Genomic DNA, 520297 nt, shown 5'->3' on the forward strand with positions numbered 1-520297 from the left:
GGCAGCAATATAAATACTACGGTGGCACACATGCAGAGATAAAATATCTATTAGTGCCCATAGATTGCTCCGGTTTTAAGCTAGCTACAAATTCAATGTGTGCACACAATTCAGTGCCAAATGGGATTTTGGTCGAACGGCAGCGAGTGTAAGCCATGGCCAAAACGAAAGGAGCAACAGAATCGACTAAACTTTATGTGCATGTTAAGAAAAGTGCTGCAGGAGCTACACAGACTTGGACCAAAGGCACACGGAAGTGAAAACGTTTCACACTCCAATTGCTGGTACAGATCTCCCCATCTCCCTCCCGCTCTCTCTCTCTCTATCTCTCTCACTCCTTCTAACAGGACTTTCCCTGGTCTGCTCCTAGTTTTTTCTGCACTTTCCATCGTTTTGGCAAAGTTTGCGCTGGGACAGCAGGCACATAAAATAGTTTTAAATAAGAAAAGGCGAAAGCAAATAAACAATTCCATTTCTCTGCCACAGCTATGGGCTAGAGAGGGGCGGGGGACGGGAGGCGTGTCGGGAACACACACAATGAATGTAAAGCCTTGGCGCATGAAACTGAAAATATTTCGTAGCATACTTTGCAGCGCCTGCACTGGCATACTAACACACACACACACACACACACACACAGCGTGCACGGCCCACATGAGCGTGTGTGTGGGTGTGTGTGCGTTACGACTTCCGTTTTAGTGGCCGTGTGAACTATTTACATGCACACGCAGGAAGAGAGTGACTGCTAAAATATTTAAAGTTAACTATTAAATGCTTTTAAGCACCCGGGTAAATCATAATTTGGACTTAACTGTGAAATAGTTATATTATTTAAAAAAAAAGCCATTCATAACCATGAAATATTTATATTATTTAAAAAAAAAAGCCAGTGCTTAGACTTTATATCCTAGTGAATTTGATAGAAAAGTAACTAAAGTGAAAGGTCAATCCAAACAAAAAAATGTGCTGATCCCTCTCTCTGGTGGGTTGATTTCAATTTAAATACGCCCGTTTGTAATGAAATTGACTTTTACCAATGCATTCATTTTTCGCCGTTGTTGTGCCATTTTTGTTGCTCATTTAGCGGTGTGGGTGTGGCAGAGGCCAAAAATTATGCAACTGCAGCCGCGGCGGTGCAACAGCTGTTGACACATGCCGCCAGCGGCCATTGTTGTATGGCCAACACCACTGCTGACAATGGCTGACAACGCAATGGCTGGCCCAAACGATACCACACCCGCACTTATCCCAATCCCAATCCCAATCCCCGAGTTCCAGCATTTTTGGCCGTGTTAATGGCGGCGCCACAACAGCACATAAATGCCATTGAGATTTGGCTTCATGCAATTTTAACGCTTCGTAGCACACGCATACTCATACACATACACACACACACACAGATAGATTCGCAGAAAGAGAAAGGGGAGAAAGTGGGAAAGGAAAATGGAAACACAGCACACATTTTGCCCAATTTATGACTTTATTTTAATATAATGTCAAATGCTATTTGCCCAGTGTCCGTTTCAATTTCGATTTCAATTTATGTATCATTTTAAAACCCAGCGCGAAAAGTAAAAAATTTGGAACATTTTTTGCGAGTATTGGATCTGGTTATTTTTTTTTTCCTACATTCGGCCGCAAAATGGTTCATTATAACGCTCGTTCGCCGTTGCTGTTGCTGAATTCTGTGGTCGACTAAACCGGCCTCCAAGCCGGCAAAATGAAAACAAATAATGGCACAATTGCCTGTGAATCCAAACTACGAAATTACCATTTACAAATATATTTATTTATATTTTAAGCTTTTGAAACCTATCTAACATCAAGATTTCCTGCGGTTTCCCATAGAAGCTTCTTTAGGCTAAAATGTGCTCACCTTAATTCTATTTTTAGCGTATTTATATTACATTTTAAGTACTTACAAAATTTATACCAAAATTATGAGCTTATCAAAAGTGTATAATGCAGGTATTGGAAATATACAAAATGCCCCACTATAGCTGCGTATTTAGGGTATTAAAATCTGATACACGAACCAAATTGGAACGCTGGCGACAGGCTGCCATTTGCATTTTGTCCAGTTCATTTCAGGCTGGAGCATAGATGCTCGGCATCTAGGCATAAATTCTATTATAAATAACATTTAGAGTGAACCGACGGCCAAATGCTGGGGTTTTGCATTTGTCAGCGCTGGAAATTGGACCGAGAACATAGATACATACATACATATATAAAAGTGTATATATGGATATCCGACAGAGGAAAATACAAATTGCGGTTTCTAAATTGAACGGCGAGTGTTTTTCGATGGTGTGCGAGAGTGTGTGCGTGTGTATCTGAGTGTCTCTGCGCTCGACGCATAATCAGATTTGTTTATTCAATTTTTCATGAAATTTTCTTCAGCTTTTTTTCGTGCGGTTTCGGGGCCGTCCAACTGATTGAGTGGCAATGGCATCGGGCTATTGGACAGCTTTGGTGGTAAAAATATTGTTACATTAATACTGTTAAAGATTGAAGGGGATTTGTGGTGGCTTCCCCCAGCTGGCTTTATTTTATATACTTCAAATGCGATGTGTGCTCTTTAAAGGGACTTAAAGCAAGCACAATTTGCGTAGCTGCCACACAATTAGTGGTAACTGAGTGCCAAATGTCATAAACATTCGCTCAATCGGCATAATGAAACCAGCGTGCCGTGCTTCAATTAACATTCTCCCATGCCCGCCAATTATCAGTCCTAATTAACGTTTCATAAACTGTAACAGGGCGGATTATCGGCATTACGTATACGACGTGTGTGTCGGCCAAAAGGGAAATTAATCAAATTAGCATCGTTAAGCCAAAGCAGCGAGCGACTTGCGATGCCCATCAGCAATTGCTAAATGTAAACAATCATATGTGATATAAAACAGCAAATGAATATAAAAAAGTAGCTGGCATCAGCGACCGCAACAAAAACAATTAAGCAAAATTGTCATAATTACAGCAGCACAAATACAGGCAAACAATTGCCACAAATTGTGACAATTTGCCGCCTGATTAATGAGTGTCTGTGGTTCTCCGCCAGACAAAACCAGCGGAATGCCAGTTGGCCAGATGCGGGATTATTTGCGGTAATATTTTATGGCTATCATTTGAAAATGATATTCTCGGAAAATCGCATTAATTGCTAAAAATCAAGAAAATAGATACGAAAACACAATTGATCTTCACACTTCGCAGCCTGAGGAGAATTGGCTTATAGCTATATTCATTAAAAGTTAAATGTTAGTTTCAGCGAAACTTTTAAATCGATTGGATATGCCATGTATGACATGTTTTTTAGGAACATCGAAAAACTTCAATCAAATTAAGAATTCCTATAGTGCAACCTTATTTACCAATTTAATTAATATTAAGCTGGTTGATATACCCATATCCCAGCCATATCCCATCTTTCTATCGACTGTCAGCTGTCAGCTTGTAAATTGTGAATAAAGCACTCAAATAGAGACAAGTTTAGATGGACACTTTCCAACTTTTAAACTTGTCGACCATCCAGTATATTTTCTGCACTACTTAAAATCAGTTAGAAAATATGGACTGGCAGCTTAAGGTCGCAATAATTCAAATATTATTGATTTATTTTAGTCAAGGTACGCTGGAAAATGTGGAAAATCTGCAGATTAGGTTTCTCCGCAAGCTCGTTGGAAAAATACGCCAGGAAGACAAAGTTGAAACGATGCTAATATTGCAACATTCAGCAATGGATTGTAAGATACAAAATTGGAACTATCCAGAAGTTCCTACTCTGCGCTTTAATGAATTAGCGATTGTAGAAGTCAGAAAGTCCTTTAACAATGTTATAATGGCCCTTGTTTGCATCTGTGAGGATTTCGAAATAATTCTTCTTGAAAGTCTGGCCAAGGACTTAAATCGAATGCGTCAAGCACGAATTATCCTGTGGATTGGAGGGAAACTTACACGTAAAATGCTCAACGTGATTGCCACTCAAGTAGAGAAATATCAATTGTATCAAATGATTATCCTTGAAGCTAAGGAACATTCGATGTCAAATAGGCTAACGATCCGACTCCTTAATCCTTTTCCAAGTGTACATTTTGATAAAATCGATGATATTTTAGGCCTTAAAGGACCCATATTTCATACCCCCGAGACAAACTTCAAAGGCAAAGTCATTAATCTGCTGCCTGATTGGGACTCGGCCCTAAAAATCAACGTCACTGCGTCACCAGGTATGTCTATACCCATTGTTCGAAATCGTGACTACGGCGTCATCGAGTTTGCCTTGAAGTACAATTTGAGCCTTAGAGTTTTGAATGCCTCGTATAAGTTGACAGTTGCAACATCTGTGTTCCCCGACATCCAGTTGAAAAGTCAAGTTCACACTAACATGGATAATTTGAAGAATTGGAATCCCCACGACATATCGTCTCTAATGGTTGCGGTTCCCTGTGGCAAAGAGTTGAGAATCGAGGAAGTCTTTAAACAACTGGATGTACACTCTTGACTGGTATACATTTTCATTGTATATGGAATATTTGTGGTGGCAGAGGCCTCAATTCTCGCAATATCCCATAGAATGACCGGCAGAGCATACAGGTTGACCAGTCTCATTCCTTTCCTGAATCTCCGTGCATTTCGGGCATGTCGTTCCCAATCAGCCGAAGATCTACCTTATCACTTCGTCAGCTTTTTCTGGCCATAAACGTTTTGGGATTGATCTTCAGCAGTTTCTTTAGCTGCAAGTTGAGTGCCCTCCTCATGAAGCACTCCGATCAGCCACAAGTTAAGAACTTCGAGGATCTACGTGACAGTGGGCTGCCCGTGATCGTGGGACCCACCATGGATGCTTTTCCAAAAAGTGAAGCTGGATCCGATTTCGTTAAGAACAACTTGATAGCCCTCAAGTATGTTAGTCAGTGGGATCGCGTTGAAATGTTGCTGAAAGCAAACACCAGCAACGCATACCTTCTGTACTCAGAGGACTGGAATATCTTAGATAACTTTTGGAAGTTCTATGGCCACAAAATGTTATGCAAGTCCGAACATTTGACTATCATACAAGCCTTGCCCATCACCTACATATATCCTCAATAACTCTATGCTGGATAGAAGCCTATTCAGGTTTATGATGCGACTGCAGGAGTACGGCTTTGTGGGTCATTGGATAAAACAATAACCGTACCCGCTAAGAAAGGTAATCAATCCAACTTTTCAGCGAAATAATATTCAACGAGAAAAGCCCTTATAAGTTCGTCATTTTCAATGGCTATGGTGTGTTCTTGGATGTGGTTATGGATTTGCAACCATAGTTTTCATTATTGAGCTCATTTTGGGAGGTAAGAAGAAAACGCCAAATGGAAACATTTGTGTGGTGTAAGGATATTATCTAAAATTAATTTATTACGCACATATTGCTTGAAGAATTCTTTCTAAAATTTGATGCTATTACAAATGTAAGTCTTGCATATTCCACGCGGCAAGGCATCTAGACATGAAGCAAGATACACATACATTACAGATAGACGACCTCTTAAGTTAATGAAGTTCCTTAAACTTCAACTGGCTTCATGACATTCAAAATGGACAGCTGCTAACTGATATTAGAAAATGAAAATTGGACGAACAGAGTTAGTTCGATTAGTAGATTGTTGTTTAAAGCAGAAAATGGCGTTACCGAAGCAGCTGAAATTCATTAATATTTTGTTGGTACTCCTCATAATCTACGATTCATCTGATGGAACTAAAAATCAACATGAGATATTTCTAAATCGACAGCTTCAAGCTGTTCACAATGAGCGTTCAGTGGAAACTTTGTTTTTACTACATCATAGTAATTTGGCCAATTGTTCGCTACAGGATTGGAATCCACCAAGAATTCCAACTATACGCTCAAATGAACTGAATGTATTTAATTTGGAAAAGACCTTCAACCACAATGCATTGGCATTGGTTTGTTTGATAAACAACTCTTATATAGGACTTTTAAATACACTGGTCAAATCGTTTGATTGCATGCGGCAAGAGCGAATAATTTTATTGATTCACCGGAAACCTGATCCAAGTTTTATCGAGGACATCACCCATGTATTGAAGGATCTACAATTTCTTCATTTGATAGTACTTATTGTTCAGGAAAAATCCAATGGACAAATTTCCGCATCTACTCTTCGTTTGCAATCATTTCCGGAACCGCATTTTAAATGGATTCGCAATGTATTTGCCATTAAAAAGATTTTTTACCGTCCCATTAACTTTCGGGGAAAGGTACTAAATGCAATTCCAAGCGACATAAGAATATTATTTGTAGCTTTAACCGAAATATTAACAGAATACGTACGAAGATATAACTCAACCCTACGAATTCAAAATCGAACTATTAAGGAAAAGATTGAAATTACGCAGCTGCACAATAGTAAAAACTTTTCGCATCACATCAATTTCGCGATGGACATGAACTCAAATTCTCTGATAATTCTTGTACCTTGTGGAACGGAGTTAAGGGGCCTGGATATTTTCAAGGAGCTGGGAGTGCGAACTCTCACCAGGTTGGCCCTGATTTTCTACATCATCTTCGTTCTAGTTGAGATGCTCTTCGTGATTATTTCGAATCGTTTTAATAGCAGAAATTTCACAATGATATACACAAACCCATTGATGAATCTTCGAGCAATTAGATCCATTTTGTGCCAGATTTCTCCCATCTCCAATCGATACAGCCTATCAATTCAACACTTTTTCGTTTTTATGAGCCTTTTTGGGACTCTGTTTGGTGGGTTCTTCGATTGCAAGCTCAGATCCTTTCTGACCAAAAGACCCTATTACTCACAAATAGAGAACTTTTCTGAGTTGCGGGAAAGTGGAGTGACCGTCGTGGTGGATCCTCCAACTCGGCAGTTTATTGAGGATGAAATCAATGCCAATTTTTTAGAGATGAAGTTCCCAATGTACTTACTACCCCAGCTCAAGAATTAATTAATATAAAAAATGCGATATTTAGCCATCACCTTCGCAATTTCATTATAAATGCTGCTGATTCGGGTATGAGCACTTGCTGGTTTAAAATGGCTGGCAAAATAATAAGAAAACAGATTAAGACATCTTTGCGTGAATCTGAGCAGCCGTCTCATCTTCCCCTGTCATTTGATCATTTCAAATGGCTGTGGGCGGCACTTTGCATTGCCTACGTCATTTCATTCATGGTTTTCGTATTGGAAATACTTTGGTCAAAATACCAACGACGCACTAGAAGCCAAAGTATTGTCTAATGTTTGAAATATTCAATAAAAGTAGAAAACTTTTTGTAATCAGCAGGCACTTAAAATATGTTACTTATATTAAACAAAACTATTTTATTAATATCAAACATTGAAAAAATTACTAATTGCTTATCAACACAAAGTAAGGCTTTAATAAATATCAAAATAGTTATATATATAATAAAAAACACTCAAAACCTTTTTATTAATTACATTAAGATACATTTTTTTCAGAAATGTAAATCATATTATTTGTTTATTTGTTAACATATATACACACTAGGTTCCCGATTCTCGAGGTTTCTCTTCATTCTTTTAAGTGACATTTCAAAAAGAAAGGCTATCATCGAAATGCTATAGCCCAGGATAAGTATGCACCACAGCCAAGTCAACTGCTTAATAGAAAGCGGATGGACCCGTTCCCTATCATAGGGTATAGTGATTTCCTTTAAATTCCTATCAAGGCCTCTTGGAATGTTCTTTATCCAGTGATTTCTAATTCCAGACTCCTGCATTGTCATAATAAATCTCCTCAGCGGCCAGTCCAGTATTGAATTATTTCCCAAAATATAGATTCTCGGCACCCTTTCGGCGATGATCGAATTCTCTGAGGTGCAGTGGGCTCGCAATCCTTTGGATCGCCGGTAGCTTTCAATAATATCAACAATTTCAGAAAATAATGTAAAAGCGTAAATGTCTTCCAAGGAAAACAGTAACTTCGCTTTTTCTGTAAATGTCAAGGTAACTTTTCTCGGCATATATTGACTAATGAAATCCACACCAATCTCCTTTTCAATAAAATTCTCCGCATCTTCATCCATAACAACAGTCAATTCACTAGTCTTCAACTCTTCAAAATTGTTCACCTGAGGTCGGGGACCTGGTTTTGTGAGCATTGAACTAAGATTGCAGTTGATAAAGATGCTAAAAATCATTCCAAACAATGAAATTGCCAAAAAGAGCTGGCGGAGCGAAAGGTTCGATCTTCGGAAATGGTAGACCCAAAATGGCTCTAAACGCACATAGATTCACCAGCGAATTGGGGATCTCCTGGCGGTGCGATTGTCTGGAAATCAAAATGAATACCTTGAGGAAGGTAATCTCAAAAAATACAAAAATTACGTAGACTAATATAATGTAGAAAATCCATTTCTGAATGCAAAACACTATGATGACATCTTGTAAACTTAAGTAATTTCCGCAGGGAACCACAATCAATAGTGACGAGAAACTCATTGGCATTCCATAGTCTATAGGCTGAGTTGAATTATTTGTTAGCATAATGCGTTTTCTTAGCTCGATATCAAAGTGATCTACGTCATTGAAAAACTGCAAAGTAAGGTTATATTTCAGTGCAAATTCAAAGACTTCTTTGTCTTCTATTCGAAAAATGGGAAATTTCTTAATATTCCCCATTTGGATAGTCAAATTGTAATCGTGCTTGACAACTGCCGTCATTCCATGAAAATTAAACTTAGTATCCATGAAGACATAGTCATTAGGTGTCCAAATATTTTTTATTCGCTTGAAGTGTGGAGAAGAAAAAGGATTTAGGCGATAGGTTAGCAGTTTGTCTTTTGCCACAACGTTCAACATCAACATATCAAAAAGTTTTAAGTCTGTTGATTTCTTTGAAATCTCGTGGAAAAACTCCTCTTTAAGTTCCATTTGAGTCCACAGTATAATTTTCTGAAGTCGCACTTTTCCAAAAGTTTCAAATACGTTTCTCAATAGAGTAATATGTGAATTTTCGCCAATACATATAATAGCCAAAGTACGGCTGTTGAAAGTATCCTTCATTCTTATTTTTTCCTGATCGTTGGTCCTTATAATTCCCATTCCGTGGGCATTCCAGTTTTGAAGAGTGCAATTGTAATCCAGATGATGCTTAACAATCACAAGTGTTTCCATCTTATGCCGTTTAATCATCAAACGCACAAGTTTGTTTAAATATTTTAGCTGTGGGAACTCAGTTTCCTGGCTAACAGCCTGGCTCAAAAGAAGTATAAATATTAAATTAATTATAAGTGACATCTTTCGTAATTCACGTAGTGCTATCACCGCTGCAAATTAAGACTGAACTTCAAATATGAAACTACTGTGATAATGGTCGCGCACCCAGGTCGTGTTTAACTTATATTTCTCAATTGACAGCTGCCACTTTTAATCTGGATTAATTTAATGGCATTTTAAGTCAGCTTAAGTGATATTGAATGTTTAATCATAAAGTGTTCTTGGTATTTTTTAATTATAAGTTATTTAATCAAAATTGGAAAGAAAACATATTTTTGATCACAAAGTGTTTAGTAGAACCCTTTTTAATGTATAAGTTTTTCAGGGTATAAAAGCTTCTACATTTATATGTTTAAATTTAACAAGTTGAATAACATTAATATGCCTATTATGGTTAAGTGATTGTTATACATTTCTTTCTAAACGAAATCGTCATCTTCCCTTGATCTTCCTCTCATATTGCTTGTGTGTTGGTTCCTTTTCTGGAGAAGTATCTCCAGAATAAATACCACAATGGCGATACTTTCCCCAATGACCAGAAGATGCCATATCCAGCTCAAATGCTGAATGGACAGAGGAACTGCTTCCTCTTTAATCCTGCGAGGATAGGTAACATTGTATAATAGTTTAAGGGCCTTAGGAAGTTTTTTAGTCCATGCTTCGGGAATCCCCGTTTGTGGTATGTAGGTGATATACCTTGTCAGCATCCCTTTCAAGACAGAATTGTTACCCAGAACATACATACGTGGCAGATTCCAGGCGATGGTCAAACTCTCAGCTTCGCAGAAAACCCTTTCATCTAAAGACTTTTGGAGAGTCTTCAACGATCTCCATGTAGTTGTGTACATTATATAGCTGTAGCTATCGTTGAAATTCAAAAGCATTCTGAGAGTTTCTTTCTTTTGGAGAATTAAATAGTTCGGTAAAACATTATCAAAGAACTCTGAATCGATATGATTTTCGATGTAAGAGTGAGTATATTTATCCATAATAGTTACCATTCCGCTATCTCTCAACTCTTTGAAGTTTCTCACCTGAGGGTTTTGAGCTGGTTTCATCAACAGTGCACTTAGTGTACAGCTAACGAAATTGCTGTAGACAAGGCCAAAAACGCTTATGACCAGAAAGAGTTGGCGTAGTGAAATGCTCGATCTGCGAAACTCCGGAAATGGCAGTCCTAAAATGCCTCGAAAGGCTCGAGGATTCAACAGTGGATTTAAGCTGGTCAGACAAACTTCTCGACCGGATATCCTGTGGGTTAGCCAAAGTATCACGCATTCGATCAAAACGAAAACACCGTAGGCAATCAAAAAGCAACCTATCAATTTCAGTACACCCAATTTGTGAAGTACATCCATGAAGCGCCATTTCGGACTGCAAGGCACTATGACAATCAATGAGCAGGCGGTGTTGGGACTCACAAAGGGCATCTGGGTGGGAAAGTCTTTAGTTATGAAACGTGGACCTAACTGTATATCGAAATTGTCTGATTTTGTATCATTTTGATCATATAATTTCAAACTCAAGTTATACTTAACAGCGAACTGAACAATTTCATAATCTTTCAGTTCGGATAAGGGTATTGGGCCTGATGGCGACCTTACTTTAAAACGAATGTTGGAATCCACACTTTCCTTCAGGATGGCCGTTCTACCGTGGAAACTTAACCCACTGCCAATAAAACTGGGCCCCTTTATGTTGGATATATTTGTTAATTGGCAGCAGCGTGGAGTTGGATATGGATTCAACTGCTGAAGTGATGGTACTGCATCAGGATCTTCGTTCATTGCCACGATTATCATCTGGACAAAATTATACCTATCGGCTTGCTGGGAGATGTAGTCCAGCAACATCTTGGTGGGTTCCCTTTGGCTCCACAGTATGATCCTCTCCTGCCTCATGTTGTCCATAGCGTTTGCCAGACTTTTAAGGAGCCCATAGTCTGAATTTTCGCCCATGCAAGCTAATATAACTGTCTGGTCATTGAAGTAGCCACTAATCCTGATGGAGCCCATTTCATTGGCCCTCAGTATTGGGCTTCCACTTGGATTCCATTGGTCAAGATGGCAGTTTTCATCCCGACTATGCTTGATTACCATTATTGTTCGAATTTCTCGACCCTCCTCTATAACACTGATGAGCTCTCTAAGGAACTTCAGCTGCGGGTTCTTGCCTCCTTTGGTCAGCGATAGATATATGAGTGGCAAAACTAATAATTTGAACACTTTTGACATTTTTAGTTAGCCTAGGGTCAGTTTAAGCAGCTCTTGAAAGTTGAAACTGAACTGAATACCAAGGAAATAACTTACAAGTGCTCCTTCCTAAAAACCAATCAAAAGATGGCCTGCGACGACACCTGTCAAATGTTGTGCAAAGCAATTTTAGCAATTAATTTAAGTGCAATCCAATAGTTTGGAAACTCTATCCTCCTAGTATTTAAGGTGACTTGAGTGGATATCGAACTACTCGAATAGGTTAATCCCCGAAAGGCATCGAAATAGCTTTCTGTTGTCTAAAGATATAATCAAACTCGAATGAAGAATACAATGAAATCGGTTAGCTTTAATTTTCCGGCATCTACATGAAGATATTATTGCCTCAATCCAGCTGCTGATCCGGAAAATATTTGCCTTTGCCACTGGGTATGTTTTTCCACATTTATGGGTCAACTGATGCTGCCATTCCCGCTCCATTTGTTTGTGCAACAATTGAGATACGATTCGGTTAACCGATTCCATTTGGCCAACTGATCGACGTCGAGTGGACCGGGCCGGGCCGGCATCTAGAATCTATCGATAGCGTCGCCCGAGCGACAATTTTCCTCGGCGGCAGCAGCACTTTTCCTCGCCGAAAAAGATCAGATACTTTTGCAGTCGTGTACCGTTTGCTGAACCGTTTGGAACGCGAGCGCCGTGAGACGGCATTGTGAAAAGTGAAAAATGGATTTTCCGCCCTGGGCAGTCGATGCGCTTGGGACGCCCGAGCATGTGCCGTTGCCTGTCAGCGTTTAACAAGTGTTTTCCCCCAAGTTTTCCCCAACACAACATCAGCCGCCAACTGTGGGCGTGGGCCTAGCGGAAATGAGAAAATTTAATTTTAACAATTATTAATTGTCATTGTGTCAAATCAAATTGTGCCTGTGTGTGTTTCGTGCTAATTGCGTAAATAATCACTTTAAATAATTACTTTATATGACTCAAGTTAGCTGTACCTTACACAAGTACAGCGGAAATTGTTGAATTTTGTTGTCACGAAAAAGTACCTTCCAGTAAGTTTTTTCATACGAAATACACTTCAACTTGACGGTCATACCCGTTTCTGCAGAATATCTAACAACATAACCTAATGTTGTAAATATGTATAGTATATGTATGTATATATTCAAATAAATAGCTAGTGAAAGCAATGCTTTAAGATGAGTTTATGTGCCATCACTGCGGATACGCATTACATATTTGTTATTGTTTGGGCTTCTGCTAAGATACACTCGATTAACTCGCTCAACACCTCAAGGCGTGCCTGTCGCAATCAATTTCTGTCGCCTGTCGCCTGCATTAATAGTTTCACTAATTTTGAAATTTATTAGATCCCCCTCGCCGAGCCTTACATATCTGTTCTATGTGTAGTAAACCGTTTTTATCACCTCCACGGGCAGTGGAACGGAAAAGTCGGGCAGTTCAGAGAGCATACTGTTTGGAAAATCATCAGAGGCTAAGCAGACGGACAGGAGGAAAATCCAAAACGCTAGTGAAAATATTAACCCGTCCCTGGGCGACGGAAAATCTTTGGCCAGAATGTTTTGGATCCGCTGATGCCTGATCTGGCATCAGTCAATGTCAGTTGGCCCAGTGCCAGGTCGTGTGTGTGGGCGGCGACAAACAAACAATCGCCGGGCTAAAGAAATGTAAATAAATGTGGAGTATAGGGAAAGTGCTCGAAGGTGCTGCGTCTAGTGGCAAAGTATCTTAAGTCATGACCACATATGAAACGGGGAGTACTTCACATCCCATATTTTTCTTCCGACCAAGATCCGTTCATGCTCGTCTAGAAAAATCATTTTCAAGTGGACTTTTTTATCCAGTGTTTTGGTGTTCATGTTGCTGGCAATGTACAGTGCGTTTCATAAAGCAGTTAGCATACATGGATTATCTAAATAATAAAAAATATGGTTCAAAAATTGCATATTCTAAATAAATAGTAATTTTTCAAACGTTGTTTCTTAGATTTCATAATCATGCAGCATTTAAAAAATAAGTAACCATATAGACCCGAAACGCACTGTACATATCAAAACTTTTAATATGTATTGCCATATATTTCTCGATTGCTAACACATGTTCAAACGACGACAAAGCATGCCAAATATTTATGGCATATTTTTTGTTTGTTTCATTTTTTGTGTCATATTACTTTAATTTCTATTAATTTTTACCGCCTCCGTCGCGATAGAGACGCTCGCCAGAAACATAAATATTTTAACACATTTTTTTTATGAAGAATTCTTTAATGGATTTTATTGACTGAGTTTTTGGGCCTATGGGTTGGGGCATTGGCATTGGCCAAGTGCAAAATTTATTATACATTTATCATTTAGGTATCATTTTATCTGTCTTTTATTTTTGCGTTTCTGTTTTGCTTCACGTTGAAAATGTTTATAATTTTGTTTGCTTTGGATTTCTGAACTTGTGCAACAATTGGCAAGAAATATAAAATGTAAATTCAACAATGATATAAAGTCTATGCCATCTGGTTGAAGGCTGTAAACTTGAACGACTTATTAAGTGGGTCAGTGTTTTTTCTAACAAAAAAATAGAGGAAATAAGTATATTTATTGATTTGGAGTGATAGCCATATAGGAATTTCCATTTCGTACCCATTATACTCGACTGCATCATTTCCGTTTCTGAATTTCGTGCCAAAAGTAAGAGCGTCATGCACTTGACCAGATCTTTCCAAATCCCCCAGCCAACACCTTTTCTCAATCCTAAAAATGTTGATCATTTGGAGGCGTTTGGTTTTTATCTATATATATTTAAAAAAAAGATATTGGAAATATGTGCAAATTGCGCAGCTGTCTTTAAATGCAAATTGTTCTCCGGAGCATTAATTTTACTGTCGGCTTTCCTGGAATAAGTCTCATTCGTTTTTTTTTATTGAAAATCTACCTAGGCATGCTTTTAATTCTGATAATCTCAAACATTTTTGAACTTTTAATGAATTTCGACCCATATTTCAAGTAATAAAGAGATAAAAACATTTAATTACTCATTAAAGGTCATAGAGAAACAAAATTAATTTGTATACCTAAGCTGGATCATCTATAAATCTTATGAAACATCAATTACAGAGATCTGGCGCCTGATTTTCATTTCAATTCCAAAGTGACGTCAATGAGAGCCCTACGAGAGCAATTTTCCGAATAGATATTTTTAGTTTTATTCCGCCGATTTCGCTGCTTTGAAAAGTCGGCGCTTCTGTGTTTTATTTTATTGCTGCCTATAATTGGTTCGTTTATGTGCGGAATGGAAGAGAGGATCCTGAACTTGAAATAGGGGCATGGAAAACGAGAGGGGAGGGAGGGAAGGAGGAAGTTGCACCAGGATTATGATGTTGTGCTCGGTGCATCGAAATTAGTTTATTTTTGGCCTGCTCACTGCAATTTGAACTTTGCTTTCAGCGGAAAGACTAATGACTTTGGGAGCGTCGCTGACTCAAGTGTAGATCTCTAAAGGGCACTGGAAAAAAATATAAAAATAGTAAAGAAACATGTTTAGGGGTTGACGACTTCTTAAGTTTACTTGGCATACTTTTAGGAGTTTACTTAAATTTATTATAGTACAAATTTATTTTAGTTTAAATCAGCATATTTATTAAAACATACATAACTTATGCCAACAGATTATACTCAGTATTCATATAATTTTAAAACTTAATAAAACTATGACAGAAATCATTTTATTAACCCAATTAGATGAATAATTTTCACTTTCCATTGTGCTTATTTGAATGCTTCCCTGCTACATTTAGCCAATTGTTGTTGCTCATCGTATGACACATAATGACGCATTACTTGGGCCACAACAATGTCTATAGAGTAAATGGCCCCCACTTTCTATTCATCAATTAATATGCATAAGCACTTATCGAGTTTACCAAAGGGGGTATACTTAGTTTTATGTGCCCCTGCGAGCGTGTGTTCTTCTGTAAAATAATTAAAACAAATTATGCCATGTGCCTACAGGGCACTTAGAAAAATAAATTGTGATTAAGCCAAAAATAAGTAGATTTTAGTTCTGCTAAAAGTTATACCTCTTTAAAGCACTATGTTCTTATCACATTTTTTTCTGTACTACTTGTATATTTTGGCTTTGCTTCAAAAAGTTCTATTACTAATTTTCTTGTAGTGCACTAGTACTCACACACGCTCAATGTTGTTACTCATATTTGTCCAGCATTATTGTCATCATCATGATAATCCTAATAATCATGATGGCGATCATTATGGCTGTAGAAGTCGCATCGCTTGGATTGCCGACTGAGCGACAGTCGCAGTTTATCCGCCGACCAAGTCGAATCAGTGAATCCGCCAAATCATATACATATATATAAATATACATATATACGTGGTGCTGAGTGCGTGCGGGTAAACTAATTGACGAGAATTAAACCACCCATCCACTAGCCGCGAAAACTAATATAAAATTGTGAAAATATTTTCAACAGGTTGAAAGCATTTAAAATACAACAATATTCGAAATAATTGCAACAAAGCAACAACGATTTGTTTATTAAACGAAAAGCAGACAAACGAGCAAAATACCCAACGAAGGAGAATAAATGGATATAAAAATAAATGAATAGAAAATCGCAGAGGCAGAGGGGAAATCATTAAGAGAAAGAGAGAAAGATGTTCAATTTGCTGCGAAGATCGCGTCGTGGAAAAGCGCACAAGATCGTCGAGGAGGAAGATGGAGATAGGCCCTTGAGATACAGTCAAATTGGGCAGATATCTACCGCTCAAAGAGCGGCAGAGCCGCCGGAAAGAGCACGACGGGCGGTGATCGAAGAGCTGGAGGACTTTGCCAGCGACTTTGACAACGGCAACGACAGCAGCGGCGACGAAGAGCGTTTAAAATTAGCAAAAACAGCTGCTAATGGCCGCTCCGACAATTTGTATATAAATAAAATTGGCGGAGATGGGAGGACGTGGACGTTTTCCTCGGCCGCTGATCGAAATGCGGCTCCCAGCAGTCAAAACGAGGCAGCCAGCGCGATCGCGAGCAAAAGCATTGGTGGTCAGCTAATTGGCACTATTGAGCCCGATATCGATGGCCCCATAACCATAACACATCGCCATCGAGATCGCAACGAAGGTGAAACGCAGAAGCGGCAATCCCTGCTCTCCATTGGCAGTTTCAAGTTGAGCAATCCGAAAGATACTTCCGAAGCAGAGCCGAAAAAGCGAAAAACTCTGCAAAAGAGTCGCGATTTTCTTAGCGACATTTTCATGGCGCGTGGTCGAAACCATCAGCGCCAAAAGCAGCAGCAGCAGCAGCAACAGCAGCAGCAGAAGCAGCATATTGCCGCAACAGCAGCAGCCAAATCGAATAAAAGTAATGCCAAAGACGTAATCGCCACCGCAACACACCTTGAAACGAACTCCGACCCCGCGCTCGCATCCCCGACTACTTATAAAATGACTTTGTCTAATAATAGCCCAGAGAATAGCGGCCAACGAAGAGCGATCGAAGAGAAAAGTAAGCCAGCTGGAGTGCTGGTGCGGGAAGAGCAACGCTCACAGAGTTTTCATTTTCCCGCAGAGAACGAGAGTTTTCCTCGCCAGATCGAGCCGGAAAAAGAGCCGCGAGCAGCCAGCATGCGTTCGTCTTTCATTCAAGCGGCAAACGTTGAGCGGCCAACAGCAATTGCCGAACAGCAGGAGCAGCAGCAGCAACAGCACGGCAATGCAATTGCTGTTCCGCAGCAACATCTGGTCACCAAGCAGCAACATCAGCAGCAGCAACAACATCAGGAGCAGCAGCAACATCAGGAGCAGCAGCAACAATATCAGGAACAGCAACAAGATCAGCAATTAAGTGACATAACCATGGGCCAAACTAGTGCCAAACCGAACGAAATCAGTTCGGCGCACAGTTCGCGTGCCAGTACGCCGCGTGATTTCCGTGAGTCGGTCGTGATTCCGCCGCAGGCGCCGCCGCGTCACCAAAAGTCACCGGAAGTGCCCAGAATCACGGTGGAGGATTGCAGTTTTCCGGATGAGGAGCAGCCCGCCAAAACACCGGAAATCTTCTACGAACTAAATGAGGCAGCTGAAGACTCGCTGAATATCGAGGAACTCAACGAGGCGCATATCGAAACCCTAGAAGATGAGGTCTTTGCCTCGGATATACCAGCTACTATCTATCAAAACTCGAATGGTCGTCCCTGGACGCGTCTGACTCATGTGAAGCTGGAGAATGTGCAGGAGGAAGCCGAGGAGGAGGTGGAGGAACAGGAAATGGACGACATAGACGAGGCTGTGGATCTGGACTATGAGCCGCATATGTCCAGCAGTCAGACGATGAATGGCAACTCCAGGCAATCGGCGAGCAGCGAACGCAGTGCCCTGAAAAGTGACTCCAATTTAAGCAGCAGCTATGCCGATTCCGGGATCGGGGAGCAGGAACTGAATGCACCACAGACGCAGCAGCATCAGCAGCAACCACCGCAACCACCGCCACGCAGCTCCTCGCACATGGCAACCAACCAAAATGTGAACCACACCTTTATACGCGATGGCAACTCCACGGATTGCGAGGAGACCTTTCTGCAGTGCGACGAACTCGACGACATTGAGCGTTTCAGCGAGTTCAGCGAGCGATTGGTATGCATCGAGAGCATCAGTCTGCCGGATGTGGTTGTCGAGTCAACGACCGCCAATGCATCCACATCAGGAACATCAGCAGCAGCAGCAGCAACAGCAGCAGCACCATCATCATCATCGACAACCACAAATGGCGGCGATGCGCAGATCAACATCAATATTGCCAATGGAGCGGGGGGCAATAGCCTGGGCAATGTGCACTTCATACCCATCCACGTCGAGGGTCGCAGTCGCAGCAACAGTCCCAAGCAACGCAGCCGGGACGACAGTTGTCTTGGCCAGGACATGACGCCCAACATCGAGATCGTCGAGGATGGCAGTGTTCTCAACAAGCCAGTGCGACAGGAGAGCCCCTTCGATAACCAGGAACTCAGGTGAGCTAAATTAAAAAACAAATGGAGGTATCTAAAATAAAATTTAATAAAATAGAAATCCAATAATAATTTGGAGTTTCCTAAAAGCAAACAAGCTATATAAACCCTAAAAAATGCATTTATTATTCAATAATAAATGTTTTTATATTAAAAGCTTCTTCAGGCAACTATTCTTTTTGAATGTATCTAGTGACGTATACGTGATATTTGCTAGTTGTAGCAGTTGCGGCATCAAGTGCGGCGTATTTATTTAATCACAGGCGCATGCCAACAATTTGACCATTAACATGGCAAGATGCAGCCAATTTATCTTGATCTTTGTGTCATGGAACATGCCTTGTGATCTGGTTTCTCTTTCTGGGAAATCCATCAGCGGAAATTTTCGTCTCATTTGCTTTGTGGTTTTGGTTTTCCGCCAATTTGATTTGCGTCGAGTTTTCCAGTCAGGGACGACTATTTTTAAACGGATCAGAACATAAATTGTATACCTAATTTGATTAGTGAAATATTTTGTGATAATATGAAATGAAATGATATGAAATATTCATTCAAAGATTTGTATAGGGAATACTTTTTGAATTGTAAAACCCTATTATTTTAAAAAGTCTTATTATTTATAACAAAATACTTTGTATGAATATCATATCTATAGAAACGAATTCTTTAGAAAATCCCACTTGTTTTGGCTAGTGTTTCGCATTACGTATACGCAGTGTGATAGGTGGCATTGTTTGGCCTTCGCCAAAATGACAGATTATGACAGCCGAGCGGCAAGTGTCTCATAGCCAAATGGCGACAATTATTTCAACATTTTATATTTTTATGTAAATTCTCGTGTTTAAAATAATAAACATTCGATTTGTTGAACACCAGAACGGGGGCAAAAATAAATTCACTTCGTCATTTCTCGTTTGGCTTTCTTTCGCTTTATTTGCAATTTTTGTTGGCAACATTTCCCACGCTTGTTTTTTGCGCATTCAGGCAGGGGTGTATCACTTATTTTAAACTAGATGTTAGAATAGTTACATTTCTTTTATATGTGTAACTTTAACTTTAATTCTGAAGTTCCGTTTGTAGTTTTTTATTCAAGAGTTGGTTTTCAGATTTTATTATAATTTTTATATATCTATAAACAGGTTTTCCAGAGTATCCCCTGCTTCGGTTTATCCGCACTTCAGCATTTTCCCTCAATCATATTTTCTCATGTGCATAGAACACGATCTGCCTGCTCTACTGTTATTCGCCTTGCTTATTTTAGGCGCTGTGCAAAAAAAGACAAGTAAATTTTGAAGCGTTCATATTTAGAGCAAACTTGTTGAGGAAATAGATAAGACGGGGGCGAGCACTTGTGGAAATGAATTTGGGTTGTTCTTGATTTTGGTGGATAATTGATTGGGCATGCGGGAGGAGGCGCGCATCCTCCACTTGGCCAGCTAGCATTGAAAGATTGTTTATTCCGCCGGCACATGCGGCGTATGCGTAATTTGCCTCGAATAACTAATGGGCATCTATGCCGAAGCCTCGGCTGCTGTTTCCTTCTCTTCGCCACCAGTTGTTTATCTAATCCGATTTAATTATCAACTTGGGCATAAACAACAAAAGAATCCAAGCTGGCAACTATGCATTTGCCTCGGAAAGTTCACAGGCACCGGCAGAGAGGCTCTTGCCAAAAATAATTCAAATAACTTTAAATCTAAGTACACAAGTTGCATCTGTCCTTTGTATATTCAACGTACCATATGCTCACTCTGCACATCATTCTGTCTATCTTTATCTCCAACTATCTCTAGAGACAACACAGAAACGCGTGTCTCAAAATTTGATAAATTCACATTGTCTATACTAAACTTATGGGTGTATAATGCGGACAGTGTAGGAAATCATAATAAATATTTTGAAATCTAAAACTAATAAGTGACATTTTATAACAATCCTCTGATTTAAGTTAAATTTTGTTATAAAACTGTAGAGATTTTAAGCAGCTTTATTGGAACTTAGTTGGGTATCCGGAAGTTACAACAAATGAAATCATTCATGACATTCAATAATTGATAATCCTACAAGTATTAACCTTTTTGTCATCGATTTGTCACTAGTGAAACGAACTGTATTTTTAATAGAGAGCGACTGAGAGTTGGCAAAATGCGCGCACGAAAACGACGGAAAAACGTTGATTTATAAATAAACTTTGCGCATTTTCGCAGCAACCGAGAATCGACTAGGATAAATTCAATTAAAACGTATTTCATTATTGCGTTGAATAGCCAAAACAAAACAAAGCACAAGCCAATACATATTATATAAAAATGTATCTGTATCTTTGTCTACGTACGAGTATCCGTAGCGATATCTCGGTATCTTGTATTGTATCTCAACAAATTATGGTTGAGGAAGACGTTGCCACTGTTTTTACACCTCATTCACGTTTAACGAGCTTTTCCATTCAAATTACGTCAGGCCAATGTCTAGCTATAGGTAAAAGCGCTGGGACATTAAAAATAAAATAATAATAATTATTATATTTCTGCGGCTTTGCCTCTATTTATTTATACTGTTCGTGCTGCGTGCGCGGAAAACGTTTGTGATTCATTTTGTTTGTGTTGGGGATTATTCAGTGACAAGATTTGTTTGAAAAATTCGTCTGACAGTTGAGCTGAACTGTCTAGGGATTTATGTTTCTATTCCCGCCATTACTCATCCCAGTACTCGATTTCCCAGGAAGGAGCTGAAGCAGCAGAAGGCTCGATTTGCCAGCCAACTGGATGAGGCCCACAAAAATGCCAGCCAACTGGAGGCCAAGGTTGGCGATATGCAGTTCAAGATCCAGAAACTGGAGCAGGAACTGTCGGTCAAGCAATGGAATGTGGAGAGTAAGTATCATATTGAAAGCATTCTGGGACCCATTCAAACCATATATTTAACTTCTTAGGACTACAGAGCGAACTGAGTGCAGCTCACAAGGACGATGAATATGTGCGAAAAAAGCTGAAACTTCTGGAAGATGAAAAGGTCATCCTACGGCACAAATACAGCGAAAATCAAGATGAATTCCAAAACAAATATGGTGAGCATAGTGCTAATGTATGAATCAGTTAATAGCTGATGAGTTAGTGCGTTTAATTAGTGCCATAATAAAATAACATTTTCCATAATTCAAATATCCTGTTTTTAAGTGATTATATGATGCCATTTATTGAGTAATTAATTTCCATTCAAATAAATTTGTACCCGTTTTTTTCAGACGAACTCGAAGCTCAGTACAACGAACTAACCGAGAAGTACAAAGTGACACAGGACTTGGCCAAAAGTTTGCAAACCCAATTGGCCTGTGCCCAAGTCGAGGCTGAGGAATGGCGCCAGCAGGTGGAGAGGATCCGGGCGGATCTGGAGGAGCAGATACGCATTCTGAAGAACGCACTGGACAACTCGGAGGCGGAACGCAAAATCTGCGAGGACAAATGGCAGAAGGAGTTCGAAATGCTCAGGACACACAATCGAGGTGAGAAATCTATCTTCTATACAAGCTCTTAAATCGATTGGCTTTTAAATAATATACTATATAAATTATAGAGCGGGAGGAAACTTTGATGACGGACTGCGAGTGGCAACTGCGGCAGATGCAGCGGCAGTGCAAGGACAAGACGGACAAGTCCAACTACGAGCGGAAGCAGGCGGCCGCCAAGGCGGAGGAGCTGGAACTGGAGCTGCAGTCGCGCCGGAGGGAGTCCGAGAAGCTGCGCACCTGCCAGGCGCAGGTGAACTCGCTGAGGGGCGTGGTCAGCGAACAGGAGCAGTCCATCCAGACGCTAATGGATCGCATTGAGAACCTGAAGGGGGATCTGCAGTCGGCCAACGAAAACCTCGAGACCCAGATCGAGGCGGTGCACAAGATCAAGTATCAGTGTGATAAGTGGGTATAATTGCGGATTATCAAGGGAATTTGATTCTAATGATTATACCTTTTACAGTGCCATCTATGATAAGGAGCGCCAAATGATCTACAAAATCGATGAGGTGCGAAATGAGGCAGCCGCCTTCTGGGAAAACAAACTTTAGTAAGTCACAAGTCAACATATAGAGTGCTCAAAATTGAACTTTATGCCTACAGCACAGAGATGACAAGACTGACAAATGAACTGGAGTCCGTGTATGTGGACGAGCGCCGCGAGGCGTTGGACAAACTGCAGAACGAGCACATCGAGGAGCTGAGGGCCCTGACCAACAGATACACGGCCAATGAGGAGGAACTGCGAGCTGAGGTGGGTTCATAGTATTACAAGTAAACTGAGTTTGAATATATATTTGCATTTTAGATTGACGATCTGCACGAGAACCTGGAGCAGAAGAAACAGGACTTTCTTAGCCTGCGCGAACGTTCGGATAACGCCCTGCTCCAGACCCGGATGCATTTGGATAAGGCCGATCGCGAGTACCAGAATGCCATGTGCCGCGAGGAGGATCGCCGTGTGGAGCTGGAGGAACGACTCCAGAAGGAGTTCGAGGCGGAGAAGGCCGAGATGGAGGAGAAGTTCCGCGAACGGCTCGGCCAAGTGAAGGAGGAGTTCGCCAAGGAGCTGCAGCTCTCCACGCAGGAAATGGTCGAATCACATCGAAAGGAGCTGGGTAAAGATACATGTGTATAATGATTATTGTGAAAATAATATATATACTTCACTCTCAACCGGCAGACTCTCAAAAGGCCAAGTTGCAGGCGGAGAAGGAGGAGGCGTTGCAGGAACTTGTGGAACGACATCGCGCGAAAATGGCCGCTGCCGATGAACGAATCAAGTGAGTGGATGCAATGTGGCATGCCCCGCCCCATGGGCATAGTTACCTTGATAGTTCCCCCTGACCGCTGCTCCCCACTAAATTGCCCGAGGACCCATTGGCTTGCATTGAATGTCTGCATCCTACTCATTTGTCACTTTGGAGTCCTTGAACTCGATCCATTATCACATGAACTCGTATTCTGTTTCTCTCGTTTCACATTTCATTCATTGGATCAGCATGGATCAGCGTTTAGGTCGATCGACAGCCTCTCCAGCCCTGTGGGCGTTCGCAATGGGGGCGTGGCCGTATATGCCCACTCTATATGTGCTATATCTGACCATGTCGCCGCTGATCTCCATTGCATGCTTGGTGTTCAATATTGTCGCAGTGATCTATATCAAATACCGCCACCTCCTAGCTCGCCAATAAAATATTAATACCCTGTTTACGCTTAAAAATGATTCTTGATTTAAATTTAAAACAGGGTATCATCAAAAATTTCTTGAAGATTTAAAGCATTGGTATTGGCGTATTAATTTAAAAGAATCGAATGTTCACTAAATCCCAACGAAACATATGTTTTTCTGGCATGCAGCTTGTCAATCGTTGTCCTTCTGGTGCGATTCTCCTAATATTTTACTTTCTCTTTCTCGCTATGTGTGTGTATCCACCTCAACCTCTGCCCACTCTCTATAACCTGAATAACCCCAACCCGAATCCGATTCTGCATCCGTATCCGCGTCCGCATCCGCATCCGCATCCGCAGCGATGTAGAACTTCGGCACCAGCGCAATCTCAAGGACCTGAAGGCGGCCTACGATGCCGAGAAGGCGGCGCTGGACAAGCGCGACATCAGCAACGCCAACGAGATCGAGCAGCTGCATCGCAAGTGCCGCTGCCTGACCAACCTGTAAGTGACCCCATCCCCAAAAACCACCACCCACTTTTACCCAACTTCCCCAAGGTCAAGTTCCTAAATCCAAGAAAAGATTAAGATCTGTAAAAAAACTATTATGTTTGGTATTGCTTAGGTAAAACTTTCGAAAGAGTTTTGAATTTTGAAAATTGGTTTGAATTCATGATCCTTTTATTAGCACTTTGAAACAAAATCGTATCTTTTAATTAATCAATGATGATAAAATAAAGAATTTTTAAGACTCGAATAATACTAAGTGAATAATTTAAGGAAAGGGATTTAAGAGCTCGACCTTATAACTCTTTTTATCTATAACCCATACTTATCTTAATTTTGCTTGTCCGTGTTGTGGGATGTTGTACGCCAAGTCAGTATCCAGCATCCGCCTCGAATTCACCATTATCCTTTTTGGTAGTGAATATAGTAAATAGTTAAGAAGCTTTGCAATCCTTTTCACGCAGATTTGAGGAGATGCGCATGCGATACGAAAGACGAGATCCTCGAGCCGAGGATCTGCGTGAGATATCCGAATTGAGGACACGATGCGAAAGTCAGGAGCGGGATTTGTACGTGCTGACCGATCGCCTGCGGGAAATGCAGATTCAAATGTCCGAGATGCAACAAAATGGTGACCGCAAGGGCGGTGGGAAGGCGGTAAAGAAGCCGCCGCCCAAATCGATAGCCACCAGCTGTGACGTCATATACGAGGAGAACGAGGAGCGGGAATCGCCCGAGAAGGTAAATGGTGAGAACTCCTCCCAGGGAGACGAGGACGAGGACGTGGAGGAGGAAGTCGAGCAGGAGCCCAGCGACACGGAGTCCAATCACACGATCGAGGTCAATGGAAAGTCGGATCGGATCAACGAGGATGACGCCCATCTCATCACCGCCGTGTGAGATCGATCTAAACTTCTATATACGTAGATCTTCCAATTTTGTGGCTGTATTCTTCGAGATCCCCAGGAGTGGATGTTCCAGGACCAAGGATGTGTGATCCCGGGTGCTTTGGTGCTTCATGTGCTGCCCTCTGTATCGCTGAATACGGAAATCGACCCACTCAACCAAATCGCTCAAAGCTTGAACTCATAAAAATTGTAAATTAAATTTCTGAATTGGTTTCTGAAACCGCCAAAAAAAAGAAACGAAATAAATGTAAATATTTTTAATAATATTAATATTTTTACAGATTACTGTTTCTATATATATATTGCTCCGACTTAACAGTTGTTAGCTTAACAGTTGTCTTGGCACTGTAAAGTGCTGAGAGCAGCGTGGGAGAATTTATCTTTAAAGAGAGGCGCATGCGCTCAAGTGTACTAAATGAACTAAATTCGTCCAATTAGTACTTATTTCAAATATAAGAATGCATTTGTGGCGCGGCTAAATTTAAATTAACTATGGGTGCGACTTTATACCAAATAATTTTAAATTTTTAATCAATAATTATAAATATAATCTAACAATTTATTGAATTTGTGTGCATTTTTTTAAATATAGGAAACATAAGTTCGTAGTCCTTCGAACTCGAACTCAATCGGTTGCATCGAACCAAGAGAGTGACCGTTCGCGAGCTCGGCTGTGATGCTAAAAATGCCAGCTGGAGCAAGCAACATATACGAATATATACGAACGCATTTATCGCCGCGCGGTCAGTCGTCGAAATGTTCGAGATCCGGTCGTTTTGAAAAGCAGCTCGAGCGGTCTTCTCGCGTGAAATTGAAACTGAAAAAGCCGGTAAAACTGAAGCAAGTGTGTTGTGATTGAGAATTGAGCAAAACGAAAACGGTGGCCAAACGAGCCGTTTAATGAGCAAACAGGCTGGCCAATAACCAATTACCATCAGCCATGCCATCAAGGAATCGTGATAACGCAGACACAACCGGCAGCAATTTGTTAATTTGAAACGTCGTGTGTGTTCCTCTACGAAAAAAAAACAGAGTAATTTACCAAGCATTTAAATTGCATTTGTAGCATAGCACTTTAGTTGCGCGTAGGAGGAACAGCAAGGTCGTTGGGGTCGAATGCGAATGTTTGTGATGCAAGTGACAAAATCAAAATTGGAGTAAATAGGTAGCCAGCCATTCCTGTGAGCATCTTCGCGTCGCGTAACGGTAAATCTTTGCGCCCTGCGTGTCTTTGTGTGCGTGCGTGTTTGAGTGTACGTTTTTCGGTTTTGTTTTCATCTCCTCCTTGCCGTCCTCCTTCTTCCACCTTCAATTGCCATCTCCTAATTTCCTATGCGAACGGAGAAACACGAAAAAGAAAAGTAAGTGCCGCTACTTCTATTCCTCCTATATGTGTTATTGTAAAAGATTTGCAGCCATGTGTGCCTGTGTGTGAGTGTGTGTGTGTGAGGGAGATTTCGTGTGTGCGATAGTGTGTGTGTGCAGCCTCCACCAAGCGCCGCATTTAAAGGATATTCCTAATCCGTTTTATTGATTGCAAGGCAGAAAGGAGCGGCGAAAAAAACAGCAACAACAACAACCACACAGCTGGAGTGCTCAAATTGTTTGCGTGTAACTGTGTGTGTATGTGCCTGTGTTTAGTTCTTGTTCTCGGCAATCTGTGCCGCTTTTTTTATGTTTTTATTCCCTTCCCATTTCCACTCTATCCTCATCCTCCGGGGTTGTTGTTGTTGTTGTTGTTGTCGGTGATTTAGTAGTGCCTGCTGTTTTCGTTTCATCTCTGTCTCCCTCTTATTTCCCTCTAATTCTGACTCTTGGCCGGCTTTTTGTTGTTGCTGCCCACAGATTTCCTGACAAATGTTAATTATTTATGCAACACTTCCTCTCTGCATTTTGTTATACAATTGTCCATTTTCCCTCATTTGGTTTAAATTGTATAAACACTTCCTTTAAGTCTTGAAAACTTCCTTTTTGAGAGAGAGGAATAAAAAGTGCGTATCTTCTTTCGAATTGGAAGTTCTTGTGCAAAATCATACGTTCCGTATTCAACCCACATTTCTAAATTCTTTAATTGAAAATGATGCAGAAACACAGCATAATATGAAATATTCAAAGACATATTGAAAGTTCGACATAATGATTTATCGAACTCAATTAATTTCTGTCTCGTGCAATAATTAAACGTCAATTAAAAGAACATTGATTACTTATGTGCATTCAACATTTTGAGACTTGTTTAGATACACTCGACTGAAATGTTTTTTAAGCACCTGTCGTGGTCGTGTCCAAATAAACCTTAAACTGCCGAAGTGATTGCCTTTTAAAATCACACAACCACACCTTCTTTTACCTTGTCTCTTTTTTTTTTGCCTGCTTGTTTGGGCAGCTTATCTGTGCTTATAATACGTGTACATTTTCGCTGCGTTCCATATCTCCGGTGAATAACTTCATCAGAAAATTAAGCGAAATATGCCTGGCACCTGCCCCCGTGGGCATAACTCAATAATCACATCAAATGTCGCCACTGGACTTGCAGTGCCGTGCCCCCTCCAGTTGCCCACTTCCTGGAGCAGCGGTCGCAACACCTCCTTAAGAGGTGTGTCCACTGGTCTCCCTGGTCTCGCCGGCCTCCTCAACTCCCAGATCTTGGCTGCCCAGCCTTACCAGCTCTCCCCAGCTAATGCCGCACAGCTGCGCGCCATTTAAGTCGCTGACAAGTGTTTTGCCGGCATCTCCGGAATGCGACGGATACGGTGGCGAGGTGGAGAGCCGAGAAGGAACCGCCTGCTTCCATGGTTCCTGCTGCCACAGAAGCCGCAGCAAAAAGTGGCAGCCAACATTGCTACCAATTATGCGATAAGCGGAGAGTAGCACTCTTCACAGCTCTACAGACTCACAGCTGATGCTATTTCACCTTACGATTGTGAGAAAACTTTAGGCAAATACAGTGCGGGTTAGCAAATTAGTTGCGATTCAACTTTTGCGATATTTCCGACTGGAGTTTTGATGCTCTAAAAGCCACTTTAATTATGCTGCGAGTAATTGGTCAAAACAAAATTTACATAAAAGCATAGTTGTCTCGATTTGATTTTGCACTATTATTAAGAGCCATTATAAATTTGCTTGAAATGTATACAATTATGACTGCAAAAATGGTAGAAAATTCATGGCAGTTTCCATACTTTTGAAATACAAATACAAATCCCGGGCAAAGAAAGCATAAGTCGCATTGGTGTTAACACTTCCCGCACTTTTCAATTAAAGTCCATTTTTTTTCGCACTTTGCCAGCAAGTTCGTGCAACTTGCAGGCGAACAACGTGTTAACATGGCCAAAAGCGGTGGGAGACTCGGGCTAATGAAGTGATTAGACTGCGATTTCGCTGTTGTTGTTCCCTTTAAGTGTATACGAAAAAAGCATAATAATAATGGAAAGGAAAAAAAAAGAAAAAAATGAAATTGGATGGGGAAAACTAACAAAAGGCCGCGTGCGCAGCCATCAAACGAAACGAAAAGCGTGCAACTGCAACAAAAACACCGGCAAGAACAAGAGCAGAGGAATGACCTTATATTGCAACTGCAAGTCAAACAAAGGGCCGCTAATGGGTGGCATTGAGGGGGCTCCTCGCCTCGCAGGGCAGGAAGGTGTAGTCCCGGCCGAGGACCGAGGTCCGGTCGATGCCCATCGCCCAGTGCCCATTGGAGTCCGCTCTTCGAACGGAGCGGCCACTGCGGGGCAATTGGGCCAAAAACATAAAAATCAGTCAAGAGTCGCCTTCGCCAACTCCGTTCAGCATTAAAAGCGACAAACAAACAAACAGAACGGACACTGAGCCAAAAAAAAGATGCATCCCCATAAAGATAATCACAGATATAAAGTGGGACTTATGGTACTGATAGGCATATATGTGTATCTTAATAGTTGAGTTGTAAAACAAGGCTGGAAAACAAAATAAATCTTACACCGAAAAGTTGGTGAAGTTTATTACATTATTCTTAAAAATGCTACACTTTTTTTGTTGATAGTTTAAATGTGGAATAAAAATGAAATGCCATATACAAATCTTAAATTCTTAAAGTCATAGGGCGAACATTTTTAAAGGTATTACCCTTGGTATTTCTTGCTGTGGACAAACAGGAGTGTGCAACTCCCCTACTGGGAATGGAAATGGGAGTGGGACTGTCGACTGACGGACTGCAGGCTGGGGAATACGAATGGCACTGTGACTGGGCATCGTACTCGAAATAGCACTCGCAGTGGAGCTGGATCTGGATCTGGACCTGAAACCTGGACACTCGCATCCAAAAGGCCGCCCGTGCGAGCGCAGGCAGCGCTAAAATCGATTTTCTCGCAAACTTGGCCAGGACGGGCAGCCGCAGGCCAGCAACTACTCGCTGTCCTCGGCCCTCAGTGCTCTGCCCTGCTCCACATTGCCCCCCATTCCCATGCCCATTCCCAATCCCACTTCCAATCCCAGTCCGCCTGCTCCTGCTCCTGAGCCTCCTGTTATTCTGGCTGTAATGGATATGGTCGAGGCGCGCGCGGTTTCGTACCCGAGATCCTCGTGGATTATGCGGATGTACTGCGTTTGACCATCAAAATGTAATGGTCAAAAGGAATTTTTTTTTTATTTTTTATTCGCTTGTTTCCAGCTTTAAGGGAAATAAAGGAGTTTTTAGATTTCAACATTATTATTTGTAGAAAACAGTGGTGTTTATGAAAAGAAGAAAAATTGCTTAACAATTTTATTCCATTTTCTAACAATCGAATTAAGTTTTGTGTTTAAATCGCTTTTTAAGCAAAGGATATTGCATAGTCGTTAGTAAGCTCCACTTTGCCTCACTTACTGGTTAATGATGATGCCGCTAATGATGATTCCTTTGATGACGATGATGATGATGACGGTGCGGATGATGCGGCGACCACGGTTTCGCTGATTTCGCTGCTGGGGTCTGCTGGTGCAGCTAAAATTGCAAGTCAAACTGTCGTCGCTCGGCGTTGTTTAGTTGTTTTACCCGTGGCATGGCGCTGCTCCCTCCTTCTCCCTCTCTCTCTCTAGCCCACTCTTTGCTCTCCCTCTTTCTCCGCCTTGGTAATTGCAATTGCAATTTTCTCCAACTGCAGCAAGTCCGGCTCCTCGGACTCCATCTCCATCTGCGGCTCCTGCTCATTCTGCTCCTGGGGGTTAGTAAATCTGCAAATTGCATTCGACTAGCGAATTTAGTAGCGGAGTCAAGTCCATTGCTCTGAGTTATTTAATTTGGGTTATAAATAAATTTGTTTAAAGCAATAATTCGCCTTCCGCTGCGGGAAGGTAACAAAACAAAAAAAGAAAGGATGGGTTTCGATGTAATGTTTGTTCAGGATCTATAAAACGTTTGATTTTATTGGATTACTTTATGCCCAGAATGCTTGAAAACGGTTGAATAAGAGAAAAATAAGTTAAGACAAACATTTTACATAATTGCCGATCTAGTAATAAAGGCAAACATGATTCTCGCTGCACTACATCTTCGAAATCACAATTTTCTTGATGTTTCCAAACAAACAGCAGTTTATAAGTCTCTGCAATAATCAGTTCTGAGTGCCACACTCGCTGACTAACGAATGGTACTAATTGAAATCATATTGCATCCACAGGCTGGCGGCAGAGTGGGAGGGGGTGGGGTTTTCAGGGCGGACGGAGGTGGAGGTGGGCTGTCAGGAGGCCAAACCAATTCCCGTGAAGAACAACATAATTCGAGGCCAGCAGGGGTGAGGGGCAACTATGTGATATGCTGCAGCAGTGCAGCATCCAAGACGGGAATCTAGAATCGAGAATCTAGACACGCAAGCAGCAGCAGCAAAAGCAACAGCATTTGCATTTCGCCCGGACAGCAATTACCGAAGCTGGCTCATGATGTTGGCCTCATGATTCTCGGCTGGCCTGAAGCCTTTGCCACCTGCTTGTCTGGGAAATCTCTGGGTGTCTTCCCCTGCTCGCCGAGACCCATCATATTTGCAGACGCGGCCAAGATAATAGCACTAAAGTTGCAGTTAGGGCAACTTGAAGTCATGACTAGCATATGAAACTGTATTTGTGTAAGTTTAAGGCCTTGAAGGTACTTTTTCACAAATTTGAACACCACATTTTCCCTATATGTTATGCTATTATCTTGACCGCCACTGTGACTGCGTGTGTGTTCCCAGCAGCTCAACTGACGTGACTGTCAATAGAAGGAAGGGCAGTGCGAGGGGCATGGAACGGAGAAGCGCTTCGCGTTTTCATGTTTTTCAAGTTGTCTGCAAACGACACCCAGCGACGTCGCCTTTTGCACTGATTTTTGCCTTGGCGCTGCTCTGCAGGCTCATCAGAGAAAAACAACAACAAATCAACAGCGGCGGGGCATCAATGACAACCAAACAACAAGCAGCAAACAAAATCACGAATGGAAGATATGGCAGTTGTTTCCGACTTGGAGATACCCATGGTATTACTTGATAGATATCTCTTCAAATTGAATATCTAAAAGATGTAATTGTATCTTGTGGATGCGATATTACGGTTTAAAACAAATGAAGTATAATTTTAGCATTTAATTGTAAATTGAAAGATCTTTAGCTGAAATACCAAAAGAGAATCTATCTGTAATAGATCTTAAAACACCTGTTTGCCATGGCATCTAGAAAGCCAATATACCTTGTGTATCTATGAGATACAAGGACGATGATGACGACGAACGACATCGTTTTATGGAGGGTAGACCTTGGGCTGCATCTTGCAACCCTTTATGAATCCCTGTACCCATTCCATGCCATATATCCTGTGTATATAAGGATGGAACCCGCATCATCTCATTCAAAAAGAGAGCTTTGCTGCATTTTTGCTTCTTCCTCCGCTGCTCTTGTTGCTCTTCCTGTTGTTGTTGTTGCTGCTGTTGATGTTTTTGTTTATTTTGTGTTCCGAGTTGTTGTTGTTTTTGCCATTGCTTTAATTATTGTTCCATTTCGTCTGGCATTTGCCGCTGCACTTTTTCTTCATGTTTTTCTGTTGTTTTTTCATCAGTTTTTGTTTTGGTTCTTGTTTTTTTGTTTTGTTTTTATTTTGTTTCATTGCAGTTCTTCTGCATTTCACAGTGATGAGGAGCGGGCGAAGGGAGGGGGTGAAAATAATACAATAGGCGCACCGAATCACTTAAATCATTCACAGCTTGGGGCGGATGTGTAATGGATACGGCTGATTGAAGAGGGAAATAGTCATGTGGAGCACAAATGCATCAGTTTCTGCAGGGTTTTTTATTATTATCGGTGATTTTCGATGGCACTTCACCACTAGATTTGATTGGAACTTGCTTAGATAAATTAAGTCGTGTTTTTGAAGCATTCTTATGGCTTAACTTGGTCTTAAAAGTGCATTTCAAATTAATTATCATGCTTAGTCAATATACCTAGAAAGTCTAGTACCTGCTTGAACCCGGGTACCTGTTATCGAGTGCCCACCGTAAGAGGCTTAGTCCAAAAAACACTCTGCTCAATTGGTTGCGCTCCACTCACTTGATAAGATCGTTGATCCATTAATTCGTTTCGGCGCTCGGTTATTTTTTGTGATCTCTTGCCCAAATCCTCTTTTTTTCGACAGTGAATGATGCCAGTTGGTGATTCATTTTCGACTTTTGTGCGATTACTCCTCGCATTGTTTGTTCTGTGGGGGAGATTCTAGCATGTAATTATTTTAAAGCGTTTTCCACTTTTTTCCATTTTTTATTTATTTTTTTTGTTTTGCTATTAAATGTCTGTGGAAATGCAATTGCAACGATGCTGCCGACTCTCACCCGTGAACTTCTAAAATCCAAAGCGAAACCCAACCGCCCAAAAACATTTCACTTTTCTTTGTGCCAAAACGAGTAAAAACAAAACTCACAGAAAAAAAAAAGAAAACTCGAAATGAAATAAAAGAAAAACACAAATAAAATGCAAAAGTTCGAAGCCCCCGGAACGCTTTTGCCGCTTACTTTAACTGCCACGGCAAAAGGAGCAGCAGCAGCAGTAGCGGCAGGAATAATACAAAATAAGAGCCGAACGAAACGAAATAAACAAATCAAAATGGAAAAGGACGAACCTCGAATGCAGCCAGGACCTGCTGCTGCTGGAGTTTTCCAGGCTCCGCGGCGAACTGCAACGTTCCAGATATATTCCCATTGCAGCACGGCGAAAAATAATATTGTCAATGAAAATATCTGCAATAGTTGTAGAAACTTGCTCAGAAAGCAGAGTTTCAACAACGTGTAAAATTAAAACTAAATATATTTAGAAATATATATATATTCAATTGTGATTATCATTTTAAAGCATCGGTATTAAAAAGTGTTAACCAATTTTTTTTCTCCGTGCCTTTGTTAGCCATTTTTGTGTGACTTAAATTGCATTTTATTTCTGCAACGTTGCAAAACATTTATTTACTTTCATGGTTTGTTGAGTATTTGCCAAGCCACAAGGAACTACTGCAACGAAACGAAAAGGCATGAAATTCGCCAAGGATAAGCACGATGATGATGTAATGATGACGATGTGGCAGTGGCAGTAACAGAGGCAGACGACGACGACGACGTCGGAGTTTCAAACAGGAACTGTTGACTGCTTTTGAACTTGTGCGTCGTCGTCCTCGGCAATTGCATCCTTAGACAATGACGCGTCCATAGAAGGCGGCAGCAGAATGAGTTGAATTCACCGAGTTGCAGACATTTTGACAAGCGACAGTCCTCTTTTTTTTTATAATTTTTCTGTTTTTTTGGCGGTTTGGCAAGGGTTTGCCTTTAAGTAGCAAGCGGATTTGGCAAAGGGCTGCGAATTGTTATTATATTCATATTTATAAGTCCCCCTTTTCAATAAATATTAATTCTAATTACGAAAATTATGTTACTTTTAGGTTTCGAAGACCAAAATATTGATCAACTATATTTTTCTACCTGACAAATTGTAAGTAACATTCCTAATTCTTTGCACTAATTTTTAAGCATATAGAATAAGAAGTATTCAAAGCGTCGTTTAATAAGCATATTTTGCTTTGGGAAATTTGTTGTCGGGCGGATTACTCAGATGAAGATTTTTCATCACGCCGTTCGGATTGAAATTGATGAGGCCTGTGCCCCGAAAGTTGCCTCTGCTGCCGCAATTATGCGCTAATTAAATGCTACATAATTTTTTGAATGCCGAAGACAACTAAAAAATGCATAACATATGTTGTGCAGGCCGAAAACGCTGCGCTCGGTATCTCAAGTCGTCTGGGTATCTCAAACCCGACGAAGAAGCCGGAGAACCAGAACCACCGCTTTTATGCCCTGTGTCTGGGTGAATTGTGGCCTCATGCCTCGGGCTCGGGGCACAAGAAACAATTTTCAGTTGAGGCACACACAAAGAAAAACGAAGCAGCAGCGGCAGTGGCAGCCATAACCATAACATGTTTTCTTATTAATTATAGTTTACGCAATGCAGGGGACAGGCCGAAGACAACAACAGTCACAGTCACTCAGTGATCGAGACTGGCTGGCAGGAAGCTCGACTTGACCATGTGCTCCTCCTCCGGCTGCAGATCCTCCTCTAAAATAACAAAAAAGAAGAAAGAGTTCACTTAATTTGACGCACAAATGTCAGTCACAAGATGTTGTTGAACCGCGTCAGTTGGTCGCTTGGTCGGTTGGCTTGGAGTTTTTCGGTTCGTTCGCCTTCACAGCCCGGCTGCCTGTCGTTACTTTAGTTGTGAAAATAACTCAATAACTAATCCTTTTTGATGGTAGAAAAGGGTTGCTTGTTTGCCCAGGGCATTCGGGTAAGTCCAGGCGAAGCATGTGGCAAGAGCCATCACTACTCACCAGAGCGGCGGACTTGACAATAAAAATTATCATAATTATATTTAAATTAATATGCAACAAGGCCCGAAAAAAAGAAAAAAATAACACAAGCCGGCAATTTCCGCGCGCCGGACAAATTACAGGAAATGCCAAACACCAAAGGGTTGCTTCTAGCGGTGTGCGTTTTTAAACTGTTTATATTAATTAGGAACCCGGAGTAGCTTCACACTTCGAGAACAAGTCCATAGAAGTCGCACCCACGCGGGACCATAAACGTATAGAAATCCATTTATGACACGGCCTTCGCGGAAGGGGAACATATTTCATATGACTGTTTCAGTTGAATGATTTCGTTTTCACACCTTTCAATCAATGAAACAGAAACATACACTTTAAAAAATTAAGGTTTCTAAAGTACTATCCAATGTTTTGTACAAATATTGCTGTAATACAGTTTTCTCGATAATCCCGAGCGGGCTTAATGTCATTATCGCTGCTCAAACTTCATCTATTGGAAGTCAAGAAGTTGTTAAGCCCATCGACAGACTGAAAGAGACTCTAAGCCCCTTTCGACTCGGTTCCAGCCAATCGGAGTGAACACACGATGGTGGGGCAAATTAATCTGTGAGCAAGACAAATAACCAAAACTTATAACAAATGCGCACGACATTAATTATGCAAACCGAAACAGAAACAAAGAAGAGACAACAAAGCGGACTAAATTGTTCAGTTTGCTTTATCTATCTAAATCATGAGCGGCATTTTAAAAATCATTAATCATCGATGCTGATGAATCAGGCGACGTGAGCAGAGCACAGCAAGGCGAATTCGATTCGAAATAAAATAGGATTTAGCATAAGTTATGTCGGGTTTGAAATTAAATAATTAAAATCACATTGCTGGCCCAGCCGCCGTACGTTGAATTAACTTAATTATTTAATTTATTCCCATTGAGTTGTCATCAAAAATGCAATAAAAAGGCCGAAATCCGAAAAACTACAAACTACATTTGTCAAAGCCGCCGCTCATCGGGCTGAAATTAAGAATTTGCATAAATTTGCAATTGAATTGCATAGAGCGTGGGAGTCGACAATATTAGTTTTTAATTGCCATATAAATTATAAATAAATTCACGCTTCTCTCGCGCAGGCATTGCAAACGTGAATAGTTTGCATAAATTATAACCACTCTGAACTCAACCTGAGTGACTGACTGACTGACACCTGGCCAAAGAATTGGCCGAAAAATGCATGACAATGTAAATTAATTAAAATATTTATAAGCTTGTACCTGCGAGAGGATGTGGTGCAGCTAATTGATAATTAAACGAGAAGTGGGGGTGGAAAAAAATAACTAAAATATTTAAAGATTACTACATTTTTGGATGATAGGTCAATATTAACAAAAGCATATTAAGCAAAAAATAAAACATTAGTTCCCACACTAGGCAATACTTGCCATTTAGCTCTGGGCTTCATTAGTTTAACCTCTAAAATTGTTTATTATTTATGACTTTCATTAGGCTTAACTGCTATCCTCTTTTTTCAACAACATTTACAAGCATTTAAGCACTAAATAAAAAACAACTAACACAACAAACGGATAAAGCTTTGTTTACATTACGAAATTCATGTTAGATTTATTGGGTTTTTCGTTTTTATGTCATTATTGCTGCGGGGATGGTCTATAATTTATTTAATGATGCTTTTAATGTGGCTCGATTGGAGTTTTTGTTTTGTTTGGTCGACACTCATTTTCGCGTGGCCATAATAATATTGTTTAGTGGGGCTTTGGGCTATTTGCATTGCATTTTACCCACCATATGCATAATGAGTTTAATTGTCGGTCCGTTACTTAATTGAATACATTAATAACAAAAGCCCCGATCGCGTTCCGCAACGATGTGTGTGCTTATGTGGATTACAACTCTTGACATTTAAGCCCCGTTTTCGAGTCAAATTAAAAGCAAATAAAAATCCGGCGACAGCGACGACGGACCGAGCAGCAAACCACATTGTTGGCTTCACATACATGGCTAAGAGACAGCGATTTAGATAGCAATAAAATGCAGCTCACCTCACTGAACTGCACATGCTCCATTACCAATTCAGAAATCTTTAGGCCGTGCGGCTAGAGAGCAATGGGGAAGCATGTTGCAACAACCACGTCAACAACATTAGAGGAGTCACGAACTGCGGCAGGAACACGCTGCAGCAGCAACAGTGCAACAGTGCAACCGCAGCAGCGATAGCAGCAATATCAAAAGCAAAAGCAACATCGGCAGGAGCAGCAGCAGCAGCAGCTAAATTGTAAACATAAACAAAACATTTATGACTATTTACAGTTGAGCCCAAGACTTGAACTCCAACTGCCATCGGTTTCCATTTTTTTCTGTTTTTTTTTTTTTTTTTTTCAGGGCGGGGGTTTCTTGTACGTGAGCAATATCTCTAGTTGTTGCTGTTGCTGCCCCGTAGATGTTGCTGATGAAGTTCAATGAGTTTTCGGGTGTGAAAGGGTCAATTGTGTAAATAGAAACGGAAAACTGTGAACAGCAAACACACAGCTACATGCAACAAGAACAACAGCGGCAGCAGCGCAACCGAAATCGAACATGGAAAATGTAGAAGGGGTAAATGCAGGGATTGCAACGGGGTCGAAAGAACTCATAAAAATATCACACGCATATAGGAAAAGCATTTGCGATAAGCATATTGCACTATGCAAACAATCAGGGACAAATACAAACAGACAGCGAGCACACACAAACGGAGCACCTAGAATGCAGATACAGTGGGCACACGAATAAGTGGATTAGAAAAAAAAATACCTTATACGTTTTGTACTAAATGGTGAAAAAAATGAGATAATAAGGGAAACTTTTATTGAAGGAAAGTGAAAGATATTGTGATCGGTTCTTCTAATTTATCCAATCAAAATCTATTAGCCATTTCTCCCACTTAGCGAGGAATCACTGTTTACAATAAGGTTCAATTGCCATCGAAAATGGGAGTGGGGGTGCAATAGATATAGCGAGGGACATTGGGTTTTTATATTGGGCCAGACAGACCGCCGCTTTTTTATGATGCAATTAAACATTGTGTTTAATGCATTTGTAAATAATAAATAAAAAACATTTACTACAGCAATCACGATAATGCAGCCAGGGGCATTTCAGTTCGGCGGGGCAGCGATAACGCGATAATGAAGTTGAAGTTTCGAATGCCTCTCACGTGGCGAGCTGCTTTATTTGCCAACAGGAAATAAAATTGCCATAAAAACCACTCCGCCTCTGTCTCATAAATGCATATAAATTATGACAGTAAATACGATGGTGGGAGATGGTGGGGGGTAGCTCATCTTATCTAAGCCCGGCCTTTTAGTCCAGCTGGTTGAGCATTTGACGAGGCAATTTGGTTTTTTATTGCAGCCATCAATTGTCATTATAATCGGGCATTTAATGGCAACTCTTCAGTTCTGGCCCACATGTTTGCTCTACGCCTTTTTCCTCGATTTTTCCGAAAAAGCTTCTGCTAATTGATTTTGAAGTGTGGGCTTCCATTTGACATGCATAATCTGCATTTAAGTGTCTTGGGCGCCAGCGTTGACAATTGACATGGGATTAGTTTCGGGTTGAACAATAAAAATTAATCCTAAGTGGCTTTGAAAATATAACGAATTTATTGAGCTCCACTGCCAATTCGTGCGTGTTGTACAATTTTTGAGCTGGGAATTATCACTTTATTGCTTTGAAATGCTGTCAAGGGATTTATTTGGATTTTCTACGCTCTGTAATAGTTGGAGAAATTTTATAATAATTTGCTAGAAAATCGCAATGAAAGTTGGATTGGCTTAGTTTACTTGCCGTGAAATACCTTGAGAACAATAGAAAGATTAACTGAATATACATTTTGAAGTTGTTTAAGCCTTTGCCCATTTAGTTACTGAGTATTTAATCAAAGGTTTGCTTGTGGCTGTCGAGTTTCATCAAAGGTTTCCCGCACTTACGAGCCATTTGCATATTCGACTGCCTTCAAGGGGTCCTGCGTTAGTCCTTTATCCTGCGGTGCAATCAATGCAGTTCCCCCTTGCTTTTTTTATTGCCTGTTTTTTTTTAGTATGTGCGTGGCAGGATGCAAATGCAGCAGGATCAACAATAGAGCTGTCAAAGATGCAAATGTCGAGTGTGTGCGTTGTTTTTTCCAACCTCTTAGTGGGGTTCTCAATCGATTCGCATCCGCAGGCTACTTTGGGACTCATTGTTTTGACTAGCAAAACAAAAAGCAAACCCCAACCCTTCCCATGCGTGTGAGCCTGGGTTAATTGAAACCACTCGCAGGGAGAGGACTCAATGTCACATAATACTCAATCAAATTAGGGCTCAAGTTGACTCAAGTAATTAAATCTAAAAACAACAATTGCCGCACTTGAAACCCAAGAAGAGCCAGCCACGGCACGCACACACTTCGGGGTAAACTAGCCGTAAATAGCAACAATTTTCATATTAATTTTCATAATTTTCCAATGTTGACAGCAGAGTAAACACAAATACACGTTGGCAAACAAAGGGCAAGGAGCGCAAGGCATCGAAAGGAGCAGGAAAAAATGTGTAAGGGATACTCGGGCGACACAGGACAATGGGGGTAAAACACTGAACCTTGGTCACTTGTTGGTCAACGGCAACCTGCTGTGAGAATGTGAGTGTGTGTGGGTGTGGCGTATCTATGTATGCGGCGACAATTTGCCTAATAACAGTGGGCCAAAAGTAAGTGAGGAGATCGGGGCTGTTTGCCTTGCCTTTCAAACCTATTGGGCAACCCGTCCTCCTGCCTTGCGGTTAGTTTGAACTGTTGACTTTGCGGTGAGCACTTTAAATTGATTAAGTTGAATTTGTCTAGCGGCGCCACCGCCTTGCGGTCTTAACCCACCTGTGCCCCCAGCCACCAGAGTCACTGGCTTCACAACCCGTGCATCCCAGTCGTATACTTAATGCCACACAAACTGCAGCTGCTCTTTGATTAATTCATGTGTGGAGTGCGGCATAGAGGCAAGGCGACTGCTCTGCGACTCTGTAACAACTCGTGAGACATTAAAACACTTGAATGCCAAAAAACTTTGCAGCAATTTGTGTCGACTTGGCCAGAAGGAGTTTTCAAGCTAGAGTTCGCGTTCGCGCTCGACTTTTGCTGAAGCCTCAAACTCTGACTCTGCACGGGAAAAAACATTTCTTAGAAATGATTAATATTCCAAAAGAATGCTTAAATATTCATATTGAAGTTATAATTTGCATTAGCAGATCCATCCGTTTTATATATGCATCTAGAATGTGGGAGACCTTTTGGCTCCCTATGACGATTAATTTTTCCTAATCCAAACTATACACTTATTTCTCTCTGTGTCCCGTCACTTTGTCTGGCTGGCAAAAAACTTTCCAAGTCAAGCGTTGAAATTAAACTTTAGAGCGAAATTGTGAGTGCCCCAGACAACACAACTAAAGTTACAAGTCACACAACAAAGGCAGTCAAGTGAGCGGACAAGAGCATCCTGGATACAGGGACAAAAAACGGGGATGGGGGGCAGCTGACAATGAGTTGAGAGAATGTCATCCCAGCCGAAAATTAATTTTCCAACGCCCAGAATGAACACACACACCTCATCAACTTTGTCATTTTTGCGTATTTTGCTCGTTGCTCCACTTAAAGTTGTTGCCCCTTAAAGCGCTGCTCACCTTGTCGAGCGATTTTTGTGCAACGTCATTTCATGCTTGAACACGACGAGCTGACCAGAAGTTGTAAACTGTGTTGCAAAGAAGATGGCCCGAAATGAAACTTTTGCTGGCCAAACTAACTAACCACAAGATTCCTCTGGCCGACAGTCTGCCAACTTCTCCGCTTTCTCCGCAGCCTTACTTGAATCATTCTACTCCCTCCTTCCACGTAACTCCACTCTACTCCACTGGCAATCATATCAAAGTGTCAATGTACATGGTCAGCCTGCCTTGGACTTGCACTTTGCATTTGGTCAGCACGAAAACTAACTCAAACACGAGAGAAAAATGTGGTTCAAATGAAAGGGGACCTTAGGATACTCTTTGAATATTAATGTATTGCACTAAACTCTTTATTAATGCTAAGCTAAGAATTCTATGTAAATAAATAATCTAACTCTCTCTTTTCATTTCAGTTGAACTCAAAACAGACACTGGCGCACAAAAGAACCTGTCATCTAGAACATTAGAGGTATGTTTGTAAAATCTAAAAACTAAATTTAATTTGAATGCTTATTTTCTGAACTGCTTTAATGAGTTCCTCTGGGTTAAATAGGTTACCATCTGCTTGTTCGCTTTTTTTTTTTTAATTCAATTTACCCTTTTTTTTGTTGGTTCTTTTCTTAAGCGCTGTAATTAATGTCTTGTGGCCTCGACGTCAAGTGTTCACTGTACTTGGCGAGAGTACCTATTTCATCCGCTGTAGTTGCCTTCTGCTGAAGAGCCCACCATGTCTGGCATGAGCCTACAATCGACGACGCCTCCACACACTCCACACATCTGGCTCACCACTATCCTTGCCTGGAGCCCCCAATACCGCCCCCCACACCTCCCCATTTGGGGCGCCCCTCTCCCACGCCCCCTTTGTCGCCCAGTCTCTTTCTTGTCCTGATTCCCGCGCTCCGGCTACAATTGCAATTTGTGCACTTTACGCTGCCAGTTTGAAAATTGTGCACACATTCATGGGGCAAAGTGGGAGGGGGAGGGGAAAGCGTGGGCGGGGTGGCGAGAGTGGGGGCAAAATGTGGAGAGACAGTCTGAGTGAAATTTTTGTATCTTGGCGAGTTTGCGCGCAAAATGTTCCAGCTTGTCGTTGCACTTGAAAAATATTGTCATTTATTCGTTACTAATGAGTTAACATTTTAAAACTGTTAACTGTTAACACCACATATTAAATGGTTTATTTCGAGAGCTTATTCCAGTTAATAGTTAATTTGAGTTTCAGTCAAATTTCCTTTGAAATGCACTATTGATTTTCTCCTCCTGTACTCTCGACCAAATCTGCTAGTCATTGTCGACGTTGTCGCCCGAGATGGGAGCGTGCAACTCTAGCTGCTGCATGCCACATAGTTGCTTCTCACTTGAAAAAGTTGCTCATTCTTACACACTTTATTTTTGGTGCACTCCGGGTTTCAGTTCAGTTCAGTTCGTTGTTTGGAGTTTGGGTTTTTGGCTTCGATCGCTGTTCCCTTGTTGCACTTACAACTTGGAACATTGTTTCAGCACTTAAGCGACACACACACCACTGGCGAACTAAGCAACTGGCGACCAGGTGAAAGAGGTGGGGCCAGAGGTGGAGGTGGAACTGATTGAGGGGGATCGGTATCCAAAAAAATAAAGGGGAAGAGAAGGGAAGAGCGGGTAGTGGAGATGAGCAGGACAACAGCATATACCCTGCCCCCCACAGAGATGTGTGCGCTCAAATGTTTAAACATTGTGGCAGCCGCAGGAAAAAGTGGGTGGGGTTACCCCACAAAAGCAATCCCAAAAACTGAACCCAAAGTGAACCAATCCACACACAGATTCAGATTCGAGCAAACACACTCACACACACACACACAGAGTGAGAGCAACGAGATGCTGGAGCCTTTTGTTTGAAGTTTGTCTTCGAATGGAAAACTTTTGTGAAAATTAATTACGAATTCGTGAGGTCAATCGTTTTTCGGTGATAATCGAGTGGGTGCCAAGCTGCGGAGGGGGAGTTTTCCTGGGTACGAGTTTATGGGTAGGTGCAGGTTGTTTAAAATCGCTTTACAGCAGGGGGCGGCAGTCCCTCCTGTCCATTCCCCCCGCTCTCTTTTGGATGCCATGCTGAGTGTGTGCGAGTTCGAGTGCATTTTTTGGTATTCTCACTTCCTCCTTGGCATTTTCCAAAACACTCTGCCGCATCATCGGCAGCCAAATGGATTTTTGGGAGGATCCCATGTGGGCTTCTTTGAATAAGCTTCCAAAAGGATGATTGATTAACTTTTAAAAAATATAATTTAATTTATACAGCTTTGTTCTAATAACTATCAATATTCTATAGAAAGTGTAGATATCTTAAAGTCTAGCTTCCCTAAAGTTCTACCCTTCATTGTTTGGCAGTTTGTTTTTTGCTGTTGGTTTGTAATTTGGTAATTTGCAGTTTTGTCGTCGTCAACATTGTCGTGCCAAAGATTTTATAATTTTCTTCAGAATTTCGGAAGTGGCTCCCACTGCTGGTGCTGCTGCTGTGGCAAAGTTGCAAAGCTGCTGTGCTGCAATTTCTGTTGCTGCTGTTGCATTTTGCATAATTTTCCATTTGGCTGTGGCTTGGGCTTGTTGCGTGTCTGCCCCGGCAAGTCGTGAGGCGTAATTAAAGAGTTTATTTTATGATTTGCTGTTCGTTGCTGCCGCTGCTGTTGCTGCATCTTTTGCTCCTTGCTGGATGCCTGGGTGGCCCGAAAGTCGAAGTTGATTTTCCAGATGAGCGTCTTTTTCCCAAAGGTGCCTCGCAGCTAGTCGGGCATGGCATGCAGCAGCCCATGGCATTGGGGAACCGAGGAGTGGCGGAGTGGAGTCCCAGCCAGCCGGGCTGTGAGGCAGCCAGCCTTTGACGTTGTCATCGCACTTGTCAGCGGCACGACATTGTCCCCGCAAATCCCCGATCCGAAAACGTTTTCGTGTCCTTTGCCAGGGCCTCGAGCCATTCGATGATGCTGTGTCGTCGTCTTGTTTGCTTTGGCATATTGGGGAGACATCCTCGACAGGCACTAATTTTAACTAAATAACTTTGATGAGTTGGCTTTCGGGCCGTAAGGCTTAAGCCAACCGAGAACCTTTGCTCTCGAACCCCGAGCTTAACCTTTGTTTAACCTTTCTTAAGCTGCAATCGTTACTTTTTTTTTTGTTGTTGTTGTTTTGGTGCGCCCAACATATTTGTTTAGGTGTTCGATGGGATGTCCTTTAGGAAAGGATTGTATTTGTATATTTAATATATTCAACGCACATATGGCGTCGACTGGAAAACGAAAAACCAAACCCCTGCCTAAATGCTTTAATTAAATGAAATCTCATGGTTTTCGGATGGATCAAGGGGCGGAGTGGGGGGATACAGGACATTGGCCGGTCCTGTAACACGTTTCACAGTTGCACGCACAACTATGCGAGATGCTGGTCCTTCGACGGCGAAGGATGGAGTCGGGGTAATGGCGGAGCACCCATGAAACCCATGGAACCCATGGAGGGTTGTCAGAGGTCTGGCATTCAAAAATTGAAAAACCAAAATTTAAGCTGGGCCAGCTTTTTGAATTTATGACCAAATGGCACACACTCACATGGAATACGCATGGGAATGCATGTAAAAACTATAAAGGATCAGCACAGCCATATAGAGTAAGGGGTGCCTGGTTGGGTTGCGGGTAGTTTTCCATGCCCATTTTTGGGGTGGCGATTGCGTAACGCCACGTAATGGCATGAGCAACGAACATATATTATATGCGGCGGGACAGAAGGGAGCATCACCATGTAGGAATGGAAAATACATTTGATTAAAAGTTGATAAATTACCTCTAATACATTAGAGCACACAAAATCGGAATTTGCTTGCATGTGCAGCGAAAAACTATTCAAAGTGCCTCAGTTGTAAATAACTAGGTAGTATAAAAGAGTTTTTAATCGGATATTACTTAGAAACGTAACTATCCTTTACATCGCTCACTGCTTAAAATACCCTAATTTCAGGCACAACCTATTTCAAAAAGTCCAGACAATAGGAACCTGTTCATTTCCTGGCGATTCAGAAAGATAATTTTCCGTACCACTTTCTAATTACTTTGTGTCGCTTCCTCCCACTGCAAATCCTCTTCGATTGCTGCACTTTCGATGCCCAGTTACCTAAGCAGGTATTTCGCATTGGCTCAATGAAGATACATGCCTTGGCAATGGACGCACACTACCTCCTTAAATCCCAAAACCAAAATCGGAGACTGGAGGGACAGGATATGCCTCCTATCTCCATCTGCTGGCATAATGTGACACGTTTCGGGGTTGTTTCCTAATCCCAAAACGAAGCAGAGGCCAGAACGCAGAGAGTGGGCTCTTGGGCTAGGGGAATGTGCCACAACCTGACACTCTGGTGTCAGAGTTGTGAAATCAGGCAGCAAAAATTGCTCGGCTTACCTGAGCAGCAGCAGCAGCAGCAACTCTTCATATCCCATATGTATCCGTATCCAAGGGATACAGTCGGAGCAGCAGCTGTAAGATGGACACACAAAAAGACAATTATTCATGTATGCATTGGACTATAATGCTCTGCTCAGCTTGAAACTCACCCGAATGGCTTAAATAGCTTGAATGGCCATGCAGCATTTCACTTTGCATTATGTAAAACATTTTCACAGGCGACAAACATTTGCATGATTAACCATAATTGAAAATCCGAAAGAGACAACGGCGGTGGCAGTGGCAACGGCTGCCTTCCTGGATCGTAAGTCCAATCAGTAGCGCTCCATTCAACTCAATTTATTACGCATGCCAGGCAGCCAACCTTCGGATTTCGGATTTCTCAACACTTCAGCTGCCCAGCTACTCAACTCCCCAACTGTCTTGTCCAGTAGTGAGTCATTTCAGCTTGGTTTAGTTCAGCCAACTTGAGTGGAGTCACCTACGGCTGGGTGGAGATTTGCTTTTCCGACTTTCGGTGCATTTTTCCCATTTGGAGTCCACGCCCTTTTCGGCTGCCTTGAAATGCGATGAGGTTGGTCTCTCATTCTCCGGGGTCCACTAAGGTTGACTTTCAAAGGTTCGACTCGAAAATTGTTAGAAAGTTGAGAGCCTATCATCGTGTAATAATTATAGCCATAATTTATGGCCAGGGTAAACCAGAACTTAATAAAGCAATTTTGTAAATATTTCACGGTGCTTTGATTAATTTAATAAATAGTATTTGGTACCTGATTCGTTTAATTTAAAATTCATTGTTACGAAATGAATTAAATTTGGTGGGTAATTGAAATTCCGGGCACCTTTAAAATATATTTGCCTAGAAATTATTGATGTGAAACTTTTTGGAAAAATAACCCTTTTCAAATCGTCATTTCGTGCTTTTACTAGACCGACAGCTTTGACCCGTAACTGTAATTTGAAACTCATTCATAATTGAATCTCGGTATGTTGTGCCGAGGAAAATGCTTCCTGCTCATTAATGTTGCAGAAGGCAAAGGCAAGGAGTGGTATTGGAGGCAAAGGTAATCAGTCAAGTGCAACTTTTTCCAGGTCTTGCCTCATTTTTAGCCCGATGAATGCCAGTGGCTTTAGTTCTTTGGGGGCTAATGGAAGGCTTCCTGTTTAGACGGAGGTTTTGTTGCTTTAATTAGTTGATCGCACGTGATAGGGCCAGCAGCATGTCTCTACCTTTGCCTGTACATTTACCTGCTAACCAACTAAGCCACTATCTCTCCCGCTTTGGTTGTTATATTAGCACTTGTCCAGCTTTAAATTGCTTGTAAAGATTATCTATGGAAAACTCACACTCAATTTGCGCTCTCCAACTTCGGCGTGCATATATGAGGCAGTAATCTGTGCAAAATCTTAAGTAGCTTACAATGAGGGGCGTTGATTGTGGCCTGGCCCGAAGACAATGCAGATTGCAAATGGTGGGGCTGGTGGAGCTAAAGGGGGCGGGGTTTTGGCTACCAATACATATATCCTACACTTGACCGTCCAGCAGACATTCTCTATCCTTGTAAGCCAAAGGATACATAAATTGCAGATGTGCGGAGTCCAAGGAGCGGACAGAAATTGCTTGGCAAATGCACAGCTGTTGCCAACAAATCTACAAGCAATTCGAGTTTCAACTGAAATAACAATAATATCCCCCCACTCACACACACACACACAGACAGAAACTATCACTAACACATGTATTGGAGCAACAGCAGTTGTTGCTTCCGTTTCATGTCCTTGTCGCTCCTTATTGCTTCTGCTGCCGTTCTAGTTATCCTTGTTCTTGTAGTTGCTGTTGCCGGCTAGTTGTCCTTCCTTCGTTCGTTTGTTTGTAATTTGATGCGCGCTTTTAGTTAATTGTGGCATCAGGACATGAACATTTCGAGCTATGGGCAATAACTAAGCCTCTTTTGCTGGCGCCTTCTCAGTCGCACAGTTGTGACACTAGCGTGTACAGCGCGGTTCAATAACATAGGTTCTCAGAAAATTATATTTTTCAATAAAAAAATTAATGAATAAGAAATTTCCAGTTGTTTTCACATATTCCAAATCTTTCAAAATTCTTATTCTTTCAAAAATAAATAATTCTTTAGTAAATGGTAAATAGTTATATGGTATATTTTTGAAACGCACTGCACCTACTTGAGCATAGCATTTGTGAATTGCCGGCCAAGTGACATTTTGTCCCAGTTGCTGCCCAAGTGGGTTGGCCACTCTTATTTCTCGGCTTTTGATCGCTTTGTTGGCCCAAACCGATTCGGGGTTGGAGAATATTAGGTTTTAAATTTGCGATGCACTTGTCACCCGTGCCCACCCCGCTTGGCATATTTTAGTTAATTAATTTTGTGGTCAAGTGCATGCAAATCGTCTGATATGGATCCCACAAATATACGCCTGACTTTGATTGGCAAGTGATTTTGAGTTGTCTGGGCGGTTGTTGCAGACTACGATATGGGAGGGAATGCTATGGCATAGCCCCTTCTTGATTTAATTGCATTTGGCAAATGCTGAAAAGGTGAAATGAAGCCTATTAGGCAGGCTCTCTGTTTGCTGGAATGTTTTTGTGTGCATTTATGTGAATTTAAAACCGAGGCATTCTGCATTATTGCTCACAAATTCACACACAACCGAGTATAATTGGAAATTGCGGTTGTCCATTCATGTCAGCTGAGATGGCAAGTGGCTGCTGCTTTCTCAATTCATCTTCTGGTTATTAACAATTATCGAAAAGATGAGGTAAAATAATTGAAGTCAATTCGCATCTAGCTATGCAATAAATTTGCCAATATTCTAGGAGTGAATTATGGAAAATATAATTATTTATTGGTTTTTTTAACCTCGACTTTTTAACTGCATGGCATACAATATACCGGTTTATGAATTTCTAATTTTTTTAAACTTGCTATTAAGAATTTGAATCTGAATGTAGCCTGATTAATTAATGAATACTAACGTACTTCCGTTGAAAACTCAAATGGCCTTGCCCAAATCAAGCCAAAATGTTGAAGCCACTTCACCTTTTGAGTTTACCCCGATTTTCTCATACTTTCCCCACTGCCATTGCTCTTAACTCGTGCTCATTACTTATTGAAGTACTTTATGAAAGTTACAAATTTACAATAATTTTCGCCGTAATTATGCTTGGCATATGCGCGCATTTCAACAAGTTTTTGCCCATCCAACAACCCCTCGAATTGGGGTTAAAAAATGTATCGAAGCACGGGTTGGCATCACCCTCGACACTCTGCCACATGCAGAACGAATGGAGTGGAGGCCAAACCCACTTGACCAGTTGGACATCGTCCGGGAGTCACATTAGTCATCTTTGGCTAAACGCTATTTGGGTTTCGCATTTCAGACTCTTATGGTGGATGTTGAATGCTGCGATTGTTGCCATTCTTTTATTGGGTTTCTCGAGTAGGAGTCGATGGGTTGGGGTTCTTGGGTCCACTGATTAGCGTTTTGCATGCGAAATGCATAAATCACTTTGGAGGCGCGCAGAAAACGAGCGGAAAAATGGAAAAATGGACAAAAACGAGGGATATTCCGACGGCTGCAATTGCCATTTGGTCTGCGGCGACGTCGTTGACATTTTTATTGCCTGAGAAAATAGAATTTTTTCTTTATTTACTCGCAGCTCTAGTTGCATTTTTCCTCCATTTATTTGTATGCTAAAAACAAGATTTAGCTGCATAAATTTCGTTTTTATCGCAACTAAATGGCCGCAAATGCTCAGCGGTTGATATGCTCGGCTAAATAAAATATATTGTCAATAAATAATACAACGAAGTTGAGGGTGGGAGGAAAATGGCAGTGGAAGGAAGTCCTTGGCAGTGGGCGTTGATCTCAATGGCCAAGTCATAAAAGCTGAATATGCAGGGCATGAATCATGGCCTATAATAAAATTAACTGATTGTTAAGAGGGAATAAAAAATTTAACTCAGCCAGGACCACCAAACTGAAATGGATACATATATAGTTTTAAAAGCTTAAGAGCCGTGATTACAAACGTTTTCTGAAAGATGTAAAAAAGGTGTAGCTGCTATGCTGAATAGAATATTGCTCAAATCCCTTACTGCAGATAAAGTGTGCTGGCTATTAAAAAAATAATTAAGATAGTTATTTTCTAATTACTCGTTATTCCGCAATTACGTAGGCAATAATATAAATATTTAATGGCGGCCCGCCCTCAAGAGCATCCAGCGTTTTTTTCTCTCCTCCATATCTTCTGACCCTCCTTCCCGCTCCTAATATGCAGCATAAAGTCGTAACTTAATTTACTGCTAAGGAAGGAACTACTACTGCTGTGAACGGGAAAAGCGCTAGGCAAGGCTAAAAGTGTAATAAGGAAAAGTCTTTTACTAATTGAGGCCAAAGAAGCAGCGGCACAAATTATGAGCACGAAAAGAAAATAATAATTTTATTTTACAGCATTTTTTTTTTTCGTGCTTTGTTTTTGCCGTTGCTATTTGCTCCTTAATAGCCGTCAAGATTCTGGGAAAGAAATAAAGCAAACGGCGCAAGGCACACAGACGGGGCCAAAGATGAACCCTTTTCTCAGGCTCCCCAAATGTGCGCAAGCGTTGAGCTGTGAAAAGGCACAACAGCAACACCGCAGCAGCAACAGCAACACTGCAACAGCAACAAGAAGTGGCAGCAGCAACAGCGACGCGAGGCAGCCAAGTGAAGTGGCGTGTGGCGTCATCAGGTTGCAGATGCTGCTGCTGCTGGCTGCCTGAAAAAAATGCGTTCTACTTAATGTTGCATGCATTTATAGCAAATATTTCTCATGCCCCACGCCTTGGCCGGCCCACAATTGCTAATGATGCAGGAGCAGTTCAGCAGAAGGAGCAACTCAAGGAGCTGCACCAGAACAAAAAGTGCGTTAAAAAGCGAACCAAAGAGAATATCAGTCTTTTGTTACAAATCATTGTTATAAAAAAAGATGTATGCATCTTATTAAGAATCAAACTCCAAACAGTATATATTTTGGAATCTAGTTTTGTAATATAGATGAGTACTGAATGCATAACTCGCACCATTTTTTCTCTGGGTGTAACCTTCGCTGGGTGCCACATCGCATAGAGGTCCCATTCCCAGCTGCTGCAGCTCCTGCCAGTGCAACTTAGTTGGCGCTCTTGTCATTAAGCAGCGCAGCATTTACAGTTCTTGCCCGCTGGCTCCACTGAGCTTGGCTTACTGCTTTTCGATTTAACTGCTGATAGCTTTTGAAGTTAGAGTAAGTTACGTAGTGCACTTGGCGCACACTTATCTATCATTATCATCAGTAACACACACACACACACGCACATCGTGGCAACTTTTCTATTACGCTGCAAACAGCACTTATCGTCATCATCAGCAGCAGCAGCATCTGCAACAGCAGGCACAGCAGCAACATCTCTACTTCAAGTGCAGCAGCAGCAGCAAGTCGATGATGACGATGCGCATCCGAGGAAGGAAGCGAGGAAGCACTGGGCCGGGTAACGTCCACTCTAATCACTATATGCATCAGGCTTGATGGCATTAGTTGGACTGCTGGGAGCTGGAAACTGTGAGTTGGGCACTGGAAGCTGGAGCTGCCACCGCTGGATGGATGCCACTTCAGTTGTTGCCATCTCAGCTCTCAGCTGACGCCGACGATGACGATGAGTGCGGACTGTTTGGCAGCTGTTGATTCCCGCTCCCGCTGAGCTGATGGGCAGTGCGTTTCGGTGATGTAAGGCCAGATTTGTTGGTTTGCAGATGGTTGAATATGTAGCAAGTAACCGAACAATATTGGTTATCCGCAGATGAACTTTATTATTTATATCTCAGGCAAATAGATAAACCAGAGCAATTTGAACAAGGAATTTACGGCTAAGAAAATAATAATAATACATCATTAATTTATACTATCAGCACTTAAACTGTACTGTTAATAAAGAAGGTTTCTTTTTACAGTCTTGTTTACTTATAATTAGAGTGAGATATTTTTCCATCGGCCAGCTTCGTTGCCACAGTCTTTTAACGTTCGCGGAAAACTGTATCTAACCATCTCGTTTGCCCTATCTTTTTCTCGCTCCCCAGCCTGCGGCCTAATTTTGTATAATTTTTTTTCTGTTTTCTTTTTTGTATTATGAATTTGCTGGAAAATTGCAATTTTATGTGCAATTTCTTGTGGCCCTCCTCCTGCAACACGCCCTGCTCCTTTGCTTAGCCCCGCTGGCTTACATTTATTAGAATAATTTAATTGCTTATTAAATCATCTTTGCCTTCATGACTCCTTTTTTCACTTGATTTTTTTTATTCGTTCTAGGTGAGTTTGTTGATCTACTGCGAGGCCTTTGGACTAATTAGTTTTGCTGTTGTTGCGGCGTTACCTGCTGCTGTACTTTGCTGCAACTGCAGCAGATATTACTGGTGCAGTGGCCGGTGCAACTTTATTAACGGCTCCAGGTTTCAATCTGCGGCTGTCAAATTAAATGAAATTTACACTTTACCGTTAAATTGCCAGGTACGTTAGAAAATTGCCCAGCTAGGTCCATAAATTTTTACACGGAGCCTTTTGTGTACATTTTAAAGTTGATGCGGGGCAACTAAAAAAAGGCGACTGCACCACCTTACCCCCTCAGCATTTCGCCCACATTTTGCATTTCGCCCCACAGTAACAGCATCCGATTTTGACACAATTTTGCAGTTGAGCGGCATAAAAAATAAATATAGTTATAGAGCATGGAGGGTTTGGAGACCGGCGAATGGGATTCCCCCGGCTCTATGTATTATGCATTTGGCATTTCGTCATCCATCCTTTCTGCCACTGAAATTCCAGCTGCATGCCTCAATGCACTTTGCGCTGGAATATAGAAATTCCACTATTTGGTTTCTATTGCTCCGCTTGTTTGTTACCCCTTTCATGCAACTGGTTTTTGTGTGCATCGAAAAGGAGAGGTACAAAAAAAAAATAATGCTTACAGCAAATATAAACATGCAAAAAAGTTGAACAAACTCTGCTTGCATTTCGTTTTTTTTTTTTTCGAGTTTTAGCCTTCAGGGCGGAGGTTTGAGTCCGTTCGGAAAACAGAAATGAAGGAATACAACAAATAATGCAAGCGGGCCGATTTTTGTTGTTGTTGCACATAGAAAGCATAATGCAGCGTTGAGAGTCGCCTGGGATTAGTCGTTTTGGGGTATACACTTTCACTTCACGAGCAAGTTGATGAACTGAAAGTTTAATTTAGACTTTCGTGTTTGTTTTGGGTGAATCGTAAAATTTATGGGTAACTTTTAAAGGGCTTTGGGGAAATGAAGTATCGAATTCTGAACATTGCGCTTATTTTACTATTAGAAAGAATTAGCCTTGGCTTAAGAGATTCTTTTTATGCAGATAAGGAACTTGAAAATGCCATTAAAAGATATTTAAATTCATACTTAAGTTAAGCTATACTAAAGCTAAACTATTTACAAAAGTGTCATATGCCCTGGCCTTCGAGAACTTAATGCTAGAAATGCTGGACAGAAGGAAAGATGGAAAAAATAGGAGAACCATGAAATGGAAACTGCAGTCCAAATATGAATCAAGCCATGGCCCAGGCAGCCACGACCCAAAACCAAATGGGCCAGAAGACCAGAAACAGGCGAAGAACAGAGGAGCGCAGGCCTTATGGCCAGCATGCCCCGCACTTCCAGGCCTTTTGGCCGGCCAACTGGACCAGAGATGTCTGTCTGCTGTTCCTGCTGCTGCTGCTGCGGCTGTTGCATTGTCTTGTGGCTCTTGGCTGCAGTTGCACTTGGCGCTGCTATTTGGGTTTCTATTTTTTGTGCTTCGGCTTTTCCTTTTTACTTTTGCCGGCATTTGGCTTTGACCAATGGTCAGGGCGTGTTGCCTGTGTGTTCCCTATGTTCTAGGCATGTTTTGGTTTTGTTAAAAAACATTTCGACATTGTTGTTGTACACAATACTTGCAACATGCTTTTACACATGTCCAGCTGACCCAATTCCACGAATATTTAAATTTGCTTGAAGCCTGAACAAGCTTTATTACATTTTCCTCCGTTATGCTAAATTCATATTTGAATTCGGTTCGAGCTGGAAAATTGTATGCTCGCAATGGGATGCGAGTATGAACCAATTAAGAGCACAGCCTCCCTCAATCAGAATTTGTTATTTGGCCGCAATAGTCCTAAATCAACAAGGCCATAATCCAAATATGTACCCCTAAAAGGTCGCGAAGTGTTGACAACATCGAAATGTTGGTTCAAACTAAAGTATTTGTGTAAATATTGTTTGGCTGAAATTTGATTTCTCGGGCTAATGCTAATTTTCATTCTAGCAAAATCAGTAAATAAACAAAACTTAACAATGGCAATTGTTGTATTCCCCGCTTTTCCTCGCTTTTCCGGTGAAAAATGCAGCGCCACAGAATCAACCACCGAAATGGATGGAAACATGTTTTCATTAGTCGAAATTATTGGACGGCTAGCCGTTCACCCCCCGAATGTGATTTGATTTTCCATATTGTTCCAAGCACGCTCGCTATATTCCTCCATAGACTATGCCACTATATCCATCTGTCCAGTCATCAATACTTGTCGCACAAATCCTTTACACCATCGAAAGGAGCACCCCAATCGTTCTGCGAAGTTCATTTATTTTGTGTTTAACAGCATTTAGGGATTGAAATTTTCCACGCATTGTCTTATTTGCACACCCTGAAAATCCGGGGGTTGCTAAATAATTTATTTCCTTTCTGCCCGTTAATGCCCTTCAAGTGTTCCTTTTTAGGCCTCCTGATTTGTCCGTGGATTAATTTGACCCTGAGCCAACATTTTCGCTCTATTGCTTGCTCGGATATTTAATTTATTTGGGTCTGTTTTTGCCTAGGAACTGACCACGCAAAACTTTGGCCTTCAAAAAATGTTTTCAAAATTTATACGCAACCCCCGCTCGAAAAAACGGAAAAGAATGAAAGAAATCAGCGCGCAAAACCCCAAAAAGCAATTTCTATGCACAGGCAACAACATAAAGTCAATTTACAGCACGAGCCCTGAAAGAAAAACACACAGGGAAAAAATATATACATATATAAAGAAAGAATGGGCACCGAAATCCGGGGCCAAAGTCAAGCTGCCAATAAATCCGTAGCGAATCCTTTTGCCAACAGCAGCAGCAAGAACAGGAAAGGATCTACGCTTCAGTGCATTTTTGATGGACGTATCCGAGCGTAGCATATTGATGGCAAGTTTTGCGCATTTTACGGATATTGCACAATTTCTTTTTCATTCTTTATTTGGGCTTTGCACTCTCACTCGCCGAAAAAAAAAAAAAATGATTAATTATACAGGCAAAATGGGCGTGATTGAGGCAAACGTTTGTGCGAGGACTTTTAATTGGCTTTTGAGTCATCGACTAATAAAGATTAATTGTTTTTTAAGAGCAAAAATGTTGACAATGCCGCCGGTGAAAGGGAAGTGAAGCCAAAAAAGGCCCAATTCAAGAGGCGGTGGGCAAATGCGTGTGGAGATGTGAATTATTGGTGGAGTTTCAGGGGCAAAGGACACTCGGATGCGTCGGATGGCCAGGACATGCCAGTTTATCTATGTCAGCACAGTGGTATGCACTCAATTGGAAGATTAAATGCAAGCCAAACAGTCTGCTCGCGGTCTGGTTCGGGAGTGATCTCTTGAGTACAGTGCGTTATGTGGCTATAAGGATGCAGGCTACAAGTGTTACTAGATGTACTTGATGTTTTGTTAATTAGGTACATATACGTACATATAGTACATATACGTGTAATTCATGGAATCATTAGGATTCCAAATGCATTAACGAAGTGTCTACAAATAAGCTACAAATTTTGTGTTGCTGGTATTCACTGAGTAAATTGCATACTTAAAGATACTTTATAAAATGATATTACACGCTATTTTGGGCGTTGTATTTTTTGGCTACCATATACTTACGCTACGCACTGTAGCTCTTCAGTCTGCAAGCCTGCCACTTGCCAATGCTGCACTTTTTTTTTCCGTTTTACTCCAGACAATGTGTTATTGTGTTCCCCCGCTTCTCGGTTTCGGTTGCATATGCGGTGGTGGCTACTGTGGACCGTCCATTGGCAGGTCGAACAGTTCAAATGGGCCGCTCGATGTGGCTGCTGTTGCCCTGTGCTGCTGCCTCATCCATTTTTGCGTATGAATTGCAAAACGCCGCACATATTTCACGTTATTGTTTGGTGGTGCTCTCCGTCTGTCTGCTCGTCTGCCTGTGGCTTCGAGTTCTGGGTAAAGCAGGTAACCCTCCTCCGATCCGATCCGTTGGCATTCCAAGTCGTGCCACACATTTGATATATGTTTTGGTGTCGAGCATGAGTTAACTGTGTCACAGGCATCGTAAATTTTCGCCACATTTTCCAAGGGTTCGATGAAAGGAGTCGAGTTTGGAGCGGAGTGGAGTGGAGTGTGGATTGCGAGGAGTACTGCATTGAAATTGCTAGAAATAATCGTAAAATGATGAAGTCGTCCACAGCAATATGAACTTCAACTTGGGAACCGAAATAAATGATTTGTGTGTGTCCCCCGGGTTTGCATTTCTCTGGGGTGGCGGCACTAAATTATCATATTTCTTCAGCGTTCGCTGAGTTGGGTAATATGCATGTATGTATGTACATTTATATCTAAATTAGTTGAGTGGTTGTGTGGGGTACTAATTAGGCGGCTGCAATTGCACTTTCAAGTGGCTGACAGCAATGACAGGATATACGTCCACTGTTGTACACATACAGACGGAGTTCCTTCGTACATGTGTTCGGATATGTCATGAAAAATGATACACAAAACCCGCTTTGGCCAAGGGGCAGCTGCCCCTCGGATGGATGGATGCCTTCTGTCTTTTATTTTCTGCCTCTGAGCCCTTTTGTTTTATGCCGCCGCCAATGGCCTTTTGTTGTTGGCCTGGGTCTCTTTCGCTCCTTTTCGAGTATAATTTCGTTTAATATTGTTCATTTTAGTTGTGTAATTGTGCGACGTTGTCAAATGACAACTCCACCTCCTTCAGCGCTTCCTTCACTTTCGTTTTTCAATTTTTCATTTCAACCGAATTGTTGGTTATCCTCTTCCTTCGTCGTTTTTGCCGTATTGTTCTTGGCCGCAGATCAGTTTACAGGCTATGGGGAACACAACCTGGCCGAGGGTCGCGTGGGTATCGGATATATATAGAAATATATATATATTTAAAGTCCTCCTTGGTACCTACCTGCATACTCAGAGATCCGCTGCTCTGTCATATAAGGTTTAAGGTATAAAAGTGGCTTAAAGGGCAGCGCCACATTTTGACATGACATTCTCGGGTTTTTATCAGATCCAAAGCAGCAGTCAGTCGGTTGGAAAATTTCCTGCTCTTCCCTTTAAAAATGCGTATATATCGTATCGTAATTTTCATTAATGGTCTGTGGCGACTCAGTTTTATGAGGCATCTGTCTGGGGATGAGACGAGATTCTGCTAGGCCAATCAAAATGATGAAATTTCAATTCTTCTCCGTGGGCTCGACCATGTGAAATTCGAGCTAGTTGAGTGGTTTTTAGGGTAATGCGGCCTGACACTGATTTGGATATGTTTTGAGTGAAGAGATTTGACAGGATTGAGATGGGCATAAACTGTTAAAAGGTTAGGATCTGATACGGGAATCGTCCAAGGGTGTTTGGGTGAAGATGGCGGATGAAACGTTCGAAACGGAAATGAAATTTAGTAGCTAGTTGCAGTGTAGTAAAGTGTAACTTATTGCTTAGTAATAGCAAAAATCTTTGCCAAATGAAATAAATCTATTAATACTCATGCCGATTAATCATTTATAAAATCGAACTAAAGGCTTGTTTTGATTAATTGATAACTGAAAGAAGTTAGCTATTCATGTTTTTGCCCGCATTGTCTTTAAAACAAAAAGTGGCTAAAGATAAAAGCAAACAACTCAAGGGCTTTAGGCTTAATTTATAGAGGCAATCTGATGATGATGAAAGTTGCTTAAAGACAACAAATTGGTTCGATCATGAGGCGGATACAAAAACTTACAAGTTTCCTAAACTTAACAAATTGCTGCGATCATGATGATGATGGCCCATGATCAATATATCTTTAGTCAAGGCCTTTGTTATCATAGTCACGCCTATCGAACGCTTGTATTCTCAATTGTATCTGGCGGATCGAAGCTCCCCGTTTAACCCCCTGTTGCCGGAGCTTTGCCAATATCCCGTGGCGAGTGCGTGAGGCGATCGAAGGAACGCACTTGGAAGTCATTAATCAAGGCCCACTTAAACACATTTAACCGCTTACGAATTGTAACGAGCCCGACCACGATTTATTTTTTATTTCGATTGTTTTTGTGGTTTTTTTTTTCATTTTTTCTTTCTTTATTTTTATCATTATTATTATTATTATTGATACAATGCCGTTTGTGTGAACCGTTGCCATAAATTCACTTTATTCGAACATCGAGCAACCGATGACGACGACGCATGCGCCGCTGCCACAAAGACGGCGATGAAATCTCAATAAGAGCAGAGAAGCTGGGGACACAAGTTAAAAAAAAAAGAGATCGCTGGCAAATCGGAATGTAAATTTTGTCGCTTCTCGGGAATTGATTTATATCTGCTGCATGTCTGTTGGCGGCGGCCCCTCGTTTGGTTTGGATTGGATTGGATTGGCATACTTCACTCCACTTTATTATTCATTGGAAACACAAGTCGGACTGATGCTGATGAACCGAATGGAGTAAAAATTAAGCGGAAACTCTGCTCCGACAATAGCGATAAAAGCAAGCGATGGCAAAATCAAATCCATAGCCAGGCAGCGTAGTAAAATCCAAAGCTTTGAATTTCAATTAATTTGACTGACTGACTGCCTGGCTGTCTGATGGAGTGCCCGTAGGGAGGAGAACCTCGTAAATGTGGGCATTTTCATTTTTATGGGTTAATTGCCATTGTAGGTTTGGTTTGGCTTCGGTTTCGGTTCGGTTCAATCAAAGGCAAATGGCAAAAAAATAAATTAAGGCAAACCAGGAGGGAAAGAGCCCAAGTTTATTTATCTTCCGCCTGGGAAGAATTTGTTGTGATTTATGTGACTTCTTGGGGTTACAAAAATTGATAAAATATGTGACAGCAAAAAGGAAGACAATCTGGCACATTGACAAAATGCTAAATTGGAAATTAATCAATGAAAATTGAATGCAAAATTAATATTTATGGGACAGCTTTTGCCCAACCGCCAAAGACCAATTAATGCCATCAGATTTAAATATGAAATATTATTCGGATTTGTTTATTTCGTATAAAATGGAGCAGAGGAAAATTGAAAATTCATTAATGCATTGGTAAACAATTGCGACAAAGTTGGTGGTGGTAATAATAATATAAATATAATTTCAAGAAAATTTATTTTCATTTATCATTTCAACAATTCACTTTTTAAATGGCAAAAGGATAATAACAATTAGGCCTGCGGTTAAGTGCGAAATCAACTTTATATTTAAAAAGTTCCATATCAGCACAACATAATAGTCACTTAAAATAAATTTCGACCAACAATAAGCTTTTCCATACGATAAAATTGACTTAAATCGATGTTTACAAAAACTTAAAGTTCCCCCATTTGGCAACCGCACACATCAAAATAATAATCATTGTAATTATAGTCGAAGCCATAGTAATAATCATAAAATTGTGAAAAATATTCAGACCAGTGGACGAGTAAATTGCCTTGCCAACTTTTGACCATTTTTCCCCTCACACATTCCCGCCCCCCCCCCCGGCAATCCTTAACCCTTTTCCGCCTGTCTGCCGTACTCAAATTATGCCTGCATTTAAGTAATTGTTGCAAGCGATGACAACGCTGCTGTTGCACGTCCTCCACCGACTATCTCCACCACTTGCATTGACAACAAAAAATTCGCAAAAAATGGAAGAGTGCATATAGTGTGTAAATATGTACATACATACATATAACATATAGAGTTGGAAAGCAGGACCAAGCGGAATTCATAAACTGCAGCGACGACAAATTGATAGGGGGCGGGCAGGAAAGTGGGGTCCAACGAATATGCACATCGTATAAACTTTTATGAAACGCCATAAAAATATTTATAAAATTGTCACCAAGCTACATGTTTACGAGCATTTAAAAAATGATATTTCCAATAATGCGAAAATTATACAGATAAAAAAGGGAATACTTAAACTGATTGCACAAACGGAAATTACACAGATCGTTGAGATACGGAACGTATGGTATTAAGGGTATTTAATGAGATTTCTTTATAGTAATGACAAAGTAAAGATAAAATATTTGAAATGACATAAAATTTTATTAAAAATTCGCAATCTTTATATGAAACTTCTAATGTAACATCACTGGTGAAAACATTTAAGAGAAGTTCGCCTCATTGATTTCGCCCAGCTTTTGACAGTTGATGCTCATTTCCAGGGTGTGGGGATAGTTTGAACATTTATCTGCAGCTCCGAAATGGCGTGAGTGTTGCACGTGTCACTAGCACAGCAGGCGGTGGTACAGGGATGTGCAAAATCGAAAGAATATTTCACACTTGCTGACCCGAAGCGATTCCATGCACTCTTAGCCCCGTCGAATGAACGCACGCAATTCGAAATTGACTAATCCAAAGAGCATTCCTGACACTTGCCTCCTTACCCACACACAAACACACACACCCAACCCGCAGAGGTTGCCTTCGTCACTAATGACTTGGCACTTTTCGCAGGACAGCAGCAGCAGCGGCGGTGGCAAAATCAGGAACAGCAGGCAACCTGTGCCACGCCCTTGGCTGTCAGGCATTTGTCATATTTCTGTCAAATAAGCGCTTTTAATATTGATAGCTGCCGCCTGCCACTGTCAACAGGATGTTGGCTTCAGCGCGTTTTCAGCGTTTTCAGTTCGCAAAGTGTTGAGGACTCGAGCTTCGGAGCTTGAGAGATTCCTCCAATCCCACGGAATCAGCTCAGTGCAGCTCGGGACGCAATCAGGCGTTTTATGTGAGCAGCTTAATGTGAATTTATTGCATTTCAGCCAGTTGCCACCCGCTTCCTGCTCTTCGCCCTTACATAATGAGTCTCCATTTATTTCCTTTTCATCTTTTCATTTTTTTGTATATTTTTTTTTCTTCGTTTTTCACCTCTTGAGAAGAAATCAATAAGTATGCAAACGTCTCTCGCTGAGCTGCCAAATTTTGATTATGAGGGTTAACGATTTAACATTTCATGGGGTCAGCGTAATGATGAGGATTTATGGATGCCAGTTTGACTTAACTGTAGCGCCATTTGTTTGCCGCACTGAACTAACAAATAAAGACAAAAATGTTACATTATGGAACATTAAAAACATTAACTTGGGGGACTTTTAAAGTTGGTGGGGTTTTCCAAGGCTCAGTTCGTTGAAGCCACCTGCGCGTTTTGCTTACAGTATCTTTTTGTTGACCACCCGCTGTGCTGGAATACCGAAAAAAAATGATATAAATTTATTTATACTGCGCCAGAGAGCTTTGGCTCCGGGGCATTTGCCTTTCGCGAATGTGTGTTTCTTTTCGGTTCGCAAAATGCAAAATGCCAAAAGGTCATCAGCTTTTGGGCCCAGCATGAAGCATTTTCGCTGGGAGAGCAAAAATTATGATTGTTGCAACATTTGTGGCTTGGGCGATGGGCTTGGGAGATCATTATTAGACGGCCGCTGAGTGGTATGTTTTTTATTATATTCTCTTATGGCTCTTGGTAATGGGTTATAAAACTAGAGTAACAACATCAATCGGTGGCCGTGATACCACTTCAATTGAAGGCAATTAAGTGGTGGGCCTAGGAGGCCATAAAAGACACCAGATAGTGCATTTTTTACTTCGGAAATTAACTTCGGTTGGGGGCTTCTGATTAGACAACATGATGTGTTTAATTGGCTGAAAAGATTTAATGGTTGCTTGCAGTTAAATTGCTAAATTAGTCCAGCATTATTGGTAATTTGGTTTAATTCATTATCCAGTTTCATTTATTTGTGTGCAATTTTACTATTTCAATTTATGGGACGTTAAGTTACCTGTTAAATCTGTTTAAACAATTATAATAAATACGTTTGTTTCGTTTTTATTTAAACCATAAATATTTAAAACTCCTTTGTTTATATTAATTAATTGAATTTGCATTTAGACAGAAAATTAACTAATCGATCGATGGCATAATTAATAGACAAAAATCTGCTTTCAATTAGCCATAAAAATAAATCATTCTGTTTGCTATTACGGCTCAATTAATAGGTATTTAGGTTCCATATCCCAAGATACCTGATCTGCAATGCAAGATTCATTTGTTGCAGCTATGGCAACCTCTTTCGAGTCGATTGCTGCTTAATTGCCAGCCAAGACTTCTTGCATTACGACCTGTCCTGTCCCATTGGTTCGTGTCCGAGCAATCAATTGCTTAAAGTTTACACAACAATTGCGGTTTAATTAGAGTCATGCATAGTGCATTATAAATGCCAAAGCCAGACATGTGTGTGAATCTGAATCTAAATCGGGTTTTGGCCTCGAGACAGGGACAGTTTTCAATATTTATTGCTGGGTGTGGCATTCAGCCCCCCGGTTCACCTGATGGCATTGGTATTAAAAAGGGGCTAGTCTAGGGTTCGAAATTCGTAATTAATTTATTGAATGCGTTCGCCTGCTTTCGGTTTCATGTGAATGTTCGTTTGTTTTAGCCCGGAGGTTGTAAAATTTTAATGTCCACTTCATTATCTCGACTTGAAAATCTAATTACCAAAAGTGACTGCAGTCAGGTCGCCTCGGCCCAGTTCCGTTCCCTTTTTCGGGACATTCTTGAAGTGCTCAACATATACATGTATATATGTGTGACAGTGAATCGTTTTTGGCTGCTTTTTTCCTGCAGCTGACGCCACAAAAGTCAACAATTTTCTGGGCTCAATTAAGAGAGTCGAACTGAAACCGAAACTTGGCTGGCTGCCGACTTGGCCAGGCCTTTAGGTTATTATCTTGATGAGCGGCCAAACTATTTTACGAGCTCAACAACAAGTTAATTAGCCGTTGGTATTAATGCCCGCAGTGGCGGCAGTTGCTTGAAACAAAAATTTTATGTTGTCAAATGGATTTTGGTGGCCCGCCTCTTCATCGTTCCACTTCCACTTCCTATCATTAATGAAGACGCCCTGGTCTGTCGGCAATTTATTTGCTTTTTTTTCTTATATTTCTGTATAATTTTTATTGCTCAATTTGGGGGACTATGCAAAAATTGTATAAATACATATATATATAGTGACTGTGTTTGCTCAGCTAATGATTATAATTAGATTGCCCCAAAGTGCGTGGACTTGGCCATCTTAATTGCCATTAAGTCAAAGTCGTGCGACCGGCGAGCGTGTGAACATTTTGTTTATGCCGTTTCCGCTGCGCACCTGCAAAAAATATATATAAACAAAACAAAAAAAAAACCAACAAAAATAATGATAAATGAAATCAACGAAAAATTTGTTCGCCGGGCTGTGCAAATAATTTTTAATTAAATGGCAATTGCGCATACGCCGCGTGTCCGTCCCACCGAGATGTTAGATAGATAAATCGCCAGGCAGCCAAGTGCCAGCTGACATAGCTGTTGGCGACGTGTTGCAATTGCTGTCGCTCTCGCTGTTGCCGCTGCAACTGCAACTGCAACAACTGCACCATGCCATAAACTCAACAATCGCAATTGCAATTTGCTTGGCAATTTGGTTTATTGAGCCGCAATTTGATTTGCTCGCCAACACCTCTCACAATTGTCTTAAGCTAAGGCCAAGAGTCAAACACGATCCCAATGACAGCGTTTAAATGTAAAAGCAATAAAAGAGAACTAAATTCCGGCCGACAGACAAATTAAAATGGCCGAGGCGACCCTAAAAAACGAAAATCTGAGAAAAATCGTTTTTGTATAAAATGCGTTACGACAACACGCCCACACGACATCAATTTGTTGACTGAAGGCAACAACTGCAACAAGTCCGGCTGGCCACAATTTATTCGATGATGTTGCATTAAATTGTTGTTCGCATCAGTTCGGTATAGTTTCTTTTACTTTTTTTTTTTGCCCCTGCCCAACCCGCTGTGCCCTGCGTGGGCGGAAGATACAAAATTAAACAGAAACAAAAACAAGGAGAGGAAAACTCGAAACAAAAGCAAAACAAATCGAGCCCCCGACAAACTTTGACCCCAAAAAAATGCGAAGCCAATAGGTCGGAAGTGAAAGGGTTGGTTCGTGTGTCAAAGGGACCCAGAAGCTCTGGCATTTAAAATGATGTCGGTTTTATAATAAAAATGTAATATATTATGATTGCAGTTGGAGAGGGAGTGGCTAATAAAATGGTGGTAATGTTAAAAAATTCTATAGAAATGAAAATATAATTACCCATCAATTATATTCTTGGTTTTTTTTTTGCCAATAACTCTAAATGAATTTTCCAATCAATCTGCCATCGAAGTTGTACCCACTTTAGCCACACATTTTCCATTAAATCATTGAAATAAAAATACTCAAGCTCGTAATTGATTCCATAGACTCTTCAAAATCACTTTCCCAGCAATTTGCGATTGATTTCCGCTTAGCGCAGCAAGTAAAAGTTCAATTCATGACATTTGGTCGACAGTTTTATTGGTGAATAATTGGTCATCATTGAAGTATTTGTACGGCGAACCGAATACCGAATACCATCGTCGAACCCGTCCATGATTGATCTATTCAATGCCAATGAAAATGAAAATGGAAACAAAGCAGCTGCCACACCAGGCAACAAAAACAACGAAAACGACAACAATGCTGCCACGAAAGCAAAAGAAAAACTAGAGAAGAGCGACTGAAAAAACAAGAAATCAGCTTAGTCACTGGGAAAAGTGTGGGTGGGTGGTGCTCCATGGTTCTGGGGAGTGGAACATAAATTATATGATATGTTTGTCCTTTGACGAAAGGTGTGGGGTTGGTGAGATTGGGCGAGGCCTTCTGGATTATGGGACCGATTATACCTGGCAACTAGAAACGGAAAAGGGTATGCTAGGATCTTAGAATGGTTGGATTGAATAAGTTGAATAAGATTTGAATAAGTCTTAAAAATTTAATTTCTACATTTCCTTACTTCAATTTCAATAACATGTTGCAACTACTTTATTTGACTAGTTATCAGTATTATCTAGATTAAGATAGATATCTATTTGATGGGCATTATGGGATCTATAGTATATGTTGGCATTCTTATGCGCTTCTACTTTTGCGGCTGCTCGTTGACGAGTCAGGCAACCACTAAAATAATCCATTAAAGATAAACTGAAAGCAAACACTAAACTTTAGTGCTAAGCCTGGGGAAACCGCAGTGCGCCCACAACACTCCCACCCACTCACTCACTCACCCACTCCCACACTCACTCAATACCCATGAATGGATTGATAATCAATCATTTATCAATGAACGAGGGAGCCAAAAGCGCGGCACACGCCTTTCCATAAAAATATCGCCAGTGTGTGTGTATGAGCTTTTAGTTTGCGTTTAACGCCTCATGGATTCTTGAAAGCGGAAGCAAGTTTTGGAGGGGGTTTACACCCATATATATATATATATATATATATATACATGTCCATGATGGAGCGATATGTGTGCATGAGCAGGAATGCACGCATTATAAGCCCTTTACCTAGATAAGAAGTTCGTTCCCAGCCGAAAGATTGTGGGAATTTCCGATGGGGTGGCGAAATGAAGTGAGAGGGCGTGTGCAGTTGAACAAACCGCAGCTGCTACTGCATTTAATTAATTTTCTAGCATTCTGAGTTTGATTTGAATCTCGGCGGCGCAACGAACGTCATCAACATCAATTGTGGCAATAGCCGCGGGCTCTATTGATTTGTGCGAGATATATTATGGTGGGAATGCCAGATTTTCCGAGAGGTTCTCTTGGAGTGGTGGTAGGTTGCCTGGGCGGGAGGGGGCGAGGGGGAGTTATATTATCTATTTTGCATAGACATATGCGGGCTCACCATATGCGGCCAGCCATTTGAAATTTATGCAATTTTCCGGCCGCTCTCTAAATTATTGAAAATAAACGTTTTTCGCTGACTACTAAAATTTTCCCAACTCACACAAAATTTTTATCCATTTTTGCAGGAGCAATGCGGCGAAGCGGTGGCGCCAAACAAAATGTGAGGATAAACCAGCGTTGGAGCCATTTGGGATTATGCTAAAAATGCTCAAAGTGCGATATAAATTTTTATGAGTGTACGCGCTGAATTTTTACGACTGTCTGGGGGCGGGGAAAAATAAATTAGAGAAAATGCCCCAGGGAGGACGATTTAAAACAATACAATAGCTTAAAGTGGCAACGGAAATTGCATGCAACCAGGAGGCGTGGCACTGTACGCCCACCGAGCACGTGACGCGCACACCAAGCCAACAGCGAAACTAATAGAAGCCATTTTGTAGCGCTAATTCGCAGGACACACGTAAACGCAGCCCAGCTACGTCTTACGTAAAATCACCACCCATCTGCCACTCGGAAATCAAGCAGAAACCATACACCCCCATACCTCGTCATCATCATCAACATGGCAGTTAGCAATATTGTCTGCGAGTGGCTAAGAGCGCTGGGCCTGGCCCAATATGCCGAGAGCTTCCTGGACAATGGTTACGACGACCTGGAGATCTGTAAACAGGTTGGTGATCCCGATCTGGACGCCATCGGCGTCGAGAATCCTGCCCATCGACACAAGCTGCTCAAGAGCATCCGATCGCTGAGGGAAAAGGGCGCCGCATCCGTCTACTTTATGCTCAACGATCCCAACTCGCTCTCGGGCAGCATGGAGATCCTCTGCGAAACACCGCCCAACAACGAACTGGAGCTCGTCCTGCGGGAGCAACTGGAGACGGACGGAGTCCGGCTGACTGCGCATCCATACTCAACACCGGTAAGTTCAGCTTTTTATTTATAGTATATATGTGGGTTCACAATTCACAATTTAAGCCCCTTGAATTCTTTACCCCAAAATACTAAAGTTGAGCTACAGAAAATTCAACTTGGAAAAGTCGTGCCGAGCACCATTAACATGCCGAAATTCGACTCCCCGGGCTGATACGGAATATATTCGGGGCGGGCGAGGGTTTAAATATCTATTAAAAGTATCTGCCCCTGCTGCCTGCTGTCATAAAACTTTCAATCCAGCATGCTGAAATAACCCGCACACACCCGCTGCAGGCCAAACTTTGGCCAGAGCTTTCTATTACGAAATCCAATTGCAAACAAAACTGAAATTGCACTCGCCCGGTCCCCTAAACTATGAAATAACCCCCCCTGTATTTGGGTTGGATTCCGGTGTTGAACCCATCGGTTCCATTGCCGCCCACAACAGGATAAAATAAAAAAGAAAGGGAAGCGAACGAGCTGTGCTGCTCCCTGGCGAAAAACTATTCAATGTCAGTTTACATACTTAAATTAAAATTCTCGACATGCGAAGCAGAATCAAATAATGGAGAAGGGCAAAGGAATACCAGGAGGGGATCCCAGGGGCAGTTGCATCGTTGGCAAATGTCAACCCGGTCCGGTCCGCACTTGACAGTAAAATGGAGAACATTTAAACAGAGGCAAAGCAGCAACTCCACCTTCGGTCTTTGGACTCCTCTCATCCAGATCCAAGTGCTCAACACCAACTCTCCGCTGACCAGTGGCCTTTCTGTATGGGAATGGGTAGCTTTTAGCTTTGGCTTCGCCACTGCGACTATATAGTATAACCCCTTATCCACCGACTCGAGATTCGAGACTCGAGTGTCGTGTTGCTCCATGACGGTCTCCATTGTTCTTCACTCAGCGAGTGCTTCTCTCTGGCTGCCCCTTCTCGTCGTCATTGTACCCGAATCCCTGAATCCCAGAAACTGTAACTCCAACTCCTGGCCAGAGCATCTCCCAGGTAGGCGACATATCATGTGTTACCAAAAAGGCACCGATGGCCCCGAAACTGTTTCGGTTTCTGGCCAGCAAATCCACAAGGTGCACTGAGAGTAAAGTGTTGCAACAAAAAATGTAAAGAAAAAATAAAACAATAATAAGTTCAATAGGTCCTATACAATATATAAGAGTTAAATTTGTTCGATCCACTTGAGATTTTAATAGGATTATATTTTGATTCGATTTCTGGTATTGAATACACCTCAAAATTATTCGCAGTGCAAGGGAGCATTTAAAAAATACCTTTAGCCTTCTGGCTTCAGGTTCTGGGTTCTGGTTTTATTGCTGCGAGCGAGTGTAATTAAAATAATGCCAAAGAGCAGACAAGTTGCCGGATAAATGGCAACATTTGATGGACTTCTTCTTTGAAGCTATGGGAAAGGCTAAAGATGATGCGGCAGCCCCGGCGGAAGTTTGATTTATTATGCAAAAATATTTCGCAGCTTAAAGTTATAGCCCCTCCGATGACGAAATCATAGAAGAAGAAACCCTTTTTTAAGCAGAGACGAAGAATTTTGCACATCAGTTCAGTGAAATGTGATTTATTTATACGAGGCAGGATATCGCATAGGATGGGCACACGGCTGGATGGAATGGAATGGTCGGCAACGTTGGGGGCACAAATCACGTCATTGAGTTGTTTTCATCAAAAGGGCAGGCATGCAGAGTCTCAGATTCTCAGTCGGAGTTTCAGTCTCAGTTTCAGTCCCGCATTCATTTCATTCATTCATTCAGTCACTCACTCACTCACTCACCGGCCGCCTCCTTCACCGTTGGCCAGTATTTTTATCCCGAAAACTATCTTTGGGGCCTGACGACCAACAACCAACGGACAACCGACAACCGTCGACGTCTTGCAGTTTTGTATCTGCGTATATATCGCTGGCATACAATTTTTATTTATTACTCATTCAGCTGCAAAATTGTTCCTTAATTGCCCATATCAGCTGAGAAATGAAATTTATTACCTGGCGTGTGTATATCGCCAGTGTCCAGTCGTCTTCCTCCGCCAATCCAGTCTTCTCCTGTCTGCTTGTATCTTCGCCTGTCTGCCGCATCATTATCAGGCTCAACTGAACCCCAAGTCGGGCTCCTCGGAGTCGAGGTGGAAGTTGGAGCCGGGAGTAGGGAGTTCCTGGCATCGGCAGATATTTTCCCCCAGCTTCATCGACATCATTAGTTTTGTGCGCCGTGCCGACAACGTTTTGTATATTTACTTAATATTGCATTCGCTGCTCCGCTCTTGGCCGAAGAAGCCATGACCATTTATCTCGGACTCCGAGGAGCAGCCTTCTGTGATTTCTGATTTCTTATGCCAATTTACTTGGGACTGGTCGATGAGGTTGCTCCACATTGTTGGATGAGGCAGCCATTCGGCCATTCAGCCATCCGGGCATTCTCATCATCCAACATCATCATCATCGTCATCATCTGTAGCTGTAGAGCCACCATAGATCAAAAGACAGTTTGCTTTAGTTTTCCCTCCTCGTCGTTGTATAAATTTATTTTATGTGCCTTTAGCCTTGACCAGGTCAAGTTGGTTGCCTCTTGGGGTCGTCTCCTGTATATTTCCTCTGTATTTTATTCTTCCTGCCTGCTGACCGAACGAACGACCGACTTGGCTGACTTTAAGTTATTTCTGCACCGGGGCTTTATTGATTTGTCCTCTTTGATCTTCTGGCTGAGCTGTGGCATGATTTCATTTTTATGAACTCGAGTTTGGATTGTCTTTTGCCCCTTTCCTTGGCTCTCCTGGATTTTGCGTAGCGTGGCAAGTAATTGCCGCAATTCAATTTGTTCATTTTGCCTACGTGCTGTGTGGCTTTATTATTGTTGATTTTATACGCCCATTATGGCGGAACTTTTGTAGGAAATTGGTCAGTCGGTATGTTCTTGTCTGGACTTACTGCTCATTTACTTTCGATTATGTGCTGCCCCTGAATTGAAATTAATGGGCTAAAATAAATCATGTTTGCGGGAACTATGGTTTAGGTTTCATAACTCAAAGAAATGCCATAAATAACATTGATCTAAAATTACGCATAACTCTTCAAGTTTTAAACTTTTCTTGTACATTTTTAAGTTGCTTTGAAGTTTAACCCTCAGCTCAATATAACTATATTTCACTTGCTGTTTGTTTAACCAAGGGTTAAGGGTCTCACCCCCGAATCTTTGACAGATTTCCTCTAAATCTCTATTAACCATCTCCCCAAATCCTTTAGCCAATTAATTTTGGACAAGTCTTCAGCAGCTTGAGTGACTTTTCTTTCATTTACCCGCATTTCCTTCAGCATCTGCATACATCTTGAGCCTGCATTTTCCAGCAGCTAGAATTCAACTTTTGTCATTGCACTAATTAAGACAAAAAGCGGGAATTGTTATTGAGTTTTTCATCATCGCCGCAGTCGCAGCAGCAACATCAAAGCAGCCAATTTTCCAACTCCAACCCTTTGGAGGGAAAAAGGGGGAAAATTTGCATAGCTTTCACCATTCAACTTAATCAAGCATTTAACACCAAAAAGTAAAACTGCGAAACCATTCATTGCTCATAAAAAATTAAAGTCTAATTGTGCGCGGCGGCAAAGGAAAATGAGGAAATTGGTTGAAACGGTGGAAATGTGGGAGGGAGTGAGCGGGCCAAAAGAGAATCCATGTCCAGAGCAACATTGTATTTTTTGTTTTGTTTTCCTTTCACACCGCCTGCCATCCGTTTTGGACCCTAAACTCGACTGAATGGCAGCGGGAAAAACCCTCTTCAAAATATATGTATATCCGCCTCCTAACAGGAGCACGGTTAGGAGCAGGAGCACAGGAACAGGAATTGAAATTCGAGCAACAGGAGGTGGGCAGGACAACGGCAAACCGAACCGTTTGCTAACGTGCTGCGGCTGCGTGCTTTTTAATTAATTTAATTGCAATTTAATTACGCTTGCTATTTAATTAAACACATTGAACAAGCGAACGCGAACAAGTTGGCCGTTACGTTCCAACGTTTGCTCAAGCCCAATTGCATGCAAGTAAGGCTTGTGCTTTTACTTTTTTCCGGGCCGGATCCTGGGCCCTCTAAAAATTTGGCAATAGTCTCTCTTTTATTTTTGGGTGGCTTAATTAGAGCCGACTGCACAAGTTTAATTGATTTGTTAGCTGATAAAGAGTTTGCCCTTTCAGTTGGGAGTGCGGCAAATGGGTAGAAACATTTGATATATGAATAAACTTTCCAAGTGGAATTGGTTTTATTGGAACAAGTGAACAACTGAAGTTAAGTGCTACTACCTCTTACAAATACCGCAAAGCATAATTTAGTTTGCCAAGTGTGTAATGACTTTTTCCACACCATTTTTGAGGTACACTGTTGCATCCTGGTTTCAGCTGTTTGCTCCCCATAGACCTCGATAATTTGCAGCTCCGTTGATAATTGACGATTAATTTAATAGAATGCCCAAGTTGGGAGTTGTGGCCAGTGCTCTTTTTTTATTTTGTTCCTACTTTCCAGGCAGCCCGTTGTCGGCATGCTCAATTGTGCGAAGTTATTTCGCATTCGCCGCAAAGTGGCACCAAAATGCTGTCGTCGCCTGTCGCCTGCCTGTCGTGGCGGTTGCTGTTTCCTCGGTTTGGTTAGTTCTAAACAACTTGCCACATGCTTCGAAGCTGCAGCTATGGCGGAGCTATGGAGCTAAGGGGCTGGGTAGCCTGGCGAGCTGTGGATCCATGGACTTGGCCTTACTTGGAGTTTATCTCATATTTCACATGCCGCCGCAATTACTGCGGCTACTTACTGCTGCTGCCATTTGCTCCCAGGCCCCAAACAACTCCAGTGTCAACTTGCTGGAAAAAGAGTAGGAGCCGCCGTGTCCGCTGGCTTGAAATGTTTCATAAATACTTGAGGAACGCGGCAAACATTTTGCTTATAAATCAAAAAGTGACCACGGCGGTTTCTCTTTCTCCGTTTCTCTCTCTCCCTCTCTCGCTTTGCTAGCTCGTTGACAGGCGCTTATAAATCTTGTCGCGCACTTCGCGACCAGCTTCCCCAATGGACCACGGTGGCCGGGACCAAAAGCCCAGGCTGGCATCCACCGCCAGCGAGGACTGGCGGACGTCGAGGACGTGGACTTGGCCTGCCCAGTTGGCCAGTGCAGCCTACGCCAGGGCCACTTGTGCGTTTCATATAACCAATTACAGAAAACAGTGAGAGACAGCGCGTGGAAGGAGCAGCAGCGACGAGGATGAGCGGAGTGAAGCGGACTTGTCCTTTATTCAATTTGTTTCCAAAGTCTTTTAGCCTTTTCATACCCTTGCCTCTGAAGTACCCTACAATTTATGGGACCTGAGTCAAAATAATATAAATTGTTTCATGTATCTTAAACCCTTTCTTTTAAGTTTTCTTTAAATTCGGCTTTGGTCACACACCCAGTTTAAGTTTCCTATTTCAAGTTAGAACTCCGATCGCTCCAGCCCATGCTTCCCACTTGTTAACCTTAAATTTATGTTATTCGAAAGAAAATATACTCATTGGCAGCCACAAATCCGGCCAAGCTAAAAAAAAGCAGGGAGGGGGGAAATGCGATAGCTAAACAAATCGCATTCGAGTTGACATAACTCGCTGTCAATGTGTCGTCTGTATGTCTCATAGTTGCTGCCGCTGTTGCTGATGTTGCTATTGCTATGCTATTGCCGATGTTGCTGCTGTTGTAGCAGCAATTACACATTTCACAATTGTGCCACGCTAATGATGGGAGTCCCACGTCCAAAGCGCCGTTGGCAACTGCCTGTAGATTTTTGTGACATTAGCCAATTGTACAATTGCATGGAGTGAAAGGCGGCCTAGGAGCATAGAGTACCGACTTCATTGCTCCGTCCCCAGATCTCTGACTCAACTCGACTCTCCTTTGGCTTTGGGGTGATTGTGCTGTCCAGTCCATTGATATGCCCGTCGCTGCTAAATGTCAATTAATGTCATCAACTTAGTAGTTGGCTTCTCCTTCTCCGTCCTTTGCTTGTATTCCTCGTTTTTCTGTTTTTTTTTTTTCTGTTTATTTCATTTTTCTGGTTTTGTCCAGCCTTTGAACGATTTCGCTTTTAATTGGGCGTTCGGCCAGCGAGCAGCCTAGATTTTTAGTGGGCGGTTCCATAGGCAGATTCCACTGCTCTTGACTTCAACCGCTGAATGATTAACCAGCAAGTGAAAGTTGTTTGCCTGACACATTTACTGCCTGGCAAGGAAGCAAGGAACTGCATTCAAAGGGATCCTCGTCCTCGTTCCTCTCTCTCTCTATTCCTTTTCCATCTTTATCCCTTGCTCTAGATTTGGGCCTGGTTTTCAAGCTGGAGCTAATTAGAGCAGTTCCAGGCTGCATGCATAAATCAAACATTGCACAAGTGCAGCGGAGGTCCAGGGATGTGGTGGTTGCAGATGCATCCTTGGATTGCAGTTTCTGTTTGCAGTAATTAACAAGCAGCTGCAGCGATTAGAAACGAGTTACCAAAAAAATACTAGTTGGAAATTATTGTCACCTGCAACTATGACTACCAAATACCCAATATGAATTAAATTAATTCAAAATTAAAGCATTTTTAAGGTATTTGAATCATCTAAGATAAGAAATTATATAGAATTATGTCTCATAAACTAAATTAGTATCGATTTTTACTTAGCTCGGGGATATAGAAAAGATTTTGAAAAAGTTTTAATATTTTCAAACTACAATATGTTACCATAGCACCCCAAACTAGGGTATATATGCAAATTTCAGTGAATCGAAAAGTGTTGCAGCTCGATCGCAGATTCTCAGCCACTGCCTAGTCCTCTTCCCAAAAAAAAAACCTGGTTGCAAATGTTGTGCAAATAGTCACTGAATTTGGTGCAAACGCAGCTCGGGGCTATGACGAGATGGGAACTTCTGGGGTTATGGAAGTGGTGTGGAGTGGAGGCATCTCATATCTGTTTGGATCCTCAGCTCATGGATTTTTGGGTCGCTTTGGTTTGAGTTTTTGATTTTTGCCTTGGCCATGTTGTCATAACTCTCCCCACGCCGAGATGGATGTTTAGCTGTTGGGGCGGGTGGAGTAAAAGGTTTCTCTGGGGTTAAGGATGGGGATATGGTCGTTCACGTTGCGAGATGTTGTTTGGCTTACACTAAATGACATAAGCATAAATCTCACTTACCTACAACTTGATTTACTTACTTCTGTCTGCCTTTCTCCATCCGTCCCCGCCCTCGCTCACCCTTCTCACGCTCTTTCTATCTCTTTCGCATTCTGTATCGGTCTCTTTCTCTGTGCGACGTCATAACGAATGTGGCCCTGTCAACATTTCAACTTTGCGCCATTTATGTTGGTCAGCCGCCTGCAGTTTTCTGCTGAGCTTTGAGCTCAGTCGTGGACATTAGGTGTGTGTTTACCAGTGTGTGGGAGTGGGTGCTTCACGTTTATTTTTGCATGTGCAGACATTGCCCTCTGCTGTCTCTGCTCGTAGGCGTAGCGTTTTCCCTTCCTATCTCCTGTTTCCAGTCTCCAAAACAGCAAAAAATCATCTGAAAATTATTTTGCATTGGTCCGTTTCATAAAGGAAAACGTCCTTTTAGAATGGTGTGACCACTCGAAATGGGTGATTTCCAAATCAGCACATAATTTTGAAGCTATCAGTTCGGCAGGGATTTCAATCGCATTTTCATATAAGCATTTAGAATACAGAATATCGTGGACTTTTTCTCTCTGTGCAGGAGTATTTCATGGGTTACTTCATAAATATATTTCCTGTTTTATGGTGGTCCACTCTCACTCCGATACGTTACTTATGATTCATTTGGCAATTTGGGGTCGTCTGACATTTGATATAAATGTTGAACATTTTGTGCAGCCTCGTAAGGACTTGCATAATGATGATGATGGCGATGATCATTGGGGGGCTAGACTAAACAGGTTTGGGGTTGTCACGGTCCACCAGCATGGGTTAAGCCATCAGCTTCTTTCACATGACACGCCGGAGCCATAAATTTACAATTCCCCCGAATCGGTTGGCGTCTAATCCCTGGGCTCCAAAACACAACCAGCCACAGCCACACCTCACTAAATACATTTCCATTTGGTGGCCACCTGCACCATTTTATCACCTCGGAAAAGGCTTGTACGCAAAAACCAATTTGGAGCACCCACACAAAGGAGGAAATTTAGTTGTTAAACTCAAACAATTTCAACAATATTTCTGCACATAAATTGCAGCCATTGGAGGGACACTTGTCCCCTTGCGGCCCCTCCCTCGGTTGACATTGTTGCACCATTCAGTTGCATCGCATCCGTTGCAGTTGTTGCGGTGGCTGCTCCCCTTTTTCTCCTTCTTTCTTTGGCTTTTTTTGGTCAGTCAACGACTTCGCCTGGGGGTCATAAATTTCCACTTGGCGGAGGAAGGAGCACCGACGACATTTGGCATTTTCCCTGCATGTTGCTTCAAGTGAATTATGTTTGGCAGACGCAACTGCAACAGCAACTGCAGCAACAATGAGTTCTCATTTATTTATTTACATTTAACTTTGGCTTAATTACTTTTCCAGCCATTGGAAAGAGACCATTGATCAGAGGCATATTTTTAGGAGGAGCAGTGTGACCATGTTCTCTTGTTCATTTCAGTCAGTGGAAAAAAATTGATTCCAATTTTATTTTTTGTATTTAAAGATGACCTGCCATTTCGCAACCATATATTTCCTAAGCCCTAATTACTGACCAACCATAATCCCTGGGCTCCTCTTGCGGCTGCTTCTTAAATCCAATCCTTTGCCAGGCCCCTTGATTTGCTCGATAATATTACGTTTTCATTAGCCTGTCCGGCTGCCTGCTGGCTGCTTAATTAATTTTAGTTGATTGTGCGACGCGTGGCATCTGTGGAGTGTCCAATAACCAGCCGAATTTCGAGCGCCGACCGGGAATCTTATCTCCTGACGACTCGCATTCTGGCGATTCGATTCGTTTCGCTTCGCTTTGAAGCTCAGGATGAAGCTCGCTCATCAACGGGTTTTCGCAAGCATATCAGTTTTCATAATTGGCACTGCCCAGGGTTGCCGGCGGTTGTTGTTGCTGCTTTGGCTGCGCAAACATTTCATGTTCAAGCTTCCCACTCAAGTGGACATTTGAGCCTCCTTTTTGAGCTCATCGGAGGAGACCCGACTTCAGTTCTGGTCCATTGCCATGGCAATGTTTATGTTGTTGCGTTGTATCTCTGCTGATATGTGCAGCATCATCACCTCATTTAGATATGCGATATGCAAACGCTTTGGCTACGCTTTACGACTGCCGTAGCAAAAGATGCACGGGGCGAAAATTTGGAACTATATCTGATTTGTATATATAAATAAGCTTACAATGTGACCGTGCAATGTAAAGTGCGGGATTTTCATTTCGAATACCTTTATACATTTTATTACCTTTTGAAAAAACGTTTTTAAGTAAAAGCTGTAAAATGAGAAGAATATTTTTTAAAAATATTGCTTTACCATACTCAACCGTTTTTTTCGCTGCATCTGCATCTGGGAGTCTGCTTTTTTTCCATTTGCAACTCGGTTGTCGTTGAACTTGACCCTGAGGCTAAGCCAATGAAGAACATGCGCCTTAAATGCCAGAAACCGACTCGGACACGGACGCTTCCTTTCCAGTCTCCAGAATCCAGACTCCGGTTCCCAGTTCGTGTTCCTTGGTGCCAACGCATTGCACTCAATGAAATGAATTGGTTGACATTAGTAAGCAGACGAGTGTTGTTGCAGTTGCAGCTGAAATTCTAAACGGGCAGAGGGACTGACTCGAAGACCATGACCAAGAGGTGTGAGAAGTGGTTGTGGGTCTTAGCTGCCTTTAAATGGGGTATATATGTCGGATTGTTTAAGCGAAAATTGAGATGGAGTCGGATCGCTTAGGTTGCGAATGGTCAGGCCGATAAGATACGAAGATCGAATTGGTCTGCTGTATGTGGGAATGGGATTCATGGGAAGGTGCTACCACAAAATGCTGGGATTAATCAAAATAATGCTAAAATAAACAGAATACTGTAAATATCCTACGGATACAACTACTTTGAGCAGTGTGTAAGATAACAGATAGCACATTAAGTATGCAATCTATAAGATAATTAAAAATACTATTATGTAAAGTTTGCTTCGTGAAAAAATGTGTTTCTATATGTGTTCTATATACTTAAAATTCTTCTTTTTTGATGCACCCACTTGCAAAGCAATTTATTTCTATTTAAATGCTTTGAAAATTCCTAACATTATTAAACGTTTCTCATCTGCGATCGTTTAATATGCCATGACCGAGTTGGGTTCATCATGACAATTAAGCAACCATTTTCAGACGTATGTACATATAGTCATGTATGAATTCAGTTCCATCTGTCATGGTCTATCAAAAGTGTTGTCACTTCACAGCTGTCTGAGCTGCTCAGGCCCAATTCATATCAATTTTCATATAGCACCCAACTGCAGCTCCATTTCCCAGATACATTCTCACTGCCTCGCAAATTCCCAAACACTCCACTCAGCGCGAACTAATTTCGCATGCCCTGCCACCACGAGTCGAGCACTTCAATCCTCGTTTCCAGAGGCAAGACAAAATGCATAATAATTTCAGCTTCAGTCCCTTTTTTCCCTAGACTCCCTCTGATTCTCCACGATTCCATCCTGGCTCCATCCATAAAACACCCAACACAGACTGAGACGGGGCTCAACCCAATTCCATAAAGCGAAAATCTCAATGAGCGTGTGGGGGGAGGTGGCATCCATATCCATATGCTAAAACGAATTCGCCGTGGCGCACTTGTCTAAAATGACATAATTTACGGCGTAGCGCAGTGCCGCAGTTACGCCCACCCAACAGGCCGAGGAATTTTATAAATAATATTTCACTTGTACATATGAAAATTACCCGGGCTCTCGCACGGTTGTAAACATACAGTGAGCAAAAATTATGAAGTGATAAATGTCACTACAACTACTTATTTTGATATTTAATGAATTTTTTACAATTATATTATATTATTTTGCATATTCTTAAAGCTGTTTTGTTGCGCCCCAGTTGTTCCCAATTAATTGCTATTTGTAGAACTATTTTTTTCCGCAGTGAATGTGAATGCTTTGAATGTATTCATAGGGCCTCGTGCAATTTCTTGACTCTGCTCTGATCTGTATGTTGGTCTGTCGGCTTGCTCTTATTGCCAAATAAATTCGTGCAGCAGTGAAAATGAAATGTGTAAAATATGTGGCACGACTGTCTGAGCCGCAGGCAGCGGCGGCCAACAGCCAGCGGCAAAAAGGAGGAGGCCTTGCCCCAAACTTACGGCCCCAGCTTGGGGCAAGAGCCATTTTTATATGGTTTTCACTTTTTGTGTGTTGCTGGCTGTTCTGTTCGCTTGTTGATTGTAGTTGCAGATGTGTTGCCGCTGCCACACCACCGCAGCAGCAGCATCAAGAGCAGCAGCAACAGCAGCAGCAACACTGCCCTGCCCCAAACTCCAGACCCAGTTTCGGTTGCCGCTTCTCCACCGGCCTTAATTAACTGCTTATGAATCTGCATATGCAGAGGCAGTCGTCCTCCCTTTGTGTGTAGGTGCTGCTTGCTGCTTGTTGCAAACTCGAAAAAAACGCGGTGGAAAAACAGCAGAGAGCTGAGAGATGTGGAGGAGAAACCAGAAAAAAAAGAGAAAACAGGATGCTCATTTAAATATTTAATGAAGTGCCTGTGTTGCTGCAAGAGATCTAGGCTGCAGCTAATCGTGCCAAGCTCCCCACATGTAACAGTTTCGGTCTACACTTTAGTTTTCATTTTTCCTCCTCTTGATTTTTGGTTGGTCTTATTTTTTCGGGCGCTCAGCACCTCTTGACCCATTTTGAGGCTGTCTTTAATTAGAAATTAATTGCAACAAAATCGGGCGGAGTAGAAATGATATACAGAGGAAGTTAAGAGCGGCGCCTGCAGCGCCTTGAATTGATGGACATGAGCTCGTTGGAAGACTTGGCTTGACACATGCCAAAACAGGCAACAATCTATGAGGCGGCTTTAGTTTTTATTGGCATTGCTCTTGTGCACACAGAAAAAAAAGAAGTTCATCTTTACTGTAATGTAAAATTACATAAATTACTTAAGTTTTCACTTTCACTTTTCTGAAGTTTAGCTTTAAAAAATCAACGAAATTAAAGGAGCCTATGAATTTCCATTGTGTACCCGGCTGCGGTTTTTTACTTATTTATTTCGGTTTGCATTACATGGACATGCCTTCAATTCAGTTGGCAACACCTTTCAGTCAAGTCATGGTCTGTCTGGGGTCTGGTCCCTGGGTTTTGGTCCATTGTCTGTAGGGCTTCTCTGCCGGTTGGGTTGCTCTCCGCACCGCCTACACATGGAGCCGGGTGATTTTTGCTTAAATTTATATTTACTTTGGCCCGGCTGTTTGGATGGACCTCATGTTGTTATCATGTGACATATGTGCATCAACGCCCCATGTTCGTTCGAGGCCTGTCAACGCGGCCCAGAAAGACACCCGTGGTGGTGATTGTATTGGTGGTGCCGGTGGTAGTGGAGCCGCTGCTGCTCCTGGTCGTGGTGGAGTGGAGTGGGTCCAAGATTTATGCTGACAACTCGGTGTTTGATTGGCAAATGGATGGGGTCGTGGCTTCGGGGGAGCCAGCGCGTCGTATGCGTAATTTGACAAGTCTTAAAGTTACCAGTGATTTAATGCCGAAGAATACACACCCAATATACACACAGCAAAACTGCAGCGAGAGAAGTGGCAACTTCCGCATGCCGCTAATTGGCAGGAGCTGTGTGGCAAGCCGCCGGCTGACGGGCAGGAGCCAACGGGGGGCATCCTTGGCTGGCAATTAACCCGCATTGCCCCAGTCGCCGGGTAGTTGAACTCCAAGTCAGGCTTTTGTTCTCTCCCATGTGCTGGGCTCTGCCTGCACCGTCTTTCTTTTTTTCGGCAATAAACTAATGAGCGACAAAATGCAAAAGCCGCAGACTAGTGAGAATGGGGATTATAGGGTGGGGTATTCACACTTGGCATGCAAGCTACACTTTGAAAAAATTAAATGACGAAGTCATAAGAAACTGAAAAAGAAACGAGGTATTCATGTATTTATTCGCTTTACTTGGATTATTCAAAATTGAAGACTCAGCAAGAAATTTTAGCTCAGTTTGAACACACTCAGAAATCATGTTTCTTTTTTAGAATTTCTAAATATTAAAGTACGCAAATTAATGTCACTTTTTTAAGTGCAGCCTTGCCTGTTCTCTGGGCCTTAATTAGAAGGCAACTTCCAGCGACCAAGTTGGCTTAGACGCCGACGATGACACCCAAACAACTTGCAACTATGCACTATTAACCCTTTGTGCCTCATGTGACTGTAAGTCTGTCTGTCTGCCGGCAAACGTTTGTGTGTGTATATTTGCTATTGCATGCGGGTGTCCTCGGCAAATCTCATTTAGCAATTTAGCCGCACACCCACTCGCTCGCCTTGGTATCTGTTGCCAGGCCCGGTTTTGCCGGCCCTGTCCCTGCACCCATGGCTCCACGGATCCGTGGATCCTTGGCTCACGTCCATCAGTCGTTTGCTCGTTTGCCTGCTCGCTCATTTAATTAACAGTCGCGCGCCACGCCATACTCCTCGTGAAAAAAGTAAAGGCAAAGTAAAGGAGGCTGGGCGGGCTCCACTTCTTTTGGTTATTCTCTGAAACCGAACCGAACTGAACTGAACTGAAACTCAAGCTGATGCTGAACTGAAGCCACACATCTATAGCCAAAGTTGGAGCCTGGCTCAAGGCGTGCTGCTGCAATGATTCTTTCCTTCCCTTTGACGGCAGATGAGCAAGTTGCATGTTTTTTTAATTATGAATTATCGTTCCGCCCCAGAGGAGATGCCTGCCTGCTTGACTGACTGACTGACTGGCTGGTGGACTGGAGGACTGGCTCGCATGGAGCTTGTTGCATTTAAATGACATAATTATGGCGCATAAAGAAACTCCCACACATACGGCGGCGTTTCAAAGGTAACCACCCAGCAGCAGCAGCGGCAGCAGAGAAATGCAGACAAAAGGAAATATTCAGTCCCATACTGCTTGGTAAATTAAATATTTCCGAACTGGCGGCAGACAACTTGAAAAATTCCCGCACAACAAAATACGAGTGCCAAACAATGCGAAAAAATACAAAAAGAATCTTTATTTTCTATTTATATTGTATAACAATTTTTATTTGCACTGGCGGAGCCACTTAACTGCCACGCCCCCAGCAGACTGCACTTGAGTTCCTCTCTCCTTTTTTTTTTTTTTGCCGAACAGAGATTCGCAAAAATTTGGACAATTGAGAGCGTATTTGAGCGTTAAGGCGCATATTATGTGTGCAAATATATAGCAAGCAAAAAAAATTTTGATTTCAATTCTGTTTGATTTATATGTATTTTCTGTGGGTTTTTTTCTTTCCGTTTCTTGTTTCTTTTTTTTTTTTTTTTGTTGCTGTACTTCAGAGTGAAGGCCACTTGTGAAAACCATTTTCATTATGAGTGGTGGGCAGCCACCAAATATAAAAAAAGTGTAAGTGGAATAAAAATAAAATGTGTAATAAAACTGCAAATAGATGAAATAAAATTCCATATCGATTTGAGCACACACACGGATATCAAACCGTCAATGGTCTAAACAAATAAAATGATGAGCGCCAATGAAGCGGATGCTAAAATGTTTGACTCTCCAGGGGCAAAAGGAATCGATTTCCATTGGGAAGGGCCCTTTGTCCATATGAATATGTGTTTATTATCCAGTACAGTAGTTATCGCTTACAGTAATCAGTTAAATAAACACTAAAGGATGCAAATGGTAGAGATACAATTCTGTGGGCCCTCGTCGAATTTATATATTCATTTAATTTCGCTTTTCATATTTTCAAGTTTGCATTATATCACTTAGCGTTTATTCACTGTTAGCCAATTGCTATAGATTGGTTTCGATTTTCAAGTGCAATGAGCTTGATGAAGCACCAACCTTCTGCCGGTTTTTGTATTGCATTTTAGTTCAATTTTAGTTGAAGTATTTAACTTAATAGAAACTCGGTTTGACTTTTTGCCTGTAAAAGAAACAAAAAGCAATAGGCAGACCATATTAAAAAGTAAAAAAAAAACGCTTTAATGCCAATGCAAATAGATAATTGAAGCTGTTTAAGTTAAAAAGCGGATATCAAAGAAATATCGCTTTTGGACTAACAGCCAGCTTAATGCGAAACAATGTCAGCTGCAAGCAACTAACTAAGCTTAACTTGGTCTGCAAATAATTAATATAATAGTTATAATCATTCTAATGAATCCTGAATGGAAAACTAAATTTTCCATTGCAATTAAAATGCTGCGAAACCTCAAAAATAAAAACTACAATACAGGGGGAAAAACAATGGAATGCCTTCGCATAAAGGCTAATTAACTATCGATTGTTTTTTTCTAGAGCTTAAATTTTTTCCATAGATTTTTTGAGTGAAAATTATTACATGGCAATTATAAATGCCTGGCAATGGGTTTGCAATTAAGCATGCATGAAACCACAAATTTGCATTAAAAACGCACGCAGTATTAGCAACTGAATCGAAAATAGTTTTTATCTACAAATGCGTGCGTACTTTTTAAGCTGATTAATAAAAATGCGAAAATTGAACGCAGGCTTAATAATCCTTCGGCAGCTTGGTTAAATTACTAATTAAAAGGGAAAATTAATGTGGGAATGGCGGGGAAAAATCCCAGCCTGTCCTTGCCAAAAACGTGCCAATGCATAACAAATGATTTTAGTTTGCCACACTTCAGTTGCTCCACTTTATGGCAATATAATATGATAATTTCATCAGTAATCTAGGCTGAGGCTTAAGTAATAATTAATTTTATTAATCGACAGCAGCAATAATTGCCTTGCTTAAGATTCCAAGAACTAGTGATAAATGGCCTGGTGTTTGGGTTTGGGCAACCATTCATCAAGTTTGTTGGCTTGACAAAAAACTAAACAACTATATTGCGTATACGCAGTGTGTGCGCTAATGAGCCTTAATTACTACACCCGAAAACTAGGCAACACTTTGCTGAAAATTTAAATATCCAAACACACGCAGCTGGGAAAATGGGCCTGGTGGTGTGAGCCTGTTAACTTGTCTAGATCGTCAACACCTACGGCACTTGATTTATGACCCACTGAGCCGCTACCTCCACAATTTCCAGAAATTTGCCCCCCAGCGCTCCAAATCTGCAGCGAAATGAATTCGTGGAGCTGCGCTACTATGGCTGTTCTATGCGGCACTTAATGGTAATGCATAAAAACGCACTTAAATAATCCCACGCAATTAATCCAGCATTCCGGTGTCGTATTTTTCTTCCTTTTTTATTTTTGCTTTCTTTACTTAATTGGTAAACATATTGTTACACTTTTACGAGCGCCAAGGTGAAGGCACCAAATCAGCCATCACTCTGCGCCGCAGAGAAACAGAAGTCGCTGCTTGCTGCACAGTGGAGTTTGGTTAATGGGGCAACTTTTAACAGCGTTTACACACACCCATCCAGCCAAACCATCTAGACGCACCACACGCACCCAATTTAATATGGCCATTTTATTGCTGCCCGCTACTTGCTTTTGTTAATTAAAACACAAACACGTGCAGTACGCATAAAATATTCAGCAGGGAGTCCCCACCTTATAAGGCCACATGCCATATCTCTATCTCTACGCATAATATATAGAGTGATATCATGCCGTTTTCACTATACTTTTTATGGCCCACCAAGAGATTGCTATAACTGGGATAAAGCTGGAATTAGCCGATGAAAGAGAATCTCAAAACCATAACACATAGAACATTTAAACCTAGTTTAAAGTATAATCTGTGCCACCATTTTTGAAACCCACAAACGAAATAAAGCACCCAAAATAATTGCACGCCCACAATTTTCGCTTAAATGCAATGCAAATTTAATCCTTTTAGCAAGTCGTTTTCATTACATTAACGAGACAAATAACATTTTGGTTTTATCAAAATATTTTTTCAAATTTACTTTCAAAGGGCGAGAACAATAATAATAATAAAAAAAAAACCAAACAAAATGCCCAGTTCGTGCTCCTTTGGCTGTTTCATTTTTTTTATGCCTGTTTGTTTTAAGCGGCAAGAGTATTTCAGTTATGCTTTTTCACATGCCGCGGCAATCATATTCGTTTATCCGCATCCATATCCCTTTTCATGTTTGTTTGCTTGCTGTTATGTGCAAAACAATTTCATGTCCCGTTTGTGTCCTTTCTAGCTTTTTTTTTTTGTTGCTTCTGGTTTGCTGGTTTCGTTGCAACATTTTATGAATGCCAAAAATGTGCGTGTTTCTGTGTGAAGACGGCCATGGTTGGTGGCAAAATGGGTTGATGTGAAGACTTCAACTATGGAAATATTAAAAGGGTCTGTTTTTTGTTAAATAAAACATGGCAGAGCTTTAAATTGGTTAAATGAGCAATTGGTCGCCTTTATAAAAAGGTAGATCCGTTAAACAGGAAACCCATTTCTTCAGCTGCACATCTGTTTCATTCTTGGACCGCTTTCAATGCCAAAAATATGCAAAATTCTTCTGTGTTTCCTCACCAAAATAAAAGGGCGGGTAACAAAAACATGAAATGCTTTCGTCATTAATGATGCAAAAAGCGTCGACATGCCAAAGGATATTGTGTGATGATAAGGGGCTGGGTGGCCCCGCAAAAAAATAAAAAAGTTGAGATATGGTTATGCAAGAGAAGAGAAAAATCAAGTATACGCAGCGTCACACAAATGCAAAGTGGCAGGCAGCAAAAAGCGAAAGGAGAATATTTGAGTGCGAAGCCATCATGAGCTCATATGTATGTATGTCTGTAAAAATAAGCACGAAAATTCCACAAACATAAATATGAATATTCCGCAGCTTTAAGCCCGCACTCTTTAATGTGCTGAAAATGTGAATTAAATTGAAATGGGTGCGACGGATGGGTCTCGAGTCTGCTGCTGCATCTACATCTACAGTTCGCAATTCATGGTGGTCGAGGGCCTGTCACGTTGTCTGCGGTCGACACAACTGAAATTCACCTTGAACGGCCACAGAGATGATGTGTCCAGTGCAGTTGGGCAGTTGGGCCATTGGGGCAGCTGCCACAGTGGACCGCAAAAGAGTTGGCAAAAATCTTGATGCAATTATTCATATAAAACGCAACACGCACGAACTGTAACGAAACGGAACGGAACGAGCCGGAGATGCAAAAAACTCTCTCAACGAGTTGAAGGTGTGTGCCCAGCGGCAACAGCTGCGACCCGATGCACCGAGATCCTCCGATCTTTCGGATCTGTCTCAACGCCACTGATCCTCCACTGACAGTTTTTCCTGGGAACTTGGGCATGGGCATGCGCATGGGCAGGGAATTCAGAACACCGGCCCCAATGCGAAATTCATTTGTCATGCTTATAATTGTCCCACTCCGTTTCGTTCGCCAGCCAAATTGCAATTTTACGGAGCAAGCTCCGAGTTTTTTTTTTTGTTTTTTGTTTTTAGTTTTATTTTCCTGCTGCTCTTGTTGTGCGTGGCCTGCAGATTGGCCAAGGCAGCAATTTTAATGAAAACGGTTTGGCCCAGCCCAGCACTCGAAAAAAAAACGTGATACAATATAAATTCTAGTCATTAACGTTAGAGGATGAGTTTAGCTGGACGTAGTTAAATAAAACATAGGTCCTATCTATTATGCGATACTTTTGTTTGTTTCTTTACGGATTTTCTCATTCGAATTTGGTAACACAATTGGCTTGGCCATTTTCGCAGTGCATCCCTTAGTTTGCGTCTGAGATCCTGGCCTGCCTTCACGTAGCCCTTGGTTTTGGCCGCCGCCTGTGTGTGGGGCCGCCTCGATTGCTGTCAGTAATTATGCTTAATTTTTGGCTGTTTGTTTGTATTCCTACGTTGTTGTTTTTTGTTTTCTTTTATTTTCTTACTCCTCGCGAAAGCAAAGCGAGCATTTTCTTGAAGGCGCAGTGAAAGGGCATTCGAGGCAGTTGAAACATTTATTTCGGCTGGCCAAGAATTCGGCATCCATTCCAAGGGAAGCCAGCCATCTCATGGCTTTTGTCTGTATTAAGTTGTTTGGCAGCTGCTGCCGCTTTTGCTTCCGTTGGGATAAAAAACCCCAAGGATGAGACTGAGGATGAGAACGAGAACGCGAACGCGAATGCGGATGATGATGCCCGGTTGGTGCGTTGTTTAAAATTGAATAATGCCCGCTCATTTGGTTTTATGACATTTCGATAATGATGATTGTGTGTGTTGGCTGCGGCCTTTGTTCCTCGGCTTAACTTTATAAGGCAAACAAATTGTTGTAATTTGGCCGCAGCGCCAAGAGTTAAAGACCGCAAAAGTCAGAGTCAGTTGGGCCAAGTCAGTCGACATTGACGGGGTAATTCAATGCAGCGAAATCGTATAATTCCCAGACAGCGGCGATCAAAACGCGCACAGAGGAGCAAAAACAGAAAAAAACACAAGAAAAAAGAATACAATCCGAGGCTGAAAATGAAATCGATCATGATTGAAATCGAGCAGAGCAGCTTCGCTTCGTCTGCACGTCTGCAGCTTCGAGAGGGCGAGTGTTTTGTGAAACATCAACATTTTGACAGGCACACAAATCCTCTTGAAAATGAGATTTATAAAACACAGGCCGCGCTGCGGCCGCAATAAAAACCCGGCGAAAAAGGGCAAAGTCATTGTCAGCCGAGTTGCGCTTGGCTGCGAAATCTCAAAGGCAAACAGAACAAAAAAATAAAGAGGATATAACAGCACAGTACTGGTCAAATGAATAGAATTATATGTGACTGCCCAGAAATTAGTTCTAATCAATAACAATTATAAATGCAAACGACTAAACTTACAAACAGGCTGTTAAAAATATAAAAATCATTGTTATTTGTAAAATTGGTTAGACATTAAAAATGATATTCAGAAATTCGTCTTTCATGAATGATAATGATTATTCTAGATAATTACTATTTCTGCGACCTCAAGTGTGCGTGGATACACCTTTAATCGGGCAGCTCGGGGGGCACAATACCGATGTGGTTTAATGTGTAACATGTAGCCAGGTCGGACTGTCGACGGTGGTGGACCTGTGGAGCTGCGGACCGTGTTGTTGCCAATGTTGCTGCCTCATGTTGTCGCGGTCTTCACTCAGGTCCCGACTCGAGCGTATTTATTTTCATTTCGAAGACATTGTAGTGTCATTTCAGCGACCGCAGCATGAAAAGCAAATAAAAGGCAACAACGCAGCATAACACAACACAGCGCAACACACCGCCTCGCATCGCATCACATTGCAACGCATCCCGTCCGATCCGATCCGATCCAATTCGATTCGATGCGATTCAATTCCAGTCCGAATCCGAATCCGTGGAACAATCCGGGGCTTTGCTGCAGCTTTTAATTAAGCCAAAGAGCAACCAGTTGCTTGGACGTCTTCGTCTCGGCCAACTGAATGAAAAAGAAAAAATACAAAAATAAAAAGATGAAAAGAAAAGCAAAACACAAAAGAAGTAAAAAAGTCAAGAAAAATAATTTATCTGCCGCCGCTCGCGCGTGTATCTGTATCTGTTTATCCGTATCCGTATCTGTATCTGTAGCTGTATCTGCGCCCGCCAATATGTATCTCTCGCCTGACGATGTTGCATTTGCTTTGTTTGCTCAAGCCTCAGTTTTAGTATCGCTATCAGTCGCAGTCGCAGTCACAGTCTCAGTTGCTCTGCCCTCATCGCTGTCCCGCTGAGCCAGCAACACCCCAGATCTGTGGGCTCACCGTGCGCTGGGACACCCTGGACTAAGGGGTTTATAGGGTATGTGGCATTGTTGGCTGAAGAGAATCAGCAATTGTTGAACTACTGTTTCGCTTTGGCGTATCATTCATACTTAAGTAAAGGTTTGAAATGGTAAAGTTGTCTTTTCATGTTTTGCGAGGTATTGCCCATTCGATAGACCTACTATGGCGACTACTACTGGCTTTTTTTTTTTTAATTTTTCGCAAAACCCAATACAAAGTCAGAGCTCAGGCTCAGCCGCCCGGCAGCATCTCACGTTCATGCGTGGCCACATTTTTTGCAGCGCTGCCTGCGTTTTGTTCGTTTTTATGGCAATAATTGCAACTTGATGACTTAATTGCGGATGCAACTTGTTTTCCAGCTTCAACCTCAGCTCCGCTGCGCGTATGCCTGGAAATTGAATTTTTCCACCTGGTCTATCCTCGTCTGGCTCTTTCGTTATTTTTTTTTGTTGCCCCTGCCCGGCCCATTTTTTAAGCAGGATATGCTTTCATTACTATAGATAGATAGCTGGTAGATAGATTGTAGCTCGGGAGAGGGGTTGCGGAGTGGGTCGCTGCTGCAATTTTCCCCATTGCATAAGCAAATAAAAATTCATTAATTTATGACTGCCAACGGGCAGAGCAAACCGAAGTCGCAGTCAACCCCGGACTTCTCCTCCGCAGTTTGGAGTTTCGAGTTATTTTTATAATCGCAGCAACGTGACATTTATGCGAGTGTTCATGTAAATGATTATTACGTGCCGCAGACTGAACGAAACCAAACGACGGCACCCCGCTGTCTCCTCTTTAGAGCATTCTCCCCGCTCCTCGTGGTCGGCCCGCAATCCTCCAACCAACCAGATCCAAGTTCCAAGTTCCCACTTCATAGAGTGGTTTGCCCAAGTAGATTTCATTTGATTTATTCGCCCCAGCAGCACTATCTCCCGCTCCCCTTGCCATCTTCTGTGACAGCGCCAAAGTAATTTTATGTTTAATTAAAAAGAATTCTGCGTCATTTGCTTGGAGAGTCTGCACTGTTTGATGGACATTTTTGCTATTCACGCTGCTGCCGCGTTGACTTGCCGTCGATTGTTGTTTGTGTTTGTGTTGCTGTTGATATTTATGTTTAATTATAGTTAACATGTTTTGTGTCTGTAGGTCTTTGTAGGCAGTGGAGGGTTAAATGGAGGCAAATGGGAATGTCTATGTCTGTGCACGACTTTGATGTTCGTTTTGTAATTACATTGAGTGGGCCATATTCAAATCGAGTTGGGGTCTCTGATGTGTGGACCGATAGATACAGTGCGTATCGGAGTCTTAAGACGGCTGTCTGTCAATCACGGGGCTAAGTTGGACAGGTTAGTTATAGACTGTTGATAAATGGCGTTTTTCCGGTAGTAATAGCTCTTAGGTAGTTTCAATTGAAGTTATGCAATCCTTTGCCTTCTATCTTTGAAATGCTAAAGAGCATTGTAATAAAAATATTATGTGATGAATTTATGAGGGCAATTAAGTACTCCGTGAAATTACAACTTTTAAAAATAAACATAACATATGCGAAACATACCGCAACCCTTGAAAAATATCGCATACCGCGATTAAAACTTTCTCATCCAACCACTTAACTTTGATTGATCGCCGGGCAAAGCTCTTTTTATTTTAACTGCAATTACAGGAATTCAAGACAACAAAAAACACACAATTTAATTAACATTTCTCTTTCCCCTTTATTTCTCGTTTCAGGTAAGTTGTTTAAGCCAACTCGAAAAAGCCAAAACCTTCTTCTGGCCATATCGAAACGTTTTGTCAGACATTAAAATCGAAACGTGGGTTAAATGTAAAACGTAAGTGACTTCAACTTCCACCGAAAATACAAACCAACCGACGACTTCCAACTCGTACAAATGAAATGTTGTGCGGGGAAAAAGGAGAATCAAAAATTGATAAGACCCGCCCCGCTACGTAGGGAGTTTAAAAACTCATTTAGTGTCCAATCAAGCGGCCATAAAATAAAGTCAATAAATCAAGCATAAAAGTAACAAATGCACGGGCAGTTCACAGATAACACGCACACTCACACACACAGACACACTGCGATGCAGATACAGATAGGCACCCATACAGATGCATTCGGCTGCATTTCAATAAAAATTCGATACGTTTTGAGGTTGGGATTGGTGTTTTGGGTTGGGGTTCCTGCCGGACATTGAGATGGGGTAGCCTTGTAGTCCTCCAACTCCAACTCCTCCTCTTTATCAAGGTGTGATGATCACTTGCGTGCCATCGGCGCCTGACTTGCATTTCAGAGCATCGCCACCTCGGCACCTCCAACCACTTTATCCCCACCTATGCTCCCCCCGATTCCCCCAACTTATACAAACTCCCCTTTGAGAATCAATAAAAATAAATCGAAATGTCACAGCGCTGCATGTTTTCTCAAGTGTGAGGTCCCGCAGTTCTCAATCTTCCGCCATAAAACACACACACGAAATAGCTTTGGAAAACTGTAAATGACTCTGTGGACAGGCAAATTCATTGGAAATTCAATCTGCCAACTAACGCTATATATATTAATTTCACAAAATTGGAAATTAGTCGCCCTTAAAGCGATTGAATTACCCAACAGTGGGCGAGATGCAAATGTGCAGAGAGAAAAATGCTTCTACAAGAGATATTAATAAATATTATTAAAATTTAAACTATATGCCAATCTTCACGATATGATATTAGAGCATAAATTCGAATGTTTCACACTACACACACCCATTCTAAATATGTAAATGTTTGATATCGATATGATGCCAGATCGAACTGATTATATTAGGGGCAAGCAGGGAAGATGAAAAGCATTAATATGGTAATGGGTTCCCTTTTTCGCTGTGTGCGTTTCGATTCAGAAAAATCAACAATCGATTGTTTGGGGCCGCACATAAATCGCCGAAATGAGAAATGTGTGGCACACAGCATCGCAGCAGTGCCCCACCAGCGGGGTTCTTCCCCCTGCCTGCCCCACCCCGCCGTGCCCGCCCTTTTGCAAAGGGTCCAGGCCCAGGGCCAACGACTGACTATCCACAAATTGGTCGTGTTCAGCTTTAAATCGTTTTACGTAGTTTCCATCGAGACAAGTTTCGCGGCCCCGTAAATGTTTGCCAAATGTGGCGCTGTTTGTAAATCACGCACGCTGCAAGTTGCACGCAACCGTCGTCGATCGATTACCGCTCTCTTTCGCTGCCCATCTACCCGTCTCTTTCTCAGTCGCAGATTCGACCGGACGGCGGCCCCCCACCGCCATTTGGATCGCCGGAGTATGTTAATCTTGGTCAGCCGTGACTTGGCTGGAGCCCCTCCCCGCCTCCCGCTCCATTCCAGCTCCCTCCTCTTAACCCATAGCTACCTCCTCACATGGGTTAAAATTTATGCGCTGTTCAAACGGCGCGTAATAAATTTGTTTGCTCTTCAACTGTGTGCGCGCATGTTCATTGAAATTGTGGCAAGAGAGGAGGTGAATGGGGAGGAGGGGCAGGAGTTGGAAAGCGGTACCACCAAACCGAAACGAAAGCAGGCTCAAAACCCCAATACGAATTCCAATACCCAATCCAATCCAAACCCTGTTCCCAATTTCAATCTGTGTTCGAAGACTGGTACACTAAGAGTAAAGAAAATAGGATCAACACTGGAACCAACCAATCAACCAACTTTAATGTCCTGCAGACAATAAAACTTTAAACAAGTTCCTTATTGAAAGGTTTTAAACTGCTTTACAAACAGAGACAAAGTTGCGTTTTGTAGACTGGAAGGTATACATAAAAATCCTTCCATGAAAGTAATATTACATTAAGGATTCAAAATCGAAAACTCCTATTTCTAAATGCGATTCGCTCTGCTAATTAAATCGCAATTTGCTTTCTCAGTGTATTCATTGCATTGCCGCCAACGGCCACTTCATTTTGTAGCTTTTAACAGCGTTTCAGCATTCTTCTGTATTTGTTTATCTAAACGTTTTATTCATTTGTGGGTCTGCTTCTGCTGCCTCTGCTGCCAGCGTGTTGTGTTCTGGAGCTTGCCACTTGGAACTTGCAGCTTGGGATTCCCGTGGCACATTGCTTTATCTTTTGGTCAGTCTTTTGGCTCTTGCAGTTCGTGCTGCCGTTCCTGGCGGCCTAATTGATGCGCACTTGGCTGGATTGCTGGTGGGATTCCGAGCCCCTTAGTGCTCCCCCTTAGTCCCCCAAGAAGCCCCCTTAACCCCCTAATGCCGGAGTTTTGCTGCGCATGCGCAACATTCACACTTTGCCGGCTTCAGTCGCCGCTTGTCGCTGTTCGCCCGTCGCCATCTCCGAGTTGATTGCACATTTTATTTGCGCATTTATTTGCATTTTTCTCACACCCCAAGTCCAGTTTGGTTTCACTACGGTTCGGTTCGGTTCAGTTCAGTTCCGTTCCGATCCGTTTGGTGCCCCTTGTTTGTTTTGCTTGCCAAAGCCAATGCCAATGCAATTCAATTGTCTTCTGAGTGAGCGCTTTCCGTCTTGGCCCTCTTCATTTGTTTGTTTGTTTTTCCAATTCTGTTGCTGCCGCAGTTGCAACTGGGAGGTTTTCTCATGTTCGCCGCCGACTGATGCCGCCTCCTTTAATAGTTCATTTAGTTTGCATTTTTATGAAGTCTTTGTGTGGGTTGTGTAATAAATTTAACTCAAGTTTATTTATGTGCCATCGCCGAGACATTTATCACTCAATTTGAAGGCGTAATTGGGCGCAAAACGACAGGAGGCTGCCACAGGAGTCGTCGTCGTCGTCTTCGTCGTGGCTGTTGTCTCCTCATCCCGTCGCAACGCAACTCAACTCAACTCAACTTAAATCAACTCCGACTTTGCCTCTGACGACTGACAGCCGATATGGCATCTGTGTTGCATATTTTGCATATCGTTATGCAGTTTTCCCTCCTCTTTGCGGTTGCAGTTGCCGATGCAGTGGCTCCGCTTGATTGGCAATGCCGTCTCTGGAGTTGGCCAAAATTGGATGATCCCCGGTTAAGGGGACATGATCTTAACGGTTCTCCAATCGTGTCGTGTAGGGACAATTTCATTTAATTTACATATGCGCAGTTTTATTTTCTTCCTTCGAAAAGCTGTCAAAATGGAGTTGCTTTTGACACCTGGCTTGGAATTTATGGAAATCCATTTATATGCTGCAAATAATAAAGCTTAATCGGAAATGCATTGTTAGTAATATATTCAACTAAAATAAATTATCTAAAAGCTACCATTAGAGCATCCGATGAGAAATTGTCGCCGAAATATGCAAATAAATAACCATTTGGCGAAAATTTTAGTGCATACCTCACTTAGCAGCTCTTCTTATGCATTTTGCCAAATTCATACACATATGTCAAGTTGAATGGATCGAAAAATGTCCAAATTAATTTACTGCTTCATCAAGCATCAATTTTGGCATTTCCCTCGAATTGGTTCGTGCGCCACCAAAAGCCAAACGCCGGCAAACGGCGAATTTCCAATCCGAAATTTTATAGTTTGAATAGAACAATGCCACATTTCGCCACACTCACACACACATTCACCAGACATTCAAATCTGCTTAACAGGAGCGATACACGGATAGAGAGATACTCGAACACGTGTATTTTGGCACCTGTTTTTGGTCATCGCAGTGCAACAATGGCCAGCAGCGCTGAAAATGTCGTTTAGCAACCAGAAACCATTTTAAACAATAAATAAGCAATTTATGCCACAATGCCAGCGGGAAATGGGAATGGGATTGAAAATGGTGGGGCACTCAGTCTGACTGGCTGTTGTGTGGCATGCAAAAACTGATACAAAAGAATGCGACGAACATTCAACACATTTTGTAATTTCATTTCGTCCTGCTGCTGATGGATAGTTGAAGGATGGCAAAGGGAAGGAAGGATAAATTAATAAATGAATAAACTTCTGCAGTCACCAAGATGCTGAAAACAATCGCGACACTTGGAGCACTTAAATTTATTTTACGTATTTTAAGCACTTAAAATCAAAGTGGCAAATGAATGCATTTAAGAAACAGGGTATCTCCCATTTGTTTATGTCTACCTCGCCTGCAGCAACAGTGCTTTTGACCGAAAATCGTTTTGCCCCGAAATTGCAGTGCTGATTTCTTTTTTGTATAGTTTTTGGACTTGGACTACGATTCCGATGCGCGGCTTCCGTCTGACATTTGTTGCTGCTGCTGATTGCCCGCAAAAGACTAGTAGCCATAGTGGTGCTATATAGACGCGAGGTGGAAACAGCAGCAGTAGCCTCAGTTCCGCAAATGGAGGAGCAGAGTGGTGCATGGCATAGGGCATCATCAGTGGCACATTGCATCCTCACACATAGCGAGCGAACAAAAAATCGAATTTCCCGTGCGGACTGATTCGATTTGGCGTTGCAATTTCACGCTGTGTTATTGCAAAGTGGCTGCAACTGTCGGCGCCAGGCGATATCCACCAAACACCCACTCTACCGCCCACTCAGCCACCCACCAAAACCATCGAACCACTCTGCACCACCCGGCCGTGTCCATTTTAGACACTCGGGCGATGCCAAAGCCACAGAAACAGAAACGGTAGCCTCGTGTGCTGGCCCAGCCAGTGGGAACTCGCTCGTTCAGCTACCAAAATAGCAATTTCGATGGCGCACAACAATGGCCAAAAACGAGCGGACTGCAACAAAAAATACCGAACCGTAAACGAAAAAAATCTCATTTAGTGACGAATTAAGCGCCAAAACAGACAGGCGGTTCAGTTTGTCAGACAAGCGCTAGACACCGACATGGATACTCGTACAAGTACACTGAGCAAAATGTTTCGGTTTCATGAGCATGAATGTTAATCATTAAAATATACAAAGAACATAAAAAAGCTTTAAAGTTATCTACTTATATTTGTACAAATGTAATTTAACATTCTCAGAGGATATTGCTTTTGAGAATATTTAAAGTCTGCTTTTGTTTTTGCAGTGTACAGTTATGGTATCGAGTCCAGGTTGAGGTTTAGGTCCCCGTTTTGGGTTCGGGATTGGTATCGCTTGGTCAGCGAGCGGGATGCGGAGTGCTGTCAAGTGCAGAAGGACGAACGGTCGACAGTAGATGACTCGGCACTATCTATGGCCTGGCATCGATTGGTTTGCCATGGTCTAAACTCAACCCCCTGCTGCTGGCCCAAACCCTTTCCTTTAGCGCCGCCGACTCGTTTGCTGTTTATGGCCTTAAACGCCATTTTGTGCGCACTCATTCACGCCACGGTTTGACATTGCCATACTGTTGGAGCGTACTTCGTACTTGGAACATCCCGAGCACCCCCTTCCTGTTTCATTGTTCGTTTGCTATAGGATCCCATGGATCCATTGTCTGCACGGGCAGGACCCATCCTCGCGTAGCCATCCTCATCCGCATCCTCATCCTCATCCGCTTCCTGTGCGCGCTGCACTCCCATTCTGACAGATTGTTGCAAGGGCAAGTGCAATATTAGAACATGATTTATTTATGCAATTTTTACCATAAAGCGAGCAATTTTCGTTCACTTTGCTGTGCGCGAATTTTCGCCGTTTCCATTTGGCATTTGTCTATCATTTTCGGTGGCGCGAGCTTACAATTTGTATTTCCCTCCATTTCGCCGCGTGGGTTCGTTGGGGATTTGGCCATGTAGTGCAGTCATGTCCATTAGTCGATGTGTCGGCACGTCAATTTGTTTGGGTCCGTCCGGTCCTACTCCCTTCGACTTTTATGTCTACATATATGTCTGTCCATCGACAAACTACCGGCGCTGACTTGCAATGTTGGCATTGGAAATTATGATATGGAAGGCAATCCGAATTGGAATCCGCGCAGTTCGGGCCTAATAAGTTCTTACTGTGCACTCACATTTTGGCAATTAGCCGTGGCATATTGATTGTAATTAGCGGAAGGGTCGAAAAGATGAGAGGGTTAACTAATGGAATGGTTTTTGGGAAACGCTTCTGGAGTGATGATGATGGCATGTTGATGTATGTTTCGCTTTATCTTTAACTCCATCGATATGAGTGGAGTTGAATGCAATTCATCAGGAAATTTTTATGAACGCGAGGCAGAATAAAGAGAATTTTCTGTAATCAAATTGTGTTTGGAACACCTATCCTAGCATTTTATTTGTAGAGAACACCCGCGTGAAAAGATTTCCTTTAACACCTAGAAATAATCATTCACCCTCGGTTTTCAACACAAGCGCACCACCATGATAAACGTTTCCCCTATTCTCTTTAAGCCAACATAATCAACCGCAATCAACACCAAAGAGCCAAAAGCAAAAAAAGAAAAAAAAAGAAAGCATAATCAACATTTTTATCATTAGCGATAGAGAAATATGCAAAGCAGAGCGAAGAACGAGCCAAGTATTTCAAAATGGAGAATGCAGCGGAAAAACTAAAGTGGGGTGGGGATCTGGGGTCGGGGAAATGAAATGAAGCACATTATAAATGCCAGAGTACATGCTAACTACAACAATTATCCTTAATGTTGCCAGAAACTGCCATTAGGGAGAAATGCGGGTGGGAAATCGCATTGTCCATGGCTGATCACTTGCTGGAAAGAAATTCAAATTAAAATGCTTCCAATGGTATGCAAAATAGTTTCAATTTTCTGCCGGAGAGCCCTCCAGGAATGCTCATTATTCAACCGGAGACGGAGAAGTTGAACAGGACACGGGGCGGCGGCAAGATGGATGGGAATTAAATATGAAGGAATGCGCTGGACAGCTCGAATTAATTTCGCGATTCAAATTGCAGTTAATTACGGTTGCCAGTTGTGAGTTTTTCCCTTGGCTTATGCCTATTGATGCACGCTAATAAACCTCAACCTTTTAAACAGAGGACAAACGCCTGTTAACAAGGCGCCACAACACGCGATCGACACCATTACCAACACCCCGGCTAAAGGATACGGAATAGCGAGTGGGAATAGGGGTAGCACACACACTAGCATATACATAATATATATCCTTTAGCCTATGGGCCACCACCCCCTGTAATCAAAGCCAGCTGCCAACTGCCGTCTGCATTCCATTTACCTTGCTCAGAGCACTTTTCAATTATGTTATTAAAACAAGCAAACGGGCAGTTAAGGACCCTTTGCAGGACCTGCCCAACATTGCGTGTCTGCCCGCTTGCTGTTTGTTGTTAGTTCTGTACGCTCTTTTTTTCGTTATTTGCTTTTTTGTTCTGTGTTTTTGTGTGTTGCTCCAAACACTCTGCTCGCATACTCGCACATATCGTTAACTATATAATTCTGGCTTTTTAGAATTTCCCAACTCATAAATGCTGCAGCAATAGTAATGGCAGTGTGGCAAACATGAAAATTCAATTATGAATGCCCGGCTTAAGGTTGACGCCCCGTAATTTCCATCCCCATAGCCCCGTGCCGTCCAAGTCTGTGGCTCAAGGCAATTTGCATGGGTAAATATTGTAAATCTATGACGGGTTTGCAATCATTTGCAATCGGAGACCGCAGCCGGTATGAGCAAAAGCTATACCATTCGCCTCTGATGCGAATAGCACAGACGTCGTCTAATTATGTCGAGTGGCAAACAAGATACAGATACAGATACAGAGCTACAGATACTGACGCACACTCGCATGCAGTCGGATGCAAATAAAAATAAATATTTACATTCAATTTCGACAAACGCGCCAGCCACTGAGCGCCAACTTTGCCAAAGGAAAATTGTGCGTAAAAAGCAGCGGGAACAGTCGACGCATATTTGTTAACCTCAAGCAACAGACCCAAACCCGAACCTCAAACAAGAACCAGAACCGGAGCGCAAACCTGAACTACACTGAAAGAAAAGTGACTAGCAAATAGTCAGATTTTCATATCTGTTAAGTGATTCGTCAGGGAATAGGCTTTTTATAATTGAAACTACTATTTGTTTTCATACTTAACTACTTAAACATTTTTTCTTTTTTTATTTGAAAATTCTGGAACTTTTCTCACGGTGTCGAACGAGTTCGATTTCGATGCCGCCCAGACAAAATCGATTACCAACTGATTGACTGAAATGCTGCGTCCCAGCGCCCATCGCCCATCGAATGGCTTGCTGCAGGTTAAGTTTGGCATATAGATATATCGCTATGGCTATGAAGGATATATATCTATGGCTATACGGCTATGTGGCTATAACGGCAGCTTCGAGGACCGAACTGTCAGTTAAAATGGTAATTGACTTTTGCGCGTAACCACAATGTGTTTGTAAACTTGTTGCCATGTTGTTGTCTATGCACACACACAAGCTAACCTTGCGCTCCGCTGCAATTCCACGTTGCAATATCGCGGAGATGCAACGCCGTGGGGATTTCCTGCGAATCCGAGCCCCAGCCCGATTGCAATTTTACAAAATGCTGGCATACGCCAAGGCGCCAGCGCTCCGCCTCCTTGCCATAATGTCATATTAGGGTTTATCAACTGGCATGGCTATGAAAATTTAGAGCGCTCCCGCCGCCGTCCTCGCAGGACGACAAGGACGATGGGGAGGACGACAGCCTGCAATTTTCAATTTCGCGCACACTTTGCACAGATAATAGAAATTTCTTTCGCTCCTCGAGTTCCTTCTGCCACTGGAGTTTGCTGCCTGCTGCCCGCTTTTTGCTCTGCTGTGCGTTTATTGACACAAATCGCAAACGCATTTGGCATAAGTACCGGCCAACAAGCTGCCTGCTTTACCCCGCTCTACCCCCATGGCCATTACATTTGTACTTATTGTTTTCCTCCTCACCAGCACTTCCACCAGCACCACCACCACCCTCTTAAAGTATCTGGGTTATGAGTGGTTTAATGGCAACTCGCTCTGGTGCTTTGTGCAGCTTTGTTGGTCGTTGGCTTCATCCAGCTTGAATGCTTTCTCTGGCTGGTTAGTTGTGGCCAAGTTCTGGCGCAGGAACAAAACTATTTCCTAAGCTGCTTAGCAAAATGTCTAATGCCTTGCTTAGACAATTGCTAAAAGGAAGAAGAACTAGCGTAGAGAAATTATAGTAGACCATAAGAACTGAAACTAATTTCTTTGACAAACAGAAAGAGTTGAAAGATTCAAAAATATATTTGGTAATCAGCGTATTTCCCAAACATTGCCTGAAATTCCTCCACTAATTAACCGAAATTTTGAAGTAGCAAAGTAATAAAGCACTTTCCTTGATGGCCTCTCCACAATGCCAATCAAATGTGCGGCAAGAAGAAGTCATTTCCTACTTTTGCATAGGATGGGGAAAGAATATTCGCATAATTATGACTTCAGAGCGGTTACAGTCTGGCAAATTTTCCATGTGAATGAATTTCGCACAATTACACACGCGTAGGCAGAACCACCAAAAAAATTGAACTGGGGGAGTGAGCACATGTCGGCACATGACGAGAAGGCAGATCAACTTCATTCACAATTAATCTAAAAATACAAACCCCCCAGTTCGCTGAATATAATTTATTGTCAAGTGCAGAGTCACTACATTCAAGATGTGTAACAGTCGCAACAGTCCCAAATAATTGGGCAGCGGGGAGGCACAGCAGTGGTGTGGTCGTCTCGTCTGGTCTGGATCAGGTCTAGGTGTAACAAAGAAGAAACTCTGGGAAATACGCAAATACGTGGGGATGGATGGAGGTGGAGTCACGCTGTCGTTCACAGAAAAATACAAAAAAAAAAAGACAGGAAAAAATGGAAAAGGAAAGAAATAAGGCAGAGGGCTGGGCAAATCAACAACGCAATCTTAATGAAGGCAATAATTCAAACAAAATGCAAAATTCAGCCGGCAAACTGAAGGAAGTCACGGCGAGTCACTCACTTCACAGCGAAGACAGCGCTGAAAAATTACCGCCCAAGAGAAGAATTCCTTGTTGAAATTAAATTTTTACAAAATCAAATAAAATCCAGCGTGTGGCAGTCACTCACTCACTCAATTTAATTCCCTGTTGGTCGTTCTTCCCCCGATACCCCTTATTAATTAGTTTGTATATTTTTGGCATACGCGGGGAACGCAACACGAAATTGTTTAACATTTTATCCCGGCACATTAAGTGGCAACATTTGTCAATTTGTTTTTCGTTTGTAATTTTTGGGCCCAGAGCGGTTGGGTCACCTCCGAATCCATCGGACTCTTGGGTGTTTTGTGTGTAGTTAATGGCCAAACATTTGCCTAAATAATGAGGCACCGGTGTATTGCTTTGAATTCGATTTGGCTTGATTAAAAATATATTTCATTGTCGAGACCCGTTGGCTGTTTAAGTGGGTCGTAACTCGTCAGTTGCCGGTGGCCAGTGGGTGGATCAAATTGGAGGCGATTGCATTAGCTTCACGAGAAACAACAGCTGAGAAGCTAATCAGGCAAATGTGGCACAGTTTTCGGTAAGGTGAATTCATTAGTGCCTCCCATACTTGGGGGGCAGGACCAATGAGTGAAGTGGAGTCGTAAGCCAGGTGGCATTGAGTAATGCCTTTTGGAGGGAGGAAACATTCAGCAAGAAATTTTGATAATTTGAAAGTTAAATGAAAAAAGAAGTATCGTATGAAACAAAGCTGATATCTTTGTCCAAAATTAATCTCTTCATTAAACCCGCCTCAATTTTTCAATACTATGTGTTTTTTATTTTATCCCTTGCCTTAATATTGTATATTCAATTTAATCCGCTTCCTTGTTTACTGAAATCTAGCTCGCATAATTAAAAGTGAAAAACGAAGGAAAATGAAAACGCTCGCCTATTTCCTGTCGCCCAGCAATGCAATTTTCACTTTTTTCCGCCGTGTCGCTCCGTTTTCTCATTTTGTCAAATAGCCTCAAGGCGGAAAAGGCAGTTGGTAGCTGGTAGTTGGAAGTTGGCAGGAGGGCAGGGCAAACTTTCGAAATTTAACGCCGGTCACAATGGGGCCGCAACCCACCCGAAGGAATCGCCGACTGCCAGCCGCAGTGGCGGAGAACAATTACTACGGGTTTTTCGCTTTTTCGGTCTTATGCAAACAGGAAACGCATAATGAACAAAGTCCGAACGAGGAGCTCAGCTCAGGAGTCACTCACTCGCTTTCGCCTGGAGTATCGAGAATGGAGAATGGAGCACGCGACTCCATGCCCGGACAAGCAACTCCGGCTCCTGGCCGGCATTCATTCATTCATTTTTGAGCGGTTTCGTGGTTAACAACCGCTTCCTTATCCTTATTATTTTAATGCCTGCGGCAGCATTCCATCTTACTTACATTTTTCTCAACGCCGTGTTGTGTTGTGGCTTAAATATTTTAACTACTGCCAGAGCTACTAGTTGGCTGTCTGTCTGCTTGTCTGGTTGTCTGGGCCGGGTCTTGGTCTTTGTGCCCGTAATTGGGGTTAACTGCGTTCAGCAGGTGAGCAGGTGAGGAGCCGCCACCATTGTGTGTTAAAGTGTGCCAAAAGGAAAAGTACAATTTTCTGCCGCACTCATAAATTGTCCGTGCTGGAGTTTAAATTTTGTTTTCCATTTCATTTTCCTTTTCTAGCTTGCGGGCGAGCAATTAACTGCAATTGAAAGTGAAATTGAATTGGAATTTGTTGTGCCCCTAAAATGTACGGTGTGCTTTTGACAGAGTGTCAGAGTTGACACGCATGTTGAGAAAATTCAATTAAAAATTTCACTGCAATCGGTTCGCTGTCTGTCTTTCTGTTTTTCGCCAACTCATCGTCGATTCAGTTGATAATTATTTTTACGCGCCGAGTTGCAGGGTAAAGTGCATTAAAAATGCAAATGGCGACACTTTGCCACTTTGATGCCAGTGTTGTCACGTTTCCCGTTTTATTAATTTATTAAATTAAAAACAACGCAAAAGGAGGCAACTGCGCACCGCCGTCTCCACTCTGGCATGTGTAATTGTAAATTTATGAGCGTGCCACAAATAAAAAGGAGGCTCCAGTAATACACAGTACTAAAGCGCAGAAAAAAGGACCAACGAGTTCAACTGGGGCGCACTGTCAATCGTGTTGCATGAATTATTAATTATTTGCTTTTCGCACACACATCCCGATAAAGGGACGGCGATTCATGCCACAGATACAAAAATATGCCGCGGCACTGTTGCAATGCGGCAATCGGCTGTCAACTCTGCCACTTTGACAAGGGAAACACTAATAAAATTATTAACCAAAATGGCAAGAACACAAAAAAACAAAAGGAATTCGTTACGTCGTCACTGATTGGCAATAAAAAAGAGAAACCGAAATTAGTTTAATCTAATTACCTGCCACGCTTTATTGTCTTTAGCGCAACGAAATGGATTTTCGAATATAAAAAGTCAATGTCTAGGATTTTTCCAGGGCCGTAGAAAAAAATGGAAAGTACGCATTTTGGGTGGGTAGGAAATGTGAGCATCCAACCCCGGGGACTCTCAGCTCTCCACCCCTGGCCGCTGCCTTATTTATCCTGCGTTTTCCCCCGGGGACACGGGTCATGGCATTTTCCTTGGCTCTCTGTGAATTATTCAGACCTTCAATCGATGACTGGCTGCCCGAGCATCTTCATTGCATAGTACATATATAGTACATATATACATTCCCGCCCCCTTTTTTTATTTCCCTCAGTGCTGCTGACAGTTTATTTGCCAAATTGCTTGCATGTAATATGAAACTTTTTTTGTGCCCATTTCTGTTTCGAGGCTAATTTTTAGTTCGGCAAAGGGATCCCAAAAAAAAAGTGTCTTTGGGTGTGTGCTAAATCGAAAATCTGTAACACGCGTCACACAGCATTAAATGAGAAGGATGTTTTATGAGGCGGAGGGGGTTAGTCCCCTAATATGGCATGACTCAACCGAATTCCACGTAGAATTTTATGCCAGAGCGACCAATCTTTGTTGGTTTATCTCTTCACTTGACTATATACACTGCGAGAAAGCTTATACCTTGCTGTGCACAGAATAATTCTGAAACCTTTCCATTTATATAAGTTTTTAATACATTTTTACATTTTAATACATTATTTAATACATTAATACATAATACATAAAATACATTTTTGACAATATGGCCAAATTTTAAGCACCATATAAACTGTTTTCTAAGTGCATCTGGCGCACCCCATTGTTCTGCCACTGACCATAATTCACGGAAAGTTTTAAATTTGAAAATCTGGCCCTGAGAAAGGGGCATAATGCAGGCAGAGCACAGTTATTGTTGCGTTATAAATCTAATTAGAATATGTGAGCGTTTCGGGGCTCGTATCTGAATACGCACGTAGACTAAACCAATTCCTTTCAACCTCCATCTCCTCCCCCCTTCCAGGGGCTCATTTCATATGCTCACCGCATCTGGCCGCATCTGAAAATTGCCAATGGCGCCGTTGCGTCTGGGGTTATAAATTTGATTTGTTTGGAATTACAGAAGAACGCAATTTCTTCTCCTTCACCATCTTTCGGTTGCATTTTTTCGGCTGAGTCGGCAAATCGAATTGAATTTTTGAATCCTTGGAGCTGCGGTTGCTTTTTGTGGGTAATCTTCATAATTTACATAAGCAAATCAAATTGTAAACGTAATATGAAGACAATGGAAGCGTGCGGAAAAGGAGTCTGAGCACAGCTTTGAATGGAACTATGTTAAGTGGATGGCGCAGATTCTTTCTTTTTATTTTCTTCTTGTTTTTGAGAAATGTGTCAGCTTTTTGCGAAAGCCTTCTTTGTTTTAGTCAATGCGTCGTAGGGGAAATTTAGATCAAGTGGTAAGTGGAGAAAGTTAAAAGGATTGCCACCCAGAATGAAAGAGTGTGAATACTTTGAAGTAAAAGTGTTCAATAAGTGTGCCACCTGTTTTGCCCAACACTAGAAGACAATCGATTTTCAGTGTGGCATTAGACGCACTTACCAATACTATTAGACAGATTCCTATCGAATTAGGAATGACAAGCACTTTTTTTTTTACTTGTACGAACAGTGAACAATCCTAGTGAAAATTGTGTTAAATTTCTGTACCAACTGTGGTTGCCATCTGAAAACGTTTTCAGGATATTTTTTGTAACAACAGACCGACCACGAAATAGGCGAATTTTATCTACTCAAAAAATAAAATTGTGGAAGCAAAACAAATTATTGTAGATCCCAGGCATTAAACATAATGAAGCCCTTAAAACCGGACCATTAAGGTATGAGGAATGTGATAGCTCTTGTAATATATATTCCCTCATGTGGGTTTCTGGCTTTCCCAGAGCTCCCGTTTCCAATTGCCCACCTTAGAGCCCGAAATTTCGAGGATCCTTGTCTGGCCTTCAGTTTGCTGTCAACTCTTTGCTTACTAGGAGTGACAGATTGAGGTACCGGACACACAACATATTCTTTAGTAATCTGCGTTTGCGTACGCACATATATAGATATATGTCGTTTGGATCGTGATTAGGCCGTATCGGTAGCTATGTCCACTGCAATGGCAATGGCATCAGCGGCATCCTCGAGTGCCGCGGCAGCAACAACAACGGCCATTAGCAACTCCACAAACACTACAGCGTCACCGGCAACAACCAACACCACGAAGACCATAACGACATCAGAGGTGCCACTGGAACCAGCTTCAAATATGGCTCCCATAGCATTAGAAATCGAAGATTCTGGAAGGAATGATGCCGCAGACTTGGAGCATGGTGCTGCGAAATCACTGGAGCAACGTAAAACGACAGTGGTGCATACCTGCCCCCGTCCACCGGGTGGCTACAAGTACTCCATGGAGTTTCTCTACGGGATCGGTAGTGGCATGGCCGGCATACCACTGAATATACCAACGCCCTCATCGATAACACCTCGCACCGTACGATCCACGCCCCCCTTACTATCAACCCACATGCCTTTGCTGACCAACATGGGCGTGTCACCACCACGTCCGTCAGGCATTCGTTACGCAGGACCTGCTGGAGGCTCAAACGGTACCACGGCAGCAGCATCCACGCCGCCATCCACTACAGTTACAACATCAAGTGGCTCTCCGGGATCGGGAGCCGAGGCAATAACAAGTACAGTTTCATCTAGTGGCTTGCCAGCAGCGGGCTTGCCAGCTGCTCAGTTCATATGCCAGGGATATATGCCCACTGGACCGCAGCGTCGCTTGTGGCACGCGGAAAACGCGGTGTGGCAGTTTGATAGAAATTATCCTTACAATCAGGCATACTCGCCGCCATATGGAATACCGATGATGCCGGTGGGCTTTGAGCATCCGTATGGGCAGAGAATAATATACCCGGGCTATTACAACCAGACTCCTCCGGGAATTAATCCTGCTGCGGTGGCGGGACTGACAAGAACTAGTCGTCCGGTGACCCAACAGCCACATATACTGACTCAGCCAGCCGTGGGAACAACGGAAAGTAGCGAGGAAGCTCCTGCGACACTTGGAAACGCTCCGCAGGTCAGCAACACGTGGCGTTACGGAAGACCAGGAACACACCGCGGACGACATGCGGTGCCCGCTGCAGCAACACCAGCTGTGTTGCACAGAGATTCAAAGACTTTTTACAACAGCATCGGCAGTGGTGTGGCTAACGGTCCTCGATTTAAAGCACCCTTTGTGGCAAATGTCCGTAATTTTCAAGCAGGAGCTGTAGCAACTGTCGCAGCCGGAGGAGCCGCAACCACAGCAGTAGTGGCCACAAGTGCACCTGCAACTGGAGCAGCTAGCTCCAGCGATCAGAACGTGGCAAACAAACGCAACCATCAAGGAGCTGCGACCCAAAACCATCACAGAAATCGTCACAATGCCAAAAAAGGAGGCAAGAATTCGGTTGCAAAAGAGCTGACATCCAACTCCTCAGAATCGCTTTCCAATTCATCCTCAAAGTCCCAGCTAAACAAGCGTCCAAGCTCTAGCTCCTCTATTTCACCAATCAAGCATCCACATCGCAATTATAGAAACCGGATGCGTTATACTGCAACGGAGCCATCTGAGCAAAAGGCGGTCCCCACGACCGTTCCAGTAAGTAACTACCAGCCACCAACAGTGCGAAGAACTTCTAAGTTCCAAGGATCAAATGCCTATCAAGCACATACTGCTCCCGGTAGGCAACAGTCTCGTTACTACCAATCGCGACACATGGATGGCTATGTCTTTCAATCTGGACACTATATGGTATATGCAGCGGGAGCACCGCCTGTGGGGTTAGGAGCAGGAAAATCACCAGTGTCAGAAGCCACCGGGGCACCTCCTGGAGCAGCAGCAGCAGCAGCACCAGCAGAAGCAGCAGTAGGGGGAGGAGCAGCAGCAGCTCCAGTCACAGCCAGCAGCGCCACTTTGGAGGGCGAGCAGCCGCTGGACTCGGACTTTGATCAGCGCCAGGAATTTGCTGACTTGGGTCTGGATCCAGCTAATGGCGGCTTCTCCTCCGACCTGGAGCCGACCGGTATCAAGCAGGACACCTCGGAGCTGGACACTCGCTCGTGCCTGTTATCGCATCCAAATTCCGAGGTCGATGGCGATGATAATCAATCCGTCGCCAGTTTTGCTCCTGGTGTGGAGAGCGATGATTCCGATAGTGGACTAAGCGATGCCTCCGTGGAGTCGATGGCGCGCGATATATTGGTTAGTTGTCTAGCAATGGCCACCGGGGCTCAGAAGCCCGATCTTACAGGCCCCAATCTCGTGCCCTACGGCGATATGCATTATCTCAAGGAGCTGGACAGAAAGAACCCCCAAACCAATGGCTACAGATCGCACAGGCCATATCATCACTCGCATTATGCTTACCATTCGCAAATGAGTCCAAGAGGATTGAGCTGCTGCGGCGATATGTTGAATCAACACTCTGGAGATTTGGTGTTTAAGTTAGACCAGAATCAGCCGGATGGCATTGAAAGTGGGCAGAAGATTTTCTTGAGGGAGATAACCGAGCATCCTGACAACATCTCGATGGCCTCAAATCTCTCCTGCAGTCCATCTGCCAGTTCCAGCAAGAGTGTATTGGCTCCCATGGCATCCAAGTCCAACATTGCAATGGTAGGTGAACCTAAAAATCGTCGATAAATTGCTATACCTTAAGGGGCAAATTACCAACTTTATTTCTTCGAAAAATTATTTTTTTCCTTGCGTCTGATAGTTCACTTTATAAGATTTACGAAATAAAATCTTGGATTATTTTTTTTTAAAGAAATAAATGTGGAAATGTCCCTTAGAATATATTCGGTTGCCGAAAAAAGCTCTCGCACCTTTGGCAAATTTGTTCATTCCACACTCTTATCCTAATCCCCAAAGCCAGAAGAAAACAATGATCAGGATGAACTGCCCTTGGTGGTTCACAATCGTTATTGGCGCGAATTTTTTGGTTACACGCCAGCCGATCGCTTTTTACTCCGAGCCAAGTTTGTGGAAATGAGACGTCCACCGAAAGTCATGGGCTGTAAGATCAAGTGGGACCCCTTATCCCAGTCCGTTTGGAAGAAGTTCCTCGAGTCTCAGCAGACACGTCACGTTTATAAGATCAAGATGCGACTGTGGCGTGCCATTTACACAGTGGCCATGGTGAGTTCAGTTGGGAGTATTGCGTAAAATGCTATAGTTTTCAAATAATTTACGATTTACAGAAAAACTATCCAAGATACGGGCTTTATTTGGTGGGCTCATCCATTTCGTACTTTGGTTCCAAGTGCTCGGACATGGATATTTGCATGCTGGCATGCACAAATCCTAACGTTGATCCTCGCACGGAGGCCGTCTATCATTTGCATGTTATGAAGGAGCTGCTGGGCCGCACGAATATGTTTCAGGATTTTAATTTGATCGAAGCACGAGTGCCAATACTGCGATTCACCGACCGATGCCATAAAGTGGAGGTGGACATAAACTTTAATAACTCCGTTGGGATTAGGAACACCCATCTTCTGTACTGCTATTCCCAGCTGGATTGGCGAGTTCGACCGATGGCCTTGACCGTGAAGCAGTGGGCCCAGTATCACAACATCAACAATGCCAAGAACATGACCATATCGAGCTACTCGCTCATGCTAATGGTCATTCATTTTCTGCAGGTTGGAGCAAGTCCACCGGTGCTTCCATGTCTGCACAACTTATATCCGGATAAGTTTGGTCTCCTACAGCCCAACGATTTCGGTTATGTGGACATGAACGAGGTGATGGCTCCGTATCAGTCGGATAACAGCCAATCCCTGGGTGATTTGCTGTTGGGCTTCCTGCGCTACTACAGTGTATTTGAGTACGGAAAGTATGCCATCTCGATACGTGTGGGTGGTGTCCTGCCCATAGAGGTATGCCGGGCTGCCACTGCACCCAAAAACGATATACACCAGTGGATCGAGCTGTGCATCGAAGAGCCATTCGATCAGACGAATACAGCTCGGTCGGTTTATGATACGGATACCTTCGAGCGCATCAAAACCATCTTTGTGGCCAGCTACAGGAGACTGGAATCGACGAGGAATCTCAGAGCCATATTCGAGGAGTACGATGGACCCACAATACTGATGCAGCAGCCATCGGTGGACTCGGAGGTCGAACTCTATGAGGGTCAGCAACACCGTTTGCTACCGAATCGAAGCTCCTCGAGATCCAACAGCGCAATACCATCGCCACGTCCGTCAATACTAATGGTGGACAAAGCCACTACAGCCATTTGGGATGATATCAACTACAAACCAGATCCCCCATTAAGCCATAGCAACAACTATGATGCGACCAATGAATGTACTGGCAACGGCAGTCTGGTGGGACCCAAGGATAACTCTGTGGCCGACAAGCCACCAATTGCGTAAAAACTCTCAACTAAACCAAAAACACTCGGCACGTTCAAGACACACTGAAAAAGAAATGAAATATTTTTATATACGCGCTAATGAGGATGTGGTTTTTTCAGTAGTTGCCGGACGCTTTTAAAACAATTTAAATTTGACGTTGGATAATTATATAAGTATAGTAGGAAAATAGCCGATTTTCGAATCACAACGTGAAATGACCATAAAAATACGCCAAATGCCTATCTCAACACAAAGTCGGTCGCAAAAAAACACAAATATCTGCTAAAAAGCAACAAACTGTTTCAAATGTTTGCGTACCACAACGGCTAAAGTTGTTTTCACAAGCTTCATAGCAAGACAATTGCTGAAAAAAAAATAAGAAAGGAAAAAAAAATCAAAGCGTGCAAAAAAATAATAATAAAAATGTAAAAAAAATCACAAAATTCAAAAATCTAAAAAAAATATCAGTTTTGTACAGTGTAGGAAAGCTAACATTTTATTACTACACAATTCATAAGATTTGTACGGGAATAGGTTTCTAACAAAAACTATTAAAAAACACAATAAAACATGAAATTTGTAACAAAAAAAAACGACAAATATTTGTAACTAAATAATATAAAATGTAAAAAACGCGCCAATCAATACAAAAAGCTTACGAGTTAAACAGTTGGGTTACCAACTCAACCAAGAACAGGAATCTAATGATAGCGCCAAAAAAATTATATAAAATAAAATCTTTTACCAAAATGCCGTTCGTTACTAAAATTAGGTATTATACATGCTAATAATATCTTAGTTTCTTCCTTTATACATGTGCATAAATCAACCCAATGAAATCATCCATCATCCAGCTATTAAGTCCCGAATCCGAATCCGATCCCAATCTCCATGCCTTCATTTCAACACTTGGTCTCGACTCTCTGGGGTCTCGAACTATATGCGAATGAAATTATTTAGGATGCTCAATTTGATATTCCGCTCTGATTAATTCTTAGTGGTTGCCGTCATCATCGAATATCACCCTTGGGACACACACTCTACTCTCTTCTCCGGATGGCCGAAATTCTCGCACATGTTTCAGTTTGGCAATTATCTAAGGAAATCAAATCAAATCATTGATGCAGCTGTTACGCCATATATATAGTAGGTAGATAGATGAGCACGGTGGTAGCTGATGTACACTGAATAGGAGGGGGCGTGGCAATAGTCCTGGCATATTTGGCGTCCATCGACAACTCTGTTACCATCTGCATCTGTTTCGGCCTGTCCCGGTCCCAGTATCGATGGCAACCAAAAATGTCAGTGCAGCAAATTATTTCATCAATTGCAATGCTCGATTTCAGGAGGTCCAGTCCACACAATCGATGGCCGTGCTGTGCGTTTTCGGGGTTGAATCGGTGATATGTTGGGTAATTGATATAATGCCGATGGTTCCTGTCGTCGCCCACCTAATGGCGAAAATTGTCAACGGGATTTGGTTTGGGATTTCGGATTGCAATTGGGTGGCATGATGGCTGGCTGGGTGGTTTTCGTATTGGATTGGTTTGCTGCCTGTAATGCAATATCAAATGGCAGCGATGTCAGCGTCGGCAGCTTCATAATCATCATCATCATTAACGCAGCCGAACAATTGTCACACTAATTTGTGCATATGTGCAAAAATGTTTGGCAATTAAACGGCGAAGCGCTGCCAGCAGTCAGCAGCCAAAATGTCTCTCAACCATTTTTCATTCAGCCAAGTAATTAATGTCTTTTGTTAATGGTAATGCATTTGCATTCGCAATGGGAATTATACCCCAATCCAATCCAAGGGCTAAGACAATTTGCACAACAAAGGGCGCTTTGGCATGGTCGGTGGAATGCTAGAGATGAACTTCATTAAAATTTTGCACGGAACGGAAAAATTTGTGGCACGGCAAGAGGGGCGGAAAAAATAGAGAGCAGCAGCTGGTGCATTAAAATTCCTGTCCGGGATTTGGTCTTTGGTCTTGAATAATTATTCATTGTCATTGTAATTGGCGTGCCAGGCGCTAAATGGAATCATAAGGGGAAAAAGGCGAGGAAGCTTCGGTTGACAATTTTCATTTTTCCACCATAGCCGGCAAATTGAAGTTGCTCGATTACTTGGACACTTTTCTTCGGCTTTTTTCATCGTGTTCACTTTTTTTATATTTTTTTTTTGTTCCTCCCACATGAGAGGTTTTCCTTTTTGTCTCGTCGAGCGGAGAAAGAGCGATTACTCCCCATGGATCTCGGGATCGGGATTGGGATTGGGATTGGGTTTTCGGTCTTGGCTTTTATATTGTTTGGGACACGTACGGGAATTTTCATTCGATGTCATTTCAATTTTCCTCCGCTCCTTTTTTATGGACGCACAGAGACAAAAAAGGGTTCGGTTCGGTTTGGTTTGGTATGGATTGGAAAAGATGCAGCAGAGCTAGCACACAAGGACTCGACATGGGATTGCGTTTCTATGTCTCTGGGCCTTTGTTTCCTAGTTGGTCACTGAGCAACAAATTACCTGAGGCAGGTGGACAGGACAACTGAATAAGAGAGTTAACTGAACGAGTCGAGTGAATGAATAAATGAATGAATGCCCCAGTGGGCGGGGGAATGTGTGATGTGATGTGATGTGAGTGCATGGCTGAGTTGAGTGACTCCTGATTGAGTTGGGCCACTGCAAGTGCTGCCTTATTTAAATGAACCTCAAATGCCCTTAATGCAATTTAGTTTTTCAAAAACAGCTTACTACATTTTTGCCCATATTTGTTCTTTTAATTCCAGGTAAGCTCATTACGACAAACCTTTTTAACACACCACAAAAGCAGCGGCAGCAACAACAATAATAAATAATGTTAGCGTAAGTGCTTGTCTACAATTTTAATTAGTTTTAAATGCAATTTAATGCATTTGTTTTCGTAGGTTTTTTGTTTTTTTTTTTCGTTTTTGAGCCATGTTTTGGTTTGCCTAATGCTAAAGCACTTAGCATAATTCAGAAACAGAGAAGGGAATATAAATTTGAAAACAATAAATCATTTCAACTTTGTGATAAATGCCGTGCATAATACAATGTAGATTAGTGTGGGCGAATTGCTCACATGTGTGTACATTCCCGCACAATTAGAAACACATTAAATATTTAAAATCCAGCGACACATTGTGGAAATGTTTTCCGTGCTCAGAACAAACATTTGGTTTTGTTTGCACGCACTTGATTTTATTTACTCTACGGTAAATGTATAGGATCTTAGTTTTATACAATCAGCACTAATATAAATTAACATAAAAATATGCTTTACTGTTGTGCATGTAGTTTTGCTAGCACTTAGAATTTATCATTCGGGGAACTCTATTTTACGATCTACCATAAAAAAAGAACTTGCGACATATGACATTCGTTTCATTCGCTAGTTTTATGACTCATTTATAGTTTGTTTTTCAGTTTGCGCCCTCTGCATTTAAAACAACTCAATTTCAGTTGGGGCCACGCCCCCTAGATAGTTAAACGCCTTTGCTATAACAATTGTGTAAAGAAACAACGACAAAAATCAATCAATGTAAAGCGCGGGGAAAGTTGCGAGGCGATAAAGCTTTAAGGCGTGTTTGAACTGTCGCTGCCACGCCCACTGCCGCCGCCTTTTCCTCCGATTCGGCAATCAAGCTCATTTATTATGCATTTTTCATATGACGGCTTTTATTTTTTCGCCTTTTTTTCCTCCACTGGCGAATTCTGGGCAGACAATTTAAAATCAACCGCAAAAAAAGCTGCATGTCCTGCCTCCTCGGGCTGGAAAAATTGTGGAAAACCACGAGTTTGGGAAGATTTGAGGGCATTGAGAGAGAGAGATAGATAGAGAGCGGGTCGGAGGCACACGCATGCCAGAGTTGCCTTTGTGTGACCAGAGTGACAACCGATGGAAACAAAATCGATCGCATAAATCCACGCACACACAAATTACCCGCATTTTTTGTTTATGGGAAAATTGAAATTCATGCAGAGCACAGCCCTTCATCATCCTTGTCCATATCCATATCTGCCCGAATATATCTAGCTACAATCCATATCCCTGTCGTATCGCTGTCATCGATGGTCCTCTAACAAACCATCGATAAGGATTTCTTTTTGCACAGTTGCGCGTAAAAATATGTGCATGCATCTCAATCGAAACTTCAAGTCACCCTTTGGTGAACTTACTAAAAATATAAATTTATAAAATAAATAATATATTTATATAAATGTTCCATTACATGGGTACATTTCAGCAAATAGTTGTGCTAGTTATATGACCGCCACTGTAGTTCGTTACATAAATTGTTACTTTTTTGGGAATGTTGAAGAGTTACGAAAAGAGTTTTGGAGAGGGTCGCTTGTTTACCTGGCCCCCGAGGGTTGCCACATGCACATTTGCATATCGTTTCAAGTGCGAGCAAAGTAAAAAGGGGTCGTACTCTTTTTTTGGCGGTGGCGACGGGGGGCTGAGGTTGAGTAGGCGTGGCACTGCTTATCGCCGCAACACTTGCCGCGAACGGGGGCAAGTATTTCCGTTGCCTGGGCACGCTTGTTAGTCGAGGAGCCGCCGGAAGAGGTGGTGTGGAGATATAGGGAAATGGAAAATGAGGGGGAGGAGTTGCAAGTGTCAGCTCTGCGGCAGAGTGCAGAGTTCAAGTCGAAGTTGCTGCTGGTTGTCGCTTAACGATTTCGTGTCATTTTTTGCATTTCCTTCTTGTGCCTGGCTTTCAGTTTTATTCCTTTACTCCTCGCAGGATTTTCCTCCTGCGGTTTTCCGCTTTCAAGTGTGCGACGGCGACCAGTCTTATCGCGTGCTACCTGTGTGGCACCTTCAGACGGCCACAGACTGGGAGAGAGTGATAAAAATTAAAGCAATAAAAAGTAACAAAAAATATATATATGTATAATAAGAAAAACCAGCGGCGGCTCAGGAAAATTCATACTCTGGAAAATAAATCACCAAGAAGGCGGAGCAGCAGCAGCGCGAGCAACTCGTAAATTTCTGTGGCCTCTTCGTGTACGTGTTAAAAACTTCTCACGTGTCAGTCGTTAGGATCTCGCAAAAGTGAAGTTAAGTCACAGGACTCGGGCGGATGTTCGCCCTATCTGCAATGCAGAAGATAACTTTTGCCACTGTCTGGACTGGCATAACATTTGCATTTGCATTTGCGCCGCCGCCTCTTGGCTCGATTATGAATTTTTGCTATAGTTATTTCTCGAAGTGATGAATGTGCCAGGCAGCCAGAGCCGAAAGCGTCTGCAATTAGTAGCAGGAAAGGAGACGAGGCGAGCCAAGGAGTTGTCCTCCAAGGAGTTGTCCTTGTCGCGTCGCCCGAAACCGATCAATTAAAACGCAACTTACGGATGCCGGTGGTCATGGTGCTGCAGACTGTCAGCTCCTTGGCGCTCGCCGTGATTAATTTCAGTGCCCATTTGCATGCGCCATGGTGAATGATGCCATAATCCTTGCTGGCTGCTGTCCCATCAGCAGATCCTCCTGGCTCATTCCTCGCTGCTGGTTTAAGTAATTTGCGGCCTTAACTAGAGGGCATTGTGAATATGTTAAGCAGCAGGGAAATTACTTCCACAAAACATTTCCAGCACAAGTCCTTCTAATGAGAATCCAATTCGGTAGTTTAGTCATAAATTGTAAGAAGTATTTTGGGGAATTTCACTAAACGTTTTTCATTGGAGATGCAAAAATCCTTAGGACATCTAAGAGAGTATTAAGTTATTCGGCTCTCTGACACATTTAAACTTTTAGCTCTCCATTCCGTTGTTGAAAGAAAGAAATTAAAAGAACTCCGAGCTCTGCTGGCAGGGATAAGGCTTAAGTGTCTGTCCGGACTCAGACTGCTGTACCTGGAAAGTCCTGCGTACTTCTGCAGGACCTGGACAACGTTGCAGTCCGCGCAGCGAGGAATATTACAAAGAACGTGCCAAACGTTTATTTAAAAGGATTTATGTGCGTTACGTGCTAAATGTGAAATAATAATTTTTCTCACTCATTCTTTTTACCCTCGATGTCGGTTTTTTCTCCTTTCTTTTTCCTTTTTTGTTAATACCTCTTCGCTGCGAGTGCAGAATGCAGTTAGAGTGGGTGAGCGAATTTATCTTCGCGTCTCTTTCTGTCTCTCTATCTGTGCAGCATTAACTCAAGTCCTTTTCGCCATTTTTATTGAGCTGACCGAAGAACGCATGAAATTTTTGTGGGAAAACCCGAGGCTTTTGGACACGGACTTTCCAACTGAGATTTTTCCGACCACCAGACTTAATTGCATTTCGAGTTGCTGTTGTTGTTCTAGTTGTTGCGATTCCTTCATCAGCTCGTTGTGGGTCTTAAGTGCTGGCCGAAAGGAAAAGTCGTCGTTCTTCTTCAATTTTTTCTGTGGCTGCCATTGCCAATTTCTAGCTTTCTTCGGGCAATTTCTTTATTTGTATTGAAATCGAAAAAACGTGGCTGGGGAATAGAGAAGAGCCCAAACTGGGAGTTGGAGTGGCGGATGAAATGGACAGAGAAGAGTGGCCACAACAATGGCCAGAACACAAGTCCAAGCCCGAGCCCAAGTCCAAGTCCAAGTCCTGGTCCATGTTCATTTTCCCAGTTGGGTTTCTACTTATTATTATGTGCTCTACCATTCTCTCTCCTACGTTATAGTGCCACCTCTTTCACGCTGCCTATATTGCTGCCTCTGTCTAAGGCCGTCTGTGCGTTTGCTTTGCACCCCGCACGCATATAGCATAATAATTAGGTGTAGAGTCCTGCTGCCAGACTCGTCCTGTTAATCCGAGACTCCTTCTGTCTGACACCAGTGAGACAAAGAGGGCTATATGCTAGGCGAAAGAGACGGGCAGTTGGATATGGGTGGAGATTTGGGGTCACACTTTCCACAGTTCATTTTGCGGCGCACAAAGTTTCTTAATTTTTTCCTTTGCCTTTTGTCTCTGGCAAACACGAAAAGAAAAAAGTTTTAATATGATTTGCAGTCAGACATCTAAAAATAATTAAAGCCAAGTTAGAAAAACCAGTCCCTTAAAGTTCTGTTCCCCCATCTTCATCTGGCTTTGGTTCCTGAACTTTACTTAGTCATAACTTATGCATATGCATCTTGGCCTCCAGGAATTCGCAGGATAAGTGGGCGTATCTGAATAGTTTTTCTCGTAGGGTCGGCACTGTAATAAATGAATATTTTATTAAGAAAAAATGTGATTTAAATATTAAAAAAATGTTTCCATATATTTCGATATTTTCCGCAACAACAGAATTTTTATACAACAATTTATATACATTAAACAAAGTGCTTTTGTTTCTGCTTCACCCATTTCTCCCATTTATAATTATTTTGTCTGTCTTTATCACAGTTTTCTTTAAGACTGCAACGCGTATTCGAAGCTCTGTTTGTCAAAAGCAGGTTTCCTTTCTTAATTTTCTTCCGCTTTCTTTTCGAGTGTAGACAATGTGCTCCTTTTTTTAACTTTGCCTTAACTTTGCTTTTTTTTTGCTCAACTTATTACCTTAAACTTGGCGAAAAGGTTGTTGACTGGCTGCAATTTGTTGACACAGACAGACGACTTCTAAAGTGGGTGTAAGGATATGGGCCTGAACGCGTGTGTATTGGTGGTACATACATACATATACATGCTTAAGGTGTGTTTGTGTGAGAGTTGGGGCTGTTGTCCTTGGATGTGACTCTTGGGCATGTGCATGTACCCAAGAAGTTTGCAAATTGAAATTCATATGCGAAAAGTGTGTGTTTTTGCGCTCTTGATGTCCCCGTCCTTTCTCAGTCATTGTTATGCATTTGTCGAGTGCATTAAGGAAAGCCTGGATTTCCGTCGCAATTTTCATTAGCAAAACGCAGCACTCCACTCTGTTGACCACGCTGCCATTTGCTACTTGGTCTATCCCTTCTTTCTTTGTGGTTTGCGCCTCCCTTTCTTGCAGTGTCGAAAGCTTTAAAGGCGCTCAAGTGAAAGTAATCTTCTGCATTTTATGTTTGTCTAATTCAATTAGGGCAAGAGAGAAGAGATGGAGAATGAATAAAGTGAAATAAGGACTCGAAAGGAGACCAGTATTTACCAAAATATTCAGACCACTGGCCAAATCTTTAAGATTTTTAAAGCCTTCTTCGCTTCAGAATTAAGTTACGTTGCTATCTCTTCCGCAACGCTGACTAAGGCAATAAAACTTCAATTAAATTAAATAAATCTCTTTAAAAATGCGCAACTTTTCCATCAGTCTGGCCGTAGGAGAAGGAGCAATCAACAAACAGCCTGCGGTCATCATTAAATGTCTAATTTATTTCGAAAACAACAACAACGAGAGGAACGGGAGCAACAACTTGGCCGAACGAAAAGGGAAAACTCAGTTTTTACAACAGGATTTTCCATTTTCTTTGACCAGCGCGTCGTAAAAATTGATTTAATAAAACAGGCACGTTTCCATTTGAAGTGCTGTAAATTTTAATTTAGTTGTTGTTTCTCGCACAGCTGCGACACGCCCACACTTTTCCGATGGGCGGCGCTGGTTGGGCAGGAAAACATCATCAAAGCTGAGAGGAAAACTTTGATAGAGATCACACGACGGCCTTCATTAACAATGGGGAAAAAAGGGAGCAACAGCAGCGGAATCGCTTGAAACGAAACGGAAGTGACTTGTAAACCATCCTGGTTGTCATTTATTTTCTTTGTTGTCTTGTTTATTATTATCTCTTATCATTGCAGAAGTTCCACTTTAATGAGTTTTATCTAAGAGGTGGGCGTCGTCTCTGAAATTGACTGCCATTTTCAAAGGCCGCGAGCTGTGAGCACACCGAAAGAAAATAAGAATACTTGGGGCAATCGAATGGAAAATATGCTACTGTTACTTTGTTATTTGCTCGTCGGCACCTGGCCCCGCTGCAAATGGAATTTATGAATATTTATGAGTGTGACAAAAGTTTTGCGAGACCTGTTTAGTTTCGCTCCGTTGTTTATTTTATTTAAATGCGCCTTCAGCTATGCAATTGTATATTAATTCCCCCGACTGCCTGAAATATTCCCGCTAGACAGCGACAAATGCTAACTGACAAGACAATTTCGCTGGGGTTGGCTTTCCGAGCAAAAGTTTTGTCGGCTGGGATAGAATGGTTGGTTAGGTTAGAGTTTGGCCAGGATCCCTAGCAGCTGACAGCCTTGGCAACAACAGCAAATAAATACGGCAACAGCGGGCTACAGCAAAACTTGCCACTCTGACACACGTTGACATCAAATTATGCAAAAATGGCAAAAGGCGAATTAAAAATGCAAATTCGCATCGACCAAAGTTGAAGGACACCCCTGAAAATATATACACAAAACTTGGCCACGGGGTTGGAGACACGGAAAATGGGAAATGGAAAATGGTACCGAGGGGGAGGAGGGTCTATGTCTAAGAACTAATCAACTCCGCCTGACAGTCGTCGTGGGCTGGAACCGATCCCAGGCTAGACATTATTTGATGATGCTTGAATTGACTCGGGCAACTCAAGTGGAAATATCACATTTCGTCTGTATTTTTGAGTGAAAATATTAGCCAGGAAAATGCCCTTGCTGCTGGCTTGAACTTGATTTTGCGCTGGAACGTGAACTGAAATGATAATTGTGCGCTTATCTAGCGGAAAATCTTTTTGGAAATATTTATTTAAATTTAAAATATTAAATTTGGTTTTGTTTGCCACTAATTCAACTCAAAGATATATACTTATTTAACTTGTGCTGCCGTCTACATTTGAATGTGAAAACATTTCATTATTTCCATTCATTGACTTTAGTTGGCAGCTCACGCCTACATTTAGTATGCGCTTCAATTGAAATTGTTTTGCGGGTGGGTTTATTCATGTGATTGTCATTCGCTTACGCATGAAAATGCGCTCTGGCGTGCACATGAAAATAAATTGAAAAAATACCTTTGCTGCTTGGATTCTAGTCGGCATCTTTGCCTCAGTCATCGCTTTGTCAATCTGTCGGTTTTCATATTTTCAACATTTTCCCAACAAAATAGCTTAACTGCCTGTGTCAGCTGCATGCGGTTGTGGCGGTGCGGAATGGGGCAAGGTGGTTCGCGGTGGTTCTCGGTGGTGGTGCCCCCAAAACCCAATAAGTATGCAGTAGGGTTTGCCATTGTCAACTGCCTCTGACTGCTGGCTGAAATGCTGCTGAGCTTCTTACCTGACATTACGTATACGCCATGCTGTGTGTCGCGGGGAGTTTTTATTGCTTTCGATTTTCATTTTGACTGCTCGCACGTGCGGCGACACGACAAGGTTTTTCAAGGAAAATCCGAGACAGGGAAAAGAGGAAAACTTTCCAGTTCGATGGCGTAAATTTTCTTTAAGCATTATTTTATTACATATTTCCCAGGCAGCAGGAGCCGCCTTGTCCTTTTCATCCGCTGCTTGGCTGGGTTTGTTTTCGCTTTGCATGAAATTCAATTTCCCATTTGCCACACATTCAGTTCATGTAGCCAACTGAGGTTTTTCTTTTTCCCTTTTTTCCCCCAGCCATCACGACACTCTATTTCTCCGCCTCTCGATATAAAGATATTCATTCAGCCTGCCACACGACTTCATTTTTGCATATATCTGCGGAGCGAAGGAAGTGGCAAAAGTAAGCCACTACAGTGCGTTTCGACGTTGTAAGGTTGAGATTATTTTTTCGCTTACAGAGTTTATTATTTCTGCAGTTTATGGGTTAAAGGGTTTATGTACAAACATTAGTTACAATAGAAAATGATTGCCAAAGGTAAGATTTCCTACCAAATCTCTTTCAAAACTTTGTGAATTGACCGATTTATGGTTATGGTAAATAAGTTGAAATTGGAAAAAACCAGTTAATTTCTTTGTGCAGACGCACATAAATTTAATGAGTATCTTATACTTGGCTTTGTCCTATGTGGTTGAGTTACTGCAGTTTGAGTTTTTTTTAGCACAGTGGCACCCTGTAGCTTAATCGTTTTTCCCGTTCTAAGAATCCCTATTTTCCCGCCTTTCGACTTTATGCCATCCTTTCGTGTGTGTTTCAATGGCTTCCCGTCTTATCTGCAGACGCCATCGCTGCCGCCAATTTACTTTTCCGTTCGCCGTTCGGTTTTTCCAGCAACGTTGCAGGGGTTTTTCTTAACGGTTGGAAATTCATTGCAAATATTCTTGATTTTTATTGCGTTCGCTCGCAAGTGAAATTGCTTCAAATGTATTTGAGTTTTGCTTTCTTTTTTCAATTTTTCCCCTTTTTTTCATGCCTTTTTTTATTAGTTCTGCAATGCTAGACATTTCTGGCCTGTTATCCTTGTTCGTCCTTTTTGGCATGCCAAATGCCTGCAAAACAATTTGTTCGTCGCGTTGCTTTTTTTGTTGGTTTTATGGAATTCCTTTCGGGTTTATTACTTTGTTTTGTTGGGTTCTTGGCGAGATTTGGTCGAAATTCATTCTGTTTATTTGGCCCCAACATGCAAACGCTTCGGTTTTCGGTTTTTCTTTTCTTCGAAGCATTTCCCACATTTTTCATGTGCATTATCTCAACCGATTTTGACATAATTTATGTGGACAACTTTGGCCATCGTCTCCGGGATTTCTTTCCCCTTTTTTTCTCCAATTTGATCAAGTGTGCAAAAATGTGCATTTAATTGTGACTCACTTACATTTTTTCTTCCTGGCACTTGTGCTGCCCTTTATCCTTGAAAGGGTACCCTAAAAACGAAAAAAAAAGAATATATATACAGCCAAGTACGAAAAACGATAAAATAAAAAGCAAACAGAAATACAAAATAAAATATAAATCATACGCACCATTTAACAATGGCGAAAGCTTCGCCATTGCCAATCCGCAATACAATGGCACACATAAAAAGCATCGCAGCAACGCTTTCAGTATCACTTATAATGCCACGCCCCCGCCGCCAAGCGACCGCCCCCTCTTGAAGCTGCCATTTGCAACGGAAATCAAGTCACACATGCGAAAGTAAAAATTCAAACAATTGTGAGTGGAAAAGGAGCCGAGTTCGTCGAATACAAACATTTAAAGTGAAATTCTGCAACATTTAACCCGGGAAAAAGCCATTTGAAAGGCGAAACAAAAGGCAACAAGCTGCTGAGGTAGAACAAAAAGTATATACCTTCTTTCAAAAGCGAGAAGGTCAGCAGCTAAACAACGTACCTAAAAAAAAATAACATCTAATGAATGTTGAAAATCAATTACAAAAGCGAAACAAAGCGACTTTGCAATCGAAACGAGAACAAAAGCGAAAACAGTTTGAATAGAAAGCCAAAGAATGGAAAATTGAAAGTGAATATGCTAAATGTTGCCCACGATGATGATGATGATGATGGCGTTTGGATTCTTGCAGCTTGTTGCCGCTCAATTGGTTGCAGGTTCGATGATGATAGCACTGCCATTCCAGCTGCCCAAACGATTTCCGTCGAAAATTGCCAGCCATTAGAGTAATATTGAAAAAACGGCGCCCTTAGCTTTAACATTTTGTATCGAGTCACTTGGCCGAAAATTTTGCAACTTTCAAAAGAAAGTTTACTTTATTTTAAAATTTATATCAGCATAATTCTTAAACGATAAAAGTTACTTTTTATTGCATAAAAATATAGAAGATAAAACTTAGCAACTTTCGGTTTCCGATCGAACATCAGTTTGAAGCTCCTTTAATGTGGTTTGCCGCACAACTTTGTTGGCCAAGAGCAAGCTTTAGTATAGTACTTTAAGAAGCGGGACTCATGTGGCAGCCGCAGTGGGAAAATGGGAAAATGGCAAAGGGAAAAACTTGCATACTTGCAGGCTTTTCAATAAGCATAAAATAAGCAACTGCAGCGGAGTGGGCGAGCCTGGAGAGTTGAGTTTAATATAATGACACATTTTATGATTGCATTTGCTTGGCCCAGGCGGCAGTCACTGCAGCTGGTCAATCTCACGTCTCACGATGGGGCATAAAAAGTTGGCCAACCGATGGGTAAGATGTGCCACTGGCCCTGGACACTGGCAGCAAAGTCAGCAAATTGTGCAAAAATAGCAGGCGTTTCCTAACGAGCTCTAAGAACTGCTGCTCCGCTGTCCTGTTTCATCCAATCTAGGGTTTCACTCAAAGAAAATTTGCTATTCACTCGAAAAGTATAAAAGCAGGATATAAATGATATATATATGGTAATCTGCAGCTTCGTTACCGATTTTGAAAGCCAATTTTGTATTGATTAATATCCATACAAATGTTTATATATTTTCACAAAAGTAAGTTAAGTTCGCCTTTAATTTCTGAGTGTATCCTGTAGTCTGCTGTCTTTTCTGCTTATGCCCTCCGTTCGATGGCTGCTTTTGAGGTCTTTTCTCGGTGCTGGCCCTCGTTTTTCTTCTACCGTGCTCATATACACAATTACCAGCTAAGGCGATTTGCAAAGACACGGCAATGGCAAGAACAACAACGACATCAGGTGGTGGCGGCCCCACCGTGCACTCAAGTGTTGTGTTATGCCATTGTCCTTACCGCCGGCCACGCCCCTCTGTGGCCCCTCGCCGCCCCCGCTGATTGTTTGACAATGTTTACAGGTGCAAATTTCAAAGTGAATTGCTTTTCTATCGCTCGGAAAAGTGCTGCAACACGCAGGCAACCTAAGTAGTTGCTGCTTTTCCCACCCGACTCACTCGGCGCAGAGATATTTTCCTGGAAAATTAGTTCCAGCAACGGAGGCGGGGAAAACTTGAAGAAAAGCCGAGCTAAGCGGATTTGTTTATGGCTGCTGCCTGGTCGTGACAGTTTGTCATACAATCTCAGCTATTAGGCTGATGCCACCTAGGGGATTCCCCCATCTCAAGACAGACTCTACACTTCGGCAATTGACAGGTTATTGTCGTTCGTTTTTGGCTGTCTCAGTTTTAATTGAATTGTCTCCATTTTCAACGGACAAAGGGCATTTATTAACAATAATTGCATTTTCCTTTGGAAATGAAACTGGAGCACAAGAAAACTGTCAGCAAATGTCCAAAACTAATTTATCAATAAACGAGCGAACAAGGCATGGAAAATTGCTTTGGCTAACCATAAATGGTCAAGTGTTTGGTAAACAGTCACACACGCACGCACACCACATGCATGCTCGAAATTTAAGTAAAAAGTTTGCAAAAATAATGAAGCATTGCCCAGAGGCAGTGGAATGGGTTTCCAGATTCAGGGAAAATTCAAACAAAATCCACAAAACTAACCAAGTGGGGATCCAGAAAGCACACACGCTAGCACCCAGCGAAAACAGAAAACGGACACACCTAGCCGACCACAGGATCCTGACCAGCCAGGACATCTGTCTGCAGCAACCTCAAACCCAAAAGGGCCCATCCTTCGGCCAGCCTTTGAGTCCATCCATCTCCATTTTTGTAATCAAAAAATACAGCGCAAGAAAATTTGACTTCGATAATGTGTTCAATTTTCATTATAATAGATAGATAGACTTGTTTTATCATTGACTTTTTACTGATTAGTAGAAGGTTAAAATAATATATTTGATTGATTTCCTCAACTTTGTTGCCACATTATTTTCCGGTGTTTCCACACCCACTTGACCAGGACTGATTGCTCGCTTTGCTAGCCCTTTCCATTAGATTTGATCATCTGACTGGCTCACAATGAAATTTTTGTTAAATTTTTCAGTACGCTCCGTCCCTTTGAATGTGGGCACGGTCTCCAGGTCTGCGTCTGCGTCTGTGTCTGGATGTTGTCCCCAAAGGATTACCTGTGCTTTGGCCTGTTCCCGTGACTGTCTCTCCTGTCACACAGCTGGCTACCATTGCTGTCCGGGATTCCGTCGCGTGTCACGCACTTGTAGTGCCCTCCTTTGCCTGTCAATCTCTCCCCGTATTCACACATCCAATCAAGAAGGACCTGCTCGATCTCCAGCATCCAGAATCGAGTTGCATTTGGGGAAAGTGCATAAGCAAAGTCAAGCAACTCTTTCACATTTCAATTTGGATTTTATAACTGTCTCACCTGGTTCCCTCGCTCCCAAGTGGTGCACCCATCTACCCATCTATACTTGACTCTGTGTAAAAGTTTGCTCAATTTGTTTTCAATAGTTTCCATTGAATATACATGGCCAACTTGCATCGCTTCTCAGTATGCTCTGATTGCTCTTGGTCCGGTCATATTGATTTCCCTGGCCTGACAGTGCGTGTCATAATTATAGGTTAAAGCCAGTTTTGAGCCAGCAAATATATTTTCGACCAGCACAGAAATTTGTAATAAAATTTTTTATTGCAAAAGTCATAGTGTTTTTTTTTTTTTGAATGAATGAACTTTACAATGCCGAAGCGCACTGTTCAAGTTCTTGTTATGTAGGTGGAACTGGCATTTCATCGATGCCTTCAGCTGCTGGCCAGAAATTGTTATATGGGGAAGGCAAGTTTATCTGCTCGAAACTTATTCAATCTCTGGAGAAATTATCCATTTGCCATTTTTGTTTAGCTCAAACTTAATTTCGTTATTGTTATTGCTGCTGCTCCTGATTGCCAATGGATTTGAATTGCAAATTTAAATTTCTGAAGCCAAGATTGTGAAAGCAAAAATTCTAATCAAGTGCATTTCTCTTTCTTCTACTTGCAGGTAAGCTGATTGATCAACATGAATTGTTTTGGGTTCGGCATCAGGTTTTTATAATAAGTATTCCTCTCTGATAAATACACCCATCATCTGGCTAAGTCCGCGGTGTCAAGTGCAATGTTAAAGATCATAAATCAGGGTCACGGGGATAGCAGTTATTTTCGGCGGCTTGGAAATATAAATGTCCAATTTGCGCTGCCGTGAAGTTTTCCCCACCGAAATGATTAACTTGATTTATGCGTGCGGCGACAAAGTTTCAAAGGCAACGCCCCGAATGCCAGGTGCTGCTGGCCAAGAAAAGTTTGGATAAAAAATGGTATACAGAAAAAAAATGAATGGGCAAAGTGGAAAAAATGGGAGAAAATACATTTGTCGCGTCGCGTCAGAGCGTTAATTTCTTGGCACTAACTTGAGGCTGCCCGAAAAAGTATGCTACACCAGTTTTTGTGCGAAAGGACCTTCGCACTGCCGCTCTGCGGTGCTTTTGTTTCAGGAGCTGGAACTATAACAAGCTCCATTAGTTGGCCATGTCGTTTCGACAGCTGCTAGTCGACGTCTGGCTGCCAGTGGCCTCATTTGTTTTAATGTGTCAATTTGTTGACTTTTCCTGCTGTTTTGCCCCCTTTCAAAGTGAAATTGTGGAGGCGGGGACTCCTTTTTTTATTATGGTAGGTGGAAAATGAAACCACCTGTAATCTGTCAGCAGACGCTTTAATAAACGTTTAATACGTCGGCCAAACGGAATGGGGAAAACCAAGAAACTTTTGATTGGCCCAGGCTATTTTTCATGAGCTTTGCTCATCATTTTCTTGTGCTTGGGAAAAGCTATTAGTTGTACGTTTTACGCCTTTTGCTTTTAATGCTTTAAGTCATAAATCAATTGTTGATTAAACGCACAAAGAAAGTTCCTTTTGAATTTATATGCTTTGTTCGATTTAAAAAATTGTTTTCAGCCATTATATTTTCTTAGGAAAGTTAATGCAACATATTGCCTTCTTTTCTGTTTGGTTGTTTATGTTTCCGCAAGGAAAACTTTGTCATAAAAATGTGCTCCATACTTGTGTTTATTGATGCTCTTTGATTAAGTGTTAAGTTGGAGTTGGATACTTTGCGGGATCTTTCGGAACTTCAGCGGCCATTTCTTTTTTTGTTCGCATTGCTTAAAGCTCACTTAAGGCAACAATTTCGCCTGATTTACAGGTCATATATTCTCCCATGCGTTTCTGTGTGTGTCGGATGTGGGCTCCATTAAATTTTTATTAAGTGCAAAATGAAATTGCCTCACTTTTGGCCCCTCTTTCGCTGTCTCTGGCTTTTGTTTTTGTTGGGGGCTTAATGCGCTTTAAGCCCGCTGGAACTTTGGTGGCCATTTAAAATTTGTGCCGACATAAAGCATAAATTATGGCGTTTGTCGGGACTTACGTCCCGCCTTCTTTTCCTCTCCCGCCTCTTGAACGTTAAACAAGCTCATATATGCACACGTGTCTGTGTGTGTGAGTGTGTGTGTGTGTGTATTGGTATGTGCTGAGCATATGGCGAACATTTTCCTAGCAATTTTCCCCATCCTTTTTCCACATCGTTTTGTTTATGTGAAACTAGCGCATTGAAATTGCATTTTTAATGTGCTTATTAAAATGATAAAGTGGTCGACGATACCCCTGCTAATTCTTCATAGGATCCTGCACAACTAACTATAGTATACATGTGTTTTGTTAGCTCATTAAAGTTGTTGCTCTGCTCGCAGTGCATTACAATGAGCTTTGGTTCTGGGTATGTGTTTTTTTTTTTGAGCTCTTCCTTTTTGGCAGCCCGGCAAAAGTTAATTAAGTTGCAAATGCCGCGCGTAGGTACATTAAAAACTAATTGCTGCTATCGTTATCGTTACGGTTGTGCATTAGCGTTACGTAACGGCAACGTAGCACTCATTACGATTCGCTTGGCTACGTCCACACATTTAAAGACTGCAAATTGCCCCTTAAATGTGAGGATTGCAGTACACTACTGCTTTAAACTTTAAATTTAATTGGAGTAAAACTACACGTTTGCAGAAGAAGTTAACAGGATCCAAAGTCCTAGAAGTACTCACTGTCGATGTAGAACCTACGAATATGTTTGTTATGCAAGCTGATATTCAATTTATGTTCTCAATTTAAATAGTAAAACTCCACATCCATTTTACAAATGCAATTTTGCCCTTTCCGAGTTTCATTTTTAATTCAATCGGGATGATTTTGGCGTCATAATTTATTTATACCAATTACACTTTTGCCCCGAGTCCTGCCGCTGATTGTTCTGTATCCTTCTCAAACGCTCGTGTTGTGTGTTTTGTTTTCTGTTTTCATTGACGCGCCCACATTTTGCTGACATGGCCGCAGACACCCACTCACACACACACACCCACACACAACCACAGATAGCAGAGCACACACGTAAAAAATTTGTTTGTCCTCACACTTGAGTGCCAGCCACAGCCGGAATTTTTCGTCCTTTTCGCCTCACTTTCAGTTTGTTTAGTTTTTTTTTGGCTCGGTATTTATTCCTGGGATTGTGTGTGTGGTTGTTGTTTTTTTTTTAGTGTTACATCGTTTACATTGTCTAAACAGCCGGAGTGCCCAACAAGTGTACGGGTCTTTGGCATAAAGGTGTATATCGTTCTACAGACCTGACACCCCCACCGCCAACTCCCCACCACGTATATATTTGCTCCATCTATTCCCAACTGAATCCCCCTTTTCATCGCACTCTCGGCAGCTTCTCATCTTGCCGGAAAAGTTTGTTGGCTCTTGTTTTTTTCGCCGTTGCGCACTTTTTTATGATTTCCAGTTTCAGCTTACCACCACACACCATAACCTCCGGTGTGTGTTGGTGTGTATGCACTGGAAAAAAATAAGAATGCACAATCTAGTTCAGTTATAAATGAAAAAGAATGTTATAGTTTCAAAAATATCTCAGAAAATACAAATGAATAATTTCAATCATGCTATTGATGACTGCATGAAAAGCGGATTATCTTATTGATTGTGAGCATGACCAAAAAAAGACAACCACAAATAATGACGTATGGAATAAGTCCTGAATTTTCGTGTGTATTTACACATACATATACATATTAAGGAGGACTTATGCACCCCCTGCTGTTGCTGTACATTTAATGGCGTTGATATGGTTTTATGACCTTTGTGGCCTGTTACACATACGCCCCCGAAAATTGCATTGTTGGCTTTATTTTTGCCCTGCCCCCTTTCCATTGCTTTTTTTTATTACATTTATTTTATGTTTTTTATGATTTCGTGCTTTTGTTTTTCTCATTTGCTATTTGTGTGCGAGTGTGTGTGCCGAGTTTAATTTTTCCATTTCGCCCAGCATCACCAAGGAGTCATAATTTCTAAGTTGATTTTCTTGTTCTGCTCGAGGGAAAGTGGGCGGGTGGCAAAGTAGGCTTTTAAAACTCTGTTTCTTTTCCATTTTATTTGGTGGCAATGCAATGCACTGTGCTGAAGTGCCAAGTGCCTTTCTGCGAATAAAAATGCAATTGGATTTCGCTCTGGCGATATTTGCTTTTGTTTGTCCTCGTATTTCAAATGTGACAAATTGAGTGGTTGCCTCCAACGCAGCCCCATCCCGTGGTTTAAAATTGTTTGCATTTTTAAAAGATTCATTTGGACTGGGGGAAAATCGAGATGCTTTTACTTTATTGATGCCAGACGGCAAAAACCACAGAACTGAAAAGGGTGAAAAATATCCGTGAAAAGGGAAAAATTCAGTACAGACATGCTAAACTGGGAAACAGGTTTTGTTTTAAACACTCGGCGAGGTGGAGTTTAAAAGAAATATTTAACCTATATGCAAGAAGTTTAATTGGATTTTAAAGATGATCTAGATTCGTTTGCTTTATTCCTTACAATAGAAGTAATAGAAATGGAGTTATCAGGAAATAGAAATTACATGTACCAGGAACCATAAAACCAATTGAATGGCTTGGGCGACGGGCGGCAAAAGAATTTGACGGCCGTTCCTAACTCCCGATTAACCTCATCCACCTGGCCCATTCCAGCAGTCATAAATCCACAAAATTGACCCGAAATTGTGGAAATCGTTGATTTATGACTGCGAAGCAGACAATTCCATCAGGAAATTGCGTGACTGTTTAATTGAAAATGAGTCGCAGTTCGTGAGTGCCTTGGCCGTAATATGTAAAACGAGGAGTTCTACTTGGGAGAAAAAGGCCGAGCCAGCAGACCCGGCAGACATGCCAGACAGTTTATGGCCAGAAGAATGCCCCAAGTTGGCTTGACTGACTCTCCTTGAGCGTGCTCCAAAATTCATGAGCCACGAAAACGCATAAATATAAAGTTTTGCCCCTCTCTTCGACAAAATTTTTATTCAAGCTCCTTGTGTGAGACACGAAAGTGGGACAAAATAAAAGAAGCGAAAATAAAAGTATAGGCCAAAACAGAAATGCGAGGAATAGCAGGCAATTTTGATGAAAATTATGACAATAATTGTCATTAAATCAAAAATGCTCAGTAATTGTCTCATAAATTTACTATGCAAATTGTGAGGCAGGGCCATGAAAATCGAGTGGATCGTAGTGGGGGGGAAGGTAAAAGGGACCAGGTTTCGTGTTGGACTTTGCAAATTTTACGATATCAATAAAAACGTCGACAATATAAACTTTACTTCTGGCTCGTGGGCACTACCTCCTTTAGGCATTAAATTTGTATAGCATATTTCTAGGCGCACGTTGGTTTTAGTTCACGTTGTTGCCATGTTTGTTGTTTAGAGCCCAAAACGAGCGCGCACAGCCACAAAAGTTTTTACGACGCCTCATAAAAGCCAAGAGCCGAACTGGCCAAAAGGACTCGCTCCCCCTCCCCCGTCTCTCTACCAAACTGCTCAAAAGGTAGCAGGGCCAACTTGTGCTGCAAAGGATTAGATAAGAGGCATAAACCCGATGGCCCGTCCTTACCTTTTTATGCCCATGCACTTGTCGTCGTCGTTATGTGGACGTTCGGCCTTCCTGGTGGTCTTGTAAGCAAAGCGCCAGCAAACAAAAATGCAAATAAAAAACCAATATAGAGCCTTTAAAAAAAAGTAACGAACCACGCCCAGCGGCGATTTAAACTTCGACGCCCACAAATTTGCACGAGGTCGAGAGCGAGTGTCGAGAACATGCCAAAAGTGGGCGGTGACCACAGGAAGCCGCAAAGTGGCTTTTTAATGCACAGCAGGAGCAACAACAGGATCAACAGGAGCATTCGGTTCAGCTCAACAGCAACACAGTAATCTACGACCAAACACAGGAGCAACAGTCAAAGTAACCAGAAGAGTAGTGGCAACATTAACAATTAAAGATACACTGGCAGCTTGAACAAGGCGATTTACAAGAAAATGGGATGGCCGTTAAAGTCATAAACTCATTTGTAACTATGCCACTGTAGATGGTACTTAAAAAAGTGTTATTTAATAACAGTAATAAACTTATAGCCCGCGAATTGCAACAGAATAACTTAAACAAATAGTCGCTTTATCGAAAAATAGCTCAAACTCAAAGTAACAGCAATACAGCCACAAATATTGCAGAAATTGTAGCAAATAGCAAAGGGAATTTCCGGCGGAATAGCAGATATTTGTGTGTGCAACACATACAACCACATACACCCATATACACATGCAATTATTTATAAAAATCAGGCAGCAGCGAGATGGATGAAAATTGGAAAAAAAACAACACTTGCTGAAATTGCTTACTTTGCTGCCCACAAACACGCCCACATTGGTTTTCCGGGCGAAGGCTTGTGTGTGTGTGTGTGGTTAAGCATGTGTGCGTGTGCTATGCAGGAGTATGTGGTCTGTTGTGTTAATTTAATTAAGGCCTTGTTTGCCCTGCTACAACGCAACAAATTAAATACACATATTTAAAGCCGCTGGCGAAAAAGGGTTCCATGGAAATTCCTCAAGGTCGGCCAAACCTATTTATAATAATGGAAACCCAGCGCTTTAAAAATCCCAATTCAAAGAATCAGGTCTCAGGCATTTGGTTGTTTTGGCCAAACAAAACCATATGTTGGGCAACACAATTTGGACGCTTCATTAATAATTCAACAGGAGACGTGGCCAGCAAAAAGGGGCCATAATACAAACCTTTTTCCATCAATAGCCAAAATGTTGCATATCTTAGCAGTCTATATCATATATTATGGCTGACTAGGTCAATCCCAAGAAACTGAGCCCAGAAAAGGGTATATTTAAAGAAAAGGATTTGCACGAATATCAAATACCCTCGCTAGTTTATCGTATTAAATAAAATACTAAGCTAATGAGAAAAAGTATTCAATATTTAGTATTTGCAATTACATATGGGGATTCTAGGGAAAGGTTTTTAACTAAAATTAATGAGTTGTAAATGAAATTTACAAAAGAAAAGCAACTTATATTCCATTTAACAATATCGTCAAAAAAGGTAGCCAAACTCAGAAATAAAAGCGATATTTTCAGATTCTAGACAACAAATCCGTGTGATTTATGAATCTGAGCTGCCAGCAACCTGAAGGAAACTCAAGTGGCTGTATTACTTCTCCATTTTCCAACGAATGCACAGCATCGCCGTCCCTCCGATTATTTGAGACGGCTTCAGAAATTATTATGTTTTGCTTTTAGCGTGATTGAAATGAAATTAAACTGCTTGCAAACGCACGCGTTTTCAGCCGTCTGCCAGCTGCCAAGGACATGTGTGTTGACATAAACAAAATTAAACGAACGTGAAAAAAGTGTGCTAAGAAATGGAGATAAACTAGTAGACAAAGTTGATGGCGAAACATTTCATTTACAAAATGAAAATTTAGTAAGAGCCGCAGCTCCTAAACATATTTTCTCATCTATATGAAAGATACGCATATTTCTCTGAAGGATCGTAATCGCCTGTGCCTGGGATGCTGACAATTTGCGCGTCTTATTTATGGACAACTTTTTTATTGTCAGCTGCAGTGCAGCACATATCCTTGTACTAGTATCCTTATTGTGTGCGTTTGACAGCAAAAACCTTTTAAATCCTTGTTAACTCTCTAAATGCTCAGGTTGCTTTTCGAAAGTCCCGCTCGTACATATGTGTGCATACATATAAGGGACATTTATATTGCTCGTGGGCTTTTCTTTGTGTCATCAGCAGCGGTATTTGGTTGAAAGTGAAAAGTAAATTGAAAAGCATTTCAGCAGAGGTTTTTTTCGTTTTTATTATTTTTTTTTTTCTTTTTTCTTATAAATAAACTGAAATTATGCTGATTGTTGGTTGAGCTTGCGTCGTAGCCCGGCGACTTTGGCAAATCGAAACAAATGAGTATGGAAATCGGTTTTTAGCTGCTAAGTGAAAATTATGTGTGCAAAGTCTCTAGGGGATTTTCCGAAGGGAAAAGCAGCCCATGGGAGTCGAGGGAAACCGACAATTTAAAATGTAAGGAAAAACGCTTCTGAAAGAGAATAGGGAAAATGAAAGCTTAACCCTCACTAGGAACTCGTTGAGCTGCTTTGGTATTATCTTCTCTCCAGCCATTATTCATTCATTTATGCTCGGTTTTCATTTGGATTGCCCGCCAAATCTATGCAAATTAGCCAGGCTTAATACAAAAATGCTTAACAAAAAAAAGAAAACAAGAATCAACCATAATGCATTAAAAAATAGTTTTCGACTTAGATGACCATGAATTGCAACTCGGTTTTTTTTTTCAGCCTCTCCTCTAAAGAAGATTAAGTGTAAATGCGGCATATAAATGAACTCATTAAACTGGGCAGAGGAATTGGCCCCAAGATAATACGTTTGCTATTTGAGAAATGTATTTTTCATTAATTTGAGACATTTAAATATTTACACAGCAGTCAGGCAGGCAGCTAGCCGGTTGTATAATTAATTGTTTGGCCTTCAAGAGGCTGCCTGGAAATTTTTCACTTGGCTGGTAAATTATGCGAATGGTGCCGCATTTCACACTTTAAGCTGACAGCCGAAGGAGTTGAAGATTGGGAAGGTGAAAATTTATGCAACGAAATTAATTCCATGCAAAAACAATTAAGTTAATTTAGCAAAAGGCTGAGCGCGGCCAGCGGCAGCCCAGTCGTTCGAGAAAAGCGCAACAGCAGAAAAATCAGGCTCAACTGAAATATAATAAACTTTTTTGGGGGAAGTCAGGGGCGTAGTAGCCGAATTGGGCGGTGGCAGGGGGTTGAATTGTTGTAAAATGCTTTAAATTTTCCATTGCCATCGCCATTTGGCATTGCCATTGCCTTTGCTGTTGTTTCGCCAGTGTGTTGTAATACAAACGCAATTAAAACCCGCTGAAGAGGCGCAAACAACAGACAGCCGCTGGGGGGGATTGGAGCGGGGATTGTAACGTAAGAGGTGGGTTGGGGGTGGCAAAATTGTGGGTGGGCTCAGGGTGGAAAAACCTGGTGGCTAGGGCGGGGGCAAGGGAAAACGGGAAGCGGGAGCCAACAAATGAAATGAACGAACAGAAAGCGAGAGAAACGACACCGTAAAACATTTAAATGCCAAAAAATAGACAAAAAATGGACCGGAGGGGTGAGGATGAAAGCCGGAAAATGGCTGGGGAGAAAGCGGGGGTTGCGAGAAAGAGAAAGGAAAGGCGGACGGAGTTTCGCTTTCAAATTTGCGTTGGCGCGTGAAATATACTTGCAAATGTATGCGTATATATTTAAGTGTGTGTGTGAGTTTGTGTGAAAGGATTGCGAATTTCACAGTCAATGCATTTAACGGATCGCAAATGGAAAGCGCGGGGGAAATGTTAACAACCAGTGTAATTTTACAGCTGAGCTCGGGTAGCCCAAAACGGAACATTTTTTAATAAATACACAGGGAACAATATACAGTTCGGCTAATTTATGGAAGTCGTCACCAAATGTTTAAATTGTATTAATATCTGCCTACAAAACATGGCTATAAATATGGATAGTTACCTTGTTAATTTCTGAACCAAAACTTTTTCTTGCTGTGTAAAAGGACGGCCTGAACTAGATAAGAGAACTTATCTCATCTGCTGATTGTTGTTTCATTTATCACGCAAATGTCAAGATCCGCTGGCGCAGCTCAAAATGAATAGCGAAAAAAATACGATTTTAATTGCATTTCAGCATTTACCACCCTCTCTCTCTCTCGCTGAGGTGTTAAGTGGCAAAAGGAGTTAGAGATTGGGTCGGGAGCGGAGTAGCCACCCCCTTGGGCGGTTCAGCATTGACATTGACACAACCCCTAGCACACCACCCCCTTAGTTTCCACACAGTTTTTCCCTACTTATTCTCCTTCTGCAACTCTCCAATTTTCAGCTAGCCAACTCACAAGCGTGCAATAAATTTTTCAATGTCATGCGTATCTATATAAAGAACAAGAACAGGAGAATGTCCTCGAAGTGGCGGAGGGATAGGTGTGGGTGTGTGGGTGTGTGGGTGTATTGGTATCGCAGCTAAGCCCTTTGTCCTTCGTCTTTAGACCACTAAGCACCCAAACAGCAAAACAAACTTCCAATCAGACCCAAGTCAGTCACCCCCTCTCCATTTTGGCTGCGACTTTGTGATAAATGTGCTACAGCTTTTTGTCTTTACTTCATTTGAAGTTGGCTTGGCTGGGCTTGGCCAGCTGGAATCGGTTTTTCCATCTCCGACTACCGGAGTCCAAGTTGTGCTGAAAGTGTTGAAGCAGCACTTTGGCAGCGCATCAACGCCAACGAGCCACGCCCACTGCCACCAACACCGCCCACTTTTCCACACCACACCCCCCTCTTTTAGGGCCATTGGCATGTTTGCTTTTTTATCTGCGTTTTTGCATGTGACTCCGAGTCTCGGAATCTTGAGCGTAGTTTCAGTGATGCCCGGAAAAAAGTAGCTTTAATTGTTAAAGTCATTTATTATGATTTTATGTTTTTTTCATCATTTAAATTTTCTAATATTTTCGCTGAAGTAAATACACCTTCATGCCATTCCGAAGGATTTAATTAATGTGAGCATAAGCCATGTTCATTTGAGTCGTTGTACAAAACTAAAACTAACATTATTTTCATCAAAAGTAGTAGTAACATTTTCCAATGCTTAGGGAGCAATTATTCGAAAGAGTATTAAAAACTTAAACCTTTAAGCATCCCCTTTTGTGAAGTGTTTTTTTGTATCTGCGCACAAGTTACATTTTTAATCGCGCCTTTGAGACTTCATTAGTGCAACAGCAGCCAGGAGAACGGAGCGGCACGTAGCGAAGACTTCTGAGGGGCAGTGGCATACATATATAGAGAAAGGACGATATGCCAGGAGGATAAGGCGAGACTGAAACATGTGCGACGTTGTTTCAAGTGCAGCTGATGCTCCTGATGCTGTTGATGCTCCTGATGCTGCTGCTGCTGATGATGGTTCCTCGGCAATAGCCCTCCATTATTCCCATTCCCAATTCCAACCCGGTTTCATTCTTGTTGTCTGCCAAATGGCGCATGAAACGCAGGCAAAGAACACTATCCACCGCGCTCTTTCCCGCTAAGTACTGCCGTCTCGCTCAGCGAGTGTCTGGGCACTTGGCTTTGCTTGAAGTGTTGTCTCTGCTTTTTGCCGAAACCGTTTCTCTTTCTGGCTTTAAATGAAGAGTGTGTGTCTTGAGCTTCAAGTATGGCAGGTTGTGATTTTTATTTAAAACTTAGCAAACAACAATAATGCTTAAAGACCAATCTCCAACGTTTCATCAGTTATTTGAGATTGGGATCTCGAGCAGGTTATGGCTCATATTTGCTCACGCACTTGACATGACTTTGGCGGGCAAAAAAAAAAAAAACAAGCCATTAAAAGTAAAAAAGGGAAAAACGCACTTTTCCCTGAAAACTCCCTTTAAAACCTGGGCCACATGTCGTATGCGTGTTACGTGCCTTACTTGGCAAAACATAAAATATGCATAAATTCCAGCATATTTCACGATTCGTTTTGGTTCACTCTTGTCTTTGTTGGCGACGAGTCGTAAAAACTCAACATCAAGAAAAGAATTCAACACAAAAATGTTCTCTATATATAATATTTTCATTTCATTTGCAGCTTATTGACAATTGACATGAAATTGCCATTTTCTTTACCGTGGCGCTGTTGCTTCTTTTATGCTTTTATGCTTTTGTTATGCGACTGCAAATAAAGTAATAAAAGTTGATGTAGAATCACAGTCCCAGTAATGAAAGCATAGAACATGCAACACACAACGCGCAACATTTTCTATGTTTTCTTTCACTGACTCAGCAAAATGACACGAAACATTGACATTCTGCTGTTTAAACCAGCCGTGAGTCATTTTCCATGGAAAGTTCTCTATCAGGTATTCCTGGGAAAAATAAAAGGAAATAGTTGGAATTCTTCTTGGTCCTGCAAATATGGTAAACATTTGTGTGGGGTCCTTGGTTAGCTGCACTCCCCAACTAATTGGAACTTTACTATGCAGACATAAAACTTGGCTTTGAGACTTCCATTATCGGGCACCCTTTCAGCTCCTTTTTCCAGTAAAGCCCTTAAGTCTTTGGACTATCCATCTATCTTTCTCCTCTTTTCCTGATTTCCTTCCCCCTCGAGGTGGAGTGTCATGCGATATCTGCCAGCTAAAAAATTCTATTGCCACTCCGCTTTGATATATCTCAAATCCCAGCAATCTGTTTGCCAACCAACTGAAACCGAAGAAGATTTATGGTGTCTTAAAAAAAGGACAAGTAGAAGAAGGTAACAAATTTTGTTGCCTAGGTGTCAAGTAGCGTATATAGCAATTTGTAAATAATATTTTTTATTGAAATCCTAGACTTTTGACGGGCATTTTCAATCAGCAAACTGTTGCTACATATTCCAGCTCCTTGGAACGTATATAAATCACGGCGATGATGTCGTCGCTCGTACCGACTAACTGGCTAGCTGAAGACATAATTAATTAGCTTTTAATGCTGCTGCCGAGACAAGAGATAAATCCCTAGCCAAGGAATGCCGCTGGCAGTTCGTTTCGCGGAATGGGCGAGAGTGCATTTAGTCAGACGGAAAATGATGCCAGGAAATGCCAAGGCAGCCGGCGGTTGCTTGTGAGTCTGACAGAGAGACGGACGTACAGACACACGGACATACATGTATGCCGCATCCTTTGTAGACATTTCGTTAAAAGTTAGCACAGAGCACTGCCAACAATCAAATCAAAAGCAAACAATGGGCAAAAATGTAAGAAAACATAACCAGACATAAGCGGCTTCAGTTCAGGCAAAAAAGATGGCGACCGACGGAAACGCAGACGGGCCAAGTACAACACAAAAAAGGCAAAAAAAAGAACAGGTCCTGGCCAAAAGGAACATGCCACGCTGCCTGAAATGGGAGAGTGCAAATGTCGGCGTGTCCTTGTCCACGCCCAGGGTCCTGGGTCCCGGGTCCTGCTCGCTTGCTTCACCCGACTGCTGTTGTCTGCTGCAAATACCGCAACATGTACTCAAGCAGATAATGTTAAATACCACTCGAGAACGTATAGCAAAGGCAAAAGCAAGAGCAGCAGCGACAGCAAAGGAAGCAGCAAATCCATGGAACAACAAAAGACATAAGCGCTATAGCCGCTGCTTTTGGCCAGAACTCAACTGGCCCGCCGTCCCGAGTCGAGTCGAGGCTGCAATTGGTATTTGGGATACAGTACGGGTGTATGGGTCTTAAACTGGCAACTGGTGCTGGTACTGCGACTGGTACTGGAGCTGGAACTGGAAGAGCAGTTAAAAGGACACCAGCAAAGGACACATGCAGAATGCGAAAAACGAAACCGAAAGCAAAGACAGCACTGTGCCAAATTGTCTTAGGGATATGGATATCATTTCTATATTCTTGCGATATGGAAAATTCATATAGCTTGGTTTAAATGGAATATTTTAAATTTATATTAACTCAAGTAGGTTTAGCTTAATCTTTGTTATGAAATCCGCACATTGTTCCGCTTTATTGCCAGTGTAAGGCCGCCAGATCCTGCTGCAACCATCCAATCCTTCTGGCCTCCGCCTGTCCTGGCCAGTCAGACACATAAAGCGAAACAAAAGTTCAAAGACACACCGGAGACATTTCCGAGGCGACTCCTCCGGCTGCTGCAGCTTCACTCAGTTAGCTGATTTTGTTGCTACTTCGGCTGCGCTGCGCCTGAGCCGGAAAATTTAAGCGTAACATTAAATAATTTACAAACAAATGGCGCGACGACGCCGCCGTCGACGTTCGTAGTCGTGTTCGGCTTAATCGCCGGAAGTACGCAAAAAACCCAACTTGAATGGGGATCCCGTTGGCTCTAGTTGGAGAAGTGGGTGCTGGGTGGTGGATGGTGAATGGTAAATGGTGAATGGTGGGGCAGAGTCACCAGGGCCAGGGTCGTCGACGCATGTGCATGTGGCAGGCGAAGAAAATCAATAAAACGTGCGAGGATGCGGTGGTTTTGCTTTTTGCCACTTTTACTTTTGCGTCGAGGAGTCGACTGCTGGCAGGACAAGCAGCTTCCGATGTCGTCCTGCAGCCTCCGTTCATCCTGCTTTGTCATTTGTTTGGCCTGCAGCTAAATTTGCCTGTCTATGTGGTACTCCGCCTGTCCTTTATTTCATCCCGGCTCCCTGCCCTTTCTGCTCTTCACCAACACACATACACCCAGTTGCCAGGACTTAGGTGTGGCTGCTGGCAGCTGTTTCAGCTCTCGTCGTCGTTCTTCCTGTGCAGGCTACAAAGTGCAACAAACCGAATTGAAAATGGAAAATTGGCGACTCCACGCACGCTTTGAATACTCTGAATGGCAGTTTGCAAAAGCATTTTAATAGTTACTTATAAATAAAACAAGAACAGACTTTTTTTTACTTTTCTACTATATGAATAAGTTAAATTTTTAAAGTTTATTACCTTAAGTATACGTTACCCGAAGTTTTCTAAAAACCTTTTTATTCATGTTACATTTTTACACAGACCAAAGAAATGGGAATTTGGGAAGACGATAGACTTTGGAATGGGTCCTGACAAGCGTTAATCTCGAAATAAAATATTTGTTATGCACGGCATCGAAGTAGAAGGCATCGCAGGACTAAAACTGGTGCACATTCAACCACCAAAAATTCGTATAATACTCAGGAGCTCACCAAGTCGTGAACTGTTCCGTGGGCTTTTTCCTATATATTTGGTTCTTTTTTTCTGTGAGTGAGTTGCTGATTATCTTTGGCGGCAGGGTGAAAGCAAAAGCAGAAGCAAAAGCGACTTTCCATAGACTTTGCATAAATTTTCGACTGCACAAAAGTTTTCAAACACACTCAAATGTTTTGGGATATCTTTTACTTCTAAGCTCTGGCAAATTGACAAAGAACTTCACTTGAGTCCTGCATTTTCTGTGGCTTCTTTTTTAGGGCCAGGTGTGTGTTTATCCTGTCAATGTCTCGCAGTCGTCTCGCTATTTGCATATCAACTATGCGGAGCTGGGTGTGTGTGTGTGCCTCTGTGTAACACGCTAACATTCTGTTTGTATTTCATTAATATTTCAGAGGTGGCGTTGTTTGAAATCAAAACATAAATATTAACATACACGAATTGAAACGCTGTATCGCCGCCAGCGCATTTCCTGCCAACTTCACACACACATCGCAGCCACAGGAAAAAAAGAAAAATCGTAGAACCCGGACCAAAAATAAAAAAAGAAGAGAAAAAATATGATATAAATGCCGCCCGCAGAAACCGCAAACCAAACAACAAATAACCGAAACAACACACACCGAATAAAAATGTTCCAAAACTATGAAACAAAAACGTAGATCTCGAAATAAACGAGATTTAACCCGCTGCAATGCAAGGCAAATATTTTTGTCTAGCACGAATTGGATTTTGGTATTGGTATCGGGATTGGAATTGTACATTTTCCAGGCGGCGATTGTGATTTGCTTGTTTTTCATTTAACACGCAAATATTTTGTGGCATGCAAACGATTTTGTTTCATAATTTTAAGCAAATATGAGCTTCAGTGGCACGGGAAATTGACAAGAAACACAAGAAGAGTTAATTATAAAAGTGATATTTATTATTTATCGGCTACAGATAAAGCCAATTACGTCTGGCAGATTTATGCGGCATGTGATTGCAAAATACGAATTTATTGACAAGTTTTTAATTGGCGATATTGGGTTTAAAATTAGATCTTAAAAGGAGAAAGCTATGAATAGTGATTAAAGTAATGGAAAAGAAAATTGCTTAGATGAATAAGTCTTAGCCTTAAATATACTAATTTCCTCTCATTTTCTTTTCGTTTTAGGTAAGTTTCTGAAACCGCCAAAAACAATTTGTGTGCCTAATTAAAAATTTAAATTACATCAAATAGAAGGTGGAAAAGATGGTGGGTCTGAACAATTTGTGCGTGTGACAAATTTGCTGGCGAACGAGGGCCGCGCCAAAGTTGCAGCCATTATGACATGCATTATGGTTAGAATTGGGGGGTCTTATTCCGGAAGGACGAAGAAGGAGGGACGAGGCAATATGCCACATGCTGCTGCCACACTAATTTGTGCGTTGTGCCAACTTGGGTGCGAAAAACACAGAGAGCGACGCCGCCAAAAACTTTTGCCCAGTCGCAGGAAGGTCCTTGCCACGCCCATACCCATAGCCATGTCCACGCCCACATTCCTGATCCGTCCGCCTCGTTGAGTGCAGAAATTAATTGCATTAGAAAAGTTGCCCCAAACTGGGGAAAGAGAAGGAGTCGGTGAGCTGCACATGTGCCCCATGCCCGGGTAGCAAGTTGCGCTTATTTAAGTTTAGAAATGCCTTGGCAAAGTTGCCACCTCCCTTGGCCGGCTCCTTCTGAATTTCGCCGAACAAACGTTTGTCAGCAAACTTAATTTTTGAACTTTTGCGAAGGCAAATGGCAGCCAATCCCCAATTTTGCCCCAGCCCACAATTCGGTGCTTACAAAATGCTCGTCACCAACTTGAGCTGCGCTCTTTCAACGTCTTACCCAACGAGTTCCCAGTTGGAAGGATGTTTGTGCATATTTTAAAGGCGAAACTTGCCAGACGCACATTTTACATAAATGTTGCACTTAAATGCACATTTTGTCATAATGTCCCCCTGTTCCCACCGTTGGGACCAGAAGTGCTTTCAAGGGGTTTCGCTCCACTAGCAGGAAAAAAATAAATGGAAGTATAAACGAAAAATGAATATAGTATAACTAAAAAGAACATGAGAATTCCCTGCCTTTAAGCTGCCTTGGAACTTGGAAGTTGGCAACAAAATTAAGATTCTTGTCTGGCCGGGCAAGTCTATAACAATTTTCAATAAATAACATTTTGTTTATTTTTGCCTGCAAAACTATTTCTCTCAAGGGTTAAAAGAAAACTTTGTAACTGGAGGGCAAGAGCACTTTGTGCAGTGAAATGGAAATGAAAACTGTTGCCAAATGAAGGTAATGCCAGGGGTTTTCTTTTTTTTTTTCTATATATCCCTTTCTGAGTGCGTATGTGTCTGCGTTTTTATGTGTCGCTTGTTAGTGCAATTGCTATTGCGATAGCTATTGCAATTGAAGAGAGAAACAAACGAGCCATTGCATCTGCCCCAGTCCTCCCTTCTTTGCCAAGTCACTTTGTATTGAAATTAGACACATTTCCGTTCAATGGAAAATGCCAACGGCTGCTGGCAACGCCTCATGCCTTTCCGTTTGTCACCCCCTTTTTGTTGAGCATTGATATGCTTGCAAATACAGAGGTGGCCAGAATAATAGCAATAAAGATTGAAACCACAAATATGTTAAGTAATATAGTGTTGCAACAAATCAGGGTTATATTACATTTTATTTATTTATTTATTTGATCTGTAGAGCACTATTTTTGCGACCCCAACTGTTTATGCAGTCTTATGCACTTGGCTGCAGCTGCAAAGTATGCTATAGATTTTTGCTCGAGCGCCTCGCACATCCTGAGGTAACTGTGACGGCAACGGTAACGGGTGTGTAACGAGTGGGTGGTTGGGCGGCTGGCAGTGCGTGTTATGAATGCTGGGAGCGTGGAGAGCGGGCGGTGCGCGGCAGCTGTCTGTCTGTCTGGCGACACTCGTTGACATTGGGGGCGACAATGCGTCAAGGCGGGCGACCCACCAACCCCCGCCCCTCTTTGACTCACTAATTTGCATATTTATGCAATTATACGCTACCTTTTGTACCCAGCCAACGTTTTTGTACGTACATCAACCCTTTTTCGGGACCCGAACGCGAACCCAACCTCAACAGTTGGTCGCTGGCCGGGGAAAACAGTCGCAGTGGAAGCGGCACAGGCACAGGCACAGCATGTCACTTGTCACGCCAAACACGAACACGTTAAATGTCAACAATGAAGTGACGCAGCACGGCAACAGGGGGTTAAGGCGCGGGGCGGTGGGTGCTCGGTGCTGGGTGTTGGGTGGTGCGCCAAGGGTTAAGGTGGGTGGCTGGCCCAGTAGTTGGGTGGATGAGCGGTCATTGTCCCCTTGCGCGCCTACCAACTGAGACAACATCCGCAGCGGTTCGGATTTCAGTAGCACTGAGGAAAATAATGCAATTATAATACTAATTTCTTAAATAATTAAAAATGTATTTATTGGAAAATGAAGGAATATTTATAGTTGGTAGGTTGCATTTTCTGAGCTTGGCAAAGCTTGCAATGAATAGTTATCATTTGAATCAGATTTTCTCTCAGTGCAGCACCCTTCAATCCCTTATCCCTAGCCGCCCCGCCAACGCCCCTTGTCTCCTGACATTTGACACTGTCACAGCGTTTAGTGATTTATTTGATGGTGACATGCGTCGCTGTTGTTGCCTTTCTAAAAAACTGGCAATGGGAAAAGGGAAATACATATTTCGGAACGTAGCAAACATTTTTGCTTAATTTTTGTTATTTCTATTTACTTTGGGTCGGGTTAGATGGAAGATGGTGCGCCGCCCTGCTTCTATTAAATGCAAATGAAGTTATGAAAATTGCTCAGCAGCCCTCAAACCGCAGCATTGTTGCCGCGTGCCAACCAAAAAAAGGGTCCCGGCGATATCTTCAGCAAATGATCTCAATCAAGGGGAGCGAGCATTATGAAAATTGCATAATTTCGCCATAAGGGTTGTGCACGACCTAACTATGGTCGTTTCTAAAAACCCCGCCAATGGCACTTCAATTAGAGTAGCAAATAAAAACAAATATAAACAACATTTTGTGGCGGGTTCAAAGTCTCCAGCAGCCGGAGAAGTAGCAAGGCAGCAAAGTAGCAACATCCGCATCAGCTCCTTTCAAGACTTTTCCAATCCGACAAGTTTATAATCCCGTTCGCCGGGCAAACTGAAGACAAGATCTTGGCCCCGGCTTGTATGTCAACAGCTTTAATTCGGCCTTTCATTGGCTGCTATTGCTGCCGTTCGCTTTTCAATTACCAGCTCAATGGCTTCGAGGAAAATCCTTGCAACAATGCCAGGAAGCTGTGGCAGCCAAATAGTTGCACTTTTCCAAGGAGCCAGCGTCTGGCTGGCTTTTACACTCCTCCGCCGGCGGCGCTTGTCCCGCAGCTCACAGCTTTTCAGCTTCAGCTACAGCTTTTCAACTTTCAGCTTCATTGAGCATTGGACATTTATTGTTGCTGCGCATTAAGGCATTAGCAGGAGGTTGGCAGCAAGGATCAGGGGGGGCGGCATCATAATGGCTGGCAGGAGCAGGAGTTCCACGAGTTATGAACGTATTTTTGACTTTTTTCGACACTTTTATTGCCCAAGTGGTGCAACGTTTACCTTAAAGTCAATCGCTGGCTTAAATGTTCAACTCGATGGCTTCGATTCATTCAGAGTATTCATGAAAATGTCATTTTATATATTCATATGCCTTTAAACGGTATCAACTTCGACCCCTGTTTGCCAGCCTTTGCAGCTCCCCATTATTGTTATTTGATTTATTTATTTAGCTGGTTAATTTCTTGCGGCACTCGCAAGGGGTCCTGGCCTTTTTTGATCCGTCTGCATAAACTTTTTGACAGCAGCAGCGAGTTTTTTGGGGTGGTGAGCAAAAAGGAGGAGCACATACAGCAAATTCCTTTCCGTGCCTTTGACTGACATGATTATAAGTTTGTCTGGATCTGAGTGCGAGTCTGAGTCTCAGCCGGAGTCTGTTGCCATCCTGAGTCAGAGTCTCCAGTCTGGATCTCGTCTCGGCACGTTAACTCAAACGAAACTAATTTAATGCGCTGCAAAAGTATTCAAACAATTGCACAAGGCGACGCCCAAAGTGAAAGCAGCCAAAGCCAAAGCAGTACAAAACACAAAACACAAAAAAGTGAAATACACAAAAACCGAACTGAACTCAACTGAAAAGGAACATAGATGGATCCTGGGGTTCTTTTTTTCGGGGGAATTCAGAACAACTCGTGCTCACATCAAACGAGCGCATTTCATTTGCCAGCCAGCGAAAAGGAAAAAGTTTTTGTCTTCCCCCGTTCTCGCCGTTTTTTCTTATATATGTATTTATTTCTTTTTTAGAAATATACTTATGTATAGAAATTTCGTGTTCCCGTACTCCATGAAACAAATTCAATTGTTGGGGCGTGTGCGTGATGATGGTGAAAAGGGGGCGGGGCCGGCGAGAGAATGTTAACAATTTTATTTATGTTTGCTTTGAACTTGTCTTCATTATTTGTCAGCGACAACAGCCAGATGTTTTCCGATTAAACACATCCACCCAGATTGCACTCATTTTGTTTAACACTTTAAATTTAAACACTTTTTGCACAAAAAAATGTTAATTAATTCCAACACAATAAATGCCTTCATTTTGTTAAGCTTGAAATTAAAATTAGCTTAAAAACTTTGGCCCCAACCACAGAAAGCCATTACTCACGAACAACCATTAGGGCACCTTTAAGTCCCCAAACCGAGACATGAAATATTTGGGCACAAACTAAATACATTTGTGTTAATTTCCACACACACACACCGTGACAGGCAAAGGAAGTGGGGGAAATGGTTGCCGAACCCTTTCGGAAAAATTTGCATATGTGTGGCTGCGCCTTGAGCGATGGTGAAGGGATGGGAGGGTTACGGAAGCGAAGTGAAGAAGTATGAGCCACTCATACATCAAACTATTAAAAGCCTCGTGCAAAAGCCTCCAGGGCATCGCAACGCAGCCACAACAACCACCTTTGGCATTAGAGGGCGAACCGAGCCTCACATCCTGAATGTCCTGGGTGTCCTTTCTGTCTTGCCGGCATTTGTCAAATGCTGTTACCGGGCTTCAGCCTTCCATGGGAAAGTTGCCTGCCAAAATAGCAACAGTTTTTCCGTGAGCCCGAGCAAGGAGCGGGAAAAGCTCTCCTCCAGCAGCCGGAAAACTTACCACAAAACCCAACCCTTCTCCCGTTCGTTCCCCCAAAAACAAAGTTTTAGTATATTTGTGCCTAGTTGGGGCAGGAGAGCGCCAGGTGCACATATTTACATATTTTTGGGTACACAATTTTTTGGTCTGAGCCCTTTGGATATTTGCGGGCAAATGATTTTAAGCCCTTTGCCTTGGCTTAGATTGTTTCTGGGCTCCCCAGATGAGCAGCTCACTAAATTAGTTTCATTTATCTACCGAGCTCCGTAACGTTATTCCCTCGCAAAAGTTTTTCCAGATTGCAAGATTTCGTGTCTTGTTTTCTTTTTTCTCTCGTTTTCATGGTATTTTTTTTTTTTTTTGGCTCACGTAAATTTCCACAGCCGACCCAGACATCATAAACAATCCATGTGGCTATCATAAATTGCTTTTCTTTGGCAATTTCCCCACATTTTCTCAAATCCAAACAAAGTCTGGGTCATTTTTTACGGCAGCCCAGACTGAAGGGTAGTGTGTCGGGGAAATAATGGGAAACTTCACCGGGGTCGTAGAGGCAATTAAAATAAATTATGATGTGCAGATTTACGAAAATTAAGAGATTGTTTTTCCTGCCACTTAAAGAGGAGGTGGCAAAGCCGGCAAAGTAAACTACGAAATTACGTAATAAGAGGAGCGATGCAAAGGGATAAGTGAAATCAACTTGCAGGTTAAACGTCTCCTATCTGTGGAACATCCCAGGACCTCTGGAAGGAGGGCAACACGTGCTGTGGCCTCATCAGCAGTCAGAGCACCTGACGCGACCTCCACACACCCAAACACACCCACACACACATTGGAATTGTGGAGAGGATTGGAGTAGGAGGGGGACGAGGGAGGGATTTGCCTTTGGTTTTTCGAGGAGAATCCTGGCTTCTTGGGCAATCAAGAATTCAGGTCATGTGCATGTGAACTCAATTAAGCAGCACATAACTTACAAACCGGATTACAATCATCATCATCAACAACATCTGAGGGAGGGACCTTTTGTAACCCCGGAAGAGGAGGAAGATCCTTTCGCCTTGTTGTTTGGCATGCAAAGCAGTCGGTGGCCGTAACAGTTGGACCCTTGGATGCCTTTGCTTGCCTTTGACTTTTCGCCAACGGAATATGTTGCTCATACGAACCGTTGCCCATCAGAATTGCCTTGCCGGTAACCGTAACCTTTTTCGGGTGCAAAACAATTTGCAACCATAAATTGCGGACCATTTTGGGGGTAAGGTCAACAACAGCTGTCGATTGTCGAACTTATTTCGCATGTAGAGCAGGATATGAGAATTTTCACTTGAATAATTAATTGAACGTAACAGTTTTTGGACGGCTGATGGCTGGGGCCACAGTTGGGTGGGATTTACCCTTGTTGCGGTTGCCTTGCTCCCTGTCCATCTGGCTCGATTTGTGGCCATTGTCTCCTGTCTTGTCTTGAGGCTCCATTCTCCCTTCTCTTAATTAAGCCATATACCAGCGAGTCCTGTGTAGGTGGGGGTTTCACCATTTGGGGTTGATTACTGCCACTACTCCGCTGCGAAATTAATTTTTTCATAAGCCGCTTTCAAGCCTTTTCGTGATAAGCATTTAAATAAATTAAATCCAAATCCGCTTTCCAACCCCCGACCATTTGAATTCTAACCGCATGCGAGAGCTCTAATGAAAAATAGCGAGAGTGCCGGGCATAAACAAACACAAACCGACGGCGACAAAGCCAAACAAAAAAATGGGGGAAAAAAAGATTGCAGGCGACATAAAGATTTGTCAACGTTGATAAACAACAACAAAGGCCAGAAATGCGACGCGACTGGATTGCTGTGTAGTATGTGCATGTGAGCTTGTCTGCTTTGTGGTAAATTTTCACTGCCCCCCAGTTGGTTGCAAAAAATGTGTGTGCACACACACTCGTGCTTGTGGGAAAATCTGGGGAAGGGCAGGCTCGATCCGGCGAACAAACAAAACCGAATCAAATGTGCAACTGTTGCGGCCAGTGTTGCTGCCTCAGCTGTCGCTTTGATGGAAAGTGTCAATCTGCCGATGATGAGCAGTCAAATGACAAGAGTCAGCCAGCTGGAGATTCTGTAATCCAAAAGGAATAATATAGATATATATTATACTCTTTACGATAATTTAATATCTTTGTTGCGTAGCTAGATATTCACATACCCTTCAGCCGCAAACTGGGTCCATTGTCGTGCGCGGTTAAGTATACTATATTAATTTGCATTGTGCGGATTTGCACTGACGCTTCTATTTCAATCGAACTGTCTGCGGCTAAATGCATTCAGAGCATTGGTATGAGTGCGAGTTTTTGATTGATATGACATTGATGCCATTTTGGTGGCTCAATTGAATGGAATGTTTATTGTCGGCTTTGTTCGGCCATCAAATTCTTTTCTAAGCGGCGTTTATCACCTAACCCAACCACTTCAGCGAAACAGAATGCTTCATCAGTTCAATCAGAATTGTGTGGCACAGAATTTGGTCCACCACCGAAGCGTGTCGCATACGTTGCCATTAGAGATAATCACTTTTGCATTTTTAATGCCCTGGTCATGGACACACGGACATAAAATGAAATTGCAATTGCCAGAGCGCCAATAGCTTTGATAAGCCATAATCATTTCGATACTTATGCAGCAGTGGGAAGGGGGAGGGGGTTGCTTGGGGACTGGGAAATTAGCATAATAAATGCTAGTCGTGGCTCCATAAAATTTTATTAATTTCCCAGCGCACTGCTCGCGTACACAGCAAAAACGAGCCACTCAAGGGCTTAACAGATTTACAGCTCGCAAAAAGCCAAAGCCATAAATACGGCAGTGCAAAAAGCGTGCAAAAGTGCACTAAAAGCAGACAATGACTCATGGGCGGCGAACGGCGAGGTGATTGAGGGGGTGGGTGAACCCCTACTCCCTCCTTTTGTTTACTGACATACGTACGCCTTTCTAGGTCAGCCAATTGGCAAGTGCAGTAAAAGCCAAACGGGCGGCAAGCAAACGGACAGATAGTTGTCAAGCGGCCGTCGACGTTTGCACCGTTCATTCGTTTGTGTGGCAAGGTATGCGAAGGGGCGTGTACCGCCCATCATGGCTCCCTTCGCCATCCGTGGGCAACTCCTCTTGCACCTTGTGCGCCGGCTGTCAACAGTGTCTAACGGGTTGCCCTGGGCCCAACTGACAAGTGTGTACGCCTCACAGATGGCTGGCAGATTGCGATTCCTGGGTGCAGACAGTGCACTGTGAGAAAAGCAGACAAAATACGCAAAGTGTATTCAAAAAGTTACATATAATGCAGATACTGCTTGTAAGAGCAGAGAGCTAAAATGTTGAGTTCAGATTAAATTTAAAATATTTAAATATAAATATCAATTATATTATTTTTACTATTGATGAGATACTTCTGACTAGTTTTCTGGTTTTGCATTGTATCTTTCCCTTTGCGAGAATGTATCTTTTTCACTGATACCTTTTCTCGCCGTGTGAGACGGCGGACGCAGAGCAGCATGTATGCACTTTTGGGCACAAAAACACGGGCAGACATTGTGTCTGGGACCGTGTTTTTGGCTGGCTTCATTAGGAAGAAGGGTGCACTTGTCTGTTGTCTGTCTGTTGACTGCCGACTGTTTCTGCCTTCTGCCTTGTACCGCTGCCGTTGCCAAAGTGCCAACAGGCAACAGCCAACTGCCTGCTGTCTTTCTGTTTGCCATTTGCTGCTCCTGCTCGTGCTCCATCCTCCTCCTGCTGCCCGAGAACGAGAGCACAAACTATTTACGTTGACGCATACTGGGACACAGAACGCCCACTTGGGCACACCCAACTTGAACCTACACACCACCTAACTCGGCCCCTTGGTTGCCCACTCAAAAGTTCAATGTACGCGCTTTTGTTTCGCAAAAAAAAAAAAAAAACAGCAAAAGAAAAGCGAGCAGAATGGGGAAAAAAGGAAATTGTTGTAGGCCAAACGTTGCCATTTTCTTTTCTCATTTTCCGCGGCTTTCATCGCCGCACACAATCTGCGATGTCACGCCCACTTTTGGCCCAATGCCAGGGCAAAGTTGGTCTTTGGGTCGCCGTGACTTGCAGCTGATAAAAAATTAAGCATAGTTTTAGGCCAGCCAGTGCTGATTCTGCTCTCCTGCCACAGTCTGTGGCACTGCCACAGCCACTTTTCTACTTCCATTTCCAGCGACTTGATGAAGAAAGTTTTATTGCCCCCGGGGCTCGGAGTCTGCTCAAGTCCATTTGCCTTTTTAATTTTAAACAAATATTTTGCCAAAGCGTTTTTCTGCTTCGCTTTTCCTATTCCTTTTCCTTTTTCGGTTCTATTAAAATGTTGACAGCTTGTTTGGCGGCAAAAGTTTTTCGCTTTCTTTGGCTAATGATAATGAAATTACGCTGAGATTAGGAATTTAGCCCAAATGCAAAAAACTAGAAAAATTCCTCAAATTTGTGCAGCATTTTAGAACATTTTTGAAAAATATATTTGATGTTCTTTGATCTCACATGGAAGTCACATAAAATACCTGGCATATTTATAAACTTTTTAATAAAACAAATGATGAACTCTTTTTGGATTCTACAAAATTCTTGTTTCATGTTGCATGTAATTCTTGCGTAGTTGTATTCATTTTTTGGGGGAGGTGCACATCAAACAATGCAAATTGATTGCGGGCAACGGAAACGCGTAAATTTGGGCAAATATTACTGTCAGTCAAACGGCAAGGAATCAGGTTTTCGTGGGGTTGGAATGGAATGGGATGAGCCTGATCCGCCCTGAGCCACAACTCAGGCAAAGTCTTGCCACATGCCTGCGCATACCAAGTGGGTGAATTCGTGGAACGAGGCTGGAGAAGGGGCTGTGGCAACATGACCATATGTGCGGCATAATGAGGAATCCCGGCGAAGGCAAGTCGTGCATGCAGTGGCCGCATCTGACAGCAAATCAATTCATATGCCGCCTGGCGTGGTCGGGCCTGGCCAGAAACCACCAAGGAGGATCATTTGGTGGGCTTGGGCATGGGCGAATAAATTCATCGAAACGATGGGCCCATTGTTGTGGGCGGTTAACAACTGCAAATATGACTCGGGGGTGCCGCACAATCGCTACACTTATACAACGTCTAAACGGATTCCACCGGAACAATGGACAATGGCCGAAGGCGGAACTTAATCCATTTTATCTTCTGCTTTTTACTCGGACAAATGAAGTCAATTGGATTGTAATGCGACTGGCCGGCAGCAGTCAACCGGCGACCGCATCAAAGTAAATTGTTTTAAGCATTCCATGCTTGATGCCATGGATTAGCATCGACTAAATCGGGTGGGTGAAATGACAAAGAGCTTGGCGCCTTAACGAATCCATTGCACTTTCTTCCTCTGAACTTTGGACCCTCATACACGGACATGGCCACATTTATTACACACGCTCATTTGTTTCTCGTCCGCCGGAGCAGCTGTCATATTAAGCAACTTTGACCATTCGAGTGGCCACGCTCGAGATAGAAATCTTTTTTGTTCATTTCATTTTATGTCCACTACGACAAGGCCCACGCACACAAACGCATTTTTGGCAATTTCCTGCCTTTCTCTTGGCCATTTCTCCCCCACTCGCCCGTGTCTGCTGTCTGACCAATGCCTCAATTTGACATTGATGTGCCGAATGTGGAAATTTTCCTCTACTGACCAAGCAGGGAAGGCAGAAAAAAAGAAAAAACAATAGTGGTGAAATGTTGCGAGTTAAAAAGCAAAGGTTCATATACACTTTCCTTGTAATATTAAAAACCAAAGGGGATCTTAAGGATTTCTTTAAAAACGTGCAAAAGCTAAAGTTTAATTTTATATATAATAGTTTGTTATTTGAACCTTGCACGAATACCCACATTTGTGGACTACCCCTTGAAAAGAGTATTTTGAAAAGGGAACCCACTCGTAAGCTGAGAGAAACTGTAACGGCAAAAGGCTGTTGAAATGTAATTTGGCAAAATATTTGGGTGCTATCCTCGCTTGACTTTGGTTTCGTGTGTTCCACCCAAAATGAAACTCAATCTGTCAGTCGCTCCGTCTCCGTCTGTCGCCGTCCGTCTCTGTCTGTCTGCCCTGCCAGTCATGTTGCCACCTCACCACCGCCTACTCTCCGTGGCCTTTCAAGGCCTACAAGGCACCCGTTTTTGCCACCCCCTCAAACTTCTCATACGTGCGTTAGTCATTTTGGCACTTTCCCATGCGTCAGTTGCTTTGCCTTTTACTCATTCGCACAGCAACGCCTACACATATACACATATACCATCGCAGCCCATGTGAGCGGATTGTTTTTCCCCATTTTCCCTATTTCCCAGTACTTTTTCTTCTGCTCCTGTGGCAGATTAGTCTATGTACTTTGGTGTGGCTGTTACTTTTTTTCGAGTTTCCTTCCCTGTTTGATTGTGCATTTAATGCCAATTTGTTGTGTTTTCTATGGAGCTGACAATCCGATGACTAATGTTTGTCCTCAAACGAAATGAAATCAATCAAGGACAGACAAGTCAAAGAAGTCTAGAAGAATAAGCTTGCTTAATTAGTTAGACTTCCGATGCACTCGAAACTAAAGTTCTAGGTATAGATCCTAATATCCTAATATTTTAACGATTTAATGGCCTTTCCAGTTTCCTTCTACTTTCACTTCTCTTTAATTTATGAATCGTTTGCAGTCTAGACATAATGAGAAATAATAATGCTCTAATCTCCCCTGAATGGCCAATCCCCCAAGATCCGCTGTCCATTTGCAAACTCATTTACAATTAAAACAACATTAATTTCCCTATAATATGACCTCAAGCATTTGTCAGTCTGTCCGAAAATTCAAATTGCCGGAGCAGCAACAAGAACAACAAATGATTGTCCATCGTTGAGCCCGCCCCCTCATTGTGTATAAATGCCGCAAAAAAGTAATTAAATTACGCGCTGCAAACCAGAGCAAGCCAAACCCCAAACCACACTGAAACCAGGCCAAAACCGAAGCCAAGCCAAAAACCCCAGGAAAACTTAAAATGCCCCGCCCACGCAACAAGCGTTTAGCCACGCCCACTCCCATTGGGAGGGCGTGGAAGGGATCAGGTCCTGCTGTGTGCGAAAATTTCGCATAATTGCGTCAGGCGAGCGCATAAATTGCCAAAGACAAGCGGCCTGGGGGCACGTGCGTATCCGCAGGGGGGTGCAAATGGCTGCAACCGAGGGGAATCCATAGAAAGTTAAGAGGAAGCACTGGGGGCAGGGTGCAGCAATCAAACGCTGCACTTTGCGTGCACATATGTCAAATGGAACAGGGCAGCTCCCCCTTCAATTCACTTCACATCCAGCCGACAAAGTGCAAGGACTCGCCGGCATTGTCCTGGTGGGCATTGCATGGCTGTCACTCCAGCTGATAAAGGGGAAAATAAGAGACATGGTGGACTGCGGGGGCGGAAGTGCCGTGCATTTTGCCAACTTAAATTATATTAAGTATGAAATATAATGCTAATTATGGCTGATTTCATTCCATTTGATGCGCCAAAGAACACGAACGAACAAAACCCGCGCGCTGCAGAGACAATGCAAATGAATTAAAATTAAATGGCTGGGAAAATGGAAATGAAATGAGAATGGAAATTGAAACGTAATGCCAGTCGTTTGTTTGACTCCACCTCCCACTTAGTATTTTGCCCTGCAGCTGTCTGACTTGTACGCTTTCATGGGAAACGCGGCGTATGCGTAATTTTTGCCTTTTTTCGCATACGAGCATCGCAACCCTTTGACAATTTCCACGCACTCCAGCTTGCTTTTTATGTTTGAAATGATTTTTCCATCACTTACAAATGAGAAATTAAATTATTTGCTGCTAATGTATGTGCGCGCAGAGAAGCAGGAGTGAAAATGCGTGGAAAAGCCCCACACCCAAACGGAAATGATACAGCAGAAAGAGCCGAAAGGGCAGCCATCTGAAGATGAAATTTGTGCGCCGTGTGTCGCGTGGAAAACTAAAACTCATTTCTGGCAAATTAAACTTAAATGTGCCACGTTTTGGATGGAATGGAAGATGCCAGGCGAAATGAGTTGAGTCCGGAAAAGGAAAAGGGCTGCAAATGGGTTAGGGGGAATTGTGTGTCGTGTGTGCTGGTGTGCGAGCATCTCAAATGTGAAAATTAAAAGGCATTTCCGCAGAATGTCAGCGTCATATTGTAAAACATGAGTATTTAATTAGAAAATACTTTTAGGCAGCGCCATGCAGACAGCGTACCTCAATATGGCCCGTTCATTTTGGGACAGTGTGCACATGAAAAAAGGAAGTAATATAATTCATAATTAATTAATTTATTTAAAAATAGAAAAAGCATGTACTAATATCATCGATATTGATATTCATATATTAAAATATCCAACAAGTTGATGCTGATGCTTAGTACACATATTTAAACTAATGTACTTCAACCATAGTATCGATAATATCTAAAGATACTTTTCGTTCCGTGTACCCTCTCGTTTCGCCATGTCGGTACATGCGCTTGGCTAATGAATTCCTGCAGGAAGAGTTCGGGCCAAGTTTTGTGCTTTTTAACAACTTAACATAGTTTTGGTCTCGGGTCTCGAGTTTGTTGCCAGCTCATGTTAGGATGTAAGTACAAAATAGCATTTTCCTTAATGGAAAACCTCCGCCTAGGCTCACAACTTTGCATGTATGCGGTATATTAACACGGAAAAACCAACAGCCAAAACAGCGAACTACAACCCGGAATGGTGTTGGCTGAAAGTGCCGGCCAAGAAGAGGTTATGTCGGAGGGGGTTCAAAGGGCAAGGATAAGGACAAGGACGAGGACTGGAACGGCGAGGGGTCACGAGGATGAGGGCGATGATGATGACGAGCCACGACTGTGGCGATGATGATGATAACGATGATGGCTGTGTTAATGGCCAGGCATTATTCAGATCCTCGTTCCCAGATTGTCACACAGCGATAGGCAAAGGGCGTGTGTGTGTTAGTGAGTGAGTGTATCTTGATTGCCGGCAGTTGGGGGTTAAACGGGGGGCCCAATGTCCACTGGCCATGTCAAAACTCATTTGCCGTTAACGAGCAGCCATTGTGCTTATAAAAGGATTATTTACAAATCACTGACTTTCAAAAATTGTCAACTGCAGGGCAAATGCCTGAGGACCACACCCGCCACCGCTTCCCTTTGACCACCACCAACCGGCTGCTTTGATGTACAATTTATGGAATTAACCCTTAAGTGCTCGCCGGCATCAGACAGCAGCCGTGGATCACAACGCTCCAGTTGATTTCTTTCGGCTGATTGCGGCTGAAACGGAAACGGATCTGACTTCCCCAATCCAGTCAGCCAGCCAGCCATCCATCCATCTCACAACAATTGTGACTTGCAAATAGATTTTGCGATTTAGAATTCGCAATTGATGGCACTCCAAATGGTTGACTAGCCGGAGGAATGGGCTAACTTAAAGAGGCTGAGGTCTCGGTTTCGCCCTGTCCCCTTAATTGATGCCCTTTGTTTGCCCTGTGGTCACTCTAATTGGTGTTTGCATGTGGCTCTCGAAGTCTTGTGTAAACACGAGATTCTGGCTGACCAGCAGCGGAAAGGAATCCTACCTCTCCTTGTGGGTCCCCTGCCTCCAACTCCTGAGCTTCTTTTGTAATTTTGCGTGCGTTGTGTTTGCTCATTAAACGGATTTAGCCAGGCGCAGATGCGGATAATATCGCATGGGTTGTGTTCGATTCTGAATGCTCTACAGTATAGTGTAATATCTTTATATATTTTCCAATAAGAAAGGAACTTAAAAATTCATGAGAAAGATAGCTAACGATTGCCAAAAGCCCAATTTTCAAATATAATAATCCATAAGCACTTCAGGCATAGTCCTAAATCCCCTATACTCTATCCAATCTGATTTATTATTTTCCCCTGGACAGACGTCATCAATTAGCAGGCCGCAAGTCGAGTGGCTGGCCAAGTTTGCGGAAAAAATTGACAGCCAGAGGAGCGAGTGTTGTTCCGACCAGGCCTAATGAGCAAACCAAAACAGACGGCGTGGACTTAACGCCACTTGCGAAATCACATGTCAAAAGTTATTAGCCCGGCGTGTAATTTGTGCCGGGCTGATTACCGAAATGTACATGAAACACATAAACAAAGTCATTTGGCCTGGCTTCGCCTGGCTGGCAGGAATAACAAAATACGTTGCCAAAAAGTTGCGATGTTGCCTTCACTTGGGTCCTGCGTGTAGCTACACTGTCATTGCCAAAATCCTGGGCCAAAGTTGCTCATCGTCCAACCCATCGCCCTTTTTCGCCCCTCGATTCATGCTGTCAATATAGTGGCAACATATTTCCTCGCTTAATATTTTTTTGCCCTGGCTCCTGTCGCTATTTCAGCTGCTGTGTTACTGTCTGCGAGGACGTGAGGGCGTTAAACTCATACATCACTTTATCCCAGCTTCGACTTTGGCTGCGGCTCCGACTCCCTTATCCTGCATCCTATGTCCTGGGACGCTTGGCAGGCTCCCTAACTAACTGCCGCCGCCGCTGCCTCGCCTGCTGTTTGTCTTGGTCTGGCGCGTTTTTCTCGCACCGCGATGTGTGTCAAGAGTTGCCAATAAAGCAGTAGCAGCATCCCCAGCGCAATTCCCAACCCGATCGCTGCTGCGGAGGAGCTATTGAAAATAAATTTATAACGCATACGTCATGTGAGCCAAGACAGAGTTCGCAGTTTATTGCATTTGTCGCTGGCATTGCAAAACTTCAATAAATTATTTTATTGAGACAGTTATTTTGCTTGCTTTGCCCTCGTCGGTTCGTTTTTATGAATTTGTTCAGCTCGCAAACACATAACGATGAGCATAAGCCAGATATATATCTATATCGAAATCCATCTGGCAGTGGCAAACTTTCTGTCAGTTGCCATTTTCGTTCATTTGGCACTGAAGTCTTTGGCAGCCAAATTGCAAATGACTTTATGAATTTGCTGTTACGACTTGGACAAGCTCCGATGACCTTTGAAGTGGGTAGACAGTGTGATACACACATATGTATATGCAGTATGTAGTAATAATCAACCGTATACCGAGATGAAATTGATTCCACATGGGACATAAACTCCGTATTGCATAATAAACTTTGGCACGAACATAATGAGTTGTTGAAAGATGGGATCGAGCAGACAATTGCTACAAAACGGAGTCAGTTTATAGGACATCAAATGTTGATTGATACGGGGAAAGCTCGGTGATCCGATCGTTTTGCGGCCATATCAACTGCCTTTAACCATACCCGTACCCATTTCAATTGGGCATTAAATACACTTTGTCTGTGATAAAAGGCCGAAACACTTTCGTTCCACTTCATCAAAAGTTGACACTTTGCGAGTTAACCTTTAATGAAAAGGCCAAACAAGCCAGCAGCCTGGAGGCCTCATTGTGAAATTACCCAAAGCGTAAAAAAGGGCGAAAACGACAGGAAAAAATAAGAAAATGGAACTCCGGCTGGCAGTAGTGGTAGCTGTATGGCCAAAGGCTATGAAACTCTCCCTTTTTCACTGCTGGCATCCTAGTCAAAGAGGCAATAAGTAGCAAAAATTACGCTAAACGTGGCAATTTCCTCGCAAATTGCACAATATATATACAAAGCGGGTTCTTTCACTCTACGCATGTCTGGCCTGAAAGTCCTTGGTCTACTCATTTAACTAAGGAGAGGAAAGTATGCTAAATGATCAAGGTGGGCACTCGAATACCCTATCAGATTAGATGAAAAATATGACATTGATCACAATAAGTTCATTTAAAGAATTAGTACTTTAAAACCAATATAAAGTAAATTTAAGAAGTGCTCGCTTTCCTTATTAAGATTCTTATCCTACTAAAAGGAAAGGACTCCTTGGTAGCACTCAATTAGGGTCTCAAATTGGTATAAAAGTGTGCTTAAGCCAGCAAAAATGAGTGTATAATAAGGCCCATAGAGGACCATGGCAGGTATTTTTCATCCGTCAAATTACAGCGCACCCATAACGGGGGCCCAGCAGATTCCCAGGTAAAATCCGTAGCCAGGTGGCAGGCTGAAGCCTGTCAATTTGCCCATGGTGGCTCCACATGAGGCGGGTAAAATCGGACAGGATATGGGGCACCATTTTGGGAGCAGGGGTCATGTGGCAGCGACAGGAATCGGGCGATATTTTAATGCGTGTCATATTTGATTGATGCCAGCGCGGCACAGAGCGAAGTCGTGGAACAATGTCAAGCGTTTAACATTGCCCCGAGCGCCACTCAAAATGTCAAGGCAGTCGGGAACACCCCGCCCCGACCCAAGACCCCATTTTTAACCCCCCGCCCAGTTACCCAGTCATATCCGCTCTTTTTTCGCCCTGCAAAATTGCCCCTGCAGGTATGCAATGAAAAAGTGCGTAAGGGAAACCCATTGTGCCTCTCTTTGTGTGAGTTTGTCTGCGAGTGTGTGTGTGTGAGTGAGAGTGAATGCGGAGTGCCTCTGTTTTGTGTAATTTAACATGGCAGTTTGTTAACAATTTTATCAGGCCCGAGATGTTTTGCCTACTGACTGAGGGAAATCGCTTCGAGAGCCGTAAACACAGTCAAGTGTGTGTGTGTGGGTGCCATAATTTATGCCCAGACTAAGTGCATTATGTTTGGCACACGGGCTTTTAGTTACCCTGCCCCCTTTTCTCCTCTCCACGGGGCAGACTCAATTATTTGTGGCAATTGGCAGCGGCAGTTGGCGCAACTAATTTGACTTGAGCGGCGTATTGTAGGCAAACATATGAACTTGAACATATAGGCATTTATTTAATTATAACAGGGGGTGCACTTAAGCTCAAATCCGATAATTCGTTTTATTAGCCAAAATGCGTAGCTATAATAACTATTAATTATGTGGAAATATATATATATATATATAATCATTTGAAATATAAACCATTTATTTTCGCTTTCAAAACATTAAAGCAGCCCTATGAAATTGATATTTATCCTCCATCATCTATTTACCGTTCTATTTACATTCCAGAATAACCTGTAGCTTAGTTATGGTTATGGTTGCTCTTAACTAACCGGATAAGCGAATTAACCCCTTGCCTTATTAACCCGGTGACTAGACCCCATCCAACGCCAACATCAATGTAGCATCATTAACCGCTCTAGCTCTTCGCATTTTCCACCCACTCTGACTCACCCGATTTTCATCCAATTAGCCCCACTGTAACCTCCGCACACCTTATAGCATTCATACCCACCCCCACCCAACTCTCATCCGCAAAAAAAACCAAAAACGAAATAGAACTTGGCCAAGTGTCTTACCGATCTCTGCTGCTCGTTTCTCGCTCTTTTGCAGGATGGACAACGCGGCCATTTAGAGGGCCTGGCATCCGTCTATTGCGAGTTGCTAATGGCTCCCTTCGGGGACATTTTGGCCACTATCGAGCGGGCGCGCCAGGCGGCCTGGGCGGAGCGGAGTCCGCTGCACAGTGCCGCCCAGGTGGTGGGCGGATCAGGTGGGGCTGGCGGCAGCACGGGCAGCGGCAGCGGTGGGGCGGCCAGCGGTGGCAGCGGCGGCAGCAGCGGCGTACTGCACCACCGCCAGCAGCACGGCCATCGTGGTCATTCGATGCACGGCGCCGGTCTGCCCAATAGTCATAGCCAGCCCATTTATGTGCCCGGAAAGTACTCGGTATGTATGATGATGACCCGGAACGAACCGAACACCCAAACACCACACCCACCCAATCTCCCGCCTCCTTAATCACCAAAAAAATAAAAATGAATGACTCCATTAGCGGCCCCCTAAGGAAAATATTTACAAAATCAACAATGTGAACGAAGAATTTTCTAAAAATGAAATTGATGTTGGCGTTGCTTGAAAAGAAATAATTGAAAAAACCATTAAGCCCGTATGCGAATAAATTTATTTAATTGTGTGCTAAGAATTGTGTAAATATTTTTTGCTTGCTTGCGTTCTCCACTTTCACTTGCATGTAGTTGTAGTTGTGTTTTAACCCCCCCAAAAAGTGTGGCCAATAAAATGACTAATTTTCCATTCCCGAACCTTACAGCCCTCGAGTTGTCTGTCCGACAAGGAGGAGGATGAGATCTACGGATTCGGCTATGGCGTCTTCGCACCCCGCGTGGCCAGAGGGTTAACACAACAGCAACAGCTGCTGCAGCAGCAGACGCTGCAGACGCAGCAGAGCATACAGCAGCAGCAGCAGCTGCAACAGCAGCAGCAACAGTTACCAATTGTGCCAGGACAACAGCAGCAAGGACCTCATCAGCATCAGACCCTGCCACCGAATGTCGCGCATTTGAACTTTGTGCAGCAAAAGTGAGTACAGGATTTGAATAATTCGAGCGCTCTCCATTGAATCGTAGTGCTAATAAAAATTCTATTCTATTCCATTCAGCTGCCTGAGTCCGCGCTCAGCTTATTTCTACGAATTTCCACCGACAGCTGGTAAGTTGAAAGGAGAAAAGTCCAGAGAAGTAAAATTCTTATCCTGGTAGAGGATTTCTAAAGCCTTTGTGTAAAGGTGATGAGCTTTGTACTTAACGTTTAAAAGAAATCTTTAGACTTTAGTTTTTTAATTTATTTATTAAAGTGCAGCTGAGAAGCTGCAGTAAATGTAGAGCACAATTGTAATGAGGTCAGAATTTTAAAGAAGTACTTTTATGAATATTCATAGATAAGTAATCACGATCTTAGCAGAGTTTGAATGCTTTCTGTTTTATAGTAGTTATTTACTTGACATAAAATAATCTTTTAAATTATAAAACTCTTAGGAAAGTTATATCACCCTACCAGGGTCTGAAAATAAAACAAAAATGATGTACATAAGCCGCCGACTTGAGTTTCTTTCACTAATTCAATTTTTGTCCTTTTTATGCCGATTTTCCCCCCCCCCCCCACTTTCAGAGGGTCGCGAGACAAAGAAACGCACCACACTGGCCCGGCTGCTGAAAGGCTTGAAGACTGTCAATCGACGGGATCGGAACAATCAACAGAATGGCGCCCAGGCCAGGGTAAGTAAAGTACTCCCTCGATACAATTTCCCACCCACCCCGTTTCCGCCGTTTCCGGCCAGCGAGCGAAACTCATTTTCGCGCTTCGTTTTATGACCGCAAGCAAATTGTTTGTCCTGTCCCGCAAGTTTTGTCCCCGTCCCCAGCCTTTCATTTGAATCAACTGCTGCGGTAATTCTTTCAATTTATTTGCTCGCATTTCGTTTGGTTTCCTTTCCTTTTCTCGAATTTCCCTGCCCAGCCTCTTCTAGGCTGCCATTTTATGACTTTCTGCGTCTTGACTTGAATATTCCGCAGTCTTCTGTGTAGTATACTTAATCTTGGCCCTGGGGACATGTAAATTTTTATGCGCGCCGCGCCGAGCAGCTTCTCCCTTTTTGCCAGCTGAAAAGGTTAAAAATGTTTTGCCAGCGGCCATGTCTACATTGCCACTTCTCATCCTGGCAGTGCACCAATAGCGCCAGGACCAAACGCCATCAGTTTCCTGCCTCCACTCCCCTCCCACGCCCCTTTTGGGGGAAGTTGTTGTACACTCGCTTTATCTGCGCCGCTCACAAAGGGTTCATTCAGCGCCTTTGATTAGAGCAACCTTTGGGGAAAAGCATCAGGATCAGGAGCAGCAGCAGCATAAGCTGAGTTAGCCCAAGTTGGAGTCGCAGCAGCTGGGACAGCTGGTTCAGCTGGTACAGCTGGGGCACTATTCTTGAGCCGAGCCTGGCAATGAAACTGCGGCCAAGAGCAGAGATAACGTGGCACAGGACGGCGACGCTGCTCATAAATAAGCAAGGACATGCATAAATTTTTCACAAGCAGCACAGAAAAGAATAAATAAAGGCGCGGAGAGCAGAAGGAGAAAAAATATAAATAATAAACTGCCGGGAGGGAAAAAAAGGGCAGCGAAAGAGAGCGGGCTGGCATCCTCGCAGGTCCTCGGGAGGTCCTGGCACACAGATAAGCGCAGGAAATGACTAAGGATATGTGCCTAAGTAGCGGCATCCTACTCAACAGCCGTGGCCTGGCCTTTCAAAATATAATTAAACAGCACTCCACCTGGCCATGTGTTTTGCTGCCTGGTTCGTTGGCTCTCCCACCTGATTTGCTATTTATGATAAGAAAACAAACGCATTAAACAGCGACCCGAGAATAAGGGTCGAAGGGTGACCCTAACCTGACCCTTGACTCGTTATTAATTAAAAATTAAAGCCCCGCTGAAAGGTGTGAAATACAAAATGGCGTCCTAATGGCGATAAAGCACGATGCTGGCCGCCTTTCAAGGACTCCTCTTGATTTACGAGCGTCCTGTTCACCCTCACCTCACCATCCCTTCGCGACTCACAACCTTTGTGCATACTTGAGAAAGTTAATAAGCCTGGCGATTGAAAGCACGCCGGCTTCTTTTCTGTCTGAAAATGAATTTAAAACTTTGCCCCAAATTGATTCCATTCCCGCTTATTTTGCAGGCGGCCAACGATCGTCTGCGGCACTTTCAAATGATAAACGGCGGCGCCGGCGGACAGCAGCACAGTTTCGAGGAGACAATCCACAGGGTGAGTACCATTAATAGGTGGCTGCACCGATAAAAGTACACTAATACAACATTTAACAAGAGATTTAGACGGCTTTAGAAGCTCTAAAGGGTAATCTACTAAACTTAGAACAATGCTGCATAATATCACTTAAAAGCGCAAATTCTTCAGGAGAAACCGCATAGAAAATTAATAACATTTTCAACTTAAAATCTCCTGCCATATTTCTATAGTTCGCTTAAAAATGCGTGTGCTAGTGGGATGTTTGGTTGCTTAGACTGTGTGGCATAAATATTTATGCTGCACATTTAACAAGCTGATGTTGCTGCTTTGCTTCTTGCCTCTGTGTGTTGCAACAGCTGTGACAGCCAACAAAATTGTGCTGCAACAAAAAAATTTGCACAAACTGCAACAACAGGGTGAAACTTTAGCACACCGCCCAGCGGACGAATGCCACCCCACCTTTTTGACTGCATTTGCAATGCAATTTCAACACGAAAGCTGCGGCTGTTGCTTTTGAGCACGTTTACCTGTAATGGCATGCCACCAGCAACAAAAACAATCGCAAACGGAGCGAGTGCCGCGGGGCAAAAAGGACGAAGAGACCGGGAGGAAGAGGAAGTGGCAGCGTGTGGATGCATGCAACATTTAAAAGTTCATTGCCGTCAACATTCATTATTAATGACAGCGCGCACGGCGCCAAACTAAAAACAAGCAGCAAAATGCAATCAACGGCGACAGCAGCAACAGACAGCAGCAACAGCAGCAGCAGCAGCAGCAACACCTGAAGCAACAGCAACTGCAACAATAGTTAGCAAATGCATAATGCATTACCAAATATTCCCCCAAATTTGAGTGCGCCCCTTTTCCATTTGCAGCGCAAAAAGTAGACTTTAAATTTTCGTTAGCAAAGAAATTAGTTGCCACATTCATAAATAAACAATGTCACTCAGCAAACGAGCAGAGCTAACAAACCATTTTCCAATTGCAGTTGAAAGTCCAAGAGGCAATGCGGAAAAAGGAAAAATTTCAACGTGAACACGAGGAGGTAAGTGACATGAACATATCCACATATTCACATAGCCAGATATTCAGATAACCAAATATCCTGTGACCACAAGGCAAAGATTTATGCCTTCAAGATGTCTATTCCGAAATTGATAAATGCACATGGCAAACATGTGCAGTGGCCAGGGATAAATCAAGCATATTTGTTCTGGGCACTTTTCACAAATTAAATAAACATAAAACACTCGCAGCCCGCAGGCTTGGCTGAAATCGTTAGCAGTATGGGCTAGTTGCAGGCTGCACTATTAATTTCACAGATTCCGTAGCCTTATATTTGCATGCATTAAATACACAAATGGAAGAAACAGTTGCAATTGCACAGGCCAAAGGTTTTCCTTGCTTTTTCTTGCCCTGCAGCCGAAGGTGCTTTTCGAATTTATAGGTTTGCTCTCACGGCAGATAGATGTAAGCAAATATAAATCAAATGTGTAATTTAAAGTCCAAAGTAACTACGTAATAGTCATTAGAGTCATTAATAAAAGCAGGCCGACGAATGTTTATAAAGTTTGCATGCTTCGCTAAACTTCTTGATATTCTTTTCGTAGTTATGGGAAATATATTCATAAAATTTCGCTTAATTATGAGACATAAACTCAAGCAACTTACGGTTGCAGCACGCACTGTTTGCACCCCAATTTGTTTTTGCAATGTATAAATGCTACGACTTCTATATGGACAAGCCAATTAAAAAAGCTATTAAAAATATTTGATATAAAAACAGCAATTATTCCAAGGCATAAAGGCCCGAAGACCAGGCCAAAAGCTCGAGCTACCAAATAAATGTGTGTGCGAGTGTGTGAGTGTGAGTGGCGAGCAACATGCAAAACAGACGCAGACAAAATGTTAAGCACACAGATACACACCAACACATGCTCATGCTGCGGGCGCACCCCAAAAGGAGGCAACAAAAACAATGAAGTGCAACGTGGCGAATGATAAACTTTGTGCTGTCATAAAACAAAAAAAAAAACAAAAAATTACTTTCCACACTTGAAAACGTTGTCCAAACGAAGGACATGATAAAAACAAATGGGCGTGTCGCCGAAAGAGAGTAACTTATTTATTTATATGCCAAGAGAATTAAATGTGAAAGCCGAGTAAAATATTCCATGTTGATTGCTTGATACTCCGGGCTGATGGATAATATCTGTAAGCCAAAAGATTTCGAAAGAGCGCTGAGATTTTTCTTCGGCTTAAAACTGAAATCGATTAGGGAAATCATTACTACCACAGCACTACACATCTTCCATAAACTTGGCAGCAGCAGCAGCAGGCTAGTTAATTATGCCAGTTATCGGGCTCAATGATGGATGCACATCATACTCATGAGAACTTGAAAGCACAGTTACACTGGGAAAAAAATAATTATCACATCAAACAACTACTATTTTGTATGGAAACTAGAAGCTAGTTTGTTTTTCAGATATTTTCGATTGATGCTGTGAGGCTTTTTAGTTATCAAACTATTTTTTTTCTCAGTGAACTCACGCAAATTGCGTTGCTGCACGACAATTTGTCGACTGTTTGCCAGTCCAGGAAAATGTGTGCTCCTAAGCAAGGGCAATAATTTTTGTGCATAAATGAAAAGCACACAAGAGTTGGGGTTACTGCGCCACATACACGAATATAGTAGATCCTTACTGCGGGGTGGGGGTGGCTGGGGTGTCACATTGTTATTGTTGTTAGTGCTGATGCTACTGCTGCTTAACTTGTGCAAACAACATTCTGTTTGTCTAATTGTAATTGCTGTTTTTGCAGCAACCCAGCGCCCACATGGAAAGCAGCCTCTGCCGTCGAGGCCTTGTTATCCATTTGGCCAGGAATGGCTGGAATGGAAAAGAAACTGCTCCACTTCTGTGTGTGCGGAGCAACATGAAATATTTATGATGGGAGAGGGCTAGAAATTTCGTTCCTTTTCTTTCCATTTTTGGGGTCTTTGCATTTGGCCAGGCAATTAAGCAGGCGTCCCCCAAGAGCCTAGATGTGATTAGAATTGTAAGAAATGTAGCAGTGTCTTCTTGGCCACGTAAATTTCAATTTGGCAGCGGAAGCATCTAACCAATTGTGTGGGAGTGGACCATATAACATCGCAAAAAAAAAAAGAAAGAAAAATAGCAAACATCCCACTACCATTTGAATGCATTTTTAATGTGACTGGCCAAAAAAGCTTTTAGCTAATTTTTCAGCGCCCCGCTTTTATTGCCAAGTGTGTCTCTATTTTGGCCGTTGCTGTTTGTTTGGCGGCCCTGGCATGCTTTTCGCTTTCCGTTTCGGCAGCAAAAGCATTTTCTTACATACTACTGGTAGTATATGGTCTCGGAATTAGTATGCAGCGCACATAGAATGCCATTATGCTGCAGGACACTCAGGACATAGACATGCCTTCTGGCCAAATACAGAAAAATAGGAACAAGTAGCACATTCTGTGTGGTAGTTCGTAGTTCTGCTTGCGCTGGGAAAATTGTTTTAGTTTTCAAATGGAATTTTGTAATTTTAACGCCTGTGCCTCAACTCCAGACTTGGCTAATAAGATGCCAGCCGTAGACGGAGAAGCAGAAGTAGAACTGGAAGTGGAAGTAGAAGCAAGTTGACAACATTTCGTCCTTTCATTTCGCACAGCAGTCACGTTTGGCATGCAGACAAAGTGCTGCCCAAATAGGAGCAAACATGCATACGAATGCGACGAAGCCAAGCGAAGGCGTTGACTTTAATATGGACAAGTTTTATTTAGTTATAGAGTCTGTGGGCGAGAGAAGGGTGTCGAGAAGTTGTCAAAACGAAGACGAATACCTCTTTGACCATGTGAAGTTGGCACACAGCTGATTAAACTGGATTAAAATAAGTTACACTTGCAACGAAATACCCCAAAGTTAAAGGAAATCACCTACCATTTATTTGCCATAAACTAATGCAACATTGTTTCGTCTTTAATAGATCCTGCGTGATATTCGACAGGGACTGTTGCAAATGAGTCGCGGCGAAGGACGCATCGGTAAGTTGAAAGAGCACCGAAAAGGGATAAAGGAAATCCAGTGGTGGGCAGGGAAATCTAGGCGACTGCCCCCGAAAAGTATGCAGCATGCAGCCAGGAATTTTACACTTGAAGTGCTTCTGTTGCAAGTTCAGTTGCAACAGCCTTTGCAGCTGCAGCAGCCGCAGCAGCCAGAGTGGGCGTGGCTGGCCCGCCCGTCTGGCGAGCGTCGCATGCATAAGCGAGCATAAAATCTTATGTCCGTTTCCGGACCAGAATCCGTACATAAGCCCCGGACTTCGGGCTCCGGAGCAACTTGCTCTGCTGCTAGCATGTGGCAAATGGCATTGCAAGTTTTGTGTGCAACGTGGCGTATAATAATATTGTGTTGCAACCATTCTGCTGGCTCTGCACATTTTTCGGTCGCTCGCAAAAAGTTTTTAAAGTTCCTCCGCCTTTCCAGTGCTTCCTTCTCTCTTATTTTTCCCAACTAATCTTTAAACTAATCCTTACTTTGCGGCTGCTAAATTTGGTTTATTCCCATCTTGCAGACGATACGTACATGTACGACGAGGCGCTGAGAACGGGCGGCGGTATGGGCATCGCCGGACTGGGCATGCCCCTCGGAGTGGGCGGCAATGGTGGCGGCGGGGGAGCGGCCCATTATGCGGTGAGTGCGCTGCATCATCAAGGTCATTGGTACGACGAGCCGCCCTACGAAAGCGATCCCGATGACTTTCTTATGGCCGGGCTCAACTGCGGACCAGCTGCCACAATTCAGGTGAGACTCGTCCTTATTATAACTATATAACTATGATAGGCTTTAAGTTTAATTTATAGGATTACATTTTACATATATACAAAGGAGCCAAATATATCGAATTAAATCAAATACTATCGCTAAGTTACAACAAACATGAAAAAATTTAATTTTTTAGTTATAATTGAGTAAATTTATACACTTTCGTTGGCTTGTTCAATGCGGCTTGTGTCATCCACTTGAAAAATAAAATTGGCAGCGGCAACATTGTCGCAGTTGCAATCACATTTGAAATTTATGCGCCGCATCCTGCAACGCCGTTAATCCTGGTTACTGGGCGCACTCCTTCGAGCCGTGGGGCAAACCCGATCCAATGCCAGCTTCCATTTCAATTTTTAGCTCCAACCCACTTTGATTTCTCTGTGGAAAACGCCAGCCAAAATGTTGTGAGGGAGTTTCCTTTCCGCATTTTTTTTTCGTGGTTGCCCCCGATGAGTTTGGTTTTCTTCAGCGATTTTCGCTTTGTGGCTTTCTTCTATTTGCTTTATTAAATTATACGCTGAATATATTTTTGTGCTGGCGCATTGATTTCTACCCACTTCGATTTGTATGTCCATGTCCTTTGGCATTTTTCGTCCTTTCTGCGTTCCTTTGCTGTGTGCTTAACTCCAGGACAAACTGCGACTCGAACTCACTTTATTTTTATTGACAGTCAAAAAGTGCATAATTCTTGTTGACTTGCTCGACTTTGACTCTCTCTCGCAGTTCGATTGTGGATTGATTCTGGCGCGTGGGAGTGGGAGTCATGGAAAACTCTGCGAAAGACGTCGCCGTCTTGAGACTTTTCCTTTTGCATAATTTTCCTTGCCCCTTGATTTTTTTCCTGCGTCGCCGGGAGTTGCGCTTTTTTCGAAGCGCATTAGGCAAGTTATCGGGGGAATTTGTTTTCTTAGTCAATTGAAATCACTCAGCTCTGAAGCGCTGCCGACTGGAGCACCAACCCATGGAGGCCTTTGTGTGCGGGCCTCCTTTTCGACATTGGTGGCTCCTTTGATGTGGCCTCGAAATTTGTTTAAATTGAAACGAAACTTTTGCGGTTGTCGAAAAAGGTTAAGCTCGCGTTTGTGGCTGCTTAACGGACCTAAGTAGCCGGAGATAATGCATTCAAATTGAATTGTGTTGGTTTGGTTTGGGTCCAGCCTCCTTTGATCTGAAATTGGACCCGAAATCGTTTCACATGATATGTCAAACCGATTCCAGGCGACTCTGCATTCCGAAAATATCCCAAAAGGCGAACGGACTGCCACCGATACCATATTTGCCCGATTCAAAAAAATCTAATTCACATTGGTGGTTTTTCCACGCTCCCTGCGCACCCAAAACTTTGCTGCATTGCCTAAATTAAAAACGGAAAACTTTGCAATTTCCATGGCCAAACAGACATACGCAATATAAAGTGGAAAAAAAAGGAAACGAGAGAAGAAAACCAAATTTGTGTTCCCTAAATTTAAAATTCCAAGCTGAAACCGGCAGCCACATCGAATCAGTGCAACAAAAACAACAACAACGCGAACAACAACCACTAAAAGTACAAATAAACCAAACCAGCTACTCCTCTCTCACGGCCTCGTAAAGTTTTATAACTTTGTTAATTTTTCATAATTTTGTTGCTCTACAGCGACCAACAAATTCTACTCGAATGCTAATCCCCATGTTGTGCGCACTCTATCTCCTTCCTCTTTTACAAATAAATGCACTGAGCCAAAATGTGGTTGTATAAATATATATATTTTTTATTTTTTAGAAACATAAATACAATGTTCAATAACTAAGCAGGATATGTTTATATAAATATCATTAGAGCCCATTATATCTAATATCATTACATCGCATACAATCTTAGATGCTAATCCCCCTATCCAACATTTTATTTCTCGATTCTAGATGGCGTTTTTCCCCCAGTGTATGTATGCCCCTCACTCACGCTTCTCCTCTCCACTTTTTTCTTCGCAGGGTGGCCGTGTACGCTTCTCGAACAACCGCGAGAGCACGGGCGTAATTTCATTAAGATCCGCCGGAGATATTTCATTGCCGCAACGTGGACCGCCGCGTAGAGGTCTTATCGTGCCGCAGCAGCCGCCAAATCCACCGACAATAATACCCTTAACGCACGCCAGGTGAGTGTTGCCCCCGGGGGGCAGGAAGTTCCGTTCGGTTCAGTTGGGACAAGGCAATGGCCGGTTGTTGATTGCCATTATTATTTGCAGTTGAGTTTATGGCCGAAGGGCCGACACGTCGAAGGTGGCGCATTAATAAGAAAACGGAGCCGCCGCTTTAGTGTGGGCAGTTATGATATGGCAAATACAAAGGTCGAACCCTTCCATGCCGCACTTCAAAAGGCCAAATTTTTGGAAAGGAGTAGGGATCGGTCAACCATAAAACTGTGCCACAAACGAGCCCAGTCTGGCGTGAAAAGGCCAAGCTTTCGGCCAGCTTTTCGACCAGCAAACACTAATAGCTGACCAAGGCGAAAGCAATCAAACAGCTCAAGTCTGGCATCTCGTATTTATTTGTCAATCGAAAAAGGTGCACCCCAAACCCTACAGACACACGGACAGACACAAAAAATCGGTGAAAAAGGGTAGACTTCACTTCATTAGTGCGGTTATCAACGGGTCTGCAGCCAGGCCGAGCGATTGAATGAGCGAATGAACGAATGAATGAATGGGGGCTTGAATGAGGGAATTAGTGAGTGACTGAGTGAGTGACGAACGGGAAGGGAATGGGGAGGAACACCAGCTTGACTGGCAGACGGCACACATATCGAAACGCATCGAACCGAAAGTCATCAATTTCATATTGTTACGCATGCCACACTCTTGATATATATATATATGGATTCTGTATGCTGGATGTTGGATTCGGGATGCCGGATCCAATAAAAGCAAGACATCGACAGGCCGGGACACTTGAATGAAATGGCATTATTGCTACTTCAACGCCAATCCACAAGTCAGAGCGCCAGCTCCTCAATCAGCCAGCTAGGTAGACAGTAGCCCTGGGATGGATGCTGGAAAATGGGGAAAAGGGGGAAACATGCAGGAGGACGAGATCCTGCGTTTTCCACACGTACGCATACAAAAGGACTTGCTGAAATAACTTATACGCCTCGTGCGCCGCTGGGGCCACAAACGAGCCAAACGAAAAGAAAACTTTTTCTTCTCACGAATTGCGAGCGAAAACCAAAGAGAATGGGGAAACGAAGGTGGAAAACAAACAGCAAAGGCAACCAAAAGTGAAAATCTCAACAGTGTTGAAGCAAAATGGTAAAAGGAAAATCTGCCAAGTAAAAGAAATGCGAAAAAGATATCAAGTATTTATTTATATGACCTTTGTTTGCCACTCGACCTCGGGTCGTGTATACATCCCAACCTCTCGGGCCGACACCTTCGACTTTCCTTTGCTTATTGTTTGCCAACAAAATGTTTGCCGTTTTCGATTTTCAAGTTTTTTTTGGCCATTATAAGGGGCACTTTAAGGTGAAATGGATATCATTTGTGTTGAAAGGCAAGCTTTTGCTGGACCAAAGATTAAAAAGTTCTCAGAAATTAATATGCTTGGGAGTCCCTTTTGTTAGATTATTCTTATGCTGATAATTACCATATTTTCAGATCTCATGATCGCGAAAGCGGCGACTATGCGGGCTCCATCTCAGACCTACAAAGCGTTACCTCCAGATTCAGTACGGTGTCGGTAAGTGCAGAAACCAAATTCCACTTGAATCGGGCTCATTTAACTTGCAGCTATGGTCGCCTCTCCAACTCCTCCAGCTTCTCCGACTCCTCCAAGTGCAGATACGCTGCATCTGAATGCGTCTAAATTGATTAAGTGCTCTTTGTGACAAACAAACTTCGCATTTGGCCAATGTCGTCTGGTCGAAAATGGACGATGGCCGAAATGCACGTAGATAGAGGGAGATAAAAACGAGCGGGCGCCCGAGGAACGCACACAAACTTGAAAAGCTTTTTAGCCAAGTTTTTCCTCGGCTCCCCGCGCCGGTTTTAGTATTTTTTCCTTGTTTTCCCGGAGTCGGAGTTTGGCACTTAAGCCAGCTAAACGTTGTCGGAATACGAACGGCAAATGCTATTGGTTTGGATTTGTGCTGGTTGGGGGAGCTGAGGTTCGGCGACCATTTCATTTGCAAAGTTGACTTGCCCTAACTTGGCTAATATGGAAACGCACTCAATCCGCTTTACGCCCCTTTTCAGATTGGCACCAACAACTGCACGGCCCGCTATCGAACCCTAAGCGGCGGAATCGGGGAATCGCCATCGCTGTCGCCCAGTCCATCGTCGGATTACGAGGACATCGGAGTGACCAGGGGCCACGGATGCCTGCCGCCCAGCCTGCTGGCCGCTAAGGCCAAAAAGAACGGACTGCCGCACGGCAAGGCGAACACCATTTGCCAAAAGGCCACGGTGCATCATGTAAGTTAATTAAACGCTAATGCCAAAAGGAAAACAGATTTGCAGGAGGTGGAAGAGGACGCAACTGCATCGCCGATGCAGCCACGGAGATTTTGTTGACACATTATGTGGCCTGCGAAATGTAATTAGCCCCTTGGGGGGCTTGCATATGCAATTGGCTTCATCGAGACCTTAGCTAACAGTAAAGCTAAAGCCGAAGCCAAAGCCAAAGCTAAAGCCTCATAATGGCCCGACTGGACCACAACTCTTTGGCGCGACATGCACTCTAAATGCAAATGCCAGTTTAATGAGTTTTTATGGCCGCTTGCACGGTTTTAGCGTGCTCGCAAAAGTGAAAGTTCATCTCGGCCAAACTTTCGAGGCGAGTCGAGGCCTGCCAAAAAAATATGAGCAAAGTTTTGGTGTCCAGCATCGCAGCTTAAGGATCAGAGAAACTAATGCAGTCGGCGCCTAAAGCCAAATATTCAGCACAAAATTTGCTTTTATTTTATTCAGAAAAGGCACAAAACTAAATCTGATTATAAGTTATTATCATGTGCTAATGCAAACCATTTATTTCAAATGCAATGGCACACACATGTGTTAACATTTATTCTCCGTGTAGACAAAGTCAAGACTAATTCCTTCTTCTCTGCCCGAACGTATTGGTATGTTCGTTTTAAACTTTTTAATGATTTAACTAACAAAACTTTCCTGCTATTCCTGTTCTTGTTCTTGTTTTTCACTGCTCTCCCCTTCAACATGCAATTTATTGCACAACGATGACGACGACGTCGACGACGCAACCAAAACACACGGAAAAAAAAAACGGATAACTTTCACTTCACTCCGGCTGGTCTGGACTGGGGGATTGGTATGGATTGGATTGTTAGTCGGGCGAGATGCGTAGCTCGGCAAAGGAAATTGGCGCATTTAATGAGAATGGACGAAACTTTGTTGCCACAAAGGATACGTCGAGGGATTTTAGCAATTCCCAAGATAATACCGACCGTGGCAGCATGAGCGATCAGGCGTTCGCCTGTTCGGCCAGCTCCGTGGAAAGTTTGCCGAGCGCATCCGGTTCGAGTAAGTATACGAATACGAGTACGGATGGGGATAGGGATAGCAATGGAGTTGCGGATACGGATACGGGGGTAGTAGATACACAACCGGGACTGCCTGTGTATCTTTGTCTGAGCTGGCAATTTAGAGTTTTTGGGCTTTGATTTCGCCAGCTTTCCTTCTTTCTTTCCTTCCCGATGGCCATGCAAAAATTCCCAGACTGCCTTGCTGGCTTGGTTGGCTGGCTTGGCTGGCTTGCATATTGGTCTATTAACAGTTGTAGTTCTTGTTGCGGTTTTTTGTTGCTCCTTCAAATTTTGCAAACTTAATGAATTTTTAATGCACTTGCTGCTCTGCCTGCCCCTCGGGAGGCCAAAGAGGGGCCAAGTGCCGATGGGCGAGGCAGATTGCAATGTCTGGGGCGTGGTTAAATGAAGGGCAACCGCTTCCTTTTTAATGAACAAAACTTTTGGCCAAATAAAAGGCAATACCGGAGGAGCAGGAGCAGGAGCAGGAGCACCGGCTTAACTGGATGGGTGGGCAACTTTGAAAAGTGCAAGGAAAAATACTTTATTTTTCATGTGCCCAGGACACAAAGTAAGGATTAGCCAAAAGCTTTGGCCAGAAGACCAAACAAAAGCAACGCAAAGAAAACAACAGCTCGAAAAAATAATGGGAAACTTCAAGTGCATATTTGAATATTTTCGGGGCCAAGTGAATGTACAAGTATGTGTATGTGTGTGTGTGAAAATATTTGAAAAGTTTTTAATTAACCAAACGAATGAGTGTGAGTTCGAACATGCATGGCTGGATGTTTGTCCGTAGTAAATTCCTTGGGTCCTGCGGCTAATTGGCTGTGGGCGCATTAATTGGAAATTTGCCAGGACAAACTTTGGCCCAAAAAAGCAGGGCAAATATTTATCAAGCCTCCTTCCCGCCTCTCCTATCGTCCGCAGGCACCCAGGCTCTGGTTCGTCCTGGCAGTCCGCACAGCTCGATTTCGGCCGAGGATCGCACCTCGATGGCCAGCTGCATCTGCAAGGCCAAGGCTCTCGTGGATAGTTTGCCCAATCCCTACGACAAGGAGGCACTCAAATTCAAGGTGAGTTGCTGAATTAAGCAAAATATTAAACTTTCATTTAAAGTTCGCCTGCCCTGCTTACCAGGCAGGAGTCCCCTGGCCATGAGAAGCTTTCTTAACTACCCTAAAAAGATTTCTTCAAGCACGGTAATCTAATAATATTATTATTCCATCTACAGAAGGGCGACCTTATCGATGTGCTGTCGATGAACGCCTCGGGCATTTGGAAGGGACGATGCCACGGCCGCGTGGGCCACTTCAAGTTCATAAACGTGGAGGTGCTGCCGGAGCAGCGAATGAAGAACTCCAGCAGCAAGACCCTGGCCCCCGGCTCACGTTTGGCTAATTCTGGAAATGGCAGCCACAATGGTGGACCCTGCTCCGTGGAGGACCTGCTGATTCGCATCGGACTCAAGGAGTACACATCCGTATTCGTGCTCAACGGGTAAGTGGTGTAGATGAAACAAATTTACCAACAATATTTTTGTTGGATTGTTTCACCTATCGTTCCATTTGCAGCTACGAGGACCTGGAACTGTTCAAGGAACTGGAGCCCGCTGACCTGGATTACCTCGGCATTCTCAACCAGGAGCATCGTGCCAAGCTGCTGACGGCTGTGCAACTGCTGCATGACATTGAATGTAAGTCTAGTCACCAAAAGACCGCTTAGATTCCTCAAACTCCTGCTCATTTTATGCAACGATTTCCATGAATGGCGAACTTTTTGAAGAATTGTGAAATTCATCAATTTAGATCGAAACTTTATTAGACCTAGATGAGGTACAATGTAGTCTTTATCAGGTACCAAAACATCAGTGTTATGCAGCCATAAACACGATTTTGTAAAACAGTTTGAACTAGTATAACTTGCGTTCGCCCTCTACTGTGAATCATTGTTGAAATAAGCCATAAATTGATAAAGCCTAACCTAACCTACTCTTACCCCGAACCAAACACCACACCCACGCATACTCACAGCTACAAATTTCGCCCGCACAGGCTCCGATGTGGATATAGCCGGTTCCAGCTCGGAAAATGATGAAGCCCGCCTGAACAACATCAATATGAAGCATGGAGCTTCGCCCTTTGGTCGACGCCACTTTCCCCGCGACTCTGGATGCTACGAGGGATCCCCGCTACCCAGCTCACAGACACCCACCCAGGCGGTAAACTCGACGGACGAGTCGAACAGCCTGGACGACGTGGTGACCAAGTGTTCCAGTGAAATCATGAAGCGCGTGGAGAGCGCCCGCCGGTGCAAGGACAATCCGTTCAAAACCACTCTGCCCGGCGGAGGACGACTGGGCAAGAAGTCCTTTCTCGGCGGCAACGGCCTTATGGCGGACGATACGCTCACGCGTGGAGGGCTTAGCGAGAAGTCGAGCGATTCGGGGGTCAGCAGCAGTTCGCTATCGTCGGGTCCGCTGAAGAGCAGCACTTAACATTTGCCCACCATACTGGCCCACGAGTTGCTGCTGGGCGTGGGTTCGGGCATGGGCATGGGTCTTGGTCTTGGCACCATAAGTCATGGCACCACCGGTACCCTGACGCCCCACGGAGTGGCCAGTTCCACCTCGCCTACCGCCCATTCGGCACCGCTGGGAAACATCTGCAACACGCTGCCACATGCACCAAGCTCCTCCGGCGGCGGCGGCCTATCTTCCTCCATGGCCAGCAACCTGCCACTCAACCGGAATCTGGTAATGCTACGCAATCACCTGCGCAAGAATACGGGCGGTAGCATTACCGGAAATGGCGGCGTAGGAGCTTCCGGTGTTGGAGCACAGCTGCTGCAGGATCAGGACGACAGACTGGAGGATCAATAACCCATTTACTACATCAAATTCTTAGTTTAGTCTCCCGTTGAGTTAAGTGTATTTCAATTGCTGTGATTCGATAGTGAAAACAAAAGGCCAACACGCGTCTTTCAGTTCAAATGTATAGTATGTATAGAGAGAGATAGACAGACAGTTAAGAGAGAGACCGGTATAGTGAGGATATGTTTAAAGGAAAGAGAGAGATAGCAAGCAGAGATAGTAAGAGTCAGTCAATCCTTCCTCCGATAATGTTGGCATTTACACAAATATTTAACACTTATATATAAATACAGACTTTACAGACTTATATACATACACAATCTGCAGAAAAGAAGAAATTTTATATACTTAGTGATGTAACGAAAATATTTATATATTTTGACTATTTTTAGTTAGTTTGAAGCTATGCATTGAATGAGACTTGTATGATTTGCCATTTTATTACTGTTTAATTGCTTTGTGTATGCATATTTCTCAACGTGATATTGTCAAACGTCCAACTTGAATTGCATTTTAAATAGATTCATTTCCAACATTTTAATAAGAGACACACATAGAAGTTGATTCCTATTTTAAGGCACTAATCTGAGTGCAAGCAATAGACCAATTCAATTTTAGCAACCAAACAAAACAAAATATTTACAAACAAAAATAGAAAACATAAGAAGAAACAGAACACCAACTGCCATTCGAAACTAATTTTAATTTGTTAATCTCGTATAGGGACAATGTAAATGGAATGAATGCATCGTGCAAATCCGTCAAAAAACTTGTAAAAATTAATGCCGAAAATTGCCAAATCGAGCAAACAGAAGTAATGTACGCTAAGCAATATTTTCAAATCGTAGCGTGTCGTGTCCGGATCGTGTGTACATATATAGGATGATCCAGTTAAGATCTATTATGCCACTTATAGAAGATATCAGATCGTATACACTATGAGCGATTTAGCGATAATCAAAAGCAGACAATGAAATTAGTCAGGCAGCGCAAATGTTTTTAATCAGTTTTCAGCAATTAGTTAAATAAATGAACGAATATTTATCACGGCACAAGAACTACGAATAACATATTTAAATTAAATCTGATTAAAATACATAATAATTAATAGCATAACTAAGCGTAGAGCATATGATTCTAATATAGCAATTGACAAAATGTAAATGAGTTTATTCGCAAAACGCTTTGACTTCTACTCAGAACGTAATTAAACCTGAACATATTTTGTGACATAAGATATCGATATTCATATTGTAACTCAATTAATTCTAATCGCAAATAAATTAAATCAAATTTAAACAAAAAACAAATCGCACGTGTTACAGCCCGACGAAGATAAGGTTAAAGACATATATATGACAAGAGGATGTGAAATAGTGGATTATAGGCATTTTTTTAAATTTAACTCCAAAGTACATATAAGTGTTTCAACTGTAAATTGTAACAAAGTCAAAAGAATATTTATATATTTAGAGACGAGATGAGAAGCAAACACAAATCGAAAACATCCACACAGCATGTGCTAGCATTTTCTAATTATCACTGTAAAATGATGTAATTTAAAGACAGAATATATAAGCAATATTAAAGTTTAACCTAACAAGGAGCCACAAAATCGATCATAAGGTCATTACAATTGCAAAACAAAGAAAAAAACCAGTAAAATTCCAATACTCAAAGAAAACGAGAGCGCAAACTAAAGTATTCAGAGTTCAGTAAATTTTAGAAGAAATTTTCAAAAATAAAACCAAAACTCGGTGGATAATGATGATTCATGTTTATGCATCAATCAAAATAAAATTCTTTAAATAAAAATGAACATATCTAAAAAGTAAGCACTGTTTATGTTATCATTGGTATTGGTTGGAATGCTTTCAGCATTTATAAGGAAACTAATTTTATATATCTTTCATTGACTCTTATTGGCATTGACTTTCCCATACCCTTGGTTCCAGTTGTCCATAATTTTCGATGGGCAGAGCTCTACTTAAGCGATTTCCAGCTTTTGATCGGGCAAAAAAGGCCGCCTCAATGGCTTTAAGAAGCAATTTGGACTACACTTTAGGTTTCAGGCAATTGAAATTTAGCGAATGGCCTCGCCAGCTAATGTGATTCACCTAAGCACAACTCAAGATTTCTGAAATGTAAACTATTTTCAAACCAGGAACCTTTGAATCTCCGTCCCGCTTCGATAAACACGACGAGTTGGTGTCGGTGACAGTCAATGGATTAGCACAGCGCCGACGAAAGCTGCTCTGATTAAATTTACAGATCCACTTCTTATCCCAGATCTATACTATCTGGTGCCGCTGCTGATGATGGTGGCGATGATGATGTTTATTCATAGAGTGACAGTCGTCGCTGGCTTAGTTTTTACAGCGTCTAGTCGGGCGTCCGGGAACTGAATTTTCGCTTAAGTGCTTTAGTAAATTGTTAAATTGCTTTTGTCTTTCGCTCGGCCAGTAGCCTGTATATGAAAATATGAAAATTGATATTATTGCATTTGCACAAGCCCAGCCAAGTGGACTCTATCTCATTGCCAGCAACGAGTTCTCGGCTTGGTTTCAGTCACAGTCGAAACTCAAATGCGGCAGCAGCTCAAAACGAGCACTAAGATAATCGTTTATTTAATCCAATAAGCAAATAGAAACAATGGAAAAAGTATAAAATATAAATTCTAGATAAAAACGTAACGTCAAAGTGCAAGTGCAGTGCTAGCGGCTTAGATGGCCATATATCATAAGATTCAAATCGGGTTTATTTCGGAGCCATAGCCGTGTAGCTTTGCTTTGTCTAGTCTCCAAAATATTTCTGGATCCCGAATGCAATCATCTTGGGTCTATCTTATCTGCTGAAAGACTTGCGGTCGTGTTGGACTACTGACTTATGGGCTCTATAAAGATGAAATTGCATCTGGAATCGCTTGGATGCCCCATATCAATAAAAATAGTTTCCCTATATAACTGACAGCGATTGAAATGTAAACACTTTTATGACCGCCTACATATTGCGCAATTCACCGGGCTCATTAGATCCCAATTAACCATTTGTTTTGCTGTCCAACCGATTAGCATAATGACCCACAATGGGCTTATCAGTGGCGCTGGAGAAAGCTGATTAGATTCGCGGGCCCTGCGAATAAAAAACATAACCTGCTCAACGGGGAAACCATCACCTTCAGACACATTTTGTACAGGTCGGCTCTCTCAATGGTTATACACATTGGTGTAAATCAGATAGACCTCCTGTTATCAGTTGTTCGTTTTATAATGCCCCTTTTGGACTGATAAGTCGCACCACAGCCGTTCGGTCACTCAGAACAGCACCGTCGCGTGTTGGCCACAGTTGATGAGCTCTCGCAGACGTCGTAATCAAAAGTTTCGCCGTTTTGCGACGGGATGTGAAAAGTGCAATAAAGCTGGCAAAATCCGTTTATATTTCCAAATTTCCCTCAGATTGGGATGATTTCGTTAATCTGACTTTATCCATACAAATAAATTAAATTGCAAGGTATCAATTACCAAATTTTTAATCGAAAGCAATTTTAAAAAACTTATCAAAGTTATAGTGCCTAAAATCTTAAAAAGTGGTAAGTGAAACAAGAAGAAATTACATTTGCTTTGAAAATGTATTTATTAAATAAGAAATAGGAGGAAGAGAAAGATATAAAAAAGTGAATAAAATATTTTAAGCGCTCTGACAGATGGCATGTTAAAAAAAAACTAAATATCCCAGTACTTTTTGAGCACCATATAATCATGAATGATTTTATACCGCCCAAACAAGCAAATCGTATATGACTCAATGTGATTTTATATTCATAATTTGAAGATTTTAACAACGTTTTGACGCCAACTGGCGTGGCGACAAGTGTCTGCTTAGGAGCCCCGGCAATCTGCCTTAGCTAATTGCCTAGCAATCTCCGCATCCGAGCTGAATTCTGTGCCCCAGATGCCATAAAGATTAGTTTGCTTATCTGGCCCTTCGACTGACAGCCACTTGGAATATCAGTAGTGCAAAATGAGAGACAAGAAGGAACAGGCGAACAGCCGCAAGGCCTCCCAAGTCTCGGGACACTTTTCCCAAATGGACGTGGACGACTCGGAGTTCAACGATCCCTTCCAGGCTCTGATGGAGAAGGCTGGCAACCATGGACGGTATCAAACCCTTTACAATTTCGTATTTGTCGGCGGTTTAGCCTTCAGCGGTGCCATGATCTACATGAATATCATACTGGCCCTCAATATACCCGATCACTGGTGCACAGTGCCAGGCAGGGAAAACACCAATTTTTCACTCGAGGAGTGGCGGGACATTACCCTGCCCAAGTAAGTGGGAATGCAACCGTCCAAGTTCAATAAACTGAATCTAGTTTTGGAATAGACAGGCTGACAACCGGGGAAGGGAGACGTTCAGCAACTGTGAAATGTTTCAAATGAACTTCTCAGAGATCACGGACTGGTCAGCTTGGAATAGCAATGGGACAAAAACAACAGAAGGTGAGTTCCTTTTTTCTTAAAAAGATGCAAACTATTTAAAGAACGTGTATAAATAAATGACTGCGATTAAATTTAACAAATCTTCGAGAAGTTAAATTTGATTTCGCTGCTGAATTTTAAAAGCTATATTCTACCAAATCATGTGGGTTTTTTATTCGCTCCATATGCACTTATTTATTTGTGTTAACTTTCTGTGAAACCTCATCAAGTGCTGGGCTTATTGCCAAATATTTAACGAGCCAGCCGTTTTCCATCAAACAACTTTTTAAGAGAAAGTAAATACATACGTTTGCCGGATTAGTGGTGAAATTACTTGGCATTTGGCTACTCCTGCTGCCGTCTTCTTATAAATATTTGTAACTTTGCACTCGAATGCATTTTACGACCCAGTCCCCATATTGAACTCCCACTTCCCACTCGTCCTTTCAGCCTGCCAGAACGGCTGGAGTTACGACAAGACCTGGTACGAGAGCACCATCCCCACGGACCACAACTGGGTGTGCGCCAAGGATTTGTTCGTGACAAATGTGTTCGTGGTGGGTCGTGTGACGGAGGTGGCCGGTTCATTTATATTGGGACAAATGGGCGACTCGTAAGTAGCGCGACTTCCACCTAACTAAGTTATGGCAGCGACGGTAATTGAATTTGCCCACTTGGTCGCAGCTACGGTCGCAGGTTTGTGTACTACATCAGCGTGGTCTTCTGCTCCCTGGGACGCCTTGGGTCCATCATGTGCACCAGCTCATACACGTGGTTCCTCATCATGTCCGGCATCGTGGGCCTCACCGTGAACAGCCTCTTCCAATCGCCTCAAATTATCGGCATGGAAATCTCGCGGGAGTAAGTTTTGCCAAAGTTTTTGTCCAACTTTTATTGCTGATGCACCCACTCCATTCGTATCCAGGGAGGACCGGAGTCGAATTGCCTTCTTCCAGAGCTGCGGCTGGTCCATAGGCACCACCCTAATGCCTCTGCTCTACTGGTGGCTACGCCACTGGGACTCTTTCATGTGGCTCACCTCGATACCCACAGCGATGGTTCTGCTTTTTTCCAAGTAAGTCACGCAGCAGTAGCCCACAAAACTCTAATCATCTTCCAAGTTTCCACCGTGACACTAATTGTTTCTTAAGTTGGTTAATGTAGTAGTTAGAAAGTTTGCCTCAGAACATAAAGAAATTTCATCCCTTACGAAGCACCTCTGTAAAAGCAAAGTCCTATATTCATGCTTTCTAAAACTGCAAAATCTTGAATTTCCTGCAGATACGTCATCGAATCTCCCCGATGGTTGATTAGCAAACAGCGCTTCCGCGAGGCCATTGTCCAACTGCAGAAGATAGCCAAAATTAACGGTCATCGCTTCGATATGACCGAGAAGGAATTGGCGGAGATCTACAGCCGGGACAAGCAGGACGTCACCTACGGCATTGCATCGCTCTTTGCTGGTTGGCGGCTGGCACGCAACACCACTATCATGGGATTCAGCTGGTGAGGAATGTCGATAGACCGCGGAAAAATGTTGGAAATTTGATTTATAGTGCATATTTAAAAAGATAAAATAGTCTAATTGAGATATAAGAAATATATAATAATTTACTTAAATTATTTCGAGCGATGCTGTGCATATATTCCCTTATAAAGTCCTGTTGATATTTCAATTATTTCTCTTACTGCATTTAGGACTTCACACTAAAAGCAATTTGCATCTCTAACTGCTGATTCACTCCCTTTTCAGGTGCGTGGTGGCCGTCTCCTATTTCACGCTGGTGCTCTTCAGTTCCCGCATGGCGGGCAATCCGTTCCTGAACTTTTTATACCAGAGCATTGTGGAAATCCCCGCCTACGTCGTGGGCCGTTATATGGGTGAGTGACGCCACGCTGATTGGAGCAGTCCATCACCGTCGATTTGTCCTCTTACCCACTTTTCCAATTTCCACCAGGCGATACGTACGGCAGGCGGTTCACCAACTCCGTGTCCTTCCTCATCTCGTTCGTCACCTGCCTGCCCATCATTGTGTATTCGACGGATGAGCGGTACGAGAACCTCATGATCTACCTGGCCACGTTCATCAAGTTCCTCAACGCCCTCACCTTTTTCACGGTGAACCTGCAGTGCCTGGAGATCTATCCCACGTGCATGCGTCAGACGGGCGTGGCGTTGGGCACCATTCTGGCCAACGCCATCGGCGTCCTGGCCCCGTACCTGGTCTACCTGGGCACCACCGTGGACATCCGGGCACCGTACTACATCCTGGGCGTTCTTTTCCTGCTGGGCGGCATTGGAGCTCTCTTCCTGCCGGAGACCCTGCACAAGAAGCTGCCGGACACCATGGAGGAGGCGGGTCACTTTGGCAAACACGATGTGAGTGCAATCTGGGTCGAGTTTTTACAGTTTGCTCAGGTGTAAAACCTTGAGATATAAATCGAATTTTAAATCAGAAAATTTTATGGAAGTTTTAATAACCAATATTTTGAATGAATTTATCTTACACTTTCGCCACAAAGTGTTAATCCAACGTGCAACAAAATATGAAAAGCAGTCAGGCAATTTCTCTGTAATTACTTTCTCCAAAGTGGCAAGAGTTCTTCAACCTTCTTCCGCTTCATGAGCAATGAGCCACGCTGGAGTTTTGCTGGCACATCTAATTTATAATCTAAATTATGCAAAGCAGCCGTAGCCTAATTTCATTTTTCACAAATTTAATTTACAGAAATTCTTCAGTCTGCCGAAACCGCCGCCGGCGGCGGAGAAGGACGACAAGCTGTCATCCCATCCGGAGTTAACCAGGCTCAGACGCTCGGAGACGGCGCCGTGAATCCCCGAATCCCGGAATCTGAATCCTCGAGTCCTGCGAACTCTATCGAAGTCCTCGCCGGCAATCGATACCCGTTGCCATTCCCGTTCACCACTCATGCGCCCCTTGTGATGTTACGTTAAGTTTGGCCCCAAGTATTGCGAATAAAGTATTGTTATGTAGGCAGCCGTAATAAGACCCGTATAAATCACAAATCACCCGAAGGCCCGACCATCGGTGCACAAAGAAATCCCGGCAATGAGTTTATCAGCGCATCTGTCAGAAATTTACAAATTACCTGGGGTGGCTAATGCTGTGGCTAATTTAATAAATGACGCGCCACCAGCACCGCGGCGCACACATGGCGTATGCGTAATGCGTGGCAGGCGCCTGATTTATGCAAGTTATGTATCAATTTTTATCACCAGTTGCAGGAATTGAGCCCTGGCCCTCGTCTGTCTCTTTCGCACTGAAAGTTGGCCAAGTGCTAAACTGTAAGCAGCCACTAACACCAAAACCAACTGTCAGCGGAAACGAGAAATACAATGTATTGAAATGAAGAGAAATGGTAAGCCGACGCTGGAATGCACTTTAAAAGGGTTGCAATTAATTTAACATTTAGCCTAATTTGGATAAAAATTTTATAGCTTGCTACAGACAAGTGATCGGAAAACAAATTTAATTTCGTAATTTAATGCGCACTTAAACGATTTATTGGCATTTAAATAAAATATGCTTTTCTTTAAAAATTCCCCTATAATGCGTGAAATAAATAATGTTCCTAGCATGCAAGTCCTGCCATTTAAATCTCTCTATATTATCACAACTTTTCGCTGCATTTGGCAAGTTAAACCTCCTCCAGCAGACTGATATAGACCTCCTTGAACTAACCATCTTTGCCCCGGTAAAAACTTTTACTCGTACGGCTTGCCAGAAACAGGACGTGCAACTTTTGTGCGCAAAGGTGTTTCGTTTTTCAAGTTATTTATTATGATTTATTTGCCAATGTGGCGCGCTGATGTGCCAACGTCTCAGGCGGAGACTGAATCTTGGTCGTGGTCTCGGTCCGGGCACGAAGCCACTCCTACTCCGAGCTAACAGCTTCCATCTACCGACTACCAACTCCATCTGGCGTGGCTGCAGTGGCGATAAGTAAATTGTTTATCCTACTTGTGAGTTATGTGCTGCGACGGCCAGCAAGCAAGCCAGGCCAAAAGTAAAGGATGAGGGGCAGCAGCAGGATTCCAGGAGCAGCCATTCAGTTTGATGATCATGTTGATGTTGGCCCTAGGTTGGACCTCGCAACTGGAGCTGGAGCAGGAGCAGGAGCTCTGAAATGGCCGGGGCGGCTAACATTGTTATGCTTTCATAAACAGCTGAGCGCAATTTTCTGATAAGCCAGGTCCTGTGCCTCAGTGTGTTTGCGAGCTGGTGTTACTGGCTATTTGTTTCAATTTATCATAAAAGGCAACGCCGGAAGTCAGCCGAGCTGCAGTTGAATGAACGATGGAGGCAGCGGAGTCTTAGACTTGAGGCGACTTAGCCGTAAGACGACCGGCAAAAGTCCTTGGCAGCCAGCTGAGTGGCATTAGGAGGGATTCCCGGCCATTCGCATCGAGGAGCGGCCTCTTTAAGGACTGCATAAATACGGCTCACAATTATCGCTGTCGCCAGCCAGGCAGCTACACTTGAAGAAACGCAAATTTTCAATTTCAATGGCCAATGACAATGTAATTTGATGTAATTTCTTTGATTTAGTCGATCTAAAGTATTTTATTAATGAAATTAAATGAAATTAATGAAAATATTATAAAAGCTTGGGTATAAAGATTTTCACATTGGAATTCCCAATTACCTTAGGATTTGTGTGGACTTTTGAAGGTGATCCCACTTTAAGAATGAAATAGACCATCTTGCGCTAAGCTAGCTATTTCTCCCAAGTGTACCCAAATTACCCCACAACTTCAGCTTGTCTTGAGAACTGGTCCTCCGGTCCAGTTTGTCCTGGAATTTTCCTCCTGGCAGTAATGAAAACAAATGCCCGGCCATTTGCAGCAACGGGGACAATTAAAGAGGCAAACATTAGAAGACTGCAATGGCAGCGAAACGTTAAGTAAATCTCGAGTGCATTGCCGCATTGGAGCGGCGAGGCTTTTACTACAAATTTTCCCGGGGTTTTTCATATTTCACGCAATTGAGAAGGAGCCAAACTATTTGCAATATTTCAGGCTGCCACACGAACGAAATCCAGACATGAAAAATGCAATGCTTGCTTGGGCTTCCTTCAGTGGCTGAATGTGGGTGGAAAATCGGTGAAAATGCGGCAAAGTGGGTGGAATTGGGCGCAAGAAGCGGGTGCCACAACAGTGATTGCGCTTTATTTGTGATAATAAAACACACCATCGCGCCGAGACGACGACGAGGACAACGTTGGAAGAGTGGGCTGTGGCGGGTGGGGCAGTAAGTTGGGGGTAAATCGAACCGCGAAATTGCAACAAACTGCGCGAGCATTGGCCTCCACGAAAAAGGACGAAAGGGTCGGGCGAAAGAGGTGGTTTCGGGGAAACAGAGCAGAAGTCAGGACCTTGCTGTCGGGGCATAAGAATATTTAAGCTGCAACAACGTTGCAGCAAATATTAAAGGAAAACACCAACGGCAGCGGGGCGCAAAAGGATTTACTGCATATTTCATGTTCACAACGAACCAATTTTACGCTCTTCAAATCCTATTAGTCAATGGCCCTATGGGGATGCATCACCACCACCACCACCAGTGGCAGAGCCACCAGCAGCAGCACCACCAGCAGGAATACACGTAGGGAAATACCTATTAGCTTGGGTTACAAAGTGCATTAAATTACGTATCGAATGGCAAGACAAATAATAATGAGGTTTAATTGAAATATATCTTAGAATGTTTAACATATATTCTTAAAACAGCCATCAAAAAGTGTTATTCAAAAAGAAATCTATAAATTTCATTACCTGATTTGGTTAAAACTTTACTTGCAGTGCAGCCAACAGTAGATTCGGCGGAATCAAGAAGGACTTTCAGTCAAGGCAGCTGTTTCGGCAAAGGGTTGAGATCCATCGCTGTGGTGTGGGATGGAGCGCAGTGGGTGGTGCAGGGTGATTGGTGATGCCTTGGCTCAGATACAGCGATTTACTGGCACACACTCGAGGATACGTATCTATAGATATATCTTTATGTACGTACGCTGTATATATGTATGTATGCACATATATATAAGTAAGACTCTGGCCTGGGTCAGCTTAGTGTGTCTGGCATTTCCGCACGATTATGCATGTGAGTGGCGGTGTGGAGCTCTCTCTGGCCTTTTGGGTGGGGATAAGCCCAGTGGACAGCCCGCAAATGCCCGCCTGGAAACGGTTCTCATCAATCTAGTTACTTCGAGAGCATGAATTATGAAAAACGTGCAAAATGCAAACGGAAATTAAAATTTATAAAAAAAAGGATGGAGCACACAACGGGTTGGGGGATTGAGAACTTCCACTCGGTTAGACAAATGCGCTGTGGTGGTGGCCCCAGCACACGGAAATCAAAGAAAACACTAGCCAAAAGACCGAAATAACAAATGAAAAAGGCCAGGAGCAGCAGGAACTGGGGAAATATGTTTGGGGAAAATTAAACATATTATCCCAAACTCCGGTCCATCCAGTTTTCCCGGCACAGCTGTTGAAAAACAAACCTCAACTTTGGCAGCATTCAACATTTTTGTCAGGGTCCTGCCGCTGCTGTCCTTTATTAATTTAACATGCCATGGCAGTGATGCGATGCGACTTTGACTACAACTTGAACTACAACGGAGGGGCTAGAGGGCCGGATGAGGGGCAGGACCAGCGACAGAGCCATAAAACATATGAGGCAGCCGAGTCGCATGCATTTTTCATGAGACGCTGGCTTTTGTGCCCATCACAATCATCGGACGAGGCCCGAAAAGTCCCAGCGCCAGCGACTCCCACTCCAGACTTCCATTTTCCTGGCGTCGCCAACAATCATCATCGGCACTCGTCCTCATCCGCTCCAGTGGAGTCAGCTGGAGGACTTTTGCTCCTGCTCCTGCTCCTGACTTCTACGCTCATGGCTACACTTGAACTTACGTTCGAGGTTCGAATAATGTGCAGATGATGGGATTGGTGGAGGCCCTGCATATTTGTTTGGGAATATTCGAGTAGGAACCTGCCAGTGAATTTTCTTTCTTTTTCCCGTTTTTCATTTGTAGATTTCACCCAAATTGCTTTCATTTGTTTTAATAGGATGTGGAAGGATCTACAGGCTATGGGTTCAGATTAGAGCTAAGGGAATTTGTTTACATATATATTTGAATATAAACGAAATAATTGGTGAGTTGATTAAGAGGAAAGATACATTTGACTTATATTTACATTTAAAACATTCATTAATTGGATTATAATTGTGTTGACATTAAAGTTATCTTTTACTTCTAGGTTTAAATGCCGGTAATCCGTATCTAATAAAATAAAATAATCTAGTCGGTTGAAGAGCTGTCTGTATCTTCTTTCTCTAGAAGCGAAATATCTTTATTGATGCACTACCAGCAAACAAAGTCAGGGTAGCTATTATTAAGTGAAGTATTTCCCCTTATTTATCTAAATAATCAGACGCCAATGAGCACTCTTTAAAGTCTCGGTCCTTTCAGCTCGCTGATATATTCAGGCACTATTTGTATCCTCGCAGACTCACTTCGCATCCTGTGATTTCCCCCACCAGGAGCAGGAGAGGGTTTAGAGCAATCTCAGCTTGCAGGAAGCGTCAGAGCAATCATCAATCATCCGCCAGAGGCAACTCCGAGATCCGGTGGAGCACGTGAAAGGACGGCGACATTGATGGAAAACAACACCTGGATTTTGCCCAACAGTGCTGTCACTTTATCCTTTTGGAATGTCCTTATAGAGATAAGAGAAGATCCTGACTTATTTCTGTAAATCAGCCCGCCAAAATGATAATCGATTCCTTGGTAGTCAGGTGTGCGGAATTACCCAGTGAAACTCGCATTTGTTGTACATTTCGGGAAAACTCTTTATTTCTATGTGAACTGAAGTTTAAAAATATTCGATTTTTTCATATAACGTATGCAAATTTCGCTACACTTTTTGCGACTTTTTGCCATTTTATTTGTTTTGATTACAAGTGCAAAACATTTGGTGCATATGCTCGCTAAATATTTGTTTTAAACATTTAATATTCTAGGGGTGTATACATATAACTATACAAATGTGTGTAAATATATTTACTATGTTTTAAATGGGTAATTCTGACACGCTTTCGCACGTGCTCTATTTTCATAAATATTATTTATTTATTTATTTGGGCAATCAATTTGCCGATTTTTTTTCGTTTCTCTTCCATTTGCATTTGAAATGCTTTGGCCTTTTGCTTAAACACTTACGTATGTAAATTGAAATTTGTCGATGGCTGACCATCAGCGTTTATTGTAAATATTCGTATGTGGCTAAATGTAGTATGTATATTTGCTGATGTATATTTGTATACAGACCGTAGGTCATCAATATTCATAATAAATTAATAAATATATATCTGTTAGCCTGATTGCCGAGACAGGATCCTGCTCAGATCGGAATCCTTCAGCTCTCCCCCCCTCTCTCCCACTCTGTCTCTGTCTGTCGTTTATTGTGATTTGTTGCGCTCGACTGGCCACTTGGCCATGTTAAAGCTGTCGTCTGCTTGACCTGGCAACGGGAGAACCCCGATCCCCCTTCCCGAAGTGGGTCAATAAGGCTGGTCAATGATTTACGGCCAGCTGTGGCAGTCCTAATTTAAATTATGATTGAGCTTACGCATAAATTAATTGCTGTGGACACCTAGCAGAGGCTGGGATCAATATCGAAATGCCTCTCGCTTGATTGACAGTGAATGCTATGGCCATTTCTATGGCGTGCACTCCGCAATCAATTTTTATTATGTATTATTTATTTTTGGTCAAATTAAAGCGAGCATGCCAGGCTGAATTTGACTTCGTATTTTACAGTTTACGCTTTAATTGCTGTCTCTGGTCTATTTCTGCCGATTGCTCTCATTGTTTTTGGCCATTTAACTGACCGTGCTGTTGTATGAGTACTCTATATATGTATGTATGTATGTATGCTGTATATGCCTATGTATTGGTAGTGCAACAATTATATGTATATTAAACTGGCGCACAATTTTACACTTGACTGCCCGCTCAGAGTTTGTTGCTTTGTTTTCACTTTGCCTATATTTAATTTCACCTTTTTTCACTGTTTGCATTTTGTTTGTTTGTTTGTCTATACTATTTTCACTATTGCTGGTTGCTGGTTGGCTGGTAGAGTCTCTGATGTGCTGCATTTAATTTAATTTCATTTAAATAAAATTATCATCAAAGCCTGGCAGGGTTAATTGCACGTTAACACACGCTAGAGGTGCATCGAATAAAAAATAAATTAAATATTAAATGGCTGCCATGCCAGCCATAGAAGTTTGGGGCTTCAGCCTTGGGGGGGAACAAGAGCTTAAGCTAATTGCAGTTTCGCGACAAGCGGAACCGGAAACGGCCCGCGAAATGGCCGCTGATCCCTTGGCAAATGCACTCACGTAGCCGCTAAATGTTTCAATTTTCTGGCAGCTCAACGCGGCGCCACAGACATTTAATAATAAACGCAGTTGCAGCACCGAAATGGCCAGAACTTTCCCGGATGTCTCGCTGGCTTTTTGGTAGTGTGGCTGGTGGCAGGGAATTGGATTTGGGTGGCTGCGGGGGGAATGACAAAGACAACCGCGAGCAAATGGCCATCGACCATTTTGATGCCTTTCGGCCAGAGAGCAAACAAAATTAAAAACGAATTTGAAATGCCTTTGCCTGGCTCAAAAATGCAAATCGCATTCTCTGTCACCGAATAGAGATGGGAAATCCGAGTGCAGCTCAAAGAATAGAAATATCACATGAAAATAAACACCTAGGCTTGGTTTAAGGTAACAAAGTTACACTGAAATGCTATGCAATCCATATGGCAATATATATATGAAAAAACTTTATATGCTTATTAAAAATCTTTTCACATTCTGCGGTTAAGCTGAGGAAGGCTGAAAATAATAAATTAGTATTTAATGCTTTAAGGACTTCCCATCACTGTCGACACGCACACACGGCAAGAAAGAGAGACAATCACACACATACAGGTCTTGCTGGACAAGTTGCATACTTTCGGGCGCAACATGCAATTAAAATGCAAAAAAGGCAAATGGCAGAGCGACCATTTCGGCTTCAGGTCGATTCCGTTGCGTTCCGTTCCGCCTGCAGCTGCAGCTCGAAAAATAAAAGACCAAAATCGATGCAGTGCCAAGTTGAAACGGAAATGCCAGAGCCGAATCCGCATCCGCATCCGTCCGTTCGTCTGTCCGTGAGCATGGTGTCCGTGTGTCTGTGCAACGTCTGCGGTTAGAACAAGTTTGCCAGCCTGCATCTGTGTTTTTGCGTGTGTGGCTGTGCGACTACGTGTGTGTGTGTGCGTGTGAGCCAGTGTGCGAGTGTGCGTGTTGATTTAGCGTTAAGCTTGTTGGATTTTTGCGTTTTGTCAACATTCCCCCGGCCAGTTGTCGATGCATTCGCAGACTGCTGCTGTGGCGGCTTTCTCGGGGTGTTCAAATAATTGCCGATAGACTTCGGGGCAAGAGCATTTCGAGATTGATTCTGGTTGGATGGGAGCATGCACACAGAGAAAAATAATCAAGAACATTTCCATCGATTTGTTCTTTGCGTGCAGGGTGGCTTTTTAACTGATGGCTTTTGAGTTAACAGCAGAAAGGGTGTTTAAAGGTTTTAACAAGTGTTAAAGGGAATGCAATTGCGAAGGATTCATATAACATAGATTTTGCGGTTTTTAGTTTGAGTTAGATTTTCTCTCTGTGCATCCCCGTTGGATCAACGGGGACGTGAAGTGCTGCTTAGACTAGGCTTAGTGTTCATTAATGGTCAGGTGACTATACAGTGGGTGCGGATGGTGATCAGGTTGGGTTCCTCAATTAGTCCTATGATTCCTATAGCTATTTGTCCTCCTATTTGTTAGTTATAAATGCATTAATATTGCTTCGTTGGCCTGCTCTATTTCCTTTACTATTTAGCCTCATCCTTTAGATTATGACCCTGCCTTTCTTAACATTGTGTATCACCTGATTGAGAATAATGATTGATTCAACAATTTCTATAAGTGAGTGATGTGTGGTTTTTGTTATCCTGTATATTCGGTCTAAGCAGCAGCGCTGCTTAGGGCCGAATCCTAGGGATGCTTTGTATAGTTATTGAGCGGCATCTCGTTCACATGAGTGTGGGCCACCTCCTTGTTCCGGTCATGTATGGCCATTTCCATTGGTGCACTGGCTGGCTTTTTCTGGGCCGCCTTCTGTGTCTTTAGCTGGAAGATAGTAACCGTTTAATTATGATACATTTTAGTATTCAGAGTTCTCTTATTTACTCTCTGTATGGTCTTTTCAAAGTCCTGATGCGGCTCCGGTCGTTTCATCGTGCTGCAGTTTCTCAGGCGCTCATTGGTCTGTAAAGGTAAGTTATTGTAACAATATTAAGATAATTTATATTTTAATAACAAATTGGGTCTTGGCACCTGTTACGTTAGCTTCGTGCATTTACTTTATACAACGTTGAATAAATTATATTTTCCCCGCCACTTTGGCATGTAATTCCGGCTATTTTGTGCCCGCCCATGATTACTTCATTAACCTGAGTCAGACCGAACAAATCGACACCTCAAAACAACCGCAGCAAAAACTTCAAATGGAAATGGGAAATGTCAAATGAAAAGCGCCGGGCAGACGAGTAAGTGTAATGAAAGGGCACCGCTGGTTGCTGGTTGCTCCTGTCCCCGGAGCAGCATTTCCGCAACAGACCGCATAATGAGTGCCGTTGAGGAGCTGGAACATACGCTCCGGGTGACCTTTGACCAGAGGAAAAAGCACAGCAAGAGCAACGGCGACTGAATCACGAGCTGGGGCCAAAGAAGGGTAATGAGTGCCAGAGGACACGCCGCACACACAAAAGAAGTTGTCCCGAACACGGAGCACAATTGTCGCCAGTGCTTAGCCCAAGTCATTTTCAAAATTGACCGCAAAACTCGGGAGGAACCGGAGTGGACAATCTGCAGCCGTGGTCCTCGGCAGTGGCAAATTGTGCTTAAATATTAAATGAACAGCCGGCGAAGGAGCGGGCACACACAAAAGAAAAACCGGACAACAACCGTAAAACACGAAAAGTTATAAACTCTCGGCGGACTCCGGAGGACGCCCAACCCAAATAAAAGGACAAACAAAAAAGTAACCAAAAAAAAAAAAGAAATGGAAGCTGGAACCTGGAAGCTGGATGGGAATGGAAATGGAAAAGTGCACGGCGACAGGACACACAAAACAAAACACTTTGGCACGCCTGAAATAATAAAAACAAATGCGAATGGAAAAGGGACAGTCGTGTGTAGGGAGCTCCACCTGATCCCCACCCACATCTTTCACATCCGGCATAACAACCGCAGCAAAGCCGAAATGCGCTAAGGTGCTAATGACCAGGTAACGTGGAGTTCCAGGAACGTGCCTCGTCCTCAGGTACTTGACAACGCCCCCGACAATGCGATTGGCGCTCTCGTTTTGTCCTCTGCGATTTCAGAACTCGATGCACTCAGAAAAAGTACACCAAGTTCAATTTACAATTCATTTGGTTAATAAAAATGCGATTAATTAGATTTAAGGACTATATATAAAAAAAACTATAATGTGTTAGTATCTCAGCTCAACTTTTAAAACTCACTGTAATGAACAGAGGACTTTTTGCCAGTGCATTGCGCATCCTGTCGTGGATTTCCATCTGTATCTGGCACTTGCACTTGCCGGACACCCGCCCTCATCGGCAGTTCATATCTCGGAGCCTGCCATTTGCATCCGGCACATGTCCTCGCCGCACTGCCCGCTTCCAGCTTCCACCATACCGCTCACGTGACTCCTGACCCCCAGCAAGCCGTGCTCTTTTTGCTCCGGCTGTGTTGTCATTGTCTGGTCTCGACCACTCGCCCAGCGCAAGTCAACGCAATTAACGGTAATTGCCTTTTATCGGCTTAGCCTTGATAAAGTTTTCCACCGCCCCCAGGCTTTTCCGCCCCGCCCATTTTCCCAGAACGCGAACTTTCCTAGTTATTGCTGCTATTGTTGTTGCTGCGGCCATCGTTGTTATTTGTAGGTTTACGCGGTTTTTATATTTTAATTTAATTTTATAAGTAGTCCCAGTGCTCCGCCCCCTTCTCGTCCGCCAAACTTGTCCATGGCAAAAATTCGACATTAAACAGAGCAGCGAATGGTCTCGTTGGCGGCTGGGGAAGGTGGATCGGGAAAAGTTTTTGTTTTGAATGCGGCAAGGAAATGCTTTGAAGTTGGCTCCAAATTATGGAACTTTTCATGGCTTTCCAGAGAGATAGGGAGCGGAGGTAGGGACATTCTCCCCGTCCTGAATCAAGGAGGCGGGAATTAAACTGCGACCGAAATGCGAAAACTCGTTCCATTTTCATAATTCTAAAGCAACTTAGGGGGTGTCAACTGCTTGACTAATGAAAATGTCACTGTCTATATGGCGTTGAACATAAGTGTCGAATGGAAACCAACGTATAAACGTATAAACAACGTATAAAGTTTTTGTTTGCCACGCAAAAAGCCAGTATAGATTATTCAAGATTTAAAGCAGAGGAAATTAGAAAATTCTTAGCTCAGGTCTCAAACAATAAAATAGATAGCCATTCCATAGGGACAATTGAGGACATTCCTATATTTATTTGGTTGAGTTGCCCAGTCCTTTTATACCCCACCATTTTCTATGACAACTAAAGTTTTACCCTTACCCACACACACAAACAAGCAAACTTGGAAGCAAGCCGAAAAGTAGGCAATAAAAATGCTTTCTTAACCGGAAATGACAAAATCACACACGAAATGGTTTCGATAAAAAAGGTCTACCTTTTTTGTAAGTGGCACCCAATTTGCGACCTCCAAACTCACCTTCAACTGCATTCCCTCCGTGGCGTTCAGCTCATCTCCACTTTGCCGGAGGCCCTGCAAAAACCTGTGGAAGACCGTTCTCCGCTGCTTGTGCTTGTTCCGACCCTCTAACCAATCAAATCCAATCCAGATCCAGTTCCAAATCCAAATGCGAGGCAGTCAGGCGAACAATCAAACCGAGAATCAAACAGACATTCATTTGATTAACCAGACAGCCAAAGTTTAAGCGCACCCCAATTTAATTGAATTAAAAGCCATAAAAACCAAACAGCCGCCAAACTGTCTCTAACCACAGCTTCCGGCGCCTCCTCCTCCGATTTTAGACGCTCCTCACCTGTTGCCGAAAAGTCGTAAAAGAAATTGGTCCGTGCTCCCGGATAACTGTGCTGCATCCCGTTCAGATTCAGAGCCGACTTGGAGTCGATGGCGTTCCGGGCCATGCGATTTGCCAAATCATTCTGCGTATAGCTGTAGATCTCGTTCTCCTCGCGATTTGATAGGCAACTGGAGGGCTGCACATGCACGGAAAATATATAACTTATATAGATCAATAAAAACTAAGTTTATCGTTTCTAAAAGACCTTAGTCATAAATATTCAAAACTTTGAAAGCGATTTCATTGGTATTTCATATGTAGAAGGATTAAAACAATAATGATGTGCGTGCGCAACTTAGCCCACTATCCTCTCCCATTTAATCACAAAATAAAATATACATATATCACTTCCCCAGTAAATTTCTTTCAGTGCATGCACACATAAAAAAACACATGAGCACGCATAATAAACGAAACGGAACGGAAATAAATTAGAGTCTGATTAGCTGGAGGTCGTAAAAGCCTTTGCGGCCGTAAAAGTCACGATTCGAAGTCGAAGCATATGCTTACCAAGTACTTGCCGGGCACATAGAGCGGCTGGCTGTGGCTGGTAGGCATCACCGAGGAGCTGACCAGGCCCGTTCCACTGCAGCTGGGCCCAGCCATCCGGCGGGACAGCGTGTGCCCCGTGGAGATGCGCACGTGGCGCTCCTTCCACTTGGACAGGCGCACCTGCTCGATGGCGTCCAGCACGTCGTCGTACGGCATGTTGATCTGCTTGCTGTAGTGGGCGGCCAGGCCCTCCAGGTAGCCTCGTTTGCCCTCCTGCATGGCGAGAAAACACAACACACATTATTTGGTAATTTTATAAGAGCGCCAACTAAATATGCACAATCGAGAAGTAACGGAATGATCTATAGAATCAAACAATATAATTATGCGCTTTTATCTTTATTAGAATGGTAATGTATTGCTATTATTATATCCCTAAATCAATTGTAATAACATAACCCCAATTAACCCCAATCACAATTTCCTGGGGTGCATTGCGAAGTTGCAACTTGGCCATGGAAAGCCCAAGATCCCTAGAAGTCTAAGCCGCAATCCACTAAGGCCAGGGTCAAAAGCATGTCCTCAAGAAGCAGGAGGAGCAAGGTGGGCGCACAAGTGTTAATATCTTCCGGTAATTAGCGAGAGGCTGCCACTTAAATGTGTCCTGTTTGACATTCAAAGCGGTCACTGAAGCGGCAGCATCGTGCTCCTTTATGCTGCTCCATCTGCAGCTGCGTCTCCATCTGCATCCGCATCCGTATCTGCATCTTCTGTGTGTCTATGTCTATGTCGATGTCTGCACCTGCATCCTCGAGTCGGGCAGAACTAAATCCACTGAGCCCCAACCCTAACGGCCTGGCAAATTCATTTAGCGTCGCATTCATGTAATGCACATGCAAACATTTGTGCTGAAATGCAACTTGTCTGCAGCTGTCAGTCAGTTAGACACACAGATACTACTACTACTACAACTACAGCTGCAGATGTAGTACATAACCACCCACACACCCAGGGGGCTGTCTGTCTCATCAGCGCAAAGTGCAATTAGTTGAAGTTGGAGCCCGCGCGTCAACATGGCCCAGACGAAGGGGGCGTCGAGGGGGCCAGAAGCCAACAAGTCCTGTCTAACCAATCCCCTCTTCTCTCGCATTCAACCGGCAGACACCTTTCTTCACTGCCATTCGGTATAATTCCATTTCGGGCTTAAAGTTGCATTTCAATTTGCGCCGCCACAAAGACAACAATCGTAAATATTTAACCACATCTTGGCGCACTAACTATGCCAAGTACTGAGCCATCAGCTTGGGACCAAAAAAAGAGCACCTCAACTGGCGCTAATTAAAATGCAAAGCAGCAAAACCTGATGCAGCCTATGACAAAGTTTTAACACATAGCCACGGAGCAGTCTTAACACTTTTTGAAGGGAACAGGAACCGAAATAGAAGTGCTAGTACACAGAAATAAATAATAACATGCTTTGAAGGACAATAAAAATATAAACCAAGAACGCCTATTTCATGTCAAGTGCTTTGGGATTGGGTCATTCCAGTTCATATTAAACCGACTAGTAATAGAGAGCAGATAAAAATAAAAACAAAATCAGCTTTTTTCTCAGTTGAGTTACAAATTCAGCAGCAGGAGCTGGAGCGGAAGCCTGCGGATCGCGTGCCCTGCATATTAAGCAGCTGCATCGGAATCTGAAGAGTGTCTGGCAAACTGTCAACACTCCATGCGTGCTCAATAGGCACGTCTGCCACGCCCACTGGTACAGAAGCCCCCAACAAGGGTGGTGGGGATGTGCATAGACCTCAACTTTAAATGGAGATGGCTTTGCATCTATTTGCATTGCATTGCATTGCATTGCATTGGATTGCATTTCTTTGGCGGAATGCAGGCGGCCCTGAACTAGTGACATGTTTTCAGCCAACAAAACGTGGACAAAGGCACCAGAAGTCATCAGAGCAAACGAGGCTGCCAAATGCCTTTCAATGTGCATTTCTTTCACGCGGCCACAGTGGGCCTGCTATCTGGAAAACTAAACACAAATGCTGATGAATAGTGCTAGGAACGGACTTATAAACGTGTCAAGCAATTACTATACGAAATTCTAAGGTCATGTTATTTTCCTTGAACAGTACATGCTTTTATGTCACCTACATGCTTTTGCCAACATTTCCAGTTGCGAATTGCTGGCCTGGCAATTTTGCGGCAATCATTTCATTGTGGCACTCTCGCCCAACTCATTTCACTGAAACGCAACCACAATGCTGAGCTTTATCTGTAAGCCAGCAGCAACCGAAAAATACGCGCCAAAATAAACAAAATTAACGCAATGCAAAATCATTTCCCCAACATGGGACCAAAGTATATATAATAAAATAAACAAAACAGCGGGTCGATGGTCTGAAGTGGACACAGTGTATGTTGAGGTGACCCAGCGGGCCTTCGTTGGTTGGTTGGCCACTCGGTTTAACTAAATTAAAATCGTGTTAATTTCACATTAGAGCGCACACAGCGCTGGCTCCCCGAACGACTGTCACACGTTCCACTTGCATCCTGTGCCCGCAACCGCCCACACTTGGCCACGCCACCCGGGAGGGCAGGATGCAAATTGCCAGGACCCTAAACAAAACGACCATAGATAAGAGCAATCGCTGGCTGGTTGCTCGCCACAGTTAGTTGGGATAGTTTGCCGAGGCAGGCTTAATGCTTAATTTAATAAAGTACATAAGAAACAATGCTAACAATTTAAAATAGGTTTTATTACAAGCAAAATGATATGATAGTGAGGAACTATGTACTTACGGGCGTGGAGTACGGATGGGCGGTGAGTCGTATGCCATCCGCCTCAAGGTGTCGCTTCATAACCGCCTCCAGCTCCTTCATGGTCACCGGCGTATCACAGTCGGAGGTCAGGATCTCGTTGCTGCTGCTCAGAGCCTTGGGATCGTTGATCAGGACATAGACAATGGCGGCTCCCTTCTCCCGCAGCATCCGCACACTCTTCAGAAGCTTGCCACGATGCGAGGGATTATCGACGCCGATGGCATCCAGATCTATCTCGCCAATCTGCTTGCAGATCTCCAGCTCATCGTAACCGTTCTCCAGGAAGCTCTCGCCGTAGTGGGCCAGTCCAATGGTGCGCAGCCACTCGCAGACGATGTTGTGGTGCGGCATGCTGGTGCTGGCATTCGCATTCGCGTATCACGTGGCTCCGCTAGGAAACGGAAGGTCCAGCGGTGCGAAGGAGACCTTGTTCAGGCGCTGCGGCTTCGTCGAGGTGCTGGCGCCACTGGCACCACTAGCTCCACTGACCCCACTGGATCCGACGCCAGTCGCCAGCGGCTCCGGTTGGTTGCAGCTGCTGGCGGCACTGCTGCAGCTGCTGATGGAGGTTGCCTTCATAGCAGCGGCAACAGGAGCAAGTTGCGCAGAGCACTCTGTCGGAAAAAAATTAAATAAGAAAATCATTTCTGCAAAGCTTTAAAGATTTTCCTATAGCTGCCAACCTTTTAATATACCCATTCCATCTATAACTAGGAGCATAAAAACATAAACATTAAATTAAATTGAGTTTGGCTTCGTGGGTGTAACGAATGGTATGGATTTCATTTGCCAGGCTCAACAGTGCGTATGCGTAATATGGTTTCGGCTACTTCCGGTGGCCATTTAACTCGCCTGACAGGTGTAGGTCATGGGGGGCACTGCCTGGATCTGGATGGCCAGGGGCAGGGGCCTGGCATATCAATTTGCGTTAATAGCAGTCATTGTTCACTCGCAATCGGGGGAATGGGCAAAAGTCTCTGCCGAGTCCTGCCTATAAGCACTTAATGATAATGCTCGGTCATGTACACGAGCCACTAAAACACTTGAATATGCTTAGCCCCGGAAGCCACTTGCATATGAATAAGCCACTTAAAATGACAGATGGACCAGTGCAGACGGAGGAGGCATCTCCACGGGGGACGGGGCCGGATGGCAGCGCCCTCGGGTCACAGACAAAAGGAAGTCTAACTATTTGTGCAATGCCCATTCTGCGACAACGACCCCGATCCTTGTTTGTTGTCTCCGGGTGTGTTTGTGTGTATACTTGGCTGTAAAAATACACCTCCTCGTCAGGTGGCTGGCAATCTACCCCGAAAACTGTGGTCCAAAGATGCAGACAATGGCATAATGAAAATAATGTGGCTACAGTTTGGCCACACAGGAACTGCAGCTGTCATTGAGTGTGCTAGATTGAAGTGGTCGAGTCCTCCATTTGCCCTGCCCGAATCTCAGCCAGGCCTTGGATTTATGTACAAGAACTTCGATCCGAAGTGAGAGACAACTAATTGACTCAGCTTGACTTGGCTTCGCATACCTTTCATATTGATAAACACATGCTAGACAAGATGCCAGAATACCGGACAATGGGGCGGATGAGTGACCTCCGGCTGAGGGGATGAAAGTGATGAGGCTTTTAGCAGATGAAAGGCACGAAATTGCTGGAAGGGTCCGAGTGGAACTTGAGCAGTAGGAATCCGATAGCCCGGGCAATTCAGAGCTATTTTAATATTGAAATGATTTAAGATCTGAATTGATAAGGGAATATCATGGGACGGGGTTCAAAGAAAAACTTAACCTCAGGAGTCAAGGCATTTAAGCAAACCCTTAAGTGTATACTGTTTGATTTTAATAAAAGGTGTTCACTGGAACTTAGCTTAAATGCTTTGATTATTCGATAGCATGTTTGCAGAAAAAATTTCAAATCTATAATTCAGTTTTAAGGCGCCGCATCTGAATTATTTCTACCCCCTTCTTGCCAACGCCTCTGAGCAGCTGCAGCTGCAAATATTTAACCACATGCCCACCCGCATCTCAGACTCCCGGAAAACTTTCGGCACATTGTTAGCATAATAAACACATAATAAAATGCAAAAGGCAAAATCAGTAAAGTCAATTTTGAAGATGTTTTGCATACGCAGCCGTTGCAAACAGCTTGCCAAAGTTTATTTACGAGCTAGCCGAACAAACCCCGTTCCGGGCCAAAACCCAAAAAGGTTGGAATTCTCGGTTAATGAATGTCAGTGGCACTCCGTACATCGGCCATATACATACTTCCATTCCATATACTTCGCATGGAAAATGTCATATATAAGATGCTACGGGTCGAGTGTAATTACATGAAAGCTGGACTTAATTTGCATATGCCGCAAACTGACTACGATAAGCGTCTTAAATTTTCAATTTCATTGTTTATTAAGTGCCAAATAATTGTTTGTGTGCAGTGAGCCAAATTTGTGATCAAAGGTGTTCGGCCAGCCCACGTTTTCCGTTTGTAATTTGCAATTTCCTGGACTCCTTCACCTTCACCGCCCTCAAGTGGATATATCCTCTGCTATAATTATGAGAAATTCGTAAGCCCTGAAGCGTGTGAAAATTCGCAAATGCATCGCGCTTTCCCCGATTACCACCATTGATTATCGCCTTAGCTTTCTAATTACGAAACTTTCCAAGGGGATTAAGTCCAACTCCTGTGCCACTCACAGCCCACTGTGCGGAAGTGCTGAAATTAAACAGAAACAGAAGCAGCACTCACATTCGCAGATAAACATAAGCCTGCTCGACAATGGCCCCATTGTTTATGGCTTTCACACAAATTTTTATGCAAAATTTCAGCCAGAGTAATTAATTTTAATATGAAAGCCAAACATGCGCGCTCTAACAATTGTCATATAATTTGCCGTCTAGACAGTGGAAATTTAGTATTTTCAATTAACTGCAATGGCAACTGAGCGCTACAACCTGCCACCCCCTTAACCCATTCCAACCCTTAACACCCCACAGCACAACAATGCACACAAAAAGGCGCACACTGATTATTTCCACGACGAGGGCAGGAAGTGAAAAAAGGGAGCTGCAGCTCCTCTGGCGGCTGACTGCCATGTTGACATTGTTGGCTCAAAAAAAATATATAAAATTTACCGAAAATAAAAACAACTAAAGAAAGAAAAAGAAGGAAAGTATGATTTCACTGCAATCCGACGGTTTAGTTCACTTAAAATGCTAATGAATTTAAGATATCAGTGGATAATTATATAAGATATTTAATATTTAGCTAAAAACCTCAAGTCTTAAATTCACGAGTGTCAAGTTTTACATCTCCTGGTTGCCAATATACCCGCAAGCTGGATTGAACCCATTGTGCAGGGGAAATCAGCTCACAGATGAATTCGGTGGGAAAACAGCGAAAATGAGCGGGGATCCCCCTGCTCGGACGCCCCTGCTTGCAGCCTTGAATCCGGAATAGCAGGCGTGCAGCAGCAGGCAGAGCGACGTCCTCATGGTTGGCAACAAAATTGCACTGCCAGTCACCCGAAGGGGGAGGGTTCACAATGGTGAAGGGGGGTGGGTAACGGATTGCAGAAAAATGAATGGGGGAATGGGGGGGTCGGGTTGCAGCCTCGTTCGTGTGCCAATGTCAGTGCACCTGTCGCTGCACTTGGCACTCGGCATTCACTTCGAGTCGCAACTCAACTCGCCTCAACTCATCTCATTTCAACACGACTGGCTGCTCCCTTTCCCAGCCAACAGTGCGTATTGCGGTGGCCGGGAAGCCTTAAAAAAAGGGGACCCCCACCCATGGTCGGCTTCGATTTCACTTTTTTCTTTTTTTTCATGTTTGGTCCCCAGCTTTCGCACTCGTTTTTTAATTGAAATTTCATTTGCCCCGTTTGTTTGCACATAATTACGATTCGGGGGACTTTTGTCGCTTGTTATGCAAATTTAAGGCCAGCTCATCCCGCTCTGAATGAGTGTGAATAGACGGAGATGCATGAATGCCCGACTGGAGCTGCTATCTCATATTTTTCATATTTATTCTTTTCGGCTTCGCTGCGGTTTCATTGTGGTGGGAATGGCCCAAAAAGGAATGGTTTTAGACGGGCTGAAAGAAAGAAGACAGCCTCCAGGCAGCTGAAGCTTCATTCAGCTTCTAGTTTCTTGATGGTTAAAAAATGAGCACGAAACTAAAATCCTTTCAAATGGTGAACTCGTCTGGAAAGGCAGCAAGAAGCTTGAAAAGTTTTCCAAATGCATCCATAAACTGTGCTACTTGCAATGTTGTAAGTATCAAAAATGTCTCAGATTACAGCAAATTTCAATGAAGCGAAGCGAAATTAGTAGTTCTTTGGTTGGTAAAGGCTTTCGGTGTCTTTTAGATGTTAAGAACATACTATAATAATCACTTTAATTGGCGCGTTTCAAACTAATAACCTATTTAGGCAATCAACTGAATAATAGTTATCAATCTGATATGAAGCCATGGATTAGTACGAACCCCAGTCGTACTTCCCCACATCGCTCCGGAAATCCGGCAGTTAAACCCATTGACTGCTGATTGAGTAATCAACGAATCGAGACCCCGTAATTCCGCAATTTACTTACATTGTGAGCCGTAATCAGTAGGTGGGTCCGGTGTGTCCTGTTCGGGGCTCTCAAGACATGCAAACACTCGCGCACTCTCACAGCCAAGTTAAGCGGTTCGGAAGTCGCTATATAATCAAATGCTGCCGCACTTCATTTGCCGGGGATTGGCCAACTGCTCCGTGCCCGCAAGGACATAATCCCAATGCCGCCCACTTGTTGGGGACTCGACCACTGGACAAGTTCTACACGGAGGAAAACTAATCGAATTGTATTGGCTAATAGGCAATCAATCCTTTTAATATCTTTAGTTTCATTTATCTATCAAATATCAATCAATGTAAGAAATAACTATTTTGTCTAAGTCTTCTAGATTGTTGGAAAACTGCACAAATGAGCTAGCACAAAAAAACACAACTTTAGACCATAAAAGGTTCAATATTAAGAAAATGCTGTTACTTGCTGTTACTGAATAAACCCTAACATTTTGTCATTATCTTAAATTATTTTTATGGATGTGAAAACATACCGAAAGAGGTGTTTTATTTAGCTTTCTCTCAGTGTAGAGCCTGATCACACACGCACAATTGCCGTTCGTTTGATTTACGACATCGGATTTGAAATTCCCCGCCGTTGCCTGCGTTTCTTCTTCTAAACTATTTTTTTTTGGGCAGGACAATGGCCGCAAACGCAATGGGCAATGCGCGCAAAAACGGTCACCGGAAGTGGGGTCACCAACCGGAAACGCGGAATGGTGCAAAATGGCGGGCAAATTACGCGACAAGCGGCAGTTTGCTGCCCGGCTGATTGCAAGGCGTACTCAGTGAGACGGCCAAAACGAATAGGCGAACTGCAACCGTGCACCGTGCAACCGGGAGCGGAGTAAAAAACGCAACCAAAGTATGCAAAGCACGCGAGCGTACTGTGGCACCATCAGCAGAAACACGGCCTCCTGGGCCTGGGTTCTTGCCACTGCCTCAGTTGCCTCTGTTGGCTATGTTGCCTCTGCCACTGCCGTTGCCGGAGAATCGAGAATCGGGCAGAGCAGAGCAGTGCAGTGCAGTGCAGGGCAGAGCAGAAAACTGAACTGAACTCCTCGAGGAAGGCCGCGCCGTGAACATTAACGCTGGCGTTAACGCTAACGGTAGGATGACGGATGGGGGTAATCGGGGGTCTGGCTGGTTGCAAGTGCCCCGTTGTAAGCGATACCCAGGAGGGAGGGTTTTTTTTTCAACCCAGCTTTTTATTTAACTCTTCTTTTTGCGGGCCATGCCGTGCATTCTCTTTTTATTCTCGCTGCAGCCACCCCGAAGCGGAGCTGAGGCTTCAGCCTAAGAGCGGAAAGTAGGTGAGGCACATGAGCTCGACGGCTGGCAGGATGAGGCGTCGGATGAGGGGCAGGATGAGGGGCCCGGAGAGTGTTTACCCCGGCTTAGACGGCTCTGACAGGCCGTCTGGGCTCCAAAGCATGAATGAGTTGTGGAAGCAAATGAAGTGCCACGCCAGCCGACGTTGCAACCCGCAGCGTATTTAAAGCAGAGAACAAGCAGCAGCACCAGCAGTGGCAGTGGCAGCGGCGGCAGTGCAACGCGTGCAGCACCTATGGAAAACGCAGCTGCTGCGCAGCCAGCAGAGACCAACGCTGCGATGCACTGGGAAAAAAGAGTGTGCTCAAACACACCATTATTTCATTCTTTACAGCAACACTTTTTAGCTTTATTTTAATGAGTGGTAAAGTTTTAGTAAGCAGTTGAAGATTTTTATAAAAATTCCAAAAAATAGTTTACTTTTATTCCAGCTATATCGAAAACTTTTTTTTTTAATGTACCAGAATAGGCGGCAGACGCTCACAGGCTATCATGTCACCGCTGGCGTCCTCATTTGTCTGTTTGCTGTGTACTTGTGCAATTTTTTTATATTTTATTTTTAATTTCTTTTTTTTTTTAGCCAGACTGGCAGTCAGTCAGTTTAGTTGCTAGCGAGCCTGGGCATATTTTGTGCTTCATCATCTCGGCCGCTGATGATGACACATGCGAATGACTGCAAACAAATCCAGGGAGCGGCAGTTGCTGCTGCTGCTGATGTAGCTGTAGCTGCCACTGCAGGCTGATATTGCTGCTGTCATCAGCAACATTTCGCTGTGGCAGCTTCGCTGGAACTTTCTCATGGAGCGGGCGACTGTTTGCTGATGCAGCCAAATGCGAAAAGCGGGTGGCGCCACACCTGCCGACCTTGATGGGCGGGTTTAGACCCGGGGACCAGAACTCCCACGGCACGGTTTAATCAACGAATTACGCCGGATTCGAGTGTTAATAATGCAAATCTATAGATGGCAACGCAGACTAATCAGATTGGGTGCAGAATATCCAGCCTTATTGGATGGATGTCATCAAAAAATATAAAACACGGGTAAATTCGTGTTTATTTGATAAGGATATTTTGAAAAGGGAATTATAAATGTAAGCACATTTCCAAATTGCCTGTACTTTAAGTGCATATTAAAGCGTTTAAAAATATGTGTAATTTACGATGCAGATTATAAAAATGAAAATAATAAAAGGCTTTATGTGGGCTTAAAAAAAGGAAATCAAAGCAAAATTAAGGAACAAAGCCCCAAGAAGTTGTGATGGTCATGGATCTGGGGTCTGGCTGAGATTCCGCATAGACGGATTCCCGGGCGGAAGGCATGGCCCGCTTATGTGCTGTCCGGGGCACGTACTTGCGGTGGCTGCCACATAATGAGAGCTGGCTGCGGCACAAACGTGCCATAAACTGTGGCTCGCCCCCTTGGCCCCAGCAGACCGCCTCCGCCGATGAATATTCCTGTGGCATGCGTTGACAAAGCATTCGGGCCTCGTCATCTGGAGCATGAGGGCATATCATATAGGCAAAGTTTTTCCTTTTCCCAGCACACACATTGTGTGCTCCGCACATGGGACACACACACATACTACTCGCACATCAGGATGGACCGACGAGGAGCAGAAGCTCCGAGCTGGGGCTCAACTTTTATCGGTCTTGTTTTGATAGTTGACTCGCTGCTAAGCCTATTAAGGCGCTTGAGTCGTCCAACAAGCCAAAGACTTTTGCACCGACCGGGTTTCCACAGTCGATCCATCCAAAACCAAACCACCTCCCACCGCACCCAAAACCCTTTGGGTTTCTGTATATTTTTTTCTCCTTCAGTTTCTGTTGTCTCCCTAGGAAATGATAGGCCCCACAAGGGAGCTAAGCTCTCGCTGGCGTGTCTGTTGCTGTGGCTCCTGTTAATTATGGGTGGTGGGGGTGGCTTAGGTGGATGTGTTGGTCTTGGTTTTGGATGAGGGTGGTGCAGGTGGCTGCTCGTTAGTGACGTCCTCAAAGGGCCTCATCTCTCCTCCATCGCTCTGTCTCTTTCTCTGTCCGCTCTGGCTGCAATTTTCTCAAGAAGCCGCACTTAAATGGCTTCCTATGCGGGTGCAAACAAAAGCTGCCAAACACACACACACATATATGTCTACGCCAGCTTTTGAATGTGTGTGTCTGCTACAGTTACAAAAAAAATGAAAAAATAAGGCAAAAATCGCTGCTTGAAGTGGTGGTTGAATTTTTCACTTATTTTTTCTTATTTTTGTCTTGCAACGTGCAAATGGAAAAAGAGTTGCAAATTTTCTACTCCTGCTGTTCTGCGCAACACATGCGCCATTATGCAATTGATTTTTCTTCGTTTTTTTACGAGTTTTCCAACGCTGTTGCATTGTTTGTATGCCGCTGACTTTTCTCCCCAGTTTTCTTGTATTTTTACGTTTTTTTGGTTCGCTTGCCTGTCAAAGGTCATTCAACTTGGCTGCTACTAATTTGCCGTTGCCCTAGCAGGTGCGCCTAATTAAGCAGATACCCTGCTAGCAACTAAAGCCCAAAAGTCGGCAACAAAGCGGCTAGCAAACTCACTCACACATGTACTGAGGCAGGTGTCTAAAGTGACGCTTTACATGGCGAAAAATAAACTGAAAAAACACGCACACAAACAGGCGGAAGAAGTGCACGTGCTCTATCTCCTCGGAGGTTGCATGCAACTTGGCTGGGGCTCATAACCCTGAATGCATGACTGCAATGAATGCAAACAGGCTGCAGAGACAGACAACTCACAGACGCACCCACACTCCAGTGGGAGAGGACACTACACCCACCACCTTCATCCCATCCTCCACTCAAGCTCCCCCTGCTTTTAAGACTTAACTGCAGCAGATTGCGTATACGCAGCATTGGCCACTTGCATTATGAGCACCTCCTGCTCTCGTGTCAGCGTGATAAGCAACCGCATCTAGGCATCTGCATTTCCATCTGCGACAGCTGCCCGCGTTTTGTGCGTTCTTACACTGCGTTCTAATTTCAAAGAAAAATGTTAGGAGCTATTTGAATATTTAATAAGGCGAAAATACAATGGACTATGTTACTAATATCTCTATAGGTGGTTTAGTAGGGTAAAGGTAAGCGGTTTGACTGTATTTGAATAAAATTTAAAAAGACTCATATTAGTTAATTTTTGAGACTGTTTTTTCGAGTGTACAACCCCCTGCAGGACCGAAGGTCCCGCTGATCTCGGCTGCATTCATGGCGAATGTCAAGTGTTGGCAGTTGGCTTGCCAAGATGTTTTGTTTGACGCCGGTACAACGCCAGCAACATTTGCTGTGTCAAGTGGCAGTCAAGTGCATTTAACAGGGCGCGTCTTTGATTGACGTTAGCCCGGGTTCGGTAACTATGGCAAAGGAAGCAGAGAGCAGAGAGCAGGAAGCAGGACGAAGGACGAGGGCAATCGCCAAGGAATTTAGCTGCAGGCGACTGCGTGCAATTGTCAAACGGAAACGCAGAAACAAAGACGATGTCAGCATAATCCGAATATCAAAGTCTGGCTTCCTTAAATGCTCAAGAGCTGTAACATTTCTGGTGCGTGTCAATCGCTTAATCAGGCCGAATGGGAATCGGATTGGGTTGCAACATCGGATCCAGCAAATCAACTGGTTTGCTGCATATTTATGAATACGTCTGGTTAGCCTAATTATGTGCGAAACGACAATGAAAGATGGACCTGAAACTGACCATCTATTTTGTGTAAAGTTACAACACAGCACATCGAAGGTTCAGTTTCTCTTCTCCTTTAATGACCACATATATATTACAAGCAATCAACGTACCATTATAAGGTAACTCACAATAAATAATGAATTTATATTTGAATTGTGTGTATAAGGTGATCAACACTTATAAACACATTATGAGCAATACAAAACACATAAAAACTTCAAGATACCGCACCTATAAAAATAGATTAAACGGGCCTTATGCGAGTTTTATAGTTTGCAAATCATTTGCAAATCGACAGACAGATCTTAACACAAACATATAGTTATATAGTTATGCCTGCGTATTTGAGCCAAGATCTAACTTTTACTTTTCGCCGAGCTTCAAAACATAACTCGCTTCGCAGAAAGCGCAGACAGATGATGCGAGGCGAATTAAATTACATTAAACTTGGCCAAAGCGAACCATACTGAAGTGGCTAAAAGCGGAAAGGCCGAAACCATTTTCACGGCCCTCAGCACTAAAAAAAAAATGTGGTATATTTCCGTGGACTAGAAATTACCATAAAGGCCTGAAGCAACAAAGCTATGAAAAGGTAAACATTTTTGTTAACTCTATTACAAATACACCTAAATTTAATATTATAACTATTATTTAAAATGGCTAGATATTTGGATAAAAGCCTATGCCTTAAGTTTATATAGAACTGGCATAATTTTTCCGAGTGAGTGGAGAAATGCAGGTAGACAATAAAGAGCAGCCAGAGCAGCAGAGCTGGCACTTTAATTACGACAAAATTTGCGTGAGTGATAGTCAAATGATGCCGCAAGCATCATTCGAGTGTTGGAGCGGGGAAAAGGTAAACAAATAAGAAATAAACGAAGCAGAGACAATAAATGGAAAAGAAATTATGAAATTATGTGTTCGAACTGTTACAACGAATCAGAGCCAGCTGGCAGAAGCGGCGGCAGTCGGAGCCATACCATCCCGAGCTATGCCAAAACCCGTTTTCGGAGTGATCTTATGGCGGGTTGGGTTGGCTTGGCGGCTGTCTGCCCTGCCGAAGTTCATTTAGTTGCCAGCCGGCGAAGAGTTCACAACGCGCCGAGAGTCCAACAAAAAAAGCGAGCAAGATGCCCTCCCTATGGCTGTTAATCTCGACGGTGGGTTAACCAGTGTTGCCTACCCAAAGGATATACCTCTAAGCTGGATTTAATTTTTAACCCACAGCTGGCTTTGGTTAGCTGCCAGGACTATCATTACCACCGTCCACCGACTCCTTTCGTGGCAAAAACCTACCATCAGCACCAGCAACCTCAAGCCACCAAGTTCGTGGTGCAGACTTTGGGTCGCACCTACGGCTTGGAAACCCAAAGGGCACCGGCCATCTATGAGGATCACCAGACGCATATTGTCCAGGTATACCAGCAGCGACAGGTGCCGCAGTATCATCAGGCTCCCCGCCAACAATTGCACACTTCTAGCTACCAGAATCCCCTGCTGGTGAGCACCAACTACCAGTCTGGCACCGTGCCCTTTGCGCCTCCAGCTCCCGCTGCTCCTGCCCAGCCACTGACCAGCTATGGGCCACCTCACCTGCAGCACCAGTCGCAGCCCCTGCAACCTCCACCCCAGACACCCAATTACTTCCCCCAACAGCAGCAGCCACCTGCAAGCTATCTGCCACCTCAGCAGCCTGCCCAGAAATTGTTCTTCGGCAATCCGTTTCCCTATGCCTCCGTGACGACCGGCTCGGGGCAACAGGTGCTGGATGCAGGACATGGATCAGGTGTGGCGCCCAATGAGGTGCAGGCTCAGCTATTGCAGGCCACCGGAGCTGCGCCACCACAAACTCGAGTGGGTAACCAGGTGGCTCAGTCGCAGAACTCCTCTTTGGATGCCTATGACTACAAGCAGGGCACTCCCGGAGAAAATCGAGAGTACCAGAGGTTCGTAACCAGCTGCCCGGGAGGTGGAGCCTGCCAGCAGAAGGAGCTCAATCCCGGCGAGGTGGATGAAAGCCACCAGCGGGTGCTGCAGACGGTGCGGGCCAGTACACAGCCTCGAGTGGAGGGCTGCTACAAGAGCCAGGTGATCTATGTGCCAGCGGGAGCTGCTGTCAATAGTCAGGGTCAGTTGCGACCAAAGAATCGACGCACTTTCGAGCGCAAGGAGCAGGTCCTCTCCAGATACCCTTACAACTAAATGTCCTCTCTAATCTCACTCACCGAATTTCACATCGAATTTATTAGTTGTTATGCTTAGTTGTCAGTTCGTTGTTTGTTGTAAATAAATCGATCACAGTTTAAATTTTAAATCACGCATGCTTACCGTTTCGCGTGATTAATTTAACAAGCCCAAAAGTAGGCATACGAGTATATGGGAAGTCCATTCAGCAAATATGTTAATCGCATAACCTGTTGCATGTTGCTCAATCAGCTGGTGATGGTGATATTTTATTGTGGGATTGCATATGGTCGAGCCATCAAATGCAAATTAGCTAAATTGATTACACAGCGAGAAATAGGGTCGATGTGCCCTACCATAGATGCAAATGTCTGGGCGTAAATGCAAATGGGAATCTAGTATGACCAAATGGAAATTAAATCTATCAAAACAGATAGGAAAAGAGAGTTATAGGTTCGCAAAAATATTGTTGATACTAATTAAAATTTCATTGACATATATAGCTTAATGACGCAATTTATTTGATGTATAGATAATATTTAAATGGTTCCAGATCAATAAAAACACTTTGTAATTAATCAATTTCTCATTACCAAAGCACATTTAGTTTATGAAAATTGAATGACTTCAGTCATCGTTGACTTGTTGAGGAACACAAATGTACTTCAAGGCAGAAAAATTCTTTGTGCTAGTTATATTTTTTGGAAATATAATAGAAGTAAGGATACAACAAAATAAAGGATCTTACATTATAAAGTTGCAGTGATTTGTTTTTAAACCCAAAACGCCTCCAAGTTTGAGTTTGCATGGCATTTAATATTTGTAAAGGACCCGGCATTTTTGAGCTTCGAGTACTGTTTCATAAAATCCGTTAATCGATCGTATAAGTACATATCGCTCAAGGCCAATATTTACGAAGTACCCATTACAAACGAATCGGTATGTATAAAAAAAAATTCTTAAAAATCGCACTCACTAAGCGTATATATTGATGTAGGCAAAACTTCAAATTTCGAGGAGATTTCGGTCCTATATGCCCATAACCATAGCCGCCAGCCAGAACTTGGCGAATCCGATGCTCAGACTTCTCGAGGAGATAACCACAAACTACACAAATACGAACCACAAATGTCCCTATGACGTGGGTTAATGTGAAGTGTTCAAATGACTATTTCTTAATGTTATTTAATCACATTTTTGCAGCACGACCTTGTCGTAGATAGACTCCCCTCCCAATTTCTGAGTGAGCACTTCACCAACATCCTTCCACTTCCACCTGGAGATTACAGTTTTAACAGCATATGGTACAGCAAAAACATAGAACGGGCCACCATTTGCATATATTCCACTATATCATAATCAGAAGCAGCGGTTTCAAATTGATTAAAATTATATATCAATTCTACGATATTTATTTATTTCTATGTTAATATTAAAGCCTCTTTTCACTCTCTTAGTGATTTGATTATGTCATAATAGGTTCTAAGGGCAGGGGAATACCAAAAATTAGCAGAATGGAAACAGCTTCTTCGAGCCAGTCAGTTTTGTGCGCCCGAAGCGACGAGACATATTAAGAATCGGAAACGGAGAACCATGAAGACGACTTCGGTGCTAACTTTTGTGGTAATAGTCACAGATCGAAAATCGGAATACTACATAACTCGTTTTCCCACTGATGACGTCAAACGCTTAACCCTGCTAGGTGATGATGCTCGGAGTGGCACTGAGCTTGGTTTGGGCCGGCGTCGATGATGGCTACCTTTATGACCAGCCATCGGGTGAACAACTCCAGGAACTCCAGGTGATCACTCCCCCCAGGAAGCTCCGGCTAAAGCCACGTGTCTACCCAGGGCACCCATCCCATGCTTGCGGAAACGTGGAGGCGGCGGATCATGCCGCTGCCCTGACCACCTACCATGCCAATCGCCCCCAGCCGCGTCGCATTTACAAACACCAGGAAATCCAGGTGGACAGCAAGTTCTTTGAGCCTACTCCGGATCGGATCCAGGAACTCAAGCGGATTCTCTTGGATCAACAATGAAATGTGGTTTTACTTAGTTGACGGAAAATTTTCGTGAAATAAAAGTCTGTTTATGTGAAAGTGAAGTGCATAGTATATTGTTTACTAAAATCACATACAATTTATTATAAAAACAAAACATTTTCGGTGATCCAAATTTGACTTTGTGCTTATACAAAAAATCAAGATAATTAATTTCTTAACTGACTCATGGCTATGTCTCCTATTAAGGAAACGTATACTTTTATTTAATATGTCGATATTTGGGTTATTTCACAGTTCCCAATTTAATTTTCTGTCTTCTTTTTTGAGTATCTTTTGATATGCATCCATAGGATGTCAGTTTATGAACAAAAATCGCTTAAAATTGTGTTATTTTTAAGCCAGGCAATTCAATTCCAATTAATCCATTTACTTGTCTAAAAATACCCACAATCGTCTCATCCCTGTTTTTATTCGCCCGTTTTGGCCTGCTTTCGGTGATAAAGTGAATGTTAATGGATTTTGGCCAATTATATGGAATTAGATGGCATCAGCAAAAAGTGGCTTGAACAGCATTCCGATCAAAATGACGAAAATGTGATTACAGTTAACAATAAATAAATAATTTATTTGTGAGCTTAAACCAACGAAAAACAAAAACATAAACATATACAGTCGATATAGAAGGGAATCGAATCCATCTAGGCATCGTAGTTGTACTTCTTGCTATCGCCGGGATTCAGGCTGTACAGATCGTAGTCGAACTGGTCCCACTCCTGGTGATCGGCTCCTCTGGGCTTGGTGCTGCCCTTCTTCAGCTTGAGCAGCGCCTTCTTCTCCCGGTTGATGTCCACGTGGGGAATCTGCTGGCGAGCACGTTTCTCCTCGGCCGTCAAGGGCTGAGGTGCCCTCACCGGAGTGTGGCTCAAGAACTGCGACTCCTCCATTCCGAGATCGAAGTCGGGACTCATTTGGGCATCGTAGAAGTTGGCAAAGTTCTGCAGCTGCATAGACTCCGCGGGATGGTGATCGTAGTAGTCGGGCATGATGAGGTTGTAGTTCCCAGTGAGGGTCATCGGTTCCTGTGGCCTGGGTGCATAGGCGAAGCTGGGGGAGCTGGCGGATGTTCCCAGGTCCTTGGTTCGACTGTATCGAGGTAGGGCTTCCGAGAAGCCGAAGAGCACAGCTAAACTGCAGCTCAGCAGGATCTGAACAAAAAAGAAAAATTAATCAAAATCATATTAGGGGATATTGAGCGTAAATTTGACGTTATTTATTAGATAGCTTTCATTGCCGTTTAATTGAAATTTAATCGAAAGACGTTTGAAATGGTCTCACAAAAAGTTAATACAGATTTATTGGTAATATATTTTATTTTTTAGGGAACACAACCTTAAGTAAATGTTTCTCATTCTTTACGATACTAATTGGCGAATGGAATTTAAATTGTTGTTTAGCCTAATTTGCAAACAATAATTAAGCAGTTCAATGAAGATGCTTACCATTTGTGTATTGTACTTGAAAGCCATTGGAAATGTACGAGTTTTAACGCAAAAATTGATTTTATATAATTCAGATGAATTTAATTTTAGCACTCTGTTGGTTGTTCACACTTGCTGGAGGATCTTTATGTGATTTTGGCTGACGTCCGACTTTATTCCCTGTCAGTACGCTTAATTCGAGCTCTTAAACCAGTCTAATGTTCTGAGCTGAGCGATTTTGTATTTAAAGCAAAAGCCAGGCGAAAGCCGAAAGAATTTCATTTCATTCGTTTGATTTGTTTTGTTTTGTTTGCCAGACTTCGCTTTACGAGTATTGGCATGCAAATCCGGTTTCCAAACTTTGATTTCCAACTGAGCCGAGATGAATCTGTATCTCAAGCCGAATCTGATGCTGAGATGCTCAGATTGAGATTCAGAGGTTTGCGGAGTGAGTGACACACGTTGAGGCGAGGAGCACAGGTCAGGAACACTTGAGGGAAGCCGGAGATCGGGTTTGTGGCGTCAGGGACTTAATACAAAAGAAATGCAAATCTGGCCGGAATGCTCTCGACTATGAGGCGCTCGCGTTGACACACATTTGATGGGATGATTCATGGAATGTGCACGGCAATTAATCCAAATTGTACGTAATAAAAATATTAATTGCACTCGCTTTGTACCACTGAACTTGGGCGCTTGTGTGGCCAGCGGTAATTAAGGCGGGGCGGGAATATGTTAATTAACAAATTACAAATTGGCACATCAATCACTGCATTTTATTGCCTGTCACCCAGCTGTCACTTCGAGTACTGATAATCCTGTGGCGGTTCAATAACATCTCGTCACATCCCATCGGGAAAATCCCAGGCACTACCTTTTGAAAGCTGAACCTCAGTTCCGAGATGATATCTTAATTCAAACTGGTAGCTCTTCTCAGTCTCTAAATAAAACAAAACGAAATTAGAGCACACTTTAAAGTGAGCTACTTTAATTAGGGGCTTTTTATGATCACTTAAGATAAGAGTTAGGAAAATCTAAGCCATGTTTAAGCCTTTAAGAGAAAGGCTCGTTCAGTTGATAGATACCCAGTTTTTATGTTTCAAATTTAAATATTTAAAAAAAAGGCTAAGTATGATGAGTTGAATCAACTTTTGGCAGGCACTTAGCTTTATTACTTGACAAATTCTGTTGTAATAATTCAGTAAAGACATAAATTACCTTTTCAATTAATTCTAAAGAATTGCAACTAATTAATGCTAATTTTTTGGACATGAGCGAGTATTTATGATATATTTAATATATTTAATAAATCAGTCTAAATAATGATACCGACTTAAAATGTATTTCCTGTTAAATTTTCTTTTCTATTCTTGTACATTTTATAGCCATATATAAATAATGTTAGACGACTTCTGGGAATATCTAGAGATCCGATTAAAACCGAAATTTCACCAAAAATGTCGAAATCGGAGACAAATCGTTCTACATATTCTAGGCTTAGTTGGGATGGTCGACGGGGTTTAACCACAGTTTGTTTACAGTTGCTGGCAGCCAACATCGCTGTTTTTTCCCGCAGTTCAAAAATAAATTAGCATGTTCCGATGTTTTATATTTTTGGGTGGGAATGTCAAGCGCACACGTTCGTGACGCTAGAAAGAGAGGGAAGAGGCGGTCGAGAAAGAGACAGCAGGCAACCCCCTCGATCAAAACGAAGGCATAAATAAGTTTTAGTGTCTCGGGGAAAACCGCATTCGGGTTTCAGCATTTCTCGCATTTTTTTTGGGGAAATATTTAATGCCCCCGGCAAAGTCAGAACTCATTTAGCTTTGTTTTAAGTACTTACATTTCGTTTCGTTTAATTTGCTTGCGATTTTTATTTTGCATATGCATAATCAGAACGTTTTTTTTCGTAACATTTTGTTTTCCCTTTTGTGTGTAAATTGGCCCGTTTTTAATTCTGTACTTTTATATTTTGTTTTGTCATATTGCGCACATGTTGTGGAGATCAAAGACATGTTTTGCGAGCGCCAGAGAAAACAATGAATTTTTTGCTGTTTGGGGAATCATATGCAAAGCATTTTGTTGGGAATTTGCGTCAGAGTTTGAATCGTATAGTATACTTTATGCTTAAGCCCAGCATAAAATTTGTGTTATCCGAGCCCGGATTCCACCCGTGGGCCTTTTGAGGGGGCGGCCTCTGTTTGCGCTTAACTATTTGCCAAAAGCACACGCCACAACGCCGATCGAGTTGGTAGCCTCAAAGCAACGTGCCCCGGAATACAACCACAAAATTACTTACTCGCCAGACACGTCCCGCCTCGCCTCGTTGCCCGTACCGCCCCCAAAAACCGAAGGATTCGGCGCCGCCTCTGCGGTTTCCTAGACAAACGTTCCCTGCCCCAGACTCCTAACTCAATCCCAGTCCCAACTGGCCAACCAAACCAATCCAAACAGCCAAGTGTCGCCTGGGGCAGCGCATCATTATCGATGCAGGCAGCGGCGAATGCAAATCTCATTAAATCTAATATGCAACTCGACCGCAACAAACTGTGCACATCATTTACCATCGACATAACCACCCCACCAACATCCCATTCTGCACCACCCACACTCCAATCACCAGCATTTGGTCAGATGGAAACCTCAGACAGACTTGAACTTCGGGTTCATTGTTTTCCTGTTAATGTCCAGATAAAGTCACAGTGGCCGATAAATAATCACCGCTCACAATAATTCACAGGCACCTTGAAGAATATTTGATGCCTTGGAAATTCAAATTTAAACAAGGCAAAGCGGAAATTGTAAACTGAATTTAACGTTTATTAAAATAAGATTATCCGATTGCAATATCCAGAATTTAATAAATAAATATATATATATATATATATATATAGTTATGAGGTCAGATTTTTATATATATTTAGACCTCGTATAATTAAACAAATAAGTATATAGAATGATGTATTCACCTTATAGGTTTCCTTAAAGCATTCGCAAATATATTCAGGAATAGAAGACAGTTTCACTCATTCTTTGGATGTACCTAATGCAAACGATATATAAGTCGGGGCCGACGTTGGGGCCGTCCGGTGAAAACTTCCTGGACATCAGCAAACGAGGATTTGATGAAGGACGTGGCCATCTGGCCGTACATATACCACGCCCGATACGGACACTGATCGAAGCGAATCAGCGCCTGCTGCACCACTATTCCATTGGCCAGGACATTGGCAACCAGCACCAAGCAATACAAGCATGTCACGCCCATGATCACCAGCTTCCTGGAGGAGGGATTCTCGCAGTCTTCGTTCCACTTGGAAAGGGCAAACACTGTAACGGCACTGAGTGGTGCGGCGGCCATCGCCATGTAGGAATCAAACCGGTAGCTCAGCACCATTACCACCGAGTGATTGACCTGCAGGAAGAACGAGTCCACGAATATGCTGAAGTTCATCTGGGGACGGACCAAAGCGGCCAGGAGCAGCACATACAAGGCCAAAAATGCAACTCCTTGGCGGATGCTCACTTCCACAGGGGGCATTTCAAATTAATCTGAAGGGAATATGAAAACAATATCAATAATGCGCTTATTTACTATCAAGCATTTACTCAAAGCAAGATTCACAAAACTAATGGCGATGAAATTATTCAAATATTTTTCAAAACCAACTTTAGACGCCCCCTTTATAATTTCAACATGACATGAAGCTAATCTTTCAGTCCGATCTTGCCAAACTCCAGCTAACCCGCTTCTTTGGGCCTGCTTAAGCGGATAGAGGCTCGTTTGTCTACCCAATACCCTAATTAAGACCCTCAAAACGCCGTCGAGTCTTCCGACCAGGCCGACCATCCATCAACCTAAATAGACTTCAATTAACTGCAGTTCATCAGTCTTTGCAGACGAGTGTTGACCGTTTCCCCAGTCTTTGGTTTCGTCTACTCATCGATGCCTGTTGCAATTAATTAACACATTCGAGATGTCATCACAAATGCACTGGCAATCGAGAAAACCCAGAGACACGGACGGACAGACAAGTGGACTTTAGTTATAACGTCATAATATGGGTCATCAGTGCAGGCGGTACAAGTGCCACGCCCATTAATTACTTCAATTTCCATCGATACAGCTGAATCTTCACACTTTCCATAGGTCGGAAAAGTGGGAAAATGCAAGTGAATAAAGTGGAGAAAGAAAACGAGAAAAGCGAAAAAGTCAATGGAGGCAAAAACCAGCAGTAAGCATAATTAATTGTGCATTTTCCATGCTGGCGAGCTGTAGTGGAAAATTAACTGACATGGAAAATGGGAAAATTAAAAATGCCAATAGGGAAAATTGAACGCAGCGCAATCTTGGCGACAGCGTCAATAAATCAATGCAAATACCCTAACAATGCCGGCTAATTGCGAAATGATTAAGCGAAAGTGGCCGAATCAAAATTCAAAATTCATTTACATGTGCCTGTGATGATGTGAGTGTGTGCGTGTGTGTTTTTGTGTGTGTGAAAAGGGGGGTGGTTATGGACGTGGGGCGAGGTTGGGTCGCATTGTGGACCGCCCGTTGACAGCGATAAATCAGCAGGTGTAATGAGTCAAAGTTATCGTTATGCATGGATCATTAATCACACACGCATAACAAATTAAGAGTATGGTACATTATTCCATTGCCACACAAACACGCACACACTCTCTCTCTTCCGAGATTGTCATTGTGTGCGTGAAATATATATTGCTGCATACTTTCAGGCATTTCAGTTGACCATTTTGGAAAATGGGTGCTAGGGTTTGGGTGTGGAGTGTGGATTCAAAAGCATAATAGGAATGAGATGACCCATGTTATAAGTGCAACATTTAATTGATATATTCAATGATTGTCAAGAGGACTATTAGCACCTTCACATAAAAGCCAACTATAAGCTCTTAGTAATGAGCATTAAATAATAGGAGCTATTGTGATCCTTTACAATAAAAGGGCTAGTTCGCGATCCCCCCAAAAATAGCTCTTGTTTATATTTGGCACCAGGACTTGGAGCATTCTTGCAACATCTCTCTATTTACCCACTCGCTAATTGTGAATGCCAATCAGGACAGTGCCAGGACCCAGCTGACAAGACAAAGCCAACTGTCTCCGAGCTGTGCTGAGTGCTGGGGCACAGCCATTGGGCTTGGGTACAGGATTGGGATTGAGAGTGGGATTTGGGCACGGCATGGGTTGTCTGAAGCTGCAAATGGGCCAAAAAGCTGAAGAGCCGGGCTGAGTTCAGCTGGCTGATTGCTCCAATTGCCAGGCGACCGGGCACGCACGGCTGCCTCATACAAACTTGCAACTAAACAGGACTCCGCTACGGGACTACAGGACTCGCTTGGCAGTGGCTGTAGCAGCAGCAGCAGCAACAACAACAATCGCTTCTGTCAACGCACAAAAGACAGCGCTGACGTAACGAAACGGTTAATTTAGAGTACGACAACGACAACAAGCGAAGGCAGTTCAAAAGCCGTCAGCGCGAGATGAGATGAGGTTGCAGATGGGCACAAAGAGAACAACACGGAGCAGGAGCAGCAGCATAAGCACTGGAAAAAATGAAGTGGGGCAAAGTTGCAAGCAGCCCGAAAAAAATCTCTACTGTCCACGCAAAAGAAACTGAATATAATAGAAACTCGCATTTAAACTGGGCATTTTCTATTGCATGTTAAATATTACTTTTGAAGTTTCTTTCAGTGTAATAGCGGCAACAATAGCAGCATCAGCTTTGTGCCATTTGCATAGGGGCGTGTACGAAGTCCGGGATCTGCAATTACAAAGCACCAGCTCGAGATTGGAATGAAGGCTGCCTTGGAATGGGATGGTATGGTATGGAATGGTATGGGATGGGGTTAGATTTCACGGAGAGATAGGGGAAACAGTGGAGGGGGCTCGAGACTCTAGTCATATAAAACATTTTTTAGTGCGCTCATGCTGGCGAATGTTTAGAATTTAATTAGCCACGCTCCCTGATTATGCGCGCATGAAATTAGAGCCTTCGAATGGAGCTCTATAAAGTGTGTACAAAGGAGCCATCCGAATGCCAGTTTACTCACATCTGCAAGACGTCAGAGGGTCGGAGCCACAACCACATCCAATTCAATTTCAGTTTTGACTGCCAGGACCTACTGCGAACTTCAGATTTGGAAGGCTTTGATCTTAACAAATACACATTTTTAAACTAGATATGTATGCTCAGAACAATTTTCGACTTCTAGCGAATAGATTGCTGGGTATGCTCGCTAATATCTCTTAAATTAAACATAACTTTCTTTGAGGGTGTATGTCCTTTTTAGTAAGTATATTAAAATTTTAGTTTGACACTAAGAGCGTCCCTTCAGTTAACCCGCCACTCTTATTGTTTCGATACCAAGGAATAGACCTGCTTTTGGACCCATCCCCCAACTATTCCGGTCATCAACTCCTTGCGGCCAATGCAAATGCAGCAGCTACCTGCTCCGTTGACAGGACAAACAATGGGCGACACTTCAGCACTTTCATTTTCCCGCTCAAACACTTGCGAAAAACACTCCGCCGCAGACTCAACGCTCCGCCACACATACATTTTGCGGATTTTTATTTATTATTTTGCTTCTTTTCTGCGGTGGTGCTGGTGGTGTCGGTGGTGCAGCTCACCCACACAGACGCCCCACAATTTGCGAGTCGCACTCAAAGTGAAGTGTTTTGTGCGGTTTTTTCGTGTTGCATGTTTTATGTTCGTGTGTACGTACACATATATTTTTAGAAATTGTTTTTAGTTGAATGTTTTACTTTTATGCTGAGTTCGGTGACAGCTCAAAACGAGTCCTGGTGGGCGGACGACCTGCTAGGCCGGAGCAGCCACGCTGACAAATAAGTCTCATACGTATTGTTCGGGCTGTTTCTGGGCTTCAGAGTCTGGCAACTAAATCTGGTTACGGATTAGACAGAAAGTGTGCGGAAAAATCTAGAATCTGATAAATCTGTTAACCCTCGAATTTAATAAAGATATTTTCATAAAAGCGAGTTCAGGTTTTTTTTGCAGCAACGACACAGCTGCTGCTGTCATATGAATGAATATTGAGTCACATACACACACACACACATGTGTGTGTCGATCGGCCGCCCCAAAAGTATGCAACACTTTGCCCGACTCTCTATGCGCATCTTTATTAATTATGCCAGCGATTTAATTAAAAACTTAACCAGCTGTCGCCTTGAGCGCCGTGGCACTGAGCAAGGGTATCGTCTCCTGGCCACCCGATGGAGGCGGACACAGCGCGGGGGGCGTGGCAGTGGGGCTGGCAGGAGCGGCAACTTTCGACGGATTGCTGCCGAGTTGGCAACTTGCTGGCGCTGCAGTTGCCGCAGATGGGGATGGGCTAATTAAAATGCATTGTTTAATGCAAATAATGGATTATATAAGTTGGTAGTTTTCAGTGTTTACTTACGGCGGGTGGCTCTCGACTCGTGGCGCCCAAACGGCTGCAGCTGCGGCTGGCGGCGCCTTAACGACTTTTGGCCAGACTCCTCCATATTGTTGTGCCGTCTGAATTGGCTTTGGCTGGAGGCGCAGTTGCTGGCCTGGTTGTTCAGGTTGCACATTGACGCCATTGAACCCGGCCAATATTTGAGGTGGTTGACCCGCGGCGTTTTCATGAACAAAAAAGTGTTGCCCCTGTTCTTGTTGCGGTTGATTTGTGGCCTGTTGTTGCTGCCATTTTGGTTGCTGTTGTTGGTAATGTTGCTGCTGCTGCTGCTGTGGCTGCTGCCAATTTGGCACAGTTTGGCCCAGTAACTCGTGCAACAATGGCGCCAACGCTTCGCTGCCCGTGATTTGTTGCAGATGCTGCAGGAGCGCGGCTTCCTCAATCTTCTGTCCCTCCGCCCGATTGATGCTCAGGATGCCGGTGTTGTGGTGCCTGTAAGCAAATAGTTTGCTCAATAGATTGACCCGCTAACCACCACCCACCATCACCCACACACTGGGCGAGACTCATTCCAGCACATCCACACGACCTACTTTGTCAGCGGCTGTGCAAATGTTTGCGAAACAACTCCCAAACAAACCAGCGGCAAGTGGAGCAGAACGAGCCAATTTGGATACATATTTAAAGACTTATTAGTGCCAGAGACCTTCCAGTCGAAACTCTTGGCGAGAACTAACTCCGGCTAACTAACTTCACACATCAAATATTCTCCGATGCCATGGATTCTAATTAGGAGATGCTTGCTTTTGCCTTTGCCTTGGCATTCGATTAGGTTTCTTGTTTTCGGGCATTAATTATTTCGAAGCTAATTATACATGCACATTAATATGCAAATATTATGAAGTGTGAACATTTTGATGTGCCCCATTGGTTTCGGTATGATAATTACCAGTTCGGCTTTACAGATCCAACTGGGGACACGACAGCGTTTATCGATTGAGTGGATCTCAATTAGTCGGCTACAAAAAATATGAATAGATAATTGTCCCAATCAAATAGTACAAATAAGCTAATGGAAACAAAAGAGTCTTTTAAGTTGATTAGAATACATTTATTCATTTAAATAATTTACTTCTTATTGGTGAAGTAGTATTACAGTTTTAAAAAGAAAAACGTTTTATTAATAACCATCCTTTCAGATGGTGTTAATGTCTCCATAAGTTATATGATTATGTACTTTCAACAAAAAGAGCTCTTAAACTCGAATCCATAAAACTACGCATCTCAAACTGTTGCATTAACATAAGCCCTTTACAAGAGCTGGCCATAAATCCGAGCTAAAATGTCAACCGTCTGGCAGTGACTGTCAAACTGTAAAGTGGCCCTTGGCTTCAGCTCCCATTTTCCGCTCTCCGTGGATGTGTGGCAAAATGTTTTTCCATTAAATTACAATTCCCCTTCTCGGAAAATAACCCCTCCCCCCTGCCCCTCATCATTGGCGGCCTTCGTCGACCAGCAAAGTCATGAAATTTAGTGTTGGCGGCATAATTAGACCATCAATTGCGGAAAACTCATGACAGTCATGAATGGCCGACTGTGTGCATGTGTCTGTGTTGGTGGGCCAAAACCACAGGGGCGGGGGGCGTGGCAAGGGGGCTAGGCACACTCTGGAATAAAGTAATATGTGCCCCAAGCATAAACTCATCAGAGTCGGAAAAGCTGACAGAGATGAGACGGCAGCGGCAACAAGAGCAGCGCCAACATTACACAGTAAAAACAGCTTAAACAAAAACAGCTTAAAAAAAAACAGCTGAATTAAAATATCAGTTGATCATCATAATAATAAAGATAGTTTCTAACAAAATACTGGATATATTACAACCTAACAAGATGATCATATGCGAGTTCATAGAATAGAGTAGTAGCAGTATAAGCTATTACATACAATTTTAATATTTATTCCAGTGGAGCAATGGCAGCCACAAAGGGCGGCCTGAATTTTGACGATGGACGGGACTTCGGCGACGATGGCCACAATAAAGTCGGAATGTAAAGCACAAATGCTACTTTGGTTGCTCATAAATATTCACTGGAATGTATTCGGTCTCCTCCGCATTTAGCCGTTGTCCTTGTGGCTTCGCTTTCATTTTCCACCGCTTTTCGGCCGAAAGGCGCAAAAGTGTGAAATGGCCGAGTGCGAGAGTGTTCATATATATTTTCTATTTTTATGACGATTTTTCGGTGACTGTTCTAGCCAGTGTGAAAGTTAAGCACATAAATTACAGGCGAGCGCCGCGCACAGGAATTAAAAGCGCCGTGCACAGTGGACGAAAAACCAGAAAACACTTAAAATATGGCAACAACCGCTCACGCGGGAATGCCCCTCCTCGCAGCCCTACAGCAGAGGGAAGGAAAATAGGTTTCAAACGAATAGTTTGAACTCCTTTACAGGTTCTAATCAAATTAAACAATTTGTGTAATATATAGTATACTCTTTTAGACTATTTATCTTTGATTGTACGTACGTTCTATATAATTTAATAAATATCAAACAAAAATAATTTTTGCAGCTCCTATCCTGTCGAACCCAACTGTTTACATGTGTGTGAAGTGCGGCTCGTTGGCGCTTTTTAGTAAAATTACACGCTCTAATCCACAACTTTTGAGTGGGCCCACACCACCGAAAAGTGTTGAAAAAAGGGCCAGAATCTAGAAAACCCTCTGACGAGTAGGATCTCCCAGGGAGAGATGAAAGGCAACTGCCGAGGGCATCAAGGGCTGCAAGAATGCGCCAGACAGCGCCAAAGACCTAAACGCAAAACAAGCAAAGCTCGCACAAACTCAGGCTGAAAGTATGCAAAACATAATTCATGCTGATGGAATTGTATGCATGAATATATGAGGAACACCCCCCAAATCCCAGACTCCAGTGCCCATAACCCCTGGGCTGGCTAAAAATCATATGCATCACGTGATTAAACGCGTCATGCATGAAAATGTAAAATATTGTGCAGCCACATATAGCTCACAGACAGCGCTGGCGAAAAGGGGGAACCCCAGACTGGGTTGACTGGCTGCCAGAAGTTAAAAAATACATATAAATATATATATAAAAAAAGGGGAAAAAATTAGACCCCGCACATCATGTTTACTTGACTTGACTGGCAGTCTGGTATCCGTGACCAAAGCAAACGAGAGCAAACAAAACGCCTCGGTTACAAATTTTTCACCATTTTTTCCAGCTTCTTCGCCTTTCCCCCGCCCCTCTCTGGGGCAGGCTTAAATGGAGAGAAATGGCTGAGATGGAGCCGAATCTGAATCTGATGTTGAGGCTTCCGCTGACGGAGATGAATCTGGGCAGCACGTGCCCCAGACGCCGCCAGACATTGGCTTGAACTTGGCCATAACCAGACGTTGTTGCTATTTGTTCGTCCCTCCCCTTATTTCCGCCACCCAATGGCAATTTCTTGCGGCTTTAATCGAGTTCTCAATGTTGGGTGAAGGTCAAAATCGTCGGCAAAAGTGCAATGAAATAACAAATTAAACACATACTCTTTTTTATTCCAATCACCCTTTTTCAACTAATTTAATTCAGTCATTTATTAAAAACAATTTTATTATTGACGCTGCATTTTTCATTAAAACTAATTTAAATTATATTTCTTTTTTGTAAAAGCCTGTCACAAATGCATTGAGTTGTGCTACTGGCCTATTTTAAACAACAAAAATGGGCTTTAAGTTTTTTAGTGCTTTTAAAAAAAAGTAAATAATATGGTATTACCTTAATAACCAATTTCCGCTTTGACATTCTCATTTAAATGATTATTTTAGCGTAACAGAACACGAAGCCTGTAGGATTTCTTTCCCTACTATCTCTAATAATTATTATTATTATTACCTTTAAAACTTTATATGCAGAAGGCTGCGCTTTCACTTCACTTGCAATCCGCCAAGCAACTTGTCATACAAATTATGCGCTCATTGCAATTGCGCTTTTCCGTCTCTATTCTAACTGATTTCTACTCAGCCATATGGAAATGGCTTTGGAGCACATCCGCATATAAAAAAGGAGTTTAGCAACTTTGGCTTACTTTGTGGCATGACTGGGGGAATTTATTACTAGCACTTGGATATATCATTCAGGACTGGCGCCCGGCGCACTTCTCGCGAATTATGTCAGTGGAAAAAAGCAGAAGTTTAACTACTTTTCTACGACTTTTACGCAATGTAGCCGCTTGAAGCGGAGAAAGCCAAAGGGAAATGCGGTGAAAGCGGGCGCGAACTTTCTTCATTTGCTGCAGCACACTTTGTCGCAGTTGCCGCACTTGGCTTAGTTGATTATTTTAGTCGCCTCTTTGGTGCTCCTGCTGCAGCCTACAAAATGTGACAAATCTCCGCATTTCTTCCCTCCATTCTCGTCTGACACATATTCGCCTTCTTTTTTATGTTTTGTCCGAGTTCGAGGCCCAGTTTTGCACAGCAGTGCGACCAAATTATTGCGGACACGTCGCATCCACTTGCAGATAGTAGAAAAGCGGGCCAACAAAAGCGAGTAAGTATCCCACTCATGGATGGCGCTTGTAGACAAGAAAATACCATTTAAATTTGGATTTTTCCTACTTTTTATGTCATGTTCATAGTCTCGAATTTATGTATTTATGTACATATGAATCGTATTTTATATTGCTCTTTTGTTTTATTGAATTTCTGAATTTATTGTAGGCAGTGAATGTGGCAATATTTACTCTACAGCTTTTATGGCATTTTATTATTTGGGATAGGTTGCAAACTGTGGCAACCTGTCACATGCACTTAGCATACCCCTGCAACCTACAAATCGGACACTTTATATCGTGCATACAAAGATGTAACAAACATGAGCTCTTCAGTGCAACTACTTGCGTATTAGAAGCAGCCAGTCTTCATTAGTGAGTCCATTGAAATTTAGCATGCCCGGGCAGTGGGCAATGCATAGCATACTTTAAGAGCTGCTCCTTGGACCAAATGCCAGAGTTGCGGGAAAAAAGAAACTTTGCTTTGCTTTGCAGCAAATCAGCGAAAGCGCCAACAAACTATTAAAAACTTTCGCAACAAGAAAAAGTTGCAGGACGAAGATTCCGGCTCCTGCTCCTGGTGATGGCATCCATATCTGACGAGTGCCAAAAAGCAAAAGTTTGCACCGCCAGTGCTGCATACAATGTTTGTGCTGATTGCAGCACAGCAAATGGCTTTTGATTTCACAAATCAAAAGTTTCTTGTGCGCGCCGCACGTGATTTATGCCTGCGGCAGGAGCAAGTCCAGATTCACGAAATCTGCCAGGAAGCAGGATGAAGGACACTGCTGGCTGGTGGCTACCAGATGCAGTCGAAGCTGGCGAGGATCGCCGGCGACATGCACGAGCGACCAGCTGTAAAAACTTAGTCCTGTCCAGCTCCAGAGGAAAATTAAAAGAACCCAGTGGAATTAGGAAGACACAAAAGAGAAACAATAGTTGGTTATTGTTTTAGGGTATTTCTATGCCAAATAATCACTTGAACGCAATAAACAAAAAAATATAATTTAAATTAATTTTGAAAAAATATCTATGGATTTAAATTCATTGATATATACAGAGCTAAAATTTTGTATAATTTTTCTATGTGCATCAAAAGAAATGCAACGAGCCATCCGAGGAAATATTCCAACTTAGTTGCCCATTTCGCTTGCAGCTTAATGCACATTTAGATTTCGCTCAAGGACCAAATGGCAGCTCATCAGGCAGCCCGAAAAGTAGCAAGAACACCAACTAATGAAGGCGGCCTCCCACGAATCCTTAACGCCCTTCTCTAATTGCCGGGCTAAACTTGTGCCGCGCAATGAAAATAACACGGAAGACCTTATGGGGCAAAAACAGGTGAGAGTGCCGGTGTGGCATGTGGCAATTCGCGTCTTAACGTCTGCAACTCATAAATAACATCAAATAATAGCACTGCACGCTGCTCTGGCCCGCTCACTAATAAAGTGCCTGAGCACCAACAAAAAACAGTCACTTGCAACAAACAACTGGCAACATCAGCAGCAACTAGCAGCACTTGCAACAAATGCCCCAACAGCAACTAGCAAACGCATTCGCATTGCAACTCGCCAGCTGCCACCCGCAGCCCCTAAAAAGTTTTGTGGTCGTGCATCCGCTTAGCGGTAAGTGCAGCACAGTTAACTCTTTATGGCGGCGACCAATACATGGGGAAGTTATGTCGAACAGAGCATACCCTGTAACAGATTCGTTAGGATCTGTGTCGTTTATACTATATATAGAATTCAAACGTAGGAAGCCTTATGTTATAAATTCATTGGAAATCCATTTTTCAATATATTGATGCACGCGTTTGTCACTCTAACGATTCCTACGTAATATTAAGTTTTGCAAATCTTTATTGCAAGTATAGTTCTGCCATGTAGAATTGCTTCCAGCCTTTTAACTTCCTGACCTTAATGCCCTGTGAACTTGGCATACCCTGGAAAACTTTCTACCCACTTATCAGGTGGCTGCGTTTGTTAGCCTGCTAACAAATTTAGGCTAATTAGTTGGACTTAAGCGCGGCTTATGTGCCGTCTAATGGTGCCTTCTCTTTGGGTTCCCTCAACTCTTTCGCCCACAAATGGTAAGCAAACTGTTGTCCGGACGAGCATTTAATATATGTAATTGCAGTTGTTGTTCTTCCAGGCCACAAAACAAAGAAGAGAGAACGCTACAATCTAGTTGCTGGACTATCAGATACCCGTTACTCAGCTAGCAGGAATGCGAACGAGATAGAAATTGGATGAAATAATAAAATAAATTGATAAAAGTGCGAGATGGGCAGATATGGTCCGATCGATTAGGCTACTGATCCTGATCGAGAATATATATCCATTCGGAAAGGGAATTCTACCTGAATCTCTTATACCCTCATACTCTACGATTAATAGGAATAAAAATGCCCTAAAAAGTTGCGAAAAATTTTTCGGGACAACTCAAAAAATTTGGAATGGCTTAGTGACGAGACGGGGATAACACACAAGTCAAAATTTTCAGTAGACCGCAAAACATGCCAACATTAAGGCCACATTCTAGGCACTCACACCCAATTCTGGCTCATCTGTTTTGCCGTGTCATTGAAGCGTAAATGAGACATTTGCGACGCTTGTTTAATTAAAATAAATTTCAATTTAATCAAAATTCGTTCGTCGACTGGGGGGAAGGGGGGTGTGACAGAGAGCAAAGCAAGTGAACACCGTTCTGGAATTTCGCATTAAAATTGTTGGCATAGTTTTTAAGGTTCCGTAAAATGGATTCTGTGCCGTCATCGCCCCTGACAACTGTCGCTCGACGTGCTTTAAAATGCCAACAAACTTTTGTAACTGGCTTTTGGTTAGCACCTCTGAACACCATACCCTCGAATTCACAGGTACAGGTGTCAATGCGGGCGTGGCACTTAATTAAATCATTGTGTCAGCCTTTGATTAATAGTCATATAACAAACATTTTGAGGATTGTGCGTGCGTCAGTCTATTCGATTACAAGTCACTTTAAGTGTATATGGCAAACAAAGAAATGATTTAAGTTGATTGATATATATGTTGTTTTGAATTTCAGATATACCAAACTATATTTTTAAACAACATGTTTCTGAGTCTAAGCAATAATTTAGTGTAGAAAAATTACAAAGTACTTCGATTTAAGAGCCCCTTAAGTACATTTGTACAAAAACAAACTCTAGTTCTAAACACTTTTCGCAGTCGATTTACTACAGTCTAACATTAAACAACTTTAATGTAAACTTTTACAGGCTTTCACATTTTTGCATATTCTTCAAATTCCTTTTAAATGTTATTTATTTAAATAAGTGCTTGCCCAGCAGCCAAAAAAGTTACTGGAACATACAGACTTTACAACTTTTATTTTACGTTTTTATTTTGCACAAATGGAGGTGTGAGAGCATGAGGTAATTTAATTAAATGCTTTGGCTTGAAAGAAAAGTTGTTCTAATTTAATTGGACGTTTTGTTTGCACACGCCGCGAGTACTTTTAACGCATTTTAACGTGGCCATTGTTTCCATATACAACTGTGCTATCCGTTTTTTATTCGGTTTAAAAGCCCACATGGCGAATGAGCGATATGCGTATAGTAAAAACGTAAGCGCTAATTGCCAAAAATGCTGGTAAATGCAATTTAAGTTTCGACAAATGTTTTTGCAATTGAAAAAGGAATAAAACCGGATGCAGTGGATGGAAAGTCCGTCGAGGCCATGAAAAATGCATATTTGGGTTTAACCGGAAAATAAACAAGGCCAGAGGGCGGGAGCTAGTACTCCGGGGGGTGTGGGTTGTAGGAGGTCAGGCTACACATGTTTGCAGAGAACACTCCTTTCCACACCCCCAACATCGTTGGTTGGTTTTTGCATGCCACGGGGCGCTGAGCCGAAAAGTATGCAACAATAAATTCTGCCACGACGGGAGCTTTTCATTTATTTGAAACACCCGCCCGGAAAAACCACTTCCTCGCACTCCATTTTAGCAGTACCCAACTACGGTGTACAAGTGGGCCAAAAAAGGAAATCAAATCGGGTAAGCTGTTGCCAAACTAAAAACAGTTTGTGCGCCAATTTTCTATCAATTTTCATTGGCACTATCAGATGGAACACTTTAAAAAAATGTTAGCTATTGAGATATATTATATCCGATTTCTAAATGCTTGGACTGTGCTTTCACATTCACGTAGATCTTGATTCTTTTAATTAGATTTTTTATTAAGAAACTAGGACAACGAAAAATAATTGCACTCTTTTTCAAGTGAAGAAAGCGCACTTGAAGTGCCAGGAAAGTATTTGCATTGTACTTTTGAATGCAGCCCAAAACGCCTGGCACTTTGATGACCCCATAGCCAAGACTGCAGCATCTCGTTCTGGCCACTTTCGGTTTATGGCCCATAAATTCCGTCGCCTTGTCGGGCTGGTTTCCCAGCTGCATTGCAATTGATTTGCATGGCTTGGGCGGCTGTTAGTTAACAGCCAGCACAACTGTACGAGATAAATGCTAGGGAATTTATGGCCGGCCAATCGAAACAATTGCCTGACTTCTGGCCGATTGCAGCCATTGAGCCACAAAGGACTCATTCTCCTGCACCTGCATTTTATGGCTGTCAACTGCAACGTGTACAAGCTCCCGTCCCGCACCACAAATCCAGTCTAAGTGCATTTTTTGGGTGCATCTACAGTTGAGACTGACAGGCAAATACTTTCCACTAGCCGAGATAAAGTTGATTTTTGATTTGCCAGCAGAGTCACTGAGCCATAGTCAAGAAGCCAGCCAAGTGGCATTTCCCCCCACATCCACATCCACTTCCCATTTGACCAAGCTGTTGTTTGGTAATTACAAAAATACGATAAGGTTCCGAGCAGCTCGTTCAACTGGAAAGCGAATTCGAATGGCTGGGCGAATATTCATGGCCTGCTGATGAATCTATCAAAATATAATGGAATATGTTATGCCAGATTATCGATAATGCATATTTTCGTGTTTGTCGAATCGGCGATTGATTGCTGGACGGAATGGTTGCTAATATTTGATAAGCAAAAACGGAATAAGAATTGCATATGAATATTAGGTGAGATGCTGATTTCACAGGCTCAAATGTATTAAGCTAGATACATTTTAATTTGTAAAGCGTTTTTCAAAGCTTACAAAATTGCCCTTTTCATTTCTAACACAATGTTCTCTAAGATATAAATAACAACACAGGCTAAAATCATAACAAATTCCTAAATAAACATTCACACCTCATTGATAAAATCACAAGAATAAAATAAAACACTTTCATAAATAAAACACTACACAAGTAAGTCTTAAGAGTATCCGAGTGCTGGAAAAATGAGGTTTTCCACTGTTGTCAAGCCATTTTCCACCCACTCCAAGTTGTCGGTTTTGTGAATAGAAATATGAAAATAATCCTCAAGTGTCAGCCCGAGAGATTAGTGACAACAAACCAAAGCCGCACAGCGAAATGAGATTTTTCATTTGGTATCAAATATCCGCTAAAACCGACCAGCAAAAACCCAAGCAGACAAAAGAAAATGCATAAAAAAGATAGCTTAAACTAGAAGTGAAATGCAAACGAGTGCAATGCTCCATGAATAGGAAAGGGAAAGGGAAAGGCGGAGGCTGAGGCACAAAGTGCAACTAGGCAAATGCAAACTACAAACTACAGTCGCACAATGCAAGTACGAACAGTACGACAACCAGTAAATTGCAATCAATTAAATCCGACTTCAGCCAGAGCGACGCGTGCCCCATGATCCAAGCCCAATGGGAAAAGACGCCGACGATAAAAATAAAGAACACTCTTTAAAAGCCTATATACTTAATTAATTATTCCTTAATTCTTAAAGCATTGTGGAAAATGTTTTGGCTTAAACAATAAGATATCTTTATCTACATCTCTAAACTTCTACTTTCGTGAACTAAACAAAAATTAACTGAAGGACCCTAATATATTTTCTCTATGCACCCAGCTTGGAAATAATCCTACACTTAAACTATTAAATAATATGTCAAATGCAAGGCACTTACTACGTTTCCATATTAGCTAGACCCACTGTGCCACATTGTTGCAGCTGTGATAGACGATTCAGTGATCGCCTCCAGCTTCCAGCATCAGTTGTCACTGGCAATCGAAGCCATAAGGTTATCTTTGCTCAAACAACATCTTGTCTCTTCAGATTTAACACATCTCTGATCATGGAAAAAAATTCCTACTGGCGCAACAAGGTGGCGTTGGTCACTGGAGCCTCCGTGGGCATTGGAGCTACCACAGCTATAGAACTGGCCAATGCCGGAATGGTAGTTGTAGGCCTAGCTCGTCGAGTGGAACTGATTGAGGTGCAGAGCAATAATAATTAATATACACCCATATAATTCATTATAAGCGACTTCAAACAGGCACTCAGGGATCAAGTGACCGGCGAGGGAAAGATTTTTGCCCGACAATGTGACCTCAATGATGAAGAGCAGTTGACCAGTGCTTTTAACTGGATTCGTGAAAAATTCCAGGCCATTCATGTGCTCATCTGCAACGCTGGCATCCTGAAGGCCAACTTCCTGAGCGGTAAGTGCAGCGTAAAGAATCTGAATTTCCGAGACTACATTCCAGTTCAGAATCCCCCACCAAGGACATCAAGGAACTGTTCGACACGAATGTGGTGGCCACCGCCAGCTGCCTGCGGGAGGCACTGAAGCACATGGCTGCGGTCAAGGTTCGCGGTCACATTGTGGTCATGAACAGGTGAGTGTCCACCCATGGCCAAAAGTATTTACCGCAGGGCTGGAATGTCCCCTTGAATTTTAAAAGGAAGAAATATTTTATGTATTTCCCATTAAGTATTTCTCAATACGCATGGAACACTTCTTCCGTCACTTAAACCTTATACCAAACTTGGGTAAAGTTCAATGACCATGTTGCTTTCCTTTCTGCTTGCAACACTTTGACAGCTCGACTTAATGTTCCTTAATTAAAGCCAATTCCGTAGAAAGTGTTCGTTGCCAACTAAAAGGAGAGAGCCTTCAATTGAAAGCTATACTTGAAAGGATTGTCTATTGACTCGAGACAATTAGATAGAGCTACAAAATTAGCACAACTGCAAACACACACACACACAGAGACACAATTGGCTGTTCGGGGGTAATTGTTATCATTTCGGGAGCGCTGTTTACCCAGCTGAAATAGGAAAATTGGGCTTAAATCGAAATTAGTGCAGAGCCGGACAAAGGCAGTGTGCATACAGTGATGGAGTTGGAGGTAAATCATTTTCGTACATATTTGCTTTATAGTTTTGCTTGTGCTGGGCAAACAACTGACCAAAAGCTGCTGCCTTGAGTGGCAAAATATTTGCCAAATTATGTCCTGTAGGCTCCATGGTGTTGGGTGTCAAGTGGGGGATAGTGACTGGTGGTGGGCGGTGGTGGGTGGCTCAAGGGCGGGCTAAGACGAAGGGTTCAGCCGATCGGGGCTTAATGAAAGTGCAAACAATGCAGGCGGTCAGTCAATAGCCGTGTCGCTCGGAGTTGGTCAGGCCAATGCATTTTGCATGCGAAAGGTTTGCGCACAAAAGCGAAGGGCTCGAAGTGGTCGCCGCGTTATTTAAATTAAATTAAAAGCCATGCGGCAAACAAACAAGCACAACAGCACAAACACTTATTGATATTTAAATGCTGAGCGCGGTGGGGGCACGCATCGTGTTTTTGCGGTGCGGGTGGTGCATTAAAAGCTTTGCATGGCCAATGTGTTTGCCCCGAACAACAGCAACAACAACTCAATTATTCAACATAATTAAGTATTTTGCATTAAGCCGAATGCGTATTGCATTTGCATTTTGCATTCCTCCATTGGCAGTCGTCGATGTGATTTTTATTATTTCATGGAATCCAATGCGTACCGCATTTAAAATCAAAAATTTTGCGCATTAAGCCGCATGTTTGATTTGCGCTATGGCTTTAATTTCAAATTGCATTGATTTAATTTTAATGAAATTTACTTGAGTGCATACGCACACCCACCCAACCAGATAGCAATTATTGCCCATGAGCAAAAGGCAAAATTGAATAATTGCGTATACGCACTGTGGGTGGGCAGAACGGGTTGTTGTGCATGCGTAAGTGCCTCTGTGTGTGTATGTTTGGTTTTTTCATGGCTGTAAAATCAGTCAGCATGCGGAAATGTTAAGGCAAATTCAACAAAGCCAACGTCAATCTTATTTATTGATTGGCTTTTAGTTTATGCAAAGATGGCAATTCGATTCGAGCAGAAATCTGTGTGTGCAAAGTAAATTGCAAGCTCAAAATTGGATTAATATGATGTCTGAAACGATTTCAGTGACGCTTTATCTTGGTCAAAAATGTTTAAATGTTTATTTAACTATTTTGGAATAGAGATTCTTGTCAGCTTTGTAGTTCTTTTATTTAGCTGCGATATGTAGAACATGATATGTAGACTACTCCATAGGAAAACCTTAACGAACCATTTTAATATGCCCTCGAGTTACGTCCACATTCCTACCACTTTTTAACACGCAATCGGAAAGTGCATCATCGAAGTGCATTAAAGACACACCGTAAATACGCATTTCCCGGAATTTTCATACGCATTTTTCCGGCATAATGAGCAGCGGACACAAGCGTATTGTCCGCAATCGAATACAATTGAGCAATGCGGACAGGCGCGGAAAGCGGGAAAGGGCAGTGGAAACTGCGACTTCGAACTTCGCAAACGTTAATTAATGAGAAAATGTATTTATTTGGCGGCGTTGCGAAGCAAAGACAATCCCGTTCTGGAAACGCAGCCGAGGCGTTGCTAATGAGCATGTGACGTTTCGGGGGGCGTGTGTCTGTGTGTGTGTGTCAAGGGGCGTGGCAGGTGGTCCAGGTGGGCAGTGGTAGTTGGGGCGGTCGTCCATATGCATTTCGCTTAATGTCAGTGCAATAATATTAAGACTTAATTAATTAAAAACTGCAAGGGTATGTCGGCCGCCCAGCATCTGCAGCAACGTTGGCAATTGTTTGCATTTAATGCCCCCGGCTCAGAGCCATAAGTACCACCCCATGCTCTTCGGAATACACTCGAAATAACGAACTTTTACTCTTATGAATATATTCATAAAAATATCTGATCAATTAAATAAATATCTTGTAGAAAATGTGCAAACTCGTTGGAATTCACATTTCCTGGCGAGGTTGTTTACTCGAATACTGTCAGATTCAATCAAAATAATTTTGCAGAAGTTTTAAAGTCTTTCCTTGCTTTTTCGTCAAGTGTGGGGGTAAAATTAAAAGAAGTTTACGCAATGTTTGCATAAAATGCACAGCGACATATGCAGGCAGGTGAATGCAGGGTGCTGAATGCAGAAAACTGTGAACTGAAAACGGACATGGGTGGACATCCATACATCCGCATCCGCATACATTCTTTGAGGCATGCAAAGTGGGTTTTCCGTGGGCGGTGAAAGCTGCCTAGGTCCCGTCAGCTGCTGACCGTCATTTTCCGTAGGTGTTCGACGGCGACTTGTTTTTTGTTGCGATTTTAAGTGCTTGAAATCCGTTGTGTTGACTTTATTTACCCACGCACACCCGCTGTTTGTGACCCCGCTCTGTCTTTATTTTCCATTCCCGCCGCACCGCCATACCTTGTCATGCGGATGATGCTCCTGCTACTCCTCCGCCTCCTCCTTCGGCTCCTCTGGACATGTGTATGGACAACATTTGACAACAGCGTGCTTGGCCATCGGATTCCGGAAGTGCCGGTGCCCTTATTCAGCGTTTATCCGGCCACGAAGCATGCAATTACGGCCCTCTGCCAAACGGTGCGCCAGGAAATACATTTTCTCAAATTAAATATTAAATTAACGGTAAGTTAAATGCAGTGCATACATGGCGCGCCTCATGCTCCATCTTAATCCTCGGGAAATGCGGCAAACATGACGCGTCTGCTCATTGGTTACCCTCGCGATTTTTATCCATCCTTTGCAGAGCATCTGTCCGGGCATGGTGGACACGGACTTCCTTAGTGTTTACTCGCAGGCGGTGGCCGAGCTGCCCAAGCTGCAGGCAAGGGATGTGGCCAAGGCCGTGTTGTATGCGCTGAACACTCCTGATGGCGTCCAGGTGGAGGACATCATTCTGCAGCAGATGCGGAAGGTCGATTGAACTTTAGTTTGAATTTCCAGGGAACTACATATTGCCCAAATAATATTGTTTGTACATTTCGTATATGTTCTGAAATAAGAGAACCAAAGTACATATTTTCAAATATCATAAATTACATTATTCCATTGCAAGCAATAATAACATCTTATTACAAATAACAAAACATAGCAATAAAATGATAATTAAACTTGTATAATATTTATCATATTATCTAGTAGATATAACATTAAATGCGTGTAAATAGATTGGCAAAATTTTGTATGTATTTATGATATACATTTGAATTTGAATTGCCCGCGCAAGTAGTGGAGTTGCCACAATGCGGCAAATTGAAAATTGAGTTTTTTGCCAAAAATTAGTTTCCAGATTTTTTGTGAAAAAAATAATCGGTATTTTGATCAAAACATTGAAAATAATGACCCAAATAAGGAATGTCATACCTCGCTGAGTTCGTTGTTTAAATTCCAATCGAATTGCATTCAAGTTTGGGAATTCTGGGATTTTACAATTTTTCGCAAATTTTGATGATGGTACCCCTTACAAAAAATGCGAAAATTTGGCCAAAAATTAATTTTACAAAATCCGTTTAAAAGTGAAAGGGGTGGTTAGTATTGCTTATAAGGAGTATAAAATGGTAATTATTTTTGCTGTGTGATCATTTTTAGTCAAGTTATCGCTAAAAAAAGCAAATTGAAAATTGAGTTTTTTGCCAAAAATAAGTTTCCAGATTTTTTGTGAAAAAAATAATCGGTATTTTGATCAAAACATTGAAAATAATGACCCAAATAAGGAATGTCATACCTCGCTGAGTTCGTTGTTTAAATTCCAATCGAATTGCATTCAAGTTTGGGAATTCTGGGATTTTACAATTTTTCGCAAATTTTGATGATGGTACCCCTTACAAAAAATGCGAAAATTTGGCCAAAAATTAATTTAACAAAATCCGTTTAAAAGTGAAAGGGGTGGTTAGTATTGCTTATAAGGAGTATAAAATGGTAATTATTTTTGCTGTGTGACCATTTTTAGTCAAGTTATCGCCAAAAAAGGCAAATTGAAAATTGAGTTTTTTGCCAAAAATAAGTTTCCATATTTTTTGTGAAAAAAGAATCGGTATTTTGATCAAAACATTGAAAATAATGACGCAAAGAAAGAATGTCATACCTCGCTGAGTTCGTTGTTTAAAATTCAATCGAATTGCATTCAAGTTTGGGAATTCTGGGATTTTTCAATTTTTCGCAAATTTTGATGATGGTACCCCTTACAAAAAATGCGAAAATTTGGCCAAAAATTAATTTTACAAAATCCGTTTAAAAGTGAAAGGGGTGTTTAGTATTGGTTTGAATTTGAATTGCCCGCGCAATTTGTGGAGTTGCCACAATGCTGCAGGGCTGCCAGACTGAGTCAATAGACCAGGGCTGTTCTGATATTGCTAGCGAGTACACCAAACACTCGTAATATGGCCCGCACCGTTCTAGCAGAGTTACCCACCAATATATCGATTACTCATGCTAACCACAAAATCGATAGTTCGAAACATACATCGATATTTCGCAGCTTTCGCTTATTGGTCACACTGGGGCTTATGATTAAAAAAAACTGAACTGACTCCAATAAAAACGTGAGGTAGAAAAAGCGAATTAAGTTAACAATTAATACACACAGCAGCCGCACGGTAACCAGCCGCAAATACCGATCTGAACGCGCGGCGGCAACAGCAATTGCACACATAAATGCCCACATCAAACTCAAGCTGCCCGCAACCGCGGGCACTTAAATTCCGAAATGCGTCCACGTAGTGCAAAATCCGAATCTCAATTCGAATTCGAATCGGATGTCCGGATGTCTGCGCCCTTTTTATGTTTTTTTCGAGGGTGCGGCTGAGATCGGCGTGCACCTGCCGTCCAAAGTGTGATTACGAAATGTGCTCCAACGCGAAATGATATTATAAAGTATAATATAATGCGTGTTACCACGTAGTTGCACACAGACAGGCAGCACACGCACACACACGCGCACACCCAGTGGCACTCACACACAGACAGTGATAGAGCGAGAGGGCAGGAGGCAGAGAAAGAAAGAAAGAAAGTGCTGCCCAGTTGACAAAGAACAGGTTTTAACATAATTAACTAAATAATGGCCTCAAGTGAATGATTCGCCGCCAGGAGGAAGTTGCTTCCTTATATCCGCAAGGTCCCCGCCGCCCGAGTGTGCGTGTGTTTGTGTGTCAAGGTTCCGGAAGTTGAGCCGCCGTAGAATTGATTTCCTATACGCCAAGTCGCTGTTGCTGTCGCTGCTGTTGTTCTTATTGTGTTTTTGTGGCTGTGGACATTGAACTTGAGTCGAAATGCGCACTAACCCGTTATCCATGCATATCTCTTTTCGATCCGGCAGCCGTCTAGCCCAGCAGCTCTCTTCCCCCCACAATAAACACACACAAGCTGCTTTTGGAGCCAATCATCACCCGCAACCGATAGCCACACGAAACCATCAGGATGTTCATCTGGGACTGGTTCACCGGAGTGCTGGGATACCTGGGTGAGCAACGTCGCCATCGCCGACCTTGTGCCTTGGGGCGGCGTTTCTTGAGCGAGTGCCAACAAGGCAGCCGCACAAAAGAAACCCAAATTCGACGGCTGTACAGCGGAGGTCGCGGTGATAGCTCTAAACGTGCGATTATCTCGAAATCTAGAGGTTAAACTGTGTTTATAAGGTCTCTTTATCACAACAAATGCGCGTTGAATATGAATTGCTGTAAGGTATTTTGATTGTATAGCCCTGTACTTCAGCCACAATTCTGTAAGCAGACACATTTGATAGGGTTTTTCTGGCTTCCCAGATAGCTGCTACACATTTATTTGCTTTGTAATGCTAAATGTTAAAATTATTCCATACAAAAGTACTGCTCTACAGTGCAGACCAAACTGATAGCAGTGGTTATAAGCGCATTTTTGTTTTAACTTGATCTTTAATGAGCTTAATGGTTTGGGGTAGCAAAGGTAATAATTACCCCGAAGTCCAAGATCTATTGTCTCGACCTCAAATGTATATTCGGCTGTCTGTGGCTGCACAAACACAAGTGAGCCGCCCCACTAGTGTTAGTTTAGCTGCGTATATTAAATGATGACGCGTGAGTCAAAAGGCTATTCAACATTCAAAACACTTTCTCGGTTTCAGGTCTGTGGAAAAAGTCTGGCAAATTATTGTTCCTGGGCCTGGATAATGCTGGCAAAACCACACTCTTGCATATGCTCAAAGATGATAAGCTGGCGCAGCATGTGCCCACACTGCATCCAAGTGAGTCTGCTCCCTGGACAAAATCCTCATTGTGCATACTTAATTAACTAATAATTGACTTGCAGCATCCGAGGAGCTGTCCATCGGCAACATGCGCTTCACTACATTCGACTTGGGTGGCCACACTCAGGGTAAGTGCCTAATCTTGACCAGAGCTCAGGGGAATGTGCATCCAAATCGTTGCTATTTTCCGTACGTGCCCACGACTAAATATAGACCAGTATGCAAATATCGCAGGGCTAAGCAAGCGCAGCCGCCAGATCCACGACAATCAGCATGAAATATAGCGCATCAGGTCACCCATACAGCCAGTGCGTCTTACACTCGTAGCATTTGTTGCGATCAATCAGCGCCACACACTCGAACGCCAAGCCAAGCAATGCCACCACAGTGGTCACAGGCAGCTCATCCAGAGATCTCACAACTCGCGACCTAAGAATACTAGAATATTTAACCCATTGATTAGAACCATTTATGTTTGGCAAACAACCAGAGACTTGTTGAATTGCCCAAATATATGGGAAATAATTCTATCTCCCTAACCACTGTGCACGTATAGACGACGTATTTATTATTAATATTACGAAGGCAAACATTCTCTATGTAGATAACAAACAGAAACTCAAGCACCTTAGTGTGCACGGAAAACTCACATACATGCAGTTGATATATTTGTATAAATATGAACATTATGAAAAGTGGTCAAACATCGTGAAATGGCGTGTGGCGTCCAGTTGCTTTGATAAAGAAGCTCCAGCCAGCACTCATTTTAAGTGCAGCTCGTCATCGTGACGATCGTTTTCGCTTCGGAACTAGGTAAACTAAAGTAGAAAGGTTCTCAGCGGCGGAAAGATATCAAACTTGTGCCTGATATCAGTGACTTGCGCTTTGTTATTCTAGCGATGTTATATAAATTACAGATTGTTGGTGGCAGCAGCGACTACTAAAGTACACTTCCAAATCTTGATTCAATATTGAGATCTGAAGACTAACCCACTTTGGATTAGCTGCTGCTTTCGTATTTATGACCCATATCTACTTATCTTTGCAGCACGACGCGTCTGGAAGGACTACTTCCCTGCTGTGGATGCCATCGTTTTCTTAATAGACGCCTGGGACCGCGGTCGCTTCCAGGAGAGCAAAAACGAGCTGGATTCGCTGCTCACGGATGAGGCGCTGTCCAACTGCCCCGTGCTCATACTGGGCAACAAAATCGATAAGCCCGGCGCGGCCAGCGAGGATGAGCTGAGAAACGTGTTCGGACTGTATCAGCTAACAACCGGCAAGGTGAGCCACCTTCCTCCTGCTGGCCATTTAACTAAAATAGTACATAATTGATATCCGTTTGGCTTGCAGGGCAAAGTTGCACGCGCCGATTTGCCCGGCCGTCCTCTGGAATTGTTCATGTGCTCCGTGCTGAAGCGACAGGGCTACGGCGAGGGTTTCCGTTGGCTGGCGCAGTATATCGATTAAGTCAGCATTAGCAACCACCACCAGCACCATATTTCAAGAACACCACTCAACACTCAAACCGAAAACTTGGCTACAAAATTTCCAAAAAGATTCGAGACCGCAGAAACAACAGAACCTAAGGGATGTGAACCCAGCCCAATCCGCCAGACCTTAAGCAAAACGAAGCTGCGTGCGCAATTTCTAATTTATACAAAACAATTACAAATATTTCATAATAATAATAAAAACCAGAAAACCATAAAATGTACATCTGTAACACACAAACAATCGCGGGAAAAACAGAACACAACATCAAAGTGCAGACAACTTTTCTATCTGGAACATCGGGATAAGTTATAAGGAGCTGAAGGATGCGAGGAGTGCGCAAGGGAAACTTTTAATAATAATTATGAGTAACAAATTATAGCAAATTAAAGGTGATGTGCTTTCAACGACGCTGTTCCGCCAATAAACTGTAGCCACCTACCTTTATTTCAAGTTTATCAATTGTAAATGTCGCTATTGATTTCCTTCATAGTTTACTTTGGCCGCAAAACATTATGTACACCCCTCCTATAGGGATTCGACCTCCGATAATGGTACACCTTAGTTTAGCTAAAATTTTAAGTTGCATGTCATCGATGTACTTTGTTTCTTTTATACAATACGAAAGGGAAAGCAATTTATATAAAATCGCATTTTTGTTTGCAGAAAGAATTCTAAATAAAACGGAGAAAAGTAATTTTGTAAAATACATAAATTGGTGACTGTTGTTTTGCTTGAGTGAAACCCAGCGACGTACAATCATATTGGATTCATTTATTTATTTGCATTTAGGGTTTACGCTAATGAGTCACGTCCGGAGCACCTATTGAAATCAGGGAGCAGGCATTCGATGAGCGCGAGCACGGGATCCAGGAGCTGCAAACATGCTGGTCTAAGTAGAAAAATATTACAAAACTCTGAAGCCGCCCGACGGCAGAGGATGCTCGCGACCTCAGTGCTAACTGCGCCGACAGCGGCGGGGCAGTCCTCTCAGCAGCATCAGTTGGCGTTGAAAGAGGCGCATGAGCAAGCCCTTGCGCTTGGCCCGCTCCCTGCATCAGGAACGCGAGGATCCGCCCATGGAGCCGGACCCCGAGCCGCCGCCAGCCATGCGGCGCTTCTTTTTCTTCTTGGCCGTCAGACTCTCCTGGCCGCTGTCCGTGTTGGAATCGCCGCCATCGTCGCTCTCGTCCTCCTCCGACGACGAGGAGCTGCTCGACGAGGAGGAGCTTGAGTTGCTGGAGCTGTCCGATGCGAAGCCGGTGCTCTCGTTCAGGTTAATACTATCGGCGATCTGGGCCAGCTCCGGTCGCTGGTCTCGCAGCACGCGCAGCCACTTGCGGGACAACTTTGGCCGGCCGCGAACAGTCTTGTGCCAGACGCAGGGGAAGTTCGTCTGCGAACTGAAGTTCTGGGTGATGGCAATAGTGTCGTCCATGTTGAGCACCACGTGCCACCAGCCGCCGGGCACGAATACAGTCTCGCCTGCTCCCTGCAGCACTTCGATGGGGCGGTACTGCTCCGGCCAACTAGGCAGCTGGGTGCGCGGATATATGGTGCTAAACCAGGTGATGGCCTCGTCACGCTGCTTGCCACCCATGGCACTGGTGACCTTGAGCAGCTCCTTCGGCGTTTGGGTGGGGAAAAGGCACCAGCGCTTGTGGCCGCGTATCAGCGTGTTCCAGGCACTAGTGCCCAGTGGGTCAATGTGGATGCCGGTGCCGGAGCGAGCCGGCCCCATGACAAACCAGCGGTAAGGCGGACGACGATTCTCACCGCAGTACTGGAAGAGGTCGTCGCGAAAGTACTTGGGCACCACATAGTCATCCAGGAGCTTGCGCCGACGATGGTGCTCGCCGAAGCTGCTGTCGAAGATGTACAGCGGGCTGTCGTCGCGCGTGCTCTGCATGTACTCCACGTAGTACTTCATCTTCATCTTGACGCTATAGCCCTCGTTGTCCTCGCCGCACTTGAACTTCTGGTTGCGGTACTTCTTGGCCAGGCGGGCAAGTGTCCACTTTTCCAGCGCCAACCAGCCATCGGTGCAGCCGCGAATGACCACCGGCTTGTAGGGTCGCTCGAAGCGTTCGATGAACTCCGACTCCGGCACCTGCGACTCCTCGATCCGCTCCAGGTTATCGGTGAAGTCCCAAAACGGCTCGAACTTCTCACAGTACCGCATGGCCGACCAGGCATTCTCTCCGTCCAGCTCCGGACGAGCCTTGCGCTTCACCTCACGTGTGCGTTTGCGGGAACGCTTGGGCAGCTTGAATTCCTCGCTCATCCTGCTGAAATTGGCCAATTTTCCACAGCCCCTGGAAATTAAAGCAGCGTGAGTGCAGTGTGGCCAGGCGACGCAGGTCCGAACATACTGACAACGCGAGGCGGGACCGCACCTGGTCCCTCAGCTAGTCGACAGACAAGCACTTCTTTACGGCTTTTATCAAATGTTTACCGAGTAACTGGACATTTTGCAAGACTGTCCCGTTACTTGATTACACATACCACATACCATTGCTAGTTGGTGCGTCAAAATTGCGCCGATGGGTGGCGATGGAGGAACGATGGAATGTGGAACATGAGTACGATATACGATAGTGGAAGCCCTGGTTCGCTACGATTTCTCATGTGACAGCTGTGGGCGAATGAAAATAATGATAAGCCAAGTCGGACGAGGTGGAGTTTTGGAAAAGTAGTGGAAAATCGTTAATAACCAGGTGCTACCAACTCTTCCAGAGCTCTACAAGGTGCCGCTTCGCATTCTAGACCATCGCGTGTTCGTAAACGGCGAGATCGAGGCCTTTCTCGAGAACTTCGAGGTGCGGCGCAACGACAGCGAAGTGGAGAAACTTTTCCAGGTCACCGAGACAGTGGGATCTCTGAAGTACGATCTCTCCCGGTGCAGTGCAACCGGCAGTGGTAGCGGAGCCGAGAATCTTGCCCAACTGGACACGGAAGTAACCCATCTGCTGGACGGGGTCAACGCACTCTTGGCAAAAGCGAAGGTGGAACGAACTGTTAGTGGGTCAGCCTAATCTCCGCCTGTTTATCATTGATTAATTGGTCTTCTGTTCGAATTGCAGGCCAGCACCCGGTTGCAGGAGGCGCGACTGGCACGTGAGCAACGCCGGGCGGAGTTCCTAACCAATTTAGAGCACGGCTACCGCCGCATCGATAACTCATTCGAGGAGAAGGAGGAGGAAATCGCAGAGCTTTACTCGGATTTGCAACTAAAGCTTAACATTGCCAAGTAGAAACTATGCTGAAGTCAACGATTGTTGATCCTCGGGTGCGCCTTGTACCGTCGAAGAAGCTGCTTGACTTTCTGGACGCCCAAAAGAAGCACCTAAAGGAGTTGCCCGAAAATGTGGCCAAGATTATGAAGCAAAAAGGCCACACACTGCCCACCTCTATTAGGATTATCAAAGATGCGGGCCTGGAGTACAAACGTCCAAAACTCAATTACGATCTGCTGACAAAACTAACTGAAAACCTATCCGACACACCCGATGAACCTGCTAAGGATCCATCGGAACCAGATTCAGAGGTCAAGGATAGTGATGACGCGAAGTCACCAAGGGAGGTTAATCATTTTCTGTACTTAACCGACCTGCACTGGCTCTCAAAAACACTGGCTGAACTGCGTCGGCAGGATCACTGCCAAGTCTTTCTGCATCAGCTGATTGAGACCTGTGATTTGCTCCTGCCCGAAAACGAAATGAAGCCGCGCAATCCTGAGCTAGAAGCCCGCTGCCAACGTCTTCGCGCAGAGCAGCAAAATCGGGATTACCTGAAAATGACAAAGAATGTGGATGCCGGCTTAAAACACTATCCAGAGGACACTATCAGCTATCAGAGTAAGTAAATACGCCTGTTAGATCCGCCCTTTTAATACCTTTTTTCTTCCCTTTTCAGTTAAGAGCCTTAACAAGCAAATCATTGCCGTGGTGCAGTTCATCTTCTCCGTGGCCGCTGGCTTTACGTTCGGCTTCTTCGGCGTCAATTTGATGGTGGGCCCGCTGCCTTTCGGCTTTCGCATTTTGCTGGGCGTGATTGTAGCGCTCATCATAGCCCTGGCTGAGATGTACTTCCTGGCCAAGAAGCTACACGAGTACGATGAGGTCCTGGACGCGCCCAAACGTAAGCCGCAGCCATCGACGCCGGCTAAGCGCACCCCGCCCGCCGAGGGAAGTCAAGTCCAGACATTGAAACCCCATGCTGACTAGATAGGTGTTCAGGGATTCAAGAGCGTTCTTTGTCGTTGTATTGTATTATTTCGCTTTGCAATGTTAGGTTATATAAATAGCTGTAAAAGTTTTATTCTTTCGGAATCGGGGACTTGGATATCGATTATATGCTACGTATGCTTGTTTCGACCGTGAATGCACACCCTATTCGTAGTGGTTCGGCTGTGGATTGGGGTTGTTCCAGCCCTCGTCCACGGCGTCAGATCCTCCGCGTCCCAGCCAGGCCATAAGGTAGACGAACAAGACAAAGGCCAAAATGCCGGCCGTCACCAGGAACCAAGTGCGACGCCACGGCGGCCGGGAGGACGGCGCATAGAAGCGGCGTGTCCATCGCGAGAACAATTCCGCAGGAGTGCGGCGCTGGTACTTGTTATCGTCTCGATCTGTACCACCAATTGGCGACTGACGGGGCAGCAGCGGTCTTCGGCTGCTGGCTGCAGGAGCATAAGATTGTAATTATAATATGACTTATGTGGTAGAGCTAGATGTATACGCACCATAGTCGCCCGCACTTGGGGGATTAAATGCATCCATTAGGAGCACGGAATGTGGACTCATGGCGTCATGGCCATTGGGCTTCGTGCGCTCTCGCTCGCCACCGGAATGGATGTGGTGCACTTTGGTCATGTTGCTGACAGCCGCCTGGCTTGCCACCTTGGACTTGATGGCCTTCAGACTGCTGCTCTGCTCCTCAGAGAGCTGGGAAAGATTCAACATTTAAATCGATTACAACCTTACTGCCCATTATGCTTACCAGGGCGAGTCCCAGGCCATTTCTCCCCCAGTTAACCTGAGACAGGAAACTCTTTAGAGCATCGGCAACCGGAGAGACCAGGTTGGCGTTGGGAAAGATCTCCACACTGCAGGCGGGACACTGGTGTCCCCGAGGGGCTGTGTTGGCAGGCAGTGCGGCTTGGCGGGCGTTCAGGCAGTCCCAGTGGAAAACATCTGGAAATGGCAGGATTATGGGTCAGTGTGTGGTGTCTGGATTAGCTCAAAACTGGCAGATCCCTACGGTAGCAGACGAGGCGCACGCAATCGCCCTGCTCCAATGTGGTGCCGCACAGAGTGCAGTTGGAGATGTAGTCGCTGTCCCGCAGCCACTGCAGATACGACTGCACAATGCACTGGAAAAGAGTGAATATGGTGTATTCCAAGCATCCATAAAACCAGAGGACAGGAATCCTTACCTTTGGATGAGACTGAACCATACAGTGTTCGCAAACATTGACTCGGTGCTCAAAGCAAAACTGGTTGGTCACCAGGCGCTTGGGGCACTTGCACAAACCCATATCTTTGAATTCGGGATTCCTAATGCGGTGGAGGAATTGCACTTGGCGGCCTTGGGACAGCTATCGCATAATAACGACCCAATAAAATTAAATTTTATTTCGTTTCGCAGCTTTTGTCAGAATTTTTCGAGGTTTCATTCACATATTCAACAGCCACGTATCTGTTCATGTGTTCCGGGCGAATGGCAACCAGCTGACATATTCTGCGAATATCGTAGCGATGAATGACGAAATACGATATAAGTGCTTGCGATTTAAAAAATCCGTTTCAAATTTTCCTTTTTTTTATGGTAACCATAACATTTCAGAGTTAATAAGGTTTGTGCTACAGAAAGCTAAATAAACAAGAAGTCCAACTTGTAAAACTTAAAATGAAATAAAATCCAATTTTTTCGAGCTAATCCCTAATCCAACCAATCTCGCATATATTCACAGGTTATAGCAGTTACATCGCCACAATTGGAGCAATTTTTGATGACGGGGCAAATACCGCAGGGCATCTGGACCAGACCAGTCGGAGGAAGAGGGGCGTTTACCGCCCGGTAGACGAAGGACCCATCCTGCTGGCGAACTCGCTCCGCATTGCCGTCGTACACCACCGTTTTGAGTATTGTTTCCAGATCGGCCTCCGCCAGATTAACCTTGCTGATGCCCAGGTCCGAGATGAACTTTTGAACCTCATGGACCGTGCAGCAAGACATCTGCTTGAAGGCCAGTGGCCCCTCGCGCTTCTTTTCCGCACTGTCGCGCTTCATTTGAAGAAAGCGCAGGCACTGCTGGTTAAGCACATCCACAAACTCCACCTCAAAGTCCTGATCCTGGTACCAGGCTCCTCCCGTAATGGAGAGATCCGGCTCTAGGTTGTACAGCATGTACACTTTCTTTTTGCTGGCCTGCGCGAGGAAAATTTGGAAACACATTGAACTTGGAATGGAGGATCATAGAACCTACGTTCACCGACTTGACCGCCTTGATGAGCTTCTTGGTTTCTAGGTTCTTGAGGATCTTGTTGAGCTGTATCATATTCAGGTTGGACTTCATACGTATATCCCTAATCCAGATGCCTTTGTTGCCGCCCTCCTCCACGATGCCGTAGACGACCTTCTCCTCATTGTCCGCATCCTTGGGCAGGGCACTCTTCTTTTCCGGGTCCTTGGCGCGGTACACCAACTTTTCACCCTTCTTCAGGATCTCGATCCCGCCCTCCTGCAGCAGTATATTCAAAGCCTCCACCCGCGTGGCCGCCGGCACATCGGGAAGCGCCTTGGTCAGGTCATCGTTGGTGGCACCGGCTGGGATGCCCTGGACCACCGCCAGCAAAAGTTGCGACACCTCAGTGGCCATTTTTCTATTCTCGACAATTTTTTATTTAAAATCCAATTAAATCGAGAAAAACAACACGCTTACCGAGGAAAGCAAAACCAAAACAAACGGTTCCGGGCGAATGGCTACCGCTGCTAAGAAGAAGCAAAGAAATAACAAAAAAAAAACACAAACCAATTTAAGAAATATAAGTTCGTCCTGTTAAAAGTAATACGTTACGCAAGTGAAATAAATAAGGATATTGCTAACAGGAAAGAGCATATGTTTTAGGCTTTATTTCTCGTTTTAATACCCGAAATAGGAATTCAAAAACTTTTGATGAGGAAGTCGGAATATAAATTAAAAGTGGTGCACGTTTTTAAGCTTTGAAAAACATTGTTTAAGGTTGCATGAATGATAAATATACAATACGGAGATTAATTGGTTTTTAATGGCTTAGATTTTACACAGAGTTAAAATAATTTTAAAGCTTTGCGAACACCCCAAATGTTATATCTTGAATCTGGTATGTATATACCAAATGGTATTTATTTTAAAAACGAATGGCATTTTTAGGCACACTGGTGCGAACTGTTTTTTCGAACAGATCGCCGGACGCACTGTTTCTGATTGGAGTGTTCGCTGCCTGTGCATTTAAATTGAATTAAAATAATTCCAAAACAGGAAGAGCAAATACATCTCTCCGCGAGTTCACCTTTACTGTCAAAAGCAGGTAATTATCAGATCTTCTTGATGCGACCTCAACCAAAACATCATTCCATTATAATACGCTAGAAATTTTGCTAACGAAATTGAGGGTGGCAAGACATTTGTCTTTGCTGTTGTTGATGATGCAAGCAATTTCTCCACATTATGTAGAATTGCGTTTGCCGCTTCACAAAACACATACACACAAGCACGGCTGCGAATTGAATTCGCACACCCATACAACCTCAAAAGAACCTCGTTAGCGAAATGTGTAAAGGTGAAATAGAAGTCATTCCATGCGGAGCGCGCCACAAGTAAAATAACCTACACCATCGCAATCACACCCTATAAAACATTCCATCGGAAATAATGCAGCAATAATAATCTCGAACCGCTGTAAACTTCCACTATCGCAATTGTTTAATTGTTCTGTGACGACGACGCGTTCAGCGATGATGAGTAATTTCGCATAATTTTGCTCTGTGCCGGGTTGTCTGAAATATTTTGTTGCTGTTTCGGCGTCTCAGTGATAAGCATTTGTGGTTGCAGACCCGAGCTTCAAAATGTTAACGGTGCTAACGTCCTTTATCCACAAGTTCAAGGTTAAATAGTACGGCACATAGTACGCATTACATATTGACTGAAGCCTGGAAAAGCACTTTCACTTTCAGAACTTTTCTCTCGTGCGTTTTCCGGCGACAAAAGCTGCAGGCCGGCGAGCTTTACTTGCACGCTTTCTGCGCGTGTCACTCACGATGAGCGAAAGAGAGAGAGGAAGATAAAAGGAAAGTAGATGCTCACGCACTTGCATAATGGCAGTGCGAGCGAGACGGAGCTGCTTTCTGTGGAGGAGATTAGGTTGTCAAGGTCAGCACAGTGGAATTCTAGGTGGAAGTGGGACAGTGGGCTCTTTTCCGCGTTGCTTCATTTATGTATTGCCAGCTGGTAAGCGCCGTCTAACAGCTGATGATCGGTTTTTTGTTTACCACGCACACACATGCTGACATCACGTGTCCATACATCTGTACATACATATGTAAATGTATTTGCAAAAATTAATAATCGCAATGGATCGTTGAACCTTCTGTTCGTTCCGATTGCCGGCCAGCCTAGCAACGGAGCTTTGCACCAGTTAACTTCGGAGCTTCCGCTCGTTGGATAAACTTTTCGCATTCACTTATTCGAAGGGAGTTAGGGTATGTTGGCACAATGCCATGTCTCGATCCTGATGAACACTTCACTCATACCTAAATATATAACGATATTATTTGCGTCTCTATTTCCAATTTTATATTATGTTTATACTGGATGTATTGTATGATTAAGGCAGCTGGCACTCACTGGTCGAGCATACCCTTGCATGTACCCTTCCTCCTCGCTCACCAATGTTGTCTCTTTAGGGTGGCCTGTTGCGTCCGCATCTTGCCTCTTGGGCCCCAAACTCTCTCTCCTCTTCGTTTGTGCTCTCTTTTCTGTCGGGCTACCGACATTCTGAGAGCTTTTGCTGCGGCTCGGAAAATTTCCGCTTGCCAAAAAATCTGTGCGGCAGTCGAACTTTTTGTCTCGTCCTCGCCGCGTCCGATTTTCCATATATCCCGATTTTCGTCTTAAACTTGGAAGATATATTGCCAAAATATTGCATTCAGCTAGCCGCTGCATTGTGTGTGTTGTTGTGCGTGGCGTTGCGTGTGCAGCTGCAAAAAGATATAGTCGCCTATATCGCCAGACCGATCTCGATCCCAAGTGCGATTCCCGTTGGTTACATACTGCCCGCTCGGTAGGCAACAAAATGGTGAACGTAACCATCTACGATGAGGCCCCGCAGCTGAAGGTAGGCCAATGTCACGGTAATGCAAGCCCCCAGAGTTGGTCCATAAAGATATTCATAATCGCCATAATCAGTTGGCTGGCGAGTTGGCCCGATATCAGAGTCATTGGGGGGGAAAATATGGGAAATGGCAATTATGCAACTGCAGCTGAGAAAATTCTGTCGGTCGCGGTCGGCAGAACTGACCTTCGGCGGTGCAGCTGTGCAGCGCTGCCGGCGCCGACTTCGCTGCACACTTTTCTTCCGCCTGCTGCATTCTCTCTGCCCTTCTCTCTTCCGCTCTGCCTTTCTCAGGCCCTCTCTACGGGGGACACCCCCAACCACCCACGCCCACCCACTCAAGCACTTCAAGTACACGCACTTTGTTTACATCAGCGAATTCTGCAGCGACAGCTTTGCGGTTTTCAAGAAATAATATAAACAGTGCTAAGGAATATTTTTGCAATCGCAGGAGTCAACAATAGTATGTGGTTAACGCAGCAGTAACATTTATTATTGGTTATCGGTTATAACATTTTATATGTCTAGTTTTATCAATGGCTTATTTACACATGCTACTTAGTACAATCAGAATGATAAAATACTGCTAATATCTAACGTTATCATTTTAATTAAGATAATTAGATTGTTTAAAATCATTACCTTTCTATGTAAGTAGCTCTATTTGATCTGTCAGTTCACAAATATTCCAATCACTTTCTTTTGGTCATGAAAAATGATTGGTGCGGCGAGCATTTGGGCCTAAATCACCCTACTTGGCCCGTAGGTTCTATTTATAAGTCGGTGGTAAACATTTAATTTGGTCGATAAAAACTGTATCGATTTATATTCGTTGATATGAAGGAGGGTTATCATGAGTTTTGCACGCTTTCACCGCGTTTATGTTGGGGTCCTAAATGTGTTTCAAACTCGCATTGCATGATTTCACCAGGGGATGATTTTAATATCATAAAACTCGTTGGTTTTTTAATTTTTTTTACTAGAACTTGGTAGATTTTAAAACGCATAGGGTTTCTTGTTGCTAGGGAGAGACTTCTGATTATATGCGTAAATTGGAAATTAAAGCTTTAAATCAATAACCTGTTGTATTGTAAAAGTTGGCAATCAGCGTGTTGATGTCTCGCTGTTTATAAATATGAAGAGAAATGAAAACAAACAGAAATAAGTATAGTATTCATTTTGCAGCCCAACGAAGTACCCCAAAACATGGCCGCAGGAGCTGATACCCAACTGGAGCACATGTGCCGTCTGCAGTTCGACTCCCCAGTGCCCCATGTGCGTCTCTCCGGAATCGTGTGCACCATCGGACCTGCCTCCAGCAGCGTCGAGATGCTGGAGAAGATGATGGCCACCGGCATGAACATCGCGCGCATGAACTTCTCTCACGGATCGCACGAGTACCACGCCGCCACTGTGGCCAATGTGCGCCAGGCGGTGAAGAACTACTCGGCCAAGCTGGGCTACGAACACCCCGTGGCCATTGCCCTGGACACCAAGGGACCCGAGATCCGTACCGGTCTGATTGGAGGCAGCGGCACCGCCGAGATTGAGCTGAAGAAGGGCGAGAAGATCAAGCTGACCACCAACAAGGAATTCCTGGAGAAGGGCTCTTTGGAGATTGTGTACGTGGACTACGAGAACATTGTCAATGTGGTGAAACCCGGCAACCGGGTGTTCGTCGATGATGGTCTGATCTCACTGATTGTGCGCGAGGTGGGCAAGGATTCCCTCACCTGCGAGGTGGAGAACGGCGGCTCTCTGGGTTCCCGCAAGGGTGTGAACCTGCCAGGCGTGCCCGTCGATCTGCCTGCCGTCTCTGAGAAGGATAAGAGCGATCTGCTGTTCGGTGTGGAGCAGGAAGTGGACATGATCTTTGCTTCGTTCATCCGCAACGCCGCTGCTTTGACCGAGATCCGCAAGGTTCTTGGCGAGAAGGGCAAGAACATCAAGATCATTTCCAAGATTGAGAACCAGCAGGGCATGCACAACCTGGACGAGATCATCGAGGCCGGTGATGGCATTATGGTTGCCCGTGGAGATCTGGGTATTGAGATTCCCGCTGAGAAGGTGTTCCTCGCCCAGAAGGCCATGATTGCCCGATGCAACAAGGCTGGCAAGCCTGTGATCTGCGCCACCCAGATGTTGGAGTCCATGGTGAAGAAACCACGTCCCACTCGCGCTGAGATCTCTGATGTGGCCAACGCCGTGCTCGATGGTGCTGATTGCGTCATGTTGTCTGGTGAGACCGCCAAGGGCGAGTACCCGCTGGAGTGCGTCCTGACCATGGCCAAGACCTGCAAGGAGGCCGAGGCTGCCCTCTGGCACCAGAACCTCTTCAACGACTTGGTTCGCGGCGCTGGTACCATCGATGCCTCTCACGCGGCTGCCATCGCTGCCGTTGAGGCTGCCACCAAGGCCAAGGCCTCCGCCATCGTGGTGATCACCACCAGCGGCAAGTCGGCCTTCCAGGTGAGCAAGTACCGCCCACGCTGCCCCATCATCGCGGTCACCCGTTTCGCGCAGACCGCCCGTCAGGCCCATCTCTACCGCGGCCTGGTGCCACTCATCTACCAGGGTAGGTTTTTGTTTCTCCACGTCGTAAGGCGCAAGTTCTTTAAATTAGAACTCTTGATTGTACTTGCAGAGCCTGCTCTTGGTGACTGGCTGAAGGATGTGGACGTGCGCGTGCAGTTCGGTCTGCAGGTCGGAAAGAAGAACGGCTTCATCAAGACCGGCGATTCCGTCGTGGTGGTTACCGGCTGGAAGCAGGGTTCCGGCTTCACCAACACCATCCGCATTGTGTAAGTTTAAATTCCAGCATGTGGATATTTCTATCTATGCAAATATTATAACTACAAAACTAACGCAATCTTTTCAGCACCGTCGAATAAATTTTGCCGCTCAGGAAGTACCTGGATGCGTCGCAGCTGCCGCGTGCGTCGCGTTGATTACTGTTAATAACCAAGTTAATTTATTAATTACACAATATTCGGAATATTGAAAACTGCAGAAGGCTGCTGGGAACCGCTGTCAGAAGCGCCGAAGGCCGGCCCGGGCCTCAAACAGACACACAAATATACTATACCATTGTTGAATAATATAGATTTCTTCGAAAATTATAATAAAGTCATCACTGTATTTATGTACGTATGGAAAGTAATCTGCCATTTTTTCTGCTTATACTGGTAACCTTTGGGTACGAGATCCACTTTCAGTTCCCTATTTTATTCGTTTTTGACAGGTAACACTACATTTTATTTTTGTTTCGGTGATTCAAAATTTATTCAAAATTCGTCCATACGCAAGAATCCTTAGCCAAGGGTCCACAGTGCCCATATGTTCCACTTGCCTGTCAAACCTAAGATATCGCTGCTATGCCAGCAAATGCAAGAAAGAGAAGGTAGGACGTTGGTAGGCTTGTGAGTCAATCATCCGCTAATGAATTCCTTCCAGAAACCATCGAAGTTCCGACTGGACCGCGGACCATTCGCCTCCCAGTTGGATTACCAGTCGCGACTGCAGTACCAAGCACCTGCCCTGAGTATCCCCCTCAGCAGCATCATATGCACCATTGGACCCTCATCCAACAGCCCGGAAAAGCTGATGGAGCTCATCCGGGCTGGGATGCGGGTCGTGCGTATGAACTTCTCTCACGGCTCCCACGAGTACCACTGCCAGACGATACAGGCGGCTCGTAAGGCCATCGCCATGTACGTGGAGCAAACGGGTCTGCCCAGAACTGTGGCAATTGCTCTGGACACCAAGGGTCCGGAGATCCGGACAGGCAAACTGGCAGGTGGCAATGATAGGGCTGAGATAGAGCTCAAGACCGGAGGCAAAGTGACATTGAGCACCAAGAAGGAGCTGGCAGACAAGAGCACACAGGAGAATATCTATGTGGATTATCAGAGGCTACCTGAACTGGTCAAACCAGGAAATCGGATATTTGTAGACGACGGATTGATTGCATTGATCGTGAAGGAAACAAAGGGAGATGAAGTGATCTGTCAGGTGGAGAACGGTGGCAAGCTGGGCTCCCACAAGGGAATCAATTTGCCAGGAGTTCCGGTAGATCTTCCCAGCGTAACGGAGAAGGATAAGCAGGATCTTAAATTTGGGGCCGAGCAGAAGGTGGACATCATCTTCGCATCGTTCATACGAGACGCAAATGCTTTGAAAGAAATCCGCCAAATACTCGGACCGGCTGGAGCGTGTATAAAGATCATCTCTAAGATTGAAAACCACCAAGGTCTGATTAACATAGACGACATTATCCGTGAATCAGATGGCATAATGGTGGCCCGAGGTGATATGGGCATTGAGATACCCACGGAGGATGTTCCCCTGGCCCAGAAATCGATTGTGGCCAAGTGCAACAAGGTGGGCAAGCCGGTGATCTGTGCCACCCAGATGATGGAGTCGATGACGAACAAGCCGCGACCCACTCGTGCCGAAGCCTCGGATGTGGCCAACGCTATTTTCGATGGCTCCGATGCCGTAATGCTATCCGGTGAAACGGCCAAGGGCAAGTATCCGGTGGAGTGCGTCCAGTGCATGGCCAGGATCTGTGCCAAAGTAGAAGCAGTTCTCTGGTACGAAAGCCTGCAGAACAGCCTTAAAAGGGAAATCCGAACCAGTGCTGCCGATCACATTTCGGCAGTTACCACGGCGATCGCGGAGGCGGCCACAGTGGGCCAAGCCCGGGCAATCGTGGTGGCCAGTCCGTGCTCCATGGTGGCCCAAATGGTGAGTCACATGAGGCCGCCATGTCCAATTGTCATGCTCACGGGTAACGAATCCGAGGCGGCCCATTCTCTGCTCTTTCGCGGCATCTACCCACTCCTCGTTGAGGAAATGGTGATTGGCAGTTTGAACTTTCGGCGCATCATGCAGTCGGGCCTGAAGCTGATGGGCAAGATGGACATCTTGGAGCCGGGTCAGAAAGGATCGGTGGTGCTGGTTAATGCCATGTCGGCGGAAAAGATCACCTTCCGGCTGTTCACCATCCGTCAGCAGACCAAGGAAGAACGCGATCAGGAAGAGCGATGCAGACAATTGGCCCTGGAGCAGAGCTGCAAGGAGAGGGCTGAAAAGGAGGAATGCAGAAAGCTCCAGCAAGCGGAAGAATGTCGGAAGCAAAAACTTGCCAAAAAATGTAAGCAGTTCGAAGATAAGCAAAAGGCTTGTCCGAAAAAGAATAATCTTCCGAAGAATGATTGTCCGAAGAAAGAATGTCCCAAGCAAGATGACGAAATCTCAAAGTGCAGGCAAATGCAAGAAGCGGAAGCAGAAGAAAGGAAGTGCAGAGAAGAGTTTGAACAGATGTGCAAATTAGCTGAAGAAAAAAAGAAAGAAACTGAAAAATGCAGGAAGGCGGAAGAAGAACGAAGGAAAGAGGAAGCTGAAAAGTGCAGGAAATTGGAAGAAGAAAGGAAATGCAAGTTGGCTGAAGAGAAGAAAAGGAATGAGGAGGAACTTAAGATAATAGAAGCAGAAGTAGCCAAACTAGAAGCTGCTGAAAAGGCCAAGCGTTTGAAGGAGGAAGAGAAAAAGAAGGAAGAACTAATGAAGTGCAAGCAACGAAATGAAGCAAAAAAAAAGAACGAAGAGGCTGAAAGGTGCAAGAGGAAGGAAAGAGAAAGGGAGCTAGCTGAAATGGAAAAAAAATGGAAACAGGTTGCGGAGAAAAGAAAAAGAAAAAAGGAAGCAGAGATGTGTAGGAAAATTGAGGATGCAAAAGAAAAAGCCGCGGCAGAATCGGCTGATAAGATTCTGAATGCTGTGTGCGAAAAACTAAAGCAATCTCTCACGGATCCGGACAAATCAAATAAGGGCAAGAAATAAAGTGGAAACTAATGGCAGATTTATAAGGAGCATTTTAACTTTTTAATACAATGTTACACACCGAATTCCAAATTATTATATAGAACTATTTGAATTTTTTAAATTTTCTAGTAAAATAATGTAAAGAACGCTATAGTCGAGTTTCTCGACTATAGGCGCGAACGGAAAATTTTCAAATTTGGGCATATCGATAAATATTGGTAAACACACAGATGTATATCGGTTCTTTGAAAAATAATAATTTCATACCTTCTAACCACATTATGCTATAATGTCGTTATGCACGTTCACACCTCCATTGATAAAACTATAGTCGTTGTATTCATTGGACATCACCTCTACAAGTCATATTTTATAGTCAACTTTTCGAAATTATTCTTCTACAATTGATTTCACCACTTGATGAAGAATATGAAATGTTCGATATTAATCGTCTGCAAGTGATTTCACCACAACATGAGGAATGGCGAAATTCTAATTCTCCCAGCTGGTTGATGTTGACATTATTTAAATTCAAAAGGGAGTTGTTATAGAGTGTTCTTCATCGCGAGAAAAAGGCATTGCCATGTCATTGCCCACGACCAGAGCCACCACGGCCACGACCACTCACGCTGTGGTCCAGGCTGTGGAAACGTATATTCAGAACCAGAATTTGCTCGGCGAGATCGCTGAGCTGGACGACATGCTGTACGATTTGGTGTGCATGCACAAAGACAACGAGCTGGCCCTAAAGCGGGTGCTGCAGTGCATCCACAACCTGTTGCAGACGAAAAGCAAGTATAACGTCCGCTTTGGCCCAAAAGTGTTTCACAAACTGGTCTCCGTGGTGATTGCCGACAGCCGTGAGGATTCGGCCAGCCGGCGTCAACTGGTGGCCAATTTACTGGTGTGCGTGCAGCTTCATATACGGAAGTTTCCTCGTATCGAAGCTAAGTTCGTGCTGCAGCAGCTCTGGTCGCTGAGTCAGGGCAATGAGCGGCAACCGCATGCGGCCCAGATCCTGGTACACCTTTTCGATGATTTCGTCAACAACTTGGGAACGGAATGCGCCCAAGAACTGCTTGTGCTAACGCGGAATCTTCTGCAGTCTGATGTGCGCGATGATCGGCGCTCAGCGTATTTTCTGATGCACAAGTTGCAGGAGATCGAGGAAGTGCTTGCCGCTCTGCAGTGCAGTGAGGTTCAGTGGAGCTCGTATGTGGGCATCATGGAGAACCTGGAGGAGCAGCAGTCCCACCTTGTGCTGCCGACTTTGAGCACCCTGTTGCCGCGCATGGGCCTGATGTCTAAAAATTTGAGTGAGGATTGGCTGGATTGGCTGAGGATTCTGTGCATACGCCTCCTAGGCGACAACAACATCCTCGTGTTGCGCTGGACCCTGAAGTACTTCCTATCCCATTTTAGCCTAGAACAGATATCGCGTTTTAATCTTCTAACGCAATTCCTTGCTGCTACCAATCGAACGCAGCTCTACAATCCGGAGGTGCCCGATTGCCTCACTAAGCAGCAAATAACTGATTTCAGTGCACAATTCCCGGCTGAGATTTTGTTGAAAGCGCTTGTCTGCGTTCCGTGGCATGCAGTCCCCCTGATCCACTGGCTTCAAACATGGGAGCTAAAGCAGCTGCCGGTGGTTTCCAAGGAGCTGCTGTTTCAGTTGGGCGCTCGCGTTCGCTCCCTCCAAAATCCTGTTTTGCGTGGTGAAGCCATCAATTATGTGATTTTCTCCCTTAGTGTAAGTTTAGTACATAAAAAAATTTTAAACATTTGATTAAAATCCCATTAAAGGCGACGATTGACAACCTGTCATTGGGAGATGACCTCCTCTTCATGGAGTCTTTGTACAATACTATCGACCGGTATCAATCTCATTCACAACTAGCACAAAAAATAAGAAATTGCTGCGATTTGGAAAAACATATTGCTAGTTTCAACATTCGTTGCTGTGAACTTGTATCTCAAATGGACTATAAACACGATGTATTTGTTGCGTTCTTGGAGAAATTACGAACAGTTCCAAAATCCAAACATGGCTGGTGGCGACTTTTACCCATATTTCTGCATCGGGAACTGGATCATCCGGAACAGTATTTAGATTTCTATCGCTCTGTCTATGATCTAGACACATCTTTCCTTGAGAGTGGTGTGAGTCTAGAGCAGATGCAGCAGCACCTTCTTAATCGATTGGATTGCCAGACCAGAGAGGAGAATTCCTTTGTGCTCGAGCACTCTGTGGATCTTTTCGTAAAGATAAATCTTCCGATGTGGAGCAAGTTAGAACTGCTTAACATAAATCCCCTGGAACTTTTGGATCAGGGCACTGAAGAAACATTTGCCACCCTGTCAAATATATTGTCCACGCATGATAAACCATTGGCTGACGAGAATGTGTTGCCCGCCTTTATATCCCGTTTGGGAAAACTAAAGGTCAGGGAAACGTGAGTATTTAATATTCTCTATTATTGGTTAAGTTATTAACTCATTGATCCTCAGACAAGCCATCTTAAAATATGCTGTGCAAAATCTTTCGTCAGAAGAGTATGAAAAGTGCGTAGTGAACGTTCTTGAGAAAAACACCTTTCTTTTGGGTGCAATGGACTGTGAAGATTATATTAAGGCACCCTCCTCGTTTGTTATAAAAAGAATGCTGCAGGGAGAAACCACTACTGGCGATGCACGGCAAGAGAATAAATATTTTTTTCGCGAAATTAATATATACAAAGTTAATAATATATCTCCGCAGCATTGAACGCGCATTTGAGCAAATCTCGGATACTGGAGCCATGGATCGAGTGCAATTTATTCAATATGCGAAGAACAGTACTGGTTTGGATATCAGCTTCATCTGTGACGATTTGCTTAGAATGAACAATGACCTGTCCAAAAAAAAACCCCGCTATTTTGCAAACTGCAAAGAGCACAGAATGAAAATGCGAATAGGCAAAGCTCTGCTTGACCTAAGCGACAGATGGAAATGGTCGGACAACCTGTGGGAAGCCGCCTTGTGCCCCAGCGATCAGCCTAACATTAGCTTTATGTACGAGTACCTTGTCTCCAAAATGTTGCCAAGCATCGATCCATTGCTGGAGCACTTAAAGCTGCTGGCAACTCTAAAGCCGAGCCAGCAAATTTCGCTTGTCTCAGTAGTCCACATATACTGCTTGACTCGATGGGAAAGCATAAACCATGAACAGCTTGCCGAAGTTTTTGACGTCCTGTTGCCTCTCACAATGGGAGCGAATTTTCAGACTCGTTTGCTGGCCCAATTGGTTTTGCATCGGCTTTGTAGCGAGTGCGAGGTTCATAGGTAATACAATGATTATTATACAACCCGTTGCCGAACGATTTTACTAATATTTTGATATTTTTAGCATTCAAATGCCAATAGCTGATGTATTGAAGAAGTCCATCGAGGTTACATTGAGCGAAAAATTAACTGAGTTTCAGTGTGAAGCTCGACTTTTGTTACCACAACTAGGCAAACAATGCCCGACATCCGTTTCGGATTGCATTCTGATGATGACGAATGCACCATTTGATGAAAACATCTGTTTCTTTAGTTGCTCCTATGACTTTCGAATGAAATTAAAGCGCGCCCTTGAAACGCTTAAACGGAAACAATCGGTTCTGATACCTGAGCTTACATCGTCCTTGGCTGCATTAAACGGAAATGTTCAGCGAAAAATGAATCCCGTAGGAGATATATATCCAGAGAGTGACTTTGTTGTTTCGAGCAAAGCTAGAGATGAACACGAACTCATTGTGGTGGCCTCGCTCATAGACAAATTGCCAAATCTAGGCGGATTGGCACGTACCTGTGAAGTTCTGGGCGTTAATACCCTAATATTGGGTCTGAAATCGCAGGCGGAGAAAAGCGATTTTACGAACTTAAGGTATGAACGTCAAACATCGCAATAACCTGGTTATATTGCTTTATATACTAATCATTATCGATTTTTTTTAGCATGACTGCTGAGAAAACTTTAAACATACTTGAAGTGAATCCAGAATCGCTTGCTGGATTCCTGCTGGAAAAGCAAATGGAGGGCTATAAAATCGTTGGCGCCGAACAAACTGCACACAGCACAAACTTTGTTGACTTTAAGTTTCCCAAGAAGAGCATTCTACTTTTGGGGTTTGTAACCAACACATTAGACTTATTTTTTGAAAACTTATTGTTCTGCATCCCTCATCAGGCATGAAAAACATGGAATACCAGCGAACCTAATTGGATTCTTGGACTACGCCGTCGAAATTCCCCAGTATGGTTTAGTGCGCTCTCTAAATGTACATGTGGCTGGATCACTATTTATTTGGGAATATTGTAAGCAGCACTTAACCAAGAATTAAATTCATAATTTGACCACCAACAAATGCCTTTTATAAATAGAGTGAATACCTAAAAATATTGTACAAATGTTTCTATATAAATGTTTTGTTTTGTATATATCTTTAAAAAATTAAACTTCAAATAAATGATCTATGTACACTTAATTGTACTGGCTATTAGTTTTATTTATAATTTTTTTAATGTTTGTTCGCTAAGCATAATTCACACATTTAAATGTTCGCGCCTAGTTATCGATAATCAGTATGTACCGATGATGCTTAGCGCTTGGCTGAAACAGCTGATCCCAAAATCATAACAAACCAACCCATTGTAAACAACTTCGAAAAGACGAAAATGAGCTTCTCGGAAAACACCTCCGATTCGGAATGGTAAGTCCTTGGGCCCGGAAACTCTCAAATTCTGTACGAAAGCATTGCTTGTAGGAAGACAGAAAAAATGATAAAGCAGCGGACTGCTAAGCAATCTTTAAAGCGGGACAAGGAGCACAGAACTCTGAAACCCAAATACAACCAGAAGTTCTGCGAAAAGTGGCTCAAGATTTTCGATCCATGGCTCCGACGGGCGGCCGAGGATCCTAACAAGCCATTCTGCCGCGCTTGCCAGTGCACCATGGACTGCAATCGATGTCACCTGGTACGGCACGAGCGAACCACCAAGCACAAGCGCAATCTGGAGGCTCTGCTCACAAAGGGCGAAGGCGCAGCGGTCCAGGAGTTCCGGATTCGCCAGCAGCGTAGCAAGTATTATCACCAGCGTAAATTGGTAGTGATGGAGCCCTTGGCTGAAAACCACGAGTTGGAGCCGCCTTCCCCTCCAGAGCCTATGCCCGTGGTGGTCGATGCTGATCAAAGCCTTTGTTCTGCAGCCAGTGAGAAGGTGACAGTACCCAAACAGGAGTTCTTATCAGAGACAGAGGGCACAACAAAGGTGACCGAACCCCCGTCAAGCCATGTTAATCGCAGTGACAGCTCCTCCACTGCCTCTAAGCAGGACGGAATAAAGTTACTAATGCAGATCCACCAGGACAAAAACGAACTCATGGAATCCTTCCGCGAGCTGATGGGAAGCCAGAGGACCCTAAGTCACACACCACCGCCAAAGGAGAAGAATCATGTGGATCTGTTTTTCGAAAGCGTCAGTTCCAGCGTGAAAGCCCTCTCGCCAAAGTTGGTGGCGGAAGCCAAGATGCGGGTATCGCAGCTGATCTGTGAGCTCGAGCTTCGCGGTCTCAGTGAAACCAGTCAAACGGACGCACTGAATCCAAACCCTCAAGCTAATGAATCCCTCGCACTGCGCCCATCATGACAATCCCTTGTCCTTCAGTATGGATTTAGAGGCATACAATAGTCAAATGCATACATTAATTTTAAATTTTAAAATAAATGTTATTGATTTTTATAATATCAATGCTAATATACTTTATTTCTTAGATGTATGGAACAAACTATTCAAAATAGGTGCGAGAAATGGTATCGGACTGATTATCGATAGGCTAAAGGCTACTGCTACTGCCATCTCCAAAGAGCGGTTGTGTTTACTTCCAATGTTTATTAAAATTGAAGCAGCTAATGCAATTTAAAGGCTTAAGTGCCGGAATAATTATAAAATAAGAATGTGGAGCTCTTCAAATGTATATGATGAAACGACCCCTGAACACGGCGGCAACAAAGTGCAGGAAGCCTCATACATTAAAGAAGATATAGAGGTATCATTACTAAGTTGCCCTTAAATATTTAATTTGCCCAAATATTTAAACGAAATTATGCATTTGCAGCCCGAGAGGAAAGGTTTGCTACTCATCAAACGGAACATCGTAGCGCTACAGAAAAGCCAGCTACCCTATTCAAGGACAATGCCGCAGAACCGCCAGGAACTTGTCGAGAGCATCGAACAAGACCGTAAAGTGCTTTCGGCGTACTTCAAAAGGTTGAGCTCCCAGCGAGATGAAGCCACTTCACCAATTGCAGCTCCACCGGCGGCTGATACCCCTGCTCCTCATAGAAACAGCTACGATCTATTCTTTGAGAGCGCCTGCATCAGTGTCAAAAGCTTGCCACCCAAACTGGCGGCGGAAGCCAAGAGCCGCATATCCCAAATTATCACCGAGTTCGAAATCCGCGCCGTATCAGAAATGGAGGAGCAGCAGGAGCACGAAATGCGGGCGCAGACCAGAATGGATAATATGTCCGGTGTTGTCTACGAGTTTCGTCCCTGCTCGTAAAGTAGGTTGGGTGTTTGCCTTCCAAGTACCTTAATTCATCCTATACACTTCACATTTGGACGCCACCTAACTCTGGACTATCAAAATTCATAATAAAAATTTAAAGCATTCTACATCCAGTTAACACACAGGCGGTCATTTGGTCGCGTTTCGGCCCTAAATTATTGTTTTTCGTTGATTTAAAGTTGGATCGATGGCCGGAAAGTTGAAAATATGCATCATTGGGGCTGAGGGCTGGTAAGTACTTTCAATTACGAAGTCTAAGACACATTTAACTGCTTTGAAATGGCCTTTCTAGGGGCTCGGCCATTGCCGCCGTCGTGAGCAACAATGTCTTGGAGGGAGACTTCGACAGCCGGGTGCATTTATATGTCTACGACGAAATGATTCGGGACACTGCCTTATCGGAGATCATAAACACTCGTCACGAAAATTTCAAGTATCTGCCTGGGATCAAGCTGCCCAATAACCTGGTAAGGAAATTCTTGCAGTGTTTTGGTGTCTGCATTATACAAAATATTTTTGTATTAGATCGCTATGAATGATCTTTTGGAAGCTGCCCAGAACGCAGATATTTTGGTATTTTCCACCCCGCTGGAGTTCGTGCAATCCTTCTGCAACATTCTGTCTGGTAATGTTAAGGAGTCGGCCTTTGCTGTTTCCATGACCAAAGGATTGTTGAGCGAGAATGGCGAGGGGATTGAGCTTGTATCGCACGCAATTCGCGAGAGTCTGGATATCCCGTGCTACTCCATGATGTCCGCACATAGTGCCATGGAGATGGCTCAGGGAAAGCTGTGTGAGGTGACCATCGGTTGCAGCGATAATTCTCATTCCAAGCTACTGATCGCTGCTATGCAAACCAATAACTGCAGAGTTATTTCTGTTAATGACGTTGACGGGGTGGAGCTGTGTGGAACGCTCACAGACGTCGTTGCCTTGGGAGCGGGTTTCATAGATGGTCTGGGTCTGGGTGAGAACGCACGGTTGGCAGCTGTTCACTTGGGTGTCAAGGAAATTATGCGGTTTATTAAGACGTTCTTTCCCTCCTCCAAAATGTCCACATTTTATGAGAGCTGTGGCGTGGCAAACGCGGTGGCTTCCAGCTTAGGTATGTACAAAGAAATATGAACCACTTAACAAGTGTATAATATCCAACTGCATTAATTTAAAGTCGATAGAAACGTCACATTTGCAAAGAGCCTAATAACATCAGGCCAAACCATTGAAGAAATAGAAGCAAACCTCCACAGTGGCCGCAAGCTTTTGGGCCCCATGGTGGCCAGCAATGTGAATGCATTTCTGGAGAATGGGCTTATGCAACACGAGTATGTATAAGCTAGGTGTATACATTTTTAGACACTAATAAAAATCCTTCTAAAACTATAGATTTCCGCTTTTCACGGCCATCCATCTTATATGCAAAAGCGAGGCTCCGCCGGAACTGATGGTAGAAGCACTGAGAAACCACCCGGATCTAAGGTAAGAGACTTTAATGTTAAAATTAGCCTCAACTCATCATTATGCCTTTTACAGCAGTTCATCAATTTTACATTTACTGAAATATGAAAAGGACGATCTAAAAACGGACCAAGGCCTGCCCAAATTGAGGACTGCTTTAGATAGGATATTGGCCGAGGCGGGAAACGAAAACTTTAAGCAACTCAAGGTTATGAACGACTGGACAGAAGTAAACGATTACGACGTCGAGGAGACGTACCATGAAAAAGTGGCGTCACAGGAATCATGTCTTGAGACCGAAATTATGCCAAGTCGTCTGAGTGTGCAAGCTGCACGGCTCTATAATGATATACGGGAGGGGAATGTTGGGGTGGCCTTTAAAATGGACATCGATGAAGGCAATCGGCAAGTTCGGCTCTTGCTAGAGAAGGAAGACGAAATGGCTAGCGATGCAGCCATGACAGTAATTTCATCAAGATTGTCTGCAGGCCAAGAGGATGACAATGTCAGGATGGGCCACGGACACATAACGAACACTTCCGCGGAATCCAATCATAGCAAAGGCATTCCCAGTGGCTTGACTACGAAGGATTCGCCTGATGTCCTGGATCTGAGTTGCGAATCCGAGCCACTGCATTCGGCAAAACAAAATAGCCAGCAGATGGAAGATGCGGAGACAAATTTCACGGAGCGTTTAAAAGTGAATCAACTGAAAGAGCAGATTGATAAACAAGAAGCGGCAAATTTTAAAGCACAAGAAAATCTTATAAAATCTATCAGACAAACAATTCAAGCTCTCGGTGATAAAGAAAAAATGGAAAACCTAATCGCAAAAAGCAAAATGGAGGAGGACCCCTTCCAACTGAAAAGCCAAGTTGAAGGAGAGTCTTCGCAACTGAAAAGCCAAGTTGAAGGGGAGTCTTCGCAACTGAAAAGCCAAGTTGAAGGGGAGTCTTTGCAACTGAAAAGCCAAATGGAAGAGGAAGCTTATGAACCAAGAATTCAAACAGAGGAGGAACCATCCCAAATTAGAAGCCAACTAGATGAAGAATCTGCTAAACTAAAAAGCCTAATGGACGAAGAAAATAGGCAGCTTGAAAGTGAAATGCAGGACGAGAGAAGCCTATGGAAAAGTTCGGCAGATAAATCCGAATTTGTTGGATACAACGCGGAGGAAGAGCAAACCATTGAAGAAGCAACAGATAACCAGCAGTATAAATTAAGATCAGATTCTGATAAGCTTAAAAAACTTATGTTCACCGATTCCGGGGAGCCCTTGGAGTCCGAGAAGCACATTGAAATGAAACTTCAAGACGAAAACGACTTTGATCTGGATGAGGAGCCAGCTATAGGAAAAAAAGAGCGTACTTATACCAAAGAGAACTTGGAGCTCGAGGAGATGCTCGAGTGGCAAAAACTAAAGCAAACAGATAAACCCCACCATCTTTATTCTTCAGCGGAACTGGAAGATTCAACTACCATTGAAGAGAACTCCAGGCTTCCGATAGAGCATGACGATAGATTCCAGAATGTGGATAGCTATCAGGATAGAGAACTCGTTCAAGTAAGGGCTGAGAATAAAGAGATTAGCGGAGCCGAGAGCGAAAAGATCAACCTTTTCAGCGAGCAAAGGCCGAATCAAACCCAAGATGAGGTTAATTTGCGCCCCCACAGCGATATCAAGTCCGGGGAAACTGGCCACCACGAGTGGGATTGGCTAATGAACAATGAAAAGATCGATTCCGACGAGAAGAAGTTTTATGCCAACGAGCGGATGGAAACACTTAGCGAATCTGACCAGGATAAGCTGCAGAATCTTAACTATCAACTAAAGGAAGCCTTGCAGCATGATTTGGATGTGATGTCCGCAAGCAGGAGTAACGAATCAAATGAGGTGCTGTCCGAGGAGGACTCCAATCCAGAAGCTGCTAAGACAATTACGGAGCAACCAAATAACCCCACTCCAAACCAAATTCCCGCAGTCCCCTTGCCAGTAACAATGCCTAGTAAACAATCTCATATCCGCGAGGGCAGTCCACAGTTCCAGAATCAACCTAAATCTGTTCCACCACCCTCGCCACAAACAAAACCACAGTCGCCCAAGGAACAGCAGCCTCGCCGCACAAACGCACCCGTTGAATTTGGGAACAAGGACGAAGCCATGGACCCAAATGAGTCAGCATCTGATCAAGAAGTCCCTATGCGTAAAAAGATATCAAAAACTGAGGCCGTGATTGAACCAGTCGCTAGGGATGTCTCCATGCCCGAGCCAAATGAGTCTTTACATTCTAAGAAGGAATCTTCACCAGCTAGTCTAAGTAAGCAGGAAAGCAAAAGGAAGCAAAAAATGAGCTTAAGGAAGCCATCTAATGATTCAGATAGCGTTAAGACAACGAGCGAATTCGAGAAGCAACGTCAGATTATAGAAAACCAGAAGGCACAGCTGGAAAGAATGAGTAAGAAGATCAGCGTTATGCGACGAGGTCAGGATCGCCGCGTTAGCTACAAGGGTCATAACCCATACAGCTCTGACCCGGACCTGGAGTCTAGGCCACCGATGGACACCAGCTTCGAAAAGGACAGAACGGGGGATTACCAGGGACTGGGCCATCAGCGTCGCAAAGTAGTCGTGGCGCCGCCCTTCCATCCGCCTATCAATCCACGAGTACGCGTGCCACGACCACCTTTCGATGGACGGGATCATGAGTTCCACACGATGACTACCGCGCCAGTGGACAGACACCTTGCTCCGGCAGCTAAATGGTCGTCTATGCCCACGACTCTGAAGCTGAATCGCAACTCACTGGTTGCCAACATACAGGTCAAGCACTTCGCGGCTCTAACCAGTCAGGCGATGCCGAAACCCATATTGAAGATGCCGATGGGAGTGCCACGCACGATTCTCTGCGCCTTGCAGTTGGGATTGCTGGCCTCCTACCTCGCTTGCAGGAAGGACTAATCCCTAGACGAGTAGCTCGGCTTTTCGATTCCCCCAATAGAAGCATGATCAGCTCTAATGAATATAGAATACTTTGCTTTTTAAAAAAATAAATGGTGTTAGATTCAATCTAAATAAAGGGTGTTAGAATTCATTTACAGAGATGGTGTTAGATTTAATCTAATTGCTATAGCCATATCAGTTCTTGCAGGTGCTCCTGCTGCAGCGGCACTATATGTTGACGGTGGAATATCAGTCGATTCTCCTGCGATTGTAGTGGCCGGAAGTTCTTTAGCAACGGCCGACTGCGCTCATCTCGGAGGTTCCAGAATTTGGGCAGATCCTGGTGCGAAATGGGAAGGACCTCACCGAACACGTGCCACTGAACCACCGGTGAGCATGGTGGCGTCGTTAGGGAGCCCTTGTACGTGTAAAAGTTTCCCCTGTCAAGGGATCCCAACAAGGATCCAAGGCTGAGCCGTTCCTGCACAGTGTAGCTGGCATTAAAGTTGCCCAAATGGAGGAGGGAACCAAAGATTTCACTGAGTCCGGGCTGATAAAAGAAGGGTCCCGACTGAAAGTGAATTGGAATATCGGTAAGTCGGAATGAATCTTAATTAAACAAATCCCCCATCTCTACTTACCCGAACAACCTTAAAGAGCACCGCCAGTACAGTAACGCCATCGCTGTACTTAACAGCCTCCTCAAAGTTTAAATACTTGGTGTTCCGATGGACTATGTGCATTTCCAGATCAAAGCGGCGTCCATTGAGCAGGTGCTCCGAGCCCTTGCTCTCGGGGGATCCCCAATGGAAGTGCACGGCCTCCGCATCGTAGCAGTCCCGCAAGAGACCTCCTGTTACGTAGGGCCGCAAGCCATAGATCGTGGTCGGAACCTTAAATTCCACTGTCAACGGAATGGATTAGTTTTCCTTTCAATTAGAAGTCCGTCTTATAAATACCTGTGTGTCCACTATTCCTAACTGTCACCAGCTCATCGAAGAACTCATCATAAAGTGCGAAAACCAGAGGCGGCAAGTTAAGGGGTATCGCCTTGCGTCTGCTAATCGCAATGGGCGACTGTTCTGATCCACCACAATTTGGGTATTTTTCCGGCCACCTCTCCGGGGACTTATAGTCGAAATCAGTCGACCTGAAATCTGTAACAAATTTATATAAGTCTGCGATTCCCACAAATTCTTGGTTAATCTTGGGCAAGCTTCCATATTTGACGAAATATCCAAGAGCATCCGCGTGGTCACTTTGCAAACCATTAGGAAGGCCGTTGGAGCAATTTCTGCACTTGCCAATTTCCCAAAACGTCTTCGCAATTTCAGCTATTTCGCAGAGCCTACGGGTTATGTCTAAGCGTAGCATAATTGCGTCCGGACCATGGAAACCTCCTTTTGTTTACATTGTTCCGAGCGATGGATCGCACACGCCGCTCTTATAACAATGGATGGTACTTCGACATCTACTCCGCCCCCGAAATTGACGCGCTCATTGGGTTTCATGGGGCATTTGTGGATGCACATTTAATTATTGTTATTATTTACAGCCAACGGGTTGTTTGCTATCCATTAGATGAACCGCGATGAGACAGCTTTATGGGCGTCGAGTGTGACATATGAGGGTTCGGTTCGGTTTGGCTTAGTTCGGTTCAGCTGGAGGGGATGGCTCATAAATTCCCGTACGGGCAAAGGCTACGCAATAGGTGAATAGGTTGGTTTCGGGTCGGAAAATCTCAAGATCTGGGGCACGTTGTCTGGGGACGATCAGACTTCTATAGATGGCGTCTCAATACCAAGGTGATCCACAGCCGTATCGTATTCTTTGGACGCGACACACCTCACTGGCTTGCATTTCCGTACTCACTTGCGGCGAACGGCAGCAGAAACAGAAGACGCTGATAGAAGTCATCAAGAGCCGGAAGATGCATTTTCCACCTGATCACTCGCCGCTATACACTACCACAGGCTATAGGAGTTGTCTTCGCCAATCTAGTCCAAATACGCTCCACACAGTAACCCCTGACCGAAGACCGAAGATTTGCACTCGCGTAGCTCTGCAGACTGAACCACGATCGGCTTAGGCCAAAACCTTTATACCAAAGGGCCACAGTCTGGGCTTTGGTTTGGCTTCCGTCTCCGTCTCGTGGACTGGGAGAGCCACATTGTCAAACGCTCCACGGAGCAGCAATAGATGGTAATCTCGACTCGAAGTTGCCAACCCGCTACGCGTACTGCTGTCTGAGCACCGTTACCCCGAAATTAAAAACTATAATTGAAAAACTTGGTTCGATAGGGACAAATGCTGATTACACAAATTGAAGTTGAAATTCCTTGGCATAACTTAAGCCGTCTGTTGTATAAAATCTAGGTTCTGCAAGTCCCATTTATAAAGTGCTTTATTTATATAACTGAGAAAGGAAAAGTTTATTCAAGGGAATATGGGACAAATTCATATCTGGCAACAACATTATCCTAGTATATTTGAAATACATGAAGGTGTTAGGTTCCAAATGAAGTATTATTTACTTTAACATTGTTTATTAACTTAATATTGCGTATTGCCTACAGATAAGTTCGGACATATTTTAAAGTACCCTGCACATTTTTGGTTACAAAATTTTAAGATATTTCGAATGTTTTTTTTTTATTAAAACGCACGTAAATCGTGTTTGTTTTGATCTCTGCTTATGACATCCTCTTGTAAGTCAGATACGCGGCCTTTGGTTGGTTCTTAAATTACATGTTAATTTTGTAAGCCTGGCTTAGAAAGATAAGCAGACTGCAGACACTTGAGATCCAGTTTCTCAGTTTTCGTCAGTTGCAGCTGCAGAATTGAAAGAGTTTTTATTATCTAAAAGACATACCGTACAATAAAAAAAAATATAGAACATGGCTCTACATACCTTTATGTTTTGCTTATACAATGCGAACTTGAAACAGCTTTCAGGTGAGTTTATTTAATAAATCAGCTAAATTTAAAAACGAATTGTCGAAAGGCGCGGGTCAGAATATACATATCTTGATCGAAATGAAGATACAAATTGTAATGGGAAATTTGAAAAATGAAATTAGCCAATCTGTTTTTGTTACTTTTGTCGTCAAAAGGTTTTTCAAAAACATGTTACTCACCTTTAATTTCAAGCAAAGCAACAAGTAATTAAAAGTACTTCGTAGATGCTAAATAAGTAGGGCCCAAAATCGAAATAAGTACTTAATATGCATTTACTTAGAATTAGACAACCATGTTGACTGGAATGTAAACACTTCGTTTTAACTCAATTTTATGGCGAAAACACAAAAACAAATACGAAAATTTCAGTAAATGTTACTATTATTGATTTTCCCCAGTCGCGATTCGAAATTGAGCGTAAAACCCAGCGAATCAGCTGTTCGGCGGCAACGACAGCACAACAAAACAATTAAATATCCGCCGCAGCCGCAAAACAATACAAAAAAACAAAAGCAACAGCCAAATAAACGAAAAACAACAACAAAACCAACTGCGCCGCGATAAAATTGTTTGCCAATAAGAATCGGGCTTAGTGCGGACTGGCATCCGAAAGATACAGGAACGTGGTGGCTGCAGCTGCAACGGGAAGACCATGGTTTTCTTCAAGTTCTTGAAGAGCAAACTGTAACGTATATAAAGGCAACCACATCACACCAAGTAAACACACGCGAAAATCCTAACGAAATAGAGATACAACAAAAAGATACGAAAAAAGATACAACCCACGAGAATAACAATGCGCGAAATTCAGGCGTAAGTATGCGAAGGCGAAGGTGTGGGCGCGCGTTGTTTACGTCTAGGAAGTATCTGGTGTCCCCCGAGTATTCGGCTACCTGGTACTGGTACCCACATATGTAGGTGGGGAATCTGCAAGAGAATCGAAGGGAGAACCAGTGGGATTCGAACGCGAACCGAAAACGCGAAAGCGAACGAGAACGTGGCGAGCAAAACACAAAAACCCAAAACGACGCCGTGCCAGCAAATAGTATCTGTGTGAATGAATGGGCCAGCTTTGTGGGGGTGTGTTCGTGTGATTATGCTGCCGTCTGGACATCAGATAATGCGAATTATATTTTGTTTTTGTCTCGTCATGTTGGCCCAGCCGCGCGCGTTTTTGCCGCGCTTTGTATCTATCAGATACACTAGCCGAAAAGTATGTGCGGAATGCGCCGTGCTTTCGTATTTCGGATTGTTTTTTTTCCTTTTTTTTTTTTTTGGTCGAGGTTTCGCGGGTTTCCGCCACTGGACCGCGCTTCAATCGCATCCGGACGGTGTCGAGGTGAGCACACATTCAAATTCTCTAGTCACGAGTCTCGGTTGTACGGCGCTCGCTAAATCGGTACCCTTATCATCCGCTGTCAGACATGAGCTACTAGCACCTCCACAAGATTGCAGTTCACCCCCAGCCAACCGGACAACTAAGCACCCCACTAAACTTTATGGTGGATAAACCGAAAGCAAAATAAAGAGGCGAGGTTAGATAAAGCTTAGAATAAAGTGCCACTGCGTTGGAATACGAGCCAAACCAGCGGGCCATCGAAAATGTCCTTGAATTACATTGAAAACTGACTTGGAGTAGTAAAGTCGAGTTTAATAGTAAACTTTGAAATAGTATTCCCTAAGTTTAGACCGTAACACTTCTTATAATATCACTTATTATATTTATACACTTATTGTACTTCTGCGGCTTTCAATAGTATCTCTTTTTATCCAGCTCCCAATTTATGACGAAGACAAATCGCTTGGTAATTTTGAGGCATGGCGAAAGTGATTTCAACATAGAGAACAAATTCTGCGGCTGGCATGATGCGCCATTGAGTGAATTTGGTGAGATTAGGATTAAATTAGTTTAGGATACCCAGTTAACTTTCGTATTTATCTAACCATTAGGCGTCCAGGAGGCCCTGACTGTGGCGATTCCCGCGCTCGCCCAATCCGAGTTGGAATTCGACGTGGTCTATTCATCCGTATTGAGCAGATCTCGTCAAACGGCCGAATTGATACTCTCCAAGTTGAACTGCGCCTATGTGCCCATTAAGGAGGATTGGCGGCTGTGCGAACGGCACTACGGAAATCTGACTGGTTGCCGGAAACGAATGGTAGCCGATCGCTATGGGGAGGAGCAGGTTCAGGCCTGGCGACGTGGATACGACTGCGTACCGCCGCCCATCGATGAGAAGAACCGGTACTTCTACACCATTTGCAGCAATCCCATATTCGATGATGTTCCTCGCGGGGAGTTCCCCCTCGCGGAATCCCTTCACATGTGCGTCGATCGGGTGAAACCCGTGTGGAAGGAGGTCAGGCGGGAGGTGTTCGAAGGCACCCGGGTACTGATGTGCGTCCACGGAACTGTGGCGCGTGCCCTTGTCCAGCACATTGAGGGTAAGTTCGATAGGCTTAGCAGTAGCTCATGGTTTACATCGATGGTTACTCCGTAGGAATCTCCAACGAGGCCATCGAAAAGGTTAACATTCCAAATTGCGTGCCACGCGTCTACGAGTTCGATTTGAAAACGGGAGGCTTGGTTGGAGCTGCCATCAATCTGGGGGATCAGGAGTATATCAGGCGGAAGACAGCCCAGGTGGCAGCCATTGGTGACTGATTGCGGAGCACTCCTCTTGACTTTTGTGGCATTTACATCGATATGTGGCCGACTGCATTTACTTAAGCCTTTACCGCTTAAAGTCCGAGGAGATCGGCTGATAAGGATATTATGACTACTATTTATTCGTCTACACCATCTGATATTTTCGGCCAAAAATATACAATTTATACAAAATATAATTGATGGAGAAGATTACATATACATACATAAATATAATAAAAATAAGCTATTTCGTTGTATGAAGTCAAATTGGAAGCTACACCCAATAAAACATTTTTAGTTTCGAAGTGTATATTTTATTAAATTGCTTTTCTCGAGCTCCATTACGATCCAAAAGACGATCTAGTAAATGCATTATGTAATACTTTCAGTTGCTGCCACAGCCATTTGCCTGAAGTGCAATTAGTAGTAGCTCTGCTCGTTGTAGAGCGGACTCAAGTTGTTTGGCAGGATGTAGATGTCCTCGGGACGACCGTTGAACACGAACGGACGCTTCAGCGATGTCAGCTTGGAGTCCTGCTGAGGAACCGGCATGGAGGCGAGTCCAAAGCTCTGCTGGGAGCCTCCGTAACCACCCATTGAAGGCGACGACATGGGTCTGTACGGATTACTAGGCGTCGGTGGCCGCATTCCATATCCACCGCCACCCAAGCCAGGTGTCAGGGATCCCATCGCCTCGCCCGGGGATCCGTTCATTTGGTATACTCCTGTCGGCTTTCCGTTGGCCAGGAAGTTCACGGGTAAATTGAACACGGAGCCGTAGGCGGAGAATGAGGGCATAGGCTGGTAGGTCAGCAGTGGGGAGAATCCGCCGCCAAATGGAGCCGTTGGCATATTGGGCAAAAACATATACGGTGTGGGCGGCAGTCTTACGTAGTAGATGGGTGAATTGCGGGCTGGTGACGCGTGATTGGCCGCAGGACGCCGACCACCGGAGGCTCGTGACATAACCACATCCTCGAGATCGTTGCTGGCGCCAGAAAAGGCGGGATAGAACATATCCGGAGCCAGGTAGAGCGGGACGGGGATAAGCACTGGCTGGGCATAGCCAATGAAGGGCAACATCTTGGGCATGGAATCGTAAGGATTGCCCTGAGGTGCGGCATATGGACTCCAGGGATAGTTGGCAGAGTTGGGCAATCGTGACTCCTGTTTCGACTCCTGCATCATCTGGTAGGGATCGTGTTCCTCCTCGTCCTCCGACTTCAGGTCCTGCTGCTCGCCCAATGCGTCCTGGACATACTGCTGCGTGTGGATCTGCTGTCCCTGCGGCTGTTGTTGTCCCACCTGCAGTCCTGGCTGCGAGGATTGTACCTGCTTCTGTTGGCTCTGCTTCTTCACCAGCTGGGCTAGATTGGCTGCAACAGAGTCGGCCACTAGTTGCTCCAGCACCAGCAGCATCAGTATGATGCTCCACATGTGGTTACCCATTTGATAGCTGTAATTGGATCATGGCATTGGCGGTGAGTAAATCTTCTGTCGATCCCCGACTGACCCCAAGCACCATTCAAGCTGATTTGCATGCTTCGAGCTAGTTTCTCACACTCCAATTGCGCAACCAGCGGATTTTCCCCCACCAGCACAGGTGAACAACGGAATAAATATGGCCAGTACTTTGGAGCCCCATCGCCGGCCGAGATCGAAGCAAAAAGTATAACCCAAGCTAATAATTCCTAATTAAATCAAGTAGGCACTTTTGGTTTACTAATATCTACTTATTAAATTGTATTCTACTTTGAAGTAAAGCCGCTATATTTCCATTTCTTTGCTTAGTATGTGATCTTCTTCAAAATATTTTAAAGCCATCACTTCCCGAACAGCAATTTTGAACAATTACCCTTAATTTGTTTGATGTTTTCACACTTTTTCCACAAACACTTTATATACAAATTTACCTGGTCAGTAAGTGAAATGCGTTGATTGCTTAATTTGGCAGGAGAGTCCTAATCGAAATGCTAACGAATCAAAATTGGCCCACTGGTCGGCAGGAGCGTTCAACTGGAAATGAGTGTGATCACGGCCAGAATCGACGCTTTATATAAGGGGGCCTGGCCAGAATCCCCGCATTCCCAGTTCCCAACTCTCTGCCGACGGCGCCGTCGACGGGAGCTGCGCATGCGCAGCATTGAAGAAACGAACTGAAGTAGTTAAGTGTGTAGTAAGCAGAGTGTTTGGGCCATAAGTTTGTTTGCATTTGCCGGGCCTTTCTCAGCGATCTAAGGGCATGATTTTGAGGTTCTGTGGCAAGTGATAAATCGGCTAATTGCCAGCGGCTTAAACGCCGGCTTAATTAGCCCTGACTGTGAATAAACCTGCCAGCTGCAAATTATATAAATATCCACATGCACTTGTTGCATTTTGCTAGCCAGCTTGGTGGAATCGCGAGCAATGTTAATTACACCGGCAAAAGGTCCCTCGACTGGTGTAACAAGAGCCCTGCGAGAAACGCCCGCGATTATGCATTTTAATTTTTATGACAGGGCAAAAGAAGACGTCGAGTTTGAGTCGGAGATGGGCTCATTAGTCAATGATATCCGCCCTGCATTCCACATGGCACCTAGCACCAAGCAGATAGCACCTAGTGCCTGCTTAAAGCACCTGCTCCTGCTGATCTAAAGATCTCTTCCCAGTTGCATAATTGAGCATAATTGTGCGATTGCATCGGCGTGCCTACATATTTAGTTAGTGTGCAACTTTATTGTCCGCCTAACGATTACCAGGCAAGAGCCAGTGTAATGCCAGTCAAAGAATCCCAGGCTGGCCAGGAACAAGAAAGGGGCACAGGAGAGAACAGTCTGTCAAACAGGTCATAATTATGCCAGATACTCCAGATACTCCGGTGCAGATAAACCCCTGCAGGCACTATTAATATTCTAATATGAATAATTTGTTTATTTGTCAAAGCCAGCGGCACTGGCGCCGGCGTTGAGATTAGAGCAATAATAAATTACGCAGCTAATTAAGCGGCGGTTGCAGCAGCAGCAGGAGCAGCAACATCCACGCAGATGCAAAAGATACAGATACATGCCGCAGATTGCGCCGACTGCCGCAACAAGCGACGACAATAACGAACGGTTCGTGTTCTATGTATGTATTACTATTACCCAACTCAAGGTACTATCCCAGAGTCCAGCTAAGAACCAAGCCCAAATCCAAGCTCAAGCCCAAGCCCGAACCCGAAGTACTTGGCCAAGCCCCATGCCACACGTAATTAGCCTTGGAATGTCCTTGTGCACGTGACTAGCCCCGCTCCTCAAAGCCCCGGGCGCGAAGATCGCAGTCGCCCTGGTGTGGGGCTAAATATAAAACGCGCGTGCCTGCGGATCATCAAACTTGGCCACTTTCCTAACGAAGCCACGTTAGGTGACAATGTCGTTGATGCACTGCCCGAAAATCTTTGAAAGTCAGTTTGGCATCTTGTTATGTTACAATGTACAACTATTCAACTCCTGGCTAGTTTTATGGTTTTATATCATTATATATATTTAATATTCAGCTTAGTACATTTTATTTATGCAGTAAGTCATATTGTAGTACTACCAGTAGATTTGTGCAGTGTAGAATTGGCAGTACTATCTTGGTATCGGTAATCGGAACGTAAACAACTAACAGCTATCAGGCTACAAGGGTTCATTAACACCAACTGACAGCCTGGACACAAACATGGCCCAAACAAAACGCCGTGCTTGCTGGGACCACGGCTGATGGCCATTGCCATTTAAAAAAGGCAGAAGCTCGCGTATTAAATCATCAGCCTCATCATCATCGCTTCGCTACCGGCACACTCGCTTGAGCATGGCCCATCTAAAGTAAACCACTTTTGTTTTTTACACCAACAGAGAGAGAGATATAAAAAGAAATCGAAGCTAAGACAGAAGATCGGCGGAGAACTGGGTCAGAAGCCGCACGACTGCTGACGAGATTCTGAATTATAGAAAACCCCTCAGGAGGTCGCCCTCCAAACAGACTATGTAAACAAATTACTCAGTATCTAAATACCCTTTATGGAAAAATTTCATCGCGCAATACCTCTGATTCTATTAGTTGGGTTTTAAGCTCTAAAAGAGTTGTTTGCCTTAAATACCCTTTAGCTGCACTTGAATACTCGCCCCACACGAGCCACACTCAGCTACTTTCTTTAACAGCAAACATAAACATATTCTCGAAAGCCCAATGATGTTGCTTGCAGTTCAATTTGCCACTGCCATTGACCCAATTATTAAACAAACAGTTCAGAGCTTGCTAAAGAAATTGAACAAGCACTTCCGGATAGTGTGGCTGTGATTGGAACTCAGTGTTATCAGTTTAGTTTTCATATTACCTCCTATCAAAGGGGTTCAATTAGCTTCAGTTCATAGAGGTTCTTGATAAGAAGTTGGAAAGGTTTTGGCCAGAAATAGTACTTTTCACAATTAAGCTTTTCGAAGACGAGGTGGCCGAGAGGTTAAGGCGTTGGACTGCTAATCCAATGTGCTCTGCACGCGTGGGTTCGAATCCCATCCTCGTCGGTTGTTCTTTTTTTCTTTCTAATTTTATCCTTAATTTTATTTTATTGGTCTCCGTGTAAAATAAATTTTTAATCTTTTCTAGGGTTAAAATCACTATACTTTTGTTTAAATGAAAGTAATAATTAAAGAAATAATTAGAACTCAAAAGAGAGCAATAATGCAAAAATTTATTTAAAAAGGATATTTCGACGAGGATGGGATTCGAACCCACGCGTGCAGAGCACATTGGATTAGCAGTCCAACGCCTTAACCTCTCGGCCACCTCGTCATCTTGGAATTCGATGTTTTAGATCGTTTTTTCAAAGAAAGTATGCAAATATTTTGCATTAATAGACTATGCGAATTATGTCCTTAATTTACATAGACTTACCATACATTTTTTAGAAGTTCTTTGATCTTGAAATGCTTTTGCCAATATATATGCTCTTTGCCAATATATTTTATATATTGCTTAGGGTTCTTTATTTGTTCTTATAATTGAAATCAAATTACTATAAATGTACATAAATATACTTTTTATGCTTAATATCTATTGAAAAAGTAAATAAAAATAAAAGAAGAAAAAAAGGAGTCGACGAGGATGGGATTCGAACCCACGCGTGCAGAGCACATTGGATTAGCAGTCCAACGCCTTAACCACTCGGCCACCTCGTCATGTAATTTAGTTGGGCCCAACAGTCCACTCATTCTGAGCGGACAGCAATTTGCGTTGTTATCGACAGCAAGCTGTATATATCAGCATTAGAACATTGTTATTGCGGTGGTTTATGTAGTTCAGTACTTTATTTTTAACAGCAAAATATACTAAAATATGGGTTGCTTTCTTAAGAGTTGGTTGTCTGCTACTTGAAATTGTCATTTTCTCAGACAAAGTGCATAAAAACTAAGCCTTAGAACGACAAGAATGAACACTGCTTGCCGGTAAAGCAAGCGGTCCAGGAAATGAGCATTTGGCTGCCACGATTGCATAAGACGAGGTGGCCGAGAGGTTAAGGCGTTGGACTGCTAATCCAATGTGCTCTGCACGCGTGGGTTCGAATCCCATCCTCGTCGCGTTATTTTTGTTTTACATTTTTTTTAACATCAACAAAGTTGAAAAGCGATTTTTATGTTACCGAAAACTAAAAATAAACGATGTGTTACGAGTGATTAAAACACAGACAATAACCCCAGATGCTTATCGTGTTTCAATTGAATTTATAGTTTTACAGCCCCGTTTGCAGACAGGAGACAATAATGGCCATCTCAGCAATTTAAAAGAAATGAAAATAGATACATTGATAACAGCTTAAGTGTCGCTGATGGTGGAATTGGATGATCTTTTAGATGAAAGATAAGATGCGATGTGTGTGGATGATGCCGGGGCAACCGCTAACTAGATGGATTCTGCAGAAACCGGGTTTATTGACACCGTGAAAAGGGTCATAGCCAGACCAAATGTGACTTGGGATGCCATTAATGGCTCGTTTGGCTCTCAAGGTCGAATGGGATGGGATCGGCAGTGGGGCAATACTTTTTGCAAGCCCTGGCGAGTCGCATTTAGGCCAGCTTTAAAAATGGCAAATACAAACAATGCCCACTCTCGAAATTAAATTCCAATTGAAATAATAGTTCGCTTTTGCTGCCGTCGGCGAGCAGACAAAACAATATAAGCCGCCGGGTAATTAACGTCGTTTCCAATGATTTCTTTCTCGTCCGCTGGCCGGCTAATTAATGCATTTAACGCAATTACAATACAAACATCAGGGTATATTATGTTTGCCATTCGGTTTGGATTTCGTCTGCTTTTCCTTTTAACTGGGCAACTGGTTTTCAATTATCTAAATCTTACTTCTCGGTCATTAATGGAAAAGCCAAAGAATTTTTATGCCATTTGATGGGCGACGTGTTAAAATCCTCCGGCCACTGAAAAAGGCCATAAAGCAATTATTTACGATCAATCCGCACATATGTCTATTTTTCGCTTGCTCTGATTGTTACCCACTGGGAAAGTTTTGTTGGTCGGCTATATGGCTAGTATAAATCACCAGGTCGGAAAGATATATATCGGTGAAACCTTAATTCGGTGTAGGAGGTGATGATGCTTTCGAAGACCTGATCAAGCTCTATAAGGCTAAGGATTTACATGTCATGTCAGCAGCCATGTCAAGATACGCATCTTTAAAGACAATTGATCTTTGATGACAGCCGAAGGTCGAAAGTAATTGATGATCACAGATCGCAAGCACGCCAAATAATAATTACCTATTTTTGTTTCATTCAGCTGCCATTGCCTTGACATATTTCAGAAACCATTGTATTTCTTGCCAATTTTGTGCCACTATGGTTTCACGATCCATGCATCTTTTATAAAATTAAAAAAAAAAATAACTGAAAACTTATAGTTACTTGAAGAAGATATATTTTATAGTTATTAATCAGCATATCTAAACGGTTGTCAAATAAGCGTGTAAAACAGATTGTTAGAACTCGACCAGAACACGGGGAATCCCCTAGACTTCTGCTTACTCTCCTATGTACTCACTAAGTCACTCTTTCTTTCTTCGCTGGACAGCTTGAAGAGCTCTTTCCCCGAATCACTTGAGCCCCTGGTTATGACTCAATAGACCCAGACTCAATGGATCTTGGATAGCCAAATGGCAATCCAATTCGCCAGCCAATCGCCCCCATTCGTTGTCGGTGGAGGCCAAGCTCCACTGGAAATCGCAACGCCCATTTTAACCTGCTCCCTGCCCTCGGGGACTTTCACAAAACCCGCGCAAGAATTCGCTAAACGTTTTCGAACGGATGAGCAAATATTGAATTTTGCGGCTGACAATCGATGGCTGGCTGGCTAGCAGGTCTTTTCCTTTCGTTACACTTTTCTTTCTGCGTGCTCCACAAATATTTGACTTTCGATGAAAGTCGCTGAGCTGGCTACGTGTTGGCAGTTATGACCCCGATATCCAGGGGGCTAAACTCTCAGAAATGCCAAGTGCACCGGCGAATCGGGATGGTTGACATAGCGTAGCGGTTGCGTAAGTCTACAGCTTCATTCCGAATGCATTCGATGGATATCCGATGTGGTGTCCACATGCCAAGCACCCCGAATGAGAAAACCAAATCACCGAAGACGCCGGAGGTGGAGATTGTGATGGAGGAGGAGACAAAGACTTAGCTTAAGGTGCCCGAACTCCACATGTGAGTCAGTTTATGGGCTCTGTGTGGGTTTAATGAACCTGCGAATTTATCGACAATAAAAGATTCGCTATAATTGGCCCATATATAATCGTTGCGATTTAAGCCGGCTGATTAGTCGCCTTACCAGTGACATACCTCTGGCGGTGGGTGTTCCCGCCATTCATCTAAATGGATCTCCTAGCCCGACGCTGTGTGTCTTCATAAGCGGCTAATTAAAACGTTGCCAATGTAAATGAAGTCTAAGAGCCCCCGCCATCTCCCCGTCAACTTCACTTCACTTCACGGCGTGCTGGCGAATGCTTAAAAATTCAGTAGCCAAACACGCAAGCGCCAGCAGTCGCAGCCAAGAGACAACAAACCAGAGACGAGAGTTGGGAGTTAGGAGTTAAGAGTTAAGAGTGTGTCTGTCATTCAGACCCGAAGACACCGGCCAAGTCTACTGGGTCCCAGTCAGAAACTGAGATCGAGTCTGTTGATGACTTTGGCGAGGTTGATAAACACGACTGTGCTCTGTACACTGGGAAAAACATACAATAATATATTCCCTATAGTAAAAACAAATTATCTAAATAATTAAATTCTAAAAAGATAGTGCTCTATAAGCTACATTGTAAGCAAATGTTTCCCATTTTCACCATTTAATATCTCTAACTTTTTCGCCAAGTTCACTACCAGCTGTCTGTTTTGGTGCCCCGTGCTGGGGCCATCTATTCGTATTGCTTCCGTCAGCATTAAACATATTACTCTTAATAATGCCTAAAACTTGGTTCACACAAGGCGCCTGTAATGGGTCTGAACCGGAGTATCCGTATCAGTATCAGAATCAGCTGAATCAGAGGCACGAAGACGTTACAGATGCACAGAAAGTGGCGTTTGCAGCTTGTTCGTGATTTGTGTTGGCTAATCGTTAACAATTACAATTAGGCCCCTGACTGACCGTTCTGCTGGCAGGTGGTGCGTGCAGTTGGCTGTGAGAACGGGTATTCTCCATATATCTATATATATGTATATATATAGATTCCAATTCCATTGGCCATTTGGCACATGCGAGAGCTTACGCACTTCAACACACACTTTAAACCGGAAGCCTAATTGCCGGGAGTTCTGCTGCCATGGCTAATTAATATTTAAAGTGCCTTAATAACCAGACAGAAGCTGGGAAGTTTTACTCTTGGTGTATATTTGCGGTTATGTCATTTGTTTTATTTCACAGCCCAAACTTTAGATTGTCTCGGTGGTCAAGAGCGCTGGTGAAAGATTTCTGGGCCCTGGGAAAGTTGGAAATGTTTTTACGTAAACCCCCACCGTGTTAGTTGCTTTTACTTGTTTAATTAACGGCTCATAAAACTGTGCATCAAAAGGAAGTCATTTAATTAATGCACCATTGCTCAATATGGGCCATATGCGAATTTTCAGATATCTACCAAGGATATTTCAAAATCAATCGGTTTTAATCACCCAACACTACCAATTTGTAATAATGCCACGAACACCATTTGCCAATCCAATTATGCATAAATCCCTTTGAGCACCACACGCATCGCAGGGTTCTCGGGGAGTTGAAGTTGGAGTTGCCCGGTGGTGGCCTGTCAATAAGCCAAACCGAAAAAGCACCCCAAGCCACTGGGAAAAGAGAAAAGCAGACCGGACCGAGACCTAAAACCCTACCTCAACGAAGGCTTTGTGTTACCACCAGCTGCTATTGTTGTCGTAGGTTCATTTGTAACTAATTTGTGCACAGTATCGGAAAGACAAAGGAGCTGCCAGGCGAACTAGACCCCGATTCCAATCCCGAGCTGAAGTCGAGCACAAGCTCTTAACCCTCTTTCTTACTAAAGATATTAGTATTATCATAATACTTTTTGTCAGGCGCCTTTCTTATAACAATGGGCATCGTTTATCACATTTCAAATGAGTTGGGAGTTAAAAGCATAATGAGGTACATTAAATAACAATATAAAAGAAATTTGCAAAAACTAAGAATAGTAAGAAAAAATCTAAAATTCACAAATTGATTTGTAAACATTATTCAATCCGTGTTACCAAAACAAACGGAGAAAAGATGCAAATGTATGCAAATACATACAGTTGTATATCTGAAATTTGTACCAATTAGTTAAAGATTTATTATTCATCTTATTATCAACAAACCGTATTCAAATCTACGAAATTTAAAATCTAATACATTTTTGAAATGCTACATAAAAATATAATTTATATTATTTCAATGTTTGTTTAAGTTAGGTTTATATTTTGAAATTAGGAAAAGGATGTAAGCACGGGTTAAGGACCTGTCCCCTATCTTTCTATTTCTCCAGGGGCTTTAAGAAGCTGCCCACCGAGTTGTAATACAATCGAGAGCCGACTGACTGGCCAAGGGGTGTTGGATTTCCTGCTCAGTTCTGGTTGGAGAACTGCAAGGCTGATGAATTTGTTAAGCAAATGGCACATGCGGGGCAGGCAAATCCCACCAAGTGCAATTTGCAAGTGTAACAGTAAGTGGACAAACAATAAACTGGCTAATTTATGGCCGCTCATCATCCGAGATCATCTGCCATCCGGAGAACCAGTTAATTCTCCGGTCTTCATCGGCTGGGACCTCACACAATAATAAATCCAGTTGCCGCTGATGACGACAGAAAGGCAGCGAAGTCGGCAGAGGCGGCGGCAGCGACGTCGGCACTGATTTTTGATTTAAGAAGAAAAAGAGAAAAAAACAAATTACAAACAGTCCGCAGATCTCATTTATTTGCCGCACGCCGAGGCGTTCACAACGTTCAAAAGCTGCGCGCTCAAGCTACAAAAAAAAAAAAAAAAAAATACAGAAGCATCGGCAAAGCAGTGCGAGAAAACGCGAAAAGTGCATCTAAGATATTCGCTTTAAAATTTAAATGATCCAACCATAAACGTGATAGAGCGTCTGCCTACCATTACGCATAAATTAATTTCCACAATCTAATGAAGTAAACATCTTCGCTTGAAGGACACTTTGGCAATAAATTGTACAATCGACAAATATTACTAAGGAAAATCACTAATCAACAAATCCAACCGGCAGCTGCAGTCATAGCCATTTAAAGTGAGTGCGATTAGAATATAGACGTATGCCCATAAAAACACATTAAAGCATTTGCATTTGACGGCTGGCAGGCGGTTCTTTAATAAGTTTATAATTGCTGCCCGTCCGCATCGAGTTTGCTGCCTAAGTCTTTCGCTTGCAGCAAGTTCGCTGCCTGAGTCTCTCGCTTCGCCCGTTTCGAGTTCGTTGCCTAAGTCTTTCGTCTTTCACCAGTGAGGAGCGTGATATGATTAATCATGGCTAGCATCACGAAAATGACCTTGGCAATGCCGTTGATATAGGCGCAAAGTAAAACAGCCTTAGATAATTGAAGTCAGTGAGTGGACAAATTAAATTTAGTTTTTCCAGTTTCTATTTCCTGAACTGTGCGAAGTGCGAGTCATTAGGGTTTCGAGCAATTAAATTGTAATGAGCTTAGGCGTAATGTGTGTGGTCTCTCGAATTTCACATCTTGCTCTTTTGGCTTCCATTATCACAGTGATCCCTGAGCACTCCAATCATATATCATATATCATGCGGGGCTTGTGATCAGCAAACCAAACAAATTCCCAACTTTCTGCAATTTGTCTTGGGCGCATATTTTGTCGGGAATTCTGCCAGACACAAGAACTAGACAAATGTCTTTATCGGAAAAACATAAGCCTGATGTGATTTGCCTAGCCCACAATCTGTTGAAACGGTGGGCGAACCGCAGACGCCCCTGGTTAGCCCCAAAAACCGTGTTATCCACTTCGATCCCAAGTTTTTCGGTTGTTGCGCCGATCAATTTATTTTTTTTTACTGGCTCATTAATCACTGAAGCGTTGAAATCTGCGCCGCGGATGGCGCTCGACTCGCTCATTAGCGTAATTGCTCTGCCGGCGTCGCTTTGATTAGCGTGCATTAAATGCTTTCATTTAAATCAAATCGAAACGAAAATTATCTCTGGCATGTGAGTGTTTCGGTTTTCATGTGTACACATGTGGCGAACGTGAGAAACTTACAATGTAAAGGCGAAACATTTTGCGCTTTGATGCGCACAGACAATTTATTTGTTATTTAATTATTCGGCTTTGGCATGTGACTTGCAGAAAATCGCATTGGTTGCCATTACTACTATTATTGTGATCCCGAGCACTTTGAGTTCGCCACTTCGGTTGCTACCCCATCGATCAAAACCTTGAACAATCGGACAACCCGTCGAGTGGGGCGTGGGTGGCACTCAGCACTTTCATTGCCCGTCGCCTTGACATTCTCCCACCTCTCACAAATATTTACCCGGCTAACTGGCCTTTTCTACTTTTATTTATAATTAAATTTTGTAGTTATAAAAATATTCCACTTTGGATATTTTTGTAATTTTCCAATTTAATCTGAACGCTTTTTGGGAAAAACACTGCTCTTTGATAAGCCAATTTTAATAATTATTTTTAAATATTTTTTTATCCGGTCTCACCAACCTTTGTGCTCATTTTCAGAATGTCGCCGTTGCTTCCACTGGTATCGCTAATCATCTTGGCCAATTTGGTGGCAGCTCGACCCTATTCCTATGGTCCACGGGCAGAAGCGCCTCCCACGAGATTGGCCAACCGGATTGTGGTGCAGTCGCCCTCGCTGGACAACTTGTATATGGACTACGTGGTCACATCAAAGCCGCTGAATCTGCGCAAGTACAACAAGAACGGCAGTAAGACGAAAAAAACGAAAAAGGATTCGAAAATATATTACATACCCGTACCCCCACTGCCCTTCCGCCACATACCCGGCATCGGCTTGGACTATCAGCCGATGAAAATCAATCCCATCCTCCAAGAGTCGGAGAGCACAACGAGGAAGACCACAACGGTTCGACCACCGACGACGACGACATCTAGCCCCAATCTGGATCATCGGAATCCGAGCAAAGTACTTCGAGTGCAACACCTCAAGGATTACTACTTCAATGGGCGTCCGCATCGACTGCAGGTGGCCCATGCCGATAAGAAGTCCGGACTGACAGCCCTTAACCTGAAGTCCAACTTTTACTACAACAAAAACATTATTTATTAGTACTGTTAGTTAGAAAATAATAAAAACAAAAGAAAGCCCTACAATTGCTTTGAATTTCGTTGTTTGGTTAGCGAATCTGTTAAGCGGCTTTTGAATGGAACCCACCTTAAAAAGGAAATCGCAAAACCTTTCAATTGGATCGCATTTCCTATGAGCGGAATTGACAAAACCACCGATTTGGGTCAAAATCAAGCGAAAGAAATCTCTAAAAGCCGAGAGGAGCCATTAAATTTGATGATATCTGTTCGGATCATGATATAAGAGTTAAGCATCATTATTAAGTCGGCTTCCGCTTCGGTAGCATCATCGGTAGCTGAAAATCATCTTCACGTGTGGTCCGACCATCTGTCCAATCCATTTAGTAAAAGTAATTACTGTCACCGTTGTCTTTGCGCATGCCAAATGCTACGAGTTGTGCAATAAATAATAATAAATAATAAGGCGCTGAAAAATGGTCAATCGAAGTGGTTAGACTTCGAAATCGGGGCAATTAGAAAAAATGTATGGGAATGCAAATTCGTTAATAGCAATTGGAGTTGAGGAGCTCATTAGATGATTGGGTGCTTTCACTGATGGAAATTTATTGCGAATGCGTGGGAAAAATTAAGTACAGTTGAAGAAATTCTTTATGTGGAGCTTCTTGAACGAAGCTGATTAAGTTTGATACCACTAAATTGGAGCTTCAGCGGCTTTTCGGCCTACAACCCGTTGCCACAACAGGGCGCCTAGCAGCGGCTGTGGAGCTATTGAACAAACTTGTGGCCCCCAGCCGAGGCCATCCTCATTTGGCTATATCTCAGCAGGCAGTTTTCAGCCTCATTTCGGAATTAACTGAACTACAAACTATTATTCTCCAAAAATCAACAGATATATTTTGGGTGGCAAGATGAGCGCGGAGGAGCGTGCTCGGGAGTATGTGTGCAATGTGCAACTGCATGTGGAGCCCAGCGAACGGCCCAAGTTGCCACCAGGGTGTCCCCCTCCTCTGGATTCACGGAGTACTGAATCGGAGCCGCAGCACTCCGAAGAATGCTGCGTGGAACTGGAGAATGTGACTGTGAAGTTCAGGCTATCGGATTCCGAAATCCTGGCCCAAGTTTATCCCAACTGTATGCTTCTGGGCGAGATAAAACAGGATCTTGCTCGCAAGTTTGAAGTGGCACCGGAATGGCTCGTCCTCCGACAGGATAATCGTATTCTCTGCAACTCCGTGCCTTTGAACTCCACTGCCCTAGATGAGTACGGCATTCATGAGTTCCAACTGCAGATGAATAAGGGGGGTAGAGAGGATCAGACCTCCAAGCTAGATCTGGATGTGTACTATGAGTAGGTGAAGCAAATGGCATTACTGAACCAATTTTACACTTAACCTTTTATCAGCAAACACCGTCTGGCCGACTTTATCACTGTCCAGATCTCTGGTGATGACACCCAGGATGGCCAGTCCAAAACCGTGGTCGTAGAGATCGAGAATGCGGCCATAGTCAAGCCATTCCTCTGCGGCTATCGGGATCAGAATACGGGCAAGGAGTACCTGGACGCATTTACCCAAACTGGTCCGTACTTTGACAAGATGAAGTACAGGAAGTACAAGACCAGGGATACGCAGACATGGGAGCAAAAGGAAAAGACTCTGGTATGTTCAAGAAACTTTGATTTATGTATATTGCAATCAATTATAGCAAAATTTTTTTTTTTAGAACACAGCCCATGAGCAATCGGTGCAATGCCATCTGGATGGCATTAATATACTATATGTTTCCGCAGCCAATGACTTTACCATAGTTCCTGGCAAGTACCAGACTTTTGCCCAGAAGGAGCGCGCAGAGCGGAAGCTCGAAAAGATTTTGCTCATCCAGCGAAACTGGAGGCGCTGGATTTTGTGGAAATATATTCACCTGCGGGCGCAAGAGTATCGGTAGGTGGACTATATTCAATTTAAATTCTGAAACTAAATATCTCATCTTATACACCCCCACCAGTCGCCTGGTGCAGAATCGCGAGCATGAGGATGAGCGGTATGAGAAGTGCGTGGAACAGCGCATGGAGCGACACCGGGTGATCAAGCAATTCCCACGCAACAAGGATGACTTCGATCTTCTCTATGCGGAGGTGGCTCGTTGGAAAAAGGCGGAGCTGAAGCGTATTACCGCCAACTATGAGGGGCCTGCTCGCATTGCCGAGGTGAACATCCTGCTGGACAAGGAGATTCAGCTGCTTAATGGCGTGGAGCGGCAGCGTAATCTCGTCTACAAGGCCATGGAGGATTTTCGCAAGGATCAGTTGCTAAAGGAGATGGGCAAACCGATCGAGTGGGTCGGCTACAAGGACTCCAAAATCCACATGGATCTGTTGAGCACACAGCGAGTTCGCTTCCTCACCGAGATCTACAAGGATCTGCGAAAGCCGCGCAGCAAGGAGGACCGCTTGGACTTCATCCGACAAGTCATGGAAGTGCTCACCGAGGAGACTTGCTTCCCGAATTTTCCTGAACTTTTTGATCTCTTTGATCGCGAAAAGAATCTTTTGCTCTATGCCAAGTCCTTTGACGTAGAAATCTTGCGCAAACGCCAGACAATGCTCTTTTTCGATCTCATAAAGTTCCAAAAGGGCGAGCCCAAACAAAGTAGGTATATATACGTGTATATCTATTGTATTTATTCTTCGGAATTGTGATTTTTAGGGATTCCATCGCGCATGTGCATTGTATGCAAAAAGGTCAAGACCTATGCCGAGTTTGCCATTCGGACACGTCAGAGCCATGTGGACACCTGCAAGCACTGTTACTATCTAAAGGTGGGTTCTTCCTTATCGCACATTTTAAATATTGTTATCCAAAATGTTCCCATACACATAGCTTATTGCTACTGAGAACACCGTGTACCAGTCCATTCTACGGTGCATCCATCGGGATGAGCGAAAACGCAAGTGCACCACATCCTTTGCATTTGTAATGCAGCCAGATGATGTTCGCCACATCATAGACAAAATATGGCATGGACATTCGGCTCTAAGCAAGACAGAGAATCTCAGTGAACTAAGGTAATCTTCACAATGAAGTGTTTAAAAATCAAACTCAAAAATATATCTATTTTAGATTGCCGCGTTGGAACAAGAGCGATGACTGGGCACCGTGGAACTGTATTTGCCTGACGGAACGGGAGACGCGAGATCACTACAAGATCGATGACATTGAGAAGGTGTATGATCCCAAGTTCGTTTTGCACATCGGTAATCTTCACATGCTGGCTCGCAGCCTATTCCACACCTTAGCTGCTGTGGCCACCGAGTTCCAGGAGACGGGCCAATGGTGGAAAGTGGGCATGAACAAGCAACGTTCCAGTAAACTGGATGCCGTCTAAGCTATGTGGTTAAAATGACTCCCAGTAACTCACCCTTCGAAATTTGGGTTTAGCTTGTAATTCAGCGCCTAATTTAACATTTACAAAATTTAAACAATTCAAATATTGATCAATCATTACAAGAAAAATTAAATAAACTATAACTGCAATTATTTGCTACTTGCAATCGCCTTGAACTTTGACTCCAAATACTGAACGCGTTTCAGTAGTTTGTCACTGGTGCTGAACTCATTATAGGGCACGGGAATAACGTGGTAACCACTCTTTTCTAGCAGGTCAAATGTCAGATTCGTAACGCCGCTGCCACAGCGATGCGTTCCGTGGCATATGTCATGGAAATCGATGACCATCAGCGCCACCCTGAAATCAAGTTCATTCATTATAATCAAGTTGATTGATAAAACGAGCTATAACTTGCCTTATTGCATTCGGATTTTCTTTGTCCAACGGCAGGGGGTTTTTGTTAGCATCAAAATGGCACAGTGCATCTGAAACGACAGTTAATCAGGAAAATGGTACAGATTAATAAAAAACTCTCTTACCTATGAGGAAGCCCATTTTAGTGTCTACAGCGGTTTGTAAATGATTGCTGGCCGGCAGCAGACTTTTCAGTGCATCTAGCATTCCATTTACCAGCACTTGCTTTGCTTTAGGATGCGCCATGGGCACCTGATAGACAGGACTGTCAGTGGGCAATAGTGGACCCTTGTAATCTGTGGCTATTAACTGGGCATAGCTATTCAAGTTGAGTAGCCTCATTTTGGAGGTAGCAGTGACACCAGCTTTGTCCTTTTTCAACGTCTCCAGGAAGTCCGCACTGAAAGTAATTACAAATTTAAGTTTTAATTCGAAATTTTCAAGCATTTCTATGAACAAACCTCAAAACAGAAGCCAAGTGGCCGTGTTCTACTAGACCCAGCATTGTTAGCGACCACACAAAGCTCAACCACTCGGATTGCTTGGTAAAATCCTCGCGGACAATAGACTGTACTAGTTTTTTGCTCACTTCCTCCAGTTGAGCGCTTTTGAAGTTTAGCAGGGCCGAGGTAAGGAAATAGGCACTGAGATCTTGTGGGCGACAGATTTCACTATTCTTTAAAAGCCACTGCGTCAGTGATTCCAAGATATCTAACGAAAAATTAATCATTAATCACAAATTTGTTTGGGTATGTTTATATCCGAGCTAACCCAAATCCCGGTATCGTAGAATTCCCAGGCTGGTAATAATGGATCCCACAACGGCAGACTTCTCCACATTCTTAGGCAGTGCCGATTGCACATCTGCACACACTTTGGCGCTCAGAACAGAATCCTGGAAATTCAACGTGGACATGGCGAACAGCACATCCCCCGCTTGCTTTAAATCCAGCGATTCCGACGCGCTGCTGATATTAAAGGCCAGGGAGCGCAAGAGAGGAGTACTACGCCTCTTCCGCTGGGCTAGGGTGCTCATCACCTTGACCATCTGGGGCAGACTGATGCTAGCTATCAGCTTAGCGGCCTCATCATCACCAGCTACGCCAAGCACCGTGTTTAGGTCATCTGTCCGGAATCCGGAAATCCGCTTGGCCGTCCCATTCTCGTCTAGGTCCTTGTTGTTAGCACCATTATTTTTCGGAACCGTCCGGCCCAACATCCGGCAAATACGTAGGAACCTTGTGTCGTTCTCGAATTCCGAGATCTTTACTCGATTCAAGGTGCTCCACTCGGCCAGGATGGAGACAATTCTGAGGGCATGCTTCCTCGAGAAGCCATTGTTGTTCTCCGTGATAGTTAGCAGTCCATTGACTGTCTTTGCGTTGATGATACGCTCATCGATCTTGCTGGAGGCTTGGCTTTTGCTCTCATCTTTGGGATTGCCGTTTCTGAGGGATTCGAAAGCAGCGGCTACCATGTTGCCTGGAATAAGGATGGCGTGGATACCACTTAGTAAGGAGGACAACAATTTTAGAATGTACCTACCCCTGGGCTTTTTGGCCGCCTCCTCCACAGCCGGCGTGCGTGCTTCCGGCTCCACTGCATCCGACTGAACTCCAGTGGGGGCCACGGGAATGCCCGCTGCCCGGACACTGCTGCTGAAGGCTGCACGGCGGTACAACTGGGTGACAAAACTGCCGGCAAAACGTTGTAGTCCCAACATTTTCAGTCAATTCACACGCTGCAAGAGACCACAGAAGTTTACATAACCTTTTTGTTTACATTTTCAGCGGCCAAGAAGGGGCTTTACAAAGCATGCCAATGATATAGGCTTATATTCATGACTTCAACAGTCTTATTTCCCCTGATATCCTTTGCGTTTCATTTAGTAATATCATTTATTTAAGTAAACTTTCCTATTGAACGTTGAGAATCCACAGATGACAGCAGCGTTCAGCTGATTCTAGTGTAGGGTAAAGCCCGTCGGCTGCATGCAAAGCTTTTGTAACACTGGCCGCGAACTGTGCTGCCAACTCAGCCTTTTGTAGCTAGACTTGGCGTTTTTTAATCCGCTATTTACGGATCATTGCATGGGCTTTCGGTTATTTGGTAAATGCTTCCAATTTTATAAAAATACCAATTTCTCTTTATGCTATAATAATATAAAAATTAATGTTTTATTGAACTATTTACAGCACAAACTTATAAGCTAATTTTGATTAATAACGGCTACAGCTATTTATCGGATTTAGCTACACTTGAACAGTGAGAGTTGGCAACACTGCTTGCAACACTGGACACGACAGCTCACCAAATATTAGCTGCTGTGATTTTGTTTTACAATTTTCGTTTAAATTTTTACATTTTTGTTTGCGGAAAGCGCGGGTGCGAGATAGGTGCGCAGTTTGCATGCAAAAGTGCAAACCGTCAGCTGCAAAACAGTCAGAAAACGGCACGCCAAGCGAAAACGAGTTCGACGTCTTGTTGTAGTTGGATTTTCCAGCCACTTTTCGACGAGATTGTGTGAAAAATTCCGTAGCATTCGATAGCCTCAAAATGGTGGATAAGTTCATCAGCATGTGGAAAGTGCGCGAATTGGCGGACAAGGTGTAAGTGATCAGGAATATATAGGATATATCCATACGTATATATAATGGGAAGTGTGTATAACATTCCCTTAACGCCGAAGTGAATGTAAAGACTCCCACGCCCCAAGTTCCCTGATTTCCCGCCACGCCCCCAACTCCTCAAGGATTTCAAAAGCTCATGAAGATATCTTACTTATGGATGAACTGCATCGGGGTGCTGGATTAGGTTCACGTTTTTAACTGCTTTCAAGGTTGTTCTCCATTCCAAGCGAGCTTTACCAACACAGCCGCATTCCGATATGGATATCCATGTGTATATGCGTCTGTGTGTGTGTGGGGCTTTATCAAGAAACAATTTGTTTGCTTTCGACTGCCCAAATAAAACAAAATGTTTTCACCTGTGTTAACCGCTCCACTTCCAGGCTTTCCAGTGAAATGGGTGTTTCTGTTTCCCCATCGAATTATTAATTATGGGTGTCCCCTTTCTCCTGCGCCTTTTATGGGGTAGTTGTTTCTAAAAAAGAGCCCATAGTTCGAATAAATAATGGGAAGGCAATGGTGCCTCGATAGCCAGCACCGAACTCATTAGGTTAAGTGCGCGGGTACACTTTTCCTAGGGCTTATCTCGAACTGATAAGGAACACCTAGCTGGCCCATTTGCGACAATTGGCCCTCTTCCATCACGTTTCGAACGTCTATCAACGTCGTAGCCAAGCCATGCGTATTACTTACTTATCTGCAACTGGGCATTGTAAATCCGTATCGTCACACACCGTTTACTTAAAAATACCAGTTCTGATTAACTGGACTTCTATCTATTTGATTATCTATTCGATTAAGTCCCAGTCAATATGCCTTATTTACTTATTTCTATACTAACCTAAATAGCCATTATTTAAGAAAACAAAAGTTCTACGAGGAACATCGTAATGATTGTCTTCCCACTCGCAGCACCAATGTCGTGATGAATTACACGGAAACGGAGGGCAAGGTGAGGGAAGCTACCAACGATGATCCGTGGGGGCCTACAGGACCCCTCATGCAGGAATTGGCCTACTCCACCTTCTCATACGAAACATTCCCGGAGGTGATGTCTATGCTGTGGAAGCGCATGCTGCAGGACAATAAAACCAACTGGCGACGCACCTACAAGGTAAAGTTTTCAGTTAAAACTGATAAATATAGAGCTAACGAATACATTTTTACTTACAGAGCCTCCTTCTGCTAAACTATTTGGTGCGAAACGGCTCTGAGCGGGTGGTAACCTCCTCTCGGGAGCACATCTACGATCTGCGCTCGCTGGAAAACTATACGTTCACCGACGAGGGCGGCAAGGATCAGGGTATTAATGTTAGGCATAAGGTACGAGAGCTTATAGACTTTATTCAGGACGATGATCGTTTGCGCGAGGAGCGCAAAAAGGCGAAGAAGAACAAGGACAAGTACATCGGCATGAGCAGCGACGCCATGGGCATGCGAAGCGGTGGCTACAGCGGCTATAGTGGTGGCTCTGGAGGAGGCGGCGGTGGTAGCGGAGGCTACAATGATGGCGATTACCGCTCTAGTCGTGGGGACAATTGGTGTAAGCTAGGAGTTTTTTTTTTTAAGATTTTAATCCAAATATTGTTTGTGTAATATTGATATTCATGATTTTTCTTCAGACTCCGACAAAAGCGCCGACAAGGATCGGTATGAGGATGATGATACTCACTATGATGGAGAGCGAGAAGGATCCGACAGCGACTCACCCAGTCCAAGGCAAGTATTCACTTTGCCAGTTAGCCAGCTTTATATCCTAATCTTCTCTTCTCCCCGCAGACGTAACTATCGATACAATGACCGTGCGAGTCCCGCCGAAGTGGCCAGCGAGGCCAAACCTTACAGCCTCAACATGAGCATTCGTTCGAAGACCGTCAGTTCCCCTGTCTCCAAACAGCCCACTTCAACGACTTCTGCCAAGCCAGCGCTGTCCCAGAAGAAGATCGATCTGGGTGCGGCAGCAAACTTTGGAAAGCCAGCTCCTGGCGGTGCTGCTGGCATCCACTCGCCAACTCACCGTGACACTCCCACCAGCGTGGACTTGATGGGCGGCGCTTCGCCATCGCCGTCTGCTTCCAAGGCAAACAATAATACGCAAAGCAATAACAACGATCTGCTGGACGATCTGTTCAAGACCTGCTCACCCCCGCCGGGGCAGGAGAAGACGCTGAACAGTGCTGCCGTGATTGTGGATGACGATGATGACTTCAATCCGCGCGCCAGCGATGCTAGCCAGCAGGAATTCGGCGACTTCGCCGCTGCTTTCGGTCAACCATCAGCGGGATCGACGATCAGTGAGCCACCATCAACGGGCCTGGTTACGACTGCGAACGATGAGTTCGCCGACTTTGCGGCGTTCCAAGGCTCGACAACGTCGACCTCTGCGCTGGACGGTAATTTGCTGAAGACTGCCACGCCGGCGAACGATTCGTTTGACCTGTTTAATTCAGCTCCCACCTCGACGGCAGCAGCCACAACGGCTACAGATCTCCTGGCAGGCCTGGGCGATCTGTCCATTCACCAAAGCATGCCCATGGGTGAGTTGTAGTTTGATTCTTGTAGCTTAACATAGTCTTAAAATTGAAGTAGGTTTAAGATTAGAGTAATTGCCTTGGCCTTAGTCACTTCATGATATATTTAGGTATCGCTGCATGAAGGTGCGCCTTCCGAGCTTGACTAGAGCCGTTATCTCTACCTCCAGCTCCACAGCCCACACAAAGATACACTATCTCATCCTCCCACATATAATCGGCAACATTTTCCAATCGGATGCACTCGTTCTCTTCTCGTTCTCTCTCGTAGCTGTTGAAGAGCAGTTGGCATCCAGTAATGATTCGATGTCGTCGGCTTCCCCACATCCACCACCTGAGGCAGTGCGTCAGGCTTTTTCCAAGGCTCAGAAGCAGCTGCGCGATTTAATGCAGGTCCAGAGCGCTTCAGCCGTTGCCCAAGTGGCAGCCATTCTGGGTGAACTGCATAACTCAAATGCACTGCCCGGATTTACCACACCAGAGCAGTTGGTTGGTCTCGATCGTCTGACGTGCGACTGGAGCTGTCTTGCCCATGGAGAGTATGCCGCATTGCTGAATCAATTGACAGAGCTATTCAGCCAGGATTGGCCAGAGCCATCGCAGGATGTTGAAGTCCTTAACATTTTTAAACTGGATCACAGCTTTGATTATGTATCGGTTGCCTTTGAGTCGCTTCAGACTAGATTGGATAAGTTTCCCAGTACAATTACTTCCTTTCTGGAAAACATGGTTAAGGATGAGAGCCTAATTTCTATCGCCTTGCTGCACATCTCCCGCCAGAGAGCTTCCTTGCTGCAGCGCTTTGCGAGGACTATCAAAGTTATGCCGGAAAGAAAAGTGGAGGAGCTGGATGCCCAGGTGAAAGCGTTCTTTCAATTGCTTATCAGTCTGCCAGCACAGGTGGCCAACCGACTAGGAAGAAGATTGCCGGAGACGTTTGCTCCAGTTTCTTATCAGAAACTCCTGCTGCGCCAGTGGCTGAAATCCTTGCACTTTGTCCTACAGTGCGATGATAATGGGGAATTCTTTGATTTGGAACCGTACTCCTGGCTTTTGTCACAGGCTATAAACCTAATTTACGATTGTCCAACTTTGGAAAGCATCCTACGAGTACTTAAGGACTACGCGGTGGCTCCCAGAGGAAGAAAAGTAGTGCATACCATATTAAGAGAATTGGATCCCGCTGCTTGCCTAAAAACGGCACAATCGGCCCTTTCTGCGGAATTGAACCTGTACGTTCTTATAGGTGCTGCTACTTTGGAGACACCTCATTGGAAGCATTGCCTGCTCCAGAAGTTGCCTCTTCAACGCACACCCGTGGATAATAAGCAGCTTAAAACATTGGCCAGTTATCTTAACGCCGTAGCTCCTGCTCAACTGCAGATTCTTTTGAATCAGTTGCTTGGAATCTGGTCGAAGCGCATTTCCTTGCAGAAACTGGGCAGCCAAGAGCACTTGGCTATATCCAAATTGCTTGTGTTGGCGGGAAAATGCCTCTGTAGGAATCTTGAAACGGATTTGAACATCAAGCGTCAGCTCCACGATGGACTCAGCAACCATCTGCAGTCCCCAGATGCACTGCAGCGTCATGTAGGAATGAAGACCGTGGAGCTAATTTTCAATTTTATTGCCTTGCCTGATGTGAAGGAGGATGATCGCCTACGATTTGACTACGATTCATTTAAGGATACATTCCATTGGCACATCTTCGAAGAGTTTGATGAACTGGGTCAGTTTGAAAGCCCGAGCAAAACTGAGCTAGATGAGAAGCATTGTGAGGATCAGCTGAAGCAATTGGAATTACATCTCAGTGACTTTATGAGTACTTCAGAGCAGAAGGAGCCACAAAAGCCGAATATTGAAATAAAAACAAAGCCCGCTCCCAAAAATCAGAATGTGAACATGCAGCTGGACTCGGATGACGACGAGCCACTGGATGAAGACGATGATGATTTGAAACCCTACGACATGACCAACGATACAACCACCACCATTGATCAGCGTCCCAAATTCGTCATCGACTTACTGCACCTGCTTCGAGAAAAAGTGGAGAATTATCAGGTTTTCGAAGGAGCCATGGGCACAGCGGAGCAACTTATACGGGGCCAGCTGGCCAAGCATGATACTCAGTTGGCCTTGGATCTGCTAAAACTTTTCTTGGTCATGGAAATGCAGTTCTACTATGAGCAATTCGAACGTACGCAATTTAAGTGTTGCGTGGCCATTTGTGTGGCTCATCCTGGTCCCTGTGCCGAGTACTTATGCCGCCAGTTCCACATGGATAACTCATGCTATTCGGCCAGTGTCCGTATTCTGATGCTTCAGGTACTAGCAGCAACGGCGAAAGAACTTTCTGGCGATGAAAACAAGCAGGATGAGATGGAAATTCTGGATGTTGTACCACCGGCAGCCAAGCAGCCCCGAAAGTTCGAATTTCAGCAGGAGGAGGAGAGTCCGGCCGCTCGTCTGGCCGCTGCGCAAAGGATCATCCGCGACCGGCTGCGGGCCAAGACGAAGAGATATTTCAGCAAGCCCAAAGCTGGACATCGAACGGAGAAGGCCAATCCATTTCACCCCGTTGCCGGTACATTTTTCTTCAGTTTGGTGCGGGGACAGCGCACCCGGCAGATGCTTTACGTGAAATACGAAAATATTTCTCACGACATCGACACCCAGTTGCTTGTTAACCTGCTACATACCCTGTCCGTGCTGGTCATGTGCTCCCAAAACTGTCCACTGCTGCCGGCGATGACCCGCGAGGTCTTTGACCTGTGCGCCTTTGTACGTTTCAATGCCGAGGCTCGCGTCCGAGCGGCTACATTACAGCTAATAGGAATCGCCTTGGTCACCACACCAGCCCATCTGCTGGCCCAGCACTTTGCGGAGTCGTTGAACGAACTGCAGCGCTGGCTGAATGACTTCATAAGATCGCCTTTGGTGGGCGGAGAGACTTCGGAGGAGTGTCGTGAGCTGGCCCAAAGCATTCTGGACACCTGCTACAAACTCTTTGACACAGCCGCCATGCAACAGGCTACCTAATGTGGCGATCAACAAGTTTTGAAAGCAGCATATAGAGTGTTAAGAGATTTTAAATATTAAAACTGTATTTAAAATACACTAAGCATATTTATTGTTACGAAAAACGAACAATTATTTACCGAAATATTCAGAGTCGTAATCGTTAATTTTTCCGAACTAATATAATATGATATATATGATTAAATACAAGATTACTTCATACTTTACATCAATTCTCATACAAACGTGAACGCTGTGTCCTTAAACATTTTCTATTATTGTAAAAAACTAATAATAGACTCGAGAGTGATATGTATTTGCTAGAAATAAGATAATAGTTCGAGGAATTATTGTTTAATTATCTCTCGCCCTCGATGCCATTGTATTGCAGGTATACATATATGGATTTACTTCATTTAAACTACTTTCTTTTGTTTATTTGTTTTTCTCCTACTGCATATATGTATTGCAAACCACACACATTGGATCCAATATTATTTCTCAAATATATACATACATATGTACTTAATAATGGTGAATTGAAAAGCATTTCTCAATATTCCGGGCATTGTGCGGCCTCCGCAGCCGCGGACTCATTAGGTAAACCAATCCAAAACGGCAATAGCCACATAACAGATACGAACCTATTCTTTCCTTCTGTAATTGCACTAGATTTGCTGCGCAAACGCTTCCGAGTAGTGACCACCTCATTAGCCGATCACCAAGTAGCCCCATTCGCAATTCTATCGAAGCCACACATCCAAAACAGCTTTTTGTGAAACAAAAATGAAAACGAAAGGTGAAACCCCGAATAACATTATTATTGCTTTTGTTTTTTCCAGACAATATGATGCCTCCCATTGCCGCCGTCACGGGCAACAATCTGCTCCAGCCCATGTCGGTGACCAATAATAACAATAATACCAACGGGGGCGCAGTCCCCACCGCTGCCAGTGCCCAGTCCACCGCTGTGGGTGCCACCTGGTCGGGCGACCTGAAGGGCGGCAAGATGAACATTGACCTGGACAACCTGCTGATGAGCAAGTCGGGCAAGCCCAGTGCCCCGGCCCCTTCGATGAATGCCCTGAAGACCAACAGTCCGGCAAAGGCGCCACTGAATGTGCAGACAGGTGGCGGATTCCCTGGACTGTCGCCAATGACCAGTCCGAACATTTTTGGGGCTCCGGCACCGCAGCAAAGCATTCCACAAAACCAATCAGCATTTGCCAACTTTGGAGCGTTCCAGCAGCAGCAGAATCACAGCAATAATAACAATAATAGCTCGTCGGCATTTGACTTGTTTCAATGATATTTGTTAGCCTAATTTAACCCAATCCGCCTTGAACCTACTACCCAAAATGTCCACTCTCACATTCACATTTCCACGATCGCTAAACTTTTCAGTTCTATATATTATTTACGTTTTCCTTTCCCCTTGCTGTACAAAGTTTGCGACACGTGCAATTTGTTGCTAAATTCGTTGTTAAACAATTTACCCCCGATGAAATTTTCCGGATCAAACCCATTAATTCCACATCCGTCCTGATCGTCCACTCGGAATTTGAAAGTCGTCATCAAATGCAATACACAGAGTAGTTGAATAATGGTTGTACTGAACGGATTTGTTAGCACAACGCGCGGACGGACGGCTGAGCGATCCAACATTGAAATTGTTAAACAAAATACTACACGTAATGAAATCAAACAATTTTAGCAATAGTTAACGTTACGATGTGTCTGTATATAAATTGAATGTAAAGCAAATATGAAATATAAAACAATTGAAACCAATAATTATGATAGTCTCTTGATTTAAAACGCAAACTCATAAAATTCCGGTGGGAATACCCTCCAAAGTATATGTTTATTATTACTTGAAATGCGATCCATCAGGGTCAAAGGAAATACAAAAGAAGCATGTAAGTAAAAGATAATTGTGTGGACTTAAACTAAGTTGAATGTAACAGAGACATTTACGCCTCCACCGCTTCCTTGTTTTTGTTCTTCTTTTTCTTCTTCTTCTTTGGCTCTCCATCATCGTTGCCATTGCCATTCTCCGCCTCGGCGGCTGCTCCGTTTCCATTGCTGGCGCCATTCGTCTCGCCCTCGTCCTCAGCCGCCCGCTTCTTCTTTTTCTTCTTCTTCTCGGACTGTGCAGTGACTGCCGCCTCTTGGCCAGCTGCCTCGATGGCCTCCTTCATTACCTCAATGTTCTTGCGCGGCACATCGCCGGACTCGTAGAACTTGAGGCGATCTTCGACCTGTTGCTTAAGAGTTTCGCCAAACACGCTAGTCGGCTGCTCCAGGAAGCAATCGATACGCGACGCGATGGAGCACTTGTTAGCCAGGAAGCGAGAAATGCGACCCTTGTTCTTCAGGCCAGCTCGACCAATGAACGAGGAGTGATAGATAAGACCATACTTTGGTGTATTGGAGCGGGTCTTTAGAGCACGGAAGAGCGCCTTCTCGGCACCCAGGATTTGTACTGTAGATGCTGGGTACTTGGCCAGATTGGTCAAGCTTCCGGCATGCGATATCAGGCGGGCACCGACCTGGTCGCCAATCAAAGACTGTAGATTGGGCGCCACCAAGTTCATCTTGTTGTGCAAGTAGGTAGACAGTTTCTTTCGGTACTCGGAGAGCTTGACAACGCGCTCGGCGAACAGCTCAATGTTCATCAGATCCACAATGGAGATGTCCATGCCCATGGACATCTTGGCGGCATCAATGATAGCCTGAGCCTTTGCGGAGTCCATGACGATCTTCTCAAGATCCTCCAGCTGGTCTTGCGTGAGGTTCTTGCGATCTTTGATAAACTTAGCCGCCTTGGCGAACATGTAGTTGTCGGGAACGATTTTCACCAGTTCTGGGAAGTGATACGAGTACCACTCGCGTATCCGCATGGAGAAGGTATTTACGTCCTTATCCAGCTGATCCAGCAGTGCAATCGACTGGATGATCATGTTGTCGGAACGATGAACATTGAACTTGACCTTGGCACGAGAGTAGCTGTGGCCCAGACCCAGCTGAGCAACGCCAGCGGACTTGTCGGTAAATCCTGGAGCGGATGGAAGAGAATTTAGTTAGACAAAGAGGATTTTCCTTGCAAAGCAGCTAACTTACCCTTGACCAACTTAGCGAAGTGGAATCGCACGCCGCGCAGGATCTCAGGAACCACTCCAAAGTGACTGCACTGGACGCCAATGGCCTCGGTGATGGCAGCTCCCAGCTTGGCATCCGCAATACCCAAAGTGCACTTCTTCTTCTTCAGCTTGGCGAAGAAGTCATCCAAAAAGGAGAGCAGATCCTGCGGCACAATGCCCTCGGAAATGGCATTGATGTTCTCCAGTGCGGCAATGGCCGTCTTGAAAGGCGCAAATCCAGCCAGCTTAACAATGGAGTTGAACTTGGCGAGGTCCGTCACCGATGACTCCACCTGGGGCAGGAACATGGAAACCTCCTCGAACTCCTTGACGGAGAAGAGCGAGAAGCCCGCCGCATGTTCGTACAGCACATACAGGTTCGACTGAAGGCGGGGAAATGGAAAATTATCAGTATGATGCGGTGGCAAACACATGTGGTTTTGGGTGCTCCGCGTGTGTAGGTTAGTTTTCTCAGGGAAAACATTTTCATTTCACGGGCAACCAGCAGAGCATTCTAATATATGAATATTGCACTTCAATATTTACCATATCTATGCCGATTTAATTAAGAAATATATATTTTTATACACCCACGATGCTGCTACAGTTGTTTTTCCACGTGCTAACTTCAAGTGTGACCATAGCGAGCCAGTTGCAGAATGTTAGGAACATACCAGATAAAATACCGCAGTACCGTACTGAATTATTTTAACAGGCTGGCCACGTTGATAGCCTGTTAACCTGTCGCGTTGTCCCTCTCGCACTTTCATCAACTGTCTCTGTGTGTGAAAGCAATTTTATTTTTATTTATAACAAATTTTTTGCGTTTATAAACACAACAGAACTAATAAGTTGGCTCGGCACACTTCCTGGAACCGCTCGCATCAGCTGTTGGGTCACGGCACTAGTTTACAGACCGACCAACTGGAGGCCAGATACAGATACCATCATTGCCATTTCCCAGTTGACCAGAGAAAGAAACCTGCTGTGCGAATTCCAGCCACTTTTCTTCGATTATTATTCGGCGCTAATTGTGTGAAAATCGGCGGATTAAAGCTGCTGACACGACACAGGAGAGCCGAAAAAGCGGTGTGGCACTCGCCGGAAAAGTCTACGTATAGGAAAATTCCATTGAAGGCCCAGTGAAAGGCGGAGCACAGCAATTGCATGCCATGGACTTCTTGTTGTAAGTTCTCAGGGGGGCAAAACGTAGTGCAACTGCAATCCTTTCGAGCACAAAGAAAGCTCGGATCACCCCGCCCCCACATCTGACTTTCCGGCTTTGTTTGCCCTTTTCGGGGTGATATCCCCAACCTCCTGTACAGTGGAACTTCCCTATTTTGTTTGTGGTGTTTCAAAAATAGCTTTTCAAAGATATCTTGCATTCTTGCTCAATGAATTTAAAAACCGTAAAAAAATATGAAATATTTGTTTAAGGGGTGTACCTTGTATTGCGTATTGAACGAGGTTGCTTACGTTTCAAGCTATAGAATCTTTACTGCTTTATGCGTTACTGAGTGGGGCTGTTTGGGCCGCGACTTATTGCCTTTCTCTTTCCACAGCGGTTCCCGTTCCAGCAAGACCTTCAAGCCCAAGAAGAACATCCCGGAAGGCACACACCAATATGATCTCATGAAGCATGCGGCCGCCACGCTGGGATCGGGAAACCTGCGCAACGCAGTGGCCCTGCCAGATGGCGAAGATCTCAACGAGTGGGTGGCCGTTAACAGTGAGTCTTGTATAGTGTAAGTCGGGAAAGAAAACCAATGCTCATTGTCACTCCTTCACTCCAGCCGTGGACTTCTTCAACCAGATCAACATGCTGTACGGCACCATCACCGAGTTCTGCACCGAGGAGACCTGTGGCATCATGTCGGCTGGTCCGAAATACGAGTACCACTGGGCCGACGGTTTGACCGTAAAGAAGCCCATCAAGTGCAGCGCGCCAAAGTATATAGACTATCTGATGACTTGGGTGCAAGACCAACTGGACGACGAGACCCTGTTTCCCTCCAAGATCGGTGTGCCGTTTCCAAAGAACTTTCACTCCTCCGCCAAGACCATACTGAAGCGTCTGTTCCGCGTGTATGCGCACATCTACCACCAGCACTTCACAGAGGTGGTGACGCTTGGCGAGGAGGCCCATCTTAACACGTCCTTCAAGCACTTCATCTTCTTCGTGCAGGAGTTCAATCTGATTGAGCGGCGCGAACTGGCCCCGCTGCAGGAGCTCATCGACAAGCTGACGGCTAAAGATGAGCGGCAGATATAGGAATCACTGCATGGAGCCGCGAATTTGCGCGATTCCGGCGGCGGTGGCGGTGGTCTGCGCTTGCAGTTGGACTTGTGATGAAAGCGCTCTGGCAGACTCGTGTATTACGCTTTAGTTAGTTACCGCCAATACTTTTATGTTTCGTTCATTGCTTCATGGGGGGCCTGCCACTAAACAAAAGAAAACAAAAAACAGCCAATTGGCAATGTGAACCGAACTATAGCGGGCTAATTGCTGATCCAGAGCAACTACTATATTTTTATATGTGAAACGTAACTTTAAGGAGTATAAATCATATTTATATGTATATGTCAAGGAGAAAACAAAAGCAGCAAGAGCAACAGCACGCCTTCTATAACTAACACCTCCCGCTTTCGAGAAACAACCAATATTACGTTCACAAACTATGCGTGTTTCCTTGTTTATCGTTTTTCTTTCTGTATGTATTCTATGTATTTATTACTATTAAACTATCGCTAATTGCTCGCGGTTCAGCGGATCAAGCGATTTTGTAATGCAAACCCCAGCAATTTGAGGCGACGGTCGGCAGCACCCAATAACTGATAATAATTGTAGACTTGATAAACATTTTTGATACGTTTTATACTAATAAAGAGAATATTATGAATAAACTCGTCTCTTTTTCGTTTGGTTTATCGTGTATTGACACTTTATTAAGCAAAGAAAAAAAAAAGATAATAATGATGATTAACACAATGAAAATAACCTTTTTTAAAAAGGTTTAACGTAATGACTTATAATATACAAATATGGTTAAGTGGGGAATTAGGGAGTACTTGTAGTACCCTTCCATAAAATATGACAACTGGTATGCGCCTTTGTGCATTTGCGCATTGTAAATGTTTTCGACTAATCTATAACATTCGGCTAATCGCCTTGTTATCACTGTCGTCACACTAACCCCAATCACTTGAGCTTGCTTTTGTATTTGTCTTGTTCCACATAGAAATCGGCGTTCTCCTCGACCAACTGCTTCCACTTCACAGACAGTTCCTTATAGCTTAATCCCTGACCACCGAGTTCCTTTGGCAACTGATCACAGCTCACGGATGTTCCTTCGCGACGCACGAAAAGTCGCGATCTTATCTTGGGCGTCATGAATATTCTAAAATAGTGAAGATATATAGTAATTTCTTATTTGACTAATAACATTCAACCCACCTAAAGGTGTTTAAAAAGAAGTTCACATGGCGCGGGGCGTTGGTGAACTCCAATAGCTTGGGCTGGCATGGATAGGCGGTCCAGCTTTCCACGGATCTCTTAATGAGCTTCGGATTCATTTGGAGAGCATGCCCTAGTTGAACGCCCTGCATATCCAGAATAGCCACCATTCCGCGTGCACAAGTCTCCGGATCGAGCTTTAGCAGCAGGTCCAATATCATTTTGCTGGTCTGGGAAACAAAGGTCGGTGATATAAGTACATGGAGGAAAAAATGTGGACGAAACGTATCATATTTGAATATTATTAAAGTTTTAAATTATATTTTATTAAAGCACCAAAAGTTCGCCTTCATGAATATGTTTAAATCGTTAGCTACATATAAGACATTTCATAAAATCTTTGTACTTTTTTCTTCCTGTGTACATGAAAGCATATATCTTGGTATTTCCCTGACTCACCTTAAAAACATTGTTCTGGCTGTGGAGCTTGGGATCGTGGGCTGCTGTCCGTATAACTACCACCATCCTTTGTTCGACATCCGGACCGATGGGTAGGAAGACGCCCAGATTAAGTAGCTCCTGGATCTCGGGCAACTGGGGATCGCGATTGTCGAACCATTCGGTGCGCTCCGCCCGCATTTGGTAGAACGTTTTTAGTTTCTTCTTGGCCCGCTCCACGTCGAACTTGGAGGTGCGGAGGAAGAAGTGCAGGTTCTCGAAGGTGTTGCAACCGTTTATCTGCGGATTGGCGACAAGCCAGTCGCTGAGATCCTGGACCTGCGCCAAAATCCTTTCGGGGTCACCATCGGTGGTGGCCACTTGTCTTTTGGAACTGCTGCTGCGCGACCACATGGCGCTCCTTTGGCGGCAACGACTGTCAGCGGACTAAAACAATTGTTTATAAACAAATTGCGACATGCACTCGCTAACTGAAATAAGCTTTTCAAGCTTTTACGCGTACTCAGCGTTTTTTTTTAATCGTTCGTCTCGTCGGCATTTCGCACAGGCAAATCGCATTCTAAAATTACATAAGTGCTGATCCGTTGCAAGCTTAATTGTTGCGTTTTGGCTCAATTGGATTAATTTAATTCGAATTGATTGGCGAGAAAAGCTGACTTTGTCACATTGTATTTTAAATTTGCTGATTTCGATAAACGCCGATGCACGCATGTTAGGGATGGGAGAATTCGAATACGTTTACAGACTCTGCTAATGCGCTGTTAATATTAACACTGTACCGGTTTTCTGGTCGCAATATTTCAAAGTTTAAAAAATTAAAACGCAAAAGATAAGTACCATGATGAACCACTTCATCAGATACCTTTATTTTTATGTTATCATTATGAAAATATATCTAAAAACAAGCTGATGTTGTACTTTAAGATAAACTTTATTCACATAGAAAATAAATAATTGTTATATTTCAACACATTGCTTTACCATAATTACCTCCTTATATCCTCCGCATTGCTCATCCTGCTCATTTTTATATGTTTTTCTTAGATCGATGCTTATGCTTTTAAATAGATTGTATATTTACAAAGATGTTGTACGCAAAACTTAAGTCAACGTGTAGGGTTGTAGATACTTGTTTCTGGGTAAAAAGGACTCAGAGGAGCAGGAGGTGTTTGGAGTTCGTGCTGGTTGTGGTGCGGGATGGTGGTGCTGGTTGGTGGTGCTTTTTGGTGGTGCAAGTGCTCAAAAGGCCCCGTTGAAGTGCAGGTTTTGTGAGGCGAACTGCGGTATCCCATGGTTGAGAGCTAAAACTTTACTGATTACTTTCAATTCGTCAAGATTTCTTAAGCTGCTAAATTGACTAAGATGACTGGGGCCACTCGGTCTGCTCTTATAGTGTGCATTACCTGGACTAATGTCGCCGCTGGCTTTTGGCTGCTGCAACTGTTGCTGCTGTTGCTGCTGCTGTTGCTGCTGCTGCAGATATTGCTGCGCGTTCTGCTGCAACTGGTTGCTCAACTGGGGCGTCAAGTGCTGCCTGTAGAAGTTCTGGTTCTCCAGACTTGGATTGGAATTGAGTCCAGGCTGCTGGCTAACAATCGTGGTGGCAAAGGAGTTGCTCGGCTGAATCTCCACATTGGAGTTCAAGCCGAAGTTACCCACTCCCGTCTCCTGGCGGAATTGCCGCGCCCTTTGCTGCTGCTGTTGCTGATGTTGTTGCTGCTGCTGCTGGAACACCGCATTGCTGACGTAGTTGGGCAGCAGCAACTGTTGCTGCTGCTGCTGTTGAAATGGCTTGTAATTGTTATGGGGCAAGGCCTGTAGTTGCGACGCCTCGGCCGGTGCAAAGTTGAACTGATTGGAGGGCTGGGGGCTTTCGGTCGATTTCTGTAGAGATTGCTGCAAATTTTGGAAAATCTGCTGCACTGCATTCGCTGGCGGCTTCTGATAGTTATTCGCGTTAATGTTGCCATTGTGCAGGGCGAATTTATGACCCGAAACGGCATCGCGCAGCGGCAATTGCTGCTCAATTGGATATGTGGGATAAATAACAGTCTTGGTATGTGTGCTGGGTATAAATTCGACCGAAGGTCTTATGGAGTAACCCCCGCCCAAAGTGGGCGGTTGCAGACCCGTCTGAATGGCCTTCAGCGGACCATGTTGCTGCTGTACTTGCGGCAGTTGCTGCTGCTGTTGTTGCTGCTGCTGTTGCTGCTGCTGTTGCTGCTGTGGCTGCAATGTGCTGGGTTGGGCAATCGGTGAGCCCTGGAAACGGCTTTGGGTCTGCTCCTCCAACAGCTTCAGTTGACGCAGGATCAGAGCCTGCTGCTGTTGTGCCTGCACCTTCAACTGGTAGATCTGCTGCTCCAGAGCTCGCTGTCGCTCGATCAGGTAGTTATTCACACTGGGAGGCTCTGGCTCCTGCTACAATAATCATTTAATATTACATTATTGAAAAATTAACATAATAAAATATCAATCAAAAGGTATTTGCCAGTCGATAAGAAATAGCGATTTAGTTTAAAGCAGCATACCTTCACATAATTGCTAGTAGAGCTGGCCAGGAAGGCGGGAGTGGTGGAGAAACCACCGCCGGCACTGGTGCTCGTGCTGATCTGTGTGGTGGAGGTGCTGCTGCCGGTGGGTGGGAACTGGGTGGGCAGCGGAGTAGCCGGCGGCTCTGTTTCCAAAACATTCAGCTTAGTGATGGTGGGTCCGATGTGGGGCAGCTGTTGCTGCTGCTGTGGCGCTGCAAAGTTGGCGGCGGTGCGCTGGTGGAGCTGGTTGCCCGCCAGCAATGGGCGGAACTTTTGAGCCGTGCCACGCTCGTCCAGATCCACCGTGAAAGCGGTCACGAGTGGCGCTTCCTGGATGCGAATGTCCTGCTTGTCGACCAGCTCTATGTTCTCCCCATCCTCATTGTGAGTGGGCCTTGGCGTGGTTGTGGTCGTGGTCGTCGTCGTTGTGGTGGTGCGACGTCTGGTGGTCCGCGGTCTGGGCGTAGTGGTCGTGGTCGTACTCGTGGACGTTGTGGTCGTGGGTGTGGTGGTCTTCCTTATATTGCTGATCTCGAATTTGATCTCGTGACTGCCGCTGTCGTGGGAGATCTCATTGCTGCTCACGGATCCTGAACTGGAGCTATCCACGCTCCGGGTGAGCTGACGATTCTCTGGACCTTCCGCCTCCGTGGATTTCGGTTCGAGGGACAGCGAAGCGGCGGGCTGATTCAGTTTCCGGATAGTGGTCTTCTTCCACAGCTTGGATCGATCGATGAAGGAGGAAAGCAGCTGCTCCTGGGCATTCTTCTCGTCAAAGGTGGCCGTGTAGAATTGGACAGTTGGCACCACTGGCTCCGGATCGTTTCCCCGGGTGCTCTCCTCCAGAATCTCATCCTTTTCGCGGTGCGATGGCAGAGTGGAGGTCTCTGCTCGCAGAAGCAGGGAATGGGAACCACTGCTGCTGGGACTTTCCTCACCACTCTCCGTGGCCGCCGCCTCTTCCTGTTCCAGCTTATCGATGGCCCGAAGTAAAGCCTGCCTCACGGAGTAGTCCAGCTTTTGAATGGCCTCTCTCGGAATGATCTCGTTGCTCTCCGTGCTGGCGCTCTTCACCTCCCCCTCCTTGTGATCGCCACTGGATTCCGCATTGGTCACATGGAGCTTCAGAGCAGCCAGCAGAAGAACCGCCAGCAAAGCCCAAGGCAGGCTGTTCAAATGTCTCTGTGTTTGCGAGATAAAAAGAAAAGATATGAAGATGCAGCCAACAAAGAGGAAGCATTAATGGGTACGCTTAAATTTTAATAACTTAATAAGTTCGACAGACTTCTCCTAATAGGAGTCTTAGTTTCGGGCCTCATTTGCTCTAATGGCAATTGGTGCACGGCTAGTTGGAGACACCTTGGGCTAATTGCCTGTGACACCTGAACCATTTCCAATTGCATGGCATTAGTCGAAATGGCTTTTGCCGGAATGCCTTTGGTAACTTTTTACCCACTTTGAAATGTTGTAACTTGTTGGGAAATTATATATTATGATATGTTCATTCATCTTAAGCCAATGGTTTGGTTTTATTAAGACCAATTCCTGATTCTCCAACTGATTCAAATTCATGCACTTAAAAAATTTATAAATGCATCAAATTGCAGACTAGCAAATCAAAAAATTGAAGTGAAGTGTGACAAATATCTATACTATTATTTCGAATTTTAGCTGTGACTGAATTTTGATATAACTCAATTGCATTTGAAAATTTCCTGATTTTCCTATTAACCAAGCTACTCGCAATTTCGAGTGCATTTTATTTGCCACATTAGAAGCCAAGCCCAATGGCGGGAAACTTTTGCAAGCTGGTGGAAAATGGAAAATGCATGCTCCGTCTGCAGCATGTGACCCCTTTATTTTTGTTAGCCCAAGTCCACTAATCTCGACGTGGTAATCTTTCCGGCATTTGCGCCGATGGAAAATCATAACGCATTACACTTCGTTTTTTGCTGCCCACTATTGCTATGCGGATTTCTTGGTTTTTTTGGGGGAATCCAAAGCTGCGTTTGGGCCTTTGCCTTTACGTTTTCCTTTGAATTTTCCTCAGCCATTGCCTTGCACAATTTCCCATTTTCAACAGCTTGACGATTGATTCCTGGTGGTTTTTCATGCGATTGGAGTCCGTAGACCGTTTGCAAATTGGCCAGCAAGTTGCAACTCTTGTTTGGCTGTGGCCAAGTGCTTAGGCTAATTGTTGCATCAACGAGCGGAGGAAAAGCAAACCATCTGACCACCTGTCGCCGGAGCTACGTGAGTTGCCCGCTTTGATTTGGTTTTGTTTTTCGGGGTTCGTATTCGGTTTTGGATTTGGAATTTTTGGTCTGCGTTTTTGGGGCTCACTTTGGGTGCCCAGGATTTTTGTGTGGCAGTCACGTTGTTGCCACTTGGCACTTGGCATTACCCCGCGTCGTTGGCCAAATTTGAACAGTCGTGGCAAAGTCGTTGCCTGAGTGGAAAATATTTAATCAGCGGCAGCAGCAACAGTAGATGAAATGAAAAGCCCATTCGATTCGCAGCAAGGATTCCAGTCTTTTGCAATGCCAATGTTGCATAAATCGTTTGATTCGTACAGAAAACACATGAATCTCTTGAAAAAGTCATATTATTTGCTGGTGTGAAGTCAATGCAACACTCTTGACTGAAGTTCGCCCCTTAAACTTTCTACTTGCCCGCCTTCCAATCACCGAAGGCGTCTCCTTTGAAGTCCATTGCCGTAGTATCGAACATGAGTCGACTCTATTCACACTATATGGCTGCTGAAAATAATCATAATTTTTCACAATTTTACTGCCGCCCTCCTGCCGCCAAAAAACCAAGGCCAGAGTTCAAGTTCTGCCAAAGGGCAAAGCATTATGGACCACGCCAACGACCAGGAGGCAACCATTTTTGATGGGAAATAATTTCGACTGGCAGCCATTTCTCCGCACAACTGGCTTGCTATTGACTTTCCGTTTGGGCTTTTCGCTTTTTGGCCAACAAAATCGATGGCCATGCCTGCTTGGCTGCTCATTTGCGTCAATTTCTATGGAAGTCAGCCAGTCAGCAAAATAGTCGGACTGTCCGTCAGTCGCTTCAAGTTGGCGCTAAGCTAATCAAGTTTACCGGATTTGATTTCGCGGATCGGCTGGGAAAAGGTTTAAAAAAAAAAGTAGGGGGAAGGAGGATCCACTCGTACAGCAAAAAGAAACAGCAATCATCATAAATTGTAATGGTCAGTTGGTAATCTCTGTAGCCACATATATTAAAAGGCGCGGGGCTCAATTGCATGTGGGCATTTCCATTTATTTCATTTCGGGCCATTTCCCTGCCATGTTTGCCACTTCAAAACACGAAAATTCCAGGCAGCATTTGCGGAAGTGCTTAATTGTAAATATCTGCGCTATTTAAGTGGATTTCTTGATTATTTCTTGATTGCCACTTACAAAATGTAAATACAACTTTTTAAGCTATTGATGGAAACATCAAAACAATGTGTGAGTTATAAATAAAGTTAAAAGCTTTAAGTTTTAATTGTTTTATGGCCAAGAGGTTAACAAGCCCTGCAGCTCGTTGAAAATTTCTCTATTTAAAATTCGCGCCAGTTCCCAGCTAAAAACCCCAATCAAACGAAGCCGCACACTTCCGTTTTAATTGACCGAATATATATATATATATATAAATTTATGTGGTATATGAAAGAAATTAACAAGCGCGTAAAGCGCCATAAGGCAGCTCAATAAAACGCCTTTAATTATCCGTAATTATTTTCGCTGGCCGCTGGGTTCCGCAAAGAGCCGAAAAAGCCACAGAAATTGGCCACAAACATGCGGCAAAGTGTAAAAAGTGATTTAACAACAATCGGACAACGCCAATAAATTAGCAATACCTCAATGGATAATGGCCCAAAACCGTCTACATACATACATACATACCATATAATTTATTTATCCCTTGTGTGTGGGTCGAAAGTGTTTTCTTCGCCGTTTTGCCCCTCACTTGAGGTAAGCAAATATTGCCGCGGGCCAAAAGAAGCAGCCAATTGCATAATGCGAAACTGGCCAAGAGCCGAAACTTCACTTTCGACGTGCGGATCGGACTGGGTAACCCAGTTCCACCGGACAACAATGAAAATATGGTACGTCATATACGTATGCCAGTAATTCGAGCTGTCAGCTTGGCGGGGCGCTTATGCTGCTGCTGGATTTCCATTTTTTTTTTGCAGTCTTTATTGTGATTAATTTCACGCCTGCTGAGCCCCGCTGCAGCTCAGATATTTCGCATTCTGCAGATGCATTTTTGCATTTTTGCATTTTTGCATTTAGCATTGCTCAAACCGGTGGCATGGTTGCACCCACATCCATATCCACAAGCCACGCATTATTAAGCAGCTGGCTAGATGATAAACCCCGAATTTCGAGACCCGGCCGAAAGTTGTTTATCTGGCTCTGGATGTAACAGTTCGCCATATAACGCAATCACAGCTCCCAGCTCTTAACCCCCAGCCCAATCCCATCAAGATCCCATCCCCTCGTCGCCAATTGGCGAGTTGGTGCAAATCGCTGTTCGTGCTTTATGTGTGCCAGCATACATATTAATGTTGTAAATATTATGTTGCAATCGCGCTGCCCCAGCAAAACCATAAAATGCAACTATATTATATTAAAAGGCCGATTCACGCCCAAATAAACGATTTATGGATGTAAAGGAAAACATATTTGGGTATATTCATCTCGGCATAGAGTTGGTATCAATGGCCTATTATTAAGATATACAAATTGGACTGTATTCATAAGCAAATTTAGCTTGATAATTAAAACAATAGTTCCTATTGTCACGAGGAACTATCAAAAGGTGTTACAGAAATCTTCTGCGTTCAAAATTTATCAATAACCAAATAGAGCTGTCAATAAAAAAAGTTTCCTGCTGCTTTATGTATTTTTAAGGTTTGAATAAACACAAAAGTGATTTGGCAATTTGGTTTAACTTGAAGTATTTAATAAATCTATGTGGCTTCTTTTTGATTCTTAAACTGTGTCGAAAAAAATCTAAAAAAAAAAACATACAAGTATTTTCAAAAGTCTTAATAAAACCATAATAATAATACCCATATTTGAACTATATGAGGGCATGCACAAATCGATGCTATGGCTACTATTTTGTGGCCTTTATCAATGGCGATCCCCCCGTGTTCGGTTGCTCAATAAATTTGTTACAGTATTTTACGGGCTTTTAACTGCCTTTGTGGCTACCAAGCTTCGTTGTCCACGGAGCCATAAAAAACCTCCGTAATTGCGTGTGTGGGCCCCTGGCAGCATCTTCTCGACCATCTCGAACGCAAGGGGAACCATCCATCCAGTTGGTTGCCCGACAGCAAGTCCCGGGCATTTGCATAATTTCACACTCACATTTCGAGGCTGACGCGCCCTGAACTCGGATTTTGTGGCATTGTTTTCGACGTGATATCGACGATATAATCTATGATCTGTGGGCCTAGGCTGTTTTGACATGGAAGCGAGCTTTTGCGTTTTGATTGGCATTGATTGGATCGCTGGTGGTTGACCAATGCGGCGATATAGCGCGATATGCGAGGGGATCTACTCCGAAATCGCATTCATAGCTGTTTACATTTCGATTAGGGCCCATTTGGCTGACTGTTATTTGCATATTTATGTGCATTTAATTGGGTTTTGGTTGCGTGTAAGATGGCATATCGGCTATTCGCTATGGCAGATCGCAGAAAGCCAAAGGTTATCATTTGGCTGATTGGCCGGCCAGGGGTCAAGTTTATTGATGGACCAGCGATAAGCAGCAACGGCTGAAGTTCAAGTTTGGGCATCAAATTGAATTCGCCAGACATATGATAATAATATTATGCTGTCTGTTACAACAGGTTATAGTTTTTATATGTTTATATATTTGCTTTTTGCCACGCCAAAACTCTCGCTGGCATCAGTGGCTGCTGAGTGAAAATCCGTGGACTCGGCTTATTGACCAACGCTTTTTGCCATCTTCCCGGCTTTTATTTAGCCACACAGCATTTCATAATAAAAATAAGACAAAATTACCAATGTGCCCATATTACCATAAATTTCCGCGGCATATACTATACGTACAGTCGCAGACATGACGGTAAGGTTTTTCCATCCAATAATAATTTCTGTTTGTTTGTTGGTGTTTCGGTTCGCGTAATGTCTGCCCATTGTTTGGGCTTCGGATTTTAAGGAGGGGCTGCAGGGGAAATCTGTGTTTTCTTTTACAATTTTTTTTTCCTCGCTTTTTGTTTTGCTCTTTACATCTAATGGCGCGTTGAGACAAAAATGCAATGTCAATGGCATCATTGGGCCGTGTACTCGGCAATTTCGGTTTCACTTTTATCGATGCCCGGGCATCTGGTATCCGAAGATCCGAATGTTGAGGAAGAGCCCAGCGAAGCCAAGTCGAGGTGAAGATGAAGATGCTGCCGGTGCAGAGATCATCGGTGGCCAGTGGAAGTGGTAAATGTTTTTTTTTATGCCCAGCTTTGTTTGGCCTGTCTATATAGTTGCATATTATTATGTAAATCGCTTACATTGTGTGTGCTCAGCGTCGTGTGCCAGTTACCACCACTGAAAACTATCTACAATTGCCCGTTCGAAATGCTGCTGTTGACCTTTCGGCGGCCGATGCGTCCGTCGATGAGTTTACAAAACAAAAGACTTAGGCAACGAACGCGACACTAAACTCCCCCTAAACGCGTTGCATGACCGCCAACTCATCCGCTGCACTTGCTCAGCGGCTTCATAGTTATACTTTACAAGTGGCACTGATTTATTCGAGGAGCATCTTCGTGCCCATTCCCTGTTCCCTTCCGTTGCCCATCTATCATATGGTAAATTGTAAATTGATATTTTGACAATTGCACAATTTCGTGCAAACCATGGGCAAAGATACAGATCTCCTCGCACGATATATGTTGACTGCTCAGTGTGCGGGCGGTTTTTTCTTGTTATTTATTTCTTGCTGAATCCATGAATTGGATATCTTGTGAATGAAGCGCCGATCGTGAGTGAGTGTGTGGTACTTTTACTTTTGTTACCCTACAATGGCGCCGGGTCAACAGTTCCGATAAGCAAATCAAACAATACTCCCGCTCCCTGATCAATGACTGTGAAAATCGGTGCCCCGGGGCACTTGAAAACGTTAATTGAAATAACCGGGAGAAACTCACGTGTGATAAAATTGATTGAAATGGGTTTTTTTTTTGTTTGTGAAATATATTGTGCGCGATTTTTGTGTAAACTATCTTTGTTATTGAGCCAATTGTGTTTTTCATTAATAAAACTGATGTGGATAAGAAATAACTACAAATGTGAATTGGTATGGGGCAATTTTTAGATGTTTTTAAAAATGGTTTTTATTGTTTTATCCAGCAGGAAGAAAATAAAGGTAGTTTACTGAGATGAGCTCGGAAATTTGGAGTTGTGATAACATTTATTAATGAACTACAATTGGCTTTAAAATTTGTTTAGCTTTCTTTTTTTTTTGTATTTATGAAAGCGTCGATTTAAAATATTGTAAATAAGTATAATAAAATAAGAAGTATTTTGATTTTAAAGCGGTTTTGTCTTCACTATTTTCATTGATTTCATTGATGCGCTCTTAAGTTTCACAACTCGTAGTCAATTGTTTACTACCTCTGTGTTAACATTTCCTTAAAAATATTAAATTTTTTAAGCACATGGGGCAGAAACCGGCAGTGTCCCTTGACACTGACCGCCGCTGGATGATTTATGACCCGTTGGCTAATTTTGGGCTGGAGAAATCAGCGGCCGGCAAGGAAGCCATCGTTTTTTTTTGCCAACGCAAACAGAAATGTGTAAAAAAGGAAAACGCAGCATAATCAATTTTAAGCATTGTCAAACTGCAATTATGCAATGGTGAAAAGTGAAATTTTATTGCATGTCAACAACGGCAGACATCTACACACATCTTGCGTTTTGGGACGTCTTCACCGATGACTTGGTAGATGGGCAGGGATTGGTTTTTTATGCTTTTCGGGTCTGGGAATGGGAGTCGATCCGGTTGCTCGGGTCCAGTCGAAGGCTGCTGCCAACTCTCAACTTTGGCTGGCGAACAACAGGTCGCATTGGCGTTGGCCATTTGAATTTCGCCATAAACTGTCGATTGCATAAGCTGGAAATCGGATATGCCTGGGGTGTGGTCCTCAGCCTGGCCAACATGCGGGCCAGAAGGCCCATAAATCCTTGGCGGGTTGGCCAATCCAATTGGGTTAAACAAGCGACTAGCACCTGTGTCCAAAACCAATCCGCTCTCGTTTTGACCTCCGACTTTATATGCTTTTAACGCTCCTAATCAGGCATGTTCACCAAATGGACTTTGAGTGATTAGGGGTCGTAAAACAACTGGAACTCGATCGGTAGCTGGTAGACGCATTAAATGCGTCTCACATGTCGCTAATTAAATTGTTTTATCGACTCCGAAACGGAATCATTAAACGGCATTAAAAACCTATTACACAAATGACTTGGCAAATGACTTTCCATAGCTTGGTCTTGCCAAAAACGTTGAGATCCCATGCATATATTCATGATTGGGCTATCTGATCGATCGCAGCTGTCAGTCGGAAACCCAGAAACACGGTAACTCCCACACCCGCATGTCTATGTCTAATGTGCCAAAATTGGGCGTGGTCAGATGTCTTACTAATTGAAAGTAATTTAATTATCGAGGCAGATGAAATTTCCATAGAGGTTCGTTTGTTAAACTTTCAGATTGGTAGAATCAAAAGTTAGGGGATTCCTTTATCACTTGCAATGCATTTATTTAGATTATAAACTTAACAAAGAACGTAAGTTATAATTAAGCTAAGAACTAACTGAGTACAGAAGTAGTCTTCTTTTCTAAAACTTACCACCAGCATTTTGGCCATGTATCTTAGGCAAATGTATCCAATCTAATAGCGCAGTAATCCGATGGTTAGACGACCACTCCACCACACTCTCTACTTCGCTTTTGGACGATGCACGCAATCAAAACGTAATATTCGAATCGAGACAGAAACATAAACTAATCAAATGCGAATTAGCTGCTAACGTTTCCTTTATTGTATGTGGATTATATACATTTGATTTGTATAATGCCAATATGCCGCTGGCTGTCTGCCGTTTCTCGTTGCACTTTATTTTCGATTAATTGCCAAATTTCGAATCGTTATTTTCGAATTAGCGGACAACAGTTCACACCGGCCGATAATTTTCGCGGCTCAGAGTTAGTTAGATTTTGTGAGTTTTGCTGCTTAAAGGTCGCCTTTTAGCTGCTTTCGGATTTGGTGGCTAACCGCTTGCAGAGGCAAGCTGAACTGAACCAAAACCAAACCAAACCAAACCGTCTGAACGCTCGATGCAGACTGAGCCGCGATCGTGGCGAGGTTTCCTGGCCGAAGACAAAAGCATAAGACCATGGGCCGCCGAAGATGCTGCAGATGTGGTCGTTGTCAGTTGGCTATGAATGAAAGCTCATTATGGCCATCTCGTGTTGTTTTTAGTTTTCGGTCTTAAGCTTGAACTTGGCTGCCACACTGGACTGCAAATTTACCATACCTTACCTTACTACACCTTTAATGGCCAACCGTTGCTATGACGCAACGGAATTCTAGTGGAGCTGCACTCCCTTGGGCGCTAATTAAGTTTTATACATTTACATACATTTATTGGGATTGGGGGCTGGCTGGCTCGCTTTCTCAGCATTACCCAACCAACTCTGGTTTCGCTTTCCTCCGAAATCCTTGCCCACAGCTAAATGAACACCTTCAGCCAGTTTGGGCCAACTCACACACGTGCCGCAGATCAAAGTTGGCTTTCAGCTTCCTAGTAGCCAATTTTTGGGCCACTTCACGGCGCGAATTTCTCTCGCATTAGCGCCAATTCGGCATGTAAATTAACTCATTTCTGAAGACGCATGTTTCAATATTCGATTTCCGCCTGACTTTTCCACTTCCGCTCAACTTTGCCACTTGCAATTATTTCTTTGATGAGGTTTTGATGAGCAGCCAACTGCCAAACAGGCTAAACCTGGAAGCGCTTTTGGCCATCAATGGCCGGCATCAAATCGAAACTGCAGCTTAAGGAAATTAAGTGTTGAAAGTTGTAGTTAATTGGAAAAATATTCAGCGAAAAGGGTTATCCCAAATAATGGATTTTATGGTTTATTTTTGATCGTAAAACTACTCTTTTTTTAATAAGTGCCTAAGTAATGCACCATTGCATTTAATAACATCTTTTGGGTATCAGCATTACAAAGTTAGTAGCTGGCATAACACCATTTTGGTAACCTGTCTGGGAAATCACCATTTGGCGGGGGAGTGGAACTGAAGACCCATCGTCTGTCAATGGAAAATCGGCAAGCAGTGTGAGGCACTTTCCGCCACCCGACTAGTTTCCACATGCCACCGGTAGGAGAGTCTGGGAGTCGCATCTCTTAGCGGCAGATTACTGGGCAAATGCTTGGTAAAGACCAACTGAAAGCCACAAAAGCGAGCCAAAAAGCAAACATCGAACACGTTGAGCATGGCATCGAGTGGCAAACCAGCTTTCTTCGTCGTGACTTTTGATATTTGAAATGATGGCGAGACGCCTCGACGCCGCCGCCTGGTGAGCTTTTGAACCCGTTTGCACCCTTTTCCAACTGTTCCATGCGTTTTTCCACCGCCACCCCTTCCCATCACCCATTTGCATTTGACTTTTCCGATTCGTTTGCTGCTCTGCATGCTGAACAAATTTTGATTGTGGCCAGGACAGATCTTCGGAAGGAACGTGAGGATCCGCGGGGCATTTGGGTGGATAGTAGTACAACTGGTGGTCGAGTATCACCATTATACACTCAGAGCTATGTTGGAATGAAAAATTATCAGAAAGATATATTCCACTTTCTATCTGTAGAGTATATGCTGATATATGTTAAAAAGTTTATAGTATGCTATTTGAAGATCGGACATCTAGGACTTAGGGAATCCTTTTTCCCAGTGAAAGGCAAATGGAAAATACATGTTGCTTGGTTGTACAGCTGAGCTACAGCTGAGCTAACTAAACTGAATTCGTAATGAAGTTTTGCGGTTACGGATTGGCATCCCATCGTACGTGATCCCAGCTGCCATAACTCAAGGCAACCGCAGTTTTGACCCCACCACAGAGCTCCATTTGGCAACCCATGGATGACCTTAGCCACTTGATTCATCCCGCCACGCCTTAAGCCAACTACCGTTTACAAATCACCCATAGGCCGCATAATAAAGTCATCCATCTGGGCAACCCATCATCATCATAGCCGGGGGCTAAGCTTTATTGTGACACTTGATTGAACCAGCCGACCGATATTGGCATTTTGAATTGCAGGAATTTATGATTGGCGGTGGCAAATGAAATCATAAATAGCAAAAAGAGCAACGAGTTCACTAAATGGCACAAACGCGACGCACAATCGAGAAATTTGTTTATAAATAAATTTGTATAAATTGCATAGATTTGACATAAGACAAAGGCCTTTGTGCCCCACAAAATAAACGTGTCAATGAGGGCCGCGGTAATAATTTAAAATGCAAATAGTCGAAAAAGGCAATCGCAGGCCGTCGTTTAAGGTGTGAAATATGAATGCGGCAGAGGCAGCTCTAATCTTCGCCGGATTCCATGAAACTAGAGAAGAGATTTGCCAACGCACTCCGGATAATCATATGCATCCAAATGTGTTTTAGCTGCGAGGGGTCGGGGTATCCCCCCATATATATCGTTTTATCGGGCGTCTTCGGTTACAATTTACAATTTATTTACGGGGCCTTGTCAGTTCCGGATTAGACGAAATTGCTTTTTAAGTAAGCTAAATCAATCATTTGACAGCAGCTTAATTGTCCAGCGATCGCTGGTCACGCCTGCCCAAAAAAGAGGCTATGGGATTGTCTTCTGGTTTTTTTTCGGACAGCTGCTGCTCCGGCTACCGGCTGAACTCCTGACCCCCACATTTTTCATTTTGGCCCATTGTGGGGATGGTGATGGTTCAATGCCATGGCAGCCAGTTTTCATTTGGCTACTTTTCACAGTGATTGAATGGAGTTTGGGAAACCAAAATGTCAGGGAAACTTGGAAATCGAAGGATTTTGATTGATGCGTGAAGTAAGTGAAATCTTGTAGAAGGAGAAATCTCAATGGGTCTTTGTGGAGATACAAGAACCAATTGAATTGCTGGGCTGACCAAATATATATATATTCAAAAAACTAATTAAGGGCAAATTATAAAAAAGCGTAGTGTAATTTTTTAATTATTTTAGACAAATATTAGGTAAGGTCAACATTTCTATTTTTAAACATTATCTGGCTGATGTGTTTTCACCGTTCAATCAGGCCAATCAAAACGTGTTTTCCCGGCAACCTGATGAAGATGTGTCCAATTAATGGCACCTCGATTTACGACCAATTTTTTAGGGCTTAATGATTATAACTAGTTAGCCATCGAATATTAATACAATCCATCAAACGCTATAATATGAGATGATTTCCGAGATCATTTGGTTTCTTTATTTGCTTATTCCCATCTTGTTTATGCCTTGAGCCAATCAAATTTATACATTTATTCGATCCACTATATTTTTCAGGCCAAAAGATACATTTGATACGTTTTGGCTAACAAAATGCCAGGCAATATTAATCAATTATGTCGCATCCAGCCGCATCTGCAACTCCAGAGCCCGACCCAACCCCGAGTTTTATGTAACCAAGTGGCTTAGATTTCGAGACAGCTAGTATGATCATAAATCTTGTGAATATTTTCGTTCGTCGATTGCGTCAACTTTGCGCACTTTGCTTTACATATTAGAAATCCACAGACCAAAAATGATTCGTTTCCATCTTCTTTTGGCTAAGCTCTTTGTGGTAATTAACATTTTGTTGACCCAACAAATTGTAGGTGGGTCTGGGGTCGCGAAAGATGCATGCGCACCTTATGGATGGATGCAGGGTGGGCATCGGTGGACGCCCACTTGTGGTGCGTGTGAAAACGGATTGGCCAAATTAACAAACGCCAAAGGGTTTTGCCATGGTCCAATACTTTGTCTCCGGACTTCCATCTCTTTTGGCCCAACTGATCTTTTGTTATGCTGATTGTCCGTAATTTGTCATACGCTGCGGGCCGACTAATGAACGCTGAGGGGGCTTATGGAGCAGCCGGAGACATGACAGTTCGTTTTCAACACATCTTTAAGTGATTCGCTTTCGAGTGACTCCCACAAATATTGATACAGAATGAGTTACGGCGGTAATCAGTCAGTCTGGAGCTCTAAGAGGAATACTCCATCATTATGTGGATGTATACATAATAGTATTTCACTGAATTATTATTTACACAGGAAAAAGTATAAGATTTAGATTTGTCGTTTCATTGCATACAATTTAATGGTTCGGTGATTATGGTCGCCTATACAGTTAACACATTTTTATAGCTTAACCTAAGAAAAAACAATAAAAAATCGCTACTCCGTTGGTTCCGCCAGCAGCTTGGTTTCCCCGTCACTCTCCGATTTATGCGCTTGCGCCCAGTCAATGACAAATTCCCGCAGACTGGACAACGCGAGCACGGCAGGAGCCTCGAGCTTTTGATCCTTAGCCAGCCAGTCGCAGAATTCGGAACGCGAACAGGCGCCAGTGCTGCCAAAGCTCCGCACATAACGCACACTCGCCAGCTGGTCGGGCCATTGGCGCGAAATGCACTCCAGCAGGGTATCCATTTGGGTGGCGGACACGGCACGATGCTGGCCACAGGCCGAGCCAGTTTTCCACAGAACGTTGAGCAGGCGACCCAAGCCAGGAACTGATATCCGTGGAGAGAGCAGCGGCAGTAGCTGCAACACCAGACGGTAAACTCGCAACTGGATGTGATCGTAATCCGGCAGTTCCGAACGGGACGCGGCCAAGGCATACCACAGATTGTTGAGGATGCTGATGACACCCTCGATGATATCGAACTGATGGAACTCTGTGTCGCGGATGACGCCAACCAGCCAGGACAGAATGCCTACGTGCTCCAGCATGATTTTCACAGCTCCGGGAATTTTGACGCATGTGGAGAGCACCGAAAGTAGAAGCAGATTCGTTTCCAGGGTGTCCAAACTGGAGCCGTAGAATCCAAGGAGGACCTTGAACGTATTAGTGGATACCAGCAGGAAAAGGTCGGCGCTGCACTTAATGCCGCATCTGAGCAACTCCACGATAAATTCGCGGTACTGCTGGTGCTCTGGTTCCTGGGAGTAGAAGAAAACATTGAAGTCGGGTATCGTCTGGAAGTTGAAGCTCTGTTTCAGCCGCAGATACATCATCAGTCGCTTGTACAGCAGATGTGTTGGCTCTGTGCTCAAATTAAAGCTTTGAGCGATAAACAGGCCAGGAATCAAAGGAACCCTAGGCGTTCCTCCATGCGTTCTCCTCTGTGCAAGCCACGAGTTTCTCAGATCGGCCAATCCTGCCTGAATGTTCTCATAGGCCTGCGTCCACAGCGGGCGCTCGTAGAAATTTGAGAGCTCGAAATGAGCACGATAGCGTTGCTGGCAACTGGCAGCCGCCAGTCTCATGTCCTTGTCCAGAGATGACAGACCGCAGAAGGTGATCGCCAGTAATCCATTCTGGACAGGCCAACGGGCCCAGACTACGGACTCGGGTGCGAAGCAGTGCATCATCATGGGTAAGAGGAAGGCGGGATCGTAGCAGGTCTCGTATATAGTCTCGCGCTTCGGGCAAATTCGTCGTAAGTCCTGTGGGAAATCTAGCACACCCTGCTCCACCATTTTCTCCAACTGATTGTCGCCAAAGCTCATGGATTTCTTTGCAGGATTTTGAAACTCCGTGGAGGGTAGTTGTTGGCTAGCATGGAGGCTCCTCCAAATCGGAAAATTTTCGATGGTGTACTCGCTAGTCTCCCGAACAATCAGGGCTAGCACCTGAGCCACATTCGTCTCCTGCTGTTGCAGCCTGGTTCGCACATCCTCGTCCGCAGCCCTCAAGGCATAATGGGCCACAGCACTTTCGCCCCAAATGAAAGGTCTAAACTTATCCAAGCCCACGTCGAAGCGTTCGTAGTGCTCCAGCAGTGCTAATCCATATCGATCTGCAGGAGACAGTTTTGCATGATAGGACCCAAGGATTACGGGTATGTGATCAGATTGCAGGGCACTAGGAGCCTTTCTGGCCAACACCTCCATTAGGTGTAAAAGCTGCGTTTTGGTTTCACTTGGCTTGCCTAAGAGATGGTCAAAACAGCAAGAGTGCGTGCAAATCATTTCGTATAGAAGTGTTGGTGTTGCATCCTCCTCCTGCTGTGCATCCTCCTTATAATCATCATATATTCCATCACACAGGAAGGCCATCAGCTTTAGCACAAGCCCATTTGTTTCATCCTGAAGTGGTAATCGTTCCTCGCCGAGGTGAAGGGCCAACTTTAAGCTACTCTTGCAAAAGTTAAGCCACTGCGGGTTCTTTTGCAAGCGACTCCAGTCCAAGGGTAAATCGTCGGTCCGATTCGTCTTCCACCACTCGTAACAGTTCCACGAGATTTGCTCTAGCTTGGGCAGATCCAAAGCCTGCTTCTTCAAATCCAGGGCTAACAGTTGAACATTGAGGTTTATATAATTAACGAAGACGGTGGCTTTTTGCTTTTCATCCTTAGCGGCGGCAAAGCCCTGCCAGTAAATCTCCCGCAGGACTCGCACCTGGAAGAGTTCCACGGAATCGAGCTTCAGTTGTTTCTGGCAGTAATCGAAGCACTCAGACTTCGGCATGCAAAGTGCAATAAGAAGAGCGCTGGCCTCTGAATTCTCCCGGTAGATTAGGGCAGCCTTCTGTGGCTTCTCGATGCTCTTCATAAAGCCGTTCTTGTAGGTCTGATAGCAACGTTGAAGCACTGGTAGAGGTATCTGGTAGTTCTTCGTCAAAGCAATATCCAGAAGGGGGTACACCAGATCCTTCTGCTCCAAATTGCTTGGTAGTAACTCTGCGAATTTCTCAGCTAATCGGGGCTGGCGCTCGAGCAGCAAGCAGGCCAAACGAATGGCGGATTTGCTGAGTTTTCGAGAGGATGTAAAGAAACAGGCAAAGAACTCACTGTCGCACTCATCCATGTGATGATGGTAGTTGAGCAAAAACTCCAAGACGGCCAACTCCAATGGTTCCAGTTGCTGCTCATTCAGCTCGCCGAAGTCCTTGTAGAAGGTTAGGATTAATTTTATTGACTTCCCGCAATCAATGGGCTCCTTTAACGTGTTCATTCGGCCCAACAGACGTATAAGTAGATCAAAGTAATGATTTGGTTTACCATTCGGAATGCAGTCCTTTGCTTGCGCTTTGGTTGTTAGCAAGTCCAGCATTTGAGAGCATTGATCAGAGTTAAATTCAAATGAATCCACCAATTTCACACACTCGTCGAGCTGCTGTTGATTTCCCAACTGATCCGCCGGTGTATCCAAAGCAATATCCAGAGTCTTGATCAAGTGCAAACGATAGTTGGCAGTATAGGTCTCGAATCGAGGCAAGCTGCGGCAATGCTCCACCAATCTCCTGAGGAAGATAACATAGTTTAAGCGAGATTCGCTCGTCTCACTAAGCAATTCAGTTGGGTGCAATTGCCACAGACGATGGGTAAATATGTAGTGCAGCATACTTTGAGTAAAATTTTCGTCTTGCTGCTCATCTTCCGACTCCTCAACTTCTTCTGGCCCATCTACCTGACTGGCAATTTGAAGGAATTTGATAAGAAAATCTGCTGTCAGCTCTGCTTGAGGTTTACTTAATTTCTCGCTGGTGAAGAAATGGCTAAAAACGAAAAGCAAATCTTGGATGTAGATCATATTGCGACGTGGATTTCCGAGGGAGGAGTGCAACAACATTGTTTGGCCCTCTTCTAGTTGCAGCTCGAACTTGTTTTCCATATCGTCCACTTTAAATACCTGCTCGAAGGGCATGGTTTCACTTTCTGTGCTAACCTTTCGCATTTGCTTAAGCAAGGGCCATTTATCAAATATAAGGTGGGGAAGTTTCTTTGGTTTACCATTTCCTTCACCAGGCAGCCAACTTTTCATATAGTTAGTGTGCTTGCTTAAGTTATCCTCGTAAATTTGCAGCACTATTTCCGGCTTGCTGTGATAGTGGAAAAGCAGAACAAATACTAGCTCCACATATTCGTCGTATGGTTCCTCCAATTCTACACCCTTCAGCAACAGCGGCATCATCTTGCTAAGGGTGAGAGTTTCCACATAAGCCTGCACGGTTTGACCTTGCTCAATTTGAGCAAACAATTTGCTCAGGTTCTTGGTGATTATGGCAGTATCCGCAATGCTTTGTTCCGGAAGCTCAATCTGTCTCCAATCCAAGCAGAGTATGGTCAGCAGGATCTCTACAACGTTGGTCACCGTAGCGGGACCGAATCCAATAAGGGCCTCTATCCAGATATTGATCTCATGCCTGCAGGAGTCAAACATCCCTGTGTTTTGGAACAGGCGATTCAATATGTTTCCAGACTCCGATTTGATTGATTTTTCCTCCAGCATGTAGGCTTTAATGAATGATTTAAATACGTTACCGAAAAGGGGTTGAGTTGGGTTCAAGGAGTGCGGAAAGAGCAGCAGGATAGTTTTAATCGACTTCAGTTCTAATTGAATCTTCAGGAGCTCTTCCGGTTGATTCAGTTTATCAAAATCAGTTTCGTATAGGGGTCGCAACACATCCAAATAATCCAGAATCTGACTTGTCTTATTCACAAACGCTCGATTCTCCTTGCACAGAAGCATCACCAGGTCCAAAGTGATTGATAAACTCTCAAGTACATTCACTCCTTCCAAGTTTTTCTGTTTGATGAACACGTAAAGCGAATATAGGATGGACTCGATAGTGGGAAAATGCACCAGCAGATGGTTAAGTAAATCGAATTTAAATTTACGCAGCGAGTTGCCGGCTTTTTTTGATTGCTCTCGGACCGCAATGGCATGCATATAGTTGCTGTACTGTTTCATCATGGAAAGCAGCAGGCGCAATACAGCCAATCTTAAATTGAAGTCTGGATCGCTCAGGTACTTCTTACCCGTAATGTGAAGCAAAGCTTCGATGGGCAAACACAGCTCTTTGATCCAAAATGAGAAATCCGTTAGGGTCATCTTATCGAATGCTGATGATAGAGCACTGGGCGGGACTGCATTAATGATTTGGGCGAGAAACATCACAGCCTTGGGCAAATCCGTCGACTTGGTTTTGACCGGACTGAGCAGTGAGGAACAATTCCTCACTGTATTGCGTCCCAAGTCTGGACAAGCAGTTAGTGTTTTAATAACCAAATCCACTTTGCGCGGATTATCGTAGGGCTTGAATAGAGAGCCAAGTAATCTGCCCTGCAGCTTGTTTTGCTTTTGGCGGTAGTGCGTCATCGCATCAAAGCAGATGCCGTGCTTGCGGGAAGTCAGAAGGACCAGCAGGAGTTCGTGAACGGCAGCCGATACCGCTTCCGCCTCCTGTGGGTTTGGAGGCATCATAGAAGCATGTTTCGATTTAGCGAACATCACCTTGAGTCCCATGGGTCCCTCCCAATCGTAGAGGCGACGCATATTTTTGCAGCACTCTAAATCGAAAACCAGAACCTTCTTGGTCTTCTGTATTTCGGGGTTCTCCAGCACATATTGCCGTAGTGCGTTAAGCACCACACAGACGGTTACGTGGTCATCGTAAACCAATCCCTTGGCCAGCACACCAATTAGTTGCCCTCGATCAAGGATGTTTCGGATAAGTAGCGTATTGCCCTCGACCAGGAAGGCCAAAATAAAGTGGATAAACGCTTTGCGCACTGTATCCTCGCATTGGTATTCGCTCTTTTCATGGGACAGCAATTTCTGCGTCACAGTCACGTTGGAAAGCACATCATAGGAATTCAGAACTTGGCGGGCCAATTGAGGCTCCACGCACACAATAGCGGTGAGAAGTTTTAGGGCATTACGCCGATGGCCTAGCTGCGTTGATTTCATTTGATTCTCGAGCACTCCTCCGTGAACTTTGAGAAAATATCTACACCCGTGGACAGCCGACTCCATGTGGCTCTTCTGGTTGGTAAGTATTTCCATCAAAACTCGGTGCAAAGCCTCTGTGAGGTAGTCCACGTGCAATAAATTAGTCTTGTCGATCCTTTCGAATGCTTCTGCTAACTCCAAGGGCTTCCCGCGCTTTTCTATGTACTTAGCCGCAAGCTTAGGACGCGTGGTGGAGCACATGTGCAGAAAGTGTCGCAGTTCTGGAATTAGGATTCGTGAGTTAGCGATCTTTTATTGAACGTATTAATCCTAACCCACCTGTTATGAAGTTATTGCCGCGAAGCTTGGTTCGAAAGTGCATCATCTTAAAGTCGTTGGGAAAGTGGATGTGGGATTCTTCGGGTTCAATCCCGGAATCGCGACTTATTTCATCCTCATCCTCATACATCTCCGCTTCCACTTGTTGCTCTACACTTGTGTCGGATGTCTTAGACTTTTTAGACTTCTTCTTTGATGGAGTGGAGTCAGCAGGATTGGTTTCAGTAATTTCCAGCTTGGATTCATCGATAGATTTCTCAGTTTTATCCTTCTTTTTCTTTTTCTTCGGTGTGTCAGACTCCTTGGCCAGTTTTTTGGGCACCTCCACTTCACCATCATCCTCTTGCTCAGCAGTTGTCTCTTCGTGCCTCCTTTTCCTTCGATTGGGTTGAATGGCCATTTTGCTTTAATAATAATAATATAAATTATATTTGCTTATTTACAGCATAAATCGTTTAAAGTTTAAGTTAAATACAAAAACAGCCGCACACACGTGCTGGCAGAGAATGGTATGACCCTTTTTAAAATACCTAGAAATACCGCCCTTGTTTCAGTGTTGTATAAGGTGGCACTTGGCGCGCACTTAAAATGTAAGCTGGCGAAACAGAAAAAAAAAACAGAACAGCAACTTATTCAAAGAGATTAAAGTAATGATTTAATTTACCAACAATTTTATACTCTTCAACAATAAACAGCGTATTTTACTACAATAATAACTACAAAGGGTGCACAACTTGGAAAAAACCACATCTCGGCATGGAAATGACTCATAATCCAATCTGGCATTTGGCAATTTACACAGTTTTTCCTGGACATGAACGTTTTCTCTGTTGCTTTAACCGCGTCTAGTCATCCTCGAGGGCCGCATTAGTGGCTCCACCAGATCCATATCCAGATCCTGCAGGAGCCATGCTGGTCGCCGATCCAGAAACCGGGAATTCCGGCAGAGTGGAGCGTTGTTTGGCCGCAGCCGGCGGAACCGCGGGCAAATCGACTGATTTACTTTTGCCTGCAAGTACACAACTATTATTAGTCGCTGTTATTGGCTTAAGCAGATAACTTCAAATCACTTACCAAAACAACAACCCATTATGGTATACTCTTGACTGATTCTCGGGGCGAGTGGGCTAATTTGCTGAAAGTTCTTTGAGCACTAAATCGGGCAAATCAAATCGGTGGCCAATTGACTGGGTATGCGTATGTGTTCACCTGAGGCGTGCAAACGACTCATGGCTAATTGATAAGCCCTGCTGTTACTTTTATTCTCTTTTTGTTTAAAATGTAACGTGGGTTACTTATGACACCATGGGCAGGTCTGCTATCAACAGTGTAGTTCCCCATCGGCCGTATTAGCCTCGTGCAAAGAGCTGTAGAACTGTGATAAAAGCGCACATTGCCGGTCGGATATAACCGCAGTGAAGCGACCAACAAACCAATTACGATAAGCTCTTATCAGCGGAAAACGTTTTCAATGCTCTCTAATTGGCGCTAAATATTCAATTGTCGTTATGATATCGTTTATCGAAAAGGCTATCGATTGAAAGCTCCGCTCTAGTGGACCAGATTTCAAAACCGCTTAGAAGCAATTGACATTTAAGCAATTTACGTAGTAAGTTGCGACCATTTTAAACAAATTAATAGTTAACATACAATTATACATTTTACAAAAATATATATTTGTAGGATTAAAAATCTCTTTAGCATTATTATTTGTGTATACGAAATAGCCCTGTATTTATTTTCTCTCTAACGTTTTTCTTTGTGATAACAGTTTTGATTGTTAATCAAATTTTTATAACTGGAATTAAAGTTCACCAAACATTTTCGTTTGTTTACCAGTGGCCAGTGAGACCGTTCGCTGTGGCGCTCGAAAACCCAAAATTTCACTGTTCCCCATAGTGCGGGGGGTGGTGCGTTCATTATCAGCCGGAACGTAAACAGCGTCGCTGCTTTTCACGCTTTCCGATAAAAATGTTTAAATCACACTGTGTTAATTAGAGCCCAAATCAAAATCAATGCGCCCGTGGACGCGAACGACTCGAGATCGTGTGCGCGTGAATGCGGATCGAGTAGCTAACAGCTAGTTTATCAAATTCGAACCCTTGATATAATAAAAATAAAGGTGCGTGAGAATACGTGAATTGTGATTTTTGGTCCGTGAACGAATCACGAGCAAAGCGGATAAACAAAAGCCATAAAAAACAGATTCGCACGAGAATCATCGCAAAAGTCGGTGCGCATAAATTACGCTTCCCAATTGGAATTGGAAAAGTTAAATTTTCGGCGAGCATCCGCATTCGCCATGGACGACGAGTTCAAGCTGTGCTGGAAGAACTTCCAGGACAACATAGCCAGCGGCTTCCAGAATTTGTACGACCGCGGCGACCTGGTAGACGTGACCCTCGCCTGCGATGGAAAGCTCCTCCATGCCCACAAGATAGTACTGGCCATCTGCAGCCCTTACTTCCAGGAGATCTTCACCACCAATCCCTGCAAACATCCCATCAGTGAGTACTTTGATTGGGCTGCACAAGATTGTAGTCCCATCAATAGACTACCTCGCCGGCGTCCTCGGTTTAAATGCTAAGTTATGCTGCGTGGCTTACATTGTCAGCGGCATTCATGTGTGTATTTTGATACTCGGCACAGAAGTGGTCCTACAGAAATTGGTCAAGTTTTATGTTCCGGGCTTTCGTTGCCATGCCTAACTGAAGCACTCGCGCCTCTTACAAATTGCTTAGGTCTTGGCATTGCAAATACATTGTAGACGTATTTTCTTGGAATTTTTATAAGCCGGAAAAGAGTCTGAACTTTCCCTAGGTCATTTCATACCCTTCATATACATACGTATATAGTCTATATAATGCCAGGGAAGAGTGACTACTGGTCAAGCAGATACTGATTTTCTCATTCGGCCGCAGTATTCCTCCAGAAATCGGTCAGTTTATCACTGGGACAGCGATGTCAGTTTATCGAGGAGTCCGGCCGTCAGCCTGTCTGTTCGTCACTCTTGTCAAACGCTTAGATATAAATCAACCTTTGTGTTAAATTCCATGACACATTCGGTGGTTATCAGCCCAGCTCCACCGCCAGTTCGATTTCGAGTTACAGTCGAGAGTCCCAGCACGTCTAGGTGTTTACAGTATCGCTACCATAAACCCAACTATACTTACCTTATTAACTTTACACTTCATTTTAGAACTCTGTTTCATAAGCCTAACTTGCCTTTTTTAACATACAAACTAATCAATCGAATAATATTATTAGTCGTTTGATGGATCGCCCATTAAAATTAAGTATTGTACTTCTCAGCGATATTAAGAAAATCATAAATAGAATATGCAAATGCATTAAGGTTTATCCATCCTATAGTTATCTAAATGAGTTGTAATGAGTTGTAATCATTTCATAACCGATTTGATTTACTAAGCCAATCCAGGGGTTCGTTCCCGTTTCTGGTCCCTGTTTCAGTTAGTGAAGTTTGACTGTAGAGTTGTAAATCTAAAGACAAACAGCAGCAACCCACTAAGAATCGAGATCTGTCGATAATCCTCCGCTGAGCCGGAGTGCCGTGGCGTTGTCTATGCCTGTGTGGTAGCTGCTGGAGTCCTCCGCCTCCGGAGGCACACCGGGATTGTTTACCCACGCCACGCACAGAGTATCCATCGGCGGATGGAGTATCGTGATAAGGTCCATGGCAAGAGAGCGCAGAGTCGGAGGCGCAGCCCACTTCGATCGGATCGGGGAGATTGGGTGCGTTGCTGACCTCATCAAATGTACTTCAAATGGACTCTAGAACGGTGGTGTTGTACTATTTATGTACGGTATATGGTGTATGGATATGATATCGCCGTGGCCCCTCCTGGTCGGTCCGATTCCGATTTCGTTCGCGGTCGTGTTGAACACGGCTGCCTGCTGCACGGTGGCTTTATCTGATCAGGCGGCCATAAAAAATAAGGTTTTATCTTTTCAAGTAGCAGCAGGAAGGTGCTACCTACCCACGAACGCTGCTACAAGAGGTATTTCCAAAGATAAAGAATATTAATATACCCTATAAATAACGGCGAACCCAAGCGGGGGCAAGCTATTAAATATAGACCAGCCAGCCAACAACAGTCATCGAGGTGCTAACAAGCCAAATGGCTATGTGTTTGTTCCGTGTGTAACACGCAGCAACAACAATAGTCGAAATATTTTTTATCTTTTTATCGCGTTTAACAATCATTTATTGCCCAACTGAGTAACTGAGTACCCGCCCGCCCACTCCTTCACCCTTCCAGCCACTCGAAGAATTTAGTTTAGTCGAGATATTGATTAGAGAGCCTCGCTACATACATACATACGTTTGTCCGCTGCTCCGGACGTGTAAATCAATCCACACCGTGCCGGCCCAAGTGGTTATATGTGGCCAACAGTCACAGTCCCCAATACAATGCTAATCCTCCAAAATTATCTATTTATTATTGGCATAAACAAGACGGACATCGTCTGTGGGCAGGCGTTTTATCAGCCCAGCGTTTAGTGCCAACCACTTTACTTTGGGTATCACTCTTGATCGTAAAATAAGATTTTGAACTATAGATAACGCACTCAGACAGCCGCAGCATGTGCCATGTGTGATATTGGGCCTCTCCAAGAACCAGGTCCAAGCCACTTCTCTTCAAAATCCCCGTGGCCCCGTAGTCCCCTAACCACCTGGCCACCTGGCAATTCCCACTCCCGATTTGAAGTAGCCACAACGAATATCGCCGTGGTTGCTTACCAGGCAGCGTTTGGGTTCGGAAGATAATATAATATCGATTCGCCGGCCGGACTTGTCGTAAATATTAAACACCCAATGTTATTAATATATTGCCGTGACTAAAAACAAAGTCGTCGTGTTATTTTTTTTCCCTACGCTTCAGAGGGGGTAAACAATTTTTATGGATCGCTGCACTATTTATTTGGGCAAAATAATCCATTTTTGGCCACGTTGGACTTTGAGTTTCGGTGCGCTCTTAACCCCTAATCTTGAATTTGTTTATTTCGATGTTATACGCTTGCCAAGATTATCAAAGGTGTTTGAATTGGTCGGCAACCAAGGAAGATCTTAGTTAATTTGGGTCTTGTGGCAGGTAAAGATAGCTAGTTTTTGAGTTTTCAAAAAATCTGAGATTGGTACTAAAATTTAGAAATAAAGGAATTTAATTTTTTCATAATTTTCTAATAATGATCTTCGCAAAAACGAAAGCTCAGCATATTATATTTTGAAATTATTATATTATATTTTGAAACTCTCAATCAATTATTAAGATGAGCTAATGTTTACTGCATAATCTACTTAAATGCTTTGAAAGACGTTAATCCAATTGATTTATCGAGTTTATAAACCCTTCTACATTTCCCGCTTCTGGGTTACCCAATCGATCGAATCGAAAGCTGTTTACGTACAGCAGTATTTTATGGTCTCTTCGTATTATATCAAACTTTGACTTTGAGCATATGAAATTTCATAAATGCTTTTATTGCCCATATGTGTTGACAATTTGTAATTTATTGCCCTGTTAGAAGTCAGAAGCCAGTAGCTAGTGGCTAGTAGCTAACAGCCAGAAATCGCCAATGGACGAGGAGTGGCAATCGACTAAGCTGGGCTAATCCCTGGGCCAGTTGCGCTCCTTTCGGGGCATTAATTTTCGCAGAGAGTTTGGGCGGGAAAGGGAGGAAATCCGAATGGAAATCTATGACCAAGCTCTTGGGTTGGCTGGGCCTGTCGTTGGGCTTGTTGGCCTTTTATCAGGTTGTACTACCACCAGCACGACAATTCGATTCGACTACTCGACTATTATGGCGTTCGGAGATAACAAATATTTATGAATGTTCGTGCGACGACATTGTCAAAATGAGGCAGCCCACTCCACTACAAGCCCGACGGCTCTATACGAATCGCCGAGGGGAACGACAATAGAACCTATTGGCGTTCTGATTCGATAAACATTTATCATAATCATAAAATAAAACTGTTTCGAAATCGATCGCCTGCGATCCGATTGGTGGAACCATTTCGAGTGGGCGTGATCTTGTTGGCGAGGGTGTTCGGGCCCCAAAACAAATCAAAATCGAGACTGTGGCAGATATCGCTGCAGTTCCCCAGTTCCCCGGTACCCAATCCCAATTCCAACAGACTCTCTGATATCAGCAGAGATCACTGCGGGTCAGGCGACCATTAAATCCATATTCCCTGGTTGATGGTGCCATACATATATGGCATACATTTGGGCAAACAGCGATCGAGACGCGATGATCTGAGTTTTGGGTACTGTCGATTCCCTTATCGGCAGAGCATGCACGGATTTATCACGTTCTCCGTGAACTTTAGACAGAGTTTATCTACGGTCGGTGTCCATAAATGGTTTATTGATTCGAAAGAATTTTGTATATGGATCTCTTTGTCTCGATTCACGCTCGTTCTTTATCTCCGGCGATGCTGACCATGTATCTCCAGCTCCGTGAACGGAGAAGTGAGGCAAATGATAGTGGTGTATACGGAGTGCCCTCAATGTGTAATCCCGTATCTATCTGGCATCAGTTGAGACCCGATGTGTGCACTGTACCCCTGGAGCAATACATATGTATATTGCCTGGATTTTGATCTTCGCCAGGCGATCACTCGGTCGAATACGGACATGCCAAGGCGCAGATAGATAGATAGGCGAGACGGAATGATCCGTAATGACGACTACGGCAAATGATAGGGCACAATTGATGTCGTCGTTCGGTCAGATTAAGCAACCAAGTTTGTCTGTTGCTGATCGGCGATTTAATATTGTATTTACATACAGTCGTACATATGCGATGTATGTACGCCTGTTTGTGTAATAAAATTGTTATTGAGAACAAGTGATAATATTGTTTTTAACTAGATGTTGATGCTGCTAGCGAGACAGGCACAGTGGCCAGGGGTTGATGGAAAAGCGCTGATAAGAATTAGTTTCAGATCAGCAAATTCGAAATAATCTGTCAGAAAGAAAGTACGAACCTAATAGTTCACTTGTAAATCCTACTTTTGTCGGGAATGCTAAATGGTGAATTATCATGAACAACGACCTCGCATTATTGGACTCTTTAAAACATATTTATAGTTTAAAATAGAAACATTTTTCTCTGCAGAAACGATTAGGAACTTATATTATCACGGCTAAAACATATGTATAGGCATTTTTGAAACACATAAACCTACTTTAATGGCCCACTGTGAACTATGAAATATTGAAACTTATGTGGCATGATCTCGAACCACCCCTGAGATAACAGATCCGCACCACTGTGGAGCCGATCCGATTCGAATCCGGACAGCTCCACAGCTTCTTAGGACGAGTGGGGAGCACGCGGATGATATGTCATGCTACTTATTTTATAATTATTGCTGTGCTACTGTTACTGCGTTGCTGTTGTTGAGTTTATATTTAAGTTTTCAGATTTCTTATCATAGCTGTTTTTATGTATTGATTTAGTATTTGAGCGTTTCGATGATAACATCTCCACTACGAATGTGACCTCCTTTCCACTGATGTTATTATTGTCGCTTCGAGTCTTTATGTAAACAAGGAATTACGTTGAATAATTTTTGGGAGAGGGAAATACATAAAAACTGTTTGTAATCAGTCCTGAAACATTTAAAAATTCCATTTAGGTTTAAACGCATTTCAAATATTCTTTGCGTTGTTGACAAACATGTTTTTGGATTTTTCCAAAAATGTTGTTTGTTACTTATCTTAAAAAGAAAAAACTGCCTGCCTCTTCATGGTTTCCTTTCATAACTTGTTTTGTACATCCCCAAATCTTTCTAGTAATACTCAAGGATGTGAGCTTCAACATTATGATGGAGCTACTGGAGTTTATGTACCAAGGAGTGGTGAATGTTAAGCACACGGAGCTGCAGTCGTTCATGAAAATTGGCCAGCTGCTGCAGATCAAGGGCTTGGCTACCAATTCGAACTCCTCGCCAGGATCGAGTGTCTCGGAGAAGTCCTCTAGTCAGCCACCGGCAGAAGAATCAAGCAACACCAACAGCACCAATCATCACAACTCTAGCACTAATAGCAATAACAATAGCAAATCGGAAACGGATCACAATGAATCCAAGGGCCAGAGCAATTCAAGAACCACTTCGCCAGGTGGTGCCAGCCGAGCCTCCAACGATGCCAGCCACCTGTACACATCCAACAAACGTCCAATGCCGTCGGATTTTGGCAGCGATTCCCTGTCCATTTACTCCGGCAAGCAGTTGAGACGCTCCCTCAAGGATCACGGTTCCGGCGGAAGCGAAGGCGGCGGAGGCGATCACGCGGATACCGCATCCGGAGTGGACAACAGCATGAATTCAGAGGAGTTCTTTTTGCCACCCATTCCACAAATCACGATGGGAGAACAGCGCTACGATCTCGGAGGTCTGAAACGGGAATCGGATGGTCACCACCATGGTCCCTTGTCGGCTGGCGGAGGAAGTTCGGGCAGCGTGGGCAGCCTCACCTCCTCGGCCTCTCCGTCTGCACCCATCCGTAATCCCTTTGCTCCGACCTTCATGGACAGCTTCAACTACTACAAGGGCGGCAACAGCAGTGGTCCCAGCGGCAGTTCCAATAACTCGGTTGGCCCAGGTGGCGTCAACAACAATGGCTCCGTGGGCCTTGGCTCCAGCACCGAGTATCCTAACGAACTGTACATGCCCAACGATTACTCCAAGAACTTTGCCAACCACATGGACATTCCCTCAAGTAGGTTGCCTCCAGATTTGTGCCTTCGGCACTCTTTTTATCACTTTTCTGTTGCATGTAGCTTGGCATTCATATTGACTTATTGTTTTATTCTTTATAAGCTATTATTTTGCATCCATCATTCGGCACATAATATAACACGATCATTCACTCCACGTACACACTAGCCCACTGAACTCATTGTCACTAACCAGGAATGGAGCCAAATGGAGACCTAACAGAGCGGCCATTGATTGTAGAGGGATATTTGCTGATTTAACTGGGGTAAAAGTATTAACAGAAGTAAATACTTGAACTGAGCGTATAGTTAGATAAACATATCAGATAGCTCTGATTGCCCGTGAGATTCAGTTGTTCGATCGACCTGGCAGACTGGTGGGCCTCAACTTTTGCCACATGTTTTGCTGCAATTTTATCCAAGGGGTTGAAGACTATTCGATTCACCAGAAAAACCACACAATGGGGTTAAATATTTGGCTCAAAGTTTGTGAATTTTCATATTCCAGCTTTTAATCGTAATATTTTAAATTAACTAAAGCTGAGATCATACTAGGAAGAACTAAGGAAAACACTTTCTTTAAGTAAAACACTTTCAGCTGCATTTTAAACACACATTAAGTAGTGCTTTCAGTTTAAATACATTAAGTATTGGCTTTATAACGTGGTAAAATCGAATCCTTGTAACGCCTAACAATCCGCACAGTATCGAGAACACGCACACCCAATCGCATATTCCAAACGGAGGAGGAGCGTGACTCCTCCCCCACTATCCAATAGCTTGCCTCTTTCCCCTGTAAATAACACCCTTTGAGCGTCCAGCGAAGAACAGACCACTAATGATCCACCATTGTCCGGAGCAGGCGGCAGCAACATGGTGATGCTGTCCACCACCTCGTTGCTCCACGGCAACTGCGTGTTCAACCGGAACAACACGGTGGCCACGCAGCAGGGCATGAAGACCTACTGGCTGTGCAAGTCGTACCGGATCAGCATGTGCCGGGCGCGGTGCATAACCCACTTGGGCAGGATCATATCCGCCACGGGCGTCCACAACCATACGCCGCACATGCGCGGAGGTCAGGGATCTTCGGCGCCCTCGACAGCGTCAGTTTCTGGAAATCCAGCCCCGGCGCCCATTTCCAGCCAAGCGGGTTACTCTCTGACGGATGGAGGTGGCCATTTGGGTCCGGATTTGCAGCATGGCAATCGAGTGACCAACATGTTTGCCAATCAAACGCCACCACCACCGCCGCCACCACCGCCACTCCCGGTGGCATCAACGCCGCACCACCCGCATCATCACCACCACATGGGACAACCGTTGCCCAATCTTCTGGTGCAGCACCATCCGACGCCATCGCACATGGAGCAGCATGGCAGCTCGGCGAGCCTGTTGCATAATCCAAATCTGATGCACCTGCAGACCCCGACGCACCACCACCAACAGCAACACCACCAGCAGCACTCGCCACACAATCCTCCGCCTCCGCAGCAGCACAATCTGGAGCTGGGAGGTGGCTCGGGATCGGGAGCGGTGCTTCTCTCGCCGGCGCATCTGCAGCAAAGTCCGCAATCCAACCGGAGCAGTCATTCCCTCCAAGCGCAGAGTCCACCTCCACAGTCAGTGGAGGAACAGCAGTCACACCAGCAGCAGCAGCAAGAAGGGGCCACCTCTGAGGTTACCACGGATCCCAGCACTGCTCACGTGATCAACTCCATCACCATTTCCCCGAACACAAGGCACACCTTCAAGATGGAGAACATTTAAGGCTGTCGCCGGGTAATCCCCCCACATCGCACTGCCTCAAGAGCGGATGAGTAATTTATTTTTGCCTAGCTAGAGTTTTTAGTAGAAAATTGAATATGATTCGAGCGAAAGAGAGATGAGTTAGTAATGTAAATACCCGTACCAATGTGCATAATGTATTTGATAAACTAATGCGAAACGAAAAACCAAAAGCTACTAATGGGCGCTGTGAAATGAATCCCAGATTAAGCTAACCAGAGTAATTTTGGATATGTTTCGTGGCCCTGTGCGTATATCAATGGGTAGTCCAATGGCCAAGCACTAACCAACTACAACATATAACTTTAAAATAGACTAAATGACACTTTCGATCTGATATATTTATAATGCTATGCCAGGTCCAAAGGTATCTTTCTTTAACTTATATATTCAACGAAGCAGGTAAGTAAACTGCATGAACACATAAACACACATACTTTTGGGCTCATTCGTGTATGTCCTGGCATCCAAAAACAAACATAACCAGCAGAGGGAGCGGAGAGTACAACTCCAAGCATACCCATCAGCAGCCTCAGACCCAAACCGATCCTCACTAGCTTCTCGTCCTGTATTGTAGTCGCACCCGGCGAGCACTGGTTCCAGGGAAAGCTGGAGTTCATGCTGAGCCAGCGCGGCAAGCCGCTGCTGGTCCACGACGGGCACACCTTCGGCATTCAGTACGTGCGCAAGGACAAGAAGTACTGGCAGTGCAACCTGTCGCGCAAGTTCAACTGCAAGGCGCGCGTGACCACCACGGACACCGGCGACATCATCGTGACTAACAACGAGCACTGCCACACGGAGATACGTCAGCACCTGCGCAAGGATTACCAGCGAAACAAGGTGATGATGAATGCACTGATCAACCTAAGTACGAGTCACATGCGGCGAAACAATATGGGCGGCCTGGGTGCCTTGCCCATGGTGCCCGAAGTTCTGACCCAGGTTACACCCATTCACGAGATGGTCCAAAACTTACATGACATGGCAGCAAAAGTATCGGCCGGGCAGCAACATCATCATCAACAACAGCAACAGCAGCGGGCACATGACATGGAGGAGCCGCTAGACTGCGGACTCCGATCGTCGGCGGCGCTGGAGGAGATGGCGCGCAGCTTCATGACCAACAACAAGCCCTCAATTGCCTTTCCGGGCAGCGAGTCTGGTCATAACCAGCATGATAGCGATACCAAAGAGGAACCGTCTTGGAAGAAGATCGAGGGCGATGCTTAGGCTTACATTTACATAAATAGCGGGTCAAATGACAGTTAAGTACAAAAGTGGAATGATTGCAATAATACTCAAATACACTAAAGACGGCGTAACCAAAACAATTCCAAAGAATTTAGTTAATACATAAGCGAACGTACAATCTGCTAGAGCATTTCCATGAGTTTTATGTCGTTTTTATTATTGTACGTTGCGTTAGCTTTACACTGTAATAAATGTTGAATTTGAATAAATCTTTTTATATGAACTACATTAGATGTTTATCACGCGGCTCAACTTCTGAATACGGTTGAGCAGCAGATCGCCCTGTTTGATGGTCGCCTGGTACTGCCAGTTCTTGTTGTCAGGCCGATTGGTCTCCACAATGCCGCCGACGCGATCCACCTTGGCGTGCAGCCGTCCGGCGGCGATAAAGCGGGCCAGCTCCTGGTCAATGTATTCCACGGTTACGCCGAACGACTCGGCCATATACTGCAGGGTTAGGGAGCGATACGACTCCAGCAACTGGGTGTAGCCCAGAATGCGCATCTCGCGCACGTAGAAGCGGTAGTGGGGATGAATGAGGTAGTCCAAGCGCAATTGCTTCTCTACACCGGCCAGGTGTACGTAGAAGTTCTCATATTGGCAGTTGTACAAGGAAAACAGGAACTGTTTCACGTCGGGCAGGCCGTGGAGAACCTCCTGGATTTCGGAGCCCTTGATCACCTTGTCGCGCAGCTCATTGCGGGGCAGGGCGATCATGGCAACGTAAACGGTGTAACGCACAAAGGTGGGATAGTCCATCAGTTCGTATGAGGTGAAGGTGCTTACGGTGTCCAGGAAGAACGTGGCCGCCGCTTTGAAGTCACGCACCGCCACCGAGTAAACACCCTGGTAGACCTTCAGCCGGTTGCGTCGGTCCCAGTCGCCGCCTTCCTCGATCAGATACTTAGCCTTGTCGATGTTGCGAGTGATGAGATCGTGGTCAAGGTAAAACAGTCCCAAGCGGATCAGATGGAACACGATGTCCAGGCGGTGACCCAGGGAAACGGTCTTCTCGTAGGTCTTGCGGAAGGCGGTCTCTGCCGCAGCCTTGTCGCCGATGCGGCACAAGTACTCTGACTTCTTAAGGTTCGCCTCGCGCACTTCCATCTCGCCCAGATTCTTCTCGGCATCCTCGATTGCCGCATCCAGCTGCTCCACCTCTACGCGGTTGTTCTCCTTCATGCGCGCCAGCAGATCCTTATCCACGGTCCAGCCGAGTTCCGAACAGATGTGCTCGTACCACGGGGCCATGTTCTCCGTGCGAATCGCCTCCAGAAGCTTCGCCTTCAATGCCGCATCCTGCTTGTATTCCGCCAGGGTAAGCAGGAACTTCGTCTGGGCCAGCTCCAGGTTCGGGTTCTTCTCCAGACCCTGCTCCTCCAGGTTTTCGGCAGGCATTTTGGTCGGATTTGTTGGCTTCGCTTTGTTAAACGCAGAGAAAAAGTAGATTTTCTTGACAAAACTCAATTTTGTTTTTGTCAAATCGCAGAGTCATGTACGACCAGTGTGACCCCAAAGTTATCGATAAGTTATACCGTATATTATTACATTGCCAAAAATACCAGAACAATGTCCGTCAAGATACCGACGAAATTAGAACAGTGCAATTTCCAATTGGAATTTTTTATTTTAATTTATTTATAAATTCTGAAAGTAATTTTAATTCAACAATCTTGAGAGATGTCTAAAAAAGAACTGATGTTTCATGCTAACTTTGTCGAACAATAAATCTTAAATTAAAATCTTTTTGTTAAATCTTTTTTATCCAATAACACGACATATATACTTTTTGTTAAATCTTTTTTTTTTTTCAATAACACGACTTATATACTTTTTGGAAATATTCAACCTAAATCCCAAGAAGTAAACTTAATGTGGGATTTTAAATGCCCAGAACTCGAAAAACACTTTTTAAATAATTGTAAGACCGTATCACTTATGGTCTATCACTGGTCTTCGAAGGGTCACACTAAAGGGGAGTGAAAATTGATTTTCTGATAAAAATTTTCGCTTGAAGCTCCAGCATCGTCCACTGCTCATGAATATATCTTATATTCGCATATAAATATATATATTACACCGACTTGGACTAACCATCAGATAGCGCACAAGATGATTGGCGGCCTGTTCGTCTACAACCACAAGGGCGAGGTGCTGATCTCGCGAGTTTACCGCGACGACATCGGTCGGAATGCCGTGGACGCCTTTCGGGTCAACGTCATCCACGCCCGCCAGCAGGTCCGCTCGCCAGTGACCAACATTGCGAGGACCAGCTTCTTCCACATCAAGGTCGGTGAACGAAGTTCCTATGTCACCATCACCATCACTCCCACTCATCATCCAAACTCCTTCCACAGAGAGCAAACATTTGGCTGGCGGCTGTGACAAAGCAGAATGTTAACGCCGCGATGGTGTTTGAGTTCCTTTTGAAGATCATCGAGGTGATGCAATCCTACTTCGGCAAGATCTCCGAGGAGAACATCAAGAATAACTTCGTGCTCATCTACGAGCTGCTGGATGAGATCCTCGACTTTGGATACCCGCAGAACACGGACTCCGGCACCCTGAAGACCTTCATCACACAGCAGGGCATCAAGTCGGCCACCAAGGAGGAGCAGATGCAGATAACCTCGCAGGTCACCGGCCAGATTGGCTGGCGTCGCGAAGGCATCAAGTACCGACGCAACGAGCTTTTCCTGGACGTATTGGAGTACGTGAACCTGCTGATGAGCCCGCAGGGTCAGGTTTTGTCTGCCCATGTGGCCGGCAAGGTGGTAATGAAGTCGTATTTGTCGGGTAAGTCAGCATAAATAAGCTAGACATTATTCCTTTTATTAATTGCCATTTTGTAGGCATGCCCGAGTGCAAGTTCGGCATCAACGACAAGATCGTGATGGAGTCTAAGGGACGCGGTCTCTCCGGAAATTCGGAGGCGGAAACCTCACGCTCCGGCAAGCCCGTCGTGGTCATCGATGACTGCCAGTTCCATCAGTGCGTCAAGCTAAGCAAATTCGAGACGGAGCATTCGATCAGCTTCATCCCGCCGGACGGGGAGTTCGAGCTGATGCGTTACCGTACCACCAAAGACATTTCGCTGCCATTCCGAGTCATCCCGCTGGTGCGGGAGGTGGGCCGCACCAAGATGGAGGTTAAGGTTGTGCTGAAGTCCAACTTTAAGCCCTCGCTGCTGGGACAAAAGATCGAGGTGAAAATACCAACCCCGCTCAATACATCGGGAGTGCAGCTAATCTGCCTGAAGGGCAAAGCCAAATACAAGGCATCGGAGAACGCGATCGTGTGGAAAATTAAACGCATGGCGGGCATGAAGGAGACACAGCTGTCTGCGGAAATCGAGCTTTTGGAGACGGACACCAAGAAGAAGTGGACTCGGCCGCCCATCTCCATGAACTTTGAGGTGCCGTTCGCGCCGTCCGGCTTCAAGGTACGCTACCTGAAGGTGTTTGAGCCCAAGCTCAACTACTCCGACCACGACGTGGTCAAATGGGTTCGCTACATCGGACGCAGTGGCTTGTATGAGACGCGCTGCTAGGGCGCCCAAGCATCGCCATCACGGAGCAAGATTATCACAGTTGAATTTAACGAGATGAATGGAGAACGTGTTACCGCATCTATTGGTATTTCCTCAATCAAATTGAACCAGCAGTTTATGTATTCCAAGATTAGTTCCAGCAAGTTCGGAGGAGGCCCGAGTAGCGGGTCCACCCCGGACACCCTATGCCGTATACCGCACACACTGCCTCCGCGAGCACTGGTTATGCGGGCGGGGCGTGTTCCCCATAGACATACCACTACTAGGTACTATGATTTACCCTACTATGTAAATGTAAACTATGTTGTTTTTATATGCGTCGCGGGACGCCTCTCAAATCTCACGCTCACGTTTCACAACTCTAATTATTATTTGTATTATCGTATTATAAATATATATATATATGTATATTTAATCATTATTTTCATTGTGCAAAGAACAAAGGCGATAAATTGCAACTAAGCGTATTTAATAGACCAAAACTCTGTCAGCGCTATCAATATTGATATTCAAGTGTTAATAATATTCGAATTGTTTAATAAATAAATTAGCATGATATATACTAAAAATGAAGTGTTTTTCGTTGGTGAAAGGGTATCGTATATGGCTTTTCCCTATATTGAACTGATATGCCCAACAATAAAACGGAAAGGTACGATTACAACCTCATAAATGGGTGATATACCACTTTATGATCAGCCCACAAGTGCTGTCTTCGCTATCAGGTGTGCACATTGGTTCGAGATCAGCCAAATCCTGGGATTCAAGTCAGAATTACGGATGATGCCCAACGAAGTGAAAACTAGTTTCTAGCCATGAATCATCGAACCAAGCTGTTTTTGGAAGTGATCTTTGCGTTATGGGCAGCCAAAAAGTGCCTAAAAATGCCAGTTGGCATAAAAGCTTGGTTATCGTGGGAGGGCTTTTCACAATTTTCCATCGCCGCGACAAATCAATGTCGGAACATTGACCAATCAGTTCGCTCCGCGATAAAGTTTATTCCGCTGTGTCCATTAAACTATTATTTCTAGGTGTTAGCTGTTGCCATCGCCGGATAGCCTTGAGTGATTTCGCCATCCAGATACTAATTAATTGAACTGGAAATTTTAATAAATCCGTAGATATCCGCTGAATCAGAGTGAAGCTTTTGCTTTGTTATCACGGAGCCGGCTTGGTCATCAGAGTGATAACGCCACGAAAAAAAAAACAGTATCGTCATCTTTTTGGGCTGACACTTTACACGTAACATGGATGACATAGTACCCGATGTGCTGGATGCGGTTCCCGCTGATACCGTTAAGGTCATCTATGGCGATGACCTGGAGGTCAAGCAGGGCAACGAGCTGACCCCCACCCAGGTGAAGGACCAGCCGATTGTCAGCTGGGCTGGGCTGGAGGGAAAGTCTAACCTATTGACCTTGCTCATGGTGGATCCCGATGCACCGACTCGTCAGGATCCCAAGTACCGTGAGATTCTGCACTGGTCTGTGGTCAACATTCCCGGCAGCAAAGTGGATCCTTCTGGAGGCCACTCCTTAGCAGACTACGTTGGATCTGGACCTCCCAAGGACACTGGCCTGCATCGGTATATTTTCCTGCTCTACCAGCAGGAGAACAAGATCGAGGAGACGCCCGCTATTTCCAATACGTATGATATATAAAAACATATTTATCAGTTTACTGTAATACTAATACATTCCCATTCACAGTACTCGCACTGGCCGTTTGAACTTCAACACCCGGGACTTTGCCGCCAAACATGGATTGGGCGAGCCCATTGCCGCCAATTATTACCAGGCCCAGTATGATGACTATGTTCCAATCCGGAATAAAACGATCGTAGGCTAGATTTGTGCAGGGGTTTTCAATTCCCCGTCAATAAAGTTTAACCAATCGCTTATCTCGCTATCTATGCGTTGGGGTATTAACTGAAAAGTGCACGGAACTGATTAGGCGACGGACTCCGTCCGCCGATAAAAGGCCAGACATCAGGGATCCGGGCCAGAGTCAACTCGCTAACGCCACACCGAGCAGAAGCAGCAGAACTACCAGCTAACATGGACACCGCCGGCATTATTCCCGACATCATCGACGTCAAGCCCGCCTCCAAGGCCACCATCACCTATCCTTCCGGCGTTCAGGTTGAGCTGGGCAAGGAGCTGACTCCCACTCAGGTGAAGGACCAGCCCACGGTCGCCTTCGATGCCGAGCCCAACTCCCTGTACACCATCCTGTTGGTGGACCCCGACGCACCCAGCCGCGAGGACCCCAAGTTCCGTGAGCTGCTCCACTGGCTGGTGATCAACATTCCCGGCAACAAGGTGTCCGAGGGCCAGACCATCGCCGAGTACATCGGTGCTGGACCCCGCGAGGGAACCGGCCTGCACCGCTACGTCTTCCTGGTGTTCAAGCAGAACGACAAGATCACCACCGAGAAGTTCGTGTCCAAGACCAGCCGCACCGGCCGCATCAACGTCAAGGCCCGCGACTACATCCAGAAGTACAGCTTCGGCGGTCCCGTGGCCGGCAACTTCTTCCAGGCCCAGTACGATGACTACGTGAAGACCCTCATCGAGACGGTCCAGTAATCTGGCCACCAACTGATCAGCTCTCTGTGAAATAATAAATTTTAAATATGTACTAGTTCTCATAAAAGCTATCTCATACTTGCTTGTGGACGGTCTTCTGCTGTGCGATTTCCATAAGCAGCTCAAGTATTTTTTTTAAGAATTACTTTTGATAACATTTCCGGAATTAATTTGGCCTTGTCGAAGCTTAAATTTTTCTTTAAAATGGTCTCGGCCTGATATCTTTCTTTTGAAGTTAAGTTTATAAAAGCAAGAGAAAGGAAATGTTTATAATTAATCATTTATTTCCCTTTCGCTAAGTTAGGTGATATGGTTGTTTTTCAATTCATTTCATTTTTAATAGATAACACTTTTCCTTAACTTAGATATGAATTTGATTCATCAAAACTATTAGTTTCCTTTTAAAATTCGAACTTTGAACACCTGCGTGCTCATTTCTGATAACTGCTTTCACATATAACGAATATCCATCGAACTTTAAGTTACAATTGTTCAACATGTAATGAGTTTGGATCCATGAAAGCTTTAATATATTGGTTAATCTAGTCCTTTTTGTTAAAGAAACCAGCCACCAGCTTGTTAAACTCCTCCGCATAACGTAGATGGATATTATGCTTCCCCTCGGGGAACTCGTAATACTCCGCATGGGGCAAACGCTCCCTCAGCCAAGGAATGTGCTCCGCCGCTATCATGGGATCCTTTTTTCCGTGGAGTATAAAAGTAGGTATCTTTATTTTCTCAACTTCGGCGCGACAGAAGTCTCCATCCCGTTGGTCATAGAAGGCGCATGCGGCGTCCACCCATTCGGCCCACAATTGGGGGAATCTTTCGACGCCGTAAACCTTCTCCATGGGCTCACGCATGCGCGGCGACCACTTGGCTACATCCCGGATATTCTTAAGGGCCTTGACTTCGTCGGCGTTCAAGTAGGCACCTGCTCCCCAGATGGCTAGGCGATCCACAGCTTCCTTATAGCGACCTGCGACTATAAGCGCCGTGATGCCTCCATCGCTCCAGCCCAAAATGGAGAAGCGTGGTCTGTCCAGGGCACGCATCAAATCCACGGCTGCCTGGGCATCCTCCCGAAAGAATTCAAGGCCGAACTTGCGTTGCGGCGGCACTGACTTGCCATAACCCGGCGGATCCCAGGCGATGATGGTGTGATCCGGCAGCAGTTTCGGCAGCTGCTCGATCTGGGGCCTAAAGTCGGTCCAAGAGGAACCCAGTGCTCCCGGCATCAGGAGTAGACTCCGCTCCCCACTGCCGCTCTCCACAATGTTCAAATCTGAGCCATTCACCCGAACTTTCCGCTCCGTGTGCATCAAGCGCCTGGTGATCGGGGAACGGGCACCCACAAGCCGGCACAGATTGCCCAGCATTACGTAAGCGAGATCTAACGGGGATTTTGGAGTATAGCAACAAACTTAGTTGCTTCTCAAGGGCTCTTCAGATGTCCCGAATGGAATATTCGGCAAATTCTAATCTTTACACACGACGCCTTGTAAAGTGCACTTGATAAAGTTCCGCTGATAACAGCTGATTGATAAGAACAGCTGTAAGTAAACGATCGGATTAGTGTGGCTGCACGTGCGATGGTCGCATATACCGTTAAATCAAACGTAAATATACCAAAAAAACAATTTTAAAAGAAACGTTAAATTTTTAATTATTTGAAAAATGTTTTTTTTTTTTTTTGGAGTAACTAATTCTATTTATTAAGATTTCAAAAGGAATCGTTCAGTAATTCCTCTGAACTTAACCTAATGTGTGATAAAGATAAATGAGACCAAGTGGTATCTTAATTATAAAGTACAAAAGAAAATGTAATATGTTATGTTATCCTCCGGGTAAGGAGATCGCTGGGGTGTACCCTCTTCAGTCTTCGGAGAGAGATGGGATCAGCTAGGATAGTTGCTAGTCGGTTCGGGTGGGCCATAAGCCTGTCGGCATAACGGCTGCTGTGGAAATTAATCTGATCCCCAAGAAGGGTAACTTTCAGATCTCTTTCGATGACTATGTTCGTCACGTACCAGGGGAGCCCAGATGCGTGACGTGCAGCTCTTGACTGGACCACACGGAGCCTATTAAGCTGGGATTTGGCGGCAGTTCCCCACACCTGGATGGCATAACTCCACGTTGGAGCGAGAATGGCTTTGATTAAAAGAGCCTTAGAGCTCATTTGAAGTTTGCTGGAGTGGAAGAGCCAGTCGAGCTTTTTTAGCTTCGCCAGTGACTTTGATTTGACCGACGTGATGTGGGCCCCCCAGGTCAGTCTCCGATCTAGATGAACTCCTAGGTAGCAGTGCGATCTAGCATTGGTGATAGGGCTTCCATTGAAGGTCAGATCTGTGCAGGTTCCGGGTCGCAGGGAAAAAGTTACACAGGCTGACTTTGAGGAGTTAATGGCCACATTCCATTTGGCAGTCCATTTTTCGATTGCGTGCAGCCAATCCTGGACCGCGTTGGAGGCAGTTTGCAGTGAAGGATGAGACGCCAGCATGGCAGTGTCATCGGCGTAAGTGGCCAGGAGCAGCTGAGCCGGGGGGACTTCGGCGTTGTTTGCGGGAGATGGCATGTCAGCAGTGTACAGGGTGTATAGGAAGGGCCCAAGAACACTTCCCTGTGGAACTCCTGCATGAATCTCCTCCAGGCTGGATCGAGCATCACGCACTGCAACGTCGAACGTCCGATTAGAGATGAACGATCTCAGGATGGCATAGTAGGGATTAAGATTGATATTTATAGGCATTGGGTAACGTACTGGCATTTTTGAGAATGTTCCTGAAATTCAAAAGATTTTTCCATTCATTTTGAAGAATATTACTTGACAATGCCGAACTCTCCACAGATTTTAAAATAAAGGTAGTTTAAAAGCCCTTGAAAGTTCAAGAGCTGCCGCTCAGTTTGAATTTAAGCTTTTCGCTCTTCCCCCAGCTTTTGGCATTCCCAATCCTAGTCCTTGTTAGTCCACTTCAACGTCACGACTGCGAAGGACAATGGACAGCACGTGCTGGCATTTGTTTAGCCTTTAGCGTGCGTTAAAATATTATTAAAAACCGTAAGTGCTTAAGAGCAGGATCCTGGTCCCGGCTGTAATGGTCAGTGTGTGATTCGTTTGCTCAAATTAATGTGTTCGCCTGGACTGCGACGACGATTAATGGAGGTGACGGCCTTGCAATTGCTCTCCTAGGACGAAGGAGCATGGTGATGGGATTTTTCAGGGGCAGGACATACACCCACAATCGAGAGTAAGGGACATCACATTCCACTGCCACTGCAAATGCAAATCGAATTCGATTCCGAGTTGTCGAAGTTGCGTAGTAAATGTCAAGGAATTTACACGGGTCGTCTCGGAGATAGTGAGCCTGTGGGGGTGTCCGTTTGAGTTGGTGTGTGTGAGTGTGCGTGCGGCCACAGGACACCCACGCACACAGCTGAACATGCATATGTGTGTATCCATGTGAATGTGGCATCTAATACGCTTTAGTGGTGCAGGTTATGAACCTGCGTGCTATTCGCTCATTACGCATGTGTGAGTGGGCAGCTGGTGTCTATGTGTGCGTTTGTGTGTTAGTAGTACGCATATGCATGCCTCGTGCGAAGTAAGCGAGCTTTTAATTTTTGGCATTCCCACGCACTACACTCAAAGCATGCAGTCCTTTCCTTTTCCGTAGCACACTTTTTCGAGTAAATCAGCAAAGTACCAATATAAACCATTAAATTCAAGATTTCCAGTAATTCTGATTGCTTTTAACTTATTTAAATGTAAAATCAGTAGTGTGAAGTACAAACTCCTTTGTCCAGTTCGATTGTAGCGCCATTTTCGAGTCGTCTAGACCGCACCAGTGGCTTCTTGTGAATAAGCTGGCGGAGCTTTCGTTATCCATTGGAAACAGTGCGAAGAAATTAAGTTTGAAATTGCAGTTCAGTCTTGTCGTGGATGCAGCGCGGATCGATATCGGAGCTAAGAGCAGCGGAAGGCGCTTCTTAGCAAATTTCGACACACAACATTTTTGTATCCCTCAAAATTGAACCGAGAAATCTGCAAAATTAAATTCAACCAACCAACAAAAACGAAAAATACGCGACGTGCTAAAAGCCAGCCCGAAAAGTTACATAAAGTAGGAGCGACAAGAATATCGTGCAAATTCAAAGAAATAATTGTGTAATTGAAAAATCTGTGTGCAGTCTCTGCAACTAATTTCGTATCCAATCAATAGTTCAATCAATACGCATAAATAACTGATTGCTGTGGAATCAACCGCAGTAAAGCGCCCATTTTGGTGGCACTTGCTGTGAGGTGCTTAGAAAAATTTTCGCCTACATTTGCGATATGCAGTGAAAATTTTTTCCGATTTTTAGTATGTACATGTACGTTGGAGTGCTCGTGGGCGCCACAAACTGCGGTGGCAGGGGTATCCGGCGAGCTTTTGGCCCAACCATAACCCCCAGTATTACTAATACAGCCGACTCGGTCGGAGCAACGGTTGTCTGACAACGTATCGATGCGAAGTGTGTGCCGTTATGAATTTATTTGCCAAAAATTATGCAAATCAAGTATACAAAATGCGGAAAACTGAAGGTGCTGAGCATTAAGGACCAAAGAAATCAGGCGAAATCATAAGCAATAATCGGTGCAGTGCCGTTAACAGTCGACGTGTACCGTTAACATCCGCAGCCAACTTCGCGTTGCCGAGCTTTCGCTCCCGCGCGCTCTTACGCTCTCTCTTGGCAGGCGCGGATAAAACGGATTGTCGAGTAACACCAACACAAGGACACGCGAAAAGCTCGCGCTCAAGGACTGGAATACGCGACAGACACACAGCGAGTGAGAGAGAGAGAGAGGGAGAAGGACACTTTACGTTTACGCGCGCAACGTGCGTAGGTGCCTCTGTGTGGGTAAGCCCGAGTGCCACCGTGCGTGTGAATGAAGGCGCCACATAGTGCAACATATCAGGATAACTATGCTGATGCGGCCATGACAGTCAGGACACGGCCGAACATGGACAGGGATCAGCAGCGAAATCGAAATCTGGCGGAGCTGAGGCTCCTGCCCGCTCAGCGCACCTCCACCTCCGCCTTTGAATCCCCCGACTTGCGGTTCAACAAGGCTCGCCGCCGGCGGAGAAGCGAGCAAGTGCCTCCCGTGATCGTGGAATACCGTCGCTCTTACCGCGTGCTCATCGTCAGCGCCCTGCTGGTCAGTCTGGCGGCCAGTTTCGTGACCCTCAGCGCCGGATTCCAGCTGGATGGATCGCAAAACTCCTTTTACACCTTCCGCAAGTGGTACACCGGACTGAATGGGACCCTCGAACTGGAGTTCAAAACGGAACAGCCCAACGGATTGGTTCTCTACACCGACGACGGCGGCACCTACGACTTCTTCGAACTGAAGCTGGTGGAAGGAGCTCTGCGGCTGAGATATAACCTTGGTGGCGGAGCTCAGATCATCACTGTGGGTCGGGAACTGCACGACGGCCACTGGCACAAGGTGCAGGTCCTGCGGAACGATGAGCAGACATCGCTCATCGTGGACGGCGTCTCCCAGCAGCGGTCGACCAAGGGCAAGGAGTTCCAGTTCGGCAAGTTCGCGAGCAACTCGGACGTCTATGTGGGCGGTATGCCCAACTGGTACAGCAGCAAGCTGGCACTGCTCGCCCTGCCATCCGTCATCTTCGAACCGCGTTTCCGTGGCGCCATCCGCAATCTGGTCTACGCGGACCAGCCGGGCGGCTCCACCAGGCGTCAGGAGATCAAGCAGCAGCGCGACATCAAGTGCGGCGACGTGCCCTGCGATCACGGAGAGCTGCCCGCCCGTGAAAGGCCGCTCAGGGTGAGTCCATTATGATTGATCAATGATTAACACTATATATTATATTCCATTAAATGATTCTTAATGTCGCTCTAATATGAAATAAGCCTTAATTTATATGTATCCCTGATTTGGTAAATAATCCTTTAATCCTGCAGGGTGTTCGGGGTGGCAATACAACCGATGCCTGCGAACGGAATGATCCTTGCCAGCACGGCGGCATCTGCATATCCACTGATTCCGGTCCAATTTGCGAGTGTCGAAACCTCGAGTACGATGGCCAGTATTGTGAAAAGGAGAAGGCGCCATCGGAAGCAACGTTCCGCGGTACACAGTTCCTCTCCTACGACTTGGGCCAGACGGGCGCCGAGCCGATAGTGAGTGCCCAAGATGCCATATCCTTCTACTTTCGCACCCGCCAGCCGAACGGTCTGCTTTTCTACACGGGCCACGGCACGGACTATCTGAATCTGGCGCTGCGGGATGGAGGCGTCTCCCTGACCATGGGTCTGGCTAATGGCAAGCAGGAGATGCACATAAAGCCCTCAAAGGTGCGCTTCGATGACCACCAGTGGCACAAGGTCACCGTGCACCGTCGCATTCAGGAGATCTCCTCCATAACCAGCTTCTGTCGGGTGGGTAACTGTATATAAATTTTCTTGGTTCTTTATTCGAAATGGAGTTATTTAATCCCTGCAGCTGGTTACCGTGGTGGATGATGTCTATACGGATCACTCCCACATCGCTGGCAAATTCACCATGCTCTCCTCCTCGCGAGTGTACGTTGGTGGTGCTGTTAATCCCCGAGCGCTTTTGGGCGCCCGTGTACACACTAACTTCGTGGGCTGCCTGCGCAAGGTGGAGTTCTCAGCGGATACGCTTAATCTGAACCTCATAGACCTGGCCAAGAGCGGCTCCAAGCTGATCCAGGTTGCTGGCAATCTGGAATACCAGTGCCCCAGTGGCGATCCACAGGATCCCGTGACCTTCACTACTCGCGAATCGCATTTGGTAAGTTGAAACCTGTATGAAAATATAAAAGTGATGAATTAATATTTTGTTGTTATTTTAAAGGTCCTTCCTCCCTGGGAAACTGGCAAACAGAGTTCTATAAGCTTCAAATTTCGCACCAAGGAACCGAATGGTATCATTGTCCTGGCCACAGGATCCAAGCAACCACGGGCCAAAAACGTGAGTCTACTCAATAGGTTATCTTGAGCCATTTTGCATAATTTGAATCCATCAGCCCGTTTTGATTGCCATTGAGCTGCTGAATGGGCACATCTACATCCACTTGGACCTCGGATCCGGAGCCTCCAAGGTACGAGCCTCGCGACGTCGCGTGGACGATGGCGACTGGCATGACCTGATTCTTCGGCGGAATGGACGCGACGCCAAGGTGAGCGTGGATGGGGTGTGGAACGACTTCCGGACGCCCGGTGACGGCACCATCCTCGAGCTGGACGGGCACATGTACCTGGGCGGAGTGGGACCCGCCTACAATAGCGTGTCCTGGCCGGCGGCCATTTGGACGGCCACGCTGCGCCAGGGATTCGTGGGCTGTTTGCGTGACCTGGTGCTGAGTGGCAAGGCGATCGATATAGCGGCATTTGCACGTGTCCAGGATTCGGGTGAGTAGTCACGACAGCGATGGTCATCCACTGATAGCGCGTAACCCGATACCTGTAACCCACTTGGGCACACAGCCTCCGTAAAGCCATCGTGCCATGTGCAGGCCAACGTATGCAACGGCAATCCTTGCCTGAACGGAGGCACCTGCCTGGAGGGCTGGAACCGACCCATCTGCGACTGCTCGGCCACGCTGTACGGAGGACCCACCTGTGGACGGGAACTGGCCACGCTGGCCTTCAACGGCAGCCAGCACATGACCATCTGGTTGGGCAACGGACAAGGCACCAAGACGCAGACCGAGGAGCTGGTCATCCGCTTCAAGACCTCACGTCCGGCGGGACTCCTGCTGTTGACCAGCGCGGAGTCCAACTCGCCGGATCGTCTGGAGATCGCTTTGGTGGCGGGAAGGGTGCGGGCCAGTGTGCGGTTGAGCGATCGCGAGAAGGTAAGTCTTTCCGGGGGAGGTGCTCAACGTGGCAGCATTTGTCCTTTGCTCCAGAAAATCGCCTTTAAATTTCAACCTTGGGTAAATAGTCTGTATTGTAACCCCAAGGTCAATGCAAAATTAAATATGATTTTCGAGGGCATTGGGACAGCATTCTGAGTGTGTGATAATCCCTTCCAGAACTTGCTGGCCGGCCAGTCGGTGCTCAACGACAACAACTGGCACACGATCCGCTTCTCGCGCAGAGCCTCCAATCTGCGGCTGCAAGTCGACGGGGCTCCCCCCGTCAGGGGTATGTTATGTATGTATCAACAGCACATCTATGCCCTACTACGTGTCGTGCCGTGTCGTTTTTTTTTACCAACCAACTGAACCAACCAATGAACCAACCAATCGACAACCTACCAACCCCCTTCGTAGGCTCATAGGATACCCCCAGCGATAAGCTTTCATGAAAGGTGCTCCACGCACCGCTCGCAGGTTCAAGTTCAAGTAGGAATGCCAATGGCCTCTCGGCAGGAAGGTGTGTGAAGGTGCTTCAGGACGGTCAAAGAGAAAAAAAATTAAGAAAGCAAAGTGTTTCAGAAGATGAAGATAAAAAGCAGAAGAAAGTAATAATAACAGTAAGGGTGGGAGGAAGTCAATAAAGGAAAGTGTAGTCAGCGGCGCGTTTTCCTGTTTTTAAGTTCCACTTAATCTTTTTCAGTTGAGAGCTTTTCAGTTAACAACGATTCTCACACCAACACAGCCCACAGCCTCACGAACACGCACACATATGAACACATGCGATTACACTTGAAAACGAAATGCAGTGAAAATCCACATCGAAAAAGAAAATAACCGAAGAAAATCAAGAACAAAAAAAAAATGTACTTAGCAAGATTAATTTATCTCCCATTTCTCATGACACATTTCTCGAACTTCCTTACTCCGACGATGATGAACTGATTTGATCTAGACAGCTCTGTATCCACCATCCAAACTATCCACCTATGTCTACCCCGCTCTGTATCTCTGAACATCGTTAAGCATCTGCAAAATATATAGTTTGAACATCATAAGACACCCGACTCCACTTCCACACCATTCCACACATTGTACGCCTCTCCGAAAGTTTGAATCATAAGTCGAAGGTCCTGGCGGATCGGGATTCTTCGATTGCATACTCAAATAACTCATTCGTAATGATTTTTTATATACTTTGCTCTTGTAATCTCCTCTCAAAACTCTTTCAAACATCTCGATGTTGTGTTTTTATTTGCGATACCTACTTACTTACTTACTTATTCGTTTGATTTCCCAATTGCGATTGCCAATTAAATTCCAATTACAATTCAATTCCAATTCCTAAGCCCACACAGAAAGTATTGTAATCGAATAAGCGTAAATACGAAAGCAAAGAAAGTTGGACAGCTGTAAAGTTTCAGCCTTAAGTGTTTTGACTACCATTATATTGATTGTCTTGTAAATTGTTTTGTCCTTGATATTCGAGTGTATTATTTGGTTTTTATTAAAGTTCTGATAATTATGTTTGCCTTCGTTTTGTTGTTGAGTAAATGGCCGGCCAAGCGAAATTTTTATGTTCCTCACCAATATGATTTTCATAAAGTATGATATATGATATATATGATAACAGTACTTTTTAATATCCTTATAATACTTTCATTTTCAAAATTTTTTTTATATTTTCCATTTGGATTCTTTAGTAATCCTTTGGCCCAGCTCAGCATCTTTTTTGTATGTTTAATTTATATTTTTTGTAAATATTTATCTTGTAAAATGAGTTCTCGTTTACAGTCCTATGATAATCTAAACAATGAAATTAACTAAAACAACTGCTGTACCATAACTTAAAAGACACGTGCGGTATGTAAACGTTAAAAGGTGTTTGTTTCAGACTTCTACCGAATGTAGAACAGCGAACAACAGCCATGGTGTTTCGAGCACCACAACATGTAATATCAGTGTCATATGCAAATGCAATTTCCCTATCACAAGCGTGATCTAAATGACCTTTTGAAAAGAAAGCGAAATGCGACCGAGCCAGAAAAATAATAATGAAATACAAAGAAAGAAAAAAAAGAAAAAAGCTAAATTAACGAGTAAGGCGAACAATGCAAAATGACGGGAACGCAGCGTAAATAATTCCTAAGTACAATATCGTTTTTCGTTTCATGTTTTAGGCGAGAGAAAAAAATCGACACGCAAGAACTCGGGGAAACATTTTTTTGCCCAAATCGCTCGATGAAAGTCACGCTATCGGCAAATTGCGATTGCCATTGGAAAATGGCATTGATATTGGTACGAGCGTTTGAGCCTCATTGAGTCGAGAGGGCAAAACAATGTTTGAAAGCGCCCAGGGCTGTAATTTTGCACCATTTAATATGTAATTAGCTTTGTGTTAAGTAAACTCAACTATCGTAAACATCAATACAACAATACCGCAACCGCAACCAAATTGCAACTAACTAATCAAGCCTAACGTGTCTCACGTAAAATTAGATTCTTGTTGTGTAAGTGTGTCCAAAAAATGAAAATTAAACACCCAAAACGAAGAGAAGGATTAACTAAAGGCAGGCGATGGAAAAGGCTATAATGGAAAACTAAGGATCACTTTGAAAATATGCCATTATAGGCCCGTTTTGTTCCTTAGAATCTGATTATTCACAATTAAAAGATAAATTGTTATAACAAAGAAATAAATTATTAGATATCTTAACTTTCATATCACTTGATATTTATATAATTTACAAACTATCCTGAGTGCAAAGTTACCATAATATCAGAATGAAGAATGAAATAAATATGAGTTTGTTTCTTTAAAAATTTAGAATGAGTTAGAAGTTTCCTTTATAGCCGTATCCTGCTCCTGCCTCAAGGAAACAAACACACACACTCACACAATTTGTGAACTGAAAGTCTCGCACACCTGCACAGGCACACACCCACACTCTCTCAAGCACCGTTGCACGGAAGTACTCACAAACACACACGTGACGCGTTTGCATGTGAGCACCTGAAAACCAAGCAGCAGCCCGAGCAATGAAACTATGATAATAACCCATAAAGTAACAAGCAAAACCAATGGCTGTCAGTCGGAATGATATAGCCTATAGCCCACATACTAGACCGCATGACCTGCCCACGAGCCAAAGTCGGGCTGCATAGCAAATGCGCCAAATTGCCAGCTGCAACAACAGTGCCCTACTTCGACTTCTGCCCACCGCCCACCACATCGCCACCTCTCTTTCTCTCCACCTCTATTGTTCTGTTTCTCTCTCGCTCTCTCTTTCTCTTTATTGCTATGTAGCACTGGCTGTTTCTGTCTCTGTCGCCGCAGTCATTTGCATGTCAAGATGTCAATCATTCGGTGGGCCAACGCGTCGTATGCGCAATGTGGTCGCTCGTTAAGGCTAATGCACCCTTATTAACTTAGACGTAGTCGCCGCACACACACACACACACACACACATACAGTCAAAACACAAATACACACACACGAAACTCTCTAGGGCACAGATTAACACATTTCCATTTACATTTACAGAAAACATGGACAGTTTACCAATACCCAGATACCCATCGATGTTTAGTTCAATGTCGTTGAGCAATGACCAAATTACTTTTGGTTTTTATTGAATTATCCCCGTTATTACCGATATAATCCCTGACCTTTTGAGTTGCCATTATTTCTAGACCGTAGGTTGCCTCAGGAATCTTTTTCCATACTTTTACTTTTCCTCGGTTCCCCCCACGCACAGCTGAGAAATGAAAATTCAAATGAAATTATCTGAAATGTCACCGCCACCGTAATCGTATTGAAAATGTATCTCACACACCAAAACTAGACTAAGAAAAGATGAAAAAAAAATGTACTCCTCAAATGTCAATCAATGCATATTCGTATGTAAACAAGAACAAAATGCGCACCAACTAACCTAATCTAACCAACTTAGCGATCTCTTTACTTTACTTACTTTCCTTTGGTTTGCGCTGTGGCAGCGATTTTCGATTATCGATTTCGTTTCGTCTTAATTAACAACTACAATTACTATCCGTACCAGTACATTGTATGTAATGTAATCTGCACCTTTCTTTAGTATGTACCAAGCTGCAACAACTAAATAATAACAATACTCCAATCGAATTCCAACTACATTCATCCACTTTTCGAGTGAAAAATACAAATGCTTGAAAAATCTATGAACCAACAAAACTAGATCTATGTCTACTAAAACCGCATACCTATATCTACTCTATACTCTTATATACTCTTTGACATTTGCGTATGTGCTTCTTGTCACCAACTATACTCCATATACTACTCGTACCAACAACCTATATATATATCAATATATCTATCCAACCAAACGTATACCCATATGTAACCAATGTTAACGGTACTCCGCCTAGTCAACAACTTAGATCAAAGCCAATCCTGGCTAGACAAACCCCATGGCGAGGCCACCGAGTTTTATCCATTTCTTGTCTTTGGAAATATTCCTTTCACAGCCGAAACGATTCTGGGTCGCCACAGTACCATGGAGATCCGTTCGGTTCACCTGGGTGGTCTCTTCCATGCCGAGGAGGAGATCCAGATGACCTCCACCATGCCGAACTTTGTGGGTCAGATGCAGGGTTTGGTGTTCAATGGCCAGCGGTGGGTATCGATGTAGCATACTTAAGGGATTGATCTCTATTTCGTCCTCTTATCACCCAGCTATTTGGACATTGTCAAGAGTCTGGGTCCGGAGCTCTCGGCTCTGCCCAGTGCCACCTTCAAGTTGACAGCCCGCTTCGTGAACTCTCCGGCCGGACAGCCCTACCATGCGGCCACGTTCCGCTCCAAGCACTCCTACGTGGGTCTGGCCATGCTGAAGGCCTACAACAGCATTTCCATTGATTTCCGCTTCAAGACCGTGGAACCCAATGGTCTGCTGGTCTTCAATGGCGGACGACGCAACGATTTCGTGGCAGTGGAACTGGTCAATGGTCACATCCACTACACCTTTGATCTGGGAGATGGTCCAGTGACAATGAGGGACAAGTCGCGCATCCACATGAACGACAACCGCTGGCATCAGGTCAGCATTAGGCGCCCGGGACCCAAGACGCACACCCTAACCGTGGATGACTCCTTCGAGATTATCAGCCTGACTGGAAACAACATGCACCTGGAGCTGGCAGGTATTCTTTACATCGGTGGCGTCTTCAAGGATATGTACTCGAAGTTGCCGGCCTCTATCTCGTCGAGGTCCGGATTCGAGGGCTGTCTGGCCTCCCTGGACCTGGGCGATGCATCTCCCTCGCTGACCAGCGATGCAGTGGTACCCAGCTCACTGGTGGTCAGTGGCTGCGAGGGACCCACCAAGTGCAGCCAGAATGCGTGTGCCAACCGAGGAAACTGCGTGCAGCAATGGAATGCCTATGCCTGCGAATGTGACATGACTTCCTACACAGGACCCACTTGCTATGATGGTAATATATACAATCTACTGTCTACTTCTTTGATTTATAATATATTATGCTATCCAGAATCGATTGCCTACGAGTTTGGCAACAACAAGGGCATGGTGCAATACACATTCCCGGAAAACGCACAAGCTGACACGGAGGAGGATAACATAGCACTGGGCTTCATAACCACCAGGCCGGATGCAGTGCTCCTGCGGGTGGAGAGTGCCACCACGCAGGACTATATGGAGCTGGAGATAGTGGAGGGCAACGTCTTCATGGTGTACAACATCGGGAGCGTGGATTTGCCGCTGGGCGAGATCGGAACGAAGGTCAACGACAATGCCTACCATGTGGTGCGGTTCCAGCGCAAGGGAGGCAATGCCACGCTCCAGCTGGACGACTATAATGTGCAGGCACTGACGCCACAGAGTAAGTAAACAAGGGGATAGATCAGCACAGGGGGTACCTAATGCTCTACCGATCTTTCTTCTCCAACGGCTTGCAGGCCACCACTCCACCGTGTTCAATACCATGTCCAACGTTCAGGTCGGCGGCAAGTTCAGTCGGAACGGTCGCAATCGAATCGAGCGGCCGTTCGCCGGCGTGATCGCCGGACTTTCGGTGAACAAGTTACGCATCTTGGACTTGGCCGTCGAACGCGACCCCCATATCACCATCCGCGGAGATGTTCAATTGGTAACTGGAGTATTAGATAGAAATGATCTGCAGAGAATGCAGCAGGTTAGGGAATTTATTTGAAATTTTATTTGAATTCCTCTCAACTTTCAACTTTCCAAGTATTTTTCTCATCGTAAACCAAGTTTATTCGAAATTCTTTCTTTGATTAAAAACCAAAACAAAAAAAAAGAAACCAAAATGAAATCTAACCAAAATTGTTGTATTAATCCGCTTCATGAGTTGTGGAACCCCTTTTCCCAAATTGATTTGACATGATTTGATTGCACCACCGAAATTCGAAAACCCATTCGAATACTCGTAATGTACAGTTCCCGAGCACTATCCTGATATTTTAAATGCATAACCGTGTTAATCGTATCGAATGAAACCGCATCTGTACATTGAAGTCATCGTCATCACAATCAAATCCGGGAAATTCGGTTCGACATTCAGTACAAACGTTAACCGTTCCAACTAAACCAAAGTATTAGCTAATTAACTGTATAATCTAGTGTAAATGCTGCATTTGAATTTATGAATTTATGAACTTATGAATTTATAATTTACCTCGGGTGCCTTCGTTTTTTAATGTACCGCTTTGATCGCACTAACCAAATAACAAAAGCCAATTAAGATTTGCCAGACTAACCAGCCATTTAAGTTTCCTCGATTTGTTTCCATTGCTGCACAGCACATTAACCAATAACTGTGAATATATTTAATAAGCTATATAAACTGATACGATTTACTATGCACTAGAACTCGTCGCACTTATGCAGCATGACTCTAATCAAAGCTCACATTAAACATAAGTACACTGAAACAAAGGCAAGTAAAAGCCAGTGGAGATACAAAAGTTTGAAGAAAAAACAAAACCTCGCTGGAGCTACTCATAAAATTTAATTAAATCAAATTAAATCTGAAAGAAGCTTCTCCATTGGCTTCATGTGCCCACACCCACCCACACATAATCGAACAGCACCTAACAAACTTACTAATCCAGTTAACAAACCCCATACAATAACCATCGCTTGGCCCGGCTGCCGCCAGATCAACTGAAGTAAAATTAGACTTTGAACTCTACTCGACAGACGCCGGCGAGTGGTTATCCGGGTGCGCTGGACGATCTGATATTCTCGGGAGCCGGATCCGGATGTCGCGGCGACGACGAGGACGATTGCACGCCGCCATTCGAATCGGGTAGCGGGGATGATCTCATAACACCAGTCTACGTGCCGCCCACCAAGCAGACAACCACGTCCCAGCAGGGGAATAGCTTGAGTACCGGCGGGAGCAGCAGCGGCGGTGTCATCACCAATGGCACGGAGCGTGCCTGCGACGACGAGGACTGCGTTCATGGATCCGGGGACTACGGCGAGACAACGGAGCAGTTCACCTCGACGAGCACCGCCCGCGGTTCAGGTGAGTGCCTACAGCGTTGTGTGTTGGTCTCATTTCGTCATTGGCATTTGGATCAATCACGGAACTACACAAAAACAACAAGAATCTACACCAAGCACACACACACGCACACACACTTCATCACAGACATTAGCTAGCCCCACTCGAAATTCAAGTTAAGTAGACGCCATTAAGTATACGCCCTAGTAACGTAGATAACGAGTTAACGATTAAGCTGTGGGTTCAATTGTGTTCGTATTGAAGTTGAAGTTTGAGTTCGAGTTCGAGTTATACTCTATATATATGTATATTCGAAGCTCTTGCTCTATATAACCGCATAACCGTTTAGCTAGTGACGCTTTGCCTTTTTCAGTTCAGTTGTTCAATGCTCCACGGAGATCGAGGAAGTTAGGTTATTGCCAATGCAACGCCAATGCCTTGAACGCTTACACAATAAGACAATATATATATATCTATATAAATATATATGAATATATGTTCAGATATCGCCTCTATCGCACCCCTCGCAATGCATCAACCCAACCAGAAACCAAAATCAATCAACTCGCCGTGTCATCTCAGCTCAGATCAGCCCAGAAATAAACTAAAAAAAAAAATATATATATATATGAAAAGTATCGCAACAATCGTCGCCTATATCCTTCATCTCCACCTGTTGCCGATGATCGATTGCCTTCTAATTTGAACTGACAACGAGTACGCCTTATGTGTCTCTTTCAGAATGTGAAATCGCCTTCATATTTCTGACTGTGATAGCGCCATGGATACTCTGTAAATTCCCATAAGCAAACAGCAAACCAATGCAACCAATGCAACCAAAGCAATGCACTTAGGCTAAGCTTCCAACTAGACCTCTGTCTAACTGTATGACTAACTCTAGCATTAACGAGAGCTAAACCACCAGCAACAGCAACCAATGCAAATAACAAATGCAACTTCAACAGCTACAACAACAACAACAACTATAACAGCCAGAACCACAACAACAACAACAACCACACCGATCATTGGCGAGGGTTTTTGGTTGAGTGAGGGTTAAGCGTTAAGCGATAAGGGTTAAGTCAAATGCACCACCTCGCATATATATAATATATAAATATATATGATATATATGGGTGCACCGATCGAAGATGTATATGTTTTGTACATAGTAGCGATAAAAGCAGCGTCTGCAAGTGTAAGATGTGATTTTCCCAGTCCAGTTCCTTCTCCACCTTCTCCTCCTCCTCGACATTTATTCCCTCGATTGCATAACTCTACCGTTCTTCCAATTCCAATTTGTGCATATCGTGCGAATAGATCGAAGGTCCAGCACCCCCAACAAGAATGACACACCTCAACATATCTCTCAATATCTACAAATCTCTAATCCTCTCTAACTGTGTTGAATAAACTATTGAAAGCAAAGCACAACTGGCGGTTCAAGTGATTTTTGGGAGGGAAAGATGACTCAATTAAGGGTTTCCGAAGTAAGCATTGTAAAGCAGAATTCAGTTTATTATGATTAGTTTCTGAAATTCTAGAATAAATTTTTACGTATTGGAAGACATGTTGTGAACCCATGGAGAAAATTTTAAATATCATTTATTCTATTTAATGGGGTTTTAAGAAATATCGAGGGTAGCAATGCAACCACTAAGCGCACAAACACACTCGCAACAAACATACAAGTATAGAGCACCCCACTTGAGAACACTTGAATAAACCCAAACCGACTGCTTGCAGAGTCCAACAACGAGATGGTGACCATTACCACCACGGGACGCAGCGATGTGACCACGGAGCAGCACCAAGGCAGCAGTAGCAGCAGCAGCAGTGGCAGCACTCCGTCCTACGCAACCACGCAGTCGAGCAGCAGCAGCAACAGCGGCGGATCGGCAGCCAGCACGCCGGGTCAGGTGAGCACGACCAGCAGCGTGGCCACCACGTCCACGCAACGGGCGACCAGCAGCAGCACCAGCACGAGCAGCAGTACAACCACGACGACCACGACAACGACCACCACTCAGGCCACACCGCCTCCAGAGATCCGGAGTACGGTAACCGAGCGGGACACCACGCCCTATGATGTTTATATCGCTGGTGGCGGCATGGGTGGGTCCGGTCGAAATGATCACGATCGCATGCAGCTGCCGGACGAGCACCACCCACTGCCACCGCTGCCGCCACCCATTCCGCCGCAGGATCCACCTCCATACGGACCTTATGGCGGCAACACGTACAACACCAACATGAACAACTACCGTCCAAAGGGTAAGGGCGGCAGAATCAACTCGATCGAGGAGGAGCGTACCGCCATGATAATCGGCATAGTGGCGGGCATACTGATCGCAGTGGTGCTGGTCATCCTGCTGGTCCTGTGGCTCAAGTCGAATGGCGATCGTGGCTACAAGACGGAGAGCGAGAAGGCGGCCGCCTATGGATCCCACAATCCGAATGCTGCACTCCTAGGGAATACTAGCACCAATGGATCCTACCACCAGCAGCGACAGCACCATATGCAGGGCGGTGGAGGAGGTGGAGGTGCAGGGCAGCAGCAGCATCATGGCCAACAGCAGATGCACAATGGGCACAACGGAAATGGAAATGGAGGAGGCGGCGGCGGTGGCGGCATGATGTCCAGCGGAAGTGGGTCACTTGGCTATGGCAGTGATGGGCGACCCCAGATGGCGGGCTTGGTGCAGCCGAAGGCCAAGAAACGCGACTCCAAGGACGTCAAGGAGTGGTATGTGTAAGGCGGCATGGTCGCAGGGAATTATCGTCAAATTAGCAATAAATGCAATTAGTGCAAAGTGAGCGGAAAGTGAAAGTGAAAGTAAAAGTCCCCCTAAGATACGAGAAACCAACAAACACACACATAAGCGTCTATAAATATATTTATTTTATTTAGCAGCCTCGTAACGTTAATTAAACAATTAGAAGCGGACGCAGTCGGACATTGTGTGTACAAACGGAAACGGAAGTGGACGGAAGGATAATAATATGTAGATGGCGCCTTGCGCAGCTCGGTAGGTGGGCATCACGCAATTCACGATGGCTGATAACGTTAGCAGCGAGCAGAAAGAGCAGATAGCCGGTAGCAGATAGCTGATAGCCGATAGCAGATAGACACGCAAATACTTTAGACAAGTGCATCTGGCCAGGAGCATTGGTTCACCGCAAAAGGTAACGTTTAGATTACGCCTAAGAAATTATAGCTTCAACTCAAGACTTGATAATAGATACCACTACCACTGGAGAGCAGCCACAACCATCAGCGAATAAGCATATTACACTAAACGAATAAAACTATATATATTATATATATCACAGCGTTACGATAAATTATGCCACTAGCCAATAAAGTAATTGTGTAAAATATTTCGCCACAAAGTATGCTATGAAAAGTTCGAAGGAAGAAGGTCCAAAACCGAAAGCGAAACCAATTAAACTGCAAATCTTCTAGCGAAACCACTAAACAATTTAGCAGAAATTCAATATAAACGTACTTAAATATATATATTTATATGTAAACGTAAAGTAATGAGGTTCTGAGTGGTTTATTTCTTCGCGTGTAAAGTTACAAAATGTGGTGCTGTAAACGTAGGAGACAAAAATTGGTTGACTCAATAATAGTAATAATAATAATAATAATGACGGGGAATGCAAGAATTTATGCTACAGATTGTTTGTTGAATTGAAACCGGCTTTAATTAGTTAAAATGTAAATGAGATAATGGTAAACCTAAAGGATAACGAAATTAAATCAAACACTATAATACGGAGGAAACAGTAGAAACCCACGATTTGGTTGACGTATACGTGATGCGACTTTTTCGTTTGCGTGCAGCAACTCGATGCTACTTTGAGTTAGTCCCTTCCACTCCCGAGCCCCACACATATACTTTTTATATGTATTTGAGACTAAATATTGTGACCGACCTGCGTGCAATATGAACTCAGACATATCAAGGAAAAGACAAGACACACACACTAGCACACTTACACACGAAACACTCTAACACACACGCAAAATTCGAAGACACTGAAGCGAACCTACCTAGCTTTTCTACAACAACTGCTATTCAATGTGAGCGAGCATTACTTTACCGTCGACTAATGAGGAAATCAAGCAACAATTTTACAGTATTATAGCAGCTTTAAGCGTATTTTTCGAAGCCCACGTGACGTATACACAATCAGCAGTCACCAGCACACTCACAGCTTACACCCACATACAGTTACACAAGCACACATACATAGACGCGAAATTCGATATTCAGCAAGCCGCCATTAAATTCTGTATACATATTTATAATCGCATATATCATTTTGATGCGCTATATTAAAATTTTTGTCTTACTATCAATACCAATTAGTGTATCATTTTGGATTAGATATACACTCGATATACTACTACTAATACACGCACACTCACCTCACTCACACAATCACCAACTCACGCATTCGATCACTAGCGAAATTACTGGACATACTTCTCTCGAATTCTTAATGGAAACCAAGGCGAGGTATGCTGTAAATACCTAGGAAAGTACTATATATACATGAATATATATATATATATATTTAACAACTAAAAAACATATATATACTGCATTTCAAGAAACTTTTGATATATTTTCGAGTTTTTTAAACCCTTAACTTGTATACAAAAAGGAAGCGAAAGCGAAAACACGAGACAAACTAGCAAATCTAGCTGAAATGAACACCTAGGACAATTACAATTACAAGTACATAGCGAAACACAGTACATACAGTACAGTACATAAACACAACTATATATACAGGACATACACGCATACATCCAAACTATACTATTTATAAATGTACATCTATACAAAATATACATACATGCATACCATATAACGTACGAGTATGTTTAACGAACAATGATTATTATTACGAATTACGTCCCTTCGATTTGATAATGAAACCAAACGAAAAGATACCACAAATTTTAACGCTGTTGATAACCAAAACCATTCCCACTTATATATGTAACACTCTCTCCCGACAACTTTCTCTCTATCTCTTCACAATGTTAATGCTGCACAATGAAAACTCTGCATTTAAAGTAAACCACTAACATTTATTCGTTTCGATTCAAGAGAAAACCAAATTATATATAACTAATTATACAAATTTGCCTTGCGATTTATCAGCGAGCACACGATATTGAATCCAAAATCCAGATGGGGAGCTTAAAATATCCGCGATAAAGAAATCGAATCGACACGCCCCCAAAAGCAAGATCTTCTTCATTGTTTCAAAACGAGTTAAATTTTATTAAGATCAAAACCAAATCAAGGTAAATGTTATGTATGTATGATATAGTGGGAGGATCGTGAAGGACAAGTACAGTTAGTTGTATGAGTAAAAGTAACATAGTTAAAGCATGTAACTTAATAGTTCAAGGATCGGAGGAGCTGCGATTGCGAGTGGGAGCGCATATAGAGGGGAACGATCGCAAGTATCGGTACTAAAACTTACTTCTACTTAGGCTTAATATCATTGTTATCTAATCTATACATATATAAAAACCGACACACAACACCCCACATATAACGGAGAATATGTATATTAACATGTATTGGATGCGCGGCGCTTGAGCTGTGCCTATATATATAAATATATATATATTTAACAAATTGTAACGTGTATATGTAGCGGCAGTGATTGTTAAAGAAATTGCTTTGTTTTGTGTTAGATTTTATAATTTACGAGAAAACCAAAAACAAAAATTGTAAAACGCATACAAATACAGAATGACTGACAAAACACAGAATTATAACATTGCATATAATAAATACAATAAAACTATAATTGAAAAACAAGGTTTGTTAATGCTTCTTTGTTAAGTAAGATCTGTCTTTAAACTCAAAAGATATTGTAGATTCAGAAGTCACTGAATTATTTTTCAAATTTTAACTTCGCGCTCTTTACTCGATAACAAATCGTCAGCGGGACTACATCGATTATTTCACTGCATCATTCGACTCCCGATTGATTCCGTGAAATCGATATTTTCTTACCCTGCTTCATGACATCCCTGTTGAGTTGAATACGCAAAGGTGGCAACCTCGTACGGCGACTGAATAAAATAAAAGTGGAATTGTAAATTATAAGTTTAAGCACAAACAATGGCTGCCACCCCAAGCGCACCCGCCAAGTCAGAGATGATCGACCTGACCAAATTGAGTCCGGAACAGCTGATTCAGATCAAGCAGGAGTTCGAGCAGGTGCGTTCCGCATGTGGGAGTGCGATGAGTCAAGTGTGGTTGGAGAGGGGGTTTTGGAGGAGGGGCTCCCCAATTGGCACATGCTTATAAAATCTGTCAATTTTTGTGATCCTTAGGAAATTACCAACGTACAGGACTCGCTGTCGACGCTACACGGCTGCAAAGCCAAGTACGCCGGCTCCAAGGAGGCGCTGGAAACCTTTCAACCCAACTGGGAGAACCGTCAGATCCTGGTGCCCCTGACCAGCAGTATGTATGTGCCAGGACGGGTCAAGGATCTCAACAGGTTCGTCATAGACATCGGGACCGGCTACTACATTGAAAAGGTGATTTACACTTCCAATCGAACCAAGAATATTTGCTGATTGCCATCTGTTTCTTAAACAGGATCTGGAAGGCTCCAAAGACTACTTCAAGCGACGCGTGGAGTACGTGCAGGAGCAGATCGAGAAAATCGAGAAGATCCACCTGCAAAAGACGCGCTTCTTTAACTCAGTAATGAGTGTGCTGGAGATGAAGCAGGCTGCTGCAGCGAAAATGCAGTCGCAGCAGCAATCGCAGCCAGCCGTTACCCAGAGCTCCTAGACTACGGAGAACGATAGAGACACGAGACACGGAGAGCATTAAATTATTAAACTTATTAACGAGATGTGTGCATTTAATTAACGTAGTTTATTAAATAGTTCAGCTATTTCTTGGCTTCTGCCAAAGCCTTTGTGAGAACCTTGACCTTCTGCTCGTACGCGGACTTAAGATCCTGTAGGGAAAGAAGGTAAGTTAGGAAGTTAGGGACTCATTACACTTGAGTTATTATAAGGCACCTTGAATATCTGTGACTGCGTGTCGTACTCCGAACGCAGCTTGTCATACACTCCTTTGGAGATAGCTAGTTTCTTCTCCGTGAGCACACACTTGTCTTGCTCCGCCTTGATCCACTGCTGGCTCTTCTCCAGACGAGCCTGCGTGTGATCACATTCGGCGGTCTTTAGCTGCAACATATCCTTGGTCACCTGCAGCACATCCTTAATCGAGTCCACTTGTGTCCTAAGCACTGATATCTGCTGCTCCTGCTGTTTGTTCACCTTGGTCTTCTCGAACAGCAGGGTTTTGGCCTTTAGAAGCAGCTCCTCCTGCTCTTGTCGTGATTTGGGAGCATCTGTGCCGCCCAGCATGACGGACTGCTTGAGCGACTGCTCCAACTGGACCACACGCCGCTTTAACCGCTCATTTTCCACCTTGGCTTCCTGCAATCAGGGTCAGTAAGTGGGGACAGCCCGTGAAAACGAGTAACTAACCTCAAAGTCTTTGCGGAGTGCTCCGATCCGCTTGCGAGACTCCTCTAGCAGTGCCTGTTTTTCGCTTTCCAACGTGAAAACCATGTCCAGCAGTTCGTTCTGCGGCTGCTCCGGCAGACGCACTTCCTCCTGCCCACTGGCTGTGATATTGTTGTTTCGGTCACCGCCAACAGCTTCATCTTCGTTATGATCGGCCATTTTATAGAGAATTCTTTTTAAATTATAAAAATTCGTTGAGCAATGTGCGTTTTCCGTGCTTTTTGGGTTGTGTTTTCTTTTTGTATTAATAGACCAAATAGATGCATGCTCTATTTATAGGATATCCCACTCTCCGGATCGCTCTCTGCCTGCTCTTGGCCAGATCGCTCTCCCGAAATAACAAACTGTTTCCCTCCAATTTAGTTTACGCCTCAGCATATTCTGAAGATCAGTTTATTATACATTGAAGCATGGATGAGAAAGGATTGCGGATGTGCGGTGTTAATACAGATCGCGAAGGGCAACACAATTAAATTGTTGTTACAATCAATGGGGCGACAATTGAAAGTGAGTGATTTGATTAAAATTAAATGCCTAAACAAGATAGAAGAAATGTGCTTCGCTCGCGGTGAAGAATGTCTAACCGTCCAGCTCGCCGGCAGCGCATGCATCGGCGTAACTCTTTCCGCTCTTGTCCTCCGGATTCAGCTTGATCATGTCGTCAATACGCAAAATGGTAATGGCGGCCTCCGTGGCGAACTTCAGCGACTTGATTTTTGACATGGCGGGCTCCAATACTCCAGCCTTCTTGTTGTCCCTAACCACACCCTCGATCAGATCCAGACCGGTCCACTTAAGATCCGAACGCTCGGGCTTCGTCTGGCTGGAGTTGTGATAGGAGCGGAGCTTGGCCACCAGATCAGTGGCATCCTTGGCCGCGTTCACGGACAGAGTCTTGGGAATGACCAGCAGCGACTTTGCAAACTCGGCAATGGCCAGCTGTTCGCGGGAAGCCAACGAGGTGGCAAAGTTCTCCAGGTAGATCGACAAGGCAGCCTCCACACAGCCGCCGCCGGCTACTACCTTCTTGCTCTCCAGCACACGCTTCACCACGCACAGAGCGTCGTGGACGGAGCGCTCCATTTCATCACAGTAGAAGTCATTGGGACCACGCAGGATAATGGATGCCGCAGCACTAAAAGAGCATAAGGATACGATACAGGAAACTATGTTACTGCATGCTATCATCTGCACTTACCGTGCCTTAGTGCCCTTGATGAGGATAAGCTCATCATCGCAGATGCGTTCTTGGGCCACCTCTGCGGCCTCTCCCACCATTGAGGCATCGAAGCTCTCCTCGCCGTCCATGTTGGTCAGCGAAGTAATGAAGGCGGCGCCGGTAGCCTTAGCAATGATCTTCAGATCGCTCTTCTTCACACGACGCACAGCCATGGCTCCAGCCTCAACGAAGTACTTCATGCACAAATCATCAACGCCGCCGCTAACCAATACCACATTCACACCGGTTCCGAGGATCATGTTGATGCGCTCCTTGGTAATGTCCAGCTCACGGGCACGAATAGCCTCCAACTTGTCGGGATCGTTGATCAAGACCTGGACGCCCATCTTCATCTTGGTCTTTTGCAGCGAGAAGTCTAGGCAGGCAATCTTGGCGTTCACAATCTTCTTGGGCATCTGCTGGGAGGCAATGGTGCAGTTCAAGGCGTAGCCGGGAATCAGCACCGATTCCCTGGCAGATTTGCCATGGGCCTTCAGGACATTGATGGCTTTAATCGAATAGGCTGCCTGCCCACGGGGATCTGTGATCTTCACCGACTGGGCAGCGTCCACAACCATGGCGGAGAAGAACTCTGCGTCAGCACCAATGATCTTGGAGCTCATCGAGGTTTTGGCAATGTTAATCAAGGAATCGCGGCCCAGCTCATCAACGGGAGCGGTCAGATGCTCCGAGATGTACTTGCAGGCCTCCTTACAGGCAATGCGGTAGCCGGAGATGATGGAGGTAGGATGGATCTTCTGCTTAACCAGCTCGTCGGCGTTCTTCAGCAGCTCAGCGGCCAGGATAACCACCGAGGTTGTGCCATCGCCGACCTCCTCGTCCTGCAGCTGAGCCAGCTCAACAAGGACCCTTAATATTTAGAAATGAGTACTTCTTGGAAAGATTTCCCACATCAACAACTCACTTGGCTGCCGGGTGCTCCACCTCCAGCAGTCGCAGAATGGTAGCTCCATCGTTGGTCACTGTGACATCGCCGATGTCGTCCACCAGCATCTTGTCCAGACCCACGGGTCCCAAGGAGCTCTTCACGATGTTCGATATGGACAGAGCAGCCATAACTGAAAGCATATAAAAGCCGAGTTGTAGTCATAACCTCACTTCGCAGAGGCTTGTCCACAGGATCTTGTAGCTCCTTGGATTCAATGAGTCTTTTTGTTAATCCAATTAGACTAGGATCACCCTCCCCCGGGTTTGTTCCGGAACCTTCTCCATGGAGAGCGTGACTCGCGATGAGTAAGAAACGTGCTCCGCCGGTAAACGCACTGCAGATGTTGACAAAACCCCGGAATTCTCACCGTTCTGTGTGCGCACCGATGCGCCGGATTGGCGGGTGCCAGCAATGGACAGAGGAGAGGCCAGGGTCGACATTTTCTTAAGTTCTTCGGCGACTTTTAATAAAAAACAGATAAATCAAATACGCTGAAAAACCGCACGTTAAACCGCCTGACTCACTTTAAGAATTCGAGATGAACAAAAACCCGATGTGGATTCGATACTATCGAGTGCAACATTTTTTCTTGGAGAGCGAGGATTCGATAACATATATAAACTTATATTATGTGTAACATTAGCTCAGCATCAAAAATATATAAAACCTAAATTGGCTTATTATTATTAGGCATATTTTGCACCACATTCAAGGCGCCTTTAAAATATCGATGGTAATCGATAGCCGATTATTTAGGGAGCCCTGGTTGAAAATTGTGAAAATCGTTTTTAAATACTGAAAATTGGATATAAAAATATCCTTTCTAATAAAGTAAAAGTATTTAGTAGGCATTGACTTTGATTTCGCATTACTTATCATGTGCTCTGTTAGATGTATTCAGTTTTCATCTAGATCTTAACGATATACAGTCCAATTCGTAGCATTTTTTATATCTACAACAAATTTTCCAAATAAATTTTTAATAGAATTTTACCTTTTTTACATTTAATTATTACGACAACGATGTCAGACTGCGGAACGCGCCCCAAAAAACCCATGAGTGCCTTCTTGATGTGGATGAATTCCAACGGGCGCAAGCACATAAAAGCGAAGCATCCCGAGATCAGTGTCCAGGACGTGTCTGTGAAGGGCGGTGAGATATGGCGAGCCATGGTCGATGAGGACAAGGTCGTGTGGCAGGAGGCGGCCAGGACGGCAATGGACGAGTACAAGGGGAAGTTGCAGCAGTGGAATACCCTCAGAGATCAGTCGGAGGTCTGTCTTTCGCCGACGTATCCCCAAAACTATGAAGCTCAGTTGTCCTCTCGATTCTCAAAAACTAACCAAAAGCCTACCCTTTTTGTGTATGACTGCAAGGATGAGACGATGGCTCCGATCTGCAGGAAGTGCTTCTCAAAGATCAAGTGCTTTCACTAAACGTTTGTTTATTACGTTTGCTAAATTATTGTTGTAGTCACATCCACTAGCAAAAGTGACGGAATGTTCGATAAACTTAAATATTTACATTTAACTTGCTAACAAAAAGTGTCAATGAAATCTTTTGTTTGGACTTTGGCTTTCCCTTATTCCGGCTCACTTTCATTCCCCGCCAAAAGACAATTTGGTTTTTGTTTTCCTTGTTGGCACAAAGTGCCATGTTTTTGTACTGGCTGGTTTTTCTGCTCCATGCAATTAAAGCTGCTCCATTTTTTCAATCCTACACTGTGGCGTCTGCTTTTGGCCATGTGAAACCAAAACAAATGGTCTTCGTGCAGTCAGCATTAACACTTGTGGTCATGAAAAAGGGGTTTTTAAAATCAAATGTTCATACCCTTCGTGAGCATAAATATTACATGTTACTAATAACATTCTTTTTATATAAAATTCGTAATAATTGCGGTGCAATTTGCGGAAAATAAGTAAATAAATAATAATAATAAATACATTTTTATTACAATTTTTGAATTATATCAAAAAATGTTCCTTCCAAGCTGTTAGCAACTATATGACACTAGTCTATGGTGTGATTGTTTCGGCACTAGGCAAACCTACATATGAACATACATATATGGGTACGTACCTGCAGCTGATAATTGCAGTGGAAAAAGCAGCAATGGCAACTGCCTCCTGCAATAAAAGTCACAATAGCGACAGCTCACGACACATTGCTCTTGCCCCACCCATTTCCAACTTTCACCTTTCTCCCGAAAGTGTGTATGTGTGTGTGTTTGTGTGAGTGTGATTGACGGCCGGTGGGCTTTCTCATGTGTGTCGTGGCTGTAGTTATTGTTGAATTCAATTTGCCGTAAATGTATTGTTGGCCTGACTCGGCGCTCGGGACTTGTGGTCGCTTCTGTTGCCTTTGGTTACGGCTCATTAGCAGCAGCACAAATACACAGGAGACGAAACACACACACTTAAGCAAACCAGCAAGCCCACAGATAACGCCTTCGGTTTACTTAAATTCAACGAGGTCGCCAACGCCACGATCGCATAAAAATAGCTAAAAGTGAACTATATATATGTTATTCATATTTTACAATGCCTCTAAAGTAAGGGTTTTAATAATAATAACCATTGAAGAAATTTAATCCCATAAATACTATGTTTATTGCATCCACTAAATACTGTTCCATATATCAAGGCTTAACCGTAGAAGCAACAGCCATAAAGTCCGGCTGAGTGCAAACAATTCCGATTGATTTATTGTGGCAATGGTTAATACGATTAAGCGATTGGGTCCGCAATGGCAGAGAAACAAAAGCCCAGTGCTCGCTGGCCATCACAATGGGTCCCACCTGTACCCGTGTGTGTGTGCGTGTGTGAGTGAGCGAGAGCTGGAGCTCAGCGGCTTTAATTGCCAGTCGGTTGGGCTCAGTTTGTCTCGCCGCATGTTGCTGTGGATGGGAATGTGGACATGAAAGTGGATGTGGTTGGGATTTATGCTTGTTCTACATGCATGTTGTACAAACAATTTAGCCGTAACTGCGACACACACACACACACACAGAGGCAAATACAGCCTGCCTCAACACTCAGACAGGCACATGTACGATGGGAACTCAGTATGCGTGCTGGACGACCTCCATTTAACACCAAACGTGTCATTTGTGGCCATTTGCTGGTTGCCGTTGGTACCCACACACATACAGATGGGCGGATAAATGTGCTTTGCTGCTTTACGAGGCTCTGGCTGCGTTTTGTGGTCTATTAAGTGGCTCGCACTAAACCAAAAAATGTGCCATCATCTTTACGCGACTTGTGCAACATGGCGTATGAGCGTTATGCCTCAAGTGAGCAACAAGCGGCGGCGAATATCCGTCCGTTAAGCTTAACTTCTCATCCGGATGGCCACTAAAATGCCTGAGTGCACGGCGCAGCTTGAAAAGGGGGAGTGCGTAAACTAAAGTTCATTAAGAGTAAAATCTGAGTACCAACATCACAAATATTTCAACTCAAAGCTGTCATACACTTCACTCTGAAGGCGCAGTAAAGCAAAAGATTGGTTTTTATCTCTGGCGGTAAAACTACCTAAGACGAATGCTGGTTTATCTTGATCCACAATTTTAGGACTCTAATTAACCCACCTCCGCTACAACGACATCCATACCCTTGAGCCGCGGAGCATAATAAAAGCTGGGAAGGATTAGGAAGCTTTGCAGGAAGAGATGATTAGGAACCGCACCTAATAAAGGGACATGGTACTTCCTATAAAGTACTATGAGCATCTTATGGCAATTTGCAATGCCTTTGCTAAAAGCCAGAAAGAAGATGTTTACGACCTAGCCCGCTGTGCATGCAACCTGGTAAGAAGGCGGAGAGTCCGGCGGAGAAAGCTGAGATGTCGACGGCATCGCCGTCAGATAAAAGCGTCCAAGAGAAAGTTTCGCCCGCTGCCGGAAAGGACACGAAACAACAGTAGAACAGTAAGCCAAGGCAACAGACACCGTGTGCCACATGGGTTGCATGGAGCTGTCTATCTGCGTTTAAGCCCGCTTCAGCTTATGTGTGTGTGTGTATTAAAAGGCCATAAAAAGCTGGACAGGAATGTCAATGGCTGGTTGGCTTGGTGGCCTGGCACGGCTTATGGCTGGGTGGAAAAAGTGAGCAGCTCACCGCTGCGCTGAGCGATGCACAGATAAACAAGTAAACAAATTAATAAAAGGCAAATAATGAAACAAGACGGAAACACGAGTCATAAATTAAATACCAACAGCGAAAATTACCTATCCAACGGCGACTCGAAAACTCCGAGACGAACGCCAACCAAATTGTCCTCTTTGCGTTGCGGCTGTCAACTTTTCGTGGCATACACACAGACGCGCGCCATCAGCCGAAAAAGTTTGGTAAAAGAAAGAAGCCTGGCCAGTGGGAGTAGGAGCAGGAGCAGGAGCAACTGGGTGCCAGCACGAATAATCTACTAGCGATTTATTTCAGACGGAGACGGAGTCGCAGTCGGCTCCGCTGCCCCAGCTGCTATTTTGGTTACTTCTTTTATACACAAATACCCACAGATTTGGGGGCATGTTGGGTTCTAGGAAAAATAGAACATATTCATTATATGCTTCTTAGAAACAAATTGCAGTAGGCAATAGGCTTAAGCTTAACTATTTGATAATAATATGTTTTTTTGACGGCTTCAATAAACACAAAATACAGAATATATAACAGAGAAACCCACATATAAAAACCATATTAAATTTTATTGTAGTAAACATCAATTAAGTCAAGTTATACGACAATCCCCTGAAGTGAGCTACGGTTTTGGGAATACACCCGGCGTACCTTAAGGAATCCAGTAGTCGGATCACTCGGACGTGGCATTCCTACTTGTTCATATTTCTAATTCTGCTTACTTTCAGGCAGCAACGATGGATCCGACGGATGGATGGAGGACGACGACGCAGTCGCTCGGATTCGCCGTCACCGTCGGCAGGCAGCCGTGATGGGAGCTCGACTCCTGGTCGGCAGCCGCAGTCGTGCGTTGTCCTTTGCTGCTGTCGGTTGTGTCCGCGCCATCCGGTGACTGTATCCTCCAGTGGTTATCCTGAATCAGGGCCCTCGACTTTCGCGGAGCCAGCTCGACAGCACACACCTGTGCGCTACCGTCAGTCCTCCGCCTGGCAACGAGTAACGTAAGCAAATTTGCACGTAAATTGCGCTAAATTATCTTACAACACAGCACAAATTTGCCTGGCGCGGATTTCTTCGCGTGTGCCAGTGCCCTCCACTCCACTTCACTTCACTGTCTGTTGGAGGGCAGGAAGAACAAGAAATAACCGCTAAGTGTTTTACAACTTGAAGGCGTTAAGTTGGCCATCCTGGGCTCTCCAAGTTTTCCATGTCCCATCTCGCGGGTCTTAGGCCAGAATGGCAAACAAAAATCTGTGTAAGCAGCTTTGCTGGCGGCTTGATAAAAAAGAGGGAAAACGAATGAAAAACCCGCTGGCCATCAGCTTGTCAATGGTTTGGGGTCCCTTTTTGGTCATAGTTGCCTTATTGAATTTTAAAGATCGCGCAAAGTATGCCGTTTTACATGCATAATGAGGCCACTATAGTGGCTATGGCTGGGAAAGTGAAAACGTGATGGCATGGCAGGAACATAAATTAAAACTTTGCCTTTTAACTCAATGAACAACTTGGTGTGCGCAAAAAAAAAAAAAAATGGAAAAACAGTGAAAGTTATTTACTATTTTTAATGAAAAGTTATTTGTAATTACGTACTCAAACTAGCACTAATTAGCGCGACTTTTTAACATTCCGTGTTTGCACAAAGTTCGCGGAATTAATCCAGGCTATAAAGTCAACTGTAGATTAGCATAATTCTGATTGGATTTTCAGCTTCCACAAAAAACATCTTGATCGTATTTATTTGCATTCCGACAAGCATAAATGATGCAAGTATTTTTCTTCAATCAACCAAAAAAATACGGTACAGTCACTTAATTAAATAAAAATAAATAGACTCAACATACAAGCAAAACCACTTGAAGTGCCTGCTCGAATTTGCAGGGCTACATGTGGCATACTTTCCATAAGATGTCCCCAGGGCGTCCACGGATCTCGCCAGGATTCGTTGATGTAGGCTCTTATGCTCCACTCGGCGGTTCAGCGAACTGCGCCCAAGGTCCTGCCACTTGTCAGCAGGAGGGATTACTCCGTCCGCGCTGCTTTGCTGCCCACATTTCATTGTTTGTCAGCATTTACATGTCCTTTTCTCCCGGCCACTCCTGCTGTGAATGTGTGTGTGAGTGTGAGTAATGGCCGCGACATTTTGTTGTTTCCTTGTTAGCCACGCATAAATTTTAATAGTTTTCCTATGCTCCAAGTGGGCCGCCCGCTGCTTTCTCCTACTTTCTCCTCTCGTTACCACCAACTTTCACCTGCCCACGTTGGCTACGCTTGCTTTCGAGTGGCTAAAAATAAAGCCCGGAATGCCGAGGAGCTTATCCTTGCCTTGAGCTGTTCAAAATGGAATTATTAATATTTCACATACCGAAATATAGACATGACCGACTGAAAATGCTTTCCACACACGGCTGGCTGTGCGTCTTTCTCCCCGAGCTTTCTCCCAATTTCTCTTTTATTCATACACATGACGGTTGTTTATTCGCGCATCAGGACTCGTGAGCCTGTTTAATCATAACGAAATGCGGTTCACCCATATACATATACGAATGAACATGTATGTATATACACAAAATGCGGGGGAGGTGCGTGTGTGGGCATGGATTTCCATTAGCGCATTTCATTTTAATTAAACTGGCAACTGTCACGTAGTCGATCGATTTCTTAGGCATTAGGCCAGTAATTTGGTTTCCAGCCCATCCCCGCCCCCCGCCCACGGCGACATTATACTTAGCTTTTTTGATTTGTCTTACCCAACTATGAACAAGAAGTTGATAAAGTAAACTTTTCGAAAAAGTTCAAAAGTGTTTCGGCAAATTGCGGTCGTCCAACACACACACACACACGCATTAAGGACGAAGGCAACTTTTCAGGATATACTTTATCCAACTACAAGTGGAATTTGTGGCCACAATTTCAATATTAATTTCAACCCTCCACCTGAAATGGAAAATGGGAAAAGGGCAAGGACAGGCAATTGAGTTTTTAGAAAAATACCTGCGAGCTCTGACTGACCCAGATCGAAAGGATATCGCCCAGCAATGTGTAAACTGTCTTAACGAATTAGTTGGCATAATATTTGGTTGGGACCAAAACGGTTAGCATAGTTCGGCAAAAGTTTTCGGGGCTTCTGGCCAACTCTTCAACTCAGACTTCGAGTCTGACTCTCAATTAAACGCATTTTAAGCGTTATGTGCTGCAAAAGTTTTGTGGCAAAGTACTTAGGTGTCAGGAGGAGAAGGCTGTGGTCGGGAGCGGGAGTGTTCAGAAAGTTTTTCAATCGATGCCATAAAAGCAGCACCAGGCAATTAATGCCCAAAAAAAGGCAGGAAAACTAAACTGTGAGTGGAAATTGGCGTGTTTGTCTGCGATTTTTGTTGCTGCCTTTGTTTTTTTTTTCCTCTGAAAATGAGAAGAAGCACGGGGATGGGTCATCGTCTGCTTTTGAAGTAGTTCATTAAGTGATTGTTTGATTGATGGCTCATCTGCGTCTGATTTGATTTTCATTGCCCGATACCGCACTTGTTTGGACTTTAATAGGCCAACTCAACAAGGCTAACTAAGCGGATAACTGTGCTGTTTATCGGGTGAACTAGCTGTTAATAATAGCCCGGCTATCGGGGTCAACTATATATATTCGACCTTGAGAAACCCCCTCACTGCACCCACTTGCAAGTGAAAGGAGCTCGTTGGCCGGTTTTGATTGATGACCTGGCTGGAAATAAATTGGAGTGCGTTATTAATAAGCTTATGGTGCAGATATAATGGTCCTTTGTCTCCAATTTGATTGAATGGCATTTCAATTATCTTGTTCAATTGAAGGAAACGTTGAGTGTCAGAACGATCGAAAGGATAATTGGAAAACTAACTGCCAATGGGCAGGAATGCTTTTAAATTGAAACTCAATTTTAATTGACACAGTGCATTCTACAACTGAGTTCAAAGTCAGGGTTAATAAATTGCTTTGCATTTTTAGTAGTTTTTATTAACGTATCTTATTACTATGTATTATTGTTACATATTAATTGCCCAATATTAATCAGCATGCTATTTAACATGGCAAATTGGTACAGAACCATATTCCTAATGTCCTATTTACCTACATAATTATAGTTATTCAGTGAATTTGCAGTAATTGAATCAAACAAGACTAGAGAGAGACAAATCGCACTTCCACCGAAACAGCTCAATCAACTCATCTGCCGAAAATCGAGCCACGTTACGTATACGCAGCGGATGCCCGTTGACAATGTATGCCCAACTAACTAGCTGCCAGCAAATAGACATGCACACAAGGCCACCCTGTGGATAAGCATATGGCAAGGTGAGTGGTGGAGTAAAGAAAGGGGAATCATAAACACTGGCCCCATCCATTCTGGCCTGCTCATCTGTTAGCTGGAGTTTGGTTAGTCAAACGTTTGTAACATTTCGCTGGCTAAAAATACGGCGCCAGATGGGAGCTTGTGTATCCACGTGCAGGATCGGTTGGTGGGGTTCCAGGTGGGCTACGATAGTAGTTCGCTTATCTAATTATAGCTTCATTACGACGCTGCCTGATGGAACTCGGCTGGTTAAGGGATGGGGCTACCAATAGCCAGAGCACCATGAACCAACCACTCAACCACCCAACGCCGAAGGACAGACGCTGCCAAGTAGGCCATGTGCAGCCCAGTTGGCTCTGGCCTAGACATATTATTATCTGGCCAGGCAGCTAGTTTTCCCAGCTCTCGAATTCTGGGCCTGTCAGTCAACATAATCATCGCCGTCGTCATTGGCAATGAGTACATTATCGCAGGCATGATAATGAACCCGCCAGCGAGAAATTGCAGCCATTAGTTGGCCCAAAAAGCTGGTAAAGAGGTCTTTTGAGTGTTTACCACTTGGGCGCTGACATTTTCTTGCTACTGCGGGAATTCTATAAAAAAAAACGAGGCAAAAAACAAGAAAAACAGAAAGTGTCGACCCTGTGATTTGATTTTATTTGATTTGCCTTCACTTTTCATGTGATTTTTCGATTCCTTTCTCTTTTTTTTCGGCTCTTGTTGACGCTGATTGAATACAAATACAAATATAAACAAATGGCGCTCACCTGCACGTAAATAAAAGCTTTAATACATCAACAAATAATGGCATGTCTGACAGTCACCTCGATACACCGGCCCTCACATCCGTTTCCGTTTACCTTTTTATACATATATACGAATATATATACATTTTTCTTGTTTTATTTTCATTCTGCCACGTTGGCAGCAGCGGCAAATTCGATTTTCAACATTTTACACTTTGATTTCGCTGGCGCTGTCCTTGTCATTATGTGATTTTGGTATTTTGCTCAAAAACACACACAATGGGAACAATCGAATGGAAGGGAGGAGATGCTTAGATGGAGCATGGAGCCGCCTTGAAAATTCCCCGTAGAGCATTTGACTTTAATGGCGTTCAAGGCTCGAGATCCTGAGTATATTGACATGTTATGATGCGTGGCCGAGCTGCCATATAAAGGCGTTTATGTGGACCCCACCCACTTATATACTCTATACTCGTGCACACCCTGCGTGCCTGGCCTGCCAACAGGAGCGGTCCTTTGTCTCCAGCTCCTGCCACACGTCCCGTTGCAATATGCCCCTCTTATATTAATTCAATCACTTTGGTTGCATGCTCCGCTTTATGGACAGTCCTCGGATCATCAAACTCTCGCCCTTTGACCTTTACGGCATTCGGAAGGTATATACTCGTATATATTCGGCTGTAACGCATTTATGGCTTTCAGTTCGGTGATGAAACTTTAAATTTCCTTCCTCCATTCCAAGGAAATCGTGCCCAAGTCATAAGACAGACAAAGGGACAGGCCATAAGCCTGCTGGGATGTATCTATATCTATATTTATCCTTATTGCGGCGGATGCTGAGGATGCTGAATCCAAAGCTGGGGATGATGCCTCCGTTGTTTGTATTGTTTCTTGTCAGCTTGAATTTTTCGTGATTTTTCATGTGTCTGTCAGCAGAAAGAATGCTTATCTCCTCCCTTCCTTCACTTTTTTCCCGTTCAGCCCTGAGTTTTTCCACCGAATATCCAAGGGATGGCCTCCAAGCAATCTGCGATTGAGTGGGGGAATCCGAAATGGGACGAAGATGACCTTTGCCAACAATCGTTTCCATTTCCAAATCGCATTATATATGCTGCACCAATAAAAGTTAAATTGTCCTCCGACTGCGAAAGGACACCGATGCGGGAATGGGATTTCATATTTGTCTGCTTAATATTTCAGCGTGACCGTCAAAAGGACATCGCTGGTAATCCGAAAAGGGACTCTCAATGCGGTTCATCAAAAGCTGGTTTTTCTGCTTTTCTGTTTTTCTGTTTTCCTGTGCGGTGGAATAAAAACGAAATTAGACTATGTGGCAGCAGCGAGTTGATTGAATCCAGAATTGAGTTGACACTGTGCAAACTTTTCGCAACCATAATTCATTGAATTCATGCCAGCCAACTCTTGCTAACGACTGTAAATCATTTATTGAAATGCATTTATTTGTGAGGGAAAGTTTAACAAGTTTTTAGTCGCCTAACGTGTGAAATAATTGATGATTCTGGTTTTGTTTGCCGTTCGCAAATAACAAGTCATTTTCTCAACGAAAAACACATTGGATAATCGGTCATGCGAGTGGTGGGTTCCACTTTTCATTTAATATGTTTTCGATTACATTTCAATATGAATTTTTGGACACTGAACTTTGGCTGGCTTATTAAATGTTTATTTATGGCCGGAATGCGTGGTCCGGTCACCCAGCACGTGCCACTTGAAACTGTCTGGAAAAAAACAGAAGCACGATATGTGTTTAATGTATAAAATTGAAATTTAATACATACATATGCAGAAAATCTCTTCTTTAAGCCACAGTTTAACATTTGAAGTACATATTTTATTGAATTCCCATTACGTTTTATGTTTATGTTTACTCCTGAAAGAACTCCGAAATCTGTAACTCAATTGGTTAAAAGTAGGTAATTGCGGCTAATGGTCCTGGAAAGTTGGCCCAACTGTCTAAGGCAGGATAACTCCCAATCAGATTCTTACGCACACTTGGATGTGGCGCGTGTTAGCTGGGCAAATAATATAGGTAGGAAATTGCTGGCATATTAGCCAGCGAAATGCCATAAAAATGTGCTCACATTTATACACTCGAGTGTGCTCCGGTGTGCCATAAAAAGTCGCAGCCCGAGAGCAGAACAAAGCAGAGACATTCGATTCAATTGCCTGCCCGCACCCATCGGATTGTACACTCAGAGAAATTGTGCAAATGTGCTTGAACATAAAATGGGTTGAACTCAGTGCAGTTTATGTGTATTAAAGCATACTTTGTAGTACAAATTTATTAATTGGAATATTATGTTATGCAAACTGGAATTCCTTTCCTGTACCATACTTTTTTGGGCCAGTTCCGCTAGGAGACAAGGCACAAGCGCACACACGCACTGACTCACTCCCTGGGATATAAATGCAAATGGCAATTGACTTTCAATGCGGACGGATCCGGTGGCCAGGGTAAGGAGGGGCAGGGAAGGCAGCGGTAACTTGGGCCCAGAGCACAATGTCAAATTCAATCGGCAGCGAAGGTCGCGCACTTGGCATGAAAAGGCCAGAGCCAAAGTCAAAGTCAAAGCTGAAGCAGAAACTGAAGCAATGCCGAAAGCCATCGACATTGAGTATATCGACTTAGGTGAGTGACTCCGGCGGAGACGGGGACCAGAAGTCCGGAGGTGAAGTGAAGAGATGAGGAGAGCCCGGCCGTGCCATGTACGTGATTTCATGCTAATTGTTTGGGCACTGCAGCGCCAGTTGGAGCAGAAGTGGGCACATGGGCCAAGTTTGCTTAGCCAGCGTTAGCTGTCCATTCCGTTCTGAAATTTGCAACTCTTCGGCAATTTTGCGCTTCGTTTGTCAATGTCGTCGTCGCAGGAACTTTCGAATTGTCGTCGACTTCTCGGGACTATGCAATTAATTAAGGCAAATGAAGCTGCTTTCGTCTCAAACTGCCGGTCGCCCGTTCGTCTGGTAAAGTTTCTATTTGGACAGCACACTTTCGCAGGTGGAAGGGGGACCATCTAATCGCTGAAGGTCTTGGCTGCAGGTTGCTCAACTGGCAGTCAGTTGTAAGAAAAGGGAAAGCAGACAAAACCAAGACCAAGTGCTCGTGCCAAGAGCAGGATGCCTCCTGGCTCACCTGCCCCTCCATCTGGCCACCTGCCTGAAACAATCAGCACAGAAAGTAACAACAATTGAGCAAAATACTTTCCTGTGTTTTTACTTTTTTGCCAGCTTTTTTGTTTTATTGTGCCCCTCTTCCACTTTCCCCCCACCCCATTTATTTTTTCTACTTTTTGCCTTGCCAAAAGCAGCAGAACTACAACAATGCCCTCTCCAGGATGTGGCTGTGTGTGTGTGCTGGTGCTTGTGTCCTTGATAAGGATGCATCTTTTCTATTGTTAGCTTGGCATTTTGAAAAATGTTCTCAACGTGTAGCTAGCACTCTCTCCGGTGCCTCTTTCTGCTCTGCTTGAAAGCCAGCGGCTTTTGAAGTATGTGTGTCTGCCTATGTAACATGGCTGCACGTGCTCCTTCACTCTCCCCAGTCTCCCGCCTCCCGCCTCCTGCTGCCTGAATCCTGCGTCCTTCCCGCACCCACACACACTGCACTCGGAAATAATTTGAAATGCAAAATCATGCGGAAGGCAGGCGCAGTGCGGCAGACGCAGGACACAGGCTGCCACCTGCTCACCGCCATTCGTGTGGCACTTGTTGTTCTTGTTGTTTGGGACCTAAGCACCTTCAAACACACACACATACACACAAACGGACGCAGACACACGCACTTGCTGAATCGCAGATATGGTTCGTGTGTAGGTTCACAGGATCTGGGCAGTCGTGCGTAGCTTTTAGCAATTTTATACCCTGCAAATATTGTTAAACACGGGAGTATAGGTGTTGGACAAGCGCAGTCTGTCTATAAAACCAAATGTAATCGGTATGTTTGCATCAGTGTGTCATTAAAATAGTGGCGCCCAACGTGGGGCTCTACTGCTGAGATCATAACATGAATTGGTGACCAAAGAGGGGCTCTTTAATATCAAGTAGAATATATAAACAGTTTAAAACTGTTTGGCAAAAGTTTAAGTGGTATACAAAAACACTATTTTAGCATTGAATAGGTAGCTTCAGTAGTTACCCTGTTCGGGCGCCATCCTCAGTTATGTGACAACATAGAATGCTAAATATTTCGACAGAAACACGAAAAGAGGACCCTGTATATCAATTAAGGCGTTCGCAGCACGTTTTAGCCGTTATTTTTCCGTTTTTAAGGGAGCCGGGGGAATTAAATTTCTTTTGTCCGCTTGTATGCGTATGCTGTAAGTCATTTCCGCAAGTTGTAAATTTATTTTAATAAAGCTGCGGTGCGTGTGAAAATGTGTGCTCCCTCTTGGCTGTCAAGTGGCAGGGCAACGGTCAAAGAGACCGAAACTATGACGACCCGACCATGTGGTCAAACAATTTTCACACTTTTTGGCTTTGGCCAGCAGTAACCGTATAAATGATATAAACAACAGCCGGAAGCGGAACGGCATGCATCATGGATCGCCATACCTCCGCTCGACGCTCGACGTGCTAATATACTGAAATATTCAAGAGCCATGGAGGTTGGAGCGATGCCTCCAGGCCGATGGGAGCTCACCATGGCAATGGCACCGCATATCCTGGCTGCATATTTGTGTAACATAAGATAAAACGCAGCACATGTGGGCCCGGCGTGGGAAGCAGGCAGCGAAATTAATTAAAAATTGCATAACCGCCACTTTTATGGGGAAGCTGGCACCGACTGGCTGTCTGACTGGCCAATGTGAAAGTGGCCCGGAGGTGGGGCATTCCCTTTATTTAACTTTCTTAATGTCTGACCCATTTTCCGGCTGACGAGAGTTTAATTTAATTAGCAGGCCTGCAGGCGAACGTTTTGAAAATAGATACATTGACCGGATATATATATATGCAATTTTCCATCATCTAATATTTCTCTCCGTACATTGTGGTTTTATTGAACAGAATAGTTAATCAATTTATACATTTTCTCTGCGGCGATTACTATGATTGGCTTTTGTAAAGCATTTTTCAATATTTAATAAACTAATTAATTCCATATTTGTCCATAAATGGCATTTTCTGTGCAAACGTTTGCTTTGCATTGTTATTTATACGATACATTTTCTGCCCGCCCGTCCTGACGATGTTTATTTTGTAAATATTCCCAAAATGTGGCTCGAATTATGCAGTTCATTATTTGGCAGAAGACCACTCCGCTCGAAATGCACAGGATGAAAGGCCGCAGGAGCCGCAGGACGCGCGCAGGACATGCTGTCGTTGTCAACGCTGCTGCTGTCAGGCCTCAAAAATGCAGACCTGAAAAATGCCAGCTAAAATGCTCATCTATTTTCAGCTAAGGTTTTTGTTTGTGTGTGTGTGTGTGTTCGAGTAATGTAAACCAAATATACACACACTGGGAGAAAAGTTCCATGTCATACAACTCTGCACCTTCAAATGAGTTGTGTGGCAGTAGTCATGATATTTCAAGTTTAAATGCTATAAAACCTCTTTAGCTTACTCTATTCTAGTTAGTAACTTTAGCTTAGCTAATCTCTAGTTCATTAGCCACATTTTTGCTAAGTGCCCTAACAAAGAATCGTGCTCCAAAATGGGCAGCGCGTTGTTTTGTCGGGCAGCAATGCAAATATAGCTCGTAATACTGCAATTTAAAATGTAAATGCGAACAAGGCCAAGTCCGCTGATAGCTAGCATATGAATATGTATCTGTATCTGTATCTGCGTAACTGTGTGGGCCACAATAGAGTGGTGTGGTGAGGGGAGTTGGGGAATGGCCAGATGAATAATTGAACTTTTGCTTCCGCCTTGTCAGCCTGATTGCCTCGGGGGGTTTTGTCGTTCGAGGGGTACGCCTTAATATATATGTTTGTTTTATTTTTCCATTTTTATTTTTCGCTGTCTCCGTTGTTTGATTTACCAAACGGTCGACATAAACGCAACAAAGTTAGCTTTGTTTTTCCGTTTCTCGGTTTTCTTGGTTGCGGCTGACCGCCGTCTATTTATCTTTGCATATTTCCAGGCATCCAATTAGTTTCGATTCGCTGCCATTCCGATTCGCTTTCCGTTTGGGTTCGATTTGTTCCTGATGGCGACAAGCGTTTCGGCCCGATTTCATTTCCTTGCGCCGCCTTTGTCCTGGAGCCTTTTAGCACTCAATTAAATCGCTTCTCGAAGGACATATTTATGAGACCGCACTCGCCTTGAGCCCAAATGATAAATGACTTTGTCGCGATTGGGTCACTCAATTAGAACGCACTGCGTGTGCTTAAGTGCCATCTTCGGGATTAAGTCCAAATCGATTAGCGGAAGGGATGGTAAAATAAGGACGCACTCGAAGATTTTCCGGTTCTTTGCATATTTTAAAAATTAATTAAGATCCCAGTTAAAAAGGGCTCTTCGAAAAGTAATTAAGGCTGACCATCGCAGACGCGTTCGAAAACCCTAGAACCGAAACCGCAACCAAAACCAAATCTGTATCCAAACAAACGAAAGATTCCAAATTAATTCTTTTTTTTTCGGAACTCGGGTGGGCCGACAGCAAACATCAACGCTTGTGGCTTGGCCCAAGTCGCTCAGCTGTAAGTAAACAGAGGCGAACTCAAATAAGCCAAGCATCAGTAGGAATAAATAACTAACAAGCCAAACTTTGGTCCCAAGCTCCCAAAGCCCACTGCACCGTCACAATGGACCGGCCCAAATAAATCACATCCATTCACAATGCGAGTGAAGCGTGGCATGTCCTGGCAAGGACCCATCCACTTATTCATACAAGACTCCAACGATTCAGCCAATTTTCGATCTGTGTTCGCTGTCTTCAATATTATTTCCTAATTTATGCAACTGCTTATTGATTCAAATTGCAATTGAATTAATAGCTTCTTTAAGAAGATATGGTCTCCTGACCATTTGTATGGCATGCTCGGCTAACTTAGAAAGGTTAAATGAATTGGAGAAAAGGTAAAGATGCTGGCTTACCAAAAAAAAATATACATATATATTTAAAAATTTCGTTGATACACACCAGCTGTGAATGATGTATTGTGATGGACTCCCTCGATGCCCTCGCTGCTCAGCCAGACAAAAGCTGAGACCCGGGACTCCGACTTGGTATTGTTGTGGAGCATTGTCAATGCGTTTGACAAAAGCACTTGCTGGGGAGTGTGGGGGTGTGGGGTTGGTGGGGGAAAACTCGAAAATGGGTGGATGGAGCGCGACCTACGAGCCTTTTCAATTTGTTGTCCTTTATTGATTTAAAGTTCACTCCAGTCGCGGTCGCTTTGTTGGCGAGTGTCGTTCGCACACAAGCCACATAAAACTCATTTCCCCGAAGGTGCGCCAGTTGAAAGGACCCAACATATATTCGTAGTATTCTACAATATGGGGCATTCATACATATGTATGTATTTGGCGCACGCAAATAAACACAGTTGCTCCTCTGCTGACACTCGGAGTTTGCTTTGCCTGCCCGACATGGGAATTACACGTTGGCTACCAAATGTTTGCCAACTCCGGTATCGGAGCATGGGGCTCATAAGTACTGGTCCCCCAGATCAAATGGGAATGTGTAGCCCCGGGGTACTGCCAATCAAGTCAGGGAGGCGGATAAGGGCTGGCATCGATTACCAGGCAAGCAAATTGAAAAATAAATGTACATAATTTCAAAATTGACATTTGCTAATGATAAGCCTCTGCCTCATGCCCATGCTTATGCTGAAATATGGCCAAAATTCGGGCACAGAGCAAGAGATGCGCAGAGCAGATGCCATCCGGCATGGAATGAGTTGGAATTTGGGCAGCAGATGGCGCTGTCGCAAGAGGAAGGAAGCGAAATCTCACTGGGCCCCCCCAAACGGAAATTTCCTCCTACGGCTCAGAAATTGAAGCTGTTTATGGTAAATTAAACCAATTGAGTGGGATTACGTTTTGCGCACTACAACAACGCCACCAACCTCCGCATCAACGAATCTCCGACACCCCGAAGTGTTTCCAACTGGGTTTCAATTTCACTGTCTGGACGAGCCTGCGGCTAACGAAATTTATATACCCATACAATGCCATCAAAGCCACAAGGTGTTTATGGGCTTAACTCCGGCCCTGATTCCGCCTACTTGGCTGCCTCGCCTCCCAGATTTGGATTTGCATGTTCCACGATTTGGGGCATGCGGCTGAAAAGGCGGCTGAGCAGGCGGATAGAAGACAAATAGGCAGCACGTTGCGGTTCATTTGGCTGTCACAACAAATGCCGAATTGATGCAAATGTAAATGGATTCGATATCCAGGAACGCGTCGGCGGAATCCCAAGCAGCATTCAACTGATGAATATACGGCTTAGATGATACTATCTTAACTTACAGTAGCTTACCTAGCTTGCTGTTAATGGGCATAAATTGTAGATTTCATCCTCTAGGAACGAGTTCATATTCATAGCTCTATAATATTTATTTCAAGTTTAATTTTATTTCAGAATCAAATACAAATATAAATAAGCTTTCCCCAGCAATTAAACTGCTTCTATTTGTATTTTGTTTATTTAAGTACTTGGCAAATACAAATGTGCAAATACCACTTTCTTTTCCATCCACAAACTGGCTTTCAAACTGCTGTTGGCCAACTCATAAATATGGCAGACAATAAATCTAGTTTTTTTTTCAATTGCAGGGTTTGGCAAACGATTGGCAATAATAGGAGTCATCAGAACGAGAGCAAATGTCATACAGCATGTCGTCCTTAGTCCGTGGCATTAGTGCGACATTTGGAGCTGGAAACTAGGAGTCCACTCACACCAGCAACGCCCGTGGCCATTACCATGACGCTACTGCAGAGACTCCAGGCCATGTCGGCCACCACGACCAGGACAATACTGGAGGGCAGCATCAGCAGCTTTGGTGGCGGGACAAATGAGCCGCTGGCGAGCAAAATACCCGTTCTGGAGGAGTCCGCCTCGCATGCCAGATATTTGAAATTCATTGCCGACGGGCTCATCGACGAGGGACTGGGCAGTGCGGTGGGCAGTGGGAGCAGCATCGCCGTATCCGTCGAAGACGTGGTCGCCGGACAGCCGCAGGACATCCAGGCGAGCGAAGGATCCACCGACGACGCCGACGGCAGTAGCCATTTGGCATTAGTCTTCGTCAAGTGTTTCATTATAGGTTTCATCATACTGGCCGCCATCCTGGGCAACATGCTGGTGATTGTGTCCGTCATGCGGCACCGGAAATTGCGGTGAGTCCTTGCCATTGTGCGTTCTAGCCATATCCGTTGGTCAGGACATGTGTGTGCTCAAATGTCTGGGTTTCATTAATTTGTCGCCATGAATCAATTGGCTTTTTCCAATTTCCAAATTCCACACATTTCAATGTGTGCATTTGGCAGGGAACGTCTAACTTTATGTTACTCAGATAATAATTTGACAAAGCATTGAAGTTCAACATCAAAACATTAGTAAGCAAATATTAAAAGAACCCTTACTTTCGCTTTTGTTTAAGGTAAATTGCCTGAGCTGTAACCTGCCACAATGTCCACGAATCGCGGATGTTTTAGCTGTCAAGGACATGACTGTGGCCCCCCTCCATTCTTTTATTTCTTTGTTTGCTCCTTTTTGCCGAGCGATTTTGTGCGATTTGACCGCGCTCGGCTTAACGAGTAGCTGCCTCCTTTTTTGCGGCCATTAATTTGTCATAATTTATCATATTTTCCATCATTTTTGCGTGTCAAGCGCAAAGAACTCATCTTGTCCGCCCACCGAACACTTCAGAGGGGGGCGTGGTTGGTTGGCCAAGTTAAATGCTAGATACGTGCGTAATTACATTAGAAATGTTAATAAGGAGCGAGCATACAAATATTGTTGCCTACTTACGGGGGCGCCATTGGCATTTACTTTATGTGCGGCCATATAATTTGTCAAATTTATGAATTGGGCGCCACCCCCACATGAGATATGGCCACGTGGGCGGTTGAGGGATTTCCAGGTATCCAGGTAGCAAAGTACGTACGTGTTTCAGTCGCAAATTCAAAAGCCCAACACCGCTGGCATTTGAAGAACCCAACATAAAACACTTGGAGCGAGGCGACAATGGTGTAACCTAACCCCGGGACATTCAATGTCAAGGCGCAGACTATTAAAGCAGCCCCGGGAAAACGTCTTCCACTGTCATTGCCGTATTCCTTTCACCTTGGAACCAACCAACGCACACCTGACATTTGTGGCTGCCAGCGAGGATGAGAATGTTCATGGGGATGAGCAGGGGGATGAGGCTCATTTAGCCTGCCAGGGACAGGCAATTTGGGACCTGACCCTGACTACGTCTATGCCACGTTGGCATTGCGTTGCCGTTTTTATCTCAACTGCTGTGTGCCAGCATCTCTTTCATTATTGTTGGGCTCATTGTCATGTGCGTTTTCCGCACCATTTTCACCTTTTCCGCCTCGCTAGGCAGTTTAAATCATCACGGCAAATTAGACTTAATTACGAAACAACATGTATTCCCACTTAGGTCCCATGTTACCTGGCCACCATCTGAAAACCTTGTGACCAAGCGGAATCAGGTCACATGTTTACATGTTCAGGATAAGCCATCTGGACGACAGTTGTGCGACTTTTTCACGATTGGCCGGCCACTCAACTTAAATTATTCATGTCACACGAATCGATAAATTGGGTGACAAATTAAAGACAGACTGAAGATCAAGTACAAGGAAGAGCCGGGAAAGTGTTCCCTCGCTTTTCCTATTAATTAGAGCTTTCCAGGATGGCTGCCTGCCGAAAGTGCCGACTCATAATTGTAATCAAACTTGACACCCAACAAGTTTCCTCCTTTCATTCCCGAGCACCCACTATATAATCGGCTTTTGGGTAACGCCTCAATAGCATTTTCATGTTGCCTGTGATGCGGGTATTTTGCCTTTGTACTTTTTGGTCGCTTTAAGCTTGCTCCAAAAGAGTCGACCTTTCGGGGCGTCAGTTTGTGGCCGTAATTAGGTTTGCGGGAGGTGGTTCAATGTCCTAGTGAAATATGGCAAAATGGCGAGCGATTGTTAACGAGTTTAATAGATAAAGGTCGGATACAAACGAAAACAAATTCATTCCAAAGTATATCTGGCACATTAAACCGTTTAGACTGAAGGCAAAACTTTCATTTGCGACGTTGTGGTACGAAGAGTCAGGTTCCCGCAGACGTTATGGTTTTAAGCTTGAATTCCAAATGCCCATTCGGTTGCGGTTGTATCCGTGGAATGGCGTTATGTACGCCTGATTGTTTGGAAATCAGTGCGTACGGCCGATAAACGCATTTGCTGCTCCACATAGCGTATACGCCGCGTGCACGTAATTGACTTAACGTTTTGCGGTGCCACGCAACGTTGATGATCGCTGGTGGAAATTGCGGTGGCGTTAAGCTAATTATTAATTAACCCATTAAACAATGAAATCCACTCAGAGAAGCGCCGTTCCGTACATGAAACGGCGGTCACACGCGGCGTATGCGCAATGTGCGCACCAAAGTTTCCAACTCAAGTTGGACAGCAATCCGAAGGAACGATTAGCGCTGTGAGCTCTGAGTGACTTGAAAGCTTAATGCACAAATTTAATTTGAGAACTTGGCACTCTCAATACCACTGGCACTCAGGCTTTAGGTTCATTCTGCCATTCTTGGTTGGCTGTGTGGCTTCCGTCTTGGTTCCTGCTTAGTTTTAACCCAGCACTTACTCCTCCTCCTTACAGCATTATTACCAACTACTTTGTGGTCTCTCTGGCCGTCGCCGACATGCTGGTGGCCCTCTGTGCGATGACATTTAATGCTTCCGTCATGATCTCGGGCAAGTGGATGTTCGGATCCGTGATGTGCGACATGTGGAACAGCTTCGACGTCTACTTCTCCACCGCCAGCATCATGCACCTCTGCTGCATATCGGTCGACAGGTGAGTCCGGGTTTACTTTGTCATTGTGGAATAATTGAAGTTCCGAGTGCTACTTGGATGTCTTTTATACCTTTCTTTATATACCCATCAAATTGAATAGTTGTTCCATAGTTTCTTGTGACAATACCTTTCTCCCTTTGCCCGCAGATACTACGCCATTGTGCAGCCACTGGACTATCCACTAATCATGACACAGCGGCGCGTGTTCATCATGCTACTGATGGTGTGGCTTTCGCCGGCGCTCCTCTCGTTCCTGCCCATCTGCTCCGGATGGTACACAACGACCGAGAACTACAAGTATCTCAAATCGAATCCGCATGTGAGTAGCTTACTTAAAGCCCTTAATTGGACAATTAAATATACTATTTGCACAATAGTGAATAGCTCCATTAAGGAGCCCACAGATTTGTTGAGCAGGTCGATCCGGTGTGTGCACCTACATTATTTATTCAATTTTCTTGCACATCAAACTAATAGAAAATTCTAATTTAGTTGAAACAGTATCGACTTTGCATGCATTTTGCATGCCTTCGATGCCACGTGGGCGTCCATGTGGCAGTGGCAACCTTTGACTTTTCCCCCGACCCGCCTCAACGGAAATTGATTTATGTTTGTGTGGCTGAAGCAGTTTTACGCCTTTCAGGCTGCCAGCCGACAGGTAGCATATTTATTACTCCATTTTATTGGTTTCCTCCGCAAATACTTGGCAAGCTCCTTGGCAGCACCTCCTCCATCTACAAATATATACATTTATATATGTATTCTCTGCCCGTCAGCAGCTGCTGCTACTGATTCCTCCCTCCACTGCGGTTATCATTGCGCAATAAAATGCTGATGTAGAAATAAATGTAGGTAATTCCATTCCGGTTTTGTGCGCTCCCATTCAGGCTGACTTCAGCACAGGCTGTGCATAATTTTCGGGTCTCCACCTGGAAGGACGCCTGGAACGCCTGACAGGCATTTGCATACAGTACATTGGGACGGGCTTTAATTAGTTTTACTTGTTTATGCTAATAACTGTCAGCGCGGAGCAGGCAGAATGTCCTGGCCGTAAATCTGATTAGATGTCTTCTGGTGGCCTTTTGTCATGCCATCGCCGTAATGCACAGCGTAATTGAGTTTTTATTGTCGCACTTGGCATTGCAGTAATCGCATTGCCATTGCAATTGCCATCGGAATCGCCGTTGCTCATACGCAACGTTGGCCGCCGCCAGCCGCAGTTGGCAATTGCCGAGCATTACGCTCCATTAGGGTTTGCCACTGGCATCCGACTGCACTGCTCAACGTCCATTTTGATTTATTGATAGTCGCTAATTGAGTTGCCCATCAAATCGCAACGATTTCGATTCCGATTTCGATGCCGCCCACCACCCCTCCCACCATTACAGATATGCGAGTTCAAAGTGAACAAGGCGTATGCCATAGTCAGCTCGTCGATGAGCTTCTGGATCCCCGGCATCGTAATGCTGTCGATGTACTACCGCATTTACCAGGAGGCCGACCGGCAGGAGCGTCTGGTGTACAGGTAATAGCTATTTGAGTGGCCCCTCCATTTGCCCGCTGCCAATTAACTCTAATTACTTATTGTGTGCGCCCAGATCCAAGGTGGCCGCTCTGCTGCTGGAGAAGCATCTGCAGATTAGCCAAATTCCCAAGCCCCGGCCGAGCATTCAGGTGGAGCAGTCGACCATCTCGACGATGCGGCGTGAGCGGAAGGCCGCCCGCACCCTGGGCATCATCATGAGCGCCTTCCTCATCTGCTGGCTGCCGTTCTTCCTCTGGTGCGTATACTTGATGGCTCAAATTGGGCAAATTATCGCTAGCACTCTAAGGATCAAGTGCACGGAAGTTTTTAATTAACTCGGGCTTATATCAAATAATTGCACTTTCCGTGCTATAGGTGGCCGGAAAGTTTGTATAAACTATCAAATATATTTATATATATATTTCTTTGGGATTAAACACGGGATATATAACACGGGCAAAGTAGACTTAAGCAATAGTTATTATTCACTATTGAAGTGACTAGTCCACCTACTTGAAAGTGAAGAATCTAACCCCTTTCCCTTCTCCAATTAAACCACAGGTACATCGTATCCTCGCTGTGCGATAGTTGCATCACTCCGCGCCTGCTTGTTGGCATCCTGTTTTGGATCGGCTACTTCAACTCGGCCCTGAACCCCATTATTTATGCATACTTCAACCGCGACTTCAGGGCCGCCTTCAAGAAGACCCTCAAGGTGAGTTGCGGGCTGGCCATCGAGTAATTTGCATATACCTTCCACTTCGACATCTTGATGGGACTTTTATTCTATTCAATTTCGCTTTGTTCGGGCATCCAAAACTGAATTCTCTGCACCACCTTAGACTTAGTACAGGGCTTCGGCAACTGCTGCAATCGCAAAGGACAGGGCCAACGCCACCCAATGCACAGAAGCGGCGGCGGCCACCATTTCGACAACAGTATCGACTGGCAACGCGGAGGCGCCACCACCAGCGCCCCACCGACGAGGCTCACGTTTAGCAATTATTTTGGTAGCTATTGCATAGCATCACGGGTGCACTGAGAAAAAACATGCAAAATTAATCAGATATATCAAGTAACTTATAGTAACCTTGTTCCAGTTACACGACTAACAAATAAGAAAATATTAAAATCACATATAGTGATAGTTTACAAACAGAAGAAAGATATCGAAATAAGAACATTACCTCCTGCTTTTTTCTCAGTGCAGCTCAGTGTTCCGCGGAGAGCTTAGATAGCGTAGCGTTCATATTAGTTGATTGAAATGCTTCTTCATCCACATCTACTGTTTGCCAAGCAGCAAAATAGCTTTTCCTCTGCCTGAAGAACTGAAAACTCTGCACGTTCTTTGCTCTACAGCTCTACAGCTCTGCCTGCGCCTGCCTCTGTCTCTCTATCAGTTTCATTCTCGAGGGGATCTTTCGGGCATGGTGAATGGGGAATGGGGCAGTGAATGGGGTTTCAATGCTTGGGCTTTCTAATCGCTTGAACACTCTGCTTGCCACTTACCATCGTATACTACCATTTGCCATATATAGTACCATATACCATATACCATCTCTCTTTCCACGCACAGCTGGCGCTAACTGTGCTGATTCGTTGCCTATGGCCCAACAAAAGCTAAGCCCGCCAAAGTATGCAACAGAAAACAGAAAGCATAAAACGTAATATTTAAATTAAAACGGAACCTCTTCTTTGTATGTATGCCCAGCTACACCTACACCTTCTCCACATCCACACAAGCGTAAATGCTGATGATGAAATGTTATTCTTTCTCTAAAAATTCTCCCTTTTATGCTGCACACTTCGACACACCAGCAACACCAACACACCCACACACTGAGGCACATGGACGGGTCCTTGTTCGTCCCTTTTTTTATATGAATGCGCGGCCTTTCATTTCGTTTAGCATTTTTTGTGTGTGTCTGTTGTTTTTTTTTGTTTCTATCCCTTTAGCCTTTGTTTTCTGTGTGAAACCAAATTGTCACAGACATGTGCCGCCAGCACCCGAAAAAAAACACCATCCCCCTTGTCGATTGTGTCGCCCGTCCAACGCGGCGTATGCTTAACCTTTGAGTGCTGTACAGTAGCGAGCTAACTCTATTAAATTACATAGCGTACTCTAACGATAGCATGTGAGTTTATCTCATCTACTCATAGTTGGGTGTGCTCTTCTTCCCACAGAGTCTGTTTCCCTACGCTTTCTACTTCTGTCGACGTGGCAGGGGGCGAGACGATGACCGGGATCTGGAGTTCGGCGGTCCCAGTCGCCGGGGAACCAATGGAGCCCAACGGGCCGGATCCGGATCCGCCGAAATGGCCAACTGCGTCAACTCCACGGCCTCGTCGGAGATTCACATGAGCGTGATGCGTGCCCGCCAGTATGCCGTCAATGTCACACCCACCATGGACGCCCAGATGCAGCAGCTGCATCCCCTGTACACCAACTAAACGAAAAACACACATGGCGTATACTTGATTTCAACTCCAGGGCTTCGCAATGTCTGTTCATGAGATGAGTGCGCAGTGCACTGCAAGTGTTCTCCAGAAACCAGATTGCCAGCTTACAAATACAAATCACTCGACATTAACATTCCTCAAAATGGCTGCTAAGAGGGCTAAAAAAGAATTTAACCACAAATAATAGCTAGAGCAACAGCCACAGCAACAATACGACAATCCCACAGATTAAAGAAAGCCTTCAAGAGCAGCAAATTGACGTGCAAAATAAATTGAAATCTTATAGAAGTATGTACAGCGACATACATATTTAAGTGTCATGGAGTCAGGAATTTCATAACGAGATGTTTATAAATGCGCATGCAAATAGATATATGAATTGAATGTTTGATATACGTATATAAAAAGATAGATGTTAACCAAAAAAAAAATAATAAAATATGAAATATGCATTGATTGGTAATCTGAAACGAATCGCAAATAAAAACTACACTGTGCAACAGTATGTAGTGAGAAAGAAAGTGTAGGTTTAAGGTGTGGTTGAACTGCTGAACTTAATGAAAATATTATTTATCTTATTACTTAAATTGTTTAATCTATTCTATTATTTTAAACTTTAACTTTAAATACTATCAAACTTCTCTGCTTCTTTCACATTTTATTCGATTAGCGAATAAAGACTGACACTTTTATTTTATCAGTGACTTGAAAATGATTTAATTAAAACATCAACCACATATTCAAAGCACTCAATCAGGCCTTAAATCCACTTCAAATCTCCCATAAACAAAAACTAATGTTAGTTGTAGCAGAGTGTTCGTATTGTTTGTAAAACTCATACTCTCAGTTCTGTTAGATGTAATGACAAAGTTCATTTGGTTCGTTAAATACATTAACATAATACATTAACATAATGAAATACAATCAAATTATATATGTCATAAAACATAACCAGCGAAGGTATACATATAGGGCCTAAAGCGCACGACTAACGTATCCATTGGGGGTTTAGCCACAACTTTGATGTTTCCCGACTCTAAGTCCCATACTGTTGTTGTAGTCGAACTAGCTCTAGAGCTATATATTATATACGAACTATACCTGTAGTCACATACATATATAGCATTTATGTGTGTACCTTTCTGCACTTAGATGCAACTGACATTCGTAGAACTTTTTTGTAATATTTTGAGCAGGTGCGACTAATACCCAAAATGCTTTCCTCTTGCCTCGACAATCTTAACAAGGCACAATAAACTAAATCTCCAGACTTCAAGCCTGTTTAGTTGACTTTCGCTTTCGACTCGAAATTAGTTGAGTAGGAGATATAAGGAATATTATCAGCAACTGCCACGCCCCCTGCGCGAATTTGTCACCGCCATTGCGCCCATAAATCAAAGAAAGCTGGCTAAAATTGTTTGCCCAAAATATCAAATCGTTGCAAAAAGTATCTATACGACATGCATAAAACGCCGAATTTTTCCTACGATTCGCAGTCATTATTTAAAGCGCCGGCTTAAGAGCTCACCACCGTCGACAAATGAGCATCTTCCCTCTCTGTCGGCATGACTACACCCCTCCTTGTCCCGACCAACCCCCGCCCACAATGGGCGTGTCAATATTTACTTTATTTAACTCTCGACACTTTGTTTAAACTGCAGAACGCACACGAAAAAGTTGGCAGCGAGCAGCCGCGTTGATAACATTTGAAATGTAGCCAAATATTGTTAACTAAATTAACGTCGAACGATAAGAAGCTGAAGTACAAAATGCGAATGCTCTTTAAACCGTTTTGCTTCGACTAAAATAACTGAAATGTACCTATTTTTGGTTACATAAGTCATTTCTTTGTTGCCGCAAGTGTTTCCAGGTGCAATGCACTTTAGTACAACGAGGAAACAAGACATTCGCTTATGTATCTCAGCACATCAAAAATAGAACAAATATTTTCAGTATACTCGAAGTTACAAAATGCTTATTTTGTTTCCTCAAATAAATTTTTTCAAATATCTGTACCTCAATGTTAGGTCATATTTTGCATTATTTAGTATTACCCTCTCTAATTTAGGGTATTTTTTCGTAGAAGTGTGGCACGTGTCCGTAAACCACCTGGATCACAGCGGAAATAACAAAAACAGCTATAATTAACAAAAATACGATTTAGTTTAAACGCGAATTGCCATGTCAACTCACGGGAGCATGTGACTTTCGAATAAAAAACCAACTAAAAAACTCACGTAACTGTCGAAAAGTAAATAATTAAATAATGGCAATGAGGCGAAGCTCACGCCGATTACAGTCGCCTAGAAAAGTATGCTGCCGAGTCATTATTCCATGATGCAATCCCAGATATGTTAACGATTCTCGCACATTCCACACAGAATCTTCATATGCAAATCCCATGGGTGACAATGAGTTGAGCAACTATTTTCTGCCAGCTACTGTTTGAAGATCTTATATGACTGATTCGTTTTATTTTGGTTTACTACATTTTCACACTGTACGTTGCTAGTAGATATACCAAGTACCTAAGATATTACCAGTCTAAGCATATAAATCAGCTGAATGAAGCTCAATGTTCAAATTAAACAAATCATTCGGAGCACTCACTGCAATCGAAGCCAAACCAAATTGAAATGCATTAAATGTCCAACAGAAACGCTGAGCTGCAGCTTATTTTGTAACACAAATACAAACTGAGTGTCTAATAATAATAATTGTAGTCAGATAATTGTTAAATATTGAATGTATTATGCATGTGAATAGTTGAAATCGATTCATTAAAGGCGCGAATATAAAGAGAATTTTAAAAGCAGACCACCACACGAAGGTAATTACAAATTAATGCGAAAATTCATATATTCATACGTAACTCGGCCACACGGCATTAAATATGAAATACAAATAAATATGACAACCGGAGGAAAATGTTAATTAACTTGTGAACAATATTTACAAACAACAAAAAGTCAGATAGCACGAATCTTGTGGTCGATTGTCGGTCAATTTCGGAATTGTACTCAGATACCTTCCAAGTTTCACGAGAAAAAAACATAAGGCGAAACCGAAAGTCCTCGACTTAAGTAAATGTTAACATGTGCGTTTTTCAGTGGAAACTATATTAAATTATACATATATATTTATTATACAAAGGGATATGTTTACGGTGTATGCATGTATTGTATATAGTATCTCGATACATATAAATTTAATGAAATGAAGCAATTACAATCGTATGGAATAAAAGTAAAGGTAATAATAAAAAGGTTCAAAACATCATCATATGAGTTGCTGCTTTTCATTTTCCCCATCCGTTCCCACGACGAACTTCATCCCAGTTCAGGTAGAGATGCGATGGATGGCTCGACCGACTATGGTCTATGGTTGTTACTGCTTATGAGTGATTGTTACTGCTATACGTATCTCTAAACTTTTTCTGTATCAACTGATAGGCATTGTAGACTCTGTTGAATTTACGGTCACCAATCGTCAGGCGATAAGCCAAAAAAAAAAGAAAAGAAACAAAGAACTGCGAGTTAGTACAGGAAATGGACATAAAAGTAGAGTACAATTTCACCTTTCTTTCGCCGCCTTGAAGGACTTCTTGCGCTGCTTGAGACACGCCTTGTCCTGGACGGCATCTGGATTGGGCAGATCGGTGGGCGATATCGTGGTGATGTTGTCCGGATGGCAGAAGAACGCTATCGAGTGGCGGCCACGAGCCCGAATAGTTTCCTGCTCCGGTATTATCACGCGATGTTGCTGGGGGTCGTATAAAATAGATTAGGGTTTTTATAAATTACACAAGAACTAACTGATTAGACCAGCTTGAAAACAATTTGATTTGTGGACTTTAAAGTCATTATACTCTAGAACTTTAATAAGGAAAAATAGTTTTAAAAAGTGAGGTATTTGTATTTTTCACCTATTACCAAAAACAGACTTAAAGCTGGTCAAATATTTACTATTACTACAGCTGTGTTCTAGTAGTATTTGCATAGTTGTAACAATGATAAGTAAATCAGACTAATTTAGTTCATTGGACACTCACCAATGCGGGATATCGTCCCTGTGTCCAGATATTCAAGATCTCGCCACAGTTGACGAGTATGGAGCCGGGCAGGTGGCCCACGCGGTTCCACTTTTCGCTGCCGGGCAGCTTCACCTCCAGCCCGCCCTCCGAGTCCTGGGAGAGCAGGGTGAAGGTGCCGTAGTCCACGTGTGGTGGACACTGGATGACGGCGCCGTTGCCCAGCTTGTGCTCGAACAACTGGCCATTGGGCCCGTCCACCTCGTTGAGGTCGTCCTCGTCGCGGGGATTGTGCTCCGGCCGGAAGTCCGGCTGGTTGGACAGACAGCGCTGGTAGCTGTACTGGCAGCGACCCTTGATCACGTCGTTCTGGCCGGGCTCGTCGTCCACTATGGGCGGGTAGTAGAGCATGCGCAGGGAGCTCATGTTGTCGTGGTCGCCGGACAACATGTGCGAGTGCTTTTCGAGAAAGAACGTGTGCGGAATGTCCAGGGAGACGGCCAGCGCCTGCAGGATGAAGCTGGCCAGCGCCTTGAAGTCCGTGGCCAGGGTGCTGATGTGGTCCGCGAATCCAGGCAGCGGCTCCTCCGGCAGATTCTGAGCGTTCAGTGTGCTGATATTGAAGGCGTGGCGCAGCTCCGGCGACTTGCCATCGAATCGCTGCTGCTGACCACGACTCACGTAGCCATGTTTGTCTCCTTCGGCACGGATATAGTGCTGTCTGATGTCCGGCGGCAGATTCACGAAGTCATCCAGGTGATCCCAGGCAGTCTTGAGCTGATCCAAAGACAATGGGGAAACTTTGCATTAGTGAAAACGAGTAAAATAACCTTGAAACTAAATTTTTGTCTTATCTCTACAGATACGTTTCCCCCGGGAATAGAAGCTATTAATTTCAACTATTATCAGGCTGATATGAATGCGGTTTTAGATTTGCTGCTTTGGCAATGACGTATTTTGGCATTTAATCAATAGTGAATAAAACCCATCTCTTTCCTAATCTTAAGTGTATATATTACTAGTTGTCTTACCTTCTCATCGGAGATGCCATGGTTGACCAGCAGGGCCATGCCCTTCTCGGAGAGCGCTTTCTTCAGCTGGTGACCCACGCGGTTGACCACCGACTTGACCGGCACCTCCTCGATGCCTGGAATAAACAGAATCGGGATTAGAATTGATTTGCGGGCGTGGGAATAATCAGCGGAACTGCCACTCAAGCGCTAATTGCTTTGCGGTCTTTTCTTTATGGCTTCTTTGAATTGTTTTCCACCTGAAGACCATAAATTATGGGTCGTGTTTATGGCAGATTGTTCACTCTGTTGCCGAAGGCAGTAAATAGCTGGCTCGCGAACACTTGGCCACTAAATTGAATGTCATGGGCCATTGAGAAGTGTGGCTAAGAGGCGTCCACACTCACATTCACGTGCCACCCACGAGCTCGTAAGACCCTCACTTTGCGAAGATAATCGGCTGCTTGGAATCTCAAATAACCCACCATTGCGAACTCGATAATGTGCAATGGCCCAATGCAAAGGTAAATGCAATCAATTTCAATGCAACGAAGGCGGCATTGACAATGCACAGCGGAAAATTAAATAGAAAATGCCGCGGAAAAGCCGCAGCGGAAGTGGCGAGGATGGCGTTCCACACCGCCAACCATTTGGCGCGTCAAAGTTGGACTTTTGAATATATACCATATATATAGTAGCTAGATAGATAGCTGATATCTGGAAGAAGGATAGGGTAGGCAGAGACCTTGCACCGACCGCTGGCCAATGTGATCACTTACTCATTGAGGGACAAGTCATGAATGAAATCGCGGAATGCAAAGTAATTATATGTGTATACTTTCCCGCTACAGTGTCACTTCGGTGTCACACCGGGCGTATGCGCAATCTATAAATAGTTTCGCTATCCACAACGGGAAGCCACCTTCTGGCCGCTTGCCCTCAGCTCCCGACTTGGACAGTGACGCAGTGCCTCTGATAAGGGTTTTTAGAGAATTTTTAGCATTTCACAAATAATAACAATTACGCCCTCTTATCATCTCATTCCGCATGTATGGGAGTTCTGTCGTCAGGCGGGAAGTGCTCGCATTGTTATTATTACTTGCTCAACTGGGAACCATCATGATGTTGTCGGAATGATGATGACGATGCGGATGATGAGGCGGCGGAGAGGTCAGTCGGGCGCATTGAATGATTCCAATTGACGCCAGCCGCAGATCGCCTTTCGTTTTCATTAGGCGGCGTTTCAGTTTTGCATGTATTTTTGTTATGCTGGTTTTCCGTGCGTTTTTTTTTATTCCACTTTGTAGCTTAGTCGATTTCTGCTGGCATGCAATTCAATTAGGCGGCAATTGGGATGCGAGTCGCTTTTCAATTTGCCATTTCTCAGCTTTCAGCCAGCTATGCCAGCTAGTTGTCAGTGCTAACTTGTCGCTAATTTAGCTAATTGAGTCAGTAGATTCAGTCGGCGAATTCGTTGAGGAGGCCAAGTTGGCCGAAGATCATCTCTATCGAATGCCAGAATTTCTCGGCGTCTCGATTTGTTTCCCCCATGTTTTATTGTGTTTTCGATTTGATTGGCGCTTGCCGAACAAATTTATCGCTGAAATTGATTGGCTTTCATGCATTTATGGTCAGACATAAATTGAGGGCACGCGTTAAGCATTTCTATTGTTTGTTTTTCGACGCCATTTGATGCTGTATGCTTGTAATTTAATTGCATGGGCGAATGAACTCTTTAAACACTTGGACAAATTCTAGGCCAGTGCTATGCAAATTCATTTGGAATGCGGCGTTAAAAACATATACGAAAATGTTTAATTGCTTTACCCATCATTGGAATTTCCATATACGCATGCGGGAAAAACCCCTTAAACATAATCCACAAATAGATTCAAATTTCCCACTTGAATCGGTCGAATTAATTCAATTCAATATTTATAGACCCGTTTCAGCTCGTATATATGCGGCAGTTTAGTTGCGGAATTTTCGCTGAGAAATATGGTCGTGCAGTATAACTTATTTATAGAAAACTGAATTGCGGCCATTGGAAATGGCTGAAATGGGCTTAAATGGGGGAAAATGGTTGCAGATGTCGATGCTAATGGAAAAATTATTTCAATGCCATTGAAATATGCGCACAGAAGTCAACGGCAGAGGTAATTGACCAGAATAGCATTATCGCCTGCGAATCAAACTTGGCATCAATGTATTGAAGGTTGCAAAATTTGCTTGGCCAGCTGTCAATTTGAATTGTCAAGAGAACTTAATTCAATTCCTACCCATCAACCGATGTTCAGGTGGCTTTAACCAATTTGTGAGGTCAAGAGAAATCCGGCAGCCAATTTCTACGTATATTTCGATGGAGAAAACAGGCAAAACGCGATTGCGGCCATTAAGCCACGTCAGACAAGCCCAGAATCAAGAGGTTTAAGCCAGTTTCAATCGGTTGCGGCAAAAGTCCAACTACTTAACATGCTCGCACTGTCGCCTTTCGGTAGTATCATCATCAAATCAAACAAGGTGAGGCCCACCGCTGATGACGCCGTGGAGTGAATCCCCAAAGCCCCAAAACAAGATGCGTCACTGAGTGGACGAGTTGCCAAATTGGTAACTGGTTACTGCTCACTGGCTAATGGTCACCGGCAGTGTGTAAATAAAGCTGCAACCAGTAAACAAATATTGGTTCGCTCATTGCGTTCACAACGAAATCAGGTTCCGTAACTCGAATAATTGTAAACATTTCGGTGCGTACTGTTTGAGTTTCCGCACTTGATGAAGTGACATTGGGTCGATAGAAATTCAGGCATTCCACAAATGCTACAAGCCCGACTTCCAATATAGTTCAAAAACCTCGCGGGGCTCACAAAAAAAGGCACAACAAAAAAACAGAAGTATAAACAAAACAAGGGAAGAGAAAAAAATCCAATTGAAGTTCCGTTGACATAAAAATGCCGCAAGGCAGAGGTTTAATTGCTTCTAGCTAGCTGCTTTGGGGGTCAATGGCTCTGGTGGGGCGAGAAGGTCAAGAGAGTGCTTCCACCAAGGCCAAGCCGCACTGTACTCCAAGCGAACTCGAATCTCTGGGTGAGCCCTCGGGGAAACCTGCGGCCCGATAAGCACACAGTGCGTATGCGCTACATTTCCATGGCGTTTCATTACCTCCAGAAGGAGAAACTGTGTCACGTATCGGCAAAGACCCAGTTAACACAATGGGCAAATGGAAAATTTTGGTGTGGCCAAAGAAGGGCAGAAGAAACGGCGAGGAACAAACAAAGTCATTAAATCTTGTGGAACAAATTTGAACCCAGGTATCTTAAAGGTTAACCAAAGAAGTTCAAAGTAGTAGTCTGGGCAACAACAAACAAAGTCAGGAAACTCAGATATCTAATGTTCTTAGGAATCTCAGAGATACTGTAACTTACAGATACCTTTTTTAAAGTCAGCTGGCATATAGCAAGAAAAATTATACTAAGTGTGTAGTGTGATTTCTTATTAGCATTTGTAATATTTATGGGCATAAAAATAATTCTGATTTAATTATTCCACCACATTGATCCACATTTCTCTAACTAAACTGATACTCTAATTATCGAGGAGTGTGCCTGACTTACAACGATCTATACTGACTTAAGGAGCACTTACTCAAAAAATTACTCATGAGTTGTGATACCCAGAAATCGCAGTAAGATAGCAGGCTATAACAACGTGATACTTGGTTTCCCGGCGCATACGTATGTACATAAGTGTTCTATTAAAGTACTTCATAGATTAACTATCTACTTTCAATTAGTTGACGTTGAGCGATAAGGTATACATTCTTCGAAACTTTACAGTCAGACTTCCCCCATCTCGCCCTAGGAGATCCCATTTGCATTATTCAATTGTTTTCGGAGAGAACCGCAGGTGCAGGGACCATGTGTCCGGTGCACAAGTCGGTAATTACAACAAATTAACTACATCGTAGTTGTGGCACCACGAACGAAATTAAGTAACTGCAATTAGGGGGCCCGGTTAGTTAGCCCTGAACAATTGGGAATAGTCAGCCGAACAGAACTGTCGATGACTCAGTGACGACTGCACTTAATTGTGCCCTGAGTGTACTGAAAAAAACCCCAGCCATATTTAAAAGATTGTCCATTTCCTGCTACTTAAATAACCGCAATCTTATCGATAGAAAAACGTCATAATATTTTATAAAAAGTGTGAATTCGAAATACATAAAAAACAAAATATAGCTAAATAAATATTCCTAAATTGTTGTATGTGTTTTATGCCCCATTATTTTTGGGAATCTATGAATCATTAAGTTTCTCACAATTTTACTAAATGTTCATGTGGGTAATTAAAGTTTACACATTAGCTATTTTGCTGAGTTTATACACTACTAAACTATACCAATCTGTGCTTTTATGGTCTAAACTTATTTTTGGATTAATATAAAAGCAATATAAACGTGGAAGTTGTTTATGCAGGTGGGTCTTACATTTTGATAGCAGTGGAGTGGCCTAATCATTTTCACCTCTTCGAGACAAGTCACAGATAAGTGTTATTTTTGAATGGAGGTACTTCCCATTTATGCCAAACGCCCGCCCTTTTCTCTCGGTGTAAGAACGCTGACTGAAATGGCTGCCTAGCAACGAGTTGGAGTGGCGATCAGCGGCATTTTTAATGGGATGTTGTGGTTCCATGGGGGATACCACATATATATAGACATAGCACCATGGAGTGGTGGTCGGGAGGTGGGTACTTACCACAGTGGGCGAGATCGATGATCGGAACCACGCTGCGCGAGAGGAGCGTGTCGAGCTTGTCGTCGCTGCTCTTTGTTTTTATCATTGTGAGTTGGTGTTTGTGCTTCGAGTGACTTCCAGAGGGTCTTCGACGTCCAAAGTTCTTTGGTTTCTGATTGGGGAGAGCAATCGAACACTCGCCGCACTTGTGCTCGCTATATCTTTATCACAATTCGGTGAGGGGGGACTCTGGGTACCGGAGGGGATCCGGGATCCGGAGACGAGGTGCACTTCCAGCGATGGCTGACTAAATGAAACTGAATGGCAGCAGCGCGCAGAATTCGATTATTAGACTGGTTATGCCGACAGCGAAAAATAAAAACACAAACATTCGTCGAATCGCGCATCCGAGTGTTTCGTATTTGTGTTTTTGTTTAAATTTCGTGCTATTTGTTTTTGCAACGGCTATTGTTTTTTTTTGGCTGGCGAGCAAAGGCTTTGGCAGCAGAATTTGGTGGGCAGGGGGTCTTTATGTCTTTACGATCCGATACGATCCGCAATGCGAACGGCTGCCTGAGTGATTGGCTTTGCTTCGATTTAGAAGGGCGCGTGGCGGACGAGGGGCGATCGAACAATCGCGACGCTCTTCTTGGGCGGACTAACCGCCTGCTGTTAGGAGCAGGGGGTTCGTAACTTCTGGGTTCCGACGCTTATCGCACCTGACTGGCCAGAATTTTAGCTCAGTTTACGATTTTATTTTGCAAAAATGAAACTGATTGTGTGTTATGGGTGGGTATGGTGTATGTGCATGTGCGTCGCAATTAGATAAAATTTAATCAAATCAAAAATTGTGATAACTAAATTAGCACTTGTCGTTCAGCGCGAAGGGGATAGGGGTTCTACGTAGAGAGCTTAGTACTGAGTACTCAGTACAGTGGATATTCCGGCTTATGGTGAGCAGGGCTCGAAAGGTGAGACTATCTAAAGCCGTCAACAGGTAGCCTCGTCTCGGTTTGCTTTTGCAATATTTGTGATGGCTATTAACGTGGCTCAGGTACATCCATACATGCATACATACATACAACCGAATACCCATACAAATGCGGATGCATGTGCGAGATAAAGATACTCTGGTTGCGGCGGGCATGTATCTTGTATCTTGTGTCTGATGTCTTGTGTTTTGTGTTTTGTATCTGGCAGATCCTGTTTGCAGTTTAACGGCACTCGGACTCAGGTGTGAGCCCTCCTGCCCGCCTTTTCACCCCCTAAAAATGCAAAATTAAAATCGAAACCAGCTGAGCTGTTGCCAAGCGGCTTTGTTCGGCAAATGCCGGATGAATAAAGTCTGGTCTTTCAGTCTGCATGGATTCGTTTTGTTTCAAGGGGTGGGGTGGGGTTGGGTTCGGGGTTCAGAGATATAGCCGGGAATGAGTAAGCATTTGCCTCGCCTCTTTTGCCTTGCAAAAACATTATGCCAACGAGCAGAACCTCACAAAAAAAACTACTGAAACTACTACTCGAAGCGCCTATTCAGCGGAAAGCTGTTGATTTGTACTTCAAAGTTGAAACCGATGAGGGCTTTTTGCATTTGCTTACAGTGAAAACTCGCTTTCTTTTTTCGCACAGGTTTCGCTTTTCATCGAACACCCGACCCGAACGAACAGCAGTTGGCCAACAGTCTAGTTAGTCAATTTTCGAATCGCTTTCTGCTGCTTTTTTTGCACACTTTCCATCATTTTGTAACACACTCCGATCGCGAATTTAACCCAGATACACCTGAACTAGCGCAGAGAGCAACGGCGTCTGTCTCAAAAAAAAACATTTGCGATCCGATCCGCGATCTTCGGTGGATTCGGATCCAGTTCGAAAACGATAGCGCCATTATCGGCGCTCGGATGGGGGACTATCGATACTTTTACAGTCACACAGATCGTGACTTTCAGCATGATCGATTTCTACGTAGAATCTCGTGTCAAATGTAGATATTTTTTAAACATGTAAGGCATGTAAGGCGTCCGAAATAAGTAAATTAAAAATAAATTAATATAAATTAATTATAAACTTAAAGTTTTATGAGTGGTTAGAAAACTCAGAGCTAAGCGGTTAATTGAATAACTTAAAATTAACTTAACTTAACTTAACATTAAACCATATTATATTAGCCATTTGTATGCTGTAGACATTAGACTTGAAAATGTAAATGTTATAATTTATTAAATTCAAACAATTAGATTTAATTTTTGCTGCTGAAGTTACATTATTGGTTTAAGAATGCTAATGATTTCATATGGCTAGAGCTGTAATAATCTTCTGCCCCAGATTCGTTGACTTATTGATATCGCTGACCGTAGGTGTCATTAAACTTTTTCTGTATCAGTTCATAGGCGCTGTATACTCTTGGGGTTTAAAATAAAACCAATATAATATAATATTTAAAAATAAATATTATAATACTCACTTGTCCTCACTCTTTGCCTCCCCTCCACCCAACAGATCGTTGGGAGATATCAAGATCGAGTTATTGGGATGACAGAAATATGCTATGGAGTGTCTGCCACGGGTTCTTATAAGTTCTTGTTCAGGTATGACGACGCGATGAGGCTAGAAAAGGATATAGATAAGATTAGGCCACCGGAAAGTTACAGTTTCCAGGAATAACCTACCAGGGCGTGGTAACGCTTCTTGGTCCAGATGGACAGGAGTTCCCCGCCGTTTATAAGTATGGCACCAGGTAGATGACCCACCCGTTCCCACTTTTCGCTGCCCGGCAGTTGCACCTCCAAGCCACCTTCGGAATCCTGGGCGAGCAGCGTGAAGGTGCCATAGTCCACATGGGCACCGCAACGGATGGCACCCTCGCTCTGGCCCGGCTCATCATCCACAATCGCCGGATAGTAGAGCATCCTGAGGGTGCTCATGTTTAGGTCATCGCCTTCCAACATCTGGGAGTGTTTGTCGATGAAGAAGGACGGCGTAGTTTCCAGGGCCACCTCCATGGCTTTCATTATGTACAAAGACATGGCTTTCAAATCCGTGCACAGTGTGGTAATGTCTTCGGCGGATTCTGGCAGTGCCTCCCTGGGAATATTCTGTTCATCCAGTTTGCAAATATTGTAGGCGTGACGCAGTTCTGGAGTACTGTCATCAAATCGCTCCATCCCGGGACTAACATATCCGTAATTAACACCATCCTTTCGTCTGTGGCGATCTTGAACCTCTGCTGGCAGATCCAAGAAGTTGTCAAATTGATCCCAGACAGCTTTGATCTACAATTAAGAAATCATTAGAAGAGCGTAGAACGGGACATACAAATTACCTTGTCTTCTGCTATGCCATGGTTAACCAGGAACGCGATTCCCTTTTCGGTGAAAGCCTTGTGGAGTTGCTGACCCACCCGATGGACAAGGGACTTGCCTAGAAAGTGGAAGTAATTATTACAATAAAATGTAAGGAGTTCCTTAGGGTCTTTTTTAATGTGCCAAGAGGGTTTGGATGTTATCAAGCCGCCCCTTAAAAAGGTTGTAATCAAGTAGTTACTTTTTAGGGATGGTGCGTGTCCACCCAAAACAATTTTTACATATGCTGGTACGTATTTTTTCCTTCTAATTTATTTAAATTTATTTTAATAGGTTGGTGACTGGGAAACTTACCACAATGGGCGAGATCGATGATCGGCACAGCACTTCGCGAGACAAGCGTTTCCAACTTGTCCTGTCTTATCTTGCTGTTTATCATTCTTGGTAAATAAGCTCCGCGTAGGTAAATCAAATACAAATAGATTGCTTCTGGAAATTATCTATAAACTCAGACCTCCGAAGAGACGATGTGAACACGACAAGCCACTCCGGCAGACTGACCCAAACAAACTCCGGCATTTGCAATAATATTATTCTCTAATCGGTATATACATGTATGTACATATCATACAAGGAAACATTTATGTAACATACTCTTGGGGGGCAAAAAAAAATATGGTTGAAAAATAATTCAGAATTTTTTTACATATTAAATTATCTTGCTAAGAATAATGATGTGCAAATGCGCCTTTTGCCAGAGCCATAGTTATATCATATGCGTTTTGTGCCCTGAAATATAACACGAAATGAGATGAAGTCAATAATCTATTCGTAGTGCTTCCAATCCCGACTTACACGTCACTTGTCGTCTGCTTAGTTGTAATATCTAACTCTTTTGGATCAATCAGTGCAGAGTTATCAGGATGACAGAAATAGGCAATGGAGTGCCGGCCTCGATGGCGAACATCAACCTGATCGGGAACCACTACTCTATGTTGCTGTTAAATTAAATGAAATATAGAATAAGTCATCTTAAGTCAAGCTTATAGTCATACCAAGGCATGGTAGAGCTGATCTGTCCAGATAGCCAAGGTTTCACCGGAGTTTATGAAGAGCGCTCCTGGCAGATGACCCACTCGCTCCCACTTGTCACTGCCCCGCAGCTTGACCTCCAATCCACCCTCCGAATCCTGAGCCAACAGAGTAAAGGTGCAGTAGTCGGCATGGGCTCCACATCGTATGGAGCTTCTTCCATGATCCTGATCTTCCACGGGCGGGTAATACAGCATCCGCAGGGTGGTCAGATTAAAGCGATCGTCGGACAGCATATACGAATGTTTATCCGTGAAGAACGAAGGTGGAGCAGCCAATGAAATTGCCAGAGCTTTCAGAATCAACCTACCCAATTCATTGAAGTCATCGACTAATGAGTTGATGTGCCTGCTAAATCCTGGTAGCTGCTGCTCGGTCAGAAATTGATCCTGCAGCTTGCATATATTATAAGCATGGCGCAGCTCCGGTGTCCTGCCATCAAATCGCTCCATTCCCGGACTCACGTAACCATGATTCTCGGCATCTGGAGCTTTGCTTCTATCATATGCCGATTTAACTTCATCTGGCAGGTCGACAAAGCCATCGAAATACTTCCAAGCTTTTTTGATCTGATTGGTTATAGATTCAGTTCTCGAGGGTCAAAGACTCATTGAATTATATACCTTCTCATTTGAAATTCCGTGGTTTATTAGCAGAGCATACCCCTTTTCAGATAAAGCCTTTCTCAGATTTTTCGCCACGTCCTCAATGGAATTTTCTAAATCTACAATGGGAACAGCATTTCGCGAAAGCAGAGTCTCAGTTTCTGATTCCATTGTTTATAAAAGTATCTTATCAAATGAACTGGGGATGTTGTTATTCCAACCTCAAGCAGAATAAGACTGAAGTCAAAGCAAAGAATATTATTTTTCAGAGAGATTGTGTGATAGATTGTACTAGTTGGTACTTTTTCATACTATACTTTTGGGTTATCACTGTAATAAAAACTCCCGTAGAAAGATTATTGTAGAAGATTATTGTTCTCATAAATCAAGAAGTATATTTGTTTAACTAGCCAAATACCATCATACAATCAATATTATCTATCCATAGCTATATAGCAGTTATCAAACGTAAATAAGAAAAACAAACAGCAGTTACATACGAATCGATTGTTTATTGTTTGCAAATAAAATATACAAAATTACATTTTATCATAGAGTTGGGCATGACAAAAATGCGGACAGTTCGACGCGGTGTTGTCGACAGGTAAAAGTTCAGAGTTCACCGATTTTTGCTCGCCATTCGCCTGCCCTAACTTGTCTTCGACTTTCACAGTCCATAGGATAAAGTCTAATCACTAAACTATAATATTTGGTACTATTACACTATCCCAATACAGCAGGTGCAACAATCTCTTGCCCTCTGCAATGGCGACTGATCCAAAAAAGTACAAATGGGGCCGCGTCCTCGAACTAACAAAATACTACGAAACAAGCTTACGCGACTACAGATTGTATAATATCCATCTTGACCTATGTATAACTAGGGGGAGGATATGGGAGGAGGCATGGGATGGGAGCGCGGGAATCTGGGCTGGGCTTTGAGGGTGGAGGAGTGTGAGATTTCAGGGATAGGGAAGGACCATAAAAATAAGTGTGCATAGCTTAAGGTAGCGCCAACTAACGTCGCTTCCTACTCCTTTTTCGCCGCCAGCTTGGCCTGGGCAGCCGCCTCCTTCTTGTAGTTGGCTACATAGAAGGCGCTGAACATATAGGTGAAGAGTCCAGCATTGAAGGTCAGGAGTGCGGCAATGGACTTGGGGAAGTTGCAGTTGGGCTGGAACTGGATCTGCAGTGTGTGCACGAAGATGATCAGGAATTGGACCTACAGAAAAGAGGGGAACATCAAACCAAATCCCAGCTTTTCCCATGTTAAAGACCACTTACAATCTGCAGGATGGTGATGTACTTCTTCCACCACAGATACTTCTGCACCTTGGGTCCCATCGCGGAGAGGAGGTAGTAGGCGTACATGATGATGTGGATGAAGGAGTTGATGAATCCCAGCAGAGTTCCATGGCCACCGGCGAAGTACTTAACACCAATGAAGGCACACACGGGCATCAGGGTGTGGTGGTACAAGTGGAGGAACGAGATCTGGCGCTGTTTCTTGCGCAGCACAAAGAACACGGTGTCTAGCAGCTCCGTAATCTTAGCAATGTAGTACAGCCACACGGCACGAGCCATCTAGAATTGGTATTGAAATAATATTTAAGATTTGATTTTAGGATACATAGATGCTTAGAGACCATACCCTCATGGAAATCGGATCCGATTCGTAGGTGACCGGCTGGCACTTGAAGTTGTAGTGACCACCCCAGCCGCCCTTGTATCCCTCGTAGAAGAGCACCCAGCTGAGGAGCACTTGGACCGCATTGTAGACCAGGAGAGTGTTCTTTAGCTCGAAGGGCTTGCGATCCCTCATGTAACGAGGTCCTGCGTACAGGCAGAAGTACAGGTACGCTCCTAGGATCATGAACAGCGGTCCGGGGGCATTCGAAAGGAACCATTGCTAAAAGAAACCCATTCAATAATATATTAATTAGACAAATATAACAAAAAATTAAGATAAAATCAAAAACTCAATACCCACCTTGGTGCGCAGATCCTCGTGCTCCACGAAGAAGTTGACCATCCGGTCAACAATGGTCGTCGTCTCGTTCAGTCTGACCGACATATTGGCTGGCAGCTGGAAGAGTGGGGTAATCAATAGATTAGTTGGGTTATGCACTGCCCCATGGATTAGCACCTTCTACGCGACCGTGGACCTGGCGGCGTAGAAGGTGGAAGCAAAACGCATTCGATCTGTGTTTGATTTACGCGCCGTGAGCATTTCCTGTTAATCAACCAGACACACAAACTTAAAGTAATGCTGCCCAAGGCGAAACCGCGCCTACGCTTCGACAGATCGGCGGAGTATATATATATATAGTATAAATATATATATGTATGTTTATAGATAGTCGGCGATATTTGCATGATGGTTGCGGGTGCGAAATGTCATATTAGTAGAATCGTGTAAATCAGCCATAGCGTTGCAAATTTCCGAATGCCAATAACCCGGCGAATTCTGTTAAAGTTGCGGAAAAAGCCGCCAGGCTAACAGTTTAAAATGTAATTTATAGCTGGCTCATTCGAGCTCTTAGACCCAAAACGATCGCATCAGCACTTATACGCTGCGCATTTAATTCTTTTTGCCACAATTATGAATTACATATATTGTTAAGTGGCTGAGGCAGTCAACGACAGGGATCGGGCCAAAAACAAGGGACACATTGTGGTTTACGTGAACAGAACTGGTTTCGACGTGATTGCTATGGCTGCGTTAACTTGGCCAAATTAGCCGGTAGATTGCCCCGCACCTCCTGCTGACTAGTTTTTGTTGCGGCTTTTTGGAAAAACCCAGGAAGCAGGATAGTCCAAGGACAAACTGTCAGGTTCATGCATCATTAAGTTTATGGCTTTAAGATGGGGGAACCGGTTGCTTCTGATTATTGGTTTGCTAGGCACAAATCAATTTTCAGTCTTAAAACGTAAAACATAAGTGATGAAGAGGATATCTGAGTCAATCTTTTACATATATTTACGTTATAAGAAGCTCACATTACTTTGCCCTTTTCTGTGTCTACGTTCCTGGCTATTTTCGTTCAAAACTTACTACTCGTAACTCCTACAAAGCTGGAGGCAAGGACACCAGAAGGAATTTTATGGGCATTGTTTCCAGCGAAACCAGTTTGGGATGCAGTTGCTGCAAAAGTTGATGATCGTGATTATCGGTTGGTCGGCCCATCCCAAATCCTTTGGCAATGCTGACTAGGCGGTTTCAATGTCCAGTGATTTCGGTCGTTAACTACCCATAATGGTGGCCAACATCAATGGCTTGCAAATAGCTGGCCCAGTTTGGCTTTGTCGAAGCCACTTGGCCACTGGAATCATCATTTGGCCCGGGCGATATTAATTATTTGAGCACCTGCCATGTTGGACTCAGGTTCGCGCTCCAAGTGAACGCCATCATCGAATTACCCAGCGTTTTCTGTACAGTCATCGCGTTTGGCGGATTGGCGGAGTTGAGCGCCAAAAATGCATTCATTCGGCTGGATATTGAGATATTGACTAACGAGAATTTCGTCTGACTTATTTGCATTATTTCGAGTGCCTTTGACGAGTGTTTTTTGCAAGGCCGGCACTTTCAATCGACCAACTCCAGCCAGCCAGCCAATGGTGTTTTCGAGGGTGTGAGATATTTCGCAAGAAATCCGCCAAGCCAACTTACATTCTACAAATTCTACAATTCCCAACCACTATGGATAGAGCTAGGAATAACAACGACTTGGTATTATTCTATCTTGCAGATCTCTATGCTAATTCCAAACTTGTTTTATTTGACAGCCAGCGAAAATAATATTATAAACATTATTCCGTGTTGGTTTTTATGGCTGCTCCACTAACCTGTTAATGCAATGTATACTCGAATTTCACAGCCAAAACTCAAATAAAATAATAAATGAAAATAATAAATATTATATAATGAAATCAAAATGTTCTACCGGTTTGCCGTTGCCAGCAATGAAATTTAATTCTGATTTATTCGGTGGTCGAGTGTTGAACTTGGACTTGGTTTTGGCTTTGGTTTTGGGACTTTCGACGGCGAAGCTCTTTTATGGCCACTTAACAGTCATAAATAGTTAGATAATATGTGGAGAATTCCAGTTTTGTATCAGGAGGCCACGGCTTCCATGTGTGTTTCCCCCACCCATCAGAACCTTCCGGTCTCAGAGGTCAGTGAATCGCTGTAAAAACAAAAAATGGCATATTTGTTTGCCTATTGATTTTCTGAATCGTCCGATGTTCAAATGCAAATCAGTTTGGACTTTATGGCCAAAAACACCAAAGTCAGCGTTAGTTTGCATACATAGTATAGAACTTTTCCCCGCCTTTCGATGGCCAAAAATTCCAAACAAATAAGGCGATAAACCAATGGAAAAACTCTGGTTAGATAGACCCTGAGATCTGCTCTCGTTTTGCATAATCTTAAACCAAAACATTGCGCAAATCCTAGCCACTTTTCCAACAATGTTTACGGCCGTTTGCATGCCAATTAGCGATTGACAGTGAACGAATTGCGTGGCAGCGACAGAGTAAATATTAAATGAAGCCAAATAATGGCAAGGTAATAAAATAATATATATAGAAGTATCACCCGCTGCCCTGACGTCACATTCCAGTTTATTATTATGCGATAATCAGCGCGGTTAGAAGTCGGCCGATAAATTCTAGACACGCGCCGAGCGAAAGATTCGCACGTTTCGTTCTGTCGCCAAGCTGGCAACCATTTTTGGTAAGCCAAACACATGGGGCGTATGCGCAATGCGCGGCTCATTATGCTACGGATTCAAAAGTCGGGTTCTATTCTATTTACAGACTTTATGGACAAACTCTAGGCTGATAAGAGGCCGCTTGAGAAGGTCTGAGCGGCGAACAAAATGGTTTGGAATGTTGAGGACGGCACTCAAAGGTGGAACACTCAAAAAAAAGTACAATAAGGGTATACTATTATCAAATACTGGATTCCATATCTCAAAACAATAAAATAGTGATATTTTCTTTCTCTGCCAGTTTTGAGCTTTTAATGGATGATTTTGTTGATGGCTACCATAAATTATAAACAAAATGCAGGTTTCGTTTTTTGTCAAGTGTATTCCAACAAAAGAGAAGACAAAATATTGAATTCGAAGACGGAGCGGCAGCCTCTGATCAAGCGATTGAATGGACCTAAGGCAATGGCATCGGCATCGTCAACGCATTTAAAATCTCTGGGAAGGTCGCACGTTTTGAGGAAACAAAAAGCGGAGTCGAGACCCGATCTCTTGCATTGGAGAGCAGCATGAGATTCGTCCACATTATCCGCTCCCAGATGCGGATGCGGATCTTTCGGGCGTGGCTAGCCAAACACATACATAAGTATGTACTCACATATATGTGCGTACATAGTGGGCACCTTAGGCACCATAAACATTGGAGGCGTATTATCTGTGGCTCAGTCTCTTTTCGTTCGCTGATTTGAATTTTTATTGGCTTAACTACTTTGCATTAGCCTTAGTTTGTGCTCTGACCTTGAACTAGTGGCTAGTGCGAGCTGCTGCAGGCGCATAAATTAGTCGATTTAAGCTAAAACCACATTACTGACTTCCGCGTGGCGGGCTGAAATAAAATGAAATGATATGAAAACTTCCAGAAGGAATGCCTGTTAAACAGACTCCCGGCATTCCTGTCTCCAATTAACTGGACTCAACAAAGTTCCCATTACTACAAATGTCTGTAAGTGCTAGTTGAGTCAACTCATTGGCAATATGTCTAGATCGATCGAGGTATGATGTGTGGGATATACGACGGCGAATCGATTAGATCGGCTGTACTACACCCTCCGCCATTGACAAAGGCGGCACGAATGTAAATTATTCCATATGCTTTCTTCTGTTATTCGATTATTTAAATATTGGCAATTTGTCTTTATAAATATGCAATTACCTGTAAATATTTCCCAATGCAATTGCACACGAAAAACAAGTCAAAGTTCGTTGCCAGAGTCTTTCGTTTGGCCAGCAGCAGAATAAATTACAATGGAGAAAAACAGTCACTAATTGCGCATGCCACAAATCAAATCGCTCGATAGACAGTCGCATCGATCACCACCGCCGTGTGTCGGGCCCTTCTTTTAATTATGATCAATTAGATTGAAGACTCTGGGAAAAGTACAGCGACAATTAACAGCTTTTCATAAGCAGTCATCAAGTGTTTCTTTACTCAATGATCATTACACTGCCTACTGTTTTTCCACCGATATTAATGTCATTGCACTTGCGTTCGCAAGAATCATTTAGTGCAGCTCAAGGGTGCCCAGATTGACCTAGTCATTCTCTCAAGCAATAGCATATGCATTCGGTGCGACTTCTGACCTCCAATATTTGCCATTGTCATCATCTACATCATCATCGCCATTACCATCGCCTTGTTCTGCCTGGCAATTTGTTTACCTTGCCATTATTATCAGCTCTTCTGGCCAAAACTACCCCGTGCCGCCTTGTTGAGCATACAAGGCACTTGGAAACGCACTCGGCCGAGGGAAAGATGAAGAAATCCCAAAACGAGATGGAAATTTGGTGGATCTTTTTTATTGTAGGTGTGACCGCCAGCGCATGTGACCCCAATTGGATTCAAAATATTAAAATGTAATTTGGCAGGGTGACAAATGTCACCGAAATGTGGCATAAGCATACACAGGCACAAGCACAACGTGGAGTCACCCAGAAAGACGCCAACGTGCGAACGGATGTGCAGCAGAAACCTTTTGTGGACCCCGATCCCAAGATACCGTGGTAATTTCGCTCTCCGCCTGACTAACTATCTGCCCGGGTGTTGACGCCAAGAAAACAACAATAAAATCATAAACAAATTGTGGGCATGCGTGAACGTCATCATCGCCGCCTCTTTCCAAGGGCAATTCCAGCCGAATTATATATCGGTGAAAAATTGCTGGCAACTGTATGATCGCACAAAGCGTGATAATCAAATTAAATCTTTCCATGAATGAAATGCGCGTATATTCGTATTTCGAAATAAAAGATCAACAATCGGACGAGCCCAATAAACTTGTCATGTTCTTATCACATCGCAACTTCGGCCAAAGTATAAACGTATTGGCCAAGTTGTTTTTTTTTTTCTTTTTTGGGATTTCCGTCGATGTGTATCGTTACATTTAGCACTTCTTCTGATTGTTATTTATATCGCAAACTTGTCCAGTTGTTCCCATTGTGTCGAAAGTGTAACGCGAAATTCAGGGCTAAATCGCAGAGCTGAGAGATGATATAATGCTGCCTGAAATCGGATGCCCAATACACACGAAAAATTAAAGTGAAAATACTTCACACAAATCATACAAATATATTCCAAAGATTTCTGTACAAAAATAAACTAATAGTTCAAAAAGGAATTATAGACCTAAAAATGTATATTTATATTCGAATTTTCTTATCTAGTTATCTTTTTTTGGCTGTGCACGAAACAGTAGTAATGCAACTGGTAGTGGCATCTTGTATCAGGTCCAGATGCGTTCGACTTCATCTGCGAGGGGTTACAGTAACGTTTAAAATTGATCAATCGCGATTTACATATGAGCCACATTAGCTACATATGTGATTGACTTGGCCCACTCGCATCGACTTGTTGGCCATCTTTATCTGCGGGCACCACAGCTGGTTTTGTAAGCCTCCTCTTTTTTTCTTGTCTCTCCTCTCTTCCATGTTATTTATTTATACAATATTTAGTTTGTATTTTTCTTTCGAATTCGTCCATTCCCGGGTCTTTGGGCTTGGGTGTCGTTTCGCAATGACCCAAAAAAAAAAATGTCTCAAATCTTTAACAGGTTGCCATCGTGTGCGCATAACTTAGCATAAAATCTGAACACACAATTTTCCATTGTATTTCTTCTATAGTTCTTAAACACTTACCTTTCTGTTGAATAAATTTGTGGGGGGAGCCAAAAAATATTGAATGGATGTCTGTGATTTATTTGCGGCACGACACAGCACACGGCACAAACGAACACACAAACAAACGGAAGCAGCGAAGGACAGACACTAAAAGCACTTTCTGTTATCCTTCGAGGCAATATCACGCATACGCGGCGTTGTCGATCAGATCAGAACACACAGAACACGAGGCGGAGGATCTCGAGATCTCCAGCTCCACGAGTACCCAGCGAATACTTGGCAGTTGAGGCGCCGACAGCAGACTAAGCGATATCCCAGCCCTACAAGCGGTCTTGTAGCGATCGTATCACGGATACGAATACGACCGCCTCGCTTTCGGCCAAGATTCGCAGTCGCAGTCACAGTCGTGGTCGTACTCGGCCAAGATCGTGTGGCTATCGCCGATGATCGCAAACGGCAACAGGTGAGCAGGCAGCAGCGCTTCGTTTCGGCCAGAATCCAGCTCCAGCTGACTGGCGGTCATTGCATGGGCTTAAGAGCCAGTTCTAGGATCTCCCCAGTTAATTACCCATCGGGTAATGTATTTAATGTATGCAGACCGCAATGCGAAGTCGATAATTAACTTAATGCGATTTGCAACTATTTATGAGAAAATAAGCGCACCTATTGCAGCTGGCAGTGGAGCAAATCATAACAGAAACCAAATAGTAAACCTGACTGCATTTATCATCGACTGGCCCATATGCCTTTGCCTTTGCCATTGCAGGTTTGTGTGTTTCTGTGTAAAGTGTGCAAAAATGATTGTGCAATTAAATGGCCCCAAAATGCCTCCGTCCCAGAGCTTCCAGTGGCCACTTGATGGATTTCAGCCGCGTCATTCACTCGGAAAGTCACAGTTTTCAGGCACTTTTGCACCGAAACGCTGCATTACGCCGAACGGACTAACCCACAGCGTGGGGCTAAACAGAAGCCTACTGGGTTCCATAGACGCACTGACTACGGGCACAAATGCATGTCTGACATTTGCCACCGTTGCTAATTGCTCAATCAGAAGGAAAAGACAACATAGTTGGGGAATAATGCAGCCAACTGCGGTTTATTTGTTAATTGATCGATGCGAAGTCACACCCACCCATCCCACGCATTTGTGGATCTAATGTGCACTCAATCGCGATTCACCGAAATCTGTACCTCCAACGATTCATTCACAGATTGCTATTGCCTTAATCTTTGGATTCCAATCCGGCCGATGCCCAAATCGATTCCGATGGAGCTTCCGCCATTGCGAAGGTCGCCCCCGCCGAAAAATGTTGGCATGCCCGACGCGTGCCCGAATCTCATTTTGGAGGTGCTCTATGTGACGAAGCTTATTTAAATTGCTAAATATTTTTGGCAATTCGAGGAAGATTCTACGCAGCGCGTGTTACGTTAACCAGCCCAGCGACTGAACTGATTTCAAGGCGTGTCCAGCAGATAACAAAGTAATCAATTGGAAGACAGTCGAGACCACCATTTAAGAGCCTACAATACCACGTTTTTCAAACAACAATACTTCCTAGCCAAGAACAAAGTAAAGATAGGGCTTGCCATATGCACAAGTGCAATTTAATGTTTTATGAATAATCAACTAAATATAATGTTCGCAATAACATTTTATGTTAAGCCACTTTAATAGTTTTTTTTTTTACGGTCTTCATGTTTTGATGTTAAAAAAGTCATTATCATCATAAGTAAATAAAGGAATAATCAAAGTATTGCGGTACACTTATAAATACAATTATTAAATTAATAACTTAGCACTAGTTTGTTTTATTTAATCTCGAAAATCTTTTAATTCACATTAATTGTAAATGTCGCATTTTAAATTCAACTCTATTTCGAAACAAGCAACAAAATGCACAGTTCAATAAATCAGTTTATTGTTTAGCGATGATTTCCGTAAATTTTCCATCCGAATTTTCACGTGTGTTCAATACAAAGCATTTCAAAGTCAATGTCGTCTGGCGGAAACAAAAGACTTCGGACACAAACTCGCGTCGATGCCCCGGAGCATCGGTTTATAGATACTACTAATGCTGTTCATTTAACGACTCATTCGATTAGAGCTTTTTATTCAAAGCATCTTTACATTGGCAACAACAAAACGAAACGAAAATAAATAAAAACACTGGTGGGCATTATGCGGTTTTAATGTTTTTGAACTTGACAAGGTACCATAATTTGCATGAAAATGATTGGATTCGGTATTTCTGCAAGAATAGGCTAAATCGTTAGGTGGCGATTCACAAAAAAATTCTGCCTTCTCTTTGTCTTATTTTGCTCTTAATTTAGTAATTTTCGACAGTTTTTGTCGCTTTTTGTGGCAATTCTTGTGCGCAATCGCCTGCGTACATTAAAACTCAATTAATGCGTAACACTTAGAGAACGCCGATGGTGGAAAAAACGCAACATAATGCTGACGAGGTGAGGTGAACTCAGGCTGATTGGAAATCAATGAACTAACGAACTGGACACACAGCGGATGCTGTGCGACAGCCTTGACCATAACACTTAAACGCCAAAAACCTTCAAAGACCAGTTGCCACTTGCTGGCTGTCAGTCTGCGTCTGGGTCTGCCTTTGAGTCTGAGTCTAAGTCTCAGTCTGCCTCTGAGTCTCACTCGCATGCTTATTGAATTATTGCACAGACCATTAATAAAGAGCTGAAAGCCAAAATCTGGGTGGCAATCTGAACTCTGCATATATATATATACATATGTATGTATGTACATGTACGCATTTTGGAGCCGACATTGAACTGCAGAAAGCACCGATACACGGATGCTGATGCATATCTCATAATGACGATGACAGCCGAGTGGCGATAGCTTCTCTTCCGGATGGCCCACTGCGGGAATCCGGTTCCTAGGTCCGCGCAAATTGCCAAATTACGCGTAATGCGCGTAATTAGAGTGCGGACATATGGCGTATGCATTGGCCACCTAATATCGTATTTAATTGCAGGTGAAAGCCCAGTTACATTTTAAAGTTTTTGGTATAAGAAAAAAACAAAAGTTTGAAGATAACTCCAATTAGTTGGGCACCTCGAAGGTAGCTGAGTAAATCAGAGCAAAACAGTGACGATTAATACTTAAATTTTGCCTTAAACAACACAAACATTTCCCCATCTGGCACCCACTTGTGTCCACTTGATTTGCATTTCTCATTCAGTGCGGGCTGGATTTACTGCATCTTTTGAAGTTATTACGATTTTAACTTATATTTTTTGGATTTTACGGCGCACGGGGGCGAATCGGAGGAGCCATTATGTTTGATGTGTTCGATTTCACAGTGAAAACTTGATAAGTTCGATGCGAGTAATAAAATAATAAATTACAATATATATTCAACACTAAAAGACTAATGGTACGTCGTAATATTAAACTTTTTAAATGATTAGCATTTGTTTGATAAGTATCCAAAAATGCGTAGATTTCAAAATCATCAAATCCAAGCCGCACTGTACCATTTAGCTATGCACATTAAGGCATTTTTAAAATATTTCTCTTTGGCTTTGATTTCTCCCACTTTGTCCAACTTCCGAACTGATTTTCGCCTTATTTCGACCAAGTCATTTGCTTTTTTTTCTGTTGAACTTGAATTTTGTTGCTAAATTAAAACCCTGCAATCGCATTTAGTTGAAAGACACGTGCCGACAAGTTGTCAAGTACAAAGTTCGATTTATTTGCGCCGTGCAAAGTAAAAGGTTTAAAGATCTGCGGATTCGTCGATAGAAACTGGCACGCGGCGAAGACAATGACGACGCATAGAACACAAGGCAGCGGAGGAATCAGATCGCGATCCGAGATCTCGGAGACTAGACCACGGCTGCTCACTTCATCAAGGGGGTCAAAGTCAACTCGGCATTCGCCCAGTCATCAGCAGACTGAACTCCACTAATAACCCCGATGCGGATTTCTAGTTCTCTGCAGCGGTATTTATGGCCAGGCATTAGGGTGATGGCAACCGCCGAATTGCCAAATGGCAATCAGCAAACCTTAAAATAGTTTTTGCGCCAAGAAATAAAATGATATATGGCTTAATATAGCAATCTTTACCAAAACGCTCTTTTAGAAGTCTCAGCTTTTTTATTGTTTTGATTCGCTTTATGTTTTGTGATAGATCTGCATTTATAATGTATATGGTGATATAATATCTTAGGCTCCATGCGCGATGCTCTGCCGTGTGGGTGCATGGATGCGGGATTTGTGATGTGCAGTGTGTATGTGTGGATATAAAATCAGACCTCATTTAACGATCGAAACGTATGTTCATTACTCCATACAACCCTAACAACTCTAAGCGGTAAGGTAAATACTAATGCCACAAGGGGATCATCTAATTGCATAACTTAAAGTAATTGCTTGGCTGGCATTTTAGCTCCTTTAGCTCCTGTTTTAGCAATGGAACCCCTGAGCGGAAGTCATCTCGTTTTGCCAATTTCAGATGCAAGCAATTCTGCACTACTCGAAAGATCAATCAACTTACGACAGCATTAAGTAGACAAATTGGAATTTTATAAATAATTGTACATATATTAATTTCTCTACTGCAGATTTCATTCGACAATCAACTGTTTTTGCAATTTTTTTTCTATGCAAGATTTTGATGATAAATGCGCGTAATTGTGTGTAAAGTGTCTGTTTGTGTCTTCTAAATGGTTCTGTTGATTTTGTATAACAAGGTACAAATGCTCCCCAAACGCTAAAAAGGTTGCATTGTAAAACTGCGCTAGTTCGCATTAATATATGTATTACTCGTACTATGAATGGGATTGTATGTGCTTATACGATGATTGTTCCTTGGCGTCCACTTCAGCATCTAAAAGGTTATTGGTTCGATGGGAACAGTGCATTCGCTATACATGACACGGTACATGGCCATTTCAGAGATGCCGTGGTAGTGGACAAAGGCGGCCGCAATGACCAGTATGTGGAATATTTGATGTGATTGACCCTGCAAAATAAAAGACTGTCAGAACGGAGCATGGGTCAAAACCATCAAGAACCGTACCCAAATGTCGAACTTTCCAGGAAACCAGCGCTCGGGAACACGGAGCGCGTATAGCAGCGCACCAAGAATGTAGAGGAGGCCTGCAAGGTGTATTTTGCCATTGTATTACCATTATTTTAATATGTATATCTACAAGCACTCACCCATCAGAATCAGCCATCCCAGACTGGCGCGGCTCATCTGGCTGAACCAGCCCTCCATGATACTATAGTGGATAGCTGGAATCACACCCGACAAGCCAAAGCTCATAAATACGCCAGCGCGCAAGGGACGAAGTGCCGGCTCCGAAAACTTGTCCCATAGCGAGACCACGATGGAGAGGATACCCAGAATGCTCACGACGGATAGGTATATAACCTTTGGCTGGTAATGACAGTAGAAGCCATAGTACAGCCAAGGCACAAAGGAACCCATGATCAGCAGCGCAATTCCACAGTAGTCAAGTCTGCCGGTAAACAAAACAATTAATATGATTTTCATTCAATTGGGCGAGGAATACTTACTTAGAAAACAGTCTTCCCATCTCTACAGAATGACAGCTCAGTGTATGAAAAGCGAATGAGAATCCTAGGCACACAATCGCACCGATGAAGAAGGCGCCAAAAACGATCTTCTCCTGTGTCTGGATCTCAACCGAGGGACGCGAGATGAAGTATAATGCCACGCCGATGAAGGCGATGCAGCCAAGAAGATGTGTCCAGATGTTGCCCGTTTCCGTGTGTACGCGGAAAATTGATTTAAAGCACGCACGGAAAGAGGGGAGCGGTGGGCGATGGCCGCGGTGTAGGAAGTCGTTATCCTGCAGCCACTTGGGTAGATTTTTGTAGTGGCACACTTTCCAGCTAGCCTCCCAGACCTACGAATAAAATGAAAAAAAAAACATATCATTCAATAGATAAGACAATTAGTTACCACAATAGTTACCACTATAAACAAAAAAAAAAAAAAAAAAAAAAAAAACAAATACTGTCCCAACCTTTAATACTAAACAATTATTACTATTTATTGAAATAAAAACAAAAATACAAAAGCAACAAAACACAAAACATAAATCTTGAAGAGTATCTTTCATTTAAACCATTCTTCACTTGGCTGCATCACTTGGCTTACCTTGCGCACAAACTCCTCTGCCTGCTCGGCGGCATTGTGTGCCAATGCGCCCAAATCAATTTCATCGGAGAGAACTCCGGCCTTCAGCACTTCCGTCATCTGTGGAATAGAGTGATAAGACATTAAACAGCCCTCAAAACGGATATGAAAAGCTTATTAACAAAGGAAAACTAAAAGCAAATGGGACTAACGACTGCATTTTCAGCTTGCTCCTCGACTGTGTCAGGGTTTTGGCTTCTGTAAGTTTCTTGACTGAGATCCGGCTCCAGATCCGGGTTGACACGCACTATAACCTCCGGCTGGGTCTGCATCCTGAACGGCTAACAGAGATTCGAACGGAACTAGAACTAAATGTGCGAGGCAATGAGCGATCGTACTGTGAAGCCTCTGCCAGTCGCATACTCAATTTGTTTAGACTTTGTTGGCGGAACAAGAAAGCACCGAATGCGTTCCGCGATAAGATAAGCTTGCCCGAAACTGTCTTCGGGCATTATCAGCACCGCATCGACGTACATTTTTGATTTTTTTCCAGCATCTATCGTATAAAGGGCTAAAGCCTTTAAAGCCGGTGAGCAAACGCGCAGATTGTCTACAGTATAAGGCTCAAAGTCAAGAAATTTTACAGCTTTCGGTCAGACATTAAACGCAAAGAGAGATAAGGTATAACTTTCAAATGGCTGTGGAATATGCTTTAAATTGAGCAATTGTATTTAGTGAGTCATAAAAATGGAGAAATTGCCACGATAAGGCTTAACTACAATGGTTATGTTACATTTGAATCTGGCAAATAGACATTGGCCGATGCAACATTTCGATTGATAAGACGCCCGACATTGAAATGACTGCCTGCGCAGAGTGAAAATTGCGACTAACAAGTGGCAGCCGATAACCACGTGGTGGTGGGTCAGCGATAAGAGTTCCGCCACATGTTTTGACGATTGCATTTCGTACTTTTCCACCTGGTGGAAATGGAAATGAAGGTTAATAGCCCCGACTCACCTCCGCCTCAATAAGCTGTGTGTCTTCCGGGGTCGAGGGGAGTGGACAACCGGCGTCATCCTCCTCGACCAACTCATCGTCGTATTCGAGAATGTCCAGATCATTGGGGCTGAGCGAGTCCTCTGGTCCCCAGCCACGTCGCTTGCGCAGAATCATCTGCACCTGCTCAAAGATGTCCTCGTCGGAACCTTCCCTACGCAACGTGGCCGTGGTGGTGGTCACAGCCTCGCCGGTAGCGTGTCCTTCGGCGTCCATCCCGAAAGTGGCTCGAGCCTGGGTGGTTACCTCCACCTCGGCAGGATGGCTCCCGCCACTCACATCAGCCGCTGAGCCCTGTTGCTCCAGAAGATTGGTGGCCGAATCCATGGCCTTACGATCCCGAGGATTCGTTTTGCACTCCGCAAATAGTGTTCTGTAAGAAAAATACGTTCTGTTCAATACGAAAAATACGAATTTAGTTGTTCGAAAGCAATGCTAAACGTTTGTTAGCTCAACGCTAGCTCGTCTGGGAAATGCGATATTTGTTTATTTGTTTATTGGTCTGCTCCGATCGCATTGCTATATAGTATGGAGCGACCTTTGGTCCCCAGTTAATCGGTTGTACGTAGCACCTAAGTCTGTATCTGGTAGCTTTGTGTGTTTTATCACTTAGGGAACTAGCTGCCAATTACGTTTTTTACATAAGACGGGGTCCAAATGCGAGTGGGATCCTCAGTGGGTTAAGGTGCACTTGGTGTTTCGGGGAAACCATTATATACAGATATATAGCAAAGTGCATGGAAAATTCAGCCAGAAGGCCACGTGTGAGTGGAATACTACCAACTGGCTTAACCCCCACCTGCACTCCACTTGCGCAGTTCCCATTTTTTTATACGAAGTTACAGAAAGTGTCACAACACACAAACAAATGGTTAATCACTCGATTTCACTGGCGATTCGTTACTATTCACTTACCACTCGAAAGTCGCGCAGTTGGCGTGGCCCAGGAGTCAACACTGGCGCGGAAAACTATTTGTTGCACTTGCTTCAATTGCGTTCAATTGCAGTTTTTCATCTGTTTTCCCTTAATTTAATTTTTTCTGTTTTTTCCAGTGTGACTGCAAGCGCGAAAGGGAAAATCACTAGCAGTCATATGGGTAACGAGGGAAATACGGTCATACTTTAAAGCACCAGCTGTTAACGTCTGCTAACGCTACTTTGTAGTCTTAGCTCTGTAAAACAATGTGGCAACTCTGTGCAGAGCGCGCCAATATTTGAAATTGCTAGCCAGCAAATCTCATTGCTCCCGGTAAACAAGGTGCTTTCATTATTAGTCAACATTTTTTGAGAGCTAACAACTTTTTATTGGCGATCAAAGGTGGTACTTCTACTGACCAAATATTGGATATTTGCGTAAATACCTAGCAGGCATTTGTTTTTTTTTTTTTTCATGAGAAATTACCGTGACGAAATTACAAGACGTATGAATAGAAAATTTTCCTCTAGTCTGTAAACACTTCAGTAACAGAGAAATTGTTTTCAAAAAATGTTAAGGCATTTCATTAAAAACCATCAACAATGAAGTCGACTTAAGCCTGGTAGTTATGAATTAGCATGTGTAGTTCCCCGATATTTAACCTACTTATGTATGCATATATCTGCCATTCTCTGGGCACTTTTGCAAAGACAACAAAGACAGCATCACAACTCACTAAATATATATTTAAATTAATTAATTCAAGTAATACAAGAATGTCCACTTTTAGCATTTTTAGAAAGAGCATTATGGTGTTATAAAAACCCACAAATGTAGGCAAATAACAATTCTAATAATAAAGAATCTTAATTGGGAAGATAAAATGGTGTTTGGCTAGTGAGGAAATATCACCAGCCATGCAGGCCCAATAAAGATTCACTCGTTCGGCAAGCTCCTAATAGCGCAATTTAACTACGTTTTAATAGCGCCCTTAGAATATTTATTACACATAAAAGCTACTATGTTTAGTCAAGAGTGATTCATCTTTGTTAACCAAATTCACTTTCAAGCATAAGACTATAGAACTTGCTTTGCTCAGGGGCAGCCCATCAAGATGATACCCTATTGACCAATCCAGGCCAATATCATCCATCAGCTCTCGGCGTTCTGAGCAGCAACGTTAGAAACTCGGCCAAGGAGCAGATTTCGCACAGACCCCGACTAGCGGTATTAATCGACTGAATTAATACATTTAGTAGCGCTGAAGTTCAGGGTCATAATCACAAAAGAGAAGCGCCGATAATGCGAGCTGTTTGTATGACGAGCGCGCGATAAAAAATGCAAAACGGCCAACTGCCATGTGCTTCAAATGGAAATGGATATGGAAATGGAAATGCCAAAGACCCGGAAGGGTGGCGACCAACACAGCTGCAGTGCATCCAACTCGGCAAACATTTGCATATTTGACCGGGCACTTAGCACGTGGGTGGGAGTGCATGGGTCACACAAATCACCTGGGAGTCTGGGAGACTGGCAAGAGTAAGTGCGTGAAATTGAGCCATTCAGGGGACGGATAATTGCTTCCCATCGACCTGGAAATGTGTTAACTGCGCCCGTAAACCCTATTTGCGTAGTTAAGTAAGTGCCAGTTATCGAGTTGGGGCGTGTCATCCCCCAAATTGACATGCATACATATATATACACACTTATAACTATGCTGCCAATTGAGTTCGTCTCAATGACGTGACGGCGATAATAAATCAATTGTCTAGCGGTTTATTTAAAGCCAATTTTGTTGCTGGGAATGAGAACACAGAAAGAAAAATCGTATTGAAACTTAATAAACATATTATTTTTACAAATTATATCAAATTTTAAAACGGTCTTATGGAATTAGTTTTAGTGATTTTTTAAGCATTCCCTTATAGAGATGCTTTCCTAGATATAACACAGTATCAAAACAAAGTAGCGAGGATGACGCAAAATCTAATTAACCTGATTTAGCACTGAAAGGTCAAAGCACATAACAATGATATAAACTCCATCGTGCGGTCTAAAAATCGCGACACATAATATATATGTATATAAAAAGAAAATATATATATTTTCTAGAAATTCATTCCAAACACTTTCAGTGGCATAAAATCATCTTTCCATAAAATTGTTAATAATTTATGATAATGAACTAGAGTCTATTTTCTATGTAAGTTCGTTAAGTTCTAAACATATACAGACATAATAGTTATTGAAAAAATCGAAATATATTTCGTTTTCACTGTGTACTTTTTCGCTTCCCTCTTTGCTTTCGTTTTCTTTTTGCCGCTCTTTTTGCGATAGGATCTGCATGTTTTTTTGGCCAACCGGGAAAGGGTTAATAAACTTGTTCAAAATAAACCAAGAAAAAGCATGGCTTATCTGCTGCTGTTAGCAGTTTTGCTTTCTTTTCTCGCCACAGACATTCGTTTTAATGGCTTCAAACTTGACCTTAGCACCAGAAAGCACAAAAATCCGTAAAGAAACCAAAACTAAATGTTTCTAAAGCAAAAATAAAATTAAAAAACGAAAAAAAAAGAAACCGCCGCGCAACTTAAATTGGCCATTAACGCGACTTCGACTTGCATCGTATCGAACCCGGCCGAGTGACGCAAAAATCAACTAAAAAAAAGGTTAAGTATACGCCGTGCGGGCCGCGCCGCGACTGCGCTGCCAGCGTCGCCAGCGACGGCGCCGTCAAATGTTGGCCGGCCTGCGAAGCGCGTTCATTTTGTTTATTTATACAGCCGAGCGGGTAGAACTCCATATTAGTGTCTTCTTGGCGTTTGCCGCAGTCGAGTCCGAGTCCGAGTCCGAATCCGAGTTTCGAGTCCGTAAACTGAAACTGAATCTTCAGGCTACGGTCGCAGTGCGATTGTGTGTGTGTGTGCGCGCCAGTGCGTGTGTGTGTTAGCCAAGTTCCTAGCAGGGAATCGAGTCAGCGAAAAACCAACAGGTACGGAAGTGATATGAATTCAATTTTTTGGGGCAACCTGAAGGCGTGAGGAAAGTGTTGCATAAATTGGAGAGCCGTTCTTGGGCAAAAAAAGTAAAAAAAACGCAGAGCTCGATTGGCAGTGGCTGGTCTAAGCCTGGCTAACTCTGCTGCCACCACCGCCATTGGTCCGTCTGATATTTCTAGTCGACCTTAACCCAATGCATCGTACATAGATTAAATGCTGAAAACTCGCTTGAGGAGCTGCAATTTTGCCAGTCAGCCAAGGCCAAGACTCTGGCTGCAGCATTGAGGCGGCCAAATCTAAACGATTTGAACTTGTAATCGATTGCGATTCAATTTGCAGCTGCACCAGCCAAATGGCCTTCAATAGCCGCCTGCCACTATGTCCAAACTGAACACTCCCCCTCGCGAAGATGACCACATTTCATGGTTAGGCAAACAGATTAGAAGTCGCTGTTCCCACGAAGAGACCACGGCCCATATCCGTTACAGTTTCTAACGACAACACAGACAGACGCAAAGGGGCTTCGTTTGGGCCAGGAAAAAATCCAATTAACGCCGCAAATATTTACAGAGTAATTAAAGGTTGTCAGTCGGCCCAAAAAGTCACCAGCCACAAACTCTGGCTTAAGACGCACAGGAAAAAAGATCTTTAAGCCATCTTTCGGGATTCAATTCAATTCAATAGGTGCTTAAATAATATTAATATACTTTATTCTAACGAAAATTAAGCTAAACAGTTTTGTTGACAGCCAAACAGTTTTCTTGAAAGTTACTTATCTCTCATATGTGTATCTCATATGCCATTAGCTAAGGAATTTGCTAAACTTAGGTTTAATCGCAATTTTAAAACATTTTCTTACCGTGTGGGTTATAGTTATGGATGTATCTATGTGGCGTTTCTGCGGTTTGCCAACTGCTGGCTGACTCGACGCGTTTTTGTGCCTCCTCTGTAAATGCCTCGGCTGGCAAAAAAAATTAATTTACAGCGCTAAGCAAGCATGAAACCATAAAACATGTGCACTTGACACAGGCAGAACTAAATGATTAACCTGTTGCACTCTGGAGCCACGTCGGGAAAACAACAATGTGGAAAAAATTAAACAATTTTCAGGGTGCTCGACCCGTTTACATACCCTCTACTCAGAACTCATGCATCTATGGATCCATTCGATTGCATCGCAACACCTACCACATTTCCAAACTTCAATGGGCTAATGTATTCGGGAATTTCACATGGCTAATTGTTGTCATTCGGCGAACACTCAAGTGCGTGTGAAAATCGTGCTGTCTGTAATCTATAGAAAAACATCCGCCCCGTTGGACTGCAATTTACACAGCATATATGTAGCTATATCATTTTGCGAAGTTCTGCAACAGAAAGGAAGATAAACTAAGTTATTTTCGTTTCTACAAACAACCAAGACTAGTTTAGTTTTATGAAGTGCAAATACTTGGGATTTTCCAAACACAAATCATATTTTTTTTCTGGTGTACACACGTGGCGACATAACACACGAAATACCTGTGCTTCTAGGCGCAAACTTGCAAAAAAAGAAACATGCAAAACTTGCAGATTTCAACCGGTGGCACATTAACAACGTTTAAATCGCAGCAGCAGATACAGATACAGATACACATCGACTTATGCGCAGATGAAAGACTAATGCCCCATCGGCCTTCATTAGATTTCAAATTAGTGGCGAATTAAGTTGTTTTTACCCGAACCTTTTATTTTTAGAGGCAAATTCGTAAAAATTAACGCTTTATTCGGTGCTTTTCCGCACCGTAACAGACGTATGGATATTTAGATACTTTTTGCATTAGTCACAACATTTGAAATTATGGCAAAGCCGTGTTCGAGTGCTGGGTAAACCCAGTTCCCAGTGCCCAGTTCTCAGTCCTCTGTTCCGAGTGCCAAGTGTCCAAGTATCGAGTGTTCTGATACTGCTGACAAGGCATCAGCTCTTAAAGGGTACAAAAATTGGCAAAAGCTAAAATCAATTATGCAAACAATACACATAATTTTAATGCGTGCGCGGCAGAATGTGGTTGCTGGCTGCTTCTGCGTTTATTTTTAATTTATTTAAGGCGGAAGACCTGCTCACCTCACAGAATCAGTACTGTTGTAGTGGGTATAGATGTGGCCTTTGGTTATCCGAAAGTGTGGCACCAGAATGTGCTGGGGTTTCCCAAAAAGGGGGATCTGCCATCCAAAAGGGGCGTAGCAAAAAGGGGGATCAACGTCAGCAGCTGCGAAGGCAGCCAGCGGAACACTCGCCTGACTTTCAATTGGCGTCACATTTTTGGTCGACTACGATCATGATGATGATGATGATGTAGTTGATGCGGCAGCCAGCTCACTTTTCCTGTCTCCAGTGTCAGTCTATATGGTTGCCAAGTGTCTTGCATACGAATGGGTCTGGGAATGGCAATACCTATATCTATATAGCTATATAGCTATATGGCTAAGGGAAGGCGAAGTCGATTGCGAACGACTTAACCCTGACAGAGACCTAGTCTCAGTCGCTGTCGATCGGCGGTAGTCAAAACATATCAATCATACGCCGAGTGTGTCCTATTAGCGACTGTGGCAGGTGTTTGCTCTGTTCTTCGGCCCGGCCAGGCCAGACTCTCCAAATCAAATTACACGCCATGTGATCATCCATGAAGAGTGCTGCTGCAATCAGAATGGAACAAAACTCCAGTCATTCTAGAATCATTATAGAGCAGGCCGTGCCTTTAAATTTAAAGTACAAGCACATAAATTCGTTCAAGTTTGACAACTAGTTTTATACGGTTCCGATTTGTGACATTCTCAACTGGACATCTTTTAGCATACCAGCTAATTATACAAACCAATCTATATACATTTAGCCACATATCTATATAAGTTCGAGAATCTTCGCCAGAACGAGTTCCGGTTGGAGTTGGCTAGGTCAGTGGTTAATGAGGAGAACACCTCGAAAAGTTTACATAAGAAACGAGTTCTGGCTGCCGTGTAATTGAATACATTTGATGGGTCATTTTCGATTAAACTCTTTTCCGTGTGCAATTTAAATAACAATGTGAAGCAAGAACACGAGCCCCAGTGGCTAGAACATAAACTCCGAGTGCCGTGCCGATTTTATCTGAACAGAAAAGCTGAAAAAGACAATCGCAGATGTTCAGGGAGATGCCAAGATGAATGCCAAAGTTAGTATTAACTTTAGTGCCAAGGCGAGAAATTCAAATGAAGCCTTGAGTCCGGATTTTTTCAGGTTTCCAAGCCACTGACTTGCGGTCTTGGCTTCGGCCAAAAATCTTAGATCTTCAAGACATTCTCGTTCGATTCACATATGTCTAGTTATATCGCTGAGCTGCACCAGCATTATCATTGCTGTCGTCATTTATCATTCGATTGGGGATAACTCAATAAGCGATTTCTTTGCGCCTTTCATTAATAAATCTTTAGCGTGCCTCGCCACAAATTCCAATGCAAATCACGATCCTCGGCGAGCCGAGCAGAAACAAACGTGCTGAGCCTCTCCAAGCGATCACGATTTAGAATACCTATTTTCATTCAATATTTCGGCAACGCGGCGTGCGGACGTCGGGCTCTGAATTCTCGATTTTTGGGCGAAAATTTCTAAAGCTCGTAAGCCTCTTTCTTTCAGTTGCCAATTGACAATTGCCAGTTGCAGAAACGGTAACGAAAACAGAAAGCCAACATGACGAACTACATAAAGATTGTCGAGGAGCGAATCTCCGGCCTCTCCAAAGGAGTGGGTAAGTTGAATCGAACTAGAGATACATATCAACTGAAACTAATGATTCGAATACTATTCAGATGAGACGGTGGACAGCTGGTTCCTGATGAGCTCACCTATGCCCGTGGTGGCCGTGGTCCTTGTCTATTTGGCGTTCGTTCTGAAGATCGGACCCGAGTACATGAAGAACCGCAAGCCCATGGACCTCAAGCGCATCATGGTGTTCTATAATGCCTTTCAGGTCTTGTACTCCATTTGGATGTGCCGCACGGTGAGTCCATAAAACGGGGCGTAATAATTATTCAGCCTGTTTCGCGATCTCGATTTATGTATTATTCATTTTTAATAAGAAAAGCAGCGGCAAGTGCTTGTCGAACATACAAAGATGCGGGCTACGTTAACATTAAAAATGTTAAACTAAACCAATTTAATACATTGTGTGTGCGAAGAATTCGTTTAACACTATTTTCGTGCATTTTTATTCGACAATTGTTGTACTATTGAATTGCGAATCCACGTCGCGCTTTAATGAATGAACAAATGAAGTGCACGTGAATAAGAAATTTAAATAAAATAGTGGTTTTAAGCAGCAAATTAAAAATAGAAAGATTTTGAATTTAGCATTTGTTGATGGCTATCTAAATAGGTATTCATATTGATTCATTTCTCTTTTCTTTTTTTGCAGTCCATCCAAGAGAGCAATGTGATGTCGTCGATCTTCTCAAAGAAGTGCGAGATCAACCGCACCAGGGAGCAGAATCTGACCCTCTACTCCGGCGCCTGGTTCTACTTCTTCTCGAAGATCATTGATCTGCTGGACACGACGTTCTTTGTGCTGCGCAAGAAGGACAACCAGGTGTCCTTCCTCCACGTGTACCACCACACCATCACGGTGCTCTTCTCCTGGGGCTACCTGAAGTACGCTCCTGGCGAGCAGGGCGTGATCATTGGCATCCTCAACTCGGGCGTGCACATCATCATGTACTTCTACTACATGGTGGCCGCGATGGGACCCCAGTACCAGAAGTACCTGTGGTGGAAGAAGTACATGACCAGCATCCAGCTGATCCAGTTCGTCCTCATCCTCGGCTACATGCTGACCGTGGGCGCCAAGGGCTGCAACATGCCCAAGACACTGACCTTCTTCTTCGTGGGCAACACGGTCATCTTCCTTTACCTGTTCGGCAACTTCTACCGCAAGACCTACAAGAAGGCCAAGTCCGTGGACGGAGGCAGTCGCACCACCGGCAGCAGTTTGGCCCAATCCGCTCTGCGTGCCGCCGGCGGAATGGGTTGCATGCCGCAGACCATGAACGCCGGAAAGCATCTGCTCCAGAATGACCAGGCCGGCAAGGCGTACCTCGATCTGAACAACAACAGCGTGAAGCCCATGAAGCTGGAATGATCGGCGATGCCGAATGGTGTCGATGGGTTTTCAGTTAGCAATTACGTTTTTAGAGCGGGGCTTAGTTCGTAACTCTTACCTTTACCATTACCATTACCTTTTACCTTTACCTTTACCAACTATCAGTAGTCTGTAGTCTGCGGAGAATAACTTGTATAATGTTTATATGCCGGGCAGGCGGATGATGATTCAAATCCAAAAAGTAGCTAGGACCCTAAGTGCGTGAATGTGGCCATGTTTGTGTGACTGAGTACGTGTTAATGTTTTTCTAGCTGAGCGTGTGTGAGAGCTAGTGTGATAGAGCTTATTAATGAAATGCAGCCGTAAATCGTTTCGCGAAACAATACAAATTCAATAAAACTTTAATTTTGTATATTTAATAAAACCAAAAAAGTCGGTGTCTGTTCTTTGCCGGTGAAATTCGGGTTCAGGTTTGGGCTTTGGGGGTTTTTGGTAATCTATTTCTGCGCCAAGCTCTTGGGTTAGGTAATCAAACCGGATCCCATTGGATCCTATTATTTATGACAACGGCATGGCCACGCGCTCCATCCACACGCAAAAAAAAATTATGCAGATCTGCAAGTCACCTGCTATTCTTCGACCATTAAACGTGATTAATATCTGTCGATTAACTGAAGAGATACTAACTCTTTTTGTGTGAACTGTCCAATCAGAGAACAGATTACATTATAGAAACATCAAAGGATCATAAAACAAACGCTTATATTTTTTCAGCCCCAGAAAACAATTATTTTTATGAGTGTAGAACGCGTGCTGCGATGATTATGCAACATTGTGTGTGCCCCGTCCAGTTTGTTGGCCAGGCTTAGACATCCTGGCGACGATTGGAGAATGTCTTTGCCAAATTAGAATTTCTAATCAATTTTTTCTTCACTCGCCTTGACTCACACACATGCCTCCAGCATCACATGAAGCACCTTAATTTATGCAGATTTCGAGTATAAAACTCTTGTTGTTTTGTACACATTCGAGTCAAAGTTCAAGGGCCTGGAAAAGAGTTTGATTTGAATCTATGGGTAGGCGTGTTATTTTAAATGAGCCTCGTTTTTGCGACATTTGCATAGGTCAAACTTCAAAACTAAAAACGGCCTGAAAGTATGCCTTGAATTGTGATTATGGAAATTTTTCCAGTTCCATGTTAAAAATATATATAACGCCGGAGATATTCATCTTGAGTCGAGAGACTGATAGAATCTATGCTGATCAGACCATAAAACTGGAATAATATAGGCATAAGCTTAGCTCCGGTTGGGGCCAGATGAAAACCGAATTTTGGCTGAGCGCTGCGCTTTGTTTTCTCATGTTTGTGGTCAAGATCAAGGCCAAGTGTCCAAACCGGCTTTATTGAATACTGTATCCGCACATCGGATGGCCGCAACCCCACTCGAAGATGCGTTTTCACTTCCGCTTCAGTTGCGTTCCGTTTTGACTGATTGATCAATAAAAGGCTGTGGAATTTATCAAAATCTTATCTCCGCCGCCGCCGCCGTTCAAGGTGCCTGCGAAATGAGCTCTAATGAGTGGCCAAGTGGTCGTCTTTCCAGAGTCTCGTAAAAATTCATGAACCGATCGTGTCCAGATCATCATCACCCCATAGACCAGTTGTACTAGCCACGCCCATTCAAATTTAAATCATCTTGGCTTCCGCTGCTGAAAGAATAGGTTATTGGTTATATATCAGCTGATCATTCGATTGGAATTGGTTCCTTGAGCAAAGGTTTCCTCGAGTGATTTATCTGAGACTTACTGAGATCATGAATGTCTAGATTGGGATGCAAATGGGTGCGACTGCTCTTTGGAAGATACCCCAATGCTGTCCAAAAGACAAATACCATTAAAGTGGTTTGAAACCATAAATACAAGTTGAATGAACACACAAATGATTACAGAAAATGCTTGAATATCCAATATTTTCAAGGCCAAATGTATTAATTCAATCTCTATTTAAATTAAAAGAAATTCAGTTAAAAGTAAAATATATATTTACCTCAAAAGAAAATCCTTTTGATGCATATTTAATTCTGATCAAGATCGAGATCATTTAAACTATTAATAACTAGTATACAAAACAATACATGATCTTCATAAATTAATGGCTGTTTTTGTATGTATTTTTTGACAAGTATATATAAGAACCGATATATATGTACAATGTCCATAAAACCCAATTCAGATCTATAATAGCGTAGATCTTTAATGGACTGTGGTGATTTTAGAACAACAAGTTCTCACTTCCGCCCATTTCGCATTCATAAGAAAAATAATAATGCTCATTGTTTTTTACAATATTTTTGTATAAAAAATTCTAGATTTATTTGTAAATTGTGTTTGTATTTATGGTTTCGTTATTAGCTAGTTTTTCACTTTTTTAATGCCTACTTTACATACCACACGTATATAAAATCTAAAGAAAACACATTCGCATGCGTACCTACACTTATTTACACAACTAACGCTTCTTCTGCCTGTTTACTTAGCTTAGTTCAGTTTCAGTTTTGGCCGAAAGACATACGACTTCTTTCATTTGGGTCCGCCAGAAACGATGGCGAACTTCAAACGGAGCGAGCGATGATGACGATGGCGGCAAAAACCAATTTCAACTGTTTGAACATTTACATTTACATTTACATAATATGTGTATCTGTGTCTCGAAAACCTCATTGGCTCAAATATCTATTCGTCTCGTTTCTGATTTTCTTCTTTGCGTGCTTCACGTCTTTTTGGCGGCGGATTACTTAAGAAATTAGTCAACAAGGTTGCACATAGAACATGGGTGGCTCTCAGTGGGTGTTTCTACCCGCTCTTTTGTACGAGTATTGAAGGGGTTTGTGTGTTGTGGGTGGTGTGTGTGGGTTGGTGGCGGTGGGTGTTGGTGCTCCTCCCTCTTACAAGGCCTTTTGCTTCTCCTGCTGCAGCCCAATGGCCTTGTTGAGGTCCTTGGCACATCCATCATTGTTGTTATCCGCCGACAGAGCCTTCTCCTTGGCAGCAGCCTGCTTTTTCTTATAGGACTTCTGGTAGAAGTCGTTGAACAGGAAGTAGAAGAACACCGCATTGGGCAGGGTGAAGCACACCGACCACCTGGGATACCCACAATCCGTGTACAGCAGCTGGGTCTGGTGGATGAAGGCGCAGCAGAACTGGATCTGTAAGGATAATCGTAAAATCAGAAGACCATTAGGAGCTTTCGATAAGGAAGAATGAGGTGCTATGGTGCCTGAATCTATCTATTTTTTAGTTATACGTTATTAGTTAGTTGTACTTTTAGACTGGAAAGTCTTGTAGATCTCTAGAATCTGACAACAAAATTAAACTATATATCACTTTTAAGTACAGCCCTAAAATCAAAGAATACATTTGAATATTTTCCACTTAAGTGCTTTCCCATTTAGTTCTAAGATTAAGTCATTAGCAAAGCAAGTAATAAACCTCTTCTAACCCCTTAAATTGAAATACTACAGATATCTACGGATAGTGTATAAAGCGCTCTTACCATCTGCAGGTTGGTGATGTACTTCTTCCACCACAGGTACTTCTGCATCTGGGGTCCGAAGGCGGAGAGGAAGTAGTAGGAGTACATGATGATGTGCACAAAGGAGTTGATCCAGCCGATGAAGGTGCCGTGTCCGCCGGGATAGTACTTGCTGGTGCCCCAGCTGATCATGGGCATCACGGTGTGATGGTAGACGTGCAGGAAGGTCACTTGCCGGTCGTTCTTGCGCAGCACAAAGAATATGGTGTCCAGCAGCTCGGTGATCTTGGCCAGATAGTAGACATAGACGACGCGCGCCTCACGATACGCCTTGGGTGTGCGGGACCAATCCACTGGCTGGCACCGCCAGCTGTAGTACTGCCAGATGACCACGCCCTCGTAGACCATCCAAACACTGAGGGCCACCTGGAAGAAGTTGTAGACGAGCAGGGTGCGTTCCAGCTTGAAGGGCTTGCGATCCTTCATAAACTTGGGTCCCCAGGACAGCACGAAGAAGAGATAGAAGGCCAGGATGCCCAGCAGGGGCAGTGGCGACTTGATCAGGAACCAGTCATTGGTGCGGGGATCTGCGTGGGAATGCCAGGGATTTGATCAGCATCTATATGCGGCACAGGTAGTTCCCCCGCCAACAACTCACCTGCCAGATCGGTGAACAGAAAGTTCCAATAGTCAACCTGTGTTGCGTTGACGGCTGCCATTTTTAAATGCTCCTCTTTGGACTCTTGCTCCCACAAATACGATTATATAGCGACGATCGTTTCGATGTGAAATTCAAAAATCTGCTTAGCCTGCGTCGCAACGAACTAGTTTTGCGAAATCTAAATAGAATGGGGAAGATCGGAAGGGAGTCTGGATGAGCGAAAGATCTTTTCGAGTTTTCGTAGTTAAGTTATGTTAATGCGATTCTCGAGCAACTAATGCCAAAGCTATAGCTTCAGCTTTTGCCATTGCTATTGCTGTTGCTGTTGCCGAGCCCAGAAATCTAAATAAAATTAAAATAATAATCAAACGATGGCGAAGGAGAATAGCAAATGTGTGACGGTGACGGTGAAATGCCGTGAAATTATCATGTAACAGTAACAGTAAATTATATTCATTATTATGAATTAAACAACCGCAGCGCACAACAGCCCGCAACAAATTGGTGGCCACCTAAAAACTTCAACTCCATATGGCCCATACCATATGGTTGCCTCACGACCCGAGACCCAAGACCCAAGTAAATTGGGCAGTGCCGCAGTGCCTCACGTGTGGAACGCATAAAGCCCACTCGCACACCCAGCTAAATTATATTTGTGTTGTGCAGTTTGTTTGGTTTTGAGCTGGGGCTTGCCACTCTTACGGATCTCGGGGATCTTCTACAGAAGTCGTTTAGTCCAAAGTGGGACAGAGTGAAGTGGTACTCCCGGTGATTAATCATCGCCAAGAACTTGCTCCTCCAAGGGGGCATTTGAGAATCGTCGAGTTATCAAGCACCCATGCTAAATTCAAAGCATTCACGTTCGTTGACTTGAAGTCGTCGCACACTTGAACTTGGCTAAGGTCGATTAAGACCACAAAATAATCGAATAGCATTATGATTTCTTGCGTCGTTTTCGAGGCTATTCTGATCGGCTTCTTGGTCTGCGAAGTGAGAAACAAATTGAAATAATAAACGACTGGGGAGATATTTTGAAGGGCAACTTGGCCAACACTCCAGTCGGCGGCTATCAGCCATCAACAGGTTTGGCTTCAGCTTTCCGGTCATTTCCTGCACTTCAGGTGTTATGGCTCCGTTTGAATATTACCTGCAACAGTTAGCGCAGAATGGGGCCAGAAAATATTGAGGGGGGAGGGGCGGCAAATGGCAGTCATAAGCCAAAAGGTGCTAAACACTTTTGTTGGCCGCACAAAATACTGGACAGATACTAGCCAAGAAAATCCAGTTTATCAATTTTCAGTTGGCATTACGACCTTGCCATGCGTTTCCTCCTCTGTTTTTTTGTGTTCGGGAATGGGTGGGAATTATGATCTAAGCCATAAGATGTCGCATCATTTGGACGCCGTCGTGTCTGGCTGATCATCACCAGCCAATTTGAAGGCATTTCCACTTGGTTAGTCATTTGGTAAATGTCCGGAGATGTGGGAAACCTTGGAAGCGCCTAGAGCGAGCAAATAGAAAATTGTGTCACCTATTGCCCAATTTGGACGACGTCGGTTTTGTTTTGCCAAAATCAAATATGTGTCGCATAGGTTTAATGACCTTGACAGGTGGAGATCTCTAAATTCCTTATATGGCACTTGTTCTATGCAAAAAAAAGTTTGCTGATCTAAACTAGATATTAGAAATGGAAGTGAAAGATACAAAATATGAAGTATCATCATCTACTTGTGCTTCTAAGCAAGTTTTAGAAAGATGTAAACACAAGCGAATCCTTGCTCATCTCTACTAGCCTTTAAAGTGTTGAAATACTTTGTTTATTTTTAAGGATATGTACCTTAACTATTGAAATGCACAAACTTTATAAACCTTCAGCTGATCTGACGCTTGAATAGCTATGGAACTTCACTTTCAGAGACTTCTACAAACGGATCAATCCAGTCTGAGCCACGAATTCTATAACTCCTCGCCTCCAACGATGGATCTGATTGATCACTCAGATATATCTACACACACACTGGCACACACAGATGAAGCGGTTTTGTTGGGCACCTGTTGCAATCAATTCGATTGCCGTGCACTTAATTTTGAGCGACGACAACTTAATGTTAGCACCGTGACAACTGTTTTTTAGTCTTGTTCCATCTTTAGTCTTGCTCAAATGAGGCTGATATGAGGCACTATGTGGTGTGGTGTGGTATAGTATAGTTTAGTATGGTATATTATAGTGTAGTGGGGAGATACCTTTGCTGGCATCCGCTACCCACGAGACTTGTACGCGCACTGAACTGCTCCGCCGAGTTGTACGGCGCTATGTATAAAAATTTCGACTAAAGGTTCGATTTGGCACTGCTGTTTCTTCGTCTCTGCCTTCCGATTTGTTTTTGTATCTGTATCTGTATCTGTTTCTGTATCTGTTTTCAGTTCATCTTCAGTTCGGCGTTTAGATTCAGCTTTAGTTTTTGTTTAGCCGAACTTTTGTCTCGGCTATTTGGCATCTTGCTCATCCTCATCTTTGACTTTAGCTATAGCTTTAAGATGTTCTTTTGTGCCTCGTGGATCCCCAACGCTATATGCTATATGCTACATACGCAAATGTATCGAATGATCGTATGGTCTCGTTTTTCTACGATAATTGCGATGACAATGTTGTTGTTGTATGTGTGCGTGTTGCCGGCTTTTTGTTGCTGTTGTTGGCCAAAATCGCCTGGGTTTTAATTCGTTTTGTATTTGGCTGTGCAGCCTTTTGTACAATTAAAAGAATCATAAAATATTCTTGAATAGTTGTCACTTTTGATCGATTTGGTCAAAGCGATTGCGGTAGAACTTAGAGGATAGCGAATTTATGGCTCGGCGTGCTTCCAGAAAATTTGAATAGTAAGGCATAACAAACAGAAAATTCATTTAAACACTTGCAAAGTAAAATGTTTTCGAAGATATTTTAGAAATCACAGCCAATCGCAGCGTTGATCTCAGATTAGTTTGCTAATAACAAACAGAAACCAACATTCTATCAAATGAGAATATATTCTTCCTAATGATACTTTCATTTTCTCTCAATTAATAGCTTTTGAAACACCATTCAGTCATTAAAGAGTATTCTCTGAGTTATTTATCCATTCCCTTAGGCTCTTTCATCATTAGCCAGAATATGAAAACAAACCCTAGAAATAGTCCCGAATCGCCTCAGAATGAAATGTTCATTCTATTTTGTTTTCGGTTTCTGGTCCCTTTTTTTTATATCTTCATCCAAATTCGCTTTCGGAACCTTGACCCACTTGAAATACTTATTCACGCTTTATCTCCATTATGAACTTTAGAACCTAACCCAACTGAACTGAACTGAAACTGCGTAGGTGGTTTATAATTTCGTTGACCTTTTTTTGGGCGAATCAGCGAAATTCCTTAGACTGTTTTACAAGCAATTTGAGATCTGTTTAAAACAAGCCTAAAACATTGCTATTATCGCCTCAAAGCGGAAAGATTTACAGCCAGAAGTATTTGTAAAGTTAATTCAAGGAAACGGCGCATTTACCTGGCAATTTACATACAAATTCTTGGGGCCCAGGGCTCGGATTCAGATTCAGATTCGGATTCGGATTCTAACGACCCCCAATGATAACAGCGCATCGATTAAGGCCCACTTCCGGGTCAAGTTAATGAAACCAAACCGATAGCAACTATTTTGGCCTAGACTTCGAACTTCGATGTCTGAAAAAAAAAACCAAAACGAAAACGGAGGCTGAGGCTGGGGTCACCGAAATGTTAACTGTGTCACCGGCGAATTGAACTTGAACTTGCCGATTATCTTATGCCAACCAGTTCGAGTACGAGTTCGAGTCCGAGTGGACTGCATAAGATGTGGGTGAATGTCGACCGGGCGTATGGGTGATCGGGTGAATCCCTTCGTTGGCCAGGAATCAATCATACGCCGTGTGCGCCGCAGCCAGCGATAAATTCTTCCGGTGTTTCGGATTTCATTTGCATGCGTCTTTTGTTTGGCCACCAGCCATCAAGCAGATCATAATCGTATGCAAAAGACGTTAGTTTATTATCGCCGTCGCTGCAGACGATTCATGCGATCGAGCTCGATATGTATATGTATATGTATCTGAGGGGTTACTGCCAGTTATGCAAATATCTTCCGCAAACATTTACATTTGGCCAACAGCCAAACTGGCGAACAAACCGTTAAACAATTATTATTGAATTTGTTTGTATATTCGCGGCAAATTGCGTAGACAAAATTGAGTCGCAAGGGTAACAATCAAATGTGCAAAATGTCTTTGGCTTGTAGAATTCTTAATTGGCGATGGGACAAAACATTATAAAGTAATTATGATAACTGGTGATTTTGCTTCTGCTTCCAAGGGCGTCAAACAGTTTCATTATTGATTTCCGATGATAAAAAAATTCAGCAAAGTTACTGCAATAAAACTAACTTTATTTTCCTGCCTACAGCAGCTTTTAGTCGTAAGATTGTTAACAGCAATTGCAAATGAGGCTCTTAATTGTTTAATTGGCCGCATTAAAGTTTTTTGCGGTCCGGCAATTTCAATTTCCGAGCTTGGCTTTTTCACACGCTGCTGGCGCCATCTGGTGTTCAAGTTTGCAAAGCCAATCTTGAAAAGCTTAACATTTTCGATGTGTTGCCAGCATGGCTGAAAAATATTGCTTCAAATCCACAAAAGTTAAGACAAAAACTTGGCTAAAACTCAGGTAACCAATTGTTTACTTTTCTTTGAATTACATTTTTATACAAATATTATATGAAGCTGTAGGTTAGAATGAAAAAAAAACCATGACAAATTTTAAAACAGCATATAATAATAATTACAAATATTTTTTAATTGTTCTTAATGATCATAATACCATTATTAAATGTGGTAGGCCATAACCGATGATGAATTGATTTCTCAGGGATTCCCACAAAAATCAGACGTTAGACAAAAGAAATAGTAGATCAATAGCATATCTTGAATAATTTTAAAATCATGAATGTCAAATATAAAAGTTTACCTTATGCATTTTTTAAAAACTATAAACAAAATGTTGGCAATTTTTTTGACTGCAATGCAACCGAAAAACGTTCTTAACTTATCTTATCAGTATATATTATCTTATTATTTTTAAATTTAAAGAAATTTATCTCTTATAAAATAAATGTTTATAATCCACCTCTATTAAACCTAGAACAGTATTTTTCAAGTGACTTTTTAAGTAGAAGTCAATGGCATTTCCTATAATATCCGTATATATAACAAAAGGTAATTACAAGCATAACTAAAGTTCTAACGGAAAATCAATTTCCCTGTTTACCTCGAAATAGGCCTATGATTAGAAGACAGCTCCCCTAGAAAGAACAATGGGTAAGTGATCAGCTCCAATTAGCCGATTACATGACAGGTGGCGACTGATCGGGATGCGATTGTAACCGGGTCGTTGCTCTATGGCCATAAAACTCATCCAAAGTGGCTCGTTACCGAGTCAATTGCGCAAATCGAACTCGTTTCCGTAGCGCGGAAATGCCGTAGCACCAATATACAATATTCCAATCTATATATCTATTGGCCCTCTTGCGAACTCTCGTTCTCGAATCTAAAAAAGATCTCCAATCGATCGAATTTTTGGAGTCGTAGCTGGGCAACAACTACCAACTAGCAACTACCGATAGCTTGCCCTTGGGCGAAACTTGTTTCGAGCGATAAATTCATATAAATCGAGAGAAAAACAATGAGATTAATATGTGCGGAGAAAAAAAAATCGCACTTCCGTTTCCTGATCGATCCGCTGATGACTGAGAGGCAGAAAATGCCTAAGAAGCTTAATAGATTCGATCGCGCAGAGCGGTTTTCATTTAAATGCTTAATTATAAATTCTAGTCTTGATATATTTCTTCTTCTTGTTTTTTTTTGCCAGCTTTCGAAACGTACCATAAGTGAGGCAATTTGCCGTCTTCGGGTATTTGTTTTTATTCTTATTTTTTCTGATTTTGCGCTCAACAACTGTGTCAAGTTCAAAGTGAACTTTTAATTGCTAATTGAGTGACGAGGGATCTATTCTTGGCTTAACCCGCTCTTGATTATAGCAAAGTTATGTATCGCACGGATTTCAAGTTCAAGTCAGCGACATGTACGTTGCCAAGAACTTAGCCACTTTATCACTGGCCGGCCGTCTTGGCTCATAAACCAGAAAATAAAACACAAGCCACTCGGTTGGGTTTATGTATTTTTGGCTTTGGTTATTTCGGGAGCATCTTCTTCATTGACTGGATTTGCTTGGCTGTAACTGAGCACACGTTTGGCCAATTGATTAGCAGCCTTAGCGGCACTCGACCTCTAATCTTGGTTGGCAGGTTGTTGTTCACAGGTTGATCGAGAGGGGTTTTTCTGGTTCTAAATCTTATGTAAGCTAAGCCACATACTAAACAAAGAATAAAGTTATCTATACACATATCTATACAAACTTTAATTTATGATAATTATGAGAATTTAAGATACAATAAAATTTTGTTGATTCATCAAAACAGCTTCAGTCATTCCCTGTGTACAGCTTCTTTGATAAATAAATCTTTCATCTAAAAAGGTCTATTTTCGTTAAATCCCCATTTAAATATTTTCTTTCTACGCACCTGATCATTTCTATTACTAATCGTGACCATCGAACGTGCCATCTATCTTCTCGGCTCTACCAATTCCCTTTGGCAATTGGCCAACTGAATCTGAGCCGGCGCCTTCTGGGTTTACCCATTCAACTAGGGCCAAAAGTGGTGTGTGCTCGGCAAAAGTCTTAGCCGCGCAAATGCAGGCCGCGTATATTTAGCTTGAAATTCCGAATGCGCAAAACATCTGCACATGTGATATAAATATGTTTAAATTAAAGACTTGCCTCTTTTTTTTTTGGGCCGTCTCAAGGGCATGCTCGCTTTTTTTTCTGCACCAAATTGCAACGCAATTAAGACTAAGTACTATATATGGCCAGATCTGCAGATAAACCCGCGCAGACGAAAAGTTGACATGAAGCATTTAGCAATCGAATGGCAGCAATTGCGCAACTCGAAAAACTCCGTTCGAAAAAACTGGCTAAGCGTCTGTAAGCGATTAATTGGTAATTGCTGTTTACAGCCCCGATAATCAGGGGGGTCTGACCCACGGCCCGCCTTTCAAAAATACGGAATCATTTATCAATTAGGAAACGCCGGCGGTCAAGAGTCAATCGGCGAACTTCTGCTACGATCGTTCTAAAATGCTTCAAAATACTCCCTTTGTGCGACGTGTTAGCACCCACACCTTTTCCTATCCAGTGCTAATTTATTTATGATTGTTAATTATTGGCTACATGCACCAGCTAATAAAATTTTCTGCTTGCTCATTCTGCGGCTATTGTTGCTCGACCTGAATGTGCTCTGTAATAAATCGGCTAAACGATAAAGCAAATATTATAGGACTATATATGTTGCTTAATAATTTAGAAAAATATATAGCAACTTGCGCAATAAAGTTTAGAACTCCAAGTATGCTCAGCATTATCATAGATCATAATTATACTCTCCCGCTGAAATAATGATAAAGCCGCAATTTAAATAATTAGTTTATTAACATGTGACAACTTTCCGGCTGAAATATCGAATTTTTGTCAACACCAGGGCCATTAATCAGGCGTATAATAAGCGACAAACATTTAGCATTTGCCATTATGATGAACACATCGAAAACATATTGATTATGATGGAGTCAAAGCTGTTTCGCCAATGGCAAAAAGATGAGATATAGAAAATTGATGGAACGGAAATTCGCAAAAAAGCCGCACAAAATCACAACAAAACTGGAGCTATCAAAGCATACATTTATCATCCAAATCTTGGTCCGCTTGGTTGGCGGCGTTGCCTTCTTTGACTCTTCAGACTTCTTTGACTTCTTTAACTTCCGATTAACCTAGACCTAGACCGTGAGACACCGCGGGGCTGTGTTGCCAAGCTCATCATCATGATCCACGTTTAGGAGCCGCGGAAACGAGCGTGGCCAATCCGCATTCAACCGTTAGCCGTGTTGGTAGTATCCAACGTCATCCTTGCCGGCTTTGGATTCAGATTCGAATACGTCGGCCCCAAACATGGCCAAAATAATCAAGCCAAGCAAAGGTCGAACTGGCCGGGCTGAACTTCAAAGAACCATTTACTAGGCACTCAATGCGCTCGGCGTTAATTTGTCGCAAAACGCAAATGGTTCTGTATGGAACTAAATGGCATAATTACGGGTAATATACGCCGGCGAAGGCTTCGCTGCACGTCCGATAATTTACACAACTTAACGACGAACATAACCCAGTGGCTTTTGCCTTCGATCTATATGGATTTACACACGTCTCATGTATCTGCGGATTGATCGTGTATCTGAGGCCATCTGCGGATGGCCACCTTGACACGTTTACCACTCCTAGATCTTCTGGATTCTTGGCATCGTTCTAACTGCCCGAGAATATATTTAGCATATCAGCAAATAAACCCCGAATCAACACCTCCCCAGGGCCGATTAGCCGAGAACAGGTTATTCTGCTTGTAAGCATGAATGGGAATTACAAATAAACATCGTCGGCTGAGGTCGTTGGAAGACAAGTCGGAAGTCCAGGAAGCTCAAGCCTTTAATTTAGTTTGACACAAAGTAAGGCACTTGCACATTAAAGATGCCATTAAAATCTTGTTTTAAATGTACGTGCTTCGCTGGTGGACAACTAGTTTGGCTCCTTAGAAAATTAAAAAAAATTATGCGAATTACAAACAATAGAGTTGTTTATATTTAAGAGCGGCCCTAAGGTGAAAGAGGAGCTGGGGATCCCTTTGGCAGGTTAATAAATCCATTTATTAATATGACACGCGTAAAGGTTTTAGCAATTATAGGCAATAATATTATAGTACTCGCTTTTATGGCTTACTTTGCATTTAAAGGGATTAATAAAAATCACGCTTCGATTAGATTTATGATTAAGTTGTAATTGTAAAGGTTGCATTGCAATTTCCTTAAATTTTATTTAGGTAGCAAATAAATAACATTTTAACGCCCATTTAAAAAATGTGCTGTCTATTTTTCTACATTTTAGTTCAATAAAAAAATTAGAAATTAGAATTAATTGTAAATAAAATCCCTTAATAAATTTTCATACGTTTACATATACACAAAAACATTTTTATATAAAAAATGTTGTTTTTTAGTGACTTTGCATATTGGAAATTTCTGAAATTCAGTTTTACCTAAAAGATAAATTTGACTTAGCTGCAACTAATCCATAAAACAACTAAGTAAATAGTTTATTAAATGAACTTAGAATATTTATCAGTTGCATTACTCTATTTTTGAACTACTAACTTTCTTAGCTTAATCTTATAATTAACTAAAGTGTAAAATTTCAAATCGCAGAAAGATAAATTTCAACTTGCAAACAGCAAACAGCCGAAGAGTTCAGCCACATCGTAGTGCATTGACCTATAAAAAAGTTGAATTCTCCCGGTGTCTCGAGCCACCGGCAACATAATCATCGGCATTCAATGTTGAATGCCAAACGGAACATGCTAAAAATCGAAAAAACTCGAACGCAACTCAGTGGGCCAAGCACACACAGATACTCACACGCACGCACACACATGCGAGCAATGGGGGTTTGTGGCCAACACAGATGTAGAAAAAATTGCATGCACTGCGGCGCCAACTGAACGAAACTTCCGTTGTTCTATGGCTCTTTTTTGGGGGCGTTCGTCGTTCGTTCAGTTGCCGAAGTCGGGCTCTATCTGGTATTTGGCACTTGTAGTTGTAGTTGTGAGCCAGCCAAGTATTTTGCACAAGCATCGTGATCGCAGCCGCTCAGCCTCTGCCACCGATTCTGCCGCTGCTCTGCTCGGCTGGCGCTGCGAAAAAGTTACTTTATCTTGTGATTGCTGAGAAGTTTTAGATTCAGTTGAGCATAAACATTCCTACGGTGTGGTGGTAGAATCCAGCCAGATCTGCGCGTCTATATCCAATACGAATTGGGCAATAGTAAATAAACAGCAATACAGCGAGTCGAAAAGTGATTTTTCTGAGCGTGTGCAGCCAATAAAGTGATATCGATCGGCCCGAGCGCAGTATGCAACATCCTGCGGCGAGCCTCTGACCCAACGAACTTAACGTATAAAACGCAAAAACAAGTCCACACTTTTGGATACTTCAAGTTGAAAGCCAAGGATTAGCCTGAGGATAACTGAGAACCCATCATCATGAGTATGAACTACCACAACTACAACAGCAGCTCGCGATTCGAAATGGTCGTGGAGATAGCCAATATCGCGCTGGATGAGTTCAAGACCCATCACATAACGCGCAACTACACGGGCCTCGTGCAGCGCTACTACCAGCTGGTGGAAGAGGATTACGGCGGTAGGTGTCAAGTGTTCGGGTGCTGTTCGAATATCTGGTGCATTAGCCGACTTAATTATAAATCCATAAAAATGACGAATTGCCATGAAATTGTCATTTTTTATGGCCTGCAAATAGCAACACAAAACCTAAATGCCAAACAAAACGAACACGAGATGGCAAAGAAAAAATGTAAAAAAAAAAACCACAGAAAAAAGAAAAGTAAAAAGACAGAGCCAAAAGTTGAGCCAAAAAACTTCTAGGACAATTAAAAATGATTTCTTGTGTGCGTTTGTGTGTGCGCGCGCTTTAAATTGCGACCTTGGCAGTGTCAATTGTATTTTTGACAATTATTAACGTAATTCAAATGTATTTACATTGCTTATCTTAGACATTTTTATGATGCGACTGCCGCCATCGACGACTTTGGTTTTGCTTTTGGTTTCGCCGTGTGCAGCTGAGCATGTATTTATTAAGTACAATAATAGCAGCCGGAGCACTTCGAACATGCCAATTGCCTTTGGGGTCTGCCCATGAGTTCCGTTTACAGAGGCACTTACTGACGGTACCCCATATTCACATATTCACTTTCCTGGCAATGAGAAAAGTCGGCGGTGAAAGGTCAATGGCAGGCAGATGCAATTAAAAGCAGTGCAAATAAAGTTTTTTTTCGGTGGCTTAGTGATACTAAACCGGCTTTAAGAAGATTACGTAGTTCCAAAAGCAAAAACTGTCGGGGGTTTTTTGGCCATAAGCAAAAGACTTAGAACACAAACTTGAAAAAGTAAGAGTTCCGGTCCGTAAACAAAAGACTTAGGACACGAACTTGACACATTAATTGGGAGAAAACTCGAGACATTTGTATGCTAAGCGTATGAAAAGTTATTAAAAACAAAAGAAAAATATATATTAGTGAGATATATTAATTTTATGATACATGAAATAATAAGGTAATCTAAAAAGTTCAATTCAAAATTCATTCAGTGTACAGATAACTGTTTACAGACATAGAAATGCATTTTCTCTACTTTTTGAATATTATATTTTAGTATCTTAGTATTTTAGTGGAAGCTTCTGTTCGACTTAGTAAACTAAGTTATGCAGATGACATTGAGGCCCAGAGTACAACCAACTGCTCATTGCAACAGGTCAAGAATTCCCGGCATAAAAGTGATCCCATGCGGCCAATGGAATATTTGTAGTAAACAACTATTTGCTGGCAATATCGTCGAACTGGATGATAAATCATAACTATTGTAGTAAACAAGCAGTGTTGTGGAAAAGTTGGTCCATTTATAAATGCACACCCCTTTGCAATTAATTACCATGTCATTTCTGGGGGGTTTCTTTAAATCAACGTGCTATGACGTCGATGTTTACTAAGATATGGAATAATTCCCTAACCGGCATCCTCGCTTACTATTTACTATTATTGCTCAGTGTAGAGGCGATTGTGCTGACACTTTAAACGCTACAAGTGACAAGTAGACTTTATATTTAGCCACGATTTCATTCAGCTGGCATGGATTGAATGGCTTGGCTGAAACTAATGAAATGCAAATCGAAGCTGTTTCGTCCCGTCTCTGCATTAGCATAGGCAAAACTTATAGCAAATGAAATGAACAACGATTGGCGGTGATTAATTAGGATGTTATGCGTCTAATTTTTACAGATCCGCGAGCAACGCGCTTCCCGCTGATGGAGCACCCGATGTTCACCTTTGGCATGGTGGCCGTCTACTTGTTCTGGGTCCTGGTCATAGGACCACTGTTCATGCGCGATCGCAAGCCCTTCCAGCTGCGCCGCACCCTGGTCATCTACAATGCCTTCCAGGTGGCCCTCAGCGGGTATATGTTCTACGAGGTGAGTTTGGGTCTTGGGATTAGCATATAGCACAAGGTTCGTCCAACTGATATCATTCCCTTTCTGGTTTCCCCCAAAATAGCACCTAATGGCAGGCTGGCTGAACTACTACAATCTGAAGTGCCAACCGGTTGACTACTCCGATAGTCCCAGTTCCAAGCGGGTAAGTGGTCGCAACCGGTCATCTAAATTCTAAATTCAATTCACTGTCAGATCGAAACTCGCTCATTCCCAATCAAATATCTATTTCGAAAGGCACGTGTGGACTTAAGTAGTTTATGGTCTCTATTATATAATTCGGCATTTGTCATTTGGCCGGTTGATGGTTAGTTGTTAGTTGTTGGTCGGTCTTTGTTTTCGCCTCACCTTGCCGGGTTCATCTTCCGCAGTTGGCTAGCAAGTTCGTTGCCTCTGTTTATGATGACTCACTGACTCCGGCAGACTCGAGAGCCATTTAGTTGGCCCGTAAAGTTCAGCTCAAAGCCACTTTTTTGACCAGTCATAGAGCAGATATGAAAACAACCACGAAAAAAGTGTTTTTAATTATGTCTCCGAGACAGCACAAAGTTCACATTCAAATTTAGTGAGCGTGGCAATTAAATGGTCAGCTTCGTAATCCAAATTCTACCTCTAATGGCTTTTCGAGCAGCCATTTGTTACGCCTGCCCATCGATTATACTCCCTTTTCCCAGGCCACTCAGCATAAACAATTAATGGCAGTCTAAAGTTAAATGCACAATTTTAGGCCAATTTGTTTTTGCACCGCAAATGGGGCTTAAATGCTGGCAGATTTGTAATAAAAGCTAAAACCAACTTACCTATCTATCAATACTCTAAATTTGATTTAAAGATTGCAGATTAAATATGAATACTACTTTCTCAAAGTTTTCAAATGTTTTCTAGCGAAGCAGCATTCAATGGATCTACTTTATTTTTTATTTTTTCTCACTTACCAAACCTAAAACCTTTTCCTCTTTGGAATCTTTTATTCTTGTGTTAATTTACACCGAAATCAATCGAATTTTCATAGAGGGTATACGAATTGCAAGCATTTAAAGCCTCCAACATTACGGTCAGAAAAATATTAGAGACGACCACACTCTCAAGGCTGTTGTACTATTGGCTAGTTTACAATCAAATTAACAACATTTGAAGTGGCTCTAAACAGTTCGGCTTGCTCAGCCGTTTGTTTGCAATTGGAATTGTACTTGTGGTCTGTTTGAGCTTTAAATCAATAGAGCATAAATTCTGTGAATTACCACTGACCACGCCGGACCATTTCCTACACACTCATTGATCGATTTCACATCCGCAACGAAAAGCTCCAACAAGCCAAGAGAAATATAAAACCCACCGAGCCCCAGAGACAAGTCAATAAACTCCGGTGGACCCTAGAGTCATTAGCGTCTGTCATCTAGTTTTATGGTCATTTCCATAAGTCCACGGCGCCTTAGCGAAGTCATAAAAGTCAGCATTGTTTGCATTGCGCATACGCAGCGTGCGCCCAAACGTTTCACTTGCAAACAGAAACAGCTGAATTCTTGCTCGGAAAATGAATACAAAAGTGTTTGCTTGGGTATTCCAAACGAGAAAGGAAACAACGCGAAACGAAACTAAAGAGGCGGCGGAACGAAAACTCTGTCAATGTCATTGCGCAAGTTCTTCTTCTGCGGTTTCTACGCTAATTGGCCACGTTGCTCGGTGGGCGCGAATTGCATAACGACCTTGCTAGGTCAACCGCACTGATACCCCCTTCGCCCACTCCCACCCTCTCTCACCGTCTCATCCCGCAGATGCTCAACCTGTGCTACCTGTACTACCTGTCCAAGCTGACCGAGTTCGCCGACACCATGTTCTTCGTGCTGCGCAAGAAGTCCTCCCAAATCACCTGGCTGCACGTGTACCATCACTCGGTAACTCCGCTGGAGACATGGGTGCTGGTTAAGTTCCTCGCCGGTGAGTAAATAACCAGTATTATTTCGTCAGCTTAGATTAAATTCAGAATATTATTTCGAAATATTAATAGCCATTTATGTAAATTAGAATCAATAATCAACTATTAAATATTATATTGCTGTTATAGCATTTCATGTTCGATGAATGAAAAATCCTATATCCGAAATTCTACTTGCTATGATAATGATTCTGGACCTAACTACTATCTTTTACTATAATCTGATTATTCCAATCTCCTGTTAATGATTCTGGACCTAACTACTATCTTTTACTATAATCTGATTATTCCAATCTCCTGTTACAGGTGGAAACGCCACGTTCCCGAATCTGTTGAACAACTTTGTGCACGTGTGCATGTACTTCTACTACATGATGGCCGCCATGGGACCCGAGTACGCCAAGTTCCTGTGGTGGAAGAAATACATGACCGAGCTGCAGATCGTAAGTACCACTCATTAAATGCGAATCGGTTCCAGCCCAGATAACGCCCGAAATCAAACGAAACTTGTTCAGAATTCTTCGCTGGGGCCAGGCATGTGTGAAATGTATTTTTTTTTCGAGCATAGATCGAAGTCGAAGTTAGTCGCTGTGGGCTAGCAATTGCCCGACTGATTTGGCCAAGACGCCGCCAAAAATTTAAGCCAAAATGCAAACCAGTTAGACCGGCAGTCGTGCCTCAAAGTTAGACTTAGTGCTCAGCTGGCTCTGCCACATAAATTGGCATTATTCAGTGGGCCCAAAGGCACGCACACCATCTCGCATCCGCGGCGACCAGTTGCTATCCGTGTTTATATTGCCAACATAGTAATGTTGGCCAATGCTTCTAACTAGCCAACTGTGTCTTGCATTTGTCTAAAATGCCGAAATGCCACTGCAAAACTAAGATTAGGCCTCCGCCGTTTTGTTTGCACTAGCGCTTAAGTTTTTCCCAAAACTTTGTTTTTTTTTTGGGGCCAAAGGCCAATCTCTGGGCCATCGATCTCAAATTCTCGTTGAGAGATTACGCAACATTGCGAAAATCGATGCGAATCCAGAGATTGTCGCCAATCAAGTGATCTAGATTTCACGGCTGCTTTATGTTTTTTCCCATCTGATTTTTATGCCAGCCAATTTGGCATCGTATTAGATTGGATCTTGGCTTCACATGAACGGTTCTTTGCTGGCCAGTATTTCTTTTTTTTAGTGAATACGCATAATTGAAATACGACAAACACATGGCATTTTTTCTCAATCTTTTCTCGTTTTCAAAAGTTCGAAACGCATGGAGATATTGGCGAGTATAGTTTGTTCTGCTGGCTGACTGACTGGCCTCCTTCGAATCGAGATTCAATGCTGTAGTTGTTATTGTCGCAGCCGCTAGTTAGTGAATCGCCTTGAAGCTCTGCTCCACAGTTGAGTTGTCAAACGTTCGGTGACTAAGTTAAGTAGCAAGCACAGGTTTTCCATTTTAGACAGGCTGTTGGGCAGGAGGCGAACGAGCAGCCAGCAGTGGGTATTCCCAAGAAGTAAATCCCAAAAATTAGGTCAATAAGAGCTTAATTTGAGGGTTAATTAGTCATTTATTTTTATTTATCCTAAAACAGCATTTTTGCTAAAGCCATACCAGCTAATCAAGTCTCCAAATCCAATATAAAGACATTCCACCAAGCAATTAAATGCAATTACATAATTTTTATGCCTGGAAAATGAGGAAAGAACAATAATTAAAAACTTAACGATTTTAATAAATTTTTAATAAATATCAATAATTGCCAACAGTTGCAGTCGCTGCTAGGCAGGGCTCACTGTGCTTGTAATATGCTTTTATAAAATTTCACATATGTAGTCAATAGAGTGCTTAGCTAGATTGCTGTTTGTGTGGTTGTAGTAGTGCCATTTTCTTGATATCTTTCCAATTGCTGATCCCTGGCCTCCCACACAGTAAAAAAAAGTAGAACCCATACTAGAAACATTACTAATATTTTAGCAGAGTTAATGAGCTTATAAAATGAATAGTATCAATTTTCTTAACACAGAAAATCACAAATTCTACAGCAATAAGTTCTTGCAAACCCCCAATTGTTCTCTGTGCATATCGCTGCGCTGCACTGACATACTTAATGAGTAGGCGGGTGCATCTTATGGATAATTTATCTGTCATGCCAGTAGTAGTCGTAGTTGTGATTCTACTTCTACTGCAAGTAAGTGTTGCCAATTGGCTGCGCAACCAGTCGGATTTTTTCGATTTGGTTCCGTTCCTGCCGACCAATTAGCCAGCAAATGCCTGACCATACATCGCATGCTCCACATTTGAGCAGAGAGCCGGGCACAAGTTGAAGTTAAGTTCCGATTTGCCGATTGTTTGTGGCAACATTAGGTTGCAACATCCATGCCCGCAACATACGGAGGTAGGCCAATTCCACTTCCAATTCCACCAAGAGTTTCCACATTTGCGGCACAAACCAGCCGACCACCCGACCACCCGACCAACCGTCCAACTAACCAACCGATCCGACCAGTTTCGATTACATTATCATTTCGTGTTCGTTCCGTTTTGCGGCAATGAATGTTGAGCGGCAGCGGTAGCGGTAGCGTTCACTTTTGTCCAGCACCGCGACGAACTTGCCACACCAACCTGGGTGAGTGTCTATGTCGGCTATTGCTATTCCCCGCCAGCAAACCGGGTCTTGTGCGCCGGTCGATGGCGACCACTGGGCAGACTACTCATGCAATTTGGCACGCCGTGTCTGGGTAAAAGTCAACAAGCCATCTATCTAGCTATCCATCTACCTGCATCCAGCACTTTCAATTGCCGGTGCGGCGATCCGAGTCATCGGTTCAGATCAGTCATGTTGCAAGTGCAACTGCCTTTGGCTTCTATTATTGTTTTCGATCGCCAGTTGCCGGTACACGCGCACTCCATTTCCCAATAATAATGGAATAACGTTCAATGATCTATGCCAAGATTGCGCAACAATCATTTTTCTGGAACAGTGGTCCACTACAGACAATTCTTAATCTTGAATAGAAAATTTAAAAACTGCATAAACTGCAGAGTATATATTTGTTGAGCCTGCACGGATAGTTTAAATGAGTTAATTGACTCAATAGAAAGTAGATTTGAAATTTAAGCAGTTAATTGATCGAAAAGGTCACTGTGACCTTTGATGTGAAATATTTAAGCGAAAAGCAGCACATAAAAATTTAGCACACCTATAAAAATTGCCAAAATATCTCAGAGAGGGGCTTGGCCAGATGGCCTTACCAAAATAAGATGTCCATACTCATTTAGGCAAATTAAATAGATTTATGACCCATTTGGTATAGCGAATTTAAGAGGTCAGTAATTTATTTTACTAAATCTATGCGATTTCCGATTTCAAGTACCCTGAGAATTTTCAAAGATTGATCAAAGAAAATCCGGCACGAACCAAAAACGCCAAACACGAGGTCAAACCTCTTGAAAAACGTGCAAAAATAACTTAGCATTTAATTACAAACAATTTATGGAAGAAGCCACTGCTGTTGAGCGCTCCAATCTCTGCATGCACAATGTGAGAAAATCCAAGAGACATTTAAAACCATTTCAATTCTCCAGAAGCAGTTTACACTCAATAATAGCGACTTTTATGAGGAAGCTGGCCATTCGACCTGCCGGACTTCCCATAAAACCCAGCATACATATTGCCCCACTTCCATCCATCAATTTGAAGCCCACGGTGCTCGGTGCCTCGTGCAATGAAGCATTTAAGCGCCGACGTTGGCTTTCAACGGACCGCAAGAGGCAAACTTGGCCGGTTGTAGTTGCAGTTGCCATCTTGGCCAACATGCAGTGGTAATGGAAACCTGCAGCGCTTGGCTGGCCAGCGTAATATTTTGTAGGTCATCGAAAACTGCACACCACCGAGATTGGTACACAGGGAAAAATAGTTGGAGTAGTTATAAACATAAGAAATAGGAAGAAACAATGAAAAACCCTTGCTAATTGAGATAGCCGATAACATACGATGCTCGTGTCTTAACCATCAACGATAAATCAATGATCATTAGCTTCGGCATTCCATTTAATTTATACATGTTATTCAGGCATATTTAAAATTCCTAAGCCTAACTTCACCGTTCTTGAATCTAGTTACGTTTACTGGAATTATAGACTAAGCAACTAGCTCATTGACATTCTTTGGCTTCTGAGTGTTTCTACGTCTAAAAGGCTAGAATCTTGGTGTCAACTCTTTAGTATGCAGTGGGTGTGGGTGCCATTAGATTATCTTATGTTCAAACATCAGCGGTAACTATAAAAGCCCATAACACGCGCCAAGGGGTCGCCCAGGGGCCAATCGGAGCCAGCTTGTTGGACTGGGCTAAACATAGCTAGTCAGCAGCTAGTTAATAGCCTCATATCATACTGACACTCCGGCTAATTCCAATCAATGTGCGCACATTGTAGCCGCACTGAGTGCTTCTTGATTGCCCGCCCAGCTCAAGGGTGCTCCACTGCTAGCCGTTTTATTAGCCGCATTCAAAGAGCTGTTACCCGGACTGCAAAAAGTATAAGTTATGACTCGGCAGTTAGAGAACTGGCTAATTGAATGACGTTACAACTTCCGTAACGAGACAAGCTTCACTCAATGCCCTTCGACAGCGCCAATGACCATAAAGAGGTGGGTCAAGTTGAGCTTTGAATGCGAGCCAGCCGCTCGAAGGAGGCGTGTGCTCTCTCTTCGGAACTTTCCCAGAATTCAAGCGTAACAAGTCTGTTTGCCATATGGTTCCCACAACCCATTCTTAATACGTGTAATTAGACAAGACAACGTTAATCTGCTTGGACGCATGATAAAAATTACATCAACAATTAGAAAACAAGGCCTAGTTGTGCAACCCTAGAACTAGACTATAATATATGATATATGATATATATGATCTCTATAACATTGATATTATTTTTCCCATTTTTTAGGCCCAGTTCGTGCTGTGCATCTTCCACACGCTCCGCGCCCTCTTCAGCAACCAGTGCCAGTTCTCCAAGTTCATCTCGACGCTGCTCCTGTTGAATGCATCCATTTTCTTCTGCCTCTTCATGAACTTCTACATGCAGAGCTACAGGAAGACCAAGGCGGCGCAGCAACTGCAGCAGCAGCAGCAGCAGAAGCAACAGCAGCAACTGGATGCCACGCCCTGCAAGGCGGACAGTAACAATAACACGGCGATGCTGGCGCAAAAGCTGAAAGCCAACTGAATTGAAAACCGAAAGCAGTCAGAAAAGTGCTTTCAGTGATTGCCCAACATTGGGGGAACAAATTTTACATAAACGGACCAGATTGGTGATGGCAACGGACGGAACGGAAGTAGTTTTGGTACAAAGGTTTCAACTAACGCTAAGCTAAGCTAAGAGCCATAAATACACGAGCGTGCACACACACACACACGCCCACAGAAGAGAACGGAGAAGAGGAAGTCCGCCTGCCGATGATCGATCGATCGAGCATGGGGAACACGGGGCGTATGCGCAACTTCAATTATAACTTGCCGTTTATCCCCTCGCTAGCTTCGCTTGATTGCTTCGCTTCGCATAGCATTCTCGCCATCTGTGGCTGCATTCGCATGTGTAGAACCGTACAACAAACTGGGTCAATTTTCGAGATCTGCCTAATGTGTAAGTCGCCTAATTCTAGAACCTCCCTTAGGCTAAGTGATTATTGTAATTGTAATTGTGTATAGACGATTTGTAAATAGCCTGTTAAATGTTAATGTTAAATATTTGTAGTCCTAAGCCAACTAGTCTTACAACATTCGCACGAACAAATACGGCGAGCACGAAATTAAAAGCCAAGACAAATAAAAACGAAGAAAAGATAAATAAAATAAAAACGAAAACCAACCAACTGGGTCTCAATTTCTTCTGAATTCACAGCGGAAAAAACAGAGCTGTGAATTGGCATCGTCGTTTTGGAAGAGATCAATAAATTTTAGAAACAAATCAATGTCGAAAATTGTTGATTGCTCTTTCGTGTGTGCCACGAAAATATAAAACTTCTCCAAAGGTCTCTAACAGTTAATAATAAAAATATATGTAACCGAGTTGATTAACAAAGCTTTAAAATAAAAATATAGTCTTTTTAAGGTGAATAATTAATGTAACAGGAAACATAAATTCAAATATAGTGGTCGTTAATAATAAAGCTGGCAACGCCGACGTTCAGTTTAAAAAGGTTCGCGCCACCGCTTAGACTGCATAAAATGTGGTCACACACTCGATAAGTTATATCGAACTACTGAGAGAACAATAACGATAACGTCAGCTTATACCGGAACTTGTCAATCAAAAAGAAGTAAAATTAAGTTTATACCGCAAACTACGTGTGAATAAAGGCCCCCCCGACAGCATGGAGCAAATGGAAGTGGACGTCGACATGTCGGCCAAGCCCAGCACATCGTCCTCCGCCGCCGCCGGGAGCAGTATGACAGTGGATAAGACTGCTGATCAAAACCCACAGCCGCAGGGAAACATAATGGCTGCAGCGGGCACCAGTGGCTCGGTGACCATATCGCTGCATCCGCTGGTCATAATGAACATCTCCGAGCACTGGACACGCTTTCGTGCACAGCACGGCGAGCCGCGACAGGTGTACGGAGCACTGATTGGCAAGCAGAAGGGCCGCAACATTGAGATTATGAACTCGTTCGAACTGAAGACGGACGTAATTGGCGATGAAACAGTGATCAACAAGGACTACTACAACAAGAAGGAACAGCAGTACAAGCAGGTGAGTGTCCAAGCCTCTACATACGCTCCTTTACCAGCTGTTACTCTGTTTTCCGCAGGTATTCAGTGATCTCGACTTCATAGGCTGGTACACAACCGGCGACAATCCCACTGCCGATGACATTAAGATCCAAAGACAGATTGCGGCCATCAACGAGTGTCCCATCATGCTGCAGCTGAATCCGCTCTCCCGCAGCGTCGACCACCTTCCCCTGAAGCTATTCGAGTCCCTAATCGATCTGGTGGACGGCGAGGCCACCATGCTGTTCGTACCCCTCACCTACACACTGGCCACCGAGGAGGCGGAGCGCATTGGCGTAGATCATGTGGCGCGCATGACCTCGAACGAGTCCGGCGAGAAGAGCGTGGTGGCGGAGCATTTGGTGGCCCAGGACAGTGCCATTAAGATGCTGAATACACGCATCAAGATCGTGCTGCAGTACATACGCGATGTAGAGGCCGGAAAGCTGCGGGCCAACCAGGAGATTCTGCGAGAAGCATACGCTCTCTGCCACCGACTGCCCGTGATGCAGGTTCCCGCCTTCCAGGAGGAATTCTACACGCAGTGCAACGATGTGGGACTGATTAGCTACCTGGGCACGCTGACCAAGGGCTGCAACGACATGCACCACTTTGTGAACAAGTTTAATATGCTGTACGACCGCCAGGGATCCTCGCGCCGCATGCGAGGCCTCTACTATTGATATATGCAAACAATCTATTAAAGCTTCGGAGATAAATACACATAATCGTACGATGGGTGAATGCGGTTTTATTTCAGCTGCCGCAGGGCAGGCTACATACGTATACGGGTGGCATCAAGCGATATCACTTTCTTCCTGAGCTTCCAGCTCCTCTTGCTTCGTAAATTCAATTCAGATGCACAGACATTTCCTAGACACTAAATTAGGTAATTTCGCAGCGAAATTAGTGGTTGTAGTCGTCCAGCTTGATGCTGGCGGCATACTGCTGCAAGAACTCCACCTCCAGCGGATGCATCTCCTTGGCGGGAATGATGAGCGAGTGCAGCGGTCCGCCCAGATCGGTCGAGCGCATCTCGAGCAGCGTGCCAACGGCAATCTGCTGCGACTCCTGGCCAACACGGGCCAGCCCAACGCACAGTGACTGCTCGTTGAGCACTGTGTTCTTTTCCAGCGAGTCCTTCTTCTCCACAATGGACAGCAACTGATAGGCCGCCTCCGCCACGGTCATGAAACGCGGTGGCATGTACTCCTTGCGTTTGCGCATCAAGGACTCCGGCGTGGGCTCCTTCACCTTGATGTCCAGCAGGCACAGCGTGTGCATGTTGTGCAGGCGATTCAGCTTGATCTTGTCATAGAAACTGTCCGGCTTCCATGTCTCGTCCCAGTACGGAATCGAAACGGTCTCGCCGAATTTGTACAATTGCAGTCCGCAGCAGCCGACGGCGTTCATGATCGATGCATTATGGATGACCTTGTAGGGGATGTTCTTCTCCTTGGCGCGCAGTATGAAGTCTGTGTGGGTGGTGGCGCCAAAGGGGTCGCCTACCACGAGCAGCGCCACATCGGATTCGCCCGCACCGGCCAGGATCTCATCAGCGCCCTGCTCCACCAGATCGCGGTCGGCCAGCAGCAGCGGTCGTCCGTAGAACTCTTGCTGCGGACAAAGCGGAGATGCATTGAGCATTGGGTGCTCCCAGAACGAAGGCCATTCCAGATACCTACCATATCCTCAAGGCTGCAGCCCAGAATCGAGGTGTACATCTCCAGATAGACGCGACTGCATTGCTTCACTATCTCCAGACCCTTGACCGTGATGTCCTTCAGGTCGCCAAGGCCGAGGCCGATTAGGTAGAACATGCTAGGCGACTGGTGCGACTGCTTGGCCACTGCAACTCCTGCCAAATGTTATTAAAATCGCTTTTTAAATGCAGTCAACACGTGCCGTCGCGCGTTGTGTGACCGCCGCCAGAGCGCCAAGAAATACACACTTTGCGGGAATGTGCTAAAAAAGCCAGAGCAGCAATGGCGCGCATTTTGAAATTGAAGGTCAATCAAGCCATTTCATTTTATTAGGAAATAAGCTCGATTTTACACTACTTAAGAAATTATATATTTGGTTTGCTTTTTTGATCTCAGCTGTATGATATCTATGTTACTCTTAGACTGTAATACTAACTAAATATAACAAAACTTCAGCGATTATTGGAACTCTGAATTTGTCAGCTCGGAAATCTTGTAGCTGCACAGTTGCGGTCTGTGGATAAAAAATACCATTTAATTAAGGTACTTCAATAAATAATATTACGCCCTTTCAACTTACGTTGTTGAGGCGCCGCGAACCACGCAATAAGCTATGAATCGTTCAATCTGCAAAGCAATCTTTATCATTAGCGATTCCCTTAGCATAAATGCATAGGCACTTACCATCATATCAAAGTCGCCATAGGCGGCGGAGCGATCCATGCGCACCTGCAGGAAGTACTTGTGTATCTCGGCACCCAGATTGTCCTTCCAATCAGGATACTCCTCGCGTATGCGTCTGCAATTAATGATCATGCTGAATGTGCGGATGAGCATAAATAAATCTGCCTGGCGTCCACTGTCTGCCAACTGGCGCCAGTTGACCGTTTTGGCCATTTTGAAAGCCTTGAGGGCCTACAGATAAATGGGAATACAGTTTAAAGTGCTGACGGATTCACTTTTAGAGGCATACATATTCCTTCTGGTCCAGTTCGACAGGTTCTCCCGTGTACCGTCCCATTATGGTGAGCAACAGGGACATAGCTACATCGTTGCCAAGAGGGCAGGACTTTACCAAGGCGGGAATCGCGGCCTGCATGTCCAGCACTCTTTCCAGGCGCTCCATACCCACGCCAGTGATGAGGTTTTCGTACAACCCACTGGCCATGTAGAACATCTAAACGGGGATAAGATGTAATTAAGCGGAAATGTTAGGATGGCAGCAAGGGGAACTACCTCTTCCGAATCCAGGGACTCTGTCAGGTGACACACCACATCCACCATCATGTAGCGCTCCTTCATCAACAGAACGTTGTCCCTTTGGAACGTCATCATCATAATGGAGAGGGTAAACAGATCGAGCAGCTGCTGCAGATTGAGTTCCAGCTGGCCGTCTAAGGTGGCCATCATGCGATCCAGCAACTATGTTAAAATAAACAAACTAGTAATAGTTATTAGGAAATAAACAGAATAATAACCTGTTTGCCGTCTATGATTTCCACTGCGTAGGGAAACAAGTCCTTGATGGACGACTTTTGGAGGAAGGACTTGATGGATTCGTGGTCATAGCCTAGGCGCATTTCGTCCACTTCCAGGAGGGAATTATTCAACGATGAATCAGATATACTCATTTTATATTGGCGGCAAAAATTCCGCAAAACAAAACAATAGAAATAAAGAACTGAAAGAGTGACCAGTCGCCAAATGGTGGGTCAAATAGTCTAACGCCTAGCTAAGCGCTCTATCGCAATAACAAAAACGGTCATACCATTATTGTTGCTCCACGTGCGGCGATTTTTATTCATTTACAACTTTAATATTCAATTTTAGTGAATTGACACTATTTAAAATGCCGCCTGTTAAGAAGCCCAAGGCGCAGAAGATCAAGAAGCAGAGCACGCCCAAAAAGCCCATCGATGCAGCCAAGAATGTGGTTTCCGGACAGGTGAGCGGCTGCAAAAACAAATGCTCCTCCGTTTGGCTGGATAACCGTAAACTGCGTCCATTTTAGCTAAAGAAAAAGGTGACCAAGGCCAGGCCGCAGAATCCAAAGGATCCGGAACGCGGCGTGGTCATTGTGAAGCATTTGCCCCACGGATTCTTCGAGCAGCAGCTGCGCCAGTACTTCCGACAGTTCGGTCGGGTGCTGCGCGTCCGTTTGGCCCGTTCGCTGCGCACCGGAAACAGCAAGGGCTACGCCTTCGTGGAGTTCGAGTACCCGGAGGTGGCCAAGGTGGCTGCCGACACCATGGACAACTACCTTATGTTCCAGAAGGTGGTGAAGGCCACCTACATTCCACCAGAGAAGCAGACATTCAACTTTTTCAGGACTTCCTTGAAGAAGGTTGTCAATAAGGTGCGTGCAAAGGGAAATACGTGTCATGTATCACGTTTCTTATCCATAGTTGTATTCACTTGCAGGCCGGCAAGGAAATCTATGTCTCGGATCTAACCAAAGCCACGCAGCGCAGCGTGAAAAAGCAGAATAACTGGGATGAGTCCGCCTGCCAGAAGCGCACCGTGTCCAATCTCAACAAGATCAAGAAACTGCAGGAGAAGTACAAGGATCTGGGCATCGACTTCTCCAACTTGCTGGTGGAACCAGTAAAGAAATCCGCTGAGGCATCTACGAGCCAGGCGGCGGCCAAGAAAACCGGTAAGAAACAGAAAACGTCTGCGAAGAAGGAACCAAAGCTGGAGGATTTGCTGGGCAACACCATCAACGAGGACTCCGATGATGAGGACTACGTTGATGCATCCGATGATGAGTCCGATCTGGAGGCTGAGGAGGAGCAATCGGATAGTGAGCAGGCCAGCGATGACAGCGACGAAGAGGAGGAGGATCTATCACCGCCGCCCAAGCAAAAGAAGACGAAGCTGGCCGACAAACTGAAACGCAAGCCCGGCACTGGCGGTGTGCAGAAGAAGAAAGTAGCTCCGCCGGCCAAGAGCAACAAGAATGCCGCCACCCAGAAGCTGCAGCTGGCCGCAGCCAAGTCGCTGGCCAAGCCCTTGCCCAAGGGAAAGGCCAAGAAATCCAAGTAGTAGCTTAAAATACATTTACTATAGTTGTTAAGTAATCGAAAACATTTTGTAAGATGAATTGTGTTAAAATATGTCCTTGTACAAACTAAAATGACGTTTTGGCCGCGCTGCCTTGCTGTTCCTCCAGTTTGATGCGCTTGCACTTCATGCGTCGGTTTTGGAACCACACCTTCACCTGGCGTTCGGTCAGCTCCAGCGCGACTGCGATCTCGTAGCGACGCAAGCGGGTCAGATAGTTGGAATAGCAGAACTCCGCTTCCAGCTGCTTGAGCTGCGTTTTTGAAAACGCTGTACGTTCCTTGCGATTCGAGCTGATTGTCCGGAGTTTAGGCCTTTGACTTCGAAGTTCTTGATCAGCAGCTGCATCATTTGGTAGCCATTGATTGTTCGGTTCGTTGCACCAATTAGTTTCTAGTTTATTGTAATCCGCGTAGGCTGAAGCCGCACTGTGGTCATATACATAGCTGCAGTCCGTATATCCCTCCGTTTGGTTGAGCCACGATTTCGTAATATCCTCGTAGCAAAAAGACTCGTAATCGACGTTCGCGTGGGAGTTCTTCATTGCGGTTCTCTTTGTTTCTAGGTCTAAACTATTACTGAAATCTCGGATTCGGCGGAGCTGCTTTTTAAACAACGCGCAGAGTGTGCCAGACCAATCTGCTTTTTCACTTAGTCGCAAATGATGTGCTGCTGATATGATAATTGTGTGCAACATCTGGACCTCGGGTATGAGTGGTTATGACACCCCCAGATCGGCTTGTTGTCTTTGCCTACGAACTGTTGTCACAACAAACCCGAATCCGATTTCCCAGCCCCTTCCCCGGCGTCCGGTCAGAAACGGAAGTGGATGCATGAGTCAAGTGCTTTGTGCCACCAACTGCGGAGCTATAAAATTTTAATAGACAACCGTCGGCGGGTCGTAAGACGCAGTCGGAGATTTATCTAAAAGTCGCACTTGCACGCGCTTTTAAAGTCGATGCGGCGGATTACAAGTGACCATTGAGTGTATATCCCCAGATAATCCATGACAAAGTGGAGTTTTATATCATAATTAATAAGTGCGTGCCACAGAAATGGCTAAGGGATAAAATAGTTTAATAAAGTAGATCTTACAAACTTCCTAAAAATATGAAAAGAAATGATTTACAAATACAATTATAAAGTAGACACAGTAGTTCGTTTGTAAAAACATAAATGCTAGTTTCTGCTTATTTTTCTTGGGGCTTAGGTAATACCATTTTTATTTGAGTTTTCATTAGTATATTAGTTACTATTAAATTAACCGCCTTTATTTTCAAACAGAAAAAGTGTTGGGTAGTCCTTGTTGGTTAAGGCACAGCACATATCAAGTGTTGCCAGACTATGACATTCCAAAGGGCATTCAGTATTTTTGCTCTTCTTCTCTATGTAGTTGTTGTTTGGCTTGATTTTTTCATACATTTCTCATTATTTTCCTTTGTCAGCTAATAAATGACATTTAATCTAGAACAAGTATACAAGAAGTTCGAATATATCTATCGATAACAATGAAGCAACGGTAGAAATACTTTCAGATATCTATCGATATATTGATACTTTTATGCTTCCCATCCCCAGTGCAATAGTACAATTTACAATTTACAATCATTTAGTACAATCTGCGATATCTGGGCATCCACATTCGCCAAAAAATGTGCGGCTAAAACCCCCCGCGAACCGCAAAGCGGCGGCGAAACAGTCGGACAAAAGCGACATAAAGAAACGAAGCGAGAAGCAGACGGGCGAATTAAACAAGTTTCGTTTGCGTGGAACGCAGAATTGCGTGGAAAGAAAGCCAGCGAAGTAAAAGAAGAAGCAGAGCAACAATAATGCAATAATGTTTAATGTTTAAACAAATTCGCCAAGGAGTTTCGTTCTTTTTTCGAATCGTCATCCGTGAGTGCGTGTATGAGTGTTCGTGTGTGTGTGCATGTTGTGAAGTGGAAAGAGTGGAAACAAAATGAGAGTGTGCAAATGAAGTTGGCCAAGCCCAAAACAGCGAGAATTAATTAAAGCGACTAAGAAAAGTGGCCGTCTCCAAAAGGATTAATCACGCCCAGGGGTCACCCACCCACACCGCCAATCAACCAACCAACCAAACAAAAACTCGGTGAAAAGAGTGTGAACCGATCGGCAGCAGGACGCCGAAGGACCCAAAATGAGCGAGGAACTGAAAGTGGTGCTGCGGCGCAGCGAGCAGCATTCCGGTTTCGGGTTTTCGCTACTCGGAACCACCGGACCGCCACATGTCATCTACGACATCGTCGAGAATTCGCCGGCAGCCGATTGCGGAGCGGTAAGTGAAGCAAACACAACAGCACACCGCAGTTGCAGCTCCTCTGCTCTCCTTTATGTGTGCTGTGTGTCATTCCATTCCCGTCTGGGACAGGAGGAGTCCTCACACCGAGCAGCCCATACCACCCCCTCATATCCACCCACCGGTGACCCCCGACCACCCACCAATGACTTCATCAACCACCGGGCACTGGAAGCAGACAGCGAAGAAGCAGAAGCAACAGCTCCCTGCTGGCCTCACTTTTGGCAACGCCACATTTTCGACTACAGTAGAGCCTCGCCAAGGCACACCCGCCCAGTAGCGGGATTTATTAGTTATTTATCTTGAAATGGAATTACGTAGCTGGCCAAATTGACAATATTCATAGAAATCATGACAGTTTCTAGTTAAGATTGCTGTACCGCAATACGCACTTTTCCCTGGAAATATATAACGTTTGTGCTTTTCAAGAAATGGTTAGGCGATTGTAAGGAAGTATCGAATTGTATGATTTCAGCACCGTTTTAAAATCTTTAAAGAATTTGTATAGCGTCCAACTGCCGTTACATAAGCTTTCAAACGGAAAACAAATTATTCATTACGTTTTATCTGACGCAAAGTGCATACGTACATATGTATGTACATACGTACATAGATAAGTACGATTTTTTATGGCAGCTGTTGGCTTGAGTTTTGGAAGTTGGATTGTGTGCAAAGCGACCGAGACTCGCCCCTCGGCTGCTGATAAGAATATTTTCCACTTTTCCACTTCTTTTTTTTATGGTGATGACCATGGCTGTCTGCTCGCGTATGTGAAAGCATTTCAATTTGCACAACGGCAACAAAAAAAATTGAAAAAAAACGAGAAAAGCGCAAATGAGAGTCCGCCGTTGGCGTGTCATCATTGTTTGCCGCTCGTGATGTCATCGTTGCTTTAATTGATGGGTGGAAGGGCGCTGGGAGGGGCGAGGGGCGGAGAGTCGCACACAAAAGACAGTGTATCAATTTTCAGGCTTGTTTTGCTTTTATTTACTATTTACTGTCATCGCATCGCATCTCGAATGTTTAGAGCCGAGTGCAAAAGAAAACAAAGCGGGTAAATACAGCGAACAAAATAAGGCAAATAATTTGTCTTTCTTTTCAATAAAATGCCGATATGTTTGCTGTTCAATTGTTTTTGCCGTGTAGAGATCAATTTATTGTCCATTTAATTGAATTGGAATTCTCATGATATAACCAGCAGAAAGCGTTTTGTTCATTTAAAAAAAAACTACATATACTGTAATATATTTCTTATTTAAGAAATTTATCTTATCTAAGTAAATTTAGTATACAATTCATAGAGGATAGTCACATTTTCGCAGCTATTACCAATTTGGATTTCTCATAATGGGATTCTTCGCTGAACGCACCCAGCGGATATTGGATAAGAATGGACTTTACGTGGGGCCCATTTCAATTGTTATTAATTTCCCCATGCAACTGCAATTCGAAAGAGGTGCAACGCAAAGTTAACAAATCGACAGAATGCAAATGCAGCGCTATAAAAAGCAATGCAAAGACAACAATTTATAAATAAACTTACTCAGGCCGATGCTAACACACACATAAAGCCTTCGTCTTACTTTGTAATTATCGGACGTGGCAACAAAAAAAAAACGATTTACACGAAACGCCAAACAGAATTCTCCGGCTTTGGTTGTTAAATTTATGCGCCCGACCACCAAAAATACCAAAAACCACAAAAAACTTGGTCCCGAACAAACAAAACAACAGAAAACAAATCGAAATGCGTGAAAGCGGAGTGCAAAAAACGCGTTGGGAATTTTAAATTGTTGAGATTATTAAGTAATTCCACACAAGCCCAGGTATGATGGAAAGCAACACAAATGCATCGCGGTAATTTTCTTGAGGCAACGAACTGACATGGACATGTACATGTACACATCTATATATATATACATAATACATATGTATATGTATGTGGATGCAGCGGCACGCACTTTTTCAATTTCTTATCGCTTTCGCTTACAACTTGTTGTTATTTTTGTTGCCCGGCTTGTTTTGGGGCTGTTTGACTTGTCTTCTATCTACATACATGTGTATCTATGCACACACTGCCTATAAAAGGGGTGTTAAAGAGTATATTGGGACTTAGGGTGTCCAGAAACATAATTGTATTATTTAGGGTGTCGGTTTTGCCCCACGTTGCCTTATAAACTTTATATACAGAGTTTTTCTGCCTTCTTTTTAATCTTAGCACCTTCAAATGTAAATAACTCTCAATTACAAAGCATACCATCTGTAATTAGTGGCCTTTTCCAGACCGCACCCTGTAAGACATAAAACCTAATGAGTAACCAATGCGTCGGATCCTCGAATGCAATTAATTTTACTTTTTATATGCCGTCATTCTGGTTGCGGTACAATTTTATTTTTCAATGAATGCACAAACACATGCACATACGCTCTTCTCAACTGGGTGTGTACAAACTGTGTGTGTGTATGTTGCATGTGTGTGTGTATGCATGCTGTCGTCGGTTGTCTTTTGTCGCCTTCGCTTTTCCATTTCCCATTTTCTTTGGCTGGCTTTTCTTCTGCTCAGCTCCCTGCCTCCTCGCAGTTGCTGTTCTCTGTTTGTTGTCATTTCTGAATGCATTTGCCGCACGTTTGTTTATTTTCCCACTTCTTCAGATACATCCAAGTATACACTCCACACTCGCCAGACGACAAAAGTATCTGCGTTCCGAGGTGGCTGAGTGGCAAATTGTATTGCATTAATTGCGCTAAAGTACTTACGCCTCTAATCTAATCGATTTATATGGATGTATCTGCGCACTAGATAGTTTCGGCATTAAAAACATTTTCTAAATATCTTATAATATATGTAAACACTTCTTTTTTGGAACTATTATATCCCTAGTTAAAAACAAACATTGAATGCTTGGTTGCAACTCCATGCCAAACACAAATGTTCAAATAGCAAATACACAACTTGTTGTTGATGTTTTCGAAATTATTTATATTCGTTTAGTCATTAATCTTTTGGGGTGCCAAGTAATTTGCTCTCTCCTCGCTCGCCACTCAAAATTACTTTTTTTTTTGCCCAGTTGTTCGAGGAAAAGAATTTAATATTCACTTCCTTTTGTTTTTAGGGCAAACATAAAATCGCAAACTGGCCAAAATAAAACAAAAAAACCTTTTAAACATAAGTTGTGTATACCTCAATGGCATTTTTAGGTTGCCTTTTTTTTTTTTTGCGCCTCCTGCGAAATTTGTAGCTTCTTTTGTTCTCGACTGTCGTTGTTGCAAAATTCTAACGTTATGCTTAATTACTCGTTAACTGGAAATGACAAACGACTTTTCGCCGTTGCCGCTTTTGTTGTCATTGTTCCCATTGTAGTTTTTGTTGTTGTTGTTGCGGCTGTGGGGCTCCGCCCACTGCGAGTAACAAATTAATTGCCACCGACAAGTCGCAGACAAAAAGGAAAAAAAAAAAAAAAAACAAAAGCAGAATGGAAAAGAAATAGAAGAAGCTCTTGGCTCTTAGCTACTTATTGATTTTTCCCTCTTCGGAATGCCTGTGTTTGCTGTTATGATCCCGATCTTTCGCCTTCTTTGGCAAATTGCGGGTAATGACAATTGACACGTTCAAGAATAAAACGACAACAACCAAAACAGACAGCAACAAAAAAGAAGAGAAGAGTCGAGCAGGTCGGCAAACTTCAAGCTCTGAAAAGCACAATCCAGCAAACAAGCATTCACTCGATTACAATTGCGAGATAGAAGTAAATGTCAAGAGATGGGGATACGGCTTTAACTTCTGCCTCAAATGTCCCATTTACAGGGTGGTTGGAGTTTATACCACGTAGCTGAAGCTAGCCGATGGCGAAGATGCACACTTAAGATACTGTATCTGTAAAGTATCAGACGGAGATATCTTGTTCGATACAAGATACTTTTGTGAGTCACAAGTGTGAGATGCTATTTAACTTATAAATAGTACTACACATTAATGTTTAATCGTAGGTTTTAAGTAAACCTCTTACCACATATTAATAGTCAGAATATTCAGAAAATAAATGCAGATACAAATAATAATCTACAGGGCATCCACATAGCCTAACTACGAGTTTGGCCCTATTTGTGCATATATTTCCCCCCTTCTCAATCGGTTCACTGGGAGTCAAAAGTGCAAAAAAGTAGAGTAAACTCGCTTTAATTGAATTACAAAAGTAGGAAAATTGCGCACGCGTTTATTAAGTTGGTTTTCTTGCTGCCTTTTTGCTCTTTCTGCTCGACGGAAGGCAGTCGGCCCAGCCCAACTAAATATAGCCGGGCTCGGCTTGGCTCAGTTCGGTTGCATGCGACCCGGCTTTTCTTGAGCGCGAGCTTCGTAGGGGGTGGTGACGGTGGTGACGGTAGTGCCGCCGCTGAGAGGTGGAAATGGAGTGGATACTTGATGGGGGATGTGGAGGAGCAGATGGAGCTGGAGCTGGAGACGGAGGCGGACGCCTGAGGTGCACACACCGGAGTACTCAGTGTGCGCTCCGTCGCTGCGGTTCGTTGCACGCCACGGCACAACGAGCAGCAGTGGCAGTGGCTAAAACAGTCAAAGAAATAATAAGAACAATAAGTGCATAAGGCACTCAGCTAGCCGCGGCTCCAGAGATGCCACAATTAATCACAAAAAAACACTTTTTAAGTGTAGGGTTACACCCCGAACCAAAAACCTGCGAAATAATGAATCATTTAAAGTGACTGAAAGATGACATGCATTATTCGTATACTTGCTTACTGAAGCTCACTCACCCCGAAATTTATGACTATTTATTTTTTGATGCATCATATAGGCCACATTCGTCACCTGAAATATTGTTATTCTGAAATTACGCTTGAATTAAGTGGTAAGTGGTTTGTTTATGGGTACTTCTAACATGATGATATCTTAAAAGATACGCGTAGTGACGAAGCGCACCTTAGGAGTGTTTCCAAAGACTACTACTACTACTTGAAATCTGCTGTAGGCCAGTAAGTAGCCATAGCTACAAGCTAGCCAACTGGCCATCACCGCCTCGGCGGCTGACTCAGATTCAGATTGAGACTCAGGCATGCAAAAAGTGCCGTAGAAAGCTTAGCGGCGAGCGGTAGCAGCCGTAAACTTTGCGCTAAATCTCGAGCATTTATATTTGGCGTTGTTTGTGTGCTCGCTGGCTGGCTCACTCATTTATATTGGGCTTGTGTTCGTGTGTGCGTCCAAGCATTGCCAAAGATGCAACAAATGCAGTTGCAGCACATGCGGCAAGCAGCAGGCAACGACCATTTCAGGCGGGTGCAGTGCATCCGAATGGTGCTGCCACTTGCCGGCTGTCTGGCTGCAAATGGAGTGGCGGCACTTCTTGTCCCATCTCATGTCGTCTCGTCTCACCTCACCTCATTGTTTCCTTTCCTTTCCTTTTTTTTCTGTTTCAAATGCTCAATTAGCCGGCTCGTTTTTCCTACCTACCCCTTGCAGTTGGCCATTTACTCACTCCCCCTTCTTGCGACTTTCTGGCCCACATCTGCAAACTTTGGTGGGGCAAATGCTGCTACCAAGGCGAATGCAAATCGATAACAAAAATAAACTCTGCCTATTCACAAGCACATTGTTTAAAAAAGAACAAAATCGAAATACTAAACCGGAAAAAAGTTTCTAAAAGTAAGCTAGTAACATAACACATAAGATACTTTTGTATCTTCAAAATTCAGACTCAAATATCTTCAAGTTCTATACCCCGAACTGATGATTACATTTTTAGGATCGGATACATAAGGATCATCATTTCATTAATTATTCATAATGCTTTGAATTGGAAGGCTCCCAATGCCTATGAGATTAAATTCTCTCAGTGTAACTGACAGCCCAATAAAAACACACACATATAACCTAACTTTTTGTTTGAAAAACATTTGTTGTTTTTGTCTTTACTTTCCGTTCTTGTTGCAGTTTGATTTTTATGCGTTTTGCACAAATGCAAATCCCGCACGAGCCGCATTCACGCACACACTCACATATTCACATATTTGCCAGTGAATTCCACAGTGCCACAGATTCACACAAACATCCCGTCCATTTCGATTTTCCGGCGTAGAAAGTGCGCACATTTTTCGGATATTTACAATGCGGGGAATACACAGTAAATAGGGGTAATAAAGATGGCTAAACATTGATTTAAGCTTGAGATAAAAATACTCGTGATGCAATCGATACACTCAAACCTTGAAACTCTAGACAAAACGAGTGCAAATTGAATAAAAGAGAGAAAAGGCTTAACACAAGATTTTAAATATCCATTCTTAAAAGAGATAAAACTGGATTATAAAAATTGTTTGTTTAGCTGGCCAAATTAAATTACTAAATTTGCTTGCGATATAATTACCATACTTTGCCCCACGAAATATGGGGCAACAATTTAGTGAAATTTGTGCCCGTTAAGACGGCAAGTATTTTAATTAGGCATTTCGAGATTAAGCAAACAACTTGCCCCCAAAAAAAACCCGAAGAGAGTAGAGTGCATGGAAAAAGGTATAATCTTGCCAAATGTATATATTTGGTGCTGACTAGTGGGTGTGAATCACTCAATTCCCAATCTCCAGTCGTCGAGATGCCAATGGGCTCGACTAGTTCTGATAAAGTTCGCACTTTATTAACATAATGGATCGTTCGTCAAGTGGTTCCCATCACCGGAATTATTTAGCTAAGCGGCGGTGGCGATAGCATCAGACCATCGCCATTCAGACCATTCGAGGCACTCAAAGCATTCATTCGACTTCCGATTCCCGCGATTACACAACACCCAACGGAGCATGATAATGAAATAAAGCAATTCATGCTAATTTGTTGCTCCCCCTCGCTTTATTTGGTGCAAATATGAAAGGAAATCCAAAATGAGTGTGCCGCAAGGTCGTCCAACTAAATAAAACATCAAAAACGAACGTGTGCTGCTCGCTGGCATATATTTAATCTGCTTTTGTCCAGCGGCATTCTGTGCAGATGTTTATTGGTTAAACATGATAAGAGAAGTCGCCCCCTTGAGCCGGAAGAGAAACCCTTTCGAGCCATAGCTCAGGTGGCTAATTGGTGCTTGGGGAAATCTGAGTACTTTTGGGGCGTCACAATCCAATATTACATATATGTAATTCCCTAAATTTCCTAATCTCCAACTCTACTTAATCATAGTTTGCTCATTCCCCGTTTCTGTATTTCAATTTCGCATATAATGGTGGGTGTGATTTATGTCCAATGGGGTTTCCTATGGATCTAAGTGCCGTGCCGAAGGACGGAACGTGTAAACAAAGACCAGACGAAGCCGTGTAGAATGCAAATAAATAGCCAGGGAAGTGGCAAATTCATTAGTCCAATAACAGGCTTTCGGATTGAGTGAGAGCCATGGGCTCCAAGTGTCTGGCTCCAACCGCACACCCCTGTCGCCACGGGTCTCAACATTTTTTCCGTTGAGTGCGTCACTTGTGACGCCCACGGGGCAAGCGGACTGGCTGGCTTCACCTTCTGCATGCCTGCTTGCCTGCCTCAACATTGATTTTCTGGGTTCTGGGCGCTCCGGCGAAAAAGAGGTTAGTGGGCTTTACCCTACCATTGCTGCAGTCTGTCAACGACTCTGCGGCAATGGGAGTCCAACGACCATCCGATGATACTGCCGCATATAACCGTAAAACGGTGAAGGTAGTGCACGGCATCGTACTTGACTAGGTCGTCGTAGTCGCTAATACAATCAATCAATCGCCTTGTTTGCCACCACCCACACACACACACACACACACACAAACACACACACACAAACACACACGCACACACAAACACACACACACACACGGGAGAGACCAAGTCTACATCGCCGTGAAGACGGACGTCTTAAAGTAACGCTGCGCGAAAATTCGAATTTATAGTAGTTGTGTCGGCCGGTGTGTGCGGCATACTGACAGAGCTACACGGTGGAGTCGCGCCACAGCTTTGCGCTACAATCGCGCGAGTTTATTGCGCGCCTGTTTCAGGTAAATAGGTAATCTATTTGCTGGCGTTTGTTGCAGCTGAAAAAACAGCTGATAGCGCTGCCAACTAGGCGCAACGGGTGATCTGGAGAGGGCGGCGTTGCCAGATCAACCGTGCGATCAGTGTTGTGTTGCGACAGTAGGGCGCGAAATTCAAAATTAAATTTAAATTAAACCGTTGAAATTTAATTTAAAGTTAATTTTGTTACGGGTTACTGGGAGAGCACAAGTCGTGAAGAAAGGGGAAGAGGCGCAAAGGTCGCGGACAGACCAAATATCAACCTCTCACCGTTTTGGTGCCTAAGCAGAGGCTCTGGTGTCCGAGTCGAGGCGGTACAAACCTCCATCCGTATAAGCCAGGGGGAAATCCGTGGCCTACGTGGGAACCCCTTTCCAAGGCTGGTGCTTCGCCTAGGTAACTTAGGCCATCCTTTAGTTGATGGACAGCTCAGGGGGGGGCAGTCCCCCTGATCGCAACGACCCGTTCAGGAGGAGCTCCCGACTTTCGAGATCCCCCACCAGAGGAGTCAGTAACCCGACCCATGGTGACGGAATCTCAGTCCCGTCTGTGGCGAGGGGTGAGCACGCAGGCTCCCAGCCGCCGTTGACTAGCGACTGCAGCGATGCTGTAGAGGTGGAGAACATGGCTCCTACAGCAACTACGACCGCGACAAGCCAGAAGACGATGGACCACATTGCCGTGCCATCGCAAAAGACGGGAGGGAAGTCCCCAGCTGGTTCCCCTCATCGGTCTTCGGACCTGTCCACGGCTCTCCAGAACGAGGACCTGAGGGGCATTCTCGCCAGGATGAATGGCAAGATAAATATCCTGCTATCCGCTTTCGAGACCCAACGGCACGTGACACGAGAGACAAAGGGCATAGCTTCCGAACTCTCAGCCCTTAACAACAGGGCTATAGAGCTGTACGAAGGTACTTCTAGCGAGCACTGCTTGAAGAGCAGTGGTACCCAGACGGAGGTACAAAAGCCTTCCAAAAAGGCTCCTCAAAAGGCGCAGGTACCCAAGGTGCAAGTGCCAAACGCCCAGGCGCCCAAGCCGAGCAACGGTGAAGAAAAGGCGCCTAGACCTATCGAGTCCAAGCCAGGCAGCTACGCATCTGTCGCCAAGAATGCTAGCACGGGTGCAGAGTGGACCAAGGTGAAGCCTACGCGCCTGCGTAAAAAACCTGAGGCACTCATTTTAAAAAAGACAGGAGAGGCTTCGTACGCAGAGATGCTTCGGAAGCTAAGATCGGACCCGAGCCTTAGCGAACTGGGCAGCCATGTACGTAAAATCCGGAGAACTCAGAAAGGTGAGCTGTTGCTTGAGGTAGAGGGGAAAGCTGCGGAAAGCGTCCCCAAGTTTAAGAGCGACCTGGAAGCGGCGCTCAATGACTTGGCCTCTGTGCGCACGGGAGCGCAAAGAATAGCCCTATCTTGCAGCGGCTTGGACGAGGCTACGACAGCAGCTGAGCTCCACAGCTGCATGGTCGCCCAATTCCAGGGTCTGCAGATAAACCCTGAAGATATCAGGGGCCTTCGCAGAATGCGGGATGGCACGCAGATAGCCTCAGTGCTGCTGAACGCGAACGTGGCGATACCGGTCCTTAAACAGGGCACCGTAATCGTTGGATGGTCAAGATGTCGCTTCACCCAGGACGTCCGACCCACGAGATGCTACAGGTGTTTGGGATATGGACATCGTTCAGCAACCTGCAAGGACACCGACAGGGCAGACTGCTGTCTTAGATGCGGTGAGCGTGGGCACAAAGCAAAGGGGTGCGTTGCAGCTCCAAAATGTCTGATCTGCAGCAGCGAGGTGGACAGAAACCACCCGACGGGTAGCTTTGCGTGCCCGACCTACAGAGCGACCCTGAAAGAAGCCAAGAGCCACCTTAATGCACGCCCACATTAGCGTAGTACAGCTCAATGTCAATCATTGCGCAGCAGCTCAGAGCCTCCTGGCCCAGACTGCGGCTGAGCGCAATGTAGACATCATGCTCCTAAGCGAACCCTACGTCTCAGGTAGTGGACAATCATCCATGATCCTTGACGAGACAGGTAAAGCAGCTATCAAATGCTGCAGCCCTCTCCACGTCCAGGAACTGGCTGCTTTACCTATGCGGGGTATCGCTTATGCGAAGCTAAACCACGTGCACATGTACAGCTGCTACGCTCCGCCGAGCGACACCCCCGATCAGTTCGAGGAGTTTTTGGAGGCGCTCGTGGACCATGCGAGAGGGCGAAGCCCGAAGGTCGTTGCCGGCGACTTTAATGCCTGGGCAGTGGAATGGGGCAGCAGGACATCCAACGCCAGAGGCCGAGCTGTGATTGACGCCATGGGATTGCTGGACCTTATACTGCTGAACGACGGACGGAAGCCGACGTTCAACAACGATAGGGGTACGTCCTTTATTGACGTTACCTTTGTCAGCAGAGGGCTAGTGGACATCAACAACTGGATGGTCCATGACGTCATGACGCTGAGCGACCACGCCCTGATCTCCTTCAGTCTCTCCCCGGAGGGCATGCCCAGGAGACGGCAGAGCAGAACAGCCGGGAAAGCATGGGACACCAGGAAGATCGATGAGGCCATGCTGGCCTATCAGATCAATTCCCTGGAAATCCCAAATGGGGACGCAGAGAGTATGGCGGCAGGCCTTATGTTTATGCTCGAAGATATCTGCGACGCAACCATGCCTAGGAAAAATAAGGCACAGCGCAAACCACCCGTTTACTGGTGGAGTGCCTCCCTAAGCCAACTAAGGTCTGACTGCCTCAGAGCTAGGAGAACGGCGCAACGAGCCAGAGGCAGTACCCACCACGCGGAACTCTTAGAGGTTTTCAGAAGGAAACGCCTAGAGTTCAAGCACGGCATCGCGGCTGCCAAAGCTCGGTCGTTTAAGGAGCTGCAGGATGGCGTAGACAGCGATACTTGGGGCCTCGCCTACAAACTTGTCACCAACAAGCTAAGGAGGAGAGCGGCAACCCCATCCGACCCGGGGGTCCTGGCTAACATAGTAGGGGAGCTATTCCCAAAGCAAACCACTCTATGGAGGCCAACAGAGGCAGCCCCTGCCCCAGATTTCCAGTGCGTCACGGAACTTGAAGTCGTCGAGGCAGCCAAGCGCATCAAACCTAACAAAGCCCCTGGACTAGACGGTATTCCTGGAGCTGTTATAAAAGCAGTGGCGCTGGGTAGACCTGAAATCTTCAGGGCCACCTTCCAGCAATGCCTTCTGGACGGAATCTTCCCAACAAGGTGGAAAAGCCAGAAGCTAGTCCTGTTGCCGAAAGGGAAGGGACCAGCACATGCTGCAAACAGCTACCGCCCCCTATGCCTACTGGATATAGTAGGGAAACTATTTGAACGTATCCTGTATACTAGAATAGAGGCAATCACCGAGAGCAACAACGGCCTGGGAAGCCATCAATATGGCTTTCGGAAAGGAAAGAGCACACTGGACGCTCTTTCGGCCGTTAGTATCATCGCCAAGACCGCTCTATCTGGTGATAGATGGTTAGGGGGCAGGAAGGAATACTGCGCTATAGTGACTCTGGACGTAAGGAACGCATTCAACACCGCCAGATGGCCCGTAATACTCGCAGCCATGAACCGCATGGGGATCCCGGAGTACCTAAGGATAGTCGTTGGCAGCTACTTTAGGGACCGGGTTCTATGGTACGATACTGAAGATGGCCCAAAAAGATACCGAGTTTCGGCAGGTGTTCCCCAAGGATCGGTACTTGGACCAATTCTATGGAACATTATGTACGATGGGATCTTGGGCATCAACAGGCCCGTAGGAGTAGAGCTGCACTGTTTTGCTGACGATGTGGCAATCACAGCCGTCTCCAAAACAATCGCAGGGTTGGAGGACAAATGCAACTCTACGATCGGTGCTGCCATTATGTGGCTCGAGAAAGCCGGGCTAGCAATAGCGGCTCACAAGACCGAAGCAGTCCTTCTCAGCAGCAGGAAAAAGGTGGAGAACATGCTGGTCTCCGTCAATGGAACACAGGTGACCTCTCAAGAGTCCCTAAAGTACCTAGGAGTAATGATAGATCGCAGGCTATCGTTCAAGGACCACGCGAGCTACGCCAGCAAGAAGGCAGCAGTCACAGCCTCTTCGTTGGCCAGGCTGATGCCCAACGTCGGTGGCCCAAGACACCCGGCCAGGAAACTGCTGGTGTCAGTAGCAAAGGCTTCTCTGCTATACGCTGCACCAATCTGGAGCAATGCCACTAGCAGGGGCTCATACCTGAAAGGAGCTCGTTCGGTGCTACGGTCAATGGCCCTCAGGCTCATTAGAGGTTTCAGGACCATATCCGAGGACGCGGCGCTAGCCCTGGCAGGCCTGCCGCCAATTGATCTGGAGATCAAGGCTCTCAGTCTAATGCGAAGCGGCGCTTCCAAGCAAGAGGCACACGAGTGGCTAACAGGTGAATGGCAGAGCAGATGGCAGACTTCGCGTCGGGGGAGGTGGACTCATCAGCTCATCCCTGAGTTGACGGTCTGGGCAGAGTGCCAGCACAAATGCTTGGACTACCACCTAACCCAGTTTCTTACGGACCATGGCTGCTTCCGGGCCTACCTACTCCGGTTCCGTCACGTAGAGTCAGCTCGATGCTTGTTCTGCGTCGACGGTGAGGAAACAGCAGAACACGTGCTAATGCACTGCTCCAGGTTCACGGCGGAGAGGGAGCAGCTAAAGACGCTGTCAGGTACCCCGCTCAGCCCTAGTGGCTTGTTCGCGGCCATGCTGGCGAACAGCGAGGCTTGGGAGCTGGGACACAGCCTTATCATCAATATGATGAAGCGTGTCCGATCAGACGAGATGGCCAACAGAGTGGATGCCTAAGCCCAAACTGGCGCCCTGGGTGACGGCGGGCGAAGAATTCTACTCCAGAGTTCCCGGCTCGTCGTAAAAAATCAACTAAAGGAAGAAGGAGCCGCCAAGGACTACACTGAAGGCAGGGGGTGCGACCTGGCCTCACATCCTGCTCACCGAAGTCATACCTTGACTGGCAGTCCCGGTGAGCGAGTAAGGACTGAAGAGCACGCGGAGGTTTTTGTTTTAGTACGTAGGCATAATTCCAATAGGTCTTATGAATCGTGCATGCCACCTACGAACAGTAGGTGGTATCTTTAGAAGATTTTAATTTTCCTACCGTAAGTCGAATAAAAAAAAAAAAAAAAAAAAAAAAAAAAAAAACACACACACACGGGAGCAGCCCCAAGTGGGCGTCGTGTTGTTGCTATTGTTAATTGATATTGGTTTAGTTCGTGTCAATAAAGCGTCATTGAACCAAAATCAAAACATACACAAGGAGAGCCCCGAAAAATCGAAAAAACAAACCATTGTTCACTTGGCATTAATTGTGGCCTCAAGTAGTCGATTATTGAAAGCCGAATGTGACGTGAATGCTAAATGGTATTGTATCTGATATGAGTTCATATGCGATTATGGGGAATTAGGAATTTCCTGATAAGCAGCACCTCTGTTCTATTTACATAAGTGTAGTGTTCAAATGCTTTCCCTTTAGGAAATACCCCACGGCACCTGTTTTAGTGTAAACATGGGGCTCCATTACCGGGACTCCTGGGGGTTCCTCGACACCATTTCCAAAGTAAAGTGATACACTTATTTCTTAAACAAAACAATATGGCAACTATTTGAGGTTCTTTAAATATCTACGATAAAAATCAAAAATAGTTTAGGATACAAGCATCAGATTTAGTAAGTGCACTTGAATTTAAGGCTATTCCTTGTGACTTTGTGACTATCAGGACATCTTATTGGCTCAATCACTGCGATGGCTTGTTTTTGTCTCCACCAAAGTGCAGCTCATCCTCTTCAACGCCCAGTCAATTTTTTCTTTTGCTACTTTTGCAATTTGGAATAGGGGCATGACATTGCGGATAACAAACAAGACTGGTGACCACACCAAATACGAATGGAGCTGAATGGAATGGATGGGTCGTTCAAAATGCAGGAGAGGTTCTGTCCAATTGTCATTGGTGTCGTTGGGTGTAAAAAAACAATTCGAACCAATTTCAATTTGAGCAGCCAGCGGTGTGCAGCAGTGGAAGAAGCGGGGTCACATGCAAGCCAGGGGTCAAAGGGTGCGGATGGAGCAGATGAGATGCGAGGAGGGTGGGGGAACGGGGCGGCAGCCGAGTGTAACTGATTGATTTAACTTTTAACTGTGCAGCCTGCTGGGTGCTGGTTGTTGGTTGTCGGTTGCTTGACTAGCTCGACTCGACAACTTTGTGCCCAGGGGGTCCCACTATCTCAGTGGCAGTGTACAGCGGAGCTTAGCTAAAACAGATCAATCTAAACTATCTTCGTAAAAGTCCTGCATATTGTGGTATAAAGCATAAGAAAACTGATATGGATGAGAAATGGACTCTCTGGGGGAAACTTGTAAGTTTTTCACACAGTTTCATTTCAAGTGGTTCGTTCCACTGTAATCGCTGCTCCCCTCCAGAGCGTGAAAGTGAAATGCAAAAGCAATTTTGTTTGATGCGCTCAACTGTGTGTGTGTGTGTGTGTGTGTGTGTGTGCGTGTGGTTGTGCATCTGCTGATGACTGCTGGCTGTTTCAACGTGCCTAATCGAATCTGGGGAAGCTCTGTGCCTCGGTGGCGCTGCAAGCCATTAATCGCGGCTTGTTATCAAAAGGCGGCGAACATGTTTCCAGGTTTCCGAAGTGGGCAAAAGTGGAGAGTGGTTGGTTCCTTTGTCGTGTTATGCAGATGCTGCCACGGGGGAAAACATCAAATTTGCATTACGGGTTTGACTTTCTTTTCGCCTAGAAATTGCCAAAATGGGTTGGCTCGTTGGGAGGCGGCGGCCCGTACGGATGTTATGTAACTCAGTTTGTCGACATTTTTCGGGCGGCACAATTAATTTAAGCACAGTCTTAATTGAATTGCATTGCCGCCCGCGGCAACAGCAGCAGTATGTGGCACCCACTCACTCTTAGTGTGAATCTCTCTCTCTGAATCTCTGGCTGCAAAGTTTCCCGGCTCTCTCTCTTAGCCCAGTTTTCCCCCCATTTCCGGCTCTCTCTCACGCTCTCTCGTCTTGGCCAAGTGCAGAGTTCTCTCTGGCAGACCCACGATTTCCTGGCAGTTCCACCGAGCGGGACATAGTGAGAGCATAAATTAGTGCGACTTTTAGTTTTAATTGCCGCCCGCAATTCGCGTCAAGTGTCTCCGAAGGAAGCACACACCCAACATCCTGCCTTCCAACCAATGTGTATATGTATATATACCATCTCCTGTGCATTAATAATAACCGACGCAGCCCAGTCAGGAAGGCCATGGAGGAACAGAACTAATTATGCAATAATAGTACAAAAGTAATTTGAGCTCCTTGTGTGCATGCATTCGCCATGAATCCAGAGACGCGTGTCGCCGCGTATCCAAACCCAAAATCCCCAATGCTAGCTGTGGACCTAGCATAGCATATTTATTGAATAATCTATGAATGCTGGGCGGCAGGCCGGAGGTGAAGGTTGGTTCCTCCCCCACGTACCACTCAACCCCGGATACGGACACCGAAAAGCTCTTCAGCTTGTGTTCGTACGTCAGCAAGTAAATAAGGCGCCAATGTCGTCCCACGTTGTGATTTCATGCTGTTCTCCGCCCGCCGCCCGACAGCTCCCGCAATTTCCCGCATTTCCATCGAGAAGAAAATTAAAAATAGTTTACAAGTGCCGACAGCCCAACATGCGAATAATAATAACAAAGCCAGCCAGCCAGCCCAGTCGAGCAAAAGGAAAATCAATAGGCTTTCTGCCGTTGTCAATAGAATCGAAGAGGGGCATCAAGGGTCAGTGATTTGCCTACTAAATGCGCCTCTCTGCTTCTCCATTTTGCAGGTTGAGGCCGGGGATGTCATCCTCAAAGTCAACGGAACGGATGTCCATCGCTACACAACGAAGGAAGGTGAGTGCCTGCTGGGAATAATGGAATGCTGTCGGAGAAAGCTGTGAATAATTAACCGAAACATATTTTTGAACAGTTCTCAAATGCCTGCGCCTGTCGGAAAAGCTGGTGACCTTGGAGCTGAAGCGAGGTAGGTGGAAATGTATATCATTCCTCGAGGATGCAAGCCGGTCTTGAATCAAACCAAAGCGAACCGAACCAAACTGAACTGAACCAAACTGCTTTTCTAATTACCATGATGTCTTGGATTTTTTCAAGGTTTTTCAAATGATTCTTTATGTGTATAGTACAACCATAGATATATACATTTTGAATCGGTTTGCTTCTCGAAGAATAAACTTGAATCGAAAACTAATATTCCCTTTTATCCCTCAGATCCCAAGCTCAAGGCGCGGATCAAAGAGCAGCTGGCCAACACCCAGAGTCCGCACTATGTGGACATTGAGTCGCCGAACATCTACGATTACCACAGCAGCAGCACCAACTCCTCGCCAAATCACCGGCCAAACGCTGGTGGCAAGGGGGCGGCGACCACGCCCTCGCAGAGCGGACTGCGCTACAAGTCACCGACGCACTTGCCCTCGCTGCGCCAGAATTCGTCGCCACTGCTGGCGAGTGGATCCACCACGACCACAACCACCGCCACGCATACGCACAGCCACAGTCGAAACTCCTCGGCCAGCTCCACCAAGATCAAGGTGGTGGAGACGAGCATCACCACCTCGACCACGAACGTAGTGGGCCTCACATCGCCCACGGGTAGTGTTGGTGGGGAGGCCACCTCACCCACCTTCCGCCCGTCACGCATTCCACAGGCGCTCACCAAATGTGCCGTACCCAAGCCCGTGCCCGTTCTCCATTCGCCGCAGAATAAGCGGCCACGCCCTTCGCAGATTCCGACAAAGGCGGCGAACGGAAACGGGAACGGACATACCGCCCATCTGCCACCGCAATCGCTGCAGCACTCCAACAGCTACAGCGGCAGTCCAGTGACTCGGCAGCGGTTTGCCGATAGGGAGCCGGAGCGGGAACCGGAACCGAATTCGGCGCCACCGCAGCCGGCGAAGGCGCCACGCTTTGAGGCTTACATGATGACCGGTGACCTTATTCTTAATCTGTCCCGGACACCGCAGACCAGCAATCCGCTTCCCGCCCAGGCCAAAAAGGTATGTGATCCATAAAGCGTTTGAACCAATATAAGCAAAAACCTAAACAAAACATTTTTTTACAGATTGACAGCCTTCGCGATTCACCCAGTCGTTTAGTAAATCCGCGTATCAACGGCGCACTAGCACCGCGTGCCTCTGGTGAATCCTCGCCCACGTCCTCCTCTTCGGTGGACTCGCCCACCAACACCAGCTCAGATTCCGTGAAGCGCGAGGCGAAGCTGCTGCAGAAGCAACAGCAGCAGCAGCAGCAAACCTATCAACAGCAACAGCAGCGGGACAGCATCAACAACAGCTACAATCGTAAGGATTCGCTGACCAACGATACGCTGCTTATGTGCGAGGAGTTGGAGCCTGACGAGGAGGCCGAGTATGTCCTGGAAGAGGACAACAAACAGCAGCGGCACCGCCAACAGCAACAACGATACCGCCAGCAGCAGAATCAGCAACGCTACGAATACTACCAAAACGAGGACGAGCTGGAGGAGCAGGAGGAGGTTGAGGAGGAGCGCGAGGAGGATCAAACTCACTACGACATCACCAATATCGAAACCTATCAAAGCGGTGTGGGCCGGGGTGACGACGATGACAGTGATCGGCAGTGCCTGGTAGACGACGACGATGATGATGATGCCTACGACGATGAGGAGAACGATGCGGGCGACGAGGACTACTCCACCAACTCGCTGGGCTCCGGTTCAGCCAAGCAACGATTGCGGGCGTTGAAACAGCGCACTGCCACCCGCCAGCAGCAGCGAAATCGGGATGCCGTCGACTGTGCAGGACGCTCCGGATCGGGATCTTCTTCTACCACGGTCAAGAGCGAGGCTGGCGGTCTGGGCCTAGATGAAACCTCCTTCTCAGTGCCAACCTCTCCGATCTCGCTGTCGACGCCGCTGATCGACAAGGAGACGGCCAACTCGGTGCCCACGAGCCCGGAACCCAGTTCGCTTGTTCCGGAGTCGAGCAGTGGCGCTGGCGCCGGAGCCGTGGTGGTGCGCCGGCACAACGGACATGTGGTGCGGAAGTGTGATGCCGCCGGTTTCCGCACTAGCAAGTCCGAGGACCATCTGCAGCAGATCCAGCGCGAGGGCATCGCCGCCGTGATACCCATCGACATTGATGAGGATGTGAATAGTTCGCTGAACACGCTGCTGGACACGCGTCAGGACTCCGAGGACTCGCAGGTGAGACGCCGCCGCGCTTAGGTACTCCCCATCCACGCAGGATAGTCCGCCGGATAGAGCTAGACAGCAAACAGCCGAATTTTCCTTCCGCCAGATCTCCCCCAGAACACTCGACACTCGTAGTTGATGAGTTACAAACCCCGCTCTCCGTTTTAAAGTGCTTATGTAGAGTTCGGTTTTCGTTAACTGGTTTCTATAGTAGTCTGTTGACCATATATGTATATGTGTATGCGTGTGTGTTAGCCATTGCATTGTACTGTAAGCCATTCATATCATCTAATCATCCCTAGACCCAAACCAAAAAACCCACTGTTTTTCTTGCTCACTTGTTAACTTGTTACCTCGTTACTTTCAACTTGCCTACCTAACTTAACTTACTTACTACTAAACAACTCTCTGTTTATCTTACTCTCTTGTTTCGCGTTTCTTTCTTCTTTCGTTTTCTCGTTTCTCTGTTTCCTACTTTGACTCTTCTCGAATCGATTTGATATGCGCAATTTATTGTCCCCCGTGAGCTTTCTAGTCGATGGCCACTGTAATTGTAAACAACTCGTCATTGGCCTCGAACAACAACGAGGGCGAGCAGACCGACAACCGCAGCAGCAGCACCAGCAACTCCAGCGACAACAATAACTGCAGCAGCAACACCGGCGAACCAGCAACGAGTGAAACTGCAACGGCAACTGCAACAATCATGACTGCAACATCAACGAGAACGATGAACTGCAGCAGCAAATTAAACTATATTTTATGCAAAAAGGTTGCCATTTGCATAGTTGGCATGCTGATTAATGTGACTTTTGATTTTGATTTTGTTTCGATTCGATTTTACCGACTTTGATTTTTTGCCTGCGCTTGAAAAAGTTTTGTATGTAGAAGATGAGAACCTTTCGACACCAAACGCTTGTCCACAACGTACATACATACGTACATCCACACCGCAACACCCGAACCAAATGCATACCACCTAAGTTTCTGACACTCACACACAGAACAGACACCGAACGCTTCCAGCACTCGGAAAATTGTTTAGGACTCCACAGAGAGATTGGGCAACGGCAATGGAAATTCGAGATCTGACAAAAAAATCCATAGAGCATAAATCGATTAACGACAACTTTGAAAACCTTGTTACTACCGTATTACTAATCTTTGGTTTGTTGCAAATCCTAGGCATCGGATCGCGATCGGATCGTGTGGACTTATAATGCGCCACTCCAACCGCATCAGTTGGCAGCTCTCCAGCGACAGCAGCAACAGCAAGAGCAGCAATTCCAACAGCAGCAACAGCAGCTCCACCAGCAACATCTGCAACAACAGCAGCAGCAACATCAGCAGCAGCAACAACAGCATCAGCAGCAGCAGCAGCAACTCTACGGTCAGCAATCGCATTCAAATTCACATTCAAGTTCCATTAGTTCGTCGCCCCAGCACTCGGCTGTGGGCAGTCCGGCCTCGCCCACGTCGGTTTCCTCGTCGGTGATGTCCTCGTCGGGCTCCAAGGGCGCCCTGGGCCTGGGCAGCAGCAGCAATGGTCCGATGGCCGCCGTGCAGCAACAACAGCTGAGAGAGAGGGAGCAGGCCGGCCAGGTCGCACAACCGCCTAGCGGGATTCCTGGCTTGCTTAGCTGCCCAGGTGGTGGGTCCGGAAACAATGGTGGTGGTGGAGGCATTGGTGGTGGTGGCAACAACGATCAGAGCGTCTCAGAGGCCATTTCGAATATATCTAGTCCCGACTACCAAGACGACGATAATTTATTGAGTTCTCGCGATATTCTAGGCGGCATGGTACTTAGCGATCCCAGTGATTCGGACTCCACCATCCTCGTCTCGGACGCGGCCGCGCAGCAGCGCCAGCAGCTCAAGCAGCAGTTGCGCGCCCAGCAGCATCAGCAGAGAGAAAGGGAACGGGATAGGGATCGAGACAGGGAACAGTCCGAGCACAAGGTGGTCATCCAAGTGCGCGGACTGGACAGCAACAGCAGCGGCGGCAACGGAACTAACGGCCGCTCCGAGGAGGATGTGGTCACGCTGACGGACGAGCCGCTGGGCACGATGACCGTTGGCATGAGGGATGCCTCGCCGCCAGTCTCTGACGATGGCAGCGATGTGGAGTCCCTCCACTCGTATCACTACTCGCCCAAGGCCGTGGACATGCCCTCGGCCATACGCCTGGCCAAAAGACTGCACTCCCTCGACGGTTTCAAGAAGAGCGATGTGTCGCGACACCTCAGCAAGAAGTGAGAAAGCAGATCTTACATATAAATTTTCAGAAACATTTACTAATAAATCTCTCATGTTTGCAGCAATGACTTTAGTCGAGCGGTGGCCGATGAGTATCTCAAGCATTTTACCTTTGAGAAGAAGTCACTTGACCAAGCGCTGCGTGAGTTCTTGCAGCAGTTCTCGCTGTCCGGCGAAACGCAGGAACGGGAACGGGTGCTGGTGCACTTCTCCAAGCGCTTCCTCGACTGCAATCCTGGCACCTTCAACTCGCAGGACGCCGTGCACACGTTGACCTGTGCCATAATGTTGCTGAATACGGACTTGCACGGCCAGAACATAAATCGTAAGATGAGCTGTGCGGAATTCGTCGACAACCTGGCAGATCTCAACGATGGCGAGAACTTTCCCAAGGATGTGCTCAAGTCGCTTTACCAGGCCATTAAGACCAAGCCGCTTGAGTGGGCACTGTAAGTTGCGAAACGTAATATCTTCACTTATCACTTATCACGCGTTCCTCCAGAGATGAAGAGGCAGGTGATCTGCAGCAGCAAAGAGCCAACAATAGTGCCCTGGGCAATGTGGGCCACAATCCCTTCCTCGATCCGCCGGAACTGGCCACAGCTGTGGAATACAAAAAAGGCTATGTGATGCGTAAATGCTGCTATGACAGCAGCTTTAAGAAGAGTAAGACCTATATATAAGTGAAATGGAGGGAAGTGTAATTTACCATCATATTTGTCAGCTCCCTTTGGCAAACGCTCCTGGAAGATGTTCTACTGTACGCTGCGTGATCTTGTGCTGTATTTGCATAAGGATGAGCACGGTTTTCGTAAAAGTCAAGTGAGTATAAACACACCATGAAAATGGTAGCAGCTAGTATCTATAACTTTTAACATATTCAACAGATGTCCGACAATCTGCACAATGCAATACGCATACATCACGCACTGGCCACCAAGGCCAACGACTACACCAAGAAGCAACATGTGTTCCGGCTGCAGACGGCCGACCAGGCCGAGTATCTGTTCCAGACCAGCGACTCCAAGGAGCTGCAGTCGTGGGTGGAGACGATCAATTACGTGTGCGCCGCTATATCAGCGCCTCCGCTCGAGGGCGGGGTGGGAAGTCAGAAACGATTTCAGCGTCCGCTCCTGCCCAGCAAACAATCCAAGCTTATGCTGGTGAGTTCATGAAAGTAGTCACTCCATGTGCGGTTCGTTAATCTTATTATTCGTGCATTACAGAAAGAACAGTTGGATTCGCACGAGGTGCAGTTGGCGCAGTTGGATCAGGAGCTTAACGAGCACAAGAAAGGTCCTATTCCCAGCAAGGGCTTGGCTCTGCAGAACTACAAGGAAAAGGAAAGCTACTTGCAGTATGAAGTAAGCTTTTATCACATCCCTTTCCCAATGAATCGAACCTATAATACCTATTATCTTTAGCTTCGTCGTTACCGCACCTATGTGAGCATTCTGAGCGCCAAGATGCTGGCTGATCAGCAGCAGCTGGAGCTGCAGGCGCAGCAGCCGTCTCCAGCGTCGCACGAGGAAGAGGCCGACACATTCCCAGTGGGCACCACCGCCTGCACGCCCCCCACGCCGCAAAGTATTAACCAGAAGGATCAGCAAAAGGAGCAGCAGCAACAGCCAACGAACAGGTACAGTCAGCAGCAACGCCCCAGCGGCAGCAGCTCCTCGTCCTCCGCCCATGTGCAGCAGGACATTGGCTGACGCGTAATGGGAGTTTTCTCAGCTTGTGTGGTTTAAACGATCGCTCCGATCGATTCGTTACATTCTATTCTTGTCTTTATCTATATGTTTTTCTGTTCCTCCCGCTTTCGTTGTCATTTTTTTTGTTGAGCTGCTTTCTCAATATTTCATTACTGTTGTGTTGTTCGTTCCGCAGACCGCCCAGAATCTCGGTGTCAACCAGTTTGGCCTGGCGCAAAATCTTCTGGGACTCGGTTTGCTGCGGTGTTCTGTTGTGTTGCTGGCATTATTGTACTGTGCTCACTGTTATTCCCTAATACTTTCTATGTGTAAATATATTTCGTGTGCGTTATTTTTGTTTGGCATTTTGCTGGCATCATATTACCACATCCCCACATAAACAAGCTTTACTTTTGAATAGTTTTAACTACGATACGTATAACAATAACTGAATTCAGACTTAAGCGTTGCGCGTAGGCAATTAAAACCACGAGGAGACGGAGACCCCTAATGTAATTAGTTCTTATGTGAAAATGGTTTTATTTTGGAAGCAACCACAACCACACAACATGCTGTGAAAACTCAATGAACAATTCGAAATTGATAATTAGGAATTTAGAAAACCAAATTTCAAACGATTTAGAGTCAAGATTGGAATGGTTAACTATAGAAAGCAGTTTTTTGTAGCACTAGTAGCAATCCAAAGTTTTGGCGTTAAATGTATACAAACCGAAAAATATATTTAGAAACGAAATTAAACAAAGAATTGTAGAAAACACAAATGTGGTTCACTAGTAGCAAACGTTTACGTTTAAGCCTAAGCTAGCGGCATTCCAAATATACATGCAACAACATAATCACTCAAAAAGAAAAAAGGATTATACCAGTTTTATAAACCCGCACACATCGAACGGATAGATATACAATTTATGTAGACGAATCATTTAAGTCATCCCACACACACACTGTACACAAGTTGCTGGTGATTTCACCGATGTACCATATATGACTCATGCTAACCCGACGACATTTGGTGACCCCGAGCCCTAGGTGAACCCAAAGCAGTTGCCGTTACTCGTTGCCCGTTGCCATTCCTATTTCCCGTTCAAATGCGTTCAAATGCTACGTTCCACCCAAATGCAAGTGAAAAGTGAAAAGCAAAAACCAAATGGAAGAATTCTTCAATCTTACAGATGGTTCGATGTCTTCTGCTGCTGTTGCCCACTCTGGCGGCACTTGATCCATTCGAAAAGCCATTAAGCAACTTAGTCTCTTGCCAAGATTTAGCCACATCAGCCACAGCACACGAAGCACCACAACTCAGAGGCTAGTGATCCGCTCCAAGAGGTGCTCCTTGTAAATGCCCTGACCCGTACTGACCGACCTGATCACCTGTCTTATTAAATGTGAGCAGGCCGAGGCCAAAACTCAATGTTAATTGTTAACTCTTCAGTGTCTAGCTTGGCTTAGTGCGATCCCAAAACGAATTCCCACCATCCGACGACCCGTTTTTTTGTTTCCAATCCACGATTGCTAACCTCGCTTATCGTTCTACACTTGCAGAAAAGAGAAGAAAAAGAAATAATTACGTTTTATTTCGCTCTTGATTTCGATCATTTCAAAACTCGCATACCAACACACACACCTACATCACAATCTCCGCCTCCTGGCTATCGGTAAGTGCCATGCCCACATTGAACCTACCAGCAACTTCGACTTATGCGTGTAACTATCTTTTCTCTCCCCACCAGAGAAGTAGGCGATTGAACGAATTTGAATAGAATACTCCAAAATGCCACGCTGCCTCCGACGGGCACACAAACAGATCAGATCCATAGAACCACTGAACCACTCACCCACTCGCATACTCAGCACCACTCACGCCACGCCACGCCACCACCCACCCACTTACACTCAAGCGTTGCGGCTGTGCCGTGTCTGCCACTGAAGAAATTCGGAATTCGTGCACTTTCAATCAGTTAAAACCCCATCGGGGGTTACGAGGAAGAGATCATTTGAGACAATTAGACTACCAACGCGATAATTAACGAGGGAGAATTTTACGTTTGAAGGTCGTTCATCAGAAGACATCGGCATAATCTCGGCAACCAGAGGATTATCTCGAATTCGAGCAGTTGATTTTATATGTACCATGCTACTTATCCCGAATGAGGGTATTCGAGATCGGTTTCACCTGATTTCATGCTACATAGTCAAAGCGATTCGAATTTGAATTATCGTTCATATATGCTCCGCCAAAGATTCTGCTGGACGGCTGTTTAGGAACGAGAATAAAAACTGCTTATACACATAGACTTATTATTACAAGAGTTGATAAACAATACTTACATCATTACCTATGCTATCATTATAAATGATAAAAATAAATTATTAATTAATGAACAATATCTCTACACAACCACAAGATGGAGAACATCGGCAGTAACAATAACGAAATGAGAATTGAGAAGAGGACAAGCGCATTAGCATTAAACCTAAGCAATTACTACCATACCGTGTACAACTTGTTTTTGGTCTTTTGCGATACATTAGGAACACTTACTCCAATATTATGTACGGATTAATATATTTATTTAAACAACTATCGGTTGATTACGCGACATGTCCATGTAGCTAGAATATGAAATTAAATATCCATTACGGGGTAAAGAGAGATGGAGGAAACAATAAATTTAAATGCATCATATATTTTTGAATATATTATGATTATTGTATTGTGTAATTATGTAAATGCAGATTATATAACATTGTTTATAATAATTTTTAACAAATCTACTGAAACGGCAATAAATTCGAAAATACAAACTAACTAAAAGTGAAAGCAACTTGCCTCCTGCAAACCAAGCGCCTAAATGTATGCATATTGTATATTTATTTAGTCAAACATTTTAACTGGCTTACGAGGGCATCACTTAGTTTCTAAAGCAATACATTTTCGATAACAATTCATTTAAGACAACTTGCCAACTTGTGGCAAGAAGGGAAACAAGAAGACGAACGTGGAGACGGTGATTTTTATGTGAACATTTATTAATAACTGATAAGCTTTGAGTAAACTTAGGAAAGCCGTTATACTATGCATATACACCCATATATATATTAATATATATATGAACTATATATAGTATATATGAATGAATGCTCGTGTGAGCAACCAAACAATTACGATATGAATCATTAAATACTTCCGAAAGCATTAAATCCCTGCAGTTTGTCTAATCCTCCGCCTTGAACTTAAACGAGGTATCCGTCTCCAGCAGCATATTTTCCAAACGTAATTCCAACTGGCGTCGCTGCAGATTCACCCTCATCACCGATGCCACAATGCGATCGCCAACGCTCAGCTGCGAGTTATTCATGTTACTGTTGTGTATGAGACCATCGCGCTCCACTCCGACGTCCACGAAGGCGCCAAACTGAGTTACGTTGGTCACGGCACCTGTGTGTCGGAATAGTTTCAATAAGTACATACATATATGAAATGGCTGTCATAGTCTCCACTTGCCAGTGACCACCTCGCCCATGCAGAGATCATCCAGCCTAGTTAAACCTTGTTTAAAGAGTGGCCTCTTATCAAGATCTGCTCGATAATCCTTTAGCAATTCGCGCTGCAGGGCAACCAACAGGAACTCCAACTAAAAGGAAATTTATTTTAAATTATTTAAACATTGCAATAAGCTGCTTAAAGGATTTAAGGGGGTTTCTATACCAAAGTTTAGTATGTTGTAAAAGGTTAAATGGCACTTACCCGCTCCATGGGCAGCTTGTGCTGCTTGGCAATGCGATCGAGATTCGGCTGAGACGAGGCAAACTGCTTGATGCTAGCTATAAAGCTAGCCTTGCCCACATCCGTCAGCTTTAAGTCACATTCTCCGACGATACTGAAAGCACAAAAAGTATTTGGTTTTAGAGTTCAGTTTTCAAATTTTCCATTATAATGATTGCCAAGCTAAAGCAGCAATATGCGGAACGCTGGCATTATCCTCCAAGTGTGCCACCAGCCAAGTTGCGATATGTTGCGTGTGGAAAGGTAGCATTCTACGGCCACAACGATAAGCTGAAATACAAGCCCTGCTGGCAGCATCCGCTCAATGTACAGGACCAAGCCCGCTTTGGAGTTTGCTGGGAGTATCCGCCGGAGCGGTACAAGCGTCGTCCGCTTCCGCCACCGTGCCGGGGATCGACCATTCCCATCCATTTGCTGAAGCCAACCTTCCAGCACTGTGAGAATATCTACTCCCGCTACGATTTTAGGCTTGAGCAGTGTGTGCACGAGCAAACTGTAGTTGTTGACCAGAAAATGAAGGCCCTAAAGAATGAGCTGGAACAGGCCAAACCATTCCAGATTGAGAAGGTTAAGGAGATGCGTTACCATGGAGTGCGATATCGCATTTTGGCCAGCTCGACCGGATGCACCAAGACTTATCCCGAGTACATAAGCCGGATGACCGAAGAGCGAGCCCTTTGCGAGTTCCAGAGAGCCTACAATGTCGTCAATCAGTCCAAGTAAGTCTATTTAAAATACACATCCTCTGCTAATTTTTAACTTTTTAGCACCGATTTGAGCAATTTATACCTGGACATGAGTGAGTCAAAAAAGGAGCTAGATCAACGCGTAGCCAGGTTGGACCGGTCTTTAGATAGTAAATTCTTGAAAGAGCTCGTTTCGGTGCTGCAAATAATCGAGGATTTAAACACGTATTTCTTTGGCGTGATTGTGAAGCTGAAGACGTGGGCGGAACTGATGGACCCTATGAAAGAGCACTCTATAGAGGACTATCTGGGGCTTCTGAGTCAGGAGACGGACTTCCGGACATTCATGAGCGCCGGCATAGAGAACTGCACTTGCAAGCGGTGCGACAAGAAGGATCCCTTGAAGCCATACCTTCCATGCTGGTGTCAAATGGAATCTAGCGAAGATGTTACAAATCTTAAGAATTTTGATGACGATTGTCCAAAGAACATAGCTGGCATCACGCAACACGAAAGTGACATTGTGACCCCCAGTGACACCTCCTTGTTAGTGAGGGCAGCGGATGAGAAGGCCAGGCTTGCGGCGAATCAGGGGGATTAGTCTCATCTTATAATAATCATTTATAGGACTTACCTTTCCACAACGTTGTAGCTCTCAGGATGCACCCAAGTGCAATCTAAGGGATTCTTTAGTTGTCCTCCAACGCTTAGGGGTTCGATGCGCACAAAGCCGGCGCACTGGACAAACGATTTCTCACCTATGCTTCGCACGGAGAGCAGATCCTTCCGTGTCTTGAATGGTCCTTTCTGCGTACGATGCTCAATGACCTTCTCCGCTTTCTTTTCCGACAGACCAGCAATGTGCCTATATGGTGGGGAAAATTAACAATATATAACTTATTGGATCCTTGATCACACTTACTTGAGTACACTTAGACTGGCTGTGTTGAGGTCAACGCCAACATAACTGACACACTCGGACACAACGTCATTCAACGATGCGGTCAAAATCTTCTCAGAAACATCATGCTGGTACATACCAACTCCCAGGTGTCGGGGCTCTATCTTAACATATTCACTCAACGGATCGTTCAAACGACGCGCTATGGACACTATACAAAATATGTTTGGTAAACTTATAAAAGTGTTTCTTTTAATTCGATCTTCGTCCAAACCTGCACTCCTTTCGTTTGTATCCATTTTGGGAAACTCCTTGGCGGCCACATCGCTGCAGGAGTAAATAGATGCTCCATTCTCGTTAACGATGCTGTAGCGAATGACCCTGCTGTCCAGAACGCCGGCGTGAAACATACCAGATAGCCATTGTTCAGTTTCGCGACAGGCAGTACCATTGCCAAGGGCAATAATTTTACAGCTTTCGAAAAGACAAAAAGGATATATTAATAGCTCTGCAAATCGAATTCAAAATATATATACTTGTGATCTGAAAGAAGCTGAACCAATTTCTGTTCAGCAGCCCGCTTGTTTGACATGGCACCATGAGGATAAATAACACCCGTGTCCAGCACATCAGCAGTCTCGGATATAAGCGCCAGCTTGCATCCATTTGTAAAACCAGGATCTATGCCCAAAATGCGTTCGCCTTTCAAGGGAGACATCAACAGTAGTTGCTTCAGGTTCTTTGCAAACACATCGATGGCTGCCTTTGTGGCTTTTTCTTTTAGATCGGCTCGAATCTGCCTGCACATCAAAGGCTGCACTGCAATTAGTAATTAATTAACATACCGCATGGAGTTTTAGTACATTCCATATCTTACACTTCTTTGCGTAGCACTCCTCTAAGGATTTTGTGAACACCTCCCTTCTTAAAGGATATTGCAAGCCTTGGTTCATGTACTGATCGGTTATATAGCGCATAAGATCTCTTTTAAGGTAATCGTTCGTTTCTAACTTGACAGAAAGAAATTTGTGCTTCTCCCCGCGATTGATGGCTAACATTTGATAAGGTTTTATAGTTCTAACATCACCCTGGAAGTTGAAATAATTCTCAAACTTTGAACTGTCCAATTTCTTGTCTGCACTTCGGTTGGATCCCTTACTGGAGCTTGCTTTACTAGAAGAAGAACTAGATGTAGACGATTTCGCCTCCTTGGTCTTGCTGCACATCAGGAATACCCGGTGCACGTTTTGCCTAGAAAGATATAGCAAATAATTTTAATAGAAACTTCCTAGTTAGGTACAAGAGCTTACAGTCTGCGTATTTCCTCCAAAACATTTGTGTTTTTGCTGATGTTGTGAATAATAATTTGGCAGATTCCAGTCATCACAAGTGCCTCCGTAGCCAAAGCCTTGTTTCGGCGGTCCACAATTTCAGAAAGGTTGACCTTAGGTGCTGAGCCGTACAGCAAACAATCGGCGTACACCTCCAAGCCCAAAGCTTTGGCGCGTTCCGCCAAAGTGCCCTTGCTGGCCGGTTTATAGGGTGCATAAAGGAACTCCAGTTCTTCGTTTGTCTTGGCGCACATTAGCTCCTCTCTAATTTCCGCATTCATGATGTTTTCGCGCTGCAATTTACCGATAATATTCTCAGCCCTTTTCCGCAAATCGACGATCTCTGTATACGTATTCCGAATATCTCTAAGGCGATCTGGAGCAATGTGATCCACCAGATCTCGACGGTACCTGTCAGCAAACACATAAATATCAATGCGAAGATAAATATATCAATTAAAGCGTACCTGCAAATAAAAGGTATGGTGTTTTCATCCTCGAAGAGCTTTACAATATTTCGGGCTGCCTGCGGTTGTATGTTCTCAGTTTCGGCCAGCAGCTCGTGGATGTTCCACACCTTTCGTCGCTCCCAGAAGGAACTGCGTCCAGTGGAAGACTTGTTGTGGGGGGAGCTGGCTACAACATCGTTTGGTTGTGTCATTGCTGTTGCGGGCACAACGTCCTCCTTCTCAGGATTAGTCTCATTGGCAGCCGCTTTTAAGTCTTCTTTATCTTTTCTGGCGCGTTTTCTCTTGGGAGCCGGAGCTTCTGAATTGTGTTCAGTGCCTTCGGCTCCATTACGTTGGTTTGTAGTTGAAGGTGTGTCTTGGACTACCGATTCCGGATTGTTCTCATTGGGACAAGCATTCTCGTCCTCCTTTTTTTTGTCGCCCCGCTTTTTCTTGCGAGCTGGTCCCTCAGCAGCTGTTTTTTTGGATGTTGGAAAGCGCTGGCGTTTGGTCCTGGAAGGATATGGGGTGAATATATTATCCTTTAGAGGATAATAAGGGTATGACTTACACGTCGGTCTGCACGCTTGCAGCGCGATCTATCCTATGACTCTTGGTCTCCTGCGGCCTATAATCGTCGTCTTTCGTAAGGTTCAGTTCCTCATCTGAGTCGGAGGTTTCAATTACTACCTTTTTTGTGGATGCAACGCGTCGAGGTCGTTTCGACATGTTGTAATCTATTCTTAAGATTATGTTTAATAAGCACAATATTGGAATTAATGAGCCTAACAATTTCTCGTGCCCTCTTTGGGCGCAAATTCGCAAATATTCGATTGCGAGTGACAGCTGTTAGCGGCACATATCGATAACGAAAAAAAATAAACAGCTGCTGAAGGTGGTTTCATTTGGCAGTTTGGTTCCATTTTTATTCATTTATTAATGAAAATGCTGAAATATGCATGGCAAAGCGGTCCAAAACAAAGGAACAGATGGCTATGGCATCTTTCCAATCAAATCTGGAAGCGTAGCTATAGCAGCAAGATCAGGAACATAGGCATTCTGGCGCATATCGATGCAGGTGAGTAGGAGCTCTGCAAATTTGAATACTACGTAAAATTAATTGATCAATGAATCTGTTTTAGGCAAAACAACGACAACAGAACGCATGCTGTTCTATGCTGGCAAGACCAGAGCTCTGGGTGAAGTTCATCGAGGAAACACGGTCACCGATTACCTAACCCAGGAGCGCGAACGCGGCATAACGATCTGCAGCTCGGCGGTAACATTTCCGTGGAATGATCACCGGTAGGAGTTTCGCTTGTTACTTCGCTTGCCCCTAACTCCTAACACCATTTAATCCAGCATCAACCTATTGGACACACCCGGACACATTGACTTTACCATGGAGGTTGAGCAATCTTTGTATGCCGTGGATGGTGTGGTCGTTGTTCTGGATGGCACAGCTGGCGTGGAGGCCCAAACGGTCACCGTGTGGTCGCAGGCGGACAAGCACAAGCTGCCACGTCTCATATTTGTCAACAAGATGGATCGTCCTGATGCGGACTTTGAAAAGTGCGTTAGCGATCTGAAGGATAAGCTAGAAACGCAGCCCGTTTGCCTACAGTACCCCGTGAAAAACGATGATGGGGTATTAGGTATTATATATATTGCTCTGTCTGCACTCTTTGGAAAGCTAATCTAAGCTCCGCCAATTTTAGCCATCAATGACGTGATCACCCTGGAGCGGCTAAGCTGGCAGAAAAAGGACTTGGGACGCAGTTACAGAAATGTCAAACTGGAACCCTCTGATGATTTGCGCGTGCTGCAGGAAAAACGGAATGAACTGATTGATCAACTGTCGGGACTAGATGACGAATTGGCCGATGTGGTTATCAGCACAGAAAGCTTTGACAATGTGGACAATGCATTGATCGAAAGAGCTCTTCGCCGGGCAACCGCCCAGCAGAAGGTAGTGCCCGTATTGCTGGGCTCCGCCTACAAAAATGTGGGCATACAGCGTCTAATGGACGCTGTCAACGCTTACCTGCCTGCACCCGAGGAACGAAACCAAATCTACGACTGCTTTGGGTGAGTACTTATTCGGAAATAAGTAATTGTTTCATATTAAGTTGAAGTGGTTCACAGAACAGAGGTGGCTGGCAAGGTGTTCAAAATTGTACACGATAAGCAACGTGGTCCATTAACCCTAGTTAGGATTCTAAGAGGTGAAATAAAACGAGGCATGCGTCTGATATCCGCTCGCGGACAGGCAGAAGTTGTGTCTAAGCTGTATGAGCCATTGGCCGACGAATATCGAGAGGTCGGCGCTGTGCAATCAGGAGATGTGGTAATATGTGCAGGTCTGAAGGTAAGCCGCACCCAATATAAATAATAAAACAAGATTAAATACTATATTTTTTTAGTCCACGGTAACAGGAGATCTGCTGACCTCCAGTCAGTCTGCGCTGAAGAATGCACAAAAGCGCTATAAGCAAAGCCTGGGCGATACTGCGTCCAAAGCCGAGGAAGATGACGAATTGGATGAGTCAGCCGAGCTGTTTGCTATCGACCCGCAAATACCAGATGCCGTGTACTTCTGTTCGATCGAGCCTCCCAGTGTATCCTCGCAAACGGCCATGGAGCAGGCACTTAAGCAGCTGCAGCGGGAGGATCCTAGTCTGCGTGTGAGTTACGATTCAGTTACTGGACAAACAGTACTCGGTGGCATGGGCGAGTTGCACATGGACATCATCAAATCGCGCATCCTGAGCGATTACAAAATCGACGTTGACCTCGGTCCTCTACAAATTGCGTACAAGGAAACAATTGAAGCACCTGCGTTAACCACGCAAAGTGTGGAAAAGGAAATAGCCGGCAGCAAACAGAGTGTCAGTATAACACTGGAGGTGGTCAAGAATCAAGCCGAGTTGTTCAGGTGATTTGGAACACTATGAAATTCCTATGAAATCAAACTTAAATGTGTTTTTCCACAAAAGTTTAGATAAGTCACCAGAAAACCTGCCAAATCTCAACACATTGCGTCCGAGAATTCTTCAAGTTCTGCGGAAGGGCTCCATCAGCGCCCTAGAGCGAGGACCTCGCGTTGGTGGGCAGGTTGTGGAGACTCAGATTCGTCTGCATAACGCAACTATTGGACGCGGCACTGCTGATTCTTTTGTCATGGCCACTGCAGCTCAGTGTGTACAAAAGGTAGCTAAGATCGTATTATTTCTTGGAACTCGTTTACATTGTATATATAAACTCACAGCTACTGAGCACGAGTGGCACCCGGCTGTTGGAACCCATTATGGCCCTTCAAATTGTGGCGCCTAGCGAACGTATTTCCGGAATTATAGCTGATCTTTCACGACGACGAGCACTGATAAACGATGTCCTACCCAAAGGGGAAAGAAATAAGGTAACCACTGGCTAAGTTTATAACTTTGAAAGGCGTGTAAAGGTTTTTCTTTTAGATGATTCTGGTGAATGCTCCTTTAGCAGAGCTCTCCGGCTACTCGAGTGCCCTACGCACGATAAGTTCCGGCACAGGCAGCATGACGATGCAACCGTGTGGCTTCTCTTCCATGAATTCCGTGGACGAATCGCTGGCGGAGCGCAGAGCACAGGGCCTTGAATAATTTTTGTCGACTAAGAGAACTGTTAACTAATTGTAGTCTAGTAAGCAGTTAACAACTGGCCCGACTGACAGACAAATATGTAAATTTTTACGTGTCTAGCAATAGATATTTTTTGTGATCCAATACATGTCGTACCCATACATATTCCGTTGATCACTTTCCAAGACCGACCCTCAAGCAATTTTAAATAGTCTTGTAAATTCGTTTGATAGATTAGTTGGTTTTGTGTTAAGCACTAGGCGAATTCATGGCGTTCTCCACACAAAAAGAGTTCTTTCACGTGCCTTTCAACGATGAGACATACGAATTTGAGTGTGTCGATGCGTGTGTTAAACTGAAGAGGTATCCATCCACAGTCGACGACAGATCATGGTCAGCAAACGAGGAAAGGAAGTCACAGTTCGTGGCCGACCTGGTGGCCTGCAACTCCCCGATAAAGAAGGACCGTGGTGTCGAGCCTACCGCTAGATCTGCTCCATTGGGTCCGGAGGATGAGTACGGCAGTAATTTGGTGGTGGGCGACAGTTTAATAAATGCCGCGGACGACACAATTGGTCGCATGCAGGATCTGATGATCAAGAATAATATTCTGCAGAAGAAACTGGCCGATTCTGATGATAAATTGAGGACAGCCAACCAGGAGACCGCCGAGATCAAGCGGATTATGGACCAGCGCTATGACCCCGAGAAGAGCAAGGCTCTGAAAAAGAAAATCAAGCAACTGGCCGATGACAACAAGATAACTCCGCAGGATGAGAAGGAACTGAACGGTCTGCAAGCGGCCATTGACGACATGAACAAGGCACACGACATCCTGGAGGCTGAAAATGCCAATCTAAAGCGGCTGCTCGAAAAACAATCGAAGCGCTGCAAGATGGATAGCATTAAAATCGATCCGGAAAAGAGCAACGACATACCCTACCTGCAGAAGAAGATCGACGACCTGGGTAAGGAGGTGGCGCTACTGCGTGAGTTCGAGGACGAAGTCATGAAGCGCTGTGCCAAAAAGTGCGGTTCTGAAGGTGGTGGTGGTGGAGGTGGAGGTGGCAATGCTGGTCGTGCCGCTAGGGGTCCTCCTGGAAAGGGCAGTTTCTCGCCGGACAAGGATGCCGAGAACATCAAAAAGATTCTAGCCGATCGTGATGCCCTGCGCAAGAAGTGTAAGGAACTGGAGGAGCTCGGCTGCAAAGTCAACCAACTAGAGGAGAAGGCCAATGAGGCGGAGTGTCTGACATGCAACCTGGAGGAAAATCTACGGAAACAGTGCCGATGCATGGAGCAAATGCAGTGTGAGATGCACGATATGCAGAACTACTACGAGAACGAGGTAGACAAGGCTAGGGGCAATGAGGAAATCCTTAAGGTACGTTATTCAGCACCTGTCTGCTGAGTAAGTGTTAGTAATGTGGACTCCGTACCTTCTCCCGTCCCAGTGCCGTTGTAATCAGATGAAGCAGGAACTGGTGGCAGCCAAGTGTGCCGTTCAGCGGGCCCAGTGTCAACAAATGGAGATCGAAGTGCTGCGAAACGAGCTGCGAAAGCGGGACACTGCCCTCAACGCATACGACTGTCAGTTCCAGCAGATAATGGTAATTATAGGCGCGTATCTGCTGGAAGAGTCTATTTAAATTTTTGACTTCCAGATGAAGGCCAAGATGTTCAAGGCCGCGGGCTACCGCTTCCTTGACGACCTGCCTCCCGACTGCAGCGAAAGTTGCGTGGATGGCCCTGGTGAAGAGGAAGAGGGAAATTGAAGCCCCCAAAAGGCATATCTTATCTATTGTTCAGATTGTTTCAAAATTCAAGCAGCCATTGATCAAAATCTATAGTTTTATTAAATTAAACCATCACTTCAAGCGTATTTTCAGATTCTTTTACTATTTTCTATTAAACTATTAATAGTGTTCTCAACCCTTTTGTTTCAATATGCAAAAGTAACGAACTATTCATAAAGTCAAAACCTATAGCTAATCGTTTTTCGGTTGTTTACCTACCCAAACTTATCGAATGTGTTATCGATGTAATCACGTTTGCCACCTGGACGCGTTAGTGTGTTTCCGTTCATTCTTCCAAAGTTTGTTATTGCGGAGTTTCCTATTTATATAATAGAAATAAAATACAATGGAGAAGCTAGCGTCGGCCAAATCGTGTCTTAAACTGCTGCAGGTGCATGGATAGATAGGTGGCCCATCGAACACAGTTCAATTAACATTGACTTCATTGTATATCCCAGGTTATGCCCGGCGTGCAGCAGGCGGCACTTCTTCCTGGTGGTGGACTGGGTGTGCTCGCTTCTCCACTCCAGAATCTGATCCAGATGCAGCAGGTACGCCACCGACAAACCAAGCACTGGAGGCCCGAGTTCAAGCGCCTGCGTAAGTTGAAGTTCGTGAAGATGGATCTGCCCAATCTGCGCGAGAAACAGGAGGACATCACCAAGGAGGAGATGCGCAGCCGGATGAAGGAGCGAGGTGTCTTGCCGCCACGTCCCTGGATGGAGCGCCCTTTTCACATAAGCTGCACGGGCGGCATCTTTGAGGCTTATGTCCCTCCCGAAGGCGACGGCAAGAAGTCTATTATTTCAACATCGGGTGCCAAGCAGAAGTTCGAGTTTCTGGAGAAGAAGTCCAAGAGCCTGATGGCCGTGCGCAAGATTCGTTCCTACGACGAAAACTTTAGATCCGATGATTTCGGCGCCGAGGCCCAGGATATATACATACAGGCGCACACTCACATGGCCGCCAAGGACAAGTACAAGATTCGCGAGTTCGTCAGCGAACGCTGTTATCCGGAGATGATGCACAACGTCAAGGACAAGACCATTCGCTGGAAGTTCCTGCAGTCGCTAGAACCACCGCGCGTTGTCCATGCCCGCGTGACGGAGGTGATCACCAAGGAGAACCAGTTCGCTCAAGTCACTGTGCGCTTCCACAGCCAACAGATGTTAGCCATCTACGACCGCTTCGGTCGTCTGATGCACGGCAGCGAGATCATCACCAAGGATGTGCTGGAATATGTGGTGTTTGAGAAGCACATTTCGAATGAGTATGGCAAATGGCGGCTGCACGACAAGATCATCCCCGACTGGTTGCCGGCCAAGCAGCCCGCCCCCATCACCTATCGTCTCATCGAGGATGCAGAGGAGCCACCCAAGGAACTGAGTGCCGGGGATGCCGAGGTCAAACAGGTGGACTCAGTCAGCGAACAACCCAAGGAGCAACTGCAACTGGCCACCCCGGTGGAGAGTAGCCATACCAAGCCGTCCCTGTCCATTTGATTATACTTTTTGTGGGCCGCCTGGCGGCTCAGAAGAATGCGTGTTAACATTGCCTAATGCTTTTTGAGTCGCCACTGGGATAAATTATAATTTTTAAAACTGTTATTGTTTTTCTTTATTTTATGAATTCTTTCTTTGCTTATTTGAAAAGATGAAATTTAAAGCTTATGGGTTGTATTTGATTATTGCTGGTATAAGTTTCATGTCATCGTTGAATTTTGTTTATAATTTTTCTTCTTCACCTCCCTCTAAGATGAATGGAAAATGTAGAATCAATTTTTTGTAAACCACATTAGGTAGGTAAGTCACCTAGGAACATATGTTGTTCAATAATACGTATACTACTTATTACTTGGATATTTTTATTCAAAATGTAGTAAAGCTAATGCTTAGTGTTGCTAGTTATTATAAATACAGGCGATCACTCAGTAGGTAACATACAAAAGCTCGTCATGGATTGTTTGGACATTTAGAGAATAGGGAAGAGGATATAAAGTATAAATAAATAGTGCACATATATATACAAGCAAGATCAGTAAAGCCATTTCAAGTACGTGGGCGCACTTGTATCACACAAAGCTGCTGCTGGGCTCGTCGAGGTATGCACACCGCGAGCCTGCCTCCTCCAGAGACTTTCGTCCCAGATCCAGTGGTATTTTGCTCGCAAACCTTCCAGGTTTGGAGGCTTCTTTGGGTGATGTTGGCACCTGTTTGCTGGGGGAGAACTTGTTGCAATAGTTGCCCGTCGGCTGAGCCACGCCCCAATTGGAAGGCTTGATGGGCAGCACCTTTGGCTTGGGCGGCAGCGGTGGCGGCGCTTTTGCGAATTCCGTTTGATCCTGCGTCGCGGCAGGCAAGTCAGTCTCTGGCTCCTGGTCCACCTTCATGGGCGAAACCGGCTGTTGGCTACGTGTGATGGAGAGACGTGGCGCCGGCTGTGGAATTTCCGTGGGAGTGGCGGGTACCTTGCTCACGGGACTCAAGCTGGCGCGCACCTTGCGCAGCTTGGATACAGCTGCGCTGAGATTCTCCTTGTTTTTCAGGAAATCAGGCAAGTCGAAGTTAATTTCGGTGCCACGCTGATCCTCCAGTCGTGCCAGCTGTGCTCGCTTTAGGCCCTCGAGTAGTTCATCTGCAAATTGGATAAGTAATTAAGTTAGTTTGGCCGTCTTTGGGGGAGGCACGTCAAGGCTACCCACCTTGGTGCTCGGCTACTCGCTCCGTCACCTGCAGCTTCACACCCGCTTTTAGCTTGGCTATAATTGGCTTCTTGGGATCCGCGACTGCTTGAGTCGTCGCTGCCTCCTCGGATTGTTGGCTGCTGCTAGTGGACTTCTTCTTGAGCTTGGGCAGCTTGCTAGCCGGAATGTTGCCGACATCGCGCTGCTGACGCCGCATACGTTCAAAGAGCGATGATGTCTCCGAGGGCGCCTCGTGGGACTTCATGGAGCACAGATCGACGGGCCGCGACTTCTCGCTGGCCGCTGCATCAGCCTTGCTGGCCAGCAGCTCGTTGAACACCTTGTTCGTTAGCTCATCCAACTGACCCTGCGGCAGTGGCTTCATAGGTTTGCTTTGCTTCGGCGGCATGCTACTGCCGCCGCCTACCTGAAAATCCGAATCCAGCATCACGATGCGCAGTCGCTGGCCATCGGCCATGGTAACCGGCTGATTGAGGTCGATTGGCGCTTGAGTATCCCTCATGATCACCCGCACCTGCTCCATCTTGTAGTTGTACTTGCTGAGTATTGGTCGGATCACCTCGTGCAGTTGCTTCTTAGGTTTACTCTTCACCGAGATCACCTTCGGATCGGGCAGGTCCAGCTTGAAAGCCACACGGCGCTCGATAACCACCTCCTTACCGGCCAGGATTTGCGATGGCTGCTGCACATCGATCGACTTGGTGCTGCCCTGGAACACTATGTCATAGTAGGGGTACACAAGGTTCCTCTTTTCGAGCAATCGTTCGACCAGTTCTCCCACTGTTTCTCCAGGTCTTGTCTGCACTATGGTGGTGGCTCCATCGGTGAGGATCACCCGGCACAACGAATACACGCTCTCGGTACTGGCTCCTTGTCCGACAGTGCCTGTGCCCGCATCAAAGGAGGACAAAGATGACCTAGAGCTGTGCAGATCACTCAAGGAATTCTGTCCGCAGACAAGCTTGAGTGACGCACTGGTGAGCGGGGCAGGTTGTGGTACTGGTGGCGCCGGCATCAGCGCGTTCTGCAGGTCAGCCATTATCTCGGTGCCATCGCGGGACTTACTCCGCGACTTTCGGTGCCAGGGAAGCAGACTTTTTCGTCTTCTATCCTCAGCATTGCTAGCCGATTTTTTGAGCTGTTGGATTATAAGTTCGTCTTAGTAAGGAATGGAGTTCTGCATGCTTGAATTACTCACCTTGGAGAAGGCACCTAAGTGAAAATTTGTCTTCAGCAGCTCGTCCAGATCCAATCCGCTGTAAGGCAGTGGCTGGTTCTTCTGCTCCGCCTCCACGCAGCTTTTGTACAAGTCCGAACGAATGAAACGCTGATAGCTATCAAACTTCATCAGGTTGAAAATCTGCTTCTGTGCCGGCGCAAAGATGTCCGGAGCGGCTCCGGCCAGCTTCTCCTCCGTAAGGCTGCGTGCCTGCGAGTCCACGTTGACGGGATCACTGCTGCTGTTGGCCAAATGTTTGCCAAAGATCTCGCGGGCCTGAGCCACTCGATCCGCCTCAGATTCCAGCAGACGATAACGTTCGCAGGCGGTCCAAAAGTAGATGTTTTCCGCGGAGAACTCCTTCTTGAGAAACTCCGAGAACGTCTGCATGCCGGCGGCATCCTGCAGCATCCGTTCAAAGGAGCCGGCCCAACTGCTGGGACAGCCGTGGTCTTGGGCCGCATCCTCTGCAGCAACGGACGCCGTAATGGCGGAGGGCGGTGCAGGCGTGGTCAGTACTTTGGGCACCTGCAGCAGACTGAGCTGGTGCTGGCTGCGCGACGACTTCAGATCCGAGTTCAGCATTAGCGTCTTGATGTACATATCGTTGTCGGAGGCATTCATCGAGGCAGTGCGTCTCACGGGCGACGACTGTCCTAGTTGCTGCTGCTCTTTGGCCACCTTGTCGAAGCGGGGCGTGCGGAAGGAAGACTGTCCCCAGGCTCGGAGGAAGGGCGAGGCATTGGCGGGCAGAGCGCGGCTCTGAAAGAGTCACAAAAAGATAAGGCATTATAGCGATGTGTAATGATAGACTTAAACTGAAACAAACTAGACTTTTGTTTGTTTATTAGATGAAATGTGGGCAGTCTGTGGAGTTGTGTAAAATGAAGATAGCAAATAGTATATTCATGCAACCCTTTAGTTTTCAATTCAACTTGTAGCAAGGAAGTACAAAGAAGACATCGATTCATGGCCCATTCACAAGTACAAATTGCGGGCATCCAGAGGAGACTGTCATTATCATGGTCAGACGGGCACGATAAACTTTTGAACTCCTCAAATCAACTCATAAATTTGTTTGTGTGACGCATCGTGTTGCTGGTGCCCCTCCGAAAACTATCTTTTCCAATTGTATGTTAAGAAATTCTGGAGTGGTTCCATGCGAGTTGCTTCGAGTCGGGTTACCCCCTATGCTGCTGCTGCTGCTGATGATGATGATGATGGTGGTATGGTGCCCATTCCATCTACTTACTGCACTTGGAGCGCTACGATAATCGCTGCTCAAGCAGACAGACCGGGAATATCTAGTCGCCGCATAGTGGTCATTGTATTTGTGCATTTCCCACCGACTTTTCGTTTAACGACAGCTTTTGTGCGCCATCCCCTTATGGCGAGAGATTAATGAATTCCACTCCTTAACCCATCATTCTATTCAGATCTCGAGTTTCGCAGAAACCATAACTCACTCCCAGCTAAACTCAAAAAAGATACATACAACGCAACATTTGTTTTGTCGACTAACGCTGATTGTTAAAGATAAAAGAGAAATTTTCAACATTTCCGGTTGGTTTCAATTTTGCTCTCTCACAGTTCGATCTTAAGAGGGGAAAAGCAATTGTTGTTCATTTTTGTTCATTAATAGAAACCAATTTGTATCGAGCTGGGCAGGCTCGTTTATACAATTTGTAAATTGGTTCGACACACGCTACCAATTGTGCAGATTGAGATGAAATGGCTTTTGTGTTGTCAAGGGAAAAACTTCTATCAATATTCTTACGTATATTTTTAAAAATACTATCGTATATCGTGCAATAAAGTGCAATTTCATCATATCAAGAAACAATTCTAGTGACGCCATAACTCATAAATGTATATGTATACAGAATGCAGAAAAGATAGGGCTTTATCGCTCTGGTAAAAAGGCGAATCAAACAAAGTATATGGGTCAAAACTCGAAAAACAGCACTTAAAACTACTTAAGCTGCACTTGAGTTTGATTTTGTTTTTTGATTTTTTTTTTTCTTGAAATAGGGCCTGAAATTCGAGAAAACAAGCTGTCAGATTCATATTCAGCGGGCAAAAGCTCAGAGAGGAGCATAAATCAACGCTGATTGCCAAACAATAGGAGACTACTAAAAGGGGGCTGATGGGTGTGTAGAGGCTTTGACGTCGCTAAGTAGGAAGTGAGCAATTTGCCAAGGAAAACAATTAAAATAAATAAACGACGGCTAATTCACAGATTGTCGACTTTGAGCTGAAAAATGGGAAATCGAATGGAAACAAAGACGAGGCAACCGAATTTAGCAACAGTGATTCGTGCAAGAATGGGCCGCAATTAGTGGTTGGACCCACTAAGATATCCCACAGTAAATATACAAAATACACCGAAAGAAACACGAAACAAAACTTGCAATCTCCGTTCCGTTCCATTCACTGGTAAAAAAAAGGGAATGCGGACCGGAGCATATTGCTCCGCTTCAGTGGACACTGACTTGGACATTTTCCGGTGCCGCCATGGTGGGTACGTTCACATCCACATTCCCATTTACATGGCCATCCCTCTCGCGGGCTGTCTCCACATATTAAACTCATCATTGCACACTGAGAGAATTTTGCAATCAATGTAATTACTCTTTACTCTAATTTAAATAAAACCATTGATTGCTTTCCTATAATTAATACGCTTTGCAAGACATTACAGCGGCATAATAATTATACAAATGCCTGCAATTTTCTCGCAGTGCACTTATAGACTCGGTTCAACTCTCCAGCTTGGCTTCATCTTTATATCGCTCTCTCGAAAAACGAGTGCCAAGTCATTGAGCTGAGTTTGCATTTCAACGGCTGAAGACAAACAAAGTCCCACGAGTGAATTATCCGCAATGGCTTTCGGCTCGGGTTACCACTCCTCGTTGGTGGCTGGCCACAATATAATTTCTCTATACATACGCACACCCGGTCCCATTCGCGATCCCCAGCTCTGCAACAACCTGTCGCCTTCTGGGGTGGCACTTAATTAGCAGGGCGTCGGTAATTGGAGTCTGGAGAGCCGTTGGTTCGATCAACCGCAATGGTCTGGTGGACATGATGGAAAATTGAGATCCATCGAAGGGTTTCTTTGGGGCCTAAAGCCATACCGTCGTTCGTAATCTCGGAATTACAGACACTGGAGAATATCACGTAGTCTCGTTCGGAGAACCCACACTCGTTGTATGTGGCACCCACCAGATGTTTCAAGCAAATATCACGCATATCGGTTCATTGGAAATACTATTCGGGCGATAATAAACAGGGCGGGCAAATAAGTTATCACGTATGACGAACTGGGTTTTGGGGGTCCCTTTGAAGAAATCAAATATTTAATGGTGTCTACAACTTCCCCGAAGTGTGCCAGAAATTCTGGGAATTTATGACAAATCATAAGTATTACTTGTATGCATACAGCTGCGGTCAAATTAATGGCCCATCCAGATGTCATCAATAAATAGCATGAATGTACGAATTTATGCGGTATCTTTTAAAATATCATGGAAATATCTTATTTATTGAGAAACTAATTGCTAAATGAACTACACTTTGAACTTTTATGAATGGATGCCATAACTTGCCTCATCTGTTCTCTAAATTGTTATAAGGAAATTGTAAATACTTATCCAAATTAGTCTTAATATGAATACAAAGAGGTAAAGTGGTAATATATTTATGAACCCTATTGTATTCGTTAGTGTACTCCACACTCCCTATAAAGGCAACAATGAAAACGAATCTTATCTGGCGAAAGGCCTGCGTTTCAAAATAAAGCGAAGAGGGCGGATTGGGGGTGGCTCATGCGGAGAAAGAGGGGGAGATAGGAAAAGAGATAGAGACAGCGAGACTCGTTAGAATTGCAAATGATCAACTAACCATAGGCGTTGATAAACCAGAACGAACCTTCGGATTCTCTGGATTTCTTATGCTATGGCGGCTTTACGACTGAATTTCTTCAAAAATTTTGCGGTATTCCAGGTGACAAGGTGTGTGTGCTGTTGTGAGTGCGTGGGCAATACAATGGCAGAAAGCCAAAACGTGACGCTTTTGTCAATTGTCTTTTTCTACACTTTCGCACTGGAATTCACAACGCGGCACTGCACTGCACTCTTTGGACTTTATGTAATTGCTTTATTTCACTTGGAAGTACTTGTTTTTTTCGGAAAAATGGAAGCCGCGCCGTGAGCCGCGAACCCGTCGATTCAAACGCAAAAGTATCTGTGAAGTTGTCGAGGTTTAACTGGCAGCAATGTTAAGTTTCGAGATTGCAGCAACAGCAATGTTAAGAGCTGAATGTTAAGGAGAGTGCAGAGAGAGAGAGACTGAGTGATAGAGAAAATATTATTAATTAATATTAACTACCTGGATCGATAGGAAGATATGTATAATTTTAATTACAATTAATGCACAGAAAAGATACTGCTAAGATAAAATTGCAAATCTTATATTTTAAATATCTTTTCAGCGGGAGAGAGAGAGAGCGCCAAAGAGAGTGATCTTTTGAACAGCTGCTTTAACAGTTTAGGGGAGGCAACAAAAACTGGATTTCGAAATTCGAATTCAACTGAGCGAGTGTGAGTATGTGTGCTTGTGCGCTGCTTACTCATTTTCAATGGGAATGAGAATGCCTTTTGTTGTTTCTTTTTCTTTTTTTGGTGGCTGCTTCGTACGTTGCTCTTTGTTGTTAGTATTGTTATTGCTTTTGCCTATTTGCCTGACACCGGCTGCTGGAAATTGCTTTTGTTGTTTGCTTTGCTGCTTATGAATGAATCGCACACGACATACATACAAATACAAGTTTGCACAGCTTGTTGTGGGTGTGCTCGCTCTCTGTCTGTCTCTCTCGCACGCCCCAAGTGACGCACATTTTTGTTGATTTTCCTTAATTAAATGTGGCTTTTTTAGCATTTTGGCCAATTAATTAAGTTGCTTAGCGCATTTTGGACGCATTTTACACGGCGTATATGTAATGCCCATTTAAGTATGCAATGCTTAATGAGGCAACCACATTTGTAGTTTTGCGAAAAACATGCCGACGAGTAAATAAATTGCTCTAAAAATAGCCAAAACACGCTGGCAAATAAATTAAGCGATCCGATCCCACCCCTTCCACCTTTCCATCCTTCCAGTGGTCTAAACAAAGAGAGCCCCAGACAACAATTGGAATGCGGGCGGCGCTGCTTTGTTCTTGTGCATTTGGTTGATAAATTAAGCAATTTGCTGATATACAAAAGTGATGATCAGCGAAGGAGGTGAGGAGGGCTGCGGAGCCGAAAAAGAACGCGTGGAAGTCGACCCCCCATCAGCGTAAAATTTCCAGATCATGTGAGCCCTGGAAAATTATTTTATTTTTCCTTTTCGACGCGTGTGCAGCATTTTTTGTCTATAATTTCACAGTTATTTAAGATTTGTTTAGCTAATGGCCAGTGTGCAAAAAAATAAAGGGAACTATAATTTTCCGCATTTTATGCACTTCGCTCTGGTTTCCATCTGCGTTTTTGTGCGTGAATGAGCCAATTCCAGCCAATCCCATCTGTTCCGTTCCCAAATCCGCAATTGCAACAACGAGCATCGTTTTACATTTGTGAATTACAGTGGAGCTTCTAAAGGAACATTTTTCAATTTTATAGAAATTGATATTCATTTAAATTTTCAAAGAAACTAAATGAATTTTGTGAATAGGTTTGTATACACCGAATATAATAATTAAAGTACTGGAAAGTAAGTTTATGTCTTTTTCCATTTTCAATTGATTCAAATTTTCCAGTTACGGTAGGTTCGCCTGTATCACATTTTTGAACAATTGTGCACATTAAATTAAATATCCGGCATGCTGCTTGTTTTTCCTGCTTCTTTTTGTTTGCGTTAATTTTATGGAAGATAATGCGGGTCATATGCGTTCTGTTCAGAAAACTCCAGGCGGAAGATACATATACAATATGTATTTAAAAGTTAAGTACAGGAATCGTACGGATATGTGGATGGAATTTTTACAATGCCCAGCAGACGGCGATTAACGACTTTTATGCGTACGAAAGTGTGGGCAATGCGATGGGAATATTTACTTAATTTCTTTATTGATCAATGGAAATGGTTAATATCGGCGTGGGCTATTTCCCCACTTGGCAACCGAGGAACCAAGTGATGACCCATGAGCACCATTGAAAAGTGAAATGCGGCACGCGACGCCCATGCAAATGTGATAATTAGAAAGTCATTATGGCTGGCAATCGTTGGCCCGATTTGGAATTAGATGGTGACATCTTCGCTTGAGGTGACACATTGCATACACATGGGAAAAGTACTTCCTGAAGAGGAAATCTAGGCAGTAAACGTGAATCTAATCATTTCAAACCACGAACAATTAAGATTATTAGCTCGTTTATAAAAAATTATCCAACGAACTAAAATATAAAATCGCATCTACACATCTACTGATTCTACGTCTTGAATTATCTTCCTTATTTCCAACCCTGAATCTGCGCAGAATTTAATGCTGATCGATTTGTGGCATTACAAACAACTTATTTATATGGGCCAATAAACTATTACTAAATGGCGTAATCCAAATTGGCGTACATCTAGAATGCAACGCAGGGTAAACACCACAAAGCTGATGGGTTCAAAGATCATTCGGGGATCACTCTTTGGCTGGGGGGATTCGCTGGAAGCCAGGTGCCGCCATACGGACAACCATCAACGGATTTTACGGACACGCATTAATGGCCATTGATTGACGACGACTCGGGCGTAAATAAACAGCTTCCAGTGAAAAAATTATGAAGAGTTTTTGGCGTAAACAACTTTGGAACTAAAATCATATCGGAACGGAATCGAATTGAAACGAGGCGAATCACATTGGCGCCAGCTGCAGAAGTACACTCAACAAAAATAATAGGATTTTCGTGAAATAAAAATGTATTTTAATTTTCATTTTAAATAGGTATTCTAAAATCGTTTAAATTTGACACCATTTTTGTTCTTATCGATATTGAAAATGTATAAATTGCTATAAAGTTGCCATTTTTGAATATATTTTATATCTAAACTTAAGTGTAGTAAAATAGGCATTCAAGATTATTTTTATCTTATCTATTCAGTCTTGACCTACTACTTGAATTGCAGTCTTATTATTGACGCTTAAAATAATAGATTTGAATAATTTCGTAAATATTGTTGAGTGTACTCCCAGGCGATTAATCCCACTTGGGTTGTGAATGGAATCTAGAAGTGACTCACTCGCATGACGTTGGTGGTGTCGCGCAGCGGAGGCGGCTTGCTGAAGTCCATCTGCTGCACTGCATCCGGATCGCTGAGGGATCTGCGCAGCGTGGTCACCGATGCGCGTTTGGAGTGAAAGGAGCCGCGCAGGAAGCGAGCAAACTCGCAGGCGGCATTCTTTCCCACCCGACAAACTGCCCGTGGGGGCGTGACCTTGAAGCTGGGCAGGAGTGGAGCGTGCATCTCGAAGGAGGAGTCCGGGGAGAGATTGCGGCTATTGGAGCTGCCGCCCGACTGCGAGGTGAGATTGGAGCTGGCCGAGCTGATGCCGTCGTCGTGCTCCTCCTCGTCGTCGGAGCTGGTGGGTACTTCTCCGCCAGATGCAGCCAGTGGACTACAGCCCAGTTGCTCCTCCACCCGATCCCTGGTCACTCTGATCAGCACTGGGGAATCGGCGCGGTTATCCTCCACCTCAGGCTCACTGAGTTTCCGGCTGGCACTCCGTCTTTTGGTGGCCGAACTGAAGAACTGCAGCACGCGGGAGGCACTGCGGCAACTGCGGCGTTCCGCCTGGACACGTGCCATGGCCATGGGTGGTGGCATCAGGTCCTCTGCCTCTGCGCATTTCCTGGGCAATGGATTCACCAACGCTTGCTCCTCCTGCACGGTCTCCGGTGGCATTGTTATTTGCGGTGAGGCACTGCGTCTGCCACTGGCACTTTGATAGAACTCCTTGGCCTTGCGGCATATGTACGGTGAGCTTATCTTGGACTTGACCTTCGGTGTGCTGGCCTGTCGCTCCTCGAAGTCCTGCACAAACCGAGTCAACTGTTCGCGATCCAGCTCCGTGAGGCAGCGATGGCGGACATGTTTGGGCGTGGAACCGGCCGAGGATCCAGGATGAATCCTCTTGATCTCGAAGCTGCTGTCAAAGGTGCCGGAATCATTTAGTTGGCTCAGCGACTGGACAAACCGCTCCACCATGCTGGCGATGCTATCCTGGTTCCTTGCGATGGGTATTCTGGATCCACTGCCTCGAGTGGTATTTGTATTGTTCATGACGCGCACTTGCCTAAATGGGTGCAATTCAATTTGATTATTACTAGCACTTTAAAAGCTTGTGGCAATTAAAACGCAAAGTTTTTCTTTTTGTGGTTGGGGGTAGGGAGATGGTACTCCCAAATGGTTTCGATTTTAGCCACGTTCACGCTGCTCGACTGTTCGCGTACGACTGAATTTCCCCGGCCAACTGGCCAGCCGCCAAAGGTAAACTTTTCACGCAAGTGGGGAAAAGCTATGCAAATTTCGAGAACGTATGTACGTATCTCTCTGGGACGCCTGCGCCCTCGAGACGGACTACAGACATGCGACTTCTTCAAATGTTGAGTAAGCACTTTTCTTATGGACTCTCCACGCTGTTTGCTGCTTTCTTCAGACGTGCGATTCGCATGTGGAATACCTAAAAACTGACGGAAATTGTCACTGGTCGATGTATGTATCTGGCTGTGAATCCAGTGGATCCAGTAGTGGTGGGTGCGTCACCCATGTTGGCCCATAAAGAGATGCCAGTGGGTTTACGCAATCGAAGAGTGTGCGTTTATATAGACTATACTTCGAACCTTATAATCCAAACAAAAGTTATAAAGAAAGAAAAATGTTTTTTTTTTTATGTTTATAGCCCGAATATATAGAACACAACTTATGTGGCGCCACAAAGAGCACTCTTTACGTGCCTTCCTCTATCAGGCATCTGGCGATACTAACCTGACTAAAGTCAACAACAAGCCTCCTTATCAATATTCGGGTATCAAAATAGCTTCGAAATTCCCGTGTAAACAGCAGAAAGAAAAGTGTGACTGCGCAATATGAGCCAAGAACTTAATAGCTCTGACCCAAATGGCTAAAAAAAATTATATGTATCAGCGAAGACACACGAGAATCGTCGTGACCACTCATGGGCACTCTAATCTTTAGAAGTTCCTGAGGGAGCACTTCAATTCCAGTTTCCAATGGAATCCAGACCATTAATAAATGGAAATAAGGTGTTCCTAGAACTTTCAAGCTGTCGCATGCAAGTGAATTTCGATTGGTAAAGCAATTTATACATATTTTCATGAATGAATAAGTTTCTAATCTTGATTTGTTCTGCATCGCCTGACTTGGAAAGCCATCATATGTTCTATAGAAAAATAACGCGTGACTAAGTGAATTCGAATGGATTTCCAGTGACGACAATAGATCAAAGTGATTTCGCGTACTGCGTCTCATTGTTCTCCCCACGGAATGTGACATCATTTGGAGCTGAGAGCGGAATACTTCGCCATGGTGAAAAGTGATTATAGTGATCGCCTTTTGGCGAAATTTCGGGGAAATTCCGCAGGAATCACGGGCTGTGTAATAAATCTGCAAAGCTGTCTGGGGCTATTCCATTGAATAGGTCAGAATCGGAATATTGGCCCCCATCTGACTATATTTTTTTTTTTGTATTTTTTGGCATTTAAGTGGAAGCAGAAGGCAGGCGGAGATCTGTTTGATTTTTCACTACTCGTATTCGATTTATAAGTGGAATCATTTTTGGCGTGAATTACCCTGTGCGTTTACACCGAAGGCAAATAAATAAGGAATTCGTGGGCGATGAATTTGCGATGAACAGTCGAGCGGCAGGCGATTAATTCTGAATAAAACTTTGCGTTTTTTTTATTATTGCACACTTTGGTATTTGGATAATTTAATTTTCCATTATATTTTCGGTTACTTGTTCTTGAAGTGTTCGTAGAAAAGTTTATTAAAACATTAACGCACACCCACTGGCTATTAATTGTGGAAAAATGTCTTGGGGGAAATACCACGCACAATCATAATTTGAAGTCGCTAGCGATTTGCGCGCGTTTCGTAGGCGGCTTAATGGTTTCTATGCGGTTTTTAGCTATGACGTCGATTGGGGATTTCATTTGTTTGATTACATTGCACACATATCAAGGCAATAAAATGGAATGTTTTCTAGCAGTGGAATTCGCAGAGATTATGAATCACAGAAAATATTTCCATTTCTTTTTTTTTTCATTTGTTTTCTATTTTGGGGGCCAAAAACACACAGAAAACAGGCCACAAACAAAAGTTCAATTGACTGGCTGTTATTATTTATCCAGCCAATATTTGATGCCAGTGCGAGATTTTATTTTTGGCTGGCGATGAATGATTTATCAATAGGTTTTCGGGTCCAAGGTAATTAACAGATATTTCTTTTAAGTCTTTCATATTTAAAAAAAATGTATTAAGTGATTAATAAAGTAGGAATTTCCGGTTGTCTGTTTTTATAAGTTATCAAATGCTGTTTACTTCGACGTACACTTTGTTATTGTGGATGCCAGTTAATTGGCCCAGTTTACAATGTAACTTTAAACTTATTGACTCTTTTAATTTGAGTTTTGGTTTCCACTTTGTAACCAAATAAATGCGTTGTGATCGAATGAACTGCGCTCGTTGACTGACTCAGGGTTTCTGAACGATATGCGACGTTTAGGTCGCTGTTAACCTGGCTCAAATGCGAAAGCAACAACAACATGTTGCCCATGGCAGTAAGCAGGTGAAACAGCAACAACGCAGCTGTTCGAACGCCGCCGAGGGAGCGAGCGAGAGAAAGAGAGCGCATGCGCGCGCGTTTTTTTTAAACGCGGGGCGGTTTACAAGCGGTTTCGTCCGCTTTCGCCGTTCTAGCTCTTTGTTGTTGCTACTGTTTTTGTTGTTGTTCTCTTGTCGATCGTTGGTTAGTCACATAAACCTGAGCACATAGTAACTACCAACATCGGGGTGGAAAATCGAGCGGCGGAGTCAGGTGTTTTCCACTTGCACTTGGCTAAATGCAATTTTATAGCGATTTTATACCCTGTAATTCGCATATTGATTGCACACATCATCCCCAAAGATGTGACTATGAAAACAAGTTATGGTGTAGAAGTTAGCAATGTCTAGCTTTGAGTCAGACTATGCTAAGAGCCTACTCTTAAAATTTGAACGATTAAAACTATTAAAACTAACTATTATAAAACTAAAAATCGTAAGCTTATAATTATAATAATTAAAGGTTTACGACGTCATAAAAGCCGATAGCGAATATTCCATGTCGAGTGGAAACGTTTCAGACTTATGACCAAAAAATGTATGGCTTTTTAAAACCATATTTATTGTTATGCCTGGTTTTTTATATATATATATATATCTGCTGCAATGAATATACTTAGCTACTTACACGCTTAAATGAGTTAAAACAATATAAAATTCCAAAATTCTTATAGAGGATACCAACTATTAGCTTTATTTTTTAAGAGATTTACAAGTAATAAGATCATTTAACCATTAAAGCCAGAACTCGTAGAGAGTATCTTTCGATTGCCTAGGGCCAGAACTTGGTTGCGTTTTTTCGGCCAACTGCTTTGGGTCAATTCAATTGGCAGGTTACGTGCCTGGAGCGCAAGGTGTTTATTAATAGCCGCAATTCGGCATTTTGCCATTTCTGACGTACTTCGGAACGCTCTTATTTTCGCTGCTATCAAAATATGCATTTTAAAAATAAACATTTTGTTTGTCATTTTCATTTCCATTTGTATGTTTGGCCTTTGGCATTTGGGATTGAGTGCCAGCCGCCAGTCAAGCTGATAAGACCAATAATCACATGCAAACAACTTTGGGTAATAATTTTCAGCGAAAATTACACGACTGACGTATCTGATAGATACATTTTGGCTATCTAGCTCGTAGGTTTTCCATTCCCACAGCCGTCAGCTGGCAAATACGTTATGAATTCGCTGGGCCTTGGTAATAGAACTCAAATTCAAAGGCCGAATCGTGGTTAATTGTGGCACAGAACTGAAATTACCCAGCTAAATAGTAACAAAATCAACCTGCCAGTTAGCCAAGAGTCAAGAGTTCACTTCCCATGACGATCCATCCAGGCCAGGAAGGAAGCAAAGTAACGTTCATTTAGCGGGTCACCCCGGTTCCTTTCCTTTTTCCCCCCTCTACATCCTATAGCACGAGGGTTGTTTTCTTTTGCACCTGTGACGGCATGTGCCACTCCACCTTTTTCGTAGGAAAACCACACGGCTTACCGCCAAAATGCCGTCAGACCAGAGTCAACCTGTTGGAACACCCGGCCAACTTAGATATATCCAGTGCCCGATTGCGTGTCTATATGGTTTAAAAATAAGTCACAAAAGTGCACTTGACATGCTTGCTCATTAGTCCCCAGCTGGCTATCGTTCCCTCGAAATCTTTCAAACACAACTCTTAGTTAGCTTAGAAATTACCGAAATTAAATTAATGTAATTTACGTCCATTAGCATTTCAAAAGTACACATCAATGTTTTATCAGTTAGAGAAATGATGGATGAGTTTACTAAGTGCTGCATCAACATTTTGATATAGACATGTGTGATTTGATTATCTAAGTGCTAATATTTGGATGTTTCAGATGCCAAACTTTATATGTATAATGTTCTTAATTTATGATAGTAGACAGTGCCCAATGTCTATTCAAACAGAGCACATGAATTCAAACACACACTCAAGGTAATATTAGTTACCACCTTACCAGGTGTCACAGATTTATGGAACGGCAAACAAAAAGAAGCACTGTTTGCTGATTGCGACCATGAGAAAAGAAATAGAGCATTCTATATATCAAAGGCGTAAGAACGTGCTGAAATGAGCAAACAAGCAGATTACTAATTCCAAACGACACATAGTGATTTGCTTTAGTCAGTTTTAGGGCGACTGGGAATAGAGAATTTCGTGATAAAAGGGGGTGAATCGTACAAACCTCTGCCTAATTACTGACTTGTGCACAATTAGAGTTAGATCCCACTGTATTTTTTTTGAGAAGGGGGCATCATCGATCAAGTGGGGGGCACCGATAAGTGTGAGATATATCCACAAATCACATATTGTCAGCTTACCTTCATCTCCTTCTCCTCGGAGTACAGGCCACAAACGAGTTCTCGAAATGACATTTTTGCATCGAGATGATGACTTTTGTTGTTTGCCTGTGCAAAACAATTGCACTTGCAATTTGTACACGTTGTTTCTTCCCTTTTTATTATTTTTGTTTTTTGTTCTTGCTTTATCGTAATGAGAATTTATTTATATTTATTTCAGTCACAACTGCTGACGAAGCTCCTTGAACTGGCGTTGAACTTTTTATGGAGCAACTTTTTCGCAGACGGTTATATTATTTATATTTCCATTTTAATATGTCCACATCATGTACTATGTATTTAGTGCAAAACAAATACACGAGGGAACAGCACTGCACAGCGAGACGAAAGTGAAACCGACGCAAACGGACGACCGAATCGCACAAAAACCGTACATAAAATCGCGTGTTGTCAAATCGAAAATCAAACTAAATTACGAATACCCGATGTGAATTCTGGGGAGGATTGGGTGGAGGGGGGCGATCGGAGGAGCGAAAAGGTCAATCGACGTCGACGCCATTAATTGCTTTAGATTGAATTAAGCTCGAAGCAGAGGAATCGAGGGCGGAGGCAGCCGCTCGGGATGGAGCTCCACTGGTGATCGGCTTCAGTCGTGACCTACGCCCATGACGTCATTGGGTTCGGAGCACTTTATTTTTAGCCTGCGATTTCCGCCCTTATCACCCATGACGCGCACGAATCCCCGAATCGCGATAATGCCGATCGGAGCTGCAGTGTAACGGCCTGGTCGTAAATAGTAACTAAAACCCGGCGAATCCGTACCCGAATCGTAGATAGCGGAACCGTGGCCACCTATTGCCAAAGCCCAAATGTGACTACCAAAACTCCAGGTAAGCGGACAAAGGAACGCCGATATATGGCCCACCAGACCACTAGAGAGAGAGAGCCCCTTATCTGGGGGCCCAGAGAGCAGGAGTGTGGGGCGATAAGCTCCGAGAACGCAGGTAATGTGGAGCGGCGTCCAGGTAAAAAGATTTCTGCCCGCGCACAGGAGCGGTTCACAAATGCCGAGGGTTCGATTTGATATAAAATGTGCTTATGTTTCTATTACAGGTATCCCAATCATTCCAAAAACTCATGATAAATGTAGAATAAAGAAAAGGATTTGTTCCACTTACCCCCAAATCAGGTTCACTGTTCGTAGCTTCTAAAAGGCAGTGGGAGGACGATGAGGCGGACATGCTCGTCCGATCCTTGTGCGATTTGTGCAGATTCTGCAGGCTGGCCCACGTGTCCATGGTCTGATCCATACATGCATCACCGACCGACGACTGCACGCTGTCGATGGCTTCGAAGCCCAGCGAATGCCGCGAGCCATGTTGACCAAAAACCTGAGCACTCAGCTTGTGCGGCGTGGTTGGCGTCTCCAGAGCCAGCGATCGGCGCATCTTGCGAGGCACACACGCTGGATGGGCAAATGTGTGGCCCTCATCGAGCGATGGAGCAGCCGAGTGCAGCGAGATGTCATCCATGGAGGCCACGGCAGCCAAAGTGCGCGGTGAATCGTCGACAAAAAGGTTAAGGACATCATCACAGGAGCGGGTGGATGTGAGATTCGTGGCGGGACTCTTTATCAGATTGAAGCTATCCAGGAGATTGGGTCGACGAAGCGAAGAGCTCGATGGCGGCGATCTTAGCAGGGCCGAATGATCGGGCATGGCCCGCACGGTCAGTCGGTTATCGGGGATACCCACTATGCCCAGTGGACGGGCAGGTGCTGGATAAGTTGGTGGTCCTACATGTGCCGCCGCCGCTGCTCCTGCTCCTGCAGCTAGGAAGTCTACCACCAGAATGCGATCCGAAATATTCGTACAATCGTTGTTGAAGCCAATGCCCGAATCCGAATTGGAGGTGGTGGTGGAGATCTCGCTGTGGTTCGATGGCTGCGGCGAGTGGGCAGCTGCTCCTGCTCCTCCAGCTGCGCCGGCTCCGGCAACCGCCTCATAGTCTGCCTGATGACTCCGACTTGCCGGCGGCAGAATTCGCATGGTATACATGCTCCGCACGAGATTCACCACATATTCCGAGTTGTTTGGGAACTCGAGACACAAATTCGAGATAGGATCCCGGGTGCACTGCAGGCGGAACTCGTGGGCCCGCTGCAAATGCTGTGCATGCTCAATCAGCTTGGTATCGATGACGAAGACATGGCAGCTGTGCGAGATACTGATGTGGCCAGCAGCTGCTCCGCTGCCAGCACTCGGCTCGTACTCCTCCTCGATCTGTGTGTTGTGCACGGCGCTAGTGACCAGACCAAAGAATCGATTCTCGCTCTCCGACGAGGAGCTCACGAAGTTCAACCTGGCCGAGGAGTAGGTGGCCAGCACTCCACCGCTGGAGCTCTGCAGGCTCAAGCTGTCCGGCGTGATGCACATCAGCACAATGGTGGGCTGTCGCTTCTCCTGTCTCAGTTTTCGAATGCAAGATCGAACTGTCTGCAGCTTGGAGCTGTGCGAAATCTGCTTGGGCATCTCGATGGTTCCCAGATAGCCAACAATAACACGGTACTCCAGTGCAGCACTGCCCACAGCTCGCACCATGGCACTTACATTGGCCACATCCGCTGCTTTGGATAGATTGGCTGTCAGAGGCGGATCCTCCAGAACGGGTTTTAACGTAGGGTGATCGGGTGATGACTTTGATTTGTGCGGTTCCACTGCCTCTGGTGGGTTTAGCTTCTTTTGTGGCGAGTTGCGCAGTCTGTGCAGTTTGGCTTTGTGGTGTAGAAACCTGGGCTTGTGCCTCAAACTGGCTGCCAGCAGTTGACCCCTCAGCGTGGCATGGGCATTCTCTTCATCCGAGCTATCGGAATAATAGTTCTCGGCGATCTGCATGCGAATGCTGCCAAAGGAATTGCCTATGAGCTGCACCACTGTTTCGTGTGGCAACTTGGAGACATTTAGACCGTTGACCGATATAAGGAAGTCACCGGAACGCAGGCCAGCTTGCTCGGCAGGTGAGCTGCTGATGATGCAAGACAGTCGGCACGGTTGCTGTCCGGAAATGGTGAAACCGAAGCCATTGTAACCACGTCGCACTTCCACGGTGCGGATGCCGTTGTAGTTGTAGTTGGGTCGCTTCTTGCGACGTCGCTGATGCTGCTGGCTGTTGGATCCCGAGGGAGTGGTGGAGGTGTTTATGGGGGCGGGCCCACTATTTGCAGCAGGTGATGCATCCTCTGCTGCAGCTGCTCCCGTTCCCACGGCTGTGGAGGCACTTGCTCCGGTTATGGGCAAAGGCGGATGATGGTGGTGCATGGCGCTCACTGTGTGGAGAAAACGGATGATGAAGAGAACAGGCCAATCTTAACCCACATCGGGACATTTGTACGCACCTTTCTCATGGATGGAAGCTGCAACCTGGATTTCTGGAAATGGAATGCGGTTTCTGTTGCGCCCCTTTTCGGATGATGCACCCTCTCGCTCGCACCTGTGCGTCGCCTATGCCAACTATGTAATCAATGGCACACACACATGCGCACCAATGGCCAGGCGTATTTTGTTGCGCTTTTCTAGGCCTCTATTTAGTTGATAACTAACTGTTCTTTGGGTGCTACCTCATGATCACACGGTTAATAACTCTGTTGTAACTTTATCAGGCATATTTATAACAATTAGTTTAAATCGGTAATTAAAATTGTGTCTACAAAGCGCAAGCGTAACTATGAATTAGAGATGGAACACACTAAGGTGTTTACTCGATACTATCGATAGTACATACCATTTGTGAGACATCGATAACTTTGCCACACCATATTTTTAGTTAGTACTGTTAAAGTTAGCAGAATGTCAACAGTTTTTAGCAAGCAGTTCTCGAGATAATTTGATTTCTTCAATTATTCAAGGCATTAAGCAATGATAGCAAAACGATATTTACACATTTGAACTAGATAAAAACAGGGCTGCCAGACTCACTGAAATCTATAAAGAAAGCGTTGCCAGATTTGGCTAAAGTTAGTTGCATAGCAACGAGCTTTTGTCACACACCTCTGTCGTCAGTTACTTTTCGATTTAAATGAAAGCTCCGAACGCTCGTCCTTTAAAGTCCTTCCGGTGAGCTTACATCTGCGTAGCGTGTTATTTGTGTTTGGCCAACGCCGTTTCAGTTACATTGGGACTTTCAAACGAATTGGTTGAACGCGCGCACCCAGAACCGCTGCGAAAGTGTTGAATTAGTTTTTGAACCCGAAAACAGCAGTTAAATCGCTTGAGTGAAATGTAAAGTGTTATTGGTGAACGGATCGAAGTGTTCGAAGTTGTGACGCTGAAATGTTTGAGGATTATCCGAAGCAGGGCCTGCAGAAGTGACCCAGTCAGCAGCCAGTGTTGAACCAATTGAAATGTTGGCAAGGACATTACGGACAAAGAATTTCGCCAATAGAAAGCAATGGGGGATGTTGCGGAAACGGAAGTGCCAAATTGAAATGCCATTTAAGCCAGGCGGGCGATTTGCCCGACTTCGTTTACGGCTCATCCGGATTCGTCTGCGTCTGGTCAGGGCACTCAGATTTCTTGCGGGGAATGGGTGCGATGGGTGCGGCGAGTGCGATCCCCAGACGACACTTGGCGTCGCTCTTGACATTGATTATATTCAGGAGGCCAAGTCATAAATTCCAGCCCGACTGTTTACGAGGATTCTAACACCAATCCGCTGTCCCCGATTCCCGATCTCCCCCAAGATGTAGCCAAGTTGCGACTGGAGTGCCAATAAAATCATTAACTGTTGCAGCACATTAAATTCATGGCCCAGACGATGTTGCCGCGCTATTCAGGCAGCAAGCATTGTCATAAAACCTCGACTCATTCACGCCATATTTTATTTCATCTCCTCAGCTCCATTCCCATCCCCACACCCAACCATCTACCTCACATCCTAATTGCCGAAGGTCCTGAGTCCCGTGGGCGTGTGAAAAACTATTAAAAGGCCGTTGGGCCCATAATTAATGGCGACAATGACTTGATCGGCCGATAATTAATTTATCGTCATTTATATTGCCAAACTGACATACTATATACATATATATGTACATACATGGTCACCAAAACGGTTGGCGATCCCACGGGGGCTCGTAAATTGTCCAGAAGTCCGGTCCCTTACTCCACTTTAACTTCTTGACTACCGAAAGTTTTCTTTTCAACTAAGCCCAAGCAAGTTTCTATTATATTATTTTGGCACATGCCTCACCCCCGCTCCCCTCTCACATAGTTTTGGCCACAAATTAGTTTGGCAGTGGATTTTGCTAGCCACTAGGAGATGCCAAGCATTTGCATTCCATACCAACAGACTTTTCGCCTGTTTCGTTCAACTATTTTGCTGCTGAAAGTTGGCAGGAAAAGTTTCTCAATTGCGACGAAGAAATCAATTGGAAATGATTGAAACCTAATTTCCCAAATGGACTGAATACATTAATCAATAAATTATGTCCCTTCGAAGATGGAAATCGACGGAAGCACCTCACTCATTACCGAAAGTTTAATGTGTTTAAGGGTTAATAATATCGATCGAACTGATTTTTGATTGATGATTGGCCTGTGCGTTTATTAATGCCACCATTGTTTGCTAAGTGTTTTGTCATTTGATTATAATTAGGGCTCATGAAAGCAT

General features: G+C 43.9%; 71 protein-coding genes, 2 long non-coding RNA genes, 4 other non-coding genes and 2 pseudogenes across 121 annotated transcripts; 44 read left to right on the plus strand and 35 right to left on the minus strand.

The window, feature by feature from the left end:
- Positions 1-3742: 3742 nt before the first annotated feature.
- On the plus strand, positions 3743-5097 carry LOC6607380. The gene is made up of 2 exons (XM_032722926.1): positions 3743-4495; positions 4579-5097. Exons 1-2 carry the CDS (start codon positions 3743-3745, stop codon positions 5095-5097), a joined length of 1272 nt encoding a protein of 423 aa, XP_032578817.1.
- Positions 5098-5578: 481 nt separating this feature from the next.
- On the plus strand, positions 5579-7268 carry LOC6607381 (annotated as a pseudogene).
- Positions 7269-7483: 215 nt separating this feature from the next.
- Positions 7484-9293, minus strand: LOC6607382 (annotated as a pseudogene).
- A 398-nt stretch (positions 9294-9691) lies between these two features.
- Positions 9692-11506, minus strand: LOC6607383. The gene has a single exon (XM_032723723.1). The coding sequence runs from the start codon at positions 11504-11506 to the stop codon at positions 9692-9694; it is 1815 nt and encodes a 604-aa protein (XP_032579614.1).
- A 686-nt stretch (positions 11507-12192) lies between these two features.
- On the plus strand, positions 12193-25375 carry LOC6607385 (myb-like protein P). The gene is made up of 12 exons (XM_032721205.1): positions 12193-12540; positions 15996-18530; positions 21249-21400; positions 21460-21594; positions 21772-22029; positions 22101-22440; positions 22499-22585; positions 22639-22789; positions 22844-23153; positions 23219-23318; positions 24067-24210; positions 24678-25375. The coding sequence occupies exons 2-12, from the start codon at positions 16180-16182 to the stop codon at positions 25111-25113; spliced, it is 4464 nt and encodes a 1487-aa protein (XP_032577096.1). The 5' UTR covers positions 12193-12540; positions 15996-16179; the 3' UTR covers positions 25114-25375.
- A 479-nt stretch (positions 25376-25854) lies between these two features.
- LOC6607388 lies at positions 25855-174900 on the plus strand. 3 transcript variants are annotated; one of them, XM_032720422.1, is made up of 20 exons: positions 25855-26482; positions 34026-34075; positions 41128-41183; positions 65330-66126; positions 157055-157390; positions 157773-158041; positions 158121-158170; positions 158630-158736; positions 160197-160283; positions 161254-161310; positions 164265-164322; positions 164853-165082; positions 167075-167238; positions 168733-168814; positions 169330-169548; positions 170421-170613; positions 171546-171691; positions 171850-172115; positions 172190-172311; positions 172670-174900. In XM_032720422.1, the coding sequence occupies exons 4-20, from the start codon at positions 65767-65769 to the stop codon at positions 173110-173112; spliced, it is 3189 nt and encodes a 1062-aa protein (XP_032576313.1). In that variant the 5' UTR covers positions 25855-26482; positions 34026-34075; positions 41128-41183; positions 65330-65766; the 3' UTR covers positions 173113-174900. The 3 variants fall into 3 exon arrangements, with proteins under 3 accessions (XP_032576313.1, XP_032576314.1, XP_032576315.1); XM_032720423.1 differs by having other exon boundaries at positions 164853-164971; XM_032720424.1 differs by lacking the exon at positions 157055-157390.
- On the plus strand, positions 102819-108465 carry LOC6607387 (poly(A) RNA polymerase gld-2 homolog A). Its single transcript, XM_002032124.2, has 4 exons — positions 102819-103133; positions 103197-105964; positions 106220-106486; positions 106549-108465. Exons 2-4 carry the CDS (start codon positions 103400-103402, stop codon positions 107731-107733), a joined length of 4017 nt encoding a protein of 1338 aa, XP_002032160.1. The 5' UTR covers positions 102819-103133; positions 103197-103399; the 3' UTR covers positions 107734-108465.
- Positions 174901-176052: 1152 nt separating the features above from the next.
- LOC6607390 (carcinine transporter) lies at positions 176053-180971 on the plus strand. Of its 3 annotated transcripts, XM_032722082.1 has the most exons (11): positions 176053-176148; positions 176943-177076; positions 177319-177815; positions 177871-177986; positions 178416-178578; positions 178650-178826; positions 178891-179040; positions 179247-179471; positions 179719-179846; positions 179924-180345; positions 180695-180799. In XM_032722082.1, the coding sequence occupies exons 3-11, from the start codon at positions 177508-177510 to the stop codon at positions 180797-180799; spliced, it is 1794 nt and encodes a 597-aa protein (XP_032577973.1). In that variant the 5' UTR covers positions 176053-176148; positions 176943-177076; positions 177319-177507. The 3 variants fall into 3 exon arrangements, with proteins under 3 accessions (XP_032577973.1, XP_032577972.1, XP_002032163.1); XM_032722081.1 differs by having other exon boundaries at positions 176060-177076; XM_002032127.2 differs by lacking the exons at positions 176053-176148; positions 176943-177076 and having other exon boundaries at positions 177508-177815; positions 180695-180971.
- Positions 180972-188776: 7805 nt separating this feature from the next.
- Positions 188777-200364, minus strand: LOC6607392. The gene is made up of 7 exons (XM_002032129.2): positions 200136-200364; positions 195516-196150; positions 192729-192983; positions 192177-192354; positions 191843-191949; positions 189271-189348; positions 188777-189210 (listed from the first exon to the last, which is right to left on the minus strand). Exons 2-7 carry the CDS (start codon positions 195885-195887, stop codon positions 189076-189078), a joined length of 1125 nt encoding a protein of 374 aa, XP_002032165.2. The 5' UTR covers positions 195888-196150; positions 200136-200364; the 3' UTR covers positions 188777-189075.
- A 5870-nt stretch (positions 200365-206234) lies between these two features.
- LOC6607395 (general transcriptional corepressor ssn6) lies at positions 206235-207493 on the plus strand. The gene is made up of 2 exons (XM_002032132.2): positions 206235-206339; positions 206407-207493. The coding sequence occupies exons 1-2, from the start codon at positions 206310-206312 to the stop codon at positions 207379-207381; spliced, it is 1005 nt and encodes a 334-aa protein (XP_002032168.1). The 5' UTR covers positions 206235-206309; the 3' UTR covers positions 207382-207493.
- Positions 207494-207575: 82 nt separating this feature from the next.
- On the plus strand, positions 207576-208723 carry LOC116801718. The gene is made up of 4 exons (XM_032722871.1): positions 207576-208079; positions 208145-208302; positions 208361-208504; positions 208567-208723. Exons 1-4 carry the CDS (start codon positions 208022-208024, stop codon positions 208720-208722), a joined length of 516 nt encoding a protein of 171 aa, XP_032578762.1. The 5' UTR covers positions 207576-208021; the 3' UTR covers position 208723.
- Positions 208724-208910: 187 nt separating this feature from the next.
- On the plus strand, positions 208911-209469 carry LOC6607396. Its single transcript, XM_032722397.1, has 2 exons — positions 208911-208986; positions 209066-209469. The coding sequence occupies exons 1-2, from the start codon at positions 208957-208959 to the stop codon at positions 209402-209404; spliced, it is 369 nt and encodes a 122-aa protein (XP_032578288.1). The 5' UTR covers positions 208911-208956; the 3' UTR covers positions 209405-209469.
- Positions 209470-209951: 482 nt separating this feature from the next.
- On the minus strand, positions 209952-211058 carry LOC6607397. Its single transcript, XM_002032134.2, has 2 exons — positions 210868-211058; positions 209952-210573 (listed from the first exon to the last, which is right to left on the minus strand). Exons 1-2 carry the CDS (start codon positions 210892-210894, stop codon positions 210067-210069), a joined length of 534 nt encoding a protein of 177 aa, XP_002032170.2. The 5' UTR covers positions 210895-211058; the 3' UTR covers positions 209952-210066.
- A 2630-nt stretch (positions 211059-213688) lies between these two features.
- LOC6607398 lies at positions 213689-217077 on the minus strand. Its single transcript, XM_002032135.2, has 2 exons — positions 216922-217077; positions 213689-214398 (listed from the first exon to the last, which is right to left on the minus strand). Exon 2 carries the CDS (start codon positions 214385-214387, stop codon positions 213890-213892), a length of 498 nt encoding a protein of 165 aa, XP_002032171.1. The 5' UTR covers positions 214388-214398; positions 216922-217077; the 3' UTR covers positions 213689-213889.
- A 921-nt stretch (positions 217078-217998) lies between these two features.
- LOC6607399 (putative uncharacterized protein DDB_G0294196) lies at positions 217999-218994 on the minus strand. The gene is made up of 3 exons (XM_002032136.2): positions 218868-218994; positions 218296-218766; positions 217999-218226 (listed from the first exon to the last, which is right to left on the minus strand). The coding sequence occupies exons 1-3, from the start codon at positions 218951-218953 to the stop codon at positions 218046-218048; spliced, it is 738 nt and encodes a 245-aa protein (XP_002032172.1). The 5' UTR covers positions 218954-218994; the 3' UTR covers positions 217999-218045.
- A 9960-nt stretch (positions 218995-228954) lies between these two features.
- Positions 228955-233188, plus strand: LOC6607400 (farnesol dehydrogenase). The gene is made up of 5 exons (XM_002032137.2): positions 228955-229172; positions 229233-229398; positions 229449-229575; positions 232555-232690; positions 232812-233188. Exons 1-5 carry the CDS (start codon positions 229032-229034, stop codon positions 232986-232988), a joined length of 747 nt encoding a protein of 248 aa, XP_002032173.1. The 5' UTR covers positions 228955-229031; the 3' UTR covers positions 232989-233188.
- Positions 233189-234515: 1327 nt separating this feature from the next.
- On the plus strand, positions 234516-238488 carry LOC6607401 (GTP-binding protein SAR1b). 2 transcript variants are annotated; one of them, XM_002032138.2, is made up of 6 exons: positions 234516-234611; positions 235380-235523; positions 236163-236282; positions 236348-236413; positions 237334-237569; positions 237639-238488. In XM_002032138.2, exons 2-6 carry the CDS (start codon positions 235481-235483, stop codon positions 237753-237755), a joined length of 582 nt encoding a protein of 193 aa, XP_002032174.1. In that variant the 5' UTR covers positions 234516-234611; positions 235380-235480; the 3' UTR covers positions 237756-238488. The 2 variants fall into 2 exon arrangements, with proteins under 2 accessions (XP_002032174.1, XP_032577902.1); XM_032722011.1 differs by having other exon boundaries at positions 234585-234606.
- A 45-nt stretch (positions 238489-238533) lies between these two features.
- LOC6607402 (bifunctional arginine demethylase and lysyl-hydroxylase PSR) lies at positions 238534-240250 on the minus strand. The gene is made up of 2 exons (XM_002032139.2): positions 240152-240250; positions 238534-240094 (listed from the first exon to the last, which is right to left on the minus strand). The coding sequence occupies exon 2, from the start codon at positions 240061-240063 to the stop codon at positions 238837-238839; it is 1227 nt and encodes a 408-aa protein (XP_002032175.1). The 5' UTR covers positions 240064-240094; positions 240152-240250; the 3' UTR covers positions 238534-238836.
- A 100-nt stretch (positions 240251-240350) lies between these two features.
- Positions 240351-241054, plus strand: LOC6607403 (biogenesis of lysosome-related organelles complex 1 subunit 5). Of its 2 annotated transcripts, none has more exons than XM_032722013.1 (3): positions 240351-240455; positions 240516-240800; positions 240863-240992. In XM_032722013.1, exons 1-3 carry the CDS (start codon positions 240425-240427, stop codon positions 240898-240900), a joined length of 354 nt encoding a protein of 117 aa, XP_032577904.1. In that variant the 5' UTR covers positions 240351-240424; the 3' UTR covers positions 240901-240992. The 2 variants fall into 2 exon arrangements, with proteins under 2 accessions (XP_032577904.1, XP_032577903.1); XM_032722012.1 differs by having other exon boundaries at positions 240352-240455; positions 240516-240796; positions 240863-241054.
- LOC6607404 (transmembrane protein 199) lies at positions 241023-242099 on the plus strand. Its single transcript, XM_002032141.2, has 2 exons — positions 241023-241636; positions 241695-242099. Exons 1-2 carry the CDS (start codon positions 241039-241041, stop codon positions 242003-242005), a joined length of 909 nt encoding a protein of 302 aa, XP_002032177.1. The 5' UTR covers positions 241023-241038; the 3' UTR covers positions 242006-242099.
- LOC6607405 (zinc finger protein-like 1 homolog) lies at positions 242069-243480 on the minus strand. Its single transcript, XM_002032142.2, has 5 exons — positions 243217-243480; positions 243042-243153; positions 242781-242974; positions 242524-242725; positions 242069-242460 (listed from the first exon to the last, which is right to left on the minus strand). The coding sequence occupies exons 1-5, from the start codon at positions 243316-243318 to the stop codon at positions 242171-242173; spliced, it is 900 nt and encodes a 299-aa protein (XP_002032178.1). The 5' UTR covers positions 243319-243480; the 3' UTR covers positions 242069-242170.
- Positions 243481-243580: 100 nt separating this feature from the next.
- On the minus strand, positions 243581-244827 carry LOC6607406 (probable DNA-directed RNA polymerase III subunit RPC6). Of its 2 annotated transcripts, XM_032722009.1 has the most exons (3): positions 244726-244827; positions 244270-244666; positions 243581-244211 (listed from the first exon to the last, which is right to left on the minus strand). In XM_032722009.1, exons 2-3 carry the CDS (start codon positions 244660-244662, stop codon positions 243723-243725), a joined length of 882 nt encoding a protein of 293 aa, XP_032577900.1. In that variant the 5' UTR covers positions 244663-244666; positions 244726-244827; the 3' UTR covers positions 243581-243722. The 2 variants fall into 2 exon arrangements, with proteins under 2 accessions (XP_032577900.1, XP_002032179.1); XM_002032143.2 differs by lacking the exon at positions 244726-244827 and having other exon boundaries at positions 244270-244692.
- A 376-nt stretch (positions 244828-245203) lies between these two features.
- On the plus strand, positions 245204-250316 carry LOC6607407 (pyruvate kinase). 2 transcript variants are annotated; one of them, XM_032722008.1, is made up of 4 exons: positions 245204-245353; positions 248342-249731; positions 249801-249957; positions 250035-250312. In XM_032722008.1, the coding sequence occupies exons 2-4, from the start codon at positions 248363-248365 to the stop codon at positions 250045-250047; spliced, it is 1539 nt and encodes a 512-aa protein (XP_032577899.1). In that variant the 5' UTR covers positions 245204-245353; positions 248342-248362; the 3' UTR covers positions 250048-250312. The 2 variants fall into 2 exon arrangements, with proteins under 2 accessions (XP_032577899.1, XP_002032180.1); XM_002032144.2 differs by lacking the exon at positions 245204-245353 and adding an exon at positions 246881-247159 and having other exon boundaries at positions 250035-250316.
- An 86-nt stretch (positions 250317-250402) lies between these two features.
- On the plus strand, positions 250403-253177 carry LOC6607408 (pyruvate kinase). Its single transcript, XM_002032145.2, has 2 exons — positions 250403-250556; positions 250610-253177. The coding sequence occupies exon 2, from the start codon at positions 250760-250762 to the stop codon at positions 252998-253000; it is 2241 nt and encodes a 746-aa protein (XP_002032181.2). The 5' UTR covers positions 250403-250556; positions 250610-250759; the 3' UTR covers positions 253001-253177.
- Positions 253178-253420: 243 nt separating this feature from the next.
- On the plus strand, positions 253421-257408 carry LOC6607410. The gene is made up of 7 exons (XM_002032147.2): positions 253421-254735; positions 254789-255438; positions 255494-255679; positions 255744-256307; positions 256372-256893; positions 256965-257135; positions 257197-257408. The coding sequence occupies exons 1-7, from the start codon at positions 253566-253568 to the stop codon at positions 257348-257350; spliced, it is 3417 nt and encodes a 1138-aa protein (XP_002032183.2). The 5' UTR covers positions 253421-253565; the 3' UTR covers positions 257351-257408.
- Positions 257409-257641: 233 nt separating this feature from the next.
- Positions 257642-258758, plus strand: LOC116801452 (protein suppressor of variegation 3-7). Its single transcript, XM_032721126.1, has 2 exons — positions 257642-257719; positions 257774-258758. Exons 1-2 carry the CDS (start codon positions 257685-257687, stop codon positions 258654-258656), a joined length of 918 nt encoding a protein of 305 aa, XP_032577017.1. The 5' UTR covers positions 257642-257684; the 3' UTR covers positions 258657-258758.
- Positions 257676-259685, plus strand: LOC6607411. The gene is made up of 3 exons (XM_002032148.2): positions 257676-257719; positions 258782-259056; positions 259126-259685. Exons 2-3 carry the CDS (start codon positions 258964-258966, stop codon positions 259570-259572), a joined length of 540 nt encoding a protein of 179 aa, XP_002032184.1. The 5' UTR covers positions 257676-257719; positions 258782-258963; the 3' UTR covers positions 259573-259685.
- LOC6607412 (titin) lies at positions 259591-264133 on the plus strand. Of its 2 annotated transcripts, none has more exons than XM_032721125.1 (6): positions 259591-259809; positions 259871-260045; positions 260104-260683; positions 260747-260900; positions 260962-261054; positions 261112-264133. In XM_032721125.1, the coding sequence occupies exons 1-6, from the start codon at positions 259766-259768 to the stop codon at positions 263990-263992; spliced, it is 3927 nt and encodes a 1308-aa protein (XP_032577016.1). In that variant the 5' UTR covers positions 259591-259765; the 3' UTR covers positions 263993-264133. The 2 variants fall into 2 exon arrangements, with proteins under 2 accessions (XP_032577016.1, XP_002032185.2); XM_002032149.2 differs by having other exon boundaries at positions 259592-259809; positions 261109-264133.
- LOC6607414 (carbonic anhydrase 15) lies at positions 264048-267938 on the minus strand. 3 transcript variants are annotated; one of them, XM_032721128.1, is made up of 7 exons: positions 267826-267938; positions 267112-267231; positions 266886-266951; positions 265847-266806; positions 264934-265131; positions 264616-264878; positions 264048-264545 (listed from the first exon to the last, which is right to left on the minus strand). In XM_032721128.1, exons 4-7 carry the CDS (start codon positions 265908-265910, stop codon positions 264159-264161), a joined length of 912 nt encoding a protein of 303 aa, XP_032577019.1. In that variant the 5' UTR covers positions 265911-266806; positions 266886-266951; positions 267112-267231; positions 267826-267938; the 3' UTR covers positions 264048-264158. The 3 variants fall into 3 exon arrangements, with proteins under 3 accessions (XP_032577019.1, XP_002032187.2, XP_032577018.1); XM_002032151.2 differs by lacking the exon at positions 267826-267938 and having other exon boundaries at positions 267112-267253; XM_032721127.1 differs by lacking the exon at positions 267826-267938 and having other exon boundaries at positions 266886-267000; positions 267112-267253.
- On the plus strand, positions 267252-269849 carry LOC6607415 (phosphoglycerate mutase 2). 3 transcript variants are annotated; one of them, XM_002032152.2, is made up of 4 exons: positions 267252-267616; positions 268707-268819; positions 268883-269377; positions 269434-269849. In XM_002032152.2, the coding sequence occupies exons 1-4, from the start codon at positions 267585-267587 to the stop codon at positions 269595-269597; spliced, it is 804 nt and encodes a 267-aa protein (XP_002032188.1). In that variant the 5' UTR covers positions 267252-267584; the 3' UTR covers positions 269598-269849. The 3 variants fall into 3 exon arrangements, with proteins under 3 accessions (XP_002032188.1, XP_032577020.1, XP_032577021.1); XM_032721129.1 differs by having other exon boundaries at positions 267523-267745; XM_032721130.1 differs by lacking the exon at positions 267252-267616 and adding an exon at positions 268296-268467.
- A 30-nt stretch (positions 269850-269879) lies between these two features.
- LOC6607416 lies at positions 269880-271597 on the minus strand. The gene is made up of 2 exons (XM_002032153.2): positions 271496-271597; positions 269880-271038 (listed from the first exon to the last, which is right to left on the minus strand). Exon 2 carries the CDS (start codon positions 271029-271031, stop codon positions 270003-270005), a length of 1029 nt encoding a protein of 342 aa, XP_002032189.2. The 5' UTR covers positions 271032-271038; positions 271496-271597; the 3' UTR covers positions 269880-270002.
- A 2429-nt stretch (positions 271598-274026) lies between these two features.
- Trnas-gcu lies at positions 274027-274108 on the plus strand. Its single transcript has one exon. It is a non-coding gene; the product is annotated as a tRNA-Ser (tRNA).
- Positions 274109-274294: 186 nt separating this feature from the next.
- Trnas-gcu lies at positions 274295-274376 on the minus strand. Its single transcript has one exon. It is a non-coding gene; the product is annotated as a tRNA-Ser (tRNA).
- Positions 274377-274680: 304 nt separating this feature from the next.
- On the minus strand, positions 274681-274762 carry Trnas-gcu. Its single transcript has one exon. It is a non-coding gene; the product is annotated as a tRNA-Ser (tRNA).
- A 317-nt stretch (positions 274763-275079) lies between these two features.
- On the plus strand, positions 275080-275161 carry Trnas-gcu. Its single transcript has one exon. It is a non-coding gene; the product is annotated as a tRNA-Ser (tRNA).
- A 4862-nt stretch (positions 275162-280023) lies between these two features.
- On the plus strand, positions 280024-282439 carry LOC6607421. Its single transcript, XM_002032154.2, has 2 exons — positions 280024-280367; positions 281825-282439. Exon 2 carries the CDS (start codon positions 281826-281828, stop codon positions 282393-282395), a length of 570 nt encoding a protein of 189 aa, XP_002032190.1. The 5' UTR covers positions 280024-280367; position 281825; the 3' UTR covers positions 282396-282439.
- Positions 282440-283199: 760 nt separating this feature from the next.
- Positions 283200-285923, plus strand: LOC6607422 (IQ and ubiquitin-like domain-containing protein). The gene is made up of 7 exons (XM_002032155.2): positions 283200-283721; positions 283776-284031; positions 284096-284313; positions 284378-285021; positions 285079-285191; positions 285253-285437; positions 285493-285923. The coding sequence occupies exons 1-7, from the start codon at positions 283282-283284 to the stop codon at positions 285755-285757; spliced, it is 2121 nt and encodes a 706-aa protein (XP_002032191.1). The 5' UTR covers positions 283200-283281; the 3' UTR covers positions 285758-285923.
- On the minus strand, positions 285800-288185 carry LOC6607423 (FAST kinase domain-containing protein 4). The gene is made up of 7 exons (XM_032722808.1): positions 288091-288185; positions 287720-287915; positions 286946-287656; positions 286636-286885; positions 286300-286574; positions 286176-286245; positions 285800-286117 (listed from the first exon to the last, which is right to left on the minus strand). Exons 2-7 carry the CDS (start codon positions 287895-287897, stop codon positions 285907-285909), a joined length of 1695 nt encoding a protein of 564 aa, XP_032578699.1. The 5' UTR covers positions 287898-287915; positions 288091-288185; the 3' UTR covers positions 285800-285906.
- Positions 288186-288459: 274 nt separating this feature from the next.
- On the plus strand, positions 288460-296144 carry LOC6607424 (clathrin interactor 1). 3 transcript variants are annotated; one of them, XM_032722807.1, is made up of 7 exons: positions 288460-288783; positions 289714-289915; positions 289975-290344; positions 290424-290520; positions 290581-291338; positions 294898-294950; positions 295193-295259. In XM_032722807.1, the coding sequence occupies exons 1-6, from the start codon at positions 288731-288733 to the stop codon at positions 294948-294950; spliced, it is 1533 nt and encodes a 510-aa protein (XP_032578698.1). In that variant the 5' UTR covers positions 288460-288730; the 3' UTR covers positions 295193-295259. The 3 variants fall into 3 exon arrangements, with proteins under 3 accessions (XP_032578698.1, XP_032578697.1, XP_032578696.1); XM_032722806.1 differs by lacking the exon at positions 294898-294950 and having other exon boundaries at positions 295193-296144; XM_032722805.1 differs by lacking the exons at positions 294898-294950; positions 295193-295259 and adding an exon at positions 291604-294774.
- Positions 296145-296178: 34 nt separating this feature from the next.
- LOC6607425 (nucleolar protein 56) lies at positions 296179-298134 on the minus strand. Its single transcript, XM_002032158.2, has 3 exons — positions 298040-298134; positions 297474-297876; positions 296179-297408 (listed from the first exon to the last, which is right to left on the minus strand). The coding sequence occupies exons 1-3, from the start codon at positions 298040-298042 to the stop codon at positions 296324-296326; spliced, it is 1491 nt and encodes a 496-aa protein (XP_002032194.1). The 5' UTR covers positions 298043-298134; the 3' UTR covers positions 296179-296323.
- A 107-nt stretch (positions 298135-298241) lies between these two features.
- LOC6607426 (MOB kinase activator-like 1) lies at positions 298242-300393 on the plus strand. Its single transcript, XM_002032159.2, has 3 exons — positions 298242-298679; positions 299056-299222; positions 299287-300393. The coding sequence occupies exons 1-3, from the start codon at positions 298666-298668 to the stop codon at positions 299763-299765; spliced, it is 660 nt and encodes a 219-aa protein (XP_002032195.1). The 5' UTR covers positions 298242-298665; the 3' UTR covers positions 299766-300393.
- Positions 300394-300412: 19 nt separating this feature from the next.
- LOC6607427 (retinol-binding protein pinta) lies at positions 300413-301839 on the minus strand. The gene is made up of 3 exons (XM_002032160.2): positions 301407-301839; positions 300948-301177; positions 300413-300891 (listed from the first exon to the last, which is right to left on the minus strand). The coding sequence occupies exons 1-3, from the start codon at positions 301797-301799 to the stop codon at positions 300693-300695; spliced, it is 822 nt and encodes a 273-aa protein (XP_002032196.1). The 5' UTR covers positions 301800-301839; the 3' UTR covers positions 300413-300692.
- Positions 301840-302318: 479 nt separating this feature from the next.
- On the minus strand, positions 302319-313325 carry LOC6607428 (putative mediator of RNA polymerase II transcription subunit 12). 2 transcript variants are annotated; one of them, XM_032722595.1, is made up of 4 exons: positions 312834-313325; positions 303938-305122; positions 302810-303824; positions 302319-302707 (listed from the first exon to the last, which is right to left on the minus strand). In XM_032722595.1, exons 1-4 carry the CDS (start codon positions 312849-312851, stop codon positions 302646-302648), a joined length of 2280 nt encoding a protein of 759 aa, XP_032578486.1. In that variant the 5' UTR covers positions 312852-313325; the 3' UTR covers positions 302319-302645. The 2 variants fall into 2 exon arrangements, with proteins under 2 accessions (XP_032578486.1, XP_032578485.1); XM_032722594.1 differs by having other exon boundaries at positions 302810-303827; positions 312834-313324.
- A 4007-nt stretch (positions 313326-317332) lies between these two features.
- Positions 317333-323785, minus strand: LOC6607431. Its single transcript, XM_002032164.2, has 2 exons — positions 323280-323785; positions 317333-323221 (listed from the first exon to the last, which is right to left on the minus strand). The coding sequence occupies exons 1-2, from the start codon at positions 323677-323679 to the stop codon at positions 317436-317438; spliced, it is 6186 nt and encodes a 2061-aa protein (XP_002032200.2). The 5' UTR covers positions 323680-323785; the 3' UTR covers positions 317333-317435.
- Positions 323786-323933: 148 nt separating this feature from the next.
- On the minus strand, positions 323934-324510 carry LOC6607432. Its single transcript, XM_002032165.2, has 2 exons — positions 324354-324510; positions 323934-324288 (listed from the first exon to the last, which is right to left on the minus strand). Exons 1-2 carry the CDS (start codon positions 324367-324369, stop codon positions 324125-324127), a joined length of 180 nt encoding a protein of 59 aa, XP_002032201.1. The 5' UTR covers positions 324370-324510; the 3' UTR covers positions 323934-324124.
- A 701-nt stretch (positions 324511-325211) lies between these two features.
- On the plus strand, positions 325212-335300 carry LOC6607433 (broad-complex core protein). Of its 2 annotated transcripts, none has more exons than XM_002032166.2 (3): positions 325212-325786; positions 331106-332032; positions 332893-333991. In XM_002032166.2, the coding sequence occupies exons 1-3, from the start codon at positions 325582-325584 to the stop codon at positions 333798-333800; spliced, it is 2040 nt and encodes a 679-aa protein (XP_002032202.2). In that variant the 5' UTR covers positions 325212-325581; the 3' UTR covers positions 333801-333991. The 2 variants fall into 2 exon arrangements, with proteins under 2 accessions (XP_002032202.2, XP_032576669.1); XM_032720778.1 differs by lacking the exon at positions 332893-333991 and adding an exon at positions 334396-335300 and having other exon boundaries at positions 325223-325786.
- LOC6607435 (26S proteasome non-ATPase regulatory subunit 6) lies at positions 335209-336591 on the minus strand. Its single transcript, XM_002032168.2, has one exon. It carries the CDS (start codon positions 336468-336470, stop codon positions 335301-335303), a length of 1170 nt encoding a protein of 389 aa, XP_002032204.1. The 5' UTR covers positions 336471-336591; the 3' UTR covers positions 335209-335300.
- Positions 336592-337025: 434 nt separating this feature from the next.
- LOC6607436 (AP-2 complex subunit mu) lies at positions 337026-339191 on the plus strand. The gene is made up of 3 exons (XM_002032169.2): positions 337026-337361; positions 337430-337868; positions 337925-339191. The coding sequence occupies exons 1-3, from the start codon at positions 337185-337187 to the stop codon at positions 338620-338622; spliced, it is 1314 nt and encodes a 437-aa protein (XP_002032205.1). The 5' UTR covers positions 337026-337184; the 3' UTR covers positions 338623-339191.
- Positions 339192-339524: 333 nt separating this feature from the next.
- On the plus strand, positions 339525-340522 carry LOC6607437 (protein D3). Its single transcript, XM_002032170.2, has 2 exons — positions 339525-340270; positions 340332-340522. The coding sequence occupies exons 1-2, from the start codon at positions 339870-339872 to the stop codon at positions 340468-340470; spliced, it is 540 nt and encodes a 179-aa protein (XP_002032206.1). The 5' UTR covers positions 339525-339869; the 3' UTR covers positions 340471-340522.
- A 99-nt stretch (positions 340523-340621) lies between these two features.
- LOC6607438 (protein D3) lies at positions 340622-341277 on the plus strand. The gene has a single exon (XM_002032171.2). The coding sequence runs from the start codon at positions 340680-340682 to the stop codon at positions 341208-341210; it is 531 nt and encodes a 176-aa protein (XP_002032207.1). The 5' UTR covers positions 340622-340679; the 3' UTR covers positions 341211-341277.
- A 197-nt stretch (positions 341278-341474) lies between these two features.
- Positions 341475-342763, minus strand: LOC6607439 (valacyclovir hydrolase). Its single transcript, XM_002032172.2, has one exon. The coding sequence runs from the start codon at positions 342587-342589 to the stop codon at positions 341753-341755; it is 837 nt and encodes a 278-aa protein (XP_002032208.1). The 5' UTR covers positions 342590-342763; the 3' UTR covers positions 341475-341752.
- Positions 342764-345013: 2250 nt separating this feature from the next.
- LOC6607440 (neurexin-1) lies at positions 345014-362490 on the plus strand. 9 transcript variants are annotated; one of them, XR_004362009.1, is made up of 14 exons: positions 345060-347043; positions 347181-347657; positions 347722-348033; positions 348097-348213; positions 348269-348653; positions 348729-349099; positions 349280-349400; positions 353612-353759; positions 353820-354577; positions 354635-354985; positions 355062-355297; positions 356305-356656; positions 358382-359821; positions 359878-362490. XR_004362009.1 is itself a non-coding variant. In XM_032720858.1 (13 exons), the coding sequence occupies exons 1-13, from the start codon at positions 346138-346140 to the stop codon at positions 357439-357441; spliced, it is 4599 nt and encodes a 1532-aa protein (XP_032576749.1). In that variant the 5' UTR covers positions 345014-346137; the 3' UTR covers positions 357442-358069. The 9 variants fall into 9 exon arrangements, 8 of the variants coding, with proteins under 8 accessions (XP_032576749.1, XP_032576750.1, XP_032576747.1 ...); XM_032720858.1 differs by lacking the exons at positions 358382-359821; positions 359878-362490 and adding an exon at positions 357377-358069 and having other exon boundaries at positions 345014-347043; XM_032720859.1 differs by lacking the exons at positions 358382-359821; positions 359878-362490 and adding an exon at positions 357377-358069 and having other exon boundaries at positions 345021-347043; positions 356326-356656.
- Positions 362491-362702: 212 nt separating this feature from the next.
- Positions 362703-363557, plus strand: LOC6607441 (probable prefoldin subunit 5). The gene is made up of 3 exons (XM_002032174.2): positions 362703-362895; positions 363012-363221; positions 363283-363557. Exons 1-3 carry the CDS (start codon positions 362797-362799, stop codon positions 363478-363480), a joined length of 507 nt encoding a protein of 168 aa, XP_002032210.1. The 5' UTR covers positions 362703-362796; the 3' UTR covers positions 363481-363557.
- Positions 363549-364469, minus strand: LOC6607442 (tropomyosin-1). Its single transcript, XM_002032175.2, has 3 exons — positions 364191-364469; positions 363717-364139; positions 363549-363652 (listed from the first exon to the last, which is right to left on the minus strand). Exons 1-3 carry the CDS (start codon positions 364386-364388, stop codon positions 363584-363586), a joined length of 690 nt encoding a protein of 229 aa, XP_002032211.1. The 5' UTR covers positions 364389-364469; the 3' UTR covers positions 363549-363583.
- Positions 364470-364606: 137 nt separating this feature from the next.
- On the minus strand, positions 364607-366929 carry LOC6607443 (T-complex protein 1 subunit alpha). The gene is made up of 4 exons (XM_002032176.2): positions 366765-366929; positions 366374-366527; positions 365428-366318; positions 364607-365364 (listed from the first exon to the last, which is right to left on the minus strand). The coding sequence occupies exons 1-4, from the start codon at positions 366835-366837 to the stop codon at positions 364809-364811; spliced, it is 1674 nt and encodes a 557-aa protein (XP_002032212.1). The 5' UTR covers positions 366838-366929; the 3' UTR covers positions 364607-364808.
- A 354-nt stretch (positions 366930-367283) lies between these two features.
- LOC6607444 (FACT complex subunit SSRP1) lies at positions 367284-367928 on the plus strand. Its single transcript, XM_002032177.2, has one exon. It carries the CDS (start codon positions 367421-367423, stop codon positions 367832-367834), a length of 414 nt encoding a protein of 137 aa, XP_002032213.1. The 5' UTR covers positions 367284-367420; the 3' UTR covers positions 367835-367928.
- Positions 367929-371016: 3088 nt separating this feature from the next.
- On the plus strand, positions 371017-373216 carry LOC116801666. The gene is made up of 3 exons (XR_004362156.1): positions 371017-371198; positions 371260-371527; positions 371580-373216. It is a non-coding gene; the product is annotated as an uncharacterized LOC116801666 (long non-coding RNA).
- Positions 373217-384402: 11186 nt separating this feature from the next.
- Positions 384403-394863, plus strand: LOC6607445 (octopamine receptor beta-1R). Of its 2 annotated transcripts, none has more exons than XM_002032178.2 (7): positions 384403-384896; positions 387394-387591; positions 387739-387910; positions 388980-389116; positions 389190-389372; positions 389678-389831; positions 391301-394863. In XM_002032178.2, the coding sequence occupies exons 1-7, from the start codon at positions 384481-384483 to the stop codon at positions 391565-391567; spliced, it is 1527 nt and encodes a 508-aa protein (XP_002032214.1). In that variant the 5' UTR covers positions 384403-384480; the 3' UTR covers positions 391568-394863. The 2 variants fall into 2 exon arrangements, with proteins under 2 accessions (XP_002032214.1, XP_032578477.1); XM_032722586.1 differs by lacking the exon at positions 384403-384896 and adding an exon at positions 387054-387057.
- On the minus strand, positions 394703-403170 carry LOC6607446 (UPF0676 protein C1494.01). Its single transcript, XM_002032179.2, has 6 exons — positions 402943-403170; positions 401368-401663; positions 396638-396753; positions 395628-396383; positions 395154-395338; positions 394703-395040 (listed from the first exon to the last, which is right to left on the minus strand). Exons 2-6 carry the CDS (start codon positions 401450-401452, stop codon positions 394971-394973), a joined length of 1212 nt encoding a protein of 403 aa, XP_002032215.1. The 5' UTR covers positions 401453-401663; positions 402943-403170; the 3' UTR covers positions 394703-394970.
- A 364-nt stretch (positions 403171-403534) lies between these two features.
- On the minus strand, positions 403535-405193 carry LOC6607447 (UPF0676 protein C1494.01). Its single transcript, XM_002032180.2, has 5 exons — positions 404997-405193; positions 404663-404760; positions 404010-404612; positions 403805-403947; positions 403535-403742 (listed from the first exon to the last, which is right to left on the minus strand). Exons 1-5 carry the CDS (start codon positions 405079-405081, stop codon positions 403676-403678), a joined length of 996 nt encoding a protein of 331 aa, XP_002032216.2. The 5' UTR covers positions 405082-405193; the 3' UTR covers positions 403535-403675.
- Positions 405194-405227: 34 nt separating this feature from the next.
- On the minus strand, positions 405228-406554 carry LOC6607449 (2-oxoglutarate-dependent dioxygenase htyE). Of its 2 annotated transcripts, none has more exons than XM_032722591.1 (4): positions 406358-406379; positions 405698-406293; positions 405498-405640; positions 405228-405431 (listed from the first exon to the last, which is right to left on the minus strand). In XM_032722591.1, exons 2-4 carry the CDS (start codon positions 406184-406186, stop codon positions 405365-405367), a joined length of 699 nt encoding a protein of 232 aa, XP_032578482.1. In that variant the 5' UTR covers positions 406187-406293; positions 406358-406379; the 3' UTR covers positions 405228-405364. The 2 variants fall into 2 exon arrangements, with proteins under 2 accessions (XP_032578482.1, XP_002032218.1); XM_002032182.2 differs by having other exon boundaries at positions 405285-405431; positions 405698-406303; positions 406358-406554.
- Positions 406555-406831: 277 nt separating this feature from the next.
- On the minus strand, positions 406832-414534 carry LOC6607450 (elongation of very long chain fatty acids protein AAEL008004). The gene is made up of 5 exons (XM_002032183.2): positions 414244-414534; positions 408330-408425; positions 407991-408248; positions 407624-407923; positions 406832-407561 (listed from the first exon to the last, which is right to left on the minus strand). Exons 2-5 carry the CDS (start codon positions 408411-408413, stop codon positions 407370-407372), a joined length of 834 nt encoding a protein of 277 aa, XP_002032219.1. The 5' UTR covers positions 408414-408425; positions 414244-414534; the 3' UTR covers positions 406832-407369.
- Positions 414535-418331: 3797 nt separating this feature from the next.
- Positions 418332-422494, minus strand: LOC6607451 (adiponectin receptor protein). Of its 2 annotated transcripts, XM_032722587.1 has the most exons (7): positions 422340-422494; positions 421386-421797; positions 420387-420485; positions 419780-420132; positions 419420-419721; positions 419277-419356; positions 418332-419219 (listed from the first exon to the last, which is right to left on the minus strand). In XM_032722587.1, the coding sequence occupies exons 2-7, from the start codon at positions 421749-421751 to the stop codon at positions 419085-419087; spliced, it is 1335 nt and encodes a 444-aa protein (XP_032578478.1). In that variant the 5' UTR covers positions 421752-421797; positions 422340-422494; the 3' UTR covers positions 418332-419084. The 2 variants fall into 2 exon arrangements, with proteins under 2 accessions (XP_032578478.1, XP_032578480.1); XM_032722589.1 differs by lacking the exons at positions 421386-421797; positions 422340-422494 and adding an exon at positions 420578-420757.
- Positions 422495-425139: 2645 nt separating this feature from the next.
- Positions 425140-430879, plus strand: LOC6607452 (elongation of very long chain fatty acids protein 7). 2 transcript variants are annotated; one of them, XM_002032185.2, is made up of 4 exons: positions 425140-425329; positions 428989-429100; positions 429162-429352; positions 429767-430879. In XM_002032185.2, the coding sequence occupies exons 2-4, from the start codon at positions 429043-429045 to the stop codon at positions 430484-430486; spliced, it is 969 nt and encodes a 322-aa protein (XP_002032221.1). In that variant the 5' UTR covers positions 425140-425329; positions 428989-429042; the 3' UTR covers positions 430487-430879. The 2 variants fall into 2 exon arrangements, with proteins under 2 accessions (XP_002032221.1, XP_032578481.1); XM_032722590.1 differs by lacking the exon at positions 425140-425329 and adding an exon at positions 427409-428270.
- A 1914-nt stretch (positions 430880-432793) lies between these two features.
- On the minus strand, positions 432794-436953 carry LOC6607453 (elongation of very long chain fatty acids protein AAEL008004). Its single transcript, XM_002032186.2, has 4 exons — positions 436885-436953; positions 434638-434818; positions 434001-434566; positions 432794-433653 (listed from the first exon to the last, which is right to left on the minus strand). Exons 2-4 carry the CDS (start codon positions 434696-434698, stop codon positions 433393-433395), a joined length of 888 nt encoding a protein of 295 aa, XP_002032222.1. The 5' UTR covers positions 434699-434818; positions 436885-436953; the 3' UTR covers positions 432794-433392.
- A 7933-nt stretch (positions 436954-444886) lies between these two features.
- On the plus strand, positions 444887-454697 carry LOC6607454 (elongation of very long chain fatty acids protein 1). Its single transcript, XM_002032187.2, has 6 exons — positions 444887-445046; positions 446698-446888; positions 446971-447051; positions 448682-448844; positions 449149-449285; positions 453781-454697. Exons 1-6 carry the CDS (start codon positions 444887-444889, stop codon positions 454057-454059), a joined length of 1011 nt encoding a protein of 336 aa, XP_002032223.1. The 3' UTR covers positions 454060-454697.
- Positions 454698-455101: 404 nt separating this feature from the next.
- Positions 455102-456345, plus strand: LOC6607455 (COP9 signalosome complex subunit 6). Its single transcript, XM_002032188.2, has 2 exons — positions 455102-455587; positions 455646-456345. The coding sequence occupies exons 1-2, from the start codon at positions 455207-455209 to the stop codon at positions 456288-456290; spliced, it is 1026 nt and encodes a 341-aa protein (XP_002032224.1). The 5' UTR covers positions 455102-455206; the 3' UTR covers positions 456291-456345.
- On the minus strand, positions 456339-457533 carry LOC6607456 (diphthine methyl ester synthase). Its single transcript, XM_002032189.2, has 2 exons — positions 457293-457533; positions 456339-457224 (listed from the first exon to the last, which is right to left on the minus strand). Exons 1-2 carry the CDS (start codon positions 457425-457427, stop codon positions 456514-456516), a joined length of 846 nt encoding a protein of 281 aa, XP_002032225.1. The 5' UTR covers positions 457428-457533; the 3' UTR covers positions 456339-456513.
- A 123-nt stretch (positions 457534-457656) lies between these two features.
- Positions 457657-459005, minus strand: LOC6607457. The gene is made up of 6 exons (XM_002032190.2): positions 458789-459005; positions 458547-458732; positions 458284-458487; positions 457995-458225; positions 457891-457937; positions 457657-457824 (listed from the first exon to the last, which is right to left on the minus strand). Exons 1-6 carry the CDS (start codon positions 458939-458941, stop codon positions 457770-457772), a joined length of 876 nt encoding a protein of 291 aa, XP_002032226.1. The 5' UTR covers positions 458942-459005; the 3' UTR covers positions 457657-457769.
- A 69-nt stretch (positions 459006-459074) lies between these two features.
- On the plus strand, positions 459075-460446 carry LOC6607458 (MKI67 FHA domain-interacting nucleolar phosphoprotein). Its single transcript, XM_002032191.2, has 3 exons — positions 459075-459255; positions 459322-459666; positions 459732-460446. The coding sequence occupies exons 1-3, from the start codon at positions 459160-459162 to the stop codon at positions 460353-460355; spliced, it is 1065 nt and encodes a 354-aa protein (XP_002032227.1). The 5' UTR covers positions 459075-459159; the 3' UTR covers positions 460356-460446.
- Positions 460347-461353, minus strand: LOC6607459 (homeobox protein Hox-A9). Its single transcript, XM_002032192.2, has one exon. The coding sequence runs from the start codon at positions 461068-461070 to the stop codon at positions 460441-460443; it is 630 nt and encodes a 209-aa protein (XP_002032228.2). The 5' UTR covers positions 461071-461353; the 3' UTR covers positions 460347-460440.
- Positions 461354-461965: 612 nt separating this feature from the next.
- Positions 461966-488163, plus strand: LOC6607461 (uncharacterized protein DDB_G0284459). 9 transcript variants are annotated; one of them, XM_032723700.1, is made up of 15 exons: positions 461966-462669; positions 478587-478653; positions 478730-478783; positions 479029-479819; positions 479885-481006; positions 481530-481766; positions 482180-483246; positions 483313-483699; positions 483753-483916; positions 483975-484072; positions 484138-484413; positions 484477-484614; positions 484675-484889; positions 486505-486617; positions 486693-488163. In XM_032723700.1, the coding sequence occupies exons 1-14, from the start codon at positions 462532-462534 to the stop codon at positions 486524-486526; spliced, it is 4776 nt and encodes a 1591-aa protein (XP_032579591.1). In that variant the 5' UTR covers positions 461966-462531; the 3' UTR covers positions 486527-486617; positions 486693-488163. The 9 variants fall into 9 exon arrangements, with proteins under 9 accessions (XP_032579591.1, XP_032579584.1, XP_032579590.1 ...); XM_032723693.1 differs by lacking the exon at positions 481530-481766 and adding an exon at positions 485138-486347 and having other exon boundaries at positions 462532-462669; XM_032723699.1 differs by lacking the exon at positions 481530-481766 and having other exon boundaries at positions 462532-462669; positions 482180-482384; positions 482787-483246; positions 486135-486617.
- On the minus strand, positions 466871-467722 carry LOC116801822. Its single transcript, XR_004362254.1, has 2 exons — positions 467461-467722; positions 466871-467381 (listed from the first exon to the last, which is right to left on the minus strand). It is a non-coding gene; the product is annotated as an uncharacterized LOC116801822 (long non-coding RNA).
- LOC6607462 (uncharacterized protein YdcI) lies at positions 487649-492933 on the minus strand. The gene is made up of 11 exons (XM_032723707.1): positions 492688-492933; positions 492135-492629; positions 491647-492078; positions 491214-491587; positions 490873-491155; positions 490611-490810; positions 490358-490547; positions 490070-490300; positions 488711-488843; positions 488468-488597; positions 487649-488401 (listed from the first exon to the last, which is right to left on the minus strand). The coding sequence occupies exons 1-11, from the start codon at positions 492843-492845 to the stop codon at positions 488178-488180; spliced, it is 2850 nt and encodes a 949-aa protein (XP_032579598.1). The 5' UTR covers positions 492846-492933; the 3' UTR covers positions 487649-488177.
- Positions 488839-490352, plus strand: LOC6607463. Its single transcript, XM_002032196.2, has 2 exons — positions 488839-489468; positions 489517-490352. The coding sequence occupies exons 1-2, from the start codon at positions 488900-488902 to the stop codon at positions 490034-490036; spliced, it is 1089 nt and encodes a 362-aa protein (XP_002032232.1). The 5' UTR covers positions 488839-488899; the 3' UTR covers positions 490037-490352.
- Positions 492934-492987: 54 nt separating the features above from the next.
- On the plus strand, positions 492988-495896 carry LOC6607464 (ribosome-releasing factor 2, mitochondrial). Of its 2 annotated transcripts, XM_032723708.1 has the most exons (9): positions 492989-493194; positions 493259-493421; positions 493479-493771; positions 493835-494204; positions 494262-494484; positions 494540-495051; positions 495113-495326; positions 495385-495534; positions 495590-495896. In XM_032723708.1, the coding sequence occupies exons 1-9, from the start codon at positions 493056-493058 to the stop codon at positions 495752-495754; spliced, it is 2229 nt and encodes a 742-aa protein (XP_032579599.1). In that variant the 5' UTR covers positions 492989-493055; the 3' UTR covers positions 495755-495896. The 2 variants fall into 2 exon arrangements, with proteins under 2 accessions (XP_032579600.1, XP_032579599.1); XM_032723709.1 differs by lacking the exons at positions 495385-495534; positions 495590-495896 and having other exon boundaries at positions 492988-493194; positions 495118-495205.
- Positions 495897-496001: 105 nt separating this feature from the next.
- On the plus strand, positions 496002-497615 carry LOC6607465. Its single transcript, XM_002032198.2, has 3 exons — positions 496002-497117; positions 497188-497343; positions 497398-497615. The coding sequence occupies exons 1-3, from the start codon at positions 496002-496004 to the stop codon at positions 497506-497508; spliced, it is 1383 nt and encodes a 460-aa protein (XP_002032234.1). The 3' UTR covers positions 497509-497615.
- Positions 497616-497803: 188 nt separating this feature from the next.
- Positions 497804-499199, plus strand: LOC6607466 (probable 39S ribosomal protein L45, mitochondrial). Its single transcript, XM_002032199.2, has 2 exons — positions 497804-497920; positions 497988-499199. Exons 1-2 carry the CDS (start codon positions 497876-497878, stop codon positions 499029-499031), a joined length of 1089 nt encoding a protein of 362 aa, XP_002032235.1. The 5' UTR covers positions 497804-497875; the 3' UTR covers positions 499032-499199.
- A 177-nt stretch (positions 499200-499376) lies between these two features.
- On the minus strand, positions 499377-518340 carry LOC6607467 (regulator of G-protein signaling loco). 7 transcript variants are annotated; one of them, XM_032723701.1, is made up of 5 exons: positions 518028-518334; positions 515812-517958; positions 501432-502214; positions 500231-501371; positions 499377-500163 (listed from the first exon to the last, which is right to left on the minus strand). In XM_032723701.1, exons 2-5 carry the CDS (start codon positions 517948-517950, stop codon positions 499601-499603), a joined length of 4626 nt encoding a protein of 1541 aa, XP_032579592.1. In that variant the 5' UTR covers positions 517951-517958; positions 518028-518334; the 3' UTR covers positions 499377-499600. The 7 variants fall into 7 exon arrangements, with proteins under 7 accessions (XP_032579592.1, XP_032579594.1, XP_032579595.1 ...); XM_032723703.1 differs by lacking the exons at positions 515812-517958; positions 518028-518334 and adding exons at positions 508719-509772; positions 512050-512167; XM_032723702.1 differs by having other exon boundaries at positions 500044-500163; positions 500259-501371; positions 518028-518340.
- Positions 518341-520297: the final 1957 nt, after the last annotated feature.

Source organism: Drosophila sechellia, chromosome 3R (assembly GCF_004382195.2).
Source record: "Drosophila sechellia strain sech25 chromosome 3R, ASM438219v1, whole genome shotgun sequence".
In the NCBI taxonomy this organism is placed as follows: Eukaryota; Metazoa; Arthropoda; class Insecta; order Diptera; family Drosophilidae; genus Drosophila; species Drosophila sechellia.

Bases quoted from the DNA above. Each gene is read 5' to 3' on its own strand.
- LOC6607380 (XM_032722926.1), top strand. From the start codon at position 3,743: ATGGATTGTAAGATACAAAATTGGAACTATCCAGAAGTTCCTACTCTG. The intron at 4,496-4,578 runs GTACACTCTTGA...AATATCCCATAG, and splicing joins AAGTCTTTAAACAACTGGAT to AATGACCGGCAGAGCATACA.
- LOC6607383 (XM_032723723.1), bottom strand. From the start codon at position 11,506: ATGTCAAAAGTGTTCAAATTATTAGTTTTGCCACTCATATATCTATCG.
- LOC6607385 (XM_032721205.1), top strand. From the start codon at position 16,180: ATGTTCAATTTGCTGCGAAGATCGCGTCGTGGAAAAGCGCACAAGATC. The intron at 21,401-21,459 runs GTAAGTATCATA...TTAACTTCTTAG, and splicing joins CAAGCAATGGAATGTGGAGA to GACTACAGAGCGAACTGAGT. The intron at 23,319-24,066 runs GTGAGTGGATGC...CCGCATCCGCAG, and splicing joins GCTGCCGATGAACGAATCAA to CGATGTAGAACTTCGGCACC.
- LOC6607388 (XM_032720422.1), top strand. From the start codon at position 65,767: ATGGCAGTTAGCAATATTGTCTGCGAGTGGCTAAGAGCGCTGGGCCTG. The intron at 164,323-164,852 runs GTAAGTTGAAAG...CCCATCTTGCAG, and splicing joins TCGCGGCGAAGGACGCATCG to ACGATACGTACATGTACGAC. The intron at 165,083-167,074 runs GTGAGACTCGTC...TTTTCTTCGCAG, and splicing joins GACCAGCTGCCACAATTCAG to GGTGGCCGTGTACGCTTCTC.
- LOC6607387 (XM_002032124.2), top strand. From the start codon at position 103,400: ATGTCCACTGCAATGGCAATGGCATCAGCGGCATCCTCGAGTGCCGCG. The intron at 105,965-106,219 runs GTAGGTGAACCT...TAATCCCCAAAG, and splicing joins CCAAGTCCAACATTGCAATG to CCAGAAGAAAACAATGATCA. The intron at 106,487-106,548 runs GTGAGTTCAGTT...TACGATTTACAG, and splicing joins CCATTTACACAGTGGCCATG to AAAAACTATCCAAGATACGG.
- LOC6607390 (XM_032722082.1), top strand. From the start codon at position 177,508: ATGAGAGACAAGAAGGAACAGGCGAACAGCCGCAAGGCCTCCCAAGTC. The intron at 177,987-178,415 runs GTGAGTTCCTTT...TCGTCCTTTCAG, and splicing joins TGGGACAAAAACAACAGAAG to CCTGCCAGAACGGCTGGAGT. The intron at 178,579-178,649 runs GTAAGTAGCGCG...ACTTGGTCGCAG, and splicing joins TTGGGACAAATGGGCGACTC to CTACGGTCGCAGGTTTGTGT.
- LOC6607392 (XM_002032129.2), bottom strand. From the start codon at position 195,887: ATGCCGCACCACAACATCGTCTGCGAGTGGCTGCGCACCATTGGACTG. The intron at 192,984-195,515 runs GTAAGTACATAG...CTCGCCATGCAG, and splicing joins CCCATCCGTACTCCACGCCC to GAGGGCAAACGAGGCTACCT. The intron at 189,211-189,270 runs GTAAATAAGAGA...ACTATCTTCCAG, and splicing joins TTGAAAAGACCATACAGAGA to CTAAAGACACAGAAGGCGGC.
- LOC6607395 (XM_002032132.2), top strand. From the start codon at position 206,310: ATGCCCTCCCTATGGCTGTTAATCTCGACG. The intron at 206,340-206,406 runs GTGGGTTAACCA...TTTAACCCACAG, and splicing joins TATGGCTGTTAATCTCGACG to CTGGCTTTGGTTAGCTGCCA.
- LOC116801718 (XM_032722871.1), top strand. From the start codon at position 208,022: ATGTACTTCAAGGCAGAAAAATTCTTTGTGCTAGTTATATTTTTTGGA. The intron at 208,303-208,360 runs GTATGTATAAAA...ATATTGATGTAG, and splicing joins TACCCATTACAAACGAATCG to GCAAAACTTCAAATTTCGAG. The intron at 208,505-208,566 runs GTGGGTTAATGT...ACATTTTTGCAG, and splicing joins ACCACAAATGTCCCTATGAC to CACGACCTTGTCGTAGATAG.
- LOC6607396 (XM_032722397.1), top strand. From the start codon at position 208,957: ATGAAGACGACTTCGGTGCTAACTTTTGTG. The intron at 208,987-209,065 runs GTAATAGTCACA...TAACCCTGCTAG, and splicing joins CTTCGGTGCTAACTTTTGTG to GTGATGATGCTCGGAGTGGC.
- LOC6607397 (XM_002032134.2), bottom strand. From the start codon at position 210,894: ATGGCTTTCAAGTACAATACACAAATG. The intron at 210,574-210,867 runs GTAAGCATCTTC...TTTTTTGTTCAG, and splicing joins TCAAGTACAATACACAAATG to ATCCTGCTGAGCTGCAGTTT.
- LOC6607398 (XM_002032135.2), bottom strand. From the start codon at position 214,387: ATGCCCCCTGTGGAAGTGAGCATCCGCCAAGGAGTTGCATTTTTGGCC.
- LOC6607399 (XM_002032136.2), bottom strand. From the start codon at position 218,953: ATGTATCCAAATTGGCTCGTTCTGCTCCACTTGCCGCTGGTTTGTTTG. The intron at 218,767-218,867 runs GTAGGTCGTGTG...ATTTGCTTACAG, and splicing joins TTTGCACAGCCGCTGACAAA to GCACCACAACACCGGCATCC. The intron at 218,227-218,295 runs GTAAGTAAACAC...CATTTTAATTAG, and splicing joins CGAGTCGAGAGCCACCCGCC to CCCATCCCCATCTGCGGCAA.
- LOC6607400 (XM_002032137.2), top strand. From the start codon at position 229,032: ATGGAAAAAAATTCCTACTGGCGCAACAAGGTGGCGTTGGTCACTGGA. The intron at 229,173-229,232 runs GTGCAGAGCAAT...GACTTCAAACAG, and splicing joins GTCGAGTGGAACTGATTGAG to GCACTCAGGGATCAAGTGAC. The intron at 229,576-232,554 runs GTGAGTGTCCAC...ATTTGACAACAG, and splicing joins CACATTGTGGTCATGAACAG to CGTGCTTGGCCATCGGATTC.
- LOC6607401 (XM_002032138.2), top strand. From the start codon at position 235,481: ATGTTCATCTGGGACTGGTTCACCGGAGTGCTGGGATACCTGG. The intron at 236,283-236,347 runs GTGAGTCTGCTC...ATTGACTTGCAG, and splicing joins TGTGCCCACACTGCATCCAA to CATCCGAGGAGCTGTCCATC. The intron at 237,570-237,638 runs GTGAGCCACCTT...TTTGGCTTGCAG, and splicing joins ATCAGCTAACAACCGGCAAG to GGCAAAGTTGCACGCGCCGA.
- LOC6607402 (XM_002032139.2), bottom strand. From the start codon at position 240,063: ATGAGCGAGGAATTCAAGCTGCCCAAGCGTTCCCGCAAACGCACACGT.
- LOC6607403 (XM_032722012.1), top strand. From the start codon at position 240,425: ATGAAAATAATGATAAGCCAAGTCGGACGAG. The intron at 240,456-240,515 runs GTGGAGTTTTGG...CAACTCTTCCAG, and splicing joins GATAAGCCAAGTCGGACGAG to AGCTCTACAAGGTGCCGCTT. The intron at 240,797-240,862 runs GTTAGTGGGTCA...TTCGAATTGCAG, and splicing joins AAGCGAAGGTGGAACGAACT to GCCAGCACCCGGTTGCAGGA.
- LOC6607404 (XM_002032141.2), top strand. From the start codon at position 241,039: ATGCTGAAGTCAACGATTGTTGATCCTCGGGTGCGCCTTGTACCGTCG. The intron at 241,637-241,694 runs GTAAGTAAATAC...TTCCCTTTTCAG, and splicing joins GGACACTATCAGCTATCAGA to TTAAGAGCCTTAACAAGCAA.
- LOC6607405 (XM_002032142.2), bottom strand. From the start codon at position 243,318: ATGGGTTTGTGCAAGTGCCCCAAGCGCCTGGTGACCAACCAGTTTTGC. The intron at 243,154-243,216 runs GTAAGGATTCCT...ACTCTTTTCCAG, and splicing joins TGGTTCAGTCTCATCCAAAG to TGCATTGTGCAGTCGTATCT. The intron at 242,726-242,780 runs GTAAGCATAATG...AATCTTTCCCAG, and splicing joins ATGGCCTGGGACTCGCCCTG to CTCTCTGAGGAGCAGAGCAG.
- LOC6607406 (XM_032722009.1), bottom strand. From the start codon at position 244,662: ATGGCCACTGAGGTGTCGCAACTTTTGCTGGCGGTGGTCCAGGGCATC. The intron at 244,212-244,269 runs GTAGGTTCTATG...TTCCTCGCGCAG, and splicing joins AGGCGGTCAAGTCGGTGAAC to GCCAGCAAAAAGAAAGTGTA.
- LOC6607407 (XM_002032144.2), top strand. From the start codon at position 247,118: ATGGTGAACGTAACCATCTACGATGAGGCCCCGCAGCTGAAG. The intron at 247,160-248,341 runs GTAGGCCAATGT...TTCATTTTGCAG, and splicing joins ATGAGGCCCCGCAGCTGAAG to CCCAACGAAGTACCCCAAAA. The intron at 249,732-249,800 runs GTAGGTTTTTGT...TTGTACTTGCAG, and splicing joins GGTGCCACTCATCTACCAGG to AGCCTGCTCTTGGTGACTGG.
- LOC6607408 (XM_002032145.2), top strand. From the start codon at position 250,760: ATGGAGCTCATCCGGGCTGGGATGCGGGTCGTGCGTATGAACTTCTCT.
- LOC6607410 (XM_002032147.2), top strand. From the start codon at position 253,566: ATGTCATTGCCCACGACCAGAGCCACCACGGCCACGACCACTCACGCT. The intron at 256,308-256,371 runs GTAATACAATGA...TGATATTTTTAG, and splicing joins AGCGAGTGCGAGGTTCATAG to CATTCAAATGCCAATAGCTG. The intron at 257,136-257,196 runs GTTTGTAACCAA...ATCCCTCATCAG, and splicing joins AAGAGCATTCTACTTTTGGG to GCATGAAAAACATGGAATAC.
- LOC116801452 (XM_032721126.1), top strand. From the start codon at position 257,685: ATGAGCTTCTCGGAAAACACCTCCGATTCGGAATG. The intron at 257,720-257,773 runs GTAAGTCCTTGG...CATTGCTTGTAG, and splicing joins AACACCTCCGATTCGGAATG to GAAGACAGAAAAAATGATAA.
- LOC6607411 (XM_002032148.2), top strand. From the start codon at position 258,964: ATGTGGAGCTCTTCAAATGTATATGATGAAACGACCCCTGAACACGGC. The intron at 259,057-259,125 runs GTATCATTACTA...ATGCATTTGCAG, and splicing joins ACATTAAAGAAGATATAGAG to CCCGAGAGGAAAGGTTTGCT.
- LOC6607412 (XM_002032149.2), top strand. From the start codon at position 259,766: ATGGCCGGAAAGTTGAAAATATGCATCATTGGGGCTGAGGGCTG. The intron at 260,046-260,103 runs GTAAGGAAATTC...TTTTTGTATTAG, and splicing joins TCAAGCTGCCCAATAACCTG to ATCGCTATGAATGATCTTTT. The intron at 260,901-260,961 runs GTATGTATAAGC...CTAAAACTATAG, and splicing joins AATGGGCTTATGCAACACGA to ATTTCCGCTTTTCACGGCCA.
- LOC6607414 (XM_032721128.1), bottom strand. From the start codon at position 265,910: ATGCATCTTCCGGCTCTTGATGACTTCTATCAGCGTCTTCTGTTTCTG. The intron at 265,132-265,846 runs GTGAGTACGGAA...AATTTGTTACAG, and splicing joins TCTGCTGCCGTTCGCCGCAA to ATTTCAGGTCGACTGATTTC. The intron at 264,879-264,933 runs GTATTTATAAGA...TTCCGTTGACAG, and splicing joins TAGGAATAGTGGACACACAG to TGGAATTTAAGGTTCCGACC.
- LOC6607415 (XM_002032152.2), top strand. From the start codon at position 267,585: ATGGTTTTCTTCAAGTTCTTGAAGAGCAAACT. The intron at 267,617-268,706 runs GTAACGTATATA...CTTTTTATCCAG, and splicing joins AAGTTCTTGAAGAGCAAACT to CTCCCAATTTATGACGAAGA. The intron at 269,378-269,433 runs GTAAGTTCGATA...GTTACTCCGTAG, and splicing joins CCTTGTCCAGCACATTGAGG to GAATCTCCAACGAGGCCATC.
- LOC6607416 (XM_002032153.2), bottom strand. From the start codon at position 271,031: ATGGGTAACCACATGTGGAGCATCATACTGATGCTGCTGGTGCTGGAG.
- LOC6607421 (XM_002032154.2), top strand. From the start codon at position 281,826: ATGTCGCCGTTGCTTCCACTGGTATCGCTAATCATCTTGGCCAATTTG.
- LOC6607422 (XM_002032155.2), top strand. From the start codon at position 283,282: ATGAGCGCGGAGGAGCGTGCTCGGGAGTATGTGTGCAATGTGCAACTG. The intron at 284,032-284,095 runs GTATGTTCAAGA...TTTTTTTTTTAG, and splicing joins AGCAAAAGGAAAAGACTCTG to AACACAGCCCATGAGCAATC. The intron at 285,022-285,078 runs GTAGGTATATAT...TGTGATTTTTAG, and splicing joins AAAGGGCGAGCCCAAACAAA to GGATTCCATCGCGCATGTGC.
- LOC6607423 (XM_032722808.1), bottom strand. From the start codon at position 287,897: ATGTTGGGACTACAACGTTTTGCCGGCAGTTTTGTCACCCAGTTGTAC. The intron at 286,886-286,945 runs GTTAGCTCGGAT...ATTTTTCGTTAG, and splicing joins TCTACGATACCGGGATTTGG to ATATCTTGGAATCACTGACG. The intron at 286,575-286,635 runs GTTTGTTCATAG...AATTACTTTCAG, and splicing joins CACTTGGCTTCTGTTTTGAG to TGCGGACTTCCTGGAGACGT.
- LOC6607424 (XM_032722805.1), top strand. From the start codon at position 288,731: ATGGTGGATAAGTTCATCAGCATGTGGAAAGTGCGCGAATTGGCGGAC. The intron at 289,916-289,974 runs GTAAAGTTTTCA...TTTTACTTACAG, and splicing joins ACTGGCGACGCACCTACAAG to AGCCTCCTTCTGCTAAACTA. The intron at 290,521-290,580 runs GCAAGTATTCAC...TTCTCCCCGCAG, and splicing joins AGCGACTCACCCAGTCCAAG to ACGTAACTATCGATACAATG.
- LOC6607425 (XM_002032158.2), bottom strand. The intron at 297,409-297,473 runs GTAAGTTAGCTG...CATCCGCTCCAG, and splicing joins CTTCGCTAAGTTGGTCAAGG to GATTTACCGACAAGTCCGCT.
- LOC6607426 (XM_002032159.2), top strand. The intron at 299,223-299,286 runs GTGAGTCTTGTA...CCTTCACTCCAG, and splicing joins CGAGTGGGTGGCCGTTAACA to CCGTGGACTTCTTCAACCAG.
- LOC6607427 (XM_002032160.2), bottom strand. From the start codon at position 301,799: ATGTGGTCGCGCAGCAGCAGTTCCAAAAGACAAGTGGCCACCACCGAT. The intron at 301,178-301,406 runs GTGAGTCAGGGA...TTTGTTTCCCAG, and splicing joins GCCAGAACAATGTTTTTAAG to ACCAGCAAAATGATATTGGA. The intron at 300,892-300,947 runs GTGGGTTGAATG...TCACTATTTTAG, and splicing joins TTCTTTTTAAACACCTTTAG to AATATTCATGACGCCCAAGA.
- LOC6607428 (XM_032722594.1), bottom strand. The intron at 303,828-303,937 runs GTATGCTGCTTT...TGATTATTGTAG, and splicing joins CTACTAGCAATTATGTGAAG to CAGGAGCCAGAGCCTCCCAG. The intron at 302,708-302,809 runs GTAATGCACACT...GTAAAGTTTTAG, and splicing joins CAGCGGCGACATTAGTCCAG to CTCTCAACCATGGGATACCG.
- LOC6607431 (XM_002032164.2), bottom strand. From the start codon at position 323,679: ATGGCCATTCAACCCAATCGAAGGAAAAGGAGGCACGAAGAGACAACT. The intron at 323,222-323,279 runs GTGGGTTAGGAT...TCCTAATTCCAG, and splicing joins CGGCAATAACTTCATAACAG to AACTGCGACACTTTCTGCAC.
- LOC6607433 (XM_002032166.2), top strand. From the start codon at position 325,582: ATGGACGACGAGTTCAAGCTGTGCTGGAAGAACTTCCAGGACAACATA. The intron at 325,787-331,105 runs GTGAGTACTTTG...AAATCTTTCTAG, and splicing joins TCCCTGCAAACATCCCATCA to TAATACTCAAGGATGTGAGC. The intron at 332,033-332,892 runs GTAGGTTGCCTC...TGTCCGGAGCAG, and splicing joins CCACATGGACATTCCCTCAA to GCGGCAGCAACATGGTGATG.
- LOC6607435 (XM_002032168.2), bottom strand. From the start codon at position 336,470: ATGCCTGCCGAAAACCTGGAGGAGCAGGGTCTGGAGAAGAACCCGAAC.
- LOC6607436 (XM_002032169.2), top strand. From the start codon at position 337,185: ATGATTGGCGGCCTGTTCGTCTACAACCACAAGGGCGAGGTGCTGATC. The intron at 337,362-337,429 runs GTCGGTGAACGA...CTCCTTCCACAG, and splicing joins CCAGCTTCTTCCACATCAAG to AGAGCAAACATTTGGCTGGC. The intron at 337,869-337,924 runs GTAAGTCAGCAT...GCCATTTTGTAG, and splicing joins AATGAAGTCGTATTTGTCGG to GCATGCCCGAGTGCAAGTTC.
- LOC6607437 (XM_002032170.2), top strand. From the start codon at position 339,870: ATGGATGACATAGTACCCGATGTGCTGGATGCGGTTCCCGCTGATACC. The intron at 340,271-340,331 runs GTATGATATATA...TCCCATTCACAG, and splicing joins ACGCCCGCTATTTCCAATAC to TACTCGCACTGGCCGTTTGA.
- LOC6607438 (XM_002032171.2), top strand. From the start codon at position 340,680: ATGGACACCGCCGGCATTATTCCCGACATCATCGACGTCAAGCCCGCC.
- LOC6607439 (XM_002032172.2), bottom strand. From the start codon at position 342,589: ATGCTGGGCAATCTGTGCCGGCTTGTGGGTGCCCGTTCCCCGATCACC.
- LOC6607440 (XM_032720853.1), top strand. From the start codon at position 346,138: ATGAAGGCGCCACATAGTGCAACATATCAGGATAACTATGCTGATGCG. The intron at 354,578-354,634 runs GTAATATATACA...TATGCTATCCAG, and splicing joins AGGACCCACTTGCTATGATG to AATCGATTGCCTACGAGTTT. The intron at 354,986-355,061 runs GTAAGTAAACAA...AACGGCTTGCAG, and splicing joins GCAGGCACTGACGCCACAGA to GCCACCACTCCACCGTGTTC.
- LOC6607441 (XM_002032174.2), top strand. From the start codon at position 362,797: ATGGCTGCCACCCCAAGCGCACCCGCCAAGTCAGAGATGATCGACCTG. The intron at 362,896-363,011 runs GTGCGTTCCGCA...TGTGATCCTTAG, and splicing joins TCAAGCAGGAGTTCGAGCAG to GAAATTACCAACGTACAGGA. The intron at 363,222-363,282 runs GTGATTTACACT...TTTCTTAAACAG, and splicing joins CCGGCTACTACATTGAAAAG to GATCTGGAAGGCTCCAAAGA.
- LOC6607442 (XM_002032175.2), bottom strand. From the start codon at position 364,388: ATGGCCGATCATAACGAAGATGAAGCTGTTGGCGGTGACCGAAACAAC. The intron at 364,140-364,190 runs GTTAGTTACTCG...CCCTGATTGCAG, and splicing joins CACTCCGCAAAGACTTTGAG to GAAGCCAAGGTGGAAAATGA. The intron at 363,653-363,716 runs GTGCCTTATAAT...CTTTCCCTACAG, and splicing joins CGCAGTCACAGATATTCAAG to GATCTTAAGTCCGCGTACGA.
- LOC6607443 (XM_002032176.2), bottom strand. From the start codon at position 366,837: ATGTCGACCCTGGCCTCTCCTCTGTCCATTGCTGGCACCCGCCAATCC. The intron at 366,528-366,764 runs GTGAGAATTCCG...ATATGCTTTCAG, and splicing joins ATCGGTGCGCACACAGAACG to TTATGGCTGCTCTGTCCATA. The intron at 365,365-365,427 runs GTAAGTGCAGAT...ATGCTCTTTTAG, and splicing joins ATCAAGGGCACTAAGGCACG to TGCTGCGGCATCCATTATCC.
- LOC6607444 (XM_002032177.2), top strand. From the start codon at position 367,421: ATGTCAGACTGCGGAACGCGCCCCAAAAAACCCATGAGTGCCTTCTTG.
- LOC6607445 (XM_002032178.2), top strand. From the start codon at position 384,481: ATGACGCTACTGCAGAGACTCCAGGCCATGTCGGCCACCACGACCAGG. The intron at 384,897-387,393 runs GTGAGTCCTTGC...TCCTCCTTACAG, and splicing joins ATGCGGCACCGGAAATTGCG to CATTATTACCAACTACTTTG. The intron at 389,117-389,189 runs GTAATAGCTATT...GTGTGCGCCCAG, and splicing joins CAGGAGCGTCTGGTGTACAG to ATCCAAGGTGGCCGCTCTGC.
- LOC6607446 (XM_002032179.2), bottom strand. From the start codon at position 401,452: ATGATAAAAACAAAGAGCAGCGACGACAAGCTCGACACGCTCCTCTCG. The intron at 395,339-395,627 runs GTGAGTGTCCAA...TACGACCCCCAG, and splicing joins AGGGACGATATCCCGCATTG to CAACATCGCGTGATAATACC. The intron at 395,041-395,153 runs GTGAAATTGTAC...TAAATTCAACAG, and splicing joins TTCAAGGCGGCGAAAGAAAG to AGTCTACAATGCCTATCAGT.
- LOC6607447 (XM_002032180.2), bottom strand. From the start codon at position 405,081: ATGATAAACAGCAAGATAAGACAGGACAAGTTGGAAACGCTTGTCTCG. The intron at 404,761-404,996 runs GTAAGTTTCCCA...TCCACTTTCTAG, and splicing joins CATCGATCTCGCCCATTGTG to GCAAGTCCCTTGTCCATCGG. The intron at 404,613-404,662 runs GTAATTTGTATG...TCTTAATTGTAG, and splicing joins ATGGCATAGCAGAAGACAAG to ATCAAAGCTGTCTGGGATCA.
- LOC6607449 (XM_002032182.2), bottom strand. From the start codon at position 406,510: ATGGAATCAGAAACTGAGACTCTGCTTTCGCGAAATGCTGTTCCCATT. The intron at 406,304-406,357 runs GTATATAATTCA...ATAACCAATCAG, and splicing joins ACGGAATTTCAAATGAGAAG to ATCAAAAAAGCTTGGAAGTA. The intron at 405,432-405,497 runs GTAAGTCGGGAT...GTTATATTTCAG, and splicing joins AAGCAGACGACAAGTGACGT to GGCACAAAACGCATATGATA.
- LOC6607450 (XM_002032183.2), bottom strand. From the start codon at position 408,413: ATGTCGGTCAGACTGAACGAGACGACGACCATTGTTGACCGGATGGTC. The intron at 408,249-408,329 runs GTGGGTATTGAG...GGTTTCTTTTAG, and splicing joins ACGAGGATCTGCGCACCAAG to CAATGGTTCCTTTCGAATGC. The intron at 407,924-407,990 runs GTATGGTCTCTA...TACCAATTCTAG, and splicing joins CGGATCCGATTTCCATGAGG to ATGGCTCGTGCCGTGTGGCT.
- LOC6607451 (XM_032722587.1), bottom strand. From the start codon at position 421,751: ATGGATTCGGCCACCAATCTTCTGGAGCAACAGGGCTCAGCGGCTGAT. The intron at 420,133-420,386 runs GTAAGCCAAGTG...TTTTATTCGTAG, and splicing joins CAGAGGAGTTTGTGCGCAAG to GTCTGGGAGGCTAGCTGGAA. The intron at 419,722-419,779 runs GTAAGTATTCCT...GTTTACCGGCAG, and splicing joins ATGGGAAGACTGTTTTCTAA to ACTTGACTACTGTGGAATTG.
- LOC6607452 (XM_002032185.2), top strand. From the start codon at position 429,043: ATGACGAACTACATAAAGATTGTCGAGGAGCGAATCTCCGGCCTCTCC. The intron at 429,101-429,161 runs GTAAGTTGAATC...AATACTATTCAG, and splicing joins CGGCCTCTCCAAAGGAGTGG to ATGAGACGGTGGACAGCTGG. The intron at 429,353-429,766 runs GTGAGTCCATAA...CTTTTTTTGCAG, and splicing joins CCATTTGGATGTGCCGCACG to TCCATCCAAGAGAGCAATGT.
- LOC6607453 (XM_002032186.2), bottom strand. From the start codon at position 434,698: ATGGCAGCCGTCAACGCAACACAGGTTGACTATTGGAACTTTCTGTTC. The intron at 434,567-434,637 runs GTGAGTTGTTGG...ATTCCCACGCAG, and splicing joins TCTGTTCACCGATCTGGCAG to ATCCCCGCACCAATGACTGG. The intron at 433,654-434,000 runs GTAAGAGCGCTT...TTATCCTTACAG, and splicing joins ACATCACCAACCTGCAGATG to ATCCAGTTCTGCTGCGCCTT.
- LOC6607454 (XM_002032187.2), top strand. From the start codon at position 444,887: ATGAGTATGAACTACCACAACTACAACAGCAGCTCGCGATTCGAAATG. The intron at 445,047-446,697 runs GTAGGTGTCAAG...TAATTTTTACAG, and splicing joins GGTGGAAGAGGATTACGGCG to ATCCGCGAGCAACGCGCTTC. The intron at 448,845-449,148 runs GTGAGTAAATAA...CTCCTGTTACAG, and splicing joins GCTGGTTAAGTTCCTCGCCG to GTGGAAACGCCACGTTCCCG.
- LOC6607455 (XM_002032188.2), top strand. From the start codon at position 455,207: ATGGAGCAAATGGAAGTGGACGTCGACATGTCGGCCAAGCCCAGCACA. The intron at 455,588-455,645 runs GTGAGTGTCCAA...TGTTTTCCGCAG, and splicing joins AGGAACAGCAGTACAAGCAG to GTATTCAGTGATCTCGACTT.
- LOC6607456 (XM_002032189.2), bottom strand. From the start codon at position 457,427: ATGTTCTACCTAATCGGCCTCGGCCTTGGCGACCTGAAGGACATCACG. The intron at 457,225-457,292 runs GTAGGTATCTGG...CTTTGTCCGCAG, and splicing joins GCTGCAGCCTTGAGGATATG to CAAGAGTTCTACGGACGACC.
- LOC6607457 (XM_002032190.2), bottom strand. From the start codon at position 458,941: ATGAGTATATCTGATTCATCGTTGAATAATTCCCTCCTGGAAGTGGAC. The intron at 458,226-458,283 runs GTATGCCTCTAA...ATTTATCTGTAG, and splicing joins AACTGGACCAGAAGGAATAT to GCCCTCAAGGCTTTCAAAAT. The intron at 457,938-457,994 runs GTAAGTGCCTAT...ATTGCTTTGCAG, and splicing joins ATGGCGACTTTGATATGATG to ATTGAACGATTCATAGCTTA.
- LOC6607458 (XM_002032191.2), top strand. From the start codon at position 459,160: ATGCCGCCTGTTAAGAAGCCCAAGGCGCAGAAGATCAAGAAGCAGAGC. The intron at 459,256-459,321 runs GTGAGCGGCTGC...CGTCCATTTTAG, and splicing joins AGAATGTGGTTTCCGGACAG to CTAAAGAAAAAGGTGACCAA. The intron at 459,667-459,731 runs GTGCGTGCAAAG...ATTCACTTGCAG, and splicing joins TGAAGAAGGTTGTCAATAAG to GCCGGCAAGGAAATCTATGT.
- LOC6607459 (XM_002032192.2), bottom strand. From the start codon at position 461,070: ATGTTGCACACAATTATCATATCAGCAGCACATCATTTGCGACTAAGT.
- LOC6607461 (XM_032723700.1), top strand. From the start codon at position 462,532: ATGAGCGAGGAACTGAAAGTGGTGCTGCGGCGCAGCGAGCAGCATTCC. The intron at 462,670-478,586 runs GTAAGTGAAGCA...TCCATTTTGCAG, and splicing joins CGGCAGCCGATTGCGGAGCG to GTTGAGGCCGGGGATGTCAT. The intron at 484,615-484,674 runs GTAAGCTTTTAT...TATTATCTTTAG, and splicing joins AAAGCTACTTGCAGTATGAA to CTTCGTCGTTACCGCACCTA.
- LOC6607463 (XM_002032196.2), top strand. From the start codon at position 488,900: ATGATTGCCAAGCTAAAGCAGCAATATGCGGAACGCTGGCATTATCCT. The intron at 489,469-489,516 runs GTAAGTCTATTT...TTAACTTTTTAG, and splicing joins AATGTCGTCAATCAGTCCAA to CACCGATTTGAGCAATTTAT.
- LOC6607462 (XM_032723707.1), bottom strand. From the start codon at position 492,845: ATGTCGAAACGACCTCGACGCGTTGCATCCACAAAAAAGGTAGTAATT. The intron at 490,301-490,357 runs GTAAGTGTGATC...CCCACCATATAG, and splicing joins GCCAGTCTAAGTGTACTCAA to GCACATTGCTGGTCTGTCGG. The intron at 488,598-488,710 runs GTAAGTGCCATT...ATTTCCTTTTAG, and splicing joins ACAAGCTGCCCATGGAGCGG to TTGGAGTTCCTGTTGGTTGC.
- LOC6607464 (XM_032723708.1), top strand. From the start codon at position 493,056: ATGAAAATGCTGAAATATGCATGGCAAAGCGGTCCAAAACAAAGGAAC. The intron at 493,422-493,478 runs GTAGGAGTTTCG...CATTTAATCCAG, and splicing joins TTTCCGTGGAATGATCACCG to CATCAACCTATTGGACACAC. The intron at 494,205-494,261 runs GTGAGTACTTAT...AGTGGTTCACAG, and splicing joins CAAATCTACGACTGCTTTGG to AACAGAGGTGGCTGGCAAGG.
- LOC6607465 (XM_002032198.2), top strand. From the start codon at position 496,002: ATGGCGTTCTCCACACAAAAAGAGTTCTTTCACGTGCCTTTCAACGAT. The intron at 497,118-497,187 runs GTACGTTATTCA...CTCCCGTCCCAG, and splicing joins GCAATGAGGAAATCCTTAAG to TGCCGTTGTAATCAGATGAA. The intron at 497,344-497,397 runs GTAATTATAGGC...TTTGACTTCCAG, and splicing joins GTCAGTTCCAGCAGATAATG to ATGAAGGCCAAGATGTTCAA.
- LOC6607466 (XM_002032199.2), top strand. From the start codon at position 497,876: ATGGAGAAGCTAGCGTCGGCCAAATCGTGTCTTAAACTGCTGCAG. The intron at 497,921-497,987 runs GTGCATGGATAG...TGTATATCCCAG, and splicing joins CGTGTCTTAAACTGCTGCAG to GTTATGCCCGGCGTGCAGCA.
- LOC6607467 (XM_032723701.1), bottom strand. From the start codon at position 517,950: ATGCACCACCATCATCCGCCTTTGCCCATAACCGGAGCAAGTGCCTCC. The intron at 502,215-515,811 runs GTAAGTGGAACA...TGACTCTTTCAG, and splicing joins ACAGTGAACCTGATTTGGGG to AGCCGCGCTCTGCCCGCCAA. The intron at 500,164-500,230 runs GTGGGTAGCCTT...TCCAATTTGCAG, and splicing joins GCGAGTAGCCGAGCACCAAG to ATGAACTACTCGAGGGCCTA.